The sequence below is a fragment of the Eulemur rufifrons genome, chromosome 8 (assembly GCF_041146395.1).
Source record: "Eulemur rufifrons isolate Redbay chromosome 8, OSU_ERuf_1, whole genome shotgun sequence".
NCBI classification, from domain to species: Eukaryota; Metazoa; Chordata; class Mammalia; order Primates; family Lemuridae; genus Eulemur; species Eulemur rufifrons.
This window is the reverse complement of record NC_090990.1, coordinates 42,315,967-42,892,682: the sequence shown is the minus strand read 5'-3', so window position 1 is coordinate 42,892,682 and position 576,716 is coordinate 42,315,967. Positions and strand designations below refer to the sequence as shown.

Sequence of the window (576,716 nt, the reverse complement as noted above, 5' to 3'; positions counted from 1 at the left end):
GAGAAAAGATATAAATTTGCACATGGGAGGGAAAAATCATAGATTGTTAGAGCTGGGGGTGACCTTACTTTTCAGCTGAAGAAATTTTACTAGAGAGGTTAAATTTTATTCACATATATGTACATATATATTCATTCAATTTTAATATATTTATGGATATTGTTTTATATATATCCTTTATATTACATATATTAATATAATGTATGTATGTATACGTATATACACACATGTGTACATTCATATCTCCCAAGGGGTGGAGAGTAGTCTAGAGTATAGAGACTTCTTTTTCCCAGGAATGCACATACCTGGGCATTCGAGTATTATGTGCTGCCTATGGGAGTGGGGCCAGGGGAGAGGGTGTTGGCTATCTGGCAGTTCTTCTTTTTGCCCCATGCTGTTCTACCTGACAAATCTGAATCCCGGACCCTCCATGGTTCTGCCTGGCTGATGACTGTCCTCGTCAGCTGCATCCACTCCCCTTGGTCACTACTGGACTGTTTGATCAGGGACCTATCATCTATCTACCTTCAGACTTTCTTAAATTCGCACTAATGGGCGCTGTCTCATTTATTATCCCCCCTTTTTGTTACTCCTTTATTTTAATTTTAATGAGCTCATTGAAGAAAGAGGAAATAGATGTGTGTGATGCAATTAAACCCTTTACATAGACAAGGGTCATTCGAGTAGTTAAATGAAGTTTGAATTGGGCAGGGTTGAACTCAAACCAGAAAGGCAAGGGTAATGCAATAGTTTCAGCCACAGGCTTTGGGAAAGATGCAAAAGAATACATTTTAGGTATGTTTTCAAAGTCAAATTATAAGGATTTTATGACATCTAGTTTACATGACTGGGTAGACGATAACTCTTAAAAATAGGGATGGCAGAAGGAAGAACAAATTTGAGGAGAAGATAATGAGTTCAGTTTGGCCACATTAAGTCATATTGGGCATCAGAGAAAACTAATGTTTGCACTTGAAACTGAAGATATCATAGAGAAAAATGTGTGACTATTAGGGGCTATAATTGAAGAAAAGTTCACAATAGTAACTTGTAAAACTTTTGGACTCTGACCTGGTATGTACGCACACACAACCAGACACAAGACTCAAAAAAACATACCTTTAAATTTGATATATTAATAGTATGATATTTTCTGCTACTCAATTTAAATAAAATTCTGGTCATCATCCACCAAACTGATTTAATGACTCACCAATATGTCATAAAAAATATTGGATTACAAGATCTAACTGAAGATCTTTAGATAAGTATGCAAATTATAAATACAGTACTCACAGTCATCAACCAAGAGTTGACTTTAGGGAGAAGAAAGCACCACTGTTCAGTGAAATTAAATAAAAAAGTCATCAGTAAAGGTGCTGAGATTTAACACTATGAATAAGGAAACAAAGAATTGCAACTATGACAGGGAAATGAATAAGTTGTCAAATTCTATTCTTCTTAAGGATCATAAGAAACCTGTTGGATTTAGGCAACATTGAGATGAATTCTTATGAAAACATGAACCGTGGCAAGAAGTGGAAATTCCACTCGGAGTCAAGAAAATTGTCAGTGAAGGCTTTTCCACTTGAAATAGGGCTGCAGCATTTCTCTGGAGCCAACCCTTAAAACGCTGCTGTAAAGAATATGTCGCACAGGAACACTAATACACTGCTGGTGGGACTGCAAACTAGTGCAACCCCTGTGGAAAGCATTATGGAGGTATCTTAAACAGATTCAAGTAGACCTGCCATTTGACCCAGCAATCCCATTACTGGGCATATACCCAAAGGAAAAAAGGTCATTCTGTAACAAAGACACATGTACCCGAATGTTTATAGCAGCACAATTCACAATAGCAAAGATGTGGAAACAACCCAAATGCCCATCAATACATGATTGGATTAGTAAGCTGTGGTATATGTATACCATGGAATATTACTCAGCTATAAGGAATGATGAAGATACGACATCTCTATGGTTCTCCTGGAGAGAGTTGGAACCCATTATATTAAGTGAAGTATCCCAAGAATGGAAAAACAAGCATCACATGTACTCACCAGAAAATTGGTTTCCCTGATCATCACCTAAATACAAATCTGGGAACGACACCAATTGGATATCAGACTGAGGTGGGGGGTGGGGGAGGGGATGGGGGTATGCCTACACAATGAGTGCATTGCACCGTTTGGGGAATGGTAACGCTTGAAGGTGCTGACTCGGGAAGGGGGGGTGGGGAAGGGAGGGATATATACCTCATGATGGGTGCAATGCGCATGACCTGCGGAACAGACACGCCTGGAGCTCTGACTTGGGGGGAAAGGCGGTACAGGAGTAACGTATGTAACCTGCAATTCTGTATCCCCCATAACAAGATGAAATAAAAAAAAAAAAAAAGAAAACCTTGTAACAAAAAAAAAAAAAAAAAAGAAAAGAATGTGTCGCAAATTTGCTCCATTCTCCTGAAGTTAACTGTATGCCCGTGAAGAGCCAGACCCTTCACACAGTTTCTGGGTAAATAGGTGCAACCGAGGCCTCAAATCTTCTCTCAACTTGATTTGCATTTTATTAGGCATTCATTTACTGAACACCTGCTACGTGCAAGCCAACAGAGGAATGTGGAGACAAATAAGATAATTCCTGCCCGCCAGGCTCTCACGATCTTCTTGGGAGGACAAAAACCAAAATAAATAACCCTGGGAGCAGGCCAACTGTGAGAGATGCTCCACTAGGCATGCCAAAGACAGTGGGAAATCAGAGGAAAGAAAATTTATTTCAACTCAGGAAGCATTGTCTCCTTCTCGAAGTTCTTCTCTCAAACATCATCTCCCCAGGGAAAATTTCCCTAGCCACTCTGGCTAAGCATTGTGCACCCCACCTCTCCAGTAACTTTATTTCATTACCTGTTTTATATTCTTCATGGCAATTCCTATCATTAAGAGTTATTTATATTTGGAACCATATGTTATATAGAAATATTTGCCCGAAGCACCAAGATATAATAGATGCAATATTCCAATTAAGCTTCCAGATTTAGGTGACAAGTAGCAAAGGAAATATGTAAAAATTAGTTACACAACTCTTATGGTTCTCACCAACATTAAGAACATGAAACAGGTTATCACGAGTTAGAACAGGATTTTTGGAGAGGGATTTTCTTCTCACAGAACTGAGTCCCATATCTCCCCCTGGATGGAGTGGACGTGTGTCCCTGACACTTGGACCTCAGTGAGGTTGTTTCAAGGGAACACCTGGAGAGGATGAATATGTTAGGGTCATCTTCCGTGGCATCACAAGCTACCCCAAAACTTAGTGGCTTAACTTTTTACTACCCGCTTTTCTGGCTCTGTGAGTCACTAATTCTGACAGGATGCACTGAGGAAGGCTCATATCTGCTATGAAATGATGTCTGAGGTCTCAGCTGGGATGCTTGAACAGCTGGGGGCTAGCCAAGGAACAGGTGTCTGTCTGTGTGTCTATGCTTGTCTATTTGTCTTTTCTCTTTCCCCATCCCTCCCTGTGGCTAGCATGGGCTTCCTCTCTTTTTTTTCTTTTATAATGAAACAAGAAATAAATTTTAAAAATCTGTTACTTTTCTATATAATTTTATAGTTGCCAAAGTGCCTTCACCTACATAATCTCATGGGGTCAACACAACAACCGGGAACTTTATCTCCATTTCATACACAAGGATGTTGAAGTTCAGTGGATAGGAGCAACTTGCATGAAGTTTTGGAGCCTAGATCCAAGCCAGCTCTTTTGTCTCCACTTCCAGTATCCAGGCCATGCCCGCTCGCCTTTCATGCACACACTCCGTGTACCACCTCCCATCATACACCCTGAAGTCACATGGAGTCATGCCCAGTGAAGGGACAGGACACAGCAGCACATGGCTTTTTCTGGGCAGTGGAGACTCCCGGCTCCCCAGGGAGATGCCAACATGTGCTGACCTTGAGAAAATGATGGCTCCAGCTAGAGGAAAAGGTATCAACATGCATAGAAGGATTCCGGAATGAGGAATGCAGTGGCGGCCAGGTTTAACACTGCGCACACACTTCTGATGAATATGCAAATGTGGCTGGTATGAGAAGCAGGAGGCGAATAACATTTACTAAACAGCAGTGTTAAACCACTTTGAAAGGGGTGTGTCAGAAGCATGGTAATGAAATTAATCCTCTTCACCTGTGAACTATCAGGGGCTTTGGGCTCCATCCAAAAACATCTGACTTGAGTTTGCTTTGCTTAGAGCCTCTTGTGTAAACTTGATCTTAATGGAGAATGAAGCTTGGGATACAAAATAGGAAGTGGTAAAAGACACAACTGTGTATTTACCTGACTAAGGGACTACAGATAAGGGCACTTCAGCTGTGCCTGTCCACCCAGGGTGACCGTTCTGGGGCATCTTCATCGTTGCTGTGGTCCCCACTGGATTGATTTATCAAACAAGAAGACTGATAATTGTCAGATGGTCAAAATGATTAGATCGGGCCTCACACTGTCTGACAGAAAAGCTGTAGACAGAAGGCATGGAATTGAAGTGTTCAAGGGAGAGTCCAGTCTCTTCAGTGGCGCAGGAAAATAAAGACTGCTTCTCTGAAAAGAACCCTCAACCATATGTCAAATTAAAGATGAATAAGAAAGCTCACTTATGGACAGGCACTGTGTCACTGACTGGGTACCAAAACAAATAAGTCACAAAGTTCTTGCTTAGGAGATGCTCACTCTCTAGTTGGGGAGTTGCTCATTTATTCACACAATCAGTGGCAGTCATTTGTCATTTAGGGCCACCCAGCACTCATACCCCTTTCTTGGAAATAGCATCCAAAATTCCTTTTTGGGTCAACCTTTTTCCCCTTAGGGGCAGTCAGGAGGACTGACATTGAAGATGCCCAACCTCCCCCCCACTATCCAACAGGTGGGTGGGTGACTGGAGTTAAGTCAATCAGACACTCTCACAGCGTTGGAATCTAGGATGATGTGCAGCAAAGCAAGGATGGGAAGGCACTGGAACAGATTCCCCTCCCTGACTGTGGGCCATCAGTTCTTGCCTCTTAGATGCCTAAATCTGCCCTAATTTCCATCTTTCCATGTGCCTGGTCCTGCAGCCTCGTTGGCAAACTACCTTGTATCCTCCCAGTAAGCTCTTATTTCCATTTAAGTTACCCAAAATTTATTTCTGCTGCATGCAGCCAGGTACTCCTGTCTTACACACCCTCATCCATTCATTAATCCATCCATTTACCAACACCAACTTTGTTCCAGGCATGGGGGAAAGAGATGAATAGGAGTCTGTGCTTAGGGAGCTCGTCATCTTAGGGGGAAACCAAGTCAATCAGTCACTGTATACTACAGCATCTGAGTTAAAAGCAGGACAAGAACAGAGAAGTATTTAATATTTGGGGGACTGTATCAGAGAAATGGAATTCTCTTGTGGGGCATGAGAAAACTTCACCAGGATCATGGCATCTGTTCTAACTTATAACGAATAAATATAGGTATTGCAGACACAAAAATGAGGAAAGTGCTTAGGCAAGGAAAACCACAGATGTAAAAACTAGGAAGTGTGACTTGAGCATAGATTAGGAGATGTATGGAAAAGAAAATAGTAAAGAAAGGAAAATACTATTTATGCAGCATTCAAAGGTTGGCAGAAATAATACTATTTACCCTGTTTTTTGTGCAATGAAGTTTGAGTCCCAAACTGTTAAAGGAACTTCCCCAAATCACACAGCTACAAAGTTATACAAGATTTATTTCTAGTCCCTTTTCCTCCACACCTCAGAGCATTTCTGTGAGAATCAAATGGAATCAAAACTATCTGTTCTCATGTGTGTCTCCTGTCTAAACTGGGTCAGCCCTCATGGTGAAAGATGGCATATGGTTCATTTTCTTTTCTCTTTTTAATCCCTAGAAATTAGCACAGTGTCTGGTACACAAAAGGAATTCAGTTATGTTTGTTGAGTGAATGAACTAACAAATACTTATCAATAACACAAACAATATTTGGAGAGCATTTTAACAGGTGACTTAATCTCATAGCGAGTCATCAGCCCTATAAAGTACATGGAGAAGGAATGATCTTACTTTCTCAGGGTACCTACCTTGGATAGCAAAGTAGATCTTATTATTAACATCTCCATTTTTCAGATAAAGAAACTGAAGCTTAGAAATGTAAATGCTGGCTAAATTCTGGCAGTCAGGAAAGGCAGCCTGGAATTTGTGTTGACTTCCTCTGGAAGTATAGAGACCCTCAAGGTGGATGAACTTGTAGGCTCCCCATCAAATAAAAGGTGTTAATAAGCATGCAGTATTTTCTATCTTATAATATTGGCAAATAGAGGAATTGAGTCTCTATGCATGGAAAAAGAAACAGATGAAAAATAGCACAGGTAACTAGGCATCATTTTTAAAAAAAGCCTTCCTTTTTAATTAAAATTAAATGTCCACTGTAAGAAAAAAAAATAGTGGTGAGCAACAAATATCCACAGCCTTGTTTAATCACCTGTGATGAATTATAATTAGGATTTGAAAATTATTGAACTTTTTTCCCCCTGTTCACCTTGGCGCTCTGAAGGTGAATTTCAAAGAGTGCAGGAGGAATGAATATTAAAAAGTTTGTTTTATACTTGAACGCCAGAGCTCCCATCTCATTTTTCCATTAAAGCTCAACTTTTGAAATTTTTCTCTGCTTTGCAATAATTACGTCTTCAGCCTGACAACTCATTACATGACAATGCTTATGCTAATGCGATTCTATAGGCACAAGGAAAGGAAAGCTCCAGCTTTCAGCGTCTAGGAATTAGAGAGGGGCTTCCTCCCTGTGGCTCAGAGGCCCTGCCTCAACCCACCCCCATGGCAGGCTCAAAGCACCTGGCACTCACAAGGCTGCATTCTTTCACAGTTTCCTGACCAACTAGCAGCATGGGCTGTGGAACCCTTGCTCCCAGGCACCTGGTAGCTGGTTTATTTTATTTTATTTTGAATCTTGTTTTGTCCTACAAAGGCTAGAAATGAAATTATTTGTGTAAAGCTTTCCGTCTCAACAATGGGACAAGCCCATTTGTCTTGCTCACCCTGGAGGGGTGACTTTTTTTATTTTTCTCAAGACTGTTATTGTTTCTGATCAATTCCATTTACAGCTATTACTGAGTTCCTACTCTGTGCCAGGGCCTGAAATGTGTGAGCGAGATGATGGTAAATGAGGTTTCTCAGACACAGTTCCTGCCTGCACTGAGCTTACGTCCTTGTGGCAGGTGCAGAGGTGGTGAAAGAGTAGACAGTCACACTCTGCAAAATAGCAGGGTCACTGTAGGAGCACAGAGACGGGTCCAGGCATGGGGGTGGGATGGGGCTTCCCCGAGAAGCTACCAAATATGAGACCCAATCTGAGACCAGAAGGACGAGCCCTATCGGGTTGGATGATGTGGGGTGTTGGGGGATGGAGAAAGGGAGAATCAGTGAACACTCCCAGCAAAGTGAGGACAGGACGGTAGAGTTCAGGAGACTGGAAGTTGCTCTGCAGGGCTGGAGAGTGAAGCAGAGGGTCAGGAAGAGTTGTGTGGGCAGTAAGGCTGGGAAGGGACACAGGGTGCAGATTCCCAAGGGCTGCACATGCCAGGATAAGGACCTCAGGCTGTGGACATCCTCAGGGCTCTGTGCAGCCAGCCCCAAAGGCTTTTAACTGGGGAATGAGTGACTTTGCTTAAAACCCGTGAAATGACCCACCACCAGGAGAGCACCTGCTAACCAGGCGTCCTACATACATTATCATCTCAAATCATCACACCCAACTGTCAGCAGGCATTATTTTCTCCACCTTGCTTTTTAGAAAACTGAGGCTCAGCAGTATTTTGTAACTTGCTCAAGCTCCCGCTGGGCTTGTCAGTGACAGAGTTGATCTGGTCACAGGTGGAGAGAGCTATGGAATTCCAAGCCCAGACCCTGCATGCACTACACCAGGCTATTTCCAGCACTTCTAGAGAAGATGCTATGCATTCATTGGCTTTCTGAGATTCTTTAGGGAAGGGAGGATGGGGTGTGTAACCCTGCCTTGTGCTTCTTTGCTTTAATAGAGGGTTGTAGAAGAGAGAGCCCTCTCTCTTCTACATCAGGAAATATGTTTTGGTTTTGTTTTTTTTGAGACAGAGTGTCACTCTGTCACCTGGGCTAGAGTGCAGTGGCGTCATTATGGCTCACTGCAACCTCAAACTCCTGGGCTCAAGAGATCCTCCTGTCTCAGCCTCTGGAGTAGCTGGAGCTACAGGCATGCGCCACTACACCTGGCTAAATTTTTTTGTATTTTTTGTACAGACAGGCTCTTGCTCTTGCTCAGGCTGATCTCGAACTCCTGACCTCAAGCAATCCTCCTGCCTCGGCCTCCCACAGTGCTAGGATTATAGCCACCAGGAAATATATTTTTAGCTCAGGTTCTGTCACTAGCTCACAAGTCATTTCACTTTAGCTTCTGTTTTCTCAATTATAGAAAAAAAATATTAAACTTCATCCTTAGAGAAAAAAGTTCAAATCAACTAGGAGGAATCTCAGTGGAAGCTTTAGCTCTAGTAAGAAAGGCTTTAAAATGCAAGCAACCCTCACTCACTCTTAGCAGGTGTGAATACTGTGGTCAGTCTTGGGGGGCTGGATAGAATGTAGGAGGCTGGAGGAGTGAAGGGAAAACACATGCCTGAAGGGACACAGCAGAAAGGCTTAGAGTGGTGTTAGTATATAAAGGAGGTGAGAGTCTTGGTGGAAACCAGATGGCCAGATTCAGGGCCCTGGAAGAGGAAACCTGGAGCCCTTAGGAAGCCTTGGGGAGGAATTAGTGAGGCTGGCTTCTGCTCATATCAGCTCCCAAAGGCTGCTTGGCCCATGGATGAGAAACTGCCCTGTTGCAGTGCCCTGAAGTGAGCACACACCAATTGACCATTCTACGTCGATTTCTTCTTCTAATGTGGATTGGGTGGCAGAAAAAAGACATTGTCTCTCCTATTCCCAGGCTCAGGTTAGGAAATTGTCTTCTGAGCTCCCACGGCTCAGAGGCCTTGCTGCGCCCACAGCCCACCAGACTCCCCAGTGGACTGCACCTCCTTGAGATGGTGCACCCGTCTGTGTATTCCCAGCAGTGGTGGTACAGACTACATGAAAATAATAAAATCTGACACTTGCCACATGCTTTCGCCTTTGTGGAGTAGGCCAGAGACTATGCTAAGAGTGTATATAGACTATTTCATTTAATCTTTGAAACACACACACAAGATAGGTACTATTGTCATTTATGTTTTATAAATAAGAATCTGAGGCTTAGAGAAACTAAGTGATTTGCCATAGGACACACAGAAAGAGTGAGTATAGGATTATCTGTGGTCTCTGTGCATGGAGCTTATTAAAAATGTAGATTCCCACCCTCTGCCTACTGAATCAGAAATTGTGTTTTTAAAAATCTCCGGGTGACTGGTATACATATTTTAAAGTTTAAGACAAGTTGATTTGGTAGACTAAAAATTTTAGTTTGCTGAATGAACAAATGGTACCAGAAAGAATGGCCTGAAAAAGGGTAAAAATGTTTTCTGAGCACTAAAACCTACATTGCTGCCTCCGGCTATTGGTCAGGAGGGGCAGAGGAGTGTCCTTTGTTCTTTGTGCCATAGGAGATGGCTTAAGGGTATTGTCCGGGTGGAGGTCACAAAATTGCCTTAGTCAAAGATGGGATGAATGAGAAACCATCAACTATAACTGAACTTGCCCTTGAAAAGCTCTGTATTTCTGCTCGGAGACAGGACATTGGTACTTTAAGACAGAGTCTGCCAACCTCATTTGCCAGTAAATTAATAAACTTCTCTTTCCTTCTCCTGTTTCTTCTGATGCAGCCTCCAGGCCCCAGGGCAAGTGCCGAACTTTTGGTAACAAAATGATCTAAGTTTGCATGTTGGCATCACTGCTTACTTGCTCTTTGGCTATGGAAAAGTGGCATTGCTAAGTCGTGTTTCCCTTGTCTATCTTAAGGGAAAAATAAAAGAATCTACAAAATGGGAGCTGTGAGGACCCGATGAGATCGTGCCTGCAAAGCCTGGCCCATGCTAAGAGCATAATAGGAGTTACCTGTTATTGTTACCTATTCCCCTCTCTGAACCTGACTTGGCTCATAAAATATAAAATGAAGGTGCTGCAGTAAAGAATCTTTGATCCTAATGTAGCCTTGTCGATCCTGAGACCCTTTGGATATTGCCATTAAGCACCACAGGTTAGAAATACGTTTCTTTGTGTTCATTAGTTTTCCTCCCGCACCCACTGCTGTATCAAACTGCAGACAAAGCATTTGCTTGTCCCTTTCTTCCCGGTGTTGCACAGCTTGGGAGGGAATTTTTCCCCTGGTTGACTCTTGCTGTCCTTGTTCACAGCTCTGACTCCTGCTCTCCCATTTTTCTGCAAAAGATTTCAGAAAGAAGTGCATGTTGATTTGCTGTATGGCTTCTTGATTAGATGGCAGATTTGTAACTGGGTTGGATGTGACAATCAGGCAGGCTTTGATTAGACCTTTCTGATATGTAAATCCAGGTGGATAAGATAAGTGGCGTTAGGCTGGGGCTGGCAACAAAGGTAGGAAGAAATCCCAGGTGACTGGAATTAAAGAACTGTCTGAGCTGAGCGGGGGTGTTGGTGCGAATGATGTGAATTTCAAAGAGCTAGGGATAAACACTCACTTTCAGATGGGCTAATTTATGCGGGAAGTCATTTGAGAAGCCAATTCTCTCATCCCAGAGAGTTCATAGAAGCCAGCAAAAACTGGTTAGGCACTGGAATGTAAACATTGGTAATTGGTAATTAATGGGCACACCTACGAGGAAGGCATATGCCAAATTAAATTGATTGCTTGAATCATTCATTGATTCATTAAATAGTGAATGTATTTTTTGAGCTCCTATTCCATCCAGACGCTGGGCTCCGTGCTGGAGGTTCAGAGATAAATAGGACTAGATTCAGCCTTACAAGAGCCGCAAATGAAGGGGCTGGAGTGTGGCTGAAGCATAATATTTTTCTCTCCTTTCTTCATTCATTTATTGTTTCAATTCCTTCTCTGAGTGGGGCATTGGCTGAGCTGGAGGATACCTGGGGAGGAAGACAGAACAAATCCTAGCCCACCCAGGGCTCCTGCACCTACACTGCTCTAGCAGTGCTCTTGCCCCGGGGTCTCGGATAGTAAGCACCTAGTAGGCATGTCTCAAAAAATGTCCCTAAATGGATATATGGATAGAGACAACCATTAAACAAACAATAGCATGGGCAATTAATTGGTAATTGTCCTAAGTGCTAGGGAAGAGAATCTTATGGCAGGGTGTTGTGAGAAAATAAAACAGAGCGACTTAACCCCTCCGTCTGGGGATCCAGAGACACCTTCTGCAAGGAAAGGACAATCAAAATGACACTTGAATGTGAGCAGCAGTTAGCTAGGTATAAAAGCATGTGGGAAATACTGCTCTGGGTAAGTGAAGACAGCACATGAGAAGGCACTGAGGTGCTAAGACCCCTGCAGGTAGCAGTGGTGTTAAGTAAAGGGGGAAGTGAGGCGAGGTGAAGTCAGGGGAATGTGTGAATGGTGTCCCTTAGAGTCATGCAGTATGGATTTGGAACCAGGGGAACCTGCATTTGAGCCTCAGAACTGCCACTCATTTATTTCTTGTATGACCCTGGACAGATCATTACATGTTTGTAAGTCTCCCAGAGAAGGAGTGTATAAGTAATTGTGGAAAAGATTTGTTTAGTGCTTACCACACAGTAGGTGCTCACTTCCTTTCTGTAGCTTTGCTCCAAATTAATGTAGACATAGCCACATGACCAGGATTAGATTGAGATGAATGGGGGCCCCAGAAAGTTGGTATCCTTCCAAAATGATATTTCTAAAATAGTTGTTCAGTATTTACTTAATGGAGGTGGGAAGAAACTGTGTCTTTTTTTTTTTTTTAAATCAACAAATATATTCAAAATAAATTATTTAGCTTACTTGGAATTGTGATTTTTCTGAACTCCCAAACCTCCTGGGTTTAAAATTTAGGTAGTAAAATAAATCATTTTTCCTGGGCAAATAGCATTATATTATGGAGTATTCTATGTCAGAATTTCAGCTGAGTTTTAGCTGGTGATTTCAGGTGACTCATAGCTGGTTGGTCTCAGGGTCCATGGGGTAGGGGTAGGTTTATAACTGAAGGGATTAGCCTTCATATGCAGATCACAAAAATACTCTATGGGACAGGTGGTCACCAGCAAATTATGTACTTTTATTTCCATGTAGGAACAGTCAGTCTCATTCAGGGGAATAGGGCAATAATAAAGTTTTTGTCTATCTTTCATCTTATGACAACAGAACCCCATTTTCTTGAGGGGAACCTATTCTGAGTAGTCCACGATATAAATCCTTCCTGCCCACCACAGGTGGGCATACAACCCAGGCTTGGCCAGTTAGAGTACCATGTCCTCCCTAAACATGATTGGCTCAAAGTTTGACCAATTAGAGCATTAGCTCACACTTGGATGGAACTTTTGGGAACATGGTATTCTTTCCCTCTAAGATTCTCAGCTGTAAGGACAAAGTTAGCCAAGAACTACCAGAGTCCATTTGTGCCACCACTTAGGAAAAGGCTACCCGAGAGAGAAGCAAAGCAAAGCAAAGCAAAGCAGAATGCCCATTATTTGAACACTCAGGCATTATCTGAAACCCTGACGATGTAATTTGAGCCTTCCTGACCATCACTGATCTTCCCAGTTGTGTGCCAACAGATATTCCTTCTTCTTTTGTGTCCTTTATAGCTATATTGAAGAATAATTGACATACCATTATCTATCTATATTTAAAGTGTACAATTTGATAAATTTTAACATTGGGTATATTCATGAAGCCATCACCAAAGTCACAATAATAAACTTCCATGAATGGTTTTTAAAAACTAGTTTGATTTGTATACTCATGTCCATAACAGTGATGTTCACAACCACTGAAAGGTTGGAGTAACCCAAATGTCCATCAATGGATAAAGAAAATGTGATCTATACATACAATGGAATATTATCCAGCCTTAGAAAGCAAGAAAATTCTGACACATCTTACAACATGGACAAATCTGGAGGACTTTATGCTACATGAAATATGCCAGTCACAAAAGGGCAAGTATTGTGTGATTCCGCTTAAATGAGGTACCTAAAGGAGTCAAATTCACAGAGACCAAAAGTAGAATGGTGGTTGCCAGGGGTCGGGGGGAGGCAGGAAGGGGGAGTTACTGTTCAATGGGTGCAGACTGCAGAGCTTCAGTTTTTCAACATAAAAAGTGTCCTGTGGACGGATGGTGGTGGTGGTTGCACAACAATGTGAATGTACTTAATGCCACTGAACCGTACACTTAAATATGGTTAAGATGATGTCATGGACTGAACTATGTCCCTCCAAAATTCATATGTTGAAGCCCTAACCCCCAATGTGACTATATTTGGAGATAGGGGCTTTAAGGAGGTAATTAAGGTTAAATGAGTTTATAAATGTGAGGCCCTAACCCAATACAACTGATGTCCTTAAAGAGTAAGAGACACTGGGCTCTCCGTGTGCACACACAGCGGAGAGGCCCACACAGCAGGCAAGGAAGTCCTCACCAGAAACCAACACTGCTAACACCTTGATCTTAGACTTTCAGCTTTTGGAACTGTGAGAAAATAAATTTGTGTTGTTTAAGCCACCAGGTCTGTGGTATTTTGTTTTGATAGCCCTAGCAAACTCATGCAGAGGGAAAATTTTATGTTCTCTGCATTTTACCAGTTAAAAAAACAAACTAGTTTGACTTGGTTGTCTATCGTCTATGACCTGAAAACTCCTCACCAATACGGCAACCAATTTAAATTTCATCAGTCATGTAGAGAGTCCCATGTGGCGTCTGTGTTAATTGGAATAATATTTAAATTTTCTCAGGGAGGTTTTGCCGCTTGCTGTACTTGGGCACCCCAGGCGGCCACCCGACTGGCTGGGCTCTCAATCTGGCTCTAAACTTCTTGAGGACATAAGTGACCCCAGGGTCCTCCAGAAACAGACCCAGTGGCTTCCTTTGTTAAAATGCTGGGTGTCGTGCCTCAAATCCATGATTCCTGTGCCCAGAGATGTCTTCCCAGGAAGACAAAGCCCAAGGCAACCTTGAGAAACGAGTGTTCCTTCTCCTCAGAGCCCCCCTTTTCCATTTCCAGATGTTCCTATTTGGAAATCTTCCCTTATCTGCCTGTTAAGTGCCAACACTCAGGAAGGGCCCAGCCCCACTGACAGCCCCGGGCTTTCTGCTAAGGGGATTTCACACTATCAGGACTAACACCCCAGCCTATTAGATTGCAGAAATCCTTTCAAGGCAAGTTGGGGCTTATTTGTAACTTATCTGAGAAAAACATCACAGAGCGAATTTGCAGCCAGGGATCCTCCAGGAAGACGGTAACAGATGAAATAACTTATTAGTTTTCTTCCTTCCCATGATTCTCTAAAGAATGAAAGGCTCCACTACTCCTACTCATCAGAGTTTTTGCTCTGGACAGTTTCCGACCTGTCCAAGGCAGGTGCGCACTGGCAGAGACAAAAATGGATTCTACTTACCAAGCATGAAGTACGTGCGGACTATATAAAGCATTGTAGTTGGGTTATCTTACTTATGCCTTATAGTAAGCTGTGAAATAAATCCTATCAACCCCATTTTATACATGAAGAAACTGAGGCTGAAAAAGTACAAGCAATTTGCCTAGCTTTACCCACCTGGTCAGTTGGCAGAGTCGGAATTTGAACCTAGATCTATTTGACCCCAAAACTTACACCCTTTTCTCTATGATATACTGTCTGTCCCCAACTCAGATTTTTTCTTCCTTCCTTCTTTCCTTCCTTTCTTCCTTCCTTCCTTCCTTTCTCTCTCTCTCTCTTTCTCTTTCTTTCCCTTTCTTTCTCTTTCTTTCAGAGTCTTTCTCTGTTGCCCAAGCTAGAGTGCCATAGCATCAGCCTAGCTCACAGCAACCTCAAACTCCTGGACTCAAGCAATCCTCCTGCCTCAGCCTCCTGAGTAGCTAGGAGGCCAGGATAATTTTTCTCTGTTTAGTAGAGATGGGGGTTTCACTCTTGCTCAGGCTGGTCTCAAACTCCTGACCTCAAGTGATCCTCCCACCTGAGCCTCCCAGAGTGCTACGATTACAGGCATGAGCCACCTATCCAGCTTGTCCCCAACTCAGAATTTCAACTTGTCTAAGATGACATTGTTCTAGACATTACTACACCTCGGTCTTGCCTTTGAGTTTGGCCGATCTGTCCCTTCTCTGATTCTTCAGTAATCGTGAGGAGAAATCATTATTTCCTGAACATCTCAACTAGGCCAGCCACCAGATGCTCTTTTAAATGTATCTATAATTCTTATACCACTCTGCAAGCAGGTATTATTTTTCTCATCATGCAGATAGTAGAGATTGAGACTCAAAGAAGGTAAAGTATCTGTCCAAGGCCACACAGCCAATAAGGAACAGAGTGAATTCCAACCAGGTCTGTCTGATTCCACAGCCCAGGCACCTGGCACCAGGCAGTGCTGCCCTTTACCGAGAGCCCCTGGATGAAAGGGACAGTGGCACTTTCATGGCAGGTTCAGACAATAGCATCTTACCTTTTTCATAGTCATTTACAAAGTGATTTCTCCATCACCTGGCTACATATCAGAAGTTAAATTTAAAATAATAAATTCTTGGATGTCATCTCAAAAGAATTTGATGCAGACCAAATTCACCAATTTTACATAAATGGAAAAATGAGGTTAGAAAACAGGATCTAGGATGAGAGGTATATATAATTTAGGACCAGGTTTTTAGGATAATCTTCTAGAAGTAAAATTATTGGATCAAAAGGTAAGAATATGTTTATGGGGTGTGTGTGTGTGTGTGTGTGTGTGTGTGAGATGGACTCCAACCCCCAAAATCACATGGTGAAGCCCTAACACCCAATGTGACTGTATTTGGAGAAGGGGCCTTTAAAGAGATAATTAAGGTTAAATGAGGTCATAAGAGTGAGGCCCTAATCCAATATGACTGGTGTCCTTATCAGAAAAGAAAGAGACACCAGGGATGAGTGTGCACAGAGGAAAAACCATTGAAGAGGGAACAATAGAATGGCCATCCACAGGCAAAGGGGAGAGTCCTCAGGCTGAATCAAGCCTGCACCTTAACTTTGGACTGCCAGCCCCCAGAACCATGAGAAAAGAAAGCCACCAGTCTGGGATATTGTGTCATGGCAGGCCTAGCAAACTAAGACAGTATGTAATTTAATTATTTCCTCCAAATTGCCTTTCATAGATTTCGGGCCAATTTGTGCTGTTCCAGCAGAGTCTAAGGGGGTCCATCTATCTCCCATGTTTCTTACTATAAGTCTTTTAAAATCATGGCCACAGTGAAAAGTATGTTTGCTATTTTAACTTGTATTATTTCCCCCCACTGGGGGGGAAATGTTTTTGTTGTTGTATTGGCTACTTTTATTTCTTTTTTCAAGTCTTTTGCTCATTTTTATATCAGAGAGCTTGGCTTTTTCTTTATTAGCAGAACATCTTTATACAAAAAAGATATCTTCTATATACCAAAAATATCAAAGATATTATCATTTATCTTTCAAATGTAGATAATTTCCCCAGGTTATTACTTACCTTTTGATCTAGTTTAAATTATATCTTATGAAATCTATTAATTTCTTGTTTCTCTTTTCAGAATGGTGCTTTCTAATATCTTGCCTGCTGCAATACTATAGAAATATAGAGATAAACACATGCATTTTTTATCTAGTTATTTTGGTCTGTAATCTATTTAGGGGTAAGATGTAAGGTAGTTATCTTCCCTCAACCAATGAGGAACCAATTGTCCTAATACCTTTATTTAATAATCTATCCTTTTCCCCGGTTTTCGAATGCCCTCTTTATTATGTGCTAAAATGTTATAATATGCTTGGATCTATTTTTGGTCTTTCAATTTTGTTCCATTAGGCTGTCTATTTTGTTTAAATTACATGTGAGCTATTGTTTTTCCTCCTGTACAATATGTGTTGCTTCCAAATGCTACATAAATAAGAAAATGAGCCCCCAGATTTCAGTATTTGCCAAGATTTAAATGATTTTCTGTATTTGCTCTGCGTCTCTTTCCCTAATGTAAGCAGAGAAGGAGAGCACTCACTTTTTCCTTGATGTACTCTGGTGATGATAAGACTTGAATCTTCTTTGTATTCAGGATTTTAATTCTCTGGTATTTACTGGAATGCCATTAATCGTTTTAATCACAATAAACTCATTTGATAGTAATGTGGATGTCCTAAGAATTTAGATAACACGTCCATTGTAATTTCCCAATAATTAACTTTACCATTATTTTATAGTGTTATCTGTGCTGAGAATAGAACCTTGCAGATGAACTTTAAGAAAACACCATTCCTTGCAGGGGGTGTGTTGGGGGAGAAGCGGAGTAACAGAATACAAATGTTTCTTATTGGTCCTAATGCAGCTGTGGGATGCACATTCCATGTTGAGCTGATGCTGCCTGCAGATGGAGAAATAAAAATGACCAGAATGCTTCCCATGTGTGTAGCCAGTCTTTCCTCTTCCCCTAGAAGTCATTCAGCAACCAAAGATCCTGACAATACTTTGTGGAATGGTTAATTACATAGGAAGAGAGGCAATGTAAGACTTTAGAATTTGGGAGAGGAGAACAACAAAGTGGCCCCAGGAGTTACAGGGATAGTGGGGAAGAGAATGGCTGTTGACTTTGGTGAGGCTCCGGGGCCAAAAACTCACAGTTGGGAAACAAACGGGGATTAATGGTGGCTTCTCTGGTACAGGGGCAGGCTGCTCACAAAACACCATCCAACTCCTGCTTTGTCTTATGTCTGTGTTCTTTACCTGGGTTCAATGTTGGCCTTAATATTTATTACCGAGTGACCTTGGGCAAGTCTCTTTACTGCTCTGAGACTCAGATTCAGCTGCAAAATAGAAATAATCATACCTCTCTTGGATGGTGGAAGAATTCGAGCAAATATTTTAAGCTGGCCTGCAGCAAAGTGGCTAAGACAGTAAATCCCTTTAAAAATCATATCTTCATCATTGAGATGACTACTATAATCTTATGGTAAGGGATTCATGGTAGAATAGAAGAGGCAAGGAAATTAAGCCACAAAGATCAGGAACTGAGTCTCAACTCTGCTCTTTATTGACTGTGTGACCTGGAAAAAAAATTCTACAATCTTTCTGGGATAGAGTCTCCTGATATGTAAAACAGGGACTAGTAATCCCACAGCAATCTATGTCTTAGAATTTCCGTGAGAATAAATTACCTAATGGTTGGGAAAGAGCTTTGAAAACCCTCTAGGTGTTATTTGCCTTTCAAATGGGGGATATTATTACCCCTTAGAGACCTCTTAGCAAGCCCTGAAACCCTGTAGATGTTGCTACCCCGACTCTGAAATTATTTGATGGAAGAATTCTCATGGTCCCAACAAAGAGCAAGGAATAATAGAGGGGAAGTTAGTGTAAGATTTTAACTCATGTAGGAAGAACTTTCTAACAATTGAGGATGTGTGCCAGGATGCATTTGAGAAAATTTTCCAAATAGCCTAAGATGCCTAGTGAGATACTGAACTCCCCAATGATGGCCATGTTCTAGCATAAAAAGGAGAGATGGTTATCTTTTAGGAATGCTATAGAGTGGATGTGGGCATTGGTGGGGAATTTATTCACTGAAAAAACATTTAACATTTTGTCCCAAGGGTTTATCACATGTCAGACTCTGGGATAGACACCAAAGTTAAAAAAGATTATTTTTAACTTTTTTTTATTTTTATTTGCGTATATTCCTGGGGTACAAGTGCAATTTTGCTACATTGACACATTGCGTTGTGGTAAAGTCAGAGCTTTTGGTGCATCTATCACAGGAGAAATGCACATTGTGCCCACCAGGCAACCTCCCATCATCCAGCCCCCTCCTGCCACCCACCCCCCGAGTCTCCATTGTCCATCATCCCACACTCTGCTCCCATATGTGCACATTATTTAGCTCCCAATTATATGTGAGAACATGTGGTACTTGTCTTTCTGTTTCTGAGTTGTCTCACTTAAGATAATGGCCTCCAGTTCCATCCATGCTGCCAAAAAAGACATGATTTCATTTGTTTTTATGGCTGAATAGTATTCCATTGTATAAATATACCCCAGTTTCTTTATCCAGTCCTCTGTTGATGGGCACTTAGGTTGATTCTCTATGTTTGCTGTCATAAATAATGTTATGATAAACATTCAAGTGCAGGTATCTTTTTTATATATTGATTTATCGAAGTTAAAAAAGAGTTGATCAAGATCAGTTAGGATCCCTGGTTATAAGCAACAGACAGACATGGCACCATCCAAACAAAACAAAACAAAACAAAGAAAGGAGAGTATCAAGGAGTTTACAGCATTGAGGAAGGTTTGAACATCCAAGGGACCCAGGGAGGAGAAGAACGAGGACGGGTCTGTGGATCATGCACGTAGGAACAAATGCACTCTGCTGGAAGAATGGTTCAGTTTCAGACTCTTTTGATATTCTTTAGCTTCCCTTAAGATTCAAATTTCCTGAAGAAAGAATCTGGTCTGGCCTAATTTTCCTTGCCTACCAGAGGGAGATGTGTGATGGAAATCTTTATCAGCCGTTTCATCAGGACCACACAGAATGAAGTGCCAGCCTGGTTCTCTCAAGAAGTGAATGTCGTTACCAAAATAAGGGGTCGGGAGCTTGGGAAAGCAGAAAAGGACAGATGTGTATTACATTCTGTGCCCTCAAAGAGTCGTAGTACAGTGGGGGAGACAGACCAGTAGACAGACAGTGCAGAGGTGTGGGAACACAGGTGGAGGGCCTCAGCTACCCAGCCTACCCAGCAGGGCTTCCGGAGAAGGAGGGGTGAGCTGAATTTTATTTGAAGGGAAGAAGGGGAGGCAGTTAGCTGAAGGTATTGGTGAGGGGAGAAAAGGTTCTAGTTCTCCATCTAACTGCAAGGTCTCATGATTCTGAGCATCAAGGGCCTGGAGCCCCTTTGCTTTGTGACACTTTCCATTTTCCATCCCTTTGCTTTGTTTCCCCAGCTAGATCATAAACTCCCACCATGTGAGGGCTGGTCCTACATTCTTTGGATCAGCCCTCCTGATGCCAGGGCGTATAGCTGTTGGACTGAATTCATGTAAGTGAAGACCCTGGAATGAATCTCGCCCTCTCCATTCCACAATTGAGGAGACAGGTAGGAGTCCAGCTGGCCCAAGTAACTTGCCTACTGCCACACAGCGGGTTCCAAGAGTAGAAGTGAAGTGAACTGTTGAAAAGCTCTTAGAAAGTTTTATGAACTTTTCTTCTCATTTTAAAATAAGTGTTAGGTATACAGATTTGACCAGATTACATATTTATCTATAACACATTACGAGTTCATATACTAATCATACTTACATCAGAATATAATATGTTATATTCCCTGGCTGTGCTTAGCATGGTGCTGGGTGTGAGGGGACAGGGGAAGGGGCATTGATGGTACAGTCCCAGCACTATGTAAATGGAATGGAACTTAGACACTTAAATGCCTGAGGGGCTAGAAAGAGAACATAGATGTATGAATCAGATGCATTCAGGGTCCAAGACAAGGGAGGGCGATGGTGACTATGAAGAACGAGACCATGTGTGCACCTTCCAAGGGAAGATGACACTACTTGGCTCACACCCACCATTGTGTCATAAAAGAATGTTACTTTGATGTTGCCAGAGCTTCTAATTTTCAAGAGAAGATAAAAATCTAGATTTACATATAGAATTTTGTGAGTTTTTCTTTAACATATTGGCAATCAATGAAAATTATTTTAAATATAGGTTAATATATTTAAAATAGGACCATTTTTAAAAATCTCTCAATTTATGTTATCTCTTTAGTTTAGAGGTTTTTCTCTTACTGGTCTGCCATTAAAATATGAGTCCTAATAGAGAAAGGTTTGATGTAGAAGTTCCTTCCGTACAGGAAAAGGAAAAGAAAAGCTTGAGCCTTTTGTTCTGGGACAAGTGACGGAAAGTAGAGAGAGGAAGTAGATGAGGATATGAGATGGCTAGACTTAATTTCTCATCTCCCCTCTGCTGTGTAGCCATACCCTGACAAGGGCTGGAGGAACTAGCAATGGAGATATCCAGACAGGTAAGAGGGGACCCAGGAACACTCCTCTAGCATTGCTTGGGGGAGACTACTGGGCTCTGGAGAAAGTTCTACATTTGGCTCTGCACCATGTCCCACAGGCAAGTGTAATATATGTATGTGTATATAGAAGTATCCAGAATAATAGGTCTGAGTAATATTTTTGTTTCCCTAATGCCTGTTCAGGGAGGCATTTAGGATATCCCAGGGAGATAATGCAGAGGTGCCAAGCACAGGTAACTGGAAGCAACACAGTATCAGTGATTGCAAAGTACACGGACCATGTGCCTAGGACCAAAGATTTTAGCTGTGGAAACAGCACAATATTCCAAGGACCCAGAGAGACCTGCTGCATTGTAGAAGACACTATACAGGGTTTAGAGCCTCAAGCTACTCTGGGATTCTATAACAGATCTAGAAAAAACCACATAGCCCTAAGACCATGAGGGCATGAAAGCTCCACTCCTTCCTCCCAAGACCATGAGCATTTATAGAGAAGAGCCACGATATCACTCTTCATACCAGAAGAGACGGTGATATAATTAACTGACAAGATTCATTTTTTCAACACTATCCTGTGGGACTGAAGACCCATAAGCATGGTTAGGAGAGTTTTAAAAAGTACAAGAGTCACATTTTCCCAATCTGTTTGATTTTTTTGATGCACAGGGCAGCCCAAACACAACTGCTAAGCTTAATCTGATCCATGGGCTCCTGGTTTGCCAACATGAATCTAATCCAACCCCCTTTAATATAAGAGGAAACTGAAGCTTAGAGAGGGCAAATGTCTAGGGTCACAGCGTGAGTTTGTGTTTGTATTTTCTAGAATGCTTTTGGCTGCTAGTAACAGATGACCTGGATAAAAGTAGCTAAAAACTAGAATTACAGGGTGGGCAGTTCTAGGCACCATGTATGAACCAGAAAACAGGCCCTCACCAGACAGTGACTCTGCCAACACCTTGATTTTGGGCTTCGTGGCCTCCAGAACTGTGAAAAATAAATTCCTGCTTGAGCTACCTAGTCTGTGGTATGTGGTATGTTGTGATAGCAGCTAGAACTGACTAAGACAGCCTGTTTCTCAGGAACTTAGCATAAATAGCAGGAGATGGTTTAATAATCCAAATAAGCCCTTTGTCCAATTTTCAAATGGAAGTCTAATGATCTAATAATATATAAAATAATATATAATAATCTCATCTAATATATAATAATGTATTATTTATATATTATTATAAGCTAATAATGGATTTATTATATTGTATATATTATACACTAAATATTGAGTGGATATCTAATATAAATTGATTTCATATGTATCTCACCACCATCCAGTACCACCATCCTTATTTCGTAGATTATGAAACTGAGAACCAGAGAGGTTTAGTGTTTTGCCCATAGTCACTCAACTGAGAAGTAGCCAACCCAGCGTGCAGGCAGGCACAGCTTACCAGACTGAAGCAGAGACTCCATGCAAAGGGCTTTCCATTGTATTCAAATCCTTTATAGATTTGGGGCATGCAAATATCCAGCACAGCCCACTCCTTTGAAGCTCATAGTATTAAAAAAAAATAAAAAGAACCATATTTAGGTCGTTCATTTTATTTTTTGTTCCCCCAGAGTTTTCTCTGGTGTTACACTAAAAATATGTCATTCTATTAATGTCTTTTTTATTCCCTTTCCCAATCCTCCAAAGCTTTAAAAGATTTTACCTTTGTCAAGTGCAGAAATTGTCTTGATGTCTTAAAGTGACAAAAATATGCCTGGATGTTTGACAAGGGGTTCTCCCCCCCTCATAGATGGAACCAGCAGGTATTTGAGTCTCAGGCATCTCTGCAGAGGAGGCCCAGAGAAGGCCCCACCGGTTGGTAGTCAGGTCTCTTGCTTTAGCTCAGAATCTAATTTTCTCAGTCTTACCATCTTGGTGCCCAATGAGGCAGGGTCAGGAAATGGCAAATGGCGTCATCTGAACTCAGCCAGGCAGCCCTGCATTCCAGTGCCAGCTCCTGGGGTACTGGCCAATGACCTTGGGTGAGTTTTTTCACTCCTCTAAACCTTAGTTAACCCATTTGAAATCCAAGTACAGGAATACCCAAATCACAGGATTGTTATGTGGATGAGTTGACTGTAAAGCACTAATGTGATACCTAGTATGTGACTGATGTTCAGTGACTAGTAGCTGCAGTTGTTCTCATTACTCCAAGTTTCGTGGCTAAGTTCCTGCATGGTCTTAGCATCTTCTCAAGCCTTTCCTCTTCCCTGCTCAGACAAGGGAGATCAGGTAGAGGAAAAAGGAGGAGATGGAACTAGAACCCCTGTCAAATAAAGACCAGTTAGCAAACTCAAAGGTAGAGAAGATCCTGGCTTCAAATGCTGGAAGGGTTGTCATGGTGCAGAAGAAGGGTGAGGCTTGATTCAAGTGTCCCCAAAGGAAAACCAGGACCAAGGAGTGGAAGTTGTAGGAGGATAATTATCAGGTGAATATCAGGAAGCAGATTCTCACTCCAATGACCAGGGACAGATGAGCCTGCCTGGTGAGGCAGGGAGCTCTGTTTCCCTGGAGGTACTCAAATAGAGACGGGATGACCACGTATAATATAGTCTTGTTGTTTTTGTATGTGTGCCTGCTGTCTGTCATGACCCAGTTTCGGGAATCTGGCTAGCAGCTGGTCAATTCCTCTTCTTTAGAAGCTGAAGTCCACACCGCCTGTCACTTCCCTTGCTAAGTTCTCATACTCTGAGCCACTAGCCGCTCACCCTTATCACTCCAGAGCCAGGTAACAGACAACTAGGGACAGTCCCTGCACCCCAGAACACACTGAAATTATTCCAACTAGCCAATTCCAAGCCTGCTGGCCCTGCCTCATCCTTTCCTTCCCTCAGAAACCACAGTACAGGCTGTTGCCCATAGCTGTCCTCTCACTCTGTCTTGTGAGCAGCCCTGGTGCTTCCCTGAGTGGCCCTGCCTGGCAGACTGTGTTCTCCTCGGAGAACTGTAAGTATAATTAAACCTTTGCACTTCCTCTTGTTTTCCTCTTGACCTGCATCTGATCTTACCATGCCTCTCTAAGGTAATATGATTAAAACACCACCACTTGGGGACGTTGCAGAGGTTGTACGTGTTAAGTGACTAGATCAGTGTTTCCCAACCTGGCTGCATTATAAACCTCAGGTTCCCACCCCCCTGGGTCTGATTCAGGAGGTTTGAGGTGGCCCCTGGGGCGTCTGGTTAAAAAACCAACTCTCCAGCTGATTCTGACACAGCAGCCCATGAACCTGCTCTCCTTCAAACCCAAGATTCTGTAATTATTAAGAACAGAAGAAAACAGAGATCTCTAAGGGAATAAAAGTAGTCATGTTAATTAGATCCACATAGAGCCATAGTTTACAAAGTGCTTTCATAGTCTTCCCCTTAGGTAACCTTCGCAGCAGTCTTAGAGAGTGGATGTTGTTACAGCACCTGATCTACGGGGGAATCTGGGCGTGCCCCCGCCCCCCAGGGTCCGAAGGGCAGTAAGTGAAAGGGTCAGATCTGAACTCTGTTGAGTTGTCTTCAAGGCCCAGTATCTTTCTACCACAGAACAAGGAAACCAACATTTAAGGAACCCTCATTATGACAAGTAAAAGAGAACAAACGTGCCAATAATAAAGCAAATATACTAAATTTTAGCTCTCAGTTACCTGCTTGCTTGAATTTATTAAGCACTCAGTTATTCCTCACCGATATGGAGGAGAACGGCTGCAGCGACTCACGGGATTCAGGTGGGTCCAACCTCAAGGTGATTTCTAAAACACTGCTGGGGTTCATACATGATGGTAACCAAATCGAACCACCTGCTCCTTGGGAATGCCAAGTTTTTCTTTATTCTGGCAAATCCCATCCATGCAAAGAAGCTGGAGCTTTGAATGAGGACCAGCTCCTTCCAGGGCAAATTATTCATGTAATCAGGCGGTGATTCGGCGGCAGGTAGCAAATGCTGACTGTGTGCAAAGGGCTTGACTGTCTCACTTCAGAGCACTAGGAAGGGAGTCAGAAATGTAGTCCCAGGCTCAAGGGAAAGGACAGAAGCAAATCCACACAAACCCTCCTACTAGAAGCAAATGCATATGTAGCAAATGAATGTGTAATTAAATTAATAAATTAAGCATTACGAGTCAACCTTTGACTATTCATCTATATCCCTAATGCACCCTCCCATTGGCAAACATGAGGAATTGACTTATTGAAGCATCTGCAGTGTATACGAAGCACCTGCAAAGTGTCAGGCACAGTGAAGAGGGCCCAGATGGATGAGCTGAGACTCAGGTTCAGGGATGTGCCTGATGTCCCCTAGTTTATAAGTGGCAGAGGCCAGGCACGAGCCCTCTGTAAAATAAGTTCCATGAAGTTAAGTATCCAGCCTGGAACCGCACCCTGCATGTTAGGCATTAGTTAGCTCTAATCCAGATAAGCCTCCAACGCCAAAGCCCATGCAGCTTTTTCACTGAGCTTATAGGGCGAGCACTTGGTTCTCCCCTGTCGGATTCAGCCGGGCCAGGAGCCGAGGCCTGGCTGTGAATCATCTCTGCAGATCTAGGACCCGAGCAGTGCAAGCAGTGGACATACTTCATGCCAAAGAAGCCCCTGGTGCCAGAAGCTCCTCGATTTGATAGGAAATTCAAAAATAGAAGCAACTGAAGATCCCTCAGCACAGCCCCCTCTGTGGCCGTGGAAGAACCCTCTGGCACAATTTTGATTTGCAAGTCCCTGACATGACCTAATTTAACTTCTTTCATTTTCTTGATAAATGAAAATGCCTGAATGGGTCCCAAAGGGCTTTCTCCACTCACTGACAGGCACCTAGGTCCCCTGGCTGCCTGGAGGTGGCAGTGGGAGGTGGCACCTCTGTTGAACCCAGCCTGGGACACTCTTCACCCTTCACATGGAGATGTGTTGGCTTTGGAAGCAGCTGATGTGCATTTCCTCTGCTATACGGAAGACATTTGCAGCCTAGGTTCTGTTTCTAGGAGGAACTTAAGGAAGGGAAAATCAAGGAACCCTAAGCTAGACCAAAGAAGGTACAGAGTGGCACCCTCCGGAGAATGGCAGCATCAGAATCACCAGTGAACGTACTAAGAGTGTCCAAGCCAGAGTGCACCCTCAGAAATTCTGACTCAGCAGGTTTTATGGAGCCCAGGAAACTGGATTTTTCACTGCCACCTGGCCCCCTACCTGGGCTTTGGCTTCAGACATTTCCCACCACCGCCTACATGTAGTCCTGGGAAAGCCGTATGACCTCTCTGAGCCTCCACTTCTTTGTGGGAGTAACTACTTACTTCCTAGGTTACAGAGAGAATTCAATGATAAAATGTTTCCTTCGTGTTCACTAATCAACTAAAGGTTGGATATTATGAAAAGGCCATAAACAATTGAATTTTAGAAAGAATTGTTTTGTTTTTTGGGAGGCTTCCAGCCACGCACTAGATCTGGAGGCAGAAGCTCTGGGTTAGAGCCCCCATAACAAGGAGCAGTCTAATGCCTAGTTTCCCACCTCTCAAAGCTTCAGTTTCCTCATCTATAAAATGGGACTATTTCTAACACTCAGATCCCTGAGTTGCTGTAAGGAGGAAATGAAAAGCCAAGTGTGAAAGACTTAGTACCCTTAAGTTATAAAGCATTCGGCGGATTTGCCATGAGTCGTGTAATAGCAAAACCGATCTGAACGGGGGCCCACGAGCCCCCTTCAGCAGCCCTGATGGCCTGCTTTCCTGAGCATTACAGACTCATTTTCGGCTGCAGCATCCATTTGTATGCAGACAATTATTGTGCACTAGGCCTTCACCGCTGCTGCTGCACGCAAGGTGCTGGCTGCAATCTCGTTTACATTATTAATTTGCTTACTAAACCCTTTCCAGTCAAGTTCGCGTAGAGGTGAGCTGCAAGCAGCCACAGTAGGTGAGCCTGCAGGGTGGGGAAGGGAGGCTGCAAGGCGGATGTGTGTGAGGCCAGCGAGGACGTGCATTGCTCACAGGGAGCTGGAAAGCACCCAAGTTTTGGTTTCTTGGTCTTCACCCCATCTGAGAAAAACAGACTTTTTTTAATTTAAAATTTTTTTATTGTTGTTTGTTTATTTCATTGCTTTAGGTAAGCTATATCACCACCTGTATTCATTTCCCGGGGCAGCTATTTTTAAAAATACCCCAAACTGAGTGCCTTAAAACAACAGATATTTATTGTCTCACAGTCCTGGAGGCCCCAAAATCCAAAATCAAGGTGTGGACAGGGCCACACTCCCTCGGAAATCTGTAGTGGAGAAGACTTCCTTGCCTATTCCCAGCTTCTGGAGTTTGCTGGGAATCCTTGGTACTCCTGGGCTTGTAAAGGCATCACTCCAATCTGTCTCTGTCTTCATATGGCCATCTTCCCCCGTGTGTCTCTGTCCTCTTCTCATGAGGACAACAGTCATTTCAGATTAGTGGCCCAAACTACTCCAGTACCACCTCATCTGAACTTACGATCTTTGACTTACGATGAGGTTATGTCCCAATAAACCCATTGTGCGTTGAAAATATCATAAGTCGAAAATATCATAAGTCAAAATTACATTTAATAATATACCTACCAAACATCATAGCTTAGCCCAGTCCACTGTAAATGTGCTCAGAACACCTACATTAGCCTACAGTTGGGCAGAATCACCTAACACAAAGCCTAGTTTATAAGAATGATAATAAATCAATAAATAATAAATAAAAGTAATAAAAATAAAAGATCAAAATTCAAAATTCTAAGTACAGTTCCTACTGGATGAGTATTGTTTTCACACAGTGGTGAAGGTGAAAGTTCATAAGTGAGCCATCATAAGTCAGGGACCATCTGTAATTGCATCTGCAATGACCCTGTGTCCAAAGAAGGCTGCATCCTGAGGCCCTGGGGGTGAAGACTTCAGCCTATCTTTTGGGGGAAAACACAATTCAGGTCCTGACACCACCTAACATCTAACAGCTTTACTTCCTTGCTTGTTAATGATCAGAATATATGCTTCATGTATTCTGTTGTTTCTCCAGCGTCTAGATCAGAGCTGGGCATATGGAAGAATTCAATAGTAAGTCATTAAATTAAAGAATGACTTATAATCTACAGCCTGGGGCAGGAAAATAAATGTAAAGCTTGGGGAGTTAGACAGCCTTGGGTTCACGTATCAGCCCAGTGCAGTACTCTGTTTCTGCACTAGTTGCTTACCCTCTCTGCAGCTCCGTTTCTTCATTTCTGCAAGAAACACAGAGACATTTCACTGCATTATCATTTTAATTGAACTGTTTTGAAGTTATCGCTCTATCTAGTGCCATTTGCTTTTTCTACATTATGGGACACCAACTTTCTAGTATCCAGTTTCAACTCTTTTTCAACATTTTGACTTTGAACAAAATATATCCTCTCAGAGACTTTGTTTTCCAGTCTGTAGAGTGGGGTTGAGAATAGTACCTCCCACATCCTAGGGTAGTTAGGAGATTGAGCTACAGCACTGTACATGGAAACATTTTGGAAACTAAATAGATGTAGAATTCTTATTATCAATTTAATAGTGCTATTAACACTACTCAACATTTATGTTGCTTCTTCATCAGGTTCAAAGAGCTTCATTTACATTTTTCTTAGTGATTCTTTTTTACAGAGTGTTCAACTGAAGCCCAGAGAGGTTAAGAAATTTGCATGAGATCACAGGGCCGTTTGCAAGGCTCATGCCACTCGGTTCTTCCAGCCTCTTTCACCCTGCTCCCTGTTCTCTGCCAGCCTTGTGATCCCATTGGGGAGACCCAGTAATGAGGCCAGCGGTTTCATCCATTTATGTAAATATTGGAAGAAGGTTACTGACAACCTCTAATTAGTTCATTTCACCTCCTCCTCCTCTTCTCTGTAATGTATATTTTTTATGGATAATAACATAGAGATTGAATCAAGCAGCCAAAAAACAAGAATGGCAGGCCCTGCCTACCAGTCCTGAAGATTAGGACTATGTGATTGGCTTTCCAGGTGTCATCTCTAAGTCCCTGATGCTTGCCACCTGTGGATTCAGCCATGCCCAGTCCCTGAGCCAAGCCAACCCAGTGGACAGTACCCTATAGGAGGAACCCCACCAACAGGTGGGATCTAGCATCTGTTTTGTTCCCTTGGGCCTGGGGCTCTAGTCTAGGTATCTGCCTGTCTACCCAGCTGCAGCCTTCTCTCCTAATCCCCACCTACCCTGATTACACAGGACACAAGCCTGGAGAGGAGCAAAGGGTCCTGAAACTCCCAAGGGCTCTGAAAGCAAATGAACTGGAATTTGAATCTTGTATCAGTCAGTTTGAAGCTGTGTGATCTAGGAGAAATGCTTAAGTCTGTGGAAGTTACTTTTTCTATCTGTAAAATGGAGATTAAGAGTATAAGGATTGAGATAATACACGAACAGCACTTAGTTCTGGGAATGAAGTAGGAATTCAGTGAATACCTGCTCCTTAGCTTCCCACTGTCCACCTGAACCAGAGCCTGCCCTGACTCGCATCCTGTTGAGCAGCAGCACTAACAAGTGTCCAGTCCTGCTGTCCCCTCTATGCCTCCCACAGACCCTCCAACCATGGCTTCTCTATGTCCCATCCCCAAGCTCCTGCCAAGCCCTGGTGCAATGAAAGTTTCTACTACCTGACTGTGAGCACGGCTTTCTCCCCAGGGACCTCTGCTTCTAGGCCCACCTCACCCTACTGGACCCAAGTTTGGAAAAATCCCTAGGATGTTACAATATGGGCTTCTGGTATCTTCAGCTACTATTCTTCTAGGATCAATCACTCTTCTCTTTCCTCTGGCCATGACTGAACGCCCAAAACGTCCCACAGCCCAAGCCACATGGGCTGTGAGACTATCTCCTCCCCATCCCAGCAGTCAAGGAGGATGTTTATTCCTCATTCAGTTGTTTCATGAATGCTTCACACATTAATTCAACAAACATTTATGAGCACATACTACATGCCAGGACCTGCGCTAGGGCCGGGGAAGGAAAAAGAACAAAGCTGCATATGGACTCCCGGTGGGAGAAGAGGAATGACTATGAAGGGGCGGGACAACTGGGGGCCACAGCCCCATCCCGGCAGCATCTCCTGCCTCCTGGCTGCGCTGACCACTTGCAGGCTCGGGAGCCCAAGGAATTGTGGTTGCAACAAAGATTTAAACCACCATGAACATTTATAGGACATAGTTAAGAGATTATCCTAATGTGTGTTTCAAGTCCATTGATGTCCTAACTCAGAGACATTCTGTTTGTTCTACAGCAATAATATGCGCTGTAGAGAGTTAGAGAGCAAGCTGCTGTGTGAGCACCAGGTGTTTGCGCCCTGCCCCTTAGCTTTTATTCAGGTCTGACAATATTTGAGGATTTTGACTCAGGATCAAAGTACATTCACTAATAATAATTAATTATAATAAATATGATCATGTAAAAACTCCCATTTATTCAGTGCCTATTATATCCCAGGCACTATAAGCATTGATGTGGATTGAATCATTTGGGCCTTATAACAGTCCTGTGAGTTGGGTAATTCTCTTATCCCCATGTCATAGATGGGGAAACTGAGGCACAGGGACTCTGTAACTTGTTTCAGATGGTATGGCTGGAAAGTAGCAGAGTAAGGGTTTGAACACAGGCGTTCTGTCTCCAGAGCCTACACTCTTACATTGGGTATGTGCTTGCACCGGGCAGCCCACAAACATTAGTGTATTCAGTCCTCATGCAACTCTGTAAGGGAAGTATGAATAGTCCCATTTTACAGATGAGGAAACAAAAGCCCAGTGGTTAATGACCTGCTCAAGATCCCACGGAATGTGTGGTGAGGATGACACTAGAGGCAGGGAGACCAGTTGGAGGCTGGATTACATGATTAAGATCCTTTTCATTCTGCTGTAAAATTAATAAGCTTCTTGCTTACAGCATGTCTTTGTCATCCCATCTCAATTTATGCTGGAAACACTCCCACCCCACCCGCTGCCACAAATAAAAGTTTGGGACCTGTAACCAAGACGTTGCAATGTAAGAAACTTACATAGTTAAGTAGCAGGTAGGATAAAGCAAACAGCTTGACTGGGAATGAGAATGAGGAATGGGTCATTTCTAAGTAAATTGTAAAAGAATGAAAGAGAACGTTCTTAGCTGGGAAAATGGATTTCATACCACGCTTGCCAACATTTTTAAATTCCATTGCAAAGACTGTGTTTCTCATTAAGGATCAACAGTGGTATACTGGAAATGGCACTGCTTTTGGACTCAGAAATCCTACAGTCAAGATGCAGGTTCTGTCCAGGATCAGCACTGTGATGTTGGACAAATCATTCTCTAAATCCCAATGCTATGAGGATCTTTGAAGGGCAAGAGTCATGTATTTTCCTCTCTTTGAGCTCAGAGTGAGCACAGCCTCTGACTGATGGCAGGCCCTGTCAGTGACCGTTGCTGATTAGTGAACAGCAACGATCTTCTCCATGTATGTGTGTTTACATGACCCGTGTAAACTCCAAAGTCTTATTCAGAGGCAATTACTGATGTATTTATTGTTTATTTTCCATAAATACAGGGCTTACTTTGCTTTTTTATTTGCTCTTGAAAGAAATAAAGAAGACAGAGACAGACATAAAGTGAGAAAGGAAAAAGAAAACAAATACCAAAGATTGAAGGCTCCAACACGAGCATTTTATGTCAAGGTCGTCGAGATCTAGCCTGACGCCCCCATAGTGCTGTGACTCTACTGCATGAGGTGGAGCCAGGCCCGCAAAGTGCTCTGCTTTGCGGTGAGTTTCTACATTCTAATATTTTCCACTTTGAAAAAACTTTCTAGAAGCTTCTCAAAATCAGTTTTACAGTAAATTCAAGAGGAACACTGTCAAAATCTATGTATGGTAGTGTTTCATTAAAAACCTAAATTTATAAGACTGGAAAAGGTAGAAAGTCAATAGGAGAAGAAGTAGGAAGAAGATACCTCTGCATCAATATATGTGTATGTTACAAGAGGCAGTCCTTATTTAAGAAAACAATTTTGTTCCAAAAGAGTTTGTAAGGAAGTTATTTGGAATTCTAAACACAGTTTTCCATATGAGCAAAGGCAACATGATTAAGTTTGCTGGTTAGAAAATCACAAAAGCTTATCAAATCCATGGTTCAAACTGTATAGTGATAATATTAATGACAAAAACAATACAAACAAGTTAATATAAATTACTACTAATTAACTTACTATGTGTCAGGACTGTCCGGAATGCTTTACATACCTGCTCCCGTGGCATCTTCATGATCACTGGCAGGGAAGGTACCGTTAGCCTCCCTTACGGGTCAGAAACGCAAAGCTATGAAAGTTCAAGTGGCTTTCCCAGCTCACAAAGCTACTAAGTGGCAGAGTGAGTGTTGGGGATTCTTGTCTGTGTGACTCATGGTTTAAACGCTGCATTGCACTTCTCTGAAATTATTAAATTCTATAGGATTTTCACCTCCTTTGCTCTAGCCCAGAAGAAGAAGTATTTTTCCCTGTTGGAGGCCTCCCTCCCTCTCTACTCTCCATCCCTTCTTCTGTTGCCTCCTTCGGAGTTTACTCCATCACACATCTTCTCTCTCAGTTTTTTCTTGAACTTCTTTCTTCGTACTGGCTACTTCCTCTCAGTTTGCCAACGTGCTCAGGTCTCTCTCATCCTAAACCAGCAGCAAATACAGTTCCCTTTGCACATCTGCCTCCTTTGGCTGGTGTTCTCTCTCCCTCCTTCCCTGCTCAGCCGAGATTCTTAACATCCTCCCCTCCTATCAACCTCCCATAAGCACCTCACACCCTGTCATCTGGTTTCCACCTGTGTGAATACCTGGGCCAGCTCTTGCCACAGTTGCTAACACCACCCTGTTGGTCCTCACCTTGCTGCTGTAGCTGCATTTAACCTGGAGCCTCCCTACTTCTCGACCCCCCCCCCCAGCCCCCTAGCTCCTACTGACAGCACTGGCTTTTACGTTGTCTTCCTAGCAGTCTGACTTCATTGCAGGTGCCTCTTCCTTCGTTTCTACTGAATTGGTTCCTACTCCCATTTCATTATAATTTCACGTATATCCACTGTTTCTATACCCATTTTTTCCTGCTAAAATCTCCAAAGTCTATATCCCTAGTTCTAAGTGATAGAAACCATCTGTTGGACAGCCCCAGATAAATGCCCCACAGGTGGCTCAGTTTCAGAGAAGCAAACCTGGACTCCCTCCTCCCAAGCTCACCACTGCACCCCGTGCCTCCCAGACCTGTTGCTGTCTTCGTCATCTCTGTCGCAGAAGACAGCACCTTCCACAGCCACCTGCAATTCCTGCCTGGAACCTGCTAGCATGCCAGACCCCTTCCTCTACCTTTCCCCACTGGCCTCAGACAATCAGTCCCACTGATACACCCCAAATGTGTCACTTCCTATCCATCCTTGATGTCATGTCTTCATCGTGTTTCCCAAATTTTTATCACAAAACAATCTTCTTACCTCCTGCTTCACCACTGCGATCCTTCCCCCTTCATGCCTCTAAGAATGAAATGCACAATTGGATGCGTAGCTTCCCTGTGTGGAACCCTAAATGACACGCTCATCAGCCAGGAAGGCCCACCTGTGCCCGTCTCCTCTCTGGCCCTCCAGCCCCAACACTCACTGCGCTGCTCCAGAAAAGTGAGGCTCCCTCATGACAATGAGCTGAGCCAAGTGTCCTGCACACAAAACTCTGGCTCACAAGCCCGTGCCTTTGCTCAGTGTCCTCTACCTGGGATACTGTCCCTTCTCATCTGAAGCTCTCGCTCCTTCTTCAATACTTTGCTCAGCAATCCTGTCTTCCAGGAACTGTTCCCAGACTTCCCCAAATGGAGGCTAAATGCCTGTCCCTTATATTCTGATAGCATCAACATTCCCTTCTATCCTAGCACCAAGCATGCTGTATTGTAATTTTTTCTCTTCTTGCTCATTTTCCTGGACAGTGAGTTAATTGAAAGTTTGAATCCTGCCTTGTTCATTTCTGTATCTACAGTGTCTAGCATGGTGCATACCACCACATGGGTGCTGAGTAAATTTTTGTTGACTTCAATTGGATTTAAGTTAACCTTAAATTGGGATAATTGGGATTTCTTTTCTGTTTTTTTTTTTTTTTTTTTTTTTCTTTTAAAGACAGGGTCTCCCTCTTTCCTCCAGGCTGGAGTGCAGTGGCCCAATCACAGCTCACTGTAATCTTGAACTCCTGGCTCAAGTGATCCTCCCACCTCAGATTTCCAGTTAGCTGGGACTACTGGCATGTGCCACTAGGACCAGCTAATTTATTTTTAGAAATAGGTGTCTTGCTATGTTGCCCAGGCTGGTCTCAATCTCCTGGCCTCCTGTGTCAGCCTCCCGAAGTGTTGGAATTACAAGCATGAGCCACCACACTTGACCATAAATTGGGATTTCTCAGAATAAAACCTTATCCATGCCAGGCATTTCAATAGAGTCTGAAGAAGCTAATGTAACTTTGGAATGTCCCAATTGTGACAAAGACCACACCAGCCTCTCCCCAGCTGTGGAAATGTCCACTGTGAAGCCAGAATACAGCAGTGCTGCCCCGCGTACTCAGATTCACTGGACGAAGGCAGGAGGGAGCGCCGCAGAGAAGCTTTCCCCCCTGGAGAGGGAGTGAGTCTTCTCAGTGGCTCTGCATCTCCTGTGTACTCTTTGTTTGAAAGTGTGAATGCGTTTTTTTCCTGCTAGGGGAAGTCATTCATCGCTAGTCTGAACCCTGCCTTAGAACACGACCTCAGCATTTGGCCCCCTGGTTAATAATTAGGAGTGCCTGTGTCAAGTCTTGAGGAAAGAAGTTCCTTGTAATCTCTTCTCTGCCACTTTTTGCCTATAAATTAATCCATCAAGAAGATGATGTTTCTTCTCAGCTCTTAAGGGATTCACACCACTTATGCAAACTCCTGGAGGCTCCAGTCTGCCTTTAGATGACCTAATGAGTTCCGGAGTGGAGCCCTTTAAATGACAGGCCTGCATTTACATATAGAATGATGTTGGCGCAGGCAGCCCGAGATCTCAGGTTTGTCATTCTCTCAAGTGGCCCCGTCTTCCCACTATGAGAAGGAAGCTCGAGTGATAAGTTGTCTGAACTCTTGTTTGCTGATTCTCCATTTCATTTTGTAGAAGGTTCCAGTGAATCTGAGTAGGCTAGATGTGACTCAGCCTCCTTGTTATACAGTTAATCATTCATTCCTTTATTCCTCCATCCTCATTATTGTCAGGAACCTGTTCTGTGCCACAGCACCAGCAGTTACAGGAGGGCAGGACTCTGCCAAGAAAGAGGCTGGCATCCTGGCTCTACCTCTTCCCAGGCAATGCTTATGGACATCTATTTCATGGGATGAGAATGAGATCGTAAGGAAAACAATCCATAGCTACCGAGCAGTGGAAATCAGGGTGGCAAATGGGAGACACGTCCCTGCCCCTCATTCCACAGTGCCCCTGGGAGGTGATGTTAGTGGTATGCAAGTTAAGACCCATGTGCTATGCCCAGTGCAGGTGGAAGGAGTATGATGTGATAGAAATGCAAGGTCTTTGGGCGATCACACCTGACCCTGCCACTTTATGTAATTGTGGACAAGACATTTAACTCCTCAGAGATTCAGATTCCTCACCTGTAAAGTGGAAATAATGACATCTTACAAGGTTATTCCTAAAGGTTCTATGAACTAATTAGCATAGGTAAAGTACCCAGCATGGTGCTTGCTACCAAGTAAGGGTTTTGTGTTATTCACATTTTCTCTACATGCACAATTTTAGGCACTTTAAGGCATACAAAAATGATTAATACAAGATACTATGTGCTTTCAGACAGTTTACTAGATGCTTTAGTTAACAATAAAGGATAGTCTATGTTATGCACCAAGAAAGTAATGCACTCATAGAATTTGGAAGGAGAGATGTGAGAAGTAGTAAAGAGAAAGCTGTGGAGAGGAGCTAGAACAAGAACAGATAGTTGGGAGAAAGGGGTGGGCAGATGGGTGGATGGATGGATAATTGATAGATAGATAGATAGATAGATGCAGGCAATAGACAGACTTGTGTTAGACGTACTCCTATTATTGTTTAGGAAGATGAGAGGGATGGGTGGGCAAGTGGTTTGTCAAAAGACCTGGAGCCCTGAATACTCAGTGGAAAGGAGAGTACACAGGTTAGTGAGAAATAAGGTTGAAACAATAATTTAGCACAGATGGTATAGAATCAAAGGATCTTGTACCTGAGTGGTCCAGTTCTCCATCCACATAGGAGTCCTATTTATGGCATCCCCACACCAGTGGTTTGGCCTCTGGAGAGCTAAGAGCTTACCACTTCCCATCAATCACTCTGTGCATGGCTTATTCTCTACCTTATCTGAAATCCTCTCAAGGTATTATCGAGGAAGGTATTATTATCCTCATTTTATAGGAGAACAAACTGAGGTTCACAAATCTTATAGCTAATTAAGGGACCCAGAGTCAGCATCAGGGCTTTAGGGCTTTGAAGCCCATTGAGCTGTATCTCCTCCGTCTGTTCCCTGAGGAGACAACTTCTTAAGTGTCACTCTTGTCCAGACTTTCAAACTCACCTCTCACAAGTTTTTCTTGCAATAAAGGATGGTTCTGTTCACCTCCTGGTGCCTGTAGAACTCTCATTGGGTTTTTTGGAGTTTTTTTTTTTTTTCTTTATAATTATCTTATACTTAGAACCATCCATTATAAATCTCATTTCTGTTCAAATTCTGTTTCATAAATTCTTCCTTTGTTCATTCTTTAAATTAGGAAGAATTATCCAAAGATAATCGAAATTTTAAAGACTTGCTCTTGCTCTTATTCATGCTGTCCTGAAATAGGTCTATTATCTGTCCCATTGCACAAGCCAATGTCTTCCCTCCAAAAGATGAATTAGTGTCTTTAGCTATTCAAGGGATTCAACTGACTGAGCGTGCTTGGGTCATTGTAATTTGATTTATCAGACTCTTAAAGATTGTCCTTGTTGGACTCAGGGCCTGCCTGGGGACTGACTAGGGAAGCTTGCCAGGAGCCGTGCCATCTGACCTTCAAGACTCCGAAGGAAGTGAATGATGTCATCATATTTGCCAAGCGGGTTCCAGAGAGAAAAGTGCCTCTGGCTCGGAGACATTTCAGAACAAAGTCCAGTCTCATTAACTTCCTTCATGGGCACCTGTTATTGAGCCCTATGAGTTAACCAACAAACACAGGAGATTTTTATTGCAAACCTACTATGTATCGGACATTGTAGGGAGGCATTGAAGATGCAAATCTAATACCATTTCCTGCACTGGAGAACTCACAATTGCAGATAACAAAACAGATGCTTTAACAGATGTATCTCAGAGGTGGCGATCACTGCTATTACAATGATCTGCAGGAAGGGACGTAGGAACCCAGCCAGTACAGGAATGTTCTCTACGACATCCATAATATTAAGACTTTTAACCTATATTGGAATAGATCCAGTCATAGGATCCTTAGTACCACACAAAGCAGTCCATTTCTTTGAAGGGCCATGCAGACTACTGGTGGAGAGTATAGGCTCTGGAGCCACACAATTTGGGCATGATATTTAAGTTCTCTGTGCCTCAGTTTCCTCAATAAAATGGGCATGATAATAGTATCTATCCCATTGTGCTATTATGAGGATTAAATAAATTAATGCATGTAGGGTACTTAAAATAGAGCTCAGCACATAGTAAATATGTCTGTTAATGTTAGTTACTGTTGCTATGAAGAGGAAATGCCAGCAAACCTCCATATATTAAACTTAAATTTGCCCCAGTCTAATCTCCACTCTGTAGGCCCAGTTCCACACTCTCTGGAGCAAAAACCTATACCAGGCTCAAGCAATGTGTAAAATTGCTCAAAGCTGGCTAGCTAAGTTGCAAAGGAAGGAAGATTCTGTGCTGTTCATTTTGGAAGAAGAATATGGCACTGAGTCCTCATGATAGGAATAGAATGTAATCATTGTATGGACTGTCCTCGTGAAGGGCTGCAAAACCCAAAGATGGGGTTTGCTTATAGCTTTTTCTTGACTTGGAAGGTATTATATTTCCTAGCTAAAAGTATAGACCTTTATTGAGTACATATCGTATACAAAAACCTCTGTTTGTGCAATACAAGCTGAAAAGATGAGTAAAAACCAGTTCCTCAGTGTGGTGGTTTAGAACGTGAACTCTAATATAAATTTAAATCCTAGCTCTGCCACCTTCTAGATATGTGACCTTGAGCAAATAAATTAACTGAGCTTCAAATTCCTCATCTATAAAATGAGATGATAATAATAATAACCATTGTAGAGTATGGTTATGATAAATAAATGAGATGATTTTTTTTTAAAGTTACTTGGCACAGAATTTAGAATATAATAGATACTATGTTCATGTTGAGTAATTATTAATAAATATCCTATAAACTCACAGTCTGGTTAGAGGGTGCAGAGAGAGAGACAGATGGTTATAAATAACTGATCATGAGTATGTTGTATACAAATAGTGTATAACAGACACAGATAGTAGATAATGAAGAAGGAAAAAAACAGAAAGAAATTGTGCTTGAGGAGCTAATGCTGTATTATATGGTTGTGGACACATAGATAAAAATTTTTTTCTATCATTTATTTATTCATTCACTAAACAGTGTCTCTTATGTGCCAGCCACTATACTGGAAGGATAGAGATTGATCTGCTTGTTCAGGAGACAAAATAAACTTTCAATTTTGGATCATTTTAGACTTATAGGAATGTTGTAAAAATAGCATAGAGAATTCCCATATGTACTTCACCTGCTTTCCCCTAATGCTGACATTGTACATAACTACGGTGTATTTTTCTATACTAAACTATAGACTTTAATTTGATTTCATCAGTTGTTCACTCAGATCCTTTTTCTGTTTCAGGATTCAAACCAGGATACCACAGTGTACTTAGCTTCCTTATATTTTTATTTGCATATTTGTTTATTAAAAAAATAAATGCATTCATAATAGTTCAAGCCAACTTCCTCTCTCTGGAGTTCTTCTGAACAGACTGGAATGAAGTGAGACCATTGTGTTTGGTGACATCAGCTGTCAACTTTGCTCAAAGTTCTTAGTTGCTACTATCTTGGCAGAAAATGAGCTCTGCAACTGACCCTTAATTCTGTAAATGAAATTACTAAATTAAGCCAAGATGTAGCTTTAAAAGCTTTCCTTTAGAAGAATTAGATATCTCAATCCAGTAGTATTTCTAAAGAGATTCAGATTAAAAGAAGCTTCAAATTTTAAGTATTCTTTTAAAGAAAGGAACTTTAAAAAAATTTAACCCAGAATTTAAAAACAGATTGTTAAACCAGTTGAAACAGTCCTCAGTACCCAACACATGATCATAATGTTTTCGAGATAGTACTCCAACTGGACAACCATTGTCTGTGCCTTTTAACTGTGGTCAACATCCCGTTGTTAGTACAGAGAAGCCAGGTGTGGGTGACTGGGGTCTTGGCCTTGACTTTCTCTCCCCCTTGCCTTCTTTCATTATTTTCCCCTTGGTCTTAGTTCTGGTTCTTCTGTTTCCTGGCTTCATACTCCAAATCCTAATACCCATCTGGGTTCCTTTTTCTTTTCCTTTCTCAACTTTATTTTTGTTTTTATTTAAAAAAATACAATTAATGCTATTAATGGACTTTCATTGGAGAAAACTAGAACCTACAAGTGAGCAGAAGGAGAAAATTTAAATTACCTATAATCTCATCACACTAACATCCTTACATTCTGTTTTCTACACATATACATACATCCACACATATATAGTCATACATTGCTTAATGACAGGGATATGTTCTGAGAAACATGTTGTTAAGTGATTTTGTCATTATGTGTCATAGAGTGTACTTACACAAACCTAGATGGTGTAGCCTCTTATGCACGTGGACCACATGGTATAGCCAACGTCTCATATGTAATCTGTCATCAACCCACACATTGCTATGAGGCCCATGACTATATGCTATTTAAATAGGCCCATACAGTGATAATGACATCACGATATGTAGCATTTGTGCATGTATCAAGTCAGTTAATCCTCAAAATGTCCCCTGAAGGGATATTATTATTATTATTATTATTTTACATGTGCAGAAACCAGCACTCAGGAAGTAAGTGCTTTGCCTAAAATCACACAGCTGGCAAGTGATGGAGCTAGGATTTGAATAGTCAGGCTCCAGAACCTGTGATCTTAGCCACAGTGCTAATACCCCTCTGCCTGTTATATTTTATTGCCTGCTTTTTTTTCTGTTTACAATATGTGATGAACAGCTTTCTATGTCAAGACATATATTCTCCTTTCAGATGTTTTCTGTGTAGCTAGTCTTATACACAATGCTTCAATAAACACCCTTAACCATCTTAAGTTATTTACTCAATCTTTTCTATTTCCATGACTCCTTTGGTCCACTGTCCTTCCACCTCTGCTTCTTAGCCTTATTACCTTCTCTCCTCTCACTAGTACCTGTTCCCCAACTTCCACACACATGGGTGCGCATGCATATACACACATGCACACACACATACACACACACACTACTCAGCTCTCAGCCTCACCCATCCCTTTTGTGTTGAAGCACCCACAGCAACCATGGAAACAAATCTCCTCTGCCAGTTGGACTTTTATTAGCCATGCCATTAGTGGAGAATGATGACTTTATTATGAAAGTTTCATTCTAGAGTCTTCTAGGTTTATACAAATATTCCATTTCAACAAACATTTAATGGGCATCCATTATGTACAAAGTATTTAAGGGGCACAAAAGCGTAGCTCCTTTCTTCTACAAGGTACAATCCTACTGAATGGCTGAGAGACAAGTAGAGCGGACCAGAATGTAAACTATTAGTAAAATGAAAGTATTAATAACATGAGGTGGGAGCCAAGGGGAGAGAGCTATGAATGTTGATTAGAAGGCTTGAAGCTTTCCAGAAGAGGTAACTAGATGACTAATTATCATTTATTTGTTCTGTCTTCAATGGGTGTCATATGTGATGGTCTAATAGGCTGGATCACACAGGCGTCAGGGCCTTGAGCCCAACATTTGAAAGGGGAACAGCGGTAGTTTGACCAACTGTCCTGATTTGTTTGGAATGAGGGAGGTTTCCAGGACACAAGATTTCTAGTGCTAAGACAAGGAAAACCCCAGGCAAACTGGGACAAATCAGTCACCTTAAATATCAGTGAACGATGCAAACAAAGCATGCTGCCCTTACGGAGCTCACAGATTATAAACTAGTAAAGGAATAAAAGGATAGGATGCCAGGTGGATAGTGCAATGGAGAAAAAATAAGGCAATATAAGAGGACAGAGAGGGACTGGAGTGCTGGGGTTTGGAAGAGTGATCTGTATCAGACTGGGTAGTCGGGGAAGGCCTTTGCATGAGTTGCCATTTAAGCAGAGACTTGAATGTAGGGAGAGACAGAGTCATGTGGATACTTGGAAGGGAACATTCCAGGCCACTGCAGCTCAAGCATTATGGGTGAAGGGGCAAAGAGCCAGAGATGGGATCAGAGAGGTGGCCAGGAGCCAGACCACGCAGTGCCTTGTGAGCTATGGGAGGTGATTTGGATTTCACTCAGAGATACTGTGTTGGAAGGTTTGAGCAGAGAGACATGGCATCCTCTGCCATATGTTTTATAAGGACCACTCTGGCTGCTAAGTGGGAATGGAGTGTTGGGCGGAAGTGAGGAAACTAATTAGGAAGCTACTGCAGTAATCTAGAAGGACAAAGTATGTATTAGAAAGTGCAGAGGCCTCAGACAACCCAACCCAGTCATCACTAGTGGGGAAACCCTTTGCAAATTATTTAACTTCTGTTAGCCTTTAATCTTCTTATCTATGAAGTGAGGATTAACAAATTATGAAAGTTAAATGAAATAATGCATATGAAAATGACTAGCAAAGTGCCTACAACTCTATTATGAAAATAGTAGTATGCCATAGGAATTAAAATGGCTAATCTGATTCTTAAGGCCAATGTCTAGCCATGCAAAAATCTGAGTTATTATTTAGATATAAATGCATATTTGCAGGCATTGGTCAGATTCTTCTAGCTCTGTGAGTGTATGTATATGTTCTTTTTATTGCAATTAAAAACACTAACAATTCCATAAATATACTCAGCAGTTATGTACCACTGTATCTTTGCTCCTATGGTTTCCTCTACTCAGATGATGTCATTCCTTCCACTCCAATCCTTTTCTGCTTGACCCAGATCCAAATTCATCTTCCTGGGGGAAACTCCTCTAGGTCTTTTACTATAACAGCTTCACTTTTTACTTTTGCATCATTTTCTTAGGACTTTGTGTTTAGTTCTAACTGTATGATACATTATCAGCTTTTATTATACTTAATTTTATATGTCTATTTTTCTAATAAGAAAATAAGAAAAATAGAAGCCAGGGGCCAATCCATGAGCATGGTAGGGTTTTCCATCTGTTTATATCTTCTGCAATGTCCTTTATCAGTGTTTTGCAGTTCTCCCTATGTAGATCTCTCACTTCCTTCATTAAATATATCCCTAAATATTTAATTTTCTTTGATGCTATTGTGAAAGGTGTTGTGTCTTTGATTTGATTTTCAGCTTGACTGTTATTGGCATGTATGAATGCCACTGATGTATGTGCATTGATTTTGTATTCTGAGACTTTACTGAATTCATTTATCAATTCCAGGAGTCTATTGGTTGAATTCTTGGGATTTTCTAGATATAATATCATATTGTCAGCAAAGAGTGAGAGTTTGATCTCTTCTGTGCCTATTTGGACACCATTAATTCCCGTCTCTTCTCTGCTTGCTTTAGCAAGGACTTCCAGCACTATGTTGAATAGAAGTGGAAATAGTGGGCAACCTTGTCTGGTTCCAGTTCTAAGTGGGAATGCTTTCAATTTTTCCCCATTCAGTATGATACTGGCCGTGGGTTTGTCATATATGGCCTTAATAATTTTAAGGTATGTCCCTATCTCTGCCTATTTTGTTAAGAGTTTTTATCATAAAAGTGTGCTGGATTTTGTCAAATGCTTTTTTTCTGCATCTACTGAAAGAATCATATGGTCTTTGTTCTTGCTTTTATTTCTGTGGTGAATAGTATTTATAGATTTGCATATGTTGAACCAAACTTGCGTCTCTGCAATAAAGCCCACCTGGTCATGATGAATTATTTTTTTGATGTGCTGTTAGATTTGGTTTGCCAAGATTTTGTTTAAGGATTTTTGCATCTATATTCATGAGGGATATTGGTTTGTCGTTTTCTTTTTCTGTTGTGTCCTTTCCTGGCTTTGGTATCAAGGTGATATTGGCTTCATAGAATGAGTTGGGGAGGATACTATCCTTCTCAATGTTGTGGAATAATTTCTGCAGTATAGGTATGAGGTCTTATTTGTAGGTTTGGTAAAATTCAGGTGTGAACCCATTTGGTCCACGACTTTTTTTGTAGGAAGATTTTCAATTGCTCCTTCAATTTCTGTGCTTGTTATTGGTCTGTTCAGGAATTCTATTTCTTCCTAATTGAACCTTGGAAAGTTGTGTATTTCTAAGTATTTGTCCATTTCCTCCACATTTTGTAGTTTTGCAGCATATAGATTTTTATAGTATTCAAAGATAATGTTTTGTATTTCATGATGTCTGTAGTGACCTCTCCTTTTTTATTTCTATTTGAGTTTATTAGAGTCCTTTCCTTTCTATTCTCATCAATCTAACAAGAGGGCTGTCAATTTTGTTTATCTTTTTGAAAAAAAAAAAACTTTTGGTTTTATTAATCTTCTGAATAGTTCTTTTATTCTCAATTTTATTTAGTTCTGCTCCAATCTTAGTTATTTCTTTTCTTCTGCTAGGTTTAGAATTAATTTGCTCTTCCTTTTCCAGTTCCTTGAGACAATTTATTAGTTTGTTGATTTGTGAGCTTTCTGATTTTTGGATGTGAGCATTTAATGCTATTAGTTTTCCTCTCAGAAATACTTTTGCTGTATTCTACAGATTTTGATAACTTGTGTCCCCGTTATCATTTCGTTTGAAGAATTTCTTGAGAGAAGACCTCGTATAGCCAAAGCAATATTAAGCAAAAAGAACAAATTGGGAGGCATCAGTCTACCAGACTTCAAGCTTTACTACGAGGGTATAGTAACCAAAACAGCATGGTACTGGCACAAGAAAAGAGATATAGACCTTTGGAACAGGACTGAGAACCCAGATATAAAACCATCCTCATATTGTCATCTAATCTTCAACAAATCAACAAAAATATACATTGGGGAAAAGAATCTCTATTCAATAAATGGTTCTGGGAAAATTGGAAAACCACATGCAGAAGATTGAAACTGGATCACCACCTCTCACCTCTCACAAAAATCAACTCACAATGGATAACAGACTTAAACCTAAGGCACAAAACCTTAAGAATTCTAGAAGAAAATATTGGGAAAACTCTTATAGACATCAGCCTTGGCAAAGAATTTATGAAGAAGACCCTCAAAGCAATCACAGCAGCAACAAAAATAAATAAATGGGACCTGATCAAATTAAAAAGCTTCTGCACAGCCAAGGAGACTATCATTAGAGTGAATAGACAGCGTACAGAATAGGAGAAAATATTTGCATTCTACACATCCAATACAGGGCTGATAACAAGAATATATATGGAACTTAAGAAAATTAACAAGAAAAATATCGAACAACCCCATCAATAAATGGGCAAAGGTCATGAACAGAAACTTTTTGAAAGAAGACAGAATAATGGCCAGCAAACATATAAAAAAGCGCTCAACATCTCTAATCATTAGGGTAATGCAAATCAAAACCACAATGAGATATCACCTAACTCCAGTGAGAAAGGCCTTTATCAAAAAGTCCCAAAATAACAAATGCTGGCATGGATGTGGAGAGATTGGAGCACTCTCCCACTGCTGGTGGGACTGCAAATTAGTACAACCCCTGTAGAAAGTAATTTGGTGATCTCTCAAAAAGCTAAAAGTAGAAATACCATTGGATCCAGCAATCCCACTACCAGGCATCTACCCAAAAGAAAAAAAGACATTCTATAATAAAGACGTCTGCACTGGAATGTCTATGTCACAATTCACAATTGCAAAGATGTGGAAACAACCTAAGTGCCCATCAACACATGAGTGGATTAATAAAATGTGGTATATGTATACCATGGAATACTACTCAATTACAAAAAACAATGATGAACTAACACCTCTTATATTACCCTGGATAAAGCTGGAGCCCATCCTTTGAAGCGAAGTATCATAAGAATGGAAAAACAAGCACCACATGTACTTGCCATCAAATTGGTACTAACTCGTCAACACTAAGGTGCTCACATGGTAGCAATATTCACCAGGTGCTGGTCAGGTGGGAGGGGGTGGTGAGAGTGGGTAAACTGACAACTAATTGCTGTGGAGTGCACTGTATGTGGGAAATGGGAGAAAGGCATGCTTGCAGCCCTGGCTTGGGCAAGGCAAAGGCATTATATGTAACCAAAATATTTGTACCCCCATAATATTCTGAAATAATAAAAAAAGAGAAGCTGGGGCAATGTTTAATTCATCTTGGATATTACAATGGTAACCACTCACTACCTAGCTCAGTCCCTGGCACCTAGCAGGATCCTAGGACATGAGTAATGAGTTGGCACAGACATGATTGTGCTTAGCCCTTGATCTCTGATATATCTCAAAGCAAAATTGTAGAAACAGCATGACATGGGGAAAGCATGGGTTTGAAGTCAAACAGACCTGAAAGCAAAACTAGAGTCTAACAGTTACTAAGCTGTAGGGTCTTGCCTAATCATTCCATCTGTCTGAACCTGTTTCCTTGCCTACACAACAATGTATTAATTTTCTATTGCTGTGTAGCAAATTACCAGGAAACCTGATGGCATTAAACAGCAATCATTTATTATTTCTCAGAGTTGCTGAGGGGCAGGAGTCCCGGAGCAGCTTAGTTGGGTGGTTCTGGTATAGGATCTCTCACATTACAGGTCAGCCGGGACTACAGTCACCCGAAACCTCTACTGGGCTGGAGGATCTGCTTCCAAGTTCACTCCTAGGGTTGTTGAGGAGCATTTAGTTCCTCGCCACGGCGGCTGAGCCTCTCTTAGGCTGCTCACAACATAGCAGCTGGCTTCCCTCAGAGCAAGTGGTCCTAGAGAAGGAGAGACATAGATAGAGGTGGAAGCTGCAGGGTTTTGTGATAACCTAATCTCAGAAGTCACATACCATTTCTTCTGCCATATTCTGTTGTCACTCAGACAGATGCTGATATGTTGTGGGAGATGATTACAGGAGAATGTGGGTATAGGAGGTAGGCATTGTGGGTGGAGGCTGACTATGATGTATGGGGATATTTACCCCCTGACTGTTTGGAATGAAAAGCTAAGCATCCCAGTTTGCTGTGCTTAAGGAATTCTGATGGCCCCCCATGAATCCCGGATGAGCCCAGGGTCTCTGGCCTGGTATATAGGCTCTTCAGGACCTGACTCTTGTCTCTTTCAAGCTCACCCCACCTCCCTTCTTTGTACTTCAGGCCTCAGCTCTGTTGAGCTCTCTGTCCAAGCTGTTCCCTCTGCTTGGAATGCCCTGTTTTCACGGTCTTTGTCCACCTAGTAAGAACCTTATGCTTTCAACCATGCCCACTCCCTGTGCCCCCACCCCTCGCCCCTCAGGTCTCCTTTCCTGACATCTCAGAGTAGTAGAGTCTTGGGGGACATGGCCCACTGCAGGACCTGGTAACAGGGGTCTTTGCACAATCACAGAATAAACCACCCCCATCCACACCATGCGATCCAAGAAGGATTTCCTTTTGGGTTTGACTTGGATTTAAGCCCTGGCTCTGGTGTGGATTGGCTGATTTCAGGAAGAAAGAAAAGCACTAACATTTATTAAACTCCCAGAGAGCCAGCTGCTGCCTTGGGCACTTTCTCAGACATTATCTACTTTAATTTCATACATTTTTCTATTTGGGTAAGTGATTGTACCTTCTTGGATCTTAGTTAACTCATTAGTAAAATGGGAATATTTCCTAAATATGCACTGGCTACTTCCACTTAACTGGGCTTTGCACACTACTTCCCCTATCCTAGGATGTCCTCTGATCTATGTCCACATGTTCACACAGCCACCTGGGGATGAATCCCATTTCTGCCCCTTTGCAGCTGTGCAACCTTATGAAAGTTACTTTACTTCTCTGAAGCCAGAAAATAGCAGTATCTAACAATGACTACTGGTGCTACCGGGAAGGATTAATGAGGTTGTGGTTGTCAAGAGTATCTGCAATAGTATCTAACACCTATTTGGGGGGCCAATAAAATTAATTCCCTTTCTTTCTTCTTTAAGGCACAAATCAAACAGACCCAAATATCACCCCATCTCATCTATGCAAGACTCACTTTATTATATCTTCTTTTCCTTATGAAGGTGCCCATTTTCAAAAATTTAATGACATATCTAATAAATAAAAGTATCATTGAGGAGAAAAGGGTGTGTATCAGGCGCTACACTCCTGGATGTGGGTCTCACAAAAGCTACCCTTGTTACACTGGCACTACAAAGAAAGATTTATTTAAACATCTTTGAGCTTCAGTTTCCCTGTAGACAAATTTTTTTCTTAAATATTTTTACATAAAATTTGTTCATACTATGGGGTATGTGTCATATTTTGATACATGCATAGAATATGTGGTGATCAACAGAGAGTATTTAGGAAGTCCATCACCTTGAGCATTTATCATTTCTTTCTGTTGGGAACATTTCAAATTTTTTCTTCTAGCTATTTATAATATGAAATATATTGTTAACTATTAATATAATCACCCTACTGTGCTACTGAACACTTACTTCTTCCATCTAACTGTGTTTGTACCCATTCATCAACCTTTATCCCCTCCAACTACCTGTACACCCTTTCCAGCCTCTGGTAACTACCATTCTACTGTCTGCTTCCATGAGATTAACTTTTTTAGCTCCCACATATGAGTAAGAACGTGCAATGTTTGTCTTTCTGTGCCTGCTTTGTTTCACTTAACAAAATGACCTCCAATTTCATCCATGTTGTTGTAAATGTCAGGATTTCATTCTTTTTTATGGCTGAATAGTATTCCATTGTGTAAATATACCACATTTTCTTTATCCATTCATCTGTTGATCGATATTTTGTTGATTTTGTATTTTTGCTATTCTGAATGGTGCTGCAAAAAACATGCGGGTGCAGGAATCCCTTTGATGGACTGATTTCCTTTCCTTTGGAAAGGTATACCCAGTTGCAGGATTGTTGGATTATGTGGAAGTTCTAGTTTTAGTTTTTTAAGAAAGTTCCATACTGTTTCCATAATGGCTGTACTATTTACACTCCCACCAACACTGTATGAGTTCCGTTTTCTCCACATCCTCACCAGCATCTGTTATTTTTTTGTCTTTTTGTAATAGCCATTCTAACTACGGTGAGATAATATCTCACTGTGGTTTTGATTTGCATTTCCCTGATGATTAGTGATGTTGAGCATTTTTTCATATACCTGTTCATAAAATGGGAAAAATTAAATCTGCCTTTAGAGGATTAGATGAAGTAATACCAGAATTAAAAAAGAAAAAGCCTCTAGGCCAGAGCATGGCACACAGTAGATACTCAGTAAATGTGTTCATCCCTTTCTAGGACAGGCACGTTCCACTTATTCTTGTCACCACTTTAGACCTCCTGGTTTTGCATGGCCACTAAAACGTGTCATCTGTTTATTAAGGGACAGCCTCACTAATTAGTCTCCATGCTGGAAAACTAATTAGGTCTGGGCCTCATCTATTTGGGTTTTTGTCAACCGTACTCTTCCCCGTCACTGCAAACTCTAAGCTACCTTGTCAATGTGCCCAGAAGAAGAAGAGACTTTCTTCTCATTACTCACCTCACGTAGCTTCATTATTTATGTACAAGTTGGAGATGATCTTTGGCCTTTTTTAATTACATTTATTTTTATTGTCTTCTGTAATCCTATCATATTTTCAATTACCTACTCATTCATTCGGAAGTAGATTTTCTCCCCTTTGGCAGGAAAAAAAAAAAAAAACAAGTAATTTTACAAAGTAGCTCAAAGGTTTCTGTTCCAATCAGAATTATTCAGCTCAGCATTCTGTCCTCTGGTTTCTCAGAGAATTTATAGAAGAAAGGTAATTTCTTAGTTAACAAAAGATACCCACTTTTCTCCCTTCCTTGTCAGTTATGCACGCAGTGACTCAAAATAATTTGAAATCGTATATTATTATTTTTGCCACAGCTTTGAATGGTAGCAGGAAATAGTCTTTATAAAATAAGTGCTTGAATCAGCTAGTTTATTCTTTCAGTATGACAATTGAATCCCCTTCTTCAAATCTAGAAAAACACCCTCCCCTCCTCTTTTAGATTTTGTTATTTTAAAGCTTTTCAGTAATTTTTATTCATTTGTTTGTTTTCCCAATTCATCTAACCATCCAAGACAACAATGGGTTGGTGAAATGTTCATTCCGCAATATTTTTGGAAGCGAATCGGCATTCTGGTCATCGATTAGATGCATCCAGTCTATATAGGCTGAGCTGACAGCTCCCCAAGAAAGCAGGTACATTCCTTGGACACTGGAGAACAGCTTAGCGGAGGGCTAAAGGCCCAACATGGGAGGAGAGGGGTTTGGGAGGTTCTCAGAGGAAGGAATTTCACAACTGAAATGCTAAGGCTGTGATTTTGAAGCAAGTCCTTAGCAAAAGGCCATTCACCCTTTGTTCCCTGCTGTCTCCCAGGCACACAACTCCTTGTCTGCACGTTGCACGTGCTCCCTTGGGTCTGTGACCGCAGGGGTGGAGGCTGGTGGGTGGGCCCCAAAAAATCCCATGGTCATAATGAATGTAGAACTTATATGTTTGCTGGTCTGCCCCACTCATATTGTAGATGAGTGAAGTGGGGTAAGGGAGGGGAGATTAGACTCCCAAGGCAGTCAGTGGCAGCAGTCAGCCCGAACACACATCAGACAACTGGCAGAAGGCAGAGGATGCTGCTCTTTGTTCTCATGTGCTGAGCATCAAGACTTGGGCTCAAGGCAGAGGAGGTAGCCGAGGATAAATGCAGCTCTGAGTCTTCCTCTCACACTTTTTCTTTTCCACAGCTTGCACTTTTTCAACCTTTAGATGGTGCAGGTAGCAGAGTCATGATGGACTGAAAGAATGCTCTTCCCACTGCAGGACAGGAGCTCCAGGGAGTTTTTGTTTTGCAGGAAATGAAGCTGGGAAGGGAGGCAGGGGCTGATCCCGGAAGGGGAAGGCCTTCCGGGCTGCAGTAAGGAACTTGGATCTCCTAAGCTGCAGCAACTGTTTCTCCCATGCCCTTTGGCTGTCTGGATGTTTTGTTTTGTTTTTTTTAATTCCATGGACCTACTACCAGGTTCTAAGAGTAAGTGGGAAGGACTTGAAATTCACTCTTTTTTTTTTTTCCTGGATATCAGAGCTGCAGGGCCTCCAGAACATGGTATTAGGTTTATTGGTTTATTGAGACACTGCCTCAGGCAGGTTGACTATGTGGGCCTCTTTTTGTTGGGAACCAGAGCAATAATTAGGAAAGACTTTGCTGACATTGAGAATCTGCTGAGCATATGCTTTTTCAGTTTAATTTCAACTTCAGATTTTGTCAGGGTCCTTAGAAGCCTCACTGTGGGTGCGTTAGATACATTTGAAGACAATAATACAACTGACTCAAGTGATCCCATCTGTTAAAATCCTTTTACAGAAATCTGTCCTGTTCTTGGCACTAGCTGACTGACAAAGTTTGTTATGGATTGGTTAAGGGATTTGTCACTGGCTTACTGTCAAGTTCAGAGACCAACTGTTCCAATCCAGGGTCTTGGTGATGTATTTTGCGATTTATTGGGACATGGAGCAGTTAATTGCAGTACTGGAGGACAGCAGGAGAGATTGAAGTAAGACCACACTCTAGTGCAGAGCTGGAGTTTGCCAATCAGAGGGGGACAGGCCCAGCTGCTTGCAAAGGGAATTCCAGCCTAGAAGGCAGACCATAGAGTTGATGACGCAACCGCCAAACTATAGGTTTCCACGCCATGTTGCCAGCACTCCAGATTTTTCAGAAGTATCTAAGGGGAGAAGAGGGAAGCTTGAGTCCTCTCATTCCTAAATCCAGTACAGCCAACTCAATTTCTCAGTTTTATCTTTTGGATTTCATCCCAGAATCGCATCTTAAATTACTAAAAGGGTTCCACTGCACCCCCAAAATCTTGAAAAAACATTGACTAGACAATGGGTAGCATTATGGCCAAGAGTTATCATCAAGAATGTCCAACAACATAGAATAGTAGAATCCCTGGAAGACAACAGAAGACACAATTGGCAACTTCAGGCAACGAGGCAGGTAGCATCAGGGATGTAGATCATTCATTAGTTCATGATTCATGCATTCATTCCACAAATATTTATTTTTCACCCTTATGACCTGGATACAATGCTAGGCACTGGGAATACAGCTGTGAATAGTAGATACATTGCCTGCCGTCCTGTTATTTGTGTTATTATAGGAAAGACAGACAACAAACATGGACACAAATAAATACGATTATTGTAGCTTGAGGTTAGGAAACTAATGCAGTGACAGAAATTATGAGGGAGGATTGCTACTTTAGGACAGGTGGTCAGGAAAGGCTTGGTTTAGGAGATGCCCTTAAGCTGAAATCCGAGGGACCAGCATTCCAGGCAGGGAGCAACGTGGGTGCAAATACCTGTGCGAGCATCTTCAATTATCGAAGAAATTGAGAAGACACTGTAAGGCCTGAGCAGAGAGAGTTCGCAGAAGATGAATTTGCAGCACCAGGAGGAGGTGGGTCACACAAGGCCTTACAGAGGCCAAAGTATTCTCTATATACATGTGAAGGCTTTGAGAAGTTTCAGAAATGAGTCATGTTTTCTCATTTACTTTTTCCCGAGGCTACTTCCTTTAGCACAGGGCACTCGCAGGAGAGCAAGGGCAAGCAGAGCCTTTTGCTAGAGACTGGTAGGTAGGTTACCAAGCCAGAGACTCAAAATGAGGAATGCAACAGGACTTCTGTTCTCAGAACCAGAACCTGAGGTGAAACACAAGGAAAAACTCCTGCTACTTGGACCGGTACAGAGCCTGGGCTCCCTGTGACGAGCCAGGAGGGCTCGATGCCCATGTCCAGTATGGCTGAAGCCACATCAGGCCCCCACCTCAGGGCAGAACTGCTCCCATGGCCTGGAGCAGGGTTATGCTGAGAGGGCAACTTGTTCGAAGTTCTGAGGAGACGGGGCCTGCAGGGCAAGGAAGAGGCCAGGGCAGCGTTTGGAATGAAGAGCTGCAACAGGCTTTCATCCACCTTGAGAGTGACTCCCATGCTGGCAGCCAACGCAGACACACATCAAAATCCACTTTCCCCACAAATTGCATCCACATTTTTGCAATTTGGTACATATTGATTTTCTCTGAGGGACCTCCTGTTGAGTTATTTAACTGCCACCATTGCAAAGGGCAGCAAGTAATTTTCAGTGCGGACCAACTTCTTCTGAGAAACTCCAATCTGGGCCGGTCCTATAATTTCATTTCGGAGCACTCCTGGATGATTATATTATCCAAATCTGGGCATTACTGCAGAATGAATGGCTTGGCCATGAGGGCAGAGAGAGCATTAGATCTTCTCTATCTCAAAATAATATATCAAGTAGGAGTAAAGTAACAGTGGAGAAGTACCCAGGAGAAAAGTAAATAAAGACTGAGGCATTCTTTACATTTCTACTTTGAAGTAAAGGTGGACTGGCCAGTGTCCTCAATATCTACAATAGAGTTGGCTCCCCTGACTTTGCATTGGTATTCCTTAAGTCCTTTGACATTTCACAAAGGAGTCGTGAGATTAGAATCATACCGGAAGCTGCATTTGCTCTAGTGCTATTGTCGAAGACAACGATCATTTCTTCTCTCCTTGCTCCATATATAAAATCCCATCCACCAGAGGATCTATAGGGATTCCTGTTCTCCTTCTCTTAAACTGATAATGAGGGGTTTTTGTCGTTGTTGTTGTTATTGTATGTACATTCCTTTTCACTTTGGCAACCAGGAAGCTGAAAGATAGATAGAAAAATATTTTTTTGAAGCTCAACTATAACAATCAAATGACCTTTAGAGTTTATGTGTGCATGTATGTGTGTGTGCATGTGTGTATACATATATATGTATATATTTACCTATTATAATTTTTTAAATTTCTATTCCTAGTCACATATTCCTGGTCCCAATTATTTACCTTCCCTCTGTTTTATCATTATTTTACTGTAAAAGTTTTAAATCATCCAACTTTTTTTTGGAAAGCATTAAGAAGTAAATACATAGTCATTAAACTTTCATGCCTTTATTCAGAAAATATTACAGAAAATATTATGCCAGGTGTTATAAGAGCAAAAATTCTATATAAGAGCCCACAGGACCGAAGTGAGAGGCATAGTGAGTGCTGAGGCTTCAACATGAGCAGGGAAATCTGGCTTCTGAAACACGGTTAGGGCAGTGGAACTGCAGTACACATTGGACAGAGGATGATGGTCCCACATTGACAAGATAAGAAAATGTTAGAAGAGAGATGATGCAGTAATGTGTCATCGTATTATAGGCCTTTGGAAAATGTATTATCCCCTGAGGTGGAAGCATTTTGATATGATGAAAGAGAACTTGGCCTCTGGAGCAAGAGAGCCCAGGTTAGAACTTCAGCTCTCTTACCATGAAGTGGCTCAAAAAAAAAAAAAAAAAGGAACCTCAGCTCCATCTGTTACAAACTGTGCATGCATTTGTGGCAAGTTAGTAGACATCATAGGGTCTCAGTTTCCTTTCTGTCAAATGATGATGATGGCAAATATTGCCTCATGGTGTTACTATGGGGAATAAACAAGTTAATACATATACTGTGGTCATAGCAATGAGTGGTACATAGTAAACATTTAATAAATGTCAACTGCTATTCCTGTTGTTATTGTCTTGCCAGGCACTTTACTGGTGTTGTCTTATTTTTCCCTCATATGTCTATGCAATGGACATGATTACTCCCCGTTCAAATGAGGCTCAGAGAAGTTAAGTGAGTTGTCCAAGTCCCAGAATTGGGAAGCTTGGATTTCAGGCCAGAGCTGTTTGACTCCAAAGCTCATAGTGCTCTCACCCTGATATGCTCAACATGTTCTACAAGATGGAGTAGAAACCTTCCTGCTGATGCATATCACAGACCAGACAAAAGTTATGATAGCAATTCGTTCATTCAAAAATTATCTGTGAATGCTTTACTCTTGGCCAATCACACAGCAAGGAAAGGTAAGTCTCTTTGCAGGCTTTGCCCTCAGATAGCTTCTAAACAAGTGAGAAAGATAAATAAACCAAAATAGAGTACAGTGCCAAAAATGTCAGATCAAGATATATACAGCAAAGGAATAAAGAGAAAGGGCTTCTAATCCAACCTACTGGAGTCAGAATCTGGAATGATGACTATTGGTCTAGAACACTTTCCATAACCTATGGGTTCTTCATTAAAGAAGTTGTGTTTTATAATAACAGTGGAGCAATACTTCTATCCCTTTAAGAATCTCCACTCCCATACCACTGTCGCTCCTCCCCCAACCCCATCCCTAAACCCAGAGAAGCAAACCTAACTGCTTAAGAGAAATATTACCTGATATTCAGTTTACTGATGTTCACTTTAAACTGAATTCAGTTTAAGCCTAGATGGCTTACAAGAGTCCAACTGTTAAATTATTAGGGATTTTGCAAGCCTGTTGTTAAATGGCCATTATTAATAAAAACTAAATTATATAAAACTGTATTTAAATAAATTATATTGAAAACAAAGCTAATTAATATTCTAAATGCATGACTTTCTAGGTATTTCGTTACTATTTATGTACTTGAGATTATTTATGTCTATTGTATGGAGCTAATGGAAATGCTATATGATGTGCTACTACTGCATATCTCTTCCCAACTCCACAATAAGTGGCATCATGTAGGTAACATGGAATCAGCCATGCTGGGATTATTTGCACCACAGAGAGAATGTAAATCAGGACTTTGAGATCATAGCGCCGGTTGTTAAATTTTCCTAGCACACCACTGGCTCTCATCCCATTAGTTCCTCCCTGCAGTCGCCCTCCTTGACTTGCTTCTTCATTTACCATTCATTTCATTTTTTTCTCCTTCAATTTGTTCATATCATGTCACTTCAGCTCCCTGTCACTTCAGCTCCCTTCTTGGTTTATGCTTTTCTATTCCAACTCTCTTGCTTCTCTGTTCATGTGCCCCCTTCTTCCCTGCCTCTTGACTTTTTGGCCAAGAACATTTTGTGCATAGTCCTAGCACTTGATTTGTCAATCTATAAATGTCCCTTGACTTAAAAGTAACTATCCCATCACCTAACTTACTGGGTTTGGGGGGGCTGATTTGACAATATTGGCTGTCTGCTTTGGTGATTGGGATGTGTAGTGATACCAGCCTACAGCAATAAAAGGTCCTCTGCTTATCAAGAGACAGTGAGAGCCCAGACTTGAACCAGGGCCCCAGGTCCATGCTTTTGCTGTTTCCTGTTATCAAGGCACTCTCTACGGTACTCTTTCGTGCTTTTTAATGCCATCTCTGTATCATTTAATTGGATTGCAGCACACTAAACACTTGAAAAGAATTCAAGCACAAGCTGCCAGGCTCTCTTAATGAACATTCTGTGTGTCATTGTTTGCCAAGGAAGTCATTCATTGGATAAAAATCGGGAGGTTGAATGAAGAAATGATTTTTTTCTCTCTCTTTCTTCACAATACAATTGCTTGTTTTCCCAAGTAATATTTTTGTTTCTCTCCCTCTAGTCATCTGTGGACTATTTTTCCAGCATAGAAGAGGTTAACTGAATGGCTCTCCACAAATACTGTATTTAATTTCATGCCATTAATTACATTCTATCATGTATTAAGGAGTGCAAAATCCTACTGGGTTCCATTATAAGCTAAATTTCCACAAATCCTTTGCCTTAAACATGCATATGGTATACATTCTGTCCATAAAATCCATATTGGTTCACATGCCCAACATGATGCTATGCAGCCTGGATGCTACAGGGAAATGGTATGTCACAATTTACATATCATCACATAGTAATGGTAGAGAAAAAGGAACACAGGCTCCTAATCTCTTCTTTTAATACATGACAAAGCTGAGACCAAGAAAGGCTGACATATCAAATATTGCACAGTGAGATTCTTTCAAAGTAAATTTTAATAGTAATACCTTTAGCTTTGTAGGACCCAATACAGTGTTGTCTTCCTAGAAATTTGCACCAAAATATTTGCATATGTCCTCCTATTATTGCATGTATCTTAGGGTATAATATCATATACTTATTCTGGATTTTCAACTAGTCTGTGAATGCTTTAACCACAAGGAGCTATGTTAATTACTTGCTGCTTCTCTACCACCCAGCACAGGATACAGCATAAAATAGATGCTTTTGTACATTGATATGTACAAACACTTAATAACTGTATATTCAATGAGTAGATATTTGTGTATTTGTTCTCCAAAAAGAGATATGGGGAAATGGAGCTAAAGATGCACAAATATTGATCTATAGAAATATTTCTGTCTCTTGACTAACAAGGAACAACAAGGAAGAGTGAGAGTTACAGTCATATGGTCCTTTATTTGGTGGTTGAATTTTGCAGGGGAGCAGTATCTTGGACTCCATAGTCAGTCTTTCTGGGTTTGCTATTAAGTACACATATATTTAAGATGGTGTCGGACAGATGTGTGTGGGGGAAGGGATGGGTGTATACCTACATAATGAGTGTGATGTTCACTGTCTGGGGAATGGACACGCTTGAAGCTCTGACTCGGGGCGGGGAATGGGGGGGCAAGAGCAATATACATAACCTAAACTTTTGTACCCCCATAATAAGCTGAAATAAAAAACAACAACAAAAAAGATTGTTATATCTTCCTAATGAATTGATTTTTTTCTTTATTATTATAAGATGTTTCTCTTTATCTCTGGTAATACTGTTTATCTTGAAATCTGCTGTATCAGATATTAATATAGTCACACGGTTTTTTTTATTTAGTGTTTGCATTATATAGCTTTTTTTCATTCTTTCACTTTCAACTTGTCTATGTTTTTATATTTCAAGTGCATTTTTTATAAATGACACATAGTTAGGTCTTGCCTCATTATCCAGTCAGATAATTTTTGTTTTTTACGGGGTGTTTAGTCTATTTACATTTAATGTAATTAAGGCAGAGTTGGATTTAAACTTGTCCTCTCGGTATTTGTTTTCTATTGTTCTATCTGTGCTTTGTTCTTCTAATCCTTCTAGTCTGACTTTCCTTTTACTTACCCAAGTGCTCTTTTAGTATTTCATCTCTACTATTCTCTACAAAGTCATCTCTACTATTGACTTTGCCTGTACTTTTTTGTGCTAATTTTTAGAGCTTGCTATATAAATTACCTATGTACCTTAACTTACATTCTACCTTCAAATAGTATTATGTTATTTATATTATGCTACTTTGTGAATAATATAAGAACTTGATAACTGTATAATTCTGTTAGCACCCTGCCTTGTTCTTTGAGCTCTATTGTCATACATTTTACTGCTACATATGTAAAGACTCTTCTATATGCTGTCATTATATTTGCTTTAGGATGTCAATAGTCCTTTAAAGAAGTATGAGTGTGCATATTTTCACTGTGTCTTTTATCTGGTATCATTTCCCTTCAACCTGAAGAAATTTCTTTAGCATTTCTTGTAGTGTGATTCTACTGGCAATGAATTGTCTCCATTTTTATTTATATTTCATTTTTGAAAAATATTTTTATTGAAATAGAAAATTTTAGATTGTCTCTTTTTTTGGCTTTAAGCACCTTAAAGTTGCCTTCTGCTCTTCCATGTTTCCCTTGTGAAGTCTGATGTCAATCTTACTGTATTTCCCACTTATTTAAGATGGTTTATTTCCTTCTGCTGCTTTTAAGATTTTTCTCTTTATTTGGTTTTCAAGAATTCAGCTATGATGTGCTTAGAGGTAGTTTCTTTGCATTTATTCTACTTGGAATTGATGGAACTTCTTGGTATACACCTTTAAAAAAATCAAATTTGGAAAATGCTTCAGATAATAATTTCTCAAATATTTTTTTCTGTCCTATTCTCTCTCTACTCTCATTCTGGAATTACAATTATACACATGACTAACTGCTTGATATTGTTTCACAGATCACTGAGGCTCTGTTCCTTTTTTTTTCTAAACTTTTTTCCGTCTGTGCTTTAGATTTCTGTAGGTCTCTCTTCAAGTTCACCAATACTTTATTGTATTGCATCCATTCTACTGTTAATCCCATTCAATACTTTTTACATTTTTCAAATATTTTATTTTTTAGCTTTAGGATTCACATTTGCTGCTTCTTTTGTTTTTACATTTTCAAATCCCTCCTAACATTCCCCTTCTCTTCACTCACTGTGTCCAACTTTTTCTGTATATTTAAAAATATTTACTGTAGTTATTTGTTAAGTTTTTATCTAAGAGTTCCCACTTCTGTGTCATCTGTAGATCAATTTCCTTTGCTTGATTTTCCTCTTGACTACAAATCAAATTCAACTTCTTTGCATATCTTGTAATTCTTTATTGTATGAGAGACATTGTGTTCAGCAAAATTCTGGGATAAGAGAACTACTTGACAGAAATGGTTACATTTGTGTTTTGGAATCATCTAGATTTGAACCTGACATGTCAGCACAAATTTGTAAAAAGCTTGGTTCTTTCTCATACATGCAAAGACTGACCTTCTCTGTCAAGCTCACTTTTCACCCCTCCCTGACCCCATCCTAAGCAACTGGCCCTAGCTATGAAAGCATAATTTTTGTTATTCATCTTTGTATACCTCCCCCTTTTCTTCAGGAACCAGCATGGTGCTCAGTGCAAATTCATGTTTGTTACATTTCCATTTAAATCTAAAAATAGACTTATGCATATTTGTGTATGTATATAGTATCAGAGTGCTTCAGTACAAAGAGTACTAACCTAAAGACCTCGACTTAAAACTGAGAAATTTACTGGCTCTGCCATCTTGAGGAAGTAATTTGTCCTATGTAAACTTCAGTTGCCTCATGTTTTGCAAGAATTTGATGGGAAAATGTATATTGCATACTTAGCACAGTGCCTGACACATAATAATTTTTAAAATGTTAGAAGGGTTGGTCTAATCTGAGTTAAGAAAAAAGTCAATAAAATTAAAATTAATGTGATATGATTATTTCCAACAGAAATCAGTCCAATCACCAAGGAGGGCTATATTGGAACTCAGAGTCAAAGTGGATAAGGAATTGGTCTGTGACAGGTACATTGTGGAAAATATCAAGGATTATAATAGTAACATACAGTAGGAGCATAAATAAAGTAGACTTTTTCAGAGACTAAGGAGGCTTAGTTAAGATTTGAGTTCTCTCATTTAATGGAAAAGCACTGGATTTGGACACAGAAGGCAGAACTCTTTTATGTCATCATTTTCTTACCTAGAAAATTAGGATAGTAATACTACTTATCTTAAAAGGTTGGAATGAGTTTTAAATGGGATCTGCTTATAAAGACCATGGCTTGAGAGTGGCATGTGTATTCAGTATTCACAATAGGATCACTGTAATTAGCAATTATAATTTACTTAACCCCCCTAAAGGGATGATAATAATACCTGCTTGGAAGATTTTGGTGAGAAATAACATGAAATCATGTTTGAGAAGTACTTTGTAATACACAAAGCACTAGTACAGGCGCAGGGTTATAATTTTAATTGGGTAAGTGTCTGAACATTCACGAGTTCTGTCACAGATACTAGAAGTCAAGCTCTGTGAGGGCAGAAAATTGTATCTTTCATATTTACCACTATTTATTTATTTATTTATTTGAAACAGAGTCTGACTCTGCCACCCTGGCTAAAGTGCAGTGGCATCATCATAGCTCACTGCAACCTCAAATTCCTGGGTTCAAGAGATCCCCCTGCCTCAGCCTCCTGAGTAGCTGGGATTATAAGCACCACGCACCACCACGCTCAGCCAGTTTTTTTCCTATTTTTAGTAGAGATGGGGTCTCGCTCCTGCTTAGGCTGGTCTCGAACTCCTGACCTCAAGTGATCCTCCTTCCACAACCTCCCAGAGTGCAAGGATTACAGGCGTGAACCACTGTGCCTGGCCAACTATTATATTTATACGATAGTAAATGGTCAGGAAATACTTATAAGTTTTATAAGTTTCTCTAAAGAGCCATAGACCTTTTGGATAGATTCTGGAGAGCTCAAGACCTAATTTTCTGCTGTAAAGTCCAATCTGAAAGCATCCTTTAGTACAAACCACTGAAATATTCCAGCCTTCGATTTTGTAGATTTTCCAAAATCGTACAAAATAAACAAATTTCCTAGATGGTCTTTTCAAATTCTTTAGTTACAAATAGTCCTTACCATGCTAGAGTAAGGCCAGAGTGATTATTTTTCTTTCTTATAAAAATGCAATTAAATTTTTTAAATATATTCCCATTCCATGGTTTAAAACAATAAGCTATATTGAAATAGCTTTTAATGACAGCAATCCCTTCCCCCATCCTCTCCACCAGGTTTTGTTTCTCCAATGCAACAAATTTTGACTCTTTTAGCTATTTTTTTTTCCTTTCTGGTATATATTTTCATGCGTCATAATATAACATAATAATATTATAGTATAGTAATATGCTTGTACTATCATTTCTTGGTTTAACATTTTTGAAATTTTCTGTTTGTATCTTGTTCTGGTGACTGGAGATTCAGATTTCTTCCATTACCCACCCTACTTTCTGTCTTTTGTCCTCTCAATAAATTAATTTGAACTTATATCAATAATTAGTTTTTACCCTATTATGACTGTGTTGCAACTATTGTTGACCTTAGAGCGCCAATTTGTGTAACATGATTATATTTTCTTACTCGTACAGATTGTTTTTTCCTAGAATTAATATTTGCCTCCTTTTTTCCATTTGCCTAGCTTTCTGTGTTTACTATTATTTTTTTCCAAGTGCTTCAGCAGATCTCTCAAGTACTTATCAGTAATTTTCCCAAAGATCCCGTGCAGTTCCAAACTTTCCTTTAGCTCTTTTTGTTGCTGTTGACTTCACTCCTGCAACTCCGTGCTCTCCTACTCCGTGGTGGACCACTTGATTGCCAGGCTTGTGTGTGGCTGTCATTCTGGGATCTCCCATGACCACTCTTCTGTGCCAAGTTTTCTGTCTCTTTGATTCCATATATTCCTATTTCTTGATTTACTGTTCTCATTCTGCAGAAGCATATACTCCTGTATCATTCTAAGATTGTATGTACAAAAGGTAAACTTTTTGAGTCCTTAAATGTATGGAAATATTTTTATTCCAGCTTTTTACTTGATTTATCATCGGGCTGGATGTAGACTTGGGGTTGAAAATCATTTTCTCTGAATAGTGCAGCATTGATTCCTAGCACTTGGTGTTGCTTTACAAAGCCTAATGCCGTTCTCTTTGTCTATCTTTTGTTTGTGAGTTTTTGTCTGTTTAGTTGGTTCGATTTTGTTCTCTGTTTGTTTTGTCTCTGAAAGTTGTTAGGTTCAACTTCTCATTCCTGTTATTCTGAAATTTCACAGTAATGTGCTTTAGTGAAAGCCTTTTCTCCCCAACTCATTGTACTGGATTCTCAGTGAGTACTTTTAATTTAGAAACGTAAATGTCTTTAATTCCATGCAATTTTGTACCTGATTTTGTGGAAAACTTTCTCCCCTTTGCTTTTTCTCTCTCTTTTGAGAGAGAAAAGAGATATCCCCCCGCCAAAAACTCCTTTTAGTCAGATCTTTTGTACCTCCTGAGCTGATCCTCTAATTTTGAATCTTTTCTCTCCTGTTGCGGTTCCTCTTCTCTTTGGTCTTTCCTCCCGTGGTGATTCCTCGACTTTACCTCCAAACACTTTTAAAGATATTCTTTAAAATTTCAGTGATCACACGTTTTCATTTCCTAGAACTCTTTTTTCCCTCTAATTGTTCCTTTTTTAGGGATGTAGTATCTTATCCATGAATAAAATGAGTCCTTTTAAAATTATTCTTTTCTTATACTCCCTGCAATCTTTGCTTTTTCTGAGTATATATATTCTATTTATTGTGGTCTGAGAATTTCTTTTCAGAGACTTTCCTCTAATCTGCTGCTCATTGGCTGTTTGCTCACATCCAATTGAAGGGCAATTAAAAGCTGATTGGAAGCACATGGGTGGGGTTGGGGTTGGCGAGGAAGCTAATCAACAAATAGACTTCACTCGTACAAGCCAACTTTTTCACTGGAAGGAATATCCTTTTCTCCCTCCTCCCAAAGATTGATATCTATTGATACTTTCTCTGGAACCAACCTATTTCTCCATGGAAAGTTTCCTACTCTCTTGCTTGGGAAGAGGCAGGAGTCCAGTTTGCGGTGTCCTGATAACAGAGAGAGAATTGGGGTTAGGGTTGGGGTCTCACATCTTGGGATCCAAATTTTACTTAATTCTCTTGTTTCTAGTAGGGCCTCTCCCCCTGCTCTTCACTGTGCCTGGTGATAGAGTGTAACTGCTCTATCAAATAGACTTCTGTTGTCCTGAAAGAGTGAGAGAGTTCTGGCTACCTGAGGACACGGGGGAGGGAAGGGGTTCTGGTTGTCTAACTGTTCTGTATGCAGTCTCAGACAGACCTCTTTTCAGCCTAGAGCCTCATCCTTGCCTTTGTCAGGATTCAGTGCCACCAAATACCAGCCCTTTCTGGGAGGCTCTGGGGTCAATGGGCTCTTTTCTCTTTACCATCCCCTTTGTCAGGAGTCCGGGTTCAGCTTCTGCTCTGTTAGCCCGTTTCTAATCCATCTTCTAAAAATGTAATGATGTTCCATCTATCAGCTCCCCCCTCCTCTCCTGTTCTCTTTCTCCATATGTGTTTGTTTCTTTATATATCTCATGGCTGTCACTTTGGGCTGGTGTTTTGGCAGGGAATGAAGATAAATGCAGCCATATTTGGTCCATTAAGTTTACCTGAAAGCCTCTACAAGAGTGATTTTCTAAAAGCGAGACTTGACCCTGTATCATTCCCTACTCCAAATCCTTCAAAGCTTGCTCGTAACTTTCAGCATGAGGTGAATATGGTTTAGCTTACCAGACAAAAAACTTCACAGCTGGACCCCTGCCATCACCAATTGCCTTCATAGATGAGACCTGTGGGGTTGTCCGTCCACCACCTCCTTTTGTAGCATCGCTCCTCTGTGCCACACTCCCAGCAGCATGGTCACAGGCAGAGCTGCCTTTTTCCTAAAATTGATTTTGTCCCCCTGGTCACCGCAGACTTGCCCAAGCTAGGCAGCCCAGCTAATCCCCTCCCTAGACATTCTGAGAACTTGAAAAACTCAGAGGATGCTGCGGCTGTACTCTGTGTGATATGGATGAGAAGCAGAGAAAGCTTGTCTGGAAAGACAGAAATGGAAAGACATTCCTAATGGTAGACTTGGTTCCCTGGTTCTAGTTCATTTCTGAGACCTATCTCTGTAACAGCCTTTTGCTGCTTAGGTTTCTAAGTGTCCCTATAATAAATCCCCAGCTTAGAACAGTATGCAGCACATGGTTGGTGCCCAATGAGTGTTACTACTGTTATTCATTCTAGCCTACTGAAGGATTGTGGCTTCTTATAGTTTCGTGAAGACAGCATTATAATTCGTACCCACTTGTCTTTCCAATGTTTTTTTCTGCCTGAATGTCCTTCTTTCTTTTTATTTCCTGTTAGATGGCTGTGCCAAGACTTAGCTCAAGGGCCAGTTCTAGGAAGCTTTCCCTGACTTTCCACCTGCTTAGACATCCTTTTCTGAGCATCTTTCTATCATAGCATTTATTACCAAAATTGACCAATATTGTTAATTTTCTCTTCTCTCTTGATTGTGAGCTCCTTGATATTAATAAGAGAAGCTATAGTTACTTTGACTTTGTTTCCCAAATATATGCAAAAAAAAACTATGCTCATTAAGGGAGCATTCTATGTGCTTGCAATTAATAGCAGTATAATAATATCTGATATATTTTTTCCAAATAATATCCTTATTCTGATTATTCTTTCCTATGTGAGCTAGTTCTAAAAACTCATTTTGGCATAATATACTTATTTTTCCTAATATTGTGATAAAAATTAAAAACACATGCAAAAAACAAAAAAACAACACTTGGATCTTTCTAGAATAAAGTTCTGATATGAACTTTTTAAATTTTTTTTTAATTTCAGCATATTATGGGGGTACAAATGTTTAGGTTACCTACATTGCCCTTGTCCCACCCAAGTCAGAGCTTCAAGCATGCCCTTCCCCCAGACGGTGCGCACCACACCCATTAAGTGTGTATATGCCTATCCCCTCCTCCCCCCTCCCATCTGCCCAACACCCGATGAATGTTATTACTGTATGTGCACTTAAGGGTTGATCAGTTAATAACATCTTGATGGTGAGTACATGTGGTGCTTGTTTTTCCATTCTTGGGATACTTCACTTAATAGAATGGGTTCCAGCTCTATCCAGGATAATACAAGAGGTGCTAAATCACCATTGTTTTTTGCGGCTGAGTAGAACTCCATGGTATACGTATACCACATTTCATTAGTCTACTCATGTATTAATGGGCACTTAGGTTGTTTCCACATCTTTGCAACTGTGAATTGTGCTACTATAAACATCCTAGTGCAGATGTCTTTTTTATAGAATGTCTTTTGTTCTTTTGGGTACATGCCTAGTAATGGGATTGCTGGATCAAATAGTAGTTCTACTTGTATCTCTCTGAGGTATCTCCATATTGCTTTCCACAGAGGTTGTACCTACCAGCAGTGCATAAGTGTTCCTATCTCTCCGCATCCATGCCATTTATTGTTTTGGGAATTTTTGATAAAGGCCATTCTCACTGGGGATAAGTGACATCTCATCATTCTGTTATGAACTTAAAGAAGAAACATCGTAACCCTCAGGTCAAGGAAATTAATTTCTTCTCTACCAGTTTAGGAACCATATCAGAATAGAAACTTGTAGATTATTGTGAACATGTTTAGAATGAAAGAGTAAATATCCTTTGTCTTTAGTCATTAAAAGACGTGTGGGACTCAAATTTACAAAGAAAGGAAATGAATAAGAAAATTAACCCTTACTGGGGAACTACTATGTTCCAGTCCCCATGCTAAGTGCTACCATCTATTCTTGATTGTTGAACTCTCGTAAATCATCTTGACAGGTGGTTTAATGCAGATATTGTTTCCTGCAAAGAAACCAAGACTCAAAGAGGTAAAATAGCTTGTTAAAGTCATACAGCTAGTTGAAATCAGAATTTAAGCTAAAGCCATGTCATGTTTTTAAGAATTGACCCTCCCAACTATCATACCATTTTTAAAAACTTCTTGGGGGCCGGGCGCGGTGGCTCACGCCTGTAATCCTAGCACTCTGGGAGGCCGAGGTGGGCGGATCGTTTGAGCTCAGGAGTTCGAGACCGGCCTGAGCAGGAGCGAGACCCCACCTCTACTAAAAATAGAAAGAAATTATATGGACAGCTAAAAATATATATAGAAAAAATTAGCCGGGCATGGTGGCGCATGCCTGTAGTCCCAGCTACTCGGGAGGCTGAGACAGGAGGATCCCTTGAGCTCAGGAGTTTGAGGTTGCTGTGAGCTAGGCTGATGCCACGGCACTCACTCTAGCCTGGGCAACAGAGTGAGACTCTGTCTCAAAAAAAAAAAAAAAAAAAAAAAAAAAAAATTCTGTTGTACGTTATAACTGGATGATAGGTACATGAGTTATTCATAGTCTTCTCATAGTTTTCTCTATTTTCTCAGTTTTCTGTAATGAGCATATATTACTTTTACAATAAAAAATTACTTAAAAAAAAAAGCAATTCCCTTAGATCAATAGAAATGCCGGGGGATTATATTCCTTTGAACAGCTAAGTGTTAATTATAAGGATTCTTATTTTTTATTAATGTGCAATAGGAGATAGGATTCAGGCGATTTTCCCAAATCCTTACTATGAGTTATCAACCAAACCTCCTGGATAACTTATTTCTCAGCATAGGCATCTGTGCTCTTGTACTTCCAATTTCATCCCCTCAAAGCCCTCCAGGGATCCCCTGTTACCCCACCATGTCTAGGAGCTTTGAAGTGGGGAACAGGGGGGTCTGTGGCCACCTACCATGTCCAGGGGAGTCTTTCATCCTTGTGAGCTACGGTTTTCTCGTCTGCCAATGGGGGGTCAAGACAGTCTCCTGGAAGGCTTTGGGACCATGGAATGAGGTGATTACGGGTCCTGGCACATGATGGTGACTCCACACAGCAGCAGCAGAACAGCGAGGCAGGGATGAGAGCCAGCCCAGCAAACTGCTTGGGTGCAGGTGTCTGGGGCCTGCCACCCACATGCTCATCCCAACTCTCCCGTCTGTCGTATGACCTTGAGTGAGTTTCTTCACCTCCCTGGGCCTCAGCTTCCTCATCTGTAAAAGGGAGATACATAATTATAGAGTTGATTTGAAGAGTAAAGGGATTAATTCAAATAAACCACAAAGAGCAGAGGCTGGCACTAGTCTGCTGGTACTGGAAGCGACAGTAATGGGAGTCATTATAGTAAGAACTACTGTAAGAATTTCAGAATCATTTCTTCATCCAACAAGCAGTCTCCTTTCTGTGTCCCAAAGAGATGGTGGAAAACCAGAGACTACATTCCAGTGAGAGAAAGATGCTAAAGAGATGAACAGCTGAACAAATAAGCAAGTCAGCTATTGTAGCCACTCTTGAGAAACAGAGTTGACTTTCACCTGGAAGTTGGTTCAGATGTCGAAACTGATGACATCTCATACCACCCCCCAACCCCGCAACAGGATATGACAAGGTTTCTTGTTGTCATAATGAGGCTTTCTGGAGAGAGCAGGCAGGCCTCTCTCGAGTCTGAAAGCAGTTTGAGGAGAAGGGGTATGAGACTGGTTTGGAGTTTTCCTGGTAGTTAGGGGTAGGGATCAGGTGAGTGTTTTCAGGTACAGGTAGCGGCTCATGTGGTTTGAACCTCTCTCTGATACAGAGGAGTGCACGCCTGGGCTTTCTTATCCATATTCCCAGATGTGGGGCAGCAGGGAGCTGCCAGGCTTAAAAGCTGTCAGCAGTCAAACATGAAAAAATGAAGTGAAGCTCTTTATTGCACCAGACAATTTCAGACAGTTGTGAGCTCTATTTTTCAAATGCAGAATGATGTGGGGAAGAGTGTCTGGAGTATGTGGGTGTAGCTCTGTGTTAGCTAGGATGGCCAGACAAGGCATCTCTGCAGAGGTGACATCTGAGTTGAGACCAGAGTGGTAAGATCACAAGCTCTCCGTTCAGAAGGGAGGGGCATGCGAAAGTCAGCAAGGCCAGAGTGAGCTCAGCAGATTCAAGGAAAAATAAAAGACCTGCAAGGTAAGAGAATGGAATGAGATAGTTGAGAATCAGCAGAGGGTGCTGCTGCTGCTGCTGCCGACCGTTATGTTTAGCAAGGACAAGATTCAGATTACCATGTTCAATGGTCTGAAGTCTGTTATGAAAGAGAGTGATCTAGTTCTGTTTGGCTTCAGTGGGAATCAAGTTATAAGGCGTCAAATTTCTTGTGCTCAATATAAGAAGGGTCTTGTGGACCACGAGATTGCCCTTATGAGGTTGTGAGCTCCTGGTCACTGGCGGTGTGGCAACAGAGGCTGAATGCCTCTTGTGAAGGGCTCACAGCTGAGAAATGGGAGCGTTGGATCAAGTGGCCTGTAAGGCCTTTATGTTGTTTTCAACTCTCAGAGTCTATGCTCCAGGAAGGAGACCCTGGAAGAGGTGGGAAGGAAACTTCAGAGAAACATGTGAAGGATGTGTCTGTCCTCTTAGCTGCAGTGGCCGTCATTGTTACCTACAAGGCTCATGCTAGCTTCTCTCTGTGCACAGGCCTCAATAGCTATGGGGATTTCTGTTTAAACATTGCCAAATGAAGCCTAGTTCTAGTTAGTGGCTTATTTGCATGTCAAATTAAGGTTCAAAGAAATGCAAATATGATAGCTTATTTGCTCAGATAAATTTGCTTTAGTAACCTAGAGGAAACAGTAGGGTCTCAAACACTCAACCTGAAATTAATGAGACAACTTTGGCCTATCTGCTTTTCCTTCCTGCTACCTTTTGCCTACTCCTTTTCCGTTTCAATTCACTTACATTCAGCAAACATTTATGATACCTACTGTGTGGAAGGTGCTGTGCACAGCGGTATGCAGAAGCGGTTACGTCAACACCTTTTCTCTCTGGGAAAGGAATCAGTCATAAGGAAGAAAAATAAAAGGATCATGAATGCGAACTGCTAAGTACAATAATAGAGACACAAATAAACAATGAAATAATTAAACAAACAAGCAAATAAGTAAAAGGCATCTACCATAGTCCTGACCCTGTGCTATGGACTTTGGAAGCAAAGAAGAAGATCAATTTCGACTGGCTGGAGAAATCAGACAAATAGTTCATCAAACTTGTACTTCTTTCCCTCTCTTCATGACCTCCCATATGCTTTTTTTTTTTTTTTTTTTAGACAGAGTCTCACTCTGTTGCCTGGACTAAAGTGCTGTGGTGTCAGCCTGGCTCACAGTAACCTCAAACTCCTGGGCTCAAACCATCCTCCTGCCTCAGCCTCCCAAGTAGCTAGGACTACAGGTGCATGCCACAATGCCTGGTGAATGTTTTCTATTTTTGGTAGAGACAGGGTCTCACTCTTGCTCAAGATGGTCTTGAACTCCTGACCTCAAGCAATCCTCCTGCTTCAGCTGCCAGAGTGCTAGGATTGCAGGCATGAGCCACCGCATCCAGCCCCCTCCTCTATTTTTTAGTACAGCTCTGAACTCCTTGAACAAGAACCTATTTCTCATTCATCTTGCCATTACCAAAGCATGACTCTTAGTGGGGTGCTTGATAAATAATTGTTGAGTAAACCCATGAATAAATGAATGAGTAGCATTAGAGCTGGACTTACCATGGGGGTAGCATTTCAATAGGGCAAGGTGATGGGGAAGGCATTCGGGTGAAAACTATTCAACGAGCAAGACTCAGATGTGAGGGAATAGAGGTCAGCGTTTATAGAAGCCCACATGGTCCAAGCTGGCACTTTGTAAGTGTGCTGTGTGAAAGGAGCAGTAGGAGAGAACGTGGAAGGAACTTCAGGAAGGGCTGGGAGAATTACGGTGAGGAGTTTGAACTTCATTCTGTAGGAAATTGGCAGCCCTTAGAAGTTTTTGATCAGTCAGATGACAAGATCAGAGTAATGTGGCTTTATTGTTCTCTACTTGTCATTGTATAAGCAGGAGCTGTCATTAGTGATTAAACGACCATCAAGTGAGATATCAAGCTTTAGAGAAAGTTGGAATGGCAGTTAACTTGTGGGGGTGTGAATACGTGTTTCTGTACTTGTGAATTTGAAAATTCGAGGAAGTCTCCCAGCCTTATGTCTTCATATCATCTTCTCTTTTTTTCCCTCGTTTTTCTGACTATCAGGCTCTATGCCCTCCTCTTTTTTACTCTTAGGTGTTAATGTGTACATTAATATGTGCTACCGCAATCATCCTCGGGCAGAAGTCTAACCCCAAACCATATCTGGTGAGAAATCCTCCTCGTTGGTCCCACATCCTATCTACAGTGTTTTCCTGAAGCCTGCCTTCATTTAAAACACAGTTCTCTTCTATGCTGCCCTCCCTCTGGCCTGGGTAAACTGTAGCACTTTAATGCATTTATTTATTTATGCAAAGTCTTCCCATCTTATACCCTTTGTGCAGCAGGACAGAATCTGTATCAGTGAAGTGACTTACATATGCAACTCTAATTCCTGGCATGTAGCTGCAGGACCTCACTTGCCTTGCACAGTGTCTCTTCGATGGATGAATAGATGATTAGAAGAAAGATAGGGGTGGAGGGAAAGGAAGAAAGAGAATTGTACTTTCCGGTAGAAAATCTATTACAGAAAAACCTGGCCCATCATTGCAGTTAGCATGAAGTCCTGCTAGACTATAAATACCATGAGGGCAAGGACCATGTCCTTATCACTTCTGTATCCCTGCAACTTAGCTCAAGGCCTGGCACAAGAAAGATGATGCATGAATATTTGTTGAAAGAAAGAACAAAGGAAGAATGAATGGTAACTACCCCTTTCCCACATCTATCAGGCATAGTAACCCACAGGCAGACACCTCCCAGCAGCAATCTTGTGGAATACCCCATTCTTTTTGCCTTCTAGAAGAAGATGATTACTGAGATGACTTTCAGGATCCAGATGAAACAAATACCATGTTTCAAATATTATGTATTGCTCTGAGGTTTGCACAACCATATTCTTGGTTCCTAAGAAGAATGGGAATAAGCTAATAAAGCTCACCTCTCTTCCTGAATAAATCAAATTAGTCTAGCATCACTGCACTATAATTTTTTACCCTTTTAATATTTCAGAGAAATTCTAAGTTGCCTCTTATAATCAGTGTCTAAGTGTCTGAACATATTGCTACAGGGCTCGATTTTTAACCCAGTACTAATAAAGCATTGAGTTTTGGGTTGTTTTGTGCTTTGTTTTGTTTTTCTTTCCTTCCTTTTTTTTTTTATTTTTCTGCAGAATAATCTCAGCATGGATGAATGGTTTTCTATGTGCCTGAAGAGAAATATACCTTGGTTTTAGTCTTTTTATAGGAAAAATGTTACAGAATTATGCTTCAAGGTAGTTAGATAATAACAAAAGCAAATAATTACATATCACTTATGATGTGCTGGGCATTGTTTTAAATACCTTAAACATAATAACTCATTAATACTTAGAACTGCCCTATGAAAAAGATGCTTCTATTATACCTGTTTTACAAATGAGGAAACTGAGGCACAGAGAGGTTAGGTTCATTGTCCAGGGTGACAGAGCTAATAAGGAGTAGGGCTAGCATGTGAAACCAACAGACCCTTCCCCTATGCTGTTCAATACTGCTAGCACTTCGGTATGACTTTTGCTTTCTCAATAACTTTCCCCCAGAAGCATTAACTTCATACTGATGTACTTGGCCTGCTTATGTCCAAAATGTTTGGATGGTGAAATTATTCATTTATTCAATGCATATTTATTGAATACTAGCTAAGTGCCTGACATTGTTTTAGGAAGTAGATATAAATAAGTGAACAAAAGACAAAGTCATTGATTTCATGAAGCTTATGTTCTAGTTTAGGAAGAAAGACAATAAACAAAAACAATACTGAAAGCAGAAACAACATCACTAATCATCAGGGAAATGCAAATTACAACCACAATGAGATACCACGCCTGTTCGAATGGCTATTACCAAAAGGATGAAAGGTAACAAGTGTTGGTTAGGATGTAGAGTGAAGAGAACCCTTGTACACTGTTGGTAGGAATGTAAATTAGTATAGTCATTGTGGAAAACAGTATGGAGGTTCCTCCAGAGATAAAAAACTGAAGTACTATATGATCCAGCAATCCCACTACTGGGAATATATCCAAAGGAAATGAAATCAGTATGTTGAAGAGATATCTGAACACCTGTGTTCATTGTAGCATTATTCACAACAGCCGAGATATAGAATCAACCGAAGTGTCTATCAACACATGAATGGTTAGAGAAAACATATGCAAAATAGAATATTATTCAGCCTTAAAAAAGAAGGAAATCCTGTCACTTGTGACAACATGGATGAACTGGGAGGACATTATGTTAAATGAAGTAAACCAGACACAGAAAGACAAATATCATATGAATTATATATGGAAGCAAAAAGGTCAAACATAGAAGCAGAGAGGAGAATGTTGGTCACCAGAGGTTGGAGGTGGGGTAGAGGAGAAGGTTGGGGAGATGGTGGTCAAAGGACACAAAATTTCAGTTAAACAGGAGTCAGTTCAAGAGTCTATTGCACAACATGGTGACTATAATTATTAACAATGTATTGTATGCTTGAAAATTGCTAAGAGAGTAGATGGTAAGTGTTCTCACCACAAACAATAAGTATGTGAAGTAATGCATATGTTAAATAGCTTGATTACCATTCCATAATATGTACATATTTCATAGCATCCAGTTGTATGCCATAAATATGTACAATTTTTATTTGTCAATTAAAAAAATAATAAATCTTTAAAAAAGCAGATGCAGACCTATATTAGGTCGTAAGATAATAAGTTTGATGGAGGAAAACCAAGAAAGAGAGAGGCTAGGAGAGGTGGAAGTTGTCAGGGAGGGCCTTGCTGCGAAGGTGACATCTGGGTCAGGACTTGAAGGTAGGAATGAAGCAGGACATGAAAATCTTGGGGAAGAGCAAATTGGGGAAAGGAAACAGAGAGTGTGAAGGTCCTAGGGCAGGGGCTGCAGGAATACAGAGGAATAGCAAGAATGCTGGTATGGCTGGGGTGGAGTGAGAGCATGGTGGATAACGTGATTGGGAAAAAGACAGAAAAAGCATAGCTTTTGTAGTCATACAAACCAGGGCCTAAATTTGAGCTCAGCCATTGGTTGTGTCATCTTGACAAGTTTTGTTTGCCTTTGAGCTTCAGTTTTCTCCTCTACAAAATGGGAATACTAATTTGCTGTCAAGAACAAATGAGAAAGTATAAGCCTGGCACAGAAATGGGTTTGCAGGTGCTCCCCGACAGTCCCCAGAGAGAGGCTCCATTTGCGCCATCCATGGAAATGTGTCACGGCCCAGCAGGCAGGAGCCTGCGGGCTCTGTTTTGTCCTGATGCCTGTCTGAGTGCCATGCCCCCAAACCTAAACCAGGCATCTCATTTACCTTCTCATTTGCTTTCAACAGGCCACAGCCAAAGCTGGGGTCCAGGCCACGCTTCCAATAAGATTGTGCCACTGGCTGCCAAGTGAAGAACAACTTGAGCTGTTGCAAACAAACAAAGCAAAACAGTTTCCAAGATGTAGGCCTTTTGTTTGTGTGAGCAGGGACATGAGCAAACACCGGCATGTTTCAGTTTGAAAGAGCTTCTGGAGTAATTGCTGGCACTGCGTCCCCTAATTACATAATGTCTGTCTTCCTTGGCAGTGACCTTGGTATTGTCTTTGGTGTGAAAAAACATCAAGTCTGGGGCTCCACAAACTTAGCCTGATTAACTATTTTGTGTACCTACTTCTTAGAGCCATCTAACCTGATTTCTTTCCTTTGTCCTTTTCCTTTCTGGCTGTAAATATTTATTAATCAGTCCATAAAGTGTTAAGATAAACTTGTGAATGACAGATTTATTTGTTCCACAAATATTTCTTAAGTGCCAGTTCTGTGCCTAGGAGGGTGCTAGACTCTGGAGATGCAGACAGCTGTATAAAACCATCTGCCTTCAAGAAGGTTAGGAGAGACAGATGTATAAGAAATTACAATGCAATAAGAAACAAGATATAGCTCAATACTGAAGAGCATGACCTTTGGAATTAGATACACTAGGTTTGAATCCCTGGTTCCATTTTATTTTGTGACATTGGGCAAGTTGCTTACATTCTCTATGGCTCACTTTTGTCATCTGTAAAAGGAGGATATAATTCCTATCTCCTAGGGTGGTCATGTAGATTGAGTTAGATAATATTTTTTAAACATTTGACACTGTACCTGGCATAGAGTAAGTGCTAAAACAAAATCTCTGATTGTTATTATTACTAGTGTTGTGACAGAGAGCCATGAGTGCCCAAGTCTTGAGGTGTGGTGACACAGAGGAGTGGCTACACAGACTGGATTCAGACGATCAATGTGGCATTGCCAGATGGTCAAAGAGAAGGGAAGCATTCCAAATATATGGAAAAGCCGATAGAGGGATGGAGATGGGAATGTGTCATGTGTGTATTCAACAAATATTTACTGAGTTTCTACTATGTGCTAGACATTGTTCTGAATTTTAGAGATGTAGAGTGAAAAAGATAAGGTCTTGCCCTCATAACTTACCTTCCTCTGAGGAAGACAGACAATAAACTAGAAAAAAAATAAATAAATAAACGAGGAAATGGATAAACAAAGAAATCGTGTTGCAATTATGTCTATGAAGGAAATAGTGTGATATGAAATTGAGTGAGCATTTATGGAGGGGATAATATTTTGGGTATGATTAAGCTGAGCCCTAAAGAATGGAACAAGGCTGTCATGGGAAGAGCTCCTGAAGGGCATTTCAAGCACATACAAAGGCCCAGAGGAGGGAAATGGCTCGCTGGGTTGAATCAACATCAAGGAGATCCACGTGCCTGCAACATCATGAGCCAGAAGAATGAGTGGCATTGGTTGCACCAGAGAGGTAGGCAGAAGCTTGTTTTTGTTTTGTTTTCTTATTTTTCATAGACAAATGGGAAGCAACAGGAAGGGTTTCAAGTGAGGAAGGGGCACAGTCAGATTTGTATTTATTCCGTGGTCACTGTGGCTGCTGTGTGGAACATAGGTCATGGGGGTCTGGTGTACAAAGGCTGTCTGGAAAGTATCGAGCCATATAACTGTTCTTGTTATATTAACAATGGCTGGATACTTTCTGGATAGCCCTTGGATAAGTGGAGGACCAGCTAGGGGCTACTGCGATCTTCCAGGTAAGAGATGGTCTTTGTCCTGCTTTTAAGAAGGGAGACACAAGAGCCTGCCTGCTGAGCAGTGGTGATGGTCTAATAGAGGGAGATTGATGATTCAGGAGGGAGAGGTTATGTCAAAGGCGTTGAAGTGAAGATAGATTTGGGAAGCTCAACCACTAGAGTGTGACATGAGATTCGATAGGGGCAGAGAGAGTGTGGACAAAGGGAGATATCAAGGATGACTGTGAGGTGTTTTTCTTAAGCAAGAAAAAGGTACCATTTGCTGAGATGAGGAAGAGTGGGAGAGGAACTGGCCTGGGTAAGTATAAAGACCTCCCCTGTAGACGTATTAAATTTGAGACCCCAATTAGAAAAACAAATAATATCTAGAGCTCAGGGTCTGTGCTGGAAATATAAACTTGGGAATCATTAGCATTTAGATGGTACTTAAAGCCCTGGTGAGCTCACTCGGGGAGAACGTGTAGATAGAGAAGACACAAGAGCCCAGAGCCCCAGGGTTCAGAAGAGGAGGAGGAGCCAGCCAAGGAGACAGAGGAGGAGAGGCCAGTGAAGTAAGAGCGGAACAAGGAAGAATGAGATTGTGTAAGGCAAGAGAAGAGAGCAATGCAAGGAGGCAGTGGTCAGCTCCGGACGCCCACTGAGAGGTAAAATGAGGCAAGGGGGTGTCGGTTGGACTTGGCGGCATGGAAGGCACAGGTGACCTTGGGAGTGGTGCAGGTGGAAGCCACTTGGAGGGGTTAATGATGCGAATGGGGACAGGAACTGCAGTTGTGTCTGTAGGGCCTGTTTTAAAAACTCAGAAGCTAAAAAGACAAAATATTATCATTTGTGAATTATAAATGTGAGTATATGAAGGTTTGTCTCTTTACATTTCTGTTCATTTTGACTTTATTTTCTGAAAAACACAAAGAGTAATAGAGAATATGAAAGCAATGAGACGATTGTTGGAGAAATTTGGCTTAAAATTTGCAGAGTTATGGAGCAGTAGAAGGGAGTTAAAGTGGGAGTCAGGGGAGGCTCTTGTCATGTGTTTGTTGTTTTTGCTTTTAAGTGGGAGATATGAGAGCATGTTTGGTGGATGATTGATGATGCAAAAGAGAGAGATTATGTGTAAAGAACTGAAGTCCTTGACAAGGGAGAATGGAGGGGACCTAGAGGGTGAGGGGTGGCGTTTGTCTTTGATAGGGGTGGGGACACCGCATCCTTGGGAGCAGCAGGAAAGGCAGCAAGTGCAGGTACGGAGGGTTGAGAATGGTTTTGTGGAATTGTAGGAAGGTAAGTGAACGTTGTGGTGACTTCTGTTTTCAGTGAAGTATGAGGTGAGGTCATCTACTAACGGGGTGAAGGTGCGAGCCGGGTGTATGGGAGATGTGAGGAGAAAGCAGACGGCGTGAGTGGTCGTCTCCAAGAGTGGGGAAGTTCGCAGACCAGGGACGCAGGGAATGGAGTTGGGACTAGAATGTGCATTTCTGACTCCTGACCTAGAATGGCTTCTCTTCAACCACATTCTTCGTGTTCACCTCAGAATTTCATTGTGTTCCAAGTGTGGTCCTTTGACATCATAGGTCCACAGTGAAGTTTGCTAAGTGATTGTAGGGGGCGGGGGAGGGGTGGCCGTGCTATTTTAAGGACATAGAAAGAGGAAAAGGAGTCTTATGGAGCATGTGTCATAGGCTAGGCACTGTGCCAGGCTCTTCATCTACAGTATCTTATGATGTGGTTTCAGCGATGAGAAAGCTGAGGATCAAAGAGTCTAAATAATTTGTCCACAACCAGTCAGTGTGTATGTGTATATATGTATGTGTATATGTGTTTTATCTATGTGCATACATATAGAAATGTGTTTTATATATGTACATACATATACAAATGTGTTTTATATATGTGCATACATATAGAAATGTGTTTTATATGTATGTGCATATATAAATGCACATATACATATATAAATATTCATACACACACATTTATACTCTAATAAGATTCCATCCCTATCTCGGGGAATTTATAATCTGACAATCTAGCCAAGGAGATATACTTCACATACAAATGAGTGGAGCAGACATCAGCAAACTACAGTCTGTGGGCCAAGTCTTGCCCACTACCTGCCTGATTTTTATAAATGAAGTTTAATTGGAACACAGCCACGCCCATCGGTTTACATATTGTCTTTGGCTGCTTTTGGACTACAACAGCAGAGTCGAGCAGTTGCAACAGAGTTTGTGTGTTTCGAAAAGCCTACAATATTTATCTGGCCCCTTTCTAGAAAAAGATTGCCAAGCCATAGTATAAAGTAGAAGGAGGAAGGTGCTAAGATTGAGAAGATGGAGCTATTTCTCTGGGTGGTGGTCAAAGATTGCTTCAAGGAAGCAGTGACATTTGAATTCCTTCTTGACAAATTCATTTCTTCACTCAACAAATATTTTTTTCGCATCTCCTATGTGTCAGGCACTATTCTAGGTACTGGGGGTACAACCATGAACAGCATAGATAGAAGTTTCTGCCCTCATGGGGAGGGGCATTTTGAGAGGGGGGAAATGGAAGAAAAATTGCTGCTGTTGAGGCAGAACTGGAGCCAAGGCACAGTGGTTGGGAAGTTCAGGGCAAGTTTTGGAAATAGGAAATAGTCCAGGTTGCCCCACAGGATGTGAGGAGCACAGTGATGAAGGACCGGACTCCACCATAGTGATTTTCAAAGTGTGGTCCTCAGACCACCATCAGAGTCACCCAGGGAGCTTGTTTTAAAAGCACATATTCTGGGGCCACATCCCAGACCTACCAATTCCAAGTCTTTGTAGGTGGGACACAGGAATCTTCCATATTTAACAAATTCTTCAGATGTTTCTTATGCTTACCATATTTTTGAATCATTATGGTAGAAGTTTACTGGAATAAGATTTAAAAATGTTTTGTATGGGAGGCGGCAGTGTCAGCAGAGGCAAGGAGGCAGGAAAAAAGGGAGTGAAGACCCCACATTTAAGACAACTTAGAATCCACCAGTGGAATTTGGACTTCTCTGGACACTTCTGAGAAACCAGTGGATGAGGCCATTTGTAAATGTGGAAGCCCATTTACATAAGAGAACACGAGCCTCCTAGGAGGGAGCTCAACCTGCAGGACAGAAGGAAGAAGGAAGATTGGGCTGATACAGACGCCCTCTTGTCAAAGGGAAGGACAATGCCAAGTGCATTTCAAGGAGAGCTGTCAGATAGGACTCATGGCTCAGGTCCTCATACCTTCATTTTCAAGTACAGACCAATAGAGCCCATTCCCTATACATGTAAGCACCATTACTATCTTTGAGAGCTCTGTAGTTAAGAGAGTTAAAGGGGAACCATAGAACATGCACTGAAATGGTGAAAATAAAAGGCAAAATTAACAGTAGAGGTAATTAGGTGGGGCTGAGTGGCTAGGAATAACCTTGTGGTTAGATGGGACATCACCTTTAATGGCCAACAGAGAGGAGTAAATCTGTATATCCAAGCCAAAGAAACCACTTGAGCAGAGGCCCATAATCAGAGACGGCACAATTGTGCAGTAATAAGTAACCCAATTTGGCTGGGATAGGAAATTCATGTAGCGTAGTAATAGGAGATGAGTCTGGAAAGGTTGTTTAGGGCCAGATGGTGAAGCGCCTTGAACGCTAAGCTAAGGACCTTGGCATTTATCCTGGAGGCAGTGGGGAGCCATTTAAGTTTTTTAGCAGTGGGGTTACATGATTACAGCTGCACTTCAGGGAAATTAAACCAGTGGAAGGATGGAAGATAGATTATAGATGAGAGAGACTGGAGGTGAGGAGACTAATTAGGAGATCGTTGAAAAGGCCCGAGTGAGAAATAATGAGGACCTGAATAAGGTAGAAGCAGTGGGAATGGAGAGGAGAAGGAAGGAGGTTGTGAGAAAAAACAGATCGAATCTACAGGAGTTGGCAATTGAATAAAGAAATGGAGTGTTTCAAAGGGATGAGTCCAAGACAAATCTGAAGTTTCCCACCTGGATAACTACAGAGACATTGGAGCAATTTGCAGAAATTGGGAGAACAGGGATGGATAAGTGGGAAAAGGTGTGGAGCTTCTTGGTTTGAAATGCAAGAGGGACCGCTGAGCGGGTGGTTAAAATGGCAGGAACTCCAGGAGGTCCACCGTGGCGGAGTGGGCAGATGTAGGCGTTCCCATCCTTTGTGGCCATGCACAAGGCCACACGGACCACCGATTGGACCCAGCGTAGTCATTCACATGCTTTAATTCTTCCTCCCTGCATGCACAGACTCATACGCTGATTCAATAAACATAACGCTGGAAACAAAATCTTGGGTTACGTATGTGTAGAGTCTAGTTTTTTCACTTCACCCCATGTGGTAAAACTCCTGCCAAAAGTCCAGAAAATATGAAAGAAAAAAAAAAACCCACCCTGATGATAAAACAGTGTGAATCTACCAAAGAAGAATAAGCAAAACTGATTAGGAAACTGATTTCTTTTCCAAGTTTCATTTTTAATACTTAAAAAAAATAATAATCAATTCATCAGTGGAGAGTATAAGTAAAGCTAGATATTGACGTAAAAATTTTTCCCCTTTCTTTCCTTTTTCTTTTCTTTCTTAACAATGCAATGCAAAATCAAACCATTTCAACTGCCCTGCTGGGCCCAGGGGGACTCTGGCACATCAAGAAGGGCTTCTCCTAAGGAAAAGTTACCAAGCCAAAAATTCAGTGAAAGGCTTCTCTTCAGCAAAGACAGAGTGGAAAATGAAATATTGTTCTAAGGCTAATTTCTGAGAGTGGAAGAAGAAGTTGTTTAAGAAATTAAGTCATCATTTTAAAGCAAAAACTTTGAAATGAGGACATTAGTTAGTCAAGAAATCTAGAAGTATAAGAATTATGGAAGGAAATCAAAAGTATGTGAATACCTAAATCTAAACACTCACCTCCCCCACCCCCATCTTCCACGGGGACACTGGCTGTCTTCTCTCACCAGTTGATCCCAGGGAGAATCCTTCCTGTCCTAGAATGCAGTATAATGTTATCACATGATCACAAATTTTGAAAGCAGTTACTCCCAGGTTTGAATCCTGGTTCTGAGATTTATTAGCTATGTGACTTTAGGCAAATCTCTTAATTTCCTTGAGACCCAATATTCTCATCTGTTGCTGTGAGAATTAAATCAGGTAATGAGTGGAAAGCACCCAGCAGAGTGCCTGGTATGCAATGGATACCTTTAGAAAAAGTAATAAACTTTTTACTTTAGAATAGTTTTATATTTACAGAAAAATTGCAAACAATATACAGAGCGCTCCCATATAATCCACACCCAGTTTTCCCTAGTATTAATATTGTACTTTTGTCACAACAAACCAGTATTGATGCATTCTTATTAACTAAAGTCCATACTTTACTTGGATTTCCTTAGTCTTTACCTATGTCATTTTTCTGTCTTAGGATCCTATCCAGAGCATGTTGCGTTTAATCATTGTGTCTCCTTAAGCTCCTGTTGGCTGTGACAGTGTCTCATGTATTCCTTTTTTTTTTTTTTTTTTTTTTTTTTGATGTTCTTAACAGTTTAGAGGAGTTCTGGGCAGGTATTTTGTGGAATATCCCTCAACTGGGATTTGTCTGATAATTTTTATCCTGATAAGATTGGGGTTATAGGTTTGGGGGAGGAAGTCCACAAAAATAAAGAACAATTTTAATGACTTCTCACTGTTGATGTTGACCTTGATCACCTGACAAAGGTAGTGTTTGTCAGGTTTCTCCACTCTAACGTAACTGTGTCCACCCCCTTTCCACGTTGTACACTTTGGAAGGACGTCACCCTGCCCAGCCCACACTTACAGAGTAGGGAGTTTTGCTCTACCTCTTTGAGAAGAAAGTATTTACATAAATTATTTGATATTCTTCTGCATAGGAAATTTGTCTAATCTCCTTCATTTATTTATGTATATAATCACTAATTTATAACAATATAATCACTTATTTATATCAATATAAACTCATGGATATTTATTTTATACTTTGTGTTATAATCTAATACTATTTTATTTATTTGGTTCTCAAATTGTTGCAATAGTTGCCATTGGAAGCTCTTTAAGTTGGCTTCTATCTCCCTTTGACATACCCCATCATTGTGTGTGTGCTTTACTTTGTTTTGTTTTAGCACCTCCTTACTTTCTAGCTCTATAAGATGCCCCAGGCTTGTCTTGTATATTGCATGCCCCAGACTTAGAATTAGCCATTTCTCCAAGGAATCCTGGTTCCTTGTTATTCAAATGGAAATTTTTTAATGTCACTTTCCCCCCTTTAAGGACACATAGTGAAGATGCTAGGAATTCATTATGGATTTGTTAAACAACGTTGACAGTATAGACAATTTGGTGTCTCAAAGTAAGCAAATATTTACTTTTAACACCTCCTATGTGCCAGATGTAGTGTAGGCTTCCAAAGATATTAAGATGATACAGGACATTTATTATAGCTTCCTATATGCACTATTCTAACCACGTTACATTAACTCGTTTAACAGTTCTGAGGCAAGATCCTATTATCATTCTCATTTTGTAGGCCACTGTGACAGGATCTCCCTGCCACCCAGGAGCTCACCTTTCGTAGACAAAATAGACAAGCAGAGGGTACTAAGAGCAGGAAAGAGAGGAACTCAATTCAGTGGTGGGCTTAGGGAGGACTTCCTGGATGAGTTGGTATCTGAGCTGAATCCTGGAGGATGAAAAGGAATTATGAGCAGAATGTATGGGGCAGCATTACAGGAAGAAAAAAGGACCTCGAGTAAATACACCCAAAAGTGAAATTACCTACCAGGTAAGCAGTGAGATATTGTCAGGCAGGGAATGAGGAAAATTGAGGTTGACAAGGAAGACAAGGGGCTCAGGCTTAGAGTATGTGTCTGTTCTGCTAGGAACCTTGGACCTCCTTGTAAATGACAGGGGAAGAGGGAGTAATGTTCTGAAATCTGAGTTATAGGCAGATCATTCTGACACAGTGCAGATGACAGATGGGAAGTATAAGATGAGGCCATAAGACTAGTTAGCGGGGAATAGCTAAGGTCCAGGGGAGAGATTTTAGATGCCTAAACTAGGGCAGAAGCACTTCAAATTAGAGAAATTCATGTGTATTAAATTGGCAGGACATGAAAATTGAGAAACAACAAGGCTATTGCATTTCTTTTCTTTCTAGAATGTACAGTCTGAGTCCCAGGCGCAATAAAAGAGAAGGGATTTAAGGAGAATATTCTAAGGAGAAGTTCATAAATATGACTGCAGCATCCTATGATGTGAACCTTGGGAGCCTGAGTTTGCCAGAAAAGGAGCAAAGATAGGAGAACCTTAACAGGCAATGTAATTGTAGCATCATTCGTCTGCAAGAGTAAACAAATGTAGTTTGGAGTCAAGCCAACCAGAGTTGAATTCTGCCTCCTCTACTTAGCTGGGTTATCTTGCCTAAGTCTCTCTGAGTCTGAGATTTCTCATTCTTTAGGTGGGAAAAACTGGTAATAGCAACCTCTCAAGGTTGTTATGAGGACAAGAGTTAATGCATGTGATGCTTTGGACACATAGGTATGTGCCACCTATTATTATTGGTTTCAAATTTCCAGGGTTTTGTTGTTTACTTTCTCATAAATTTCACTTAATCTCTCAGCTACCTTATAAGGGCAAATTTTAACATTCCCTCTTCACAGAAACAAACTTAGGCACAGAGAAATAAAGGAATTTGTCCCAAATTTAAGAGTTCCCAGAACAGGTTTTTGGACTCCAAGACCAGAATCTCTCTACTACATTTTTATCAGACAGAAACTTGTTAAATATGAAGCTAGTCCTTGATCAATTAGTTTGTTTATTCATTTAACAAATATTTATTTATAGTGCTATTCTATAGCAAACATTATTATGTATGATTAGGGTATAGCAGGACCCAAATAGACACAGCTCCCACCTCATGGACTTAACATTCTAGTTGGAGAGATATACAAACAAACAAATAGATAAATGTAAAATGTGATATTGGAGATGGCTAAGTGATACGAAAAAAAATTAAGCTGGAATGTGCCTAACCTGCAACATATTCTTTATCGACCCTGCTTCAACTATTTTGCCCAGATTAAATTTCCCACAATTGACTGTCCTATTGTATTGGGTTTCTTTCATTTTAATACCTGTGTTCTCCACTAGTACTGTGGACAGAGAAGAGCTGTCAGGATAGGCAGTTAGGCAGAACAGTACATATACAGGCAACAATCTTTCCTAAAAACACTAACAAAATTTTTGTCACCATGTGGGGCCCTAATGCTCTAAAAATCACTTATGGTTGTTGGGTTGGGTGAAGAGAGGAGGCCAAGATACAACTAGAAGAAACAAACTAGGGGGAAAACAAGTTAAAAGACATAACTGATTCCACCATTAATGGCCTTTGGAATGTTTTGGTGTCATTTCTCCAGTCATTTTCTCTGTCACTTAATGAGAACTTATTTTATATAAAATTTTTCAAATGGGTTTCACTAACCATTATAACACAAGCACATGTCACCAAAAACTCTCTTCAAACATGATTTGTAATATTTGCATTATATTCTATTGTGTGACTATGGCATCATTTACTTAACCATTTTACTATTGTTTAATGTTCAGATTGTTTCTAATCTTTGGTATATCAAGTATCTATTGCTGTATCTAACTGGCTTAAAACAACTTTTATTTATTCCTCAGGCTTCTGATATGTAGTGCGGGCAGGAGGTTCTGCTCACTCAAGCAGGTGTTTTCAGCTGGAGGGTCAGCTGAGTTGGAAGGTCTGCGATGGCCACGTTTACTTTTCTGGCAGTGGGTGCTGACTGCCCCAGGGGTTGGTGGGAGAGGATCTGTTTTCCCTGATACCTTTCATCCTCCGGTAAGCTGGACAGGGTTTCTCACAGAGAGGTCTCAAGACAGATTCCAAGATAGCCACAAAAGCTCCAAGACCTCTTGAAGTCTAGGCTCTAAAACTAGTAAAATGTCACTCCTACCACATTCTTTTGGTCAAAACAAGTCACAAGAGCAGTCCAACATCAAGGGATAAGAAACAGACTTTACCTGTGGATAGCAGGAGCATCAGCGTCACATTAGGAAGGGGCATGGCACCCCCGCCAGGATGTGTGGGCTCTGGAGCTGTCAGTCAGCCACAGGGGGTTACTATATAACATGCTGCAATGAACATTATCATAACTTGAGCTTTGTGTTTTAGAGACTAAAACATTATTTCTTTTGAATCAATCCCTAGAATTTTATTTACCAGGCAAAAAGATAAGATGCATTTTGAAGGCTCTGGATATTAATACAAAGGCTCTTGCTTTCCAGAATGTTCTTAGATGACCCCCTCACCATCCCTGCTTTCTAAGAAAGAGGAAATTCAATTGTCCAACTCCAAATAAAAAAGTTAGTTCTAATGTCCTATTAGAATTAAAAGCAGGATTTTTTGTTTCCTAAAGGTATATAGCAGCTCAGCGGCAATGTGTTGGGTTTTTGTATGTCTGATTAAGAATAACGTTCTCCCTGGCATAAATGAAATCTTGAGTGAGGAGTTGGAGGCAGACCAGATTTCAGATCCATCTACCAAACAAATCCCTTGTGATTTGAATGTATGAATTTGTTGAGATTTCTTGATGGCTAACAATATGCCTTCATGTTAGCAATGACAAAAAAACTAATAGCTGGGCATGGTATTAAAAAAAGGCCTCTTTTTCATGTAATTGAATTCTTCAATCTTGCACTGCATTCATTGAGAAGAACTCTTGGGATGAATTTCTTTGAAATCTCTGCTACTGATTTTATTTTCTGATATGTTGACCTTCTTCATCTCGAGACATGTTGCAAGATTGGCAGGCTTCGTCTTCTGTGCATCAGATATAGTGAAAGCTGTGTTAAGGCTCCTGCCATTGAAATTTATTCAGTGTGGATGCTAATGAAGAATTTTAAAACGATCTTGTCTGGTTCATTCCTCTTTTTCTCGTTTCTCCATAAGGGGCAGAAATAGCAAAGAGAACTAAAAAATAATGACCACATCTCTCATTCAGAAATTAGTCTGGTTTTCAGCTCACTCTGTTCTATTCTGAGGAGCAAACTATAAATCTGTATCAAGGATGGTGGTGATTATTATTTTTATTATTAGAGATGGAATGGATAAATATCTTACTGGTAATTGCCCTGTCTAAATGTCCTCCGCATACATCAGTGTATACAATGTATGTATTTACCATTTATCAGGCATCTGCAGTGTGAAAAACACCACGCTAGGCATTGGCAATGCAGATATGGATTAGTTATGGTCTCTTTCTTCAAAACAGCTCACAATCAAGAATGGAAGGTGGACATGAACAAACTGACCCAGGTAAGCATAAAATTCCCAATATCTCACCTGGAAAAGTACTTGAATTAAGAGAATGAAAGAGAAAATGTCTTCCATCCAACCAGTAAGCATAATGAAAAATACATTCTTTATTCAACATATTGTCCCTCAGTTAGTCTAGAAGTACCCAAGAGGCCTTCATTTTAGTAACACACTTGCCACAACCTTTAAATCCATTGCCTCCCTGGTTTTTCATTGCATGTATCTAGAAAAATACCAATCCTGAATCAACCCGGTCAATCTTTTCCTTGGTGTTTATGGTAGGGTCACTTCAGTGGGCAGATTGGCATGACAACCAATCTCAAAAGCACCTACATTCCACTCAGCCCCTCCATTTAACTTACTGTCTCACTCTCTGCAATAGATGTTTCCAACTTTGTCCATTCTCCTCAAACCCCCGAATCCTTCCCATCCTCCCTCCCTCCCCTCTGACTCTCAGCACATAATTCTGCCTCCTATTTTGCATGCTAAGTAAATCTGTGAGCTAAGAAACCCTTCACCTTACTCCCATTAAAGATATAAACCCGAGTACATCTGTCCCCTTTTCCCCTCTTACAACAGGAGAGAGTGGTCCTAGTTCCCTTGCCAAGGCCAGCTCCTTTGCATAGGCTTTGATACATGTCCTTTGAAACAATCTTCCTTCCTGTCATCATTAAACATGCTTGAGTCACTTCAGTCTTGAATCAATAACTAAATAACCTTCCAGGGTCCCTCACATCCCCCACCAGCTATAACATTTCTTCTTTATCTTTCCTAACTACATAGCTGTTTTTAAAAGGTCTGTCTTTTATTGCTGTTGCCATTGCAATTCTTGTTATTCTGCCCGTTGGCCTCTTCTAATCTGGTTTCTTTTTGCATCATTCCACTTGAACAGCCTGCACTGGAGTCACCGTGTGATCCTGATGTCCTCAAGCTGAGGTGCCAGTCTCAGTACCCATCTTCCTTGACTGCCCTGCCATGGTTGGCATTGTTGACCATTCCTTTCGCCATAAAAATCTCTCCCCCTCCTCCACCTCGAGCGGACACCTTTCTCCAGGTTTGCTCATTCATTTCTGCCATTCCTCTGTGCCCCTTTGGGTCCATTATTTTCTACCCAGCCATTAAATGATAGTGTTTCTTAAGTTGCCACCAAGGGCCTCTTCTCACCATCCACTCCCTCTTCAGTTTTCCATGCCTATGACCTTGAGGACCATTGAAGACTGCCCAGATATCATCTCCAGGGCACAGCTCTCCTGAGCTCCAGTCCCATGTTTCTTGCTGTCTCTTTCATACCTGCCCCTAGATAGTTCAAAAGCATCTCAAATCCAGCATATCCAACATAGGATTGATGATCTGCTCCTCTTCCAGGAGTCTCCATCTCTCTCCAATTGCAAAAGTTAAAAAAAATCTAGAAGTTATCCTTGACACATTTTCCTCCTAAATCCCTATTTGATCCCTGACCACATCCTGTGAATTCTGACTCTAAGATCGCCTGATCTGTCCATGTCTTTCCATTTACACTGTAGTCTCCCTAGTACAGGCTGCTGTCACTTCCCCTCTGGGACTATTGCCATGGCCTCCTGACTGGTTATTCTGATTTCTCCCGTACCCTCTCCCAGGTCATCCTCCACACGATAGCCAAAGTGATCATTTTAAAATATAGACTCGGTTGTATCACCTCTCTGACAAAATCCTCCAATGGCTTCACATGGCCCACAGAATAAAGGACACATCTTTAACATGTCCTAAAAAGCCTTGCATGGTCTGACTTGTGCCCTGTTTCCCATCCCTCTGACACCTGTCCTCTGTCATAAACCCTTCTTGCCACAAGGATGTATGCTCGTGTTTCCTCATTGGGATACTTGTCTTTTTACTCTTTACCTAGTTTACACCCTCTTGTCCATCAGATGTGTCATAGAAATTTACTTCCTCAGGGGAATCTTCCCAGAATCTCAAGACTAGTTCAGTTCTGCTGATGACACACTCTAGGGCACCATATACTTCTGTGATTATGTGATCAATGTCTATATCTGTCCCTAGACTAGAAACTCCATAAGGGTGGAGGGGAATGTCTTTTTGACTCACCGTTGTTTTCTCAGTGCTATCCCAGTGCTGGGAACATAGTTAAACATTTCACAGATATTTTCATTGAGGACTTAACTATGCACGAGGCACTGTTCTGGTGCTAACACAATAATAAACAGAGCAAACCCAGTCACTGTCTCCATGAAACCTGCATCATAGTGGAAAGGAAATAAAATTAAACAAGTAAATAAATATATATAATATTAGGAAATAACAAGTGCTCTAAAGAAAATAGCAGAGCAAGGGAATTGGAAATGTTAGACAGTGGTGCATTGGGGCCTTTTTATTTAGGGTCTAAAGGGCTATTTTGGATAAAGAAGGGCTTTCTGAGGGGGTGACATTTGAGTAGAGACTTGAACTAGGTGAGAAAGCAGATGAGGAAGGAAATGGGGAATCAGCTTTCTGGACAGTGAAGCCAAGCACATAGGGGAATGAGCCTGGCATGTTTAAGGGGCAGCTAAAAGGTCCGCGTGGACTGAGATCGGGGAATCATGCCAGCAGAAGAAGAGGGTGGAGAGGAGGGCAGGAGCAGACCACGCAGGACCACGTGAGGACTCACACTTCAGAGCCGGACACCATGTCATGGGAAAAACACTGAAACGTGTTTTTTTCGGTGTCCGGATCTCTGGGCTCCAATCCCAGTTCTGCCACCAGCAGCTGAGTGTGCTGAAAGCAAATCGCTTTCTCTCTCTGTTCCTCAGTTTCCTTCCATGATAAGTGAGAGTTTGAAACTAGATTATCTCTAATGTTCTTTCCAGGTCTAAAATTCATTTTTATATGAACGTGATTTGATAAGAAGAACTGGATTAAAGGTCCTAGTCTGCAACTGTGATTTTGTGCAAGCTACTTTTTTCTCTCTGAGTCTATTTTAGTGTTTGAAAAATAGTATTAGAAGAGCCTCTTCTCAGGATGGGCATGGCAATCGGAAGATATGATGGCCGTGCAAGCGCTTTATTAATATAAATTGTAATACGCTTTCTAAGCCTGTAGCTAAACCTTATTGAGAATTTATAGTATACCAGGCACTGGTGTAGGTTCTGTGTATGTGCGAGTTCATCCTCACAGTAATCTCAGGAGGTAAATCTACGTAACTCAGACCAAGAGAGAGCAAAAGTTTCTTGGCAGAGAGATGTAGTCAAATGGCAGAGTTAGTTTTGCATCCAGATCCGGTTGGCTTCAAGGCTTGAAGGCTCCTCATTAGAACACAAAGTGTATGTATGTGTGTGAGTGCAGAGAGGGGCGGGGAGGAGTGGTTTGAAATCCCAGTCCCAGGGGCACTGTTGATACAAAAGAAATATACCTAACAACAATGTGATATTTGTATGTATAAATAAAACTGCTCGAACATCATCTACATCATGATGGCATTTTTTTCAAATTCTTATGAAAGAGATAAAAATGCATGGCACAGAGTCCATCATAGTATAGCAGTCATTCCTTCTTACCTCTGTTCCCTCATCTATTGAGTACCTACTACGTGCCAGGTCCTGAACACAGACAGAGACAGAAATATGAAAGACTCTTTTGATCTCCAGGCTCATACAGTTTCAAAAGCAAACATGGGGACAAAGATGATGTGGCTCCAAGACAGTTGGTATAAGCAGATCAAACGCAGTGTGCAGTGAGCACTGAGCAGAAGGTGCGTAAATCAGGAAGGGCCTTGCACAAGAAATGTTGCTCGGAGTTCAGATTCATACTTAAGATATGGACTCACTGGCACCGGGAAACCAGGGTTATCATCTCTCTTGCTTTGGACCCTATACCATATTTTGTAAGCCCTAACATGTGTGTTTATCCCACGTTTTAATATCTGAGAAATGGGCATGCATCCCAGAATTGCTGACATCTTATAATCACTGCTGGCCAGCAGTCAGTCCTCGTGACCTCACACACTTGGTCAGAGCTGCACATACCACCACCACTTCCGCTGAGTCATGCACCTTGCTGTTACTCCAAGTGTTGAGTTTGAGTGACAGTTAAAGGATCTTCCAAACGATTATGCTGTGATTCAGCTTTGAAATGAAAAGTTATGTGTGCCCAGAAAAGCATGGAAACAGGGCGGCATGATATTAGCACACAAATGCATCTAAGAGATTTCTCACTAAGTAAAAAATAAAAATTCTAAGTGACAAGAAAGTATTGTCATAACTTTTAATTGGCAGCATCTTTTTTCCTAGTGGTGCATAAAATAATAGTACACCTTATAACTGATATGCCTCTTAGGTTAGACGGGATGTTGAATTTCAATTAATCTAGGCAAATCTTTTATTTTTAGAAGCTGTATTAACTCACCTTGAGTTTGGGGCCCACTTTATATAAGCCAGGCCAGTTTTGTGAACTCTTGCCATTGTGTCCTTCTGCTGTGGATTCTGGACCTTACCTTTCCTTCCTAGAGAAATGGCACTGTGTGAAACTCAGCTCAGTGTTTCAGGCTGCTAAGAATGACTCAAATTGTGATTCAGTGATCCCATATTATTAGCCGTAGCTTGTGTCATCTGTATTGACGGTTCTTGGTCATCCAAGGATGATCTTATTATCTAAGCATGTTATTTATAAGGAATTTCACAGCTGAAGCAAGGTACAGAATGACCTACTCTAAACCAAGAGCGATTAACAAGTTTGGAGCATGGCCAAACTCGAGAACAAGGTTGTTATTGGCATGATTTTAATCATGATAGACAATTAGCCAAGCTTAATTATATTGAGACGGAAAACTAGAGTGAGTGGCAGTAATGAATTTCTCTGGGAATTCTCTTGTGTCTCCAACTCAAACGGGCTGACCTATAAAGGGTGCAAAATGATAAAAGATGTTTGCCCACATGTGCAAGCTGTGTTTACCTCGAGGAGCAGCCTGCGTGGGAAAGGGGTCTGAAGAACTCTCGCTTCTGTGGGGACTCATCACAGGACTCAAATGGGATTCTCCAGTTCCACTGGCACTGTTTGCTCCAGGAAGGAGATGCAGAAGAGAGGAAACATCTTTCAGCTGAACTTGGGCACATTAAATGTTAATGTGATTGTGTGGCTGGGGATTCTTTAAATGTTGCCCGTGGCTGAAGAATTACTGTAGTTGTGCGTTAGCACTTTTTGGTGTTATAAAGGCTTCATATTTTCACTGATTGTGTGTCAAGCCCAAGCAGAACACCCTAAACGTCAATAGAATCAGAAAGTGATTAGAATGTAAAAAAATAAATAAATTAACAATTTGATGCCTCTAGGTTTAGAAATGAAATTTAAAAGGAAACTCTCCTTAAGTCACTAGTCTCTTTTTCCACTATCGATAGTATGGATTTTAATTGACTTATAATTGAAATATTGAAGAAAGAAAAGTTCTGGAGAATAACCGAAATGTCTATAGTTCATATAGTTCTTCAGAGTTCACAAAGCTTACTGGTGTTTAATCCTTACTGCAGACACACGTGCACCCAGCCCTGAGAAGAATAAACTGTTGTTTCATATCAAAGATGAAGAACCCACGCTACAGAGTCTGTGACTTATCTAAGTGAAATGACAGAAATACACACAAGGCCTCTGATCGTGAGACCAGCTTCTTGCCAGTGGGAAACCAAAATTAAACAAATAAATGAGGATGCCTTTAAGGTGAAGTTTGACATTGGCTTTCCCGGTGTGGTGGACATCCCCGTGGGACAGCAGAGTCAACCGGTGTGTGTGTCTCAGCTATGGACACCTTAGCCTGCCCACTGCCTCCCCCTCCCCTTCCTCCCTCTCTTTCTTCTTTTCTTCATCTTTCACTCTCGCCCTTCCTTCCATGGAATACTTTTACTAAATATCTCCTGTACTTCCAGGAATGGTACTTGGTATTGGGAATGCACAGAAAAATACGATACATAATTCTATCCTGTGCACCCGTGTTCACAGCAGCATTATTCACAATAGCCAAAAGGTGGAAGCCACCTAAGTGTCCATGGGTGGATGGCTGGGTAAACAAAATGTGGTCCATGCATACAACGGAATACTATTTGGCCTTAAAGAGGAAGGAGATTTTGACACATGCCACAATGTAGGGGAAGCTTGAAGACATTATGCTAAGTTCCACTTACATGAGGTACTTAGAGTAGTAAATTCATAGAGATAGGAAGTGGAACGGGGGTTGCCAGGGGCTGGGGTAGGAGAAAATGTGGAGTTAGTGTTTAATGGAGGCACAGTTTCAGTTTGGGAAGATGAAAAGGTTCTGGAGAGGATGGGGGTGATGGTTGCATAACAGTGTGAATATACTTAATGCCACTGAACTGTACACTTAAAAATGGTTAAATGATAAATTTGTGTAATGTATATTTTACCACAAAAAATAAATTCGAGTCTTTCCCTTTAGTGAGCACAGGGGGAGAAGGGGAGGCGGGCTGCAGCGTGATGTGTGCTCTGAGAGTGGAATCCCAGGGAGCTCAGGGCATAGAAAGCAGCTCACAGCCCAGCCTACATGCACGGCAGATGCCTGAATTAAGTCTGCAAGAAATTAAAATTTTGGGGGAGGCAGAGGCAGAAGGATGGCTTGAGCCTGGGAGTTTGAGGTTGCAGTGAGTTATGATGACGTCACTGCACTCTAACCCAGGCAACAGAGTGAGAACCTGCTTCAGGAAAAAAGAAAAAAAAAAAGGAAAAAAAGAAATTTGAATTTCTGCAAGCAAAGTTGAAGGACAAAGGTGGATAAGTATTGCACGCAGAGAGCTGCAAGTGCAGAAACAGTGAGGCTTGAGAAAGCATGGTGTGGTTAAGGAGATGCAAGAAGTCTCTTGTGGCTGGAGCCCAGAGCTCAAGGACATCTAGCTAATATTCTGTCCAGAGAGTTCAAGTGGGGTCAAGTAGGGTCAAGTTTGCCCACTAGAGTCAAAGCCATGTTTGAAACCCGAATCTTTCTGTTTTAAAAATTCATTCTTTTTTCACGACCCTAGTCTCTAGAGCTCTGCTGTCAAATATGTTGGCTATTTAAATTTAAATCTAATTCATTCAAATTAAATAAAATTAATAATTTAGTTCCTCAGTTACACTAGCCACATTTCAAGTGTGGCTAGTGACTACCAATATGGACAGCTCAAATATAGAATATTTCCATCATCACGGTAAGTTCTATTGAACAGGTCTGTTCTAGAGTTTGCAGAGTAATTCTCTTGCTATTAATCTATTTGTCTATTTGAGAATCATACAAGATCCTGACGTTATTATTCCCATGTTGTAGAAAAGGAAACTGCAGCTTAGAAAATCTGAGTAACTTGCTGATAGTTTCACAGCTATTTAGCAGTGATGCTTGAACACACATTCCCAAGCCCTCTGAATCCAGATTCAGTTCACTCTTCATCAATCCACAGCCTCCCCCTGCCTTCAACCTCTTCTTTGCTCCTGCTCTACATTCATATTATTCTTCCTAAAAGACTACTTTTCAGCAGATTATGAACATGGCTTTTCTTCATCAGCTGGAGAAAACATGGATCCCTTAGTTTACAACCAAGGCCTTCCACAAATTGGAATAAATATTAAATACACTTTGCAGTTTCTTCTTCTTCCCCTATGTTTTCCAACACTCATTCTCTCCTCTGGGGGCAGAATATATCAGTCACATTCTGAACTGTCCCTGATGCCTTCCAGGACTGCTATCCCCCTCCTTTGTGCCTACTGGAATCTCACTTAACTTTCAAGTTCTGGTTCATGACCCACCTATCTAGAAAGTCTTCCTTGACCAATCTGGGCTGTAAAGAGCTGCTTTTCCCGTCTTTCCTAGAAGCCAGGATGCAGCTCCTATACTGCATGGGAAACCACTCCTCTGCTTCTACAGAGGCCGCTCTTCTCCTTGTACTAGTAAAAACCCTTGGCATCGCCCAAGTGGAATCTCACATAGACCATGTTCTTCATCTTGGTGAACCACTGGTGCCAGTATAGACACTCCTTGGTAGCTGTGCTCAGCTGGGCTGCTATGACCTGTTGAATTCACTTTATCCATATTTTACTTAACTTCAGCTCCCCCTGTTATGTGACAGCCATTATATCGGGCACATTTACTTTTTGTTTCATTTTTTGTCCTCCACCAACCCTATAAAAAGGATATTATTATCCCTACCCCAGGAGTAACTGGGGCTCAGTGAAGATAGATGAGTTACAAATTCACAGAGATATGAAGTAACAGAGTCAAAAATTCAACCCAAAACTAACTGGACTCAAAGCTTGTGCTGTTCTGCTTGTTGCAGTATAAGTCTCTCTGCACGTGGTGAGACAGTTCGAGTTATTAAAGTGAGTGTGCGGAAGCTGTGTCCTTCTCAGCTCTAGAAAATTCTTAGCTGTATATTATATTCATCGTAGACTAAATAAAAATCTATTGTGGTTGTTACTACAAAACTCTGCAAGTTCCACTTATATCAACTTTCCACCTTGGATATGGCATCAGATTTCAGATAATATGAAGGTTGTATACATGTCAAAGCCCTGGACTTGCTTTGAAAGTCCATAACTCATCGTTTAGACACCAGCCAAATAGCAGTGCTTATGGAACTTAACTTTTTGTTGAATAACATTTTGTATCAGAAACTTGGTGACTTCTCCAGTCATTATTAATGAATTCTCTAGTTTGAAAGCTGAAACAAAAATAAATGTTCTCCTACATAACATGAGGGGTTAGGTTGCAGAAAACGATCACTTGGGAAATTTACGGATTTTTTTTTTAATTTCATAAAAATCCTAGAGAACTAAAAAGTTCAATAGGCTCAAGCATTTCTATATATTAAAATGAAAACTGCATATTAAAATGAAAAAATGGAAAATTGGTGTATAGAATTATGATTACTAAATTCTAATTATTGCTGCAATGTAGTAAATAATGAAGTGAGCACTGAATCAGAAAGGCTAAGTCCTGATTTTAGACTTCCCACTAGCTAATCTTGAAATTGTTACTTAACTTACCTAGAGCCCAGTTCCCTCTTCTAGAACACATTAATTTTAGTTAAGTAAATGAGTAAGTTAATAAATAAATGTTTAATGTTTTAGTCCATTCAGTGTGCTATAATAAAATACCATAAATGGATGACTTATTAACAACAGAAATTTCTTTCTTGCAGTTCTGGAGGCTGGGAAGTCCAAGATGAAAATGTCAGCAGATTTAGCGTCAGGTGAGGGTTACTCCCTGGTTCATAGATGACAACTTCTTGTTGTGTCCTCACATGGTGAAAGGGACAAGGCAGATCTTTGGGGCCACTTTCATAAGGGCACTAACCCCATTCATGAGGGCCCACCCTTATGACCTAATCACACCCCAAGGGCACCTCCTCCTAAATCTATCACACTGGTGATTAGGTTTCAACATATGAATTTGGGGGCAGGGGCACAGACATTCAAACATTAGCATGTTCGGTGAGATATTCTCTGAAATTTCTTCTACGCTAATAGTTTATGAGTCATACCTTAAATTTAGCTTCACTTACAAGAAAAGTATTTTGAGAAAGGGAAGAGGCTTGTATCATTATACTATTGAATCAGTTTCCCTATATAAAAAGAGCAATTACACGATAATATTCCATTCAACAAAGGTTTCTTGGGTTTCTGCTAGGCCCTGAGTTAGACGCTTTGGGGACACAATAGTCAGTTAGACATAAGAGCTGAGAGGTAAATTTAGACATACAGGTTACTGGACCACACAACAGACTGTGGGATCATTGTTGATGGAGGCTTTGTGAGCGTGGTGGGGAGAGATGGGGTCACCCTGGAAGGTCAGGGCATTGGGACTGGAGATTTTGAAGAGAGTTTTGGAGACCAATCTGTTTCCTACCCCCATTCCCCACAGAAATGGTCTTAATGCCCCTCTTTGTAATGAGACAGTTTGAGAACCTAGTGGATGTAGTGCCACAGCTACGATCTGCCAACAGCTGAGATCAGAAAGAGTGAAGTGTTTTCTGTAGGGGCCGACTGCGTTTCTCACGTGTGTATTTAAGGGCCTGGCCTGGGATACTGGTTTGTTTATTTTGCAATCTTGCCTCTGTCTCAGCGCAAATAATTTGTGTGGATCTGAAATGCTTCCTCCCCATAATGGCCTAGAAATAAAGCAGGCAATTACAGAGATCGTAGAGCTGCAAAAGAACTGAGAGGCAGCTTATTCTGACCCCTGCTTTCAATAATTGTGGATTTGGAGGCCCAGAGATTCAAAGGATTTGCACAGACTGATACCAAATAGTGGGAGAGCTGGGATTACATGTGGCTGTTCCATGTATGTGCCCTTGGTTTTACGCTTTCTGCTAACTATAAGTTTAGGATTTGTCTTTTAATAACAGCAGAATAATAAAGGGGACGTAAATTATTAAGCTTCTAGTTTGTGCCAGATGGCATATATTTATTACCTTCATGTTTCAAAATAGATATTATTATTTTCATTTTGTAGATGAGGAAATTGAATTTCAGAAACCTACATAAACTTACCTAAAGTCAACAGCTAGTGAGTGGCAAATGAGTCTAGCTACAAATTTTACTCTCATGTTATCTGGCAGTGCAGCACCTATAAAATTTTTTAATGTGCATATCCATTGACCCAGCAATTCCATTTTAAGTCAGCCTAATTATACCTATGCACCCACAGACCAACTGAGATAACTAGAAATACTCAATAGCAATGCAAGATTTGGCTTGTGAGTTCATGTGGATGAGGATGTTGATTACAATATTATTTTTAAAGGAAACAACCTCAATGTCCCTCAGTTTGGTGATGGTTAACTAAATTATAGCAACCCACACTATGGAATATTATTCAGCCATTGAAAGGATGTATTGATTCTCTATATAGCCATGCATCCCTTAATAATGGAAATATGTTCTGAGAATGTGTCAATAGGTGACTTTTGTCATTGTACAAACATCATAGTTATACAATACTTATATAAACATACTTATACAAACCTGGATGGTATAGCCTACTATGTGGTATAGCCTATTGTTCTTGGGCTAAAAACCTAAGCAGCATGTTACTGAATACTGTAGGCAGTTGTAACACAATGGTAAGTATATGTGCATCTTAACTATCTAAACATAGAAAAGGTAGAGTAAAAATATGGTATTATAATCTTAAGGAACCATGATCATATATTTTACCTGTCATTGACCAAAACATTATGATATGGCACATGACTATATATTGATCTAGAGAAATGTTCATAGTATACTGTTAAAATGGAAAAAGAACAAGTTGCAGAGTAATAAATGTTTCTATCTCTTTTTTTGTAAAAAAAAAAAATTGTGTGTATATATACACAATACACACACACACATACACACATATACATGTCTCTATAGGTTCAAATGAGGAGAGATGAAAAGGTGGAAGGACAGTGTTAATAGCAGATTGTTTCCATTGCTCACACAGTGGGAGGACTGGATAGGGGAGAACATGGCCAGGCCTGAATCTTTAAATGTCTAATCAGGAAATGAGCACCCAGGAGACCGAATACAAAGGCTAGGTTCCAGAATTGGAGCAGATCTTCATCCAGAGACAGAGGCAAGGCCTGGAGCCAGGTGAGGGTTGGCGCAGAGCAAGAGTGGGACAGGGAGTGGTGGGGAGGTCTGGGGTGCTTGCAGTGGCCCCCGCCAGCAGTTCACAGCAGCTCTCTCGGGCCAGGGGGTCCCTGGTGTAAACCTGCAGTATGGAGGCAGATGTCAAGGTCACTCCACACCAGGAAGGTCACCAGGAAGGTCACCTAAAGCAGGAGACTGCTAACAAGGGTTACTGCGAGCCTCCAGAGCACTGAAGAGGAACCGCGTCTGCACGCTACTGGTGATCTTCCCGCCTCCAAAGTCTGCATCTGTCCCATTGTTCCTAAAAGCTGAGTGTCTAGACTTGCTCTGGGCCACCATCCAGCTTGCTCTTCTGAAGAGCTCTTCTGTGCCCACAGGAAATCTGTGTTTGATTTCTTGGAGTCTTCTGGCTGCTCAGCCCTCTGCACCGCCTTGGGGATCTGTTCCTGACATTTATGGAACCCCAAAGTGCAGAGATCCCTGTCTTCTCTTTTTTTCTTCCTTCCCATAAGGAGCTGGGACTTAGCCTGCCTTATATTTTTGTTTAACAATATCACATGAAGATTTACCATCTCTGTCCCTTAAACTCTCCTCCTCCCAAGCCTATGAGCAGAAGGATGTTCTCCTCTACATCCCATTTTACTGTTGTCTCTGAAGCCCAGTCAACTGGCCCATCCCATGGAAGGGTTTTATCATCATTTGAAGACAGGGTAACACAGGAAGCAAACTAAGAAGAGAAAATTCTCTAAAACTATTATCTTCATCTTTGGTTCCGCAATCCCTTGTTTCTGTGTGTAAAATTCCCCTCAGGACCTCACTATTTTTGCACATTTTACTACCATTCCAAGAAGTTCCCACTTTCTACTGTGGAGAGGCGGTTAAGGAAATACAACAAGTTTGAACTACGTTGCTTGTCACACACTAGACTGGCAGTCTTCCCTCCTATGGGTCCCACCTAGGGCAGCACTTCTGTGTATTTCCTCCCTGAAGGTAACGGAAATTAAAGTCAGGGTCCTCGCCTTTGAGAATTTAAGAGTAAATCCTAGAAGAGGCAAAGCTGCTGTGAAGACTAGCAAAGTAAGTTTAACATATGTGCACTAAAATAAACCAAACCAAAGCCAGGCCTCGATTTGGGCTACATCGATGTCCCAGAGCCCCTGAGTGTTAATCAAATGTTTGTAAATTGCATGTCGTTTAACTGTGCTTTGGGAGAGCATGATTTAAAGCAATCCTGAGGAATCCTCTGGTGCTACAACTAATTAACTTAATTCATCTGTTTTGTAAATGTGAATTTACTCCTAAGGATTGAGTGTTTGGAGAATAAAAACGTAGACAAAGTACAATTAATTAGGGAAGTCTTCCTGGAGAGGGTGAGCCAGGGCCAGATCTTATAGGTGACAATGATCACAGATCCTGTAAAGGATTGACAAAAGGAATGCAGCAAGCTTCAGTGAAGGGCAGCCTCATATCTTGGCAGCCATGAATCTTCCCGTGAATAACGACTGAAACATTTCTTTTGGGTGCACACTGGCTCTAGTTTGAAAAGAGCTTTCTTGCACTTCACAGTGATGATGATGACAATGAGGAATACTATACAGCAGTGCTAAGTGCTTCAACACATTGTCACACTCACCCTACCAACACCCATTAGGTTTGGTGTCAGTATCACCTTTTCAAAGAGTAGGAAACTAAGGCTCAAGGTGCTTAGAGTTACACGTGTTGTGTCTAAGTCAGCTGGTAGACAGAGTAACGAAGATCTGAATTCAGGTCTCTGACTTTGTGGTTCTAGTCATATGCTCTGGGGCTCAGACCAGGACAGAGAAGGTTGGGCAGTGGATCACAAAATACATCAGCACAAATATCATACTGATAACTCATTCTATATTATCCGATGCAGAAACTATGCTAAGCATTTGACTTACATCATCTCATTTATTCATCCCAATAACCTTCCAATATAGGTGTTAATTCCCACTTTATCAGGAAACAGAGGATCAGAGAGGGTAAGTAATATTTCCAGAGTTACACTGCTAGTAAAAATGTTAGAGGGTCTGACTCCAAAAGGCAATCTCTTAACTACTCCTCTATCCATGCACCAGTCCTCTTGCTAAGATGCTTGGGACCCAGGGTGTTTAAAATAGTGTCGTTGTCCTCATGGACTTCACCTGCTAGAAGTGGAGTCAGACCTGGAAGCAGCACATTTCAATCCAAGGTGGTGTGGGTAGAATCGCCTCAAGGTGTGCAGGAGCACAGAGGAGGGTGGCTTTGCTGAGCCTGCAAGTTTTGAGGTTGGCTGCTGTCATCCCTGTTTTATAGATAAGAACCCAAGTTACCTATAGTTTTGGATATGTTGAAATTGACAGATGTCGTAAGAGTCAATGTGGGACTTTATACCAAGTTAAGTCTCTCTGCCCTGATAGTCAATATCCCCTTTCTTATACTCTCTGGTGATTTTCCAGAAAATGTTTTTAAAAAGTTTTTGAGATAGTTTGTTCACCAGCATCATATAGGCATTTTGTGTATGTGACATCAACCCTTAAAACCCATATCCTCTCTCTCTCTCTCCCCCCTCATTTTTAAGTAAAACTTAGAATTAAACTCTCAATTCTGAGATCTCTTTTCCAATTACACTTTCTCTCTCTCTCTCTCTCTCTCTCATCTCTATCTCTGGGTGATCTTAGCCAGCCTCGTGGATTTAGATGTCATTTATATGCCTGTGACTCCCAAACACATGTCCCCAGCTCTGACCTCTCCCAACCCCAAGCTCCAGCCTGCCTACTCCATCCACGTCTCCACGTGGGAACTTGGAAGCCAACAGGTCCCCAGCCGAGCTCCGCCCTGTTCTCCCAACATGCCCCTCCCTAGTCTTCCCCACCTGGTCAACGGCAGCATCATTTGAACTCAGGCCAAAAAAAAAAAAAAAAATCCTGACTCAAAGTATTTCTCACCCGCTCTATGTGAGATGTACATCTGCTGCAGTCACCGAGCCGCTGTCTTTTCTTACTTGGACTGGACAGTTCGGTCCATTGCCATCCGCTTCTAGCTGGCCTCTTTGATTCCTCTCCTGCTCCCACAAGCAGTTTTCTACACAGCAGCCAGAGGGGTATTTACAACATAGAAATCAAATAATTCACGATTCCCCTACCCCAAAACACACATTTTCAAAAGCCTCCAATGGTACTCATAAAATTTAAACGAAGTCCAGGTGACTAACACGACCCCCGAGGCCCAACACGATCTGGCCCCTCATCACACGTCCGCAGTCCCCGTCTCTCCCCCTACTCCACGACACTGGCCTTTAGGCTGTGCCCCCAGAACTGGAAGCCCCTTCCCATCTCAGGTTTTATCCTCCATGTTTTCTGCCCAGGAATGCTTCTTTCCGAGACCTGTGCAGTGCGCTGTCTCACACCCTGTAGGGGTAACCTTAGGTCTGCCCACCGTGTCCCCACTTCCATCGTGTGCATTCGTACCACCCTGTCCCCTCAGCCCCCATAGCACCTATGACCACGGGACATGCTTTTGTTTATTGATCGATTTTTCTATTTGTTGTCCACTTTACCTCTAGAAAGTATGCTGCACAAGGGCAGGGATTTCATCTGTCTTCTCCACTGTCCAGAGCCAGTATCTAGAAGAATGCCTAGTATATAGGAGGTACTCAATAGAAAAGTTGAATTAATACATTAACTATTCTTTTTGATGATAAAAATAATATGTGGTTATGACAGATTGGGAAATAATGGTATAAAAAAGGAATTCACATTTTGATGCATTTCCTTCTCATCTTTTTCCTATGCGTGTTTTAAAATTGAGATTATTGGGTGCATTCAATTTATAGCCTGCTTTTTTATTTCACATATCATGAGCAATCTCCGCATTGTGTCTGATGTTTCACATGTGACAAAATTGATATTAACTTTTTTCTTCCTATCTTGAATTCCTTCCTGAAAAACACTTACACAAGTACAGCACCCTCCCTGTGCTGTGTTTTGTGTTAAGGTAAGACAGTGTGGTACATTTGAAAGACTGTAAATGTGACCAAGTTAGTAACCTCTCTAGACCTCAATGTCTCTATCTACAAAATGGGGACAATAAAACCTGCCTTGCTTAATTTATAGGCTTGTGTAAGGATCCAGTGAGGTATTGTGGCAAACATCTCATTAGATATCGGGGCAAATGTCATTTTTTTTAAACCATAGCATTGTACAAGTGGACTAAGACTTACAGGAGGGAATATGATAACAAGTAATTTGTAAAGCAATTTGAAATTCATGAATAAAGAGCTATTGGCAACTTTTCTGTGCTGAGTGAGACATGTCCTAATGTTTGTATTTAATATGCTAAACAGTTGCCAATGCCTAATTCTAGGTTCACACCCTGCAATAGCTTTTTTGGATTTTTTTTTTTTTTTTTTTTACAATTTTCAGCTGTAAAACCGGGGTCAATTATTTTTAGCTATTTCTTCAGCCTGTCTCATTAGCAAAGTACTTTGAGGTAATGACTTGGGCATATTTGATGATTGTTCATTTTGAAAGATGTCATTTTAAGACTTTTCTGGAAGTTTCAAATCCGCCTGTGGGAGATCTGTTTTATGCCAAAATGTCATTTCAAATTCAAGCCTACATACTGTCTTACGCTCAGCCCATATAAATGTTTCACAGCACCTGCATTTTTTATCATGTCCTTTTCATGTGAACTTGGATGTCTTGTGGCTCACCTCCACTCTCTGTCTGAAGGGGAGAAAGTAATATTTTTAAATGGCCTTTTTTTCCCCTTTGTCAGAGGAGATAAAATTCCTCAATTATTTCCCCCTTGTGCATAGATATTTATATTAATATTTTAAAGAATGGGTTCTTTATAGCGTTGTTCATGAACCCATGTGTTAAATTTAAAACAAATGTATCCTAAAAATGAATATTTAATCTGTGTTTAATACCTGAAGCCAGATTCATGTTGGCTTAATTTCTTTGGTCATAAAGGAAACATAAAATGATTCAGATTCTTTCATTTGCTCAACAAATATTTTAACAAGCTTATTGAGTACCTCCTACATTATCTCTTCTCATTCTTGTAATAACATGGCAATGGGGGTATTATTATTGTCATTATCATTATCATCATCATCATCATCATCACCACTATATTATGGATGAGAAAACTGAGAGAGCAGTAAAGAGACCAATTAGCTGGCTCTCTGCTCCAGTTCAGGGTGTGAGGTTTGATAGAAGAATCTACGTGAGTGGAATCCTTGGGGTAAACAGTTTGGGGCAAAACTCGAGAAGCCAAGTACAGTGGCAAGAAAGAGTGCGAGGAGGCCTAATGGAAACTTGCAATGGAGAGGGATGAGATTAGATTGGGAAGGATCTAGGTTGTAGGGAGCATCACACTTGGATCACCTGGGGATCTTTAGAAATGGCTGATACCTGGTTCTCACTTCTAGACATCGTGAGAAGTGAGATGTCTCTTAATTGGTACAGGATGCAACCTGGGCTGCGGGATTTATTTTTTAAATTGTCTAGATGATTCTAATATGAAACAAAGTTAGGGAGCCACTGATCTGGGTGGTGCCTGGACTAGCATGTGTAATGAAACTGAAAGACGCCATTTTGTCCGTCATGGATTCTTATGTTCCAGTGGGTTGTGCTGGGGTATGGGCCTTGTTGGAACAGACATAATGCTTACAAATAGAAAGTGCAGGTCCCAAATCCCTTTCAGAAGAAGACAGGCAGTGAGCTTCAGTGAGAAGAGGGTAGGCTTTTTACCTGCTCTGAGCCTCTGCTTTCTTGTCCCCAGAATGGCTATTATCATGCCTATCCAGTACGTTTGTTGTAAGAATTAAATTAATTACAATGAAATTTCTCTTACTCAATGATTCAGAATCTTTGGTCAGTTCATTGAAAAAAAAATACTAAGTCCAAGCTGGTGTAGCAGATAGTATTTTCCAAAGATGACTAAAACATATCTCATCCCATATGCTCTTCTTAAAATGTGACATCGATGCTCACCCATCCAAGGTATAGAGTCCATGTGTCTTCCTCTTGCACCTGGGTGACCATTTGTAAATGCCCTGACCAGCAGATTATGACAAAAAGGACACTATGTGATTTAGGAGGTTAGATCACAAAAGGCAATAGCGATTCCACCTCTCTCTCTCTCTCTCTCTGTTTTTCTTTCTCTCTCTCTCTCTCTCTCTCAACATGTGTCTTGAGAGCCCTGAGCTGACTTATATGAAATATGGCTACCCTGGGACTGCCATGCTAGAGAGACCACGTGGAGAAGCCAGAGAGACAAAGGAAGGTGCCCAGGGATCTTCCTTCATGCCAGACCCCAACTATTTGAACCTTCTCAGCCTCACCTGCCAGAAATGGGAATACAGCAGCCTTCAGATGATCCTAAGCCCTGACCTTCAAGCTGCCCCAGCTGACGTCGAGTACAGCAGAGACAAGCTGCTCCCAGCCAGCACTGCCCAAAATGCAGATTCATGAGCAAACTAAATGTTATTGCTACTTTTAGCCACTAACTTTTGGGTGCTGTGATATGCTGCATTAGATTTCCAGGACACCAAGGAGTAATAAAAAAGTGATATAGAGAGAGACATATTAAATAGCTTATTTTGAATTAAAACATAAAATAGTTCTTTTACTTAGCAACCTTCTGATCAAGAGCCAAGGTCTTTTCTTGTAGATTGTAGCCCACTGACCAGCATCCTGGCATGAACCCTACCCATGAAGCATTTTTGGGTGTGTATGTGCGTGTGATTTCCAGTGTCAGTGTCTTTAAAGTAGAATGGGTGCTTAAAAACACTTAAGAAAATGTTTACCACTTCTTCCTATCCATTAAGGTTGTCCTGTAAGGCAGAGGTCCCCACCTTTTTGGCACCAGGGACCAGTTTCATGGAAGACAATTTTTCCTCAGACTGGGGTGGAGAGGGGATGGTTTCCAGATGATTCGAGTGCATTACATTTATTGTGCAGTCAAACCTCTCTGCTAATGATAATCTGTAGCTCCACCTCACATCCTCAGGCATTAGATTTTCATAAGGAGCAGGAAACCTATATCTCTCACATGTGCAGTTTACAGTAGGGTTCGAGCTTCTATGAGAATCTAATACCCTGGCTAATCTAACAGGAGGTGGAGCTTAGAGATGCAAGGGATGGGGAGTGGCTGTAAACACAGATGAAGCTTTGCTCCCTGGCCTGCCACTCACCTCCTGCTGTGCGGCCCAGTTCCTAACAGACCATGGACTTGGACCGGTCTGTGGCCCAGGGGTTGGGCACCCCAGCTGTAAAGGATAACTGTAAATGTCAAACTTAATTCAACATTTTATTAGGCAGTTCATTTATTTTATCAAGACTTTCCAAAGCATTCAACTTAGAGTTCATAAAAAGAAAAATTTCTTTTTGTAAATATTATCACATCAATGTACATGTTGATTAATCACAGGATAAAAATAGTGAGTAAAATTTGAATTAACAGTTATATAATTCTGATGTGAGCAAAAGTATACAGGTGTTCTAAAGAGAAGTCTACTAGCCATTTATGTTTTTTAAAGTTATAGATACTAGTCAATGGATTTATCAAAAGAATGGGAATCTTGTTAATCAATCAAGTTAGTCAACTGAAGGCTGATCACAAGAGCGCCTACCATAACATGTATAAAATCACTTGTATATAGTAGACATTCACTAATATGTTAGTTTTTCTAACCATTAAATCCTAATTTGCCAAAAAATCTGCTTGCAAATAGCCCCTGCCACCAAATACCAGCAAAAGAATTTTATTAACAAAGTAACCTTTGATAACCATCTAAATTTCATATTATTTCAGAAAACGTATTACATTCCTATTTATGGAAAACCATTTCCCATGGTTCAGATCAGGTGCACAATATTTCCAAATCAGTTGTTAAAAATAAAATACATTATGACAATCCTCTCTAATATTGTAACTACTGAATGCACTTACAGTTAGAAAGAAAATCTACTGGTGCAGCCCCGAGACCCTGAGAACTAAGCCCCAGCCAAATCTTTGTGCAACCATAAATAGGATAGACTCCAACATTCTGGGAAAGGCACTGCATTTTTGGATGAGGTGTGTAATTTACTGTAAATTTTATCATAATAGAATCTAGCAGTTACTCAGAGCTTTCATCAAAGCATAACTCTGACATTCCTCCGGCCCGGGTTGCTGCTGAGCCGTCCTGCACCTCACCACCAGAGCAATCACTCTAACCCTTAAAACCAATCACATCAGAATGCGACAGTGATTCCTCACACCTACAGGATCAAGTCCGGCCTCTGCAACATGGGTTATGAAGGTCTTAAGACCCTGACTTTCTTGTCAGCCCCATCTCTAATCACCCCCACTGACATTAGAGTCCAGGACCACCCGGTATGTAGCGTAATCAGGTAATACCTAACCGCACTTCAGCTATTGTAAAACTGCAGCCCTCACAGCGTCCTGAAATAAGTGTTTTCCAAACTGTGGGCCTTTCCCCACTAAGGGGTGATGAAATCAATTTAACAGACTTTTCAACAATCATTTTTAAAAAATTAGAATGGAGTAGAACAGAATGGAATGGGATAGGATAGAATATAATAGATCAGAGTATATTACACACAGTGAGGGTAAGTTTTATCTTATTAAACTTTGGTTTTAGGGGTGTGTGTGTGCACGTGTGTGTGTGTGCGCCAAATTATGATATAAAGTGTATTTTTTACAGTGGGTCATAAAATCAAAACATCAAAAACCTCACACCACTGAACCATTTTCACTCCACCTCTAAGGCCTTCCACGTGCAATACCTCTCTTTGTCTCTCCCACAAATGAAACAGCTTCTTCCGTGAAGCCTTGATCAGGCTTTTACTGTGTGTCAGGCGTGTGCTAACTGCTTTAGATGTTATATGCCATTTTCAGCCACACAACAAACTTATCAGGTTGGAACTATTATTATCCTCATTTTCTCAACAGGGAAGTGGAAGGTGACAGTTGCATTGAGTCAATTGCCTAAGGTCACACAAGTGATGAGTGATAGTGATAAGTGGTCAAACTGGGATTTGAACCCAAGGCCTTGGAATCCAGAGCCTGTGCTCCTAGCTGTTAAATTGGACAGCCCCTCTCTAACACTCCCAGGCTGAGCCTAGCACTTTTTCTTCTGTGCTCCCCTGACACTTAGTTAGAGTCTTCAAAATGGCACTTTTTACACTGTTGCAATTATCCATTTATATGTCTGTCTCCCACAGTAAGTTATAACATCTGTGAGGACAAGAACTGTGTCCTTTTCCTCCCTTTTGCTTTAGGATCTTGCACATATGTGTGTGGCATGCTGAAAGCACTGATAAATACTAAATGAATGTTATTCATACAACCTTCGCGTTGGGTACCAGTGTGAGGAATTATCACCATTTTACAGATGAAGAAACAGATTTGTCCCAGAAGAAGGTAGCCCCATTGCTCCTTTTGGCCTCTCTCTATTTTAATAAACTTATTAACAAAGTTTAGTAGAAGGGGTGATCATTTTGAATAGGGGTTGAAGAAAATCAGGGAGACCTTCACAGAGGTATGAGAAATTTCATTGGCAGATAAAGACGGTCTGGGAAATGTTACCCATAATATCGAATTTCCTTTTTTTCATTTCCATTCATGATGACACTGCTTATAGATATGCCTAAGCACCAATTCATTCATTCATTCACTGAACAAATATTTTTGAGCCAAGCCCTGTGTTTTGTCCTGGAAAATGGGGATAACAAGATGCAGTTCCTCCCCTCTAGGAGCTCACGATCTATAACGGAGCCAAGTGAATACACAGGAAATTAGAATATGGCGTTGGCCAGTGTCATCTGGCAGTGAAGAGCCTGGATTTAGGAGCCAGTCGGTCCTGCACTCGAGGCTGGGCTCTGCCACGGAGAACCTGTAAAACCTCGAGCACTTCCATTCTCCATTTTCTCACCTCGCAGGGCTGCCCTCAAATGATGTGCATAAAGCACCTAGCACAGAGCCTGGCACTGGCATCTATAAATAGAGATGACGGGTTGATGATCATCAATAACATTTTGTGTGCATGACCTCAGGCAAGTTACTTGGCACTCCTCTCTCTGCCTTGATTTCTTTATCCAAATAGCAGGCCCAGGGATCCAAATGCTAATTACTATTCATTAGCCACCCTCCAGGTATCAGACATTGACCTGGGTGGGCATTGTGCTAACCTGGTCCATTTATGACCTCACTCAACCCTTATACCTGGCTGGCAGGAGAGGTCGGCTCTATATCTTTCAATACCTGTTTGCTTCCTGAGTCTGGGGTCCAAGCCAATGTCTTCCTTGCTTATCTTTCATCTTCTTTACTGAGCGCAGGCTACAACCTCTCCTCTCCTAAACCCAATACTTCCTCTCTTAGTTCTCTAACACTTCCAGGTTCCTACTTTATATTTTTTTCAGAGCATCTGACACCATTATAATAAATACTTATGTCATAATACTTCTTAGCTGACATCCTCAAATATACCCTATGTTTCATCTACTTCAAACACTGAAGTTTCTGATAGAAAACTAATTCTTTAGGATGTGACCTTCTTTTTATGAAGAGTACCCTTCTTTCGCCCAGCTGTGGAACTTCTTTATAAATATAATATGGACACTTTTTATCTCTCGTAATAGGACATTTCTTTTTGGTTAAATATTTTGCTGCAGAGCTGTGAAGCTGAACCCCTGTAATGCTCTCTGGGACAAACTACAGGAGATGTAAGTTCATACTTCCTTTTTTTTTTTTTTTTTGAGACAGAGTCTCACTCTTGCCGGGGCTAGAGTGCCATGGCGTCAGCCTACCTCACATCAACCTCAAACTCCTGGGCTCAAGCAATCCTCCTGCCTCAGACTCCAGAGTAGCTGGGACTACAGGCATGTGCCACCATGCCCAGCTAATTTTTTCTATACATATTTTTAGTTGTCTATATAATTACTTTCTATTTTTAGTAGAAACGGGGTCTCGCTCTTGCTCAGGCTGGTCTCGAACTCCTGAGCTCAAACGATCCGCCTGCCTCGGCCTCCCAGAGTGTGAGGATTACAGGCATGAGGATACTTTCTAATGGAAGCCAAAATTGAACCCATATGCATCACATTAACTCCTTGTGATTTTCTCTTTTTGAATGAAATAAGGTTTGTTCTATTTAGCAGACATGAGGGGATTGGACTTGTTTTCGTGGTAGTCAGAAGCAACACAGAAGTACAATTTATTTTCCTAGCACGAGTATCCGATGAGTCATGATACCTGAAACATCAAGTATTAGGCTCTTGTTTTAATTTCAGTATGTTTTTACAATAGCCTTGCTGTTGTAAGTTTAAAAAGTACAAGCTCACCAGCTATTTGAATTCCTCAGATCATATACTCAGTATTATCATTACCTTAGTATTTTAAAGAGGAGAAAAACAAGTAACTACTTTAAATATATCAATGTATCATTAATGTGGTTATGTATAAAACCATAAACTCATAATTTTCCCCTAAATACTTCCTGAAATCTAACAGTATGCATTGTTCTTTTATTTTATGTTGATCGTAAATCTGAGAACACGCTTGTATTTCTTGAGAGGAGAAACTGTTTTTCTCTCTCCTGTATGGGCACCTTGTCTTTAGGAATGCAATAGGCATTGTTGTGGTTATTGGGATTAAAGGAAAATATACAGAAATAAGTAGAGGTGGAAGTGTTAGTAGAATGGAGATGACAGAGAGAGATAAATAGCAGACACCCCAAAGGGTATTCAGGGTGCACAGATTTGATGCATAGATGACAAGATGTGATTTTGTGTAGCCTCACTTTGTTCAATGGATGGAGCAGCTCTAGGTGCCAGGAATTGTGCTAAAGGTACCAGAAATGGCTAAGGACATGATCATATAGCTACCGTTTGGGAACTCTTCATGTATGCCAGGCAACGTGCAAACTGGTTTATCATTTAATCTCACAACTCTACATTAAGTTGATCCCTTAGAATCAGAGCCGAAGAAGGACTTCATACTGAGAAGATTTATTGGGGGCAGGGAAGCAAGATAGGGCAGGGAAAGGACTAAGTGACCATCTGGGCTCTGGAGCCCTGAGTCAGTGACTGCAGGGGGAACCTCCCAGGTGAAAGGCCTCCCGAGGGATCAGGGCAATTCTACACAGAAGGGGGGCAGTCAACACACAGGGCAGCTGGGAGAGGGGTGTTCAGCCTAGGCGCCCACAGCCTCTAGAACACACCATGTGAGGTAGCTATCACTGTCATTAACTTTTAAATGAGCCACTAAGGCACAAAGAGCTTAACTTGCCCAGGGTTAACTTTCAGTAAATGGGAATTTGAACCCAGGTCTGTCTGACTGCAAGCTCTTCACCACACTGCCTTTGCTATAAATATAATCATGTGATGCCTTCTAAGCTGAAGTCATGTATGGAGTCTAGAGGTAACACAGAGGAGAGGGGGATGAACTTTCTAGAAAGGTGAAGGCACTCAGTGCTACCCGAAGAAATAAAGCAAACCCTCCCTACTCTATGCATTAAATAGGAGACAACTATGCCCTTAAAATCCAAAGTTATAAAGGCAAAGAAGAAAAATTTTAGTGTACTTTTTGCTGCAGAATCTAATTCCTTTGTGCATCATAAATATAAAGGTATGAACATGCTAAGGGAAATGGTAAGAGTAGAGTACCATTTCTAAGTTTAAAAAAAAATGTGCCTAATTAAATCAAGGTGGTAACAGGAATGACCTTCCATGGTTCTTAGAAGTTAAGATAGCAAATGCCATTTTCCCTGTAGGCGATCTGTTCTAAAACTGCACAGACTAGGCGACCAACAACATATGCAGGGAAAAGAACCAGCCTTGGAGTCCATTCCTAAATTGTGATCCTGGCTGTGCCACTTATTCGCTATGTGACTGAGACGACAATGTGTCTGTGGACTTTATTTTTCTCATTGTAAAAAGGAAGCAATATTTTCCCTAATTCCTGCTTCCTCCGATTTTAACTGGTATCCTCCGTTCTCCTCCTCTGCAATTTCAGATTTTCTCTTCTGCATGACTCGATTTCTCCAGCCTACATTCAAGACCCCTTCTAGTTTTGCAACACTTCTTATACACCTTGACAAATGCCTACATTTACATTAAACTCATCTAAAATGGCATTTAGCTGTGTGGCCATTTTGGAGGGGACCAGTCGACACAGGCATCACAATTCTAACTCTAATATTATCCAACAATCATGAAGTGCACTGGACATTTTGACTTGTACATTAAAGAAATTTTAACTTCGTTTTGGTTAAAACATTTAAAAAAAGATTACACAGAGAACAATCATTTCACAAAGTGCCTCCCTCTCCTTGTCCCCATTTGGAAGGGGCAGATTTGTTTTGTGAGTAATTTTAGTCATCCTATCTCAGATAGATAGTTTTGAAGTTGGGTGATAGATTGTATGATCAGATAATATTAGACTGTCTTACTGATCTTTGTTCAGAATTTGGTTAATCACTTTCTTGTCAAGTATCTGGGAAAAAATAAAGTATGAAAAAGTAAGAATTTGATGCCAACTATCTGCCCCTTAAATTCGACTCCAGTATGGTGATTAAATGTGTGTTTGTCTTGTTGCAGATCAATTATTTTGAGGACTCAGAATTTCTTGCTGTGTCTTGAATTGTGCTGATGGTTGTTAAGTAGGCCATAAAAATTCCTGTGAATGATTTGTTTAATTATTGTCTTGCTCCTCATTTACATTTTTATCTAAAACTGTGAGAACTGAAATCTGTATTCAATTCCATTTCCTGTGAGCCACAATTTGCCTTGTTGGGAGAAATATCTGGACTGTGTTTTATGTATGGAATAGCATCCACCGGGCAGAGTTACATGCCTGAAATATTGCTCTGATGGCTGTAGACATAGCTCTTTTTTGCTGATTTTCTTTTTTTGGGGTTTAGAATGATATTTGATGGCTATTCATCAGGGTCCAAATGTGTTCAGACTTTGCTTTTCTGTATTAAGCCTTCTGAGAATGGGGAAATCTGACCCAATACACTACAACTCCAGTTTTCACTGACTATTGAGGAGGGGCTATTCCCCTCCCTGATGCATAATAACCAAATGAAAAGTACCACATTGAACCTATCGTAAAGCCTTAGAATTGGAAATGGCTTTGGTACTATCACTTTACTACTGCAGAAACTGGAGTGTGGGATAGTGGAGAGAACATTAAAAATGGTGGGATTTTGCTCTACAAACATTGCTGTGAGGTTCAATAAAAGTGCTTTTGAAATTCTGGAGTCTTGACTGAAATAAAAACTGTGAAGAAGTAAAATGCTGGGGGTGAGAAGCTGCAGTTGCAAAAGAAACAAAGCAAAACATTGCTGAGATCCTTCTACCCAAACTGCCAAGATTGCTCATGCTGGTGAGAGTATTATGAGCATGCACTGGAGTCGGATTTGTATGAGTGAAACAGATCATTTCTCTAGCTTCTCGGTGAAGACTGAGCCCTGGTGTGGTGAGATGCCTGCTCAAGGTCTTCCATGAGCTGGTGGCAGATTCAGGATAAGCAGCAAATCTTGAGTCCAAGTCCAATGTTCTTTTGCCCTCAAACTGCTATAAATGTGACAAATTATCTTATTAGCTTAGCCTAGTTCAGCATTTCCTCAAGTGTGGGATGTTAATAGGTGTTACATGAAATAATAGTTTCATGGTCAAATGAGAATAGAAAATGATGTTAAATAAAATTAAACACATTTCTTCATTTCAGGCTTCTCTGAACCTTTAATATGTTAATATATATCACGACTCTCCAAGAAGGAAATCAAATATACAGCATTTTCCAAACTTATATGACCATAGAAACTTCCTTTTTACAGCATAACTCTTTGTCATAGAAGACACTTTGTGAAGTTCTGGCCTTGCTGGTAGAACTTAACCTCTTTGTGCCAGTCAAGGTACAGGCAAGAATTATAATTCAGGCTAGGTGGTTCAAATGACAGGGCTATTAAAGGAACTACGTGCAGAGATCTGGTCGGAGTTAGGAAACCAACAAAGGGTGTTGAAGCACCCAGGAGGGAACAATGGGAGAAGCATTACCCTCCTTACTGAAGGAACAAGGAGAGGACCCCAGTGAAAGCTCCAGAGTGAAGCTGGAGCTATTGGTGGATCTCAGAAGGATGTGGCTTTTGCCAGGGACATAGTGATAGAGAAGGGAGAGAGTAGGGAAGAAATAATAAAGAAATATTCCAGCTTCTTTCTTTTTTTCCCTTCTGATCCAAGTGCAACTGGAAGCCGGCTGGCCACGGAGCCCAGGTCATGCAGATTTTATAATAGGTTCAGCCTCTGAAACCCAGAGGAGCACTATGCACTCACCTAGGTGCTTGCACACGTTGGTTCTCTAAATTTCGTATAATCTTATGATGAGGGAATCATGCCCATTTACGAATGAGGAAGCAGACACAAGCCGACGTAGCTAGCAAGGGATGGATTCAGCCTTGGGCTCAGCTGTCTGCCTTCCATTTTACCACATTGCTGAGCCAGAAAATATCAGGCCTTCGACAAAAGCTTAAAGAACTTGCAGACGGAGTAGTTCATCTTCAATTTCATCTTATCACTAACACAATTAATCCTCTAACAAAGTGAATAAGTTTAATTTGAAGGGTTTTCTTTTCCCCCTGCAGGAGCAGGAGACCTTATTTTATTCATCTCTGTAACCCCAGACCTTACCATGGTACTCAGCACTGACTTAATATTTGTGGAATGGATGAACAAATGCAAGAATGAATGCATCAGAAAGTGGACTGTAAATCAGCATTCCAAGGAGGTTTTCTCAGAGCTCTGTTGGGACAGAATTGGCCTATCAATCTATTTTTAAATGTTCTGGCTTGTCTGAAATGGGAACTCTTCCATATTGAGCATCTGCTCATGATTTATTTTTTTCTTGGATGGCTGTGATACCTCTCTCCTTACACCCCCAAATATACACATTAAACACACACATGTCACACCCATACGTTGTCCTTCTGCCTCCATCTCTGCCATACCAACCCTTTTGGTTAAGACCTAGTAGATCTATAAGATTAATCTCTATAAGGTACCGAAGATTACCAAATCATAGACCAGATCTCTTCTGCTTTCCTCAACATCTTATAGTAGCTCCCTATTGCTCATTAGCTTAATACATATCTATTGAATTTACTTGAAAAGTACATTTTCCATCCTAATATTCCAATCTTTCTATACTCTAGCTCCATCAAACCTTACGCCATCGATTGTTCAGAGTGAACTCTCATATAAGATCTGGCTAGAATCGTCTCCCCAAGTTGCTATGCTCACCCGATCCATGAATGTTCCTCACTCCTACAATGCCCTTTCTCTTTCTTGTCCTTATTCATTTATTCATTAATTCACTCACATATATGCTAAGCACTATCATACTGAAGCACATACCAAGAAAAATGTAGCTTGGTCTCTGAGAAATGCACAGTCCTTCACCGGAACCTGACACATTAAGCAAGAAGATATAGTGCAGTGTGCTGAGTATTGCAGTAAGGCCATGAGGTCAGGGGGGACAGCCAGGGCCTGGCAGCCCCACGAATTCAGGAAGAGTGTCTATGCCAAGTGCCCAGCACATAATGGGAGCTCGATAAATATTTATTGAGTGAATGAATAAATGAGATGATAACATTAAACTAGGTTCTAAAGAATGTCCATATCCTTCAAGCGCAGCTCAAGTTCTTCTCTCTGCCTACTCTGAAATAAAATGTTCTTATAGTTCTACCAGTGTTCTCTCAAACATGCAGCTTCGAATAGTTCTCTATTTTATGTACCCAATAATGGTGAAAGCACCTAATAAACTTAAATTATGGCTTGCTAGTCTTTCTTTCCTTCTACCATATAGCACTGTGCTGGGGAGACAGCAAATGTGGGGAAATGATGTGGGATTCAGTTGAACTGAATCTAATAGAATTGAAATATTTGTGTAGACACATCCCTTTGGTACTGGTAAGTTTAAATAGCATGTGAGGGTTGATGATATGGGTCCATTCCTGGAGAGTTTTCTAAAGCAGTGGTAATCAAACTTTAATGTTACCAATGACCTGCACATCTTGTTACAATACAGATTCTGACTCTCTGGGGTAGCTCTTGAGATTCTATATTTCTAGGATGCTCCTAAGTGGTGATGATACTGGATGACGCTGTTAGTTCTTGGACCACAGCTTGAATTTCAAGGTGCTAGAAGAAAGAGGAACAGAAAAATGATACTCATTGCGTTTATATTATATATCAAGCACTGTACAAGGCTCTTGAATGCATTAACTCGATGATATTCACTTTAGATTCATGTATTGGTTACATGCAGATTATCTAAGGAAATTTTTAAATATACAAATCTCAGAATCCACTCTTAAAGATTCTGATTCAGAGAGCCTGGGGTAGAGACAGAAAAATCAGAATTTTTAAAAAGCTCCAAGGTGAATCTGATATACTATGTTGTCAGAATTCTAAGAATGATTTTTGCCCTTGTAAGATTTCCTGGCCTGGACTGTGGGTGGGAGCTGTGAGTATGATGAGCTGTCACTCTGGTGATTATGTCACATCAAGTGGCAAAAGGGAAATTTTCTGGGTAGGTCCAATCTAATTACATGAGCCTTTTAAAAACAGAATTTTCTCTAGCTTATGGCAGAGGAAAAAGTTGGAGAGGTTTCACGTTTAAAAAGGACCTGATGCACCCTTTTGCTGACTTGAAGGTGGGGAGGGTCAGGTGAGAATGAGCCCAGGTGGCCTTAGGGCCCACAGTGGTCCCTGGCTGACACCCAGCAAGGACACAGGACCTCAGTCCTACAACTGCATGGAACCGAATTCTGCCAACAATGTAAATGAGTTTGGAAGCTGATTATTCCCAGGAGCCTCCAGATAAGAGCCCAGCTGACACTTTGACTTTGACCTTGTGTGACCCTAAGCAGAAAACCCAGTTAGGACTGCTCAGATTCTGAGTTGCAAAACTGTGAGAGAATGTTGTCTTAACCTGGTAAATTTGTGGTAATTTGTTATGCAGTGATAGAAAACTAACGTGTGCATCTTTAGGATTGGCAATGACCACATTAAGTCATACAATACTCCCCCAAGATCTAATACCTTGGCATTCTTATCCTTGTGTTACAGATGACCAAGTAGGAGTCAGAGGGCTTGTGTGTTTTCCCACAGTCTTACACCTAATGGCAGAACTATAATTTGAATTTAGATCTCTTTTTCTTTCTCCAAAGTTTCCTAATTCTCAAAAAAAAAAAAAAGACAAAAACCAACAACAACAACAAAAAAAAAACCAAACAAGGAAACAAGGAGAAAGGTCAAGAGTACAAGCGTATAGTAAATAGGGAGACAGGGTAAAGCCAAAGAAGAAAGACTAGAGTCAGCAGACATTGAGAAAACGAGTCCTGTTTCTTTGATGTGGCCACAGAAATTGCAAACTCCAATATGCTCTGTATGTAAGATTGTCGAATGGTCTGAGAAGATAAGGGAGGGTTGAGATGTTCTTTCTGGCTTAACGTAGCCACGATTCACGGATTGGAGGTGACTGCGCAGTCAGATTCCTTGGCAGTGGCTCTGAAGTATGTCAGGAGGCCAGGGACAAAAGGCTGGGCTTGCTCCTCAAACAGGGTTCTGCATCCTCCTGGCTCACTAGAGATAAAGGAAACATTTAGGAAGGTAAGACTTTGATGGTGCTTCACCAGCCTGCAGGAAGAGAATTTAATGCGTGGTGATGTCAGCTGAGATATAAAACATTGAAACTCAATGAAGCTACTGAGTCAGGAATAGTCAGTCCTGCAAAAGATACAAAGTGTGATGCAGGCTTGCTTCAACCTGGTCTTCTCATTCAGTTTTTCTCTGTTTTCTCAGATACTGACTAGGGAAGCCAAAACAACAGGAAGATCCATTCATTCATTCATTTATCTGTTCTGCCTACATATGTATTATTATTGGGCTCCTGCTAGTGTGCACAGTGGGATGCGGAAGCAACCAGGCTTCATCAGACCACAGTTTTGGCACAAAATAAAATGCATCTTCTCTTAAGAAAGAGTAAAAATTAAAATCTAGCCCCAATTCTGATACCATATTTTGAAAAGAATTTTGAATGGTATTAATCTGTTTGCATGGGAAAGTTCCAAAAGTATGTAATAGCAATTCTATAGAAATCCATCCAAGAATAATTTATTTAGCTCTTTCAACCAGGGACTGCAGTGGCTTCACTCATGGATGTTTATTCATGTCATTCATTCATTTTATTCATGTCATTCACTCACTTGCGCTGGGCACCTTCTGTGTGCTACTGAGGGGGCCAAAGGTACAAAGGTGAATGAAACAAAGTTTTTGCCCCCAAAATCTAGCCCAGGTGACCAAAATACATTAGTAATAATAACATATTTAGTGTGCAAAGTACTCTGATAAAGGGAAAGCTATGTCCCCAGCCACAAATTCTTGTTTGCAGAAGTATCGCCGAAAACCAGAGGACCTGAGCAAGTAGTTTTCTGCTGGGCTGAATTTTTTTCTTATTTAATCTGCTTGTAAAACCTTCACTTTCCATTTCTACAGCTACTCCATCAGGAATTTTGATGAACCGGAGGACAGAAAGCCTATCTGTATGTAAAAAAGCTGAGGTATTGCATCGTGCCTTTTGGATTTTTCCTCTGACAAGTGGTTGGCATCTGCTAACAACACTTCTTTTCTTGAGCTTTGTAACGTTGCCAGACTGAGAACCGAGCTTTGAAAAAGGAGATGGAGCTGTTAACAAACGCCTTTGTTATCTCTGGAATTGATTATTGTACAGTGGTTCACAGAAAAAACTTGATGTGTATCTTGTCTCAATATTTACCTGCTCCTCCCAGGAAATATTGTGTTAAGAGAAATTCCCTGCAGTACAACAAATGTCAACTTGCCTGAGATAACTGGTGCAATTCACCAATCGACTGTCTTTTTCCCATCCGTGGAAACAGTATGATAAGACCGCAGGAAGAATTTCTTATTAAGTGCTTGGAGATCTTTTGAATTTGATGGCTGTTTGAAGTGTTTAATATACCTTTCCCCTTTCATTTGAGAAATATTTATTGAAACCTTCTATGTGCCAAGCCCTTTGCTGGCCTCTTAGAATATACTAATGATTGAAACAAACCCAAGACAAGATGTCCTCGTGGAGATTATGTCTGGTGAAGGAGAGGGAGATTCCACAGGCAATTCCAGTACACCATGATAGGCTGAGATTGCAGAGTACTTGCGCTATGAGAGGTAATACAGTAGGAGATCAAAGACAGCTATTTTGAGAAAGTGGTTTTTAAACTGAAACTGGACGGGTAGGTGGCTGTTAGAACTTACCCGGGCAATGGGGAGGGGAGGGACACAGTGAAAAATAAGGAGGCATCGTGTCCTAAGCAGAGAACACAGCATATAAAAAGCTTCAAAGGTGAAAGAAGTCATGGCAAATAACCTTGGACAAGTTGTGTAACTTTTGTAAGCCTCAGTTTCCTCATCTCTAAAATGGGAATAAGGATAAAAACCTTTATGATAGTGTTGTAAGAAATAATTTGATAGTTCATGTAAAACATTCAGTTCATTGTTAGTAAGTACTCACGAAATGTTAGCTAGTATTTATTCATTTATTGAGGATCTAAGAAAAATTCAAGATCAGTGTGACAGAGCTTCCTGGTGTTTTATCCCAATTTTATACACTAGGCTATGTTGTACACAAGAAGCTCTCCAATGTATAGGTGTGGCAAACATTTGTCGTTTATATGTTTGCGTTTGACTCAAAATTATCGGCTCTGTAGACAAGGGCTATGTCTTACGTATTTTTGTGTTCACTCACATAATGTAGTACATGGCACAAAATAGTTTCTCAATACATGCTTCATGGATGAATGAATAAATAGAAGAGAATGGGAAAAAAATAGAGTAGAATAGACTAGAATCCAGTAGAATCCTGTTGAATGTCAGTGCTAAGTGCTACATACAGGAAATCCAAAGACAAGTAGCTCTTTAATTCAGTCCCTGAGATACTTACTGTTCAAGGGCTGATAGAAAATTCTGCTGCCCCAGGCTGCCAAAGGCTTGGAACAGCAGGACAGTGAAAAGCTCACTCATCTTAGGGATCTTCCCTTTGACCTCAGAGAATAAATTTTGGGTGTTGAATTTTGTTTCTATGCCCCCCCCAAAGGCAAAATGTGCAGCTATACTGTGATACATGATAGTAAAAAACCAAGACCTCCAAAATACATTAAATAAATCCTTATCATAGTGTGATTCAAGAATAGGTACACACTTTTTACAATATGGGTATTTTTGAAAATATTTTAAAATGCCCAAACACAGCAATAACTTTGGTGCCTTTGCACTTCATTCTAAAATGCACAGACTATCATATATAATACAATTCACTATCATTAATCATGTTCTAAAGACAGGGAAATTGAGGCTCAACAAAGCTATGGAAGCTGTCCAGAGTAGTGCAGTTGGTAAGTGGTGCAGTCGTTGGTCCTCAGACGTTGACTGGGTCCCGTGTATGCTGCGACAAGAGGGAATGGATGCTTTTTAAAGGTAAAATATGAAGCCCTTGATACCTGTGGATTTGGTAAACATATCTTTTATATATTATATCATTATATTGTATTTCCTTTCTCCTAGATCTACTGTACTTCCCTACTCATCCATTTATCTGGATCTCACTCTTGTTTAGGGTTCTGCTTGTTTTACCTCTTCCAAAGAACCTTCCTTGAATATGCCAAGCCAGAATGATTACAGCGTCCTCTGAGCTCTCGTTAGGCCATCATGTTTGCATCCCCGGCTTAGTGCTTTGCAAACATATGTCCTATACATAGTTATCTTTTATTCACATGCTAGACCCTCAGTTCAATAATAAAACCACCAAGTATTAGGCCTGGAAAGCCCCTCAGTTCAAATCTTAGCTCGGCCATTCTCTAGCTGTGTCTCCATGTGCATGTTACCTTCTCTGTGCTTCAGTGTCTGCATTTTAAAAATGAGAACAATACTCTTCTCTCATAGCATTGTTGTAAGAGGGAGATGAGTTAATAACATACGTAAAGCATCTGGCAGTTTTCAGCAGTTGTTAGCTATTTTCTTAGGCCAATGGTTAAAGACATAGAACCCATTCCCCAAAGGAAGCTGGGTGCAAGGAAGGAAGGTGCTGGAGTTCCGTCAGTTTCATCCACTTCCTTTGTGAGTACCCCTCACCCCACCAGAATACCTGGAGCTCCAGAGAGCATAGTTTAAAAACCACTGATTCACCCAGCGTTCTTTATGGATTTAAAAAATAAAGCCCCAGAGAGGTGAAGCGAGTTCTCTAAACTCACAGAGCCAATAACGGGCAGGGAGGTCTGACCTTAAACCACTTACACAGACCGTCTTATCCTTTAAGTATTTCTTTTCCCTCCACTCCCAGCTCCCCACTAGCAAAAAGCCCTGCATGGTTTCCTTCAAATAAACTGTAGATATATGTATGACTAAGACCAGACCCTGCATTTATGGGGCTCACGCTTTTAGAGGGGGGAGAGAGAAACGTAACAGATAATTATGATGGAAGAAAATTGGTGCGATGATAGAAGTATGCACAGGGAGCGTGGATGAGGGATAATTAATCCAGGTTTCAGCAAAATGTGAAAGAATGAGAAGGAGTTAACGAGGTAAGTTGAGCAGTTGGGGGCATTCCTGGCAGAGGGCACAGCTTGGGAAAACACACAGGGTCAGGGAATAGCATGGCATTTTCAAGAAACTGTGAATAGTTTTCTTTTCCTTCTAGAACATGATGTGCAAGACAGGAAGTGAAGAGAAAAAGGGCTGGCAAGAAAGCCAGGGGTCACGTGGGGGCGGAGAGGTGTGTAGGCCACGTTGGAACAACCGTGGATTGGTTGTGGTTTCCAGAACTACATATTTTAGTTTGCAGTTGAACAGCTTTAGGATTGAGGGGAAAAATGGAAAACAACTCATGTTTTTAAAGGAGCATTAAAACAGAGCACCACCAAACATGTATGTTAGTATCTTCTGAAGTGATGGGAAAGGAAAATTCTCTTCAACATCAGGCCAGTGCAGAAATGCTGAGAGTCAACAAAATAAAGGCATTGACCAGTAACTCTGTGGGTTGCAGCGGTACAGATCTGCTTTGATGCATGGAGATTCGGCCATGAGGACAGTTACCAAATACTGTTCAAAGCCACCTTAGTTAGAAGCACTTGTGCTCCACTTCTACCTAAGACCAAATTTTTCAAACCAGATAAGGTGAAAATTCTGCAGAGCTTGAGAAGAAACAATCGATGTGCTTAACTCTGGCCAGATGTGGGAAACCCTCATTTGAGATACATTGGCCCGGGGGGCTGCAGGACCTCATCCACTGTGGCCCAGGGCTGGGGAGTGTCTGCAGAGAGAAGGAAGGGGCTGCCGTGGCTGTGACGAGGAGTCCTGGCAGCTAAAGTCTATTTATTAGTGTCTCTGCTCCTCCCCTGCTGTTATATTAATATAATGAATTGTTCACAGGTGCATCAAATGAGGTTTAGATGATCACTGGGAGCTTTGTTACCCAAACAGGCCAAATTAGGAAGAGCAGATGCATCAGGCAAACGACAGTCCCACAGCAAAAGTACAAAGCTTGAATTAATGAAGGTCGGAGCTCACATTTGGCCTTGATGGCCTTCACGGCAATGGGATTTGGCCCCCTGTTTAACTCTTACTTGCCAAGAAGCTCTCTCTGCCTTCACTTTTGTGGAGCTAGGACAGATGGGGGGGGCGTGGAAATGGTCTACTGCTGCCCCCACAAATGATAATGAGAATAGAATAAGAACAATGGCTCTCATGAACCGAGCCTTCCTGTGTAGTTCAGGATTGTCCCTGCACAAGAAGACTGCAGACAAAGGGGTGCATGGGGGCTGAAATCCACCCTATGTGCCTCTCCTGCAGGAAGGAACACCTTTTTCTAAGTGGCACAAAGGTACTGTCTGCTCAACTGAGGGTGCTCTCCAGCCTTCACACATTTCCAGGCAGAGCGCCTTTTTCTATTCCTCACAAAAGTGCCCTCTGGGCTGGTGGTGGCCCTGAAAGTATTATCTCTCATCCTTACAACAAGCAAGCCTGTACTGTAAGCATAGTGTTAGGATCCCCATTCTACAGATTGGAAAACCAAGGGCCAGAAAGATTAAGCAACATGATGCGAGTTACTCATGGCAGAGCAAGGGTTTGATCAAATGCTGAAGCAAATTCCACTGCCCCGATGCCTTCAACTAAAATAAACACGGTTTTCTTCTCTTCAACTCTAGCTCCCGGAAGAGGAATGAGAAAGGAGAGAGAGAACATTGGTATGTTGGCCTGAGAGGAGCAGGGGCTCAGTAGTCAAGAGTTCTAAGTCTGATCTTCATTTTGGGTTCTGGAGCCAGTGGCTGCTATGATTCTGTTTCCTCCTCTGTAAATGTAGAGTTGCTTTCGATGGCTGATCTCCAAAATTCCTTCCAGCTTAATGTCCAAGAAGTTCACCCAATGGGCTTTTCCTTTGGTTCAATTTTTTTTTATGAGAGAATATTAAGACTACATGAACTCCATAAATTCTGCGGCAAATCTGACAACACATACCAAAAACCATAAAAATCCTTATGCATACCCTTATACACAATAATTACAATTCCGAGGAACATTCTAAGGAAATTATAAAAGACAAGAAGAGAGCTCTGAGTAAAAAGTAATGGCATTTGTCATCATGACAAACTGCAAACACTCAAATGCCCCACAATAGAATGGTTATATAAATTATAGCAATGTATGTGATAGGATGGTTTGCCATCAAAACACTCCAAGTGTGATACTTCTCTAAGTGTGAATATGCATAAGTGTTTATGAAATAAAATTAAGTGGAAATCATAGAGTTTAAAATTGGGCATAAACTATATCACAAGTATAGAAACCATTTACAGACTGATTGAAAGAGAAATCATAAAAGTTTATTTTGGTAATAAGTTCATGAGTAGCTTAGAAAAACTAATTTTATAACTTTTAAGTCACATTGTCACTTTGATCAGTTAAAGGTTTTCATCAGAACTTTTTGACTCATATATTTCTCTTGTGAGTATAAAGCTAATGCTTATGATATAAATTTTAAAAATTCAAAAGAAGTACAAAGAAGAAAAAAAAACATTCAAATTCCACTCATAGGATGCAAACTATTTTAAGATTTTTGTCTTTTTCTTGTCTTTAAACATTGATTTTGGTTTTCCTTTACATAGGTAGGTCATTCTCTCTATGAAATCTGAATTCTGTTTAGTTTCTTGTGTGTTTTTTTCTTCTTTTTTCTTTTCTTGTCACTCTCCTGGGCTCAAGCATTCCTCCGGCATTGGCCTCTTGCGTTGCTGGGATTACAGGCATGAGCCACCACGCCTGGCTCCTGCTTAGCTTTTTTATTATTTGATTTTATGTCAGATTTTTCTATGTCATTAAAAAGGTTTATATACACATAATGCACCATTTAATCCATCACTTAATTCCAACTCTTTTAGCTATTTAAATTATTCCAACATTTTGCTAAACAATCCTAACATGGTCTTTATAATGTATAAATCATTGTCCAAATTTAAGATTATTAGCTTATGACTGAGTCCTAGAATGGGGAGTAAATGCCTTTTCTTTTAAATCAAAGGTTTATATTCCTGAGCCTTCTATTCCATGAATTTTCAAGTTAGTAAGGGTTACTCTTTCAGGAATTTTTTGTTTCTCAAATAGGGGTACCTGGGTGGCATGTGTTTTGAGCTCTTGCCCACCTTTCTGTTATCTTCACACATCCAGCAATTTAAGTTGGACCTATTGCCTCATAGGAATAAACAGAGATACGGTTGTTTATAGTAAAGTTTATGATAAATTTATATTTATAATCATAAAAAGGAATGACTTAAATGACCAACAACAAAGCATTAGTTAAACAACTCATGATACAACAGACTACTACTGAAAATGTTTTAGAATATTTAACAGCACTACAAAATATTTCTGACATGTTGTTAATTGAAAAAAGAAAGCTACGAAAGAATATGGATAAAATACATATGTGTAGTACATAAATGTATTTAAATAAACTTATGTATGAAATACCTTACAGGAAAGAAAACACACACACAGAAACACCAAAATATTCACCACAATTTATTAGTGATGCAATGTAAACCACCGTTCTTTCCCAGCACCACATAGGTGTGAGCCTGTGGTTACTGAGTTTACCTAAAATACAGCAAGATTTTCTAATTCACAGGCCCAAATTGGTTGTCATTTTGCTTTTTGTTTTTTCTCTCAGAAAAGTTTTCCTCAATTATATCTTTGATGATTGCTCTGTTCCAAGCATTCTCCTTGGCTCCTTCAGCAATCTTGTAATTCTTAGGCTGGACTTTTCTCCACTGTCCTTCATCTTTATCATCTTCTTTCTCCTTATTTTGAACTATTTTTGTCCTTTTTGTCCCTCTGGGAGCCTTCCCCATCTCTTCTCTCCAACACAAATCCCATTTTTCTCAGTGTCAATTCTGGTCTCTACCACTTCCTTTGTAGACTCATTTTACTGTTTCATTTTTGGTTTATGTCCATCCTTCCTCTCTTCTTGTGGCTTTTTTACTACAGTTTCTTGGAGAACATGCCTTTTTGCATACATTGAGTATGTCAAATAAATATACAAAATTATTTCTTCTAGAGTTCCCACTAGAGATAATTTTCTGTAGTCTTCTGAGTATATAATTCCCTTTTCCCTATTCTATAGCATTTTTTTCACTCCCGTGTTGATTATGTTTGCCCGTGTACTCATCCTTTAACAGGAGAGACCCATCCAGACATAGTGCTTGCTAACAAATGTGATATGTGGCTTGCCCTTGACCCCAATTTCTGTCCACTGACATATTGGTCAAATTCCTATAACTGATCTATGCCTAGATGGCAGATTGATGCACAGAGTTCTTGGTCCAATTATCATGTTTACCACACATTTGTTACACGCTGAACTGGGACAGGCTTTTTCCTCTTCTCACTCCTCTCAAGGACCTCTGCCACTCTGGTCAGATGAAATGTGTATGAAAAACAGTCCTCAGGATTGGCTGCTACAGGACTCCTTGTTTTCTCCTCTATCACCGCCAGCAATTTTACAATTTTACGTGGGAAAATTATACCTCCAAGGATTCACTGCACTGCCATTAACACTTTATTTTTCTTCCTGATTCTAATTTTATTTATTTGTTTTTTTAATTCTAGGAGTTATGGTTTGGAGAGCTTATAAAAGAGAATTCTGGTATGGAAGCTTAGGAATGGCACTCTAGGTTCTAACTTTTTTCTTTCAAAAGTGGAACCCGGCCGGGCGCGGTGGCTCACGCCTGTAATCCTAGCACTCTGGGAGGCCGAGGTGGGTGGATCGTTTGAGCTCAGGAGTTCGAGACCAGCCTGAGCAAGAGCGAGACCCCATCTCTACTAAAAATAGAAAGAAATTATATAGTCAGCTAAATATATATATAGAAAAAATTAGCCGGGCATGGTGGCACATGCCTGTAGTCCCAGCTACTCGGGAGGCTGAGGCAGGAGGATTGCTTGAGCCCAGGAGTTTGAGGTTGCTGTGAGCTAGGCTGACGCCACGGCACTCACTCTAGCCTGGGCAACAGAGTGAGACTCTGTCTCAAAAAAAAAAAAAAAAGTGGAACCCATTTGGCAGAAGGATACCTGCCGAGTTTTTAAGTTGGAACACGTCTGAAATTTTGAAAGCAGAGAGGAGATGGCTAAGAAGGGCTGAAGAAGCATCTTTCCGAGGCTAAGAAGGGCATCACATAGTTGGAGCATTGTATTTTCAAAGTGTTCAATGCTCCCGTAGTTAATGAGCAAATCTTGAATATTTTGTTGCTATCTTGATAATGGTTTTTGGTATATTTTTATGAGTTTTTGGATTTTCTGTCTTTAATAGAAGATTGAGAGCAACTTCTTCCAACTACTTTTCTAATACTATTTTAAACCACTGTCCTCTGATTATTAAAATGTATTAGTGACTTTGTTTTAATATTGAATATACATGCAAATACATCTAAGCATTTTTATTTTAAATTTACTGTAAACTTTGAATTCTAATATGGAGCCTGCTCCTGGTGACTGGATACCTCAAAGCCACCACCATCTGCAATTTTTCTGGTCATGGCTGATTTGATTTCAGTATTAGTCTGTGTTAATGGTGAAAGATGCTATATTATTTTTTCGTAATTTTCAGCAATTTCTTAATTGAAAACTGAGTAGCCATTGGCAGCTTTGACTACCTTATGTAAAAATCTGTTGAAGAAACTGAATGTTTAGCTTGGAAGAGAGAAAAATGAAACACCTGAGAGCTGATCTTTTAGTATTTGAAATGCTGCCATGCATAAGAGAATAAGCTTACTCCACATAATTCCAGGAAACAGAACTGGTGACAGTAGGTGGATGTTACAGCGAAATGAGTCCTGATGTTACCTTGCATGTTCCTAAAGGATTCTGTTGGCTCTTGTTCATTATATTTATAGCATCAAACACAGAGCCATAACCAAAGTGGATATTCGATAAATGTTTATTGAGTAAATGTTGATCATTTGAAAGACATTTTGTGGTAATGAATTCAGGCAGAGAATGGACCAGCACCTGACGGTGGTGCTCTGTAAGGAATCCCTGACCAGAAATGACAGGTGTACTGAATCATCCTAAGGTTTCTTTCAACTCCAAGTTCTGGGACTCTGGGCCCCAACTGCAGATTAGGAGAGATGGTCTTTTCTCTTAATTCCATATTTAACTGGATCATGAAGAGTGCAGTGTGGTGAAGTGGAGTCTAGGCCCTTCTTTCTACACCCAATTTAACTGGTTATGTTATCCTGGGTAGAGAAATCATGCTCAATGCAGTAGTTCAGGTCTTCATCATTTCTAGCCTGGTTTATTAACACTGGTTTCCTAAGTGGTTTTTTGTCTCTAGACATCCTTATCTAACTCACTGTCCACACTGTGGCTTGAGGGATCCTACTGAAACCTACTGGAATCATGACATCCCTCTCTTGGGAACTCTTCCCTATAGCCTACAGATAAAGTCTGAACTCCCCTGTCATGATTAAGAGACAAGGCTCTACAATCAGACTCCACAAGTTCAGATTTCCAGCTATTCCAGCTACGTGACCTTGGATGGCCCGACCTGTCTCAGTTTCCTCATCTGTACATTTGGGATAATAAATATTATCACCTCAGGTATGTGAGAATTAAATGGATGCATACCAAGCACAGCACCTGATACACACACAGAAAAGTTAGCTGCTCCATGAAATGACCCATCCTTTCCTCTTCAAGTTCATCATTGCAACCCCAAGGAAATACTTACATGCAAAGTCCTCTGTACATGCCGAGTGATGGTCCTTGTCTTTGAATGTGCTTTTCCCTCTTCCTGAAATCCCCTGGGATCTGCCTCTGGATTGCAGAACACTTTCATTTTTTAAATCCAACTCTGTGTCTCTTCTTTGCCTAATTGTCCTCTCCCTGTTAGATGGAGTTGTCCTCTCCTTTGTACCAATTATTATTCTTTTCACGTATTTTTATTAAAGCCCTTGCAACACAAGATGGAAATAATTTTATTATATCAGACCTCCTCTGCCAGGCTGATCTCTCTTTGAAGATAGAGATTTTTTGTTTATTTATTTTAGAATCGCCAGTGCTCAGCTTTATTCCTGGTGCATGATACGCACACATTACGGTTCTGTTAAATGAGTGAAAGGATGAGCAGAGTATCATATCCTGGCGTCTTTAGCCACAAAAGTAACTTGTCATCGTATCTAGATAACTATTAATATCTTCAACAACTTGTGTTGGCTTGTGGAGACTTACTTCTTTCCCCTTTATAACTTCACTTCCAAGATGATTGAGAACCGGTTCTGTCACTATAAAATGGAACAGAACAGGGGCCATGTTCTCTATCAGTCATCGAGGGTCTGAAGAACAGAAGTCAAGACTGGGCACAGTCGACCTGACCCATAGGCACATCAGCCAGAGGTTTGCAATGAGTAAGGCAACTGGCTCATAGACATCCTCTCTTCCAGGTTGCAAGGGAGACTAGATTAGGGGACGACTTGTGCAAGAGTCAGGGAGCAGCTGCTTCAATGAGGATTCAAGAACTAGTAAACAAGATTATCTTTTTCCAAGAGACACCATTTCCTAAACGAATCAGAGGGATTTTGTTTTTCTTCTTTTATGTGTTTGGGGAAATAAAGAAGTCATGTCTACCATCAGTAGCTATAACTTTTTTTTATGAGATAAACTAAAAATACATACAATACTACATAATGAATGTACTTAAATCTTATGTTGTAATTAATGCAAATTATGCAAAATTCATATACAATGTGATTAGACTTCTCTACCACATAATTTATGGTTGAATTAACAAAGAAGCTGATTAAATGAGAAAATTGATTTCTATCATTATCCTATTTTGGGGGGGTTATGTTTTCATTGAGAACATATCTTAGGACTCAAAGAAATCGGATGACAAAGCTGGAGCTGTGGTTCAAGGTGTTTATTCCATGCTTTGACCCTCTCCTTACAGATTAGTGAATCTACAGAACTGCATTATGCTTTCTGATAACACACGGAGGGACAAGTTTCAGTAAAACAGCATGCGGCTCTTGTAGCTCCAAAATACGAACACATGGATGATTCACTGACTAACCAGAATACATTTTTTTTTTTATGGTTTATTGGTCAGGAGCATTTTCTTGAGTCTTATTTAAAACCATTTCAGCAGGTTTCCTCAGATATGACTTCAGAAATTACATATATGGTTAAATCCTTGTTTGTAATTCTAGTGGTAGAACTGAATATAAACTTTGGAATAGAAAAATAATTGGAACTCTCATTTATTAAAAGAACACGCCCTGTAAAATGATGATAAATATTCACAGACATAACTTTCATCTCCTAGACCTAGACAATAATATTCTTGATGGCCCATGTCTGCATCTTCTTAGTTTCTCTCTCTTCTCTATCTCCTTCTCACGTAATCAACTCCTAAATTCTCCCAGTTCGCTACTACAATTTTTCTCCTTCCTTCTTTCCTGCCTTCTCTCCCTTTTCTTCCCTTCTATTTTCTTTCCTCCCTTCCTTCCTTCTTCCTTCTTCTTACCAAAAATACAACAATGCATCAAACAGGCAAGATATGCTCTCTCTTCACGAGACACTTATAGTGTCCTTTCAAGGTTGTATTTTCTTCAGAAATGCAATGAACTGTCCACATTGTACCAGGTGAAGACTGGCATATAGGATAACAAGAGTCCAAGAGCAGAAATAAGACTGCCTAGAAATGGCAGCTATGCAAATGCAACTTCCTGACCTTTGTAGGAATTGTAGCTATCTTAAGATGGACATGAACAAGTCAAATAAGCTAACTCAAGGAGGCGGGTGGGGGTGTGGTTGCTGGGATCATGGAGGAGGGTGGTGTTGCCCTGAGGATCTAGCTTCAGCATTTATAATGTTGCATTTTTAGGTTCATTGCTTAACTTTTCTAAACTTCAATTTCTTCGTCTGTAGAAAGAGACAGTAGTGCCTGCCATGCACGGTTTTTGCGAGGATTGTAGGGTATTATGAGCTGTGCTTGGTCCACCATAGAGGCCCAAGACTTGTTTCATCCTGACAATCTTTTCCCTTCCTCTTCCTGGAAGTTGATCGTTTCCTATTCTGGTTTCTTCTATTAACAGCAACTGGCTGCACTGGCTTCTGAGCTGTCGGTTTGATGCTGTGGCCGGAGGGTGGGGGTGGGGGGGGGTCACTGAATTAAGGGCTTCATGGGCGTAGCATTTCAGAAACAAACAGGCAGAAAACTCTTTCTTGAAATGTTCCCCATATTCTGTTTGCTAAAGGTGGAGTATCCTGGCCTGTAAAAGTCTGGTTCATTAATAGACTTAAAGATTTTACATCTAGGAAAGTGAAGCCTTTAGAAGGAGGAAGTTGGGTGGTGGGGCTGGAGGGCGGGTTGTGACATCAGTAAAATGTTTATGTCCTCGGAGCAATCATGCTATGTTAGAAAGACCCTCGGGTTGGGAGGTAGGCAGATCAGGGTTTGAATTCTGATTTCTCCACTGCAAGCTATGAAGTGTCTTGAATGTTATCTCACTCTCCGAATTAAGGATAACTAGCACGCTGGATGGATGTGAGAATTACAGAAGGTAGGTGTGTGTTCATTTTCTCCTTCTTGTTTGGAATCCTTAGGTTCAGTTGAGCGTCCTCTCTCTTTCTCCAGAGTCCCCATGTGGTACATCCCCAGTACACAAAACCTTCATCTCCTCAGATGTTTCAACTATACTGTTATGTGAGTAATTGATAAGAGTGACTATTTGCATTTTTAGGGGCTATAAAACCCTTCTATAACCCAGACTGAGGCCCAGTGTTGAAATCTGAGCGTTGGCCAATAGATGAGGAAAGGACATTGGCCACACCCACATCAAGCCCCCCTGGTATTCCCTGACACCCCCCTCCCCGCCCCGCCCCTGGGACATTGTCTTTCTTCTACTTGTGAGGGCCTGGTAAGAGCACAGACTCTGGGGCCGCACTGAGTTTAAATCCTGGCTCTGCCACTTACACACTGTGTCACCTTGACCTAATGAGGTGACCTAATGAGGTGATTTCCTCATCTATAAAATGGGAATAGAGTTTAATACTAATAATGAAACTGCTTTGTAGAGTTGCTGTGATGATCAAATACATTAATATAATACATCTTAAATATTTAGAGCACTATCTGGCACACAGCAAGCGCTCAGTGAATATTATGATTATTGTTACCCACAGGCATTGTGGCACAGTGCAAGGAGCAGAGCTCCTGAAGCCCAAAGTGTGGACGCAGGTCTGGAACCTCTGCTTACAAGGTGTTTACATAACTTCTCTCGGTCTCAGGTTTCTCATATGGAAAATGGGGATGGTAATTGCTATTCCACCTGCTGGAAAGAGTCGTGTCATGGTGAACAGAGCCCGTTGTATGGTATCACTTTAGCCTAGGAAGTAAGGTTCCTGTTTGAGGGTCCAGCTCTAAACCAACACATGCCACATCAAAGCAGAGATGTGTAAAGACACCTGAAGGTAACAAGATCCCCTTCCAAACTAGCAACACTTGAGTATGTGTGGACAAAGCTGAAGTTATGCCTTGCTATTCCAAAGGAGATGTGTGGAGGAGGGGGTTAGTCAAAGAAAGGCAACAAAAAGAGAGAAATGAAGGCAAGCATTCGGGGTGCTTATCCCAGCACTACGCAGGAGGGGCAGGGGAGCCTAGCTCAAGGACCAACCCCCAGCCCCACCCCACTGCCACTCCAATCCCAGTGACAGTTCTTTCCCTGCGGTGAAGATGGAATGTTCAAGTTGATTTCTCCATTTACCAGCCAGGTGACTGATTTCAACCCTCTGAGCCTCAGCTTTCTCATCTTTAAAATCAAACAACCTTCTGATAACTTGGCTGTCCTGGAACAAAATGCCCTGGTCATGTTGATTTAACTATTGTCACCCACTGACCATTCTATTTCTCATCCGAATCTTAAGCTGGAATTCAAATATATTCATCAGTCTCTGGTGAGGTTTATTATTGTGAGTCAGTATTCCAAGCCTGCTCCTTCTAAGGTATGATAGGGTTTATTTTATGACTCTAAGTCTCATGGTCAGATATTAGCTTAGGATGATTTATCCAAGGAAAGTGCCATATGGTGAGGTCTATCGACAACCAGTCAAACTTTCTTTGGATGACACCCTGGAAGGATGTGCCATCTTCCAAACTTCTGCAGGGGCTCTGAGAGTTTCATGTGATAATAAATGGAAAAGGGGCTCTGTAAACTAAAAAGCACTTTATATATGTAGAGTAGGGCATGGCTGTGAAGGAACGTTGCTGGTACAAGCCTCAGCTTCAGGATGCAAAATGGACTGTATCTTCCAGTATGCTATGAGATGCCAAGGTAAAGTGATAGCTTAGGAAGAGTTCCAATTGACAGTTACACTCCCCCCACAAGGATTTGCACGCCCCTCCCCCCCAAAAAGAAAGAGAAAACTCATTTTTAATATTCAAATCCTCCCTGCTGGTTCCATGAAGGCCTGGAAACAGCAGGTAACAATGTGTAAGTGACTTTGAATTAAGACTGAACTCTCTGTGTCCTTCGCTTCTCCCTCAAATGTGGAATGATTTTCTAAGAATTTAATTATCTAAGAACACAGCATCAAAGCTGTTAGACCCTTGTTAGTGTTAATTCAAACTTAATGTGCATGAGATTTAGAGATCTCGGATACTAGGAAAATGATTTCAATTTAAATAGCCCTCTTTGTCCTACACATCACAAAACATCTTTTAACACAGGTAATTATTTTTAATAAAATACTATAACCCAGGTTTCTCCCACTAAAAAAGATTCTCACTGTAGAGAAATCGGATGCTCTACAGACCAGCGGGATGTGATAGAAAGAAAAAATTGTGGGCTTTGGTGCCTTAGAAACCTAAGTTCAAGTCTTAAAGGCTCACCTTTTTCCATGTGTCTGTGGGCAGAAGATTAACTAACTCCTTTGAACCTCAGCAAGTCAACTTCACAGCAAGGACTCCTGGAGCTAAAGACAAGAGGGCACATGGGGAGAGTTACTGACGTGGGGCAAACACAGGGGCATGTCAAAGCTGGTGATCCTGGTGGGGTCTGGGTCCTAGAATGAGCTGACACATCCAAAGCGGGGAGGAGCCATGTAATACCTGCTGGCATGAAGGACTTAACAAGCCCATTGAGTTTTATGGCCTGCAATTAAATCATGGCTATCATGAAACAAGAAACAACCTTCTTCAGAAAACATAACTGTTTTCAAAGCATAAAAGATATTTTATGTGAAATGTCTATCACATGTGTTAACTATGGGATGATTAGATAACAGAAACCAGCCGATCCTACTGGAACACATTCATTTCACAAGTGGGAGATAAGCTCTGTGACACAATAACTCTTTTGAAGGACGTACAGGAATCATCTGTTCGTTGTCACCTGAAAGCATAACTTTAAGTATGTTTGAAGTTCATTGTTTTAAAAGATTGAGATTAGAACATTTGTAATTGGATCAACAAAGATTTATGTATGTATAATTAATTTTAAATCAGTTCCCTAGATTACACATGTTTCACTCATGCTTTGAGGATAATTTGAGGTATTCACCGTGGTATAACAGTGGCTCTGCCTTGTTAACCTTGCATTTGTGTAGATTATGATCAATAATGCTGTCTTGCTTACACATTTGTGAGGGAGTAGGGCAGGATCTGTTACCCTTTTTATAAACAAGTAATTCAATTCTCTCTTTAAGAGATTAGGTGACTTATTCAGAGCTGCACAGTGGAGGCATAGAGCCAAGCCCACACAAGAACCCAGAATTCTGATTCCAGACCAACTAGTCTTTTTAGCAAATGATACTGCAAAGGGCCCACTGTAAGCTAAATTGTTCAGTGGACAATTTCTTTTCCCATAACATCAAGTTTCTGTCTACCATGAGTCCTCTGATTCAGAGTCCAGTGTGTCCTCTTCTTTCCCCTCCCTCATCAAGAGCTTCATTCATAAAATCATATCGAGTGTTAGTCATTCACTGTAGTGTGAATTCAAACCAGTATGGTTCTCTCCTATAGTCTTTCACATTTCAATCATTAGCTTTCAGTTCAATAATAGCAAGGTTTGTGCCCTACTGAGAGAATTTCAGGAGCATAAAAAGCTTTAAGAGTATTGTTTTAGGGACCTCTTCTAAAAGCCCCTAGTGAAATACAATCTGGGATACATCTGGGAATCTAATATGTAAAATGTCTTTTACAACCAGATAGTAAGCTTTCCCCAGGAAGGGATCACAGCTGCCTTGCTGGCTACTATATCACCAGCGATGGTATAGAGAGCCTGTCATATATTTAACACTCTATCTAGAATCAATAAAACCAATCTAACAAATGTCACATTTTCATAAACTTAGTTAAAAAAATAGACACTAAATGACATATTCAAGAAGAGTTTCCCAGTCATTGGTAAGATTGGAAAAAAGTCTCAAAAGGCACCTGAATAATGTACCATCTGCCTGGGAATCACCTATGAAATCAGGTCAAAAAGAGACTAAAATGCTAGAGAAGGGCATGGGGACTCCAGCTGATGGGTGGCAACTGATGAGGTGGTCCTAAGACAACACACTTACAGTCCCTTTGTTTTTAGTCACTACTTTAAATGGACTATGTGTGTGATTTTAAAATGCCACAGAACAAGTAGACTCCTGATTTGTGTTTCATGTTCTACCATATTTCTTAGATTTATACATTTCTCCTTTGAAATGTGGGTTAGATGGGAGCATGTTGTACCTTGGTGTGGGGGGGTGAGTTGTCCCTCCTCTCCTGACACATAGGCTCTGAACCCCAGATCAGATGAAGAGAAATGTTTATCCAAGACAAGTTGAAGTGACGTTGCTCAGGAGGAATCAAAATCCATGTTACAAGTTGAACACAGAGAAAACAGTGTGACTATGGAAAAATGAGCCTTCAGGTCAGATTTGGGAAAATAATGACCTAACCAACATTTGGAGCACAAAATTAGATGAGAAAAGGTGCTTTAGTACTGAGGTCGATAACAGTGTGAGGCCTATTCTTAATCAATGCTATAGGTGTGGTGTAGTGTGTGTGCGTGTGCGTAGGGGTCGGTTTGAGAGCATGAAGGAATAGGACAGATCATATTGTGTCCTGTTTTGGTTTTTATTTCATGCTAGCGAGACCTCAAAATAAATGGGCATACTCTGCTTCTTGAAGGCAAGGGCAATGTCTTGGCCAACAGTTTGCTATTTATCATGTCTAAAAGATGCTGAACAAATATTTATTGAATTAATAAATACATCAAAGGAGACAAATCTGGTAATTATTTCTTCAATATATTTATTATTAATAGTATCACACTCAAATATTGTTAGTTACAGATTGAATTATTTTGAATCTAACTCTTGAAGTTGCTGGAGGGTTATTTTTCATGTAACTAGCTTATTGCCCATAGGGAAGAGTAGTTGGTGTAGTTGTTTAACAAAGTACGTAAAAATAAAATCAATATCTGAATTCAAGGCACACTCCATAAATGGGTGCAGAACAGTATGACAACACCCAGCACTTACAACGGTTCACATATTCACCCTCTTGCACCTGTCCACACTAGATGGGGCATAGAGAGTGCTGTTTTTACAAGCGATTAGGCTATTGGGAAATTTAGGATTTGTTGAGATTCCCAGTTATCTGAGAATAATTAATGAGAATAATCACTGTGGTAACTCCAGGGGGCTGTCTGCAAACCTTTTAGACTGACATTTTACAGAAGTATAGGAAATACACTGGGGCTCCTCTGTTGTGTTATATGTTTAGGGAAGGGCTATAGGAACACTAGTTCCTTATTTCCTGTCTTTCTTCTTTGCTTACTCGTTTATGGCCTGCCTCATTCCAGAGGGTTGTGAGGAAGCAAGTTGAGTTATATATGGATTTTCCTGCCAGAGTTGCTTCATTCAGGGAATGTAGAACAAGAATCCTAAAATGAAGATCACATCTTATCACTTCTCCACTAAGAGCCCTCAGTGACTGCCCCCTGTCCACAGCCCAGAAGGGCTATGCCTGGCCGGCCTCTGATGCCTGAGGGGGCCTCTGATGCCTGAGGGGATCTTGATAAGAGACGCTGCCGCAGAGGGAGGAAGGCCTCACCATGGAGCAGAGCACGCCTGAGCCAGATTAAAGGGACTGGGTTGTATCCTGTAGGCGCTGGTGAGCCAGTATGTGATTTTAATTAAGGGCGTGGTATAATCAGATTTGGGTTTCACATCATATAACCATCATATCATATTTTTCTCTGGGACTCTGGATCTTTAGTGACCATTCTGGAAACAAGCCCATACATAGAAGGAGTAAATCTTAGAAAAACTAATGAACTAGATTGAGGCAGACACAAACGGAGTGCAAATGTGAGCACAAATAAAGGTACGTGGTTTTATCTCCTCTGGCCAGTAGCCGCACGGTTGCTCAGAGACAGATAAATCTTCACAGGATTTCTCTCTCTCCTTGGAATTTCTTTGAGAATTTTAACAGGGTGACCAGTGTCACTTGAAAGGAATTGGTTGGAGACTCTACTGACTGGTGAAGTACAGTGGTCCAGTGGCTAAGGGGTGACCTTGGTTCCAATAGGCTCACAGAGGCTCCTTCTCTTGACTTGCTGAGCACTGTCCCAACCCCATATCTGTCTTTAAGGAGCAGGTATTTAAAGCGCTCTGTAGCTATCTCTATTTTAGTACTCAGGACATTATTTTGCAAAACTGTCTGCTTTTCTCTCCCATCGTTCTGTGTGTTACTCGAAACAGAACTAGTCTTTCATTTCTTTATCATCAGTGCCTAGCACAGTGACTCATTCCCATGGAAGGCACTTGGGAAATTTTTTGGACAAATGAACATATGAATGATTAAAAATGTGGACTTTATAAATAGTACTGGACATAGTTGTTCAGAGAAGTAGGTTCTAAGGGTGATTTTGAGCACACCATTCCCAAGGATACTTAAGGATAGAATGGCTAAGCTTACATGGGTGTGGGTAATTAAACATTGATCTATAGCTGGGAACTTGACTAAATGACCTTCTGAATTCTTCCAGCTACAACTGGATTATCCAAATGTAGTCATATGTAATAAATTTAAAGGAAATAATATGGCAAATTTTAGCAATTATCGTATAGTCCATTTTATAGACAAGTATTAATATAGGTTAATGGTGCATCTATGCTGAAGGTGGAACTACTTGGGGACACAATGACAAAAAGAACATGAGTTCTGTAAGCAGATGAGGTAGGTTGGAATGAATACTTATTACATTCATGCTTGAATTTCTGGATAGGTAAACGGGTGAGTGGCAAACTGGTCAAGTGACTTGAATAAAATTATAAAATTAGACAGGTGAAATCAGATATTCTGATTTCTGGAGCTATACTGTTCATTCCCATACAGCGAAAGAAGGAAAGAAATATTGATTCAAGAAACTCCTTTTGTACCACTGGAAACAGATGCTGTGTTTTCTGCCATGCACCGTGTAATATGCAGGAAAGCATTAAACCTAAACCACAATTATTAGAGACTCCTCAAGTGGAGTTATCCCTAAGTCAGAAATTAGTGGGAAAGGCTTTAGTTCTGAAGTGAGTTGGTTGATTCTATGCATTTTCATATATTTGGGGGTAAATTCTTAAATGAAGAGATAATACCTGATAAGCTGCTTAAATATTTGAATACCAGAAATGAAATCATAATTAAATCAAGTAAAATGTAATATGGTAAATCTCTATCTCATGTTGATATTCCCTCTTGGATTCCTTGGAATTTGAATGGATAAAGTTTTTATCTTACAATTCTTGGGATTTGGTTCAATATTTATTTCATTATCAGTGCAGACCTACACATACTAACTAGTTTAATGACAATGAGTGCTGGAGACTATAGAGAGCAGCAACACAGCAGATGATTTTAATTAGAATGATGTGCTTGTACTTAGGGAAGATGCCCTAGTAGTTGCTGGTGTGGGAATTATATGAATAAAATGCAATGTTCTGCAGCTTGGGCTTTCTGTGTGACCTTTGGTTAGTCAGATAACCTTTCTCAATTCTACTGTTCTCATTTATAAGAGGAGGAGTTTGCCTACTTTAAACTTGAAGTTGCCTTTCCATATGTCTGCTCTAAAAACATTATATGCCTATATTTTTGTCAAATGAGCTCCAGTTCAATATAAGTTGAGAAATAATTTGAGCACCTACTGTTTTATACTCATTGTGGTAAATTCTGATATATAATGGTGAATCTGTATGACTTTTCTTCAATGAACACTCATTTATTTGTTCATTCATTCAACAGCTTGTTACTGACCAGCCCTAGGAATATATAGGTGACAGTATTAGATTCCAAGGCTGCTGTAATGAATCACCACAAACTTGATGATGTAAAGCAACAGATACTTATTCTCTCATAGTTCTGTAAGACAGAATTCCAAAATCAAGGTGTTGGCACAGCTATGCTTCTTCTGAAAGCTCTGGGAGAGAACCCATCCCTTGCCTCTTCCAGATCCTGGAGCTACCTGTGTTCTTTGTCTTGTGGTGACATCACTCCAGTCTCTGCCTCTATGTCACCTCCTCTTCTCTGTGTCTCTCTGGTGAGTCTTTTAAGGACACTTGTATTTGGATTTAAGGCACACCTGTATAATCCAGGATTATCTCCTCATCTCAAGATCCTAACTTAATGAGGTCTGCAAAGACTCTTTTTCTAAATAAGGTAACATTCATGGATTCCAGGGATTAGGACATGGAGATATATTTTGAGGCACCATCATTCAACTCACAATAGTGACCAAACAAGCACAATAACAGCAAGCAAACAAACACATTCCTTTGTCCTCATGGAGCCTATAGTCTATCGGGGGAAATAGACATTAAGCCATGACATAATTATAAAATATAAGTATACTTTGTATATAGTTATAAATACATAGTTATAAATTGTAATTATGTCTATGAAAGGAAATTATTGGCTGCTTTGAAAGATTGTAGCAAAGGGACCTTGCTAACGACAGGGGTCAGGTCAGACCCCTTTGAGCAAGTGACATCGAAGCTGAGCATCATAACTATGTAGGGGGTGGGGCCTGGGGGAAGCCGTGGGAGGAGTGTGGGGAGACCATTCCAAGCAAACAGAACATCACTTGCCAAGGCCCCGAGGTGAGGACTTACAGAAGTACATGGAGGCCACTGCGACTGGAGTATATGGAGCAGTGGGGAGTAGAGTAAGTAGATGATGGGTCAGATCATGGACCTTGAAAGCCTTTAGCAAGATTTTGGAAACCTAAGTGCAGTGATGTGTTTTTAACACATCATCATCAAGATCCGAATTATGTTTTTAAAATGTTACTGTAGCTAATATTTGGAACATGTGTTATAGAGAAGCAAGAGTGAAAACAGGGGACAGGAAGTGCTAGGCAGGAGATGGCTGTGGCTTGGTCCAGGCAGTTGGCAAGAGAGATGATGAAAGGGAATGGGTTTGAGTTACACATTGGAGGTAGGTTTCACAACAGCTGCTATAGGGCAAGGAGGCAGAGGGAGGCTCCAAGGATGCCTTCCAGTCTGTCAGAGGACAGGTATTTCAGAAATGACCATGATAGGGTGATTCATATAATTAAGTAATACAGATGAGAGAGCAAATGATAGTGCCTGGAAGAACAGAGTTGGAATAGGGTTGGTAGAGTGCCAAAGAAGCTACATTTGAGTTTGGCTTTGGATAATGTTATTAATAATTAGGTAAAATGGTAGGGAAGGGCATTTCATGCAGAAGGAGAGGCATAAGGAAAAGCATCCAGAGAGATGAAAGTGCATGCCATGTTCAGGGAGCAAGGAGAACCCCTTAAAGAGAAACACACATGTGAGTATTTGTGTTTCCAACAGCATCTCTTTGTAATGCCCCTGTTTATTATGGTCCTTTGTTTATAGTAGTATCTCAATCCTTCCTACGACCTGGGCCTCCCTACTGCAAACCCATGAATACCGGGTAAGACCATCTCAGATCATGCCACACAACCAGGAACTACAGACTCACATATCCCTAAACTGCCTAAACATTATGATTGAGTAAATCTAGATATGGGCGTTTCCCAATGATTGTGTCCTTTTTTAGAATTTGGAAGGACATGTGAGCTTATTTCTGGAAGTAGCATTATGTACCCATGATAAACTTGTTTTATTGAATTTTAAAATGAATACACAAGATTTTAAGCTCTTCTATTCTCAGGGCTTGTGGGTAGTGCTGGTTGGGTAGGAGTGTGCTGCCCAGGTAGCGGGAGAAGGAGTGGAAGGAAATCCCTGAAGTAAGGGTGGGTTAGATACATTCCAAAACCTTCTTTCTGCTATCAGAATGATGGGTCTACTACAGAAGTTTTATGCTATCTCTCAAATATTCAAAACCCTTCAATAACTTCCGATCACCTGCATTAGCAGTTTCTAAAATAGCTTCCTTTGATACACATGTGGCAAATGTGCAAATCACATTGTCATTTGCACTCTTCCATGGGTAAGGCCCAGGGTTATTGACACTTCTGGGCATGCCAGCTCTCTCACTGTGCCCTTTCTCTCAGGAAAACATACGGGAATTCAAGAGCCTGAGAATAATATCTTTGTAGGAATAACCTTGAATCTGATCTGCTACAATATGCTACCCTAGTAAATGTTTGCACACACAGAAAATTTTATGATCAGCAACTATTGATTGTAGGGAAAAGACACTTGCTCAAATACAATGAGTATCAGTGTCTTAATGATTATCTAGCACAGCTAATGTCATGATTTTAGGAAGTTTGAATACCAGGATTATCAGCAGTGTTGCCAAACTTTTTCATGGCTTTACTTTGAAATATGGGTGCTTGTTATCCTAAGGGTCAGTTTTCTAGAGACAGCCGAGTGAATCGAAGAGAGAAATCCATTTGCAAATTAATGATTGCTATTGAAATCTCTATCTCTGACAGCTACTGATTTATTATTTATTATATTATATACCAAGTAGTATTACAAATCTTTACAAATATTATTTCATTTAATAATTAAAATAGACACTGAAGTCAGCTATTATTATCCCCATTTTATAGATATTATTACCCCCATTATTATTTGCTGAGAGTTAAAGAATGTACCCAAATTCATACCCCCATAGTTTCAGAGGGGTGTGTGTAGCTTAGAAATTAGGCTATAGTTTTAAATTGTATACTCAATCATTACTGATGTTTTTTCTATATGTACAAAACATACAATAATACTACTAACTGGGACACATATAAGAGAGACTCCATACTTCTAATTATCCTGCAGATAACCCCTGGAGAAGAGCAATGTCTAACAGGACCCTCTGACCATGTGTTATTTCCCTAGAGCATAGGATGGCAGACAAGAGCTATGGAGAAGTTTGCCTTTGCATCTCGATAACATTCCCTAAACTATAGTCCTTCCTCACTCCTTTTTTTCTTCCTTCCTTCCTTCCTTCCTTCCTTCCTTCCTTCCTTCCTTCCTTCCTTCCTTTCTTCTTTACTCTGTCAGCACTCACCTGTCTTTCTTCACAAGCCCCAGCTAGATTGTGGTCTGGGCATTCCCAATTGCAAGGAGTCCACATCTCTCCCTAAGGTACCTCTCATGTGCTTTTGATTGATGACTGCTCAAGGTGGAATTATGACCACATCAGCTGATTCGCCCCAGACATCAGTGCAGTTGCAGATGTTGCATGCAGCTCTGTCTCTCTGCAGTTTATAAGGAGCTTAGCATCTACTTTAAGAGATTACCATTTCAGTGGGGGATCCAGACATGTGAAAAAATGGTAGGCATCACAGATAAAGTAGGGGCAACAGATAAAGGAAGCAAAGAAGAGAGAACGATCAGAGGAGGTTTCATTTAAACCAGGTTTTGCAGATTGGGAAGAATGTCAAAAAGTGGGAATAAGGAAAAATAATTCTGGAGAAGGAAAGAGCATAATGAAGGAGTGGAGGCAAACAAGTAGAAGACGTGGTCAGGAAAAGATCCATGGTCCGGTGTGGTTTGGTCAGGGGTATGGAAGGGTTTGCTGCTGGGGGAAGATACAAGATGAATTGGGGACATTTTGCTTTTCACTGAAGAAAACATCTGATCCACATGAAATTCCGGTGCCATGTTTGTGAAAAGGCACTCATTTCCCCCTTCCCCTCCATCATCATTGTTGTTGTTATTATAATCACCATCATTAAACCTTATGCTTTTGGAGCCCTTTACAATTTCTCATTCATGACTTCATTACATCTTTAAAACCTCTTTACTGAGTTGATGCCATAGCTTTGGTAGAAAGTTGCAAAAACTACAACTAATGCTGGCTTAAATGATAAAAGGGATATATTCATTCAAATTATTGTTAAGGTAATGCTGGCCTTAGGCAATGACTCAGTGATGTGACAGGGATGTGATTTCTTTTGGTCTCTCTGCGTTAACTTCCTTGGGGCCAGCTCTCTCTTAAGACCTATTCCCTTTAGGAGCCTAAGCTGTTGCTTTCTGGGCTCCATGCTATTTACATTCTCCCTCATTCAAATCTGGCAAAGAGGGCATTTTTGTCTCATTATTTCCAGCAGAAGTGCTGAGACTCAGTCTAATTGGACAAGGTTAAATTCTCTGCCAACCCCTGAATCAACCCCTGTGGCCAAGGAGATGGAATGCGTTGGCTGATGTACCTCATGTCATGGGTCCGACCCAGAGCCCAGGGTGGAGTCAGCCTCTGAGAAATCATTTACTTCCCCAGACGTGAATGGAGGTTTTCAGAAAGGGAGAAACGGGGTGGCAATGGATGCGTGGGTTGAATGCTAAAGTAAAGAGGAACTGAAGAATATCCTATGTAGAAATACAGGTGTTTTTATTTCCATTTCACAGCTGAGGAAATGGAGGTTCATGGTACCGTTAGTTGTGCAAAGTTGGAAATAGTTCCCTTTCTCTACAAAATTATGTCAAGAGAAAAAAAATTAACTAAATGTTATCCAGAAGATGAAGGGATATTGCTATTCCCCCTGGATAGTCAGGACACACAAGTGTCACAAGTTGTGACCCTGAGCAAATTATTTAACTTTTCATCTTCTTCTTGCTGGGAAATAGTGATAACAGTGGCACGTTCTTCAGAGCTTTGAGAGGATTAAATGAGACATTTACAAATATAAGTGACCAAATGCCTTTCCATTCATCATGTGCTTAATCCTCACACCATTCGGGGAAGATGAAGTTCCCAAGGCCTCGTATGGTTATTGGTCACAGGAAAGACCAAACCAAAGTCACGGGATTCCAGGTCTTCCCCACCCTCTTTCCACTGCACTGTACACTTAATGACATTCCCAGCTGTCTGTGTCAACGCCCTGCAGTTAACAGGGTCCACACTGAAGAAACTACATGCAAATTATTATTAGCATGAAAACGGGTAATTATTATTTTTTTTACATTTGCATCATCTCAGATGATCTTTGTGCTAGACATTCTTATGCAATGAATGACTGAACTGAAAGGGTTTGCAGTTCATTCAGATGGTCATTAATTCTAAATAATAAATTCATTTCCTGTCACTCATGTTGCTTAAACAATGCAAAGCAAAGGGTGACTACAGAACAATCTGTAGGGGCTGGGATGGAAGCTGGAAATCACCTAGCCCAACCTTATAATTTTCAGATGAGGGAAATGAGGGCCGAATGGGGAAGGTCGCACAATTAATTAGCGGCAAAGCTGTGACTAGAGCCCATTTTCTTTACATCTATGCCAGAGTCTTGCCATTAAGCCATGAATGCTGATTATCTGACTCCTATTTGGTTAGGAACTCCCTGATTGTTTAAAACATACTGAGAGCATGGGATAAAAAGACAATATGATGAAGTTTCCAAAATGAAAATATATTAAGAATCCTTCACAATTCCCTTGTGCTGTATTAATTTTATCTTGATTATTTCTATAGTGCACTTGTGGGGGGGATGGGTATCTGTATGTATTGAATGGTCTCATTTGAGTTCTGCCAATGTAAAGGTATGAACTCAAAACATTTTACATTAAAACAGAGCAAATTGCTTATGGTAACCATTGCATAATTAAGGAACACAATGAAGAATTACAGTTCAAATTACTTATCAGGTCTCTTCCATTTTCTAAGTTTTTAAAGTAGAAAATTGCACAGTATAATTACAGTAAGTTAATTTGCATTCATATTACAATTCAATGAGCAATTACATTCTTTTTTATTTAAAAAAATATTTTATAAAGTGTGATTTGCATCCGTGTGTTTCGAGGAAAGAGTGGTGACTTTTTCTTTGTGAGGTTTTCATACAAATCAACCATGAAACCTATACTTTCCAGTACAGAGTTGTGACCTCTTCTTTGGCTTTTGGGGGGACAGAAGAGAAGAAAACCATTTGAAATGTGACTCTGGCTTCAGAGCTTTTGGATAAGAACTATTTAAGGAATCACAGAATATCAGGGTTTGGAAAGAGAACTTAAAAGTCTTATTGCTCAAGACCTCTTTGCCCATTCACTTTCACCACCTGAAGCTTGAATTTCTTTATGCAACTCCTGCCAAGCCATCATCCAACCTCTATTTGATTAACTCCTGTACCAGGAAATTCTCTACCTTCTGATCACACGCACTTCATCGCTGGCCTACGCCTCTTCTTCGTCTAACCATTCTTGCATTAATGTAATATAAAGGATATTTTTAACACGTGTATTGCTATGGCAGTGACATGCACAACACAGAGCACTCTTTTTATACGGAGAGTGTAACATTTTATTCAGGACTTGCACTATTAGCACAAACGTCTGTCTGAAGCCATAATAGAGTAGTGCCCACAAAGGTTGTGGGCCTGGTCAGCTGCTCCATTTTCTCTGGTGCCTGCTTTTTGTAAAAATCTTAAAACTATGGTAAAGTAGACATATATTGAAGTAAGCATATCTTAAGAGTAGTTTGATCAGTCAAACAATGGTGTATTATAAGAGTGTAAGGGAGCTGAAAAATTCCTGTTGCCTAGTGACACTGTCATAGCCATTGTAGCATCATAGGGCAATGCGTTACTCATATGTCTGTGGTGAGGCTGGTATAAACAAACCTACTGCACTGTCAGCCCTATAAAAATATAGCACATACAATTATGTATAGCACATAATACTTGATAATGACAATAACTGTTTCTGGTTTATGTATTCACTATACTTTTTTTTTTGGCATGGGTTTTTTTTTTTTTTATTTCAGCTTATTATGGGGGTACAAAAGTTCAGGTTATATATATTGCCCATGCCTCTGCCATCCCCCCGAGTCAGAGCTTCAAGCATGTCCATTCCCCAGACAGTGCACATCACACTCGTCAAGTAGGTATATACCCATCCCCTCCCCCCACCCCCACCTCTGTCCGATACCCAATTGGTGTTATTCCCAAATGTGCACTTAGGTGATGATCAGGGAAACCAATTTGCTGGTGAGTACATGTGGTGCTTATTTTTCCATTCTTGGGATACTTCACTGTATAGAATGGGTTCTAACTCTCTCCAGGAGAACAAAAGAGATTCTATATCACCATTATATCACTATACATTTAATCATTATTTTGGAGTGTACTTCTTCTGCTTACAAAAAAAAAGTTAACTGTAAAATAGTCTCAGGCAGGTCTTTCAGGAGGTATTCTAGAAGAAGGCGTTGTTAGAGGAGATAACAGCTCCATGTGTGTCTATGAGTGTTACTGCCCTGAAAACCTTCCAGTGGGACAAGATATGGAGGTGGAAGACAGTGATACTGAGGTTCCTGACGCTATGTAGGCCTAGGTTAATGTGTGGGTTTTGTCTTTGTTTTTAACAAAAAAGTCTAAAAAGTAAAAAAAAAAAAAAAAAAAAATTAAAAATGCAAAAAAGTTTATAGAATAAAGATATAGAGAATGTTTGTACTGCTGTACATGTTTGTGTTTTAAGCTAAGTATTATTACAAGAATCAAAAAGTTTTATGGAAAAATTTTAAAAGTTATATTAAGCTAAGGTTAATTTATTATTGAAGACAGAACAATGTGTTTAAGTGTAGTGTAGCCTAGGTGTACAGTGGTTACAAAATCCACAGTAGTGCGCAGTAAGGCCCTAGGCCTTCACATTCACTCCCCACTCACTCGCTGATGCACCCAGAGCCACTTCCAGTCCTGCAAGCTCCATTTGCGTTAAGTGCCCTATACAGGTGCACCATTTTTAATCTTTTATAGTGTATTTTTACTATACCTTTTCTATGTTGAGTTGTGTTTAGATATACAAATACTTACCATTGTGTTACAGTTGCCTACAGCTGCGGTTCCCAACCCAAACCCAGGGCCAGAGAGCTCCACCACTCACCCCAATCTGTGGAAAAATTGTCTTCCATGAAACCGGTCCCTGGTGCCCAAAAGGTTGGGGATCACTGGCCTACAGTATTCAGCACAGTAATGTGCTGTACAGATTCATAGCCTAGGAGCAATAAGTTATGCTAGATAGCCTAGGTGTGCAGTAGGCTACACCATCTGGGTTTGTGTAAGTACTCTGTGATGTTCTCACAATGATGAAATCACCTAACAATGCATTTCTCAGAACGTATCCTTGTCATTAAGTGATGCATGACCATATTTGCCTATATAATCACTACCTTAAAGATAGAGCATATTCTGTTATCCTACGAATTTCCTCACATCCCTTTCCAGGCAACCACCCTCTACTGAGACAACTATTATTTTAATTTTTGTCATTGCATATTTAGTTTGCTTGTTCTTGATCCTCATATAGATGGAATCATCATAATGTCCTCTTTGGGCTCTGACTTCTCTTCTGTCACTCAACATATTTTTTAAGATTCATCCATACTGCTGCATATGTCGGTAGTGTATTTTATTTCTTGTTTAATAGTATTCCACTGTGGGAATATTCTACATTTGTTTATCCATTTTACTGTGCATAGACATTTGGACTGTTTCCAGTTTGACCTATTATGAATAAAGCTGCAATGAACTTTCATGTGTGTGCGTGAGAGAGAGAGAGAGAGAGAGAGAATGTCCTTGTTTTCTTTCTCTTGGGTAAATACCTAAGAGTAGAATACCTGCAAGTACTCATAGAGTAGGTATATGTTTAACTTGATAAGAAAGTGCCAGATAGTTTTCCAAAAGGTGACATGATTTTGCACTGTCACCAGCAACGTGTTGAAGCTCCACATCCTCACCAATTATGAGGTGATGTTGTCAGGTGATGTTTAAATTTTAGCTATTTTAATGGGTGTGAAGTGGTATCTCATTACAGTTTTATTTGCATATTCCTCATGATCAATGATGTTGTATACCTTTGCATGTGCCTATTTATATATCTGTTTTTTTTTGAACTGTCTATTCAAGTTTTCTGCCCATTTTATTTAGGTTGTTTGTCTTTTTGCTATTAGTACAATTTCTTTATATTTTCTAGATTGAAGTCATTTGTCAGATATATGTATTGTGAATATTTTCTCCAAGTTTGTGATTTGCCATTTCTTTTCTTAATATTTTCTTTTAATCAGCAAAAGTTTTATATTTTGATAAAGTGCAATTTATCAATTTTTTTTTGTGTTCAGTGATTTTTGTGTCCTTTCTAAGAAACTTATGCATACTTCCAAATCATGAAGACACTCTTTAAGGTTCTCTTCTAGAACTCCTACCATTTTAGCTATTACATTTTGTTCCATATATGGTGTGAGGAAGAGGTTGAGATTTTTTTTTTTCCAAATTTTATCCAGTTGTTTCAGTACCATGTTGTAAAGACTTTCTTTTCCTCAGTGAACTGCATTGTCACCTTTGGGAAAAAAATCAAGTGACTATATATGTGTTGGTTTATTTCTGGATTTTCTATTCTATTCTATTGGCCAATTTATCTCTTTTTAATGCCAATACCATACTGTCCTGATTACTGTAGCTTTATAGTAACTCTTGAAATCAGGTAGGATAGGTGCTCTAACTTTGCTCTTCTTTCTCAGGATTATTTTGGCTAATCCACATCCCTTTGCATTGGTATATATGTTATAGAATTAGCTTGTCAATTTCTTGAAAAAGTATACTAGGATTTTTATTGGAATTGTGCTAAATGTATACTTCAATTTGGGGGAAAGCGACATTTTATCAATATTGAGTTTTCCAAACCATGAATGTGGTATGCCTCTCCATTTATTTAGATCTTCTCTAATTATTTTCATCAACATTTTGTAAGTTGTTGTGCTGAAACCTTGCACAAATTCTGTTCAATCTATTTCTAAGTATTTTGTGTTATGCTATTAAAAATGGCATTTTGAGTTTCCATTTTTCAACTGTCTGGCTAGCTGTGTGACTTTGGGTAAATAACTTAACCTCTCTGAGTTTATTTCTAACCTATAAAATGTGAGTTCATGCTCTTCTTAGAACAGGCCAAGTATAAATATATATAAATACCTTTCTGCAATGCTCTAAGTATTAAATTGGATAATGTATAAAAAGTGTATAATACAATACCTGGTATATTAGACAGAATTCTTTTGGCTGAAAGTGAAAAAAAAAACCCAACAACTCAAATTGCCTTAAGTATTAATAATACAGGGGCTATGTTGGCTCATATAACAGAAAAACCTGGGAGGAGATGGTAGTTGGCTTCAAGCACAGCTAAACCAAAATCCTTCAACAATGTCCTCATAAGTCTCTATTTTCCAAACCCTTAGACCTTTTTTCTTTTCTGTTACCTTCATTCTCCGAATCCTTTTATCATGGAATGGGTTTTTATAGCTGTAGGCTTAAGGACTTTCCAGTTTCTAGTCCAGTAATAAAGAAAAAGCATTTTTCCCAGTTGCTTCATCTTCTAATACACAGTTTACCAATTTGACCAGCCCTGAATTGTGGTCAAGAAATGTGTTTCACTGAGTCACCTGTCCGTCCCTGGAGCTGGGAGGAGGGTTCAGGTCTGCCAGAACCAAATAAAAGAAAAAAATTATTGGGTGGGGGAATGGTTCCCCACCAAAATCTAGAGGCTGTTTCAGAAGAAGGAGGAATGGCCCCAGAAAGGCAAACAACACATATCTGTCATACCTTTAACACAGAGGCCACAAAATATGTGGCAGCTATGTCATGCCAATTCTCCTGTGCTTCTGATACTCTGCAGGCATCAGAAACTCTGCCATTTTCTGATGGCTTTTAGTCTACTCCTATTTTCAGGCACTAACATCACCTTAAGCTCCACTTTATGAGTGAAAAAAATTAGGGGTTTGTATTGGAACATAAGAGCCCTTTGACAATCACTTTAGCTCTCCACTTTATTTCTACTGTGCATTTACCTAAAAAAAAAAAAAAAAAGCAGATTGGTGGCATAAATACGATTGCCAGTATTGCTGCTCTCCTCCAGCTCCCCCCTGGACAAATGAAAGGAATGCTATTTATAGCTATTGTAAACCAGAGTCAAGTTTAGCAGTGCCACCACACAACCTTTCGCTGGAATCAAGCAAGGCCAGCATCATGAAAGAAGGGATGTTCTGTTTTGATGACCCCATATAGAAATATTTTTTTTCATTTGCTTTTTTTGTTTGTTTTTACTTGAGAGGAAAATCAGCAATTGGTAATTTTACTTTTGTCCAGGGCATACAAGTATTTGAAATGAAGTTAATGTAAGATTTATAAAATAATTTTTTTCTGCTATGTTTTTGTTTTAAGTGGATCTCTTTATTTTGTCACTAAATTCCAAAGCCCTGAACGTGGCAAATAAGACTTTTTGTAATTTGTTCATGTGTGTTTCTCTAAGGTCAACTATAGCCACCTCCAGAGAGGAATCTCTTCTATGCCATTTTTACATTCTCTCTCTCTCTCTCTCTCTTTTTTGCCTAAAAATCTTTTCCTGCTTCACCTGATTACCCAGTTATCTTCTAGGATGATATAACTTCCTTCATGAAGTACTCTTAACCTGCTACCCTGTGTTAAATGCCCTATTTGATGCTCCCTTAGCATCCTGTACTTGGCAGTATCACAGTGTTTGTCTCAGTGTGATAGAATGATGTGTTTCCTTCAGTTGGCTATGAGTTGTTTGAGGGTAAGTTTTTTGTTTGTTTGTTTGTTTTTAGTTTTCTTTCTCTGCCAATGCCTAACATTGTGCCTGGTATAAAGTAAGCAATCAGTAAACATATTTTTTGAATAAAGAATATAACTTTCTTCTTAAAATATAGAATCTCAATATGAACATGAACTTGAATGAAGAGGGATAGTGAGAGGATTATATATACCTTTGCTATAAACCTTTGACATTTTTTGCATTCTATATGTTAGTATATTTTGAGCATATAATGACTCTAATAAGCTTGGTAGGTGTGTTCCTACTGCACATTATTAAAAATTGTATTAGTCTGAGAGCTTTATGTATACATATTACCATATTCCTGGCCTGTGCAAGCCCTACAGACTAATAAATAGTGGCTATGTAATAATTTGTAATTGAAAACTCTAATTCCATTAAGAATAGCATCAAAAAGAATAAAATACTTAGGAATAAGTTTAACTAAGGATTGTAAAAATCTGTACACTGAAAACTGTAAAACACTGAAAGAAATTGAACAAGATGCAAATAAATAGAAAGCTGTCCCATGTTCATGGATTGGAAGAATTAATATTATTAAAGTGTGCACTGCCCAAAGCAACCTACAGATTCAATACAATCCCTATAAGATTCTAATGACATTCTTCAAAGAAATGGAAAAATATTTCTTAAATTCATATGGAATCACAAAAGACTAAATACTTAAAGCAATCTTTAGAAAAAAGAAGAAACCCAAAGGCATCACACTACCTGATTTCAAAGTATATTACAAAGCTATAGTTATCATATGGACATAAAAACTGATACATAGACCAATGGAACAGAATAGAGAGCCTAGAAATAAATCTACGCATATACAGTCAACTGATCTTCAGCAAAGACACCAAGAATACAAAGGGGAAAGGATAGTCTCTTCAATAAGTCGTGTTGGAAAATCTGGATATCCACATGCAAAAGAATGAAATTGGAGTCTTATCTTACACTATACCACAAAAATCAATTCAAAATGGACTAAACACTTAAATGTACAATCTGAAACTATGAGAATCCTAGGAAAAAAAAAAACACAGGGGAAAACTCCTTGGCACTAGTCTTGGCAATGATTTTTTGGACAAGACACCAAAATCACAGGCAACAAAAGCCAAGTGGGACCACATCAAACTAAAAGCCTCTTGATGGCAGAGGAAATAATCAACAAAATGAAAAGACAACCTATGGAATGGGAGAAAATATTTGCAAACCATATATCTAGTAAGGGGTTAGTATCCAAAACATATAAGGAACTCATAACTCAATAGCAAAAATACAGACAAATAACCTGATTTAAAAATGGGCAAAGGACTAAATAGATATATTTTTTTAAGGAGACATACAAATGACCTGCAGGTATATGAACAAGTGCTCAATATAACTAATCATCAGGGATATGCCATGAAAATCACAATGAGATATCACCTTGCACCTGTTAGAATGGCTGTTATCAAAAAGACAAAGGAAACAAGTGTTGGCCAGGGTGCAGAGATAAGGAAACCTCTGCACACTGTTGGTGGGGTTGTAAATTGGTACAGCTATTATGGAAAGCATTATAGTGCTTCTTAAAAAAAAAAATAAAATAAAACTAGAATTTCCTTATGTTCCAGTGATCCCACTTCAGGGTATATATCCAAAGGAAATAAAATTATTATCTTAAAGAGATATCTGTACTCCCATGTTTATTGCAGCATTATCCAAAATAGGCAAGATATGAAATCAACCTAATGTCTGTCAATAGAAGCTACAAAAAATAAAACTTCACAGCTTGTAACACAAACTCATTTTATTACATTCCATCTAATGAGAGGTATATTTGAAACAATTGTAGAAATAAACAGAATTTTAAATATTATATAATACACAAACTGGGCTACTTTGCCTTCCTTTCTCTGGAGGAGTGGTTCTTACTAGCAGGACTTATGATGGCTGGCATTTTGTTTTGATTGCGATCATGGGCCAGTTTCAAACAGGACTTACATAGGCTGCCTGTTTGAGTATCTTGAGGATCACATGCTTTGTTATGAATGTGTGAAATTTGATAAAACTCCTTTTTGCCTATCTGCATGCTATTCATGCCCATGTCTTTAATTCAGTTGACTCTGAGTTCCTCAAAGGCAGAATCTGTTTCTGATTTATCACCATTGTTCCCAAGGCCTAGCACAGTGCCTAATATACAGAATGGACTCCATAAATGCTTATTGAATTATTATAGAATGAACTATTTCAGAATTATTCCGGGAAGAGAACCAATGTTTATTTATTCAGTGACTTATTCAGTGCCACCCACATTCAACGTATTATCTCATTTAAGGCTCACAGAAATCTCATGAAGCTAATCTATGAAGGTGAAGGTATTACCCATCACCCTTGTGGAGCTGAGGATTTTGAAATACAGAGAGGTAACTTGTCAAGGATGAATCAGCCCCATCAGATCCTATTACAGTAAGAGTACCTATCTCACTGGGCTGCTGTATAGGTTAAATGAGTTAATACATGGAAATTACCCAGACTGTACCTGGAACATAACAAACAATATAGACATCTTTGTTGTTCTTATTACTTTGATGTTTCTCAGAGTAGGTGATAAAGTAATGTTTATTGATTTTTTTCTTATATCACACTTGATACAAATGACATTGTTATTTAAAAAAAGAGCAAAAGAAAAAAATCCTAACTTTTAGTAAAGTTGTTTCATGACGTGTTTAGTACAATAAGTTAAAATATTTTCTTAAGATTTAGTTTAGCTTAACCCAGAAGACCATTAGGTCCTAGGTGGGTAGTTCGTGTGCAGTTAGAATCTACATATTATGCTTTCTTCCTGCCCAGAGTTTGGAACAGTTGTGCTTGTTGCCCTGTTGGATTTCATGGGAATTTGCCCAGTTTCTATGGTAGACTTTGTCCAACACTGAATAGAGCTAGATTTTTACATGAGCCTCTTACATGTTTATTACTCTGCCAACTCAGTATCCTGAATTCCCTTTTAAGTCTGTAACCATAATGTCAAGTGGAAACAGAACAGGTGGAAGGCAGGTGAAGGTGAAAGTCGCCCTGACATGCAGGGTCTTAAAATGCAAATGGTTTTGACGTGCCAAGGCTGTCCTAAAAGCACTGAGAAACTTTGGAGTGTTTTTGGTGGAGTCAATGAAAAGTTGAACCTTTATTCCATCACCTAAGGCTTGACATTTGTCCAGCCACCTGAAGTGCAAAACAGTTTTCTACACTCCCTCCCCCTATTTCAGATATGACCTCTGAGATTTGTTCCTGTTTTCTTGGTATTTAGTTCAGACTCCCCATGTGTGCTTTTATAGATAAGGGAAACTGAGTGTTTTATTCATCTTAATTGAGTTGCCTGGTGAGCCTGAACTTCTTACACAGAGTGCAGAAGTGCGTTTCGTGGCAACTTTTTCCACTTTCTAGAACTTTGGGAGAGTTGGAGAGACTTGAGCCAGTTTCCCTGGCCCCCACCGTTAGATTCTCTGGTCACACCCAGAGGTAGATAGATAGAAACTAAGTAGTATCAGGGATGGGATCTCCCTCCCACCTTGCTGGGAGTTTCCTCTGATCAACTCTTCTCCCAAGATTGCATCCTGCCAGTGACCTCACAAATTTTTCTTGTTTCTATGTAAATTGCTATCTTTTCAGGAGGCGCATGACAACCTCCGTTTGCTCAGGCCTCCATTTGTACAGAAGCTGTTATTACGGAATAAGTTTAATGGGTCGTGAATTTCGTGGAGAAAGGGAGGGTCTCTTGATGACTGTATGTACCAGCCATGGACCTATTGGCTCCACAAGGAGTGCATTAGGCTAAATATTTTTAGCCCATTGACTCTGGAGGTAACAACCCTAAATGCTTCATTAAATTTTCATGGGTGAGTGATAGAAGCTACCAGAAAAAAAAACCAAAAAACCAAAAAACAAAATACAAATCCACTACATTAGCTTTATTATTACACAGCTGGAAGACAGTAGCGTGGCCCCTAAAAACAATAAAAATAAACTTTTAAGGAACTGTTGCCTGCCTCTTTCTTTCCTGTTTCTGCACAGCTCCAGCAGGGCAGCCCTTGATTGGATTCACAGCAGCTGTCTCCTCCCCGCTGCAGGCAGGCCTCTGGACACAGGTGTGCCGCACAACAGGCATCGACTGGAGCTGAATCCAGTCTCAGGTCGAAGAATTTTCAGACTGACGCAGTATTTTCTGCGATTCTGTTTTCCCAGGATCTTTGTAAGCGAGGACGCTATGTACTCGCGGGAGCCTTCTCCCGCGCAGCTCCTGGGATTGTCTACTTCCAGGCATTCTAAGAACCGGGGGTGGGAGGAGTAAGCCGGAGTTAGCAGGGGTCTGCACACCCTCCGAGGCACGGGTCGCTCCCTGGGACTGTTGAAAACGTGACTCGTGGAAGCCTTTTCCCTTCCCTGGCCCAACTTTGCCTGGGAAACCTCAGTTAAGACGGGAGCCGCGAGCAGCCGCGGCGGCTGGGAGCGAGCGCCCCCTCCTGCAAAGGGCGCGGGGGCCACACGCCCTCGCGGAACCTCCCCTCTTGGTCTCGCCCACTGGCACTCTATTTGGGTACGCGTAGGTTTAGAGGCTTGGATAAAAGAGTAGACCCTAGAGAAAAATGCGACAGGCCGGGCGGGGCTGGTGGAGGCGGAGGTGACGGTGGCGAAAACACTGGCTACTTTGTGAACCTCTCCTGTCCCTCACCCCTCCCCGCGGGCGCAGCCGGGGCGGGGACCCCATGCTCTCGGCTCGGCTCTCCCCCTTCCACGCCGGGATGGGGAGTGAGCTTAGGGGCTCCAGAGGCGCGACTGCGATCCGCGGCGCCCCCGCTCGCTCGCTCGCTCGCTCTTCCTGCTCCTCGTCGCCACCGCGACTCGGCTAAGCTGTCGGAGCGCGCTCGGGCGGCGCGGAGAGCGCCCCGGCGGCAGCGGGAACCGCGAGGCCCGGGCGAGGGGCGCGCCGCGGGCGGCCAGGCAGCGGCGGCCGGAGAGCGAGCAGGTGAGCGGCGCCGCGGGGCGCCGGGCCGGCAGGGCGGGGGCCGCGGGAGGAGGCGGGTCTGCGCTGGGGGCGGTCTCCTCCCCCTGCTCTGACGCGGGGCCCGTGGCTCCCGGGGAGGATGGACCCAGCTGGGCGCTCGCCGGGGCTTCCCCGGGCTGGAGAGCGCGCCTGAGTGCCGCCGCCCGCCGGGCATGGGGAGCCGCTTCCTGGGCGGCTGCGGCAGCGGAGGAGGATGCTCTGGGCGAGCCGAGGTGAGGCGCGGCGGGGGCACGCGGCAGCCCCGGAGTTCAGCGCGGGCAGGTAGCCCGCGGAGACACGGCGCCGGGCGCCCACGGAGGGATAAGCTGGGGCCCCAGAGCGCGGAAGAGGGCTGCCGGGCGCGCCTTTCGGGAGTTTGGCTAGGGGTGCTGCGAGGATGGCGACTGCAGCAGTTTTCCGCCTTTTTTCCTACACTTGCTGGGAGGAAAGGGACTACCTCTGCTTCTCCCTCTTGTGTCCCCTCACCTCCCTACTTTTGACCACGCGCGATCTCGTTTCCAAGACACTCGTCTCTCTCCAAGACCCCCTGCACCCTCCGTCCTGCAGTCCCGGCTCTACCCATCCCCGAGCCTTCCTTCTCCCACTCCAGAACCTGACCTGTGCTCCCGAAACCACCTCCCTGCCTCGCTGGTGGCAGCCCCGGGCCAGACCCTCTTCCCCACTTGGCCGAACCTGGTTCTCACGTCCCTGCTCCCCGGCAGCGCTGCGGTTCTGCCTCGACCTCTCGAAAAACCGGCCCTATCCCAGTAACCCCAACCCTTTCGCGGACACATCAGAGCTGGATTCCGTGTTCCTTGGACCCCCGCCTTACTTCGGGTCCTCCATCGACTCTGTTCTCTGCTGCGCGTCCCCCTCCGTTCTACTCCCCAGGCCCCCCGCCACCCTGCTGCTCCCCTCCCCAGCCCGCCCCTCTTCCTTCTCTCTGCTCCAGGCTCGACGCTCTGCCTTGGATGCGGAGCTCAGTTTTTTTCCTACTGGGGAAACTTTAAATCCCTGCTGTTCGGCTCATAAAGGAGCCATAAAAGGGGGTCTCCGCCGCAGAGAGAACTCGGAGTCGGGGAGTCCGACATGGGGGGAGGTTATGTCGCGGCGTCGGAAAGGGGCCATTGGGTGAGTGTACAAAGTAAATTTCAAAACCTGGGTGGCTGCTGCAGCCGGGACCCTGCCTCCGCTGGCTGCGTCCTGCCGTGTATTATTGTGACCCCTGCTGGGAGGGCGCGTCTTTTCTCTGCACTTTTTAAGGCGCTTTTTCTTTTCCCTTTTTTTTTTTTTTTTTGGTGATGCTGGTGGACCGGATTGGGGCGGGGGGTACGAGGGAAAGCCGTCTGGCGAGGCCAAAGCCACTTGGCTGCTGCGTTGCTTCTTCCTGGACTCGCCAGACTGTGTATGTTTCACTCCGGGTAAACTACCCCCAACCCCCAACTGAATCGCACAAGTCCTCATTGTTGGGGGTCTGCTGGGGCATTTCCGCTGGGCTGGGAGAGTCTGAAGGAATGGAGTGGGGGCGGGGAGGCCGGGGGTTCTTGGCGACCGCTGCCTGGCAGCAGCGGCGGGCGGAGCAGAGAGCGCCGCGGCGCGGGCATCTGTGCGCTCCGGTGTGTGTCGCCGAGGCTGGGGTGCGTGCCCGCGTGGGTCGCTGCCTGCATGCGCGTTTGGATGCTGGCGCCTGTGTTTAGTTCTGTTAGAGAGAGGGGCGAGTCGAGAGCTTGCGGAAGGGAGAGAGCGCCTTTCTCTGCCCGGAGCTGGACGCGCGGGCGCGATGCTTACAATGCGGCTTGAAGCGAGCCTGCGGGGACCCGAGCGAGAATCCTCCGGTCCTGCCGCTTCTCGCCCTCCTGCACCGCTCCCGCGGGCCCATTAGACGCACGTTCACAATGTTGATGGTTTTGAATAAAGGCCGTGTGGGGGTTCCACTACGCTTCACAACACTTAACATGTTTTCAAGTAATGATATAAATTAAAGGTGGCTTACGTTCAGAACCCCCTAATTATCCAGTTCGCGTTTGTACATTTCTGTGTCAATTATAGGTCTTCAGGAAATCCATAAAATTATAAACCATTGCCACCCCCTGAATTAGCACCTATTGTTTTTATTATTTGAACGATGAGTGATTCTGGATTGAATCCTGAATTGCGCGGGCATGAAGATAGATGGGGGGGAGGGGAGGAGGTTAGAGGGAGTACGAAGGCGACCCCCCCCCCCCCAACTCTTTCACTCCCTATCCTGAAAAGGCTTGGTGACAATTCTGGAAACTGAAAGGGATCAAAGATTTTCTTGATTTCCTATTGAGAAGGGCGACCTAATCAAAGCTGTATAAAAGTCAACTTCTAAGCAATCAGAAATTGTCTGCTGATGTCCTTGATTGAAACCCTAGCATTCAAATGTAGTATTGAAGAACTCCGAGAAATGGCTTTTGAAGCGCTATTGTTCTTTTCCGTATACAGAGGCCCTCTTAAAGGTTTAGGAAGTTCAAAATGCAGCGATTTGAAAGGACTGACTTTGTAACTATTTGGCAACGCTGGGAGGATCTGCAAGGATGAGAAAAGAGGCCGAGGTGGGAAGTGCAAATGTGTTCTTACTCTCTTCTTGGGAACAGTTCTGCTGCTATCAAGTGGGGATTCAGTTCTACACATCAAGTTGGCAATTAAATCTCTTTCCGAAAGCAGATTTAGAAGATGATTTTTGGTGGTTTTTTTTTTTTTGTGGTGGTTTGCTTAAGGCCTGAATAGGCATATCTGAAACATTTAATCATGTTCATTGTATTCAACAATAAAATCTGAATAAAAATTACTTATTGTTGATGACGCTCATCTCACAAGCTGTTTCACAGTATGTTTCATTTGCAAGACACACCATTGTGCGAGGCTGCGGGGAAGAGATTGTATCACTTATTGTTCATTTTCTTCTCCCAGCACCAGAGAGGAATATGCTTCTTCACTCCCCTTTACCCTCCAAAGTAATTTTTCTTACACGGGTGGGTGTTTGGCTTGGTACCTGATAGCACCCGTCTGAAAAACTGCTCTTAGTGGATTTTGGATGCTTGGAGCCACCCTGCAGGCAGATGAAGAATCTAATTGAGGCAGCATTTCATTCTGATAATTCACTTAAGTCACACATTTTGTTTTTGCTGCGATTTAATCCTTCCCTCAAACTAATAAAGCAAACAAAGCAGGAAAATCACAATTTATGCCTTTTAGATGGCACTTTAAAAAATAGCGGATATTAAAGGGTGTTGTCAGGAACTTTAAATGTTATTTAGGACTTACTGTGACAAAGAATGTTCACTGGTTGCGTTAAGCAATTTTGGATAAATCACTTAACCTCTCAGAACCTCAGTTTCGTCATCTGCAAAACAGGGACAATATTACCTATCTTGTTGGTCTTTTATGGGGGAAATTGTCTCATTGAGCGCTTTGGCACCCAGCAAGATTTCAGGAGAATGGTAACTTTTAGTAATAGACAGTGTGGAATGCTGTTACAGGAGCATAGCATTTGGAATTGGGAGACCAGGAGTGAATCCAGCTACTTCCTTAGTGATGTTTGGCAAGTCACCTCTCATATTAATAAAAAATAATAATTTTTATGACGTACGTATATGCACTACACATATATTAACTTATTTGATCTTTAAATACCCTAGGAAGTAGATACTTGTATTCTCATTTCTTTTTGATAGATAAGGAAACTGGGGCACAGGGAGATTTGGTAACGGGCCTGCAATTACATAGCAAATAAAAGATGGAACCAGGATTTAAACCCAACCATTCTGGTTCCAGGGTCTGCCCTAACCACTGTGTTATGCTACCTCTGAGTGAGGAGGTGATCCCAGCTATCTCCCAGGTGGTTGTAAAATTTAATGGGGAATAATGAAATAGTAAGACTTTTGTAGGAGGAATCTACATATTTTCCCATTTTTCTATGCTAACAACACAAAATGGGTGCTGTTTTATTGCCAATAGGGCTTGAGGCTGTTGGTAGACATTTTGAACACTTGTGACTCTGTGATAGTTTCTAACAGGTATCAGTTGTATTGGTTCACATTTATCTACTGTGTGAAAAATTTATTAATTGGGTAATTAATTAGTAATCAATTAATTAGTAAATAATCCATTAGGCAGTTAGTAATGCAGAAACTACATTACTGCTCTTGTCAGTTACTAGGTGTGATAAGCAGAGATTCTGAGACCAAAAGGTGGTATAGCAGGTGGTAAGAAGTCTGGACTTGGGTGCTACACTGCCTGGCTTCAGACCTCAGCTCTGCCAGCTCCACAAGCGGTGTGGCCTTGGCCAGCTTACCTAACTTCTCTGTGCTTTTGTTTTCCTTATAATAAAATAACAGTACCTACCTCATAAAATTGTGATGATTATAAAAATTAACACAAAGTACTTAGAACAGTACTTAGCATGTAAGGTTACTTAGCTATTAGTGTTATCCTTTAAATGAGATAAAAATCCTTCCCCTAGATAATAAAAAAAGTTTTCTGTCATTGATATCCAGAGATTTAAGTATCCTTATAGTATCTGGTCTGTCTTTAAGAAGATATACGTTCTGGGATTTCAGGCAAAGATTTTGTTTTATTTTATTGGACATATTTCCTTGAACGTTTCTGCTCTTTGTGAAAAGGAGTTTTGGAGGTCCACATCATGCTGAACTCTGCATGCCATTGTACTTTGTAGCAATTCTTTTAAGGAAAATAAATGACTTTGATTGATTGGTTGAATTCTAGAGGTGGATTAGTCAACCCTCCCAATTTACAGATTGGAAAAAAAAATCAAAATTGCAGCGATACAGAATTTTACAGCTGAGAGGCACCATCGCAACCCGGAATTCTTGGACTCCTTGTCCAGTGCTCCTTCCACTAGACCAGATTGTCTCCTATACCAGGATAGAGAAGTGGCTTGAAAATATAAATAAAACTTGGCAGGGAAGGTGTTGTCAGGCTAACAGCACGAGCCAGCCAGACATTCTGCACTGAAAAAAGAGTGTTAGTAGGAAAAGAAAACCCCTCCTCTGATATGTACCGTATTTATAGCCATGAAAACTAGCACTGAGCTCAATCTATGAAATGCATATCAGGATATGAACTCACGTAAAAACACAAAAACAACCCATTAATCTAATTAATTACCTGAATGTTTCTCTTAGGTTGGAGACCAAATGTTCAGGTTTCTTTTTCTGTGACATACTCTTTGTATTTTTCTTCCATTTAGTCCGCAGATAGGGGAAGGTTTTGGTTCAGGAATCATAAAACTCCTCTGGCTTCTATTTCATGAAATATGTAGCATATTCTATTGGAAAGAAATTGCCAGCTTGCTTTTATTATTATTATTTTATTTTATTTCAGCCCAACATATAACTAATCTACAATGCCAGTGGGGGATTCTCATAAACAGAAAGGAAAACAAAAATAAAATCCTGCTGCGTAGAAGAGCTCACAGCTAAAATGATGACAGTTACGTGGTGGCGAAGGTGGCCTGTTTAGCTTAGGGGATAACATGAAGGGTGGGCCCTCTCAGATAGTTGTAACTAGTTAGTAGTGAACCCAGGTCAACAGTGTTGACCACCTAGAGCGAGTCTTGCGAAATTAACAACCCCATGTATGTGCTCTGAGCTTCATATGGATTTCTGATTTTCCCTGTTGGTCAGTCTCTTCCATCTCTTGACTCATGATCTGTTGGTTTGTTATCCATCAGTTTAGCCATCTGCTTTTTGCTCTTTCTCTATCTGCCTCTCCTTGTTTCTATTAATATCTCGGTCTTTGTCTTGGTTAGTCTTCATGTGTTTGTTTCTATTCTTGTTAGTGTTACATTTGAAAATAAAGACTGAAAAGTTAGGAATATGCATTGAGAGTATCTGGGAAATTGAGGAAGGAAATTCTGGTCATGCACATAAAATAAATATCACTTCTGTGTTCATTCAACAAATATTTACTGAGCACCCACTTTGTGCCTGGCTCTGGCTCTGTGCTAGGTGTTGTGAAAGGTTCAGAGATTTCCTGCAGCAAAGACACTCATTTAACTCATGGAGAATTTTCTAAACTCATTTGTCATAGACCTTTTTATTTCAAGGATCACCTTTCAGTGTCTTATGAAATGGATTGGGGAAAATATTTGTAGGGAATCACTTAAGATTTTTAAGATGAGTTAATTCTATCATGAAAATAATGTGTATGATTTTAAATGTAGAATAGAATATTTAAGACATGCCAAAAGCATAAATAACAATACAGTAAAAAGTTTCATACCTACCACTCAGCTAATGAAATAAAGCCAAACCAATATAGTTGAAGCCTCCTACTAACCTCTCTCTGATCATATCTAACCCCCTCCTGCCAGACATAGTCATTATAATAAATTTGATATTCATCATTCCATATGATTCTTTTGAATATGTTTTTCAGAAGAACAAATCTTAACAGAATTCCATTGAATTCTCATTCAGTTTCTAGCTAGTCATGACATAGGTGATAAGAAAGAAATAGTATTTTGTCCAATAATTGTTCTGGAATAAAGGACATTCATAAACTGTTTGGGGGAAGGAAATGTGGCTTCTCCTTTTAACTCCAATATCTGGAATGTAGTAGATGCTCAATAAGTTTCTGCTCAATTGAATTAAATGTGTGCAGTCTTATGTGGTTCATTAAGTTAATGTGAATAAAAAGATTAGGGTAAATTAATTGTTTTCCATGAACTATATGGAAATTCTTTGTGATCAGTGAACTTGAAAACTATTTTCTATTTTTGTTGCAGTTTTTTATTTTGTAATCTGGATTTGGAAGTGAATAGTAATAGTTATCTGTTGAAAGTTATTTCTATGCTTTATTCACATCTCTTAGAATCATTAACAATAACTGCTTATCCAAATCTGTCATATTAGAATAGTTGATTCAGTACAGCTATCTACTTCTATTACAGGAAAAATTATAAATATAAATGAATCATCCAAAAAGGAAATTTTAAAATTAGAATGCTAATCAATTACTCATTATCCTGACACTAAATACTTCGAAGGTTTATGAGGGTCCTATCCTTGGGGTGTCCAATGTCAGTAACAGAGAGTTATAGTTAGCTACTCTCATGCCAACACAAGCATTTCTCTGGGTATATAGGAGGAACATCCTCTTGAAAAAGTTTACGTCATCATAAATATAAGTCATATTTGGGCAACATTTTCCTTTTTTATTATCCTAGCCCATATTCATATATTGCTGTATGCCAACATGTAGAGTGAATGGCAGAACATTGGTGAAGAAGGCATGGTTGAAAGAATGAGAGGAGAAAGAAAGAAGAAGACTTACAGGCCAACTGGGAGAGGTTTTTGATATTAATACTAAATCATAGATATATGGGAGACAGAAGATTAGCTTCTCCCAAGGGGTTAGAAATTGATCATGGCAGAGGATCTGCCCCTAGAGTTTTCTATCTTTTCTTTCACTGGTACAGATTTCTCCTAGTAGTTTTGGGAGTTATAGCTAAACTCCAGCAGTTAGTAGAACAAGAGTGAACTTTGTGGTGTGAATGACCATAATAAAAACACTGCACAGCGGTAAAGAAGAGAGGTTGTACAATGCTATTCCTTGATGATTGCTTAGTAGTGCCTATGAGGAGGGCTCGTGGTAGCGCTTGTCGTGAATTGCAGGCCACATTATTCTGAGCAGTATTATATGTACACTCATAAAACTTCTAAGTGTAAACCACGACCATTGAAATACTCAGGTTAAACCAGAAGTGCTGGTAATCCAGTTGTGCATAAAATCAAAGATGGGCCAGCCTTATGCTGAATTTGAGATATGGCATGTATCTTTAGAACATAGTTCCAATGAATGCAAAAAGGTTATTTATGCCTTCGGGAAGCTGAATAGATTTATAGACCACAGAGAAGTTGGATTTTTGCCAACCTTCTGCTGTCTAACTCCTTAATTTTAATGTAGTTGAATTTATCAATCTTTTCCTTTATGGTTAGAACTTTTTCTGTCTCATTTAAGAAAACCTTTTTTTTTTTTTAACCCTGATGTCATGAACATGTTCTCCTTTATTATCTTCTGAAAGCTTTATTGTTTTGTTTGCCTTTCAAATTTAGGTTCTATCATCCGCGCGCGCGCGCGCGCGCGCGCGCGCGCGTGTGTGTGTGTGTGTGTGTGTGTGTGGTGTGAGGTAGGAATTCTAATTTTCTTCCATATGGAACAATAATTTTCCTGGAACATAGAGTCAGTTTCCTAGCATATATTTTTCTTTTGCCCAAACCAAACTTTATTTATAATAAGCCTTGGTATTTGGCAGAACAAATCCCCAAAATGTCCTTCTTCAAAAGTGTCTTGGCTTTTCTTGGCTGTCTGTCTTCCGTATACATTTTATTACCATCCTTTAAGGTTTCACAGGAATACTGTTGTTATTTGATTTGAGTTACACTGAATTTATAGACTGATTCAGGGAGAATGCCATCATTATGATATTGAGTCTTTCTACCCATAAATATAGTAACTCTCTCCATTTATTTAGTTCCTATTTAATGTCTTTCAATACAGTTTATAATTTCCTCTACACGGGCATGAACGCTTGTTAGATTTATTTTTAGGTGCTTTATATTTTTGGAGTTGGTACTGTGAATGCTATCTTTAAAAAATTGTGTTTTCTAGCTTATTAGTTTTTCATCATGTACTGCCTGTATTTCTTGTTCTAAATGATGGGGAGTCAGGAGATGAGGAAAAACACTGGTGTTTAATGAGTGCTTACTAAGTACAGGCATACCTTGGAGATATTGCCAGTTCAGTTCCAGGCCACCACCATCAAGCAAATCTTGCACTAATGCTAGTCATGTGAATTTTTTGGTCTCCCAGGATTTATAAAAGTTATGTTTATACTATATTGTAGTCAAATTTTAAGTGTGCAATAGCATTGTGTCAAAAAAAAACAATGCACATACCCTACTTAAAATACTTTGTTATTAAAAAATTTTAACAATCATCTGAGCCTTCAGCAAGTTGTAATCTTTTTGCTGGTGGAGGGTCTTACTTTGGTGTTGATGGCTGCTGACTGATCAGAGTGGCCGTTGCTGAAGGTTGGGGTGCCTGTGGCCATTTCTTAAAATAAGACACCAGTGAAGTTGGCCACATTGGTTGACTCTTCCTTTCACAAAAGATTTCTCTGTAGCATGTGGTGCTGTTAGGTAGCATTTTACCCACAGTAGAACTTTCAAAGTTAGAGTCAATCTTCTCAAACTCTGCCACTGCTTTATCAATGAAGTTTATGTAATATTCTAAATCTTTTGTTGTCATTTCAACAGCGTTCATAGCATTTTCGCCAGGAACAGCTTCCATCTCAGGAAACCACTTTCTTTGCTTATCCGTAAGAAGCAACTCCTCTTCCATTAAAGCTTTATCATGAGTTTGCAGCAATTCAGCTACGTCTTCAGGCTCCACTTCTAATTCTCATTCTTTCTCTTTTTCTACCACATCTGCAGTAACTGCCTCCACTGAAGTTGTGAACCCCTCAAAGTCATCCATGAGGGTTGGAATCAATTTCTTCCAAACTCCCGTTAATGTTGATACTTAGCCCTCCTCCCATGAATCATGAATGTTCTTAATGGCTCTAGAACGATGGATATTTTTCATAAGGTTTTCAGTTAACTTTGCCCAAATCCATCAGAGGAATCACTATGGCAGCTTTAGCCTTACAGAATGTATTTCTTAAATATAAGACTTGAAGGTCTAAATTACTTTTAGAATGGATTTTATGAAGACATGAAAACAACATTAATTTCCTTGTACATATCTGTTAGAGCTATTGGGTGACTAGGTGCATTATCAGTGAGCAGTAATATTTTGAAATAAATCTTTTCTTCTAAGCAGTAGGTCTCAATAGTGGGCTTAAAATATTTAGGAAACTATGCTGTAAACAAATGCCATTCAGGCTTTGTTGTTCTATTTATAGAGCACAGAGTAGATTTAGTATAATTCTTAAAGGTCCTAGGATTTTCAAAATGGTAAATGAGCATTGGCTCCAAAACAAAGTCACCAGCTGCATTAGCTGCTACTGAGAGAGTCAGCCTGTCCTTTGATGCTTTGAAATCGGGCACTGACTTCTCCTCTCTAGCTATGAAAGTCCTAGGTGGCATCTTTCAATATAAGGCTATTTTGTCTACATTGAAATCTGTTGTTTAATGTAGCCACTTCCATCTATGATTTTAGCTAGATCTTCTGGGTAACTTGCTGCAGTTTCTATGTCAGCACTTACTGCTTCACCTTGCACTTTTATGTTATACAGATGGCTTCTTTTCTTAAACCTCATGAACCAACCTCTGCTAGCTTCCAACTTTTCTTCTGCAGCTTTCTCAACTCTCGCAGCCTTCATAGAATTGGAGAATTAGGGCCTTGCTCTGGATTAGGCTTTGGCTTAAGAGAATGTTGTGGCTGTTCGGTCTTCTATCCAGACCACGAAAACTTACTCCATATTTACAGCAAGGCTATTTCACTTTCTTTTTTTTTCAGCTCATTATGGGGGTACAAAAGTTCAGGTTATTTCACTTTCTTATCATTCATGTGTTCACTGGAGTACCACTTTTAATTTCCTTTAAGAAATTATTTTGCATTCATAACTTGGCTAACTGGCCCAAGGGGCCTAGCTTTTGGACTGTCTCAGCTTTTCACCATGCCTTCCTCGCTAAGCTTAACCATTTCTAGCTTTTGATTCAAAGTGAGAGGTGAGTGACTCTTCCTTTCATGTGAACACTTAGAGGACATTGTAGGGTTATGAGTTGGCCTAATTTCAACGTTGTTGTGTTTCCGGGAATAGGGAGGCCCGAGGAGAGGGAGAGAGATGGGGGACAGCCATTGGGTAGAGCATTCAGAACACTCACAACATTGATTAACTTTGCTGTCTTATATGGGCCTGGTTTGTGATGCCCTAAAATAATTACCATAGTAACATCAGAGATCGCTGATCACAGCTCACCATAACAGATATAACAGTGATGAGAGAGTTTGAGAGAATTACCGAACTGTAACACAGAGACAGGAAGCGGGCACATGCTGCTGGAAAATGGCACCATTAGACTTGCTCGTCACAGGGTTGCTGCCCACAAACCTTCAGTTTGTAAAAAACGCAGTTAACTGTGAAGTGCAATAAAGTGAGTGAGATAAAACTGGCTGTGCCTCTACCAGGTGCTTTCCACGCTCTTGTTTGATACCCAGAACAGCTTTAGGGAAAGGGCTGTGGATAGCTTAGCAGCACTATTGACAGGGTCACTGCCCTCCTTTGCAGACTGACAGTGCAGGGGGCGTAAGAGAACGTCCTTCATCCCAGTGGGCCAGTGGGAGGGCAGGCTAAGGAATGGGGCTAGCAATGGGGTGATCAACCGGAGCAGCGGCCAGTCCCTTTGTTCAGGTGGCAGAGGTTTTTTGAAAGCTATCTCTGGGTTTCGCACAGAGAGAGAGGGCATGCACGAAGGTAGGCACAGTCCCCTGCTGGTTAGATGCCCTGTCCAGTATGTGTAACCGGTGCTGGGGCTGGTCTGGCATTTCAGGCAGACCATAGTTATTTGGTTGCCTGAGGGAAGATTTTGGCTGGTGTCTCAGGTCAGTGAATATTATTCCCACTTCCAGATGGGGAGCCACAGGTGTAGGGGAATAAAGTGATGTGTCCGGGTCATCAGGCTGAGCTGGAATAGAGGCCCAGCTCTCCTTGCACCAGACCAGGGCTCTTTCCATCCCACAGGTTGACTGAAGATCCTCAAGCATGCTATGAGGATGATGCAGTGAAATACTGGCAGGGTTTTATTGGAGGAAGTACCATTATGTGTAGGAATTGTGATTTATATTACATCTGTAAAAAGGGAGATAATGGGAGAGATGTCTGACTATGGCCCATGTGGTGACTATTAGCTGCCAATTACACCCCCTCCCCGTATCCCTTGTGCCATTAATCTTTTCACAAGTCCACTCCCACTCTTTTCTCCCCATTCAAATAATATTCATATTTTAGGACCTAGGGCAGATATTCATTTCTCCCTACAAGTTACCCTTTACAACATCAGTGTTGATAAATTTCAAATTCCTCTTTTCCCCTTGGCAGAGACTGCACCTCTTGTCCCTTTCTCTCGCATCTGTCATCAGCACATGCTTCCTTGCATGTTTTGGAATGAAGATAATACACACAGTACTAGTTTAGGTTGGTACAAAAGAGGATGTCTCATACAAAACAAGGTTAAGGAAAAGGAGAGCTGACCACTTAGTTGCCCTGATAACACTATATATTTTCTATTTGCTGTCTGTGGGTTCAGGCCAGATATCATTCTGTGTATATTTGACTGTTCCGAATGCATCAGTGGAGAAAGGAAGTCTTGGTTTGTTTGAGTAGCCATAAATCAACATGTCTGGGAGTAAGAGGAGCCGAGAGGTAGGGGACTTGGGGGATTGGACTATTGTTTTTTTCTTAAAAAAAAAAAAATAAAGGTCGTACAATGTAGGCTCAATCCAAGTTTGATACCTCCCTCTGCCTGCCTTTGCAAGGTGTGTGTCTCTTTGGTAGGCCTCTGGGGCCCTGGGTCTGAAAGAGCACACTTCATTATGTCTTCAGTTGTTCTGTTCCACACCTGTTAATCTGGATGCTTCTAAAGATTGAGAGTTTCTAAAGTGCATTTTCAAAGAAAGGTACTATAAATACTTGCTACCTTTAATTTTTAAAATCTAGCATAGTTCCTTTGCAGTAGAAGGGAAGATGTCCTTGTAGTGAACTATCTTGAGTCCATGAAAACAAAATAAGGGCTTTTTTTTAACACATTTCCTTTGAGACATGGTTTTTTATTATTCCCAGCCTCTGTTTTTTCTTTCCTTTCTTATCCTTTTCTGTTCTATCCTCTTTCCCTCCCTCTCTTCTTTTCTTTCCTTCCCTTTTGCCTCCAAAGGAGTTGCATGAAATCAACAACAAACAAAAGCTAGTTAACTTAAAGGTTTGTAGTGTGACTTTCCACAGTTCATAGAATGTGCTTTGATCCCTGTCTTTCTTGTGGGCATTATTTCAGTGGGGGAGGAAGTATTTTGAGCATAGTTGAGAGGTGGACTTTCTAGTTCCTTGTCAAGTCCCAGAGTAACATAAGTATTTTTTATATGTGATTGTTCACTTGGTAGATTATCTGATGTTGGTTTAAAATCAGCCTAAAGATCAAAACTCTGCCAATCAGTATGTGTCAGGGTAAATGTGCCTCTCTGTGCTCTCTCTGCACCCAAAACAGCAACAACCACACTACCATGACTCCAAGCACAATTTAATAATTTTAATGACATATGCTGTATCAGTGACAACCAGGAGGTCCATACCAGGAGGTTAATAGGAAGAATTTAATATAGGAAACTAGTTACAAAGGTGTTGGAAGAGCTGAAAGTGTGATAAAGAAGCAAAGGACAGATATTAGCAGCAGCAGGGAGCCAAGTAACTAGATCTGCAGGCACCAAGGGAGGATGTGGTGTCATCAGAGGCCAGGAGGTGGGCCCACCAGGGGGCAGGTAGAACCTTGGAGGACGGGCCACACTGGGAAAACTACCAGGAGTCGGGGCTGCTGGAAGCATAGCAGATGCATGTGGGGGGATGGGCACCACACAAGGATGGGCTGGAACCCTGGAGGAGACTCGGCCACTTCTGGGGATACTACCTTGAAGCAGAAAAAGAGAGAAAGGGAGAGAAATACCCTCGCTTGTCCCTTCTCCCCCTCTCCTCTCTCCTGCGGCTCTTTCCCACTAAGTGACCCTAACTGGAAGTGAACAGCCAGGGGAGCCCGAGACATGCAGTTAGGATCAACTTTCTGCAACATCCAACAGAGGCGGGGAAGGGACTAGGAGTGGATCTGAGAGAAACAGGCAAAGAACCTATTCACATAGCAGGAAATAGATCTGTTTGTGAATTTTGCAGAACTAAAAAGAAAACAATGCAGTGAAACACTGTTTGGGATCAGCTACCCCTTCTTCCTTTTTCCTGACCGCCCCCCACCCCCCCAGCTCTTGTCCATCAACCCTTGCAGAGAATTGAGAGTGACTGTGTTGGCAGTGGACTCTGTCATGGCAAGAGGGGCTGTGTGGGTGTTGGGTGCCCCAGGGAGTAGAACAGCAGCAGTAGGACCATAGGATCCCTCCCCTTTTCTGCAATTCCAGAATCTAAAAGGCTCTGAAAAGTCAAAGTTTTTTTGGCAACCCATTTATTGGTAAAATCTTACCTGATCTGAACTGACATGAGGCTACTTAGAATCTTTATTGACCCCTCTTTTTTTTTTTGTATTTTTTTTTTATTTCATCTTATTGTTATGGGGGATACAGAATTGCAGGTTACATACGTTGCCCATGTACCGCCTTTCCCCCCAAGTCAGAGCTCCAGGCGTGTCTGTTCCCCAGATAGTGCGCATTGCACCCATCATGTAGGTATATATCCCTCCCTTCCCCACCCCCCCCTTCCCAAGTCAAGCGTTACCATTCCCCAAAGGGTGCGCAATGCACTCATTGTGTAGGCATACACCCATCCCCTCCCCCACCCCCCACCTCAGTCTGATATCCGATTGGTGTCGTTCCCAGATGTGTATTTAGGTGATATTCAGGGAAACCAATTTTCTGGTGAGTACATGTGATGCTTGTTTTTCCATTCTTGGGATACTTCACTTAATATGATGGGTTCCAACTCTCTCCAGGAGAACCATAGAGATGTCGTATCTTCATTATTTCTTATAGCTGAGTAATATTCCATGGTATACATATACCACAGCTTACTAATCCAATCATGTATTGATGGGCATTTGGGTTGTTTCCACATCTTTGCTATTGTGAATTGTGCTGCTATAAACATTCGAGTACATGTGTCTTTGTTACAGAATGACCTTTTTTCCTTTGGGTATATGCCCAATAATGGGATTGCTGGATCGAATGGCAGGTCTACTTGAATCTGTTTAAGATACCTCCATAATGCTTTCCACAGGGGTTGCACTAGTTTGCAGTCCCACCAGCAGTGTATGAGTGTTCCTGTCTCTCCACATCCACGCCAACATGTGTTGTTTTGGGGTTTTTTGATAAAGGCCATTCTCACTGGGGTTAAGTGATATCTCATTGTGGTTTTGATTTGCATTTCTCTGATGATTAGGGATGTTGAGCATTTTTTCATATGTTTGTTAGCCATTCTTATATCTTCTTTCGAGAAGTTTCTATTCATGTCATTTGCCCACTTTTTGATAGGGTTGTTTGATTTTTTCTTGCTGATTTTCCTGAGTTCTAAATAGATTCTTGTTATCAGTCCTTTATCTGTATTGACCCCTCTTGGTGGCAATAGTCATCCTTGTGCTCGAGAAGCATTAATGAGTTTGATTACTAGATATCATTCTGAATCTGGGTGGGGATATTACAAATAAAAGGTAAGTGTATGGTATAGTATATGCTGCCTTTCTAAAATGCAAAATAAAATTTGTATTCTGAATACATCAGACCCTGGGGAATTTGGATAAGGGATTGTGAACCTGTACTTCAAGAGGACAGAGGGGAAAAGAATGGAAATGTGGTTGCTAACTTGCGGGTGTCAGGCAGTGGTTGTGCGAACATCACAGCTCTGGCATTCTGTGGTTCGCTGGGTCAGTAGCCTGTAGCCTGGCAGAACAGCCCACTCTTTTTATAGAGGGGCAGATTTTGCATAGGGAGGACACATGACATACATGTTGTAAGGTCACCAAGGGGCCAGTAGTGGAGCTGGCACCATTTATTTTCCCTTTGCAGTGAGCAATGTTTGTTTTAGGTCTGATTCTTTGGTTCCATTCAAACATTTAAATGTTTGACGTTTAGAGGTAATAAAGGATGCCAATGGGTGACTATCTAGGTAAATCCACACACTAGCTGCAGTAATCTTACGTTTGTGTAGTATTTCATGTGTGCACATGCACACACACACACTCTTGCTCTTTAGATATCTCCTCCTTCGATCTTCAGAACAGTCCTATCAGATAGACAGGATGGGCATTACAATCCCCACCTTACAGATGGTCAAACCAAGGTGTGGCTCCTAACTAGCTCCGGGACCATGGGCAAGACCCTAAACTTTCTGAACCTCAGTCAAAAAATGAGTCATTATAGAGTTATTTTGTAAATCAAAAGAAGTAATACATGCGACACAATTGAACTGTGCCTGGTATACACTGACATGCCACAAAAGGTAGTTCCTCTCTCCCTCCCTCCTCCACCTGCAGCAAATGAAAGCATTGCACAATGTCACACAGCTCTTCCTGCTGAAAAGGACATGCTTCAGGCTAATAAAGAGAATTCAGTAGTTGAATGATGACAGATTCCCTCTCTCTGTGCCTCCATTTTTTCAGTTTTAAGAGGAGGGGCTTGAACTAACACCCCCACCCCTCTGCGCTGACTTTCTCTTTCTCCTTCAAAAACAAGGTCATGATTTGCTGTGACCTTGGTGGTCCCTATTGTCTTCACAGTTTAGGAGACAGTTTGACATTTTGTTTACTCCATATCCTGCTGGAGAGGGAAAACGAGCGCCACCAACACAATTTGCTGTGGAAAGCAACTTTATGTCTTGTGAGCCCACATGGGACTTTATCATAATTCACTTTTGATGGGAATAATAAAATATTTTTCTTTTTCTGAATATTTTGCAAGATTAATAAAGCTGCATTCTTAGGAAAAGCTTATTAATCCATAACTTATAGAAAACTCCAGAGGAAGGAGATGTGAGATATGTTCTGTAAGTAAAGACATCAGGCATGTCACTGTTAGAACTGAATTCTGCATACTTTGTTAAGCAAGCTCTCTTCTAGGTGCATTATAAGTCGCTGATATAGTAGTGGTGACTTTGTCTTTTACATGATCTAAACAAGCAGTTATTATTATTTTTTTTAAGTTGGGAGGATGTGAAGGAGCATATGGAATCATAATAGTCCACAGGATCCTGATCCTTCCCATCCCCTTGGCTGCATTTCAGCTACGTTTGCCAGAAAAGCCTGTGTTTGGACTCTGGCCTCTTGGCATAGGAGCTGTATGTACTGGGTCTCTGTGATCTGTCAAATGGTGGTGGTGCTGGTGGCAGTGATGATGTGATGACTAGGATGGTGACGGCGTGGTGGGGATGAAGAGGTAATGGCTACCTAAGTGTCCCTTACAAGGAGTGACCATTGATATGAAAGGGCTCTGTGCTCCATCACTTCATCCATTTACTCAGTGCTTAGTGAGCTGCTTACTGGGCACAATGGTGGAATCCATGGATATTGCCCTGTAAAAGACACACACTTTCTCCCTCACGATCCAGGGATAGTCAGGGAGGCACACATAAACAGGTAATGGTGGCTAAGTACAACCAAAAAGGTATTTATTTGCTGAAGTTAAAAATAAGATGGAGGGATGATTTTTGCCATGGTAGCAAAAGGTCAGCATCCATGCTAAGCATTTTGAGAGTGACTTGGAATTTGCTGGTGAGTGTTTCCTGTAATAAGTATGTTCTGGGTACTGTGCTGGGCTCTGTGTTTACAGGGTAAGGTGTGATGGAAACTATAGTTGTCCTCCTGAAGACACAAAAATCAGCATTCTCCATCAAGGGACCATAACAAAGGCACCATCATGCATAGGAGTCCTAGGTAATTTGCCATGAGTGGATCACAAAGTGGTGGGGTGGCAGGAGCTGGGAAGATGAGGATGGGAAGGTTGTCAGGGCCAGTTTGTGGAGCACCTTGTCGCCAAGTGTTAATTGTGAGATTGTGGTTATGTGTCTGGGTGTGTAATAGCTTTTCCTTTGTGTAGCCTTCTCTGCAGTTAACTTGATTCTCCTATTGCCTGGAGTCCAAAAAGAAATACAGTTATGTTTATTTAAGTGAAGTGAGGATGCATGTGTATCAGGTGTGGTATAGTTTAATGGTCTCTCAGGTGTCTCCTGTTAGAACTGCAAGCTCAAATGCCTACAGGGCCAGGCATTAGTGAGAGAAACAGTCTGGCTGGGTACTGGGGGGGTCAACGTTGATCTTCAACAAATTGATGGTTTACAGGAACAGAATTTTGGACCCATGTAGCAGGTCTTTGGCTTCTTTGAGAAAAGGTAAAAATCTTGTTTTTATGTGAAGTCCCTCTGTTTAAAAATTTGACACTAAATTAATTAAAACAAAAAACATTTCATGGGTTAAAGATAACTGGTCTAAGGGCTGTTTTTAGCTTATGAACCACACACTGGTGAATTCTGGCCTATTCTCTATAATTAGTATGTTATGACTACATAAATCTCCTTCAAGTGGAAGTTTAGTCAATATACCAAGGGGTAAATTGGGCCATATTTGGTAAAGGAAAATATTTCTGCAAGACAGTTGAATTGTGGAAATTGGTCCTCATTTACTTCTATGTGTTTCCTCAATTCTCTTGTTTTTCTTGATCACGCTCTTCTGTTTTATGGTATAAGCTTCAGTGAAACCACTATCTACAGGAGTTCTGAAGCAATGAAGTTTGCATCTAAGTCTACAGATGCTTTAAGTAAGCTTATTATGGGCTTATCCCTGTAGTAAGTCAAATGGGTAGTTTTAGGGTCTGTACTGACAGCATTCTGTGGCTTTCACATTTAGGGTTGAAACTCCCAGCCACTAAAATATGCACATTTCAAACCAGAGTGAAAACATGAGCAACTTAGTAGTTACTGTGGAATTGAGTGAATGTCATAAATATTTATTTATCTTTTTCATAGCTGGCATAAAAATGTTAGGATATAAAAAAGTTGTTCACTATAAAAACAACAGACAATTCATTGGCTATACATCTCCTGAATGCCTGTGTGTCTCTTTGGGTTTTCATTAATGTCTAGCAGTATACTTTGAGAAATTAGATTTGAACAGAAGCTTTAGCAGAATATGAAAACTCCTAGTGTTCACAATTAACCCGTTTTAAGCAAGAATCCATTGCATACAGCAGCCTGTTTTTAACCATGTTGTAGCTACAGTCACGTTTAATAAAATTTTCTTTCAGAAATTTTTTTCTAAAGAAATGTTTTTCTCCCTTGTTTATTGAACTTGGAAAACACACAACAAAAAGCATACAAGAGCAAAAAGTCACTTATATTTCTACCCAGTGGCAATTACTGTTTATGTTTTCAGTTCTGGAGATAAAAAGGCTAGAGTATGAGATCAGACCAACCTGGGTTTTAGTCCAGTCTCCTTCATTTACTTAATCTTGCCAAGTCTTATTTTTCTCATCTGTGAAATGGAAATAAAGATGTCATCTATCGTGTGTGTTATTTTTATTACTAAACCAGATAATGCATTTAAGCATGTTACTTGGCACATAGAAAACATTTTAAAAATTAGCTATTATGATTTTTTTATTCTTTTTGCTATAACATTTTACTTTGTGGAGTTCATCCTGTTAATACATTATTTATTTTTTTGTTAAGAAAACTTCACATTATTCCCATATCTCTTTAAAAAACACTTTTAAATGTCCTGTTAACAGTTATATAATATTTTTAATATACCTATATTATAATTTAACCCTTCCCTTTATACATTTAAGTTGTTGCTAATTCTCTTTTTAAAATTAGTAATGCTTTGATGACTATCTTAACCCATGGATGGATATTTTCATTCATTAATCTTTTGTGGCAACTTGATTTTCTGGTTAGTATTGTGACTGCATTCCACATCTAGAATGGGCAGCATTATTATCAACATTCTCCATTGTAACTTTTAGTGGTGATGGAAATGTTCTGTATCTGTGCTGTCCACTATGGTAGCCACTGGCCACACATGGCTATTAAGTATTTGAAATGTAGCTGGTATGATTAAGAACTGAAATTTTTTAAAAAATTGAATTTTGCTTAATTTTAAATAGCCCCCATGTGGCTAGTGGCTGCCATAGTAGACAGCATGGTCTTATATTATTCTGGATCAAAGAGTAGAGTGGATTTAGGCTTAGATTTTGTGTTTCATACTGACATACCCATAAAATATTTAGTTTTTCTCCTCTGGTCTTTTCTTTTTTTGTTTTTTTTGGGGGGGAATGGGGGAGTTTCCAGTATTATTGGAAATTGGTTTTATTACAAAACAGTAGAGATTTATGACTGAATCCTTAGGATTAGCAGTATAGTTTTCTCACTTTCTTTTTTAAATAAATCATAATAATAGCTTTTTAAAAATCAGCAAGGTACAGTATAATTTTTAAGTCACATAATAATGAGTAGAAACATAACTAACCCAATAAAAATTTATATTCAAAATCTCCTACTAAATTTACCTACAATTATATTTCTCTTTTGAGTTAATCAATTTATTTAATCAGGTTCCCTTTTTTTTTTTATTTCAGCTCCTTATGGGGGTACAAAAGTTCAGGTTATCAAGTTCTCTTTATTTATTTTTGTTGTTGCTGTGATTGCCCTTGGAGTCTTCTGCATAAATTCTTTGCCTGGGCTGATATCTAGAAGTTTTTCCAGCATTTTCTTCTAGAATTCTTATGGCTTCATTCCTTACATTTAAGTCTTTTATCCATCTTGAATTAATCTCTGTCAGTGGTGAGAGATATGGATCCTGTTTCATTCTTCTGCATGTGGCTATCCAATTTTCCCAGCATGATTTACTGAACAGGGCTTCTGTTCCCCAGTGTATATTGTTCTCTGCTTTGTCAAAGATCAGTTGGCTGTATGTGGATGGTTTTATATCTGGGTTCTCTGTTTTGTTCCATTGGTCTATGTCTCTATTTTTGTGCCAATATATGCTGTTTGGGTTACTGTAGTCTTGTAGTATAGTTTGAAGTCTGATAATGTGATGCCCCAGATTTGTTCTTTTTGTGTAAGATTGCTTTGGCTATCTGGGCTCTTTTCTGGTTCCAAACGAAGCATAGAATTATTATTTTTTTTAGATCTGTGAAATATGACATTGGTATTTTGATGGGGATTGCACTGAATCTGTAAATCATTTTGGGTAGTACGGACAGGCATTTTAGCAATGTTGATTCTACCGATCCATGAGCATAATATGTTTTTCCATTTGTTTGTGTTATCTGCGATTTCTTTCCTCAGTGTTTTGTAGTTCTCTTTGTAGAGATCTTTCACCTCCTTGTTAAGCATATTCCTAGGTGTTTTATTTTCTTTGTGTCTGTTGTGAATGGTATTGAGTCTTTGATTTGACTCTCTGCTTGACTTTTACTGGTGTATAGGAATGCTACTGATTTGTGTACATTGATTTTGTAACCTCAGACTTTGCTGAATTTATCAGCTCTAGGAGTCTTTTGGTGGAGTCTCTGGGGTTTTCTAGATATAAGATTCTCGTAACCTCGGGTGCAGTCTCAAGATACTGCATTTTTCCTTTCTATACATTCTTTTAATTTTGACGGAAGGTTGGTAGAGGGTCCCTCACACACCTGCTACCATGTTAAGTTAGAAGTTTGAATTTAGAATGTTGAGTATATGTGGACTCTTTATGTTGTTAATGACAAAAATCTTAGTCTGAAAGAGGGCTTTTTCTCAGTAGATCCACAGAATGGCCTCAGGCTGGCTCTCAGGGGACATGTTCTCATTCCTGAACCAGTCACTACAGTTAGGGTTGAGGTGGTAGAATTCATGCTTGTTGGCCAGGACTGGACCTCAGGTCTGCCTCTGCAGCCAGAGAATGAGGTCAGCCCCACCCAACTACATGGACTAAAACTGGGATGAGAGGATAATCCCCCCAAGGAAAATCAAGGTGGGAAATACATGTTTAAAACAGTTTTAACTGACCTGTATCTTTGAAGCCTTCTTGGTTCCCCCATTTCTCTTCTTAGGAAAGTCAGTTTTTTGGGCCCGGAGTGAGGGGGGCTGGATTTTCTATCCTGTGAATTGCTATCAATTCACATAGTGTGCTTTTATCATTTATTTAATGGAACCATTCCCTTATCCAAAGAAGGATCCTGAGATGCATCTTCCACTTACCGGAGTGTTGGGATGTTTGAGTGTTGAGATCTTGCTGTGTCTGTGCTTATTACAGTATACTCATGAGCTAATTCCTCTTCTCTAGGAAGTAGGTAACTATGCCCCAGAGAGTTAACAATGTAAGCAAATCGATGCATCTATTGTGATTATTTTTCTTTATGAATAAGGCAAAGATATATTGCCTGAGCTCCTTCTTAGAAGGATATGAATCAAAGCTGATGGGATTTGCATGTCAGACTCCAGATAATCTAGGAATCAGGTAGAGAGTGGGCACTTTAGTCCCCAGCTGGTGTATTGTGGCAGTATCTTGGGACTTATGAGTGTAATTAAACCATCCCTGTTAGTAATTACAAAAAAGGACTCACTGCCCTTAAACATGACTGTAGCATATTAGATCTTTGTAAAAGCATGAAGCTATTTATTTAATCAGCAAAGTCCATGTAGAAAATATTTTTTTAATATTCCAATTTTCTGATTCAGCCCTTTGTGTAATAAAATATGGTAACTAAAACAGTTTCCTTTTTACTGTTCTTGCTCAGCCTCATAAGAGATGTTGAAATTTTGTTGCACCATTTATGGCAATTTTCTTTTAAACTCTCCAGCATAAAGCATATCAGCAAATTAATATTTCCTGACTACAAGATGAGATTGACCTCATAGGTATAAGTTCATTTCTTGTTCTGACATCTATTGTACCATGAAATTAGGGATCTTTTTCTTTATTTCTCTCTCTATTTTTTTTTACTTCATTTTTATCGTGGCAAGAGTGCTAATGTATTATCAACTTTTACCTAGTAAGTCACTGTTGTATTATGATGTCATTATACAATGTCACGAACACAGCTTACTTTTTAATTTGTTTTATTCCAACTGGAATCATGGAAAGGCTTTTGATATTTAGAAAGAACCTAAATGATGAAGCTGAGTCTTGACAAATCTCTGTGGTCACTTCTATTGAGTCACTTATGCTGAATTGAGTTACCTGTGTGCAGATAAAAGAAAGGAAGCCCTGACAGGCTGTGTAGCAGAGATAGGGCAGGATAGATTGGATGTGTTCTAGTCTCATTCAGATCTGTGTGTCCTTCAGCTACTTACATGACCTCTCTGGACCTGAATATTCTCAACTGAGAAACAGGGGTTTGGGTGGATGATCTCTAAGATCCCTGCCTGTCGTTACACTCTGTGATTTTATGCACGCTGCACTGCTTTGTTCCTATCTCTGCAATATCGCCTGATGACTAGTGCATAGTTCAGGGTTGCGTGCACACTTGCTCTCTCAGAAGCCTTCCCAGGGTCCCTTGACCTAAGATTTCTCTTTCTCTTTTTTACTGTACTTTTCACAAATGACGTGGTATATCAGAGCGGGCATCTTTATGTCTTGTCTTCCTGACCAGGTTGTGAACTCCTTGAAGGCAGGTGTCTTTTCATATATGTTTTTCCATAAATGAAACGTCTTTGGAATGAGGCACTCAGTAAATATTTGGCAACCACATGAGTAAGCTACCTTAAATTTTAGAGATCTTACAGGGAGAGAAAAAAACCCCAAAAAAACAACAGATACAAACATGTCTGAAAGGGGACTCCTGTGTATTAATAGTTGTAAAATTGCTTAGGTACTTACACCATGTAAAGTAAATTCAATAGTTTCTCCGGGAAATTTCATTTTAATGTATATGAAATGCCAAATGTTTGCAGTTGAGTGGATAGGCAAATCATTTTATGCACATAATGGAATTCTTTTGTACATTTCTGATTATTCAGCACCTTATGGTAGGACAATGCCATGTTACTTCCCATCATGTCAAAATGTGGTCTTTTTGGTGATAAGTTCACTCCAGTGCTTTAAAAAAGGAAAGAATTTTCTTCCACCATTCCCACTGGTATTTTGATGTTTAGAGATTTGTTTTTGCATGGACTCTGGACGAGCTAGTCTGCAAAGCAAGACAATGTGAATATATCTCCTCAAATCAATGAGAATTGTGCTGCCCGCTAGAAAATTAGGTTTGAGCCACATCAACGTCAGTGTCTGAGACTGAATAAATCCCATGTCATGATTGCACTGAGTATGAATTGTGTAATGTGTCTAGATGGGCGTAAGCTATGATTGCTTCTCTGTCCTCAGCATTACTAAATGGTAATGCTGTAGATTCGTGTGAGAAGTGGCTCAAATAAACAGCCCAGGCTACATGAGATAATTTAGGGCCCACACTGGGTAAGTCTCCATGGAACAGTATAAGATGTTACTGTTAACCAGATAAAATATGAAAAACACTCTTTTTGGCTTGTTTAAAAAAAACCCTGATACTGGCATGCAGTGCTCGAATAGCATCATATGTTGGTCCATCATGTTGGAGTAGTGGAAAGAACCACCAGCTCGGTACTTATTGTTAGGAGTTCATGGGCAGGTCAGGTGACTGTGCATAACCTTTGTTCATTCAGCCACCTGAAGTTAGCCAAGTGGCTTATGTGCCAAGCACAATTTTAGTAGCGGGTGTTGGGAGTCTTTAGATAGGAGCAGCTTCACAGACGGAGCTTATTGTTTTTTGTGTTTTCTCCACCTTAGAAGTTAAAAATTAACCTTAAAAATAACTGCTCCAATACTGATGCACTGTAATGTCTTACATCGACTTGCAGACACTCAGTAATGGTGTTCCATGTCTCCAGCAGTTTATATTAAAAATTAACCTTAAAAATAACCGCTCCAATACCGATGTACCGTGCATTTTACATTTCTCACATGACTCGCAGACAGTAATGGTGTTTCAGATCTCCAGCCGTTTACATTGGGAGGTGAGCTCTCTCTAACGTGGATGAGTCCTTGGAGCTGTCAAATACTAATGCTATTACAAGTTTGAAAGACATTTACATGATAATTCCAAAGGCCCTCTTATCTCCTAATCCGTTTGAAACTACCCATAATTTTAATTCAGTGAATGCTAGACAGAGACAGCCATTCCGTCCGAGTACCCCATGCTTTGGGCAGGTAAGACAGGCTGTTATAATCCAGCGCTATCCATTTAGAGCAATTACCATTTTCACTCTGGCTCCCGATGCCTTAGACTTGCTGGGTCTTCATTACACGGAAGGAACCTTGGAGTTAATTCAGTCCATGAGGTCTATTATGGCTTGAGCTGCTGCATATTATTTTTCTGTCTTGAATAGGAATGATCCACTTCCCTGGGAAAGCAACAATAAATTCAGTCCAAGCTATGCACCTTCTAGCTATGTGACCTTGGGCAAGTCACTTTACTTCTACCAGCCTCGTTTTTCTTATCTGTAACATTCTGGGAGAGATGTTAATAGATAGGATTCTGGTTCTTACTACTGTGCTCACTAGCCAGTGAGCTAATGAGAGGGATTTGGGTCATATGCACTCTGCAGACGACTAGGATTCTCCACCGTGGCCTACCTTCTACAGCATATGCATATTATACAAGTAAATATGCCTATCAATGTCCTAATTTACTTCAAAAAGTGATTTAAGCCTAGAATTGCAGATTCAAATTAATATTAAAATTATATTTAATTAGGACAGTCTCATTTTGAGATCAGGAAACTATGTTATCCATCCACCCACCCATCCATCATGCTATCCCCTTATTCAGTATTTATTAATATTAAGAACCTGCTGTATGCTTGGTACTGTGCACAGTGCTGAGGAAACAAAGAAGAATAAGATACAGCCCTGTCCACCAATCTCTCCTCATCTTCCACAAGGAAAAAAGACCCTTCCACTAAAAGCCAATCACTCTTAATTGCACTGCCTTTTGTTTCTGTGTGGTTGCAATGATGTTGATGGTGCGTTGGTAACCTCCAATAGAAAAGAATAAAAAAACAGTTCCTCAACTCTGGCTCCTGCAAACATCTTTAATCATTTCAAGCTTCAACTAGAGACTGAATTGGAAGGAAGAACTGGGAAAAGCCCATTTATAAACAAAAGCCCAGCCAGGAGTCAGACTGCATTTCCCCTGATGAAGGACTTCAATATCAGAAGAACACACATTCAAACCCTAACCCTGCCCTCAAGTCGGTGTTCAAAGGAAGGAAAGGCCACACAGAAAATGAAATGTAATTGGGCACCCTGCGAGGAACTGGACAAAACCCAGGAAGCATTATAAAGCCTCAGTGTAGGCCGGTCTCCAAGCGTGGAGCCAGCATCTCTAGCTTCCAGACAGTAGCAAGCATGCATGCATGTTGTTAAGACATTCAGAGTTGTGAAGCAGAGGCTGGAAGAGTTTGCCCCTGCTTTGTACACACGGGGTATTTTTGCTTTGCATTTTAAGTTAAAAAATAAATTTTATTATCAACTCCCAAATCAGAAGATAGAAGTGGAATGAACCATTTCTGGACAAGGAGAGGGTTGTGAGATAACAGTTGACATACTACTTCTCAGCAAGGTTCCCAGAAAGGAGAAAAATATTCCAAAACGAACAAACAAAAAATAGTTATGTCACTTGCATCATTTAAAATCCCATTTTCGTACAAGGTTCTGTTATCTCCCTTTTCAGTATCACTGCCTGCAACCCCTCCTTATCCATCAACACCCTGCTCTGTTGCTTTCCCCTCTCTCAGGCCTTCCTAGATCCACTCGTAATGAATGGCTGTCCCTCCATGCTCCAGGGCACCCACATGAGAACCCGCATTCTACTTACTCCGGTACATCCCTGCCTGAGACTGTGGGTGTCCCAAGCACAGTGACACTGCCTCTTTCACTTCATAATTCTCTCCCCTGCCTATGAGCCTTCCTCAAAGGGTGCAGTCAGTAGTGTCCACTGAATGAATGAGCAAATATTTGAATGAAAAAGCCTTAAATGTCTAGTGTCTCTGGTAAACTTGGGCAGTCAGCTGGCAGTTGTTTTGATTGTTTACAATTTTATCAGGGATTGGGAGAAAGTGAACAAAGTATGCCTACCGGATTGGCAGATAACACAGACAAGGGAGCCAAAGTAGCAGGCTAAAAACTGATCTTTACACATGAGAAGGGTGGACTGGGTCAAACAGGGTAGAATTTAAAAGGACTAAATGCAAAGGCTTGCACTTAGGGGCAAGCCATTAATATTAATAGCAAAATAGGATGTGATGAATACCTGGCCCTTCTGAAGGGGATGGGAAGTAGTTGGTTTAAGTCATGTGCCAGTAGGCTACTCAAGGTGCCCAATCACTCTTGGGTATGCTAATAGAAGTGTTCTGTACACAAAGAAAAAGATGATGTGGATTCCTGTCTCTGCCTCTGGAGAGCCAATCAGAATTAGGAAAGTGATAGAAGCAACCAGAAATATTTATACTGTAAAATGTGTGTGTCAGTGGTGATGGGGGAAGTGTGGAGCAGGTTCACTATCTTCAGCTATTTAGGAAACTGCCATGTGGAAGTGTGGAATGGGAGTTAGAATTCTTCTCTTCACCACCAAAGGTGTGGAGGTTAGAGGAGGCAGGTTTTGGCTTATGGACGTGTCTGAGTGTGAAACGGTTTATGTAATGTGCTTATTTGCTCAAAGTTTACAAGCTGGGAAAATTGAGGGAAAGGGGCAATGTAGAGGATCCCACATTGGATTGGGGATTGAACAAAATGATTTCTAGGGATCCTTCTAATTCTCATCTTTTATGATTTCTGTTGAATAAACAGTTCCTCTTTTTTTTTGGAGGCAGGGTCTCACTCTGTCACCCAGGCTAGAGAAGCAGGTCCTTTTTGATCCCAGGAAAAAATGTTGTATGTTAATATAAGAGAAAATGTTGTTATTATATTGCTTTGCACTTCTGAAAGCATGTTGATTTACATTGTAGACTGTATAAGAAAGATACACACATATACAGGAAACATTGTTATCATTCTATATATTAAAAAACCCATTGATTTAGTATGAACAAGTGACTTGTTCAGTATCCTTAAAGGAGCTGAGTCCTCAGTAACAAGTGCTTACTGTATGGCTCTATCTCAGCATGTGAGAACATCCCTGAGGGGTAGATTCCATTCTCGTCCCCATTTTACAGATGAGGAAACTGAGGCATAGAGAAGTTAAGTACTAGTACATGGGCAGGATCACATAACTATTAAGTGACAGAACCAGTGTTTGAACCAGACAGTGTGATCGCCGAACTCGAATTGTTAACCTCTGTGCTGGTGTACTATCTGTAATCAGCTGATGAATTGCTAAACTAGTAAAGTTGAAGAACAACCCACAATTTACTTTTGTCATCTCTCAAATTATCAAGGTACAACATTAACAACTTAAGGTACTTTTTCCCCCAAAGGTGGAATCCTGGGATCTGTGTTAAAGGTTAGCAAGAAGAGTTGAAAAAAAAAAAATAATAATACAGCTTCCCAAAAGGGATTCAGAAAATCTGGCCCTTTACACCTAAACATACTTCATCACAGTTATCCATCACTCATTGGGCTTGTTGGGCATAGAGATGCTGGGTTAGATGGGTTTTTCCAAATCGTGTAGTCTAACGTTTTGAGCAGAACATTCAAACCTTTCATGTGCTCAGTGCTAGCACATAGAACAGGGGAAGCTTTACATGGTGTGTCAGAGCCCACTGCCGTGCACTGGGCATTTTCTCAGTGCCCCAGACTGAGCAGTGCTTGTGCTCGTGCTGTGCCTTTCCCTGTCTCACCTGATCACTTATTAAAATACATCGGATGGTCTGGCCCCACAAGAAATGCCCTAGCCTGCTATGTTCCTTTAGATCGTGTCCAATCTTAGCTATATTTTCTGCTGTTACTTCTTTTCTCCACCATATTTGACAGTCTTTGGGATCTCCTTGATTAGTAATATAAAGTAAAATTGGAGCTCATTAGTAGAAAACTAATAACCTGGAGTTTTGGTAAAATTGAAGCAAATAGCTTCTGTACTTAAGAATGCTATAGAGCTACATTCTCTAACGTGGTAGTCATGGGATACCTGTGGCTATTCACACTTAAATTCATTAAAATAAAAATCCAATTCCTTAGTCACACCAGGCACATTTCGGGTGTTCAGTAGCCTCATGTGGCTAGTGGCTACCATGGTAGAGCTAGGGGACAGCACGGATACAGATCATTTCCATCATCACAGAGAGTTCTCTTGGACCACTGTTAAAGTGCTTTGGAATAACTTTGTATTATTGAACCAAACAGACACAGGTTAAATGCTCGTGATGCTGTAGTTAGGAAAGTTACTCTCTGGCCCCCAATATCTGCAAAATGGGAATAATAACTAGTTTGCAGGGTTGTTTTGAAGATGTTTTGAAGAGAAGATGTTATGGGTAAAACAGTTCTTGGCTTGCAGTGGTGGCTCTAGCCACATTCATTCCTTAAGTTTCCCATGATGTGTGACACCTGATTTGATAGAGCCAGTTTGTAAAGCTGAGGTTTGCAAAGCTGGGCCCCTGTATGAGTTGTCTCCCTCAGTGCCAAGTGATAATGTAGGATTTAGCATTTACATTAGTAATTGTTGCTCCTTTGGTGAAAAGAATGGCAAAAACAACCAATTTTTAATGAGTAGATCCTTTCCAAGAGGATATGTAAAGTAGGTTGCATCCATCGGGAAACTTTTTTTTTTATAATCTAAAGACATTTCCCAAACCATGTTCTAAGAAAAATCAGACTCATAAAGGCTTTCTCTGGTCAAATAAGCTTGGGAAACTGTGCATGCTTTATGCTTCTAGGAGAGTCACAATGCACAAGTTATAGGCCCTGAGAAGTCCTGCTAGAAACAGTATGCTTGACATTTTATAATTTGGTTTTGAGCTTTCATGGACATGAAACCTCTCTCTGTTCTCATAGGAATCCTATTAAAATCATGTTCACAGAAACCATTTTAGAACATCCTGCTCAAAGAGCATGGTCAACCAATGTTTTCCAGAGGCATCTGCAGGAAAGGTTCACTGAAAAGCATTTCCTTCTGCGCTAACCCCTAATTCTAACTTAACAAAAGGGATGTGGTGCATATAGCTCACTTTCTTTTGTAGTTCCTTAAGGAAAGGATAAATCTGAAGCTAGTTCAGGACCTGAAGGTAACCTATTTTGTCAAGGTTTCAGGGTCAGTAAACAGCGATTGAGATCTCTTGTATTTCAGACAACCACAAAGGCGGTTTTTGTACTTCAAGACTAGAGGCTAAGGTAACTGTGTGTTTCTTTTAGAAGGCCTGCAATTTTTGAATCTCTCTGCCTTCAGCAGTTTGTCTTTGCAAAACAAAGCCCATTGGGTCTGATGTTTGTCTGATGGAAGAAGGAGAATGTAATTCAACCTGTGTTAGGGAAAAGATTGCTTTGAATAAAACACCACCTGTGTTGGCTCTAATAATCTGGGAAGATCTAAGATAATGGTTTCAACTTTGTTCTTCCACTGCATCACATATGATAAGGGGGGAGAAACTCACTCATATAAATAGTGACAGAATAATGCCACACTGAGAACTACTAGTTTAATGATCAGGAAAGGATAATGAGCAAATTCTGGAATCAACATTATAGATACACGTGGCTATGTATATGAGTGTCAACTGTCTCACTCTGTCGCATTAAGTCATCTATCTTAGGGATCAGCAAACTTTTTTTTGGAAAGGACCAGATAGTAAATATTTTTGGCTTGGCAGGCTGTATAGTTTCTGTTGCAGCTACTCAACTCAGCTGTTGTAGCTCAAAAGCAGCCACAGATAATATGCTAATGAGTGTGTGCTAATATAACTTCACTTAGGAAAACAGGTGTTGAGCCAGATTTAGCCCACTGGCTGTAGTTTGCTGACCCCTGATCTATTTCTTTGGTAATCATTATAAATACCAGTTATGGGCAGTTCCTGAAATGGTTACTTGAATCTGATCCCTATGTTGACATGGGCCTTTGGGAAAAACCAAAGATTCTTTCAGTGAATCACTGATAGTCGTGACTTTGTGACAGACAGATCACGATGATCTTGCATTATTCTAAATGTTCACTGAGCTGTCACAATAAGGCTCTGAGTTAGGTCCTGTTAATACCATCCCCATCTTGCATAAGAAACTAAGGCCAAGGATAGCTTGATTTAGCCATTCCACAATGCATACATACATCAAAGCATTTGTACACCATAAATATATACAGTTTTTACTTGTTAATTAAAAAAAAAGTCCTACAGTGTGGAGGTGGTCAATCCTGAATGTGGATCCCAGGCAGTCTGGCACCGGGGCCTACACTCTTCTCCCAACATGATATTGTCTCTTAAGGGAATTTTGGTAAAAACAGATCTCTGTGGCATATTGGGTAGCTCAGCATGCTCTTGTATGGTGCTTTGTGACTTCACAGACATTGTCTCCGTCTCGTGTCTCCAGTCCCACACATCATTATGTGTGAACCACATTGATCTTCTGGCTATTTCCTGCACAGGCCAGCCCCTCCTACAAACCAGGGTTTGGATGTGCTGTTCCATCTAATGGGATTGCATTTTCCCTGCACTTGTCACCTGGGCAACTTTAACCTCTCAAGACCTGCCAAAAATATTTCCTCTTCTGTTTTTCTAAGACTAGGCAGACTTAATTCCTCTCTTCTTTGTGTTCTAACTTCATTTACTGAAATTCAGTTTGTTGGTTTAAGGTCCTTGAGCTCTTAGGTTGTAAGAAACCTTGTAGTTCACACTGGCATTCCACTGGTGTCTTTCCAGCCTCTTGATTGACACGATCATTTCCTACAAAAAGTTTGAGTCCTTCCACCTTGTTCCTGGTGGCCATGTTTTCTCTCCAGCTGAACAGGAGAAGCTTAATTGATTCTTATCATACCCGGCCAGGGGCAGCACTGGGATTTGAACCCAGGTCCCTGACCCACAACTGCATAGAGATGTAGTTGGAGAAGGAAAAGTAGCCACAGCTGGAGGAGGACCTTTAAGAATTTGGGTGTTCTGAAAGCAGATGATTTTCTCAGCATCAGCTGAGACAATAGTAAGCATGGCTAACATTTAAGTTGGAAAAGAGAGAAAACAGCAAATAATGAAATAAAGATTAGGAAGATCATGATTGGTTAAAAAATGAAATGAGGAGGAGTCAAAGCTGGCTTTTCTCTCTCTTTCACCTTGATTTCTCCTTGTCTCATCCCTGGGGGAAGCTGAAATCATCTCTGCAGGTCTCCTTCAAGGGAAGATTTGAAAGGAGGAGTACTTTTGTACAGGATAAGAGTTACTCTCCAGAAAAAGCTTATATGCCCAGGCTCTGATTATCTACGGAATACACTGGGGGTGCATGCTTGCAGAATTTTAGTTTCCGAGAATTAAGGAGCTACAGGTGATCTTCATGTCAGGACAATGATCGTAGCTATTTTTGTGTCTGAACGGAACTGCTAGAATTGAAATGATACCATTTGCAAAGTATTTTCGTAGACATGATCTCATTTATACTTTGGAGCATCCCTTTGAGGATAGGTGTTAATATCTCCATTATAGGCAGAAATTGAGGTCCAAGTTAAATGATTTGCCTAAGGCCACGCAGCTAATGAATAATATAGATAGAACTTGAATCCCGCCAGGTCTTCTGATTCAAACTCTGTGTTCTTTTCATCGTCATGGGCTTCGGGAAGAATGTTACAGTCTACTTAGGAGAGCCCAAACCATCACTGTCTGTAATAAGACAGTGAGCATGGGACATACTGAGCACTTGTTTTAAAAATTTGGTGTGTGTTAGTAGTACCACTTACAGTAGCAGACCACGGATGCAGTATTGGTGTAGAGATTAATAGCACTGGTTTGGGGGTCACGTGGCCCAGTTTGCACCCTGGCCCTCCATTAAAAGCCGTGTGGCTCTGAGCAAATTACTTAATATGTTTGTGTTTCCTCACCATTTACTAAGGAATAAATGAGTTAACATATGTAGAGAATGGAGACGTTTTCTGGAGTATTCTATATTAGATATTACTTTTACTGTTGCTATTCCTGTGTTGGTTTATACCGGGGTGTCTAGTTATCCAAATGGACTGGGTCAAGGGACGTATAGGGCTAGTTAGCTGCCAGATATACTTCATTTGGGAAACAATTTAGTTATAATAACTATGGAAAGAGTTATTAGTCAAGAAATCGTCCCAGTATCCCAGCTTGTACCCTCCTTTCCTTCCTCCCTGCCACCCTGCCCACTTCCTTCCAGCCATCTATTCTCCATTTCTTTTGTTGAGTTGAGGCTAGAAGGATGACAGGAAAATAGGATAAAGGAAGAAAGGAATTCATCATGTATGCAGTGGCTGTGGGAAGTGCATTCCCAACAGAGAAAACATCATATTCCAGGCACGGTGACGTGCACTACCATGGTGTGTTTCCTTTAGTTGTACCCACGTGGGTGCAAAGCAGTCCCACATTACTGTGCCCCAGAGAGCTTGGGTGGTGCCGAGTAGAGAGACTGAGCCGCAGGGTAGGCAGGGGCCAGATCGTGAAGAGCCTTGCCTGCCACACCGGTGAGTTTTGACTTTATGTTTAAAGTCGTGGGGAGCCATTGGAACCTTGTAAGCTGGAGAATTAATTGATCAAATTTGCTTTTTGGAATCAGTCTAGGGTGGAGGGTGTGAAGCACAGATGGAAATTGACAAGAAGTCAGGGATGTGGGTTAAGGGGAGTGGAAGAGAAAATAATCAGGACCGCAGCCAAGATGATGGTGACAGGAGTGGTGAATGGAGGATGGATGCGTCTGGAGGTGCGTTAAACGAGGTTCCAGCTATGTCTCCTGTTTATAGTAAGGGGGAGCTGAGGCATGACTTGTCAGTTACTTACTCTTGTGGTGTGAAAGAGAGTATCTTTGAAAAATTTTTTTCTGAAAGAATAACATAAAAAGGAGACAGACACAGCGGAACAGTGTCGAGGGCCCTGAATGCAAGAAGAGGTGATACAGAGCCGGTGACATGTTTTGAAATAACGGGGTTGAGGCTTCAGCACGAGCACGGAGAGGAGTTTGTGAGAGGGCGCAGTATTTAGAGAAGAAGAGAGATTTAGGGTCACGGAGAAGGGAACAGTGAGTGGTAAATAAAAGGTGTAAGAAGAAAACCAGAAGGGGAAGCTGCACTCACTTCCGAAAGGTCTGTTGTTGTCTGAAGTGCACGGAGGAGGAGAGAGGAGGGAAGAGCTTTCACAGAAAGAAACAGGCAGAGACTAAAGCAAGTGACGATGACAGACCAACTGCAGGTGGAACCCAAGCTGCAGAAGGTGGAAAGGCCCGGAAGAGAGGAAGGGACAACAGCAGTGATGAAACTGACCAGCAGCCAGAGGCGGCCTGAGAGGGCAGAGGGCACGGAGGAGCCTTGCAGAGTCAAATGGGATCACATCGGTGTGGGACAGGACCACCTACACAAGGACCTGGAAGCTCCAGGAGCAGAAAATACCGAAGGCCCCTGGGGCTGGGGGGAGGAGACAGGAGGAACAAGGCTGTCTAGGATGATGGAAGCCCTCTGGGTGCATAGGGACTGCAGGCTGGGCACTCGGAGAATCACACAGGGGCAGGGTTGCTGTTTAACAAACATTGGGTGGGTGTGTGAAAGGAAATCTTTGTCGAAAGATGTATGATCTCGATGTTTATTTATTCAAAGGGGAAATCATTACATTTGCAAGCACACATGCCCCACAAGGAGAAGCACGTAAGGGAAAATGTATGCAAGGAAGTGGGGCCTTGGCTGCATGAGTGCAAAGGGTACTTACTAGGAGGCGATTCCAGCAGTCCACGAAAGTCCCTGGAAATGGAGACGAAGGCAACCCTTGAAGCTTACATTCAGAATGTGTTGTGAGACCTGAGGAAGAAGACGTGGGGAGGGGGTGTGGGTATAGCAGACAGGTCATGGCTTAGTCAGACTCCTGACTTCAGCTCTGTTTCTTGGCTTTCTCGTGGAGTGTCCTCGTACCAGGCATTTTGACCTCTGAACCTGTTTCCTTATGGGTTTGCAATGTTACTATGATGATTAGAAGAGGGTTAGGGTGTGTGTGTATATGTACACACAAAACATATGATTCGGTAGTAATACATCTTATTACTAAATACAAAAGGTCTAAAATTCAAAGGTCAAAGATGGAACAGTGAGAATTCCCTTTGTTTTGGCGAAGAGATAATTCTGACACTACTGCTTTGCTGCTCCTCCTCCTCCTCACTACCATTGAGGGTTTACCCTTTTCCCAGCCCCGTGCTGACTCTGTACCGTCCTCACAGTAATTTACAGAGGTGTGTGGCATTGTGCTCATTTTCCACTTGAAGAAACAGAGGCTTGGAGAGGTTTAGTGACTTGTCTGAGGTCTCCCACCCAGTATGCGGATGAGCCGGATCCAAACCCTTGTCTGACTAAATCCAGAGCCTCACTCTGCACCTCAGAGTGGGGAACAAGTGGAGAGCTCGATACACCTTTAGAAAATAGGGTTAGAGTGATCCTGCCGCCAAGAGGCAGTGGGGTAGACCCATGTGCCTCTGCATGTGGGAAGTTTTATGTGGCCTCATGGACCAAAGAGCTGTTGGGACCAGAAAGCAGCCCACAGACGCGCCCCCTAGGGAAGATTGAAAGCAGAGTCGTTGCACAGCTTCATGCTGCAAGGACTCAGTTTTTACAAGGCAAAAAGGGATAGAACTAGGGGATGTTTTTTGATTTCTCTTCCCTGTTTGAAGAATCTGCTGTGAAGAACATGTTCTGCCATGAAAAAAAAATGTATATTAATATATCTAAAAACAAGAGATAATGAGGAATGAGGCTGCCCTGTGTGGGGAGGAGAAAGAGGGCCATTCGCTCAATGGAGTGAACTTAGGTGAATCTTGTCATCTTTTGAGTCTTGGTTTGTTCATCTGCTAAGTGAAGGAGTTGATCCATTTGATCTCTAGGGGCCTTTCTGGTTCTGAAAGGCCCTACTGAATATAGAATGTAGAACCCATAACAGGTTCTGTTCAGTCTCTGGTTCTTTTGGTACCAGGTCCCCGGGACTGGCCTTGCCTTCCTATGGGCCCCCTACAGCTGACGGGGATTCTGTCCCTACTTCTTACAGAGATAAACAAGACAGCCCCCTTCTTTCAAGGGGATGAGTTGGGGGGGGGGAGTGGGGGTAGAGGAAAGAAATTGACCTGTTGTATGTTTGACTACGAGCATGGAGGTTTCTTTAGGGATAAAGACTCTGCCTTATTTGTCTTGGAATACTTAGGGTCTAGAACAGTGCCTGTCCAATGTCTGATGACATTCACCCAGGGCTGCACAGCCAGAGAGTGATACAATTGGGATCAAAACCTTTGCTGTTGTTAACTCTATAACCCGTGCTCTTAACTCACTCGATTGTGCCTCTTTCAAGAGGCAGCTGAGGACACATTTAAACACCTCCCAAGGGCAGTGATCAATGAACCATCCATTCCTTTGTAAGCAAAATGAAATCAGTGATGAAGTGCAGTGCCATTTGGTAGGCTCCATGGCACCTTGCCATTCTGGGGACACTTTAATGAGAAACACTGCCATATGGCTAGAGTTAAATTGCATTTTGTTCTAACCCAGTAAATTTTTAGGCCCTTCTCTTTCTAGTTCCCTGCCTTGAAGCCTGTATTTCACCCTTACTGAACTATCTACTCTTTCTCTGAGTGTGTCGTGCTGTCTCTTGCCTCTGGACTCTGCACATCCTGAAATGTAATTACAGGTTTTCTTCTCTGACTCCTCGATTCAGCTGTGTCTCCTCGCAGGCAGGGGACATGTCTCATTTTCCTAGGCCTCACCAAGGCCTGGCCAAAGGCTGGCGTATGGTAGTTGCTAAGTAAATGTTTGCTGAATGAATGCGTTACACATGATCCAAGAGGTGATTTTTCTCATGCCCAGAACCTACACAGAGACTGTATGGAGCTAGTTCCTGCCACATGGTTTCTTGTATTACACAGACAAACCCATGCCTGTGACCATGAATTTTCCTGAGATTCGGAAGCACTACAAGAAACTAATACAATTCAAGGAAGAATTTTATGTGAAACATCTAGATTGAATATTGTCCTATTTCTCTGTTTTCAAAACTTAATTTATTTTACCTGTGTCAATTTGCAATGTTTAAATAGTAGCTAATCTCTAAATTTTCACCTGTATGATGGGAATATATGGTCTGCCAAAGAGAGCCTGGGAAGCTGTGTCCTGTGGCAGCTGTTGAGCCTGGGCAGATACCTCATTTCGTGTAACTATTCGTCATCAAGATCGGAGGGTGGGGGGGTGTGTTCATGTTTCTCCGTAACCCATCGCTTCTCGTAAAGAACATGTTAGAACACAATGGAGTGCTCACATTTTTATCATGCTTTACGTACATCCTGTGTGTACATTTTTACTGATCTGACACTATTATTTATTTATTTTCGAGACAAGGTCTCCCTCTGTTGCCTGGGCTAGAGTGCAGTGGTCTCATCATAGCTCACTGCAACCTCAAACTCCTGGGCCCAAGTGATCCTTCTGCCTCAGCCTCCCAAGTAGCTGGGACTACAGGTGTGCATCACCATGCTCAGCTAATTTTTGTATTTTTTAGCAGGGATGGGTCTCACTATATTGCTTAGGCTTGTCTTGAACTCCTGGCCTCCAGCAATCCTCCTGCCTTGGCTATCCAAAGTGCTAGGATTACAGGTGTGAGCCACCGCACCTGGCCTGACATTATTTTTAAAATTTTTTAAGTTTTTAATTGTGATAAAATGCATATAACATACAATTTATCATCTTAACCATTTTTAAATGTATAGTTCAGTAGAGTTAAGTATATTCACATTGCTGTACAACCAATCTCCAGAAATTTTTCCTCTTGCAAAACTGAAGCTCCATACCCTTTAAACAATAACTGTCCATTTCTCCCTCTCCCTAGCCCCTGGCAACCACCATTCTACTTTCTGTTTCTATGAATTTGACTGTTCTAGTTATCTGGCTTATTTCACTTAGCAAGGTTCATGAATGTTGTAGCATGTGTCAGAATTCCCTTCCTTTTTAAGGCTGAATAATATTCCATTGTATCTATTCATCACATTTTGTTTATTCATTTATCCATCAATGGACATCTGAGTTGCTTCTACATTTTGGCTACTGTGAATAATGCTGTTATGCACATGGGTATACAAATATGTGTATCTCTTTGATATGCTTTCAGTTCTTTTGGATATATACTCAGAAGTGGAAGTGCTGCATAGTATGCTAATTTCATTTTTAACTTTTTGAGGAACCATCATATTGTTTTCCATAGTGGCTGCACCAGCTTACATTTCTACCAGTAGTGTGCAGGGTTCCAATTTCTCCATATCCTTACCAACATTGGTTATTTTCTCTCTTCTGTTTTTATGGTAGCCATCCTAACAGGTGTGAGGTGATATCTCATTATGTTTTTAATTTGCATTTCCCTAAGGATTAATGATGTTGGGCATCTTTTCATATGCTTGTTGGCCATTTGTATATCTCCTTTGCAGAAATGTCTACTCAAGTCCTTTGCCCGTTTTTAAATTGGGTTATTTGTTTTTTTGTTACTGAGTGTAGGAGTTCTTTATATATTCTGGATATTAATCCCTTATTAGAGAAATTATTTGGAAATATTTTCTCCTATTCCTTAACACTCTGTTGATTGTGTCCTTTGGTGCATAGAAGCTTTAAATTTCAATGTAGTCTTATTTATCTAATTTTACTTTTGTTGCTCGTGCTTTTGGTGTCATATCCAAGAAATCATTACAAAATCCAATGTCAAGAAGGTTTTCTTTTAAGAAATTTATAGTTGTAGGTTTCCTGTTTAGGTCTTTGATCTATTTTGAGGTACTTTTTGTATTTGGTATAAGGTAAGGGTCCAACTTCATTCTATTAAGTGTGGATAACCAGTTTTCCCAGAACTGCCCTTTCCCCATTGAATGGTCTTGGTACCCTTGTTGAAAATCATTTGATCATGTATATGAGGTTTTTTTCCTAGGCTCTCGATACCCTTCCACTGGTCTGTGTGTGTGTCTTTATGCCAGCACCAGGCTATTTAGGTTACACTTACTGATCTTGATTCTCCAAATAGCATGAGATTTCAGGGGAAAGTGCCAGGGAACCCATGTAAACCGAGGTCCAGAGAAGGAAAATGACATTTCCAGGTTACCCAGCCAGTGATTTGCGGAGCTGGATCTCTGCACTCTTCACTATGCTACAAAGTCTGATGCATTGTGGGCCAAGATACCCGAACCTAAAAATCAGAGGTATATACTTGAACAGGCTCTCTTCATAGAAAAATCGTCACTGTAGACATAACTCGTATGTGCTAGGCCCTCTGAATACATCTTTAAAAATGAATGAGCTTGTCTTTTCCCAATAGCTGCAACTCTTCCATTATCTCAATTCCATGCACCCCCCCATCTGACCAGCGGCTCACTTTCTCTAATATGCACTACCATCTTATCTAATGCCACAGTCCATCCTCCACCCTGGCCCTTCTGTTCTCTGAGCCTTCTCTACTTTTGCTTTCCCATAGAACTCATACCTTCTAACATACTGCATACTTTGCTTATCTTTTAATGTTTATTATTTGTTGTCTGTCCCTTCCCACCAGAATGTTAGCTCTTTGAGGCAGGGATCTTTTGGTTCACTGATCTAAAGAATGTGTGCTTGTGGTAGGCTGAATAATGCCTCCACCCCCCTCCCACCCACCCAAGAAAAAAATGTCCATGCTAATCCTCAGAACCTGTGAAATGGCAAAACAAACTCTGCTTGCCATTTAGGACCTTGAGATGGGGAATCATCTTAGATTATCTAGGTGGGTCATTCTAACCACCTGCATCTTTACAAACTGAGAACCTTTCCCAGCTGCAGAGAAGCAGAGAGTTGGCAGCGTAAGGAGAACTCAGCCTACCATTGCTGGTTTTGTAGATGGAAGAAAAGGGCCCCAAGCAAAGGAATCAGTTCCTTTTAGAAGCTGGAAAAGGCAAGGAAATAGATTCTCCTTTAGAGTCTCCAGAAAGGAACACATATCTCTTGATATTTTGATTTTAATCTAGTGAGACCTTTATTGGACTTCCTACTTATAGCAGTGAAAATAATAAAGTTGTGCTGTTTTAAGCCACTAAGTTTGTCCTAATTTTTTAGGGCAGCAATAGAAAACTAATACAGCACTGAGTAAATACTTGTTGGAAATGATTGAATCAGTGAATGAGCCTTAAATCAACATTGGGAGGTAAGGATTCATCTTCATTAAGAAGAAACAGACTGAGTGGGTTGAGGAAACTTGGCCAGTGCCTTACAGGCAGTGATTAGCAGAGCAGGATTGCTAATCTGTCAGACTCTCAGCCATTTCTCTATGTTTCCTCCCTTGCTGTTGTGTGAGAGGGTGATGGTTTGGTATTGATCTGCCCGACCACACATAGCAAGTCTCATGTTGGCTGATGCTCAGATAAGGCAGGTGTGTCTCTCACCTGAGGCAGGAGAGAGAGAATGAAAGCATTATCACACTCTATGCAATTTAGAGACATAATTAACCACCTCCACCCCAGAGCACATGCTCATGCTTATGTACTAATGAGCAAACAAACAAAGCCATCCAGCATCTCCTTTACTGTGACCAACAAGAAGCAGCCACATCTGCCTTCAGCATCTGGACGTCTGAGCCAGTGTTGGGAAGCTCACCAGGTTCAGGTCACCCTAGGACCAAGGGCTGTCTAGGTCTAGGAAAGAAGTGAGCTCCAAGTTTAATTTCATACCATTAGTTCTGAGATAAATCTCGAAACTAGTGCCTAATTGTTATAATAATAAGGGATGGATGTGGGCAGAAGACCTATGAAGTCATATTCTTAGAGAATTGATTATACAGACCCCACAGATTTGTTTCAGTGGATTTTGGAGCTTCTGTACATGGCAGTCTAGCCGAGGCAGTTGATGTAAGCAGGAGAAAACAGTGAGGAAACTGGTTTCCTAATGAAAATTTTCCATCGAATGTTTTGCTAGAATGTGATGTGGATGCTTCCTGGACCTAACAAAATGGAGATCAGCCATATGAAAACAGAGAACACAGTGAGCAATCTGCCTGGGTGATGCGTACAGCTCCAAGGTGCAGGCATTATTGAATCTATAGACATTGGCACATCATCAGTATTTTAAGAGTAACATCTTCTATATAAAAACCCTCAAAAGCCTCATGCTTTATGCTCTGGACTCCAGAATAATTGCACCATCTCCATGACTAGATATAAGAAGCTTGAATTGATTACCTAAGGCTTGTTTCCTGCATTTCTGTTTCTCTCTCATTTGACAAGTACCAGTATTCATTTGTTCTATTATCTTGTACGTTTGAATTGGAAAAATAAGCTAAATCAGAGCAGTCTTTCTTGAGTTATAAAACCAGCCATGTGAAGATGCTTTGAATGCTGTTCTGCTTGTATATAACTAAGAACTAGCTCCTCACGGTAATTTTGCAGGTGATTAGTCTGTCGTGTAGAAGCATCCCTTTGGGAATGACAAAGAAACATGAGCTTGTATTTCTTTACAATAATCAGGTTACTCAGGAGAACTTCTCTCCCCTCACTCCCCCCTCTTTGGAAGTCTTACTGATATTTTAGCGGGGGGTGGAGAGTAAGCTTGGAGGAGGTATAGGGAACCCGTGATCATCAACTCTCACATTTCCGATGTGGTCAGCAAATGGATTGAGGTGCTGCTATGCATGTGCTGGGCTGGGGGTTTGAGGAGGACTTGGACACCACCTCTATGTTGGGAATATCCTTTATTGTATGTTCAGCAAACTCCTCTTCATCCTGCAGGTTATAGATCAAAGACTGCCTCCTCTGGGGAGCCTCTCTTGATTCCTTTTAGACAGATCCAGCCCTTGGCTCCTGCTGTAACGTGTTCATTAGTGTGCTTGGCACTGCTTTCTGTGTCTACCCACTAGAATTAACCCTGTAAGAGCCGAGAGGACTATGCCATTTCACCTTTGTGTTCCTAGTGTTGGCATGCAGTAATACTACTAATAAACACATTATTATCATTACTGTTTTCATCATCATCACCACCATTGTCACTGCATTCAAGGTTTTGTACTAAGCTGAATTATCTAAATTGATTGTCTCTTTAAGGAAAACTCTTTAGTAAGTAAAGGTACAGATGTTAACTATGGTAAAAGCTACAAGATGGTATCTGATTGACCAGTATTTGGGAAACAGGATACCAAACAGTGTTGTAACAAACAATTAAGTTAACAATGGTAGCCACCATTTATTAGAATCTACACTAGGCCCGGTGCTTTATTTTACATAACACCACATAAGCTTTATAGCAGCCTCAAGGAAATATAAAGCCTAGTAGCTTAGGGTCGGAAAGTTTGACTTTTCAGATTATTGTTATTCATTTCTCTCTGTCTCTATTTTCATATCTACATTATTAAAAGAAATAATACTTCAGAGGGTTGCTGTGGGATTAAATGAAATAATGAACAGTGTCTGGCACTTAGTAGGTGCTCAGTAAATATTTAGTGAATGTTAAAACTTTGCAGTGTGCTTGGGACATATTAACTTATTGACAAATGCAATAATTATTATTAATTCACAGTTTACTATATGTCAAGCACTTCTAAGAGCCTCACATAGATTCACATATGAGCTAATATCACCATTTTCATTTGGCTGATGGAAAAGCTGGCATCAGAATGGTGAATAACTCACCCAAAGTCATGGTTTTAGTGAGTGGTAGAGTTTGAATGCAAGTCCTTGGCCTTCTGCGTGAAGGCTGGATATCTTTCTACTACTACATCTTTGTAAAATGCTGAGAGTGGCAATTAATATTCTATAGGTGGCTTGGAGATCTGATTTATCCAATGAGTAGTACTAAATCTGTCCTTGTTTGCATGATTTGGGAGGAAGTTGCTATAGCTAGTGAACAAGCAAACAGCATTGTTTGTGTTACCTTGGGACACTTGCTTGGTTGAATGTTGGGGCCTGGCCTGCTTGTTCCAGCCATAGGCAGTTGTTACCATGTAATGATCAAACTATTACTATAGCAGCTAAACCATAGCAAAAGGGGGAAAAGACCCAATTTACCTTCATTCTAACAAATATTTAAAGCAAACCTGCCTGTGAGGCGCAGTATGAATTTCCCTCTGGATAGGTGATACTTACTTTGTAACTTCATTAAGTATGATGATGGTTCATGCCTTAGTCTACTGGAATGTAGACTTGAGCAAATACTCTTGGCTTCACAGTTCTAGGTGCGATGGGATGGAACTAAGTTCATAAAAACGTTCTGATGTTACATTTTAAGGACTCCTAGAGATAATCTATTGCAGAGCGTTTTTTTTTTTTTTTTTTCCAGACAGAATCTCACTCTGTTGCCCGGGCTAGAGTGCCGTGGTGTCAGCCTAGCTCACAGCAACCTCAAACTCCTGGGCTCAAGTGATCCTACTGCCTCAGCCTCCCAAGTTGCTGGGACTACAGGCATGCACCACCATGCCCGGCTAACTTTTTCTATATATTTTTAGTTGTCCGGTTAATTTCTTTCTATTTTTTAGTAGAGACGGGATCTCGCTCTTGATCAGGTTGATCTCGAACTCCTGACCTCGAGTGATCTTCCCACCTCGGCCTCCCAGAGTGCTAGGATTACAGGCGTGAGCCACCTCGCCCGGCCTGCAGAGTGTTTTTATTGTTGTTGTTGTTTTGTTTTTTAAGCAGTGGGTACCTGTTTAAGAATGAGATTTCACATGTGACTCCACTTACGAAATAGGAAAGAAAAGACTTGGTGGGGGAGGGTTCTTAGCTGGTAGCTCTTCCTTCCTACTTCCTCTTCCTCATCTCCAGGGGCCCTCATGTTAGACTGTGAGACCAGTGTAAGGAACCACCCAATGCCCACCCACAGCACAGTTTAGAAACTTCAGGTTAGCTTCAACTCCAAGGTGTACAGCTCAGCTGCAGCCAGAGGCAGCATCTGGAAGCTGGGTCTTGTGGCATTTGTTCCAATGCTCTTTTCACTCCACTACAATTAATTTACTTTAGACGATAAGCTAATCAAAGGTAGGAAATGTTTAAAGTAGCAACAATTTTAGTAAGCAGTGACAGCCTCACTATTCTCCTTTTGGGTTCATGAAAAAGACTGTTAAACATATGTTCTTAACCCACCTCCAAGTCGCTGAGGCAGAATTCTGTGCTGCATTGCCAAATTTTGTACATTCCAGTGACTCCTTCTTCTCCCTAATGCATTGCTAAAAATAAGAAAACTCACACAAAAGCATATGTCGTGGTTTGTCTTTGATTTGGGCACAGATCATCCAAGTGTGAAAACAAAATTGGTTGCTCCATCCTCCTAATGCACAAATTTGCACATCTGTACTGCCCTGACTGGGGGAGTTATGTCTTACATCATATAGGGCTTGGCAGTTTCACAAAGAGACTTACTACCCAATTATCTCATGTGATGATTATGGGAGATACATTAAGGTAGGCAGAATGGGTGGCTTTATTTATGACTATTTCATAATTGAGAAAGAAAATTCAGATTTGAGGCCGTAGCTCCATAGGATTTAAAACTAAGCCTTCAACTTTAAAACCCCTCTTATTTCTTTGCAGATTGCTTGCCTCTTATTTTTAGACAGAGGCAGAATATTAGCAGGTTTGGTTGTTATTGCTAAACTAACTTTGAGTCTGTAGGTGATCATATATCACTATTCCAGTTTTTGGAGACAATGTCCCTTTGGCAAAGGAGTCACAAGTATGGAGTGCCCGTATTGAATTCTCTTGAGAGATTTGGAGGTTTGTGTTGAACATCTTTCCTTTGTCCCTCCAGTTTCTGCCTCCCTCCTGCTCTGTGCCCTGGGAGACTGGCCCATATGATGCCATCAGCATCCTTGCCCTCAGCCTTCTGGTTCCTTTGCCCAGTGGGGAACATTTTCAGGGGGCTCTGGAAGGGCACGAGTGAAGTTGGAGTATTTATTTCCCATCTTCCACACATGGGGAGCACTATAGTCTGGCTACTTTTCTCCGCCAGTGGTCACAGTCCTGTAGAATGGCCCTTCCCACCCAGAAGAATCTGTCTTTAGATTCTGGTGACCACTCCTTCCCCGTCCCTTCAGGCTTGGGGGAGGTAACAGCTCCCCAAGGTTTCTAGCCTGCAGTACTGCACTGTCTCCTGCAGCTTCCCCATGACCTACCCGCACCTTTGTGAATAGTCTCTTTACCAAACCCTTCTGAGGTTACCCAGTTTGAGGATGCCATCTGTGTCTTTCCGGGGCCCTGACTGATTGATAGAACTGTCTTAGGGAATGCATAGTAAACTATAATGCCTTACATTTTGAGCCTTCCAGATAGTAAAAGGAAGTCTTACTGGAAACAGTCCTCGTATTGCCTAATTGGTAGTTCTCTTTGACTTTCAAATATGACCTTGACTATAGCAGCTGAAGCCTATATTTATAGGCATATATATATATATATTTATATACACACACATATATAGTCTTTTATATATATATATATAGGACTATACACATATGCCTATGATTTTTAATTTTTATGTGCATAGGATTCCCTTGGGAGCTTGTCAGAATTACCAATTTCTGGGTGCCTCTCCCCAAAGATTCTGATTCTGTAGACAAGGAGTGGGGCTCAGGTGTCTGCATTTTTAACAAGGTCCTGGTTAAATTTGATGTGGGTATACCCTAGACCACATTTGAGAAGCAGTTCTTCATGCCAGTAGACTGCCAGTAGACTGCTTTTTCTGTCAGACTCCATAATCAAATTCATATTTTCCAAGCAGACTTAACATAACTGATTGAGGTTCTGTGTGTGTACCTGTGCATGTTTAACAAGGGAAATTTTGTTGAAAATAACCATTAAGCAAGATGATGCTGCGTCTTTCCCTTAATAAAACTAGTTGAAGGTGGTATTTGCTCAGTAATTTCTGCATTTTGATGAGTTCCTTTACCTTCGAACAGTTTCCTATCTTTTCCTCCATTCTGTCCATTTGTGCACTCATTCATGAAACATTTATTTAGCATCTACTGTGTGCCAGGCACTTTGCTAAGTATTAGAGATACAAAGCCTTCCATGTCTTCAGGGCATTGACAGGTAGCTGGAAGTAATATGTAGCAATAGGTGTTTGTTCATTTATTAAACAAATATTTATTGAGTGCCTAATATCTGCCAGGGAATGTTCTAGGCACTGGGGATACATAGTAGTGAATAAAATAACCAGATATCCTTGTATTCACACAGCTTAAATTCTCAAATTATTATAATTCTAGTAGTAAAATAGTATCATTAGAAAGAAATGATGGACTTTTTGCTTATACAAGTATGGTAGCCATTCTTCCACCGGGCAGTGCCAGCTTCACTGTGACAGTCCCCAGCATTGTGCAAGACCAAGTCTAGACTGAATGGCCGGATCCCTGCCCATTGATGATCAGGGCAAATATACGTGGACAGATTAGAGAAACCAGGGACTGGAAGTGGAAAAGGTTCAACCAAGAGCTGCCTATCTCAAAACTGCAGTATTTTGGAGTCAGTCTGGCAGAGCGGTTGATTTGGCGAAAAATGTTAAGAAAAGTACCAGATTGCTTCGTGTATACAGAAGACAAGATCGTGGAGCCATAATGAAAGAGAACCTCGGGCTTTCTGTGTTACGACTGGCTCTCTGGCAGCACATCCCAGCACTCTGTTCGTACCTCTGTGAGCGCACTCATCATGCACTCTTACGTCGTCTGTGTCCGTGTCTCTGCAGTTATATCATAAACTCCCTAAAGACAGGGACCATGCTCAGTTCATCCTATCCCTCGCGGAAGGCAATACTCACAAATGTTTGTGGAATGGAAGAATGCATACACAGATGAACAGCTCTTTGTGAAATGCCTACTGTATACTGTATGCCAGGTGCTGTATCAGATTGTAAGGGGATGGAAGTGAGATGGCGCGCTCTTTCCTTCAAGTACTTTTGGTCTGTGGTGGAAACAGACAGGCACACACGAGGCTCCTGTGCTGTGTGCCCAGAGGAACAACAGAGGGTCATGGCGGCCACTGTTACCCAGGTTCCGGGGTGGTGGTTGAGAAGGGAGTGGGGCGCAGTGGTCCAGAGTTTAGATCTCTTGCCAGACTGGCTGGGTTCAAATGCTGGATCTAACATTTAGTAGCTCTTTGACCTTGGGCATGGTGCCTATCTTTCTGTGTCCCAGTCTCCTTGTCTGACCAACCTGTGTTAATCTGTGCAAAGAGCTTAGAGCCTGGGACATAGCAAGTACCATATAACCGGTGGCTCTTGTGGTGGTGAATAAACAAAGGGTCCCTTGAATCATGGCCTTTGCCACCAGAGTTGGATTCAAGTTCCATCTCTGCTACTTCCCCCTCTGTGACCTGAGGCAAGTGACTTCTCCTCAGTTTCTGCCACTGCTTAAGTGGTCTGATAACATTGCCTGCCTTAGAGGATTGTTGTGAGGATTCAGTGAGATGTTGTAGATTGAGCACTTAGCACACTACTAAGGACTTCTCATCACCAAGTGTGCTTAGCAGTGGTGGACGAAATGATTGAGAGAAGAGACAGCCACCTGCTTGTGCGGAGAGCTTCTTTTAGGTTAAGTTCAATCCTAGGGCAGTAAGAGTCCCTTTATCCCCATCAGTTGGTGCATATGCCATTCGGTGACACAGCCAGAAACAGAAGAGTTAGGACCTTGTAAATCAGAGTGGTGGAACAAGCACTAAATGCAGGTACTGTTGCTATCGTTAGTGTTTCTGGAGCTGGGCAGAAGCCAGTATCCTGGGACAGGGTGGCAGGTCATAGCAGGACCAGCCATTAGCAGTGGGATGCTGCTTGTGCCTTGTGAGGATTTAGGAGGCACCTTCCGCCTTGCTGCTGGAAAGGGTGGGCTTCAGCTACACTCCCGGGTGAGGCAGAGCCCCCAGCCCTGGTTGCACATTCAATCGTCTCTCAAAAGTTCTTATGTACAGGCCAATTCCAGACCAATTACATCATTGTCTCTGGAGGCGTGGCCCAAGTATTTTATAAAAGATCCCCAAATGGCTGTAATGTGGGGCCAGGGTGTGAGAGCCACCCAGGCTGAACCAAGTTGTCTTGTTTGTGAGGGGAAGCTAAAATGACAAGAGAGGGCAGAGGATGAGGAAAGAATTGGCTAGGTCGCTTGGAGTGTTAAGGCTCTTCGAAACTTAATCACTTAATTTTTATTTTCAAATAATGCAACCCCGAATTTATTCAGCATAGTCGGAAAGGTGATTTACTCTGGGATAAATTTCTTTTTCTGTCAAATATTAATAGAATGGTAATAATTTGAGAGATCATTCACTTCCATAAACAGCTTACTTTCCAGGCCAGAAACAATACTTTTCTTAATATAAAAGTTTAAAAGAAATTAATAAAGGTTTACATGTTCTTGATTTATGAGTGAATAAGGCATTGAAATTACAAAACTTTGTTCTGTTGGGTGATCTATATTATTAGCTTCTGACAAAAATGCTTATCCATTCTTAAGACTTTTTTGTTTATTCTTTTCTTGTTTACTTTACTGCCAAAGCATTTAGCCTTATCATCAATCATAAAATGATCCATTTGTTCATTTATTCAACAAATGTTTACTATTAACACAGGGTTTTTTGTTTGTTTGTTTGTTTGTTTGAATTTGTCAGGGTAAATTTAGCATCCCTGTATCAGCAAATTCAAATTCCAGCAAAGAAACTTATCTCCCTGGGTGTACCATAGAAAGGCTTTGCAATCAACAATTTCACTGGCCTCAAAAATATACGTGTACTTCTTTATCCCCTTTGGGCTATGCTTCCTGGAGGGGTCTGAAATAAGGCTGGAAAAATTGGATCCAATTCTTTAATAATCCTTTAAGTATCTTCTGATGTGTGTTTCAGAATGGCGCCACAGATATATAATTTGCAGTGGGAAAAAGATGAACTTGAATTTTATAAGAACCTAGCTATTATGTTCTTGAAATATATTCATGCTTATGCCAGTGGCGAGAGGGAGGGGGGGAGCCACCGTCCCTGATTTATTCTGCTTGGACCAGAATTTGCGACTGCTGATTTCTTTTCATCCACTTTTGCTAATAGATTCAGGAAGTAATTTTCAGATGTGGAAACAGTAGATCATAGATAATAAAAGTAGAGCATAGGCAATTTGGGAGGCAGATAAACTTATATAGTTGAGATCTCTTTATACCACTCCTCTCTGCTTTGCGCTTGTGGCTGCCATACATTATTCTCTTTTATTTCCCATTAAATACAAATGCTTTCCAACTGGGCCTTTGAGGGGGTGAACAGGGGCTTCTACAAGTACTGCTTCTGTTAAACACCACACACACACATACACTCTGTCTCTCTCTCCTTTCTTCTCTCTTCCACTCTCTGCTCACCTTGCTTACCAGCCCTGTTACGTGTTAAAGTTTAATCACTGCTGAACATCATTAGAGATCATAGAACTGAGGAAGCAGAGGGATGGAGCCGACAGACCAGCAGCCAAGTATTGCAGTCAGTCAACATCTTGATTTCTTTCTTTAAGGTGGGCATGGAAGGAGAGAGAGGTCGGTTTTGCTTGCAAACAGGATGCTCCAAGATGGGAAGTGTATTATATATTCGTCTTAAAGGCCACGCGTATAAGCAGAAAGAGTTCTTGAGGACAATAGCATATTATTACAAGATAATCTACTGTACATATTGTGTATGTAGGCACTCTGAAAGCAAAACGATATTTTTTTTTTTTTCAAAGCTCTTCAGCCTTGATAGAAAAAAACAGGGGCTTTAGATGTATTTTCTTGAAGGCGGGTTCTGTGAAAATCCTTTTATGGAGCTTGTGTGCCACAGCGTGCTATGTAAAGTCAGCCGGAGGTCATTACTGTTTTTATTAGGTGATTATATTATAAATATGAGTTGGGCCTCAATCATAAGCAGATCCTTTATGTGTGTTTCTGAATGTTCGAGCTCCAAAGTGCTGAATTCCAAATTGGAATATTGATTGTCTGATGCCTGAGTTACAGCCGTCCTCAAATCTTGAATTGGGCCTCAGGGCCCGTGTGTCTTTCTGGAGATAAGTTCTTCTTGTAACCGGGAGACGTAAGGTCTTAAATATCGGGCCCCACAAGGTGCAAATCCGAAGGCAGACTTGGGCACTGCTCTCCCCTGTTTGAATCGGGAGGTATTAAACACACTGTTTTATAGCACATATAAAGAAATTGTCGTAATTTGTGAATGTCCCTGAGTTTCCTCTTAGGTAAGGCAAGTATAAATGCATTCCTGTGAATGTTTGTTATTTCCATGCAAATGCAATTGAATAGTTTTTCTTCAATTCTTTAGATTTTTTTTTTTTAAAACTTAACCATAGGCCTCTTTGCTGCTAAATTTTCTAATTCTGTAAATATCCTTGAGTTTTAAAGTTTGACCCTGGTACTTTTAGAATGGTCAGACATACCTTAAGCAGAATTTCTCAGTCTCAGTACTATTGACATTTTGTGCCAGATAATTCTTAGCTTGTGTGTTGCAGGATGTTTAGCCGCATCCCTGGCCTCTACCCAGTAGATGCCAGCAGCACCTCCTCCCACCACTTGAGACGATCAAAAATGTCTTCAAACATTATCTCCTGGAGGGTAAAATAGCCCCAGGTTGAGAATCACTGTTTTACAGTTGTGTCCAAAGCTCCTCAGCATTCTATATCCAAAATGAAGTGACTCAGAATTTAAAACAAGATGCAGATGCAAACCTCAGCACCGAAGATACTTGTTTCTATATTGACTTTTTCCCTCCTAAGATCTGAGTCCAGAGGGTGGGGCTGTGAGTGTTCTGTATCCCCATGGCCTAGTGCTGCCTGGCAAGTAATGAACACTCAGGAAATGTTGGTCAAATGAATAAGGGAAACCAATTACCTGCCATTGGATGCCTCTAAAAATGTGTATTTTTATGTGTGTATGTGTGTGTGTATATATAAAAAAGTATGTATTTATATATTTCCATGAAAAAACTTACTGAGTCTTTTTCATTCTTTCCTATCCTAGTGTCTAAACAGCAGTGGGCACATAGCAGATATTAAGTAGATGTTGGTTGAATGGCTACCTGGCACGTAAAAAGTACATTAAAATAATGAAGTATCCCAAGAATGGAAAAACAAGCACCACATGTACTCACCATCAAATTGGTTTTAACTGAGTAACACTTAAGTACGCATATAGCAATAACATTCGTCGGGTGTCAGGCAGATGGGAGAGAGGAGGAGGGGATGGGTATATACACACGTAATGGGGGCGGGGCGCACCGTCTGGGGGATGGACACGCTTGAAGCTCTGACTCGGGTGGGGCAAGGGCAATATAGGTAACCTAAACATTTGTACTCCCATAATATGCCTAAATAAAAAACAAAATTAAATAAAATAATGAATTAACAGGACATCTGTGGCCATGTGCCACAGAGATGTGTTTTTGTGGCGACTACAACTGACTATGAGCTGGATATGGGTTGTCCACGGTGGCCACCCTGCAAGGTCTGTTTACTTTGCCTGCTTTGAAATTCATGCCTGATGCCTCTGGTGTCCAGGTCTAAGGAGGCCTGTCTGGTCCTTTTGAATATATACTGGCGAGAGGGAGAACATTCTTGTGCAGTAGGGGATGAATTATTTTATAGCCCCAGATGGCCACAGCTGTGCATATAGCTGCTTCTTATTTCCATAACTCCTCTGGCCTGTCCTGCCAGAGCTGGGACTAAACTTAGAGTGGAGGCTCTATGTTGAAGGTCTGCATTTAAAATTATAAAAAAGGAGGAGGACAGCAGCCATTCCCAAGACTTACGCTGAAATGGCACAAAAGTTTAGTGTTACTGAAAAGTATTTGAAATCACTTTTACTCTTTAGATTGAAATTCATTTTCTAGGCTTTGACCATTACAATGGTGTGAATTTTAAAACAACCGTAAAAAATATTTACAAGGTACAGCGGATTTCTAGGTCAGGACTCAAGGCTGGAGGAGGAAAGTGGAATTAAAAGGCACTTCTGTGAAACATCAGAAAGGAGGGAAGAAGTGACCTAGTTCAACCTTCTCTGTTTACAGATGAGGAAACTGTAAGTCGCTGGGAGTTGAAATGACTTGTCCAAGGTCATAGGTTTTGTTTTGCTGTTTGTCTTTTAAATCTCAGTTTTTCTTTCTCTCTTTCTCACTCTCACCCTTACCCCAATAAAATTAGACATCAGATTCACATGCACGGATAAACAGTGATTTTCCTAGACTGCTAAAACATTGGCGCAAAATACAATAACTTAGTCAAGTGCAACTCTTTTCTTTTACTTTATGAGTAAACAGGGGTCTAGAGAATGGGCATTGTTCTGTTGAAATTTTTAAAAAAACAAACCAGTTACTGGCAAAGCCGCAACTTGAAATCCAGGTCTGTTACCTGGTCAGTTATCCTTTCACTAAGGCATCCAGCTTGTTATTTTATTTTGCACCCTCCTTGTTGTAATCATTCATTCATTAGCAAGTATTTCCTGAGCTGCTGCTCTGTGTTGGGTGATAAGACACAGCACTCAGCAAGACATGGCCCCTGACCTCAGGAGCTCACCTTTTAGTGAGGAGGCTGAGAAACAGATGGTGCCCGGAGAGCCCAGAATTAGAGGTAGGAAGATGGTGTCATGGGGGTGGGGGGAGGTGTCCGTGGAGGCTCTTGTTGCAGGTGAAACTTGGGATTGTGATGGTCATTGCAGGCAGAGTGTTGTTTATTACAAGGGCTGAAAAGAAACGCTGAGCCAGGAAGGAAACCCAGAAAGAATGTTAGCGTAATGCCATGGGAGAGCACACGGCTTCGTTTAAGACTTAGTGCCAGGACTGCGTAGCTGGGTGATGTTGGTTCAGTCACTCAGTAATATTCTTACCCTCATGCAGCAAAAATCAATATGATCATTACAATAACACTTACTTTCCATATACTCACATAGACCTACTCCTCCCACCCCCCACCCCCCGCACTAGGGCTCTGGCCCTGTGTTAAGTGCTTGGGTATTAACATGACCCCCATGTTCTAGAGGAGGAGTTTTCCTAGTAGGTTCCTAGCAGAGCCTTGATTTCATCCCAAGCCTAAATCCAGAGCCCAACCGCGGAAGCTGTGTCACCTCTGGGAGTACGAGACTGTTTAGGATTCAGTGAGCTGATATGATTACATGGAAGTATACATTCTGTGAATGTTAATTGTTGGTTCAATATAATAAAATGTCCTCTATATCCACTTTGTAGACGGATGCTTGGGGACAGATACGTGCATCACTCATATTTCTTATCTGCTACTTTTCTGTTTGTGGTAGATGGGCAAAATGTGAAAAAAGAAAAATGTTTATTAAGAATATTAAGCACTTAGGGCTATAGGGGAAAATTATATGTTTCTGACTTTTTAATTTCTTCTTCTTAAATAATCTTTTGAATTTATATAACCTTGATACTACTTGGATATCTACCCCTTGGGGAGGGTTGGTTCTCTTTTCTGTCTCTCCCTTATCCTATGAGTTGTAGGGTTTTTACTCTCACTGATGGAGCTCTTGCTTTGTGCTAGCCATGGTCATGAATCCTCACAGCGTCCATTGCAGGAATGAGGACCAAGTCCTGGAGAGGTTGCCGGACCCACTGCCAGCAGGTGGAGGAGTCAGGGCGCAACACTGAGTCTAGCTAGCTCCAGCAGTCCAGCTGTACCCATTAAGTGCTATTATGTATCCCTTTGATTTGGGTGAATTCCTTTGGGCATTTTCTGGCACTGTGATGGAGCAAATGTAATGCTTACCTACCTAGAATCCTGAGCTAATCCTTTCGGTCTCTACCCACTGACCCCCACCTTGACTTGTGACCTTTTTAGTATGTTTCCAGAATGAGCCTTTTGCTAGTTCTGGGAGATGAGAAGTGAAAATACCACTTTGGTAAATTTACCTATATTCAATGGGAGGGTAAGTGTGTGGCATGGTGGTTAGACGGGAACTTACATGGTTTCTTTTGATAGCTGCCATTTTGGGAACATTTGCTCTTTTACTGATGTGATTCTCACTGCAGTCTGCTGAGGTAGGTGTTACTGGCTTCATTTTGCAGAGGAACAAATGGAAACATGTAAAATATTAGACTGATACCAGTTCTGCAATCTTTGAGTCACTGGTGCTCAAGCCCTAGTAGGTCTTTGGAAATGTGTGTTGCTCAGGTCCCCAAATAAGTAAGGCACCTTGCTCTGATGGGAAACTGTCATTTAGGCTTCAACACTTTCAACGCTCTTGCTTTTTCCCAGAGTACCATTTTGTGTGACTTATATGGTCATTTTACATTCCTGGGCTTCATTCTTCCCATCTCTGCTAAGAAATATTCAGAACAGCTTGGGGGTTAAGAACACAGACTCTGCAGCCGACAGCCTGGATCTTGGTGCTGTCACTCGCTGGCGGTCACTCGCTGATGTGGGGCAAGTTGCTTAATCATGTTAAACCTCTGTTTCCTTGTCTTTAAGGTGAGGATAATAACAGCACAACTTTTGAGATTATTGTAAAAATTAGTTAATTAATGTAGGTATAATGCTTAGAATAGTATCTGACATGTGATAAGCTTTTTCTATATGCATTAACTACTGTAATTATGAGCTTTTATTTACTTTTCAGACATTTTGTAACCCACTGCCATGTGCCAAATACTGTGCTAGATAATGGGGCGGATTCCTAGTGTCTCTTTCAGCTCTGACATTTAGTGATGGGTGTAAACAACCCAACCCTCCATCTCGGGGGAAGCACTGCGTGGTTTGCTGGAGGGGACTTCCTGCCTCTCCACTTAACAAATCGCTCTGTGGAAAGTGAAAAATGCATTTAGCTATTACTTTCTTTTACTCATCTTGTTCATGTAGGTGGGTTGCATTTTACTACCTAATTAAGAGTAAGGAACAAAAAATGAAAGGAAGCATATTTGTAGCTTATGTGTGGGTTGAAATTTCCTGAGATGAGAAACAAACTCATAAACAGGAAAGATAATAGCCCTATTTAAATGGGAAAATCCATAGGTATCAGAATATGGAGTAAAGCCATTTTGCTATTTTGGTCTGGGAGGAGGAAGGCAGGCACATATTTGCACATACTGTCCTTGGTGACAGCTCGTCCTGCAAAGAGCAGGGCACATTTGGATATGAAAATTATATTCTGGCCAGCGGTTTGCACTGTCCTGACTTTCTGCCATCTTTCTACTGCTGCATGAATCAGAAGATAAAGTCTCTGACCTCATGTAAACCAGTTCAAAAGGGGATAAATTGGAGATGCTTAGTGTATTTTCTGTCTTTTGCAACTAGCATGTAAATACCAGTTTCTCCTTGCCTACAGTTTACAGGACTCAACAAGGCACACTGGAAGGAGCCTGGACTTTTAGGGTCAGATTATTCACTTCTGCCCTTATAATTATAAATTCCCGGGCAACCTCCAGCAAGATACAACATCTTTCTGAGACTCTTTCCTTCTCTGTAGCATGGGGAGAGTGATTATACTATACTTGCCCTGTGTATCAAAAGCCTGGCATGGTGGACAGCACATGGATTTTGCAGTCAGAGAGACCTCACCTGAATTGTGGTCTCTCCACTTTACTCAACTGCTGAGAACCACGGTTTCCTCGTCTGCACACTGAAGATATTATTAATATTACCTGTGTCTTCAAACTGTTGTGGGGTTTAATGTTGTATTTTGTATTTGGTTGGAATATATTATTATAGTCCTTCTTTTTAAAATATTGAGGCCCTTTAGACTCTTTATTTTTTCTAATATAACCTGTTTTGTATTATCAAGTACAGAATATGTACAAAAAAGTCTGTGATAACATAATAAGGATGATTTAATGAACAATGATAATAAAAACCTAGGTGCCCACTCCTCAGGCCAAGGAGTAGAATGTCATGAGTCTTCAGAAGCCACCTAAAGGCCCTTCCTTGATAGCATCCTGCTCCCCGCCTCCCCAGGTAACTTCTAGCCTGAATTTTTAAAATTTCATTTAACAATTTTTTTAGAGATGAAGTCTTGTGATGTTACTCAGGCTGGTCTCAAACTCCAGGCTTGAAGCAGCCCTTCTACCTCAGCCTCCCGAGTAGCTGGGGTTACAGGCAGTAGCCACTGTGCCTGGCTCTAGCCTGAATTTTGTATTAATCATTTCCTTGAGGTCATTTCATATGTATTCCTAATACAATTTATTATTTCATTTCATTTTGCCTGCTGTTGAACTTTATGTAAATGGAATCATATTGTAAATGTTCTTGTGGCTTTGGTTCTCATTGTAGTTTCAAGATTTCTTGATATTGATGTGTGTCAACATAGTTCATTAATTTTCATTGCTGTGTAATATTCCATTCTAAGTATCCCTTTATTTTCTGTTCCACTAATGAGGGACGTTTGGCTAGTTTTCAGTTTTTGGCTGTTAGGAAATACATTGCTATAAATATCCATCTGTCCCTTATTACATATAAGCTACCTGTAAGCTGAATATAACTATATAAGCTGAATATAATTTTCAAGTTATATTCTTAAGCTAAAAAGGTCTTCATAGACCATTTGGTATCTTGCCTCTGCCTGGGTGCACAGCAGGATGATTCCCACGGTTTCCCAACCAGTGAATGGCAGTGTGGGACCAGTAACCCAGGCCTCTTGTCCCAGTTTGGCTCACCTCTGTGACTAGACCATGTCTGACAGTTTGTCTTTTAATTTTAAATAATTTCCCATGCTACCGAGATTATAATTTTAGAATTTTCATTTGGGTTGGTTCTTCCATACTTCCCTAGAAATATGCTTGGCATTTGCTCTTGAGATCATTGTCTTCCCATCCCCAAAGTTGGGGCAGTGATGACTTCTGGGCCTGGTCCCATTAATGCCAGCCCTAGGCACACCCCATAGCCATGAACATGTCGATAAGCTGCTACTCCATCAGCAGTGAGAGCCTCAGACATGCTTCAATGAGGGAAGAAATCAAAATAGACCCAGAATGGCCAAGGGGGAAAACTGCTGAGGAAAGAGATCTGAATCCTTCCTTACAAGGCTCTTTCTTAGGAAATGTCCCTTTACTATAAATAGGAATAGATATTCAATTTTAGGTCCCTTTCAAAAAAATCTCTGTAAGACTGAAATTAGATTTGAGGCTGATGGAATGAATATAGGATGGGGTGATTCTGTGCTGTGCTAGGACACGTCTGAAAGTTCCGAGCAGCTGGTGCAGTGGAACAGCTGAGCTACAAACAAATATCAGCTGATTTTAGCACTTCTTATTTCTAGAGCCTTGGTTTGCTCGCTGCAGCACTTGGCTCCCTCGTAAGCTGTCTTCACGGAGCCCCTCGGCACTTCATCCAGCCCTACCGCTGACTAGTTGTTCGGGTTTGGGCGGTTATTTCTCTTTCCGGGCCCCAGGGTCCTGCAGCCTATGGTGGGAGCAGTAGCTCATATTTATGAAGAGCTTACGATGGGCCAGGCACTGTGCCCAGCAATTTCCATATCTTACCTCATTTAGTTTACACGGCAACACTATGAGGTGAGAACTGTTATCATCCCCATTTTGCAATGAGGAAATTGAGCACAGGAATTGAGGCAGAGTCGGCTCACTGGATCCCATGTTTTGGATGCTTGTCCCGGGTGAGATCTGTTTGGGCCTCCATCCCTCATACCCTGCAGTTGGGAACTATTCTACGTCATGGGAGTCCTTCACCCACACACCTCTGTCATCAGAGGCCTGGCCATCCCACCATCTCTCCGCTGTGGAACTTCGGAGGAGAATGTGACCAGGATTCCGAATTCTTGACATGTGTTTGTCTGTAAAGGGTGTCCACTGTTTCTGTCACTGTGAGAGGGGTCTGTAACGCTCAAAGTTTAAGACCCACTGACTTAGATATTAGAGTCACTAAGACAGCAGACCAACCGTTTGAAGACAAAAAGATCCATTTTGCTAATGAATGAATAAACTTTAAAAGGTTGCTTTTTAATGATCTGAGCAAGTATTTTGGAGTTGTGAAATTAAAATGGAAACTCACTGTAAGGAATTCATCTAAGAAATGAAAAGTAGTAACCTATCTTGGGAGGTGTACTATACACAGCCCAAATATCTCATCACTGTGTCTTTTCACTAAAAGGTTTCAAAGGACTTGAAAACAACTTTGCTTATTATTTATTCAAAGATGGCGACAGAGAACCAACAGTAAAAGATAAGGGATTTTGTATTGGTAGAGAGTGCATGTGTGTGTTTGTGTGCGTGTGTGCACGTGCATGCTATATTTCGGGTGGGTGTCTTAGTCTATTCAGGCTACTATAAAAAAATACCATATACTGGGTAACTTATAAAGATCATGGTGCTGACAGATTTGGTGTCTGGTGAGGAGGGCCTGCTTTCTGGTTCATAGATGGCACCTCAAGTTACATCCTCACATAGTGAAAGGGAGAAAGGCAGCTCTCTAAGGCCTCTTTTGTAGGGGACTAATCCCAATCACCACGGCTCAGCCTCATGACCCCATGACTTCAAGAAGTCCCCACCTGCCCAATGCCATCACACTACTGAGTAGGTTTCAACATGAATTTTAGGGGGACACAAACATTCAGAACATAGCAGTGGGTGATCAGTTCATAGTTAAACATTAAAAAAAAATGTTTTACAGTTGGTGTCATTGAGAAGGTGTAGGAGTAATCTCCCATAAGTAAATTGCAGCAAGTTTATAGTTATTGAATAATTGTAACAAATACTAACAATGGCTTACATTGATTGAACAAGTGTTGTGTGTTAGGCTCTCTTTTAAGGACTCCACATGGCTTAACTAATCTAATTTTCAGAACTGCTGTTTGAAGTAGGTAGTGTTGCTTTGTCAATTTACAGATGAGAACATTGAGGCACAAATAGCTTAAGGACTTGCCCAAAGTAAGTATGAGAGCCAGGCTGGAATATGTCCGATTAAATCTGATGGCAGGTATCGAATATGGAACAAAGTAATGTATTTATGCTTTGGCATGAACTTCTTTGTAATTGCATAACTCTGAGACTTTTGGCTCTTCCTGGAAGGTCCAAGGTAAAGGAATTAAACACTGATTAAATGCCTAATATGGGATAAGTGTCTTTAGATAAGTTATTGGTTCTTTAATACTATCCTATGCGTATATTTATCATGATACTTTTCTGATTGTTGTATCATTGCCTGTTTGTCTTCCTCTTGGACAATGAGCTAATGATTTGTCTATGTATTGGTGATATTTTGCCATGGTAGTAACAAGCCACACCAGTATTTCAGTAGTTCTGTAGGTTTGCTGCAGTTCTCATCAGCTCTATTCCAAAAAGTCTTTTCATTCCAGGGATTCAGCCTCAGAGAATAGCCCCATCCGGGCCATGTGGTTCTCATGTCAGAGGGCAGAAATGCAAAAGTCTCAACTGAATGCCATAAGTGTGTTTACAGTTTCCGCTCAGTTTTGGTGTCCATTATGTCCACTCACATTCCATTCACCAGAGCAAACCACATGGCCAACCCTGACAGCGGGGCAGGGAATATTCTCCATCTACCTTGAGGTGATAGCAGTCACATGACAAAGGATAGGGGTGAATAATCTTTTTATTGAAAGGACACAGATATTAGGAACCATAATTCAGTGTGCTACCATCTGGTTGTTCCTAGACCTGCATTTTTATTCAAGAGGAAACTGAAGCCTGGAGTTACATACATATACGGTCACACAATTATGTGATTTGAACTACTTATCTGATTTCATGTCCATGCTCCTTACCCATCTGATTTCCATCTTTATCTCTTTCTGCTCTAAAACATATACTCTCTTCTTGGGACATACGGAGTTTTATGTAAATCACCAAAGCAATGTGTGCATTCGTGTGTCTGTGACTCAGTATATGATGTTACATCTGTCATTGCATTTTCCCCCTTCAATGCTGATAGATGCTCATTTCTTTTTTCTGAAAACTCAGGGCATCTGAAAGCATTATTTGTTTCTCCTAGGCTGGGATGGGAGCCCTTCCTCCGTGCTCTGTGGTGCCCTCACAGTGCACATCCCTCTGCATTTTAATTGTGTGTGTGTGTGTGTGTGTGTGTGTGTGTGTGGACTTCTCTGTGCCCCTAACTAAGAGTTTCTGGAAGGCAGTGGGAGGGGCTGCTTTTTACCTGTGGGTTCCTACATACGTGGCATATAAAAGGTGCCGTAATTGTGCATCCAAATAATGAACGATTGCAGTTTTTCTACATAAGCATGAGACTTGTCATTGGAGGGCCAGTACTCACGCATTTCATATACATGTTAAGTCAGTTGGATTTCAGTCATTTTAGAACAAAGGGCCTGGGAAATCAGTCCAGTAACATGACTTACATGTGTTCTGTCTGCAGATTGTTCTTTCTTTTAAAACTCAGCAATTTTTGTACAATGTGTTTCCAAAGTGATTTTTATCCCTCCATTTTCTGGTATAAAATAGGCTCCAATTATTCTCTTTAATTAAGTGGTTTTATTTTATTAATTGTTTCTAACTTACAGAATTCCCTAGAGACCCTTTACATGTTTCCAAATGAAGGCAGGAAGAAAAGCGCATTAATTATACACAGAAACTCCTTTTGGCGAATTAAACATGATGCACAGCGAACATGAAATGACTCGCCCTCCTGAGCTATCAATCTTGTCATTAGTGATGGCTTGTATTAGTAGTATTGACATGGGCTTATCCAAATTGGATTCTGCAAAGAGTCATTTTAATTTTGCACAAATGTAAGAAGACAAAGTAGTTTGATGTGCAGTTTTTTTTAACCCTCTCTTCTGCCGAGTGGCTGGGGCTTTTCTGTTTGTAATACCATCTGGTATTTTTTTTTTTTGGAGTTGATATTTTTAAAATTTTTTTTTCAAAATTTAATTATTGAAAATTAACAGATAACATTGTATTTTTTTTTATCATGTACAACATGTTGTTTTGAAGTATATATACATCGTGGACTGGTGAAGTCTAGCTAATTAACAAATGCAATACATCACATAGTTGTTTTTGTGGTGAGAGCATTCTCTTTGTATTTTTCAAGAAGATTATTTATTGTCATTAACTATAGTCACCTTGGTGTATACAGATCTCTTACAATTTATTCCTCCACTGTAATTGTGTATTCTTTGACCAAAGTCTCCCCAACCTTTCTCCCCTCCGAGCATGCCAGCCTCTAGTAACCACCATTATAATCTCTACTTCTATGAGATCTATGTTTTTAGATTCTACATATGAGTGAAATCATGTGGTATTTTCTCTTTCTGTGTCTGGCTTATTTCATTTAACGTCCTCCATGGTCACCCATGTTGTCACAAATTACCAGATTTGATTTTTTGTGGCTGGATAATATCCCATTGTGTATATATACCCATTTTCTTTATCCATTCATCCACTGATGGACACTTACGTTGATTCCATATCTTGGCTATTGTGAATAGTGCCACAATAACCGTAGGAGTGCAGATTTCCCTTTGATATGTTGATTTCATTTCCTTTGGGCATATATTGAGTAGTAGGATTGCTGGGTCATGTGGTAGTTCTGTTTAATTTTTAGTAACCTCCATGCTGTTTTCTATAATGGCTGTACTAATTCACATCTCCACCTGAGTAAGGATTCCCTTTTCTCCACATCCTTGCCAATGCTTGTTACTTTTTTCTTTGTGATAACAGCCATCCTAACTGGGGTGAGGTGAGATCTCATTGTGGTTTTGACTTGCATTTCTCTGATGATTGGTAATGTTGAACAATTTTTCATATAGCTGTTGGCTATATGAAGACATTTGTATGTCTTCTTTCATGAAATGTCTATTCAGGTCTTTTAGCCATTTGTTAGTCGGGTTTGTTTTTTTGCTATTGAATTGAGTTCTCTATATATTATATTTTGGATATTAGCCATTTAGTAGGTGTATAGTTTGTGATATGTTCTCCTATTCTGTAGGTTGTTTCTTCATTCTGTTGATTAGTTCCTTTGCTGTGCAGGAGCTTTTTAGTTTGATATAACCCCATTTGTCTGCTTTTACTTTTGTTGCCTGTGCTTTTGAGACCTTATCCAAAAAATCCTTGCCCAGACCAATGTCATGGAGCTTTTTCCCTGTGTTGTCTTCTAGTAGTTTCATAGTTTTAATCCTTATATTTAAGTCTTTTTTTTTTTTTTTTTTTTTTTTTTTTTTTTTTTTTTTTTTTTTTTTTTTGTTGTTGTTGTTGAGACAGAGTCTCACTTTGTTGCCCAGGCTAGAGTGAGTGCCGTGGCGTCAGCTTTAGCTCACAGCAACCTCAGACTCCTGGGCTTAAGCGATCCTACTGCCTCAGCCTCCCGAGTAGCTGGGACTACAGGCATGCGCCACTATGCCCGGCTAATTTTTTTCTATATAGATTTTTAGTTGTCCATATAATTTCTTTCTATTTTTAGTAGAGACGGGGTCTCGCTCTTGCTCAGGCTGGTCTCGAACTCCTGACCTCGAGCGATCCACCCGCCTCGGCCTCCCAGAGTGCTAGGATTACAGGCGTGAGCCACCGCGCCCGGCCTTATATTTAAGTCTTCAATCCATTTTAAGTTTATTTTGTATATGGTGAGAGATAAAGGTCTAATTTTATTTTTCTGCATGTGGATATCCAATTTTTCCAGCACCATTTATTGAAGAGACTATCCTTTCCCCATTGTGTGTTCTTAGCTCTTTTGTTGAAAATCAGTTGGCTATAAATACATGGATTTTTTTTCTGCAATCTTTATTCCATTCTGTTGGTCTCTGTCTGTTTTTAAGCCAGAACCATGCTGTTTGGGTTACTATAGCTTTGTAGTGTATTTTGAAGTCAGGTAGTGTGATGCCTCTAGCTTTGTTCTTTTTACTCAAGATTGCTTTGGCAATTCAGGGTCTTTTGTTGTTCTGTATAATTTTAGGGTTGTTTTTTTCTATTTCTGTGAAGAATGCTATTGGTATTTTGATAGGGATTGCATTGAATCTGTAGGTCATTTGGGGCAGTAGTATGGTCATCTCAACAATATTTATTATTTAAACCCATGAACACAGATATCTTTGCATTTATTTGTGGTTTTTCAATTTCTTTCATCACACAAACCAATAAACATGATACAGCATTTTAACAGAGTGAAAGATAAAAACCATATGATGGTTTCAGTAAATGCAGAAAAAGCATTTGACAAAATTCAACATCACTTCATGATAAGAATTCTCAACAAATTAGGTATGGAAGGATTGTGCCTCCACACAGTAAAGGCCATATGTGACAAACTCACAGCTAATTTGCCAAGTGGGGAAAAGTTGAAACCTTTTCCTCTAAGATCTAGAGCAAGACAAGAATGCCCATTTTCACCACGTCTGTTCCACATACAACTGGAAGTCCTAGACAGAGCAGTTAGTCAAGAGAAAGAAAATAAAAGGGATTCAGGTTGGAAAGGAGGAAGTTAAATTGTCTCTGTTGGCAGATGACAGGATCTTATATATAGAAAACCCTAAAGACTCCACCACAAAAACTGTTACAAGTAATAAACAATTTCAGTAAAGTTGCAGGATACAAAATCAACATACAAAAATCAGTAGTGTTTTTCCACACTAATAGTGAACTATCTGAAAAAGAAAGCAAGCCCATTTACAATAGCTACAAAAAATAAAAACAAGAAATCCAGGAACAAATATATCCAATAAGGTAAAGACCTTTATTTTGAAAACTGTAAAACATTGATGGAAGAAATTGAAGAAGCCACCTAGTTTTTGGGTGTTCTAGGGCTGATGAAGCACCGGATCAGACATTACCTGATCAAGCCACAGAGCAAACCTGGGAGACAGGTGAGTTTTACAGGTGAAGACATCGTTAAAGGTTGTGCCCTACATCATACAACCAGGAAGGAGCAGAACCTTTTGACTTGTCAGTATTTCCTTTAAAACATTTCTCTGAGCAGAGATAGGGCTTGAGTTGGGTAGCAGCCCCTTTTCTATCATTTTCAACAGTCAACTAAAAGGAAATTCAGACATGTTTATATTAAATTGTCAATTCACTAAGCACTGCTTGGGCACCTATTTGTTATGTGCTAAGATATAGTGATGATAAAAATATAACATATTTTTGAACACGTACTGTGTGCCAGGCACTGTTCTAATTGCTTCTTGTTAGAGGATGAACTCAGTTAATCCACACAGTGACCCTATAGGGCTGGGTCATTATTGTTCCCACTGCATAGTTGAGGCAGAAAGAGTTTAAATAACTCTCTAAATGTCATATGGCTAGAAAGCGGCACAGTTGAGATTCAAACCCAGGCGTTGGGCACTACATTCCAAGCTCTTAACCACTACCCAGTACTGCTTCTCCAGTGATGATTTCCTTTCATTAAGATGCATGTGGTCTGTTGTAGGAGGCAATCACAATTTCAAACAATGTTATAAATTGCTGTGGTAGCTATAGGATGCTGTCATGGTGTATGGTGTCAGTACCCCCAGGAAACAGGGTCATATGGCTTTAGGACCCTCCTTTGGCCCAGCTGATCTTTGGGCCTACAAACTGCATTGTTTGAAAAGCATTTTATGTTTCCAAGACTTCTTTCTGTCTGCAAAGAGCTTATTGCAATGCTTAGAAATATCCTAGGAAGATCATTCATCTTCTGAACTAATGAGAGAATCCATTGGGTTGATGGTTCAGATTCCATGAATCAGAAGCCACTCACTGAGCTCCCGATAGGTGCTGGGTGACTAAGACCTAGTTCTTGTTCTCAGGAGCTTCCCAGGGAGTGGGAACAAATGTGATACCAACAAAAACATAAAACAATAGTTGAGGTTTCTTGAGACCTTACTGTATGTCAGTTACTGTTCTAAATTCTTTATAGAACTTTTCATTTTATCTGCTAAAGTAGGCATTTTCCCTGCCTTCTACAGATCAGAAGACTGGATTGAGCAAGTTTAGGTGATATGTCCACTTTAAACACAAGAGCTTTTCTCTAAAGACTAATAAAATACTGAGGCAATTGAATTTTACTATCTTTGAAAAACTGTATTTATTCATCAGTATTCATCAGTTATGTGCTATGTGCTAAATATTGTTCTAGGTGCAGGGAAGACAGTGAACAAAAGCAAAATCCCTGTTCTCATAGAGCTTATGTTTCGGTGGACGCAGATAGACAATAAATAAAATCAATAAGTAAATCTGGGACTAAATGTGGAAGTGTGGCAGAGAATAATAAAGTAGGGAAGAGGAGTAACCAGTGAGTTAGGTTGCAATTTTAAATGACATGCTCAGAGAGGACGTGTGTGTATGTTTATTGAGGTTTAATTAAAAAGCTGGTCAACACTGCCACTTCTGCTTAAAGCCTATTATTTCTCTCCATTGCCTTCGTAAAACCCTAGGTACAAAGCTTTTCATAACAGGGGCTTGTGTACCTCTCCAGAGCCATTTCATATCACTCCCCCATAAACTATGCTCTAGCTCTGCAGATCTAACTGCATTTCCTTGAAAATACCACGTCCTTTTGTCTTTGTGCCTTTGCCTATGCTATTTGCTCTGCTGGCGACAGGCTTCTTCCTCACCTAGGAAGCTTCTCTAAACATCATTTTCATGTGCACCCCCCTCCCGACTCCACTGCATCCTCATAGCACCTGTGTTGCATTTCACTCTCTATTGGGTTGTGTGTGTGTGGATGACTCTCTACCAGTAGACTGTGAATTCTTTAACCAAGGAAGCATTTTCTCTGTAAGTGACTAATAAATGTGGAAAGAAGGAAGGTAGATAGGTAAGTAGGTAGGTAAGAAAGAAGGCTGGAAAGAAAGTCAGAGAAGCCAGGACGGAAGTTAGGAAGAAAGGAAAGAAGGACAGGAGGAAGGAAGAAAAGAAGCAAAAGAGAAGGAAAAAAGAAGAAGGAGGGAAAGAAGGAAGGAAGAACCCAGAGGCTTTTGATCAGGATTGTATCTTAGTGACATTAATTTGAATGTTGTGTGGGAGAACATGCAGTTGTTTCATCCTGGCATGCATTTGCCCCACTTTTGCAGATCTTTCAAAGTTTCATTCTCTGGGTCTGTTTTCCGTGGTCCGCAGGACTTAATTCTGCTGGACATGGAGAAGACAGGGCTAAGGGAGGAATATGCCTGTACAAACTTCTCTCACCGCACCCTCTTCCCCAATAGCGTGATGAATTGGGGAAGCCCTGATTGAAAATTCCGATCACAGCTTGCAGTCCTTCAGATCCCAGCCTTTGACAGTTGATTCAGTCCTTTTCATGCCTGCTGCCTCTCTCTAGCTATGGTAGGTCTTATGCATGAGTCTATCATTAGCAGACAAAGCATGATGGATTGGTCCGGGTTCCCTTCATCCTTAGAACCTGGGAAATACTTCCTTTTTCAGACTGCCGGGGCCCATGTGGAACACAGTCATGAATGAAAGAAGAATGCAATGCAGTATTGGATGTGCCTGTTTGCTGCCTGTGTGAGACAGAGAATGATGCATTGTGGCGAATGCAAATATATAGCACACATCCCAGCCCCCACCCTCAACCCAACAGCAAGTGATGTGGAAAATCATGGCTCACAATCGATGTCCCAAATGAGCCTGGCAGTTTCATTGAAGATGTTATACCCCTTTCAAAATCAGAGTAGTAAACAATTTCCAAAATTGAATTGCAAAAAGAAAAATCAGCCCACGTAAGTCTTTGGGATTTTGAAATGATCTAAGGTCCAAAAGGATTAGGATTGATTGATTTTTTTTATCTTGGAAGTAGGTTCAAGGCAGTTCTCAAATCTATGGTCTCTGGATATGATGCTATGAATGTCAGCTAGATACTACTTTATTTTTATCTTTAATTTGATTCTAGGACCCTGAGTCTGTATGTAATGTTTCAGTGAGCAAAACAGTTCTGTTTGGCTCCGATGAAAGATTGATAGAAGCGATTTTCAGATGTGGAATCAAAACAGAGTGAAAAAAGTGTCACGTTTAAATAAAATGCAGTACTTGGAGGCATCATGTGGTCTCATAATAAATGAATTCATGGCACAAAGTTGACAGGTTTTGAAGGAGAATTTCTTTCAAAAATTTGAGGTGATTCATTTTTATGATTAACTGCAGTAAAAACAATTACTAGAGAATTTTTAAGTGAAAGGAAAAGAAGCTTTGAGGTGTTCATAGATAATATCCGGCTGCCTTCATTTTTATACTTCGCCTCGTGTAAGCTATGAAGTTGTACGTTTGTGAAGTTTGGCTGAAGGCCCTGGAGCTCTGGGGCTGCTCATTCATCCCAGGCCTCATCTGTTATTCGCAGTTGGGAAGGGGGAGAAGCGGGGGGCTGTAGCAGAAGCAGTGGTGAGAAGTCTGCTGGCTTTGCACTCAGACGGCCCTGAGTGTGAATAACTCCGTGTGCTCTCTGGCAGCTTACCTGACCTCTGGCATCTCCCTTTCTGTTGCTTACAATTGGGACAAAATGAGATAGAAATGAATGCTGAGCATCTAGCACGGGGCCTTGCACGCACAGTAACTGGCCATGGCATTACCAACGCCAGTGGGCACTTACTCTGTTGTCTGTTGGAAGCTCTGTACTTGCTGTTGCACAGAGAAGACTCACCGTCCACCTCAAGGATCTTGTAATCCAGAGACGAGACAGACAGACTAAGAGGGAATGGAAAACCATGGGCAGAATAGGATGGAACAGCTGTATCATCCTTGTGGACAGAGAGGGCATCTTTCAAGGTGTATGATCAGGTCTAGCATAATGTCTGGTTCATGGGAAGCACACAGTAAATATCTGCTGAATAAACTGAGTTGAAAAGATAAGGAAAAAGGGTGGAAGGGAACTTTGAAAAGCCCTATGCATTAGTCAGGCTTCTCCAGAGAAACAGAACCGATATGATGTATACGTATAAGGAAAGAGATTTATTACAAGAAATAGGCTCATGCAATGATGGAGGCTGGCAAGTCCAAAATCTGCCATGTGAGGCCACGGGCTCGAGACACAGGAGAGTGGATGGTGCAGATGAGTTCTGAAGGCTGTCTTCTGGAGGATTCTGTCTTGTTCGGGGAAGCTGGTCTTTTTGTTCTGTTGAGGCCTTAAGCTGATTTGAGGAGGCCCTCTCATCTTATGGAGGGTAATCTACTTTATTCAAAGTCTATTGATTTCAATATTAATGTCATTCCAAAACACCTCCCCATTGACACATAAAATTACGTGTCACACCCTAGAAGTAACTAGTTTTAAACAGATACATCAGGAAAGGCTCTAAATCACTGGAGTGTCTGGGTTCCAATCTTATTTCTTCCATTTCTTTATGTTTTATCTGTAGGCAAATTATTTAATTTCTGTGCCTTGTTTTCTTTGTCTGTGAAATGAGGGTGATAATATTGCCTACTAGGCCACAGAGTGGTTGTGAAGTTTAAGTGAGACAATGCAAGGCACTATAGCAAGTGCTCAATGAACTTGAGCTGCTAGTATCGGTAGTATTAGACATATACAGGCTTTTAACTTTAGGCACATGCTCTTCAAGCCTAAACTCTTCTTACATTAAAAAAAACATATTTTAGACAAAACCAGTTTTAGATGATATGAACAAATGTTCAAGTTGCTGTAGTAAGTATTATTTGTCATCTACTGTGCTTAAGTACTTTATATGCATTTTTACATTTAATCCTTACTGCAAACGTGGCATTAGGTATATTATTGTGCCCATTTCCAGATGATAAACCAAGGCTTAGAAAGGTTAAACGAGGTACTCCAGGTCATACAGTGATTTATCAGCTGAGAAGGGGTCTGAATCAGAATTCTTTAACTCCTCATTTGATTCATTTGCCATCTTGCCTTGCCTTTGTGTTGTTGGCTGGCACAAAGTCAGCCAGGTATAAGTTTTCTGCCTCCTTGAATTTGGAAATATAGTCCCTTGAGGGGGTTCAAATTTAATAGCTTTTTCCTTCCTGTAAAGGGATCGTGGGTACTCATGTTTTACATTTAGTTTTGATTCTTTCTCTACTTTGCTTTATTTCCTTTGTGACTGTAGCTAGGCCTCCTAGAAAATGACAGGTGCAAAACATGCCACATTTTACATGCTAGGTAGTTGGGTAGTTATTTCTGAGCAGGAAGGAATGAGAAGTAAGCATGCCTGGGTGTTTCTACTCAGTGTCAGTAGACTGGGCTGTTTGCAGCTGAATGGTCGCATGAAAGTCAATGATAGCCTTAGCTGATTTCTGCTTGTTTGCACTCACACCAGGGGTCCGGTAAAACTCAAGTTAGTCCCTGCTCTGTGAAAATCATATGAAAAGGTGTTTGTACATGCATGCATGAGTGTGTGTAATGTTCATACACACGTATACATATGACCTTTTAGCTTCTTCCCTGCCTACATCTGCAACCAACTTGTTATCCTCATCCTTAGTATCACTTTATATAATTGCTGTACAGAATTGCTTGCAACTCCTTAGTGGGCTGTGCTTTTTTTGTGCCTCTGTGCTCCTGAGTTCTTCTGGACTTGAATGTTCAACTCCCTTCCTTTGTCTGCCTGACGAACTCCTGGGTATGCTTCAAAACCTTATTCAGCCCTGTGAAGGTTGAAGCCCTATTTTTCCTTCATATCCCCAAATAAATTCCATTTTCTTTGGTGGCTCCTTTGGGACTTGTACATATCTCTGTTGCTGTCTTTGCAATGCTGTGATGCAGTATGATTATTTCTGAGCATGCAGCCAGTATGACTTTGTGGTTAAGATTTAAGTCTTTAGAGTCTGAAAACCCTAGGTTTGAGTCCCAGTTCTGCCACTTGCTAGTTTTTGAAACTTGAACAAGTGACTCAGCCTTTCTGAGCCACAGTTTTCTCATTTGTAGACTGCAGGCAATAGTGCATCTCTTCATTGCATTAAGGAGATAATGAATAGGAAGCAGCTGGCACAGTGCCCAGCACATGGCAAGGGTACAAGAGGAAGGGCTGTTGGTGTGACTACCTCAACATACCTGTCTCTTCTGTTTTGTTTGAACTCTTTGAGGTCAGAGTCCTTGTCCTATTTATTTCTAAACTTCTAGCTCCTTGCACAGGGTGCTCAGTATTTTGCAAGTAAATTCTATGTGTGCCAAATCCATGGACTCATTTTACAAACCCACAGGCTGTGGTTCGCAAAGTTCACCATAATCTTTCATTTAAGCGGACATTCATTTTTATCTTAGTGTTGAGCATGCGACTTGAATAGCTATTTTTCTTTGAAGACACTTGAAGCCAGATGTTATGACTTTGTGTGGAGCCACCTGAAATTTGGGATTACCTCTCCTTCATGGCGAAGGTCATTGTCCCTTTTTAGTGCCAGTCAGAGGTACAGGCAGGCTTTTGCTTGGCTTAGCCAGTCAAGAACTTGTAATTATTTCCTCTCTCCCTGAGTAGCATCCTGCAAAGTTGATCTAAATGCAGAGGAAGCTCATTCTGTTCAACTCCAAGGCCCAAGTGGGAGCTGCATGTGCTTTTCCTGTGTTCCTGTCACTAAGCATTTGCCACGAACAGACATTAGCATGTGGTTTGTTATTACACAGCTTTGAACCTACAAGGGAGGTCACCTCTTATTGGTGGATGATAATGGCAAATAAGGAGGTAGTAAACAGGGATAGAATCAGACAAATCTGTGTTCAAATCCTAACTACACCATTTCAAAGCTGGTGGACCTAAAACCAGTTCTTTAAGCTCTTTGTACCTTAATGTCCTCATTAAAAAAAAAAAAAAAAAAGAACAAAAAATGAGGATAAAAATAGTGTCTACCCCATAAATCCTATGAAGATTAAATGACTTGATACTTGTTTAACTTATCACAGGGCTCTGCGTGTGATAAATACTCAGTTAGGGATAGTTGATCAGGACAACTATTCAGGGTGGTGTGCCAGCGTGGGCTAGTAGGAAGAGCACTGGGCTTGTGGCAGCCAGATCCATTTATAAATATCTGTGCCAACTGCAATGGCTCACCACTATAGAGATGAAGTATTCTGTGCTTCTCATTTCTTGCCCGTGAATAAATGTGTCTATGTCAGGGTAGCCACATGATGGTGAGATTCTGCAGACATAATTATTGAGGTGAAGAGGCTACAATTAGTACTTTAGCCACGTAATTCTTTTGTAGTGACCCTTGGACAAAGTACAGATGAGTATAATTAGTTTTTGTCCACATCTTTATTTTGTTTTTCCCTCCTAGGAGGGAAAATCCTCACCAGGACGTGTGTACCTGATGCAGAATTTCTTCACAGATAATGAAATAATTCATGGTGCTTTTTCCTGGAAGGTGCCTAAGTAGTATGACTGTATGTTAATCAGGAGCCCTGAAAGGCATCATTCAACAGCAGGGGAAATATGTTAGTCTGTGCATTAATGCAAAAGAGATTATTTTCAAACATTTCAAAACCCTGAGGACCTTCTTCAGGGAGCTTCCTTTATTTTCTTTTCCTTCCCCATTTAGAGAAAAGGTACCACAGCTTTCCGTGTTGTAGAAATACAGCTACAAGTCTAGTGGAAGAAGCTTACTGTGAGAAAATTAAAGGCTAGATGCATGATGCTCAGTCAGTGTTAGTGCTACTGAGCCCGGGCCCCAGAGTTCTGCTACCAACAAGATCTTTTCTGACCCAGAATGTGGTGGGTATTTTCCAAAAGTAAGGTTAAAGAGAAGAGAAATGCTTAGAAATTACTACCATTGCCTGATGGTTTGGTAGGGAAAATATCCTAATTTGAGCATGAAGGAGAGATGAAAGAGAAGAAAAATGAAGCAATAAAGTGCTGTGTTGAAGGACCCAGGGTCACGGAACAGGTTGGTACAGACAGGATGAAGAAGTTTCCACCTTTTTTAGAATGGTAGGGACTGTCGGCATTATTTGTCTAGAACTTACTTTCAGTGCAGGAAATGAATTTTCAGGGATGTTTAGAATGAGAGGCCAAAGGTTTTCTGTTCCATTACCCTATGGGAAGGAAATAGATTTGAATTTTATGTTTGCTCTTAGTGCCTCTTCTACAGATGGCTGGACCCATCTCTTATCTCTGTGGGAGGACCACAGCATTTGGGCAGAGCAAAGGGTTTAGGCCAAGGGCACGTATAACTTCTTCCTTGGAGTATGTTGGAATGTCATTGGAGAGAAAAAAGAGCCCAAAGCACATGTAGAGGGCTAATAAAGAGGGCATTTCCAGTAGAGCCAAGTGACATGGCTCAGACTTTGCACAGGTGGTGGAAGTCAGGCAGGAGTTGGCTTCAGATCAGATACTGAGAGAGCATCATGGAGGTACCTGTAGAGGGAGAGAAGGCATTCTAGCTGGCTTCCTTGAGGGTAGATTGATTTTCCTTCCTGACTCTGGCAAGGCGAATAAAGTAGAGTTATGTTACATTTCTATGCCTCAATTATTTTATTCATACCCGTACAATGGGGATAAAAAACTTACTGGGTATTGTAGAGACGAAATGCTAAATTAGCATCTAGTACTGGGCATGACACCACATATTAGTGCCTGCTTTTCATCCGCCTTACAAGTATTTTGCAACCATTTCTTTATTATAATTACCTGTAACATGAAGACTTGCCTTTTGCCTTCTAAACCCAGACGAAACCATCCCCTGTCCTTTGGTCCTCCCTCTATCCTGTTCATATCTCTATAGTAGCCACCATAGTGGTTTAGGGGACTTCTTAATTCATCCGTGATCTGACTGCCACGGTAGCAGATAGTGACCTTTGTGGGGACAGGGACCAGTCTTTGCTCCTCTCTGGACTCCTGTCTCTCAGCAGCTGGCCTGGTGTATGGGAAACACTTGGCCAAGTTTAAATACATCAACTTTTCTCCTTCAGGCTCATGCCGATGTTATTTGAGCTGAATTTATATTCCCATGCACCTCAAGTACCCTCATTGATTGTTTCAGGTCATGGTGATCAAAGGGCCAAATGTGCCATCCAGAAAGGAACCGGGTAAATTTTCAAGTTTAATTCATCTCCTTGAGGTTAGAATGGAAACAAAGAAGTTTTCTTACAGTTTCAGTGGGGTGCTGTCCAGCAGTGTTGTAATCCCCCTCATCTTCCCTGACATCTCTTGCCTACTAGGCACTTGGTGTTTTTAGTAGTGACTGAGGCACAGGATGATTGGGAAGGCAAATCTGCTGCTTTAAAAGAATCCTGAAATACAGCCTAAAACCAAATTAGAACAGGCCTTTGGATTAGCCATGCCATTTTAGTCTTTCATTAGTGCTGATAATTAGCAGAATTGAGGATGGGCATTTAAATTATGGTTTAGACAACAAAACATCTCTAGGAATGAAATTACCATTCAACTTACATTTTCAATGAGATCTTGAAATCACTTAAATCAGAATGAGGCTGAAGAGTGCTTTGATGCTGAGGGCTGTGAACTCCAACACCCGAGTGGATTGCTGGAATGATGATAAAAGTCACAGTTGTGTTGACCATTATCTCATACATTTGTGCAGCAAATTACAGTTTATAAGGCTCTTTCATATCAATAAACTCTTAGCAAATTAGAATGGTAAGGGATAATACAAATCATGTAATAGAACTCCTTCATTTTCTGGGCAAGAGAAATGGGATATTTCATCGATGGTCACAGCAGGGTAGGCAGGGCACGTGACATTATTCCCACTGCACCAAGTAAGGAAGCTGAGCATTGCAAATGAGAAATGTTTGGGCCATTTGGATACAGTTGGGCAGAACTTTGCCACTGCCCTGCTGACCTCAGGTCCTCTCCTGGTTTGAATAAACATATTTACTGACAGCTTCACCTTCTTAGAGGGGCCTTCCCTGACCCTGAGCTGAATTAGCTCCTCCCCTTCGTGTCTCTGCCCAATCACTCTTTCTCTTTACCCTCATTGATGTCATAGCTCTTATGGCTACCTAACATTATAGAAGGTATAATTTGTTTTATTTGTTGGTTTTTTCCACCAGTGTGTAAGCATCATGGATTTCACCTGTTTTGTTCACAACTGGAATCCAAGCACCTGGAACAGTGTCTGGCATACCACAGGTACTCAATAAAATGCTTGTTAAATTATTGAATGACTAATCAAAGGAGGTAGATGGCAAATTCAGATAGTCTGCAGGAAATAGACTTACAAAAAAAAAAAAAAACCCTCAGCCTATCTTGAGAACTTGACATATGGGTCTGAATTTAGTCCATCTGATTATATTGCTGTAACCTCAGCTTTTAGTTAGTTCATTCATTGAACAAATATTTTAGAGAGCCTCCTATAATCTAGACACTGTTCCAGGTACTAGGGAACAGCAGCGACAAAACAGAAATCCCTGTCAAAGGAGAGCTTCCATTTTTTTGGTATATTGAGATAACAATTAAATACATGCAGTAAAGGAAATTTATAAACAAGTTTATAAATTTGCATCAGTGTGTTTTATACCAAAGTAAGATATAAGGAGAAGAGCAAAGCAGAGATAAGAAAGATCAAGGTTCAATTTTACATGGGGTGGCCTTGTAAACTGCCACTTGACAACTGCCATTTCAATATTTGATGAATGAATGAATACTGAGTCATTAAATGTTTGTTGAAAGGATGAATGTTTTAAAATACTAGTTGTTTTCACATCAAAAATATCTGAGTAACGTTCTTCAAGGAAAATGTGTAGAAGGCTTGCAAGCTCCAACCTATGAAGTCAAGTTGAAGCTAAACTATTAACTGGCACGTGGATTCCTTCTCCGTCTTCTCCCTCCGACTCTCTCCCTTCTCCTCTGGGTTTGGTAAGAGCTGCCTGCCACACGGGAGCTGATGACAGTGGAAGCCGTGATTCAGGCATTACTCAGCCCCATGAAGCCATTTTGTGACTTAGTGGGAGCGCAGCAGCACAGCCTCCGCAACCGAATAGCTTTAGGTTCTAATCTCACTCACCTCTTCCATTTTCTAGCTCTGTGACCCTGGGCCAGTTACTTCTCTCAGCCTCAGGGTTTTCATCTTTTAATGATGATGCTAATACTGACGTTAGCCACGTTTCTGAAGTGCCTAAATTCCTGACGCGCAGCAGTAACTCCGCTGTTAATTCCTTTCTCTCTTTTGTATCTGTCGTGCATTGAAATGGCCCTTGATCTTGAGGGATTAGAGTACAATGCAAGTGTGAAAAAGAAGCAATCCAGAGTTCCCTGCATGCACAGGCAGCGGCAGTAATTGCGGGGCCGTGAAACACGGTAACTATCTCAGCTCATAAACGATGGTACATTTTAATCAGATTTTAGATGTTAGGGAGGCTCCAAGTAATTACAGTTATTTTTGCCTTAAAATTGAACTGCCGTTATTAAAATTCTTTTATTAAATCTTTTTTTTTCCTTTGGTAGTTATGAAAGATTGTAGAATTTCCTAGTCAAGTGACTGAGCACTAGATATTGTGTAGATATAAGCTCTTATGAATTAGAGGCAGGAAGGGGCCGAAACAGGTGACGTTGCTGAAACACGGACTCCCTGGTGACACTGGAGCCTGGAGAGGAAGCAGTGGCTCTTCCGTCATCCCTGCTGGCTCTCACTTACTTCTTATCACCTTTACCCTGATGTTTGCCTCGTTTTGCCTTTACAGGCTACTGGCATGTCTGTTTTCTCTACGGCAGTTATTATTATTTTCATTGTTCAGATGGAAAAATCTAGGCTTCTATATGTTAAGTTATTTGTTCATCCCAAACCATTTGCCAGCGGTGTGATGTTTGCTCAGTGCTGTGCCAGGAGAGCAAATGGCCGGGGAGAAGGCCCAGCTGGCCTGTGGGAAAGGGCACATCCAGGATGGGGACCAGGTCCTCGGGTCCAGGGCGGTGCTGCTTCCCTTACACTCTGCCAAGCAGCAGGCAAGATGTAGGACCCATCCTGGAGTCCAAACTGTATCACTAATACTGTTCATAATACCCATGATACTATCTTGAAGAAGATGGGGCTCTAAGATGATACAGATGTTTTGGGAACATCGAGGTCAACAAGACTGTCTGGGTCTCTGCTCTCCGGGCGTGCATGTCCTATCAGAGAAGCACGTGGCAGGTGCAATAGCAGCAGTAAATGTGGACTGGCTTCTGATACGCAGAGCCACCGAGGCAGGGTGTTCCACGCACGCTGTAAAACCCTCACAAAGCCTTATGGTGATCGTCGTGTTATCCCCATTTCACAGATGACGAAACGAAGGCTTCAGTGTCTTAGGTAACTCACTCCAGGCCGTGTACCTTGCAGCTGGGAATCGAGCCCAGGTCTGTGTGCTCCAAAGTCTATGATCTCAACGAAGCACAGTCATTCCTGGGAGGGTGAGAGGGACTCCATCTTAATAGAATTACACATCAGGACAGATACATCAGTGCAAAATCCCACCGTGAGCTGCTTACACTTCGCTATACTTCATTTTGCCTGAACCTTCTCTCTAACCTTCTCCATGGCTCACTGGGGTGACCGTGAGGGCCTTGTTGTCTGGGAGGCTGCTGGGCAGCCAGAGTGGCACCATTTGAACTAATTGTGTACAATTTAGCATTCCCCAAGCGCCGACAGTCCTCATTCAAACCAAGTGTGAAAGTTTTTAAATTAGCTTTCACAGTTTGATTCACAAGCAGCAAATGCAAAACGGCACAGGATTAATTTTTCCAAGCACTACCACGATGGCATAGCTGAAGGCTATCTTAGCTCATTTCCTTTAACAGTAAGAAAAAGAGCTGGGCAGAGGTGGTGTTTTTAGGAGAATGATATTCTAGAAGAGACCTCAGCGCTCTGGTTACAGAAAAAATCAAGTGTGCAAATTGTTGCACAATGACAGCATGGAACAGCGTTTGTGAAGAGCAAAACTTTGGAATTTCATAGTCTCGGGTTTGTCTCTTGGCTCTGCTGTTTACTGGTTGTGTGAATGGGGGCAGGTTAATTATTATTTCTAAGCCTCAGTTGGCCTCATTGTAAGATAGAGATACTATTTTCAAATGTCTGAAAGGTTTCTGATGAGGATGCAATGATACGCTCTGTGTGATGTGCCTCCACAGTGGTTGGCACATCGAAGGATCTCAATCAGAGCTATTATTATTGGCATCACCCTTGAACTTTGTGCAAACAGTATTCACTGTTGTAAACAGGGAGTTGTTGCTTCTTAGCAAGCATTTATGGAGCATCCACGGTTTGGCAAGTGCTGGCGCCAGATATAAAGAGATAACAAGACATGCTCCCTTTCATGAAGAAACTCCCAGTGCAGAGGCAGGCAATGAAAGCATCTGTATACTACAGCACAGTAAGGGTGGGCGGGGGTGGGGCAGAAGAAGAGGCTTCTGCTTCTCCGGGGAGGGAGCGGTAATGGAAGGCCTTGGAGAGTAGAGACTCAGAGGCTCTGTGGGAGTCAGCCAGGTGAGAAGAGTGGCAAGGAAGTTCTAGGAAGGGGAAGCAGCCTACAACAAAGGCAAAGAGGTGAGAAAGAGTGAGGTTCATTCTGGGAACTTCTGGGTTGTTCGGAAAGGTTGGAGCAAACTATGTATAAGCTAGTAACTAACTTAACCCTGCTCAAATTCCCTTACCTGTAAAATGGGCATAATAATAGTACCTGTCTCATAGGACCATGGTCAGGATAAAATGAGGTGAAGTCAAGGAATGTACTTGGAATAATGCCTGGCACAGAGAACCAGAGAGTGTTGTCAGGTGACGCTGGCTAGTGTTGAACAATGTTTGACAGATGGCATTCCCCAAGAGCGGCTCCAGGCTTTCATTATGCAGCGAGCAATCTATATCTTACATGCAGCGTTCCCTAAACCTGTGTGACTATTGGATGAATGGGGAACTTTGTTTTTAGTGAGTTATTGATAATAATCCTTTGTTTTTTTAGGATCTTGTACACTTAATGTTTGGAAAATGCCATGGACAGATACAGGAAATGAGATCTGTTTCTGGCTCTAAAAGAGTTTACCTAGTTGAGAGTCTAACAGCTCAAAAAAAAAAAAAAAAAAAGAAAGAAAGAAAGAGAAAATCGAAGAAAGAGAAAATCGAGCATTTTCTCTCTTTTTTTTTTGTTTAGGGTTTCTAATATTCATGTTTAATACATCATTTTATTGTAACAGGTGTTCATGGGCATGGGGTGGACAAATGAAAAATTCACATGCACAGAAATAATCCTGTAGTTGGTTTGCTTCATGCTAAAACCAAGGTTTGGTACCAGGTGATCTCTCACCTCTTCCAGCTGTGTGATAGAAATTGATCCAGGCAGACTGAATTGGGTCTGAGTGTAGGGAGAAGCTTAGGTGGAAGGGAAGGGGGGAGATTTGGACATAAGAAACCCTAGATTAGCAACAGTGCATGGGGCTTGAGAGCGAAGACTCTGAGATCAGACTGCCTGCCTTGGAATGTCTGCCCTGCCACCTACCAGCCAAGTAACCATGGGTAAGTGATGATTTCCATGGGTTCCAACGTCCTCATCTGTGAAGTGGGTCAAGGAGCAGTGGTCACCTCATGCAGCTGCTCTTAGAACAGCATCTGGGCACAGTCAGGACTCAGTGCTGGCTGCCAGTGGAAACCGAGCTGTAACACTTCCTGGGAAGATGTTCCCTTTGAACATTGTGCCCACCCTCCATAGCTGTTGGGAAGACTAAAAGCGGTAGAGTGAGTGGGTGCTCAGTGCAGGACTTGGGCAGGAGGGCTCTGCTTTGAGTGCAGAGCTCAGATGCTGGTGTCAGGTGGCTGTTTACTAGCTAGGAATCCTTCCTCACCCATTCAGACTCTGCACTTCTGTTTCCTCCTAGGGCGCACACCTGTGGGGGTTAGTAGTGAGGAGTACATGATGCAGTGAGTGCATGTAGCAATTTGAGGCCAGGCGCAAGACTGACACTCAATAAAGGTTACCTATTGTTACATGCTGAGCCGCACAGGCCAGATATACCTTGCACACTGCATCCTCCAAAGGACTTGAAGCAAATGTAGATTGTGTCTCCAGGTGGCCTAGCAAATGGTCACAGTGACTGAGTTTCCACGGTGCCTGCAAGAATCAATACAGATGGCTGCCCGATCAATTCAAGTACAGTGTATCTGATAGACAGTCTTTACGGGCCATGACACACCGATGCAGAGGTTTCCCCAGCTGTGCAGCGGGATGGATTTTCACTGTTTTCTCCTCATTAGATCCAGGGTGCTTATTTTCTAATGCAGAACACAGGCAAATTGACAACAGGCACATGCTTTTAAATGTAATCAAGAAGAATGAACTTGTGGACAAGCATTCATTTGCCTTTGTTCAATGTTAAGATTTCCCAAGTTTAGTGATCTGTGTTTTTATTTGGTGTTTCCTCTTTCTAGAGAGGAGTTTACATCCCCTGACTGGTGTGTTACTTTCCTTCCCATTTGCAGATGAGTTTGCCAGAATCCAATCTTTTGAAGTTTTTTCTACGTGTGCTAACTTGAGGGGCACTGGGATTTTTCTTCTGCTCATTTGCATCTTCCAAACAGGTCCAAGTGACCAGCATCAGAAATTTCCATCCCAGACAAATCCTTTGAAGGAATCCTAGACCTGTGCAGTCTCTACCATCTCAACAAAGCTCCCGAGCTCTGTTTCCCTGGCACTGACTTGAAAATTAATTAAGCACTGCTTCAGAATAACATATCTATTGCTTGAACATTAGGAGTTTTTGTTGAGGCTTCATTTTGCTGTACTAAATGTCATTTGTCATAACTAGATTGTGAGGGCAATGATAAGGGACCGTATCTTAATTTTTTTAATTCAACACATATTTCTAATTATAATCCTTGAAAACTCCTATAGCATCTAATATGGTAGTGTGCACATTGTGTATGTTCAGCAAATACTGGTTGGATTTTGATTAAAAGGTGACTTTTAAAAACGAGACTGTTAAGACGTTAAACATAGCAGCTCAATTAATGTGTCTGCCTGAAATCATTGGTCTGTAATCACTTCTTAGTCCCACTTTACTTTCTTAAGTGTACCCTGAGAAATAGCAATTTAGTAATAAGAATATAACAGATTGCTTTGTTAAAGGCTTTGAAAACAGTTTATTAAACCTTTAAAGAAAGAAGTCCTGTTTTTTCCTACGTCAGTAAGAAGGAGGTGAGCAGAAACATTATGGTAATGGACGTGTCCTGAGTAGGGACAGTGTGTCAGGCTTTCGTGTGCTCCTTCTCTTATTTGATCTTCACTCAGCAGTAAAATAGTCATTATTCTTGTTATATAGATAAGGGAATGGAGGCTTGAAAAAGGTGAGTAACCTGGCCAAGATAATACAGCTTTTAAATGTTTAAGATTTGTAAAGTTCTTGCACATACATTATCTCATTTGTTCTTTGCAGTAAACTTAGGAAGGGAGAATTCTTCATAGTTGAGATAACACAGCCCAAATGACTTGTCCGGAGCTCCTGCACCTGCCAGGGGCGGGGTCGTGGGCTAGTACACAAGACTGCGGACCCCAAAGACTGCAGATTTTCTGTTACAGCATCCTGAGCTGTAATTATAGGAAGAGCAATGGACCTGGATGGGGCTCCACCTTGCTGCCCGGTGTTAAGCAGAAATAGATACCAGGAATGTGTTTAACCAGGTCTGTTTGCTTCTGTAAGGCCATATTTGATGTCAGCTTATTTCCACATTTTGAACAGAAACTTAAAAAAACAAAACCCTGAGCCTTGTATTCTTGGGTGCAGGCTATCAGATAGATATTGAGAATGGCCAGTGCAAGAAGAGAACCGAGATGGTGAAGAAGGACAAATACATCTATGTTTTTTACATACTCATAGCTACTGTTGAAAATGAACAAGACTCTGAGTGTCCCCAGGATTTAGATTTTTCAGTGAAAACTCTGCCTTTTCAGATTGGAACACATGAAATAGAAGTAGGGAAGAGGGTTGGAGAGAGAGGGAGAGGAGAAGAGAAAGCATGAATAGAAAGACCTTAGAGTCCTGGAAGTTTCTGGGGGCACCTGGGTGTCGCTGTCCTGTGCAGATACAGAAGCCCAGTGAGGATGTGCTTTGTTCTTTATTCATTCACACTCACATACATTCCTAAGTGCCTGCTCACTTGCCAGGCGCGGCTTTAGTTACTGAAGACGTACAGTAAACCAAACCGTCGCTGCCATCATGGGGTTTACGTTATAGTTGGGAGAATTGCACAATAAACAAAATAAATATGTAAATTACAGGGCACATTAGAAAGCGTTATGGAGAAAAACATACCAGGGGAGACAGATTGGGAGTGCAGAGGGTGGGGATTGTAACTGTAAATTGGGAAATTAGGGAAGGCTTCCTTAAGAAAGTGACATCTGAGCAAAGCCTTGAAGGAGGTAGCAGTCGCCTGCTATGGTGATCACTGAGGCAAAGGGAACAGCAAAAGTGAAGGCGCAGGCTGGGCATGTGTGTTTGAAGAATGGGAGGGAGGCCAGTGTACCTGGAACAGGGCAAGGGAGAGGGAGAATGGTGGTCAGAGAAACAGAGGGGTTCAGGTGGGAAGTCCAGAGGGAGCTGTATAATATCATAGAAGAATCTGGCTGCTTTACTGGAAATAAAGTGGAAGGAGAGTCTGAGCAGAAGCAGTGCAGTTAGGAGGCTGTTGCAGTAGTCCACGGGAAAGGGGATGGTGGCCTGCAGGAGGGTTTGGCTGTGCAGTTGGTGAGAAGCACGGATTCTAGGTAGGGACATTCAAGTGCTCTGGAGTTGCATAGGCACCTGCTTAGGTGCCAGGCACGAGACCCAGGACACTGAATAGTTGGAGAATCAGTGTTGTTTAGGAGTGAGTGAATAACACTCTCTCTGCTGGTAAGGACTGTTAGAGGGACTGATGCCGGGGAGGGAGAGGCTGTGTAGAAGGAGACTGTGTTTAAAGTTCCAATCCTGTCCTGCCACTGCTGGGAGAGGGACTTTGAGCAGCAGTCATTTAACCTCTGAGTCTACTTCCTTATCTGTAAAATGGGAGTGTCATATCTATTTGCATACTTACTGCATATCTTAATAACAAATACAAATACAAATTGCCTAGAGCAGTTACTGTAAACAGTGGTCCCCAACCTTTTTGGCATCAGGGACCATTTTCATGGAAGACAATTTTTACACGGACTGGGGAAGCGGGGGATGGTTTTGAGATGATTCAATTGTATTACATTTATTGTGTACTTTATTTCTATTATTCTTACATTATAATATAGTGTAATGAAATAATTATACAACTCACCATAGGTTGGGGACCTCTACTATAAGGGTAGACAGAGGTAACATCTGGAGACTTCAAAGTCGCAAAATAATGTTATGATGTCAGAAGCCAGATCTCCTATGTAATCATAGACAAATTACTTAACCCCTACAGACCTCATCTGTGAAAAGGAAATTGTGATGGTACCCGCCTACTGGGGTCGCTATATGGACTAACTGAGTTGGTATTCAAGCATGTAGAATAATGCCTGACATGCAATCATCAAAACTCCTCCCATGTTGTGAGTTCCATGGAAGTTGTTCAGAATATCTTGACACCTTTAGCGTATTTCAGCCACGTTATCCTTATTTCCAGAGCATTTCTTTATTTCAGTGTTTTCCGAATCCAAATTTTGCCTAAATGGTCAAACAATTTCAGTTAAACAAAATCCTTTTATTTGGTTCTCTGTTTATTCATCCCGTGCAATCAGATGTCTCTTTAATTTCTTCTTGGATTAGTCATGTTTACCAACAGCTCTAAAAATACATTCCAGCCTTCAGAAAGAAAATGACAATAGCTATAACAAGGTATTAGAGGTTGTATAAACTTGTCTTACTTGGAGTTAATGTGAAAAATGTGGAGAAAAAATAACAAGGGGAAATTTGGAAAATTGGGCAATGATGTTTAACCAAAATGACATGTGCATCTCTGAATGTAAATGCACAACTGCATTAGTGCCTTGCCGGCTGCCTGCCATCCTGAGGTTTTATCACATCGTAATGCAGTGATGAGGTATTTCTTTGCTTTTTTAGTCTTTCTACTTGCAGATGCCAACAATGATTATTTGTAATTTCAGAAATAAAGATGCTCAAAAGCAACATCTGCGGTTCCATATTTTTCTGTGGGATTCAAAATGCATGTCTTATTCCTATTTGTAACCAGGGAATATTTGCAGTCAAACATAATTCCCATGTACTTGATTTAGCTCTGGGCCAGATTGACTAAAAGGTTTTAAAATGGTGCCCACGCTTTTAGTATCTACACTACGTGGGTTCCCGACCTTTTAATCCCCATTTTCTTTAATACAAATAAAAGAGGGTTTATCGGTTGATTCAGATGAGTGGGGGTGTACCATGTAAATTTCAAGGAATGATGCACTAAATTACAGGACCTATTTGGGGGCTTAAATATTACTCTCCACTACATAAAACTGGCATGGATTTTATTTTAACTGAAATGGCACACAGTGGCAGGCAATTATTTTTGTTATTGTATTTCCTATCCTGGCCTCAGAACCTAAGGACAATGGAAGGGGATGTTCATTTATAATATGACCTCCTGAATTGTTCTTGAAATGCAATTTAATCCTCATATCAAGCAAAGTCTAATGCTCTATTTGCCAGTAAAATAGTCATTTGCATTTTTTATTGACAATACAAATTGTGTTTAATCAGGCAGCCGGCGTGTTAGCTTTTCCAAATGATTGAAGACCCATTTTTGTTCAAACTACGTCCCGTCTTGGGTCAAATGTATTTTGTTCTTTTTAATTATCAGGGCACATAAAGTTCCTCTTTAACATTGTGCTTTTTTTTCTTTTTAATTGTCCAGGCCCCACATAGCTATATTTGCTTGTCTCCAGAAGAAAGCCAAGAAGCTCTTAAATTCTCAAGTTTACACATTTATAGATTTCAGCCCAGCTTAGAAGAACAGTTAGGACGTATTTCTACTAACATATTTTGTTGTTGAAAGGACTGTGGTGGGAGGGACATAGTGCTGGACCACAAATCAAAAGGCTACGGTTTGAGTATCATTCCCAGCAAGAAACAACCACTTAGTTTCTGGTTTCTGGCTATGTGGCACCTCATTCTCTGAGCCTCAGTTTCCTTATTTAAACAGGAAGGACAACAATGTCCCTTAAATCTCTTTTGCATTTTCATGAGGTTTTATTCTCTGAGAAGCACCGTAGTAGCCCAGCTCCACTCTTACAAGCCAGATGACCTCAGACAGGTTCACCAGTCCCTGCCTCAGTTTCCTCATGTGTATGGTGGGGACAATAATAGTACTTACTACACAGAGTTGTCATGAGTAAGAGTTACTATGCTTAAAGCTTAAAGCAATGCCCGTCGTATAGGAAGTAGCATTTATGTTTGCAATTGTATCATCGTCATCATTAACAGGACATTCCTCACAGGGCTGTTGTGTGGACCAAGTCAATTCATATTTGCAAAGTATTTACAACAAACTCTAGCATGTAATAAGTCCTGTGAGTGTTTGCTGTTGTGATTAGTATTAGTTATCTATTATTTAGGAAGAGCTCGCTGCATGTAAGGTGTTCTATCAGGAATCCTTACAGCAACTTGTGAGGGAAGAGTCACTAGCTTTACTTACCAAAGAGGAAAAAGGCTCTGGGTAGTTAAGCCACTCGCCCAAGGGAACGTGCTGAGCGGGTGGCAGAGTCAGGACTTGAACCTAGGGCAGCCTGACCCCACAGCTGATGCCCTTTGACACCTGCACTTCCTCAGTCCCATGCTCAGGCCTTGGAGTGCTGAGCTGCCATGCTCTGTGCAGCGTCCGGTCCCAGCCTCTGCCCTCCCACACAGGGCTGTACGACCTTAGTCTGGCCTCCAAATTCCCCGCAGTGACCTTGGCGGGACCATACCTCCCTACCCACACCCACTGAGACAGATCCACTTGGCCTGGTTTCCTTACTGCGAGACAGTGGGAGTCCAAGGCCAGGGGCCTATTTCTGTTTCCCTTTCCCACCCCCCAAATACCTTCTCCAACTATGTCACTCCTTCCCTACCTCCTCCAACCCTGTCTCTGCCCTGTTTTTCCCGATACAATGTGCTTTGCCAGCACCAGGTATTGGGATAATGATGATGACAGGGATGGATTCTGGTTTGTTTTGGAGTAGACATTCACTGATAATGGAAAATATCGCGTTTATTTAGATTGGTCCATACAGACATAGATTATAATAATAACAAACATTTATTGAGAGTTTAATATGTGCCAGAACTGTTCTAGGCAGTTAATACATATTAATTTATTTTATCCTCACAGCAGCACTGTGCAGTAGGTGCTGGTACTGTCTGGAGTCTACGGATAAATCAACAGACCACAGTCTGTGGGGAGCTGGGGTGGCTTTGAGAGGGGTGAGCTGGCTGGTCCCTGAGAGTTTCATTCACTCCTTTCTTCTTCTCCTCCGTGTCAGTTGGTTGGTCACACACCACTCGCCGAGCACCGTGCTACTTACTGCAGGCAGTGCCAACGCGGTGGTGCGGTCAGAAGCAGAAGGGAACGAGCATCTCTTGGGCACTTCTGTGCCCGGTGTGGGGCTGCATCCTTTTCCTATATTATTGCGTGTCGTGTTGACATGTGCCCACTCTCCTGCCAGAGACAAGGACACTGAGAAGCTGAGCCATTAGATGAATTGCTTTATCTTACATTGTCACCTGGCAAAACTGGAATTTGAATCCAGATCTGTCCCAGTGTGAAGCTCAGACTTTTGCTAGGTTTACGACTCCCTTTCCCTCCCTGTAGCTTTAGGACTATGGTGGTGAACAAACAGACAAGGTTCTGGCCTTCAGGAGGCTTATGTTGCCAGGGTGCCCGGGAACGCCCTCTTTGTGGTCCCCTTTGTGGTCCTTCTTTGTGGTCCGGGGGTAGGAAGGAAACCACGATGCAAAGAGCAAGGCAAAGAGAGTTCCAGGAAGACAGGATAGGAAACAGACAGAACAAAAGTCTTGAAGCAAACAGAGGCCTGGGCTATTTGAGGAACAAGAAGGCGGGCTGGGTGGCTGGTGGGAAGCAGGCGGAGGTCAGATGGAGCAGGGTATTGCAGAACAGGGTAGAAAGTCTGGACTTTACTCCAACTTCCATAAAACTTAGAATAAAATTAGCTGTGTGACCTTGAACAATCCTTCATAGCTCTGAGTCTCCGGCTTTTTATCTGTTAGATGTGGGCAATAATCCCTGCCTTATGTACATCTCAGGGATTGTTTAAAAACCAAGTGACATACGGAAATCTGGAGACTTTCTTTAAAGGCCACAGAGAAAGATGGCTAATTTACCTGATGCATTTATCTGTGTGAAAAAGGGGAGTCTTTGGAAGACTGACTGTAGAAAAAAGGAAGCTGAGTATTTGAAATTTTGAGTGTTAGGTCTCTCATTGACTACTGCTACTACTAATAATAAATATTCAGTAAGTGCTTATTATGCCAGAAACTGAGCTAAGGTCTTTAAATGTGTTATGATTTAATCCTCACAGCACTACAAAAGACACAGATACTAGTGTTACCTCCATTCGAGGGACCAAGGCATAGTGAGGTTGAGTCTCTGTATCCATGTCTTTGTGAATAACAGAAAACTCAGAGTGGCTTGAGCGAGCAAGATGTTTATTTTTATTACATTAAAAGAGTCCTGGAGTGAGAGCAAGCTAGTGCTAGCAAAGCTGCTCACAAAAGTTATCCCATGACTCTTCTGCCTTTCTGCTACACCATCCTTAATGTGTCGTTTTTTTTTTTTTTTTTTTTTTGTTCCTCATGACATCAAAGTAGCTGCTGTAGCTCCAGTTGTTTCATCTCACTGCCAGGTCAGAAGGAAGGGGAGAGCCAAAAGGAGAAGAATAATTGTGGGAAAGGAAAAAGTCTTCAAGTTGTGATGCTTTGTCTTCTTGAGGAAGAAAGCCTTTCCCAAGACCATTCATCCACATCTCCTTTTCTTCCAGCTGGGGCACATGACGAACCCTGGCTAAAAGGGAAGCAGAATCCTATAGTATTTCACTTTCTAGTCTCTAGTGTAGTAAAAGTTAGAAAGAGGGTGTTAGAAGGAGTGTTGGGTGAGCCAGCCTACAGCGTTTGCCCCATTTGCTATTTGTAAATGATAAAACAAGGCATTTCAACTCAGTCATTTGGAATCTGGAAGTCACATCCTTAGCCATGGTGCTATGGTGGCTCCCTTTCAGGGTGAGGCTCAGGGATCTTAGACAAATTTTTTAACCTCTTTATACCAACTTTTTTTTTTTTTTGGTAAAATGGGAACAAGTGGAGTACTTACATAATAGGGTTTCTTGGGAGAATAAAACAATGTAGTCCTCAGTGGTCACCACAGAGTCCCTGGCATAGGGTAAGTGCATACTAAATAAATGTAAGCCTTTTTACTGTCATATTGTTATTGTTCTTATTGTTAGCAGATAGTTTCTTTGCCAACATTTATGGATACAGAGAGCCAAACAAAATACAACGCAGCCTCTGCTTTTTAGGTGCTCACCCTTTCAGACTTGTTTACAGGTAGTAATTTACAATGTTATGGAGCATGGGGCGGCGGTGCCATAGAGTAGGGAGGGTTTAGGTCCCTTGGGATGAACTGGGAGAGACAGGGCCAGGGATGGAAGGGTGGTGTTTATAGAGAGACGATGCTCTTTAGATGGCTCTAAAGAAACGAGACAGGGTTCACTAGGAAGAGAAGAGGGAAGGGTATTCCTAACAGAAGGAACAGCGTATGCTAAGCCCATGTTAAACCACAGAAGGGTCTCACCGCACAGCCTACTGGGGAGCTGCAGGTATTTCCAGGAAGCTGTAGTGTGGGGTTCAAGACCCACCAGGTAGACGCGAGCAAGATTTCCTCAGTGCTCCTTTATGCCAGGCACTGCCCTTGCTCTAGGGACACAGTGACAAGCGAGGTGCAACCCCTGCTCTCAGAAAGCACCTCACATTAACACTCAGTTTTCTCATTTTCCAGATAGGAAAATAAAAATGAAATAAGCCTTAATTATCTCCTCTGTTGCAGATTCAGGTCTAGATGCTTTGTGGATATAGTCTCGTTGAACTTCAAGGAGTCAGTGTATTCTCTATTCTCTCCCTATTACAGGTGAGGAAACCGAGACTCAGTAAGATGAAAGGAGCTATCCAGGGTTACCCAGCTAGTGCATGGTACACCAAGGGTTCAGACCAGCTTTCTCGGACTCCACAACCTGTGTGTCCTGCACATGCTGCTTCCAGAAGCCTGGGCAGTACACACATAGGCACCATCCCAGTGGTAAAATGAAACAGCATCTGAGAGCACTTCAGAGCCAAATGCAATAGAAACGCCAAGTGCTGGAGTTTTTTTTATTTCTGAAGAACAAGGCAAGCCCCTCCTGTACCACGACAGTAAATTTCCACAAGCTTGTCAATTCCTTCTCAGCCAGGCTGATTAGCTGGAGTGGAGCTGTCCAGGTTGCTTAAGTGAAGGAAGATGACTCGATTGTGCCTTAGCTGTCACTGAGCTGCCTTCCTAAATATGATCCTTATTGCCCTGCTAACCCCTCTAAAAACACCACCACAACGAAAGCATAAAACATTAAAAACATCTCCTGGGTGACTGCTATTGCTTTTTGAATTAACACCAGAAATACTCATTGGAGAGATGTGGTTTAACTCAAACAGTATTTCTTGACGGGTTAATGAATATCATATGCTATATTTTAACCTAATATAACACCATCAATTATTTAGTTATTTTTATTGATTGACCCCTTCCAGGTTATTTAATAGTAGATTTTTCACTGTTCAGAAGATTGAATGCTGAGCACTCAGGCACCTTCTTTTGCAGTCATGAGAGTCTTCTGAGCTGGGGCCCCACTTGCAAATATAGGGGTGTGTGTGTATCTATGAGTATTTTTTTTATTTGGGAGAGATCAATTGCAGACCATCCGGGAATTAATGAGTGTGATGCGTAAATAGCTTTGGTAAATCTAAGCATAACAAAGAATCTAACTGCTGATGACACTGAAGAAAGGTTTCAAAGAGACAGATAATCAAGCCCGCACAATTAGAATTGCTACTTAAATATGCAAAAAGCAGAAAGACAACCCTGGAAAGGAGAATGGGTTGCAAAACTAGTGCTGATGTAGAACATGGGTTATGGCCTATGAAAGCGTATTTATTACTGACTTTGTAACCAAGAACTAGAAAGCAATGTGGGATTGTGTCCACGTAGCTTGTGTTATGGGGCACAGTACGGTGTCTTCCAGGGCTTCTCATGGGCTGTTCATGGAGGAAAGAGGATGAGGCTGGAAGGTGTGCTGTCTGGGGTCTGCTTTTCTTGTGACACTAATTAGTTTTGTGACCTTGGAATTAATTGGCCTGCCAAGACAAATCTCTTGACCAGAGTCCAGTACTCCTTGTGCTGGACTCCAGCTACTTTGTGGGACATTGTTCTAGGCTGTGTGATGATTGTAAAATGAATACAGCATATGAATTATAGAGTTATAGAAAGGTGGGACATTGGGATGACAGGTATGTTCTAAGGCAGGAAGAACAGGTTGGAATTTGTTTCTCGAAGTGTTGCCAACATTAATCACTTTTTCTAAGGCCCTAATTTCATGTCAGCATGTTAGCATTCTCCATACGTTAATATTGCTATGGATAATTATATTAATAATAGAATTTATCTAGTGACTAGTAATTCACAAAGTAATGTTTAGATATATTGTTTCATCTCTCCTATGCCCCACACAGGCGGACATTATTTCAGGCAGGTGTCCAACCTCAAAGTTTTCCCCCCAGTAACTTTAAGTCAGTGAGGGAACAGCAATGCTATCTTGGCTGTCAGGTGTGGAAACTGGTGGCGTGGAAAGAATGCTGGTAGTCAGAAGGCTTAGCATTGAATCATTGCACTTGCAGTTATTAGTTTTGTGACCTTTTTCAAATCATTTAAACTTCATGAGATTCTCACTGTCCATATTTTCAAAACGTTTGAAATAAATGTGACCAAGAAAATGATATAGGCGTATAGTTTAATAAGGTACATGAAAGGATTTCACCACTGGACAATATAGTGCATGTGTGGGGTCCTTCTAGCCTAGTACCTGCCACCTGGGAGACCACAGCCCACCTCCAGAGTGGACATATCTAATCCATTGTGGCATTCTTCTCCATGAGCCCATGTGCTGTCTCAGAATTCTTTTCAGTACAGCACCCCAGGTTGTCACTTACCTGTTGGTCAAACCTGGCAAGTAAGATGAAAACGCAGGTGCCATCCTGAGCCTCGCCCAGATCTGGGCTCAGGATCTGCCCTTAGCTATCCCCCTTCTCCTCAGAGGCAGACTTTTCTCTTTGCCTCTAATTCCTGTGATCTGACCCAGAAAACTCCCAAGCCCACCCAGCTCTCAGGAGCTAGGTGGATGTGCTCGATGCTACCAGTTAGGTGGCAGCTGGGAGAAATGTCACCCCGCAGGATGCAACACTGTCGTGGGCAGCAAACAACCTGGAGAGGCCAAGAGATGTGTATTTTTAGGCCCAGTAGATTCAGTTGTGTGCTTTGTGATCATTAGATTCCTCCCCCTAAACACGACCTGCTTGCTGTGGTCCTTAAAGTGGAGACCCCAATTAAAAGAAAATCACTGAAGGTTGCTTTTAAACATCATAAAGGTACCTGAGACCTGAATTACAGGTCAGTCATAGCTCCATGTTTGTGGGGTTTTTTTTTTTAACCTTTTAATCTCTCAATCTTTGAGGATAAGTAATTTTGGCAAAGGAAGCAATTTGGCCACACATCTCAGGGGGCCGCTGGGAGCTACACAGCCCGCATGGCGGCGACCCTCTCCTTCTCGTTTTAGTTAAGTTCTCTGGCAAGCTTAACTTAACGTGATTTGTCTTAGCATTTAAACTTCCCTCTCCTGCCAAGGCACAGGAGGTGTTTTGACACCTGGCATCATTTTGGTGATCTCATAACCTTCCTTCTCTCCTTCCATTTCCCGTGGCAGAGCTAACCTTTTTGGGGCACGTGGCTGCCAGGTTCAGCAGCAGGTCTGAAGAGGCCCCATCTGCAGCTCCAGAGGACTAGATTGTTTTCCTGCAGGTCACGTAGAGACGAATTTACACACTCTGGAAAATTCTCAGCAGACTCCTGCGTGAAAGGCATCTGGTGCTGCAGAATGGTGGCGTGTGGCGTGGACCCCGTGGGGACTGATGCATCTCTCTGTCCTCAGACAGCTCATCCTCTGGATACTCAGCCGTTCTCCCAGCGGGATCCTGGGCCTGTAGCCCATATGGTGTTTCTTGTGAAGACGGCTCTTTGGGGGAAAAGACTGGGAAGTGCTGCCTGTTTATGTCTCTGCCAGATTCCCAAGGTGAAGCCCTAACGTCCAGTGTCATGGTATTAGGAGGCGGGGCCGTTGGGAGGCGATTAGGTTTAGATGAGGCCATGAGGGTGGGGCCCCATGATGAGATTAGTGTCCTCATAAAAAAAGGGAGACTAGAGCTCTCTTTCTCCACTGTGTGAGGACACAGGGAGAAGGTGGCTGGCTGTAACATGAAGGCCACCCTTACTAGGAACCAAATCTGCTGGCACCTTGATCTTGGACTTCCCAGCCTCCAGATCTGTGAGAAATAAATGTCTGTTGTCTAAGCCACCCAGTCTACGGTATTTTGTTGTGTCAGCCTGAGCTGACCAAGATGCTGCCTACTCTGTGTTCTTCTTGGAGAGTCACAGTGTGTATGGTCACATCAAAGGCTCTGAGAAGTCCTGCAGTGGAGAGCGTGTTTAGTACAGTGCTTCCTTTACTCACCGGTCCACAGAACCCATTTTCAAAGCAACTCCACCAACTAGTTTTCTGCAAAAGTCACTTTGGGAAAATCTGGATTAAGTCATAGTTTGCCCTCCTTTGCTTCCTGCCATTGTTAGAAAACATGACTGGCTCAGGCCGAATGTGAGCATTTCCTTTTTGTTAGATCTTGGGCCCAGGTGTCCATGGATGATTTGAAGGCTGAGAAAACAAGGTGGACTAAGATTTTGAATATAAAGAGAAATTATGGAAAGGACAGAGCTGTCGATTTGTGGTATAGTTTTAATTATTCCCATACATTTCACTACTGAGGGCAGGGACTATGCCTTGCTTATTATGAACATGCCTAGCAAAAGTGCAGAACCCAGAGCAGTCTTAGTGTTTGTTGGATAAATGAAATTATTTGTGTGTTTCTCAATAGATTCATAGATGCATCAACCCTTTTTTTTTTTTCTTCTTTTTTTGGCTAGAGTGCGGTGGTGTCATCACAGCTCACTGCAACCTCAAACTCCTGGGCTCAAGCGATCCTCCTGCTTCAGCCTCTTGAGTAGCTGGGACTACAGGTGTGTGCCACTAGGCCCACCTACTTTTTCTATTTTTGGTAGAGACAGGGTCTCGGTCTTACTCAAGCTGATCTCAAACACCTGACCTCAAACTATCTTCTTGCCTTGGCCTCCTAGGATTACAGGAATGAGCCACCGTGCCTGGCCTCATAAACTTTTAATACTGGAAAGAAGTCAAACAATTAGTCTAAATTCATTTCAGAAACAAGGAAAGCAAGATTCAGAGAGAAAGAGTATCTGTTGAAGTTCAGTAATGGATGGGTGAAATGGCCCTGATGTTGCAGATTTGAAAATGAATGATGAGATTTCCAGTAGTTCCTGATTTTATGAACTGTTCTGGAGAGGGTGTGCGTTCTCTGTGGGGATGGGAAGGTGAGGGAAGCCAAAGACATTTCCAACTTCATGCTGTTTGCCCTTTGGCCTAGTTAAACTAATAATTCACTTCAACAACTATTGTCACCTACTTACAATGATTGGCTTGGCTCCAGAGCTGCCGGGGGAGACGTGATAAATAAGCATGGTCTAGTCTAGTAGATAGTAACATATGCAAACATGCAGTTATAATATGTAAACAAGTAGCTGGGTAAACATCCAGTTAATAATAACAGCACCTACTCTGTACCAGGCACCGTGTTAGGTACTTTATACACAGAGGTTCCCTTTAGTCCTCTTACCAAACGTAGAGGTAAGTGAGGTTTGTCCCCTTTTTACAGATGGAAGAACCAGTGTTCGGAAAGGCGGGACGATTTGCTGACAGTGGCAGGGCTGGGTTTTGCTCTCTGCTCCGTGTGTGTATGTGTGTGTGTGTGTGTGTGTGGCCTGCTTACCAAAGCAGGGCCACCCCACCGCTGGGGCTAAGAGCTCGGAGGAGGGGGCAGGTGTTTTGTTCTGGGGATGGAGGGAGGTGTGCAGAGGTGTGCCAAGGGAGTGTGAGCTGCTCTTTCTCCCTCTTGTCTGCCACTTTCTACCCTAGGCTGGCCCGAAAGGAACTTGGAAGTGAAGCACAGGGAAGCCAATGTAGCTAGCTTCCGGGAAAGTGAAAGTAAAAATGCAGTCAGGAGACTACATGGGCAGGCTCCAGGATCTACAGGATAGATGTGGCTTATTTGGGGATGGGGCAAACATTTTTTGAGCATCTACTCTGTGCAGGGCATAGAAGATATGAAAAGGAAAAAGCCTCCATCCTAGCTCTTGGACCATTCTCAAGGAAACATCTGAAACCAAAAGAGCGCTACACACAGAGTGGCTGGGGCATTGAGGAGGGGAGTCCACTCTGTGCTTTGCAGGAGGTGAGGGTAGCGGGAGGGAGGAGGAGGGGGCTGGGATGTGGACAGTAGAGCAGAATCTTACAGAAGAGATGGAAGCTTGCTGGACAGCAGAGAGAAGAGAAGTGCCGAATGCAGGAGGGGCTTGAGCAAAGGCTTAGAGGCTCAGAAGGAAGATGGTTGTCGGGGTGGGGGTGGCTAGTGATGAGAGGGAGGGAGGGAGGAGGGAGGGATGGTGGGGTCCTGTAGCTAGAGGGCTGCAGGACCTTCAGAGCCACCACCGCACTGAGGCTTTGGACTGTTAGCTATTTGGGTTCTCTTCGCCCACCTGGCTAATGCACACTGCTAATTGAATGTTTTTTTATGGACTCCAAGACCCACATTAACACTGTCTACTTTTAATTCCATACAATGGGGAAAAACCTCTTGGTTTTATTGACTGCTTCTTTATCTGACTTCAACTAATTGGAAAATAAACAGATAAAATGATACCTTTACTGCTGATGAATAATTCATGTCCTCTTTGTCTTTTGTCCTAGGAGAAAGCCTAGCAGGTCTGTCTTAAATTAGGATATCTGGTAGAGGAGAGAAAAATGTGAGTGATTAACTCCAAATTGAGTTTAGTGTGAATTCCTGAGAATCCGAGTCCTCCTCCGTAATAAAGTTTAGATTGGTTCACTTAACGGTTCACCTGGCACTGGTAGAGCCCAAATTCAGAACATATGAGTGGTATTGACCTGTTAATTTGAAATGTTTTAATCTGCATAAAAATGGATTGTATTAATTGTCTCACATTAACGAGGTCTGACTTTAATGTCTGATTGAATTAGGCTGAGTTTTCTCTATCTTGGCCCTTTGCAGTTTCATTTGCCCCAAATACATGTAACTTTTTTTCCCCCTCCGTGCCTGTCATCTGAGCAGGCGGGGCTATGTTGCTCTCGGCTTAGAGAGAGACCCCAACAACCTTCTGCAAACACAAATCCCTACCATCCTCACACTGTCTACACTGCTCGACACCCTTGACACCTCTCTCAGAAACGTTCCTCTCTTCTAATTACCCTTGGTAACATTTCTCCACCCCAGTCTCCCTGGTTTGCATCATTTTTGAAAGTTTGGTGAATAACTCCTTACACTAGTCTCTGTTTCAAACAAAAAAACAAACTGGATTTCAAAAATCTATTTTCTTAAGGGATGTAATATTCTTAATTATGTTACAAACATACACTGTGATCTACACACCCTGCTAGGTAGGTACCAAGGGCATACAACGTGGTTGAACTTGCCCTTGGGGAGGTCACAGTCTGGTTCTGGTGATATGGTTTAAATGTATGAAAAGTTAGATAGTGATGCAAATCAACATTTAAAGGGGAAGGAAGTTCCATACTCTGGTTTCTCTTCAGATCGTATAAATCTTTCGCCTTTTAAAGGGGAAATTCCAGTCCAAATGTGATTAATGGTTAAATGATTGATGGAATCCGTGTGGAATAAGAAATACTCACTGTTCCTGAATGTGCCGTGTTTTGATTTTGTGTTTTCCCCTCCCGACTCTGGATTCTGAGGCTATGCCCAGTTCTTGCCTGGGTCTGAAATAACCTGTCTCTCTGTAACTCAGTGAAATCATAACTCGTTCTGGGAAGGCTTCCTTGGCCACCTCCACCCCGTCTGATTTAGGTGCCCTTTTCTCTGGGCTCTTGGAATCCCTGTCATAGGCCAATATTGTATTTATTTTATAATTTACTTGATTCTTTCAATCAGCTGAGTGAAGGGTTCAATTAGCAACACATAGGTAGGCAAGACCAGAGAGAGAATTTCAGGAGAATTAGGTGGTATCTCCCGAACCCTTGCTACTTAACCTGTGGTCCATGGACCAGCAGCATTAGCATCACCTGGCAGTGAGTTAGAAATGCACAGTCTCATGCCCCACCTGAGACCTACTGAGTCTGGACTTTAAGGGACCCCAGGTGATTCATATGCACATTAGAGTTTGAGACGCATTGAGCTGGTCTAGCATTGAAATCACCTGAGGGTCTTTATACAGGCCTGATGCCTGGGTCCTGCCCACAGACATTCTGATTGGGTTCCGTGTGGCCAGTTAAAAGCTTCCAGGTAAGGACGTTGAAAGGGGAGGCTACCAACCTCATTTGCCAGCAAATTAATAACCTTTTTCATTCTCAAGCCATTTTTCCTTGTTCTTCTGATGCCTCCTTGGGAACAAGTGCCGAGCTTTTGGTAATAGAATTTGGCACCCCTGGGTGGGCCGTTGGCACCCCGCAACTGCTAGAAGAGGCAGGGAGCAGCCCTGGGTCAGTGCCGTGGGTCTTCATGGGCAGGAACAACTTCTTTTCAAGGTGAGAGAGCAAGGGATGGCCCCAGCTGCTGCGGGAGCCTGTTTTAGCTCCAGGGAATTCCTGCCTCTGTCTCCCTGAGGTAGACACAGCTCCTCACAACCTGAACTGAGTTGAGAAGGAAATGGATTTAGGAAGTGTCCAGATGCCAGGCCATTTGTTGGGTAAGTTCCCCAGCGTGTACGCCAAGACCCTAAACCCCCCCATATGGGAGGTTTCCAGACCTTCCTCTTGGCTTGGTTTGTTTTGAGGTGTCTTTTGGGGTAGAAGTCACGAGATTGAGTGGAACTAGGGAACCTGGGGTTTGTATTCAGAGTTTATTTGTGGTTTCCAGGGAACAGGAGGACTAGGCCACCATTTGGGGAGGGTTTCCCAGGGAACAGGATTAGGCCACCCACTGGGGAAGGTTTTGACCCTTCCAGTTGGGGTGGCATTTGTCCCCTTTGGATTCCCATTTGTTTGATAGGCCCTGGCATTTTTGTGTTGAAGATCCCCTGTATTGTCTGTTTTTTTGTGAGGTTTTTTGCAACGTAAGGAAGAACTTACAGCTACGAACCTATGTGTAAAGAGAATGGTGTTATTGTAATCCAGTGTACATGCTGGAGTGTGAGAAGTAGCTGTTAAGTGAAAATTCCCATTTGATTGATAGGCCATGGCATTTTAGATTGTTTGTGTTGGAGATTCCCTATATTGTTTGTGTTTGTGAATTTTTGTGCCACTTTCTTGGGCAGTTTTTGTATTGTGGCACCGCTTGTGTGGAGTTTGGGAAAAAGTGGTGGTTGATGGTTCTTGTGTTTATTCTGAGCTGTTGTTTCTATTCCCAGGAATTTGTTGTTTGAATCCTAGTTTTCATTTGGAGATGCATTCTAAAGGATCTTCTTCATTGCTTCTTAAATCCCTTAAAAATAAAGACAAGGAAAACCACCCACTTCGGGCACCCCAGTTGGTTTATGGTGCCTCTACTTGCAAGTATTTGTATAAGGTTCAAAGGCATGCCAGGTTTTCTAGGATGGCCAATTCTCGTGCACACGTTTTTATTAAACGGCGAATTATATCAAGGAAAATTCAGAGCTCAAATGGTTGACCTGCCACTACAGAGTTAAAATGTTGAGTCTCAAGCTCTCTGCTTGAGATAAACCCATTGTTTATGGTATATGAAATGATCTGTGTTTGTAAGATTTTTGATAAATGAAGTCCTTGCACCCCCGCCAGAACTCCTCAGCTGGCTGGAGTGAGGCCCCACGTGGGGCCAAAGCCCAGAAGTGGAGCTGGCAGGAGGGAGGACCAGAACACAGCAAGGGGGAAGGAAAGGTTTCCCGCTGCTGCCACCATCTTGGCACCATGGGGAGGGCTGGGGAGGGCCCGGCTGAGCTAACTCTTCAGTCCCACGCTGAGTAAATTATGACTTGGGGTTTGGAATGGTCTCTCCCGGCAGCAAACTCAATTTGGGCCAGAGGGAACCTGTCGCTGAGGTGGGCAATTTGTGGCAGTATCAGACAGGGGGGCTTGAATGTTCAAGAACAGCCAAGGTGTCCTTTGAGACAGTCAAAAGGAATGGGCGAAAAAGCTGCTCCAGACTAACGTTTTATAAAGAAGAAAGACCTTGAAAGGAACATTGCCCAAAACTGTAAAGGACTCCGAGTGGCAGGAAACCTCCAGGAAAGCAATTTTTTTTTTTTTTTTTTTATTCAAGACTCAGATGGTGAACGAGGGGGCCCAGAGCCTCCTGCCTCCAAATATCCCCGCAAGAGTCTTGGGCAAAATTGACGGTGGAGATTCAGTTGGCACTAGTCGGATAGGCAGAAGCCATCCAGGGGGCCCCTTCCCCTGGGCTGCCACCCCTGGTGCTCATCACAGTGGGCCCAGGAGGCAGACCTGGGTGAGCAGCAGGAGCACTGGGGGCTGTTTCAGAAGCGACAGCAGCTCACCTCTAGGGGCTGGGGGGTCACTGCCAAGCTCCTGCTGGATGAGTACCAGGGCCTGCTGAAGTATACAGGAGACGGCTGTTGCGCTTTGAAACTTGGGCCTCAGCAAGCCTGCATGTTGTTCCATCCGGGGGAAGAGTCCGAGCACATAGAGTATGGCATGCTGGTGAGGGGCCCGTGGCCACACAGCTACAGAGATGGCTCAGTAGCTCCTCCGCATACAGCAAGGATGTCAGCAGGCACCCCATCGTCAACAGGACCCAGGAGCACACTCCAGAGCCCTGGACATTTCACAGGAGTGATAATGGACCCTCTTTTATAGTGGAGATAACCCAACACGTAAGCAAAGCCCTACACCTAGAATAGAAATCACATGCATCTTGGAATTGATACAAGAAGCCCATCTAAAGTAAGATAGGGTGTTGCCGCTTGCCCTCCTCTGGGTAAGGGTAGCCCTTTAGAAGCAGGCTTACGTTAATCCCCTAAAAAAGTACTTTATGAGAGACCTTTCCTGGTACCCCGAGGTCAGTATGGTAGTATAGCCATAAGTAAAAGAGAATAGAGTAAGACAACATGTCAAACGAGTGGGTCAGGTGCTACCACTATGCATGAGTTCGCCTCTTTCGGGTCTCTGTCCCGGTTGGAAGCAGAGAAGTAGAAGGGACCCTATGAAGTGCCTCTAACAACTCACACCTCATTAAAATTTTTTTCTTTTCTCTTTTTTTGCTAATAGCATCAAGGAAGAATCTCATTAAAATTGTCAGAAGTGAAACCTTGGGTCCATCATACCAAAGTAATGAGGTGTAGCCCCCAGTGGAGGGGCCAGCCTTAGGCGATCTGAAGTATGTTTGAGAAAAAGGGAAAAGAATGAAAACTTTGATATTTTCACTAATCTTTTTTGGCTCTGTCTATAGCATAGAGGGACAACTCCTCAGTGAGGATTTCCCGGGACTATCACCTCTTATGTTCATCTGTCTTGCTGCTGGGTGTTTTATCCTAAACCTCGTTTGGTACAAATATTTTGGTACATGATTTCTGAATTTGCAGAAGCTGGTCTCTCAGATCACCTACAGGGTATAACTAATAGCTCTGCACTCAGAGGTCCCATGTTTCTTTTCTAACCCAGCCCTGTGTCGGACAAGGCGACAGGAAGGACTCACAGTCCTACTGGTGTCTTAGATACCAAGCAGGGTAAAACCTCTCTTGTCAGGTATCTTCCATCTCCCCTTGTCAGTCCTCACAGTTGTAGTTGTTGCTTATTCCCCTTTTTGCTTGGTAATCTGTTGTAGATGTCCTGCTAAAACTTTGTAATGATGTAAGTATAAATCTTCCATCTAAAGCATCACCTCAATTCAGCAGGAGGTAGCTTTTGACTACGTCGCCCCTCCTCCCATACATAGGGAAGGGTAAAAATTGACAGTGGGGGATATGTAATAGAGAAAATGGCCTGAAAAAGGGTAAAAATGTTTTGTCTCTTCAAAAACCCCTCACCCTTTTTGAGAACTAAAACCTGTATCCCTGCTCAGGACAGTGGTTGGGAGGGGCAGGAGAGTGTCCTTTGTTCATCAAGCCACAGGAGATGACTCCAGGGAATTGCCCAGGTGGAGGTCACGAGATTGTTTTAGCCAAAGCTGAGACTACGGGATTAATCAGAACCTTTAGAAGCTCTATAGTTCTGCTCAGAGTCGGAACATTGGTATTTTGAGACTTGAGTCTGCCAACCTCCTCGTTTGCTGGCAAATTAATAAACTTTTCTTTCCTTCTCAAAAAAAAAAAAAAAAAAAAAAAGAAAAGAAAAGTTTCCAGGTGATGCTAAAGTGTAGCCATGGTGGTAAGGCCCCCCTCTAGGCTGGTGTTTCCTAAATGCAGTCCCCTGTCATTGCACTTGCCCTGCTGTGTTGACATCTTCATTTACGTATTCTCTGTACACTGCTGTATTTTGGTGTCCTGAGACTTCAATATAGTATCTCTCACTGCATGATTGTTTCATAAGGGGAATGGAAATGAACCTGGGTGAGGGCCTTTAATGCTGATTTTGATGATGACATTGGAGCAAACTTACTGAAAAATACCATCAACAGCTTGAATGAAGAACTGAGTCATATAAATGGCAGAAAATCATTCAAAAGGTTCTTGGTTGGCCAAAGTCAAATTCTACAGGATATGTCAAGTTTTTGGTGCCCAGATTTAATGGGATGGGATGGGTAAGGGAAGGCTCAGCTTGATGTTTTAAAAGGAGAAGGGGAGACTTAAAGGTTTAGTTCACTTTGAGCCCCAGATGATGCAACAGTGATAATTATCTGGCCTCTAAGAAAATCACAGTGTGATTTCCGAATGCATTAATGGAAGTGCAGTGTTGGTTTGTACTAGGTACTAGACTGCTGTATCTCCTGTGGCTGCCATGCTTTGAGGCTGTAGTGAAGTGCACATTGTGGATAATGTAGAAATCATGTTGGGGGGGAGTGTATATGCAAATGAATGCCTGGAGAAGAGAGGATGTGGCAAGGACATGATTGCTTTTTTTCAGAAGGGCTGACTGTTGTATGAAAAGAGAGAGCAGAATTGTGCTGTGCTGCTCCCCAGGACATAGCGAGGGCCAGTGGGATTCATGGAGGCAGATTTTGGCTCAACGTAGGAAAGACTTTGTGCCAGTGAGAGCCGTCCAATAATAGAACCGGCTGCCTGGGGAGATGGTGCGAGCGAGCGAGTGCTCTATCTTTGGAAATGTTCTAGCGGAGACTGGATAGCCATCTGTCGTGGGTATTATGGAAAGATTCATGCATTCAGTGGATGAACAAAATGTTGTTGATGATGATAGTAGTAAATGTGAGTACCATATACTGAGTGCCTATGAAGTGCCAGGTACCGCGCCAGGCAAGTTTGTGTTCATCACCTTTCATCCTTTTACAGCCCTAATGAAAGTGAGAGTTATTACTCCCATTCTATAGAAGAAATGGATTCAGCGCTAGGATTTGAACCCTGGGTTTTATTACTCAAAACCCATAATCTTTTAACTGTACCACCTGCCTTTTATGATATCCCTTCCATCTCTAAGATCCTATGATTTCAGGGGTATTCAGGTGCTGGATTTGAAGTGACATTTAGATATCTGTATGGAAAAGGTCCTATAGAGAGCTGGACATGAAGGCTTGGGAGTTGAGAGACTGGGTAGGATGGCAGATGTAGACTTGAGCATCCTCTGCTGAGAGGTAAGGAGGGATGCCATCGGGTTGGTAAGACTCCCAAGGTAGTGACTGCAGAGGGAAAAGGTCATTGTGGGCTGACTCCTTCATGTGTGCTGTTGGAAACCCAAAGCCATGGGAAGAGCTGTGAGTCCTGCTTTCTGAGTAGGAAGGAGTGAGCTGTTACTGCATACTGGAGCGTGGGTTTTTAACCTCAGGAAGGTATGAATGCTTCTATAAATGTTTTGGATTCTAGATTGAGACTGGGAAATTCAAGTGCTGAAATTGGAGTCAGTATGACATAGTGGCTAAAGGTAAAGACTCTGAGTGAATTGAGACCTGGGCACTGCTGCTCCCTAGCTGAGTGCGCTTTGACACATGACCTTTGTATGTCTCAGCTTCATCATCTGTAAAATGGGGATAACACTACCCACCCCTTGGTTTATCATGAGGTGTAGGTAAAATAACCCATATAGGGTATTTAAACAGTGGCTGACACATGTTGGTATTTATATTTAGATTATTGAATCTAAACACTAAAGTGCTACAAATGGAAGTTTTCGTAGGACATTTTGTTTATTAGATCTAGCCATACCATAAGAATGCGGCTTACATTTTTTAAAAAATAAAAATGCACAACTGATAACTGTTAAGCATTTTAGCCTAATATATCAATCCATTTTGTTGCAGTTTTCCAACTGTATTAATCCTTACTTGCTATAACACATAGTACACTATTTAATATGTACAATTGAGGCAGCAAAAAGTAGAAGTGTTAAAATAAGGACTGTGTAGTCAAACTGCCTGGGTTCAAATTTCAACATTATTTACTAACCCTGTGACAAGGGCAATTTATTTAGTCTTTGTAAGCCTCAGTTTCTTTTGTGTAAAGTGGAGATAGAAATAATACCTACCTCACAGGGGGTTGACATTAAATGAGATCATATGTTTAGTGTACTTAAAACAGTGCCTAGGGAGTTTCAACATAGCAGGCAACAAATGATAATGATGACATATGTATTACATATATAAAATATTCTATATAAGAAAGGAACTTGTAGTGCCTTGCAGTCCTTATTGTAAGTATTGGCTGTATCATCCCAAAATGTGTGAACATGATTTGTAGACAGGTTTCTCTGTGAAGAAGAGATTCATGTGTTGCGATGTCTGCATGAATAGGCTTATAGGGAATCTTTGTTCCTGAGATAGTAGATGAGAGTTGGGGAATGCATGTTTTATAGGGAGATGTATTTTATTTCATTAATCGCTCTGTGACCTTACAAAATTAAAAAAAAAAATGTTAGCATGCATGAGAATCTTACAGATGAACATGAGACTGTTAGTAAATGAAAACCAAAAATCTTGCTAACAGTGACTTAAGGAATGAAGTCATTTTGTTATCTGATATAACAGAGTCAGAATCTACACCCAGGATCAGGTGCAGTCATTCAGAGATGTTTGTTATCAGGGGCTCAATGTCTTTCAGCTCTGTGTCGTCCTTATGTTAATTGCTTCATGGTCCCAGGATAGCTGCCATAGATCCAAGTATCACACCCTCATAGAACTTCATTGAAAACAGAAAGGAGCTAGGCCAGCCAGGATGGTAAGATAGAGCTTCCCTTTTTGTCTCCTTTCTTTTATCAGAGGTTAAAAAAAATTTTCGCAGATGAAACTCCCACAAAGCAAGACATACACCTACCCCCTGCTCATTCTTCATTTGCCAGAACTGGATCATAGCTCCACTTCTAGCCAGAAGGGAGGCTGAGAAAGCAAGTGTCTGGCTTTTTTAGCATCTCTAAGGGAGCTGGGTAAGAAAAGGCAGTGGAAGGGGAGAAGTTTCCTATAAGCAGTGCACTCATGAAAATGTGAGCACTTACATGCCATGCATAAGAGATGCTGCACAAAATACCTGAATGCGGGGGGCAGGGAGGAGTGTTTTTTGGTAAGAAACAGACATCCAGAGAAAGGAGCATGGGAATTAGGGAGGGTTTCAAGAGCCTTCAAGATGCCTTACCCTAAACAGGCATCATTCATCAATGACTCATGCAGAGGAAGTGCCTGGATTCCAAATATGTGTGTAGAAAAACTGTCACGGAAGAGGCAGCCAATTGCTCGTTTGCAGCTGCTGACTCTGACCCAAATATGCCTTCCCCCAATCCTCAGCTGCTGGTACCATTGCATCCTTTTGGGAGCTGGACCATGAGCTCTGCCAGGATGAAGGTGCCCATCTCAGTAGCTCTCCCCACCCCCACCATCTCTGAGCAAGCTGCTTCCTGAGAAGGGGAGCAACACACACAGTAGTAACAGGTCTAGTAATTAGCAGCAGCCCTGGAGCCTTGCAACATTTCTAAAAAGACAAGGTGATTCAATAAGATCTGTCATGACCCCTGAGTGTTTCCCAGATGGAGAGACAGGTGGAGATCTCCAATGCTAATGATGCGGAGGCCTTTCACCCACAGTTGTTAGAGGGCATGGGTGGGAGATGAGAGACAAAAGCAAAACAGGTGGACACAGAGGCTGCATATCTGTTGCTGATGAAAGAGCCTATTTTTATCATGATCTTGGCAAATTGTGCTATCCTAAAGGTTAGGCTGGGAATCCATAGAACTGTGATGGTCCAGTCATGTCAGAATGAACATGCAAAATTTGAGAACACTGTGTAACAAGCCCATGCCTTGACCCACCTCTTCTATCTTCAATCCAGAGTCTGGGGAATTGGATGAACATTCATTGTTTTGCAAATTAATTGGCAAATCAAAGGTTGAAAGTTTAATAATGCATTGATAATACTGAGTCAGAGTGCCCTGTAATTATTTTCTCTAATAGAGAGTAGAAGAATATAATAGTGAAGACGATACTTCTTTATGTCCCCTGGGAATTGGGGAGCATCTCACAGAGGAGGTAACTCTTGGTCTGTTTGAAGGCTGTGTAGGAACTTGCCAGGCTTATGGAGGTAAACAGAGGCGGTGGAGGTGTCAGGGATTCTACCTTGGGTATTTCAGGTGGAGGAACAGCATCTAAAGGGCATCAAGTTGTAAAATGCAGTGAGTAGCTGACATTTTGTTTACTCAGCACTTTATGCCCCTTCTTCAGGAATCCAGCCCATTTTCTTCTTCTGGAGAAGCTTCTTTTTACTGCCTGCGTTGTATGGTTGGATTAGAGCTAGCATTCAGCTCCACCAGCTTGGGCACGATTGACTGGTTTAGGAATATGCAAATACCTGTGTCTGGACCAATCAAAGTCTGCCCTGGGATTTTTTTGAGCTGCAGCTGGGAGAGAAATTTCAATCAGCCCGTCGCTGATCACAAAGTGTGACAGTTACTGTGTGGGATTTGTGGAAGGCTCTGACCCTGCCATTTGGAAATACCCCTGACTGCAGGAGATAGAAACCCAGTTTCAATGAGCTTAGATCAAAGTGGCATTGATTGTAAAATTCATGAAAGCATAGTCCTGCTGTCTCTCATGTCTGCGTTCATCTTCACAAAAGCAGACTAGGTACTTCCAAAAGGTGGTGATCAGAGTCAACAATGACTTCCATAGCTCACTTCTCCTTGAGGTTGAGGGAGGGTGGGAGACCGAAAAAGCAATAACATTTAATAAATAAGAAAATGTTGTAGAATGTTAGACCAGTGTTTCTCAAACATTGATGTACCTGTACATCACCTGAGGATCTTCCACATGTAGATTTTGACTCAGTACATTGGTCCTTGAGGTTCAGTTCTAACAAGCTCCCAATTGATGACGTTGCTGGTTCAAAATCCACACTTTGTTCAAGGATTCAGGAAGTATATGAAGGTGGTGCAGCATGATAAGGTGGTGTGGGAGTGGGGTGGAAGTGAGTTGTGGTTTTCAGTAGGATGATTAGGGTAGGTCCAGGGAGGTGACATTTGAGCAGGCTTGAAAGAGGTGATTCTATTTATGTGATTAAAAAACTATTTTCTGTTTTAAGAACACATTAACTATTGCTGCCTAACAAATTTCTCCAAAATGTAGCAGCTTGAAGCAACAAATATTTATTACCCCACGGTTTCAGTGGGTCGGCTGAGCCGGGTCCCCTGCTCAGGGTCTCTCACGTGGCTGCCATGGAGGCAGCAGCCAGGGCTGCTGCTGCCATCCCAAGGCTCACCTGGGAAGGATCTGTTTCCAAGCTCACCCGCGTGGCCGTTGGCAGGCCTCAGTTCCTCTCAAGCTGCTGGAATGAGGGTCTCAGTTCTCCCCAAGCTGTTGGCCAGAGGCCACCCTCAGTTCCCTGCCATGTGGACATCCCCACGGGGCAGCTCGCAAGGACAGCAGCTGGCTTCCTTAAGAGCGGGCAGACGGGAGGGCAAGGGATAGAGAACAAGAAGGAAGTCAGAGTCTTTCCACAGCCTAATTTGTCAAGTGTCATCCCGTTACATTTGCCACGTTCTGTTTTTCAGAAATGAGTCACTTGGTCCAGCCCACGCTCTGGGGGAGGGGATTACCACAGGCCTGAATACCACGAGCAGGGACCACCGGGGGCCATTTTCAAGGCTGCCTACCGCAGCGTATATTTGCCTATTATCTCAAAACCTGGGTGTCTCATGCCCTTATGTGGGCGGCTGTCTCTGGTTTAGCAAAGAGGATCATGGGAATTTTTTGGCTCCCAGCAGACGCCAGCATTGGCCCAAACGGTTCTGACTGAACTAAGTTCGCTTTGGCCAGTCTTCAACTTTGGCGGTGGGTCCAAGCCTGTTTCTTCCTTTTGAGACGTTGGAGCAGAGGCTGGTAGGCCACCTGAGAGCTGGTGGGCAGCAGAGCTCTGACTGACCCCCTGGCCATTTTAGTGCTGCCAGTGAAATTGCCTGAGGAGCCTGCCAAGGAGACAGATGCTGCTGCTGGAGAAACACCTTCTGCAGCCTGGCGTTTGTCCGGTAATTGCTCTCCAAGAGAAAATAAACTCTTCGTGCAAGGGGGAAGGTGGATGGCGCCTGACTGTCAAGCGCAGGGATGATTTAGAATAAGTGCTGCAAGTAAAATGTGCACGATTTTATTAAAAAATAGAAGACATTTGTATAGATCTAAGATTTGTCTCTTTTAAAATCCACTGACTCAGGCAGGGCTGCTTGTTTTCTAGGCATAGAATGATACACAGTAAATTGAATTATGTGCAAAATGCCTCACCTGTTTCCTCTCTCCTGTGTTTTTGAAGTCATATTTCTTTTGCAACTGTCAGAGCCACTGTTTCCTTCTGCCTTATAGGTTTGTAATGTAGAAACAGCCCAGGCTTAGGACTGGACAGTAGGATCAATCACTTACTAAGAGGGGCTTTAACTTTTTTCCTACAGTTTTCTGATCTTTAAATTGGCATAGTAATAGGTCTCTCATAAAGTTGTTTTAAAGATTAAGTTAAAGTAACACCAGAAAAAGTTCCTTGCCATGTAGTAGAGAAAACTTAATAAATGGTGTGTTTGTAGCTGTTATACCTGTACTTACACTAGCAATTGTGAGAGGTTTAAAGTTTTCTAACATAGATGGGAAAACTTATTCCCAGAAGGTTTAAGGTGTTTCTTAAAGATCATATATTAGTTAAGCTTTCCTCCCATCCACTCATCCATCTGTTCACCCACCCACCCATCTAATCATCTGCCAGTCCAACACAATTTTGTTGAGGTGTGCTCTCTGACGATGTTCTTCTCATTGCAGTGGCTATAGAGATGAACAAGCCAGGTAAACCACCTGCTCTCAAGAGGTTAAGCTAGACAATGAGTAAATGCATTATTAATAGATTTTAGATAAAATAAGTACTGTAAAATAGAGTTTGAAACGATAGAGAGTAACTGGTAGGGAGGATGCAGGGAAGCTACTTTAGGTCAGGTGACCCGGGAAAGCCATATAAAGATGTGACATTTGAGTGGAGACTTGTAAGATGAGAAGGAACCGAGAGAACACGACAACAAAGACCCTGAAGCGTAAAGGACGGAAAGAAGCCAGGCTGGTGGACCTTTCCCAGATCAAATGAGTTATTTATAGTTATGCCAGGGGAAAATTTGCTTAAACAAATTATGGAATTCCTGGTCAGAAATGTAAAGCAGGTTTCTTTAACAAAGGACCTTTCGAAGTTGTGAATGAGCTAATATTTATTATGATTTTTCAAGGGATCAGGGACTATTATATTATGAAGTGTTTTTAGAACTATTTAACCATGAATGCATTCTCTCTTTAATTCTCTCCCTGCCTCCCTCCCTCCCTTCCTTCCATCTGTCTATCTGTCCATCTGTCCTTCCTTCCATCTATTCATACCTTAAGGGATAGTGATAAATCACATAGCAAACATTCATTGGACCCTAGAAGCCTCCCCACATCCCTAATGTAAGTAGAGACTGGCATCTCCGTGCTACAGAAAAGGGAACGGGGGCTTGGAGTACAAAGCGTCTGCCAAGCCTCTGACGGGAGTCGAGCCAGGTCTGCAAAGTCACGTGTGAGTCTCTGAGACTTCGGGTCAGGTGCTTTCCCCAGAACTCCCTGCTGTAGCTTCGGCTGCAGCTGACAGAGCCCTGGACACTGTGTTTTTTTTTTTTTTTTTTTTTTGTACTCTGGTATTTTGATATTTAAAAAAATTAATAACAAAGATAGTTTTGATAAAATTTCTCTTTGGAAAAATGTTTCCTTTTAAGCTCATTGTCATTATTCAATATGTGCAGCTATGGAGTAACAGCCATGTTCTCACAGCTTTTGGGATATTTTGAGGAGCTGATAAGTAAGTTGCATAGAGAACAAACTCCTACCTCCCCTTCCAAAAGACTCGCAGTCCTGTTTTCTCTGAAGAGTGGCCGTCTCGGTCCTTTGGACTGCTATAACAGAATACCAGGGATGAGCTGGTTCATGCACAGGAATTGCTCACAGTTCTAGAGGCTGGGAATTCCAAGATCAAGGCACAGTCAGAGTTGGTGTCTGAGGGTCCACTTCCTGATACCTAGGTAGCGCCTTCTCACTGTAACCTTACCTGGCTGAAGGGGTGAGAGACTTCGCTTTTATAAGGGCACTAATCCCATCACTCCCAAAGGCCCCACTTCCAAATACAATCACGTTGGGGATTAGATTTCAATATAGGAATTTTGGGGGTGGGGACAAACATTCAGTATTTAGCAATGGCTAAATTATATTTTCTGAATAACAATATAATATTGACAACCATCAATTGCGCATCTGCTGGATACCAGACATGGTGGTAGATTAATTGTATATTAAACTAATCCTCACAACATCTTATTAAGGAAACTATGGTTCACACCAGGGCAGACTTACTCCTTGGGCACAGTGGGCACAGTGCCTTGGATCCCACAGTATTTTTAGGGTCCCACAAAAGTGTTTTCATTTTTTTGAAAATCAGAAGAAGGAAACAAACTTTTAGGGCCGCTGATTATGTTCGTCGTCATACCAACACACTCAAAGAATATGATGTCTAACAATTTTATGGAGGAAGGGGTCTATGAAGGAAGAAGTGCCTGGGACGCCTGACAGTCTCACAGTGGGACCAGGTGAGGGCTCAGGGAAGCTGCAGCTCGTTCAAAGCCATGCGGGGTAGATGGACACAGCTATATGGAAACAGATCCAAAACTGTGTTACTTCCCTGACATACCTTGAGGCCTCACTCCCAGTTGGCTTCACCCCACGCTCTCTAACTTTCAGCCTAAGCGTCATTTCCACAGAAACAGTAAGTGCCTAAAAACTGGGGCACTGCATCCTTAATTTTAGCGCCCCATCTGCTCCTGGATAACGACAGACAGAAATGCACAAAACCTTCCTGAGCAAGTGCGCAGACTCACCCAGGGCCCTTGTGAGAGTGCCATCCGGAGGGAGACCCTGTGGGCCCTGACCTTGTTAAAGTGGATGGTTCAGCTTGGCAGAAGTGTCCCTCCCTGTTCGGTTAGGCTGAGCGTGGAAGTGTCCCTGGAGCTCTGGGACAATGAGCAAGCAGAGAAACAGGTGGGATGCAATGGTGCTGGAGTCTGCATACCCCACTGCCGCCCACCAGCCACTTCTGCAAATGAGAACCCCTAGGAAGTCTGGCCTTGGTTTCCCTGTGCAAGAGGTCAGTGTGGATAGAGGCCGTTTACCTTCAAGGCATGGGGCACTTTGCTCCAGTCTCCAGTGTAAGATGGAGTTTTAGTAAAGCCTCCGTGTGACTCTGATTCTGGGTATCACAACTACATCCGATCCTGGATGCATTAGTCCGTGCCCTGGCCGTGTTCCCAGTGGCATTTCGCTTGTGATGCCACACTACCTTTGGCTGGGTTTATCATCAAGAAGAGGTTTTGGAGTTATTGTAGAAGGCATCTGCTTGGATAAAATTATAGTCCCCTCTTTGAGCCTCAGTGGTAAAATGAAAGACTGTGATTATTTCTAAACTCTCTTCTAGCTCTGGATATTTTTTTGCATTTTTAACAATTATGTAATTTTTAATTAAGGTATGGGCCTTTTTGTATATAATACTGTTACCGTATGGAGCTCTGGATTTTATTTTTTGAGCAACTACTAAGTGAGAAAGACCCCAAGTTAAGGGCTAGGGACATGAGATTAAATAAGATCGTGGACAGAACAAGGACATGTAAATCTTATTCACCTTTCTTTTGATGCAGAATGACAACTCTGTTACAGAGGAACAGCTGCGGAGCCAGGGGCTTTACATACTTCCCCCCAGTACTAATATTACAAGATAAATAAATATTAGTATTCACAGTTCAGAGATGAGGAAGTTAGGGTTAGGTCAAGAAACCATCAAGTTCATAGCCAGGAATTAAGTTCAAGGCTAGCTTGACCTCATGCCTTCAGTATTTTTATCAGCATCACCATCTGTTTGCTGCCATTGTTTTACAGTCAAATTGAGAAGAAAGATGCATTCATGTGGACAGCAGCACTAACTCAGTCAATATTAAGTGAAATTGGCTTGAGTTGAGGTGTCCACTGAAGACCTTTGCCTGGATATAGATTGTCTTGGAAATAAAGGGTGTGGGACAGTCCAGGTAGTAAAGCATCTAGCAAATGTTATCTTCTCTTGATGAGTTAAACTGAACATTCACTTATTGGGAGCAAGGTCCAACGCCATAACTACATGCTCATCAACATAACTGATTTTCTTTTCTCTCCTTCAGGGAGGTTGGAGGCAGGAAACCTTTTTGCAGGGCATAGAAGGAATAACCCCTGTCATTCTAAGCTACGGAAAGTTTGATGTTTAACTATTTTTTTTCCCCAATAAAGCTTGACTTTCAAAGCCTGGGGGGCTTTGATGACCCAGATGGCTGCCTCGGTTTCCCAGTGTACTCAGGCTTCAGAAATCCAGACACACCAGGTCTGTGGAGACACCTGGAAAAGCAGGACAAGTGTCATCTTGCCACCCTTGGCTTGGGACACAACCCCACATGGGACTTCTCAACTCTTATGTTGGGAAAGAACACTTCTTTCCATCGTCCTACATAACCACCCCCCAAATCCCGTGTCACTAGGACAGAGATAGCCACCATGCGGCAATGTTGCCCTTCTCATCCTGCGTGTCACTTACAGCCGCCATCCTTTTCCTGGGGCCATCACACAAGCAACTCAGCTCAGTTGGCTTTTGGAGCCACAAAGACTTGTGTTCAATTCCAAGTTCTACTACCTGTATCTTCTTGAGCAAGAACTCTAACTCTGTGACTAGGTTTCTTATCTGTGTCACGGAGATGACACTATTAAATGCATGTGGTGGTTCTGCAGAGTAAGAAAGATGACAGTAGCATTTTGAAGTCCTGTCCCTACAGTGATGGGAGCAAGGTTAGTGGGATAGATGAAATGAGATTATTATTGTTCTTCTTTTTTTTTTTCTTTTTAAACAAATGAGGAAGAGGAGCCCCCCAAAGTCTTCCTTTTCCAGGGTCCCATGGCTAGTGACTGGTGAAGCCAGCTCTGAAAAACCCAGCCTTTTGCTTATTGCTAGACTGTGAGCCCCTTAAGAGCGAGGACCCAGCCATGCTCTCTGTCCCCAGGGCCTGGCTGTGGCCTCCCCCGTGTTTACCCCATCCTTTCCGTCTTTCTCCCTCTCCCCTCTGTTTCGTTGGAGCACCCCCACTCTTCTTTGAAAACGCTTGTCTGGTTTATGCCTCAGGGTTTTGAGTTTGCTGTTCCCTCTACCTGAAATGCTCTTCCCCCAACTCCCCATCTCTGCATGGCGTGCACCTTCCTCTTCTTAAAAGTTTTGTTCCATTGACATCTTAGTGTGGCCTTCCCTGACTACTCTTAAAAAAAAAATTCCCCCTCTCCAGCACTTCTTATAGCCCTCTCCATCCTTATTTTTCTTCATAGCACTTACCAACATCTTACCTACTATATGCTTGATTTATGTGTTTGTTTATTGTCCGCCTACCTTCACTAGAACATAAGCTGCATCCCCAGAACTGAACAATGCATGGCGAGCAGCCCGCAGTCACTACAGTAAGCCATGTGTTGATTGAGTAAATAAACACGTCAGGAGTGGCAGGGGTCTGTGCGTGAATGCCCCTTGCCCTGACAGTGTTTGTACTAGAACACTCACCTGCCGCTCCCCACGTGATCACCCTTTGCCAGACCCCTCAGGTGATCACTGAAACTCACTAACTGGAGGTGATCTCAGCTGTGCACTTTGCCCTTCCTCCTTTGTGGGGCGGCTCCGGCCTAGGACAGCTGTCTGTTCAGGAGCTTCTCTCTGCAGCATGATCAACGTGGGCGATGTAAGATTTAATATAATTTTCTTTTATCTCTGAGTAGAGCTCTTTATTAGAAATTAATTTGCCCAGGCTGTTGCCTTTTGTTTGCTTTTAGCATGCCGAGATATTTCCCCTGTGCAAAAGTGAGCTCTCTCTTGCCTGTGCCTGAAATTCTAGGGAAATGTTTTCTGGAATGCCTCTCTGTGAAGCTGAATTTTGGTAAATTATGTTCTGAACAGAGGGCTCCTTCTACAGTGTGGGCAAAAAGTCTTATTGGCCTTTGGTTCTTTTAAAGGCCTCTTTTGTGCTTTTTGAAATGTTTAAAAATATCTTACTCTTAGAGCAGGAATCCTATAAAGGTGAATGAAGTTAGGAATTGTCTAATAATATGAAATCATATGAAAGTACTTTCTATGGCTGATGTGAAAAGCTCATTGGACTGCAGTGGTGTCAGAAATGGACTAGGAATCAGATGACCTGGCTAATTGTTCTGTGCAGTTTACTCATTGGATGACTTTGGGCAAACCATTCCATCTCTCTAAGACACAGTTCTTCATCAGCAAAATGAAGACTCTAGGCCACTGGTTCAGATGATATCCAAGATTCTTTCCAGCTTTAAAATCCTAGACTAGAAGCTTAAAGACTTTGATCTTAACTTGGTTACAGCCACTTACTGGGACTGGAGCTCTAGCTGAGTTACCTTCCTTCCCAGCACCTTAATAGCTCAGTCTTTAGAATGTGGACCAAGAGTTTGATTTTATATTTTTCCAAGGGTATAGAGAGAATTTTATTTGGTCACACAGATGTGAAAAGTACTTTCTAGCTGTGCAATCCTATTAGAAATGACTTCTTATTTTATTGTGATTTTTTTTTTTGGCAATGTGCCACCAAAATGGTGATATAAAAGTTAGAAGATGAAAAGTCATTGCACATCATACTGACAATGTTTAAATCGTGCTTTTAAAGTATATTGGGTTTATGTCTCCCTTTTGAATTTGCTTTTAAATCCCCACTTTACATCTTAAGTTCTTGACTTCAGCTTGGGGAAAGGGTTCATAGCTTTCATGAAATTTTTCAAAGAAATATTTGATATCCCCATTTTTCAACCCTCTGATTTTTCTGTGGGTGTTTCCCGTTGGAATTTCTGAAGGGAGGAGATCTTTTCATGCCGCTTCTGATCATACATCCATTCCTCCTTGGATAGACATTAACTAGTGATACCTAGAGAATCAAAAATGTCGAGAGAATGACTTTTTGCAGGACCAGCTAGCTGCTTTCTGGAAACTGCCAGTTAATGGGCACCTAATCAAGACTGGCTCAGTTTTTAGAGATAACCCAATTAAAAAATTGGAGTAATTAATTTACTAGTTTGGCTCTTGGAAGTCATTTAGTATTAATTCTGTTATCTTTATTTTGATCTTTTTATCCCTAAAGAATACTTCTAATTTAGACTGTAAATTTTAATGAGCAAAGAAAGGTTGAAGTTCCCTCCAGAGAGGGAAAAGGCTTCATTATTCAGGTTAGTGGCCCTACAGGTCTTGGTTCGAGTGGCTGGGCAAAGGTGCAGAGAGATTTGATAGACAGGGAAGGGGAAGGAGGTGTGGTCTAGATTCAGCAGATAGGGGAGGAGGTGTGGTCTCACCACCTGGGGATGGGTGGGAAGGGTTGTGGGCAATTCACATTCTACACCTACTGGCTACAGATCTTGCCTCTCACTACCATTCAGGGAGGAAGTACCCACACTCCTCCCCGGTCCCCTCCCCACCCATCCCCACATCCCGTGGTCTTAGTTTTAACTTTAGAGCTGATAGTCTAATTGAGAAAGCATAATCCAGACCCAGGAGTCAGGCGGTATTTACAGGGTACAAAGATGATCTTGTGGTGGCTCATGCCCGTAATCCTAGCACTCTGGGGGGCCCAGGCAGGGTGGGGGGATTGCTGGAGCTCAGGAGTTTAAGACCAGCCTGAGCAAGAGCGAGATCCTGTCTCTACAAAAAAATATAAAAATTAGCTGGGTGTGGTGGCACGTGCCTGTAGTCACAGCTGGGGCTGAGGCAGGAGGATCGCCTGAGCCCAGGAGTTGGAGGTTGCAGTGAGCTATGACGATGCCACTGCACTCTAGCCAGGGTGACAGAGCGAGACTATCTCCCCGCCCCCCCCCCAAAAAAAAAAGGGAAAAAAAGATCCTGGGGTCCAGAAGGCATGGATTTCAGTCCTATTTTTCAACGCTAGAAAGCTGAGAAACCTTTGGGTCATCTCTTCTCCAACCATGGTAAAATGGGGACAGCAGAGTCTACCTCCTGCGTTATCGTGCAGATGAAATCAGAGTGCAAAAGGGAAAGTACTTGGCAAACTGTGACAGTTGTCCTTAGAAAGGAAACATCAAATGAGTACACAGATGAAGGAAGACCTGAGGGGACCCTCCTAAGAAAACTGTGAGATCCTTTCCCTTCACTGTGGCTGCATTCTGACAAGGCCTCTTGTCTTCCCATTAAGTGAAGACGGGAGGTGAGTGTGGAATGGAGAAAGCTATTGTTTGGGCCTCAGGCCTCAACTCCACTTGGAGCCTCCACCGGCTCACCTTTGCTGCCCTGCAGAGAAGGCAAAAGGAGTCAATGATGAAATGTCAGAAAGATACTTGGGGGCTTTTAGGAATACTCACCAGGTAATTTTGCACACACATAATGTCACATATATAGAGCTGCCATGGTTGTATTATTAATCATTTTATTGTTTTTATTATCAGTGATACTTCATCCAAAGAGTCCATTTTAAAAAATGTTGGGTATGCTTAAGTAAAGGAGCATAATATTTCTTTAAAAACTTTGCATAAGAAGAGGCTGCCCAGAATCCTCTTACGAGGCAGTCAGAAATTAATCTAAACTGTTTTCCGAATTTACCAAGTGCTTGCCTGAATAGACAAGAAGCCCGAGGGTATTTCTTGTGGGAGTGATGAGTTGTGAATCCCAATATGAGATGTGAGTAAAAAAAAAAAATTAGTCTGTTTTAAGAGGGAAAAGAAGTTTCTGAGTGTTTGGCAAAACAGACTATTTTTAAACTGAGAAAAAATAGGATTGTGGGGATTTCAAAGATCTTGTGAATTTATTTATTCAGCTAATATATATATATGGGGCTTTCTTGCATCTTATGAGCACAGGGGGAAAGGAGGATGCGAGAGAAATAGAAGACCATCTGTGCCCTCGGGTGGCCTTCGGGCTCATCAGAGACAAGATATGGGTAGATAAAAAATGACAGTTTATGCCAGGCAGGATGGTTTTATGGACACATTGTGATATTTGGAGTCAGATACACTTGGGTTCTAGATCTGGATTCACCTTAGAAATGGGACCTGAGGCTTGGGATTTCATCAGTTCTGTGACTCACTTTTCAGTGGTACAAAATGGGAATAATACTACTGACCTTCCCATATTGCAAGGATTTAATGAGATGGAGAGTGTTCAATGCTTAGCCACAGAATGCAGTGCCTAGTGGGTTCTCATAAAGGTCATTCTGTTTTCCTTTCTTTGTTTCTCCCTTCTTTTATGCTCTGTCACAGGAGACATATAGTCATGCACATCTTTAGGAATTTTGGGGAATACAGACTGTGACAGAAAATTCTTCATGGAGGAGGAGGGTCTTCACTTGGATCTTTGGCTGCCTTCTGCTTGCCTGTCCAGGGCACGCTCTGCCCATCTCCGCCCCACTCTCTGGCTCCGAGCTGTGCTGTGTGGACTGCATCCATGCATCGCCCGTCTATGGGCCTCCTGGCCCCTTGACCACGTGGATTAGCCAATGCTGGGTCCCCACAGGGGGCTGAAGAGAGGAAAGAAGAGTGAAGTCTGTGTTTCTGATCCCTCTATAAGCTCTCTCCCTGCTGGCTTGCCTTGGACTTACTGCTTCCTAGACGGAGGGCCACTGCTCCTTTTAAGACATCTGTCTCTCCAGGGTTCCCTCCTGGTTCTGGTAGCCCCTCCCTCCTGTAACCATACTGCTGTTCTGTCCCTGGGATACTGCACCGTCCTTTCGGGTTTCCCTTCACCCCAGCCTATTCTTGTGATGTAAATAATCCCTTCATTAAGTCTTCTGGAATAATCTTTATGTGAGTTTGTCATCTGTTTCTGGCTGGGACCTCCAAGGATGAGCTGAGTTTGAATGGGTGTAGGGGTGTGGCATTGGATGGCCAGCGTGTGCTCTGGGGTCTGTGACCAACCTGGGCTGGCTGCAGCATGTATTTGAGGTGAGGATGATGAACGGAGTTATGAGTTTGGGGCGATACGCTGGAGTGCAGCCTGAAGACCAGGCTAAATTAACATATCATAACTCATATCATAGCAGAAATTTTTGGCAATTGTTTCCTAATTCATTTTGACAAGTGTGCACTGAATAGGTATATGGTATAGGAAATAAATATTGGAAACGTCTCCCTTTTCATTCCAAAGAGTTATATGCAAACGAAATAGAGAGAAGGGAAGGCAAATAGTATGTGATGAATACCTCCTTTAGTACTAGGTAATTTGCATATATTACCTTATTTATTCTACTCAGCAACCATTATGGGTAAGGCACCAATTTCCCAGCTTTACGGAGGTAAAAATTGGGGCTCAAAGACCTCGAGAGACTTGCTGAAGGGCACATATCTGGGACACGGTGAAACCACAATTTGAAATCTCAAGGCAAGTCCATGAGACTGTGATGCTCAGGTTATTTTCTCTCTGCCGGCCACAAGATGTGAATAGTGATGTATTTAAGGGTTCAGGTGACAGGTATAGGTACCTGCCCTGGAGCGTGAGCTTCAGACTGCTACAGGCCTCCCCAGTAGGGAGGAGTGTGGCATCGTAAGGCCTTGCACAGCAGTAGGGCGGGGAGGAATAGCTATACAGCCTGGCCTTGTGGACACGAGTATGACTTGCTAACAGAAGGGACCCCGGATCTCTCATGGGACTAGGCTATCGTGTTGTTTCCATTGCACAGGATTTTGTTTACTCCTTGCCATCAGGTACCTTCAGTTCCTACTAATACTAAAAATGATCTCCGCCCCCCCCCCCCCCCGTCTATTTTTTTTCTCTACTTAGGGCTTCTGCCACTCCTCACTTCTGCTAACTCATAACTTCTGCAGAGCTGTGGCCTTGCTGCCTCCTGGCATCTCCCTGTGTATCTTTCCACCTCAGGTCCCTCTGTCAGTGGACAGTCTGTATTAACAAGTTCAAATTCTCGAGAGAGGAAATATGCAGATCCTCTTATTCATCCAATTTGGACATAGCTCTTCCTGCTAGGCTGAGCTGTCGCTGCTGCTCTGGCAGTCTGTGGCCCTTGGGGAAAGGATCTGCCCCAGGTCCAGCCAGCTGGGACTTGACTGGGGTGAGGGGCAGAGCAGGCAACACACACAGGTCCTTTGCCATGTGACGCAGCATGTCACAGGCTCCAGGGAGCTGTGGAGGTCACCAGTTTGTCTACCATCATCTGTCCTCCAGCTCCAAAGACCCATGTCTATCCTACATGCAAAATGCATTCACCTATCCCAAGGTCTCTCTGGTCTCACCAATTCAAAAACCTCTAATCTCATCTAAATTTCATGAGTTCAGAAGTCCAAATTTTTATTATCTCAGTCATCTACATCATATCCCAGTGATTAGGGTGTAAACACGGGGGGAGCATTTTTCTACCTACCCCCAGCATTTGCTACTATGTGATAAACATTTTGTGTAGATTATGTCATTTAATACCATCTTCCTGTGTGGTCCGTACGCTGAGCCCTCGCATTTTGCTGTGAGCACATTCAGGCCCAGCGGAGTTAAATGAGGTGCCCAACCCTTCTCGACTACTGAGTGGAGTCTTGCTGGCATGAGGCCCACGTGAGTTCTCTAAACCTTTATCCCTGTGTTTCTCAAACGTGGCTGCATTTTAGAATCACCTGGGAAGCTGTGAAACACCCCAGTACCCAGGTTGCACCTCAGACCAGGTACGTGAGAATCCAGGAGGCAGGTGGCAGCTCCTCAGGTGACGCCAATGTACTGCAAAGCCCGGGAGTCTCGCGCCGCGCTGTCTCGCTCACCAGTAGAGGCTCAGGGTACAAACGCACAGTGCCGGCAGTGGTCAGGGAGGGCTTCCCGGTAGAGGGGAGCTCGAGGTGAGGAGGTGAGATTCCTGGGGGTTTGCTGGGTGAAACAGTGAGCAGAATTTTCATAGGGAGGAAATGCTTTCCCTGTTGCTGATTTGCTCATTATTTTCCAAGTGTGATTGAATTTGTATGTTTTTGTGAGGTGGTTTGAATAAATGCATTCACAAATCGGGAAACAACAACAAAAAAAGACATCCTTTGTGGGAGCATCCATTCTCACTTCTGGCCTCAGGGAAGCACGGCCTCCCGGTTACTGCTGTTGCATATGCCTTTTGTCAGGGAGACAATTGTGGAAATTGGGTTGCTTCCATCAAATGCAGATCCTTTTGTGGAGAAAATCTGAGCCCTCCCTGTATCCCATTTTACAGTAATTGAGATTGGACTAGCAAATCATTAGCGAACTAAAGGAAGATGATGCCCCCCCCCTTTTCTTTTTTGCAAAAGGAAGATGGTAAAAATTTGAAGTTTGAGGAGAGAGAAGAAAAATAGGACGTCAGTGATGGGTGAAAGCGTGCTGTCTCTCTGTTCTCCAGGAGGGGAGAAGGCGGCGTCTATTAGCAGCGACCTTGAGTGGGGCTGATGGGCACGGCTCCTGCATGGAATGTGGACAGCTTCAGGATGAGTCCCTGCCCAGGGCCACCCTGGAAGCCAGCCTGCTTGGGGACATCTGATGCACACTCACCAGGCTTGCTCCTTACAGGTGCCGGCTTGTTTGTTCTTCTTCCCATCGTCAACTTTGAAGATAATGAAATGCAGCTTGTGGAAGAGAGTAAATAATGGTGGTATATATTTTAGGTAAATCAGCAGGTGAAGCTGCCAAAGGTGGCATTTGTTTATTTAAAATCCCCTTCACAGGGAGGGCCTCATTAAATACTTGTCTTTTCTTTCTGCAAGACCCCAGGGAATGACAATGGTTCGGTGTTACTCAAACAGTGTGTGGAGGAAACAGGGTGTTGAGTCTAGAAGAGCAAATAAACTCAGTGTACCCGCCACCTCCCCTGGCCAGCCCGGAGTGGGGTTACAGTGAGGAACAGAACTGTGGCTAAAACGGCCGATGAGGGAGGTGGCCCTTTAGGATTGGCGTGTTGGGGAACAGGTGTGATGGCCACCTGAGGCCAGACCCTGCCCTGGAAGGCTGCAGCAGCGGCCAGGCCTTGGTTCATCTCTCTTGGGCCCTCTGACATCTGCAGGGTCTGCTTTGCATAGAGTTGGAACGTGGAAATGTGTGTGGAACTGCTTTGATTGACAGAACCTGTGATTTAATGGCTATGTTCAGAAAGAGCTGGGGATGTTTGCTTTTTGCTTTTCTTTTTTTTTGAAGATTCATTTATCCAGGACCTCTTTGGAAAGGAAAATTGAAGCGCATGAGCTTTTTAACTTAGTAACTCCATTAATGCAGCCATCTCCCACTCGGCCTCTAGTCCCTGGGTCACTTCTGGGCTAGCACTATCTTGAAAGACCCAAAACCAAATCAGTCTTCCCCTGTTCTGTCACTGTGGTAGCCTCTTGTCACCTGCGAGTAGTAACCCTGCATCAGTAAATGATTTTTGAGGTCTGCACTGGTGTATGAATTTTTGTATTTAAATTTACATACATGTGCTACTGTTAATCTGCATATTAAAGGAATAAACTATTGCATTTTTTTTTTTAGGTAAAAATAGTGACAGATATGACAGAGTTTGATTTCTTCACCCAAGTGGATGTTTGTGGGCCCTTGCTGGGTGGCACGGCCCCTGGGCCTATAGGATCCCTTTCAAGGTCCTGACCGGCAGGGCCCAGAGGGCGCCCCCCCACTTCCCCCTGCAGTCTGGCCTCTGCCTCCATCTGCATGGTATTCCCTAGCCATGATGAACTATTCGAGTTCACAGGATTGGCTGTATCTTCTCTCTCTTCGATGCTATCATCCACAGCTTTTCTCCGTAATGCAACTCAGATTTACTAGTCTTTCAGAACTCCGTTTAAGGATCTCCTTTTCTAAGAATCTTACCTGTATCCCCGTTTTAACTCCACCTCACCCCACCTGCTAGCATTTGGCCCCAGGTTGAGGTAGGTACCTATCTCCTGCATCCCTGGAGACGCCTGTGATTTCTGTCTTTCTTTTATCACATGAGCAATAACTGTCCTATTTTTTGCTCCCCGCCCCCCCCACAACAATTTGCGCTCCTTGAGGTTGGGACTGTATCATATCTGTCTCTTTCTGAGCATCTAGAACAGTGGTCCACCAGAGAATAGGTATTTAGTAACCACTTGTTCAATGAATAAGTACATTTGCTTCCTTACTTAAATATTTGTTGCCAGTGCTACAACACGTAAGCACCTGTGTAGGAGGCAAAGGTGGATGGGGTGCATTCCTGCTCAGAGTCGGGGTAGGGTAAGGCCTAGCTGGGGAAACAGACACACAGCTGTGCTGTGGGATATGGCCAGGTAAGGGTGTAAGGAGGGCAGTGGAAGTGGGAGGGGGAATGAGCTGGCAAGCAGCTGTGCCATTTTATATAGCTTTGTCCATTTTGGTGTCCCCTAAACCCAGCAAGATAGAAAGGTATGTCCATTCTACAGATGAAGAAACTGAGGCTTAGAGTGGTTAAATAGCCTAAGTGCCTCAGCTTACATGGGCAGCAGTGGTAGAGTCAGGCAGGATTCCTTCCCCGCCCCCGGACAGCTTGCTGCTTTAGATTCTGCATCCAACTGGTAGATTTTGGTAAAAGTAGAGGTGAGGATTTTAGAAGGTTGAGTGGAACTGGGGTTCTAAGTATTTAAAACACTAATGGAATTATTTTAGGTTTATACATTTGTTTTTTTCTGGTACCCTAAGAGTTTATGTAATGAATTTTCATGGTGCTATAAATACTTAATGAAACTGTGTGATCCATTAGTTAAATGAAATGTTCCTAAGTATGCCATGTTGCTGTCACATAAATTCCTTTAATATTGCTAAAATCTACTTCTGACTTTTGTTAGCTTTGAGTTTGATTAAAGAAACACATTTTGTTCCCACCGTTATTGCCTTGCTGCAGGTTGACTGATATCTGAATAATAAGTGTGCCTCCTTCTGGAATATAACATTTTACTTTTTCCAAAAATACTTTCACATAAAACCCGTGAGATTATCCCATTATTATTCCATTTTACAGATGAGTAAAATCTGATAAACAGATGAAATAATTTGTTTAATTCTAGATTTTACTTTAGAAAAGTCAAACCACCAAACTGTATTTTCTTTCAAGTTAAAAAAAATATGCATTGTTTATAAACAATTTAAAAGGATTTGGGCCACATTGTTTTGATCCTATTTGAAATTATTACTATTAGTATTAAGCTTTCAGTTTTACTACATTAAGGGACATTGAACATTCTCTGTTGGAATTTTGTAGAGACATTGTTTCTGTTAACATCTGTGATACTACACAGCATTGATTTTATGAAGACCTGTAGATACTTTTCCTTCTCTACTTCTGATCCAAAGGGAAAAAAATGTTCAAGTATAGACTTTGTGAAACTGTAACTGATCATATTTCCCTTATTGCTTTGGCATCTAGGATTCTCCTAGACAAACTTAGCACCTCTCTTTCATCTGTAATTGTATAGTTGTTTGTTTTTTGTTGTTGTTGTTGTTTTTTTTTTTTTTTTGGTGTCCTTTCATTGCTTCTGCCTTTATTTTCATTCCCAATCCATTGTATCTTTTTGCTTCAGTTTTTTCATTTAGTTTATCCTGTTATAGGGAATGGATTTCTGTTAAGGCTTTCTGTAACGTATTTGGAATTCTTTTCCTTTTTTTCCATAATGGCTAAACACATCAACAATGCAACATAATAAAGATGAACTCTTAGGTCAAGAGATGTCTCCCATCTTTGTGACTTTTCTCCCCTTTCTTACTATGTTTATGGCAAGGGAGCCTTGATTAGGTCTACACTGAGGTTGTGAATCTATCAGTTTTGTGGCCTTCAAAGTTTTAAAGCCAAGGATGTATTCCATCAATGTATTATTAATATATTTCTTGAAAGGTTTGGTCAAAGCAGGTGATGGCTCTATGTTTGCTGCGAGGATGGTGGTCCTTCATTGGTAGAGAGATGTAGCATCTCTGAATATCATTCATCCTGCCAAGAGCTTCTACAGTGTTACCTCTCACACCCATAGCAGCTTTTAAGGAATGCTGCCATTGGGTTCCAGCAAAGCCTCACTATTTCCTTTCTTGTACCTGAAAAAAAAAAAAAATGTGCAGAGTGGGGGAATTTTAGGCCTTTTCCAAATTGTTTGGATCAGATCAGATAGCCCTTGACATATTAAAAAAAAAAAAAAAAGATTGAGGGTTAATGACATAGACAGTCCCAGGAGTGGACAGGGAGACAATCTCCAAAAGGCCCAGCAACTTGGGCTGAGTATGGAAGGAGCCTACGGTGGTCCAGAGGCAGAGGGATGGAATGTCTGAGGGGTGTAGAGTGTAGTCTAGAGAGAAAGTTCAGAGCTCAGGGAACAAAAAGACCTGCTCCACACAGCCTTGGTCCAGAGACTTCTGCCAAGTCAGGCGGTCAGGGTAGATCCAGGGGTGGAGCTGGAGTCTGTAATCAGAACTGACAGCCGTAAACTAATTTTAAACTCAGCTAGCCTTGGGAATTAGAAAGCATGATGTCTAGGGAGCTGGAATGGGCCTGAACTTAGAAGAAAAGAGAGGCCAGAATTGGCTTAGTTGCATACTTCTGTGTGCTAGGGTCTGAGCTTGGCTTTCATTTAAAAAATGTATTTGGAAATAATCTCAAAATTCCAGGAAAAAGTATAGGAATAAGAATATGCCAAGAACACCTTGTGTCCTTTACTTAGATTCACCTGTTGCTAATGTTTTATCCCATTTAGTTTATCATTTGTATTTTCTCATTTATACATATATATACTTACACATATATGAATCCATATACATATATATGATTTTTTTTGGAATCATTTGAATGTATGGTACACATGTCTTGTCCATTTACTCCTAAATATTTTGCATATATTTCCTAAAAACAAATATATCCTCTTATATAACCACAAGAAAGTTTTCAAGTTCAATAAATTTAACATTGACACCCTATTTTTACCTAATTTACCATTCACGTTCAGATTTGCCAATTGGTCTAATAATTTCCTTTGTAACGTTTCTTTTCTCTGTATAGATATAGGATTTAGGTGTTACATCTTTTTAATTTCTTTTCGTCTAAAATATTTCCATAGCCTTTGCCTTTTATTACATTTTTGAAGACTACAGCCCTCTGCCTCCCATTTTAAATATCTAATCTGATTAGATCCCTGGCCAGAACACTACAGAATACTGCAGAGTGTTGCTGTGTTCTTCTCAGGCTATCACATGCTGCCCATCTGCCCCTCTTTGTTGATGTTAATTTCCATAACCCAATCGAGGTATTGTGCAATTTCTCCACTGTATGATTACAAAGTTTCCCTTGGAACTGACAGTAAGTGGGAAGACAGTTTAAGACCTGCAGATGTCCTGCTTCTTATAAAAAATTTTCCCTGGATTTAGCCTTGGCTGATGATTCTTGCCTGATCAGTCTTACTCGGACGGCTGCAAAATGTGGATTTTACAACTCTAGCACTCCCTCGGCATTCGCCAGCGCGCCCCCGTTCTGCTGTGAGCTGGACAGCCTTCCCTTCTTTCCCCATTCGTCTGCTTGTCATCAGCGTGGATTCATGGAGTCCTGTGTTTTCAGTGGTTTATTATTTATTACCATCCTTAATTATACTGGTGTTTTTAAATTGTTCCTTATTAGGTCAGTAGGAGCTCTGTCATGATGGCTTCTGTGTCCTTCATGACATTCTCTCATGATTTTTTGTTTGTTCTGAGAACTTCCTGACTTTCTGGAATCACAAGATATTTCAGGCTTATCTTGTACCTGCCCTGACCCAGCTCTGGAATCACTCATTTGTCCAAGAAATCCTTTTTTCTTTTGCTGGAAAATGGTAATAGAAACCAAAAATCAAAGTATTAGGTATCTTGTTGTTACTGGTGTATTTTTGCTTCTAGGCCCTTTTAATGGACAGTGCTAGGTAAGATTTGCATATCGACACATACATACATTCACATGTACACATTCATTTACAGATGTGTGTGTATTTTATTAATCATGAGTTTACCTTGAAACCTCTGATTTCCAATCTATCACCAAAGTTTTCTTTCCTGCCTTCTTCCTTTCCGTGTTTCTTCCAGAGGGAGAACCTTGGCTCCCAAGATCATCTGGGCATTTACTCTTCTGCTCAGTCCTCTAATACATCTCAAAGAGTTTTAGTATTGCTTTGCCTGTAACACTACACAAAACAAGCCTGCCAAAAAGAGCTTGAGATTTGTTTGCTGCTCCTCCTGCCCCAACCCTGTGCAAAACCGAGTGTACACTGTCGAATTCTGTGTGCTGCGTATGTTACCTGATTGCTTTTTTCTCCTTGCCCCTCCAGCAAGTGTGCTTATGATCATTTAACGTCCAGTTGAGTTGATTTGCTTCTGTCTGCTCTCAGTTTTCGGCTCTCCCTTCCCATCCCTGTAAGTTTTACTTTTTCTTATATGGAGAACATTAATATGCTTCCAAATGTGGAAATTACACAAAATGTTATACTCTGAGAAGTATCACCCTCTGTCTTATCCCTTCTACCCTGACACTTGGTCACTACTCCCAGTACTTCCCTATATAGAAAAAACAACTTCATTGTTGTCTGGTCAGTTCATCCTGTGTTTCTTTTTGTATAGATAAGCAGATTTATGTCTCTTCCTTTCTTACAGAAAAGATAGAATGCTATAGATTGAGATAGGCTTTTTAAGTGCCTAAATCACACGTAACCTTCTGAATATCACATAGTTGTTGGTAGTGTTCCCATTTTACTGATGAGGAAACTGACGCTTCTCATTTTTACTGTTGAAACTAGTATCTTATTGATAAATGGCCTGTTTTCTGTGCTTCATAGCTTAGATGAAGCTGAGTAAGATGTACCAAATCACAAAATGTGCAGATAGTGGTGTACAGTTTTTAATATATGCAATTACTGCCACATAAACCCCAGATCCTGGCTCTAGGAAGACTACCTCTTCATCTGGTTTTTAGGGCTACGTTGTCTTTTTAGATTGGAATTTGTGGCGCCCTTAGTATATCACACAAGGTTTATATCAGGCTGGGAGGGGTTTTGTTTTGGTTTCCTAATATGGGTAAAATTCATATAACATAAAATTAATGATTTTAAAGAGGTACTTATTACATTCATGATGTTATACAACCCTCCAGCTCTATCTGGTTCCAAAACATTTTCATTATCTCCAAAGGAGACCCTGTACCCATTAAGTAGACACTCAACTCACCTCCCCTCCCCCAGCCCCTAGCAACCACTGATCTACTTTCTGTCTCCATGGATTTATCTATTTTGGATATTTCATATAAATGAAACAATACAATATACAACTTTGTCTAACTTCTTTTACTTGGCCTGATGTTTTCAAGGTTCATCCACATTGTAGCATGTATCAGTACTGCATTCTTTTTATAGCTGAGTAATATTCCAATGGATAGACCACTTTTTTAATCCATTTGTCCACTGATGGACATCTGGGAGGGTTTTGAGTGAAGTTGGGGACAAGAGTGGCTTGTACCCTGTCCTGTGCTGTGCTGTTTCCTAGCCATGTGACCTTGGACAATCTTCTAGACTGGCTTTCAGTTTCCTCCTTTGTTAAATGAAGATAATAATAATATCTAACTCTTCAAGTGTTTAAAAGCGTTGAATGAGATAATGTATGAAAAACTCCTAGTGTAGTACCTGGCAAATAGTGGGCCCCTGATGATCTATAGCTATTCTACTGGAGGACTGTATGAGGAGAAGGGGTTGGGGAGGGAGAGAGAATACAAATGTGTGTTAAAGTATGTGTTTTAGTATGTGTTTGTTCTGTTGTAGCTGCTCAAACCTTCATGCTTTTTTTTTTCTTTTTTTAAAGGCATATCTCTTTTCTCCGCTTTGTGGTTTGGTGTTTTTACTCCCCCCACCCCATCCCTGAACATGGAATTTCACATTTTAGAAGCAATTCACTAGACAGAATGTCTGTAGTGGAATGTTACATAATTCACATTTAGATTTGAAGAGCTCATTATAAAAAACCTGACACACTTCAGGAATATTAAATTACTGCAGATTGTGTGGAGCAAAGAAACATTATTGAAGCATTTCAAAATTCTAGGCAAGCCTGAATTTAACTGATAGGGTTTCACAGCTTTTACTGGGGAAAATGATTTGAGTTGTCACATGGTTTCTGGCCCTGGAGGACTTTAATCTCCTTAATTACAAAGAAATGAATTTCCTAAATAATTTGGAGTTACTTCACAGCTTTTGGTCAACCTCTGGCTTTTGGAAAATTAAAGGGGATGCCGGGGTCCACATGGCGGTATTACACATTCTCTCTGTACTGCAGCTTCCTTATTTAAGTTTTTATTCAAAATGATGCTTGTTTCCTTTCATTATTGATATAGGGATGTGCTTCAGAAATTCACAAGTGATGCTTGTAATACTTGAACACAATCACATTTTGGTGAACAAGTGACTTTGGAGGTAGGAATCAGGAGAGGTGCTATATTGTGGTTTATAAAGTTAAAGGGTAGAAAAGGGCCCAAATCTGATCCAGTCTTATACACTGACTTTTAAGAATCCCTGAAAATGCATAAAATTCATATGTTGCAGCTCCTTTCTCTAGTTATGGATGAGGTACCTACCGTGTGCAAGACCAGCATGGTGGAAAGATCTTAGATTCCACCACTTCCTGCAGTTTGTCCTCAGAGAGCAGACTTAACCTGTCTCAATTTTCTCTTCTGTCAAGGGGAGATAGTAATGTGGACTTGTGGTCCATCCTAACCATGTGTCCTTGAGCCAGTTAACACAGGAAACTGTGTGCCTAATGTTTACTAAGTGCTTGCCAGGAGGTGTGCCCCTCTTCCAGTCACATTACATGTGTAATCACACTTAATCTCCATGGTAGCAACATGAAGTTGGCATTACTATCCCCATTGTACAGATGAAGAAACTGAGGCAAAGAGAGGTTGATTAGTAACTTTCTGAATATCACTGGCTTGTAAGTGGCTAAAACTATGAATTTGGCCAAAAATCAAATCATAAGTATAGGGAGAGATTCTATTTCACTAGAGAGATCAGAAAATATTTGTGCCTCAGATATCTTTGAACTGAACCTTGAAGAGTAGTAGAATGTCAAGGTCGACTTGAGAAGGGAGATTCCATAGAAAGATATTAGCATAAGAAAAAATGGGTATATGGAGAAGTGCATCACTTCCCTGCTACACCTGTGCTTCGTTTTATTGGTTTGGTTCTCTATTTCAAGCCAACTTGTTTTTGCTTATGCTGATCCTTCTGCTGGAAACAACCATTCATTCATTCAATGTATATTTATGGTGAACCTGTTGGTCCTTTCCCTTGTCATCTGTTTGACAGAAGCATCATTCTTCAAGATACCACAGACTAGGGTTTATCCTCTGTGAAGCTTTATCGACTCTTCCAAGCAAAGATGAATTGTTCCTTTGTGCCTGGTATGCCTGGTATTTATGCCTATGTTAGTTTTGGCCACATACATGTATTGCAGTCCCTTACGTGACTGATACCTGGGCTGGACTGAGCTTCTTTGAGGACAGGAATCAGGCTCTGACTGTGTACCCCTGGACAACATGGGTAAACAGTAAATATCTAACACAAATATTTGTACCTGGCCCATAGTAGGTTCTTAGTAAATATTTGTTGGAATATAATGATAAATATATTATTAAAAAAATTACTTATGTATGACCAGGTTTTGTGACTCTATCATCATCCATGGAATGTTGTCTTTGGGAGGAGGGGTTGAGAAGGGTGGTGGGGGCTGGTGGCATGGTGCAGATAGAGGGGGCAGAGGTAGCAGGAGAAGTTCTCATTTTCTACGGATGGTTTAGTGGACCCCATTCTATAAAGATAATTTTCTGTTTTCTTAGTGCAGCCTTAGATCCTGTAGCTCAAGTACTTTCATTTGGAGCCAGTGTCTTTAAAAAAAAAATAGCTAGCTTATATATATAAAACCAAAAGTCAAATACCTTTGGATAAGGTGGGAATTTCCCTATATTTAAGCCTTACTATAATTTTATGTGGTTTTTATATTAGAATTTCTAGTTTAAGATTAACTAAATTGTCATGATTAAAAGGTTTGAGTTGTTATTCTTTTTGAGCTGAAACTGGCGTTTGAGGTCAGTCATTTTAAATTAAACAGTTCTAGATCTGTGAGATGAGCTAAGAATTGGCTGCATAATTTGAAGATTCATTTTGAGTAGCTTTTTCTTAATATTCTTTAAATGTGGATGACTGGTGAAATGTTTACTTTTAATGGAACTCTCAGATATAACTATCAGATAATGATAGATAGTCACTGGGAAAGACTGTTGACCTGACAAAGGGAATACCGTACATTAATTCAATTTAAATGAGACCCAGCGAGATAATGTATGTGAAGCAGTAGCTGAGGGTATAGTATATGGTAAATGCATAGTAAATACTCGCTGTAATTGAGGTGCTTCTCTTATCATTATTATCATTATTCTCTTCCTAGCACAGTGTCTGAATTTAATAGTACCTGGTACTGTGCAATGCATATTTATTAGAGAATGAATGAATGAAATGTGTGTCTGCCTGTTTCTTTTCTTTCTCTCCCCACATTAAATGCTTGTCTGCTCTTATAGCTGGAGGAAAAGCTGACATAAAAATTGGCTTGCCGGAAAGTTTCTCAGCCCCATTTGTCACCTTACCCTTGGAGCCCAGTTGTATGTCAACTCCATGTCCCCTGTGCTGCCTGCCAGTGAGGGACAGACCACAGGTCACTTCCCTATGATCTGCTTTAGCTGCCAAGGCTCTGATCAAGCTTGGCTGATGGATGGGTGCCCTGTTGTTGGAAATGTCTCCATGGGGCTGTTCAAGATATGCCTTTGCTGTACTTTCTGGGTGGCATCTAGTGCTTGAAAATAAGAAACATAGAAAACAAAGACTTGGGTTTTGCCCCTCTTGAAAATCCAGACTTTAAAAGATCTATTTTGAGTTATCTATTTTGAGAAACAGGTTTGCAGATAAGCTTCTTGCTCCCTTTGCTGTATAAACCCTGTCAATGGCTTCGTGAAATCATATGAATGGCTTGTACACAAGGACCAAGATTTTCTTGTTTTTGTATGTTTGCCAGTTCATTTTTTTTTTTTTTGCTAATTTCTGTTTAATTTGATAAAGGTGATAATTCTAAATGTTCTCTTGCCTTGATTTACAGCACTCAAAAAGAGTGAATGAAATGTGCAGCTGGGGGTGTCGTTTCTGAAGGGAGGAGTCTTTCTCTCGGAGAGGAGTCCTCAATGAGCCTGGCCGCGGCCCGGGATCTGTGTGAAGTGGACTAAGGATTAAGTAGGATGTCAACTGAGACAGAACTTCAAGTAGCTGTGAAAACCAGCGCCAAGAAAGACTCCAGAAAGAAAGGTAGGGCTGAATCTCTTCCCTCTTAACGCCTACTCTTCTGTACAGGAATAAGTTTTTTAGATCTCTGGGATGTCAAGAAGTATCTTGATGATTGCATGTATTTTTTAATAGTTATTTGGTGTTTTTTAAAATACTCATAATATTTTAATGGCTCTCCATTATTCTCCAGATAAAATCCAAAATTCTTTTCATAATATACAAAGCCCTTCTGGATATGCCTTCTACCCTCCCTCCAGCAATGTCTCTCTCTCCCAATTTACCCTCCAGGCCTATAGTCCCCAACCCTCGAGCCGCAGACCAGTATCGTCAGGGTCCATGGAAAAATTGTCTTCAATGAAACTTAGGAAATGGAGGGGCGGGCGGCGGGAGGCAGCAGTGGGGAGGTGCACGGTGCACAGCAGGAGGTGAGTGGGTGGTGGCAAGCGGGTGAAGCTTCATCTGTATTTACAGCCACTCCCCATCACTTGCATCACCACCTGAGTTCCACCTCCCACTCCAATCCCTGCACCTGTCCATGGAAAAATTGTCTTCCATGAAACCGGTCCCTGGTGCCTAAAAGGTTGGGGGCCGCTGCTCCAGGCATTCTGCCTGTTGTAGTTCATCTTTGCGTATACCATTGGTTCTCAAACCCAGCAGCACCAGGAGCACCTGGAGGGCTTGCTGAAGCACAGATTCCTGAGCCCAGTCCCTGGAGTTTCTGATTCAGTATGTCTGAGCTGGGACCCCGGACTTTGCATTTATAACAAGTTCCCAGGTGTTGCTGATTCTGCTGGTCTGGAGACCACACTTGGAGAACCACTGGACTATTAATCCTTCCTAAAATCCTTTCGTTCTTCACTTTTTTCTAGACTGACTCCTGCTATTCACCAGGTTTGAGTGCAGTGGAGCCTCCCGTGGAGCCTTTCCTTATTCCCAAATTGGGGTCACTATGTGACCTTGTTTGTTTCCTTGGCCCTTTGTTAGCATTTCACTTTATTAAAAATGTCCCATGTAAACTCCTTCAGAGCTGGACATCTTGTTCACCTTCAAATTCTCAACACTTAGAAAGTGCTTGACAGAGACGGGACACAGATGTCTGGTGATGAAGACCGGCATGCATAGTGTGATAATGAAGTAATTCTGTGACTTTTCATGTTTTCTGAAGAATTTGGTCCCATAGCTTAGGACCATGCCTTCCATGGTTCTAAGTTCATCCCCCGTTGTGATTAGATATAAGCAACTTCTTGCTCTGTGTGTGTGTGTGTGTGTGTTTTCTGTGATTTCGGTTCTTTCCCTTCCTTGTTTTCTCTGCTGCATGGAAGGAGATGAACAGAGCTCTCTTTCAGGTCTCGAAATCTGTCAACGTAGAATTGCAAACCAGGAAGCCCTTGGCTGCTTTGTAGAGGCAGAGATTTTCTGGAGACATCACTGTGCCTGCCCGGTTATGTTTTGTGATGGCATTTGTCTGACACCCTACATGAATCAAGGGATGTAAACGTAATACATATGCAGCTCTTGGACAGCCAAAACCCAGGAAGGACTATAAATTTTGCTTTTGTTTTTGATGTCTATTTGAAACACAAATATTTTGGAGGCAGTCTATTTTGTTACCTAAAAATTAATGTAAACCTTGTTTTTTATGCATCATGGTTTAAGAATAGTAAAAGGAAAGCAAGTGGGTGAGAGAACAGGTCTTGGAAGAACTGTTCTGTGGAAAAAGATTGTGGAGCCCAGTATGTACTAGAATTCAAATGCTTTTGTAGTGGAAACTGACAAGTTATATTTTTGCTTCAAATTTAACCTTTCCACCAAACTTGCACTCTTGAATGCTTGATGCATTAAAAAATGGTATCTTAGTGCATATTTTTTCATTCTCAATTTTAACATGCAAAACAAGAAGCATTCAGAGGAGAGGATTCAGGTTTTCAGAACATTGCTTAGTTGGGGAATTGGGAAGGGGGTGTGAAGGTGACCCTTTCAGAGCCGCCCTTCATGTCCTAAGAGGTTCTAAGATCAGCACAGTATATATGTGAGAAGTGTCCTCTAGTGAGTCGGTGCTAATACCGTGGAGTCTTGGCAAGCAGAGCTGGGTTCAAATTCTGGCTCTACCACCTTCTCACTGTGTGACCTTAGAAAGTTATTTAATCTTTCTGAGCTTCATTTTCCTCATCTGTAAAATGAGGATATAATAGTGTAAACTGACAGGCTCATTATGAAGATCAATTGAAATAAGGCAAATAAAGTACTTAGCATATTACTTGGTGTGTATTAAGTGCTCCACAAAGCTTAGCTGTCTTCCTCTTCCTCTTCTCTTTCTCTCTCCCTCCCTCCTCCTCTCCTCATCCCTTCTCTTCCCCATTCTTCCTTGTCATCTTTCACCATTTACCTTTGCTCCTTCTTTTCTTTTTCTCTTCTCCCATCATCCATCCTATTTTAATCAGCTAGAGCTGCCATAACACAATGCCATAGACTGGGTGGCTTAAACAATAGAAGCATATTTCTGAGAGATCTGGAGGCCAGAAGTCTAAGATCAAGGTGGCAGCCAGTTCAGTGAGGCATTTGTCTAACACTCCAAACACAGTAAGGTGAAGACTCTCTTCCTGGCTTGTAGATGGTGGCCTTCTCATTGTGTCTTCACGTGGTAGAGAAAGAAAACAAATTTTCTCTCTCTCTCCTTCTCTTATGTGGCTGCTAATCCCATCATGAGAGCCCCACCTTCATGATGTCATCTCGCCCTGATTACCTCCCACAGGCCCTGTCTCCAAGACCATCACACTGGAGTTTCAACATGTGAATTTTGGTGGGAGATAAATAATCAGTCCATAATACCCACCTCTTCCTCCTCTCTCCTTCTCTTCCCCCTCCTCCTCTTCCTCTTTATTTTGTCATCATTATCATGATTACATTGTTTTCTCTCATCCCATTTTATACCCAAGGGGTTCTTGGAAAGTATATAGCTAATTTATCCCAGAGCGATATTTTGCAATTGCTTGTAATTGTGCAATGGTGATAAACAGTCTCTATTCTCAGCATACTTGTCTGGACTAAGGTACCATGAAAGCACATACATTACAGAGAAAGAGAAAGAATATGCTTGCAACAGCACTAATTCATTTCTTGTTCTTCCATTTTGACTATGGAATAATAAGTATTCTGTTAAATCTTGTTAACTTGGCCAAGATAAATAGAAGTTTAAAAGGAATAAACAATTTACATATTGATCTTGAATCTTGAATATAATGATATTTTTAAGCTCTTTTACTAATACTTTCTCCGACTCTGCTTAGCTTTCTATGGCAACAACATAAAACCTGCAAATAGGTTTCTGCCTTCCTGTCTAATCCTTAAATACTTCTTTTTCCTTTCTTATTGCATTGGCTGGATCTGTCATTAGGATATTTAGTGACAGTAGGTATTCTTGTCTTGTTCCTGAACTAATGGAAATGCTTCTAGATTACATTTGAATGTGACATTTAAGGTTTTACTAAAGATAATTTATTAATTCTACCCTTTATGTATTATTTTCTAGAAAGTATTTTTTAATCCTGAATTTGCATGTTGAATTTTACTGTATACTTTTTTGTATTTATTTCAATGATTATATATATATGTATATATATACACATATATACTTCCTCTTATAATTTATATCATTGTGAATTTGACTGATAGATATTCTAATCTTCATATCTGGGGCAGACCTTACTTGGTCATAATATATTATTTTCTACACCATGATGGATTTAATTTTTTAGGTAAGGAATAGTTTTTGTATCTGTATTTATCAGCAACACGGGTGTGTCACTTTCTTTCCTTGGACAATCTTCCTGTCTGGTATTAGTTAAAGTAATATCTTTATATAATGATTTTGGTGGAAAGGAAGCACTGAATAATATTAAGGCCTCTTTCTGGAAAAAAATTATCATTTTCTTTTTTTAGTAATTTCATTTAACTTTTTAAAAGCTATATGTGCATATTACCAAAGTTAGAAAATACAGAGTAATCATACATAATCTCACAAAAATAACTATTAACATTTTAAGTTACTTTTTTGAGACTGATTTTCCAGGATAGTATGTAGTTGAGATCATATTCTTCATACAATTTGACCTCCTGTTTTGTTATTTTACATTATATCATAAGTACATGTCCCGTATTATGTAATAATATTGTAAAATAGAAGCATTTTTACCCCAGGTAAGATTTAGATGGTTCCTGGGGCAGATACTTTATTTCCTGAAAAAGAATACGTGACAACGTGGGTCATTTGTAGTAAGAAAGAGAGGCATGGAGAAAGTTAAGAGGCCCTTTAAGAGTTTCTCATGAATGTATCACCCTGGGTCTTTAACCCAGGCTGCTGCAAGCAAGCCAGATGGTTTCAAATACAAGTCACACAGGGGCCTATTTCAGCACAAAATGAGTTTCTAGGCAGGCCCTGTATGAAATGTAACTAGAGTATTCACAGTTGAAATAAGGGATGGATGTTGTGAAAAATAAAGTTGTTTGCTTCATTTTATTTTTATTGGATTGTGTCACTGCACATACAACTTGTCAAATGGTGCCTGTTCCCAGAGTGGAATTGGATGGAGGGCCAGAGGAAGAGAATGTGTACTTTCAGGTTCGTTACCTACCATCAAAGGAGGGGAATCAGTTGACACAATTCTTGTTATTTGTAACCCTCGTATGAGGGCACCCAGTGGCAGAGTGTGGTAGAGGAATGGGTCCCCTGATGAACAGACACAGATATTTCTAGGGGGCAGTGCCTGGGGTTTGCAGTCAGCACCATCTGGCAGCTTAGTGTAGTGGAAACAGTCCTGACTTTGGTGCCCAGCAGACCTGGCTTCCGTTCTTACTCTTTATCCATTGTGTAATTAGAGAAATGTTGTTTAGCCTCTTTGAGCCTGGTTTAAAGTGGTGTGTGTGTGTGTTAATAGTACTTCCACTTGTCCTCAGAAGGGTAAGGGAGATATTATGGGTAACCAGCCCCCAGCCTTCAGGATCCCCAACATGGGTAACCAGCCCCCAGCCTTCAGGGTCCCCAACATGGTCTGGCTTAGTCAGTGTTAGTGTTTCTGTCCTTGTCCTTCTGAGATCGCAGTTCAGCATTATCTCCTTATTTTCTAAAAACACCTGGAAATAGTTAAACCTATTTACTTTCCTTATATTTATGTTAGAGCTATACCCCAGGATCATCAGTTAACAACAACAACAACAAGCTACCGTATTATTTCCTACCAGGAGGATTTTGGCCCTGGGAATCCAGGCTGTCCTAGGATCCAGGAGAAGCTGGTGGGCACGCGGCAGGTGCCTCAGATTTGGAGTCACAGCAAACCGAATTTGACCCCTGGCTCTGTACCTCAGCAGCCGTGCTAACTTTGGAGAATTCTTAGAAAATTCTGGTCAATTTAGGTTAATGAATGGTTTCAGTAATGCCATACCCAGGGTCCTGAGTGCATAGCTGGCCAGGTAGTCCCAGGAAATAACCTCTGCTAACGTCGGCTTACCTCTTAGGAGCTTTTAAAGTGCTGTCATATTGATTATCTCATTGGATCCTCAGGACCCTGGGAAATTAATTTTGTAACAAAAAATCTTTTCATCAGGCTTACTTATCATCGCTTCTGTCTGCTGCTGCTGTCCTACAGGGAAGGCCGTTGGGGGGTCAGTCTAGACACTGGCTAACTGGATATTTGGGTTCATACCTCAAGCCCACCCTTCACTTTTGAGTTTTGGTGTCCTCAGTCACCAAATGGATGTAGAAATAATATCTGCTAGGCCAAATTTGAGACGTAGGAGAGGCATATTTAATTAATTCATCAATTCTTTTGTCCACAAACGTTTATCCAGCCCCAGCCATGAGCCCAGGCTGTGCTCGTGTTCTGGGGAAGAGAGAAACCCCTGGGAAGGAGATCCCAGCGTTAGCTGCTCTATGCTGTGGTCCAGGAACTGCTGGCCGAGGGGAGGCCCTTGTGATTTTCATATGGCTCATCCTCCTGTGAAAAATACGTTGTTCCTCTACTTTGCTGCTTTTATTCATCTCCAGTCTATTACTGTTCATAAAACATGTAAATGTTACTTTATTCCAAGCTTATTTTTCTTAATTAAAATATTGCGTATTTATCATCATGAGGAAAATTCTTATTAAAACGCTTTTTATTGTCCTCCTGACCAAAAGCAAGTGAATTTTTATCTTAATAAAGACAAGTCACATAATATCCTGAAAATTCATATGCATTAAAATGTGAATACGTTCTCTAGGAGTGGATGCCTATGAAAGGTTCTAGGGAATTCATTATTTGGGGGCAGGCCAGAGCCTGGTTCTCGCAGTTGAGGTCTCAAGAGGAAGATGACTTGCCAGTGGTCACTCAGTTGCCCAGTGGCAGAGCCAGGGTTGCAACCCGGGAATGACTCCCTGGGCTGGAGCTCCTTCAGCTTGATGGATTCCAAACCTACTTACGTTCTTAGGATTAACCTCGTTAACCTTCCTTATGACGAAGACTCCTGAAAAGAGCCCAGGCTTTAGAATTAGATGATCTTTAGTTTGAATCAAGGCTCAGCACATTTTCTACTTGTCTATCTTGGGCCAGCTACTTAATCTTTCTGAGCCTCATCTTCTTCATCTGTAAAATTGGGCTAATAGTAGTACCTATCTCAGAGTATTGCAGTGAGGATTACATAACTTCACAAATATAAAACAACCAGCACAGAACTCTATACATAGAATCAAGATAAAGAAACTCCCATTAAATTTACTTCCATATGTGCACATAAGTATTGATCCATTAGTTCCAATTTAGTAGTGAGTGCATGTGGTGTTTATTTTTCCATTCTTGTGATACTTCACTTAGAAGAATGGTCTCCAGTTCCATCCAGGTTTGTTCCAAAAGGTATCAGTTCGCCCCTTTTTTATGGCTGAGTAGTACTCCACAATACACATATGCCACATTTTATTAATCCCTAATATTCTGAAATTTTAAAAAAAAACCTTTCCCTACCCCTGTGGCCCCCAACTCCCACCACCCCTAGAGGCAGCACTTCTTTTAGTGGTATAGGGCATACAGAGAGAAAGAAGGGCCTTCTTCTCCAGAAGTATCTGGGGTAGTCAGAAAAAGGAAGCATCTGTCTTCAGATGGATGCTGTTCCAAGAATAAGAGTGTGAACAGGAAATACAAAACAACATGGACCGTGTCGTCAAGGTACAAACATTTATTAATAGCCATCATTTATGCTTCCTGCATGCTAGCCATTTTAGATAAATTGTCCCTAGAGAGCCCAACTCTTACATTACGCCATCGAATATGTAAGAAAATAATGTTCAGAATGGTCAAGAGACTTGCCCCAGGTCACGTGGCTTGTCTGCGTGAGTTGCCATGTACTAGACTAGGTCTGCCCGACAGTAAAGTCTTCCTACTGTCTTCCCCTGAATGCATTCTGTGGCTTAGCCCTGTGGCTTGATGCTGGAGTGTTGGAGGATGTGAAGAAATTACAGGGGAATCGCTCTCTTTGGGGATGGCCATAGGAACGTATTAGCCACACCATGTAAATTTATGGTGCCATCTGTCTTGGCAGGGTTTTCAGTCTTGGTGATCTAATTGTTCTCTACAGACTCTGTGATTTGCAGGCTTTCAAAATTCAAAATCAAGGATTTAATTATAAGAAAACATAAATTTCTCTGAGGTTGATCGGTAAAGCTCTTGGGCTGAAGAGTTTGGAGTGAGGGAGTAATTTTGGGGGGCCAGTAAGTTCAGTGCTTTATGGGATGTATGGATCATACCACATGCTGCATTGGAAAGAGACTTCTTCTATGTTCTCTGTGGTCACAGGGCCTTGAATTTATGGCAGGACACCTCACTCAGGGTGGTCATTCCATGAAGACAAACTTGTTTCAAGTTTAATTGATGACTTGGTTCAGGACCTCATTCTAACCGGTTCCCTTGTTGGATCAGGCTTTCTGCAAATCTGTCTTCCCACTTCTTTTTCTCCTCGCACTTGTTCAGTACTCCCAGTCTCATACTCTGTAGGACAACACTTCAAGTATCAAGCCCTTTGAAACATGGCCCATTCCCCTTCTCCTTTTCTGTCCCTTTGCCTCCTCATACCCTAAGCCGCTAAGCTTCAGGTCTCAGGACACATACCTTTGTGACTTTTGTGCCGACCACTCTTTCCACTTAGATCATCTTGCTATTCCTGGCCATCTTCCACATTCAGAGACCATTGGATTGGGCCACGATTCTTAACATTTTGAGCTTCCTAACATCCTAATTTAATTCATCTCTGGTCATCAATTCGCGTGACCTTCTGCGTGCCTTTCAAATCCATTCATTGTTTCTTTCCTCGCTGTCCCTGCCTGAAAGTAGTCCAGGCTGCCCTCAGCTTTCGTCTGGATTATCCTAACATCCCCCTAAATGGCTTGAGGTTTCCATCGCTATCTATCTCCAAGCTGTCCTTGGCACTGCTCAGTGACATGGAGATTTGATCAGGAGTGTCCTCCTGCCCCAGCATAAAGTCCACACTGCTGATCGTGGCTTCAGAGAGGCCCTCTCTGGGCTGACCCCTTCATATTTTTCCAGACACACCCCTTTCCACTTTTCCTAGTCATATTCCACTCGGGGGCTCACTCAATTAATTTCAGCTCCCTGACCCTACCACATTGTTTTTCATATTTGGAGTTGTGCACATGCTTTTTCTTCTCCCAGGAGTACATTTTTCTTTATCCCTTTCAAAGCTAACTCCATGTATCCTTTAGTTTTAAGTTAGATATATTTTCTTCTAAAATAGTTTAGTGACCCATTGCAACCCACCCACATGCCCCCCAGTTGTGGGTCATGATTGCTCTGTGTGTTCTCAAGCTCCTCATATTTTCTCCATCTTAATCTATTATTTTAATTGTCATTTTACTGCTCTTTATCGCTCACTAGGCTGGAAGATCTGTAAGAGCAGGGACTGTTTTTTTAGCCACTTCTGCCACTAAGCACCTTGCTGAAAGATAAAGATGCACGACAATGTATGTTGAATAAATAAGTGATGAATGAATGAACTTATGGCTAAGAAAACCTCACCTGACTCCCCTGGATTTTTGGGGGGTCCTATAGCACCCTGTACTTAACTCATCACACTTACCACATATTTTTCTATAATTTTTTGCTTATTTCTATGTTTCTTTAGCCATGAGTTCCTAGCATAGTAGTTGGCACATGGTAGATAGCCGATAAACGTTTGTTGAATTAATTATCATAAACTGTCAGGGAGAATGATTTGCACAAGGAGAAAGAAAGTTAAAAAGAAAACCCCATCTCCCCTAAGAGCTGGCTCTTGAGAATCTTATTATGTGGTGTTCAAAATTCCTACAATTCAGAGAGCTACTTCTCCTTTTGTGATGTGTGTCCAATCATGTCTGGTGCTGTAATTTAGCGTGATGTGGGCCATATTGGTAGTAAGAGCTATAAGATTTGCCATATTAGTTCATCCCACTGCTTCATTAAGCTCAGTGTGCTGCCTCTGGCAGTGGCTGGGCCTGAATTTTGATGTTTGGAAGAACAAAGCCCTTCACATTAGCCCTCCAAGTCCTTGATGTCGCTGTGAGTCAGGTTAAGTATACGTTTTTTTCTTGGAGAGCCTTTGTCTTTACAGATAATCAGTAAATGACCCAGAGCATATGGTTTGACTGTCAGCAGAGTTTGCTGGGCAAATGGTGTTCCAAGATGTGCTGGGATGTCAGCAGTCCCCTCCTATTATGGCCCACCTAGTATGGTCAGGGCACATGTGTTGCAAGGCTGAGTGTTTCTGCATAGTCCACCAAGAGAGCATGCATAGATCAAAGGCAGAGGAGAGGTGGGAGTGCAGGTGAAGGAGGAACTAATGTCTGTTGTTTATGTGCCCATGTGTCTGTGTTTTCTCATTTAAGCTTGAAAACGGCCTTTAGTCAAGTATTCCCATTTTACATAAGAGACAGCGGAGGCTCAGAGAGATCGAAAGTGTGCCCAAGCTCACACAACTTGTAAGTAAAGGGACCCATTTGCACATAGATTCTCTGACCTCAGAGCCTGTCCACATGCTTAACATTGGACTAAGCTGCTCCCTATGGAATCATGTGTCCTCTTACCAAATACCAAGTCATGCTTGCACTGAACGATATCTTCCTGCAGATTCCAGTAGGAGCACTGTAAGGTTGAGATGGCCTCAGCAAGAGAAAGGAGTGAGGGCAGACTATGTTGTGTAGTTAGAAAGGGAATTAAAAAGGTAAGGGAAGTCCTAGCACTTCACTTCTCTCTCTTATCTGTGGCCTGCAGAAGGTTGCTACTCAGAAGGCTCCACGTGATTGAGAAGGGTACATTTCCCTTCTAAGGAGTGTGTCAGTTACTCTACATTTTCCAGATATAAAAAGGTAAAGCTACGTGAACTTGAAGGATTTTGACTGCATATGAGTCAAAATGTACAGTCGGCCCTTTGTATCTGCAGGGTTCACATCTGTAGATTCAGCCAGTTGCAGATCCTGTAGGGGACTGACTGCACGTATTTTCCTTCCACGGTTTATCCATTCATCCATCAGGAGACAGTTGGGTTGCTTCTACCTCTTGGCTATTGTGAATAATGCTGCTATGAACATGCATATACGAACATCTCTTCGAGACCCTGCTTTTAGTTCTTTTGGATATACAGTTGGCCCTCTGTATCTAAGGTTCTGCATTTGTAGATTCAGCCAACCATGGATTGAAAATACTTGACAAAAAAATAAATAACAATACATAAATAAAAATGATACAGTATAATGGCTCTCATATAGCATTTATAATGCATTAGGAATTATAAGTAATCTAGAGATGATTTGAAGTGTATAGGAGGATGTGAGTAAGTGATATGCCAATACTATGGCATTTTATGTAAGAGACTTGAGTATCCTCAGATTTGACTACCTGTGGGGATCCTGGAACCAATCACAGGTGGATACAGAGGGCCTACTATATAATATTATGTTAAAGGAAAGCATCATTTCTAGATCTTAATTTGGAATAAAGACTCTGAAAGAGCAGACCAGGAAATTTTGCAAATTCCCTAAATCTTTGAATATTATATTATCAACCCAATTCACCTTCCAGTGGGCATTCCCAAACCAGAAATAATAATAATAATGATGCCAGTGATGACGGTAGCTAATATATCTGTCAGCAGTTACAAAATATCGGGCAATGTATACAGACCTTTACATGTGTTTTCTCAGGACATTCTTTTGAGGTAGCTACTTTTTAAAAATCTCAAGTTTACAGATGATGAATGTGAGAATTTGGAGAGACGAGACGAAGTCCATGCTGTAAGCCAGAACCTATGTTCCGAACGGCCTTGAGGTTCTGTCTCACTAATCAATACAGCAAACGCTGTGTGTGCCTTATATGCACCTGGCACATTCTGAGCACATCGCCCTGCTCGGCCCTCCTTGAGCATGCACGAGTTTGCTTCCACTCTCCTGTGAACCTGGAAGAAGTACCCCCCTCTCTTTTCTGCCTGTCTGGGTCCAGCTGATCCTCCGAGACACAGCTCAGACGGTACTGCCATGAAGCTCTTCCTTAGCATTCCTCTCCTTCCATGGAATTAAGCCTGTCTTCCCTTGTGATTCTCAGTTTACTGGTTTCACTCCAGATGAAGCTCTTATTTCTTTCTTCTGTAAATTAGGATTCCACTTTATACCCCGTTGTTCCTTTCTACCTTGTGTATTGAGATGAGACTTGATAGCAGAGACTGTGTCTTTTGTATCATATTATATCCTCTTAAAGCTGGGAGGAAGAAAATTAAAGTGTTACCAGTGGGGAAAGTGGGAAATGATATTAATTATGTGACTACTAAATGCCAGGCAAAGAATACAATACCTTTTAAAATCTTTACAAGAGAATTACGAGTTTGATAATACTCCCATTATACAGATGAGGAAACATACTCAGATACATTAAGGTCACTCATCACGTAAATGAAATAACAGAAATTTTAAACTCAGGTCTAAATGATCCAAAGCACAGATCTTTCCACTACACCATGCTGTTTCCCAACAGTGGCCATCAAATAAAACCTCAGGGAAAGCTCAATTCTTAGGAATCTTGTTCCTGTTGCAAATGGGTACCTACAGATGCAGTTTACCTTTAGAAAGGATTTCTCTGTCATCATTGCAAATTCACATCCCTTAAATTTGGGACCGTTGTCACTTGAATCTTTCAACCTCCCCTGGCTGGCAATACTGCTCTGGGGAGAACTTGCATTCTAATTGTTAAACCAGAGGCAAGAAAAGCTATGCAGGAACTTGCATTGGAAGAAGCCCAGCAGATGATGAATAGCAGACCTGAATCTTATCATGTATTTCAGGATGATGTACGGGACTGTTGGAAACTGCCTTTGACAAATGTGCACGGGAAGGGGAATTATCTCCAACAATGAAAAATGTTCTTATTATGTGATCCTAAAAAGGATCAGGACCCCTATCATTGGGAAAATGATCATCCCCGTATCCCTTATTAACAGCGATACAGAAGCGTGTGCTAAAGACGTTGGATGTCGTACTGAAGCAGTGATGGATAGTCACGAGAGCTAAAGTCAGGTTGGACTTAGGAAAGGTAGCTCGATGCTTGATAGCAGGTGGGAAATGTGTGACTCACGAAGATCTCTTCTAGCCCTTGTTTCATGAGGCTCTGAAAGACTTGTTTCTGCTATCTTAGGCAGTACTCAGTGACTTTTGGTCAGGTTGAGGCTATGATTAAATAGTAGAAGGTATGTGATATTTAAGTTTGCAAGAAATAAAACCATTTCCCTATGGAGAAGAAGACTAATACACCGGACATTTTAAGTGTTTACTCTCATTTCATTTTTCACACGCATATATCGGAACCTAAATTCATAGAGATTCACTTTCCTGCACATAGCTAGAAACTAGCAAAGTTAGGATTTGAACCTGAGCAGTCTGATTTCAAAATCTATGCTTTGTTGACCGTAGCAGCTTTTCATGACTAATCTCCTAGCTGAAGTTCAAAATAGTGGAAAATGAAACAACTGAATGTCTTTTTGAAGGTACCTTTTGCAGCCTTTGGCACATAGTAGGTATTTAAGAGATGCTAGTTGAATCGTGAATTGTCAAAATGTTGATTTTATTAAGGGCTATATGATGATTGCAGGGTTTTTGTATTATGCATCAGGCCAGGTACATAGTATGCGCTTACGAAGTATTTGTTAAACAATAGAATAGCCTATATTAGATAGGTAATTCTTTGGCCTTTGGCCTATGTTTTCCTAGAATCTGTAATTTATATTCCATTAGTTTTTCTTTGATGTTTTGAAATAATGATTATAGTGGTTTCTCCTCCTTCTCTGCTCTCTAAGTTATAGATTGCAAATAGATTTTGTGTAATTTGCCAATGCTGGTCGATTTAAATGGCTGCCTTGAACACTCTATAGAGGATTCTGAAGTTGTGTCCTGGCCTTAAGTGAGAACAGTTAATGCTTAGGTATATATTTTTTTTCCAATCTTTTTTTTTTCCTGCACATAACTATGTGTATACAAGCATGTAAACACATGCAATCTAGTCTGATCCTACTGTTTTAATTCTGCATTACGTTTTCACTAAACCTCAGAATTGAAGCTATTCCCATATCTTAAACTTTCTGCAGTCATCATTTTTAAAAATGCTAAGTGATCTAATTTTCTTTAGCTTTTTCTCACAAAACCTCTCTCCCAACCCTTCTGTCATTGTTGCCGTTTTCACTGGTGCATTTTCAAATTTGCCAAATCTCGCTTAAGCTGTGTTTTACAGAACTGCTTTTAGTAGCCAATGGTTCATTTCTGTTTTCATCCTTGAATGGATGCAGTGTTTATCTTCTGTATTTTGTGGCCAGGGGAAGATGCTAACACTTTCTCCTGCAGCGAGAAGAAACTGAGACTTAGGGGTAGACTCCCCTTTGCGGATGTGTCGCCACTGGTGACCACCACTCTAGTAAAGCGCTGAAATTAAGATCTGCCAATAGATGCCTGTGAGTGTGGGTGTTTCTTTTTTCTTTTCTTTCTTCTTCTTCTTCTTCTTTTTTTTTTTTTTTTTTTTTGCAGTTCAAATCTTTTAACCTCAGCTTATCAGCTCTAATATGTTGTCCTGGTGTCTTGATTTTTTAGTTCATCTGTTTTAATGTGATGGAATGTAAAAACAGAGCTTAGTTTTGTTCCCTCGCAATGACTTTAGGGGTTTTTTTTAGCTGATAACCTACCCGTCGTCTGTTAAGGATCCGAATTTTAAACAGCCAAAAATACATTTTCCTGGTATCTATCATCAAGTGATTAGTGCAACTATTTAGTTCTGGTCGTCTTTCCTACTCTTGGTAGATTTATTTTCTCTTAGAATTCTACTGCTGCCCTCTCTGTCTGGGAGACTGGAGATGTCATTTAAACATTGCTTATTAGGATTCCATTATTTGTCTCTCCTATACAGTCAGCTAAATCAAAAAGTCAGACAGTGTTTTTAAATTGCAAATTTAAATGACAATTTATAGACCAGGTCTACTGGAAATTTTTTGTCCTTGGCATCCATCATTGCTTGTGAGTATATAGTTTTATATTCTCTCTCTCTCTTTCTTTATCTTCTTGAGAGCACAGCACACATATCCATCAGAAGGATTAGAACTGCTTGCAATCAAACAAAAAATACAGTAAAGATCTTGAAAGGAAATGAAGACAAACACGTATCCTAGACCTTACTTACATATTAGTCTCTTTCTCCTCCTTACCCTCCCTTGCCTCTTAAAGAGGAAACTTGCATAAGTCCCTTTTTTTTAAGTGTTTAAGCCCATGGTTTAGATTCAGAAAAAATAAACATTCACTAATGGTACCTATGCCAGGTGCCCTTATCTCAGTTAATCTGTGTGAAAAAACAATAAAAATAGACTACTATGTGATGGCTAATATGTATCGAGTACTTACAGTGCACTTGATACTGTTCTATGTGTTTTTGTCCCATCTCATTTAAGGTAATCATCTTCATTTCTGAAAGAGGAAACTGAAATTTGTGGGAGGCCCAAAGCCAAGCAAGTGATGAAGCTCCAGCCTCTGACTTACAACAGTGTCCACCACTCTAGCCTCTATTTTATTTTCAGTGAGAGAATTTGGGGCCTATTTAGTATCTCTGTTTTATAAGAATGACAGGTTGAAAAGTCTTTTCACTATGCCTTGCTGGGTTTTAATTTTTAGCAGATTGGGTTAGAAGAGGTAGCTTTAAACCTTGAAATCATCTTCTTTTATCGGTCCATTTTCTCTGGGATCAGAGTAGATTGGCAAAGCATTATGATCTTCCATTTCAAAGTTGAAGGATTATCCATCTCGATGGGTGAAATCATCTCTAAAATCCTTCTGAAGCCGGCTGCTAAGGTTGGTACATTTCAGAAAATGCCTGTGGTACCCAGCAACATCAGGGACAAAAATTAATAGTGTAGAGTTTGCATCTGGAAGGCCCGTCTTTCATGGGTGGTCCCGCTGCAGGCCCTGAGGCAGACTTTTCCATTTTCAGCAGGAGCTTGAAAGTCTTCCTTCTGTTCAGTCTCTGCTCACCTGGCTCCGATGTCAACAGTAGATGGTGCAATCATGGGCTGGTGAGATTCCCACTAGACACAGGAGGTGAGGACAGGGGGAGGAAGACGACTTTCTCATGCCTGTGAGAAAACATGGGGAGGGAGTGGGGTGCAGCGAGGGAAGCCATCAGACCACAGTGCAGGTTTGACCCAATGAAAAGACAGGGAAGGAAGGAAGTTTGGGTGGAAGCATCTTAGACTTCAGTGCCGTCCTAAAGAAACTTCAGCGAGGCCGGGCGCGGTGGCTCACGCCTGTAATCCTAGCACTCTGGGAGGCCAAGGCGGGTGGATCGCTCGAGGTCAGGAGTTCGAGACCAGCCTGAGCAAGAGTGAGACCCCGTCTCTACTAAAAAATAGAAAGAAATTATATGGACAACTAAAATATATATATACAAAAAATTAGCCGGGCATGGTGGCGCATGCCTGTAGTCCCAGCTACTCGGGAGGCTGAGGCAGTAGGATCGCTTAAGCCCAGGAGTTTGAGGTTGCTGTGAGCTAGACTGACGCCACGGCACTCACTCTAGCCCGGGCAACAGAGTGAGACTCTGTCTCAAAAAAAAAAAAAAAAAAAAAAAAAAAGAAACTTCAGCGAGGCTGTTGAGGAGTTCTTGAGCCAATGTCGCCCATCAGAGGAGTCCCCTATCTCCTGGGAAAGGGCCTGCCTGGGACTCTGGCCCTGCTGCATCCCTGGCTGGGAATGGCCTGTGGGAAATACAGGGCCGATGTGGAGGTGGGTGTCTGGATGCCGCAGACGGGCACTTGGTCAGTTCCTTCCCTGCACTGGGAGGTTGACCAGATGCATTCTCACGGCCTCCACATTACAACAAACTGATACTCCAAATTCCTAAATATCACAAGGTGCCATGAGACATCCCCTCTAACTCCTTCAGCTTGCTACCATCTGATGCACACTGGCAATTCAGATTCCCCTCCTCGTTCCAGCCCATGCCACACAGGCAAAGGTGGGCAAACTTGGGGTACAAGGTGGTACAAATAGAAGTTGGGGGCCCAGATTCTCTGGCCAGTTAATCCAGTAATTTCCAGAACATTTTGACTTTTCATAGCCTGCAAAGGCTTAAATGGAGGACAGCAGGCAGCTGTTGTGCTGACAGCCCAAGAAGGAAGACGCCCTGGTGTTCTTCCCACAGCTCTCAGAACGAACAAAAAGAGTGTGCCTGTCCCGCCACTGCCCTCCCCCATGCCAGGAAGGCTGGGGGTCACGATTCCAGAACATCTTTCTGGTGGCCAGTGTACATAGGGTCCTTTTTTAAATGCACTCCGTTAAAGTCACAGTAACCAACATGCAGGTATTCTTTAGCATATAGCCTAGCAATTGCATTACTGCTTTCAGAATTACAAGTTGATCAGTCACGGTTCTGCCATTTATTTATTAAGCTGTGACCTTGGGCAGCTTCTAAATCCTCAAATCCTCTATTTGCTAACTTGTAAAATGGGAGTGATAGGACCCATCTCTCAGAGAACTGAACCAGATGAAATCGTATATGTCAGCACCTCTGCACAGGGTTTGGCTACATACAGTGAAATGCTAGTTTACTGCTGTTGTTTCCATGAGAAAACCAAAGCCCGTGTGGGCGTCTAAGTCTTGAGACCATAAGGTTTGTGAGAGCCTGTGTGCGTGCGTCCGTCCCGCCCAGTTCTGTGCTAGAGGTGGCAGTGCGGGGAGATGCCCCTGCAGCTTTCCTGCCGCCTAGGAGGTGACAGCTCGGCCCTGGAGTGTTACCTATGGGTCATCAAGCACGCTGTGCTACTGTAGGGCTCTCTGCTCAGCCTTCACACTGGCCTCCTCTGGAATCATACAGTTGCTTGGAATAGTGCCCACTTAGGACAGAAGCAGTCTGGAAAGCCGGGCACACAGAGAGCTGGAGCCCAGCCCTAGAACACAGACACTGACACATCTCCCTCCGTTAGTGTCTCCGGAGCTATTTCTCTTTGCTTTTCTCCAGACACCTGCATCATGCTGCTTCCTCTGTGTAGTCAGACTTGCCTTTGTCACTGTGCTCGTGGCCAGCTTTCCTGGCTCCTGCATTCAAGATCCCAGTTGAGGCCGAGTCACAGGGTCCCAATTCCAGATTCCAGAGAGAAAGAATTTCTGTAAAGCTCAGCTCAGCTCTGCTGGTGGCCACCTGTAGTCCTACAGTCTGTTTAAGAGTGAGGGACATCCGATGTGGCAGTAGTTATTGCAGCCCCCCTGTAGATGATTGGTGGTGGGGCGGAGGGTAGTATGCAAAGTGGTGAGGCATGAACTGAACAGGCATAACTACCAAAAATATTCAGCCTAGATGTCAGTTCTTCCAGGACGCCTTCCTGGACCCTGCCAAACACACAGTTAGGCCCTCCCCTGGGCGACTGGGCTTCTGGGCACTGGCCTCTAATACAGTGGCTTTCACAGTATGCTGTACTTTCCTCATGCCTGCGTCTGTCTCCTCCAGACTGTGCCCGCCTGTAGCCCAATGCCTGCCACAGAGTAGGTGCTCAGTAAATATTTACAGAAGTGTGGTCAGGGAGAGGTTAGTCACACTGAGCAGTGAGAAGTACTTCCCAGTGGCAACATGCAACAGTGATCCTGCCAAACGCCAGCTGTTTCCCTCCCCGCAAAGTGCAGTAAACATTGGCGAGGACAGAGGTGGAGTTCCGACACGGCTTTTCATGCACAATCATGTTCCTGTCTTTGATCCCAGCCTCCTCTGGGTTTTGAATCTTAAAGAGCCTGCTGCAGCTACCTACTTAATAGCCATCCGGCACCCCGTGCATTAATGCCAATTAGCTTGGGAAAGATGAAAACTTCAGGGACTTAATGAGCTGAGTTGGCACCTGTTCACTCAGCACTTCAGCTCGCATGTTTTGAGCGGCCTAAACCCACTGGATGGTGTCAGGTTTAACTTTGCTGGGGAAAGGCTTACAGAGGCATTTTTGCTTTAGCTTTTTCCAACTTTCAGTTTACTTTGGGTGACTGACCTAAAGATTCTGGAGGAAAAGTCTTGGGAAGCCTGAGCTCACACCATACCCACACTCCCTCGCCCACTCCACACCCTGCCTGTTAGGGCTGATGGTCTGAGTCGTGGCGACGGCTCAGGTGTGACGTTTCCGACAGGCCTGAGTCTGAATGGTAGACTTCCCATGTGGGAGCAGTGTGAGGGGGCCAAGCGGTGCCTGCACTAACAGGCACTCGATGAGTATCAGTGGGGAAAGCTCACCCAGCACACGGCAGTGTCACAGATGAGGCCTCCACTCCATGAGGACGCTCCTGTGCTCATTCCGGTGCCACCAGCACCTGCACTGGTGCCTGGCACCTAGTAGGTGCGTGGTAAATATTTGTTGAATGAATGAATGCACAAATGTTGAGTAGGAATTAAGGGCTCTAGCAGGAGAGAGACCTGCATTTGGATCTTGTTTTGGCCACTTCTGCATGTGGTGAATGTGGGCAACTGACTTCATCTCTCTCAGACTCTGCTTTCTCATCTGTGATAGACAGACCGACGCCTCTCATGGTGTTGGGAGTAACTATAAAGCACTTAGCATGGTGTCTGCCACGTAGTAAGTGCTATTCTTAGTAACTTTTATTATTATGGAGTAACTTTAAATAAATTACTCGATACCCACATCTCAGTCTCTTTGTTTACAAAGTGAAAATACTTATGTCTGCTCTGCGGGGTTCTTAGGAGGAATGGTGCAGGATGGTACACGGGGCATTTGAATACCTGGCATGGGCTGAGGGCTCAGGAAACAGGGGGTGATGTCATCTCTGTTGGTAGACGACTTGGAGGGCTCAGACAGTAACCCCCCATGTGCAGGAGAGGCGTGCGGGAGGAAGGGGGTGGGTGCGGAAAGGGGGTTGCGTGTAGCTCTGGTGTGTAGCAGAGGCTCCCGTGGGCAGGCATTCCGTGCTGGGCTTTCCTTGGCCTTTCCCCCTGAAAGAACTCTCGCTTTTTTTAAGGGCTCCTGGGCTGTATGATCAGACTTTCACCTAGCAAGCTGTTCTTTTCAGCAGATCTACTTTTATAATTCTCGTGACCAAACACCACACCTTCTTTGCCAAAACCCCTTAATCCTTTGATCTTGTCTCAGTCACATTAAGAAATGATTTCTGCTACCTCTTGCCACACATGATTTAGAGAGGATTACCAGGCAGCAACCTCAGCCCCTCTCTAACCTTCCTCTCCCCACCTGCCAGTCACTCCCTACTGCAAAACCTTCTGCATCTCTCTGGTCTCTGGAAAATACCCTTGGAAAGAGAAGAGCTAAGCAAGGTAGCTGGGGTGGAGCAAAGAGCATCTCAGGAGGAGAGGCTGAAGGGAACGTTCTGGAAGGAGTGGATGGGGGATGAGTCTGGGTATCTTACATTGTTAAAGAAAATCTGTCTGTGGGTTCAAGGCAAGCAGAAGCACCATGGACACGCCTACACAGGGCCTCATGGTGGACAAAGCGCCGCCACCGCCTGTGCTTTCCTGCCTGCCCCTCATGTCCGTCCGTGAGCAGCCAGGCTACAGAGCGCATTTACAAAACAGGCACAGGATATGTTTGACCTATTGAGACGGCGGGGTGAATACATGGCATCTTTATGACTGGATCCTGAGTTCTTCTGATTGGGCGGAGTTCTTCTCTCAGCAAGAGCAAGGGCTAGGAAGCAAGACAGGTCTGGGATGCTGGTCACTCCGATTCATCTCCACCTGTGCAAGGCAGGGCATTCTGTGTATCCCAGGGAGTGAGACTCAAACTCCACTTCCTGGTGCTCTCCTGCCGGGCTTGGGGATTGGGGCCAGGCTCCACCAGTGGGAGGCGCTAGTGGGAGATTGGAGGGTAGGGCAGAGGCAGAGTCTGGAGACTTCTGGTCGCCACTCTGACAGTAGCTGTGTCTCCTCCTGCAGATGATTCCTCTGTCCCTGCAGTAATGCCACCACCTCCTGGGCTCTGGTCACTGCACCTCCTCCTTTTGTTGCTGTAATCCCAGGGTTGCTAGCAGCTTCTTGCTCTTGCTAATCCCTGGATCACTTCCTTGTCCCCTGGCTTTTCAGCTTTTCCAACACCATTGCAAAAGTTTCTCATGTTAAATTCCCCCTGTCAATAGCTGTCAAGGGCTCCTTTTGCCTGACTGGCCCTTGATGGGTCATCTTTGTTTGAAATACAACTTTGGACAAGCTACTTTACCTGCAGAGTCTTTTAGTCACCCATAAAATCGGGATTCTAGAAGTAGAGATTATATATGTATGGATAACAGAGGGCTTGGCACATAGTAGGTGTTTAATGAATGACAGCTCTTATTTTATTACAAGTCATGTAGGAAGATAGTAAGGGCCTCTCAAGGAAGGAACCTGGTCTTTTTATTTCTCAACTCCTAGCAGGACGTCACATGTTTAATGAAGTAAATAAAGTTAATAAATAAAATATATCTCACTGGAACTGGTTGGGTGAATTGAGAGATTCTGCCAGCGTCTTTCCAAGACTTCTAAAGGAGGATTCCAAAGAGTTTCCTGCATTTTCTAGTGCCATTATATCAATATCTCCACGTTGGAAGCCCATTTTAAATGTTAATTGCCGTAAGTTTAACAGACAGGAAATACCACAGCAACCTTTGGAAGGGACTTACTGTAGTAGCATCATCAGGTTTTTTTGTTTTTGTTTTTCCTGTCACTATTATTCCTCCTCTTCCCCCGAGTAGTTGCTCAAAGCTGAATCCTTTGGCAGTTCCCAGTGATCGTGGCTACACCCTGGGTGCACACAGGCTGTCCCCTGCATCAGAACTCTCGCGGGAGTGGCCAGATGTTCCTTGCTCTGGGGTAGGGAACTGTAAGTTTTCATTAGTCACACTTGCTAAAAGCGTAAAACCTCTGGTGGGCTTGTCGAACATGGAGAAATCTCTACGTGTAAATATTTATAGATTAGGAATCAAATATTAAATATTTACTTCAGCTTCTTGGAATTATAAATGATTTAATAAACCCGATGGGGAGTTGGAGTGACTTTGGTTTAGAACCGACTCTTATGTTTAATTGTTTCCTCAACCCCGCATCTCTAGCACGAGGGAGCTTGGGACGCCCGCGGAAAACACAGAGCTCAGCTGTTAAGTTGGGATTTGGTTCATTCTTCCGATTTTCCCTTCTGTGTTCTGTGATATGTGTTTTGGAGTGGGATTTCTTCCAGTCCTGTAAGAATAACAACCACACCCATCAGTGCTGTGGTTCTCAGCCCCACCGTGGAGTATGAGCACTTGAAGCATTTGTCAAAACAAAACACAGGTGTCCCCAGACTCAGTAAGTGGGTCTCTCCAGAGGTAGGACCTGGACATCTGCACGTGAGAAGCTCAGACTGCAGAGGTTGGAGGTGTCTCTCTGCAGAGGCTGTCAGTGGGAGGGATCAAGCCACCACGGAGAGCACAAAGTCTGTGGGAGAAGATGGGTCCAGATCCGCATCTCATCTCTGCTGGAGAATTGCTGCGTACCTTAAAGAAATCCCTTCCTGTCTCAACTTTAGCTTTCTTATCTTTATGACAGATATTGGAAGTATCTCTCTGTATTGATTTCCTGAGGGTGCTGTAACAAATTGTCATAAACTTAGTGGCTTAAATCAGAAACAGCTGGACATGGTGGCGCACGCCTATAGTCCCAGCTACTCGGGAGGCTGAGGCAGGAGGATCACTTGAGCCCAGGAGTTCAAGGCTGCAGTGAGCTATGATTGTGCCACTGCACTCCAGCCTGGATGATGGAGTGAGACCTCATCTCTTAAAAATAAAAATTTAATGTTTCTCAGTTCTGGAAGCCAGAAGTCCAAATCAGGTGTTGGCAGGGTTGTACTCCCTATGGAAGCTGTAGGGGAGAATCTACCCCTTGTCTCTCCTGCTTTTAGTGGCTGTCCTCGTTCCTTGGCACGTAGCAGCATCTCGTTCTGCTCTGTCTTCACACATCCTTCTTCTCTGTGTGTCCCTTATAGGACTTGTCATTGGATTTAGGGCCCATCAAAATCCAAGATGATCTTTTCATCTCAAGATTCTTATTAATAATTGGAGCTACAAAGACCTTTTTGTCAGATACAGTCACATTCACAGGATCTGCGGATCAGGACATGACAGTATCTTTTGGGGGCTGCCATTGAGCCCACTGCAGCATGTAAGGGACTGACTGCTATGTCTGTCACTGACATTAGCTCAGATTGGTCAGTACCTATGCGGTTTTAGTCAGAGAAAGTCTGCTTTGTGGAGTTGCAATGAATGGTAGAAATTACATGAATGTACCCTTCACATCTGGGACAGGGTAACAGTCGTTAAGGCGTAGCTTCTTTTATTACAGTTTACGAAGAATTTACACACATTGCTCGTCATTTATCTCACCGTGTATCTACTCATTCACTGTTCATTCATTGAAATAACAATTGATTGGGTACCTGTCTGCCCCAGGACAATCACTAGCCAAGCCCTGAGAGTATAAAACGTAAAACACCATTTCTTGAAACACAAACTGGTTGTGAGGATGGACAACAGAACTGCTATAGTGCAGTGTGATAAGCACCTTCATGGAGGTATTTACCAGGGATTAAAGGAATGATAAATGTACCTGGGAGATTGCAGAAGACATCACAGGGGAGGTGGCACTGGAGCTAGATCATGAGAGTTGATTAGGAGTTTATTGAACAAAAGCAAAATGTGCGTGGGCCATTCCATGTATTGAGGCATCAGGAATCGTAGAGCTTTGGAGGAGTAATGAGGAATTCAGGATGCTGAAGCACAGGGTTCTTATAGGGGAGCAGTAGAAATGAGACAGCCACAGCGAACAAAAGCCAGATTTCATCTGATGCTCACAAAGGGGAAGTGTTATTAATCCCATTTTACTGGGGAGGAAGCAGGAATTAATTTGCCCAGCATCACACCCCTCGTTAGCAAGAGACTTGTGCCCAGGTTCCTGCCTCTCCCTCTGTCTGATAGCTGCACACAGGTACCCCTCAGTGCCTTTCTTCCGTTGCATGCAGGTGGTTCTTTGCTTGTTTTTAACCCCTCTTTACTGGGAGACCCTTGATTGCAGTGGGCCATGACTTGTGCATGGCAGGGGCTCCTGGCCTGCCTTGCTTGTGGCACCCAACAACCATTGTAAAGAGAGTTTTATGGCAGCAGGAATTCTGGCATCAAGCAGGAGAGCTGGACGAAATTCTTTCTGAAGTCCTCTGTGACCTCAGGCTTCTAGATTGAGTTTGCTTACGTGGGAAGGTGAGATTTTCTTTGGGGGTCAAAATACGTAGATATCACTGGGACCAGTTGTTACTTATTTCTCTGGGGGTAGGGGGGTATTTCCACTCTGAGCCTGCTCTCCGTCTGTCACATGCTTTTTTATTGGTTTACACGTATAGATCTATTTATGTTTGCCGTCCACATGAGTGCTGCTTTTTCAATAATTCATAGAAACGTCGCACAAAATTAATCTACAGCGAGAACTCAAACTTGACTCAAGCCAAACCCCCTTGCTTGGGAATGTCTTTGTTACTGACGGCATCCATTTGAGCTCTTTTTAGTGTTTGGTAAGTTCCAAATTCTCCTTTAAGAAGAGCCAGGTTGAGGAAATCATTAATCTCTGACAGTTGTGTAGATATAATTAAAGATATATGAATATAAAAATACCTGCTATCTCAAATTACTTCCTAAAAGAACAGGTTGGGTGGGGGGAGAGTTCTATTTAAAATGTCAGATACAGACACGTTAGGTTGGGTAGTCAAAGCACTGTATGTCTGTCACTCATGAAAACTGACAATTAGGTCCATAAATAGATTTTACAGGCTTCCACACAAGAACGCACATCCTGCACATCTCAGCTGCATAAAAATGAGAAACATGGATGGCAGCGGCTGACTCACAGGAAGGGAGAAGGAGTTGGAGGTGTTGAATGAGAGGCTAGGAGCAAATCCCTCGTGCCTGGGGGCCGGGCGTGGGGCACAGGGGATGAGAGGAGCCCACGGGTGCCCCAGAAGGGCATGCCACCCATCTTGCTCTGTCACTGCTCACTCACATGACTCCAGCTGTTTCCTTATCTCCCAAGGTCTGTTTCCCCAGCTACAAAGGGAAATTAAAGGAAATTAAGGTGAAATCCCGGCTATTCCTACTTCTCAGTGTTGTTTGTCAGAAGGATCAAATGAGGTTATTGTGGTGAAACCCGTTGGAATTGGAAAAAGACTACCTATGTAAGCAGTTGATTTTTTATTACTAAGATTGCTATTGTTGTTGATATTGACAGCTAGGATATTTATATATGCACCAGGAACAGAGAAGAGTAAGTGATCAGGAAGCATGTTAAGATCAAGACCTCAGGGAATCAAAGAGAAATGCCAGGTAGTAAATCTGAACTTTCCTTGCCTTTGATAGTAAGGAAATGAGCCTGGGAGGATGGGGGTTGGGGGGAGGGCTGGGGGAAGTCGTGAGACCTGCTCTCCATGTCTGGGCCCCATGCTTAGGGGTCCTCACTCTCTAGGAGTTCAACATGACATCTCTGACCCAAGGTGTCCCTCCCCACAAAATGAGGCACATGAGATAATTGTCTTCTCTGCAGGACAGATGTGAGATCAAATAGCATCAGGGATATGCGTGTGGACCTGGTAAGTCCAGTGTGAAATATGTGATTGAAAATACGATCATGATCACATCAGAGGGGTCAGAGGAAGGCCAGATACCCATTCTCTGTTCTATCATTCATTCATTCACCTTATTCAATAATCATAAGTTTAATTTACTTATTTATTATGTTTCCCATTGAGTATCTGTCTCCCATGATAGAATGTAAGTTCTACGAAGGCAGCATGTTTTTTGTGTGTTTTGTTCATTGAAGTGTTTTAAATACCTGGAAGAATTCTCAATATCTAATAGATGAGAAATAACTATTAATATTTAGCAAATTATGTCTGTTATAGTTTAGACACTATGATGGGAGGTAGAGATATGATGAGGTACAGAAAAGAAAAAGAGACTATTTTCTTCAAAGAATTCACAGTTTGGGGGACAACAGGGGAGACGTATTAACAAATGGGTCTAATGCAAAATACCAAGAGTGCAACATGATATATACAGAAGATAAATGTACACAAAAGAGTTAGGAAGAATAAAAGAAGCTCTCCTCCCAGGCCAGGGGTCTAGGAGCTCTCAGGGAGCGTATATTCCCGACATCTACAATTTGCCCTTTGTGGCGTAGGGTAAAGAGTGTGATGGAATGAGGTACCCTGGGCTTGAATCCAGACTCCACCTTCAAGCAGCTGTGACTCTGAGTGAGTCACCTAACCATTTTGAGTCCCAGTCCCAATTTCTTCTTTTGAAAAGCTTTGTCAAGATTTAATGCAATAACAAATATATTAAAAATTACTGGCACAAAAGCTGGCACCCAGTGAATGACATCCACTCCAGCCACCATTCCTTTGCTTTTCTCTCTAACCCTAACAGAATTGCAGCTTATTCAGGTACTTTGAGATATAAATCTTCTCTCAGTCGCTTATGGCACTCAAGAGGGACAGCATCCTATTACTCTACTGCTGTGGCTGCTACCTCTGCTGCAACGACTCCTACTGCATTACTGCCACTCCTACCACCACTGCCACTGGTCCCCGCCATTGCTAGTGTCATCAGCTACATTAATGAGCCCTCACTAGGTCCAGGTATTCCACGAAGCATTTTATATATACATCATCTCATTTAATCTTCGCTCAACTCAGTAAAAAAGGTAACATCTTCTTATTTTACAGATGATGAAACTTAGACTCAAAGCGGTTAACTAAGTTGTCTCAGGTCACACTGCTCTTAAGGGAGGGATGCCAGTTACTCAGAGTCCATGGGCTCCTTGTACCACCGCACCCCTGACACCTGGCACACACCTGACACATGTGTGGGGCTTATGCAATACTTCCTGCCTGGCTGACACCCTATTCTAAAATCTGCTATGTTCTGAGATAGTTGGGAGGTGTGCCTTCACTTGGTACTCCTGGAGCATGGGACCTGTATTTCCAGCATCAGCGAGCACTTCCAAAAGACCTTCTCTCTTAGCATCTGGCTGGGAGCAGAGTTGTGAGGATGGTGTGCTCCTTCTCATTGCACCCAGAGGAAGAGACTGTGGGATGCTCTCGATCACATTTCACATTATGGGTTCAGTACCCTACAAAGACTGTATGCAAATGAGTCTCTTACAGATGCAAATGACTTCCCTAGTCTTTTGGGACTTACCCAGAACCCAAAAGAGTTCTGGGTAAATGCTGAAAGGAGGTGCGACTAAAACCACCCACTGGAAAAAAAAAAATATTCCTTTGGGGACTTGCCAGCTACGAAGCAATGCCGGAGGACGTGGGTTTCTGCTTAGGCTGCAGATATGAGCAGACCTGTGGGTTTGGTGCTCCCCCTTCATCCTTGTGGCTCTGGGAGAAGCACCTGGGCCAGGATCACAAGCCTTGGGCCCTGAGCTCCAACTCACAGTATTAACCTAACCATGGCACCCAGCATCGCTGAGAGCTCTCCAGAGAAGCAGAACTTCTCTTTGACCTTTTATGCTTAATGATTGTATTTGATGTGGCTCAAATGTGGCCTCTATCACATAAAGCTATGTGACATTGAGTAGTCATTTAATCTGTCTGAGCCTCAGTTTCCTCATTGGTGCAAGGGGAATAACAATGCCTAGTGACAAGAGCAGGTTTAAATATTAACAGATTCAAATTCCCTAAGAAGTTGAGAAGCTTTTCAACCCATGTCAGGTGGATCCCTTCCTTCCTCTCTGACTTGCAATCCTAGATTCTGTTTGACAGAGTTGTTTTCCCTGTTAACTGGCTGGAAATCCTCCCCCAACCCCTACCTCCCAAATCTTTTCTTCCCCCTTCCATAACCAGTGAACTCCATGAGGACAGCGGCTGTGCCTCTGTTATTTTCATTAGCCCAGAGCAGGTACTGTGTAGGTGAATGATGAACAGTGAAAAAACGAATGACTATCGATATTCCTGTCATTCCATACATAATAGGAATAATAACATTTCTATACCAGACTTCAGTTTGGAAAAGCATTTTTAATGCTCACTTAATATTATTTAATCTGTATAACAATCTGTGAGGCAAATGGTATGATTATCATTTTGTGGGTCATACAGTTGATGTTGACTCAGGTGGAAGTGACACTTGTCTGTCGTCACTCCGCTGGCACGTGGCATACCTGATACTTCATTCACTAGTCAGCAGGTGTATTGAGCACTTCCTATGTGCCAGGGGCTGAGCTAAGTGATACTTTTGTTATTTTTTCCCTCCTTTATAGTTTTTCGTGGAGAAGTAAGTCTGATTCTTGCTGAGATCAACACTTATATTATCAATTTTAGTTGCTTGGGATATGCCAAAATAGACACAGATTATTACCTTCGTGGAGCTTACATTCCGTCAGTGAGAGCAGAGATAAACAACAAATTTGTTAAATAAGTAAGTTTTGGAGAACGTTAAAAGGTGATGCCTACTGTGGTGATGGTGGGAGCATGGAGAAAGTGTTTTCAGACCTCTGAAAGGACTTTTTAGCTCCTAGTGTCTCTCATTCTAAGACAAGTATTATTTAGACATAGGGTAGATAGGGATACTGTATAGGTTTGTCTGAGAAAATATATGTCAGATGCCAAGGAGATTCATTTCAAGGTGTGAAGAATTAAATGCAGGCTGCCCAGGTTTCTTGCAAAAGCTGAGGTGGCAGACAGGGATTCTGCAAGCTCCCAGAGGGCTGGAATTTGCCAGTGTGCATCAACAAATTAGGAGGGCAGGAGTGGTAATCATAGAAGTAGCTAGCTGTTCGTGAGTGTTTGCTGTTGTCCAGGCACTGATCTAAGCCCTTTATACATGGTAACTCATTTAATCCACACAACCTGATATAATAGCTATTATCATTTAATGGACAGAGAAACTGGGGGCACAGAGAGGTTCATCACTTGCCCGTGGTCACACAGCAGAAGATGGCAGAGCTATCTGAATGTGAACCCAGGCTGGTTGTCTCCAGAGTTAGCGGTTTCAACAATGCTTCCATGCTGTGGGGTAGTAAATATTCCCCTCTGACGGAAGGAGCTGGCGCAGTGAGTCCTGAGAACTGCCTGGGTCCTGCTGACATGCAGTGGTGGGGACAGATGCGTGCACAGTGACCTCACTCTCAGTGTGCAAAATCCAAGAGCACGCAAACCTGCTTTGTGACTATAGGTGAGTCCTCTCACTTCTCTGTACCTCGGTTTCCGTATCTGTACCATGGAGGGTTGGCTTAGAGGATCTCATAAAGGCCCTTTTTTGTGCTGTGTGTAGCCTCAGGATCTGTCAGGTTTATTCATTGACTCTTCTTTCTTTCTCTCTCTCTTTCTTTCTTTCTTTCTTTCTTTCTTTCTTTCTTTCTTTCTTTTTTTTTTGAGACATCGTCTTGCTCTGTGGCCTGGACTAGCGTGCAGTGGCATCATCACAGCTCACTGCAACCTCAAACTCTTGGGCTCAAGTGATCATCCTGCTAATTTTTTCTAATTTTGTAGACACAGGGTCTTGCTCTTGCTCAGGCTGGTGTTGAACTCCTGGCATCAAGCAGTCCTCCTGCCTCAGCCTCCCAGAGTGCTACTATTACAGGCGTGAGCCACCACTCCCAGCCTTCGTTGACTCTTGATAGTCTGTCTAGTTCTCAATGGTTAAGGTCCCAGGCTTTGAATTCAAAGTGACTTAAGTTTGAACTGTGACTCTACGTTTCACTGCTGGGGGTGGGAGCATGGATAAGTAGCTTAAGTTGGGCAAGTGGAGCCTCGGCTTCATCATCTGTTCAGTGGATGTGCCAAGAGATTCCCTTCCACAAGGTTATCTTGTAGACAAAATGAGATAATATGTGCAGTATGCTTGCTCTACTATGGCGCTCAGTAGGCTCACAGTGAATGGTGGCTCTGCCCACTTGTACCTTTAGGTGGACTCTGTGGGTCACCCACACTAAAGTAAGATCACCTTGAAGGAAGGTGGGGACTGTCTCATGCTCTTTCCTGTGTCTAAGCACCGAGCACAAGCCCTGATGTGTCGCAGGCCTTGGTGAGTACTCGTGGGGTGGAGGGAAAGAGGGTCTGCAATGCAAAGGAGAAGAGACAGAGGTTGATAGAAAAACAACAAAAAATAAACCTTAATCATCTGGAGAGCTGTGAAGCCCCTCTAAGACAGTGTGTGACGTCTTGGCCTATTTTTAATCATTTAGTACTCGCGGCAGGCTGCATAAGCTCAGAAATCACTGGCAGCAATTGGCAGAGGGAAGAGCTCCTCTTAAAACTGATTCATAACCTCATTATTGCTTGTTGCACACCAGTTTCATTGTGACCCACGTAAATGACAAATTATGTTCCCTTCCTCTGTGTGTCGTTTGCTCTGTGTTTTACATTCTCTCACTGCTGCTTTGCGTGGCTTTCGTTTACCAGGAAGCAGCAGGGCCTCAAACCTTCTGGAATGTTCCCTGCCCCTTGTTCTTTAGGTCTTTGCACATGTGGTTCACTCAGCCTTGGAATACTCTTCTCCCTCTCTAGGGCAGCTCCTGGATGGTTAGGCTTCCTTCATCGAGCTATTCCTTGTTCCGGAATCCCGTGCCCTGACGGGCCAGCCCAGTCCAAATTAGGAAACCCTCCTCTACTCTTCTGGCATCTTCTCCCCTCCATGCAGGCCTAACCTCACTGTGTTTCGATCACCTGTTTACGAGTCTGCCTCCCATCTAAACTGTGCCTCTTTTGAGGACAAGGGCTGCACCTGGGCTCTCTGTCACCCTGGCTGGTGCTTTCTGTGGTTTGAGGACTCAATGATTAGTAACCAAAAGAGGTGAAGCAGGCCTGCGTGTGAAGAGTACCCTATCCAGGGAAGGCAGAGGCCGAAGGATAGAATGCTGGTGCAGGAAGTTTTGACTTCTGTAGCTTCTATTTCACAACAACTAAATGTGTGACATTAGCCAGATGCCAGTGATCTATGTAGTGTTTCTCTCCAAGGTGCTTAATCAAAACCATCTCATTAATCCTCACAAAAATCTTCTAAGCAGGCATGAAAGTAGAAGAATTCTTTTTTTTTTTTTTTTTTTTCCTGTAGCACATGAGAAAATGAGACTTCAAAGGTGCTGAACCTGCACAATCGGAGGTTGATACAATTAGCTCCCCGGCTCCTGGGGACGTGGGTACAGAATTCACCCCCCTCACCAATCCTGTGCCTCCCATTCTCTCCCTGACATCACCTGACATGTGGCTCCCACCCCTACCCCCACCTCCCACCTTCCTCCTCCCATCTATTTATGACTTGATGTGTCACATCCAGGTTCACAGATGATTTTAGAAGTGGGGGAGCGAGCAAATCCTGTTGAACAATTTAACCAGATTCAAAAGGATTTGGATCATTTGCGTAATTGGGCTAGCAGATAGTAAATGTAGTTCAAAGTACAAAAATGTAGAATAATTACAAGGGGAGAAAGTAACGCAATTTATGGATGAGGAAAGTGATTTGGGAGAAAAGCTCATTGAAATCTGGATGTGCTTGAAGAGAAGGACAAACAGCACAGCTCTGGTTGGCAGAGGCAAAGTGTATACAGAGTAGCCTAAGTGACTCCCGGGCTGGTGGGAATGCAGGAGAGAGGACATGTCTGGCTTCTGGCAGACAGGAGGGACATGACTGGGGCGGAGAAGGGTCCCAGGGAGGATGGTGATTGATCAGGTAGAAAAGTGGTCATGGTCACTTGGAAGTTGGGCATTACTGGGTTCATACATCCACTGCTTCCTTCTTACCTGTGGGACCCTAGGTGAGAATCCCTTTCTCCTGACCCTCAGTTTCCTCTGCTGTAATATCAGCATGCTGATGCCTATTTCCTGCTGCTTTGAAGGATTTATGAGATAATGGACATGAGAAATACTAGCAACTTGCTATGAAAACCCAGAAAATTCACTTTTCTGAGTATAATTTTATATTTCAATGCCAAAAAAAAAAAGTGCTTTCACTTAATGGAACTTGGAAATGGGTTGTTTCCTAGTGTCATAAATTGAAAGTTGGACCTTCCAAATAGTCACGTTCTAATCCTCAGCCCTGTGCATGTTACCGCATACAGGATTTTGCAGGTGTGATTAATTAAGGACCCTGAGATAGGGAGATTATCTGGGTGGGCGCTAAATAAAATTACATGTGTCATTTTAAGAGGGATGCCAATGGAGATTTGACATAGAAGAAGAAAGTAATGTGACCATAAGGCAGAGATTGGAGTGATGTGGCCACAAGCCAAGGAGCGCCTGCAGCCAACGGCAGCTGGAAGAGGCAAGGATCGGATTCTCTCCCAAACCCTCCTGGGAGGGAGGGAGTGTGGCCCTACCAGTACCTTGATTTTAGCCCAGAGAAACTGATTTCAGACTTCTGGCCTCCAAAACCTTGGGAGAATCAATGTCTGTTGTTTTAAGTCACCAAATCCAGGGTCATTTTTTTACAGCGACGTAGGAAACAACTGCAAGTAGAAAGAGCATCTGGCCCATAGTTAAAGATCTAGAGCAAGTCCAGGTTCTGATACTCACTTCTGGGGACCCCTGGGCCACTTGTCTTGACCTCAGTTTCTTCACCTTTAAAGTGGGATAATAAGATATTACTTATATGAGTTATTGGGTGGTTGTAAAAGAGATAATGCATGCACCTTATCCATCATAGACATGTTAGAAAAAATGCTAGGCATCGTTTTACATTTTTAATTAGGCAGCATTTAGTCAGCACTCAGAATTCCAGAGCCCCTCACAGAACACACTTCTGGAGACTAGAGGTGACAGTCAGTGTTGTGGAGGCAGTTGGGAGTGTTGAAGACATCTGGACAATTTGTTTGCCGGAGGCAGAACCATGGCCACCAAGTTGGGGCTTATGCCCGGCTCATGCCCTAGAGAAGCTCTGGGTGGCAGGGAAGGCAGTCAAGCAAAGCCCAAGGGTGAGGACCAGGGCAGTGGTAGGAAAACAGCATTCTGGCAAAGAAGTCATCCTGGGGACCTCAATCCCGGGTCTGATTGGGAGTGACAGAAACTCATTAAAGACATCTGAGGCTGGATCGCAGGTTTCTAACAACAACTTCAATGCCAAGCCCTAAGATTTGAAAGCCGCTGGTATAAATCCTGCCTCAGTCAGAACAGGCCTAGGGGCTGCGGTGGGAGCAGTGCAGGATCCGTGGCTGCTAGACTGGCAGGGCTCCCTGGGGGCTGCTCTGGAATGGGGAGGCAACCGAGTCACAGAAGTCTGAGTTGGACCTCAGAGTCCAGGGGGCTTCTGCAGAAGGTCAGGGTTTGTCCCACTCTGGGGAACAGGCCAGCAGAGCAGCAAGTGCAGATCTGGATCAAGAAGGAAATTGAGAATACAGAACTGGCAACATTAGTCAAGAGTTGGAGTCTGAAGACCAAGGCAAGGTAGTAAAATGAAGTGAGGCATGAGGTCAAACTCTGCAAAAATCACAAAGTTGAGTGTCAGATGCATTAGAGCAAGCAGTTCCAGGCTAGGGCTGTGGACAGAGGCAGGGCTCGGCCGACCCTTTGTGTATACGAGTGTGGTGCTGGCTGTGGCACAGGGAAGCCTCTGGTCAGTAAATGTGGAAAATGAAGACCAGACAGATGGAGCAACTTGCCCAAGGACACGGCATGGGAGGGTCAGAGCTGGACCTAGAACCTTTGTCCTTTGCCAGATCTTTATACTGGTCAAATATGACCTTTTTATGGGCCTCAGAGACCCTTTGCTCTTGAATTTAGAGAGATTATTTTACAGATCCTGCCTCTATTCTAATTAGCATCCACGATTTAACAACTTTCATGATCTCTGATTACACCTCACATTTTTTTGAGCATCATTTAAGGAGAGAATGCACAGGGTGAAAGGGAGGATTCGGGAACAAAAAGTAATTAAACATAATAAGTCTTTTGAGATTAGCCATTAATTTGGATGTGAAATGTAAAATTGCCTTTAAAGTAATAAGGGATAATATCAAGCAACTGTAATACCCAGCATGGGAAGGAACATGCTGATAACAATGCACAGGGCAGGATAATACACGTGTCGGTTCCCTAATTTTTGTGGAATTAATGATGTTGGTTTCATTTCACTGCTGATTTAAGATATACATTTAATAAATGGCACATTAAAGCAAGTGTATCCAAATTGCACCTAAAGAGCTGAATAGTCAGGAAATGGCAGCCCCTTGAACACAGTAATTTTATGATGCCTTAGGTTTAATGCTTAATCAGTAGATATTTACAGCTGTTTATTTTAATGCCTTGAAATGGCAGTTCAACAAAATTATCAGAAATATTATAAGAGGGGCCTTTACATATGCTGGAGTAACTTTCTAATTTAGTAAGTAGAGTTGGAAATAGACTAAAATTGTCTTAAAGAAAAGACTCGGTTTTGTTTTTGTTTGATTTTTAACAATACAGAAGAGCTGGCTGTTAGTTGTCACGCTAGAGAAGATGTGTGGATTTCATAGAAGATAAAAGATATCATAAAATGAATTAAGACAATTTCATAACCAGACTTGACTCAGACTTTATAAACTCCAGAAATTACAATGTTTCTGACATACTGTTTTCTTGGAGAAGTGGTGTAATTATCCAGCTTTATATTTGATGGTTTTCAGAGGGAAAACTGCCCATTAATTCATTTGTTCATTTGTGTTATTTCATTAATCCATCCATGAGATGTTTATTGAGGACCTACTATTTTCCAGGCACTGTTTTGTGTGTTGGGGATTCAACATTAAGAAAAAATAGTAGTCTCTTACAGTTGATGTTATGGATATAAAATAGAGTATTGTATGCCATATGTATTTTTTTAATGGTTAAGGACTTGGTAAGGTACTTATGATCTAAGTAAAAAAAAGTAGAATGGAAGTCTGCATTTTCAATTTTATCTCTGTGTGTTTGGGAATGAGTAGAAACATTTATTAGTTGAGGGAAATACTCCAAATATTAAATGCGCCTATCTGTAATTTTGTACATTAGGCATGCATTTTGTTTTCATCCTTGCATTTATATGTCTCAGGTTTTCCTCAGTAAATATTCATTGCCTAGCAAGAAAAGAAAATGAAATAAGTAACCAAGATGGCTGTGGTTACTGGTTACATAGCTGACCAGCATGGGTGAGTGGAGTGTTTTTAGGAAGTTAGCTGTGATACATAGACAACTTAGTGTAAAGCAGTGATTTATTTGGATTCTTTGTTTACCATCCTGCATTTGCCCTTGTTTTAAAGCCAAGAAGTCCACTCTCTTGTTAGGTGTATACTTACCTCCAGCAAGAGCAATGATTTCTGATATGATTAAAAGATTTCACGCTAGTGAAGGATTATTAAAAAAATAGCTGCTTTTGGTAATTGATTATTTTGTGTGTGTTACCCTAATGATGCTGTCTGAAGGATGAAATATCTTTTCTCCATTTTCCAAAGCAGCCTTCAGTAACCCCTGGTGACATTGGGTTTTCCTCACTGGCCTTAATTACTCAATGCAGAAGCTCCTGCCTCCGAGCCTGGTGTGCTGTCCCCTCTGTGAGAGGAGCCCAGCTGATGAACTAGCCCACAAGAGCGAACTGAGGTAGTCATGGAATTTGGAAACCATTAGGAAGCTCCGCGATTTCATTATTCATTCACTTGAAATAATCCCGGGACTGCTTTCAGTGACATGGTTCCTTCAGCAAATAAAGATAAGCCAAATCCCTGGGCACTCAAAGAAGGGGAAGATTCTCTAAATTAATTCCAGGCTCAAATAATTCAGCAGTATTTGTAATATTCTGTGCATAAATTGGCAATTTGCTAGAGAGATCAGGAAATGATAAAGGCTTTCTTTCCCTTCCCCCTCCTCATCTTAACAACTGCTGAGGCAGCTATTGGGATAAAAGAAATGTTTTATCCTTAATAAATGTCCTATCAGGTAATGCTCTGATTAAAGGTGTCCAAACATGGTGCCCATCCCCCTTCACACCAATTATTTTTCATCAGAGAGACCAAAATATATGAGCAGTGGAAGATGGCCTTAATATGTTTCTCAGCACAGAGTTGTATACGAAAAATAGATATACTAACAATATTGAGAAATATAGAAATAAGACTGCTAAGCTACAAGGTTTCCTCTTTTTTGATTTAAAGGGTGTTTTAGCTGTTTTGTTTTGAGAGATTGTTTGCTCTTTTCTGGTGCTACCACATCCTGGGGAATCACTAAATCCAAACTTCATTATCTCTGGAATCTCTTTCCTTCTTCCCACCCCCACTGCCATTGTGTGATTTGAGTGGAGAGGGAACCCCTGGCTGGGGAGGGAACCTCTGGGTGGGTTGGTTCATCATGCCCCGCTCCCCCTGCATTTTCAGCCATCTGCAAACCAGACACAGGAGCCAAACAGATAAAAATATCCTTCACGTTGCTGGCAAAGCTGGGCTGGAGCATGTGACTTAGATCCCTCCCAAGTCTATACCTGGAGACCTACCTGAGTTAAAATGAGGTCTGCAAAACTAGCACTCAGCTGGTCACTGGGATGTATGGTGCTGCCCTTACCTCCTCCCATGGCCGTCCCCCAATGCCCATGCAGGGGCAGGGCTTGTCCTGGTCGGCCTGATACCAGTGTGCTCCACGCCCTCATGCAGACACCAAAGCAGAAGGGCCCCCGAATGGGCTGAGCTCCACTCCTCACGGCTGTCAGATAACTAACCTCTCATACAGGACAGAGCAGTAGGGTGGGACGAAAGAGCTGACGCCACCTTCCTGCTAACTGGAAGAGGGTGAGGGTCTCTCTGTCGTAGGGGCTGCAGGCCTGTTTCTCCCATCAGTCCTGATCCACCCCATTCACCTGCCTGGGCCTTGGCTGTCTGAAATCATCTGTCTGCAACACAAGACTGGTAGCACCTCTCCTGCTTTCTAGTCTTCCAGGTAAGCGTGCCCTTAAGTCCTTCCTGATCTGCCTGCCATCTCCGAGTCAGAACTGAGCTCTGGCCATGCTCAGCTGCTGATGGGGCTTTAAAGGAAGCCTGTTCTCTCTCAGCTCAGAAGCTTTGCCTGTCATACACGACCCCATTCTCCCAGACTGGGTGTCCTTCTTCTCAGTGACCAATCATCTGTATTGATTTTATGTCCGTTGTAGTACTTACCACGGCGTATTTTCATCGTTGGTGAATTTCTCCATCTCTCCAACTAGATATCTACATAAGACCTCATATTTGGCACACTACTCAACAATTAGAGTACATAAATGGACCTTTTTTAAAAAAGAGCAATAAAACATATGTTGAATCCATCTTAAAGGAGATGATCAAACTGATTTTTTTTAATTCATATTAAATTCATTCCTTTAACAATCTCCTTAAAATAGTCCTGAGGTTTATTGTTATTAACAGTGGAACCAAACAGAGTAAGAACCCTCACCTCGTCTAGGGTCCTCAGGGTAAGCTACAGTTCAGTTCTTAATCCAGTACTTAGATTGCAGGGACGGGTTTTATTATACCTTAGCTGATATTGTATCCACCTGCTACAGAATCAAATAGAATTGGGCTGGGGGCCAGATTTGTACTGATAATTAGTCAGCGATGGATGAAAGTTTTTAAGTCTAAGGGAAAGGCAAATGAATGTATCTTTACATTGGATATAAATGGAATTTCCCCCTATTATGAAATCTCTTTTAAGTTATAGAGAACTCTTCTTTGAAGTCTTTGACTCACTAATACTGGGGTAACAATGGCTGTGATTTATCCTTAAAGACTTAAAGGAAAAGGAAGACAGCTCGAGGTGTGTTTCACTTTCATCTTGCCCTGTGACTTTATTCATCAATTCACGGGCCTGTGGTCTAGGCGGTTTCTATCGCCCATGTGTGCTGGGGGGGTCTTCCACGGCTGAGATCTTTCCCTATTAGTGTCTCTACATCAGTGCACCGTGTGCTCATCCCAAATCTTCTGATCACACAGAAAGTCCAGAGTTTTCTGTTTCCAAATTTATTGTCTCCCAACAAAGAACAGAAACTTCTCCCAGCAGGTTTTGTTTGGAAGAAAAGGGTTTCAGAGACCAGCAAGGAGGGGAAAAAAAACTTTCTATTTCAGTAAGCAAGTCAAAAGGGAAGATTTTTTTTTTTGTTTGCCTTCTGTTGAAACTGAGCTGATAAAAGTCCTGAAATGAGAAAGTCAAGGGGGCAGCAGTTATAAGCACTTGTCTAATGATGTCTCTTTTTGTCTCCTCAAGAGTCTATTTAAGCTTCTTACTGGCTGTTCCAGTGTACTCGAGGTGATTGGCTGTATAAAACGCTAAACCTTTACATATTTTTTTTGCAAAATTATTCAGCTTTAGTAGGCTAGACAGTTTTAAAAGGTTGGTCTCTAAAGGAGCTATCTGGGTATAAGATGAAGCTGTGTACATGCTCACAAAACATTCCATAAATCTCAGTATTACAGTACATTGTAAGGACACTCATGGTTAACAGTAATATCAAGGCAATATAATGACTGGATTTTGAGAAATGGCCCTGTAAGTTGGTAACCCTAAAGCCATTCTTTTTCTTCTTGCAGTAAGACCTTTCACTTCAAAAAAAAAAAAAAAACGCTTCACGTTTACACAGACAGTTGATCATTTAAGCTAAGACATTCAAGCGATGTTCATTCATGTTGATTGGTAAGATCTGGTGGCTATTTTGGTGGCCTGGAGTGATATCTGGACACCTACACACCCCAAGGTCTTCATTTATAATAATATATGGTTTTTCTATAAATTCAGTGATACTACATTTTTTTCTTTCAGTCAATTAATGCTATACTCCCTCACATACACTGTCACCTTCGGCCATACAGCTTCACCACACACACAGCCTTTGAACTCTGATACAGTAACAAGAACATGAGCTTAGAATCCAGAAAGACCCAAGTCCAGATCTTAGCTCTGAAAAATGCTGTCTGGATGATGTTAGTCAAGTTACATCACCTCTGTGGGTCTCAGATTTCTCGTCTATACAATGAGGAATAAAAGTAGCCCCCTAAAAAGATTACATGAAATTATACATATAAAGGATTTAATAATTTATTGAAGTAAAAACTAATCAAATAAGTGCATTTACGAAAATTATAAATCAGTAAAGAGGTGTTGGCTGGTGAATGAATCTTAGGTGTGGTTCAATATTCTGTACTGATAGGCCAGTACAAATGATGAAAAGCTGTAGATTTTTACTGGAGTGTGGGGAAATGGAAAATTTTGGAGTGATTTGCTGGAGTGAGTTTATTTTAAACACATTTTATTGAGACCTAGTTTCTGTGCTAAGCAACAGGAACGTCTCTAAAGGAACTAAGTCTGCCCTTAAATATTTTATAAAGAGATGGAGGGAGGCAGATAACTATTATAGTTTTTAGTCTGTTCGCTGATCTCCCCCTACATTATGACCTTCTTGCATAGGTACTACAGTGCCTTAGTTTTACATAATTTTATTCCTCAATAGTTGTAGCTCAAATACATGCAAAGATATTGAAACATTAGTGACATAAATAATTATACCACCAAACATAGACAGATTGGTGTACAGCATCCTGCCAATTGAGGTGAGAAACTAACATTTGTCTCCATGCAAACTCCTGCAAGCCACATGCTCCATGGCAGTGAATTTGATTCATCTGGGCAAGGGCATTGATCTGGTTTCAGTTCTGCTACTATCTAGTCCTATGGTCTTATACAAGCACTTTTATTTCCTTGAGCTTTGATTTCCTCCTTCGCGGTTGAGTTTAGTATAGCGAAAGTTTGCTGAACTACTGTGTGCCAGTCCTGAATCCAGACACCAGGATAAGATGTAGGGCTTGCCTTCCAAAACTATCTTTTAAGAGTGGATATAGACCTGCATATTCCTAATTATGACATGACAAATGCAAAAAGAAAATTAACACAAGGAACACAGGGTAGGACATATTTTAGTCTGCAACAATTGATGATCAGAGCAGCATCCTAGAAGAGGGAATATCCAGGCAGAAGTTTGCATGGAGATAATATTAATAGTTGTTAGATGTACAAAGCTGAATTGGTTGGATAGGATAGTGGGAAGAACACTGGGGCATTCTAGGAAGAAGAATAACGTGTGCAAAGGCAGAAAACGGCATGGTGTGTTCCCACCAGATTATGAGTATTAGGTTGAGAGCTTCATGAGGGTGGGGACACTGGTTTATTCGCTGATAAATCTGTTTCTCCTAGAATAAGATCTGGGACATGACACTCAGCAAACCAATGAATGATGGAATAAATAAACAGACATAATGCAAAATGTGGATGTTTTTCCTATATATCCAAGGTCCACATCAAAATTCTGTTACTGTGCTACTTTGATTGTTTGTTTTATTTGCCTGACTAGATCATAAGTTCTTCACTGGCAAACAGCACTCGAAAAGCCTTCAGTAGACTCTTGACAATTGAATAATTGACTCAAGCCTGAAGCACTGTGTGAAACGTTTATAGGTGGTCTGACTTGCCACTGCCCACATCTAGGGATCATGAACTTGACACGTCTCCCTTGCTTAAGGGGCAGTAAAAATCAGGTGGCTTAATTCTGATAATTATCCTGAAAAGTATGATAGTGAAGTTAGCACAGCAGCTATGAAGAAGTCAACTGGGTCTTATAAGAAGGAGCAAAAAATGTTAGGGAAAGATTCACTGGAGATTAAATAACATCCCATATACTGTAATGAGGGCCTGAGGAAATGCAGATACCTGTGGTTAAAGAAAATCACAGTTCCTACACATCCAGCACAATTGTGGGCGTAGGGGACCTTCCTGCTTCATTATTCTGAGGAATAGCATTATCAGGGAATTGCAAAGATTGGAACTTCAAAATCAATATGTGCTGAGAATTACACGGCAGGAAAGCCAGGAACTATAATACTTTGAACACTGTTTTTATAGTCAATTTTCAAAAAGTCCATGAATTCAAATTCAAGGACACGTTTTCAGCACTGCAACTTGCTAGCTGATACAGTCATATGTTTGTTCATTTTTTTAAAATTCCTTTAGAAACATTTAATGAGTATATACTATTTGCTAAGCACTGATCTAGTTAGTTCTGTGGTGGATTTATTACTATGGATTCTGCCTTAAAGGAGCATGCAGTTGTATTGGTTCAGGTAATCCCAGCCACTCTCATCAGAAATGCATAGTCTTCCCTCTGCATCTGCAGGTCCCACATACAGGGTTCAGCCAACCTCTGATGGAAAATATTTGGGAGGAAAAAACCAATAAAAAATAACAATAATAAAAATAATACAAATTTTAAAATTACAGTATAACAACTATTTGTATAGCATTTACACGTATTAGGTATTGTACGTACTCTAGCGATGATTTTAAGGGTAGTCATCCCTCTGTACCCACAGGGATTGGTTCCAAGACCCTCGTAGATACCAAAATCATCAGATGCTTAAGTCTCCTTTGTAAAATGGTGCAGTATTTGCACATAACCTATGTATATGCTCCCGTGTACAGTCTGCCCACCATATCCATGGGTTCTGCATGTGAGGATTCAACAAGCTGTGGATTGAAAATATTTGGAAAGAAAAATCCAAAGGCTGATGTCATTTGAATTTACCTCCATGATAACTGGGGCTCCTGTGTGGTTGTCAGGGTTGGTCTATGCCCTTGGTGTGGGGGAGGTGACCACCAACACTGCTTCTGTCTCATGGTATAGGCAGTGCCAGGGTCCATCTGCCCCGATGGACTTCTCCAGAGACCCAGGAGAGGAAAGGAACTGATCAGGGAGTAAACTTCAGTGTACTGACTGCCTGGCCCTGCAGGCAAGCCTGACATGTGGAATGGGACTTCCAGGGTCAGATATAGGATAGACGAAAGAATAGCAGAGAGTGAACAGCAGGGTGGGATAAGGGGCGTGGGGAGCTGGGGTTTGGTTTCCAGCATGGGTGACTCTCCCTTTCCCATGGCTAGCACACTTTCTCCCTCCCCAACACATGCACACACACAAGCACACACATACTGTTGATTAGGAGCTTGCCGGATGTTTCATAGCTGGTTAGCTTAGTCAGGAGAAGAAAAGAGAAACAGAGTCGGGGGCAAAAGGTATTGGGAAAAGCCACAGTTGCTTAGGTCCCTGCGTGAGTGTGGGAGAGATGCACCACTAACCACTAATGCTCTATGGATTTCTTCAAGTGCGTCTCAGCTGTTTTCTTATTCACAGTGATTTCAGAGACCACTCATAATTACACTGAGTGAGGCAGCCCTTAAGAATGATTAAAATAAAAATGGTTCTAATAAACACATAGGTATTGATCCTCGTGGCTGATCAATCATATCTTTTCCATTTAGCCTGGTGGATAATTAGTGCTGTTAACAGGCTTGATGACTCACACATAAACTGGAGTAAATCGGCAGGAACTTCAGAGCACCAGCCTTGAATTCTTTAGCGCTGATAACAACCCATTTCAAGTCAATTCAACAAGTATTTATTGAGTATCTACTAAATACACGAGTTGTGCTGCGAGAATAACAATGATCAAAGGATACTGATCTAAAATTGCCCTCCTTGAAATTTTTCCAGTTGGTTGATTGTGTTTAGAAGCGTGGCTCTGGGGAATGACAAATGGAGACTGTCTAGAAGCAGAGTTCTGTTTAAATGCATTTTGAAATGCTTAGGGAGAAAGGGCTTCGGCTCTTTTATAAATGAAAAGCAGGTTCAAAAGCTGCTTAAACAATGGTCAATAGATTATGATCTTTTGTATTCGCTGGTAAATATTAGGATTCTTAATAGTGAGTGACTTCTAAAAATGTCAGATGTGGAAAAAAATCTTGGGTAGAGGAAAACTTACAAATTATAAAGCAACAAGCAAAGAGTTATATGCAGACCTAAGGAGTTATGTGGATGTTGGTAGTATTGTGCATGTGTTTGGTTTTTTTTGTCCTCCTATGTCTGCTTTTTCTTTGAGAAATGAAAATAAGGAAATCAGGAAGACCAGTAGGTTCTGATATAGCACATGTTCTGATGCTGAGTACCTCCTTTAGAAATACAGGTGATCCCGGTGTGTGTGCGTGTTTGTGTGTGTGTGTGTTTAAGTACCCTCCAATCCACACCCACCACCACCAGGAAAGAGTCATGATACTTTTTTCCCCTCCGGAAAAGTCTCTTTGTCTCTTTTCCTCTTTTCCCAAGGAAAGACCTTCGTGACCCCTCAGCCCAGAGTTAAAAGATTAAAGGCAGAAGAAAAGTACCTGCAAACGCTTTTGTCACCAACATGCTCTGAATCCCCAAAAGGAGAAAACTGTAAAGATATTTTTAACTCTTAGGAAAAGTTCAGGGTAAGTTGAAGGTTGCTTTTTTCTAGGACCTTGGAGCTGGCTTGTAAGATACGCTGTACCACTTTTAACAATTTCAGCCGTAAGCCTATAACCATTTACTTACGATCTCTTTTCTTATATGTAAGATAACCCAGCTCCCTCAAACCTAAAACCGTTTGGTTTTCATCACCCAAGCAGACTTTTCCATGATGTTCTAAAACTTATATTAATATAAGATTGAGAAATATAAGAGTAAGGGAAGTGACCGTGACTAAGGCATTAAGAATAGTATCCATAGAGCTATTGGAAACTGAGGCTCTTCTGTAGCTGGCATCAGATGCAAGCGGGCTGATATGGAGATGGGGCCTAGTAGCAGGAGGGATAAGCATGGGTGTTTGAAGCTCAGCAGGTTGGAGAAATAAACCCCATAGCCTCCCTTCCATGAAAGAACTCAGCCAAGAGCTCTTCGTAAGGGAGATAAGGCCCTTACTCCCAGAACGGGATCTGGCAAAGGCCAGACTCAGAAGAAGGGCTAGACTACACTTCAGTGGGTAGCATTCCAATTCCAGGTGAGGAACACCTGAAAACCAAGGTGGTGGCGTGGTGGTATATGCTGGACCAGTGCACAGAAGAACACCAGCTCAGTTATTGCCTGGATGCCCAGACGGCACTCTCAGCTCAACAGGCATCGAGTCTGTGGCAACATGACCAGGACCTACTTGCTAATGAGGCTAACCTACTTCCTCCTCTGGTTGGTAGGCTTGACATTTGATAGACTGGAACCTGGGTGTTTCATACCACAGTCATAGTGTCTCAATTAGAGAGGGACCAGGACAGGAAAAGGACAGGCTGACAAAGGTTATAACAACACATAGCAAGTGCATTTCTCAGTTCCTTATTGCTGTTCTTCCTCCTTCCCCCAGTTTTTCTGGATATTCATATATCCCCCTGCTGTGCAGTAGAGGTTGAAATTGTGTTGATTGATAGTTGACAAGAGAAAAAAAGCAGCTGAGCTTGATACTCAATACACATTTATTGAGCACCTAATCGGTACCAGGAACCTTCTAAGTGCTGGAGATACTATGATGAGTAAGATACTCTCTACCAGATTTCTGCATCCCACTCCTACTTTTCTTTCATAGCATATCAACCCTGCTGGTGGGTGCATATGTAGTGCAGATACGTGCAAATGTAACCGTTGTCCATTATTTCATGTAAGCAGATGAAGAATCCTACCAGGGAATGCAAGAAGTGGAGAGGTCTGCATTTATCTTAAATAGGGCCCTTCCCAGAACAGGGGTAAATCCCAGAGGGAAGATTGATATAATTAACCAAGCATTGATAGTAAGAGTGTTCCTTGTGGTTTAATCATGTAAGTTGAATCTGCACTAGTAAGCTCAATTTAATGACTAAAATTTTAATTTCCGTAGTAGTATCATATCCATCCCTCATTTTCGAAGCCCAGCCTCCTCCGCTCATTCTAGCCCATGTTCATCATTCTTGTCTTTCATTAGTTAAATCATGAAAATGGAGACAGTGTCATATAATGCAGGTGACATTGGGCAGGCAGTCAGAAGACCCGAGTTTGAGTTTTGGTGCCTCTAATTGTTTGTGACTTTGGTAAAGTTAACATTTTCTGAGCCTTAGTTATCCTCATATATAATGTGGGGATAATAATTCTGGCATTTTAGAATTGGTGTATCCAGTTAGATGATGTGTGAAAATTGCTTAATACTTCAGCTTTTTTCCCCAAACACTTAGCACAGTGTGTGGCCATTATAGATGATCAATGAATGTATGCAAGAAAGCCATTATTTAATGTATTATTTGTTTTTTAAATTTCAGTGTGTGTTTTTAAATGTTTTGTCTCCCTAATCAAATTCTTAACTTCTTAGGGAAGTACCTTTTTCTTGTATTTATTTTGTCTTCTTCCTTTTCTCCTGCCCTAGGTCTTATCTTGGTACTAGAGGATTTGACAAATGCTCACCAAATACTAGTATATTTTTCCTTATTTCTTTTCTATCACCAATTAATAAATATTTGTCATCAGTATGCATAAAGACATTACTTCTAAGCTTAGTGTGGTTGGAGGATTGAGTTGTGCTCTAGACAAATGAAATTAAAAAGGAGTAACGGTTCAATTCAAATAATCGGGGTCAAGAGATAAGGAAGCTTCTGGAGGATCAAGGCTGTTTCCTTTTTCATCTATGAATTCCCGGGGAAGGGACTGACTCACACCAGGGGCTTCTTAAAAGTTTGTTGGTTGGATGGACGGATAAATTAATTAGTTAGTTGACAAATGACCTGACAGATACTGAAAGTCTTTGAAAATCAGAAAGCAGAGAATTTATTAGTGGAATGGAATATTTTGATTTTCTTTTTTTTTCTTAAGAGCAACCTATTTGATGGATCGGGGTTCTTTCAGGAGGAAATAATCTTTTGGGTAAATAGAAAGAAAAAAACAAAGAGGAGGCAGTTAGTTCTCTGGGCAGGGCAAACAGAAAGGGGAAACTGGAGGTGGAAGTGTGCTGTTGATTCCAGGACTGGTGGAGAGGGCTCTGTCTGGCTGAGCTGGAGCGTGGGATACATAAGGAAGGCTGCTTCAGGGCTGGAAGGTAGGCAGGTGCCCAAGTCAGCTAGACATGGCTTATTTATATATCTGTGACCATCTGCTGTTTGCCAGGCCCGTTCTAGGCACCGGGAGACACTGGAGAAACATCTTCCTTGCCTCCATGGAGCTCACAGTCTAGCGTGGAGGTGAACCCTAGGCAGTAAAACAAATCAATAACAAGATGGTGGGGTACGGTAGTAAGTACGGTGAGGAAAATGGGGCAGTAATGTGATAAAAGATGACTGCGGCAGATGGTGAGCTCTTTTAGATGGACGAGACAGAACAGGCATTTCTGGGGAGAGGACGTCTGAGTGGAGGCTTGGTGTGTGACGATCTGGGTGACAGTCTGTCTGGGCCAGAAGGCTGGTTGGTGCCAAAGGGTCAAAGGGCATTCAGCTTGGTGGGCTTGAGCAACAGAAGGAAAGAGTGTGTCCCGGACTTCTGTGCAGGGCATAGTTTCCAAACCAAAACTGGGGACACGGAGTGAAAGAATTTGTTTTCTTCTATAGTTGGTGAATGGATGTACGACAAAAATCTTATTAGGCCATAAAAAATTAAATCTCAATTTCTCAGACATAATTAGGGACTCACCTTTATAGCTAAGAAGACCATTGCAAGTGTGTGGGGGGTATATTTATTTTGCCTTTGCTCACCTTTACTCCTCACCCGGTACTCCAGAACTATTTCTGGTCATTGGACATGAGTCGTTGCTCAGTTACATTTCTCCTTATTGCTGAGACTGGCAGTGAATTGGAGGGGCCCTGGGGAAGGGGACTGGCTGGGGCTTAATCTGAAGTTCCTCCTGGGAGGCAGGAGGAGGCTGTGACACTAAGGGTGCCCCCCACCCAGGGGAGGACATAGGTGCCCTCATTCATCAAGCTCCTGCTTCTCCACAAGACTTACTGAATTCATCCCTAAAAACCCTCCAATGGAAGGAAGCTGGAGAGTGAATCTTCACCGGACAGAAGAGATACCAGCATCTAGGAACAGAAGTTGCTGCGATCTTCACATTGATGACCTTGTAGGTTCCTTCTTTCTCCTGCATTCCCTGCGTCTCCCTTCCAGGCTGCTGTGGCACAGGCAGATGGCTTTGTTTAAATTAATTCAGAAACTGACCCTGTAGCCTCTTGCCACATTCTTCTAACCCACTGGTTTTCTGGGCATCAGAGTCCCCTGGAGTGCTTACCAAAACGGAATGCTGGTTCTGTCCTGGAATTTCTCATTCAGGAGGTCTGGGTTAGGGCAGAGAACCTGCATTTCTAACACCTTCCAGGGGATGCTGAGGCTGCTGGCACATGGTTCACACGCAGAACCCCAGCTCTAAGCTGTGGCCTTGGTTTCCTAGTCTAGGAACACGTCTCCTTGCTCTAAACCCCCCTTGGTTTCTGCAGACCACAGAGCTAAGGCCAAGCTCCTTCGCCTGGACTCAGCACCTTCTCTCCGTTGTAACTGGACTTGTATGTGTGTCCCCTGCTCCTCTGACCTTCCCACCCTGAGCTATGCAATTGCCTGTCTGCTTGTCCTCACGATTTGCCACCAATTTGTCTTTTCTCACCCTTTGCCCGAAATGTCTTTGTTTCCATTAATCTTCTTACATCCAAATGGAATCCACTCTTCAAGATCTATGTATATTTCATCTTTACATTGGCCCAAAATGTTTTGCTTACACACTATAGGAGGCTTTTTAGATAAATCTGGTTTTCAAATGTAACTCTGTCTCTTAGAAGCTTCCTATCTTTGAACAATTTGGATAACCTCTCTGAGCCTTTACTTCCTCTTCTGTAAAATGGGAATGACCACTTCAAACGTACAAGCCTATTGCTGGTATCAAACCCATTAGAGCATGAGTAAATATTTCATAGACCACGAAGTCGTATTAAACTCTAGTTATCTGGACTATTATATTTTTGCCTGGAGTAATTCTTATAATCAGGGATATTAGAAAAATTTATAATTAATGTCTTTGCTTAGCTAGTTGGCAGTAGAAAATAGGAGTGACATTCTGAGAGAGCAAGAAAATCTGTCTACTTCCCTGCATAGAGCCCTGTACTGAAAAGAAGTAAACAGATTCCTTTGGATGAATGATAAAGGTAGCAGGGATAATTTATTTTCCGATCTGGCTTACCTCCAGGCTGTTGGAGAAGTCTAGGAAGTGGTTTGTGTTTAATTGTAAAGCTTCCCTAGGAAAAGATGAATTGTCTCCCCATAGGGAGAGGCTGCCTTTCATGTGGACATTGCCTGCTTCCTCTCAGCAATGTACCTCTTTAGGGCCCATGCTGGGCACTACGGGCTTACTCAGATCACAGTCCCTGCCCTCAAAGAATTCAGATCCAGTGAGTAAAAAGAGTGTCAGAAATGCCTCCAGAAGAGACAATTTTTCTCATCCCAGAAGACTGGCGGACCACAGCACTTGAGAGGATAAAATGGGGACTGAAACATCCAAGGGGATGCTAGCTCTGTGGTCTCTAATACAGTAGCTACCAGCCACAGGTGGCCATTTAAATTAAATTTATTTAAATATTTGTAAGGTTTTTGGATAGGCCGGCGCCAGAGAAAGAAAGATGAGCAGAGTTGAAAGGGGTAAGCAACGAGGCTTTATTGGGGCGCTCCTGGGCGTGGTTCATGGGCCCCAAGAGAGAGAGACCCGGGAAGTCGCATCGCCCAGAAGTCTGAGTGGGTTTATATGTTTTTAGGGCTGGGGGTAGGGGTTTCTTTGGCAGGAAGATTTATGGTGGGGAGAACAAGGAATTGTCCCTTGTAGTTTTAAGGCAGGTATTGAGAAATAGGAGGGGCCAGTGGTATGTGTGGACTCCAGGAACTGAGACTCTTATCAGGGTAACCATCCAGGTGTGGTCGTCCTTTAACTTAGCTAGGCCTTGCAGGCATTGTCCTTGGCAGGTCGTGGGCTTCTTCTTTTTCCATTAGGGAGGGGAGAGGTGCCCACCACCAGCCTTACAATATTCAGTTCTTCAGTTGCACTAGCCACATTTCAGGTGCTCAAAAGCCGTGTGTGGCCAGTGGCTGCCCTGTTAGACAGCAGGGAATGTTTCCGCTTGGGCAGAGAGTCCTGTGGGGCAGCTCCTATGCATTCTCTATTAAGAACCCAAGAGACTGGCAGGGCCGATGTCACCAGTCTCCTACCAGCTCTCTGCCCCTTCAACCTGACTCCCTCTACGTGGAATCAGAGTGATGTGTTCTGTACTCTCAAATATGAAGATTTCCCGTTCTAGATGAAAATCAGTCATTGGCTTCTTATACCCCTGAGAAGTAAAGATAAACTCCTTACCATGGTGTAGAAAGCCATTCCTTATTTGCTCCTCCTAGACCATCCCTGTCCCATGTCCCACATCCCATGTCCCACGTCCCATGTGTGCTTCTGCTGTACTGAATTCACCATTTTTCAGTCTTGCTGTGAGGTTCTATGTTTCTAGCCCTTTGGTGAGAATGCATCCCCTACTCCACCGCCTTCCCTCCTGCCAGCATTCTTTGTGCTTGTCCTTCAAGGCCCTGGTTAACCGTCTACTCAAAGTTGGCCCCTTCCTTCCCTGTGCTCCTGTGACTCTCCTGGAGCACTTTTCAGGTCCTGCCATACCAAGCTGTCTCTTCTCCTACTCAGCTGTGAGCTCCTTGGGGGCTAGAACTTGACTTAGTCACCTTTGACGCTCCTGTTTCTGGCAAAGGAGGAAGCTGAAAGACACACGTAGAATAAATGGATTCCTCACTAATGAATGAATTGATGTGCAAATGAGTGAATGATGAACAAACCAGTCTTCTCAGGCCAAATGAGTGTTAATGAGTTTTGTAGAAGCTTTTGGGTCCTTACGCCCCGGATTCTGTTCTCCTCTTCTTTCTGTAAAACCCTGGGAGATCACTCAGCCTTCAGAGGCAAACACCTTTGGACTCAAGGTGTTAACCCAGATACCAGGGCACTGCACCCACGTATGAGTTAATCATTTTCAGAATAACGTAGGTCAGGAGATAAGGAGATACTGGCCTCTATTTAGACAGATGTTGCTAACAGGCTCCGTGTGTACTCCTAATGAGTGGGCTATAAATTCCAAGCCACGCACTCTGCAGCAAGGTGGGATGCTTGCGTTGTGATGAGTCTACATTATTCTGCAAGTTTAGTGTTAAGGGGATTAAAATGCAGGCCATTAAATAATGCTTACTGTGGCAGATGCAGTGGATGTGAGGCAGCCGTGTACAGGGACCTTGTTTCTTTGAAACTCTTATATGGAAAACACTGGACCAGGGACTGAAATTTAGGTTCAGGCTTTGACTCTGCTCTCCCTTAGTGAGGAACACTCAGTAAGTTACTCGAACCCTAAGTTTTTATCTGTAAAATGCAGATAACAGCAACTCTTATCTACCTCATGTGGATGTTGGGATGCTTAAATGAGAGGACATACAACCATTTAAACGATAAACACTCCAGGGAAGAAGGAGCTAATATATATCAGGCACCTTGTATAAACCAGGCCCTGTGCTAGGCTCCTTAAGTACCTTATCTCATTTAATCCCCATCACAATCCTCAATGTGCAAATGCTGTCATTGCTACAAAGAACGTCTGCTGTGTCAGACCCAACTATCAGTTTCTGATCACCTAGTATGTATCAGACATCATACTAGTCAGTTTCATAGGTATGACTTTCATAAATCCTCACAAAACCCTCTACACTAGTTAACAGTGTTCTCTATTTTACTTACGATGATAGAGAGGCCAGAGAGGTGAAGTAACTTGCCTAGAAGCACACAGAGAATAGATAGCAGAACGGGAATCCGACCCAGTAATACAACTAAAACTCTGATACTGCTCTCACTCATTTTGTCGGCTATAACTCTGTGCTAGGTGGTTGTTGGTGGACGTGCTTCCCTACCTTCCTCCTAAATCACCCCGTTTTGGCACCTGGCAGTGTGACCCCCACGCCTGTGGTAACTGGCAGCTCTCGGGGTTTATGAATCAGTTCCCCAATGCCCTTCCTCCCCACTCACCTCCCAGGATGTAGTTTCTCTTTCTTTTCTCAGTCCGCGGAAGAGGCCATGCCACTCGCCTGACAGCAGCAGGTTTAAAATAAGTTTGAGCTGCGTTGCTGAGAGGGGTGCATGCTTCCTGAATGGGTAGAGCTGCCCAAGGAAGGCAGACAAAAGACAGCGCGTAGAGGGCGCCTGGTCACCCAGCGTGGGATCCCAACCTGCACTGTTGGCCCTTGGTTTTCCTGCTTAGTCTCAGGAGTGGATGCCAGTGTCTTTCTGGTTTTCCTACTCAGCTTTATTTTTAAAACAGTTTCCCCTTCTCCAGGCAGCCTACCCAGTTCTACTAATAACATGTAATGCAATGAAAACCTCCAAGGAGAAAAAGGAAGGCATCTGAAATTCCTCAGAAGCGTTGGCTGCCTGCTGAACATTTTACTGGACATGGTCATGCTAATGACAGTCCCATTCTAAAAAATTTATATGGCTCCTGCTGTCTTTCTAAAGGAATTGCACTACACTGTCAAATTAGTTTCCAGTGCTTCTAGTGGAGCTGCTGACAATGGAATTGAGGACTAAAAATCTCCATTCCCCAAATGCCAAGCCTTTTGAAATGTCTCCGCTTTCATGGCGCCTAATAAATGTCAGCTCACATGTTGCTCTTCAGATGGGCGCCATCTGGTGTACTGGAAAGAGCTTTCAATTGGGAGATGGGAGGGAAACTGCCATTTACTAACTGTTTGACTTCTGGGCTCAGTTTTCTCCCTGAACCTGGGAAAGTATGTTTAGATGATCTCTAAGGTGCATTTAATCTGTTAGTGCTCAAAAGTGTGGTGAGAATGTCAGCTTCGTGAGACAGGGGAGCCATCTGTCTTGCTCACTGTTGTGCTCCCACTGTCTAGCACGATGCCCTGCAGGTAGCAGTTGTGTGGTAAATATTTGTTGAATGAATGGATGATTGAATGAATAAGTAAATGAATGTCTATCATTTATTATGAAGAGGTCATCACCACATATTATTGTCTTTTTTGCCCATTTTGATGGGGTTTGTGCAAAAAAAAAAATGTGACCACTGGCTTTGAAAAGTGGTACAATGTTATGGGAGTAATACTGGGTTTGTTGTTCTTGGGTTCATTAGACCCCTAGACAGTTTGTCTCAGTATGGGTCTTGTGTGTTATATAAAAATCTGGGGCATAGGCCAGTCCCTAAATCACATGTCCTGATGAGGCAAAGGGGCCGTGGCCACCAAGGGTGCTGAGAGAGCTCAGAACCTAGAGGCTTACCTAATACCTCCAGTTTAAGCTGCCAAGGTTGAAATCTGGGGAGGTCAGCTTAGGCAGAGCGGAGAGACTCCGCAGATGGGGGACAAGCCACTGAATCAGACACCCAGGAGAAGCAGCAAAGAGATGGCGGGCTGGGAATCTAATGTCAGAAAGGAGGCCGGATGAATCAGACACAGACATGCTTCACTTCTACAGTCCCATGCATTAGAGTCTTCATCTTACCAGTGCCCATTTGCAGACCTTTCCCCAAATAGAGTTCGTTCTGCAAGGTGGGTGATACAGATTAGTAGAGAGAATAATAAGGGTTTTAGAATTAGAACAAAGTGATTTTGAAAGCTGGTGTCCTCATGTACTAGTTCCATACCCTTGAGTAATGATTTATCTCTGACCTTGGTTGCTCCATCTTTAACATGCAGTTAGTAATAGTGCCTACTTCCCAGTGTTATGAGGACTGGATCAGGTGATGTATGTGAAGCGCCTAGCTCTGTGCCTGGCACACAGCAGGTAATCAGTAAGCACTTGTTTTATTTTCTCTTTCTTATTCCTAGTCATTCATTAAATATTTATTGAGCGCCCAAAGTTTGATAGGCACGGTGCTTGATGTAGGGGATACAGACGTGAAAGTGACAGTCTCATGAAACCCAGAAAGGAATAGAAGAAGTAGATAGGTAGCAGACAGAAAAACAGTAAATGACAATCCAGTGTGGTTATATCTGATAGAAATACAAACGCACGAACCATGGGTATCCAGAAGAAAGTCCAACTCTGTCTTGGAGAGTCAGGGAAGGCACCCAGTGTACTCCAGCTCAAATGTTTTGGAGATGCTTGTATTGAACCCAATTTGGGGAAAGAAAATGTTCTCTGATATTTTGTATGTGTATACTTTCCTTTATTAACATTTCAGTCTTACATATGAGATATAGGACTCAGGAATGCTTGGTTGGTGATCTATTGAAAATAGCAGTATGGTTTCATATGTGTCAATTGTGTGTGTCACCTGATGATAATAGCTAACATTTATGGCAACTAAAAATAATAGTTATTAATTCATCTTTAATATGTGCATTTTTCTAAGCATTTTCATTCATCATCTCAGCTAATCCTTTCCAGATTCTCTTAACATAGATGCTTTTATTATCCCCACTTTACGACAGAATGTAAACTGGAGTTCAGAGATGTTAAGTAACTACACAAAGTTACCGGTTAATTTGCAGAGTTATAACTCGAACCCAGGTCTGTCTGGCTTCAAAGCTCATGTTCTGTATGAGAACATTATGTTGCCTCCAGAAATCTCTTTTTTTAGAAAGGAGAAATAGCATGGTTGAGGATTTGTCAGCAGCAAATCCAAAACAGAAAATTAGAAATGATATTTGTTCATTTCTATATAATCACTTAATTTTAGTAATTCCATTTCCTTAACAAGATGACATTCTTTTTGAAGATGTGATAAGTACACTTGATATCTTTGTTGTCATTTAATCCACTTAACATCCTTAGCAGATGTTTATTTTTTCCAAAGGAGTGGTAGTTGCCATCTTTAGGAAAATTTTTACTTTTTTAAAAACACATCTTCAATGTTGAAAACAAAACAAATGGTTAAAGCAGTCTCTGAGCAGTATCTTACATAATTTCAGAGGAGTTGCTAGCTTGCATAAAAAGTCAGAATGAGAGTTAAAGAGCTCAATTTTAAGTTGCTGGAGAAATCAGCTGCAATCACAAGAAAGATTACTTGGGTGTTCATTGAGTTCAGAACCGAAATATGAAGGGCCATGCAATAGCCATATATTTTTTATGTGTTAGGAAGGGGAACTGTATGCTTCAATAAACAAATCTTGATTACAAAGACCAAATAAGGAAGGTGAGAACTGCATAAATCAAACAGTAGCCAGTCTCTTGCACATTTCCTACGGATGATTGGAGAAACATTTAGAGCATCATGTTGGGAATCCTCATTTCAGACAGAGGCTAATTGAAAGACTTTTCTTTAACACAAAGTGACCCCACATGGAAAAGAGGCAAATTTAATTCTTCTGACAGTGAAAATAATACAATATGTTTCATTTTGCTTGGAAGCAAAAAACATAATTTTGGGAAGATTCAAATGGCCGTGTAGCTCTACAGATGGCCAATCAGAATGTTGAAAAAGTCTCATTTGCAACCCCATAAAACCATCCTGATGTTTTATTGTTGCCTTTTTAATTATGAATAGTTTACACATACAGATAATTACAGAGAAGAATATAATAAACATCAGCAAACCCACTGTCCAGATTTAGCAAAGCTTAAAATTTTGCCTTAACTTGCTTCAGATTATTTTTCTTTAAGAATTAAAATATTAAGACACCAGTAAAGCCCTCTGTGGTTTTCCTCCTCTGACCCGTTCCAGCCTCCTTTAAGTGGAAACCAGTATTTTGGTTTGGTGTTTAACATTTTGTAGAGGGCTTTTAAAAATCTCTCATTGCATATTATAATATATACCTAAAGCAAAATGTACTTTAGGTCATATGTATTTTAGAACTTTACAAACCCAGATTCATACTGAATACAGACATATTTCTCTACTTCTTTGGCTTACCACTGCCTTTGAGATTTATACATGTTGACATAAGTAGTTCTAGTTTATTCATTTTAACTGCTATATAGTTGTCGGCTACATGTATGTGACAGACTAGTATATTATCTACCCAGTCTTCTGATGATGGGAATTTAGGTAGTTTACAATATGGTTTTGTAACAAAAACAGCTTTAATAACTATTCTTTTATCTATCTTTTGGCCTCATGTGAGAGGATATTGCAAGGTGGATATCTGGGAACAGATTGCTAGATCTTACTATATATGCATCTTCAGTTTTGCTAGATGTTGCCAAATTATATTTTAAAGCGGGTTTTCCAATTTGAATATCCACCAGCAGGCTGTGAGTGTTTTCTACACTCCCTGAAAAAAGCAATAGTTAAATCATTTTGTATTGTCAGGCGTTTTAGTTTTTGCCAATCTGATGGGTAAAGAATGATTCCTCATCTTTGTTTTAATTTGCATTTCCCTAAATACATCTGAGGTTAGGTTATTTGCATATGTTTATTGGCCATTCAGTTTTCTCTTCTAAATTTTATGTTCATATCCTATTTTTATATTGAAGGTTTTCCTTTTTCTTATTGATACATAGTTTTTTGTGTATTCTACATACAAATTTTTTTGGTGTCATTTTAAATGTTGTTTTTGCAGATGAAATAATAGCTTCTGTGCAATTCAGTTCAAAATTCTAACATGCGTGGGTTCGTTTGTGTGTATAACTTGACGGATTCTACAATGTATATCAAAATGCAATGCCCAAGAATAGTGAAGACTATTTTGAAGGAGAACAAAGTTGCAGATTTTATACTCCCCGATATTAAGCCTTATTGAGCATGTACTATGTGCCATAAAGATACATCAATCTGTTCATATAATGAAAGGTTAGAATATGGTGAAAGGTTTGAAACGTTCCCTTTAATGCTTCAGGAACAAGAACTTCTGCTGCATCTGTTTCAGGTTACATAGCAGGTCATGCCGAATGCCTGTAACCTAACTGGTCACTGTCAGATACGTTTACTTCTTCCACTCACCCTCAGTTACTCTCTTCCAGTACAGCTCGCCTCTTGCTGTTGTTTTGGTGCACTAAAAACATCCTGCCACCACTTATTCGCTCTAGTTGTTCTCTGTTGCTCCCTTTCTCTTTACCCAGCTTTATTACTCTTTATAGATCATCACCTCTGGACATTATCTATTTTGTTTTTTTGTATATCTCCCTCATTAGACTATAAGCTCTGTGATGTTCGTTGCTGAATGCATGGCCCTAGAATAGTGACAGGCATATAATAGATTCTCAAATAGTATTTGTTGAATGGAAAAATGCATGGATGAATCTGTACTATACTTTAAAAATGGTATATTTCAAATCCACTAAGGCTTAAGATATAAATGTTTATTGTATTTAAAGAATGAAATTTTTTTTTGGCAGTATGGGTTATGATTAAGAGTATGGGCTTTGGACTCAGATGGAGTTGGCTTTAAATCTTAAATCATCCTTGTGCCAGTAATTACCACTTATTAGTGGTATGACTGACTTACCCTTCGCAGGCCTGTTTCCTCTGTTGTAAACACTGATGTGTATTAACACTCTTGAGTGATAAGATCAACTGACTTTTTAAAGACTCACTCTAGTAGTTATGTTGGGGATCATTTGGGGGGTGGGGATGCAAGTGGAAAGCAGGAGAGAATGCAGGAGAGGAGTAGGGCTCAGACCAAAGAGCAAGTGGTGGAGGGGTTGAGAGGCAATCAAATTCTGCACGGGTCTTACAGATAGTCCTACTGAGTTGACCAGGAGCATGGATTTGGCATATGAAAGAAGAGTAATCGAGACTGTCTCTGTGGATTTGGGGCTGAGAAAGTGTGAAAGATGGAGTTGCCATTTACTGAGATGGGAAACATGGAAGGAAGTGAAGGTTAGGGGAATGTTGGTTTAGACATTAAGTTTGAGATGTGGATTACATGTCCAAGCTTAATTGTTGAGTAGGCAGGTCAGTAAAGGAACCTAGAGTTTGGAGGAAAGGTCTCTGCTAGGGATAGACATTGGAGCAATTTTATCATATAGATGGTATTAAAACCCATTAGAATAGATTAGATTACTTAAATAAGGAGTTTGGGCAGAGAAGAGGAGAATTTTCAGGTCTGAGTTATGGAATGTCTCAATATTTGTAAGTTGAGATGAACTAGTGGAGGAGACTGAGAAGCAGTGGCCATTGAGGGAGAAGAAACCCAGGTGGTAGCAATCAGCTGTGGCCACTGCTATGGGTCTGTCAAGATGACAACTAAGATTTGAACAAGGTTACATTAAATGTAAATAATTGTACACATGGTGTTAAAGGTAAGTGGTGTAGTAGAGCTTGACCCTGCAAACCTCTGAACAACCTTTTTATAAAAAAGCAAAATCAAAAACAACATCACCTCCACATTAATCTCTAGAATGTTAATGAATTGTGCTTTTCCTAGAGATTGATTCACAGCTGGACACAACTGAATTAACTGTCAATTAACTATGCTTTGTAGGAATGTAGCCCCATCTTCCTAATAAATTGCACCCTTCTAACGCTTATGATTTTATTTATATTAAAATTATCTCTTGTCCCCTCTCAACCCTAGATAATGAGGGCCTCGAGGGCAGGAAGGTGTGGCTGATAAAATCCTTCTATTCACTGCATGCTTCCAAAGCACCTGCTGTGGCACCTCAAGAAGGCTTTGTTGAACCGAACTGAAGTCAGATAGGCCAGGTTGTAAAGTGTGCCATGCCATGTCCTTGGTGGCATGGGTGGGTGGGGAAAGATGGAATCTGATTATGTTTCAACACCAGTTCTCTAACACCATTCTCCAACACATTAATTCTCCAACACTACTGGATTGTGTCCTACAATTCAATTCAATTGTGACACTAACTACCCAGATTAAGTGCAGACCCCAAAGTTAAGGGTTTAGTCCTACAAGACTGTCCCCACGTCAGACTCCAGTGACAAGACTGGGATTATCCCCAAGCTACATGCACTTCTGCCCAGCTGACTACAACATTCAGGAGTTCCCACGACCCCACGCAGATTGGATAATTGTCTAGAATGCCTCACAGAACTCAGGGAAGTGCTGCACTTGTGATTACCCTGTTGTCATAAAAGATACAAGTGAACAGCCAGTGAAGAGATACGCAGATCTGGGGTGGGAGGGCCACAGGAACCAATTCTGTCTTTGTGTGTCCCTTGGTACACGGATATGTTAAGCAACCAGGAAGTTCCCTGGACCTCACTGTTCTGAGTTTTTTTAATCGAGATTTCATTATGTAGGCATGATTGATTAAATCATCGACCATGTGATTGAACTGAATCTCCCCAGAGGCCTAGGGCCCTGGCTGAGTATTCCCACCCTTTAATCACCTAGTTGGTCTTTCTGGTGACCAGCCCCCATCCTGAAGCTCTCTTGGGACCCTGCCAAGAGTCACCTCATTAGCATGACAAAAGCGCTCCTATCACTGGGGCAATTCCAAGAGGTTTTGATGCTCTGTGCCAGGATCCAGGGACAAAAATCAAGTTTTTAACTTATAACTTTGACTCAAACTGTACCAAAGCAAATTATGTAACCAAAACGTGTGTACCCCCATAATATTTTGAAATTAAGAGAAAATCAAGTTTTTAAAAATTATATGGCGTTGATCACATTAAACAGGACCAGGGAAAACAATTGTGCTCCATGCCTTCCCCAAAGAGAGATGCTGTTCTGAGGAATCCAGGCACTTTGATGTGACCCTGGCTGGCACTGATGACCAGGGTGGCCCTGGCTGTTGAGTGGGGCATGGAAATAGGACGGACTAGTTAGCAGGCAGCATCTTGCCTCAGAATGGTTCATCCCTTGGAAGAAAGCCTTCCATCAGCGTCAAAAGGGGATGGGACACAGGCTGACCCTATTCTTCAGACCAAGGGAGTTGGTAAGATGTGTCTTTAGTCAAGGATGGTCGTAATTCCAACAGAACTCAGGCAGTGATCAGGGGAGAGGTCAGGTGAGATTAAAGAAAATCTTTATTAAGGGCTCGAATCATGGCACACTGTGCCAGGTTCTTTACACATTCCACGAAATCCTTTGGGGTAGTGAGTGATTCGGTATCCATCCACATACACTTGTTGAGCTACTGCTGTGTGCCAGGTACTGGATTAGGCACAGGGGGTAAGGCTGAGTAAACCTGATGTGGAGCCTACCATTTAAGGAACTTTCAGTCTACTTGAGAATAGTTACAAACTAGCAGCAACAATGCAGTGTTCTCAGTGCAAGGCAGGGTGCTTTGGAAGTGCATGGAAGGAATCAGAGAGGGGCTGTGGCTTACGTAAAGTCACATAACTAGCAAGGAGTGGATCCAGGAACCGAACCCGGCTTTTTCTGACTCCAAAGCCAGTTTTTCCTTTAGTGTCACACTGTCCAGCCTGGAGATGCATGGTGGCAGGGGGGGGGGGGATATGGAGCACGGCTCACCTCCCCTGGGGCTGTGGCAGCAGGACTGGTGGCCATGACTGGAATGTCGACCACCTGAGGCTGGGGCTGTTCATTGAAGAGCTCCTTTGTTGGCTGCTAAGTTAGAGCTGCCCTCTGAGAAGCCACTGAAGACATTTGGTTTCTGCTTAGTTACTGCGGTTCTGCCACAACCCTTCAGGTGTTCCCACAGCACCTGCCTGCCTCTGCCCAGCGCCCGCCGAGGCAGCACGTCCTGGGGTGGGCTTGGCTTCCATCCCTCCGAGAACAAGGAGGCGGATGCCATGGTAGACCGTTTCCTGTTTCTACCTAATGACATGCGTAGCTCTGCTGAGCATAAGGACCAGAGGCACTGCTCCAGTCTGGACACTGGGAGCTTGAAAGGGAGGTGACAGACGTGGAATGACAATGACTTGCTGTCAGTTTCCAAGCCAGCAAGGCGAGTTTCCAGCTTCGGGGGAAGGACTTGGGCCATGTGGCCTTGGCAGATATTGTTGTGAGCCAAAGCGTTGCCTTTACCACGCAAAGCACCCTCTTCTATAACCACCTACTGTTTTGAACTCTCTACTTTTATCTACTTTTTCCTCTCTTTTAAAAATAAAATTGATTCACTAGGTGGTCACCAAATGTGCTTCTGGAAACCTCCACTCTTCTATACATGTCAGCTGTTGGAGATCTTCTGCAGGAGATTCAGAAAAAGCACAGGGGAGAGTTTTGCCTGCTAGAAGGATCTCTGCAGGGTTCCACGGGGAAGCCAGGCAGGGTGCCTTGTGCCCCAGGAGAGGCGTGCGGTGTGGGGGGTGGGACAGCTGTGTCCAGACTCAGTGTGTTACTAGTCATTGTTATTAACAGTAAAGTACGAATAATTGCAAATTATTTCCTAAAAGAAAATTTAGACTAGCTAGATATAGGGTTATTCCTATCGTAACTCTCACGAGACTTGATTTTTTCATTTCATAAGTGGGGGAAATAAGGAATAGAGTTACAGTTATGCAGGGAATTAAGCACAATTTTATTTCCACGTGTAAGAATTGGTTGCGTATGTGTGTGTCTTCTGTCTTGTGAGTCTGTAGGAAAACAACTTGTGTGAGCCTGGGCTGCAGTGAATTAAGTCCAGGTTCCTTAGCATTGCATGAAAGGCCCAGTCTGGGTGTCTCTCTCTAGGTGTGTCTAGGCTTGTGCTTTCTTCCCATTCTGCAGCCCAGGAAACTGACCACTGAACTGGCAGTGCCCTGAGTCTACTCAGCTCAGCATCTGCAGTGTGTCACCCAGAACCCCTTCTGCCTCCTGTCCCCTACTCTCTTGGAGAACTGAGCAGAGCTGAGCCTTCCCTGGCAGCTGACCCCATGAACATCTCCAGGCTTCCACAACTCCTATGTTTTCCTCCATCACCACACTAAGGATTTTTATATTTTCCACCATGTTGAAGCTCCTTAGGATAGGACCAGAACTTTCTATCCCAGGTGACAGAGATCTGTTCATGTATTTGGAAGGAGGGAGGAAAGAGGAAGGAAGGAAGGAAGGATCAAAGGGCAGATAGATTGAAGAGTCATATGCACTTGGGTTCCATTTGTAGCTTTTCTGAATCATCTCAAGCAACTTTCTTCACCTCTTGACCCTTTGTTTCTTCTGCTAGAAAATAAAAAGAATAACAATAATAATAATACTTTCTTTGGTGAATTGCTGCAAGGATCTAATGAGAAAACATTTGTAAAGGGCCTAACAGTGCCTGGCCCTTGGAAAGCAATAAATAAAGAAACACGCTAGTTCCTGGTGTGTTTCTCCTAAATGACCACTTTGGTTAAAGAAAAATAAAAAACAAAAAAACATATGAAAGGAACTGGGAGAAATAATCTATAAAGCCAAAAAATTGACATTTAACTACTGAGCATTATAGGGTACAAATTTTCTGTTGTTTAAATATGAAGCGGAAGGTAATGTTGCAGTTAGGAGATGATGTCTTGGGGCATTTTTTGGATAGAAACAGAAAAGATGCATTATTTTTTCATTTATCCTTCTCTGAGAAAATTCACCACAAATGATGTCTCTATTTCTCAAGGCCAAAGTAAGCAGGGTATGACTACTGAAAGGACAGACTGAGTATCCTCATGCCATCATTCTCAAAGGACTTATGTCACATTTACTAGCTCAGGAGGGAAAGGACATAAGGATTATGACTTCTATAAGTCATGCATCCAAGCCCCAAGTGTGCTGGGCAGTTTTCACCATTTTGTGAAAGTGCTGTTTTGTAAAATTTTGTGAAAAGAGATTTGAGTCAAAGAAATATCCCTCCTGTTACTGATCGGGTGACCTTGAGCATATCTTATAACTTCTGTAAGGCTCTGTTTCCCTGGTTGTACAATGGATATGCTAATAATACCTGCTGTTGGAAGATTATTAAAAGGATCTCATGTGACAATGGTAGGAAATCTTTAGTGAAATCCATATGTTGCACTATTACTAGTATTAACTGTGATTATGGTTGTTACCATCCGGGTCTCCAGTTCAAACCTCACCCCATGCAGCTCCCTTAGGAATTTTTAGATCACAAGATTAAACAGTGCAGCTGAATGTCTGATTTGCAGCTCAGAGCACACACTCTGTGGACACTATTTCACTAGTGTCCTTGGGAAGATCCCCCTGGCTTTCCAGAAGGATAATATTAATGCAAAGGTGTGACTCAGTGGGTCACCTTAGTGTGAATCTGCCACACGTGGTACGGGAGAGGGACTCTAAATAAATAGATGTTAAAGCACCAGTTTGCCTAACCTGAACTGGTCTAATCTGAAATGAGAGAAATTTGAAATGAGAGCCATAAGAACAATATCATGGGTTTCTCATAAAGCCATATTGATTGAATGGAAAGGCTATCTTTTATTCTGAGATGATCCTTCTATTTTTTTTAGTATTGAAATGCCTTTCTTTTTTTTTTTTAAATGAAATGATACTAATAGATGACATTTTAAAACAATCTTCTGGATTGGCAAAATATAAAGGTAGCAACCCTATAACAATGGTCCCTGTGAGGTTTTTTTTTTTTTTTTTCCAAATTTTACTCACTTGTGAAAATCCAAAACTCTAGAACTACTAGTTTAAAGTATTTTAGTTCCCAATCACTTTAGAGACACAGACTATCTTATATCAATATACTAGAATGAGGGCAGTTTAATGTGATTTGCTTAGATTATTTTCAGGCCAGGAATGTTTTTGTCAGTGCCTTTCCCCAGCATCCCAAACTCTACCTTCATCCTCACTAATTCCAGGCCAAAGCAGGATGCTCTGACCTGGCTCGATAAGCCCGTCCCCGCGTCTCTGCTGGCTGCCCTTACCTTGACAGAGAGAAATGGGGTCTAAGCCTCCAGCATCCTTTATCTTGCCAAAGCTGCTTTGTCAAAATTTCTGTTCCTCCTCTGCCACCTACTTCTGTGCCCGACTCTCTCCAGTGCACTTAGTTACTTTGTTTTCGAGTCCCTGTGTACATAGAGCAGACTGTGCAATGTGCTAAAATGAGGGTTATGGGAGCGTGGAGGCCTTAGGAAAGAAAGATAATTCTGCCCAGGGCAGTAAACAAAGAAGATTATTTACAAGAGATGTTGTTTGAGCTGGGGTTTACGGAATGGACGGGATATTAAAAGGTAGATGTACTGAAGACATGGTAGGTAGATAAAGGCTTTTAACCAAGGGCACAAAGCCAGGGAATGCTCTTTCTCTCCTCTGTGCCTTTGCATATGTTGTATCTTCTGCCTTCAATGCCTGTCCCCAACCTTGTCCCAGTGGTGGTGACCATAACTGACTTTCAAGACACAGCTCAGACAGCTCTTCAGGAAGTCCTTCTCTGCGTTCCTGTAGCATGGTGTACTATACAGCATTGTGGTGCTTGTCACATTTCTCTAATTATGGGTCTCTCTCTCTAGACTGTGAGCTCCTGGAGGCCAGCAATCGTTAGTGGTGTTTTCATCCTCAATACCTAGCAGAGTCTGATGCCTGTACCCATGTTTAGATGAATGAATAATAAATCAAAGTCAATTAGGTCCCTGCAACTTGAATGTAAGATATACAGGGAGGCATAACTGGATATGGGGGATGGGGGTGGGGGAGGGATTAGTTGATGTGATCAGATCTTAGAAGAGTTTGAATGCAAATTGGGTCATTGGATGTCCCCAAATAAGACAGTGACACCATTAGAACTGTGGCTTAGCATCAACAATTTTATCAGTAAAGTGAAAAACAAGTACCAGCTTGCATATTATGCATCCTGTGGTTCCAGGCACCTAGGCTGGCGGTGTGCCAGCTATCTTCTGAGATCTCTTTCTGTCACCTTGCTCCACTTACCTGGCCTTATTTTGTGCAAAGGACAGGGACGTGTTTCAGTGCCATGCTTATCTTTTTTTCGGAGTATTTGTTTGTGTTCTTTTCCTTTTGGGGGTTCCTGAGGTTAAAGACTTTGGTGACATAAATTGGAGTTAGCTCAGTGTCATTTTTGAACCAATAGGGACCTGTTATTCGGGGTTCCCACCTTTCCCAATTCATTCTAGCAGGCTGACTTTCCCACAGTCCCCCTGAAGTTGACCAAACAATCGTGGAGTTAAAATCAGACCTTATAATCTACTTCAGTGTAGAACTTAAATAACACCTTTTTTAATTTAAATATTACTGTCTTCAAAGAGCTTTAAGGAGCTGATTAACATAGTAGGCCATTTAAGCATTGTGATAGAAATAATAGCTATTTCAGGAGAAAGCTAGAGTGATGCCTTCTCTTCTGAAATGTGGTTTCTTTTCTTAGGCATTTTTTTTCCCAGTATTTGTCATCCGTGCCATCCTGAGAAGGCCAGTTTTATAGGCCATGAACCTGAGCAAATCCACCCAAGGGGTAGGGCTCGGCAGGTGGTAGAATGGGAATCTCTCCACATTAGGACATGAAGTCCCTGGAAGCCCAGTAAATATCTGCTAAATGAATGAATCAATGAAATTTACACAGGCTGAATTTCTACTGGAGTCTCTCTGAGGAAATCGGAAGAGGCACTGGTTTTAGAATGAAGAGAATCTGAGTAGAAATCCCAGTTCTGCCTTGTGTCTAGTACTGTGGGTCTGTGGGTCAGTTTCTAAACCCTTTCAGATTCCATGTTTTCTCACCTGGAAGAATGAGGATAATAAAATATCTTGCAAGGTTACCTTGCAAGAAAATTTATGTACCTTTTCAATGATGAAGTGGCATATAAATAAAAGAGATGATTGTAAATATATTAACTGTGATTATCTTGTACTTTATTATAAGTCTTTCTGAATATGCCTTTCCCCTAAACTAGATTGAAAATTCCTTAAGGACAGGGAGCTTGCTCACCTCAACCCACAATGACAATCTTATCCAGAGCCAAAACTGGCAATGTGTCATCTGATAAGAACAAGTTTTACTTACAGGGAAACCAAAGAGAATATTTGAAAATGACACCATCCTGGGATATCCAGGGCACACCTGTAACCCTTCCTATACCCTATAGGGTGTGGAGTAGTGCCATAAGCTTGATGAGTATTGGCAGAGTTAGATTTATATAGGATTATGTAAAGGAGTCACTTTTCTTGACTATCTGGTTTGCTCTAGGTCCCATGCTGAAGACCTTACATACATGTACCCTCGCAGCAATCCCACAGAAAGGGAACATTCATTCCACTTTATAGGTGAGAAATCTGAAGGGATCAGAGAGGGTAAGTGACTTTCGCAAAGCCACACAGCTAGTAAACTAAGGGCTAAAACCTAAGCCCACATATTAGATTTTTAGAGGCCGTAATTCATCCTCTAGCAGCAAATTTAAGTGGCCACATTGCAGCCATGCAAACCACAAGGTGAATGTGTTAAAAGCACAGAGCATATCAAGGATGCCTATTTCCAGAATTAATTCTGATTAGTTCCTTCCTGTCCACCTGCTGTGGTCTGACTTATGTGGTTCTCCACTCAGTTTGGGCCTGCTCTTCAGATCCCAGTGGGGTCTCCCTTGGAGCCCTTTGTGGACATGCTGATCACACACAGGGGGGGACTTTCTAAAATGCACAGACATTCCATGGCACCAGTCTGAATTTGTGTAGAAGGAAAAAAGTAGATAAGAAGCCAAGTGCCCGCCTAGGTCTATCTGGGGAGGAACAAGGGAGATGGAAGGAGGCAATTTTTTACTTTCAGTGATCACTGTGTTTCCATTAGAAGTGGGATGACCTTCTCAGAAAGGTTATAGAATCATTATTAGAGATCGTCAGAGCTGACTAGACACTGGATTAATGGGGATTTGGTAGATTTCTATAAAGAGCGCTTGAACGCAAAATTCATGCGCCAACACAAAGACATTTTTTTCAAACCTCAAAGACTGTGTCCTCAGAAAGTTTCTGGCTTCAGGAAGCTAATATTGGACATAATTCAGGGTACAGGATGTTCAGGTGAAGCTGTTAAGGCTCAGGCTGGCATTGTTGGGTGGTACTTTTGTTTCCTCTCCCCCCACTTTCTGAGTACAGCGTCACATAATGGAAACAGTTGGTTTGCTTTAGCAAGTCGTCAGGGGGAACAAATGTTTCTTTTATTAAGCTGCTACTTGCAAATTCTTCCCTGCTTGCCCTTACTCTCCATCTGATTTGGAAAACATTGCTTTTTCCCTACACTTTTCACATCAAGCTAGCATTATGCATTCATCACAGTGTGGGAAGCTGTGAGGTTGCAGCTCAGGATCAAATCCCAAATACAACAGTCTCCCTGGGATAACTGGACTCGCACAGGGCGAAGCTGAGTTATGAAAGAGCTTGTTGTTAGGGCCTGGGATGTCAGCGATACTCAAGTGATTATTTAGTTCATTGTCTCCCGGCCTGGAATCCTGCCTTGCTCTTGATGCTCACATCTAATGAATCCTTGAACAGTTTTCACTATGGGTTTTGTTTCTTTTTTCTTTTTTCCAATCTGAAACAGAAATCATGACCCCTCCCTCTTAGGCTGGAGAGAGCAACAAAAATAAAAAAATATATATATATATCAAATTTCTTTGTTTTGGGTTGGAATTTATCAACTAATTGTGATTACATTGGAGGGCTCTTGCTTACACTGGTAAAAAGAAAAAAAAATGGAAAAAGATATTATGACTTAGTAACTGCAGTGTGGCAGACAAAATCTCTCCTCTATGAAGCTATTCCTGATCTCCTCCCAACTCCCAAACCAAAGGGTAGTTGAGTGTTGCTGTTGTTTGAGTGCATCCCACCAAAATTCAGGTGTTGCCAATGTGATCGTATTAAGAGGTGGAGCGTTTAAGAGGTGACTGGGCCATGAGGGCTGTTCCCTCATTAATGCCCACCTTTACCCCTTCTGCCACGTGAGGATGCTGCAAGGAGGCCCTCACCAGGTACCGGATCTGCTGGCACCTTGCTCTTGGACTTCTCAGCCTCCAGAGCTGTGAGAAATAAATTTCTGTTCTTTAAAAATTGCCCAGTCTTGAATATTTTCTAGTAGCAGCACAAAAAGGACTAAGACAAGCGCTCTCCCTTGGTGACCTCGTTATCCTTAGTATTATAGATCCCTCTGCATTGCAGTTCCCTTTTTGTGCATCTGTTTCCCCCACGACACTGTCACTGCAGAGGGCAAAGGCTAAGTGTGATTCATCCCGAAGACCTCAGTGCCTGGCACAGGGCTTGCCTAAGTCCACACTCAGTGAGGGATGGAAGTTTACAGAGAAAAAAGACCAGAGAGAAAAGGGGAATGGAGAGAAAGAGATTGGGAAGGGAAGAGAAGAAATAAAAAAAGGAAAACAATAGTGAAATATTGAAAGTGTTTCTGGGTTGGTCAAACTACCTGGTTTTATAGTAAAGCAACAGGGTCTGAAACAGGTTACCTGCCAGTAAGGTAATGCACCTCAAGCCTTGCTGTGAAGTTTTAATGCTTTTTGTTTCTTCATAATTCTTTACTTAAAGAGAGAAAAATGGGGGTGAAAAGAGGATGATGTGGTCATTTGGCAGGCTTCCTTTGGGGCCTGAGTAGAGCCTGAATTTTATATGACTGTGCCCCAGGTTGGTTGTGGGGAAAGTGTTTTCTGCCTCCTCCTTTTTCTGGATATGTCCAGGGTCCAGAGGTCAGGACCCTGTTCACCCTGACCTTCTCTCTAGATCTACCCTGTCCACTATGGTGGCCACTAGCCACGTGTGGCTATTAAGCACCAGATATGTGGCTAGACATTGAGACGTGATGTAAGTGTAAAATACCAGATTTCAATGACTTAGTACTAAACAAATGGTAAAAAAAAATTCAATTTACCTTTTTAAACGTGGCTACTAGAACATTTATAATTACAGCTGTTGCTCGGATTGTGTTTCTTTCGGGCAGGGGTGCTCCGCGTCATCCAGCCGGACTCCTGGCAGCACAGCCCACCCAGGACTGGAACTCGTCTCCCGCCTCTGTTGCCCTTCGCCCTGGGTGCCATGGCAAGCCCCTAACCAGCCCCCTTCCTGCCCCACTTCACTGGCCAGATCCTCAGGCCCTCAGTGCTACCTTTTCTGTACCTGACGGCGCAGTGCAGGATGGCAGAAGGGACCTGAGATTGGGGTCAGATCCAGCCTCGAGTGTAAACTCTGGCACTGATTATTAGCTGCTTAACCTTGGGAAAGTCAGGGCACCTCTCTGAATGCCGGCTTCCCTTTGTTTAAAACTGGGGGTGATACTAATACCATACCTATGTCACAGAATGTTGTCAAGATGAAAACCAAAATGAGTTAATGCCTATGAAAGCGCTTTGTCAATAATGAAATGACACATACCTGTAATATTACCAGTAACTATGCTTTAGTTTTTCTATCATAATCATTGTCATTACCCAACCCCTGCCTCCAGCCACCTGATCTCGGACCGTTTGCTTCTCCTCACTGGGTATCGGTTGTTGGTAAAGCAGGGGGCTGGGCCGGGCATCCCTCAGCTCTGCGAGTTGATGGCGGGATGCGTGATGCTGTCCTGTAGAGAATGTAAGTTTGGGAGGTCGAGCACTTAGTGTTGAATCTCACTTGCCCCTCAGATGACACCATGTGCACATTCTCTGGCCCCACCTGTGTGGGGGACTCATTGTAGCAACAGTCATGGTCACTGTGTTTATAAAAAACAAAATTACATAAAAACATAGAGTCATCCCTCAGTATCCTTGGGGGACTGGTTCCAGGATTTCTACAGACACCAAAATGCCCTGATGTTTAAGTCCCTGATATAAAATAGCATAGTGTTTGCTTATAAGCTATGCTCATCCTCCTATATACTTAAAATCACCTCTAGATTACTTATAATACCTAACATAATGTAAATGCTGTATAAATATTTGTTATACTGCATTTTTTATTTATGTTGTTTTTCATTGTTGTATTGCTATTTTTTGTTGGTCTCCCCACCCAAATATTTTTGATCTGCAGTGGCGGAATCCATGGATGTAGTGCCTGTGGATACGGAGGGCCAACTCTACACAATCAAATTTTAACCCTGTACAGTCCTTTGGGATTTAGTTTTGACATAGGACATTTTGATTTGATGTTTCACAACACTTTGAAGTAAGCATATCCATACCCCTAGTTTGCAGGTAAATAATTGGAGACACCCAATGGTTAAGTGATGTCTCTTTGGTCATGTGTCAGTAAGGTGGGAAGCAGGGATCGAATGTGGCACCTGTCACCCCCAGCCCTGTACTCGTTCCTATGTGTCATGTTATACCTCTGATCTAATGAGAAGAGAAAAAACTCCCTTTGATGAGTAGTTGCTATGTAACTTGCACCACTTTTAATACCATGGCCTCTTCAAGGAGGTTTCTCCAAGATTATCTGTGGGGTCCCACCAGATTGTAGCAGTTTAATTCTTGAAAGGTTACAGCAGTTTCCTCCAAAAAAATCCCTCACTGAAGAGCCTAAACGAACTCTTGAGTGTTTTCATTGACTTTTCTCATCTTCCAACTCAAGTTAAAAGCATCATTTTGCTTTGCTGTCAGTCAATTTCACTTTTGTGAGAATTTTAAAGATGTATAAGCCCCTAAGGTGACAGTCCCAGCCTGATGCTGTCACACTGAGCTGTGTCATATTGAATTCTGTCACTGAAGAGAAACAAAATGAAATGCACCCAGGTGTAAAATTCCAGGCCTTGTTCATTCTTATCAATACCACATTAGAATGGCAGAGCCTAATATTTTGAAATTGATATGATGAAGATTGATGTTTTAACTTTAATGGATTGGTAGTAAAATGTATCATTTGTATATTCATGTATTCATATACATGCATATACGTGCACAGACAGTGAAAACTATTTCATTTGGCCTCATTTTAAAATTTTTAATATTTTCTATTGGTAATTAGACTCAATACGTGTTAAAATGTAAATACTCTTTCTTTTGCCTTCCTTTTGAAACCAAATGAACTTGATTACAGCCACATGGCTTTTTTCCATCAGATTTACTGATAAACTGAACATATATCTGCATGTGTGTGTTTAGGTACCTTTTTTTGTAGTGTTTCTTGAAATGCAGATTATTGTTTAAGACGGCAGGTTGATGAATGAAGCCTTTGCTATACCACTAATGAGACCCAGCAGTCTAGGAGACACGGGGCTTTTATAACATTTACTGAGAAATCACTATGCCTCAATCTTCCTGCTCCCCAACAACTGGGATATGTAAGCTCCTGCTGACTTTACCTACTAGGACACAGGCTGAAATGTTTTATGTACTATTTTTGAGTTTTATCATTATTCAGCAGAACAGTTGATTTTTAAGAGTTTTATGACAGGAAAGATTTCAAATGACCATCCTATGTTATTGTCCCTTCCAAGTATGGTTTTGGTTATTGTTTTTAAATCATTGCAATAGACACTATTCTCTCTAAAATACTAATGGAAATTTTATATCCTTCAATCACCCAATAATGATGACTCTAGCAACACAATGCTTATTAATATTAATGTCAGTGCTAATGAGAGCAGTTACCATAGGTCAAGTTTTTAAGTGCTGTTTTAGCCATTTTTTTCTACCTGCCCATTTAATCTTCATAGTAATCTTGAAGTTAGGCATTTATTATCTCAATTTTATTAATGAAGAAACACAGGCTTAAAGAGGTTAAGTCATTTGGCTAAGGTCACACTGTTTGTTAGAAGTCAAACTGAGATTTCAATTTAGGTCTCTTTAGTCCAAGGTATGCAGCTTTTCTATAATCACATAAATGCCTTTTCCTATAAAATTGTGTTATGTTCATATTACAGTAGAACCAGGTAGGTTGAGAGAGTGACTGCGGTGTATGTGAGGGGAAGAGAGGACACAGGTCTTGCGACTAGGAGAGGAACAACTGAGAGCCATTGCATTAAGCAGTAGTCAGAGGGCAATGGTGTTATGAACTGGGCATTACGCACATCAGTTTCTCCCACTTTGCAGTTGCTGGTTATCCAGTAACAGTAGACAAAGTTCAAGAGCAGATTAAGGTCAAATAAAGCAGCAAAATGTTAGCTGTCAGTTCTGCTCAACTCAATGACGGGAGATGTGAGTTATATTACAGAGTGGTCCACTTAGCTGGAAAAACAAAGGTGTGGAGTAGAATTGAAGCTGGCCACCCGGCATCCATCTTTCCTTGTGATTAGGTAAAGGGCATTATTGACAGCAACAAGCACACCTTACAGTCAAGGGACAGTTTTCAGTGGAAGCTTTTATTCCTGCAAGTACCCAGTTTGCAGCGCAAAGTACAAACGTCCCCCAATGCATTTAACTGCCTTTGCGGCAGTGGAAGAACGTGTTTTTAAGCAGAAAAAGCAATGTGTTTAAAGCATATGGTTTGGGCTTTCCACACTTTGCTGTAAACACAGTAGTGTTCATAAATGCTACGGGAATGAATAGAAACCCTAGCCAGAGACGCGACGTGCAATAATGCCACTTCCCTGCAGAATCGCCATCACGCCTGGCTCCTCTCACCCCTCACATCTCCTCAGTTCATTCTTCCATTTGTTCCCCAGTTACTCACTCAATGGCTTGCCCTATTCTGTAAGCCCCTATCAGACGCTCCCTGGGCTGGGCCCTGTGCCAGGTGCTGGGCATAGAAGGTAGATCTGAAAAGGGCTGTGCCATCTACAGCTCACTTTCTCAAGGAGTCAATTGTATGCCTCGTGTGTCCTCAGCAACACCTTGTGACACAGCGCATTTGTCTCCAAAGCCTACAATAGACTCAAAATTGCTTGTGTCTTGGCCTGAATGCACCCTCTGTAACCCTCAAGGTTTCTGTTTCAGTCTTGCGTAGGTAAGGGTGGCTTTGGAATCAAAACCTTAGATTTGACTCTCAATTGTGCCCCGGCCTTAGCTCTGAAATTCTCTAGGACTCAGTTTCCTCATCTACAAAATGGGGGTGAAAATTAATAAATCACTTGTCATAGTACCTGGCCCTTAAAGAACACTTGAGTAAGAATGGACTCATTATTTTAATAGACATGTACTGAGCATTTACCATGTGCTAGACACTATTTTAGATGCTCCCACTACAGAGATGGTTGAGGTGCAGATGGTTTTAGTAGAATGCAATAAATAGGTGGTGGTAGGGAAGCTACACCTAAGGAGACAGGTGCTGAAGGATAAGGAGGAGTAGGCCAGGTAAGAAGGTCGGAAAGGGTATTGTTCCTGACGAAGGGAACAGTGTGAACCACGGTACCTAGACAGGAAACCTCATTTGGAAGGGGAGCAAATGCTCCTAACCCACTAGCTCCTAGTCCCGGTCATTCCAGGACTGACTGCCCATAGTTGCATTTCTGGGCTGACGGCTCTAAAACCAAGGAAAGTCACTGCTGATCAGGGCACAGGTCAGAAATTTAGGGTTGTTGACAGCCCTGGGGGCAGCCCTTGACGTGGGAATTTTAGGAATTAGTGTATAAATACCCCAGCCCCACCTCACCCTTTGAATATAATACTTCTGAGAAGTGTGTCTTATGCTGCTTGGCAGAGTATCCTGGCATCTGGCTTCAGAACGCACCTTTTATTGGCTGCCTTCCCTTCCTTGTGTCACTTCCTCTCTCCCCTGACAGCGTTCCTTGCATCTCCCAAGTCAGTCACTTGCACTGGAATCCTACTTTCAGGGTCTGCTTTAGGGCAACTCGAACTAGGACAGGAAATATCTTCCCAGCTTGGTTTCCAGGAAGATCATGTGCCTGTTTCAAGGTCTTTGATCTTCATAGACACCTTCTGTGTGATCTGACAAATCAGCCATCAGCTTGTTTTGAACTGTGCCTTTGTTAAACTTACAAGAATCAAGTCCTTTAAGATACGAATACATAGCCCCTCCCAGGACTTGACACCTTGCCAGAAGAAATTAATATCTAGCAAAGGGGGTTTAGTTCTTTTTGGAAAGAAATAGGGTATACGTTACATTAATTTATTATTTTTGTAAATGAATATAAAAGTTTTTTCTGCTCTTCCTTTAGGGAAACTTGTGAACTGAAGGGTTCAAAGTTTTATCATCTACATTTTCATGACGTCTAGAGCAAATGCTATTCGTTAATAATAAAAATGAGCATATGTGTCATTTGAGTTCCCGGGATGTGTCACACATCTTACAGAATAACACTCGCTTCTTACAGACACCCTCATTTTACACATGAGATTCAAAGGGGCTAAAGCAAGGTTTAAACCCAGGTCCTTCTGACTGTACAACATCTGTGTCTTTTTCTGTTTCTACACATTACGTCTCGATAAAGCCCCTTGCTTGGGACTTGGTTATAGTTTATAGACACTGCCCAGCAAAAGAACCAAAAGGATCTGTACTTGAACATGTGGTTTTAGAAGTCAGAGAAACAGTGTGAAACTCAGACCTAAGCTGAATTTTTTTTTATTTATTTTGGGTGGGGGGTGGGAGTGGAGAAAGAACCAGGAGCCACAGCCTGGCACAAAATGACACTGATTTGTTCCGTAAGAAGAATAACAAATGGAAAGAGACAGGGAGGAGGCACGTGGGCCTGAGATTTTTAACTTAAAGGAAAGGGGTTAAAAACAAGCCCACTGGTGTTGATGTTGCTGCTGCCTTTTTTAGTAGAACCATAGACTGTTTCCCGCATGACAGATCTTACCCATGAGGCAGTGGGGGCTAGGAATTTGTGGAGCTGGAAATAGAACCTAGATCTTTTGACTGCCAAGTGCAGCCCTGTCTGGTAGATGGAGATACCATCTCACTTACTAAGCTTTCCTTCCTATCCTCTCCCTACTTTTTCCCCTGCCTCCACCCTCGCCCTTCCTTTCTCTGCAAACCATTCCTAACAAGCTCTTACTTAGCTAAATTACAGAACAAAGCCAGCTTCCTGCTAACCCCTTTGGACTTCAATTACAGACACATTCAAATGTGTTCCCTGCTGCAGCGCCCTCCGCACTAAATAGCACATAAGCACTTTTGCAGTGCTTAATGTAAACGTGTTGAAAAATGTACATTATTTTTCATTGACTTTAAATTGGATAAATGCTCATTGAAAAGAATAAAGTGAATTGGTATGGGAGAGAGCATTAACAAGTGAGAGAAAGAGAAGAGCCAATAAAGGCATGTGGTTTCTAAATGTAGATCCGCTAATTTCTCTTTGTGGCAGTCATTTGGTCTATACTGTTGGAATGTACTTGGAGACATTGTACATATTAATGAAATGAGGTTTGTTAAGCCAGTGTGCTAGAGACGCAAGTCCTAGTGAAAAAGTCTTGACTTTGAGATCAGACAGTCTCAGATCTGCTGCTTACTCGCTATGTGACCTTCAACGAGGGACTTTGCCTCATTGGAGCCTCGGTTTTTTTCATCTGTAACACAAGAGAAATAATACCTAACCCGTGTGGTTGTCGTGAAAATTGATGTGACATTTATGCATCCTGCAAAGCCTCTGACGCATAGTAGTTGATCACTCTTAATTATTTTTCCAAATAAGTAAAGCTGCTGATCTCATAGCCCAATTTTCATAAAACCGTAGTTTTCTCCTTGGTAATTATGATTCTGCTATCCTCTGTCTACACGTTGGGACTCTGTGAACCATTGGTTCCCAGCTCACCAGGGACCAGCACTTGGTCCCTGCTCTGCTCACCTACTGTGTGTCAAGGCTCACACTCCACTCTCCTTGTCCTCAGGGAGCTCGTAGTGCAGCAGGCAGAGATAGATGTACAAGCAAAGTTTAACGAAGAAGCTGAGGAAGCAGAGAGGGAAATGACAAGTGAGAGGGGACTTAATGTATTAACGAATTTGTCTAATGGAGAAAGAACCAGGAGATCTTTTCATTAGATTATCCAAACCTTGAAGGTGTGAAAGATTGTGGGGCAATTATTCTGTGTGGCTGCGGCAAAGGGAAATGATGCTCTTTCTTGTGTTCCATTGTCCCTGCTGTTTCCTCCGTCTGAATCATCTCTGCATTACCACCCCAGTCTCCTCCTTGCATTTCATCTGCCTCACTCAGATCCCAACTAATGGATTTCAACTTACACCCCCTTTCCTTCAGGAATCCCCGGTACGGGACATCCTAACATGCATTCATTTGCAGTGATTGTGTCTGTCTTCCTTTGTTGGACTGGAAAACCCTGGTAAGCAAGGACTGTGCCTGTATGTTCATTACCAGAGAATCAATGAATCGTGGGAGACATAGCTGCAAAGGTGCGATAAATTCAGATACGGTGAGCCTTGAGTTTGGACTTCATCCTGGGAGTAACAAGACCCCTCTGAACTTACTAAAGTAGGAAAATTACATGATCTGATTTGTACAGAAAAAGATAATTGGTACCAGTGTGATAACTTAATTACAGAGTTTCAGAGAGGTTGAAATGAAATAATCGATGGATGTAAAAATGCTTTTCTAAACTGTAAAGTGCTTATCCAAATGGAGGGCATAGCTACTATCTCTTCTTTTTTGAAGCCTACTGTTTAGAATTAGTACTCAGTGAGTGAATCGCCTACCCCCACAATTTCTAATTGTGATTCAACTAGAAATTTAATGATTAATTCCACTTTACCATTTCTCCCAGAGTGAATGCAGGTAAAGGGATCTTAGTTACAGACCTGGCCTCTCTTTGCATTTCAATGGGTTCCCAAGTGGAACTGCCAAATTCCTGTGTGCTATTAAAATGGGCAGCATACCAACAAAACCTGTCCTCATCAAAAATTCAGGAAAATAAAATAAAAAGATGTAAGGCCACATTTTCAAAGGAATTCAACCCAGCCCCCTTGTGTTTTTTATGTATGCAAAATGGGGGTTTTTTTGCACCTGCAGGCGCAATCTCTATAAGCCAACTATATCCTCCCAATTGCCAAGGCTTTAAAAAAAAAATCTGCCTTTCAAATTCAGCCCAGAAATCTAGTAATGAAACACGGATGAGGTGGAGGGCTGCCTAAAACTATTTATAGGAATATTGGGGGAGATAATTGCTATCTTGTGACTTGCTCTGAAATACCTCTGCTTGGTAGAAATATGTATGCCGCACATCAGAGATTGAAGGGAATCCTGAAAGATAGTGAATCACTTGAACTTCTCAGGATGAAAACTTGAATACTTTTCTTTTCCTTTACCTATTTTTTTAAATTACTTAGTCTATGTCAGACGCTATGGGAATTTAAAATTCCTTTACACATGCATGCATTCATTCATCTTCCATCCAAACTCATAGAATGAACCTATTTAGCACCTGCTAGGTTTCAGGCTCCTTACTAGGCTCTGAGGATTTAGTAAGGAGCACAAGGACTGGTCCCTATTCTCCTTGATTTTCTGATTGACTATGAAAGACAGCCAGCTAATGATCATTCAAATGATTTATGACAATTATAAAGTCTCTGGGAGAAAATACTACGTTCCACTGGAAGGAAGGCTCCATAAGGGCAGGCAGTTTTGTCTGTTTTGTTCCGGCTGAATCCACAGTTCCTAGAACAGTCCTGGAATGTATTTTTGCATGGATTTTGAAACATAGGGTTTACTCTTAGACAGTAGAGAGAGCCCCAACATAGTTAGTGAAGTCTAGGAAAGTGGGCTTCTGCAGGGATGACATTTAAGCAGAGACTAAGAATAAATTGATTAAGGGTAGACACCGAAAGTGGTGAGGACAGAGAAAATGTGTCGTTGAGACACTGAAAGAAGGCTAGAGCCTGGAAGAAGCATGTGCTGGCTCTTAAAGTCCTGGTGCCTGGGAAGGATTTGGATGTTGATCGATGCTGTCATCTGATAAAGACTATAGACGCACTTAAGTTCCAGAGGAGTATGGTAGGCACATTGTGAATGAATTTCTTTCTACCAATTAATGAATGCTTATTCGTGCCTACTGTGTGTGCCAGGAAGAAAGGGGGTGTCATTGACAAAGGTACAGAACTCTGTGGTAAGTAGTCTCCTTGCAGTTTTTTTCAGTGGCTTTGCAGAAGCAGCAATGGCTTCTGAACACCCAGTCCTAGAGAGTCACCTAAACTCTCTGAATTAAATGTGTGTAATGCATCAAGCGCAGTGGTTATCTCATAGTAAATTCTGCATCAATTCTCTCATCTGCATTTATTCATTCAACAAACATTTCTTGCAGGGCTAGTACATACCTGACCCTAGGATAAGTAATAAGGACCCAGCAGTGAATTAAAATATTAAGCAAAATTACATGTCTGCTCACTTCAGGTAGCTTGTTTTGATTATCAGTTAAGAATATGTATGAAAATGTTTTTAAATTGGAAAGTAATATACGAGTTGTTTTATTATCTTGCCAACTTATTGATCTTCATCTTCGAGCATGTACAAAATTAAAAGTGAAATCACTTGTGGGGCTGGTCAAATACAATTATAAAAATTTTAGCTAGCACTTATTTTAGTTCTTATTAAGTTCTAGGCACTATCTTAAGGACTGTACATGCATTAACTCATTTCAACCTTATCACAGCCCCATGAGGAAACTGAGGCCCAGAAAGATTAAAGCACTTCTCCTAAAATATAGAATGGGAAGCAACAGATTTGGATTTTGAACCCAGGCTGTCTGCCTCCAGACCTTGTGCTTGTAACCACTATCCTACATAACACGTAGCACCAAGACTGGATTTTTATTTCTTTGTGAGATTAATCATTGTTTGCTTCCCCTCCCTTCCTCCCTTACAGATTGAATCTGTAATCCCTTACAGATTAAATTGTACGCTCCATGCAAAAGGGCTGAGAACATGCTGATTTTTACTCACTGTGTCGAGAACAGTGCCTGACATATAGTATGTGCTCAATAAATAAATGTTGAATGAATACTTTCTAACAGCTTAAACACACTGGTTGATACAACCAGACTGACTTCAGACTGAAGGGCAACAGAACCGTATATCTGAAAGGGCACAAGATGGTAAAGGAGAGAGAGGGGCCTGGTCACAAGTAGTTTCAGATCTGCCCAGGGACAGTATTCAGAAAGAAGTAAGGTTTTTTGCCTTAATTCATTCTGATGATCTAATTTAAAATAAGGACTTGATTCAATGGAATATTGGTTCGAGTCACACAGTTCTCTTAGAAGCATGGCATGGACAGTGATGGTCTTTGAGGAACTGAGATCACTTGGCCCCCATGCTTGTATACTACAGGTATGCAACTTGGGCTAATTTAGCCCCTTCCATATGCTGCCATTTCTTAGGATTGCTTCGTCCTGGGCTAGATACTTTGCATGTGCATTTATGTCATGTATTCCTTAAAACCATCCTAGTAAAGTCCTGGCCATTCTCCTCCTTTGGCAGCCAAGGAAACTTGGGCTCAGACAGGTGAGAATGATTGACTCAAGGTCTCAGATCTGGTCACTGAGCTGCAGTTGGGCCCCAGACTTCTGACTCCAACTCTCATCATCTCTTCGGACTGCTGAATCTTTGGTAGCAACAGTTCTTTTTCTCCCAACATCTACAGTTGTCCCTATCTGTGATTTCACTGTAGTCAGAGCTGTTCTTGTACCAAAAGACTTAGAGGAAATGACCCATGCGTAGCCCAAAGTCCTCTTTCTTACTCACAGTTGTCATGACTGTGGTTACGTTTCTCCCAGTGTGACACAGTTTTCCATAATGGTGGCTGCTGGGCCATCAGAAGGCAGGCCAGCCCCTGCTTCCCGCGAAGCCCTTGGGACAAAGCGCTGCTTCCCTCCAGGTGTTTGCACCTCTCCCCGGTGGCCTCTGTGTGGCCTGTGCCTCTGGGAGAGACAGCCCTGCTGCCCTGTTTTTTGCTCAAGTCCCTGTGTGGGTTTTTATAAGGTGTCTATTAGTTAATCCTCCTTTTTAAAATATGTTATTAGTTGGAATTTTTACTTTAATAAGAGAAGTTATCAAAAGCTGCAAGAACCCTATTCTTCTTTCAATTTCATTTCAGAGAGGTCTTCGGAACAAGATAACAGAGATGCTAACTGGAGGCTTCGATGTGTGCACGTGCAGTCACATAGCCTGTTGGTTCTAGGTCCAGGCACCCGTCCTCACTAATTGTAACCTTGCGCAAGTCCTTTCATTTTCCTGAGCCTCAGTTTCCTCATCTGGAAAATTCTAGTCTCTCCTCTGTGCAGTTGCCAGAGGCTTTGTCTTTAAAGACAAATGTTCTTATGACTCCCTTAGCAGATACATCCTATTGCAGGCCACTGACCTTGACCTTGGGAACTGGGCCCCAACTTATTTATGCCCTTGTCTTATTCCACAGCCAGTACACTCCAGTGCCCACGCTTCTCTCCATTCTCCTAATACACTCTGCTTTCGCACCCACTGTATCCTCTCTCTGTCTCACCTTTCCTCCTTGTCTCCTCTGATAAACCTTATCCTCTCCTTCAGATTCCAGCGTACACGGAATCCTCTGGAATTCTTCCTTCATTCTCCCAGTTGATAGATGTGTGCATGTGTGAGAGAGAGAAGGAGAGAGAGAGAAGGAGAGACAGACAGAATTGAGCCAGGATGTGGATGGGAGGCATTCCGGGTGGAGGGAACAGCTGATGCAAGGGGAGAGAGTTTGCTGTGCTGGGCAATTGAGAGAAGGCCAGTTCCTGGTATATAGGGAGAGTGGTAAGAGATGAGTCTCTAGATTTAGACAGGGGCTGGAGGCCATGCTCGGGATTTTGGCTTTTATTCTAAATATGGTAGGAAGGTGTTGAGAGGCGTCATTACCTTCTGTTTAATTCTCTTGCTTTAGGGCTATGTTTCTCTTCCCTGCTAGACTGTTAATTCCTTGAGGGTGGCACCCTCCTTCCACTCTGCCTCCCTTACTCTGTCACAGGGTGGATGATTCCTAAATGTACAGTGAATAGACACAAGAAAGGGAAGGAGAGATATGTTAATGAGCTGGTTTTGTTTCCAAACCCAAGCTAAAAGTTGCTTACATCCCTTCTCATTTCTTCCAGCTCATATTTTAATATCCTTTCACCTTATTGGTGGAGGTTTGGCAGGCAGAGTTTATGGAAGAAGCAAATTTTCATTTCTGGTAGTTTATGTTTATTATATGTATATATTCTCATTATTTTATGTGCAAAAAGTGTTTCTTATGTGATACTCTTTTGGGAGATAATATGCAAAGAGATTTTCTATTTCATTTTTACTAACACCACTGCAGTTTGCTAAATCATCGCCGTCAAACCATACTTTAATTTAATCTACTTTATTGCTTTCCAAAGCATTTCCTATGAGTAAGATTACATTCCCTGGGTTTTAAAAATAATTGACTCTAAAACATGCAAGTGAAATTAAACAAATGTTTTGTCCTCTTCAGCCTTCTTGGTGTCTGTGTGTGTGTCTGTCATATGTGAGTAATGGAACTTACTGACGTGAGGTGAGGAGAAGAGGACCATACTCTAAGGGGACTTAAAACCATGTGCTCTACTGAGTAGTCTTGGAATGAGATGAATCTGTAAGACCTCGGGCAAATTACTTAAGATTTTAAAGCTTCAGTTTCCCCCATTTGTAAGATGAGGATAATTGTCCATAGTTCAAGTGTTCTGTACATGTTGTGGTTTTAATATCAGTTTTTAAATAGCAAATGTAGACAATGCTTGACAAAGTTCTAGCACATAGTATGTGCTAAAGAAACAATAATTACTACTGCTAATGGTTAAAATGCTGCATCTTACCATGTGGCTTCCATCAAATTATTGAACTTTTTGTGCCTTCATATCCTCACCTCCCAAATGGGCTAATGATGGCAGTCTGCCAAATAAGTTTGTTATGTGGCTCAAATGAAGCCATGACATGCTTAGGAAGTGCCAAAGTGCCTACTGGTAAATCCTCAGCAAATGTTAGCATCTATTATTACGTTATTAGTAATATCAGTTATTATCGTGTATGGTTGCCCCTGCTTCCAAACAAAATAAAAGTAACTTTTCAGACTACATAAAGGCTAAATTTTGACTTACTGAAGCAAACTGACTGTATCAGACATTATTGATTCTTCACTTTATGTAATGTACCTGCAAGTCAGAAATATTTTTCATTTCTGATTTATGTTAACAATTGCCTTTGTTGTGGTAACTGTAATGTTCTGGAGTCTCCATTGCCACTTAGCTTGGTTGACCCCTTTGAAAGGTGCCCAATGACTCAAGTGACAAAAATTACCTTAATTAAACAGAATTGTCTAGACCAGTGTTGGGCTAAGACCAAGAATTATTAAAGCCCTTTCATTAACAAAAGCTTCCCCTCATTATGTTGTCCAGGACTTCGTCAAATGACCAAATTATGTTTGCTAAGCTCCCGGGCTTGCCAAGCACTCACCCGCCTCGCCTCCCACAGTCCCTGCCTGGTCATCCTCTCCTGCTACTTGATGAACTAGGAGAGAAAAGAGAGATTTGCTGAGAAAGTGAGCTCAGCAACCCCAGCCCCCCTCTGGCTATTGTAGCGTGGAGAGGATGGCTGCTCTGAGCTAGTGTGGGTAGAACCAGCCGCTCTTTACATAGAGAGTATGCACTCATGGGCCAGAAATGCTTTCTTAAAAACAGCTTTACGGAGGTAGAATTGATATGCAATAAATTGTACATATTTAAAATCTACAATTTGAAACCTTCTGACATATGTGCATACCTTTGGACCCATTACCACAGTTAAGGTAACAAAACACCCATCACCTCCAAGAGATGTCTCATCCTCTTGCCATGAGCCCTCTCTCCCACCTCCCACCTCCACCCCATTCTTACAATACCGATCTGCTTTCTCTTACTGTGTATTAGTTTTCCTTCTCCAGAATTTTACATCTATGATTTCACATAACATGCACTATTTTTTCTCTGGCTTATTTAACTTGGCGTAATTATCTTTTTAAGGGAAATTTGAAGCCACACTGCCCACCTACAAAGTTACATACTTAGACCATTTCCAGTAAGAGCTGCCAATTGTTGAGCGTGTGCACACTCAAAGGGATTTTCTTTAAATCCTCACACAGCTCTCTTTTTCATTGCCACTTCATGGCCAAGGAAACTGAAGCTGAGGGTGGTGGCCCAAAGTCACATAACAGGCAATGTTCTAATGCAGCTGATCTGATTGCAGGCCTGTGTTCTCTCCACCTCTCTAGTGGCTGGGAGTTCAGGCTCTGGGGAGGAGCCTGACTCCGATTTCAGAGAGAACTGGGTTCAGCCCCGGGCTGAAGCATCTCCAGCAGTGAGATCTGACACAAGTTACTTAACTACTTTCCATTTAAGTTTCCTCACTGCACAATGGGAATATGGTGGTATGGGACATCATGTTCTGGAGAGAAATAAAAAGTGCATTTAAGTGCTCAGCTTTGTATATTTGAAGTACTCTGTGAAAGTTAGGTATCTCTATTACTGCTCATGTACTATGGCTCCTCAATAAATTTATGTGAACAAAGGCAGAAAAAGTCCCCTTTAGTATTAAACAGACAGCCTTGTGGTGAGGAGTGTGAGAGCAAGAGAAGAGAATGGAAAGTCATGTTGAAACTTGTGTTGCTGTTCTGAGCCAGCAGATCGTTGCCTGGCTCCTACTAGACTCAATAAATGTTTGATGACTACATGACGGATGGATGAAGGAGCGAGCATGCTGTGTCAACAGTAGCACCAGCATGGTTCAGAGAGACAGGGAAGCCCACATCAGGCAAGGGTATATTATGTCCACACGTCCCATGGCTGGTAGAACTTGGAAAGAGATTTTCTGTTCATTACACCAAGACCTAAGACCCACAGGTTATTACACTTTCCACTGTTACTAATTACCGTGTGTACAAATAGGCACGTAGATGAGAATGAGCCCCTTGTCCTGCCATCCGTCTGTAAGCAAAGCCTCAGGATGCTGTGTTGGTTGCGTCCTACATGTCTGGTTGCTGGGGCCAGCAGTGGGTGTGGCTGTGTTCCACGGTTTCCCTAGAGCTGGCTGGGGATGTGCTCCTACCACATTTGCCCTGCAGCCCAGTTCTCTGCATGGCACACGGCTGCCACTAGCACCAGGCTAGCACGTTTCGGAGAATAGGAGAATTTGAACTGGGCACTGAGACTTGGAGATGTGCTCAGGGGGCTGGCTCAGCGAGAGAAAACCTAAGATGTTCATGGATTTTGTTCCTTAACAAAGACCCAGAGAGGGAAAGGGGCTTTTCCGAAGTGGCGCAGCGTGTCAGAGGAAGAGGCATCTCTGGCCTTCCTTCTGCAACAGTCCTGCTCTTTCCTTCTGCAACAGTCAGCAAGGCCTTTTCTTTGATCACGATCTTTGAGGCATCAGGAAAAACATCTAATAGGAAAATAATCTAGTACTTATTGAGTGCCTACCATGTACCAAGGGTTGTTCTAAGCACTTTACATGAAATCACTCGTGTAGCTCACTATAACCCTGTGAACTAAGAATCACTATTAAACCCATTTTGCAGATGAAGAAATGGGGGCACAGAGAAGTCGTGTAATTGAGCCATATCACTGATAACTGCTGGATCCAGGAGTAGAACCAGAGTCTGGCCCAAGTGACCATATTCGTTACACTGTGGTGTTTCTCATTCAAAGGCATTTGTTCCTGAAAAAATTGATTAAATAATTAATTAAAAGAGGAAATCTGGAAATCTTTCTAAAGACTGTATAGAAAAAGGTTGTTGGTGCTTTAAAAAATATGCATGCTGTGGAGGAACCTGGAAGACATTAGATTAAGTGAAATAAGCCAGGCAGAAGAAGACAAGTGCAGTGTGGTTCCACTTATATGTGAGATCTAGAAAAGCCAAACTCACGAAGCAGAGAGCAGAATGGTGGTTCCCAGAGGCTGGGGGTGGAGCTGGAGAGGGTTGGGGAGATGTTGGTCAAAGGGTACACAGTTTCAGAATAAGCTCAAGAGATCTATTGGACAGCATGGTGACTATAGTTAATAACAATGTATTACTTGAAAATCACTAAGAGTAGAGTTTAAGTGTTGTTATCACACACACAAAAAAAATGTGAAGCAATGCCTATGGTGATTAGCTCAGTTTAGCCATTCCAAATGTATACATATTTCAAACCATCATGTTGTGCACCATAAGCATATGCAATTTTTATCTGTCAATTAAAAATAAATTTTAAAAAATGTACAGAAAAAAAGGAAATATTAGATATGAGATATTGATGGTTGCCAACATTATGAGTATTCTAGGAACCACTGAATTGCACACTTTAAAAGGGTAAATTTCATGATATGTGAATTAAACCTCAATTTAAAAATACATATGATAATGGAATTGTAAGGATTTTATCACGGGAGGGCTAACCTGCCCACTGCACATCATCAGTGTTGCTGTGACCCTCGCTGGAGGAGGACAGGGAGGTACCTGTGAGGGATGGCCCCAGTGTGGGTGGAGAACAGGGAACAGACGGACTGTAGTGCTATAATGAAAAAGAAAAGTGGCCAAAGAGGAGTAAGATGCTGTTGATGGTGATGATGATGGCAGCAGCAGCTCACCCTCATTGAGCCCGTGCTATGTGCCAGGCCCTGTTCTCAGTGCCTTCCCTGTGTTAACTCATTTATTCCTCTTTCATGGATAAGAAACCTGAGGCCTAGGGAGGTTAAGTCACTTACCAAAGGCGGACATCTAGTAAGTGGAAGAGTTTGGATTTGAAACCACACGTATAGGTCCAGTGGCCAATTTTTAACCACTACACTCCTAACCATTGTACCGTGCTGCTTGTGTGACCCTAAGAGCAGTTGTTATATGCATGGTATTAGCTCTTGCCATGCCATGGTGTTATTATAGTATGGTCCTCTCTTCAATTTCACATCTGTCCTGTCTTTTGATGTCTTTGTCACAACAACCCCAGGAGATCAGTTGGGGTAGGCATTATCATCCACATATTACAGATTAGGAACCTGAGGGTCGGTGACCCAAGCAGAGTGAGTCACTGTCCCATGAGGACCAAATGTCCTGTCTCCCAACTCTGCCCCAGTGGTCCAGGCACCGTGGCACACTGTCAACTTTTCATCGGTGTGCTCCCACATTGTGATCAAGATGGAAAATTAATTTTCCACCTTGAGGCACCACTGTTGTGGAGGTGTCTGTGGCACAAAACTTTGAGTAGAGCCAGTTGAATGATGTCATAGGACACTTTAACTTCCTATGACAAGGAGGGGAAGGAGAGGATGAGGTGAGCCATCAACAGAGGAGCATGTGGGTCTTGGAGCGCCACCCCAGGAGTGTCAAAGAGGCCATAGTCACGGTGGGGCTCAAGAAATGAGACAGCGGTACAGGGAGGGCTGATGAACAACAAGACCCCGATAATGTGTAATATATCTAGACCCTGATATAGACTGTGTTTAGGCATAGTTATTGCTGATTTGAGTCTTTAAGTTCATTGAAATATACCCTACAAATTCTAACATCTGAAAATGTGTCACAAGCACCATACCGTGAGATCTCTCAGGCATGGGCATCTCCGTATCTCAGAGGAAGAAATCGTGGCCAGGAAGCTAACGGCTTATGATAAAATGCAAAAATCACAAAGTAGAGACGTCAGGGTCGAGTCCTTAATGAAGACACTTGTTTTCAAGTTCCTGTCTCATTAGCCTGTATTCCCATCACTCATTATTCTATACTCTGTTTCATTGTTGTGGCAGCCAACAGCTCACCAGAACATATGCACAGTTGCGTTATTTCATGCAACTGGGTTGCGTGTGTTCTCATGAACCCTGAACGGTAGTACAGCTGACATGCATAGTTGGGTTTTCCAGATAAGGAGACTAAACTTCAGGTAAGTTATGGGACTTGCCCTTACCTCTGGCACAGAAGCAGTTATCTCTAGACCTGAAGAGTCATCTTTAGATCATAAGTCCTTTGTATGAAAATGACTTGAAATTCTGAAGTATTCCCAAATCTGCATTTTAGACAATTGAGTTATTAGAGCCCATAGGTCAACAATGTAGCACATCGCCCCTCAAGACCCCCAACAGAGTCCAACTTTGAATTGCATGTGGTTCTGCCTCTCCATACTACCCTTGGGATGATCTCAGTGTGTGGGGGGGGGGGGGGGCGGGGGGGGGTGTTTCCTGTGTTTTTCTGTGCGTTTCATCTTAGATTTATTGGATTTGAGCAATAAAGATATGAGGAAGTGGGTTAAATTGTTACATATTGGGGAAAGGTCTGAATAGGCATTTTACTGAAGACAGAGTAGACTCAGGACTTGGTGGGTCTTCCTGAGATTTACCTGGACAGGCTGGAGCTGTTTTCTTGAAAATAAGTAGGGTAGTTTTAAGGTCTTGAGGACTTCTGATCCTGGCTCTGCTCCTTCTTAGCTGTGTGATCTTGACCAAGTCACTTGACCTCTCTGTGCCTGTTTCCTCATCTACAGAATGAGGTTTATAAGGCCTGCTTTCTCGATTACTAGGTGTATTGAATGTGACCATCTTTATGGAGTGGGAAGCACTTCACATGTATTGGTTGCAGCGAATGCTGGCTTCTTCCCTACTTGGCTTGCCTTTCTTTGTGAACTCTCTTTTCTAAAGCAGGGGTTCTCCCTGGACCAGCAGAACAACCTTACCTGGAAGCTGGTTAGAAACTCAAATTCTGAGGCTCCCACCCCGGACCTACTGAATTGAGAACGTTTTTTCCTTAACAAGCCCTCCAGGTGATTCTAATATCCACTCAAATTTGAGAACCACTGCTCTAAGGTAACTTCCCTTTTGGTCTCTGCTCCTGTTTCCAGATTTTGAACAGGGACAAACACTGACTTGATGAACACTGTGCCTCAGGCTCCCAACCCTGCCCCGAAATAGGGAATTCTGTTCAGTCCTAAGCTCAGCTGCCACACACCCCGAGGTAGTTTGCAGGGTCCCTTGGGCAATAACAGACCATAATGGCTGTTTTCTCTTTTTTTTTTTTCCCCTTTGCAATTCTCTGCCAACAAATGTTGAAAAGCTTTTCAGAGCCAGGCCATGTACCCTAATGTATGCGCCTGTTTACCTCCTTGAACTGTCTATGACCATCCGTCCTGTCTCCCCTCCAGCTGGTTGGGGCATGGGCCTAATTTCTGCTCATCAGTGACAACGTGGTGGCAACTTTGTATCTCCAGGCTCGACACTGTGACCTGCCTGCCCTTTCACTGTCAGAGATGATAAGGGGCTCAGGAAAGCAGGTGGCAAGAGCTTGGGACAATCTGTTAGGGTTAGTGATTCCTGCAAAACCATTTGCTCTGGACAAGAAATTCCCTACAAATAGCTCTCTGTCTCAGCAAGCCCGGGTCTGTTATCCACTAATTATTTTTGGATTACGAAGGGCTAACAGGACTTGGCCTTGGAAGGTCAGAATAATTTAGGTAACTAGGTTGCTACAATCCCTGGGGAAAAAAGGATCTCTGAGACCAAGGTTTCAGCAACTTTGATTGAAAGGAAACCATGTACTTGTTCTTCTCTGATAAATGTTGATAAAAGACTGCATTTATATGATTTTCCAAATGTCAATTATTATCTCTTGCAGTGGAGGAGGATGATGCTTCTATGGCATCAGCCTCTAAGTTCTTAGGGTGGAAAAAGCAGATTGCGAGGGGTAGGAGAGGAGGAGAGAGACAAGCTGTTCTGATCGTGGGGACAAGAGGAAACGAGGGTGTTGATGGAGCCAGTGGAGTGCAGTGTCAAGTAGAGGCCACCAGGCCTGGACTGGAATCTCTGCTCTCTGCACTTCCCCCTCCTCCAGGCTGTCAGACTTTGGACAAATTACTTAACTTTCTTAAGATTGCTGATTTCTAGACTGAGGGAAATAAATAACTTCCCCCGTGACAGCATTATGACATAATAAGTGAGAAATTGTTTTAAGATGATCTATTTTAGCAAAGTGCCTGGTACATAGGAAAGACTCAACAAACGTTAGTTCTGATTGCTGAAGCAGTGGTAGTGAGTTAACATGGTGGGTGGAACAAAGAATAAAATCTAGGACTGGGTCTCAGGTTTCTTTCTCGAGTCACCAGTTAATGGAACAGTTTTAGGTAATGAAGGAAACAAACTAAAAGAAAGCCCCAAGACCAGAAAATGTCAAGGAGAGGCAACGTAGATGAAATGGAAAGGCGCTGGGGCTTCAACTTGTTTTTCTGGAGATCAGAGACACACACGTACCCCTTCATCTTTGATGATGATGTCAGGGAAATGAGGTGTGAGAATATCCCAGTGACAGGTCTCATTTTCTCTGGGTCATTATGAAACACTACAATTAACTGTGAGCCAAACTCTGGTCTTGCTTATTTTCATTAGATCTTGCTTTACTTTCACAGGATACTTTTTCTCCCCACTGCTCCATTTAAAAATTCTTCTTCTTTGTTTTTTTCCCTGCATTCTCCTATAGATCTCACACATTGAGCCACTATCATATATCATGATGGACTCATGATGAAAATTTCCAATTCAGAGCAGAAATGATTAATTCATTTAACTGGATGGGAGATGTAGGTTCATTGTGACGAGGACCATCAGTGAGACAGCTTGCCTGGGGGATTCTCAGCACCCTGCTCAGGCGTGGTGCAGGGACACGGTGCAGAAAGGCATTGGCGGAAATAGCACCTGTCTGCGTGGACAGCAAGGAGGAGGTTGTTGCCTCTGAGGAGGGCCTTTCTCTCCTCGTGAAGTCTCTCTCTGCCTCTGTCTCTCTCTTTCCCCTTCTATCTCTGTCTCTCAGTGGTCCAGTCAGTGCTGAGAGACCAGCTGGGGTCAGCTGAGCAGTTTAGAACTTCTTACCTGGATACAAACTAGCCTGACAAATGAAGGGACATTAGATATTTTTATAAACAGGTCTAAGTGGCTCTTTTTTCCCCCCTCCTTATGATAAGGAGCCAGACAGACAGCAGGTAGAATCCCAGCTGTACCATTGATGAGACAAGTAATTTTTGGCAAGTTTCTTGACCCCTTTTTTAGCCTTCATTTTAAAGTAGAGATAAGAGCATTTATACAAAAGTGCCATATATTTTCAAATTCTTCCCTTAGAGATGCAAAGGACAAGATAACTTCGTCAGCCGCCAGGGAGGTGCACTGTCTGAGCAGCAGCCACGTGCCCCAGTTTTTTTTGAAGTTGTTTTCAGTGTCCTATTCCAGGAGCCCACAGCACATTAACATCTTGGGTGTATACACCTTCCAGAATCATCTGCAAATTGCTGCGCAGGGTGCGGTGCTGTACAGTGAGATACTGTGCTTTTTTGCATCCTGCTTTGTTACATAGATGATGTGAAGCTTTATAGAGATGTCTACACGGTAAGGCATGCTAGATAACCCAGATGGAAATGAGAAAATAGGTAGTGGGTAACATCATGCAATAAGGTCCCGTTGGTTGTTTGGTTTGGGTTACAGGTTTGAGTCTGAGCTTCCTAGTGGTCAAAGGGGAAAAAAGAAACAAACACAACTTATTTTAAGATTCAGAGCATCTATAAAAAGTAACAATGGTCTGGGGAATCACAGAAGGCATGCACTTCATTTAAAGTATGTGCATATTTTGGAATTTTATGTGCAATATGAAGTTTTACTACTACTCTAATTTAAAAAGTGGAAACTTTACATCCTGAGATCTTTTAGATCCCATCTTTTTTGGGGGCAACAATAGCCAAAAAATTCGGCAGTCCACTTCAAAGTGGAAATGAATCAGCCTTGAGCTGAGCTTCTAGGAATTTTCAAGACCGCCCCCATTGACAGTCTGGTATTCAGTTAAAGAGCATATATTCCTCCTTAAGTAATTGCCACAGGATAATTTCCCAGCAAAGCACCCTAAGACTCCTGGCAGGTCTTCCCTTAGAATACAAAGTGTCCTACTCCGCTAACAAAACTTTGCTAATTATAAAATTCTTGAAATTGAATACTGGAAGAAAAATGCTTTGCACACTTTACAAATAATGTGCCTCGGTGGGGTGAATGCTGACTCGTGCATTTCAGGTTTTGGCTTATTTGGATATTCATAAGGGTCCCTCTTTGCTGATTATGTCAGCACAACCTCTTTATTGAATTATGGATTGAGTATTTAATCAAGGCCTGCGCCTTATTATTAGCTACGTAACATTCCATTGTTTCAGTGGAAAATGGAATGTGTAAAAACCTGATTCACATGAAAATCCATTGGCCCCCTAATAAATAATGTTTTACAGTGCACTCTGCTTTTATATCCCTATAATCCTTATCTGCCTGAGACATGACAATGAATAAGGCCCTCTCGTGCTGTTCAACTGGGGACAGGGCTTCTGTCAAAGCCGGGAGCTAGACACTGTGGGTCTTCGTGAGTTTGTCTCTTCTGTACTAACCCTGGACTCGAGAGTTGGGGCTGTTTTTGGAGCGATGCTGACATATATTGGAGAGAATGTCTATTGTAATGTCATCTCTCAGTGTGGACGTTCGATTTAGTTTAGTGATTCTGACCACTTGGTTGCACCTTAAACTTACACAGAACACTTAAAATACCATTATTGGGGCCCATCCTCCAGAAATGTTAATTCAACTGGTCTAGGATGGACTCGGTATCTTTTAAAATGCCCCGGGTGATACCGATATGCAGGCAAGACTGAGGGTCGCTGATCTTTGCTCTCGGGAGAGCAGACAGTTAATGGGCAGTGATTTCATGCCTTGGAGCTGTGAGTCCCAGCTCCACACCAGGCTTTCTGCGGATAAAAATCTTCCATGGTTCTGCTTCTGGGATCTCATACTTGGGGAGTCTGTTAAGGCATTCGTGGCACGGGGGAAAGGTTTCAACCTGGGGTCTATGAAATACAGGTGTCTTGGTACTTCCCAGCTATGAGACGCGAGAAAATCTACCTCACTGATTTTCTCTCCGGAGAAAAATCAGAAACCTTGCTTTATTATGAATCTGGAATTTCTTACTCGAGAGACAGCATCGTGATGAGCTCAGTGCTGGAGTACCACCTTCTGGCTGTGTTAATATTACTGAGCCTGAGGTGCTAAAAAGAGGATGTCAGTTTTTACTTCTCAAGGCTGTTTGAAGATTTAAATGAGATTACAGCATAAAGCGCCCTTTATGTGGCAGGTCGTCTATAAGGTTTGTTCCCATTTTCGTGTCTTAGTCCCCTAGAATTCCTACCGCTCATCTTTCTTTCTTACCTCCTTCTCATATAACTCTTGGAGTTCCTGCATTCTCTCTGAGAAGCTGTCCCCTAAACGCTCCCTTCTCTGTCCCCAGGTATCCAAGTCAGAAGCACGTTAATCTTAACAGTCTGCACATTCTGTCTTCCTGTGTTCGTTGCCACCATTGCCGACGTGTAACTGGTCTTCAGGCCTCCAGACTGCCTGTGCTGGTTCTCCTTCTGCAGCCGGTGTGCTAGTTCTAAAATGCAGTTACAGAGGAGCATGAGAAGTTTCAGGAGTGGGAATGCCCAGGGTGCTATGGGATCCTGTGAGAAACCTGAGAAAAGCCCTAACATGTTAGGGCTGAAGGTGGGGGTGCGCTGAATTTCAGAAGACCTCCTGGAAGACCTGCCATCTCAGCAAGGTTCACCTGGTACAGAGAGGGGGAGGTGTGTTTGGGGCAGAGGAACAGTATGAGTTCCAGGGATGAACAAGAGCTTGGTGGGCTCGAGAGGATCAGGAAGGCAGGGTTCAGGGGCGGGATGCAATGCCAGGACGGTCTCTGAAGGAGAGCCAGCAATTGTCCCTGGCTTATCTGTGGCCCCTGCTGATCTGTCTCTGTGCCCTTGGTGCCAGCAGAGTCCGTGTGCTCAGTTATATTTGTTGGGTCATTGCACTCCTGGGTTTAAGGGTGAGAGCATAGCAGTGAGTTGGGCAGCCATCCTTGAGTGGGTGGTATTTGAAATGAATCATGAAGAAGGGTGGATGAGATTTTTATGAGTACAGGTGTGTGTGAGTGAGAGAGGGTGTGCGTGTGTGTTGGGGTGTGGTGCCAGGTAAAGAAAGCACATCACAAGCCCATGTGCATCCAGGAGCACAGGCCCAGTGGAGCACGTGACCCATGTGTGCTCCTGCAATGCTGGAGCATAGACCATATACGAGCGAGGAGAACTTCCAAATAGGTGGGGAGAGATGGAAATGCCCTCACCACGCATAACAGGCTGGCCCACCATAGCGTATTTTTGGTAATTTTGTCTTCTTTACTATGAAGTCTATGCTTACAAGGGTTTGCAAGGCTAAGGCTTTGTGGCTTTATCCTAGGGGAAGCCATAGATGGATTTTAAGCAGAGGGTAGGGATGGAGTGGGGGTGGCGTGATCAGATAGGTATTTCAAGGTGATGTTCTAGCTGCAGAGGGGAGGATGTATCAGAAGAGGGCAAGAATGAATGCAGTATAACCTCTAATCTGTTATCTCTCCCATTTAATTAGAGGAATTATTTTTCTCCAAAATATATTATATGCCTCTACCTGAATCAGACAACTGTAATTTGCCCTGGCCTGAAACACCTGTGGTTTAGCAAAGGGTTTTCTCCCACATTCTTGTGACTTGGATGGCAGGGGCCAACCTTTTCTGGTGCTGAGCCCCTCCTGTTACCCTAACAATGTGCCCAGATGTGGGAGAATAGGGTTTCTGGCACTTCTTTTGCCTCTGTTTATATAATGAGCAAAAATTTTTGGAAAAACTGTCTTGTAATAATGGTAGGGAAAAGTGGAGAGCAGTGGTTTTATAGCTCACAAGTGATTAAAAAAATTGAGTCATTGTTAGATAGATTCCCTCCCCACCATCAGTCTTATCTCGTGATGTCCCTTGCACCCTTTTCAGACTGTGAGCCAATGACACCCCCTCCAGGAAACCTGGATTCTCTCCTCCCCTCCCTCATCTACATTCTCCCAGCCTGGGGTTGACCTCTTCTTACATTCCTAATCCTGGTTTGGCTGTAATGTAGAGCACTACCCAGCTCCCTGGGACTTATGAGGAGAGGGATTGCTCATTTTAAAAATTCTTTTCCTATATATTAAAGCACTTGGTGCATAGAAGGTTTATTGCTCCAGGTGAGCTAATGTATAGCTTGCCAGTTATTTCTAACAGCTGCAGCTTGATGATGTGGTCTTGGGATGCCTGCATCCAATTTGCTAGTGGACATCTGCATCGGGGTACACCACAGGAAAAAGATGAACATGCCCAGGAATGAACTCATCAGCTCTCCCACCCCCTTTCAATTCACCTCCTTCCTTCTCTGTTTCATATCCCAGGAGGTGGTACCACGTTCATTTTCATAGCCCGTAATCCGGGGGATTGTTGATTCTTCCCTCTCTCATCACATGCAATATTGGTCCTCAGGTTTCCTCTTCTGTGTATTTCTCCACATGTTCCTTCCTCTACGCCTCTACAAGGTTTTGTCCCATTTTAACTGTCTTTATTTCCCATAGTAGCTAAGCCTTTCCCTGGCTTGCAGTGTGGTCTCCAGCCTGAAGTCCGGGTGACCTTTCTAAACCCAGCGCCGCTCATGTCCCCCTTCTGCTTAGACTGCTCAGCAGCGCCGTCATCTTCGGGCTCTTTTTGCTCAGGCCCCTTGCTCCCTCTCCAGCCTCTTCTGTTTGTTCCCTCACACTTTGCATTTTATCATGCAAAATTAAACACCTCCAGTGCTGTCCAAGAACTTTCTGTGTTGTTAGAAATGTCCTATGTCAGAGCTGTCCGATACGGTAGCTATTAGCCATGTGTGCCTCTTGAGTAGTTGAAATGAGGTTGGGTGACTAATCAATTTTTTAAGTTTTATCTAATTTTAATTAACTTAAATTTAAATAGCCGTATCTGCTAGTTCTAGACTCTGGATATATCATGCTATCTTATACTTCTGTACCTGAGCTCAAGCTTTTCTTTCTTTCTGAAATGTTCATTTCTGCATCCTTTCCCAAGAACATGCCTACTGGTTCGGTAAAAATCAGGTCAGCCACACCTCACCCCTAGAACAACTTTCCTGACCCTGAGACTGAACTTGGTGCTGGTTTAGCCCTGTGTTCCTCTATACCGTGAAACTAACGTACATTTTATAGTTACATTGTGCCATCTGTTGCCACTGCCTTTTACTTCTAGCACCCCTATTAGAAAGTGAGGTTCTCAAGGGCAGGGACTAAATCCCCTTCCTGGTATCTCAAGAATACATACAGCACGTAGATGCCTGGCGTGTACCCCAGCAAGTGGCCTTAGGATGCAGTTTAAAGTCGGCAGACAGTTCTGAGCTCCAGCCCCCTTTCTGCTACCTGCCAATTTTTTTTTTTCCTGCAGCTTCAGTGAAGTCCCTTGATTATGCCTGTTTTTTCACTTGTGAATGGGGCATTGTAATTCCGTCATTGTTCAAGAGATCGTACAGGTACCTGAGACACAGTAGGCACTTAGTCATTGATAGCTGCTATCGTTAGATGTTCTGTAAATGTTTCAGCCTCTATTACAACAATTCCTCAAGTACTTGAGTGCTCAGTCAGTGTGTTAAATGCTTGATTTGCAATGTAACATTTACTTTTTATGACAATGCTAATAAGGCAGTTATGACTATCTCCACTGGATATTTGGAGTTCTACTCCACAGTTACAAAATGGCTTAGCTGGCACTCAGTCCCAGGTTTGCCTGACTTCCAAGCCCATGGCAGACTTCCTCACGCCTGTTTTCACACGTGTTTGCACTTAATTCCAGGTAGCAGCACACATGTTCAATTAACAAAGCAAACCACCAGGGAAAATATTTGAACACAGACAGCAGAATCCCCTGAACTAGTTGGTTTGGGAGACTGCATATTGCATTCTTTGCACAGTATTTCCATTGCCTGTTTGCAGTTTTTTAGATAAAGAAATAAAGAAACATTTAATCCATTCTCTCAATTAGGTTGTGTAATAGATTGTCATGGGCCTTTTCAGGATACGTGTTCAATGACAGTGTTGTGAAGTACATTGATCAGCTGCTTCTCAGAAGTCCCATTGATTATCAGGTCTGTGTAAAGCAGAGTGACAGCCGGGATCTTATCCTTGGAGGACTCAAAACTTCAGTTGTTGAAGGCAGCTGATAGGGCCATCAACTCTGAGGCCTCACTTTCCTCATCTGTACCGTGAGCCTTGGTTTTGTAGAGACTCTACTGGAACCTGAGTTCTGGAACTTTTTATTAATACCCCTGGATTCCTTCCCCTACAGCTGCTTTTTGTTTCCTGAACATCACTTCCCTTTCCTGCCCTTTTATTGAGTGACTACTACATGCAGAGTACGGGGTGACTTGCTTTGGAAAGACAGTGCTCACTGAGATAGGGCCAGACACTTGGCATTTGAGAAGGGGACAGAGATAATGATGCCCACACACAACCATAGCTATCAGCTATGGTAATTAGCATTTACCCTATATCAGGAGCCTTACTTATAGTAATTTATTTAATTCTCACCACAACCCTATGCATTAGGTATTAATATCCCCATTTTCAGACAGGAAGAGATTATGTAACTTGCCCAAGCTCACACAGCTAGTAGGTGTTAGAGCTAGGATTCAAATCCAGGCATCATGGCTTTAGAGTCTTTGTTCATAACCAGTTATATTCTGCCTCTCAATTATCATACAGATGATTAAAATACAGAGTCACGTGGGATAAGTGGTATGGGTGGTTCCCAAACTAGTCTGTGTGAAATTCCCCAAGAAGCTTTGTAACAAATACCACTGCAGCAAGTCACCCTCAGCTTGCTGAGGTTGAATCCCTAATAGAGGGCCCTGGAAATGGTAAGCTTTCTTAAAGGGTTTCCAAATGATTTATATGGCCAGCCAGGTTTGGGCATGGCTACCATGAGAAAAGAATGCATCAAATGTTAGGATGATGCAAATGAAGAAGTGAAAGAAAGGTTAATTCTTCTTCAGGAGAGTGGAGCAGGGGAGAGGGAAGGTGTTAAGAGGAGTTGGCATTTGAACTGTGCATTAAAATAGGAGCATTAGTTAGCCATACAGAGAATAGGACCAGCTTTGTTTCTTTCATAGAAATGAATCTGGATCATGCACAGGGGGTTGTAGGTACTGGGGGGGGGGGGGCAGGAGAGAGAAGAGGGTAGGGAGAAAGAGAGAGAATCCATTACTTGTATTTCACTGGAAGGGCAGGGAGCTAAGTGACATATTTTGTCATTGCTATCTAGGACCAAAGTTAGCATAAAAGACTCTGTCCTATGTGAAATGATTTCAGGGCCCCACAAAATGGCTTCAGAAAATCTTCACCCCCCTGTCCACAAATCATAAAACCTCTCCATCAGAGCTGCTTTTTTGATTTGAGCCTTTGCTCCCAGCTAAAAACAAAAAGTCCTGTGTTGCTGACACATGAAAACATTAAACATTAACACTTAATGTGATTAGTGCAGCTGTTTTAACCGTGAAAGCATATACCACTGGGGACATATCAGAATTGGGGGGTGGTGTGATATGAAAATTCTTATTAGCAAAAAAATCACGGTTAAAACTAATGGAGAAAACAGAGTGAGAAGGTCTTTGGTTGGGGGACAGATGAAGGTGGGGTTCAGGGGTAGGAGGGCAGAGGCACTGATGATCTACCCCTCCCCCGTGCTGTGCCCTGTCACCAAGGCTGGCCTTACCATTTCCAAATCAGGTTTACAACCAAAGTTGTTATTGGAGTTTCTAGAAAAGCAAAAGTGAAGATTTACAGCTTGATAGGAAAATTCACACTTCAGCCAGGGTGTGAACAGTGTGTTAACAAAGGGGCTCTTGCGGGGTAGCCTTTCTTTTTCCTTCCCCTCCTCCCAACCAGGACAAAGTGAACATGGAAAAGAAAGGCATGTTCTAAGCACTAGAACTGGTTTGTGAAAATTGGTGTGCCGCTGTAATCCTCTGGTTCACAGGTTAATATCCTAAGGATGGGTGTCCACCATCTTTCCAATGTTGCCCTTGTTTAAATAGTACTTTTCCTTACTACATGGAAAAAAATTTCAATTTAATAGCTAATCATTGTCTCAAGTGCACAAAAATGTTTCCAATATGCATTTTTTTAAAAAGGATTTTGCCATTTCCCCCTTGGCTTTCAAACCAGGTAGGATTGAGGATTCAAGGTGATTTATTTGGATGATTTCAGTAATAAAACCCAAGGGGGAAATTGGTTCATAGTGAATACAGCCACTTTTCATTAAATGCAGCTAAAGGCCCAAGAATGAATCTGAAATGGAGACTAGATCTGCCATTTAAATCAGGGACAGATACACAATTTGCATCTGACGTAAATTCTCATCAGGTTGTGTTAAGAATACGGTCAGGCAGGGAATGAAAATTAAATTGACTTCTCACCTATTGTTGTCCCTCCCCAAGCTCTTCTCCTCTAGAAGTCATTAATGGCTGCATGTACAAAGGGTGGGATGTAGCCCTTTGGGGTTTCCCCAGTCACGGAGATACTTAGCAGATTGCTGCTTTAGGCGCTGATGCACTGTTCACCTTGCTGTGCTAGAATCTCCTTTTAATGCCAGCAGCAGGGGCCCCTCGGAGTGCCACAGCCTGGAAGAGCATCCCTGTATCATTAAACAGAGTGTCCAGACCGCTCTCCTAATCCCCCCCAAACCCCAGGTGCCTATTTGCTGCATGGAGTCAGAATATTGAATTTCAAAATTTATAAATCAGCTTGAAGGTCTGTTTGGAATCTGATGATGACACTCATGTTGAATTTTGCGAGGTAGTGGGTTTTCTTAGATTTTCCTTCCCAAATAAATAAATTCCATTTTTCCTTCATTAAAGGAAGCCTAGGTAAGTTCATTGCATTTAGTTAAAACCTTTAAAATGTGCTATTTTGTATCTCATTCTCAGCTATCCTTTAATCTCCAAAAGGTGGAAAAGGGAGTTGGAAATTGCTAGCCTTTGTTTTGTAGCACCTAATAGGTACCACGCACTATCTTAGGTACATTATAAATGTGATTGTATATCTTTTTTGTTCAAGTTTTTTAATCATATAATGAAAATAGAAAATATTAAAAATTGAATAAAACATAAGTGGATAGTCTAATGAATGACTGTACAAGGAACAGTAAGATGCCCACCCAAATCAAGACATTATCCCATAACCAGCACCCCAGGCTTTCCCTGTGTCTCTTCCCAATTCTAATTGCTTCTTCCCCTCTAACAGAAAGTCCCTGCCTTTTATAATGCTTACTTCCTTGCTTTTCCTTATATTTTATCCATAAATAAATTCATTAATAATTAGTTTTATTTGCCAGATTTTGAATTTCCTATAAATGTAAGCACACAAGGTGTATTCTATTGTGCTTTTGCACAACTTATGTCTTTATGATTTATCCACATTGTTCCATATATTTGTAGTTCATTTATTTTTCTTGATATGTAGTGACCATTATATGACTATGCCACAATTTAAAAAGTCTGTGCCACAATTTGGATCTTTATGCTATGATCTTTTTTTTTTTTACACCTATCTTGGTACACATAAGCTTGCAATTAGGTAGGATGGAATTGCTGGTCAGATGAAGTATACATGCTTAGTTTTAAATAGAGTCTGTATAGTTTCAGCTTTATTATATATTACCAATTTTCCCAAAGTGATTGTTTCAGTTAATAATGTTGGTTCCTACCTTTATTAATACTTGTACCTTATCAATAAAAGTATTTTGGACTTTTATATATTTTTTACCCATCACCATATTTATTTTTGTAGTACTCTTGTAAGGCGAATAGTCACAGCCCCATTTTACAGATGAGAAAACCATATTCTTGGTTTTTGAAAAACATGCCATAAAACAAGGAAAACCTGAAAGAAATTTAAAAAGGACTGAGTAACTGAATAGTCAAGGAATATCAGTGACCTAAAGTTTACTTTATACCTGTATTGTGATTTAGAAGAGTATAGTATCTGTGGCACTTGAAAATCTGCTGTATCTTGTATTTTATTGCTTTGGAGGGGAACAGCTTTTGGAAAAAAAAAAAATCGTGGAATGGCCTGTACTTTGATCAGGATAAGAAAATAAACAGTGAAAAACAAAACCAAAGCAAAATGAAAATAATGATGAGAACCTTCCCCCGACCTTTTAGGGACTCCTGATTCTGCCTGGATACTGGACTGAGCGGTTTCCATAACCTGTTACCAGTGTTGTTTTCCTGGGCTTTGTGCTTTGGAGTTCTTGAGTGAAATAAGAGAGAAAGCCAAGACTGCTTTGGTTTGCGGGGTCTTGGGGGCTTTTACCATTGCTTCAGGGCCTGGATGTCTACTGCCCAGTTCTAAGTGGACATTGTGGATAAAGAAAAAACATCTTTTTCACACTACCCATGAAGTTTTGCCTTCTGGAGTCTTGTAAATAAGGCTGACAAAAGACAGATTAGAAAGAGAAAAACAGAAGTGTATTAACATGTGCATCCTGTATATAGATGAGAGCACTGAGATGAGTAACTCAGAGGGATGGTTAGAACTTGGGCATATACAGCTTCCTAACAAAACAACAAAAACTTTTTAGAATAGCGACAAGATAAAGGAAAAGGACTTTGATTTTTCTAGGGCAGCAAATTGCAGAAAGGTAAATATAAATGGGAAACTAATGGAATATATGGGCTCCCTCATAAAGTCTGTTATGTAGATTCCTCTGGTGCCATCTTAGGGTTACTAAGGGTCTGATGTTGTCTTGGTGATGAACTTCTTCCTTTACACATTCATGTCCTGCTTTAGGAAATTAGGGGTAGAGCTGAGAGCTTTTTTTGTATCTGCTTCTCAATTGCCTTTAGCTCAAAATAATCCTTATGCAAAACTGGGATACTTGGGGGTGGCGTATTCTGCTACCCTTCATGGACAAAGTTCACATTAGAAAGATAAACCTCCTTCATCACCCTGCTCCTAAGACCTTGGTATTTGGAGATGTTTTCCCCAGGACGTCTCTTGTCTTCACCGGCTGAGCTGCCTTGCAGTTCTTTGCCCATAACCAGCAGGATTCAAAATGTTCTAGACTTTTAGCAATCAATCCTTCCCCATGTTAATGAAGTAAATAAGCCATAGTCCTAGTAATATAGATCTTACATATCACCTACCCCCCCAAATGGTGTAATACTCTAAAACAAGATTCAGATTATGGTGGAGGGGTTTTGTCTAATGTGGAAGGACACCTGTCTACAGCCTCCTGTTTGACCCTCCCAATCATCCCATGAAGTAGATAATACCATAACCACATTATAGATGGGAAAACTTTGCTTTGGAAAGGTCACGTACCTTGCTCAGAATCACACAGCTAGAATATATCTGCATTTGAATCCAGTTCTGTCTACATTAGTCTTAACTGCTATGTCATGATGCTTCTAGTCAGAAAGGAAAAATTCAAGCAGGAAAATCCAGCCTTTTCAGAATATCAGCCTGGAAGCTGACTTTCCTAAAAATATGGCTTTCTTGGGCTGCCATTCAGATGGGATTTGAAGAAAGTACCCAATATTTGGTACTCTCTGTATTGGCTAAGAGCATTTATAAGAATTCTGTTAACAGATAGCAAGCACCTTAATCATCTGGAATTTGTGCAGGAAAACTATTATCTTTCTGAGAAAGTCTCCAAGTTGGAACATTGTTATGTTATTTTAGAGCCCTATTATTTCAGAGCAGATAGGCTATGTAAATGGTTAATATTTTCCTAGTGTTCATGAAGGAGCAAAATGCTATAGTTATAATTTGGATGTAATTTTTGGTGGTAACATAAATATGGCTCTATTTGAAGTGGGTTGAATTTAAAAACTCATGAATAAATTCTTTGACATAATCAGAATTATATGGCAAAGAACTGACCTACTTTGCAGGAAGACTCCCCCAGAGTTCCTTAGCTAATAGTATGTTAACCCAACAGAGAAATCTTCCTGCTCATAGCACTTACCAGAGAAGATTGAAATCTGTAGTTTGTCAGGTAATCCAAAAAAATAATTTGAAGTCTGAAATCATAAAAAAAGATTTGTGTCTTTACATTTTATTTCAACTGAAAATATGTAATAAATGTACATAAAGTTACTGATCTTTTGATCTCAAGTCAGTATAAGGACTTTCCTTGACCTTGGAATACAGTTTTGCTAATTGGAATGCTGTGTCCTCTTTTTAATGAAATATACATCCATAAAACATATCTTCTATGATTTCCAGTTTAGGTTTCTTTAAAGCGAACTGAGGATTTTAAAACACTTGGAAAGTAAGCCAAATGTAGAATCCTTCTGGGTCCGTATGCTTTTTTAATTTAATTTTTTTGAGTAGCCCCTTTCTTTTAGCAACTTGCCCTTTTTGATTGTTTCTAAACATTGAAACTTGGTTTTCATAGAAATAACAGCTCCTTTTCTTGTTGTACTGACATTTCACCAAGTTATGACATATTTAAATAATCATGTACTACTTTAACAAGTACCTGCCATAAACAGGTTTGGGAGCAAGTGTATGGGATTCTTGGTAGGCATCTAACATCTGTCTCTGAATCGCACAGAAACGAAGTAACCTATCTGGCCATTAGTGTTCAGAGTGGAGATGGCACCAGAAGTAAGAAAGCAGAGCAGTGGCCAGTGCAAAGCATCAGCTAGCTTGGCAGACCTGCTCCTGTACCTCCCGCATACAGGCGTTCAGAGGATTTATCAGAGTACAGTAAGGCATATAAATAACGTCACTAACACACAAAAAAGCAGTGAGTACATAGAAAATTGTAACTTAAATTTTTCCTCTTTTTTCACTTCTGTCAATCCAATCGATACATTTTTATTGGATTGTTATTCTTCGTTTAAATCTCCAGCTTTTCTACTAGATTCTGAGCCTGCTGGGGACAAAGCCATGTTAGAGTCATCTTGTTCTCTCTCCTGTATTGCTTAGCACCTAGTAGGCCTCCTAAAAATGTGCTTTAGTTCATTGCAATCAAACTCTTAGGGCATAACTCTTAGGAGAGAGCAGCAGCGTCCTGGCCCAGAGAACTGGGTCTGGGGTTGGAATGCCCAGAGCAGGGATTAGGGGATGGTGTGCAGAGAGGCTGTGGTTAAGTCTGGAAATACCAATACAGATACCAAGTCTGAAAGGCCAGTGATGGACTCGTGATGGATGGGGTTTGTGGGGCCAAAAGTTCTAAATCAGACCAATTTTTAAAGCACCCCTCTTAGAATTTCCTCCTTCTTTGTTTCCTTCTATCCTACTGCCGGTTGAGATCAATTTATCAAACTTTTTTTTTTTTTTTGTATGCAGCCATTTGCTACCAGGCAAGAAGATGCTTGCAGAAGGAACAAACATGATTCTAATCCTGGGAGTTCTTAAGGGCAGTGACCATATATTACTCATTTTTAGATGTATCTGGAGGAAAAGACAAATTAGAGATTTAATTTGGAAAGCCCATGAAATTCCAGACTTTCAAATCAAACAATTAAGAGGCCACAGTCCCCTGCATGGATTGAAATTATAGCAATTTTTCCTTCTTGATGAAAAACATGTACTCCCTAATTGCTGGTAACCCTGTTAATAACATCCAATCCTCTTTAAGCCATGTCTAAAACAATGAAATGTTGTCTGGCCCCTATGTAACAAAAGAAATGAAATGGCCTCTATGAAACATTGAGAGGAAGACCATTTTTGCTGTGGCCTGCCTTAGTTTGCGAACGCTCTCTGGTGCTAGCCACACAACATACAGGTTTTGTATAGTACCCCTTATCCGAAATGCTTAAGACCAGAAGTGTTTTGGGTTTCAGATTTTTTTTTGATTTTTGAAAATTAGCATATACATAATGAGATATCTTGGGATGACACTCAAGTCTAAACACAGACTTTTGTTTTATATGTACTTTGTACATACAGGCTTCAGGTAATTTTGCAATATTTTTAATAATTCTGTGCATGAAACAAAGTTTTGACTTGATTCTGATTGCAACCCATCGCATGAGGTGTGGAATTTTCCACTTGTGGCCACATACCGGTGCTCAAAAAGTTTTGGAATTTGGAGCAGTTTGGATTTCCAGATTAGAGATGCCCAACCTGCATTTTTCTCTTTCGTCTGCCTCTTTTTTTGGCAATTAGACTCTCTTGACATATGGGCTGTTTCTAGCTTTACCGACCCCTGACTTAGTATTCACATTGCTGTGAGGGTAAGTAGCAAGTACCAGGGGCTGTGATGCCTCTGATCACTATGCCTGTGCCATACAGTCCTGCTTTTCTGATGCTTGAGCTCTTATGAAGGGCTAGTACCTAGGACCAGTTGTCAGCGGCTGCAGGCACACTAAGCACCTGAGTGTTTTGCTGTGGCCTTAAGTTAAGGCAGGCACTGTGAGGTGGAAGGGTGCAGATAGGATGATTAGATACGGGTTCAGATGTTAGCTGTATCTTTGCCATCTATGTGATTTGGCCAAATCTTCTTACCTTACTGAGCCTCCGCTTCCTCATCAGTAGGAAGGGAAACCTAAGGTCTTTTTTAGGGAATTGTTTTGGAGATTAAATGAGCTAACATGGATAAAGCACTTGCGTTATGGGTTGAGTTTTGCCACCCCCCACACCCCAGTTTGTATGCTGAAGTCCTAACTCCCAGTCCCTCAGAATGTGAGCTTATATGGAAATAGGGTCATTGCAAATACAGTTGGTTCAGATGAGGTCATTAGGGTGGGCCCTCATTCAGTGTGACCAGTGTCCTCATAAATAAGGGAAATTTGGACACAGAGACAGACACACAGGGAGAATGTCATGTGACAATAACAGCAGAGATGGGGGGATGTGCCTACAAACCAGGGAATGCCAAAGACTGTTAGCAAACCATCAGAAGCTAATGGCAAAGGCACAGAACACAGTCTCCCTCACAGCCCTGCCAACACCTTGATCTCGGTCTTCCGGCCTCCGGAGCTGTGCGGCAATACATCTCTGATGTTTTAAGCCACTCAGGTTGTAGTACCTTGTTACAGCAGCCCTAGAAACTAATACACACCTGTCACTTAATTTTATTTTTTGCCTTTCTTCCACCATGTACTTCCTCCTGGCTTCCTTTAAATATACTGAAATGAGTCTGCTGTGGGACCTTTCTGTGGGGACACAAACCTAGGTGTGCAGCGCATGCCCTTTCTGGTCCTCCAGAGAGCACATCGAAGGGTCGTCCTCTTTTTCTGTGGTATGTAATGTGTATTTTTAATCCTCTGGGTCTGCTGCAGAAGATTTGACAATAAGAACTGCCTCGTGAGGCCAACCTGAAAAGGAACAGCAGTTATAAACATATCGCCATTCTTGTCATTTTGAAACAACATTTTTTAAAGCATCTCAGAGTTAGGAAAAGAAGAGTTCTTTTCTGCTAGGCCTCCTGTTTCTCCTCTGGCAGGGAAAGATATTTGCAGGTGTTATGGAAACAGCAGGAGGTAACAAGGGAAGCATCTTCCTTGAAAACATCCTGAGTGATTTGCATTGTGTTAAGTGAGCACAAACCACCTCACTTAGTCATTCATATTTATTGAGCAATTTTAAAATTTAAAATGGTGTTCCTTTGAGGTTTGTGATCAAGACTGTGTCCCAGTGCTTCACTGGCATTTCCTTGAAATGGGCTCTGTTTGGTACAGCTTTGCTTTCAATCGATGTTACCTGGGAAAACCTCTACCTGGCTGGACAATAGCATCAGTATCGCCACTGTCAGCAGCTTTTTTGTAAAGAAATTCCGACTGTGGGAACCAGCAGCACGGCATCCACGGACTCTGGGGAGATTCTTCCGGCAACAATGCAAAATACAGTTTTCTCTTTTCTACCAAGCCGTATTGAACTCTTTGCCTTGATCTGAGGACCTAGGATCTCAGCTCCTTCAAGTGTTCCAGGCAGCAGTGAGGGAGCCAGGACCCTGCAGAGCAAGCCGCCTGCAGGCTGCAAAATTCCAGCAGAGAGAAGATTTTTGAAGTATCAAAAGCTTCACACCTGTGGGTGATTTCCATGCAGAGACTGAGAGCAAGAGTAGCCAACCCCTGACCCCTCCAAAACTCACATCTATGCCAGCCTTTCAGGGAAGAGAATGAGCTCTTTTGTTTTCCCAGACATTGCAGAAATACAAAGAACGTGAGGTGTGTATAGGATTGGGAGAGAAAAGAAGCAGTAGGGTCTTAACAGAGCGCACTGGAGCTGGACTCAGAGACCTGCGTTCCAGTCTCGCACCTGCCAAGTTTCTAACTGGGAAACCTTCTCAAACCCCCTGCACCTCCCTGAATCTCAGTTTCTTTGTAAGTCAAACAGGTTAATAATAAGTACATGACAGAATTATGTGCAATAGTGTATTTGGATATGCCTTACACTGTGTGTCTGTCAGCTTGTTTTCTCTCCCTCCGTCTATCATGTTTCACATTTATTGAGTGATTACTATGTGCCAAGCACTTTGCTAAGTATATAATGTTCATTAATTACATAATTTGAGGCAATGTTAAAGAAATAATTATTCAGTGATACTTTTTAAAGTACAAGAAGACAGACTTGACCATTCAGGACCTATAGGTACAGGGACAGCTTCGGTGGGGTCTTGCAGTGGGGGAGAGAGATTGGGCTCAACTCTGAACATGGCATGGAAAACTGGGAATGTATTGCCCAGGAGCAGTGTAGGGACAAGTGGATGGAAAATTACTTAGAGGAAACACCAGGGGCTAGGGAGGCTTCTGACTCAACCAAACTAATAGGATTCTTGCGGAAAACAGACCAGGGTGGACAGACATCGCTTGGGGGGTGGTGGATATGAGAACCTGGTCAGTTATCGAGGATGATAAAAGATCGAAGATGGGAGATTTTGGGTAAACAGACTCTGCAGGGTTCTTCTGCTAAAACTGGATTTTGCATGGAAGTGCACAGATGGGGCTAAGAGAAGATTCAGAAGCCTGACTAAAGTGTGGCCAAGCAAAGAATTTTTGTCAGCAATATCTCATTAATGGCTAAAAATCACATTCCTTGGGTTCAAATAAATTCCAGTTGGCTGTGTAACCCTGGTCAAGTCTCTTTGCCTCTGTAAGCCTTGGTTTTCTAATCTGCAGAGTGGGGACAGTAACAGTATCTAGATTTTTTTTTTTTTTTGAGACAGAGTATCACTCCTGTTCCCCGGGCTAGAGTGCCATGGTATAAGCCTAGCTCACAGCAGCCTCAAACTCCTGGGCTCAAGTGATCCTCCTGCCTCAGCCACCTGAGTAGCTGGGACTGCAGGCGAGCACCACCATGCCCGGCTAATTTTTTATATATATATTTTTAGTTGTCCACCTAATTTCTTTCTATTTTTTTAGTAGTGATGGGGTGTCGCTCTTGCTCAGGCTGGTCTTGAACTCCTGACCTTGAGCGATCCTCCCGCCTCGGCCTCCCAGAGTGCTAGGATTACAGGCGTGAGCCACTGTGCCCAGCCCAACAGTGTCTACATTATGGGATCAAGAGAAATAAGTGACATGATGCTTTCAAAGTATTTAGCATAAAGCCTGGCACTTAGTAAGTGTTCTATAGATATTAGTAAAAGCATTAATAAGAGCTTCTTGAAGAGTGAGTTTCTCTATAACTTCTGTAGAGACACATAGACCTGTTAAGGTTGTCAAAAACCGCAGTCTGTGACTAGATTTTAGTCATGGTAGAAAAAGCTGTTTTGTAGATTAGTCAATTTCTATAGTTTAATGTGTTTCTCTTCAGCTTAATTATTTGTGTCTATTCTTAAGAAAATTTTCAGTATGAACAGAAGACAAAGAGACATTTGGTAATGCCTGGGAATTAATAGGTTGTCAGAGAGAAATCAAGGGAAAAATAACGTTTTGGAAGGGGCCACATTTATTACATTAGAGAGAACTGGGAGGCAAGACAACCAAAATTCAGGACTGGGGGACAGGAAGGTGACAGGTACAGAGGTGACTTGGCAGATGGGATAAGGGAGACTCTTGGTCCCAACAGAGAAAATGGTACAAGAAAATGCACAGCTGTGCGGACAGGTGGGATGTATTCTGGGACCTGGGTTTCATTGGGCTTCACTTGGCCGAAACAAAGAGCATAGCTGGGGACAGTGGTAGTGAAGATAAAGAAATTAGGTGTCACTCCAGTGGGAAAGACTGCAGTGTCCACAAGAGCAGGGACTGTGTCTGTTGGGTTCACCTCTAGCTCTGTGTTGCTTAGCAAGTTAGAAGTATAATAAATGTTTGATGAAATATTAGAAAAGTAGATCAGAAATTCCTGTTTTATTGAGTTTGGAGGGAAGCAAAAAACCACTGACAACTTTTAAATAATGGAATGACATAAAAATGTACTCTCTGAAGAGAAATCTTGTAGTTCTCTATCAAATGGATTGGAGGAGGGAGGAATTATAAACAGGCAGACCGTGGAATTATCTAGGTGAGATATGAGGACCAGAATAAGTGTGGTGACTCTGAGGGCATTTTAGGAAATATTATTTGCAACTCTTAGAATCTGTGTGACAGATATTGTAAGGAAAAGAGGAAATCAGAAGTCCCTCCAAAGTTTCTAAACTCGATGAAGAGTAGACCGCCTGTGGCATTCATGCACTGGACAGATGTTACCTGCAGTGTGCCGGGCTCTTTCCTGGACGCAGAAGACCCAGCGATGCATAAGAATCACAACTGGTAGGCCAGACCTGCAAATACCTGCACAGCGTGCCGAGTGCTGTTGCTAATGCTGCTGCAGATGAGTTACTCGATTGCTGTGACTACACTTTAACTTGGCTGGGTGAGGTTGTGCAGGGGAGGTGGCAGTGGAACTGAGCCTTGAGTGGGACGTGCCAGTCTCGGTAAGGGAAAATATGGTAATCTCAGTTCTGTACATACTAAGTTTTGGTCATTGTAAGGAATTCAGATGTCAGCATTTAGGGAAGGCAGATGGCAATGTGGATGTGGAGCTCAAGAGAGGTGTTAGGGATAAATATATTGACTTGAGCATCATCTAAGAGAGAATGAGATTGTCAAGTGAGAAAAGAAGAGCATGGACAGATCGTGAGAGAATACTCCATGAAGGGTCTGGAAGAAAGAATACACAAAGGGTAAGTCAGGAAAGAGAGAGAACCAGGATCGTCACAGAAGGGTATGAGGGGTGAGTTTTCCAAGAAGGAAGGGGCAGTAAGGTGTCCAGTGGCATGGAGAGACCAAGGAGAGCTAGCGTGCAGAAAGGACTATTGGGGTAAATAATTCCCTGATGACTTTACTTTCCTGCAGGCATATCCCATATTTCCAGCTCTCCTCAGTGGCCTTTTGCTGTGGCTGTCTCATATTTAGTGATTATGGCACCAGATTATTTAGTTCAGAGACTGTCAAGGTCCTGATCACCTTGAGATTCTTCACCTCTCATTGACACTTTTCCCAAAAGAAGGGGTAAAAGACTGGCATTCCCAGCTCCAATCCCCCTTCCTTCAACCACACTTACTTTCTCCATAGTACAGCTCTGACCATGTCATAATGTAATGTCCCTGAACAAAGCCATCCTCAACAACCACAGAGAAATAGGAGCTGGCATTCAAATTCCTCCAAAATCGGTGCCCAAACTACACAGGTAGGTGGTGGAGCACAGTGGGAAGAGCATAAACTCTGGAGTCAGGCACACTTGGATGCCGCTCCCTGCTTCTGGGCTATCTAACTTGGACAATCCATGCTCCTCTCTGAGTTTCTTTTTTGTACGTGGGCAATAGTACTGGGGGTAGCCAGTAATATGGAGTAGATACTACTGTGCAGAGTCAGATGTAAGACGGTCTGCCCATCCCCTCATTTAAGGTAGATTGTGCATTTTATTTGAGTTCTGACTGTGATCTCCCCTCTCCCTCAAAACTGTCTCAGAGGACCCTGGCTCAAAGTCATCTTTTCTTCCCCCCAACCTCTGTGATACTGCTCCGTACAATATATATGCTAGTTATTCCTGGGCAGACCTGGGCCATGACTCCTATTGTTCTGAAACTTGTTTTTGTATCTTGATTTCTTGTTTCAGTTTTCAAAGGTTTATGTATTACTACCCTGACTTGGTTGTAAATTCCTTGAGTTTACACCAAGGCCTTATAATTTACCGATCCTGTAATTTGTAGCTCTCTCTTTTTTCTTTGTCTTCTCCTTTTGCTTTGTCTTTTAATTCTTTGGGAGACATGGTCTAGCAGGGAGAATACATTATTTGGAGTCAAAGAGACCTGGATTTGAATTAACTGGCATCCACATGAGGGTTGTGTGATGTGGAAGAAGTCAGCTATCCACTAGGTGTTCTCTTTTCCTCATCTGTAAAATTGAAAATAATACCTACCTCATAGGGTCATTGACAGCATAAACATTGGCATGACTGGTTCCCAATAGTGATGTTAATCCCCACTCCCTCGGGCCTTGCTGAGTGAACGTGCAATGATGATTATTTCTGTTTGTTGGGATTCCTTTAAAAGATTTGCTCTGAAATCCATTCATCCTTTTAGTTCTCCACTGAAGTGCTGCCTCATTCGTGGGCCAACCCTAAGCATCCGTCAGAATGTCTAGCCTCTCCCCCATGCTCCCTGTGCACATTGGGGCACCTCCATTTATTACATTTCATTCTAAACTTTGCTTCCTCCACTGGACTGGGGACTTCTCAAAGGGGGTGATTCTATCCTGCTTGTCTCCACAGGGAGACGGCACAGGCAGAGTGGGAAAACTGGATGTGGAGACCAGCACAGCTGGGATGAATCCTGAATGATCAGATTACCAAAAACATCTTCTTGGCTGTGTGAACTCAGGCAGCTTTCTTGACCTCAGAAAGCCGGTTTCCTCCTCAGCACAAAGTGGCATGGTGACACTTCCTAGGGCAGTTGAAAGTTTTTTTCAGACTAAATGAAAAGTAACATACGTGAAAATGTCTATCACTGTACCTGGAACACCGTAGGTGCTTAATAAAGGATAGCCCCAGCCCCTCACACAGTATCAATCATGTGGAAGATGTTCACAAAACATTGACCAAATTAACCTAAAAGGGATTTAATTCTTATTTCTGTTTTCCATTGATTGCTTTATCCTATTACTGCTCATTATCAAAATTTGTCACATTTTTCTCCTTGGCAGTTTGCTGCCGTGGTGTAAACAGCGTTAAGATCATGCTTGCAGACCACACTGAGCTGTTTGGAAGGGAGGTGCTTTGTTGAAATCAGCAAGGCTGTGTGTAGGTATTCATGTTTTTGTTATCTGATCAAAAAGACCTATTTTTTTCCCCTTGTTTGCAGAAAGGGGACAAAAAGAAGGTGTTTAAGTGATAATTGGCTGTTATATATTAAATTCATTGAAACCTAAGCCATGGAGGGGATAAACATTAGACAGTCCTGAGGTTTGAGGTCTTGAGATGAAAGCAGAGGAAGGATCATCTCACCTGAATTCTTTCTCTTTTTGTGATGCTACTAGCAGGTGGGAAACTAAGGAGGGAGAATCAGGGATTAAGCAAAAGCCCCTGGGGCAGTGAACTGGGGGTGTGTGGCTTGTCCACACCCCTTCCCTGCAGCAAGCATCCAGTGACTGTCTCTCTGCTACCAGATATACAGAAATGTATGACTGTGATTAGTAAAAGGTTTCTAGCTGCAAGTAACAGAAATCAACTTGTGTGGACTTGAATGTAACAGGGAGGCATTTCATAAAGGACACCTCTCAGTCCCTTAGGAACCCGAGGAAGGGCATGTGTGGGCAGAGCCTCTGGACAGTTGACCCAGGGATTTGGAATCAGTAAGAACCCCAAGCATGCTTTTTCCCTCTGCTCACTTCTTCTTCCAGAACATTTTTTCTCTTTGCCTTTTCATAAGATTGGCTTTCTCCTGAGTATTTACCCAAGGGAAAAAAAAGACATTTTATTAAAAAGACATCTGCACTTGAATGTTTATAGCAGCACAATTTGCAAGCACAAAGATGTGGAAACAACCCATGTGTGCCCATCAATACATGAGTGGATTAATAAAATGTGGTATTTGTATACCATGAATTATTACTCAACCATAAAAAAAATGGTGAATTATACCTTTTGTAACAACCTGGATGGAATTGGAGACCACCCTTTTAAGTGAAGTATCACAAGAATGGAAAAACAAGCACCACATGTACTCACTACTAAATTGGAACTAATTGATCAACACTCGTGTGCACATATGATAGTAAAAGTCAATGGAAATCAAGCAGGTGGGGGAGGTGCTGGAGGGAATGGATAAATTCATACCTAACAGGTACAATGCAATATCTGTGTGATGGACACACTTACAACTTTAACTCAAACTGTACAAAAGCAATTCATGTAGCCAAAACGTTTGTATCCCTGTAATATTCTGGGGAAAAAAAAAAGACTGGCTTCCTCTTAGCCAGACCAATGGCAGGAAAAGATGGCCACCCAGAATTCTAGATATCTCTGTTACAATTCCCATCTCAAAGAGTGATTGACTCCTCTCTCTCTGCTTAAATACTCAATTCCGAGGATGGTGTTCTTTCTAATCAACATAGCTTGGATGAGTTATCCATCTGGTTCCATCAGGAGGAGCCAGAGGGTGAGTTTGCACTGTGTAAACACAGCCTCTGTGGCCCTACTGCTGGGTAGGAGGTGGCAGTCAGGTGGTGCTTCTGTCACTGAGATCTGGACAGGTGTCTCAAAAGGTGTCCACCCTTGATGAGTGAGACGAATCCCAGCTCTTGTGCAGTCCATGATAGAGAAGCAATTTTAGAAGTGAGGAAAAAGAACCCCAAAACTCTGCGGTGCTTTTATATGATGATGTCCATGCTAAGAAACAGCCAGGTTTTAGCATTGACATAGCTCAATCTGAAATCTGGTGCTAAATTTTAAATGAAAGGAAAGGCAATCATATTTATGGAGTACCTATATGCCAGACAGGCCAGTCACTTTTGCACATCCTCATTTCATTCCTAAACCTCAAGGCAGATCTCATCTATTCCCCGTTATAGATGAGGAAATGGGGGTCCCAGAGAATGCAGCTGTCCAAGGTTACCATCCTAGATGCTGACTTAATCGAGACTCGCTCTCTCTGCTCATGAATCCTGCACACTCTCCACGCAGCTGGAATTTGATCAGCTCTGAGTAGAGCATTAAGCCACCAGCCTCTCTTGGCTTTGTCCCCATCACTGATTAGGATGACTTCATATTGGGAAGTGGCCCTGCCGTCCACCAGGGTACCTAAGCCGAAACCCAGGAGTCATGGTTGCTTCTCCCTTTTCCTGTCTCTTGAAATCTATGAATAAACCCGATCTGCTTCCCCCCACTCCCGGCATAGTCTTTGGATCAGTCCATTTTTCTACGTCTGCTGCCATCATCATCGTCTCATCTCTCATCGGGATGATCAGCCCCTGCTGCTACTCCTGTTGCTCTAGACAGAGCACTCAGAAAACTCTTTCCAAAATGTGAGTCATGCCCCTGCATAGATGTCCCCCTGGCCTGTGGCTGTCCATTGCATTTAGAACCCAGTCCGCCCTCCTTGCCCAGCCTCCCGCTTCACCTCAACCTCCTCCCCACTGCTCCTGGGATGGCTCCACTCTGATCATACTGGCTTCTTTCTGTTTCATAAACAGGCCAAACGCGTTCCCTCCTGGCACGACTGCCCTTTTCTTGTTGTTCACATCTCCTTTCAAATGTCATTCCTACAGAAATGCCTTCGTGGACCAGCCTGTCTAAATTAATTGTTCCCCACCCTGTCCCAGTCGCTCTTTGTTTCATCAAACTGTTTCATCCTCTTCATAACACTCATCCCTATCTGCAATGATCTTGTTCATTATTTATTTACTTGCTCATTACTCATTATCTTCCTTCCCCTTCCACGTCAGCCGTTCTAGGAGAGCAGGGGCTTCCTCTCTCTGGTTCACAGCTGTGCCCTAGGACCTGGGCCGGTGCTTGGCATGTAGTGGGCATTCCGCACGTGTTTGTGGAATGAATGGACGTAGGAGGGCCACGCTAGGAATCCAGGGAGCGGGGCCAGGCCTGTGTCCTTGCATTCATTAAGAGCAACTGTCGGGTGGGGCACTTAGTCACTGTCTATTCCGGCGCCTTCCACTTAAATCCCTCGATCACTGAGATTTATCTCTGAGTTTAATCAAATGTAATTTATATTTCAGCCTCCTCAGTAAATAATTGATTTGCCCTCTCTGTTGTCTTCATCACAAATACCTCTTTGTACTCTAAAGAAATAATTTAATCAGTCAATAGTACACACAGCCCCCTTGTTTAGAAGGCAGATGGAAGATAAAGCGTAAGTCTTGTTCACACCAGAATATACTAAGACAAAAATAATCTCACTTAAAAAAAATACTGTGCAAACAACTTGGTGGCACAGATACCCAATTAAATCCCCTTGTTTTTTGTGCTTTTTTTTTTTCTTTTTTTTTCCTAATGGAGATGACCCCATGAAAGTTGTAGCTGCTGCAGAAGAAAGTTGTTGGCCAATTGCAGGCCGTGCGTGAAAATAGAAACTTGTTCATTTATAGTTTAATTAACCTCTGTCTAGGTCCAGGAGCGAGCTTCCAAATGCCTGGTGTGAACGCACATTGGGTGAGAACGCCACGCCATGCTGCAGGTTGAGCTGTTCCACAGACTCACTGAGTAGAGCCTACTCTCCCCCTCTTCTCCCGTTGCCACTGTCAGTCCCTCTGGCTTCCAAACCTTGCTGGGACTCTTTTGTAATCCAAATCATGCAAACATCTTTCCTTTGCCCTTATGTGTTTCTCCAAAAGAAAGACTCTGGGAGAGGTAAATTTTACATTTGTTTTCACACATTTGTCTATTTTCAGCCTTCTCTTTTCTGGAGCAGGAGGAGGGAGGGGAAGATAATGAAGCATCAACTCTGATGAGTGTGAAAGGCTCCACGGAGGCGTTCGCACGGGGAAAATGCGTCTTTACTCTGTCTGGAAGAGTAATTCTCAATATTGTATTTCTTCGCACTGTTTTAATTGGAAACATCTTAACTGTCCAATAATAGGGGATTGGTTAAATAACGTATGATACATCTGTAGGATGGGATATTATGTGGCCAACAAGAATCATGTTGTAAAAAATATCGATAGGGGAGAAAGTATACAATATACTGCCACATGAAAAAAGTAAGCCACAGCTTTACAGTCTGAAAAATTTTTTTTGGAAAATGAATATTTGTGCACCTGGGGAAAAGTTTGGAAGAGCATCTACTCAAATGCGACCATAAATATACCTGGGTGGTGTTATGGGTGTCTTTCCCCTTTTTTGCCCCTCTTCTGCATTTTCCAAATTTTAATTCTTGAGCACATTTCACTTTGTAATTAGGAAGTATTAAAAAAAAAGCAATTGTTTTTAAAAATTGAAATATAAAAAGTTTAAAAATATGCCTGTTCTTTTTCATTTGGAAATAAGGTCATATTCACTCCTAATCAGCTCTTGGGGCTTTGTTAGGTACCTGGTCTTTGCTATCACGTGCATTAGCCAAAGGGAGAGAAGTTGTGGACTTAGGAAAGACAGCCCTGCTGCATCTCCCAGCTCTGGTGGCAGGGAGGCTGCCTTTGGGTGGGTGATCCCTGTGCTCACTCTTTCAGACCAGGCCCAGCTGCCCAGGACGGCTGGTAAATGAATACTCAATAGTTTTGTCAGGAACCTTTGAGTTGCCTTTGGTGGCAAAATTTTAGCTCTGGATTTACCTTCTTGATTCTGCTTAGCCTCATGGAACATCAATGTCAGCTCACCTTACTTGAGCCCTCAGTGCTGCCTCTGAGCCCTCCTCCCATCGTTCTTGGATTGTTTCAGGAACTTGCTGGCATGTCTGTCCATAGCAACACCCTCTCTCTTTCAGAACACTCTTCTTCAAATGCATTTGTACTGTCTTTGATCAAGTTCCCAGGAAAACAATGGCTGAGACAAAGATTTGCTGTAGGAGGCTTTAGTGAGGAATGTGCTCAGAATCAACACCAATGGGGCAGAGGGTGGTAAGGTTGGGCAAAGGGCGGGACTGCCCTGTGATGCAGTTGCAGCAGAGGCCTGTGCTGGGCACTCTACCCCATGGGGCACACGAGTTGTCCTTCAGAATTGTCTCCAACCGAGGCATGGGTCTGGGCCTTTATACCCAGCCCCATCTAATCAACCAGTTATTCATTGGGTGCAGCAACTGGGAGGAGGGGCAAGTGGGGTGAGCGAGGCATGATCTTGGCTGAGGGCAGTTCCCTGAGAACAACTCACCTGAGGGCCTGCAGGGGCCAGCACACCAACTGAGGGGAAGAGTCCTCAGTTCCAAAACTGGCTCTGGGTGGTGGACCACATATAGCCAGCAGTTCACGGGAGAGGAAGCCAAAATATAGTGAACAAATAATGTTGGCCAGGAGCCGCACTGCTGTGTTGGGTGCTTCACACGCAGGACTGCATGCAGCTCTGACAGCAATCCTGCAAGGTGAACGTCATTATCTTTGCAGAGAAAGAAAATGAGTTGCTCTGAGCCAAGAAGCTCCTGAGTGGCAAAGCCGCTGAGAACTGAGGTTTCTCCTGGACTCTGTTCTTCACGTCCGTGACCCACCCCCCCTGCACGCTAGATCCCACTGTCCTGTTGTGTTTCATAGGCGTCTCTCAGCCTTGCCTGCAGCTGTGCAGCACAACCATACTAGGGCCCTTTTGTTACAAAGCACAGAAACAAAAATACAGGTAATGACTATGGATCCGGACCTGGCCTTGCCCTGCCTCTGCAGTCCTGTTTCTTACCCGGCCTGGAGCTTCAGACTCTCTTCCTTTAAAACTTCTTTTGATTAACAGCATTTCTTTCTTGGCTCTCCTGCCTCTGCCTTTCTCAGCTCTGTGATCTTGGGCCAGTCTTTACCTCCTGGAGTCCCAATTTCCTCATCTATAAGAAAGGATTAATAATGCATGTTATGCCAGGTTGTTGTGAGGAATAAAAGGACAAAGAAGAAGGACTTACGTATTGTTGAAAGCCTGTCCATGCCTTGCAGCATGGCATTAATATGAGACAAAGTGTTACATACCTCGTGCGATACCTTACACTTAACGGCAACACACACTGGTTTTTACCCGCTTTGCCTCTTGGCCACGAGGAAAAAGACACAGATCCACTGATAAGACGACTTGAGGAGTGAGCGGTGTCGTGCCACCTCAGGCTCTCAGTAAGCCAGTGCGTAAAAATAAAGCTGCAGGTTTGAAGCCAGACTGGTCAGTCCTTTATTGGCCCAAACGAGCAGCATATGCTAAGTTCCATAACCTTCGTGGAAAGACTTCAGAAGGACTCGGCAAAAGAGGATAATAGCTGTCTTTACACCATCTTAAAACCAAGACATGTCTCCATTTTTCCATCTTTCTGCTGCTTCCTCATACATGAAGACATGATCGGCCATCTAGCTGCTACTCCTGCCTTCCATTTGTCTGAAAAATGCTCTGAGCCTGGTTCGTAATAGCACCTGAGACTTCGGGCCCTGCGACTGCAACTGAAACTGGGTTTTCCAAAGTTACAAAACACCATGGACAGGTGTGTTGGGGTTGAGGGGCAGAGTTGGAAACTCTTGTTAAAGAAAGAGCTGTTTCCCTTATTAAATATATTTATTTATTCAGCAAATACTGAGAATTCGTTGTACACCAGGCCTTGTCCTAGTTGTTTGGGATGGAGAGCAAATCAGAAGGAAATGTCGGCCCTCAGGAGCCTGAGGTCTACCCAGGGGAGACTGTAAGGCCTCCCTTCTTCCTGCTTTGATGTACTGCTGCTCATGGAAAGCCACCGCCAGGTGTGTCAAGCAGGTCCCGGACTTATTGGACCTGAGACTCTCTTCAGTTTTTCTTTAGAGAAACTTAACACATTAACAGCCATGTGAGGTGTATTTAACTCATGCTAGTTTTGAGCCCGGGGCCTCGTGAAGCATGTGTAACTCACACATCTCTTTACCTTGGGAGCCGCGCGGTGCTCAGGCAACTCATGCTGCCATGCTATAGCACACTTGTTACATGATGGGTGGCCCCCTGGGCAAAGCCCTGCAGTTGGTTCCTGAAAATCTTACTTGTTGATGTTCTTATTGTTACAATTAATACTGACAAATTAATTATATGTAACTCACATACAGAAAACGATAAAAAATAACAAGTTTTTCATTAAATTAGAAAGGATCATTTTGTTTTCGAAGGTTTTATTCTATTTTTGTAATAAAACATTGCAGCCCCAAGGGTAAAAAAAATTTTTTCTAGTGTGGCATTTAGTGTGTTAAAAACAGTGCTTAGACAGACACTACTAGGAAATGGTTGGTCTACAGATTTGTTGGAGTGATAGGACGTGGCAGGTGATTGTTTTATTATTAAGAGGTTATTAATAATGTCATGCAGTTTTTGTAATAGATTTTTCAAAATCAAATTTTAAAAGACCCAGCAGGAAGGAAAAAAAAAAAACAGAAATAAATGCTGGTAGATCCTTATCAGGGAAATGCAAAAAGGACCAGCTATTAGAGCAGAAGAATTGGGTCACGTATAACTCAGTGGTTCCTAATCTGACGCTGCTTCAGAATCATTGGCTAAGCTTTAAAAATGCAGATTCCCAGGCTCTCCAATGAGATTCTGTGGAAGTAAGGCCTGGAATCTTAGCACTTCACTTTGTACAGAAAGGTGTAAGTGGACTCCAGGCGCCCTTTCTACAGAGCACTTCTCAGGAATACCAGAGAAGACGATTTTTAAGGAAAATGTGTGCGTGAGTCATGGGCTGAATATTATTTTAGCTCTTTAATTAGTTTACCTTTTAGCAATAATGACAGCAGCCATGTTCATAAAAACACATTTTAACAGCCCCCTAAGTGTGTTTTTCCACTTGTTCTGCTCACTACCCAGCTAGTTAATTACACAAAATCAGCATTCTCTCCTACGCAGCCAGCATACGTAATTATTTGTCCGTTGCAGATCAACACCTGGATAATTGCAAGATAGGATTTGAAGTAAAATAAGTTACCTCTGCTGCTGGGCCCTGAAATTCCCCCACAATCTGTTCTGAAATTGGACAACCTGACAGACAATAGGGCTCTTTCAGCAATAGACAGAATGATGTTGGACAGGCTAGGGAAGGGAGAAAAAAAAAGCAACCCTTTGAAATTGTCTTATCAAGATGGATGGCCTGTGATTCAGATAGATATGCAGAAGGAGGGAGGATCTTTCTGTGTTAATAATTTATAAGGTGATCTCCCTATTTGCCTTGAGGAAGGAACATCCTGTTCTTAATTGCATCCTTATTCCCAGGCAACCAAAAAAATTCCCAAACAGCTGGGACCATTACTTCCAATGCAGTGCAACTTTGTTGTGGTTAGCTTTGGGCCACTGGTGCTTAATGTGAACTATACTATTCAGGGAGGAAAACGCAGTACATATTTACTGAATGACTGCCATGTGCCAGGCAGTGTGCTAAGAGCACAACATATATCATCTCCTATGATCCTTCTAACTACACTAGAGAGGGGTACAGATAACCTTGATGTTTTACAGACGAAAAGCCCAACACTCGGACACATTAACTGGCTTTCCCAGTATTGCACACGCAGGAAGTAGCATACCACGATTTCAGTGCAATGCCTCCTGACTCCGAAGGGTTAGCCAGTCATGCCCCTCACTAATGGCGTGTCCTTGCACCAGTGGCTTCACTTCCCTGTGCCTCAGTTCCCTCTTCCTCTCAATATGTTGCAGTTCTTGCCTCCAAAGTTGTTGTGAAGCTTAAATAAGACAGTTTATAAAAATGGGACAGAAATTGCTCATTTTCAGGTATCCTCCAGCTTTTTACTCCTCCTTCCTAATTCTGGTTCCCCTATTATGAAAAGAGTATTTGTGCTCAGCCTCCACCCAGTATTCATATGTGGAGTCCCTGACTCCCAATGTAATGGTATTTGGAGGTGGGGCCTTTGGGAAATAATTAGCTTTAAATGAGGTCATGAAGGTGAGGTACTCATGGTGGGATTAGTGGTCTTATAAGAAAAGGAAGGGAGACCAGCTCTCACTCGCTCTCTCCCTCCCTCAGAGCATGCACAGAAAGAGGTCTTATGAGCACACGGTGAGATAGTGGCCATCTGCAAGCCAGGAAGGGGATCCTCACCAAGAACCTAGTCTGCCAGCACCTTGATCTTGGACTTCCCAGTTTGCAGCACTGTGAGAAATAGATGTCCATAATAAGCCACCCAATCTATAGTATTTTGGTCCAGCAGTCTGAGCTGACAGGACATCCCCTTAGATGTTTAAGTATCTAAACATAGAAGTGAATACTCAGCTAGATATAAGAAATGCGTTGGAGTTGACCTCTACTAGATAGGGAAATACTGTAACTGTCAAAAGTTAAAAGAATTCACAGCCAGAATAAACACATTAGAAAAAAAAAAATACTTATCTTAGCTCTTATATGGGCTTCTGTGGCCATGCTTCTTATAATCTGTGAGGAGTGGGGGAGATAAAGAGAGAATAGTCTTGGATGTGAAATATCTTTTATTTGGCCATTATCGGTCTTTAGCGAGCGGCCTGGAGTGGGAGGCCATTTAGGACTCCAGTGGACCCTGTGGGCTCCCTGCTTCAGTGTCATAAAAACTGCTAATTCCCTTCCTCCTCCGGATCCTGACTCTTGACAGAGGCACGTGCTTTGTTGAGGCTTCTGCAAGGTGACTCCCAGTGTGGGACCTCAACATTGGCAGTGCCTTCTGCTCCGAGACAGAGACTTGGTGTTCTTTCTGACAGCATCTTTGAGGCCTGTTCAAATGGAGAATTTACTCAATGCCCTGGAATTGGCCTGATTTAAATTCAGAGGAGAGTCCTGTGCTGGTTAGGAGGTGAGCAGGTTGTGACATGCTCTTCCCTAATGGCAAAAAACAAAGCCAACATTAAAATGACTATGGGTGTGACATTTACTTTATCCCATTAGGAATTTTATTCCTTAAAGACTAAGTGAGTCACACTCATGGAATGTATAAAATAAGGTCTGTATGGAAAGGGCTTTTAATGACCCCTTAGGTGCTTCCCCACCTCGATCCTGATTCCTGGAGTCCACTCGTCACTTTGGAATAAATACATAAATTCAATCCTTTATTCAGTTATTCAGCAGATCTGGGCACTGTGGGTCCACTCTGTTCCAGGTAACATACTAGGTTCAAGGGACACAATTGAATCAATCCCAGTTTCAACTCCCGTGGAACTCAAGTGTGGAGAAAGAGACAGACAAGAAAACAGTGAAGTTCACAGACAATAAAAATATGTATTAGGAAAATGCTAGGCACTGAGGATACAGTGTTCAACTAATCCAACATAGTTTTTGCCTTTATGGAGCTTATGGGTTAATGAGAAGGGCAGAGAGTAGGCAGATTATTACCAGTGAGATTAATTCATTGCAAAAGTGCAGAGAAATTACCAGATTACAATGGGAGCATCTCAGAGGGGACCTACCAGATAGGAGAGGAGTCCAGGGCACATGGTATTATGTTGAGATCTCAGGTGTGAAAGGGGAGGGGTGAGAGAATGGAGGGATGGGAGAAAAGACAAGGATGGGGATTGTCTTCTAGGCCCAAAGGACACCAGGTGCAGAATTGCAGAGCACAACAACATGCATTGCACAGAGTGTGGCTTGGCCAGGAGATCTAATTGAGGTCACTGTGGGGAGCATATGAAAAAAGAGGGGAGATGGTCCAGAATGGGGGCTGGTCACTTAGGCAGGGACTCGATCTGGCGGGCGGTGTAAGATACGTTAAGGAGGTTGTTGATAGTTGGTGGAGAGTGGAGGAAAGGAGGGAGAAGTGCTTTGAAAAACACCACCCTTGTAGCAGAGGGGATACTGGGTCTGAGTCTTGAACTGTTTGTCAAGGAGACAAGACAAGTTAGAGAAGAGGAACTAGCAAGACAAACAGGCATGGAGACCCCTGGCCCACAGGGTCAGAGTTTCAGGTGTTGGGGGTGAGGGGGCAGAACTGAGGTGGGAGAATGAGAGGGAAGACAGCCCGTGGCAGCTGGCCAGAAGGGATGACATTTGTGGTCAGGAGTGTGTGACGAGATGGCATCTGGGGTGGACCCTGCTGGAGGCAGTGTGGGGCATGGATTAGAGGGTGAAGGTGGAAGCTCATCTGCGACTGCTGGACGCCTCCAGACATGGCCGAGTGATGTATGTGCTCCCCGCCCCACCCCTGCTGTGCATGAAGGACAGTGGCCCCTGGGGTTCCCCGTGCCCCTCCGTGAAACTCAAAACGGATGATTCCTGGAAACCCAAATGTCTCATTATGATTATAGGTTTGTTGGGACTCCCTGAGGAGTTTTCAAGTTGTTTTTTCTCAGTCAGATCTGCAAGAAAACATTGTGAGGTGCAAGTAACCTCCAGGATATGCAAGATAATCTGGCAGGACGTGAGAAGCATATATATAGGATAACTATTGATGTTTGGCTTTAAAAAGTTTTAAGAGAAAGTAAGTTTTAATAATATTAATAGGTGGATTATCAGTAATACGTGTATGTAATTTATACAGAAATATACCTGCTTTAGAGTTATGTGCTCAAAAATATTTTACTGATAGAGATACGTGATTAAAACTGGAGACCTGAATTCTGTGGATTTAGGAGAACTGGGTTTAAATTCTGGCTCTGGCCCATACCTATATATACCAACTTAGTTCTGTTTCTAGATCTAAAATATGTGGATAGTGACCACAGGAGATTGCCATTAGCAATAAACTGAAATATACAAAGTGCATCATATAGTTCTGGCTCATGGTTCAGACTCTCTAGATGTCAGCTATAAATATCTTCATATACAGTCATCACTCAGAGACACTTTAGACACCATCTTTTCTCTCTGAACACTCACTGGGCACATGGGGAGAGTGAACGCCAAAAAGGGCAAATGACATGTACGATCACATAGGTGGAGACATAGTAACAGAGACTACACCTAAATCCAGGCCTCCTCACTCTCTCTCAGGCCGGTTTCTGGTTTTCTTTCAGGGGCCTTGATGCTGTGTAATCCCCATATCTTCCTCCTCTGGAATTCAAATCAATGGGCTATTGAAAATTCTATTCTCAGATTACTTGAAGAGTTTTGGATTAAGATCCCTGATAAAGCATCCACTATTTGTTTTTAGTTACAGTTGTTTGTGGCACCAAGTGAAGCAGGTGTATCAGAGCAGAAATCTTCAAGCCCTTCAGTGTAGCTCTTTTCCTCTTGTCTAAGCAGGAGAGCATTAATGAGGTGGTGCACCCTCCCCTACCACACTCACCATCCCCCAGGCAGACACACTTAGCCAGCCACACGTGATACCAAATAGTATTTCTCAAACTTAAGGAGATTCCTTTTAAACATTAAAAAAGAAATGATCAGACTTTAAAAAAAAAAACAGAGTCAAAGTCTATGAAAATATCTTTGAGGCATATTATTACTAATAGATTTTTTTTCTTCATTACTGGTAAAACCCCAAATGAAAACATTGGAAATGTTCATCTTGAGGACCCCAGTTTGAGAAATATCATCTAACGAGGGGTTTTCTACATAAGGAATTTGCTGTGCTCTGGGGATCTTTGAGGATTACTTGCATCTGAATCGTCTCACTCTGCTGGGTTCCTCCCACTGGTGCACAATCTCAGTGAGTGGGATTGAGGGATCTGTTCTGGCTGCTGTTTTGTTTTTACAGATGATTCTCCATCACACTAAAATTAGAAAATTACAGCAAAAGTCCATTAACTTGTCTACTAGAATGTAAGATCCACGAGTACAGGGATATGTATATACTTTGATCACTGCAGTATCTCTAGCACCTTAGAACATATATACAGTAGGCACTTGATAAATTTTGAATAAGGGAATGAGTGAATCAGCCAATTGATGAGAACCTTATGCTTCTCCTGATGTTGCTGCGGTGTTGTTTTTCATTGAATCCTCACGACAAACCTGAGTGGTTAGTAGCCCTTGTGGCCTAAAGCACAAAGCCCAGCAGCTTTGGTGTGGCTTCCACGTCCCTCCTGACTTGGACAGAATCACTCTACCCATGTGCTCTAGCCCTGTCCAGCTCATCCCAGATTCGTCTAATCAAAATCTGTGGGGCAGCATTTTTAAAAGCTCCCAGGGTGATTCTAAAATATAGCTTGGGTTGACAGACAGTACTCATCGTTGTCCAGATCTCACCCTACTTTTTGTTCCCCTGGAAATCTTCTCCCCTCCTTCTCTGCCTGCTGAAGCCTCACTTTCTCACAAGGGCTTACTCAAATGCCATCTCCCTTCTATAGCTCTTCCTAATCCTCTCCCTACCAAACAGAAACCGTTTCTTCTTCCCTTAGTGCTATATGACACCCACAGCCTTGGTCATGTTTTGTCAAGCTGTATGTTTTCCTGTGTGTGTCCCCTGTTGAAAGGTGACTCTCCAGACAGGAAAGAAGACACATTTTGCTCACCTAGGTACCACCGGAAGCTAGCTGAGTGCCCAGCACAAAGAACACTGTGAGGCAGTATTGCATACAAATGATTGTCATATGAGTAGGGCGGTCACATAGTTTATTATCCAAGCTAGGGTACCTTTGAGAGTCATGAGGGGTGCTGGTCACAAGAGCGAAAGACAAAAGGTATAAACTGGCACTGTCAGAGAAAAGCTGGGGGAATGATCACCCAATAACAACGGCCAGAGTTGGTTGAGCACTTCCTGTTTGTGAGTCACTATGCTGGATGGTGTCTATATGTCTTGTCTTTAACCTCCACAGTAACCCCGTGTGGGAGCACCTATTATTATCTGCACTTAACTGATAAGGACACTGGGGCAGACATGGAAAGGAAGTTACCCACAGTAACACAACTAAGAAAGGGCTGGAACTTGAACTCAGGTCGTTTGAACACAGAGCCTATGTTCTAGATCAGTAAGCCTTTTTCCCCTCCCAGTGGGACAACCCCAGCCTTGGAGAAGGAGAGGGTGAGATTCTGTTTCCAGCTCAACTTGAAGTAACTTTAGTTATCTCTCTGGCTTTAGTTTCTTCATCCATAGAATAGTAACAATGCCAATTTCCAGTAACCTCGCAGGATTAGATGAGATAAGGTATGAGAAGATCCGGGCGTGTGTACTTATGAACCACTTGTCTTAGGAATGAGATGTCTGCCAGTTTGCTACAGGCTCCATAGGACATCTTCCCAAAGAGCTGTTACACAAAGTATAAAGGGCTAAATACTATAACAGTATACGGAGGGAAGTCTCAGGAGGCCTCGTAGCCTAATGGTTAAAACCGTGAAATTTTGCAGAAGACCTGGGTTCAAATTGAAGCTGTGGAATTTCAGAAGACATTTCTCCAAAGAAGATATGCAAATGGACAATAGGCTCATCAAAAGATGCTCCACACCATTATACCTTAGGGAACTGCAAATCACAACCGCAGTGAAATATCACTTAACACGCACTAGGATGACTAAAGAAAAAAGATAATAACAGATGTTGGGAAAAACATCTGGTAGAGAAACTAGAACCCTTGTACCTTGCTAGTGGGATTGTAAAATGGTACAGCCACTTTGGGAGAACAGTTTGACAGGTCCTAAGAAAGCTAAACATAGAGTTACCATATGATCCAGAAATTTCTCCTTTAGGTATAATATTAAGAATTGAAAACATGCATCTACACAAAAACTTGTATGTAAATGTTTGTAGCAATGTTACTCATAATAGCCCAAAAGGAGAAACAATCTACATGTCCATCAACTGATGTGGTATGACTACACAATGAAATAATATTACGGAAAAAAAAAAGACATTACTGATGCATGCTATAACATCAGTGAAACTTGAGAACGTGTTGCTGAGAAGCCTCTCACAGAAGACTATATAAGATTCCATTTATATAAAATACCTAGAATAGGCAAATCTAAGAGAAAGAGATTAGTAGTTGCTTCGTGCCAGAGGGAGTAGGGGGGTGGGGAGTGACAGTTAATAGATACGGGGCTTCTTTTGGGGGCGATAAAAATGTTCTGAACCTAGTGGTGATGGTTGTACACAAGTCTCTGAATATACTGAAACCACTGAATTGTATATTTAAAAGGGTGAATTTTATGGTGTGTGTATTATATCTTTGTAGAGCTGTTATTTAAAAATTCAAGATTTGCTATTGACTTTGGGTGTTGGTGTTGTCATCTATAAAATAGCACTTATTATGGAGCCTAATTCAAAGAGCGGGTGTGAGATTAAATGAGAAATTGCATGTGAAACTCTTGGCATAGTAACGGGTATAGTAATAGACAGTGACTATATGAATGATTTTCCTTAAACACTGGCCTTTCTCTTGTCCGTCCTGAAGCAGAGGGTCAGTAGTTCTTTCAGCAACATAGGCTAGGATTCATGATGACTTAGGATACATGAAGACTGACCCTGTCCCTAACATCCTCAAATTGTGTGTGTCTCTGATAGAATTACAGCCTTGTGGCTCTGATATCTGTTATTTATTTCTTAACTAATATAACTGAGACCTTGCTCAAGATGTGCTCGTGAAAAATTACCCTTTTAATGGTGAAGCATTTAATGAGAAACTGGATTATCTACTGCATAAGTGCCCTTCATACAAATTAGGTTGGCCCTAGGTCCTAATCTAAATTGGGCTCCCTACTTTCCTCTAAATGGCCTAATATTTTCTTATTAATCTCTGCCCTTGTTCACCTGATCTGGCTCTGCCCTCTCTTATGAATCTTCCTCCTCAGCAGAGTTCTGTGCCCTGACAAATGTTTCTTAAGGCTGTCTTTGCATCTGACTCGCGGACCTTTTTGTGGATGTGACAGGTGGCTGCAAGGTGTTTATTCCCTTTCAAGCTGTCTCTCCATCCTCTAGTGGAGTTTTAATGCTGCCAATGTATTGCATATCAACAGATCTGGGCCAGGTGAGTTTGGGTACAAGGTGAAGGTGGAGCTTTATAGGAAAGTCGGGTAGATGAAAAGTACTTAGTGGTTAGGAGAACAGGCTTAAAACATAGAACATAAGCAAACTACAAGCTTGGACTTTGGCATCAGGCAAATCTGGGTTCAGTTCCCACTCAGTGAGTTTGGACAAGTTACATGGCCTTTCCCACCTTCAGTTTAGAGCTTCATTTGTATAACCTGAATGACAGTACCTACCTCAAGAATTATTTGGGGGCTAAACAGGTTGATGCATATAATGTGCTTTGTGATAAAAGCTACTGGCATTTGTTATGATAATTAATGTTTGGGGGAAATCTCAGTGATGAAAGGGATGTTATTAGTGACTGAAATATTGTCCTGTGTGGAAGAGGACACATGGGATTTGCTATAGAGTAAGATAACCTTCCCAAAAATCATAGGTCATGCTTGCCACACATTGCATAATCAGGCAGGGAAGGGTGACCTGTAGTCCCACGGGCCCCATTGTTTAGCGAGGTGTTGATATAAAGTGTATTATGGCAAATGGCCCCTTTGTTCTTTGCCCTAGTTTCTCATATATGCCCTCACAGAGCCCTGAGGATTAATTCTTACATTGATTACAGTTTCAGACTAATCATCCGTGTGTTGTATTTGCTTTATGGAATATTATTCTAAGGCTTTAATATACTAGGAGTCAACAGGAGTGTAGTGGAACAAGAAGACAACTGGGAGTTGGGGACCACAGGTCCAGGCATGGCTGGACAGACATCCCTCCTCTCTGCCTCCCCTCGTCTCAGGGTGTCTTCCACTTGCTGCTTTTACTGGGCTGATATTAGCAGTGGCAGCTATATTTATAGGAAACGTACCATGTGAACACATGCTTCGCACATACCATCTCCTTGAAGTTACTGTCCATACTAACACTGTAAGGTAGATATTGTATCCTCATTCAACAGGTAAGGGACTGAGGCTCGGTTTGTTGACTTACAAGGGAGCGAGCCACGATTCAACGTGAGGATGTCCGACTCTGAAGCGTGAGCCTTCTTACACCTAGCATAATGCACTATACGTTTTTATTTGCAGTCACCAAAAACTTGAGCTTCTAGGGACACAGACTTTGATTCATTCATCTGCTGCCAGTGAGTAATAGCATCTGGCACAGAGGAGATGCTCAGTAAGCGATGAATGGATAAATGAGTGAAATGAAAGTTCTATTTTGTCAATAGAAAAGTACCATATGATGGTTAGCTATTGCTGAGGTTTTTTTTTTTTCTGTTTTAAGCATGTCTTCCAATAATTCTCAACCCTACGATATAGAAAGGATTTCATCTGCACATCATGTAGATGGAAGGAAATAGGCTGAATTATCCCTAAAGTCCTCAGCTCTAAGTTTCTGACCAATGAGGGAAGGCAGGATGGGAGAGGAATCAGGCATTGAAGTTAGTGATGTTCTGGGGGATGACTGTCAGAGAGCTAGGGCCCTCCAGGTGTTAAGAGCCACGTGTGATGCCCAGAACTCTGTGCAGGGTGGGGAACCTGTGACCCTGGGTCCACATGTGGCCTTCTGGATCCTTGAGTGCAGCCTTTTCACCAAATCCAAATGTTATAGAACAAATCCTTTTAATAAAGGGTTTTGTTCTATGAAAAGTTTGGATTCAGTCAAGGGGCTGCACTCGGGGATCTAGAGGGCCACGTGTGGCCTTGAGGCCGCAGGTTCCCCACCCCTAAACTTCATCTTCATCATCTAGAAAATGGAAATGGTTTGGTGGTTGTGAAGAGTGGGGATAAAGTTTACAAAACATATTGCAGGAAGCACTTCCTTGGTCCTCACTTTATGTAGATATGTTTGAGCTCCTGGTTGATGTGTCTTAGCAAAATATGCTGTCAGTAATTATCGAGAGAGCCTGTTGCAAGGTATGGACACACAATCCCAAGTAGGGTGGAAGCCTATTTCCCTGCACACCTGAGTTACCGGAAGAGATATCATAAAACCATTTCTTGATCATTGTCCCTGGGTCATTACTTGATACAAAGCAATTACTCTGGGGTTTCACTATAAAACAACCCATGGGATTGGGTGTAAGGAGGGTCTTGGACCCTGGCCAAAGTATTATTACATGTTGGAAATGCCAGAGACTCAGCGCTAATGCTATTCTAACAGCAATTATGGACATGAACTCTTAGTGGATGATTATCATTTGTTAAGTAGCTACTGTGCATCAAACACTGAAGTAGATGTCTTATCTGATTTGTTTATCTTAATGCTCTATTGGGGTGGTTATTTTTAACTTTTTTTCCCCTACCTGAGAACACTGAGGCTCAGAAAAAAGAAGTAATTTCTCTCAGGATTTAAATGGGTTCAGCCAGAATATGCATCTAGGAATATTGCCCTTCTTTTCTCCTCTGTCCAGTAAGTTGACTTTCCTGGAATGTAGGTGAAACCAGACAGCGAATCCCGGAGTTGGGGATACATAAAGCCAACGGGATCTGTACGACTACACATCTGAATCTGCTTTTTCTGTCTCCAGGTCAGGATCGCAGTGAAGCCACTTTGATAAAGAGGTTTAAAGGTGAAGGGGTCCGGTACAAAGCCAAATTGATCGGGATTGATGAAGTTTCCGCAGCTCGGGGAGACAAGTTATGTCAAGATTCCATGATGAAACTCAAGGTGCTGTGCAAACATTTTATTTTCAATATCTTGGGTTTGACATGACTGAGAGAAAGAAATTATTACCATCATTATGGCAAATAACTTTATTCATTTATTAGTAAACTACTTGGTTCACTGATGAATTACCATATTTACTCTCTGGGAAGAAATTTCAATCACTGAGCAAATGTTGAGTAAGTACCTACTATGGGGAGGTATTTTACTAGGCCCTGTTTTATCATGTTTGAGTGTATCACATTTTATTCAATTTTATCTTCTTTGTGCAACCCCTGCAAAAATAAAAGTACAAAATTATCAAATTGTTTAGTCCCTCACATTTTGTTTTATCCACTTAATTTTTTAACAAATTTTATATATTTTGCCATGCAGTAAAAGATATTAAGGTAAAAGCTTTTATTCATTGTTATAATTTCCATTAATGTACCCCAATATTAATATTTTATAGTAAAAGGAAAAATAATATTTTAAACATAATATATAACTAGTTGCTGAGATTTGGAGATATTACAAAGAGATTTCTGATTTTAAAGGCTGTAAAGAAGGCTTTTCTCTGTGAAATCTAAGAAATAAAGTGGAAAAATTTAAGGAAATTATTTTATTAAAAAGTTGTTCCCAGATCTTATCGCCATATATTCTGTTTCTTTTTTTAAAAAAGTATTATAAAATATTGGAGAAATAAATAATGTAGCAAGAAGTCTACAAATATTTTATGCATTTAAAGCATACATAATTGAATTATTTTTCTGATTATAGAGTTCACTTTTTTTTTTTTTTTTTTTTGAGACGGAGTCTCACTCTGTTGCCCAGGCTAGAGTGCCGTGGTGTCAGCCTAGCTCACAGCTACCTCAAACTCCTGGGCTCAAGCAATCCTTCTACCTCAGCCTCCCAAGTAGCTGGGACTACAGGCATGCGCTACCATGCCCAGCTAATTTTTTCTATATATTTTTAGTTGGCCCACTAATTTCTTTCTATTTTTTTAGTAGAGACGGGTGTCTCGCTCTTGCTCAGACTGGTCTCAAACTCCTGATCTCGAGTGATCCACCTGCCTTGGCCTCCCAGAGTGCTAGGATTACAGGCGTGAGCCACCACGCCTGGCCCACATATGTTATAAAATATTTTGAAAATATAAAAAATATGAGGAAGAAAATTGAAGTAATCTACAATCTCTCAAAATCAGTGTCAACAGTTTTGTGCAAATTTACAATCTGTTTTTATATATATAATATATGAATTATACAATGTATGTAATAAAATTAGAATTACAATTTATATGGTTCCATATCCTGAGTTTTTTTCCTCATCTAGTAATATATATGAGCATTGTTTTTTTTTTTTTTATATGTTCAAATAGTCATGAGGACGCAACTTGGACAGTGAAATATTTTTAAGTGTAAAAAAAAAAAGGAAGAAAAGAAAAAGCAAGCCTTGCCAAGTACCTAAAAGTATTGAGTGAGATAAAATCTGTAAATTACCTTCTGTATCCCCTATCCCCTTTTCTTTCACAGATGCTTAATATATCACAGCTACTAATGTTAGTCTTGTGTATGCTATACAAGTTTTCTTAGCAGTTCAACATGTTTATCAGATGCTAAGTTTCCCTATAGTATGGCTCCTAGATACCATGATTTTAAAAACTCTTAATTTTCTATCTGTATATGCATTCCTACAGCTTCTTTTTATTTTTTAACCTGTTATACAAACAAACTTTATTTTAATAGCTATGTATTTAGTATAAGGTCACTAGAAAAAGGCATAAAAGACATCAAAATCATGATTTCACAGATAATCCCCTTGGATGAGGTTAATGCATCTTTTTTTATATATATAATTAAGCAATGCTATGAGATTTTAGGGCCATCCCATAATGAGCTGTCTTCATCTCCTAAGTTCAAATCTGAATGCTCAAAATAGATGAAGGAAGGAGTTGGACAGGAAGAATTCCAAATTCCAGCTTTGTGACTGATAAAGACTGGGTTGGAGGATGTGACCTAGATACATCAGCAGCATCCTTGAGTGAGACCGGCTATTCCACTTGGTTTGTGGGGTCTTGGATAACTGCAGCCCTCCCTGTTCCCCTACTCCCTGCCCTGCCCTGCCCCAGAGAAGGAGGACCCGTGATTCGTACGAGAGATCAGACCAGAGCACAACCTGTCCACCAGCAGGCAGGTTCACAGAGAGCCCCAGGAGAGATTGAGCTTTGTGTGTTCAACTTTAAACTCTCTAATCATACAGAGCCACACCTGTCATCCCAAGCATGGGGATAAAGGCCAGGATCTTGATCTTGCTGAAGTCCCTTCTACTGAATATGAAGTTAGACAAATGGAGATTTGCTCCAGACAAATCTTAATTAAAAGACATCAAGAAAATGTCATTACTTAACCTTTCGTCAGCAAAGACCTGGCTCTCACCCTGAGCTACAAGTCTGCTTAAGAGGAGAAAGAAGCTCATGTATCTTCCTTTACCAGGTATCTGTCACGGAGCACCTCATCGGCCAGCTGCCTTCATGGAAGGACTGAGGCCTCAGAGGATGTGAGTCAGGAGTTGGCCTCTGCTCCTTGAATGTTCTCACTCAGAATTAGCATCAGTCCAAGCTAGTGGACCAGGGCTGGCAATCACTGCCAACCTTGTGTGTACGTGTGTTACCTGCATTGAAGTGCTCCATCTGTCACCTCTCATAACCATGAGGTCCCCGAAGCTCTGAGAGTTTGTCCGAGCATAACACACTCTTGTCAAATGCACTGAACTTGTTGAGGGTTTCTTGGTTCCCAGACAATTGTGTTTCATTATTTGTAAGTTGCTGAGAAGAATGTTGACATTTCAGCTCCCCGTAGTTTTGCTTTAGGAAACACAGAAACATAAATGATCGATTCTCCATTTGGCCACCTGCCCAGGAAAGTAAGAGACAGAGAAGTACAAAATGCCTCTTAGCTTTGCAAAAAAGTCCCACTTGCTCATGTTAGGCCATATGAGAAATTTAAAAAAAAAAAAAATCTATTTCTCTGAAGCTGGTGCATTTCTTACTTTAGAGAGTTTTCTCTTGCATTGTAGAGTTTTGAGAGGGGATTTGTATTTTGAGTATGAGTGGCTCATTGCCTACCAGCAAATATCATCATCATCATCATTGTTGACATCTTCTTATTTTAATTTATAGTCAACAAAGCACTTTCACATATATTACCTCTTTTGATCTTATGAGATAGATATTAGCCTCCCTATTTTATATAAATAAGAAATCTGAAGTTCAGAAAAGTTAAAGTATTTGTCCCACAACCTTCATTTAATCTAATAAGCCCAGAAGTTAGACCTAGATCTCTAGAGGCTTGGTATTTGACAAGACATAGTTTAGCACTTAATTGTATTCTTTTTTGTATTTGCATTTAATTTATTTGGGTTCCCAAACCAGATTTTAAGCTCTTGCCAGTAACTACTACACAACAGCCGCACATCCATTGACTTCTAGAGTATTTAGCTTTCAGAGACATTACACAAGATGGTGGTGGTTGAAGCTATTACAAGGGATGGGGTCTCCCAAAGACAGTGCCTGGAGAGATAAGTACACAACCCTGAGTGTGGCCAACAGGGCCCTGAAAGAAACAAAATCTACCCTGGACAGATCAGATGAAGACACTTTTGAAGAAGTTACTTGCAAAGGGTAGGCCAGGTTAGGGTACCAAACAAGGGGTGGTGAGGCACCCAGAGTATAGCGACAGTGGGAAGCTGTTACCACCCTAGGAAGACATGTATTTATTGGGACACAGGGAAAGCAGGATTGGTAAGAAAGCCCCCCTCCCTCACCAAGGGAAAACATGGCTAGTACCAGAGGTGCAGATCAAGGCTGAGAAGGGAGTGGGGAGAAATGCCCTGACCTCAGCTGAAAGCCACAGGGAAGGAAGCTCAGGAGATCTGAGGGGTCACTCATTGGGGACAAAGCAGGACAGATTCGAATTCCTTTTTTTTAACTGGGAAAAATGAAACTTATGCTGCATTTTTTCCCCCTAAGATCATACAGATGGTGACTAGCAGGACTGAGCACAGAGAACAGGTTATTACATGTGCTTTCTGGAATAGCATTGTAAAGTGTTCAGCATTCGTGCCTGAAACCTGTTGTGTTTACACATGTGCTTTGTGTGTTCTAGGGAGAGCATGGTCCTATACCATGTGTATGCGCCATGTTGTGTGTGTATTCTCAACGCCCTTTCATATACATCAACCATCTCATTCTCACAGCAACCCCTGAGTGGGACAGGGCAGTCTGTTAATCTTGCCTGGCACGCCTGACCTCTTCTCTCTGTGCAGGTTCCTCCCTCCAGGCACTGCCTACCTGTGACTCCCTTAGGGATGCCTGTGTCAGCCCTTCCCTCAGTGTCTAGCACATGGTGTTGCTTAAAAATACCAATATTAGTATTAGTAAGCACAATAACTGTTACTGAGAGCTCCCTGAACACTGTACCAAGTGCATAGTTCATTTAAGTGTCCCAGCACTCCCATGAAGTAAGAAATGTGACTATTCCCATTTTATAGTTCCTCTTCACCACTAAGTGTGGAAGCTGGTGGTTCTACTTAGTTATTCTCAGGAACTTTTGGACATGTCTGTAGTATGGCATGCATGAGTGCACGATCATTTTTTTTTAAATCTGTTTCTCAAAAAGGGTCCTAGAGAAGAGAGGGTTACAGTAGAAAGAACCCTACTTTAGAATCAGAAAGATCACTGTTTGAACTCCATTTCTATGACTTACTATCTTCCTTAGGTTCTGAAGGTTCACTTGACCCCCTGGCCTTATGTTTCCTTATCTGCAAAATGAGGGAGATAATTCTTACTTCCCAGGATTGTGGTGTGGGCTAAATTATGTGACATATACCAGAACGTTTGGAGTATAGTAGGCACCCAAGAAAAATGTTTGACTCCCAGTTTCCAGGTTTCCAGTGGTGACTTACTAGGTCAGGTGACAAATATTAGGCACAGAGCCCAGAACAAGACCTACATCCACACCTTCTGACTCCCTAACCAGAGCTGTCTCCTGGACCTCAGTTAGTTCTACACGGCTGCAAGGAGTACTGCTGTAGGAGATGAGCCCCTGCGGGTACTGTCTGGTGGCAGGCTCGCCTGGACACAGAGCAGTTTTTCAGAGCTTGACTTGGAGTCCTGTCTCACAAGAGAAATGTGCTTGAAAAAATTGGATTTTTATTTCCCCAAAGATAGTACCTTGTGGATCGTCCTCTCATTTGTCATGTGAAGCAGCAGCTCCAAGCAGAAATGTTCCTGGAACATGTATGTTGGCTGTTTCCATCCTGTTTTATGTACAGCCATATTCTACCGCAGAGTTCTTGGATAGCTTCTTGGAACCAGTAAACAAAACGGACCTTAGTATCTAATCAGCACTACTATGTTCTAGGAATTATTGCTATGTGGTGATCCAGGAGTTCTGTGAGCTGGGACAGTGAGGACTGTCTTGGAGATGGAGGCAGTGAAGCTGCTCTTCCTGACCAAAGGTGCAGCCCTCTCCCTACCTGTCCTGTGATGCTCTCACCTAGGAAAGAATACAGCCAGAGGAGGGCCTCGCCTCCCCTCTCACAGTCCTTCCAATGCTTTCCTTTTTGAGGGAGTGGCTTAGTCCATTTGTGCTGCCGCAACAAAGTACCTGGGACTGGGTAATTTATAAAGAACAGAAATTTATTTTCTCATAGTCTGGATGCTGGGAAGTCCAAGATCAAGGTGCTGGTAGGTTCAGTGTCTGGTGAGGGCCCAGTCTCTCAGCTTCCAAGATGGTGCCTTGACACTGTATCCTCCTGAGAAGAGGAATGCTGTGTCCTCACAATGGAATGGGAAAAAGGGAAACAAACCCACTCCCTCAAGCCTTTTGTAAGGGCCCTAATCACCTTTAACAAGAGTCTGAGGCCCTTACGGCTTAACCACCTCCTAAAAGCCCCACCTCTTAATACTATCACACTGGCAAGTTTCAATATGTGAATCTGAGGGGACACATTCAGACCATAGTAGGGGGCTAATTGTTGTTCTATCTTTTGTGTATCCTGGATACCTGAGGCTGAAGATTGGCGTGAGGAGAGGTAGTAATAACTTATGTTATTTTACTCCAAATCTAGCCAAGGACACAGATTTCAAAGTTTTCCTAGGTGTGGTATGTGGCTTGTCCACTAGTTACTACCCAAAGGAAGGAAGGTCACTTTGCTTCCCACCGAGTGCCTGCTTTATGCGGGGCTCTATTCTCTCCACCGAGCACACAGAACAAATAAAACAGAGTTGCATGTACAATTGAGCCTCCATTCTATCGGGCAAAGGAAGACAATCAACAAAGGAATATGTGATATGTTAGATGGTGGTGACTGTCATGAGGAAAGTGAAGGTGGGAAAATGAATGACGCATGTTCTCTGTGGCTAAGGGGATCATCAGAGAGGGCGGCATTGAACGGAAGTAAGAATTACCCCTGGGATTCCAAAGACATACTTTCACCATTCCCTGTGTTCCAATCAAAATATCCTGCAGTGAATTCATGGGAAAGCAGGCAGCACATTGAGGAATCCAGAAACCACTGAATGGTGTGTGTGTGGGGGCGGGGGGGCCGTGTTGAAGAGACAAAGAACTTTGCTTTGGATGCGAGTCACTCTCTATCCATTTATAGGGCAGTCATTGGAGGAGGGACCTTACATGTAGCGTTCCTGAGGGGCTGAGAGAGGAACGCTGGGGAGGGGCTGTGAGGAGAGAGATTCCGCTCCCTAGAAGGAAGACACATGTGAAGAATATAATCGGCCCCAGCGCCAAGAGCTCAGAGAGCTGAGCTGTGGTCTCACATTTTTCACCACTTCTCTGTGCCATCTCAGGACTGTCCATCATCTTTCAGAACATTATTTTTCTCATCTGTCAGTTGGGAGACGTGGACAGATGAGCTTTTAAGATTCTGTCTGGCTCTAACATTCTGTTTATCTGTAAGATGTGCTGGGGAATGAATGGGCGACTTAAGAAAGAGTAATTTCCTGTTAGTAGGTATCAAAACAGGAACTGGACCACAAACTTTAATGGACATTCATTTATTTACTAGAAAAAATTAATTTTTCTCACATCTCTGCAGTGTACCAGGCATTGTACTAGGAACTTTACATAAATTAAATGTTCACTTAATTCACTCAACTGTGCAAAAAACAGTATTTACATTCGAGGAAGTAGAGATAAGAGATTAAATAATTTGTCCAGGCCACGCTCGATGGCTCATGCCTATAATCCTAGCACTCTGGGAGGCCAAGGCAGGAGGATCCCTTGAGCTCAGGAGTTCGAGACCAGCCTGAGCAAGAGTAAGACCCCATCTCTACTAAAAATAGAAAGAAATTAGCTGGTTTTAAAAAATTTTAAAAAATAGGCCGGGCGCGGTGGCTCACGCCTGTAATCCTAGCACTCTGGGAGGCCGAGGTGGGTGGATCGTTTGAGCTCAGGAGTTCGAGACCAGCCTGAGCAAGAGCGAGACCTCATCTCTACTAAAAATAGAAAGAAATTATATGGACAGCTAAAAAATATATAGAGAAAAAATTAGCCGGGCATGGTGGCGCATGCCTGTAGTCCCAGCTACTCGGGAGGCTGAGACAGTAGGATCGCTTGAGCTCAGGAGTTTGAGGTTGCTGTGAGCTAGGCTGACGCCACGGTACTCACTCTAGCCTGGGCAACAGAGTGAGACTCTGTCTCAAAAAAAAAAAAAATTTTTAAAAATAATAATAATTTGTCCAAGCTCACACCGAACCACGAGTATACTTCAGATATTCTGATGCCACAGCACCCAAAGTGAGGATAATCCAACAGCCTCAAGGGAACCCGTCTTCCTCAAAGCTGCTGCTCACTAACACCCGTCAATCCCCCGAACTGATGCTGGGAATGTATTGTTCTGAGAGCGGCACAAACTGCTTTTGTCTCCTGGACGTAGGAAGTCAATATTATTTTAGACTCTTCTACCCCTAAAAGCCTAGAATCATAACTGCTCAGAGTTGGGCTTAATCTTGCCATCAGTTGGGGCTACCAGTGACTCGGGGTTGGAAGCCTCAAGGCATCTAACGCAGGGTCAGCGGCAGCCCTTCAGTGTAGAACCCCTGGGATGTCTTCATGCTCTGAGTTGTGCCCGAGATGAAGCTGGTGCTTACCTGTAATTGGCCACCACAGAATCTAATTTAAAAAGCAAGTTTCTTTCCTCTTGAGTCATATCAACTTTGGGGGGAACTCTATATATAATACATTCATTTAACAGTTAGTTGCTGAGCACCTCCTCCCTGCAGGGATGTCCTAAGCACCAGGGATAGTAAGTAACGTAACATCTTTACTTGGGAAGTTTACCTTCTCATTGACTCATATATATGTATTTTATATATACAACCTTTGGCTTTATATATGTATATATATATGTAATCTTTGGCTTATAAAAAGTTTAAAAGAGTAGAGAACAGATGTCTTGATAAATGGAATGTGTTTGGTAGATCTTTACCTTAAAACATAGCAATGAGGAGATAAAGAGAAGTGGAAAATGCAAAATCTTTTTGAATAAAAATTGAAAATAATAAGCATCTAACTAGGATGATCACGTTTTTCCAAACAAAATTGAGAGATCCGGTCTAGCGCTAGTTTTTCTTTTATTTCCATTCAAATCTCTAACACTGATTCATATCAATCTGAAAACCTTTTCGAGAAATATAAAAGCAAAATCACATTTAGGGGAATATATTTTGAGACTCACCTTTATTTAAAAGATTAAAACCATATCTAGTGCAAAACCCAGGAAAGATATTAATATGAGGACCACATTGTGTCTACCTTGGTTCCCTTGATTCTGAGCTGGGTGGCATCTAGGCGCCAAGTAGGCATCTGATAAATCTTGATTAGTTAAACGAGTGCATGTTCAAATATCTATTTATACAATGTTAGAACAGCTTGGGCAAGCATCATGCTAAAACATCAAGAAGACATGAGCACGCTGTGTAGAGAAACGTGGGAGGGCGAAGTAAAAAGTGTGTGCATGATTGGTGGCATCGGCTGATGGTATCTGACGTGCCTTTGGGACCAGAGGGAATTTTTAAATGAAAACACTAAAGTAAAAACCATGTCCTTCCTTTCAACAGGGCGTTGTTGCTGGCGCTCGTTCCAAAGGAGAGCACAAACAGAAAATCTTTTTAACCATCTCCTTTGGAGGAATCAAAATCTTTGATGAGAAGACAGGGGTAAGTAAAAGAATCATATGACATTGTGAAATTGAATCCATTGACAGATGTGCCCTTAAAAGCCTCTACTCTCTGGGCAGGAATATAAAACAAGCATAAAAACACATAAAGCAACTGACAAAGTTGATCAACTGTGATCGTCCATCAAAGCAAGTCTCTTTGCTGACTTGGCCACAGTGTGACTGCACCGGGTTTCTTGTAGTGTAATTGTGATAAAAGTGTCACCCCATCCTGGAACTCTAATGGGAGATTGATGAGCTTTGAAGATCAATGGGTAATGTGACAATTCAAGTTAAATTTCTTTGTGTGTTGGAGACTTTAATGACATGCGTCCTAGAGGGAGACACATGTAGGTGTTTTGACTCGGTCAAAGCATCCAGACTCTCTTGAGTTTAACCTGTAGCACCTTGCAATTGCTGTAATCAAAAAGAATAAATAGAGTTCTCAATCTTAAAAAAAATCTATCACTGCACAACCAGGAAATAGAAGGGCTGATATGTTTGTTGAACCCACCAAAGAAGGGTATTGTGTTTTCATCAACCTCACAGCTGCAATTAACTCCCAGCCTCGTCCCCAGAGCTCACCTGACACTGTCGGTCCTGTTCATTGGTGGTAAGGAAAAAACAGAAAAACATTCTATGATCCATTTTCTGTGAGAGCAAGAATCAAACAGATGTGTTTTTCCTTTTATTCATTCAGCGTTTTGAAGGTTGTAAAATACCTCCATGTATATCACCTCCTTTGAACTTTACAAAGATAATTTATCAAGCACTTTGTAAACAATATTCAACCAGCCAAGTTACTTGATCTTGGTCATTTTGCATTATTATTTTCTTTTTCTTGTTCTGACTGTTAGGAGGATAACATAAGGATTAGCAGGATGATAATTTCAAAGTAAAAAAATCTCTTCTTTTCTTGAAGAATGAAGAGTTTTAGAAAAATTATTCCTAAATAACTAGTAACAGAACAGGTATTTATACACTCATGATCATAACAGCATTATTCTCAATAGCCAAAAGGTGGAAGCAACCCAAGTGTACACTGATGGATGAAGAGATAAATAAAACCTAACATGTACATACAATGGGATACTGTAGGAGCCTTAAAGTGAAAGAAAATTCTGACACGTGCTATCACATGGCTGAACTTCAAAGACGTTATGCTGAGTGAAACAAGCCAGACACAAAAAGACAAATATTAATAATTCCACTTATGTGAGGTCCTTAGAGTAGTCAAAATCATAGAGATAGAAAGTATTAATAGAATGGTGATTTCCAGGGTCTTGGGAGAAAGAACAGTGGGGAGTTGTTATTAATGAGTATAAGGTTTCAGTTTGGGAAGGTGAAAATGTTCTGGAGATGGATGGTGGTGATGGCTGCACAAAAGTATGAATATCCTTAATGCCAGTGAACTATACACTTAAAAATATTTCAAGTGGTAAGTCTTATATACATTTTACCACACTAAAAAAATGATAACTAGCAATAATAACTCCCATTTGTTAAGTACCTCCTATAAACTAGGTGCATGTTAGTCATTTTACATGCATTATTTAGTTTCATGCTCACAACATTCCTATGAGATGATGACAATGACAGCTACTTCATCAGGTACATGTTATACGCCAGGCATTGTTGTAAGTCTTTTTAAGTAGCAGGTCATTTAATCCTCACAACAACCCTATGAGGTAGATGGTATTATTGTACCCATTTTTACAGTTGAAAACATCAAGGACAGAAAAGTTTATGTGACTTGCTGAAAGTACATGGTAGCAGAGGCAGGATTAAAACCCAGGCAGTCTGGCTTCTGAGTCCTTTTGCTTAACCACATACTGTTAGCTCTGAGCATAAGTGACTTTCCTAAGCTCACCCATGTTTTATATTCTTTGATGAGATAGTCAGGTATAATTTTATTATACTCACAAGTCCTAGAGACAGGAGAACAGCCCACAAAAAAGTCACCAGGGAAAGACACCAGCGTGGTCAGGAGACAAAAGACAGGGAGCCTTAAGGCCACAGCTTCTATTGGGGTTTCCTCTGGAAACGCAAGGCAGGGCAGGGTGAATGGTTGGCTAGTGTGAATCATCTTGTCTGGCCCTAAGCTGTAGGGGTGGTCCCCAGTTGCCTGACAACTGTCCTGGGATAATGAAGACAGAGGCATATTGCCTCCTGGAGTGCATGTGCCAGAGAGAGGAGGTATGCCAGGTTGGTTAGTTTGCATCAAAGACCTGCTCCTGGCTGGGCTCTTTGCTGTATCTAAGGATTGACTAGCCCTAGAAGAAACCATCTCTCCGCTGCCAGAAAGGTTTTTTAAGATGTCAAAACATCATAATATATAGAAAATTTAAAAATATTTACAATATAACCCAGCATGGAGGAAGCAGAACTGGAATTTAACCTTGAGTTGACCTGAATCAAAAAATCAATGCAATTTACCTCTACATTATAGAGAAAGGTGGGCCTACCTGGGGCTTCCTGGGTAGAAGCCGGTTTAGAATGAAGGCATGAGCACTGGGAGTCAAAGCACTTGAGTTCAGCAGGATTAGGAGTGTAATGTAAGCCTCTCTTGCCTTCATAAAAATATGTATGGTTTCAGAAACCAGGGAGATTTTTCTCTTTCCTGGAAAGACTATAGTTTGGAGCCCTGTGCTCAGTTTTCAACCGCACAGTTTAGAATGGATCCAGGCAAATCAAAGTCTATTCTGATGAGGAGGAGCAGGGAAGCTAGGGGACTAGAAACTGTGCTGAGCCAACAGCTCTGGACACAAACAGGGATCAAGGGATCCAAGGTAACACACAGGAGGTAGAGAACTTGGGGCTTATGTAATACAAACTTGGAGAAAATCATTGGTTCTTTACCATCCCTTATGATAGCTAATAATGTAGATCAAGCCTGATTGAGAGAGACTTTCACAATGATTTATATGCCCCAATGTCAGGATGTCATCTCTAGTCTCTTCCCATTTCCACCCCGGTCCACCACTGTGACAACTGGCATAACCTAAGGCACGGGGGCAGGGGAGAAAGGTATCTGGTGTTGTATCTTATCTGGGGACCAAGTTTCTGGCTTTGCGATTTTATCATGTACTTTCCTCACCTCCAATCAAATAGGCTGTGCCCAGATAAGTCCCAATTACCTTGATTTTAACTAATGAAGAGAGTTAGTTTCCATTCTTTTTACCTTATATCTGCATTTTACTCAAAGGTGGCTAAACGGGCCCCGAAGAAAGCTACCACCAAACTTTGTAACACTATTTTTGATTCTTCAGCTAGACACAAAGAGAACAACAGTAAAATCATTATGTCAGCCCAAAGCCGCTTGGCTTTGTGGGGAAAATGTCAGATCCCTCGTGGAGAATCAGGGAGGAGGCGGAGTTCATTGTTTTCTCTCTGGCTTAGTCTACTCCAGTTGTGTTTGATTAACATTAGACCTCTGTAGCCTCAGCTTCTGCAACCTTAGCTTGTTAATGTGCCCCAACACAAGTCCTGGAAACACGGCTAAAAGGCTCGGATATGTTTGAATCTGGAGTAGAGATGACAGGGCACAGGGTGCCCCGTGTTCGTAGTCTTCATATCTCCAAAGAACTGTCTGGTAGAGGAAGGAACTGACTTGTTCTGGTGACCTCAGGGAATGGAACCAGGACAAACAGATAGAAGTCTCTAGGAGACATTTTCAGTTTATTAGTGAGAAAACTTTTCTATCAGTCAGCAATTAAATAGGCTGCCTTCTGCGCAAGTGAGTTCATCTTTGCTGGGGGTGTTGAAGCAACAACCGTACGGTGAGATATTGTTGAAGGAAGTCAGGTAGAGGAGGAGGTGATGAACAAAATAGCATCTAAGTAGATTTCTGAGACTAATTTTAAGATGCTGTTTGCCCTTAAAGTCATGTCTATGGATGCTTTTTATTTGAAAAACTCCCACTGGAGATGATAAGCAGGAATAGTTTACTAAACCTTTGTCGTGGCCCAGCAGGGGACTGACTGAATTGTGCAGGATGGGATTCTAAGTGAAGTATTTTGCCCTACATATCAAAGAAATGGAAAACTGGGTCTTTATTATTTAGAGTGATAAATCTGAGTTGTTTATCTTGTCTAAGGTATTTTTGCTCAAGCTTGACTGCACTTTTTTTTTTAAAACCAAGAAAAGAAACATTTGCAGAATGTGACAATAGCTAAAATCCAAAAGCTGTCAAAAATGTTTTGCTCCCAATTAAAGAGACCCTTTGCAGCAATTTACACCCTATCTTGAATTTCAAAGAACTCCTGATCTCAATCTGTGTATGAGTAAATTTTTTAATAAATTAGCATGTTGCAGGGAATAAATCAATATTGAAAGCTGTTCCTGTTTTCAGATACCTAGATATTGCTAATTTAGCAAAGGAATTCGTAAGAATGCAGAAGATGTCATACATAAACTTGTTATTAGTAATAATAGCAGCAGTAGCAAATCAGGAGTGGAAATGGTTTTCACATCAATATCTTACTGGGTCCTCAGACCAGACCAGTAGATACCAAGGCAGGAATGATGTCATCTTTATTTCACAGATAAGGAAACTGAGGTTCTGGGAGCGTCCCTAACCTGGCTGTCCTGGCTGTAGGGTCGGAATAGACCTTCCAGCTCCAAGACCTGTATCTTTCACATGAACCACACTGATTCTCTTATCTCTCCATTTACAATTTTATTCCATAGAATTATTACAATATTATGCCATAAAAATAATAAATATTTCAGCACCCTAAAGACAAGTCTGATCTTTAGGAGAGAGGGCAGTGGTCTCTATCAACTTCACACCATGTTGCAACATCCTTGTTGCCACAATCACGGGAATTTTGCTTATTCATTTTAATGAGCCAACACATATCTAGTATAACCATGTGCACCATTCTCAGTACACTACCACAAATTCTATGAAGTAGATGTTATCATTATCACCATTTTACAGATTCAAAAACTAAAGTTTGAATAATTTAAGTCACACAGCTAATCAGTGGCAGAGCTGGGATTCAAACCCAGGCAGCCTGGTCCAGAATCCTTGATACTAGTAAGGTGTTACTAATGATAACATAGCAAATTTTGTAAATGATTTCCCTTTCTCTGTATTAAAGTAGATTCAGCATTATGTCTGTCTTATTGTCACCATTTTTCACTTTCATTCTGATGAGCTGTCCTGAGTGAAGATAAAAGGGGTGGAGTTACAACGGGGACTGCTCCATCCGTAGCTTGTCTTAGATAGACAGAATGTTGACAGTATAGCTCATATATGGTTAGGCAGTATGGGTTGAGTGTCCTTTATTCAAAATGCTTGGGACCAGAAGCATTTCAAATTTCAGAGTTTTTTGGATTTTGGAATATTTGGATTATGTATATTTACCCAAATCCAAAAAATCCAAAATCTGAAATGCTCCAATAAGCATTTTCTTTGCACATCATGTCAGGGCTCAAAGAGTTTTAGATTGGGGAGCATTTCAGATTTCAGAACATACTGGAACTGTAACATATCGGATGCCTGTTCCATGCCACGTGCAGCTCTGTTTCCTCCTCAGAAAGGGAGCAGTGGTCCTTGCCCCCGAGGTATTCATAGTCCAGTGGCAAAACCAGACTCACAAAGTGGACTGACCTGCCAAGACACAGGTGTGAACTGAGTTGTCCATGCTCAGGGATCGAGGCCTCACTTTGCCTAGAATATTCCTGAAAATTTCCACAGAAAAGGATGCACTGACTTGGCATTGGAGGAGTGAGTAAGAGAGGATCAGGTAATTAAGTCAGGAAAGAGAAAACAGTATTGCTGGAGGCACACATGCCTGAAAGAGAAAGATGTGTGTGTGCATTCATTCTTCAGGGATTATTTATTGGCTGTCTCTGTAAACACATAGATGAATAAGGCCCTTTTTGTGCATCACCATTGTCTGTCTAGTTAGCACAGTGAGTTGCACATAGTAGGTACCCCAGTCATGCTTACTGCATAGAAAATAAAATGACGTGGTGAAGAAGAACCAGCAAATGTTACACAGAATATCTAGCACATGCCAGTTGAGAGCAGAATAGTGGCCAAGGATTCAGTATTACCCTTCGTGATAGACAGGTAATTGTGCCCTAAATACAGTGGGTGCACTTAAATTTCAGGGCTACTTAATAATTTATTCCTCAGTGAAAACCAAATGTCACCCTATTTGTGCCTCATCAAAAACAGGTCTATTCTCCCTTCAATTCAAACTACATGTTTTTGAGCAAGGTTTGAGGAGAGCAGCTGAAATCAGAAGAGAAACATCTCTGGGAAAGGAGGCAAGAAGGAAGTAGAGAAGGCTGTAGACCAGCATACTGGGACCTTGGGTCTCTGGCACCCATGAGTCTCTAGGATATTCCTGTCATCTTGGCCCATGAGCCAGTGCACAGGACTGTCACAGACTGGTGACAATGACTAGCCTGTAAACACGATCATGTGGTTTATAGCAGGCTTTTGTGGCTCCTATCTCATTTGACATCCAACCATTCTTGGAGGTTTTTATTATCTCCCTTTTACAAATGAATTAACCAAGGTATAGGTAGGTGAGGTGACTTGCCCAAGGTTACTATGTGTAGCAGAGATTAAATTCAAATTTTCAACACCTAAGCTAATTTTCTTTCTTTTTCTCCAGAGATTCTCCACTGGCCTGGTTCTGTCTCTCTAATGGGTATTTAGGAAACTCATGTAGGCATTTTTGGTGGTTACAACTTTGGGGAGAGAGCAATAATGTAGGAATTTAATTGCTAAGGGCCAAGGATGTTAAACAACCTGCAATGCGTAGGGCAGACTCATACAGCAAAAGCTGTTTTCCTACGCTATGTGACTTTCAAATGTTTCTCTAAACATTCATGTAGGTGGAAAACCTGTCTGTCATGATCTGAATTTGAAACCTCATTCACTTTACATATAAACAATGTATTTTTACCCATATGCATATTGCTGAATTATCCACAATACCAACTAAACTAAGGGAAATATGAACTTATTCCTCCTATTAACTGAAATTTCGTATTTTTTGATTAACATCTCCCCAATCCCCCTACACCTCGCCCTGTCCCTGGTAACCATCATTCTATGCTCTGTCTCTGTGACTTCCACTGTTTTAGATTCCATATATAAATAAGACCATGCGATATTTGTCTGTCTTTTCCCAGTATATTTCACTTAACATAATGTTCTCCAGGATCATCCATGGTCTCATGGATAATAGGATTTTCTTTTTTTAGGCTGAATAGTATTCCATTGTGAATGTATACCACTTTCTTTATCTGTTCATCTACTGACGAACACTTAGGTTGATTCAGTTTCTTGGCTATTGTGAATAATGTCACAATGAACATGGGAGTACAAATATCTCTTTGACAGACTGATTTTATTTCCTTTGGATATATGCCCAGTAGTGGGATTGCTGGATCAAATGGTAGTTTAAGGCAATTTTCCTAATGTCTTTGTGCCTCTGTTTACTCATCTGTAAGATGGGGATAATAAAAATACCTATGTCTTGGGGTTGGTGCAAAATGAATTCAATCCTCTAGACTTAGAATAATGCCTAGTATAATAAAAAGCCCAATATTACATTATTGGCTATATTGTCCCATCTACTATATAGTCTTTCTATGTCCTCTAAGCAGAATTAAGAAATCCCTTCATAGTGCTCCTACAGCACCCTCTGCCTACCTTTATCCTAGCACATGACCATCTGCATCATACTGAGTTAACTCCAGCCCCCATCAGATTACAAGCTCCACGTGAAGCACCTTGTCTCATTCTTTGCTGTATCTGCAGACCCTAGCATTAGAGGCCCTGACGTTTAACAGAGATGCTACCTGGTCATTAAAGGAAGAAGGGAAGGCATTCAGGGAGGGATAGAATGACAGAGAAAGAGGACGGGAACAAGGAAAGGAAATAATGACTAAGTCAACTTAAAATAAAATGCTAATTATCTGGGCCAGATATTAGAGCCCAAGATGCTATAAGCCAAAGATGCTAGTTTTGCCATATAAATAGTAAGTGCAGAAAGAATAATGTACATGATTCAGAATTATCCAGTCATAGGATGTCAGGGATGGAAGGTCCCTTAGGCAGGAACTAACCCACTTGTTTGCAAAGAAACAGACCTAGAACCCAGAAAGAAGGAGCAACCCCTGAAACCTCCCGGGAAATTATCTGCAAAAGCCTAGACGGAAACATCGCTCTGCACTGATTGGAGCCACTCTCTCATGCTTACAAAACAGGAAGCAGAAAGTGCCCTTTTCTCTCCCTCCACGTTTCTTTATTTCGCCTTTCTTTTCTCAGCAGCCTCTTCTCTCTAGACCACCCCCACACTCTTTGCTTATTCTCCTCAATGTTCAGAGCTCCCACTGGCACTACGGCTGCCCTAGATCTATTTTAATATCAAAGAGACCGAACCTCTATGGGGAAGAATGGGGTCTCTGTATGTTTAGCATCTTGTTGGATGATATTGGATTTTAATTTATCACAATAAAAAAATCAATTCATAGCTCAAAATCAGCATATTTTTAGAAATTGGCATTGTCAGGAAGCTGCCTCCGTGAGATAATTTATAGGACCGAGTCTATAATTCATGACAGGGAAAAAAGGATGTTCATAATACCCTGGAAAGTGAAACCATGAATGTTTTCAAGCAGATTTGGTAAACTCAGAAATGCATTATCTTTCTTTCCCTTAATGAATCCTCTTATCAATCTTGATCTTTCAAGAGGTAAGAAGGTAATATTTTCTGTGCTAGCTGCTTTTATGTGCTTGGTCTCGTGTAACTCAAACCTCTAAGAGCTCAACTAAGAAGACGATGAGGAAACTGAGACCCGGGAGGTTAAGCAGCTTACACAAGAATGAATATTTAGCAAATTGTGGAGCCAGAAACTGACCCTAGCATTGGTATGGTGCTAAGGTCCATATTCTTCCCAATTCCAGATGGTGGCATCTCTCCTCTTCCAGGGCATAGGGGCCTCTTGCAAGCAAATGACCATCCATCTGCTCAATGGGGGAGAAGGCAAACTGTTCTTAGAGTTGTCCTCATGCGGACAGGCCCTGTGACTGAAGGTTTATCGGCTACTATTTGGGCCTCCTTTTCTTATCTGAAAACCCAGGGTCATGTAGCAGTCTTTTTCTTAAAGGGCCAGATAGTAAATATTTTAGGCTCTGGGGACTCTATTGTCTCTGTCACAGCTACTTAATTTTGCAAGGGTAGGCAGTGTGAAAGTTACCACACATAATATCTAAACAAATGACCATGGCTACGTTCCAATAAAACTTTATTTGTAAAAATAGGCGACTGGCCCATGAGCTAACCTCTGCTTACTCTATTCTGGTTTGTTATTAAGGACCTTTCTAATTTTCTCATTCTGATCCTGTAATAGGCCAATGAGCCCTTTGAGATAGCAGGATGAGGACCAGGTGAAGGTCTCTTGTTCTTTATTTCTGTGTCCTTTGTTCACTGCTCTTCTGTGGCTGACTTTTAGGATAGGTGTAAAAGAGCTTTTTATAAACTTTAAAGATAAGTATTTATCTCTGAGGAATTGTATTATTTATTGCTACCGTTAGTTAAGTACTAATTGCCAGATACAGTGCTAAGTACTTAATATATGTTTTTCTTTGTGAATTCTTGAAATACATCTATTAATTACATACTATTATCCCCATTTTACAAATGAGGTGATTAAGATTCAGCAAGGTTAGATCACTTGAACAGGGCAAGTCTTAAATTTTTATCCATTTATTCATTCAAAGGCTATTTACTGAGCACCTACTATAGGCTAAGGAGTGTTCTCAGAGATTTAGATACATTAGTGAACAAAACGAGGGTCCCTAACTTGTGGAGTTTACATTCTAATATGGAGAGACAGAAAAGAAACAACAGACATACATAAATAATATACTCCGTTAGGAAATAATCAGTGTGGAAAAGGAAAAAAGTAAGGCAAGGTCAGGGCATTTTCCCACTGTACTTTCTTTGTTGTGGCAAAAGGGCCTGTGACATGTGTGCCTTATAAATCACAGATGTTAACGTGCTCTGGGAGCCTCCTGTAGCTTTGAGGGTCAACTGAGTAATGGAGAAAGACATTTCTGAAAATTCTCATCCAAATTCCAGAGGCCATTTCACTTGATAAATCAGAGCTGTCCATTTGGGTGTCTCTGCCTTTATTTAGATGGCTGATTGTTTTCTATGGGGTCTACTGTTTATCATTTTTCTATCTCCCCCATTTATTCTAAATTTTAATTTAAAACTCATTTTCCATGACTGTGCCTTGGTTATTTAATAGGCGCTTCTATTTTTACCAAGACAGCGCTTACAGGAGCTATTTGTATCGAGATGGTGATACTATAATTAGGTGCAGCGCTGATACGATGATTCTTTGTGCTTCTTTCCCCCGCTTTGCAGTGAGGGCCAGAGGTGGAGAAGCATTAATAGTTTTGGTTACAATAAAGGAATGTGATGTCACAGAAAGCAAGGGACTTGGTCAAGGTGAGAAGGGCCTGGTGAAGTCCACATCCCGGGAGAGAGTTCTGTCTGAGGAAGTGTGCAGGCTGGGGTCTGGGGGCCAGGTGACCAAGGGGGAGCCTGGGGGCTGTGTGACCAGTATCATGGAAGGGCTGGGTTTGTCCTAGCAAGTCACCTAATTACAAATATGCAGGTTAAACTGTAATGATAAAAACAATAATAATAATGGCGATAATAATAACACTGTCTTGCCAGATCTTGTTGTAAGAGCTTTCCATACATGTCACTTCATACTTTCTGAAACACTGAACCTCTTAGCAGCTCGGTGCTCTCTTTTAGAATATGAAGGTGGTAATTAACTAGCCAACGATCTTGCAAAATAGAGGTGTTATCTCTTTTTTATAGAATATGACATTGAGGTTCAGAGAGGTGCTGTGGGATTGCCAAGATGTCTCAGCTAGTAAGGGCTGCCCTGTCTGCCGCATCCTTTCATACCATCCCAGTGTGCCTGCCAAGACAAGGAAGCCAGAGTGTCAGCGTTATCTTACATTGATGGTTAGATGTTACCTAGAACAGAACACTTCACTGATTTGCTGGTTTCCTTTTTCATAGTTTGTTGTTTTGTGCTGTAGTTACTGACTATACATAATTTTTTTTAATCCTAGAATTATCAGTGAAACAAATGTAATGCCCTCACATTTGTGTATCATATACTCACTCACTACTTCTTTCTTTGCCTTTTCACTGCTTTTCTGTAGAATAGGAATAACCATGCTAGGCTGACAAAGTATTTGCATGCCCTGCTATTTGCAATATGAAAAGCGGGGAGAATTTTAAACAAAGAAAAACCAAAGTGCTAGACTGTGTGTGACTTGAGGGCAGGGTCCATGATTTGGTCATTCTTGCATCTCCCGCCTCCTGGCATGTGGTCAGCTCCCAGTTGATATTTGTGGAATTGCACTAAATTCCTCGTGGTAGAAGTAAAAAAGCCTCAGATGTACCTCCTTGTCTAGCTGCCTCCATAAAGTTTTGATCATTGTATGGGGCATCGGAACTCTGTCAACTGTGATCTCCCTGGGACAGAAAATGGCAGCTCCATCCCTCTTCCTATGGGCTCCAGTGATGCACCCCACTTTCTTCCAGCCATCTCTGTCCTTGCCAGGGCTCCTTTAATTTCTAGATGAGTAAAAGGTTGCATAAAATGTATTAAAGCTTGCATATAGCAGATTAAATCTCAACTTCCAATGTTATTAATGCCATTAATGCACAGGTAGCTTGGTCTCTCCTGTTTTTCTTCCTGTTTGCTCATCCATATAACTTGCTTTCATCTTCTTCCCCATGCCTTTTCTCCTACTTTCATGTGCATGAAGATATACTCACCTTGTTTCTATTGCCATATATATTTTTCCAAAGAAATTATGGAGTACCTGCCATGTATAAGCTATAAAACATAACCTGCTGTAAAAAGTATAATACGCTGGAGGACAGAAACTCTGCCTCATTATCTGTGCAGCATGTGAGTCCTGCCTCTTCCACCCCACTCTGTGTCCTGCCTGAGAGGGGAGCCCTCCCCAAGGGTGAGAGTCCCTTCAGGGACCTGTGGGGTCTGCACCTCCAGATTTTGATGCCTGTGCACCCTGGGCCCTGGAGCATGTGTAAGCACGTTTCGATCTGAGGAATGAGAGGGAGAAGGTTAGCCTAGCAGAGCCGGCGAGGTGGCGAGGGATGACCTGGAAGTGTAGTTTCTGTGCTGGAGGTAACTGTGTTGAGGAAATGATGCACACTGACTCATCCTGTCCTCACAATCACACAATGAGCTATAGATATTACTACAACCATCGTACTGCAAGAAGCCATGAACATGAGGGATGGGGAAACGGAGACGCTCTAGGCACTGAGGACAAAAGCCAGTGACTGGACGGTTGTAATTCAAGCCTGCAGCCTCACAGTCTGTCTGACAGTCCCAAGGTCAGGTGCAGCCATTTCAGCCATGGGCAGCCCCTGTATTGTGGCTTCAGCCAAATATTTCTATTGGGATCACTCCAGGACGCACCCTCATCTCTAGCTGCCTCATTTGCCTAGCTCAGAGACTTGCCTGCCAGAATAAATCTGACTTCTTAAACAATTTTTAAAACAACAGGAGATTTTAAATCTGCAAGAAATTACCAGGGAAGTATGGCCTCAACATTTAAATCTAAAACTGCTGGCACCTCCCAAGACTGAGGTCTGAATTTTTCAGGATGTCTAAGAGATATGCAGACTATTTTGAAGTTATATATTTAAAATTTTGAAAATAAAGATTTTACTGGCAATTGTCTAAACTCAAGACAGTCATAACCTCACTTTTGAGGAGAAGATAGTTCATCTTCTATATAAATGGCTCCGACGAGAGTATCTGAGACTCTGTGATACGGAGATGCATCATCTCATGACTCTGACGGTACAGTGTGATATATTTGCCCATGTGAATAGACACGCATACTCTTTCATGTTTATTTCTGCGCTGTCAAAGTCTGTGCCTATATTTTTTCTCCCTTATCTGTGTCCTAGAGTACAGCCACCCCAGCACTTAACAAAAACTTCTCCATCTGATACAATGATAAAAAGAATCTCTTATGTTTGAGGATCTTTTTGTAGTTTTCAAAACACTTTCACTTTTTTCCTTACAACTGATCTTCACATTAATCTTACAAGGTACACATTACACATGCAATTTTACTGATGATGGAGTGCTTAATTGCTGGCCCAAAGTCACACAGTGATAATTGATGGAGCCTGATCCTTGTTTATGTCTAATGCCTTTTCTATTTATAAAAGTGGCATGTATTTATTGTACAGAATGTACAAAATATAGAAAAGCCATAAAAAAGAAAATATAAATTATCTGGACTCCCACCCACTTAGACATAAGCCAATATTTTGGTGTATTTACCACCAGTCTTCTTTACATGAATATAATTTTTTCTCGAAGTTGAAATTATACATGCTGCTTTGTAACCTACTTTTTTACTTGTCCACATTTTTCCTTTTATTAAATAGCTTTCTGCAACATCATTTGTAAAGCATTCACTGTAAAAGCATTCTAACACATGAGTGTACCATAATTTAATAAACACCATATTGTTAGCCATGCAGATTATATCTGTATTTTGAGCACATCTTTGTACATATCTGTCATTATTTCCTTCAGTTAAATTCCAGAATCCCCCTGGGTCAACATTTGTGTATATTTTTAGGGCTTTTGGTCAAATTATGTTCTAAAAAGTTGTGCTTCCAAATGTATGATACTGTCTGTTTCACTACGTATTTGTCAGCATGGAGTATTACCATTTATTTTTAAAAAATAAATTTTTAATTTTTTTGATATTAAACTTTAGTTTTAATGCCTCTGTCTTAATTTAAGTATCTGCTCATAACGGTGGTTATAGGGCAGCAAGATAATTATAGAGTCTTTTATATTGATGAGACTAATGTTCTTTGGCTTTGCCTACAGATCTGAATGATGCCAAAGGACATTAAGAATTGACTAAACTTGGATTTCTCCTAGGGCTTAGCCTGTCAGTCCCAAGGTATTAACTATTGGACTACCTTTTTTACCCTTGGTCATACACTTCCTCTGTCCTATGTTTAGGACAATATTGTTGATTCTCCATGTTTGCATAAATGGCATCAAAAGGAGAAAATGACAATCATCATTACTATAACTTAAGATTTAAGATTTCTGCTCTTTGATTTTTAAGCAGAATAAAATGTATTTTTATATTCATTTCATCATTTAAAACTGCGTATGATCTTGGGCAAGTAATTTCTCCTCTTTGAGCCTAAGTTTTCTTCATTATGGGATGGAGAGGGAGATGACCCAAGCCTTCTTTGGTAGTCTGTTACAAAACTTCAGGGAGACAGAATGCATGTGAAGTTCTTTGCAAATTATAAAATTCTCCGTGAAGATGTACATTCTTTTGTCATAAAAGAAGAATAACGTTGACATTTCACAAATATTTATGAATGAATAAACTCTCCCTTTGTTGTTCTTCATTCTAATAACTTAGTATAATTTGTAGAGAACAGGTTTATTGAGCAAAGGGAACGCAGCCCAGGTTCTGTCCAAATTCAGAATTAGTGGGACCTGAAATAATGAGATTTTACTGTAGCCTCTTTCAGGATGACTCCAGTATCCCCGTGGTGCTCATCAATTTGGTTTCCCACCCAAAATGCCTCCATTCCTGCCATGCGGATGAGGTCTTCCAGAGAACTGAATGCACCTTTAAACTCTTGAGACCATTTCTCCTGTCTCAGAGTATTTTCTGCACAAATCTTCCTTTGCCTTTATTTCTTTTTATGAAACTATATAAACGTCATTGGGAGAGGTAAGGTTAAATATTCCACAGGGTGTAAAATTCCATCCTTAAAAATCAGAGCTCCCATCAGCACCATGGAAAAGTCATTTGACATTCTTTTGCTGATACATTCATCAGTAAAAATTAACTTCTTCTAGCAAACATTTACTGAGCACCCACTATGTACCAGGCACTGGAATACAAGGATGAATCAAAGAAACTCCTTCCTCTGCAGGACTCATAATCTAGCAGCCAAGTAAACAACCAGTTATATGACTGTGATAAGCAACATGGTGGTGCTGTGCCTAACTTCAAGTTCGTATACATGTGCTTCTCTGCTAATGACCTGACAAGCAAATCAGAGGGAATCAGTCTCATTAAACAAGCAGATGATATTTAACTTATCTGTACAGGCAGTGTTGGTGGAGCAGAGATATACTACAGAGACACTATGCAGAGAGCAGAGTCACAGAACCAAAGCTATCAAAGAGAGGGGTTCTGAAATCATCTGAGCCTCATCTCCAGCTGACCCCCACAACCAAGAGAACCACTTTCAGTTCTAAGTGTGCCAGGTTTTCTTGGCCTTTGCACGGTTGTGTTTCTTTCTTATTCCCCCCACCCCCTTTTTTATGCCTAGAACATTCTTCCCCTGTCTCCCTCTTCCAACTTTCTGTTTGTTCCTTCCATTATCTGTCTCGACTTCAGCGTATCCTACAGGGCTCTCAGTGCTCAGACACCATTTCCTCAGGAATTCTTCCCTGATCACAAACCTAGGTTAGATACCTCTTTTGTCCTTCCATACAGTAGCCATTTCTCTTATAGTGCTTATTTTAAAATGTGTTATACAAGGTAGAAGCAACCCAGGGGTCCACGGATGGGTGATTAGGTAAAATGTGATGCATACATGCAATGGAATCTTATTCAGCCTTAAAAAGGAAGGAAATTCTGACACACGCTTCAACACAGATGAACCTTGAAGACATTGTGCTAAGTGAAATACACCAGTCACAAAAAGGACAAATAGTGTATGGTTATTCTTATATGAAGTTCCTAGAGTAGTCAAATTCAGAGAGACGGAAAGTAGAATGATGGTGGTCAGGGCCTGGGGGTAGAAGGGAATGGGGACTTAGTGTTTAATGGGCACAGGGTTTCAATATGGGAAGATGGAAAAGTTTAGTGGATGGATGGTGACGATGGTTGCACAATGTGAATGTATTTAATGCCACTGAACTATACAATTAAAAATGGCAAAAATGATAAATCTTATGTATTATTTTACCACACTAAAAAATGTGTTATAATTGGGTGCTTAGTGACAGCATGTTTTCCTGTAATTTAAGCTCCCTTGAAAGCAGGAACCAAGGATTTTCACCAGTGTATTCACAGTGCTAAACACACACCTTGCAGATAGAAGGTGCTCTTTAAAAATAACTTAAATGGGCCAGGCGCGGTGGCTCACGCCTGTAATCCTAGCACTCTGGGAGTCCGAGGCGGGAGGATCGCTCGAGGTCAGGAGTTAGAGACCAGCCTGAGCAAGAGAGAGACCCTGTCTCCACTAAAAATGGATAGAAATTATCTGGCCAACTAAAAATATACATAGAAAAATTAGCCGGGCATGGTGGCACATGCCTGTAGTCCCAGGTACTCAGGAGGCTGAGGCAGTAGGATCACTTAAGCCCAGGAGTTTGAGGTTGCTGTGAGCTAGGCTGACGCCATGGCACTCTAGCCCGGGCAACAGAGTGAGACTCTGTCTCAAAAAAATAAAAAAAAAAAAATAAGTTAAATGAATGAATATAGAAATGATTATTACTATGTCAGACTAATAAATTCCTTATATTAAAGATAAGGAAATTCAGACTCAGGGATGAGTAGTGACTTTGCTGAGATCACACAGGTAGTAAATGGTAAAGTCAGGATTGAAACCCAGGTGTTGTCAAGTCCAGTAAAACATATTCTTTCCGTTAGTGCTGGCCTTTATTTTTGTCACTTTCTACCCATAGCTGAAACCAGAGAAAATAGATGCAGAGAAATGAACCTGAAATGCCATATCTTACATTAAAAATGACTTTAGAAAACTGAAAAGAGGTTGGAACTGGAAGGAAAAAAAAAGAGGCTGATAAAGAACTTTCCCTGGGATACAGTCACTTTTTCATTTGCTTTTTATTTTTTCCAATCTCTTGAGATGTAACCAAAAGAATTGAAATGGAGAGATTGATTGGGCAATCAGTTGTTTCCCAAGGGCTGTAACGGAATCCCAGTCTCTTAGGTAATTTAACCTGGAAGGGGGTTTTGCTGTAGGGAACAGCCCACATGGTTGGGGGAAGGACAAGATGATTTAATAGGCCTCTTCCTGTCCTAATTGCTAATCTTCCTTGTGGGAAACCCCTTCTCGTGCTGCATTAAAGACTCCATTAATTTGTTTATGTATAAATTCAAGCTACTTCAGTTCTGTCACACTTCTGATAGGTTCCCATTCAAGAGTCCATGGCTTGTACCACCCATTAGGATTTACCGATAAGAAAGATGCATTATATGTTTTATTACCTTGTCTACAGAGCACATGCGACAACTATAAAGTACATTCATGTAGAGTATGAATAACTGTCAGGGTAATTGATAAAGTAGTCTGTAATAAAGGTAGCTGGAATGGCATTTCTAGAAGCTCAGGTCTCTAAGTGCTCAAGAGGAGGGGGGAAAGGCACTAAATAAATCCAGTCTTTCAGAATCACTGGCATTTAAAAAAAAAAATAGCCAACCAGAATCCTTAGGCCTACATTTCACTTTCAAGTGTAATTATTTTATGTTGCAATTCATATCTGCTGACACATTGGAATCAACTCAAATAAAAGGCGGCCATAAATCTTGTATTGTTTGGATTAAGCACGTGTTGGTGCTGGAAGAAGTCAGGGAGGGGACCGCGCCTGTGTGTAAATAGTTTAACAGAATCAAATTGCTGGAAAAGATGTAAATCCAGTTGAGACAAAGGGTCCACCGGCAGCCTTTCAGCTTCAGTTTAAACATTGAAAGCAGTGGTAGGCTCAGTAATTCATCTTTGTAGGTGAATTATAGCTGGCCATTGTAATAATAATAATAACAACAGTAACTGATACTATTACTTACTAGGCTTCTACTCCATGGCAGCCACCTGTGTATACTAGCATTTTATCCTCAAAGCAGCCCTACATAGGAAGTATTATATTATGAGCTATATTGTCTAGGGCATGTTACTTAGCTTCTTTGTACCTCAGATTATTCATCTGGAAATAGAAATAATTACAGTGTAAAATCATAGGATTGTTGAGAAGATTAAATGACATAATATATGTAAAGTGCCTAGAACAGTGCCTGGCACATAGTAAGTGCTCAAAAAGAATAAGCTGACACTGATAATCATTTCCACTTTACAGATGAGGAAACAATTCACAGAGAGCTTTAAAAACTCATCCAAGGTGGCCAATGGAGGATTTGAACCTGGGTCTTTTAAGTTACAAAATTTAAATCCATTCTGCCATCTCTGCCTGTCTGCTGCATGTTCTCTATGTTCACTTCACGCATTGGTCCTTATTCTGAATTTTAAGCATGGAAGGCAGGAACTACATCTACATCCCTGTTCTTCTCCCAGCCTGTTCTAACCTGATAGAATAATCTTCCTGGGTCAAATCTTTCCTCTTCAACTGGGATCTGCTAGTAGCTTAGTACATGTTGTGTCTGGTCCAAATGTGAATTAATGTGGCTCCATCAGACTTCCAGTCAGTTTTGCAGTATGATCTACACTTCTTTTCTCCCCATGAAAATCTGTTGGATGTTGTTACAGCAGCTCACTAGAGAGTCTGTTTGAATGATGACTAATCATTGTTGGCACCTGCCATGGCTGTATGTTTTTCTTCTCCAGCTGTTTTGCAATTAGACTGATCATGTAAGATGGAAAAAAATGCTAGAGAAGGAATCAGATCCAAGATATAGGCCACCACATATGCTTATATCTATATACCTTGTACCAAAAGCCACACGCTAACTCTTCCTCTGACTGTCTGAGTCATTCAGCTGTTTTCTCAGTTGTGCCAGGCCATATCCTCAGCCTCTGGCTCCAGACCCACCAAGCCAGCAGAACCACAGGTCACAGGGTGATGCGCTGAGGCTGTGTCAGAGTGGCTCACCACCAAACCCTCCAACACTCTCAAAAATCCCACCATCTTTATGAGCCTTTTATAACTTGGGTGAGAAGGGAATTGTACTTCAACATTTTAGAAATATTTTCAGTGTGAGGGCACAAATAAACTGAGCTTAGAAACAGAACAGTACTTGGACCAATAAAGGATGAGTAGAGAAGATATAAATTCAATCCTGGTTCTACTCGTGAGCTGCATTGTCTTGGCAGGTTATACAAATGTTCTGGAGCTCAACTTTTTATTTGTAAATAATATATACTGCACTGGAATTTGAGTTATATTAATACTATACATGTCATAAATGCCTTGAAAATTGCAAAATGTCCTGTAAATGTTAGTTGCCATGAAAATGGAAAAAGGGCAGCATTTGGAGCCAAAGATAGAAGTTCATGGGATGGCGCCACAGCTGACTAGCTGTGTGATCTTGGGGACTTAGTCTCTATGAATCTCATTTTCTTAATCTGTAAAATGGGCAAAATGATCTTCATATTCCACACTGGCTTTGCAGAGTGGTTATGAGACTCTAATAGGATATAAATGAGTTTGCTTAAAAGGTTAACTCTAAAGCACCTGCAAATGTTAATCACTATGTTTAATACAGGGATGGCCCTCCAGTGGATTTGTCCTTGCAATTCCAAAGGACGCCTTGGAATGTGTGGTAAATTTTCCAATATAAAAAAAAAAAAACCTATCTTCACTGCAAGATTTCCACTTTCTCAGCCAAATGACTCTTCTCACCGATTCTGTATCTTAATTGGAGAGAGAATAGGGAGGAAACAGAAGTCAAAGCCAGGAATCATCAGGCCTTTTCCATGTAGGTACAAATTAGAAGATCTGTGACTGTCTTTGCCTCTCATTTTGCTGTCTGCTGGACGATGTTTGCACAGTGCTGAGATGAAGTAACTGAAATCGCTATTCAGGATAAATGCTAGTTCTGCTTTGTACTAAAAGATATATGCCAGGATATAAAAAGAATTCTCTCCATGGTGCTCCTGTTAATTCATGGAAGTTATAGAGAGCTGTAAAAAGCCACCTAATTACTTCTTCCTCCTGCTGTATATTTCAGGGATGGCAGGTGTCCTGGTAGATTCAAGGTAGATCTGGTATTCAAGCCATCGGGCTATAATCTTCTTTTTTGTCCACCATCTTATAATCATCAGCTTGGTCTTCAAGAGACAATAGTGGCCCCAAGAACCATTTTGTCCTTGGGCTCCCGTTATCCTTGTATGAGTGGGGAGACACTGGGTTGTCCAGTTGGGTCCTGCCAGCCTCCACTTGGCCACTTGTAAAATGGAGACAGTGTGTCTTGTGACTGGATATGGTTTGGAGAACACTGGAATAGCTTCTCAAGAAGCTTGTCATTCATGTTTGCAACATGATTGAAGGACTCTGTGAGGGTCCCCTCTTCCCTTCAGAGCTAATCCATGTGAAAGCGCCCAGCACTCCAAAATAAGAAATATGTCCCCAACAGTTCCTGAACACAGTCTGCTCAGCTTTGGAAACAGCAGCCACACAGGTCTCTGCCTTGTTCATGATACATTAGATCGTAGATGGGCGAGAGCGGATGGACTAACATCACCATGGAACAGCGGAGCTATTCAGGTAGGAACTGCTATTTCATGTCACTTTTTCCTTGCAGAACAACTTTCCTATGGCCTGAGCTAAATTACCTCATTAGCTGGTAATCAGGCCCTTTGAGGAGAGGTTCCAGCCCAGCCCAACTTCATATCTCTTCCTTACAAGAACCCTATCCTTTTGAGAAATGGCCCATTCCCTTGTCACCCAAAGCACAGCCAGAACTTTGCAAGTCAGTGTCTGTTCACCTTTAAGAAGCCCGCTCAGAGAAGCCCCCAACCCATGTTGTCTCTCCTCCCCAGCCTTTCCTTCCCGAATACCCAGGAAGCCTCAGGCCATGCTTCTAGAACTGTGCTGTCCAATATAGTAGCCCCTAGCTGCATATAGCTAGATTTAAATTTTAATTAATTAAAATGAAGTAAAATTTAAGAACTCAGTTCCTTAGTCACATTGGGCCCACTTCAAATGCAACATCTGGCTAGTGACTACCTTAGCAGACAGTGCAGGCATGGAACGTTTCCCTCATCCTTCCAAGTTCTGTCAGACTGGGCTGTTCTAGAGGATGTCTCATTCTGCCCTGTGATGAAAATGCCTACCTATTACTGAGGACTTACTCTAAGCCTAACCCTATGCTAAGCACTTTATAATCCCCAAAACATTCTTAAAATGAGGTGTGATTTAACCCATGAGAAAACTGCGGCTTGGGGGTATTAAGTAACTTGTCCAAAGATACATAGCTGGTAAGTAGCAGAGCTGGTACTAGACCCTGGGTCTGTCTTCCCTAAAGTCTACCCTCTAATCCGTAACACTCCACTGACTGGAGGCATCCGTGTAGCAGTAAATGCTGTTACCTCCTGTGTTTGTTTCTGTTTAGCGTTTTCTGTGAGATGAAGGTGGAGCTGCAGGATGGGATTAGGCCGATGCTGACACTAGGGTGTGTTGAGGATGACATTGGCCGTCCATTTGGTAGGGGCCATGTTGAGCACTTCACATGCATTTATCCTGCGTAATTGTCCTAGTAACCCCATCACATAGATATTATCTCCACTCTATAGATGGAAAAGAAAAAAAATCACAGATTACAAAGTTAAGCTGCATGGTAGTTGGTTAAGTGGCAGAGTCTGAAAGGGAACCCAGACAGTCTGACCTGAGAAGTCCTTGTCATGACCACTCGGTCTGGCTGCTTCAATTTATTGCAGTCGGATTTTCCTCCCAACAGAAGGGTTCTCAGCTTCTTCTCAATATGGAGGTCTTTGGTGAATTTTCTGCTTGCTTTGGGGTAGAAAACAGGACAAAATATCTGAGAGGAGTGGACACTTGTGAGTATAGGAGCTTATCTGGTCCCTGGAGAGATGGCCGTAGGTAAAGGCCCTTTCCCTCCACACTGAAGTGCTAATCGATGCAGCAAACACACCCGATTGACTTCTTGTCAGAGCCCTATTTCGCAACAATGGACAACATCTTCTGTAATTTGAAAACTGATTACAGACCTCCGATCCTGGTTTGCGCTTTTTTTTTTTTTTTTTTTAATAACATAAATGGAATTTCTCTTCAAAAAAGAGCAAAAGCTTTTCTGGTTGATTCAGATACATATCCAAGGAGGTTTCTTTGCTAACCCCCTTTTAAGTTAATCTATTAAATTATAGTAACTGAACCTGAAAATACAGCAAAGAAGAAAATAACACCATCTGCATTCCATTTTCCTTCATTAAGAACTCTGAGCCTAATAAAAAAGATGACCCTTCATAAACAGTGTTTATTCCATTTTCTCATATATCTGTAGTGGACTATTAACAAATAAATTCTACCTATAAAGTTGTTGTATCTGAAACCCCAAATACAAAATGACTTGGCAGATTGGATGAGAACATAGCGAGTGGTCCCCAGTTCTACATTCATATTTTGGTCAGGGAAGAGAATTTAAACAAGGATCACCAACGAGGGGAGACCAGGTCAGTTTCCATAGAAACTACTTCTTACAGTGACTCTAAGGCATCACCAAAAACAGCAGGGAAGTGTTCCAGCCTAGAGTTAAATTCCACTCTAAGAGTGTGTGCACTTTGAATTCTTAGGTCATCCTCCTCAAATACGCCACAGGAGTAGCAGCATTTACGAGACAGATCATGTGCTTTGGAATGAGAGAGGTCTGGATTTGAGTCTGTGCTATATACCTAGGGGTTAAGAGAACGGGCTTTGGAATTAAACTGTATAGATTCATATTCTGTATCTAAAGCTGGAGTTGACAAAACTACAGTGTCCTCCTCTAGGCCAGCAATCCCGAACCTTTTTGGCACCAGGGCCCCATTTCATGGAAGACAATTTTTCCATGGACTGGGGGAGGGGGAGTGGTTTGAGGATGATTCAAGTGTATTGCATTTATGGTGTACTTTATTTCTATTAGTATTACATTGTAATAGATAATGAAATAATTATACAGCTCACCATAATGCAGAATCAGTGGGCGCCCTAAGCTTGTTTTCCTGCAACTAGATAGTCCCATCTAGGGGTGCCACTATAAAGCCTGCCACCAGCTGCAGCTTAATTGTCACTTGCCACTCACTGATAGGGTTTTCATATAAGTCTGCAAGCAATTGATTTATTATGGTCTCTGTGCAGTCAAACTTCTCTGCAAATGATAATCTCTATTTGCAGCTGCTCCCCAGCACTAGCATCATCACCACCTCCGCTCCACCTCGGATCATCAGGCATTAGATTCTCACAAGGAGCGTGCAACCTAGATCCCTCGCCTGTGTAGTTTATAATGGAGATTACACTCCTATGAGGATCTAATGCTGCTCCTGATCTGCCAAGAGACAGAGCTCAGGAGGTGATGCAAGCGATGGGGAGCAGCTGTAAATACAGATGAAACTTCTCTCCTTCACCCATCACTCACCTCTACTGTGCGGTCTGTGGCCTGGGGGCGTGAGTCTAGCCCTTTCCTTCTTTCTCCCCCTTGCTCTCACAGTGGTACATTCCTCATGCCTATGTTTGCCACTGCTGTCCTTCCACTAGCTAGTGCTTCATGTTTATGTCTCAAGCATTCATTTAGAATTGTATTATAATTGCCTGCACATGTATTTGTCATCATTTCTAGAATGTGGTTTTCTTGAACTCAGGAACCATTTCTTTCATCTTTGTACCCCTACTGTCTAGCATGCTACCTAGCCCATTGTTGGTACTGAGCTAGTGTTTGCTAATTGTCTAAATGAATGAACAAAAAATGAAATTGTTGATACTGTTTGTATGTCTTCTAACATTAATCCAATTAGACTTCTTTGGGTAATATATATTGCTATAAAACATTTGGTGTATAGCTGGCCTAAGAGCTCATGTGCAAAGAAACTGTTACTCAAGAGCCTTCCTGTATTGACTGGTCCCTTGAGCTTATAAGAAGCTTGAAAGATCACATAAGCCTCCTAGGAGAAAGAGACATTTTCAGCTTGCCCTCTACCTCTGCTTGGCAACTTCATTCATAATTGCTCTTTGAAAATCCAGGTGGATTTCTCACGTAGAAGACAGCATACGGGTCCACTGGATCAGGGATTGGACCACCCCATCTTAGTGATGATTCACCCGCTGGGCTGGAACAGAAGACCTTCATGGAGATTAATGGAGACCACAATAAGCTGCCTTGTGCACTGACCTCAAGGTGGTTTGCCCAGCAGATTCACAGTGGGGGTAACCACAGCATTTAATCTAAAGTATGTCTCTGACTCTCAGTCTGAACACAGATCCCTGGGGCTATTCTCTACTCTTAGTCTCCTAGATTAGAAGCAAACTTCTAGACAGACATAAAGGAATATTGAAATTAAACAGGCACTTTTTCTTTCCACGTTTCTTTCCTTTCTCTAAACCCTAGAGTAAAAGAATGTATGACAGCCATAATTTCATAATGACATTGCACACTTTTATATGTCAGATATTTTTAATATATCCGTAAGTGTTTAATGGGAATATTATTATTCTTATTTGGCAGATGTTGAAACTAAGGTTTCAGAGGTAGAGGTTACACGTGTAGAGCATTTCAGAGCCTGGAACAGAATTTAAGGTTTTGACTACTCACCACCTAACCCTGCCTCACCACAAAGGCAGCCTAGATTCAGGGCAGAGATTATTGAGTCCTTTATCTATTCAGTGACTATTTATTGATCACCTATAATAAGCACTGAAGGATTCAGCACTGAAGGATTCAGCACTGAGTGAACAAGACAGACAAGGCCACAACCCTTATTACCTTCTAATATATTGGAAGAGTCAGGCAATAACCATGTAGATAAATAATTTCAGATACTGATAAGTTCTGTGAACTTTTTTAATTCAGGGCAATATGATACCGTGTGACCTGGAGGGACAGCAAAATTAGATAGGATGGGTCAGGGAAGGTATCTCTAACAAGGGGACACTTAAGCTCAGACTTAAATTCCAGAAGAAGGCATGAATGACAAGATTGGAAAGAAGGGCATGGCAGGTGGACAAGTGCTACCAGGTGCCTGTGCTCACAGGTAGAAACTGATGTAGGTGAGACAGGTGGTACCTTTTTTTTTTTTTTTTTTTTTTTTTGTGGGTGGGTATGTCCCACCCCTGATGGTATAATAAGGACTATGTCCATCAGCTCAGGAGGGGCTCAGGGTACAGGTGTGTTAGCCTTTCCTTCCTCTTGTTGACAATTGCATTTCTTCCCATCTCCCCCCACCCATCCTGCAGGCCTGACTCAGACGGCTCCTCTTCCAGAAACCCTCCATGGCTCTAGCCCCAATAAGTAGTCTTCCCTCCCCCAAGCCCTTTATCTGCACTCCACTTTTGTTATTCTCTGTTATATGTATTTCTGTCCATTCATCAAGACTGGAGTATAGTGTAGTAATCAAGACCATGGTGCTAGAGTTAGGCAGGCTCTGGGTTTGAGTCCCAACTTTCTAATTTCAGGCAAGTTGATTGATCTCTTTAGATCTCAGCTTTGTCATCCCTAAGTGGCATAATTATAGTGCCTATAGCATAGGGTTATTCTGAAGTGAAAATGAAATAATGCCCATAAAGTGCTTAGTTCATAGTAAGCACTCAATAGATATAAGTAATTGCTGTAGTTCCTATTACCGTATGCCTCACGGCAGATTGCTCACTCACCTTTATTAAGCTGAGGATAGGAACTGTGTATCATCACCATTTATATCTGCATTCCCTGGCCCCATTCCTGGAATATAAGTAGTGCTCAATAAATATTTTGAGTGAATGAATGAAATTTTTCTTTTCCCTATAGTTGTAAACACTGCAACATTATAGAATTTCAGAACTAGAAGGAACCTTGCTGTCACTGAATGAATTCAACTCCTTAATTTAAACAAAAGGAAACTGAGGCCAGCAGAGATGAAAGAGTTAAGCCCAAAGTGACAAACCCCAATTTGTGGCAGATCTGAAAACAGTTTGTAGTTGCTGTCAGAACAGCAGTGTACATAAAAGTAGGTTATAGCCAGCTCTGAGGGTAACAGGGCTCCAATTCTCCAAGATGAGCCTGAATTTAGAATTTTTTTTTCCCATTGGAACACTCACTACTCTTGAATATGTGGCCTAGTTTTTGTTTGGAAATGGTGGCAGAGGCTGGTCTTGTTCATCTTTTGATGTGTAGCAGAGCAGACCCTTGGACAGAACAGATGCTCTATAAACATGTGATGGATGAGCAGACACATGTGGCCATCTTGCTTATAGCTCATTAACGTAAAGTGTAGATGTGCAAACTAATCTCGAGGTTGATCTAGTCATGTTTCCTGTGTCACAGAGTGCCTTTTGTGATCTCAGCCTTGTCCTGTCCCCATGGCCTCTCTGATAAGGAAAGTGGTAAATTTCTGCCTCCCTGGGAGGTAACATGCATTGATCCATCTAAGATTTGAAGCCTTGTGAGCATTTAAATGACACCAGGGGTTATTGATTTCAGAAGCACAGTAGATTGTGCTTAGAAACCATTTAATGGGCTAAGATTTATATAATCATTCAACGAATAGTTAGGAACACCTGTTATGTGCCAGGTACTTTTTTCCTATCCTCATCAGGAACATCGGAAAAAGAATAGTGCCACCCTCATAGGGTTGCTGTGAGAGGGGTTGGGTAGACAGTGCCCATGGGTGCACAAGGCAGGCACGTGGGAATTGCTCAGAATATTACCTAGTTTGTATAAAATATATGTGTTCATAAAATTGTGATAACAATTGCGATGATGAGAAAAAAGCAAAGTTACTACAGCATACCTTGAGTCCTCACACTGCAAAGCTGCTTCTCTTCCTTCCTTTCTTAACTCATACTCCAAGTTCCATCCATAACAGACTGTTGGGAAAAGTTCAGCCATCCTGGAAGAGAATTGTGTTTGTTTTCCAGGTGGTCAGACCAAGAGGTTACTCAAAGGGTCTACCATGCACTTCTCTTAACAGAGCTGTATGCATGAAATGGGGAAGATTCTTGGGAACCCATGTCATAACTTGGGTGCCAGGCACAGGGCATGGTAGAACCCCAACATTCACCAGAGGAAGAGATGGCAAAAAAAGTCAAAGTTGGAGTTCAGAGGTTAGCAGGCCCTTGGCGGCTAGACCCAGGATGAGAGGTCTGGGTCTGGCTGGGTACTTGCTTTTTAGAAGAGGTCCCCTAGAAGCAGTGGGGCAAAGAAAAGGGGGTGGCCAATTTCAATCCATCAAGAAGAGCCAAATTCAAATGTCAGATATAGACACCAAATCCAAATGGCCATACGCAGGATAGAAGTCCCAGTGACTAAGCCAAAAAAACAGAGGTAGCCAGAGATTATATTCAGAGTGACAGTACATCAAAGATGAGCTGAGACAAATCCCATGTGATTGCCAGTACCAGCCATGGTACAATCTGTGTGGCCATGACCAGTCAGGGGGGCAGGAGTCAGGATGTGACAAGCCATTATACTGAAGCCAAACATGAGTCATCATATTTAGTCCTCCCAGCATCACATTGAGGACGGTGCTATTGTTATCTGTCTTTTACAGTTGAAGACACTGTAGGAGCTTAAATAGCTTGCCTCACTTCAGCCAAACAGCAGTTGGTGAAGCCAAGAGTCAGGACCAAGCAGTCTGACACCATGGTCCACTCTCTTGACCCTCAGACTGGACTTAAGGAGTTCTATTCTGTGCTGAGCACTGGGCTAGACATCGGGAATGCAGTCTTGAGCAAGACAATGCCCTGCCCTAAAGGAGTTTACATTTGAGCGAAGGAGATAGGACATGAAATAAAGGGTTAAAAGAGTGATGAGTGGTGGGCAATGCAGAGAACAGTGGTGTGGGGGGGTGGGTAGGAGGAAGCCCACCTAGTTAGGGCTGCGGGGAAGGGTGTGACAGGTGAGATCTCAGGGTAGAGAAAGAGTGTTCCAAACAGCTGAGTGCAGGTGGATAAGGCGCTAGTCATGAAATATGCCTGGAATTGGCTTATAAAAATTCATTTGGGTTAGTTATGTCTACTTATTGAATTTAACAAATAACTGCTCCCTTGGTGAGTCTTCAGAGTCTTTTGCTGTGAGGCTACTAATAGGTTCATTTGGGGATAAGTTATTGTGCTGTGACAGTTTGTATTTTTATCCTATAGTCTTGATTGGAGAGGTTATCATGAAGTCATTGTTTACAAGGACCATACATTAGAATTCAAAAAGAAATAGGAAAACAATATATACCCAAAGCTGACACTGAATGACAGGCATTTTTATATCTTTGAAGGGCTTATCATATATGAGAGAAAATTTAAATTTTTTATGATTTCCAATCCTGCATGGCCCTGGTTAGACAAGAAACAGAGAGGAAGCTCCACGTTATCAACTGGATCCCTTTGGGACTGACCTGGACCCACATCCATCAAAAGATGGGTTATGCTCATTGTTTATAAAAGAGCTGTGCACCCCGCCGAACTTGGAAAATGACCTAAAATTTGCGATGAAGCATTTAAATTGGGCAAACAGACCACCCACTCCTCCCACCCCCTGTGCAGAGATGGACTTAATGAGCCTGTGTCTTGTTGAGATTAAAGGAACTAAAAATTCTCCCCAAACATGCAGTGCAAAGAGATAATACGGTGGGGAGGGGGCGGTGTATGGACATTAGGGGAATAAATGAACAGGAAGAGAGATTTCAAAACATCAAATAAAATAGCAGGAGCTCTATGTGCCATTTAAAATCTTCTTTCTATTTTAGAAAAGGTTAACCCAGTGTGATTATTGTCACCTAACAGAAGAAGAAAGAAACTACTAGGAATTGAGCACTTACTAGGGGCCTCATAAGACATGACAATCCAGCAAAGTAGGTTTTAGTCCTTGCATTTGACAGATCAGGATCCTGAGGCTCACAGAGGTTAAAAGATCTGCCTGGGGCCACCCCAGATACAGGAAGCATCTGAGGCTGAGTTCAGTCTCTGGGTTCCCAGTTCCACCTTCATGCTCTTCTCCCCAGACCAGACAAAAAGGAGGAGTAGGAAGAGGACCTGGGCATGCTTCACTCCAAACTCCATGTATGTCCTAGAAGAGAACCACATCACTCATAAAATTAGAACATGAAAATAGAAAAGGAAAAGGAAATTTAAAAAAAGGAAACTTTAAGGAAAATCAAAGTGGCAGAGCAAAATCATCCTGGGTTCTGGAGGCTGTCTTTGTACAGACTGTTTAATTGGCATTATATTTTGAGGGTTAGATTAGAGGAAAAAGAAAAAAGACAGTGTTCAACCTGATTTACATGAAAATGAGAATAAAGGAAGAAACTGGGGTATTAAAATGTGTGAGTTGAATCCTTAGATCTCTGTATTGTGAATGGCTCATGGTAGAACTTTTAAATTGGCTACATTGCTTTAATTGAAATATAGAATTATAATAACACAATGTGACAGGCACCTACTGAGGGGGACTGTGGCTACTCCCACCTTTCCTTGGAGCAGCAAACAACAGGGGGATGGAAAACACACACACACATACACACACACACACACACACACACAGAAGCACTTGAAAGGGCTTTGTTCTTTTCCAGGCTCTTTGAGGTTTGCTTTTTTTGAAAAATGCATTTTCCCCTGTTCGCTCCAGGGTCCAATTAATCCACACCATCTCACCCCAATCCCAGCATGTTCTTGCCATAGAGGTATTTTGTATCAGTTAGGGTATTTGTTGTATACTGGATAGAAGGAAAAGGATTTGTAAAATATCCAGATTTGCCTACAAAGACCCCAAATATGTTGATGGTTTAAAGCAAAATTGATGAGTTAGGTGGAGATCTTGCACACATACCCCCACCCCAGGGTTCCCCTCCATCTCTGCATAGCTGTGATCATTTTCATGTGTGCACAAATGTTGGCGTTTATTGCAAGGGTACTTGACCTAGAGACAGCCCCTGGGAGAAAGGGCTTAGGACTCAAGGACAGATTTTATGCGGCAGGCAGTGAAGCAGTTTAGGGCAGAAAGGTGGGCCCCAGTCGTCTCTCAGACCTGGCGTCCCAAAGTCCCAGCCCATACCTCTTGGCAGGATTCACTCTCTGGTTATGGTCAGCCCAGATTGCCCACTCCCTGGCCCCATCCGGCTATTTCTGTAACATGTGTTCATGATCTCATCGTCTCAATCCTCTCCTCCTCTCCTTTCCTAACTGCTGTCTCAACCAAATGCCATTGAGTCCAGGTTGTCTCGGTGCAGCCATCACCAGCCCCGTCTTATTGGCGCACTAAGTGGGCAACACGTTCTCTCGGTTCTTGTCAAGTAGTCCTTTCCATAAATTAAAGCCCAAAATACACAGTTCCCCAGAAATATACAGCTTCCCCCAGCCACAGAGCATAGATTAAAACAATAGGCCATGACCTAAGCCAATTTAAGCCCTCCCTGCCCTAATTCCCAGAATACCTTCTCTTAATGTCAACCCACTTTAAAAATCAGCAAAAGTTAATTGAAAAAATTTAAATTGTCTGGTATGGGTTATAGTAGTATTCCTCTTTAAACGATCTGTGATGAAGGACTAGTAATTTTCTTTTCCAATCCATCGAGGACCAAGACGTGGTCCCACAATGCCTGCTGTGGGCCCCACGTGACTTGCCATGTGAGTTCGACAGTCACCAAGCTCATCTGTGTCCTGTGCAGTGAGACAGGCCCCCGATCACACACTGGGATGCGGCAGCACAACTGCCATAGAAGTTTCTAAACGGCTGTTCTCCTCCATGTCTTGTCACAGGTCAGTACCAGTCTGCAAGTCAGTACCGGTCTGCAGACCGCACAATGTGTATTCAGGACATTCTTGGCTTCTCACTTCCGTGATGGCTACTGCCATGCAGTGGATGAGGCCCAGGACCCTCCAGGGCCCCTTGTCTCGAGAACTACAATTCATCCATTAGCCCGGGCCAGACACTTGATCTCTCTCCTTGCCTGACTGTGAGAGGTCCGTCTTACCTCTCTCTCAGGCCCATACACCTTTCCTCATCTCAGCTGCCATCGCTGTCATCTAAGCTCCCATCATCGCACCCTTGAGCTGCTGCAGGGCCTCCTGCTTGGCTAGCTCCCGACTGCAGCTGTTCTGGACCCATTTCAATCCATTCTGCAGAATCAAGCCACGGTGATCTCCTTAAAATATTACATGGAACATATTTCTCTTCTCTTCTACTTTGGTGGCTCCTTTTGCTCTTAGGCTAAGATCAAAGCACTTGACCTGGCATCTGTCTGCTTCCCTGTGTCACCTTATCCCACTCTCTCCTCCCCAGCGTGGCCGGCCTTCCTTCAGCTTCTCAAAAGTCCTCTGCCTCTGCACCCCCACACACGACACACACCTTCAGACCCCTCTTGGGGCCTTTGCTCCCGTTGTTCTGCCAGGATCTGCTGTAGGTAATTTGCCAAGTATGTTCTCGTGTAAACCTCACACCCACAGTGTATAATTAGCTCTACTTTCAAAATCAGAAAACCAAAGCTCAAGCAGGTTAAGTGACTTGCCTGGGGTCAGATAAACAGCTAATTGGTGAGCTCCAAACCCAGCCTGGGTTTGGATCCGGGTCCTGGGGCCTGAGCCTGCTGCTGCCTCGGCCAGGATTGGGCCTGAGGAGGGTGCATCTGCACTGGCACGTAGGGGTTGGAGGGCCGTCTCGTCTGCCCCCTCACCAGAGTGACACCTTCCCTTCCCACACGTCCCTGTGTTTGGCTTCTAACCGCCACCCCCTCCAGCCGACCCCTCTTTCCTGTGCACGGTGCGTCTCATTTACCAGATAATGTGCACGTCCAGCTGTTAGCACCCGGGGATTCAGCATTAGCCAGAGCCGGAAGAGCAAGTTAAAATAGCCCCATTTTGTCCATTTTCTCTGGAAAGGCCTGGGCGTGCAGATTTCCGAGACCCGGTTATAATTGCGGTGGCCTTCAACACCTCAATTTGCCCCGCTCCCCCATTTTGAGGAGAGAGCTGCTTTATTCCTTGTCTTGGTCATTTTCAGCTTCCTTGAACCTGGCACCAGGCAGAAAGCTACTGAGCCGACAATTTCTAGGAGGCCCCAAGCATATTCTGGCCTCTTAAAACATGTGAATATGCAGTTGGAAATCCATTTACATGAATAAATGAACTATTCAAGGGATGAAAAACATTTTTCCCCATTTAAAACAGGAGAAAGAGAATCCCCTGAACTTTGCAACTTCGTGATATCCTATACTTGGTGTCATTGGCCTCCACTGGAAGCAAGAAAAGCTATGAAAAGAGAGGAGAATAAAAGCCTTCTCAATGAAACTAGTTGAACAGGCCCTGGCAATGAGAAAAATTCATATGCTGTAATTATAGATTTTTTGTTTGTTTTAAATCCTGGTGCTCAATCTGTGAGCTCGGTTTAATAATAAAATACTGGAATTATGCATGCAAGTGCAAATTTGGTATCATGTCAGTCAATTCCAAACACTATTTACAGAATGGAATCATTACAGTGCATTAATATAATGAAGACAGTAGAGTAGCCTATTTCAGTATAATATCCTTAAAACATCACCGCAAGATGGTTGCTAGAGCCCTTCTAAAGAGTTTTAGCTTATTTCAAGCCATGTTAACATCATTTGAGCTTTGTTACTGAAAGAATGTGGATTGGGTTCTGCTGTTAGCAAGGTGTACGGTAATTGTTTGTGATGACTCAAAGAGAGAGAAAGAGAGAAGAGCATGCATCCCGGAAGGGAAAATTCTCCGGCGACCTTTTTCTATGTACATGTTGCTCTCACTGCAAAGATCGCACTGAATTGGCATTTGATTGATTACACGTCTATTGCCTCACTAGCGTGGGACCTCATTGAGAGCAGGAGCCATCTCTGAAATAGTAGGTGACGTGGCCTAGGGATTTTGAACACTGGCTCTGGAGCCAGATGGCCTGGCTTCACGTCTCTGCTCCACCAACATACTAGCTTAGTGGCTGTGGGTAGGTAATTAACTTCTCTGTGCCTCAGTTTCCTCATCTGTAAACTAAGATAACTTGATAGTAATAAAGCCTATCTCAATAGAGTTGTAATGCCTATATCACAGAGTTGTTGGGATTAAGTAAGTAGTGCCCTAGAAAGATGCCTGGCACACAGAACATGCTCATGGAATGTCAGCTATTATTCTCATTTCTGTACCCCAGTGCCTAGTACAGTGTGTGGTGTACAGGAGACGACCAATCAATGTGTGAAGGGTAGAAAGATGAATGGATGGATGAATAAACAGACAGCATGCATTGCTTATCTGAATCTATAGCTTTCTTTTTGTGTCAATGGCTCTGCCAGAATCCAGGCCTCTCCTTTGTTGGAACTTGAAGCTGCCTAGAGAGGATTGGACCTGGTTCAGATAGCTATCGGGAGAGACAAAGAGGTTTGCACATCAGGGACTGACGTTGAGCCTTTGCTAATGTGCAAAACTGAGAATTGATGCAGAAGTCATTATTAACTCACACATTTAACAGGATGTTTGCCTTTCAACAAAGGGTGACTAATTAATGTAACAGTTGATTACATAGCTCCCTTAATTTGTTACTGGTTTCCAAATACCAAAGTAATTACATCACTAAAAAGGACAGTTGCTAGAAAGTCAGTCTACAAAAGGGATTTGAAAAGCGTTGCCTCTGTTGGTTCTAAGTGCTGTTTGGGTGTAGCCTTGTGTTTTGGTCTCACTTGGCAGCAGCTCACAAGTCCCAGGTAGAAGTCAGACCCGGTGTCGTGGCCAGGGTAAGAAGGTGGAGTGTCTCCGTGGTGAGTAGGTGTGGAGGGCTGTGGGGTCAGACCATCTGGGTTCCAGTCCTGACTCTGCTGCTGCCCAGCAGTGTTTATGGTGCCCATCTCTGGAAATGGTGCTGCTAATAGTATCTGCCTTATGGCGAAGTTGGAAGGATTAAAGCACTTGAACAGTGTTTGGCATATCATACGGACTGAAACATCTTTATTATCATTATTATTATTATTCATGATCTGCCTTCTGCTTTTCTCTCCAGTCTCCACTGTGGATCACCAGGGTATGGGGTGGACCACCCGCAGCCCTGAGGACCCATGCCTGTTCATGCTGCTCCCTAGATCTCAGCTTCATTCCCCTTCCGCCAGCCCCACCCCAGCCTGGCAAGCTCCCCTTCATCCTTCAAACCTTAGCCTAACTGAATCTTCATCTTGGAAGCCTCTCCTGCCTCTGCCAGGCAGAATTGGGTAGTTCTTCCCCCGTGCCACTTTGTCCCTTGAATATATTGTGTTTTAGTGACTTTAAGATATTTTTATCACATTTTAACAAATCTGCAATCAGGATTTGCCTTACAGTTTGAAACATCTTCGATGTAATACAATATGGTATGTCCATTATAGCTCACTCCACAGTGAATATCTTATTTGTGTGTCTTTGCAACTTGAGGACAGAGACTGTCTGTTAGCCAGTGCCTAGACAAAGCACTCAGTCAGGGCTGCTAAACAAATCTAGAATAAGTGAACAAACACCACCACGAGGTATCTGAGTTTGTTAGTGCAGTCTCTTTGGATATATGCTAACATCTAAAAATTAACAATAACAGCAACTATATAGCACTTACTCTATGCCAGACACCATTCAAAGCACTTATGTATAGTCATTAATCTACTCACTTCATCTTCACAATAACCTAATAAAGGTTTTTGTGTTCATTTTTTCATATCTTTTTATCTTCATTTTTTTCATATCTTCATTGGGGAAACTGAGATTCAGAGATGTTAAGCAACGTGCCCAAGATCCTATAGCTAGTGATGAGGGAGCTAGGATTTAAACCCAGGTAATCTGGCCAAAGAGCCTACAAATCTGTCCCTTAATCACTGACTTTTATTGTTTGTGAATAGATTGATTTAATACTCTTTAATCAGGCATCAAAAGTCTTTCCTACTCTATCACTTACCATCAGCCTGGACAACCTGTGTACTCTGGCCAATGTACCCTATTCTCAAACGCCCAGTTAAGAGAATTGCAGGCCTCCACACTTGGCTCCTATCATTCCTTAACCTGGAATTGGATCTGCCTTTTCTGTACTAGCAATTCAAATATAGAACTAGCTCCAAAGCCCTTCCCAATCCAACCTGCCATGGTGTCTTTGGAGCCTACTGCACCCCAAAGGGAAACTCCTTTCCTTCTAACTCCATCTATAGTAACCTTTGAAAATCATATATGTGCCAATTTATGCATACATAGTGCTCCTGTGTCAGAGTTTATTTTGTGTTCGCCTTTTCTAACCCTGTTTCCACCTTACACTGCTATTCCAGAGTCCCAGAAGTAGTAAGGATTAAATAAGGTGTTCATTGGTTGGTTCCTTGTGAGAAAACACATGTTTATTATACCACCTACGATATAAACATTTCATTTTTTTATTGTTCAACAAACATTTATTGAGTACCCACGCTGTTCTTGGAACTGAGCTCCTTACTACTTTCCTTACAGCTACTGTTACTGCTGTTAATAGCAGCTGACATTTATTGAGCGCTTACTTTTGCCCAGATGTTGTGCTAAGCACCATGTGCAGCATTTCATTAAATCCATACCCTATTATCTCCTCAGTTTACAAGTGATGAAACCAAGGCTTGGAGATATCACATATTTTGTCTTATAAATACCATAAGCACAACTGTGTTTGTTTTTCCTCATCTTTGTATTCTCAGCACCCAACAGTTTCTAACCCTTATTAGGTGCTCAGTAAATATTGCTGATTGAGTAAATGAATAGACCAATGAGGCCATTTTTAAAATTGGCTGCAGGGCCCCCAATATTAACCATTCTGCTACCTTGGCTTTTTCAACCCAGTTTTACAGATGAGAACACTGAGACTCTGAGAAAGAAAGTAATTGTGCCCCAGTTCATGCAACTAAGAAATAACAGGGGTCAGTAAATACCCAGTTCTATCTGACTATCCTGGTAAAAGCATTTTTAGCCCAAATGTAATCATACTGTGTGAATTATCTATAAGGTAAAGTTTTTCTTTCTTTCTCAAATAATGTGATCCCCAGGGCAATCAAAATTAGGTATGTTTGGTGTATAAGTCTAAGAACTATCCCAAGTTTTTTTTTTTTTGTTTTTGTTTTTTTTGTTTGTTTGTTTTTTGATGATTATTTTGGTTTCTAACTGGGCCCCATCATTGCTTCATAGTCTGGCAGAACATTAATCATTAAGTTGCAATCCTCCATTTTTCTTCTCATATCTTTAAATAAGGAATAAGCCATAATTTATGCATGATAAATTAGACACTTTTATATGGGTGCAGTTTGATTTCTTATTTCCACTGCAGCTTATAAAATGCTTTCATAGGATGTTAGAGGTCAAGGGGACAATGGAAAGAGTCGGGCAGCGATTCACTTCTCTGCCCCCCAGACATGCTGGGCTCCGATTAGATGGTAGTAGGGTCTGTGAGCTGTCTTCATATAGTCTTCAGTTCCAATTCCAGTTGAACCCTTATGAGTCGTGTGACCTTGGGCAAATATCTTAATCCCTCTGAGTCTCAGTTTCCACATTTGTAAACTTAGAATTGTAATATTATCACAGCGTTGTGAAGATACTAGATAAATATATAAATAAATAATTTGGAAATTAGCTATGACATAAATAAAGAGCCAATCACACTGGCACCAAGTAGACAATAAATAAATATTATTGTTTCAAAAACCTGAAAGAAGCCATACTTACCCTTAATAAAGTAATAAAGAATAATGAAAACGGGAATTTTTCCCGCCTTCGGTTGGAGTTACCATCAACTCTGTGAACCACTCGACAGCTCCAATTGGTAGTGAACCATGTCTTTGATAAATAAATGAAAATTAGGCAATGATGAGTTAATCCTTAAAGTGGTTTGGGTGACATTTCTTAAGACCTGGAGCATGCAGAAGCATTAGTGCTGCCTTGGCCCTTAGGAGTGCTATAATCTCCAAGTATGGAAGAGACATTTGCTACCTACCTCAAAGCCATGGTCTTCCATATTCCCAGCTCTTACAATCAGGAACTATGTGACTGTATCTGACTATGAACTTAAGTGACATCTGTCACTTCCAGGCCAAAGCACATAAGCATCAGATGAAACCCTCCAGCTCCTTCTTCTCCTGTCTGGACAACTGCAAGGCCATGGGTCGTAATGTAGAAACATCCATCGGCCTGGGCCCGGTGCGACTTTGTGCACACGCGCCCCTGCCAACCCAGATTGGACATGTAGCTTGAGTGAAAGATGAACATCTGTTGTAACAAGTCATTGACATTTCATGGTTAACCTAGCCTATCTTAATATATTAAGCTGTAGGTCTTCAAGGGTACAATGTATCAGACAGCGTTTATAAATTTTAATTTCCACAATTAAAAAAATACCAGTGTTCATTCATTCTGGATTCCTTTTATTAATTCATCCATCCATGTATTCACCTACCTCTGTATTCAACAAATACTTGTCTAATACCTACTCATGCCAAATATTGATACTAGTCTGAGTACTGAGGATATATTAATGCCCCATGACCCCTGCCTTCTTGGGCCAAGGACCTAGCTGGGGAAACAGATGAGAAAACATCTATAATCACAATACAATGGGATAAGGGCTGAGATAGGTAAACAGAGTGTTATGGGGCCTCGGAAAAAGGGATTCCAGCTTGGGGGGCTGTTAAGCTGAGCCTTGGTGGATGAATAGGGGTTTTATTCATTCAGCAGATACTTACTGATCAGCTACTTCATGTCAGGTAAGGATTTAAGGCACTGTGGATATAAGAGTGAACACAGCAGCCAAGACAATAAATAAGGACACACGTAAATAAGTAAGAGAGTAATAAGTATGATGAAGCAGATGGGAAAGGGTGACATGGTAGGGATTAACTGGAGGGGAGTGACATCAGCTGGGTGGTCAGGGAAGGCACCTGTGAAGAGGTGACCTGTGAGCTGAGTTCACCAGGGCCCGGTGACTCCCAGCCCCTGGGGAGGCGTGGTAGAAAATGACGTTCCCAGGAAGATGGGGCTGCAGAGCAGAAACACACGGGCTTCATTTTCCTGTCAGATGTGGCTGGGATACTCAGTTTTCCTTTTGCTGGATTCAATTTTTCTTCAAGTTCCTTTGCTTGAAATGGGGAGTTTAATTATATCTCTTGCGGGGGAGGTATCTATTATTGGACTCGTGTGTTTTTATTTTAGGCATTTCAGAAAGCAGTACTCCGAAAGGAGCCAGGATAGAATGAGCAGTAAGCTTTTAAGCAAAGAGGTTGAAAATAGGAAATTGGTGTGTTTTGTGGATTTGGAAAAACCACTGGCTCTGGAGTTAGGAAGGCCTGAGTATAAATCTCAGCTCCACTACTTTTCCAGCTGATCTTGAACAAGGGACAAGGACAGCTTCTCTCTGCCTCGATTTCCTCATCAGTTAACTGCAGATAATAATAGCACCTATGCCTAGGCTTGCTATGAGGCTAAAGTGTTACAGTGCATCCACGTTCTTAGCGTGGTGATTGGCAGGAAGAAACGACTCAGTCAACAGCATCAGCTGTCACTGGTACGATTAGTATCATTCTCATCTTTATCTTTATTGTCATTGTCATCACTGCATCTATTGTGATAGGAAGCATTACTCCTTCCTGCATTTGTAATAATTTCTCTGAGGGCTTTGCTATCTCTTATTCAACAAATTATATATAAGCTACTGTCCCTGGTACACTAACTCCCAAATTCTCATCCTGGCATTCAAGGCCCTCTTTGATTTGTTTTTAACCAAAATGGTTGCACCTCACTTCCCCCTGTTATTAACTCAATCCCTTCACACCCGAGTTCCCTCCTCACACCCAGCCTCCAAACTTTTATTCAGGCTGGTTCCCACCCATCCTGGAATGTCCTCCTCCTTGACTGTAATAAAGTGTGTTGAGTCCCTACTCTGTGCCAGCCATCAGGGTGGGCACCTTATACACATGACCCTGTTAATCCTCACCCCAGAGAAGCAGGGGAGACTCGGAACAGTGAAATTTCCTGCCAAACCCAGACAGCCAGGAAGTGGTGGAGGAGGTTCAGTGGTGTCTGTGCAAATCCTCCAATCCTGCCAGAGAGGACTGGAACTACCTCCTCCTGCTTTCTGATCCGAGATGGGGGGCCCACAGGCTCACTGGGCCTCCGTCCATGTTATCCACAGCAGGAACACAGAACCTTCCGGTGAACTGAGGGCAGAGAGACAGACCAGCAAAGCATTGAGCTCTTGCCTCTCTTAGTGAGCCCCACCAACGGCGAAGAGACAGCGCCGGATTTCTGAATGACACCTGCTCTAGATGGAATTCTGTCCCATGCCCTTGCTGAAGCGTCCAGGGTAAACTCATGCAGGGATACAAGAGTTTTCTCAGAAGCAACTGAGTCAACCCAGCTGGAAGGAGAGTCTGAATTTCAGTAGATAGGAAAATTGTAGGTCAATCTTAAAAAGCAGTAGGCAAAGAGGGGCTTTTAACAGGAAGTCATCAACAGGTCAAAAGCAAGGAGTCAGTGTCAGTGAGGATGCAGAGCGCAGATTATTCAGGGCAAGAGACTGTGGTACGTGGGAAGCTTAACTTTGCTGTGGCGCAGAGGTAGGGCAAAGCCAGGTACTGTAACCATCACACAAGTCTCAGAAACCGGCTCCACAAAGCCCTACCTCCTGACTTCCCACTACCCGGCCTGGGGGGACTCTGCATCCTGCCATCCTGGTGTGACCTGGGAATGAGAGCCAAGGTCGAGCAGAGTGCAGTGATGAGATCCTTCAGCGTGTGGTCAAGGACATCCACCCAGAGGACACACTGTCTGATATCAATTCCAGAATAATTTTAGGAGACATAAAAACACCATCCAACTGAAATCCTTCCCATCCCAAGAAAGTAAATGTGTAATGGTGATTTTGGGGTGGGATTGGCCAAGTCCAGCATTGCTGCATCCAAAGTTCCCCCGTTCTCCTCCTACCTATGACCACTCTGACCTCAGACCTCTGACCTCTGTAGGTGGCCAAGTAGAAGATGCTTTTAGGAGCCTGATCTCCCTGTATGCATGGGAAAGCAAAGAAGGAGTTTGATTTGGCGGCTAGACTTGCTGGGACTCATGAAGAAGAAAATGTAAGGTTTGCAAGCTGAGTTTGGGCTCTTCCCCTTCTTTTGAAAGTGAGCTATAAAGAGGAGACACGGACAGCCGTAGCCGCCCTGTTATGGCCCTGGCTGGCTGCAGGGACTCAGTACATGAAAAATTACTGGAAAAGTAAAAGGAATTATACTCAGTTAAATAGAAAAAAAAAAACAGGAAAAATAAAAGTGTAAGATATCAACTCTAAGATTTTTAAGCACTTGAGCTCATCTGACATGCTGGACTCTCTTCTGGGTACATACAGAAGTCATCTCATTTAACTCACAGCTTTATGATGTGTAGTTTCTTATACCCATTTTACGGAGCCTGAAACTGAGGATTCTAGGAGTGAAAGCAGTGCCCACAGTCAGACTGGTTGCTTGCAGACTGATACTCACTCACCACCACCATTTATGGGAAGCTTATCGTGAATCTGGTGATGTGTTTTATGTGCATTATCACTTTTATTCTTCACAGTCACCCCACAAGGAGAGTATTATTCCCATTTTTTAAATAAAGAAATGAAGGCTTCTGGGTCTCACATTGCAGGTTAGATAAGTAGAGATACTCCGGGGTTGGGACAAGATGATTTTCTTTCTTTTTTTTTTTTATTCTTATTTCAGCATATTGTGGGGGTACAAAAATTTAGGTTACATATAATGCCCTTGCCCGCCCCCACCCCGAGTCAGGGCTTCAAACGTGTCCATCCCCTAGACAGTGCTCATCGCACTCATTATGTATGTATGCACCCATCCCCTCCCCCACCCAAATCTACCCGATACCCGATCGATGTTATTCCTAAATGTGCTCTTATTCCAGCATCAGGCTGGCATTGGGTTCACTGAGCATGAGCATTATTGCCTCGCATGGTAAGGTTTGTTATTCCCGATGCTGAGAAGCCTCAGAGCCAACAGGGCAACACCCTCTGACCAGGGGAACATCTCTTCCCACTCTGCACAAAGTGCCCGCACTCTCCACCTTGGGCATATACCTCCGTAATACAAAAGGGGAGGAGATGTGGAGCCTCCTCCCTCTGCCTGCACCTCCACCTGAACCCAGGTCCAGATTGTCATTCTCACCTGTCTCAGGCTCCAGCGCCAGCTCTGGTCTGGCCCGGCACACACAGCCGTGGAACGGCATAGGTGCTTCTGCGCCCAGGTCTGTCTGGGGCTTTTCATAATCTTATCAGGCCTTGAACCTGCTCTTCCTTTTCTTCTAGGAATAACATGAGTAAAGCTTCCCCTTCCATCCCCTCTCAGCTACTTCGTTCCTGAATAAAAAATGGACTACATTTTGTGCCTGGGTAAAGAAGGCCTGGGAAGGATTTTTAATTTTTTGATTTTTATTTTTTAAGGACAGGAAACTAAATGTTATAGTTTCCAAATGTTTCTCATTATTCTCAGAATGCAGGTACTTAGGACTTCCCTGCACCCTCTACCCATCAAAGGCATCACCCGTGGGTTCCCCGTCACCTCGTACTTCCCCTCTCGGGCAGGGGCCATGTCTGTTTCAACATTGTATCCCTAGCGTCCAATACCGTGCTTGCAACACAGGAGATATTCAATAAATAAGCTTGTTGAATGAGCAAATACATGTATGCAGTGATGAAAACCAATGTCCCCCAAGGGAGAGCCTGTCCATCTAATGGCATGGTTCCCCCAGAAGGTGCACTTCTTTTTTCTGGGCCGGGACAGAGAAACTCAGCCCAGGTCCTTTTCTGCATCTAATCCCGTGTGCCAAGGGGAAAGGAGTGCAAGGAAGGGTGTCAGTGACACATCTGAAAGAGTCAGACAGGTCCGGATTCAAATCTTCACTCTCCCACTTCTTAACTGGGTCCTCTCTACTGTAGGAACATTTCCCACCATAGGGAAGGTGAATATTCAAAAAGAAACAAAAGCAAAAACAAGTAAACAAAAACTTAACACTTAGGTGATGCTTATTAGATGCCAGGGATTATTTTAAGTGTACTGAATACTGGCAGCTATTTAATCACTACAATACCATGATGTAGGTACTGTCAACATCCTCCTTTTACAGATGGGCAAACTGAGGCACACAGAGGATGTATATTTACCCAAGGTCACATAGCTGGTAAGTGACCAGGCCAGGATTTGAACCCAGGCAGTCTGGTTCCAGTGTCCATATTCTTAACTTCTGTTCTTACTCCTTCTATCAAGGTGATATAGAAAGAGCTTGAACTTAGAAATCAGAAGGTCCCTGAGGGCACTTATGTCTGATCTGCTGCTTACTACATGTGACTTTGGGAAGATTACTTAGCCTCTCTGAGCTAAATAACGTCCTAATTTTATCATGGGGATAATAAAATGAGATAATGAACGAGATAAATTAGATAGAGCTTTAAAAGCTATAAAGCACTTTGCAAATATAACCAGGAAGTGGTTGTTAACTGTTAGATACCAAAGAGCTTTGAACAGTACCATGAGGTGCTTATGTTATATGCTGTGGCCCTACAGAAGCCATGGGAAGTTTTTTTTATCACAACACGGATGGATGGATGAGTGGGAGGGTGAGTGGGTGGAAGGATGGCTGTAGAAATAGTTTGTATTTTAGAAGACATACTTCAATTACAAGGACAGTTAACAAAGGAAATGTATAGGAAGCAATATATTGTCATGTTCTTGAATTAGGGAATTAGATAGTTGGGGGGTGAAAGTGGGGGTCTAATCCCAGAACTTCTGCTTTCTAGCTATTGCAGCTTCACCTCTCTGAGCCTCAGTTTCCTTCTCTGTCAAATAAATAATAATGAAACCTTCCTCATTGGCTTGTAATGAGAATTAAATCTAATCTATAAGAAAAGCATCAGGCATGTAGGAGGTACTCCAAAAACGTCGACTCCCCCTCCCCAAACTGGCTGAGTCCCTTTATGTTTCCCATTGTGTCCAAATAATAGGAAATTGCTAGATGTCTACTTTTTGGAATTAATTTCCTAAAGTGGGGAAAGGGCATTCGGAATAAATACCTGCGTTTTCATCCTTGTGCTTACCTGCTTGCAGGTGCAACTGGTGAGAGAAACATTCCCTTCAGCAGGGGTCTTTGTTCTGCTGCAATTAAAGGCGCCTAGCTAATCCTTCTGCTTCCCAGATGCTCTTGGAGCCGGCTATATTTTTAGCTCGTCTCTTTTATATGCCTCACTCTGAAGACATCTTATTATTCATTTCAAAACTTGACAACTCCTATCATTTTGTCCCTCATTCCATTCTGATACACAAAGGAAGAACGCATTATAGCAGTCTCAAGCCAAGTTTTGCTTCTGCTCAGTTGAGCCCAGAGCTGCGAGGGTTTATTTTGGCCATGTCCCCTGGTGGTCCCCCACTGGGTCTCTGCTGTGTCACAAGGGCTCACTCACACCCTCATCTGCCTGGTATTATACAGTGTGCAATTACATATTGTGCACAGATACACACAAGGGTCTCGCAGATGCTCCTGTGTGTACACAAACCAGCAGTCACAGTACAGTTCTGGGACAAGACTGAAGAGCATGTAGAAATAACAGAGCACAGATAAGCATTTCTCACGTTAAGTCATTTACTCAACAAACATTTAAGCATTGACTGTGCACCAGGGTATGTGCTAAGTGAGGGGATGTATTTTGCATAAACAGAGAAGTTATTCCCTCATGGGATACTTTTTGAATAACTTTGAAATAGAATTTATTAAATACTTTATTCTGGGCACCATGCTAAGCATGTCACGTGTGTTAATTCATATAATTCTCATAACAGTTCTGTAATGTGGAAACAGTTATTCCCATTATGCAGGTGAGAAAGCAAAGTCACAAAATAGGTAAGAGCCTAGAGCAGGTGTACACAGCGTGTGAGTAGAAAGGCCAGGCTTTGACCTCTAGCTTTGGGGCCTGTTTTTATTTTATTTTTTATTTTTATTTTCAGTTATTATGGGTATATAATAGTTACGTATCTTTATAGGGTACATGTGATGTTTTGATACAGGCATACAGTGTGAATTAATCAAATCAGGATAACTGGGGTATCCGTCACCTCAGGCATTTAACATTTCTTAGGGCCTGTGTTCTTAACCACTGTGCTTCACTGTCCCTGTCCTCCAGCCAGCCTGCCTGCCACAAATTCCAGGGTCACAGTAATTGAGATAATGTGTAAGGCACCTAAGCCCAGGGCCTGGGCCTTGAGCTGTAGGTGGAGATCGTTGCAGCCTGTGTGGTGTCAAAGGTAGACACAGCTGGACATTAGTTAGAGCCACGAAACAGATTGTATTCAGTAATGACTGACAGTAGGGCAAAGAGCTGAGCTCCATTCTGATTTGTGCAGAGGTGACTGGGCATTTTAAAGGGCAAATGAGGAAGGGGGAGAGGAATGGTGGGAGCTTGAACAGAGTCAGGGAAGTGAAAAATTCCAAAAAGCTGAGGGTGGGGCTGGGCCACGTGAAACCCATGTGGCTTTGCTAACTGGCACTACTGCGCTTAGGAGCCCACCCTCCCAAGGAGGCTGGGAGACAGGGGCCCTATCTCCAGGTGTTGGCTGAAACACTAAATTCTTTCGGCAGCCCTGACTTTTCTTAGGCACTTTAAGGGAACCTGGGATCATCCCAGGGGTGTGGCCTTGATCTCTTAGAAACTCTGTTAGTGTTTGTTCACGCCTTTCTAGGCCAACGTTGAGGCTTAGTCCAGAAGGAGGCTCAGAGAAGTCTGAGTAGAGTTTGTTCAAGGAGAGAGTTTTTGTCAACAGTGTGCTCTTCTTTCCACTGCTGTCCATTGTGGTCCTTGCGCCAGCTGTGCCGAGTAGGCAAGCCACTGATGTTGTCACACGGACTCGTGAACGGAAGCCCGGACAGGTTAAAGACAGGTGTGCAGACAATAGGTCATTGCAGATTGGAATGGCAGGTCTTCTGAGCAAAGGGAGGTCAGAGAGGAAGAGGCTCAGGGAGCACAGAGTGGGGACAGCTGACCCAGCGGGGGATGGAAACCCTTCCAGGAGTGCCGGTCCTTCAGAGGATCACCCCTGCTATCTAGGTAGAATCCACAAAATGACATGCACAGGCTCCCACATTTCAGCCCTGGCCTATCTCCCCCGTGGATTGCAAGGGGAAGTTGCCCTGGACATCCTCACACTGATGCCCTCTCAACCCCCAACCCTGCGACCCTTCACAATTCCCTGAAGCCACCTCGTTCTGCCCTGGCCTGTGCACCTGCTGCTGCCCGTGTCTTGCCATGTACTTCTCTTCCTTTCTACCTTCAGAACTTCTTGTCTTCTGTGAATGAGCCTGAATGCCGCCTCTTCCGGCAGCCTGCCCCAGAGCTCGTGCTCCCTCCGCCCGGTCTGTGCAGCTCCACCTCTCTGAGAACCAACTATACCCTATTGCAGTTGTCCAGGCACCTGTTTCCTGCAGACTGTCTGCTTCTAGAGAGCAAGGACTGCCTCCGGTCACATGTTCTTTCTATGTCCTGTGCCTCTATGGCATCCAACCCTTCAGGGATTGTTTTCTAAAAGGACAATGAATGAGAGAACCAGATTATTTAGCTCTGTGCCAGGAGTTCTTTCTGGCCCTTTTAAATTACTCTCAGTCACTTACGTCTGCCAAACACCTGAGCTTAGCATGCAGTCTTCAAGGTGGTGCTCTGAGACAGCATCTCACAAACGGGGAGCCAGGGCACGGAGCAGGTCTGTGACTTCGCCAAGGTCATAGGTAGAGAAGAAAACGGCAGCCCCAGGGAACGATGCAGACCCATCCAGCACGACACATAAGCTCGCTCATCGATTTCACCAGGAAGCGACATAAAGCCTTATGCTATGAGGTAGGAAAACAGCCAGTTGTCTCCAAAGACTGCCGGTGCAGCTAATTAAACAAAGAGGCACACTGCCATCACCCCTGCCACTGCCATCACCCCTGCCACTGCCATCACCCCATTCAGATTTTTCCATAAGACAGACCTCTATCATCTGTTGCTAAATACCTTTGAATGAACTTCTGTGGGTCACATATTGTGGGCCAGGAAGCAGGGGTTAGGCGGTGAGGGAAGGCAGGATTCATCCTCAGTTCCCGAATATTTTGCTAGACTGTCCCCAGACCAGACAGTCTGCTGCTTTTTTAACCGAGGGCAAAAGAGCAGCTGCCAAAGTGCAATGGCAGCCTGGCCAGGGCCCTTGGACTCTCTGTTCCAGCAGGGAAATCCAAGTTCATCTGTAACCATCTGTTTGCTTGTGAACGACCCTCCCTGACACTTTAGCTGACTGTCCCCAGGGCTGTTAGAGACCTAGGACGTGATTCCCATCCCCACGGGCACCCCCAGCTGGGAGGGGCTGCTCAGCTCCCCACCCCCAACCTGCCCGGGAAGGCTCCACTGCAGCGCTGATTCACAGCAGAGTTGATTAGAAGGGAGCTGACAGTTTCAACCACCCCAGTTTTTTAACCTGGGCTTCAAAATCCTGCATCCGCTAGCCCCTGCCTAGCTCGTCACCTTCAAAGACTGCCACTCTCTGCCTAGCATTTTATGGTCTAATAATCCCACACTGATTGCAGTTCCCTATGTAGCATGCTGTTTTATGGCCCCACAAGTCTTTGTTATCCCTCTGGATAGAACATCTTGGTTCCCACCGCTCCCACGGTCACTAATTTTTATCTAGTCAGTGCCTTCGAATCTAGTCACTTCAGGCCTCCATCCATGCCCTGCTCTTACCTTTATTACTGCATGAGCACAATGTTCATTTATTCACTCAACAAATCATTACTGACCACCGCCACCCCAAGGCGTCGGACACTTGTGCTAGGTGCTGGGATGAAGTGGTGGAGCCAGAACCCAGCACAGGACTACTTGCTTGGTCTCCACAGTCTAATGGAGGAGGCAGATATTAACCCGGAAGTCATGCAATGAAGGGATAATCACAGACTGTGCTTTTCACTAGGAAGAAAAGGAATGGGTTTCTTTGAAAGCATTACCAAAGGCACCTCACCTCCCTTCTCCACCGTAGCGTGTGAGCTCCTCAAGGCAAGGGTCTTGCTGGCTCTGTCTTGGTATCCCCGGCACCCAGCACAGTGCCTGACACAGATAGGCAGACGTCCTATTACTAGAATTGAGTCCTGGGGTCAAATGAGAGCTGGGCCAGCAGCAAACAGTATTTGATGCAGAAGACACCGAGTGACCTAGCCAAGCTTCCTTCCGTCTGCCCTCCTGTGGGTGCAGCTGTCTCTGAGTCTGGCACAGAGATGAAGATAGATGCCAGGAGGGCAGACAGCTGGGCAGAGCCTGATGATCACAGCCCTGAGGAGATGACCCGATGTAGCAAAATGGGCATGAAGCTTGGCCTCAGCGCTGAACTTCACCATTGACTGAAAACTGGACCAGTGGCTTAACCCCTCTGAGCCTCAGTTTTCTCATCTCTAACAGGAAAATGGTAGAATTGAGAGCAAGAATTTAATTCATACCAATTTTGCCCTCTGAGACCTTAAAGAGAGTTGAAGGAGATGGCTACAGGGTGGTAGTTGGCCCATTTTTTTTTAAAAGAGGGAAATTGTGTGCTAATTTCTTTTACTGACAGTTCATTTTCCAAGCAACAGCCTAACAATCACGGGGCCAATTAGTGTAAAAGAAACAATTGATCCTTGTACTCAGAGAGCTCAGCCCACCACCTCAGTGGTTTGGTGGCATATTTGGGGAGTGCTGCACAGCACTAAATGAGAAATAATTGGATAGATGCAGCTATAAATTGCGTGGCGCCGCACTACACTCCAAGCATCTGATTTAAGTAGCAAGATCTGTCCATAATAGGAAAACAAAAGCGTTTCCTATTCTGCATTGAAAAATAGAGCAAAGCTGGAAGGGACCAGTGTTGCTCCCTCTCTTGTTTTTGTGTGTGTGTGTGTGTGTGTGTGTGTGAGACAGTCTCGCTCTGTCACCCTGGATAGAGTGCTGTGGCATCATCATAGCTCACGGCAACTTCAAAGTCCTGGACTCAACCAATCCTCCTGCCTCAGCCTCCCAAGTAGCTGGGACCACGGGTGTGCACCATGATGCTTGGCTAATTTTTGTATTTTTAGTAGAGACGGGTCTCGCTCTTGCTCAGGCTGGTCTCAAACTCCTGAGCTCAAGTGATCCTCCCACCTCAGCCTCCCACCCAGAGTGCTAGGATTACAGGTGTGAGCCACTGTGCCCAGGCTGCTCCCTCATTTTACAGATGGGAAAACTGAGGCTCACTGATGGGACAGGATACTAGGTAGAATTTAGTTTAGTGCTGATTTCCTTTGACAATTGTCTCACTACTGTATTGTCTTGGCAATGAAAGTAAGAAGATGACTGTAGGAGTTTCCAAGGGCTGCTTCACCAAAGCACCACAAACTGGGCCGCTGAAACCACAGAAATATATTCTCACAGTTATAGAGCCTCAGAGTCCCAGATCAGGATTTCTGCAGGGATGGTTTCTTCTGAGGGCTGTGGAGGAGAATCTGTTCCATGCCTCACCCCTAGCTTCCAGGGGTTTGCTGACAATCTTGGCATTTCTTGGCTGGTGGACACATCACCATGTTCTCTGCCTTCATCTTCGTATGGCATTCTCTCTGTACACATGTCTGGGTCCAAATTTCCCTCTTTTATAAGAACACCAGTCATATTGGATTAGGGGCCCACCCTACTCCATTATGACCCCGTCTTAACCAAATACGCCCATAATGACTCTGTTTCCAAATGAGGTCACTCTCTGAAGTACTGGGGTTTAGGACTTCAACATACCAGTGGGGGCATAATTCAACACATAACCATGACAAATTTGTATAACAATCTTTGAGCTGGAGAGCAACTACCATGTAGTAAGCACCCCTATGCTCTAGGCAGAACACAAAGAACTTTACCAGCATGATCATATTTAATTCTCACCACAATTTAATGAAGTTATTGATGAGGACGCTAAGATGCAAAGAAGTTAGGGGATTTGTCCAAAGTAGCACATAACAGATCTCAATGTCAGGTGCTGACCTGTGTCTAGCCAAAATCATGTCTTTTCTCAGCACCCTTAGAAGCCAGTGTTCACCAGGACCACCACCTGCCATCCCCCTCATTTTATAAATGAAGGCAGCAGGACTTGGAATCCCAGCCTTCTCACTCCCGACCCAGCATTCTTTCCACTGGCTGCTTTTTTGTCAGTTCCTTTTTTTTTTTTTTTTATAAGTTTCCGTCTCGCATGTGACCAAGACAGAGGTTAATTTCAGACTGGTTGCAACACAAAAAAGTCATTTTCCATTAAATATAATGACCTCGTTTCTGCAGTGACTGTGGCAAAACATGCTGTTTCATTTCCATTCAACCACACTCATTTACCCACTTGCTACAATAATTTTACACCATGAGCTAAAATGTTGAAATCATTGGTTATATTACTAAATACCTACAATGGTTATTAGGATTCTTCATGCAGAAAGAAACAGAAATAAAAATAAGAATTTTAGGAGAATGAAAATATGAGTCATTAAAGTACATTCGAAACTGTATTCAAGTGCATAGAGGCTGCTCGAGTCCAGAAGCAGCCACACCTGGCAGCAATCCAGGGTCTACCTTATCAGCTGTGTGACCCGGGGCAAGTTACTTAACCCTCCTGTGTCTCCGTTTCCTCAACAGTAAAAGTAAGGGACATGATAAGGTAAGGTTGGGCGAGTGAAAGTGCGTGCTATATATGAAGAGTACATAACACGATGCCTAGCACATAGTGGGAACTCTCTGAATAGCACCGTCTTTTTTTAATATAATGAAAATAAAGTCTGAATCCTTATATATGTTTGGAGACTCTTCCGAGTTTGGGATTCTTCTTTTTTCCCAGAGATTCAGGAGTATAAATTGTTCCCCTGTTTATTCAGCCTGAACTTTTAAAAATGTTGTTGAAAATAGAAAGGTACTGACTGATGTTTATGCATGCTGGCCATGGGAATGCAAGACCGAACAAAGGAAACTGGCAGCTCTAACTTTAAGCGCTTCTAAGCACATGTGTCTTAAAGGTCCCTTCTGTTTTGGACCAGTGGTTGACTGAGGTGGAAGTGATAAAGGCCCTTTGTCTGAGCCTACTTTCAATTAAGTCATTGAAGAGTTCAGTGGCTTGGTTTCCCCTGTTCTCAGAGAAAGGCAGAGGGAGGTAGAGAAAAGAACATGCTAAGATTTAATTTTTTTTTCCTACTTACTATCAGGAAAATGTTCAAACACACAGAAAATTTCAAAGAATAATTCTAAAACTTAACCTTTTACAATATTTGCTTTCTCTGACTCTCTGGCTAGGTTAGGAGATCAATAGATCAATAGATAGGTGGATAATAAATAGCTACATTATGTGTCCTCAAAGCTACTGGGGCTTCGTTGCTTCTAGGCTCTTTCAGGGAATGGTGCTAGGAATGTATTTTTTAAATCACAAGTTTGTATTGACATTTCCAATTCAAATTTGACATTACAGAGTTATTTCTTAACTTTTTAAATATTTGTGTCTCATTTTTCTTTCACTGAAAATCTTTCTCATAACAATGTATTAATGTATTTGCTTTATCCAAATGTATACCAAGAGCAATTTCAAAATTACAATTCCAATATTAACTACCACCACCAACAGAGTAGGCATACACTTGAGTGTCAGTGAGACTTGCTGAAAGCCCATGTCAGCCTCCTGCTACTTGGGCAGGTCACTTCTTTCTTAGCCTATTTCCTCCTAAGGTAGAGATACTGATGATTACTATTGCTCAGAAATCTCTTGATTGCAAGTGATAGAAAACTCAAAAAAGTCTTAAGCAACAAAGGGAATTGACTGATTTACATAACTACAGGGTTAAATTTCCAAGAATGGCAGGATCCAGGTTCTTACATGACATCATAAAGTTTGAAACTCTAACTCTCAGGTCTTTTCTTTTTCCGGCAACTTGACTTCCCAGTGGCTTTCTCTCTCACCACCCTTTGGCCACTCCAAGACTATTACCCTATCAGCTCCAAGGAAGGCCTCACCCGAGGAAACCACTCTCGGTGCTTGAACACTAAACAATGTAGTCGTTAGATTGACAACCTTAAACTCAGTTGCCTGGGAAGAGATCCAAAGCATTAAAAGCCTACCATCTAACAGATACTCTGCTAGACATGTTAAGTTTAGTGGTCTTCCTTACATCCCTGTGAAGAAGGAATCATTCCCATTTTACAGATGAAGAAACTGAGGCTCCGTGAGATAAGATAACTTGCCCATGGCCACAAAGCCATGGAAAAATTCAAATCCTTCTAGTATACTACATGCCTTCTGGAAGTTGGGACAGAACAGCACAACATACAAACTATTCTCAGTGTTTAACCAAATAAGGAGGGACCGCCCTCCCTTACACACACACTCCGCCCACCCCCCTTTAGACAGCCAGGACTTCATCCTAATCCTCTTAGTATCCCCAGGGCCTAGTGTATCCTAGCACCAGAGGGCTTTGGGGAGTGAGTGTGAGTTGAGTGAGAGAGGACAGCTAGTCTAACCCACTACCGACTATACTTAGGCTGTAGCCACATCCTGGATCGTGGGACGTGGACTCTGATTGAACCCAGCATTAGGAAACTAGCACTGAAGCCAGTTTCCTTGTGTAAGGTGGTTTTTACTTCTCCTGAGCAGAAATCTGCTTCGTTGTCACTTTGGTGATTGCTAATTGATTAAGCACACCTGGCTCCACTTAGCCTGTGAGACAAATTTAAGCCCAAATCACAGGTCTAGGATGCTCTCAGCTAGTTAACTAGTGTCGCTCCCTATTTTTAGGCAAGGATGTCATGCACATCTTCCCAGATCTGGGTGTGTATAACATATGTTTAGAGGGCTGCTAAGAAGAAGCTGTCTTTTATAGCTGTTGTCTTGTTGTAAACTTTTAAAAGGAATTAAAGAGATGCTGAGATCAAAAAAGGACATGAGTATTTACTGGATCCCACCTTCTCATTTTAATTGCTGAGGGAAAAAAAGGCTTAGAGAAGGAAACAGATATAGAGCCAGTGAGGTTGAGGAGGAGTCGGTGACAGACCTGGACCTAGGATCCTGTTGAAAGGATCAAATTATTCATTTAAAAATAAGTACTGAAAAATACATAGAGACAGAAAGTAGAATGGCACTTGTCAAAGGCTGGGGGGAGGGGGAAATGAGTAGTTGTCATTTAACAGTACAGATAGTGGTGATGTTTGCAGAACGGTGTGAATGTGTGTAATGCCACAGAATTGAATACTTTAAAAATGGTTAAAATGGAAAATTGTATGTTATGTATATTTTACTACAACAATAAAAACCTATATGTACTGAATCTTCACTATATGTCAGGCACCGTACTTGGTGCTCAGGATGGAAAACATTCCTCAGAGAACTAAAAGTAGACCTACCATTCAATGCATCAATCCCACTACTGGGTATCCACCCACAGGAAAAGATATCATCGTATCAAAAGGACACCTGCATCCGAATATTTACCACAGCACAATTCACAATTGCAAAGATATGTAACCAACCTAAATGTCCATCAGTTGATGAGTGAATAAAGAAAATGTGGTGTGTACACACATACACACACACATACACCATGGAGTACTACTCAGCGATAAAAAGGAATGAAATACTACCTTTTTCAGCAACTTTGATGAAACTGGAGAACATTATCCTAAGCGAAGTATCCCAGGAATGGGAAAACAAACACCACATTTTCGCACTAATAAGTGGGAGCTAAATGATGAGTATACACGATCATATAGTGGGGTAAAGGACATTGGAAACTAAGAAGGGGGCAGGCTGGGGGAGAGGTGAGGGACAAAAACCTACCTATTCGGTACAGTGTATGCTACTCTAGTGACAGGCACACTAAAAGCCCTGACTTCAGCATTATTCAGTTCATCCATGTAATAAAAACACTTATACTCCCTTAACATTTTGAAATAAAAAATTGAAATAAAAAATAATATTAATGAAAATGTATCTACCATGGATCACAGTAAAAAGAAGATGAGAAAAAGAAAATGTTGCTGCCTTCCTGGACGGAGCTGCCTCTAGTGGTGGAGATAGATACGGATCAACTGCTCCCTTTATACATAATGACAGACTGGGGGAGTTCCCCTGCCCAGCCCCAGGGAAAGTCCAGGAAGCTGAGAGGACTTGTGGCGTGGAACCTGGTCTCTGCTGGAAAGTGAGGGAAGCTTTCAAGGAGAAGAGACATCTCTGCTGAGGTCTGAATGGGAAGGAGTTGAGCTTTCTAGGCAGATGGAACAGCACGTGCAAAAACTGGAGTCAGAAGGGTGGTGCATTTGAGGGACTAGAAGACGGCCCCTGTGCCTGTGGTGAGGGAGGTCGCCCGATCACACAGGGGGCTTTGCAGGCCCTCGGAAGTGTAGGGGGGGTGCGAAACTCATGTCACAGAATGAGAAAGAATTCTCACACAAAGATTAGAATAGTTTTAAAAAAGAAAGGTGGGAAGGGCACGACACGAAAGAAGGAAAGGAGAAGTGTTGGCGAGGAGTATAGAAGGTTTGGGGTTTTTATCAGGGGTAAAGAGAATGAAAAGTGATTGCTACCAACTGATAGCAAAAATGGCTGTGAAGCTGCTATGTCTGCTTTTTCATTTTTTTTTTTTTTTTTTTTTTTTCTTCTCTGTGAGGCTGGCTTATCAGGGTCCTTGAAATGTGGTCTGGCGAGAGCTACAGCAGGAAGCTCACACCCACACTGTCTGCTTAGGGCTCTTCAAGGCTGTGAAAACAAACTATTAAAGATATGGGTTAGGCTTAAAGAAAACAAGTTGAGCAACAGCTATTTAATCAAACAAAACAAAGGGGGCAGTTGTGTTGTGAGTTTATTCCTCTTTCTGTTTGATAGTTTATCTTTCTCTGTTAGCTAGTTTACTAATGAAGCCATCCTTTCAGCAAGGATTTTGGTTTTCATCCTAAGAGCAATGGGAAGCCTTGGTATGTTTTAAGCAAATTTGCCAGATTTTTTTCTCCATCTCTTCACACTGTGGTGCAACTATCAGAGCAGAGGCCAGCACAAGTGGATAAGTAGGGACTGAGGCAACTGCAGTAATCCAGGCAGGAAATGACAGCTGCGGGACCTGGTGTCAGGTGGTGGAGATGGAGAAGAATGAACAAAGTGAAAAGAGACTTGGCAGGTGAAATTGACAACACTTGGTTATGGGGGATGAGAATGAGGAAGACCAAATGGGCTCAAGGATAGCTTGCATAAATAGCTAGTGCTATTAAAGTCAAATATGAAAGAAAAAGCATCTTATGGTTTTCTTTATTACATAAAATATTTATTGTAGCAAAAAATAGCATAAGTAAGCAAAAAGTCAGACTTTAAAAGTCACTAGTAATTTCACCGCTGAAGAGAGAACCCTTGTTATACATATATATACAGATATGCATATTTTTTCAAAAACAGGATCATAGTGAACATAGTATTCTGTAATGTGCTTTTTTTCACTCAGCAGCATGTTGTGAATATATTTTCATAGCAAAACATGCATACTTCTACAAGATGATTTTTCAGTACTGCATACTGTTTCATCTTACGGCAAAATGTATTTTCTTCAACCAGGCAGCTAATGCTCAACATTTTGGACATTTCTAACTTTTTACTATTCTAACAGCACTATAGAGAATATTTTGTATCCAAGCCTTTGCCCACATGTTACATTATCTCTGGATAAATAATTTAAGAGGAACCATATGGTCATTTTATGCATATCTTAAAGGCTTTGAAACATATAGTCAATCAGCCCTCCAGAAACATGGCACCAAATCACATTTCCACCAATAACAAAAATACTCCTAATGACTGACACTTACCAGCTCTTACCAGGTGCCTTGCACTGTTCCAAGCACTTTACATATACTAATTTATTAATCTTCATAACAGCACCATGAGAGAGATACTATTACTATTTCTGTGGTACATGTAGCAAACCAGTAGCCCAGGAAAATATCTGTCAACACTGGGTGTTACTTTTTTTTTTTAATCCCGGTGGGAGAAAATGGCATCTCATATCTACCTGATGTATTTTATATGAATCGATATTTCCAACAACATTTTGGGTTCCATATCATTATTCGTATTATATGAAAAGAGAAAAGAAGTCTCAGAAAGTTAGAGTGATATGCAGAGCTTAGATGTGAATTGCATTCTCTCTGCCTCCAGAATCCATATCCTTCCTCTATTATCACACTGCCTCTTCAGCTAGAGACTAGGTTATTTGGAAATTTGGTCTTGTCCTTGAGGAAAACCTTCTAGAAGATTTCAGGATGCCAACCCAGTAACAATTCACTGTGACCTGCTTCATGTAGCACTTGATAATGGGGTGCCTGGGTGGCTGGTACAGAAGTTGCCTCCCAGCCTCGTTGGCACTGCAGTGCAGCAACTGCATCCAAAAATGTGCTAGAAGAGAGAAAGGCCTTTATAATGCGCCTGGGCCTCCCTTTGTCTTGTGAGGTTTTAACTACTGTAATTGCTCGTGGTGTGAAGTAGTGTATTTTTCATGTATCTATTTTTGTTCTGTGTCTATCTGTTTATCTGCTTTTGTGTTTTGTTTTTTGTTAACTCACTTGAATCTTGGTGGGTATTTTTCCTGTTACTAATATTGCCTCAGGAAAGCACACAATTTCATACACACATACACACAGAGAGAGACACGCAATAATAACATGAAGGCTAAATAGGGTAGAATTTATTCTTTAAAAAAGCTAATGGTGGAATCTGCAGCAGATGACTTTCTAATCCATACTGTATTTAATTGGCTGTATTGAACCATACTACAAATTAAGTCTTCTCTGTAATTTATTCTGTCAGACGGTAACCCTCCAAACAATTTGATACTTCATTTAAACATTGGTAAATGGCTCATAGAAATACAAAGAAAAAAAGAGATTTAATGATGATCAGATAAGAAACTCTCTGTTTGCAGAATGAATCTTATGTGAAATGTTGTAAATTAACCTGATTCATTCATTTATTGAACATTTATTGAGCACCTACCTTGTACAGCACATATCTGTAGATGGCTTGGTCCTTTCTTCCTCCCTTCCGCCACTCCACCCTCCCTCCCTGTCTTCCTCAAACATTACGTAGCACGTACTGTTCAAGGGGAACAGTGTTAGGGGCTGGGGTAGGATCAAGAAGAACCAGACATGGGCCTTTCTCTGAAGGGTCTAACATTCCCAAAGTGGAGAGAAAACATGTACACAGATGTTCCCCACAATGTTTTGTTCTCAAGACCTATATGCCTTTGCACACTCAGTTCTTTCTGCCTAGAATTCCCTTTCCCCTTATTTTCTGGGATCTTCCCATTTATCCTTTGAGACTCAGTTCAAGGTCACCTCCTTTGTCAAGTCTGCCCTGATGCCCTTCCCCCATTCCTGCCCCGAGCCTGTGTGATGCACTGTGCGCAGCTTTAATAGACAGCTGGTCATATTATATCGTGATTGTTAGTTTGTGTGTCTGTTTTATGAGATTGTGAGCTTCTTGAGGAAGGGACTGTGTTTTAATCATCTGTGTAGCAGTAGCACATAGCAGGAGACCCGCAGCATAATGGACACTCAGTAAACACATGTGCTGTGAATAACTGGATGAATGGATAAGTGTGGAACAAAATTCAGAAGAGCAAAGCATCCTATATAGAAAGACAGATATGGTGCAGTGGGATCTGGGGGTGGGAATTATTATGAAGGGAGATGGGGTGTCAGGAAAGCTTCCTTGGATGGGCAAGATGTTGGAGCTATGACTTGAGAGTTAACAAAGTGCAGGTCAGGGTGTCCGCAAAGAAAGCCATGTGAGCAATGGCACAGAGGTGGGAAAGGGTAAAACGCAAAGCAGGAGGGATAAGCTCTTCAGGTGATTTGCAGCACGTGTTACCTGAACTTTACTCCTGGGAGGAAGGTCAGACTGGACTGAGGACATTGATGCCTGAATTGTCCTTGGAATTTCTTATTGACAACTTTTATCCTCAATGCAAAGAAGAGTTCAGAATGGGAGGAATAGATGCAGTAAATGAAGCTATGGCAGAGGGATGGGGGTTCCTGAAGGCTCTACTTTTAAGACCAAATACCTGCTTTGATGTTGGCAGTACTTTAATATCTAGACTAAGTTTCACCAAGACAATAACTGTTTTCCAAAGGAAATGTGGAAGAGGGGCGACCAGCATATTTGCCTTTCCCCCACCCCCTCCTCCCACGCTAGCCCAGTATTCTCTGGTTGCCCTCACTCCCGCCTCCAGAACAACCCGTGATGCCACAGAAACATTCCCGGGACGCAGTGGTCCTACCTCTGTGTCCAAGGGCCTCACCTCATCCTTCTGGCCTTGACTGATCAACAGACACCAAGACAGCCAGTTCCTGAGAGTCGTACAGGTCGTGCTGCCTTGACCTTTTTCTTTGAAATCCCTGTAGCTGGCCCTTTCCCCAAACCTTCTGATATACAGCTCTCCCCGACCTCGGATACTTTTCAGAATTCAGAACATTCTCAGCTTTGTCTCTTACCCTTTTCTTGCCTTCCTCGTCCCAGCTCATCAGGGGGTCATCTTTGTTGTTGGGCTGGGGAGCCAGAAGTCTAAGGAAAGGAGACCTTGATTCTACATAATCTTGTTTGCCTTCTTCAATGCTTTGTCATCCTTAGTAGGAAAGACAAGGCCTGGGTTTAGTACTGGTCCTGCCAGTACAGTCTCTGGCCTCAGTCCTTTCATAAACAAACTCAGAGTTGCACTATGTGATGTTTAAGGTCCCTCTTGGCTCCAACTGTCTTGAGTTGTGCTGATAAAATCTACTTGAAGACATGGGCAATTTTGAGGCTCAGTGAACAAGTATTTGCTTGATGCTTCAGGTTGCTAAAATGAATGTGATAATACAACTGTGGGATTAGCAGAATTCTAATGTATTTGTATTTCTAAGCATCTATATTATGTCTTCATGGTTGAGCTCAGAGAAAGTGGAGACATATCCCCTCAATGACTGTTAGTTTCCAAACGAATGAGCTACTTTCAGAGCAATCCTTTTTAACATGTCATAACACTAACTGTGGAAAAGGATAATGTTACAAATATCTTTAAGCACTTCACGCGCGCACACACAGCTACACTTTGCGAGGCAATGTTAGGTATCATCAGGCATTAAAAATGTTTTGATTTTAAAACACTTAATGAGGATTCCCAGATAAATTAAAACATCTCCATCTGCTGTCTTGCATGGTAGGTGATATTTTACCATTGCACAATCATCTCCAAATCTAATTCCACCAGGAAGACTTCTAATCGCGGTTTAATTTTAGAGCAATATTCTACTTGGCAATCAATAAAGCACTGTCGTCAAACTTTGATTTAATAGGAGACGTGGATGACATTCTCCACATTATGCAGAGAGAGAAATATTTTCAGGAAAGGGAGAGAAGGGGAAGGACGTCTTTGTCTCCCATTTTCCCCTTGCTGCACACCATTTTAGCGCACAAAAGCCTATAAATCAATGTCCTCGTATTGTGTGAATATAAATCTCATTAATTTTACATCATTAACGCCATGAAAAAGCTACTGCTCTTTGAGCAATATTCCTCTGCTGGCTAAATATGTCCTCCTAATAAAACAAAAATGATTAGGTTCTGATTATTTCACTAACAAACACTTCCTTCTTCACCAACTTTATTTGTGTCAAATCCATTAGAATTATACAGTCATCTTTTTGCCACTTGAGGGACCAGGATGACTGGGCATTGACACCACCCTGCAAGCATGGTGCCCAGGATGACTGGCCCAATGGACAACCTAGACAGGGTGTGAAGACAAAGGAAAAGTTCTAAGAGTAAGCTGAGAGGTTAGCACATGGTCTAGACCCTAGAGGGTTAAGGAGAGGCAGAATATTCTACTGCAGCGAATGATTCCTAAAATCAGAAGCCTGGAAAGATTGTAATGGGCTGAGGAATGGATATTTTGGAAAGTCAGTGGTCTAGAACTAGGGAGAATGACCATGATGAAAGCTAGAGGCCCACTGTTCCTGGAGGCTGGTTTTGTAGCAGGAGGTCCTAATGGCTTAAAAGATATGAGGGATGGAAGAAGAGCTTAGAGAATATCTACTCCAGTGGTTCCCAATGTGTTCATAACCAACTTCCCCTGTGTCACATTTCTTCCTCTCCATGGACTCAGTCATGGAGAGGATTTTGTCCACCAAATAAACTGTATTTATAATCGTTAATTTTCCTATTTGTACTATTTAAACTATAACTCGTTGTCAATAAGAGAAATATACTCAAATATGAGCTAAGGAATATAAAAACACTACCTGATATAATTCCCAGTAAACTTGCCATTTTCATTTGCAAGCATAATAAATATGCAGACTTATGAGGAATAATTATAGATTTCTGTTTAGCTTTTTGAGATTTTGAAAATTGCTTAAAGCTTCTTTTTATTACCTTTAATGACCCCGATAGATCCAGGGCTTTGGGTTAAGAGCCATTGATCTGATACTGCCTCCCATTTATTAGAGGAATGAATTTAGGTACAGAGAGGTAGGTAAAGTAGGTGCCTTGTGTTTACACAGTGGCTAGAATTCAAACCTCCTGATACCTGGTATAACGAAAAGGCCCTTTATAAGGACTTTGAGCATACCATAAACACCCAGATGTATATATGTGCCTTTACAGAGTACTATTGAATGAAGATTTGCTTTAAGTATGTTTGGTATAGGAAAATAACCATAAAGATCACTATCACCTAATAGGATGGTGAACATTATTTATTGAAGCTCAGATAATAAAGGCAAAAAGGTCAATTTTAAAAGGTTTTCAAATTACTGACCATCAATCTCAATTTACTATAGTTCAACAATTGTGGGCCAGGCACAGTGCAAGGTGCTAGGATGACAGAGATGAGGAAGACAGAGCCTGGTGGAAAAGACAGACAAGAAGTCATGCAAATATATCGGAGAGGGAAGGCCCACGAAATGCGGAAGCCCAGGGAGCACTGAGGAATCCATCGGGAGTTTCAGTATCACTAGAGACTAATGTTCTGTGAAAACACAAAAGTGGGAGGAATTATTTTCTGCAGGGAGAGAGGGAAGGCAAGGCTTGCTCAGGGGAAGTTTCACAGAGGTGGTGCTATTTCAAATGGCCATGGAAAGAGAAATAGGATTTGGACAAGTGGATGAAAGAGGTGACATTGAAGACAGAGGAACCAACCCATGAAAAGCCTCAGAGATATGTGAGGCCCCACCTCTACCCCAAATGGTGACTTTGGGCGAAACAGAGAAAGGCATTCGTTCCCTAACACACTCTGTTACCATCTGCTGGAAAAGTGTTGTCACTGTGTAACTCCATGGTTCTATGAATGTTAATGGCACCCCTGGCATTGTGCAGTGTACACCCTTCACCACAGCACATAGAAGCCCTGGGTATGTAAATGTATTAATTATCAAGCCAAAAGTTGGACTAAGTCCTGTCCTGGGAAAAAAAAATTTGAACAGAAGCCTACCACTGAATTCAGCTGACTAGCTCCAGCAGGCCGAATGCAGCTACCGCCACAGATGCCCATTCCGCATACGAACAGTCCTGTGTTTCTCTGCGGTCACGGCATCAAGACCATGGAGGGAAGCCTCCATTTCTCAGGGGCAAGCGCAGCTTTTTTTCCTTCCATCTGGACCCAGCAGCTTTTCCAAAGCCCTTCGGGCCTGTTCACACGTAGCTGAAACACATCTCTTATTGATCAACAGCTTGAAGGGAAAGTCCCCTGAAATATGTCTTCCTTTTGTCTCTGATAGGCCCTTCAGCACCATCATGCTGTTCACGAAATCTCCTACATTGCAAAGGACATCACAGATCACCGGGCCTTTGGATACGTTTGTGGGAAGGAAGGGAATCACAGATTCGTGGCCATAAAAACAGCCCAGGCAGTAAGTATCCCTATCGAAGGGAGGGCACCTTTACTGGTAACGGTGGGGGACAGCACAGTGGCTCTGTTGGTCATCGAAGGCCCCCTCTGACATAGGACCAAGCTGTGGCTCAGGTCCCCATCTAGAAAAGAAAAACAACCTCGGAGCAAGGAAACATGCTCATACGACCCATCCAGTTTTTTGTTTCTTTTTCTAATGGGTACTTCCTAATGACTAATTATTTTCCTTTCTGATTAAGCTGGATGGAGGCACAGTATACAAATAAGTTTCCTTGTGCTCATAGCCTCATTTAAAAAGAAAATAAGAGGAAACAAATAGCTGCTTTGCATAAGGCCTGCCCTAATATTATTGTATTCGAAATCACTAATAAATAAAAGCAATGCCTTTTATGCTTATGATTATTATGAATTTGCAAATATAATTAGTTGAAGAAATGAACTTTAGCCTAGATGCAATTTGCTAAACCAATATAAACAAGGTGGAATTAATTAAGAATGGAACGCTTTCAGTTTAATAGAGAAAGGAAGGGCTGCGGGGTGTAGCCGCAAAAACAAAAATCGGCCGTTTGCATCTCAGCACTATTCCCTTATTAATGCTCTTTGTCACCTTTCACTCCAGGCTGAACCTGTTATTCTGGACTTGAGAGATCTCTTTCAACTCATTTATGAATTGAAGCAAAGAGAAGAATTAGAAAAAAAGGCACAAAAGGATAAGCAGTGTGAACAAGCCGTGTACCAGGTATACCTGTGAATTTATCCTCATACCGGAGAAGACTGGGGGCTTCAAATAAGCAGATGTGAAAACTGACAGTCGGGGCTTCTCTTCCTGCCGCCAAGTGGAAATAAACAAAGATGAAAGGTTGCTGTGTAAATTACAGGCACCCAGAGCCAGCCATTAGAAATGATCCCTTATTCTCTGAAACTCTTGACATGTTAAAAAAAGTGAAATCTTTAATTCAGAGAAGATTTCAGGGGAGGAGGACTAAAGATATATACAATTGCTTTTGCTGTTGCTAACAGTGTGGGTAGGGGGAGGGGTAGCTACAAGGGTTTTGGCTTTTCTGTGTTTTCTACCTTAATGACTCACCAGCCTCTTCTGCCTAGGGCTGGTTTCTTGCCTGTCCTGTAATTTCTGAATACAGTCTCACATCTCTTCCTTTATGTCCTCTGCTTTTCACCCTCCCTCCCCTCACTCTGCGATAGACAATTTTGGAAGAGGATGTTGAAGATCCTGTGTACCAGGTAATTTCTGAAACTAGCCGGGGTTTTAGGTTCAGGCGTGGCGAGGCCTGTGGCACAGCCATTTTGTCAGAAACCGGGAGAATCCACTCACTGCAGAACCCAGAGAGGGACCAGGATTATTTCTGAGGGCGAGGGTGGCCAGCCTCTCCAGCAGCGAATTTCCATAAAGACTCACAGAAGTTTGGCCAGCGTCAGCATCATGGGATTCACAGATCGGCGTCTCCCCTCCTGCCCTGCCGCAGCCCCCTCCACAATCTGGAAAAGTTTGATCCGAGAGCTGAATGTTTTCAAGAGTCTCTTGAATATTCTGAGTTGATTAGAGACAGTATGAATAATGAGGTTGGCTTCTACGAGTTAAGAGCCAGAGGTGGGGACTGACATTTGGGTAACATTTGAGCACAAACCCAAAGGATAGTTTGTAAGCTTGAGAAAGGCTATGAGAAGTCTCTCTGACCCCCAGTGGGACAGCCTGACCCTCTGATTACCTGGATCGTGCCACAGGGGCTGTTGTGAGGAAGGCAGGAATGATCCCAGAGACATCTCTGCCTGTAGTTTTCTCTGGACTCTTCTTCAAAGTCTGCAGCCCAGGGGTGGGTAAAGAGATGACCTCTCTTGGGTTCAAGCATGTGCTCTGTTCAGAGATGCAGAAAAAAGGGAAGAGACGGCCTCTCCCTTCCCTGTACTTATTCCCAAGGAGAGAAGGAAGCCCAAAACAACTGACTTCTTAAACACAAAAGAAAACCTGGAACTTATATTTCTAACCAGGACGCATAAGTATTATTAATATATATGTGTGTGTCACATATGCATTTTATATTAATGCATAGTTTCACACGGAATGCTGGTACTGCTATGTTGAAAGTAAAATAACATAGATAACTTGAAGTAGAGGAAATATCTAGCATACCTGACAAACGTAAGTCAAAGATGCACTTAATGAATGACATGCCTTGCTTTAGAATGCTAAGGGGTGACAATTTGTTTATATTTAATAATACGAGCTTCAGCCCCTGGCTAACTGGCTTGCAGAAAAAAGTATCCTTTTTGAAATGTCCCAGACCTTTCGCGTCTAAAACATGCACATGGAAAAATTGATTTTCAGTATGTAACAGTGAGAATGTAAAATAAGGTGGTAGTTATGGGATGAGGATTTGGGGGGCTTCTGAGCGCTTCAGAGTTGGTTTAGGATCTTGAGCTTTGGGGAGCAAAGGGAGGACCTCAACTATAACCCACAGTTGACAAAGTTTGGGATCCCAGGAACTCCCACGAGGTAGCACTCTCCCTCAGTAATACCAGCAGATTCAGACATGACTGAGACAAAAGGCCATTGAGTGAAGAGTTTCTATCTCCAGAAAGATCTGCAGGGGCCCGATGCAATCACTGATAAAGGACTGACCAGCACCTTTGCAGTTTTCCTTAGAAAAGGCAGGAATGGGCAAGGCACATTTTTATTTCAGTAATCCAGTTGCGTCTTTAAGGCATTTTCTCTTGTGCCTGTTTCTTAAATGCTCACTGTGATTTGTATCTTAAATTCCAAATGCTTTTTTTTCTCTCTCTCTTTTTCACCTCTGACCTTTCCTTTCTGGCCGCTCCTGCAATAGTACATTGTGTTTGAGGCTGGACACGAGCCAATCCGTGATCCCGAAACGGAAGAAAACATTTATCAGGTATAAAATTGCTTGCCTCTCTTCCCACTGTACCACTCCCGGTAAACGCACAAAGGCACTGATGGGGCTGAAGAACCAAGGGGGCTTTGGTCATTCCTGGCTTGTTAAAATACCTTCCAGGGAATCGGCTTCTAGTTCCCGTGTAATTTACCAGTGGTTTCCATACCTTGTTGTTAAAATGTTTAATGGACAGTTGGAGACCGTATTTTCCTTTTGAATGGATCTTAACTCTTCCTAAGTAGAAGCAAAAATCAAACATTCCATTTTACTAAAGTAATACATTGGAAAGTTATTGTCCAGCATACACTTGGGTCCTTCGTTCCTCAAAAGAATGTGCTCATCCCGTTGCTTTAAAAAGCCAACTCCACTACTAAAAATAAAGTAGAGATTCAAAAATGCTATTTGAAAACAACATTGGGAATGTTAACAATAAATGAAAGTACAGCTAAAGGTTTTGCCCCTCCTAAAGGAAAAGTAAATGGATTTTCTTAAACATCCATGTGAAGAATACTGAACATCCTTTTTAACTTATTTAATTCTCACAAGTATGCTACACAGTAAGTATTTTAATCCCATTTTTACAAGTGAAAACTGAGACTCAGGGAGTTGAGTAACTTCCTCAGGGTTGTACAACTATTTAGAGCCAAAATTCAAACACAGGCTCAGGCAACTTCTACCATGGTTTCCCATCAAAGCATTGAGTAATTGCAACATAGCAGCCCATCACATAAGTATGGCGACCTGCAGTTTTTCTCTCATTAGAATTTTAGTCCTAATCTGAAATGTGAACATTATGGGAGAAGGAAAAACTTGAATGTATTTAATACGTGATTTTAATTTTCTTAATTTTTTTTTCGGTGTGTGGTCTATTATCCTGCCTTGGGCGTGTATTACTTGTGTAATAAAACAATGTAAAAACATATTTTCAAAATCTATCAAATGCATAGAATGCTAAATGACCAAAATATAACGTTAGTTCTATCAGTAACTTGCTTTAAACCAGCCTTGTGGAATAATAATCTAAGTATTTCTCTCCACTGGATCCATCTGGATTCTATTCAAATGGAAGTTGTGCTTTGAGGCTTTGTTTAAAGTCATCGCTTACAAAGTATCTTTAAAAAGAAAAGTTGCTTTTGTCCCCAGTGTCAGATTTTAAAGTATGTACAACCTTGCCGTGTCTGAATATGAGACCAAAGGAACCATTAACCAGTCATCCTAGGAAGAGAAAGCACCTTTTAAATAAAAGGAAGCTTTGCAGTATTAGAGGTTTCTGAATCCAGACTTCGCTAAAGTTGGCAGAGCTCCCTTTGAGCCCTGTGGGACTGCGGTGGGGGAGGGAGGCATCCTAGTGCACTAGAAAGAACTGGTTTAGGCTGGTGGAGAGCTGGGTTGTAGTTCTGGCTCCCTCACCAAGCTGTGTGATAGTGGGCAAAGCACTTGCCCTCTCTGAGACTCAGTTTCCCCAGTGATAAAATAGGAGAATAATTTCTTCCTAACGTACCCGTCGTGATAATGAAACAAGCTCATGTGTAGAATGTAAAGAAGAGGCGTCATCCGAGTCCCAGAATGTGGAGTCTGGCTGTGTGGATTCAGTATCATAGCTCAAGTACCAGCTCAGCCATTAACTCAACCAACTTCCTTTTCCTCTCTGGGCCTCATTTGTAAAATGAGCAAGTAAGACTCAAGAATCTCTCAGGCAAGGCTCCTTTCAGCTCTTTACAACTAATGCCTTAGCACAGGACTCTGATTCTTCAGAGAAGCACACTGGCTTACTTTCTACGGCAGCGAGACTCCGAAATGGAGGCGTGTGCGTGCATGCACGTGTGGGCATGCGCTGGTTGCGGGCTGGCTCTGTGAATGGGGTTTGCATGCAGTATCTTACTATCTCTCACAGCAGCTCCATGTGGCTTGAATCATTATTCCCACCTTACAGATAAGGAGAGTGAGGCTCACCGAGATAAGGTTATCTTGCCCAGGGTCACAGAGCTAGCAAGAAGTGGAATCCTACCTCTGTAAATAAATGAATAAATAAATAAATCCTGAGGCTCTTCTCAGCTCAGAGTTCCCTGATTCTGAGTGTCACAATTAGACTCTGTGACCGTTTCAAATCACTATCTACAAATCACACTCGTTTTAACAGATCTGGCCTCAGGATCTTCCCATCTGTCCATCATTAACAGGAAGCTGCCATTTAGGGGAATGAATATTTTATTGGCTGCCATTGGAAAGCCCTCTCTGGTCATTTTCTTCCCCTGCATTGCCAGTCTGCTGGGGCTCAATTTACTTAATAAGAGATAAGCTCTTGGGCCTAAAGATAAGGCTGGGCTTTTAAGGAGCTGCTATTAGTTAGGAGCCTCATTTTTTTTTTCTTTCTTTTTTCTTTTTAAGGGCCTACACGTGTTCCATAGCTATTTCTCCTGAGTGGTTTGCAATGTTTGTTATACTTCGTCTTGGCCCGGGGTGGTATCAGCTTTTATTCCCTGCCTTGTTTTCTGGAATGAGGCAACTAGAGACGGTGAAGTACATGATTTTTGTATCTCAGTGTCCTGGGCGATGAAATGAGGATAATCTATTCTCTGCTCCTAGAAGTGCTGTGAAAATGTGAAGCGTCTAGGAGAGCAGTTGGTTGATAGTAGGTTCTGTGTAAAAGTGAGTTTCCTTCACTTCCTTGTGTCATCAATTTCAGATGCCGTCTAAGATGTCTCATGATGACGTTTTAACTGAAGCAGAATATAACTTGCCTACCCCATCTCGTTAGAGAGCCTAAGAAATCTTCAAACTCACTTCACTTTCCTATTTCTAACTCCACCAGAAGGGAGGCAGAGCCTCTTGAGTAAACCTAACCTCTTTTCGAGGATCAGTAGTCTCACTTTCCCAGCTGCATTAATAATAATAATTAGCTTTTGCTTTGCGTGCCTCAGAAAAAGTGATCGGCTGTCTTTTTAAAACAACCCAGAGCCTACAGCATAAAATGTTTTTATACATCACTTAATTGTGACCCTTCCAGTAATTCGGTGAGATAGGAAGAACAGCTACAATGTCTGTTATTTTAAACCTAAGAAAATCAAGTTCCCTAAATTGAAGTGCTGAGTCAGAGATCAGAACCTTTGACTCGAAATCTAGTATTAATACCTTAACAAGGGCCGGGCGCGGTGGCTCACGCCTGTAATCCTAGCACTCTGGGAGGCCGAGGTGGGCGGATCGTTTGAGCTCAGGAGTTCGAGACCAGCCTGAGCAAGAGCGAGACCCCATCTCTACTAAAAATAGAAAGAAATTATATGGACAGCTAAAAATATATATAGAAAAATTAGCCGGGCATGGTGGCGCATGCCTGTAGTCCCAGCTACTCGGGAGGCTGAGGCAGGAGGATCGCTTGAGCCCAGGAGTTTGAGGTTGCTGTGAGCTAGGCTGACGCCACAGCACTCACTCTAGCCTGGACAACAGAGTGAGACTCTGTCTCAAAAAAAAAAAAAAAAAAAAAACCTTAACAAGCTTCTTACATAAACAAGATTTTGACTTTCAAAGTGGGCATTTTCCAACTTCATTCTAAAATCATTGTTAAGCACTCTACATGTGTCAAGTATCATTAGTTTAAAATGATAAGTCACTGGAACTATGTCACCCAACACACACTTGAACTGCCTCTCCACACTATTAATTAGCATGGTGCTGAAATAGAAGTGTCTTCTGTATGTACAGTACTGAATGTATAGCTTTTAGAGTAATTTAGCATCTGTTAGCCTGCTCATTCAAAAAGTAATTATTAAATATTTATAGAGCACCTCACATGTGCCCTGCACATGGGAATGTAATAGTGACAGTGGCATGGTCCCCACCCTCAGGACTTTATAGACCACTGCCTAGCTGCTCAGGACATCTAGATGAGGAAACTGAGGTTCAGAGCGTAAAGTGATCTCTCTCAGTCACAGCCTGTGGCAGAGCCAGGATTAGGAACCAGTTCCTTTCAGAAACTTTTCTTTCTTTCCAACGTTGTGTTACTGAAATAGCCTGCTTAGATGGAGTGAACCAGCTAGGCAGAGATGAGCGTCAGGACCACGGACCTTTGCACTCATGCAGGGAATGTTTGATGACTAGACATTTTTTTTTTTCACCAATATTTACAGATGGGTGCACAATGATAATAAAATATCCACCCTGCCCTTAGCAAACTTAGAGCTGTGGGACTACAGACCTAAATGTGGTGCGATCACTCCCATGATAAGACAAAGCACATTTCAACTCTGTTTAAGAAGCCTGATTACTTTGCCATCTCCCCCAGTAAGACAAGGAGCTCTGTTAAATCAGGGGTCGTATCCACCTCGTTCGCCATCATTGTCCCAGAAAAAGCACGGTGCACGGTGCATAATAGATATTTTTTATATATTTTTTATATGAAAGGATGCATCGGAGGTTACTAGAATACAGAGGAAGGCTCCAAACCGGCCCTAGAGAGTTGGGCAAGGCATCCAAGAAGATGTCCCAGCTGAGATAAATCTTAACAAACAGGCAGGTTAATATCTCACCCATGGGAGAGCCCGGTAGAAAAGCGTTTTCAATTACGCACAGTTTAGGTTTATCCATTCCAGCGCTCCTCCTGCATTGGTGGGGATAATTGAGGCAGCTGCGGTTCAACTGTGCTAAGTGCCCGTAGTGAGCAGTGAATTACGGGGAACAGAATGCTCTTCATTTTGCTCAGTAAAGAGTGAGCTAGTAAAAACAAAAGTAAGGGCTGGGAATTTATCGGTCCTCATTACAAAGGACTCTGCCGGCATTCTCAGATTCCTTTTAGATGGAGCTTGGTTATCAGGAGCAAAGAAATGACATTCTTCACTGGCTACCTGCACACTGAGGCTTGCAAGAGCAACTCATAGTCCTGTTTTCTGCAAGAGTGTGCCTGCTTCTGGGAATATAGGATGTGATGTCAAAGAAAAAGTCACACCTGAAACAGCTCTCTGTATAGTGTAGCAGTCAAATGGCAAACTGTCCCAGGCCCAAATTTGTGGTTTTCCCACTCACTTCAGGCCCCTCTCCAAGCTTCATTTTTCTCCTCTGCAACATGAGGACAATTGTGGTTCTTACCTGTTAGGGCTGTCCTGGGGATTGCATGAGAATATATGTAAAACACAATTGTTTAGAACAAAGCCTAGCACATAGAAAGTACCCGGTCAAGGTTAGCTTATGCTGCTAATGATAAACGTCTTGTTTGTTAGCCAGAAAGAGCTAAGTTTGAACCTGATCACTTACCAGCTTTGAAACTCTGGGCAAAGTCTCTGAAATCTCTGAGCCTCACTTTCTACTATTTAAAATGGAGAGCCAGGAACAACTTCTTAGGATTATTATAAGGATTTAAAGTTAAACGAGAATGAAAATAACAGGAACTCAAAGGATATGCTCAAATTCTTGCTTCTCATAGAAGAACGGTATGGTTAGAAGCTCCAAACCTAACATGCACTTTTTCTTTTTCTTTATTGTTCCCAACATTCCTTTATGGTACATTACACTGAGACATTTACTCAGTGCCTACAGGGTGTTAGGCACTATGCCTGCTCTTAAGGAGCTCCCAATCTGATGGAAAGAAAGACATGTCATCAGACTGTTATAAAACCACTGCTGGCTGGTCCCTGCAGTGGAGGTGTGAGCTAAGCTGTGACAGTTGCTGGGGAAGGAACAACTAAGGAGTTCTTCCAATCTAGAATATTTCAGTGCAAAAAGCCTTTGGTTGACTCATTAGAAAAGTATTCAATGTATCCACTATGGTTAGTATCATAAAATGTGTTCATATACATATTTATATAATGTATCAGTGACTAAAAAGTTATTATTCAAGCACATTACAGTATTGTACCCAATAGTTTTTGTTTATCTAATATCTATTTTCTCATCTGATTCTCGCCATAAGCAAGAGGCAGAGCTGATACTAGTGAAGCCTGGAGGAGCTGGGTGACCTGCTCAGGGTGTTACATTAGCACGTGGCCCAGGAAGACCAGGTGGATGAGTAAGGGAAGGGAGGAAGGTGCAGATAAATGTTAAAAGCAGCCAAGACCTTCTGGAGCCTAGCCACATGCTTCCCAGGCCACTGTGGGCCTGATTCTTGAATGAAAATCTTTGGTGATTATCAGATGGCTTATACATGACCCCAACAGAAGCTGTGCTTTGTACTAGGATCTTGATATTTGCTATGTTTTAAATAGCCTGAATCTCAGACTCAGTATTGAGCAGTTTAAGCTCAGCTACAAACTAGTTTTAATCACTTTGGGCAAAGCATGGCACCTCCCTTCATTTTTGTCTTTAGTGAAATGAGGATTATTTTTTTCACCACACAATCCCTGAAGTCTCTGCAGCTTTCTGTCCTGTGACTCTGTGAGGAGCTCAATGACAGGGAGCCCCTGTAAACATTTGTTAAGTGATGCCCAACACCTCTGTTCATGCGATTGTCCTAAGGGAAGGAGCCTGGCCAGATGCGTTCACACTTAGAGCAGGTCCCCCTGAACTTGTCCCAGGGTCCATTCTCACGTACCCTTAGCCAGCTTGGAGTTGAAGTCTGGTTGGTTTGTTCTTTAAAAGTGGTGTACCGGAGTGTTTTGACGGTGCTGAATTTGATTTTTCCATAGGTTCCCACCAGCCAAAAGAAGGAAGGTGTTTATGATGTGCCAAAAAGTCAACCTGTAAGTGTAAGTACATCTCTTCTCTGCTGCCAGGTTTCTGTGGCCTGTATTCACGCTGAGATTGTGTCTGCAACCTGCGGAAGGGAACCCCTCTCCTGGAATGAATGTCACGATGTGTATGGCTCCGCTGGGGACTGCATGCTGGGGACTCCTCAGTGGGCCAGAGGGCAGGGGCATAAGGCAGAAATGGTAGGGCTGAGGTGGGTGTGCCAATCTGGATCAAGAGCTGCTCCCATGAGTGGGAGTGAGTTGAATCGTGCAAATCACTCTGTCCATGGGACTCGAGGTCTCAGGTGTTCCGTGGCAAAGATCTCCAGCCAAGGCTTTATTATACCTGGTCAAGTAGAGTACAGTGTTTTGTTTTTTTTCTAGGAAAAGAGCTTCCCATCCAATTTTAAATTGGTTGAGAAGTTTCAAGGGAATGACAGGAGAAGGGCTGGCCCGGGCCATTGGGGTGTGTAATTTCAGCCAATGGGAAGAGCATATGGAAGAGGCCATGTGCAGTGTGCTTGCAGCAAACCCAGGAGGCATACTGCATTAAGGAGAGCAAGGTCCAATGCGTCTCGGCCCCAGGGGCTAGTGGGACTCCTGGGAATGGATGAAAAATCCTCAGTTTTGTGCTATTGCCCAAACCCACTGCCAGGCCCAGAACTCTTATTTAAGACCTCCAACTGGCACTCAGAAAGCAACCTCTACACACAATTCAGGCAGCACTGGGGAGCCAATGAAGGCTCTTGAGCAGGGGGCAGATATATATGACTTTGCTATAGCTGATGTAAAAGGGTGCTTAGCCACTATTGATCTCATTCATATCAACAATGTGTGGAAAGAGAACAGGCTTTGACATCATCCAGGCCTTCAAGAATCCCAGCTCTGTCCCTGGTAGAGCTGTTGTGAGGCTAAAATGATTCTGCCTGGGACATTGTTATCAGTTCTGGACCCCACACTCTGGGAGACATAAAGACATGCTTGCTTGTTGCAAGGTAAGATTAATAAAGGCACTTGAAACCCTGTCTCATGAGAAGCAGCTAAAGGACCCAGAAATGTTTGGCCTGGAGAAAAGAATTCATAAATGTGAGGTGGGATTCCAAAGGATGCTGTATGGAAGAGGGATTATATTGTTCTGTGTTAGCCAAATCCTGGAACTGAGACCAGTGGGTGGCACTATAAGAAAGCCAATTCCAGCTCAAAGTGAGAGTGACCTTCCTGACCATCAGAGCTGTTCAAGGGTGGAACAGCGGGCACCTCAGAGAGCGTGCCCACCTCCACGGGAGCTGTGCAAGCAAAGCCTTGCACACCACTTGTCAGAAAAACAACCAGAGTGATTTAGACAATGAGTGCGGAACCGGACAGGGGAGCTTTTAAAGTCCCTTCCAAACTTGAGAGTCTGTATTCTCCAAGCTGGGAGTCTTTCGGGTCCATTCTCACCCTTCCATGCACCCTCCTCCCTTTTTCCCTAGCGAAACTTCTCTCTGATCTATGTCCATTTCTCTAACCCACTCTGCCAGTATCTTAAAACCACCATCCTCCACCTAAATAGCACTTCTGAAACCCCATGCATGTCAGTTTTAATGGAAAAGTGTAACCAAATGCAGGTCCCTTTTCAAAAACCCTAGTCTGGGGACCGTAGTCAGTGTGGCACTGCTCAGGGAAAAAGCAATTTTTCTCCCTAAGGCCTCTGCATCTCATCACGCTCCTTTGTCACTAAGACGCTGGCCTGCTCTTTGCGTTTCAATTCGGCCCAACCCCCATGACACTGTTCCCTACAATTCAATTTGTGCCTGAATTGCCTCACTTGTCCCTAACAGGTTGAGATATGTGAGGAAACATGCTCCATTTGCTGCCTTGGTTTTTGTGAATTTATTAGCTATTCTGGCCACACCATCTCCATGCTTAATAGCTCCAGGGGGGAAAAACATCTGAGCTCCCTAGCTTAAAATACATAGCAGGTGCCTGAATGTCCCCCCATAGCCGACGTGTTTAATCTACCTCCTTGTCCAGGCCCACTGAGTGCTACTGTTCTGAGGGAGTCACCCCTCTTCCTACTCCCTGGGCAGCCCTTCCCCAACATCCCAACTGTGCTTCATGCTTTGTGTCCTTGGAGAGACTTTCTGGACTTCTGCTCTGAGTGGCATCAGCAGAGTAGCCCTGCCCGGTGTCCCCAGGCCCCACCCTGCCTCTTTTAACAGGACGTCTTCCCCATCACCCCTGTCGGATTCCTGAGGCCCTTGTGTTACTGGAAGCAAGCTCAGGGCTGGTATGTGGAGGCCAGGCACGACACGGCTGCTCTAGGAACGTTTAAGAAATATGAATGACTCAGGCCGGGCGCCGGTGGCTCACGCCTGTAATCCTAGCACTCTGGGAGGCCGAGGCGGGTGGATCGCTCAAGGTCAGGAGTTCGAGACCAGCCTGAGCGAGACCCCGTCTCTACTAAAAATAGAAAGACATTATATGGACAACTAAAAATCTGTATAGAAAAAATTAGCCGGGCATGGTGGCGCATGCCTGTAGTCCCAGCTACTCGGGAGGCTGAGACAGGAGGATCGCTTGAGCTCAGGAGTCTGAGGTTGCTGTGAGCTAAGCTGACGCCACGGCACTCACTCTAGCCTGGGCAACAAAGTGAGACTCTGTCTCAACAAAAAAAAAAAAAAAAAAAAGAAATATGAATGACTCTATCCTGTAGAAGGCATTTATGAAAATCACCGGTAGTTCTTTTAAAGAGAATTCCTGTTTTTCTGATTCCAATATAGTCATGAACTTAACACACTGGAAGTTTTGCTTGGAAAATATCTAGGCTGCCTGAACAGCAGGCAGCTGTTCCCTCACAGTCCTAGAACCACTGATGGTTTTGACAACTTTTCCATGAGCTATTTTCAACAGTTGTAAAAGTCTAAGAGAACCAGGAAGTAAGAAGCTCAGGCTACAGTGTAGAGACAGGTGGGTGCGGTTGGAATCTGAGTTCCTTCTCTTTCTACCCGTGGGATTTTTTTTATAAGTTTTCTTGCCCCTGAGTGTTCTCGTCTAACAAGAGGGATCGTTGAACGTAACTTGAGGAAAAAAATAGTGTATGTATTGCCAGGTTGATCCCACTTGCCCAAACCTCCCACCATGGGGTGCGGTGAATACCCCGCATCCCTCCGCGCTCTGGGATATTCCTTCCCTCCAGGCTCCCCTTGCAGAACTGCCTCTCTGACACGTGCACATGCCCTAGGGTGCCTCTGTGCTCTGAAATTCTTGCCATGATCACACTGTTTGCTCCTTCACCACCTTCCCCTTACTCAGGAAGACAAATAAACCAGAGATAACCCAATGAGTTCATGTTAAGCAGCTTCCAGGGGGTTGTGGGACTTCCACAAGTTTCCCACAAGAAGGGAACTGGCCAGTGGCCTGTGGGTCTAGGTTCCACCTCGTTCCCTCTTCCTTGGGTCCAGGTCTGTGAGAGCCCAGGGAAGAGACTCAGCCTGTCCTTGGAGAAATCATCCATCAGCACACACGCACCCCCACCCTGCCACAAAGAAAAAGTGGCCCGATGTTGAGAGTCAGATCTGGGCATAGCTATCACCTGGCCACTTCCTGGGGTTCCCTGAGCAATTTTTGCATATCTGATCCTCTATGTTGTTATCTGTAAAAGGAAAGTAATGTAAAGTTAAAAGAAAGTAATATAACTTTGTTTGGAGGATTAGAGACATTTATGCAAAAGCCTTAACAGAGGATGTGAATTAGATTACATGAGAACATTTGCGTGTGTTGCTGTTACAAGCAGTGCTCCAGCAGATAGTTATCACTGAGCTGAGGATTGTCCACTATTCTAAGTGATTATACACCCTCTCTGGAAAGCCTTCCTTACCCCAAACGGGGTAATAATCCCTCTGGGTACCGTCCTCCCTTTCTTTGCAATGATCGCAATGGATTGTCGTTGTCTCTTAATGTATCCATGTGAGCCATTGACTTTGAGTTCCTCAGAAACCTTGGCTGAAATCATATCTCATGCCCGTTTGTAATCTTAGCACGTAGTCGGTGCCTCAGCATAGTTGTCATTGAGGACTGAGATAGTAACCCATGTTGTGAAGGAGATCTGGGTTCAGATCCTGGCTTCATTACTGACTATATGATCTTGAGTGAATCCTTTGCCCTATTCAATCTTTAGTCTTCTCCGCTATATAATGACGATATGAAAACCAAATTCAATGAGTTCTAAGAGTTTAACTAGATTAATAACAGTAATCACTCAGTAGTATGCATTAGCAATTAATAGGCACTTAATGATGTTTGTTGCATTGACTTGCTCACCAGGAGTGGTCACTTCTACCCCGTATCTCCTGCACTGTGAGTCCATTGAGGTCAGGAGTCCTATCATGTTCACGTCCTGATCACCAGTGAGCACTGGCACAGAGTAGCTGCTCAAGTAGTAAATGAATGAGTGAGCGGATGAATGCACAAAAAATAAATGAACAAGTGAATGAGTGCACAAAGAATAAAGAAACAAATGAAGGCCCTTAGACCAAAAGCTCATCTGTTATTAGACAATTAAGTTCTTTTTCCTTCTGGAGCCAAAGGCATCATGTCAAACTAAGAGTCTTTGTTTTCAAAGAAGGCTCCTTATCTGGCCCCTTCTTGCACTTTGTGTTCAACTGTTCTTGCCCTCTTCCTCCTCCAATCTCCATAAATATGTGTTGTTTTTGTCTTCATAGCTTGGCTCACCAAGCTGACAGGTGGCCTTCTAAATGCAAATACACACAGCACACACCTGTGTTCACTCCCCTCCCACATCAGGAATTGCATCGGTGAAAGCCAAAACATTTTGCTTGCTTGGCAAGGTTATTTTGGATTTGGGGATTCTTTTTTTCCTCTCTTGGGTCGAACTTTCCTGCTGGGGCCCTGTGAAAAGAATTCAGAGTCATCAAAGTTCCTTAATTTTCCTGAAGGGGGGCTGTACACTATAACATATTAGGGACACAATCCGACAGAATTAAGAATCAGCATAGTTCTTCCACCCAGAAACCCCTAGAACTATTTGTATGTCATACAGAAGGGTGCGGAAAGGATTTGGGCCCAATGACTTTTTGCCAGCTATTTGTCTGAAAACCACTATAATTTCTGGATTTTAAGAGTGTGATCAGTTCTACTTCTTGCCTTGTCTCAGTGTAAAATTGGAGACAGCAATTACATAGTCCACTTCTCAAACTACACTCAGTTGAAGACTTTCTTTATAAAAATCAAAACTTTCAATAGCGATGTAATAGATAATAGAGGTAAAAGAGCGAAGAGTGGTCCTACACTCCGTCTCATCAACATCATACTTGCCCCGTGGCGACTTCTGAGGCTTCTCTGTCGGGAGCAGTAACAAAAACATAGCACCTGCCCTCAGACTGAACTTTCGAGGAACATTGGCTAACCAGATGGTCACAGGTGAATCCAAAAATTGATTCTTTAAGACTCTCAGATCCTTTAATACCTTAACATGTATTATGACTGTACTGTATATTATATATGAATATACACTACGAATATACTGAGTATATAAATATATAAAATATTTCTCAATTTTCTTTGATCTAAAAACTCTTTTCATACTTCCTACATATCTCAGTTTGAGAATTATTCCGTTAGAGACTTGTTAAAAAAAGAGATGTGTGTGCGCACCTATATGCATGCATGTGTGTGCTATGTGATACAAAACTCAGTGACTTAAAACAATAGCATTTGTTATTGCTCACAAATCTAAGGGTCAGCTGCGTGCTTCTGGTGGCTTTGCTTTTCCCTGGGCTCTGTGACTCAACCTGATCTTGGTCACAGAGCAGTGGCCTCTGGGAGGCCCAGGTTCATCATGTCTGCCAATTCTTTAGCCAAAGCAATTCATAAGGCTGCCCCAGATTCAGGAGGTGAGGAAGAAAGTCTACCCTTGGTGGGAATTGCTGCAAAGTTTCATTGCAGAAGGGCATAATATATGGAGAGGTGATGAACTGGGATCCATTGTGCAATCAGTCTGCTTCAGTCTGTGCATAAATCACTACTGAATTATGGTAATCAAGTATTGAAATATAAAATACACTTTCTTCTTTGACCCCATTGTTTTCTTTTTTGTTGCCTTCCCTACTTTTGTCCATTATCTGGGGAGATGTCACCATTCTATTGGACAGCCTTGTGGTCACCTGGACTCCCAATTCCATGACCTTCCTCCCTTGAATCTTTTCCCTGGGAATAGCCTTGGTGACGTCAGACCCTCAGGTGCCCCTCCTTTCTGTCACCACCCACTCTCTGCGTCCTTCTCTCCCACTCCAATACTCATGCTGAACTTTTCCTTGGTTCGACATTCAAGATCCATTTAAAATGTTAATTTCTCTCTTTAGGCCGGGCGCGGTGGCTCACACCTGTAATCCTAGCACTCTGGGAGGCCGAGGCGGGTGGATTGCTCAAGGTCAGGAGTTCGAGATCAGCCTGAGCGAGACCCCGTCTCTACTAAAAATAGAAAGACATTATATGGACAACTAAAAATCTATATAGAAAAAATTAGCCGGGCATAGTGGCGCATGCCTGTAGTCCCAGCTACTTGAGAGGCTGAGGCAGTAGGATCGCTTAAGCCCAGGAGTCTGAGGTTGCTGTGAGCTAAGCTGACGCCACGGCACTCACTCTAGCCTGGGCAACAAAGTGAGACTCTGTCTCAACAAAAAAAAAAAAAAAAAAAAAAAAAAAAAATTTCTCTCTTTAGCTTTCCTTGACTCCGAGGGACATTGCTCTTTTGAATATACTTCTGCTGAACTTCTAGCACATTTTATTGTGGTTATCAGGGACCAGTATTTTCTAGTGGTTGAAAGTACAGGCTTTGGCATCAGAACAATTTGAACTTGAGTCCCTGCTTCACCATTTCCTAGCTTTGTGGCTTTGTTACTTCACTTAGTCTCTCTAAGTCTCAGTTTCCTCATCTGGAAACTGGAGTTAACGGTAGCACCTACCTTACAGTTTTGTGTAAGGACTAAATGAGCTAAAATATGTGAATTAGCCTCGTGCTTAGGACAGTGAGAATTCAGTAGCTGTGGGCTATTGTCTTGTTTCTTTTCCCTATTTTTCTGGGAGCTCCTAGAGGACAGGATTCACTTTTAATCATCACTATCTCTAAGGTCACTCTTCTAAGGGTTTACAATCTCTGATTTTGATGGTGGACCCTCTCCCCGGGGTGGGCTGGGGGGACCACGTGCAGGTGTACATTTTTGTCAGCCTGGAAGCCCATGGGATCCCTCGACCTCTGCCCTAGGGCCTCAGTTAGTGGCTCATCGACACTCTTCCATTGGCAGAGATACCCTCAGTACGTGGCAAGTGTGAACTATCAGGGGATTGCTGAGCAGAAGTTAGAACTAGTTGTGTTTCTTAATGGTCTCTCCACATCAGTGCATCAACTTGTGGGAGCACAGTTTTGTTTTGATTAACCAAGACCAAGGTAAGGACGGAAACCTGGTTCCCTCTCTTTACTCACCTTCCTTGTACTAACTCATCCTTGCCCTGGCTTTAGCCCTCCTTGGCCCATCAACTCAGGGTACTCAGCTGTGCTTATGATCCTTTTCTTGTTCTTCTTTCTCCAGTAACACATTTAGATGCTCTTTTTTGCTTATTTGAATCCAGACCTGTGATGTCCCCTCCTTCTAGCAGATGTGTCCTCAGGGTCATGCCATGCTCCTTTCCACCCTTTCTTAGAAGCTATGAGCCAAGATTAGGCTTAATCTCACTCACTCCTAGAAATACTCATTTCATCTCTCTTCCTGGTCAGTCCAGCTGGAAGCTTGGCACGGGGCTAATTTCTCTTGTGATCTTAAATACATGGGTTCATTTTTGTGTCAGGGTCTCTGAAAGCCAATGGCACAGATGCTTGCTGACAGGACTTGTTAACTGGCTGGAAAGACAGGGGGGTTTTAGGAAGGAGGGTATAACTTGAGCAAAGCCTTGAAGGATGAGCAGGATTTGAACAAGCAAAGGAGAAATGGAATCACTGTCTAGGTAGATCGTTGAGGTCTTTCTCACTCGTGAGTCCTCCGCTCAGCAGCACTCAGAGCTGGTTAATTCACTACCAATTTCCATCTCAAGGAGAGGGGAAAATACAGGTGGTGTTTGTTTCTGCCAGCTGCTAATGCTGGGCATGTTCTTTAGGCACATATCCTAGCTTCTCGTGACTGTCAAAAATGCCCATTGCTGAGCAGAGAGGAAGGTGTCTGCTCAGCATCCCATTGCTGCTTTCATTATTTAGTGCTTTTTGCACTCTGTTAGCCTTTGAACATGATTCTAGTCCCGCAGTGGGACCCCAAGGAGAGCAGTGCACTCACAGGGCTGCTTGAGCGCCTGTATCAGACCCTACCACGAGTGCCCCTCAACACTAGCCATGGTGGAACTTGACCTTCACAGACAACTGTTTCAACAGCTCAGTCCTCAACCGTGGCACGATGCATGTCCTCTTCACATGAGAGACACTAAGCGCTTTTCTTCTCCCCTCTCCTCGGTCCCCCGTGTAATCATCTCGTGGCTGAAAAAGATCTTTCATCCTTCACCTTATAATTGCCCAGTGTAAAACCCTTTTGTATAGTTGTATTAGGCATAGACAACTTTCTAGTTATGGGTAATAACTCATCAAGGGATTGTAGCAGAAATGTTTTTGGCCTTTGGAATAAAGATTCTTAAGAGTATGGCATAGTAGTAAAAAGGAAGGAAGCGGATAGTCAAATTGGAAAGTTGGATTCGACATCAGTTTCCTTTCGATGAAACATAGATTAGATTGGGAAACTGACAGCAGTGATCAGACTGCTACCCCCGCCCCGGCCAAGTTTCTTTCCTCACTTGGGGTGTGATCTTCATTGATCACTTCAACTGTCTAAGACTCATTTTCCTCATCTGCACAATGGAAAGAAATGACGACCTTCCTCGGCTGACACCTGGAGCCGTTATGAGACTCACAAGGCAGTGTGTGTGGAAAGCACTTTCTGCAAAGAGGGTGGGGGTGTTGCTTTTATGAAACCCTGAGGAAGAGAAGACCTAGGGATGGTATGGATTGGTTTCCTTCCATTATTTTATGGGCTGTTTTATGATTAAGAGAAAAGGCACAGTTACATGAGAGGAGAGAGGAGATCTGGACTCAATATAAGAAAGAAATTTCAGATCTTCTGAGCTGATGTTCAGAGGAAAGGACAGCCCCAGAGTAGTGAGCTCTATGACACTAAGGGTATTCAGGCAACAGATGAACGGTCCTATAAGGGATTCCCATATTGTGAAGGGGACCGCCCTAGTGGACCTCGGAATTTTTCATCTACTCTCACATTCCGTTTGCCCCCTGTTCATTATTATAAGTCAGTATTTACCTCATCTTCTTGCTCCCAATATCACATCTGCTGCATCAGAAACCCCAGAGGCCCATTCTCACCTTGACTTCTAAGTAGCCTACTCTGAAATGCACAGCAAGCAGTAAGTTCTGGTGCTGCCTTCTGAACTTGGTGCTTTGGATGCAAAGAAGTTTGTCAAGTATAATTATTAAGTCACCTCACTGAGCAAGCATTGGATACAGAGTAGGTACCTAAAAAAATCTGTTCCTTCCTAGTTTCCTTCTGGAGAGCTTGAAATCAGAGCTCTAGGTCTCTCTGAGGCATCCTGAAAAGGGACCACACTGGGAGAAACTGATCAAAATTCCGATGATTGGATAGGATGTCACAGCTTTCGATTCGGTTTCTTTGTTTTATCATGCCAAGCCACTAACCATATGTGCGAAGAATCTAAAGCTAATTTAGCTATGGAAAAAGTAGTTGGATTTATTGAGCATCTGCTATATGCCATGGACAGCCTAGGCTCTGGATTCCGCTTATCTCTTTTTTAGTAATCATGACTCTAGGATGTAGGTGCCATTTACATATAAAGGAACTGAGGCCTTGAGAGGTCCTATAACTCACCCACAATCACAAAGCTAGTGGCCAGTAGAGGCAGAATTTGAACTCTAGGTAGTTCTGATTCAGGCACCCACACAACTTCCCCTAAAATATACTGCCTTTCTGATTAAAGAGAATGCAAAGCCTTGCATCACCTCACCCTCACCCTAATCCAAATCAACACTTGGGCCTCAGGTCCCATCTTCCACTGCTTACTGTTTCTAGGGTCTTTGTACCAGCATCCCAGGAGACTGGTTGGCTATGAACCCCTCTCTCCTTTAGACCAAGTTCCAAGCAGGCATGCCCACATCTGAGTCATTCCTGAAGCTTCACTCTGCCTGGCACACTTCTTTCTTCATCCTGGATGTTGAAGAGATGTTTGTGAACCTCCATGAAAGCCAGCCACCTCTGAAGCTCAGAAAGATTCTCTCTTTGCCACCCTGCTTCCCATCCTCCACATACCCTGTGGGTTTCTGTATGAGACCCCTGTCCCTCAACAGTCAGTACTTGGTTGACTGTCTTTGCCTTAGATTTAATTCCGTTTCTCTGCTGCAAATGCAGGAAGAGTCAATCCATTAACGTGAAGAATTGCAAGAATTCTCTGGACAACTGTTCCCTACTTCCCCCCGCCCCGCTGCAACTCCCATCTTTTATGGCAAATAAATTTTCATTCACAATTCAGCAGTTGGTTTTTCCTTCAGTTCGAAATCTGGATCAAGATGTATAATTGGATTAAATCTAGTCTGAACATTTGTCAGTTTCACTTCCTCATTAAGCACCACATTGTAGAGAAATTATAATTATTGCAATGCAGTTAACATAGATGTCATACAAGAGGAGGTCGTGCGGAAGTGAGGGAAGGGAATCTGAATCTATGTATTCCCACAAATGAAATAAAGGTTTGCCCCTTTTGGTGTTTCTTAGGTGGGCTTTCTTTTACCTGTACTTAACAAAAATTGTCCTGAGATAGGATCCTGAATTTCTAAAGTCTTAGAGTTAGTAGGAACATTAAAACGAGGTCATCGGGTTTTGCCCCACCCTCCATGCAAGAATCCCTCAAGAGCATTTCTGAAAGGCGTGGATGAAGGTACCTGACTATTGGGCTTCAGCTCACATACCTGCAAGCGACAGGTAGTCCCAGAACTCCAATTGCTAGAGCAATTCTTTTTCAGAGCTCCTTCTTTTCTTTGAGTTCCCTTACGATTTCTATTCATTCATTCATTCATCCATCCATCCACTGGGCAAACATTTACTAAGAACCTCCTACCAGACAGTGTTCATAGGGATATAAAGATGAATAAGATAGGGTGCTTGAGAATTCATGGACTAAGGGGAAGACAGACAGACAAAAGGAATTGTAATTTGTATAATCAAGGCTGTGGGAGGCTGTAAACAAGACGCTATGGGAGCATAGAGGGAAGGTGGTAAACTTTGCCTGAAGGAGTTTAGTGAGGTCTTCACCCAGGGGTTACAGTTAGAGTCTTAAAAGATGGTGGGAGTTTGTCACTGGAGAAAGGGTGGAATGGTATTCTGGTAGAGGAAGCCAAATGTTTAGAGGCATTGAAAGGCTGATACATCCCAGGGGCTGAGGAGTGACCTGCGGTGGCAGGACCACAGGATGCCTCCCTGGGGACAGGAGGTAAAGGGCGAGGGAAGCTGGCCCCAGCGAGCAAAGGGCCTGCAATGTGGTGCTGAGAAGCTGGAGCTGTGAGGAAGGCATGGAGCCTTTCAGGTGGCAGAGCGACACTATTAGAGTTGCATTTCTCCGTGCCCCTCTGGTAGCCTGTGACAGGTGGCTGGGCGGGTGTGGAGACCATTAAGAACCTAATGGAATTATCTAAGTGTATCCATCAGGATAGAGTCAGGAAAACAGAGCCTATGCCAACTAGTTTAATAGAGGGAATTAATGTGAAGAACAAGTTAGAAATGTGTTAAAAGAGCAGGAAAGCCTGACAAGGCACAGTGGGGCCAGGTTAGTCATAGTCAGAAGCAGCCACTGTCCCTGGGGCTGCAAGGAGCAAGGAAGGAGGTGGTGTTAGCAGAGCCCTGGAGCTGGGACGGCCAGCAGGCTCAGGACCACAGAGAGAGGGGCTGTCGGGGGGGAAGCTCAACCCACACAGGAGACTGAGCCACTGCCAGAATTATCATCTGAAGAGAGCTGGGAAGAAATTCACGGCTTCTCTCTTCCGGCCACCATCCAGTCTCCAACCACTGCCTCCTGCTGAGCAGCCCTGCGTGGAAATGTGTGTTGGTGAGGAAGCCCGGGCAGTGTAGCTGACAGCGGCCGCCCCTGCCTTACAGCAAGTGAGGATGACGCAGACCAGCGGCGGTGCAGATGAAAGAGCGAGGCCAGTGTGAGTGGATGGCTGGGGCAGATGGGACAAACGTGGAGCCTGAGCTCCCTCCGAGGTGACAAGCGTGGGAGGTCAGGTAGCCAGGTGCCATGGACCAAGAGCCCTGTCTCCTCCCTGTGGGCTCTGTCATTTACATACATGCACCTTTATGTCTCTGACTTCTAAAAGTATTTGTACCTCAGCCTTTCCACCTGCTGTTCTCGCCAAGGACAGCCATAATCCCTTTCATCTTCTTCTCTGTTCTCCGTCCAGAATTCACATTTGGGTTGTGTAACATTATCACACAGAATGCTATCTGGCTCTTCCTTCCAAGGTTGAAAAACTGGACTGTCATAAATGGAGTGTAGCAGAGCTGTAGAAGGCTCACTGTTAAATCATTCCAGAAACTTGTTTTTCACAAATGCACGTGGGGAAGGGGACAAGTGGTTGCATATGCGGGTGCCTGGTGTCTTGCTTGCCCAGTTTTGTGTTGGATAAAAGCATGTCTGGATAAAACAATGACCACTCCATTCCTCTGCTAAAATGTAGGCCACTGGTCCCTGGAGGTGCACTCTTCAAATTCTTTCTAAAACCCAGGATCCTTTATTCAAATGAAGCATGCCTGGTAGCCTGGTATATAAACAGATAAAAGTAGAGATGTGGTTGAAGCTGGGTTGGAGCCTCAAGACCTGCCCACCAGGAGGTCCTCCCTACTATTCACTGAAGGACAGAAGGTTCTGGAAGGGAAGAGATCAAGAGACGATAGTATGGAAACCACTGGCCAAAGGACCCCACTAGTTAATGACATGGGTGGGAGAATCGAAGTGGTCACTTTAGGGCATCCTGCAGGTTATTTCCCATCTGAGAATTTGTTATGCTATAATTTAAATCATGAACACAGACTGGGAGTCTGTTCTTTGGGAGGCTGTAAAGCAACAGAAAGAGCATGAAATTTAAAGTCGGAACCTTATACTTCCTAGTTTTTTGACTCAAAGCAAATTGTTTTATGTTTTTGTATTCTTAGTGACCAGCTACTTCCCTGGGTTATTGTACAGATTAAATAAGAGAAGAGATGTAATTGCTATGGTATCTGGCATAAAGTAGGTGCTCAGTAATGGACAGGCAACAGGGTATTCAGCTGAGTGTGAGTTGTGCAGCCTGACTAATTGGGCTTGAAATTTTTCTTCCTCCATTACCAGCTGTGTATCCTTGCATGGGTTAAACTTCTTTACACTTTGGTGTGTTCACTTGTGTAATGAGGATAACAACTGTGATACCTACCTTATAGAGTTACTTTGAGGACCAGAGAAGGTAATACATGTAAGACATTTATAAAAGCACCTAGCACATAGTAAGTGCTCAGTAAATGTTAGCCATAATCATTATCGTTAACTATTATATATATGCACAAAAGACCATACCAAGTGCTTCAAGAGATATGAGGATGAGTAAGGCCTGGCCCAGCCACAAGGGTGATTTTAATTACCAGTGGGAGTAAGACTGGTATACAGAGCTGGGACTGGAGTCTCTCAGTCCTCCATGGCCAAGCAGCAATGTCGACAAGCTCATGTTCAACTTGAGCCTGAGATGGGGCTTGACCCACAAGCAGTGCACCGCAGCTGTGGGACCATGTCTTAATCCTCTTGGGCTGCCATAACAACAGCATTAAAAAATAGACTGATGGGTTAAACAACAGAAATTAATTTTCTCACAGTTCTGGAGGCTGTGAAGTCCAAGATTAAGGTGCTGACTGACTCCGTTCCTAGTGACAGCTCTCTCCTGGGGTTGTCGACCATCAACTTCTCACTATAATCTCACATGACCCTTCCTCAGTATGTGCGTGCAGGGGGTAGGGGGTGTGGGAGAGTGAGAGAGTGAGTCTCTGCTTCTTATAAGGCCACTAATCCCATCATAAGGGCCCCATCCTTAGGACCTAATCTAACCCTAATTACCTCGCGAAGGCCCCGTCTCCAGGTACCATTGCATTGGGAGTTAGGGCTTTAACATATGAATTTTGGGGAGACATAAGCATTCAGTCCTTAACAGGCAGAGGTAACAATTGTAACCAGAAAACATTGAGCACCCCACCAAGTAAGAGACTGCACTAGGCACTTAATGTGCTATTTTGAGATTCTCCCAAACTACTATAATAAGAAGTAGGTCTCTTCTCTACCATAAGAGATATTGAAGATAAGGGAAGTTAAATCAATATGGCTAGAAGTGGTATAACTAAGAATCTAATCCACCTCTCTCTGACCCTAAAACTAGGGTGACCTAGTTTATCATCCAAACTGGGGCACTTTTGAAAATGAAAAGGGGATTTGCTATTAACAATTATGTCAGGACAATAGCCATAAGTAGGAGCAGTCTTAGGCAAACCAGGAACTAGGATCACCTTACCCAAAGCCAGTGAATGCTCTTCCTGCTGGGCCAAGCTGCCACTAAGACCCAAACATGTGAGATTTCAAACAAAGGCAGGAGGTTTCTATCTATGTTGTCCCTGAAATTCTTTGCCAGTAGTGCTACCTGTGCTGAAGCAGCCCTGGTACTGCCTCCAAGATATAGGTGTCCTGATGGGTGCTTGCTCCTTCAGTGGGCATCTGTCAGATTACTTGGAGATCTGTTACATGGTAAGAAAATGTGACTCGGGGTATCTATTAACTGCTGCTGCTATGAGTCTGTCATTATTCCTCTAATACAGATCGTTAACATTCACAGAACCTTAACTACAGCATCTATAATGAGCAGAACTATAATATACACTTTCCCCATAAATATCCATTGATGCTGACACTCATTCTCTCTTGGTACAGTAATTCAGCTTTTCTGGATAAATCATCATGTTGAGGTTTTTTTCTTTCTCCTTAACTGCCATTATTAGTACTTGCAGAAGAATAATGAACAAAGTCTAGTTAAAAAAAAAAAAATGAGCTAAATGAACAGTCATGGAGAATAAGAAAATATACATTGGTGACAATCCCAACCCGAAGGATCCAAAACTTGTTTTTGCAGCAACTTAGAAAAGAGGCAAGAAACTAACATTGCCGAGCACTTGCTAGGGGCCAGGTGGCGTGCTAGGTGCTTGGCAAGCTGTGTCTCATTCAGTGATTCCAAAGATGGTGTTGCGTAACAGTCATTTGTGACACTTTTGAAAACACAACTTCCTGGGCCCCAACCCTATAGGTCTGCTTTCGTAAGACTTGCATCAAGTTGTGTATAAAGGGAGATTTACAAACCCCCCCAACTGAGTCTCCTCCTCAACGAAATTTATCTAGTTTAATTAACATGACAACTGTTATTTTCTCCATTTTATAGATAAGAAGATTGAGGTTGAGATGCTAAGGAGAGAGGGAAATAAAGTCTAATTGCGAAGGATAAATCCCTTGCATCTGTACTTATGCAGACAGAATATCTCCTGTTAAGGTGACATTCATTCTCACTTTTTACAACACTTTCCCCCTTCTCCACCTCCCATTTCCCTGCCTATCACAGAGGTCCGTCAGCATGTCATTATGTTCCTCTCCAGCAGGTTAGCAGCATTGCTGTCTTTATCTCTAGCATTCTTCTTCTTTCCCACCGTTGCATGCTGTCAGCCAATACTCAGGTCCCCCCGCCCCCTTCTTTAATTTTAAATCTCATAAGCTTTTCTCTTTGGCTATTTCTTTGTTGTTTCCACAGTCACCTGGGAAGCTCTAGTCCCCTTCCTTCTGCCACCGTTACAGGGACGACCCTTGCAGTATGACCTGGCCACAGTCCTCCAGAGAGGATTGGGTTGGACTGCAGCAGGGCAGGCTCCTAAGCAGCCCACCACAGCGGCTCCTTCCCAAACCCTCACCACTCACCCTGTTCTTAAACCACAGGTCATCTTATACCTTTCATTCCCCTCACTATAACATAATGGTTATGAGCACATATTCCAAAGCTCACCGACTTTGGTAAAAATCCTAGCTCTGCCATTTACTAGCTGTGTGACCATGGGCAAGTTAATTAACCTTTCTGTGCCTCCATTTCCTCCTCTGAAAATGAGGATAGTAATAGCATCTACACTGGTTGTGATAATGAAATGAGCGAATGCATGAGAGCACTTAGAATCATATCTGGTACATACAGAGAAGTTCCCTCTAAGCATTAGCAGCAATTATTATTGTCCTTCGTAACCTCTGCCTGGACAAGAAGAGAAAAGGTCTTAATATTACTATTTGACCTATTCCTTTGTCTTCAGTCCAGAATGGACTGTTTTTGTCCTATTTATGGATTTGTCGAAACTAGAAATAATGATCTCAGCCACTCGTGACCTAACCAAGGAGATACTTTTCATTAAAAGGGTCTTTTCATAAAATAGATAAGGCAAATATGTAGGTAGAGAGGGTCTCTGCTTTTGGTGTCTGTGGTAAGATCCCATCAATTATGCTGTCTTCATCCCCTGGCTATATGGTCCTCAGAGACAAGGTGTCCAGTGCCAGAAATAAGCAGGACAAGAAGCCAGAGACCAGAGCACAGACATCAAAGTAACAAACATGGAGTTCCCTTGTCCCTATAGTATGTGCACCCTGTCTTTTTCTTGTAATTTTATAGTTTCTGCAATAGTGGAAGGGACCTCCTATAAGCACTCTCTGGTCACTTAAGCATCATTCTGTTTAAGCATTCATTCCTACACTCATTCTTCAAATATTGGCAATGTCGCTGTGTGTCAAGCGCTGTGCTAGGCACAGGTGCTATAAAAGTCAGACCAGGTCCCATCCCACACCCAGGTCACTTCCCACAAGGGAGGGCCACCAACAAGCAAGTAAACAGACAAAGCAGGGAGTGCTCATAGGCAATCCAACAAGAGCTGGGGGCTGCTCCTGTATCAGGTGCAGTTGGAGAACGTCTCCCGAGGAGGTGACACCTGGGCCTAAATCTGAATTAGGAGAAGGAGCCAACCAGAAGGGCTGGGAACAGGGAAAGGCCAGGGCAAAGGCCTTGAGGCAGGAACGAGCCAGTGGTCCATCATGAATGGAGCACAGTGGGAAAGGAGGGTTGGTGGAGGTGAGTTCTGAAATAGGCAGCAGCCGAGCACAGATGGTCTCATCGGCAAAGGTAAGGAGGTTGGATGTTATGCCCAGTGCAATGGAAGACTTTATCTGATATGTTTTTAAGATTGCTTTGACTGCTCTTTGAGAGATGAATTTAAGGGGGCAAGAAGGGAAACAGCAGTCTAGGCAAAAGAGAATGCCACAGAGGGGATGGAGAGAGTGAGCCAGATTTGGGATATGTTCTCGAGAGAGTATCAGCATCCCTTCATGAATGATTGGATGTCATATGGCGGGAGAGAAGAATGTAGAATAACTTGTACATTGGGGGCTTGAGCATCTAGGTGTGAGTTGGTAGCCTTTACAGAAACCAAAAGATAAGAGAAGAATGGATGTGGGAAGATCAGAAGTTCTTTGGACGTGTTGAGTTTGAGAGGCTGAGGAGTATGGGATCCAATTGCTGGAAACCAAAGAGGTGATGAGATCAGATATCAATCAGACTTCCAGTAGCAAAGAGTATGTCCAACTGCTGCCACCCTGGAGGCACCTATGGCTCTCATGGGATGAGCTTGAAGAGTCAGATGAAAATGCCGTCCAGATATTAGAAGGCAAGAAGGGCAGCATACCTGTGTTCTTACAACTTTTTCTGAAACCTCTCCCTAGTATTTCTTTGAAATTAGAATGAAAATCATTTACGCTCATTATAAAGCCCTATTTGGTCAAATGACAGACTGGATATGACATTCGTTCTGGAGTTTGTAATAGCAAATGCCAAGTCTCTGTGGTCTCTGTGTGTGTGTGTGTGTGTGTGTGTGTATGTGTGCACACGTGCATATACATGCTGAGCACTTGCAAACACCATATGGACTACCATACCCTCTATATAATAAGTCATGCTATTGCCAAGTTTCTTTCTGTTCAGTTTTCTATTCTATTGTATAAGCAAGTTCATCTATTTATTAATTCTGTTTTTTGAAATATATCAGTTCAATATCATTTCCCTTTGTGTGCTAGCCAGTAAGCTATCTAGGTATTAGCAAAACAAAGATGACTAAGACAGTTTCCCATACAAGGAACTAGAATATCTTACAAGGTCCTAGTTTGTAGAAGAGAAGAGAGAAGATAATCACTGTACCCTGACATGTGTGATGCCCAGAGGAGGATCATCTAATGCGTCCCGAGAGTCATGGAGGAAGGCTTTGAAGAGGTGACTAGACTCGAGTTTCTAGAGATGTGTTATAGTTCTCTGGATGAATGAGGGTGGAAATGGCAACCAGTCAGAGGGACTGTCTTATGCCAAGACCTAGGAGGGTGAAGAATATACTTAGAGACCTGTTCAGAGGGCACATATTATGAAACAAAATTACAAACTATTTATAAGTTGTACAGTCAATCAGAGACAGTTGAAGATAATGCTCTTCCAGATATTCTCTGGACTTAAAACCTTTCAACTCTCTTCCAAGTCTTGTCTATTAGTGAATATTGCCTCAATTTGATCCTCGTAGCTATAGGAAGTAGCCATTTCCCTCAGTTTTATAGCTGAGTAAGCCAAGATTTCCTTGAAGCCTTAGTTTCCCTGTTGTAAAACATGAGCCAGGCTTCTCTGCTCTGACTTAATATTGTCTCCTCTTACTCTATACAACTTTGAAAGGAAGGATGATGTGGTGGGAAGGAACTAAACTGAGAGTTGGGAACTTGGCATGTCATCTCAGTTCTTCCACTGATAGTATCATGTTCTTGAAAAGGTGGAAGCCTGTTTCCTCATTTGAAATAAATACAGAGTTGAGTTGGGTTAGAGATTTCTACGTTCTCTTCTAATTCTCTTCTGCAATTTCTAAAATGGTTCAAAGGCCACCAAGTAGATGCTACAAAATCATCATATTCCTAAAGGATTCTCTGTTGAATTGTCGGCTTAACATACCCAAATCAGCAGATACCAATCGAGGTCTTACTATGTGTCAGACACTGTGTTCAACTAGAACCTTAAATCTTATCCTGGGTAATCTTTCAGCAGTTTTGTGAGATGAATATTCCCCTAATGTCACAACAAAGAAAAATCCAAGGGATGGGTAAACTAGTTAAATTCCATTCACATAAAAACAGAATTCTTGTTTTGGTTATGCAGAGTGGAGCTGGGTTTAGTCCTGTGAATGGCACTGCCACCATGAAAACGCTCAGCATGGCTCCCTTGTTGTGCAACTCCTCGCACCAGACTTGAATTCCTGTTCTCCAGTTTCCCCTAACTTGACTGTTACAACTCAGAGAAGGGACAGCGTCTGAGTCCTCACAGTATTGGCACAACGCCTTATTCATAGAGGGCATTCAGGAAAAGTTTGTTAATCATTAAATTAATGCCTTGAGAATCAAATCCAGGAACGAAGAAGTAAATAAGGAAATGAATTGCTAAGTATGTAAAATCTGCATTCCTCTGGAGAAGAAAAGCAAAAACATTTTGCATGGAACGGCTGTCAGAGCAGCAGGCAAAGCCCTCCTAACTATTTTTTCCTTTGCTGTGACATCTCTGCATTTGTGATTTCCTCTGATTTGCTCCACATTCAGCCTCAGCCTCTGCTCCTCTTGCTTGATTTCAACTCTGTCCAATATTTCTTATTACCGTTTGGATGCCATCTGGCCCGCAGTGGTAGCCTCTCCAAGAGAGGCACACCAGCAAAGAGAGCTGACTGACTCTCTGAGAAGTTCCCCTGCCCTCCTCCCCAAAAGCGTGTTAAGATCCTGTCATCCTGCTGACAGGAGCCAATTTCACATTACTATGATTCTAATTCACTCCCTTTTCAGAGTACTGAACTGATGCCAAATCTTGTTAGGAGTTTTTGAAAAATCCTTGCATTTTTGCTAATGTGGAACTAGAATAATAGATTTTTAAAAGGAGAAGAGAAAGGAAGAGATCATTAAATACAAATAATTGCAAGCTTTGGGAAATCATTCCCCTTTCGTTTCTAGCTTTCTGTGTACATTTATACCTGTGCAGATCTGTTTGTTCCATCAAGAGCCATTAAAGCAGCAAAGCCATCTTGCAGCCTGCCCCTTCCCCCAACAAAGGAGTTAAAGCAAGAAAGGGGGCACCAGGTCCTAAAATCCTCCTTGTCAAATGTCACATCTTTGGGATAAGCTCATGGATTAGGACTGAGAGGCTTCTATGAGTGTAAATTATCATTCCTGGTGTTCCTAGAGAGCTCTGTGGCTATGATGCTGTTTTCAGTGTTTCTTCTCAATTCCCATCTCTGGCTGCATCTTAGCTACCACTACAGAAAGAGCTGTGTCATCATCTCTCTTTTCATGATCCTGCCCACTATCCTATGACAACAGCATTGTCACTATCAAATCCCCCTACCACTACTGCCACCATCTCAAAATATCTGCTGCTCCCAGCTTCCCCAACCACACAAGACTGGGTTGGGCACCCTGTGTTTAATTCTAAGGACCAAAGTGCTAGCAACTACTAGCATGAATCACGTCGTTACTCTGAGCCAGGCACTATATATACTAAAGGCTGTACATGAATTATCTTATTGAGAACACCAACTGTAGGATACTTGCCTGTTTTCTTTTCTATCTCCCTCATGTGATAGAAGGACAAGACTGTGTCCACAGATGCTTAGTAAATCTTAGATGCTTCATAAATAGATGTGGAGGGAATGAGTGACTGATTACCAGTCTTAGACATCTCTGTCCCTCCCACCTTCTTCCCAAACACTAGCATCATCATTTCTCAGCCATCACAATCAACATTGCTTTCCCTTTGCCACTGTTACTGAGATCAGACTTATTTAGCTTATTAGTATCTTATCACATATCATCCTCTGCCTGCAAATAGTGCCACCAACCCCATCTTCATCTATATTTTCAAAAAAATATTGGGTGTGTTTTAGGAAATCTGGGCATGATGACACCATCTCTCTTTCCACTCCCCCACCCTGCCTCTCCTAAAACCATCACATTTTTCACTTTTAAAGTATCTAGTGTTTTCAAATGCAAGCAAATTGGTTTTCTTGACATGAAATGAAAGTTGGGAAGGTCAAGAATCCAGAGACAGAGTTTGTAGCCACAGTGATGCCCTGTTCATTTACATGAGCCCATTTAGGTCAGCTTAGCACCTTGAACTTTGTCTACTGGGTTCTGCCTTTCTTGCAATGCCTGGATACGGTGCCGGCAAATTCCTTGTAGCAACAGTCTCCATCCTGACTTTCCCCTTGCACATTAAGAAAGGCTGTTTCAAAGGCCATCTTAATTTTTCAGATGCCAAATATAAATATTTTGTTGTCCAAGGATTTGCAGATATATTACATATGTGGGCACTTCAAGGAAAAATATAATTTTAATTATAAGATTTAAGCATTTCCCTCCACCCTCCAACCTTCTGGACAACCTTTGGGACCCTCCTGAATTGGAAGCCAGGGGAACGAGGGCTATTAGCTGCTAAAATGAAGCCCAAATTTGAGTAATTAGAGGCAGCTTTTCAATCGTTACAGAGACAAAAATCTCAAAGCAGTACCAACTCCTCTATTAGATCAAGGCACTAAGTCCAGCAAGATCGTAGATCCCCAAATCTCAGTAGGCCTGGCACATTTTGGCATTAATGGGATTCTGCTTTGTTTGAGTGAAGATGAAGCTTCATAGATTTCCCCTTGAAACATGAATCTTAACTTCTTTTTTAAAAAACCCACAGCTATCTGGCCCAAGCAATGGAAAAAACCTTTTATACGCAGAAGAAGGCTACTGTTTTTGCAAACTGAATTTGACTTCATGGTATTGTCTAGACATAGCAAAAATGCAATTCTCCCATAGCAATTTTCCAGTCCTACATTTAATGCAAATGTAGGATATTCTTTAAAAGAACAAAAGAGAATATAGAAAGAAGGAATATGTCTAGTATTTAGAAAGCACCCAGTCAACCAGAACTTCGTTTGTTTATTTTTTCAATATATTTTACCTAGAGTTGTATTGTACAATGCAGTAGTCACTGGGCACACATGGCTATTTAGATTGAAATTAATTAAAACTAAATAAAATTTAAAATTCAGCTCATGCATCACACACTAGCCATTTTTTTACACCTGTGCTGTAAGACTAGCCATATTTGAAGTGCTAGGTAGCACATGTGACCGCTGACTCCTGTAGCAGACAGCACGGATATAGAACTTTACATCATCTTGGGAAGTTCTATTGGACAGGGCTGCTCTAGAGATGATTTATTGACATTATAGCCTCTATTCCCCATCTCAAATCACCCAGCCTTGTTCTTCAGTTGCCAGATAGAGTTTTCCCATCTCTCTCTGCCAAGAAGTAGGAAAGTCGCTGTTAACTCTCTGCAAAAGGTGATAGAAGACATAAACTCCTAGGTAGCCCAGAGGGAATTAGTCCTCATTAGCATATGTCTCTCTTGTTAAGCCATTCACCAGGGAAAGGTAACGCTCATTCAGATGCCTGGACTCACTAGGTGTCCTTCACAGGACCCACCTTAGTGCAGTTACAAGTCACTTAAGTGAATCCATTTCTCCTGAACCTTCTAAAGGGATAATTCATTCTTTTGCAGGCTTGGTCTGAGTTCTGAGTTTAGATCTAGATGCCTTGCGGGGGTCCCAGTCCCACTCCTATCCACCTGCAAGCTAGGATGATTATACATCATGACCCTGCTCTGAGCAGGTGAGAGCAAAGACCAGGTGTTATTCGTCGCAGTGTCTCCAATGCCCAGCCAGGACATGGCGTGTGGAAAGCACTCAGTGAGTGTGTGTCAGAGAAATCAATTAATCAGTTAAGTACTCAATCAAGATGGCTTCAGTTTTCCCAGGAAGACTTTCCCTAGTTATTCCTACTGTGACTTTATTCCCCGGCACGGGGATGTGCAAACCTCTCTGCACATCAGCATCATCTGGGGAGCTTTTAAAACCCCCTAGTGCCAGGGCTCCACCCCAGACCAACAGAAGCCAAACATCTGATGATGTGGCGCTGGCAGCAGTGGTTTTGTAAAAGCTCCCCCAAAGGATGACATTGTGCAGCCAGGGATGAGAACCCCAGGAGGTTTCTGATTTGGCAGCCACAGATGAGTTTAATCCTTATTTTCACCCCAAGTTCCTTCTCATCCACTGTTATTTTTGGCTGCAAGAGTCACATGAATCTGGTTCTTACTAGTTACTTTACTCAGTTGTGGAACTGAGTCCACACTGCTCCAAAAAGAGATTTGGGGAAGATAATCTCCCTGTGTGAACTTTATTTCAATGTCTTAATAAAGATTCAGGCTCAAACCATATTGAAACAATGCAAGAAAATATCTTCTTTCAAATTCTTTTACTGGAAGCTTAAGTTGTGAGTGCAATGGACATTATGTTGAGATTTTAAAGGCAGAATACAAAGCTGCATACATGCTATGATAGGAAGTATGAAAGAATATAGCTGTAAGAAGCAAAACAAAAAGACTTTTAAGATAAATGAATTAAAACTCTAGTGGTAATTGTGGGTAAAGCAAAAGTTGGGGATGTGGGGAGACTAGGGAGTGGTTCATCAGGGCCCACCCATAAGACTCCACCGAGGAAACATGTACTCATTGGCTAGAAGGGTCTCTCCACTGGCTGGAGAAAGTACACTGGGTGTCACCAAAGATTGTCCCAGACAGGAGGAAGAAGCTCTGAGCAATGACCCAGCCAGGGCCAGAACAATAAGGGAACCACAGTACCAGATGCAAAAGATACGGATGGGAAGAAGATGGCTAAGCAAGACTGCAGCCAGGACCAGGTGAAAGGAAGAAGATGGAATCAGGAATGGATTGAGGGGTTCAGGAGCAAGGCTGGGAAGTCTAGGAAATGCTTATCCCTTTGCACGGGCTCTGGCTTGGGTGGAGGTGGTTTCCAAAGAGGGGTCTCTGGCAAGATTTTTGTTTCTTCTTCCTCTTTCCATTTCCAATATCATGTAATAGCAATTTCCTAACATTAAAAAATGTGTGCATGTGTATTGCTACAATGAGCCAAAAATAGAATGAGAAGATACTAATAGTAACTACTATTTCTTGAGCATCTGCTATTTGCTGAACACCAAACAAGACTTCGTGTTCACATCTCAGTTAATCTTCTCAATAAACCTGACATGATGCCATTGTTACCAACCCCACTTTAAAGATGAGAAAACTGAGGCGAATCAATGTGTCTAGGGTCACGTGGTCAGCACATCCTTGGCCTGGCGTGGCCAGGACTTGGGCCACCTCCGTGTGACTCTAAGGAGATACATTTGTTCACATGTGCAGACCAAGCTTCATCTGAATTTACAGAAATCACCTCATCACACCTCAGCTCCACACTGCACCAAAGGCCACCTCTTCTATCACCAGGAAGGTGACAACAGGCTTACGCTGACACTGGTTATCCTCCCACATTTTCATTATATGGGACATGGTGGGGGTTTTTATGAGATTCTACCACGGGCTGTTTTTCAAATTTATTTAATTCATCCATCATGCTCTGAAGCCATTTGCTTTTTTATATTGGACAGATGTAATGAGATTTTGGACACTAAAAAATGTTTTTATTAAAAGTTATGACCCTGAGCTAGTTGGTAGGGGCTCTGCCATAAATCCCTAGGAGTGTGTGAATTTATAAAGGATGTAGCGATATAACCTCAACCTTTTAGGCCACGCCATACATTACAGGATCACTAAGACTAATACCGTCTCCCCACCTCTCCCCACCTCTGGCCAAATACTAATAATAGTAATAATTTATGTGGTTATTTGATGCGGCAGCTTTTCCTCTTTTTGTAGCCACGGTTGAGTCATGGTGAGCCAGTGCCTCGTGGAAACAGGTGGTTGGTGGTTGGCCTGAAAGCCCTGTCGTAGCGGACAGGGGCACATTGGTTCTCTTGCTCTGCTCTGCATCCTGTAACTAGGGATAAGGGACGCAATAGTCACATTTTCTACAGACCGGGTGAAAGTGATTCCTGGCAAATGAGCAGTATTATGAGGCTATGGGTGATAGTTTCTCCACTCCTCCTTTGCCAACACCAAGCTGTCCTCCAAATTAGGAAATGGTGCAATCATTTCCGTTCATGCATAATAACTCCATTTTAATGTCCATATTAGCAGATTTATATTAATGTTAAACTACTTGGAAATCATCCAAATTAGCTTGTACATACAGACTAAAACATGGTCATTAAAATATACGTGTACGTTAGATATAGATATATATTACCTACAATATGTAATACAAACCAGAAAATAGAAAGTTTACCAAACAGATGTGGCCCGCTGCCAGCTACTCTGAAAGCATGCATTGGTTCATGTATTTGTGAGCACTGCTATATGTGCCAGCTCCTCTGTGAGCTGCTGGGGATTCAGTAACGGAGGCAGCAGGGTCCCAGAAAATCCAGGGGAGGATCTTCAGCTCAGAGGATTGAGGAACGCTTCACGGAGGAGGTGGCTTTTTAGCTGATTTAGAGGAGTTTGGGGAGCATTGCACTTGCAGAGGTGAGAGGATGAGCATTTCAAGCAGAGAGGACGACCTGAACAAAGGCACGTGCAAAACTAGCTGTGCACGGGCTACTCCAGACAGTGAAGTCTGGCTAAAGCATATGATAACAAATTTTCCCTTCTAAAAGAAAAATCTCAAGTGTAAACATCATGCTCTTATCTACAGCCACTGCTGATGTCTGTGACTGCAGGGTAATGTCTGTAATTGCAGGAAGATGGACATTAAACTTACCAAGTCACCACAGCTGCATTTCCTAATCAGATCCGTGTTTTATCATCTGCTTATGCTGGAAACATATTCCAGGATTTTCACAGACAACCGAGACCGTGGGAGTGTGAATCGTAGATACCGTCATCATTAAACTCATAAATCCATGTCATTTGTGTGTCATTCACCGCATCCTCATCCATCATCCCGTTTCAGAATGGCCCTTCGTTTGAGGATTTTGAGGAGCGATTTGCTGCGGCCACCCCGGTAAGAGTGAGAGGGCTCTGTCTGGTTAACTGTTTCATGTCACTGTGCCATCATTCATTCCATACTCATCCGTCGTGCCTTGTGGTTACAGAACAGAAACCTGCCCGTGGACTTTGATGAGATTTTTGAGGCAACAGAGGTAAGGCCTTGAGGTTCTTGTTAAACAAGGTTGTTCTGCTCATTCTCGTGCCTTCCATACTATCCTCATGCCGCTCACATGAATGGCGAGCTCTCTGCTCCAGTCCACGCCCATTCTGATAGTCCCAGGAAGGCAATCGGTGGCCCTGCCATGAGGTCAGACTGTGAGTGTGTATGTACATATGTGTGTGGGTGTGGGTGGATGAGAGTCTGGTTGGAGAAGAGGTGACTCCCTGTCTTTTCATTTGACAAATATTTTCCAAGCCTCTAACATGTCCCAGGCATTCTGATGGATGCTAGAGATGCGGTACGACACAGCCCCTGCCCTGAGGAAGCTCGTAGTAATAACATAGTGCAACATTGCACAGGAGAAGATGCAACAGGATTGCCTCGCCTAGCCTAGCAGAGTGCAGTATAACAAGATAAAGTAGGAATTCAGATGCATAAACAGGATGTGCCAAGTACACCCCTGGGAATAATAAAATAGACAAGACTCCTATTCAGTCAGCATACCCTGGTATGGATGTGCTGGTTGCAGCCCACGTTTGTTCAAACTGATTGATGCACGGGCCAATGACTGTTATCACCCCTGAATACAGGGTGCTGGGAAGCCTCAAGGTCAAGGGTCCTCAACCTTGGCAGCAAATTGGAATCACTAGGAGAGCTTTCCAAGTTCCAGTGACTAGGCTATACCTCACACCAATTAATTCAGAATTTTTTTCAGAATTAATTTTAGAATTAATTTTAGGGGTAAGAACAAGGCACCAGTATTTTTTCCCCACGTGATTTCAGTGTGCATCCAAGGTTGAGAACCACTGATCTGGGAGGATCGTGGGCAATGGGATGGGGGATGAATTGAGTTCAGAAACACTTCCCAGAAAGAAAAAACAAACAAAAAGGTCTTCTACTTTGTGTCCTGAAGGATGGGTGGGAATGGTAGTGGGGGAGGGAACAAGTGTTCTAGGTAGGAGGAGGAGCATGTGCCAAGGCCCTGAGGTGGCCTCTTCTTTCATAACCCCCTGTGCTGCTCTCCTCCATAACACTGCATTGAATTGTGTCTCTAAGTCTGTCTTTCCTTAAAACAGCCAGCTCATGACAATAGGAACAGTAGTGTACCATACTCGTCTCTGTGTCCTCTGCTCTTGGCATGGTAGCTGATCCACAGTGGGACCTTCAGAATCTCTCTCTCTAGGAAGGGCCTGGGGGTCTAGTTGTGGCAATGTAGTTGAAAGAATGACCAGGGGACTAATATTGAACCAGATATTACTGGGAAACCATCACTTGTTCACATCAAAGAATGGCAGGGGAGGGGACAGGCCTGATGGAGTTACTGAGGGGCTACCCTCTGAATATCTAAGCTACTTCTTACCTCCGTCACTGGCCTTGGCAGCTTCCAGTGTCACTCTTCTTACCCCTAAAAATGCCCAGGGACCTAAAGATGGGGCAAAATCTGCCATCTCCAGTTCCACCTCTCTCTACCTGAAGACATTTGAAATGCCAGTAATGGAAAGGCCTTTCTCCATGGTGAGTTGGCATCTCGAGCTGACATTCCAAATAACTTCAAGTACATCATGACAGACCTCTTAGGAACCCTGGCTACTGGTTAGAGAATATCGTAGAGCTAGAATCCCACCATTTAGCAAGGCTAACACGGGTTTGGTAAAGTGATGGATAGATAAACACGATGTTGGTGGGTGTGTGGGTCAAGCCATCCTAGCTGCTTTTAGCTGACTGATCATAGGCAAGTCATTTAACCTCGGCCTCGGTTAGCTCACCTGTAAAGTATAGGGAGTGACAGCCACGCCCGTGCTGCCAACTCTGTGGGGCTTGATGAGTATCAGGCACCATGATAAGCTATTTGGAAATGTATTGCAAACTATAAAGTGTTTTGCAAATGTGAATGGTTAGTTTTATTCTCTTGGGGCCCTTAAAATGATTTATTAGGACAATACGATCAGATGGAACATGGTTTATTAGGTTACAAATAAAAGCACTGGGGTTAACATGGGGAGGAGGCCTGTGAAAATAGATACTATTCCAGACTCTCAATCACATATGGTTATTAGTATTATTTTTAATTTTATGGCCCAACAATCCTCTTTTCCTATAAAATTTAATTAACTCAAGGTTCTATTTAAACAGCAAGTCCAATGGAATGAAATAACAATCTATGTTTTATGCCTCCGCATGTTTTTCTCGTTTAATCCTTGAGTGAAAATCATCTGGCAAAAGGAAAGTCTATATCTCAAGAATGAAGGTTATTTTAAAAGTTGTGCTTAAGGAGAAAATTAGCCAATAAATTATATTTATGATGTTAGTAAAAGCATGCCATGAGTTCAACACATTCGAAATGTAAATTGTGCGACTTAATTATTAACTTCATTTTAATATTTTCCTAACACTGAAAATGGTTGTGGGCCATTTTAAAAGCATCTAGTTCCAATCCCGAGGAAGCCCAGAAGCTTCATTTGAATTGATTACATAGAATTATTCCTTTTATGAATTTTGGAGAGAATCCAAAGGACTGGCATAGTTTCACCAAATAATATAAAATATTGCTAGCATGCTAAAGATACCTTACCAAAGAGAAGCATTTCCAGTCCAGCCAGATTTGGAAGAGCACCTGCATGCTGGCCACCTCGTCCCCGTGGGCTGCTGGACTGTTGGCCTAAGGGAGAGACTCCAGTTAGGTAAGAGTTGGTGGGAAAGACTGTGCAGTGCACGTAAGTCCCACCACAGCCTCGCCCCCGTCCACCCCGACAGCCTGCTCTGTCCTCCCTTTGCGTTGGTGACACCACTGCCTCCCTTCCCACCTGTCCACACCGTTCCAGACCCCTGGCCTTTGCGCTCATGCAGCTTCATCTGCAGGGTTGCCCTCCTCTTCCTTGTTCCCCTTCAGGATTCAGACCTGGCCTTATCGTTTAGAAACCTTCGCTAAACGTCAGCTAGGTCCCCTTCCAGTGCTCCCACAGCACCCCAGAGAGTCCTCTGTTGATATTCCTGATGCATTACCTTAAAATTATCCGCATCGATGGATTGGACTGTCAAACCCACCAGGCCATAAACTCCCTACAGGCTGGGTCTTGGCATTTCTCATTATGATGCTCCCAGCGCATAGAACAGTGCCCAGCACCCAACAGTTCTTCAGCGTTTGTGGAAAAAATATCATGTAGTTGGGAAGGAAATTAATACTTTTAGGGCCTCACTGTGTGCCGGGCACGATTATTCTATCTGCAAGTTCAATGGGAAGGAAGAGCTGAAAGTGAGTTAACGAGGCTAAGTACTTTCCATTCGGCAAAAAGAGGCTTTTGTGCCTTTTTAACCAGGCTTAACCAAACTTCAAAGAAAGTCCCGCTGTTAATATCATCAATAAATCTGCAGAGGAGATATCATCATCTCCCCTGTCCGGATAAGGGAACTGCAGCTCTAAGGAGATACAGATATTGGAAGTGGTAGAACCCAAATACATCCCCAGGTGTGGCACCTTCCCCAGAGCCCGAAGCTCACTCACTTGTCAGTAGGAAAGAACGTTCCTTTCATCGTGTGATTCCCGGAGGTCCAGCCATGACCTGGTTGGAGCAGAGTTTGAGTGCAGGGGGCCTGAACGGAACGGTAGGGCAGTGGGACTCTCCCTGTCCCTCCTGTTAAGTAGTGTTTTTAGGTTTCCCCAATTCAGAGCTATCACTTAAGATCTGAAGATGAGGGAAAAGTGTTTTCCCCCATGGGCAGGTTTGCACAAAGCATGCCATTGCATACTTTTCGTAATTCCATCAAGCCATAGGCTCCCTGCAGTCTCTGGAGCTGGCAGTGTATGCAGATTAATTTCTAAGTGTATCTTAAGGGTTTCTTTAGCCGCTGTGACTGGTCTTGCTCAGACAGTCCTGTATGATGGATGGGGAGAGAGATGATGCAGTGTCTGCCGTGATGGAGTTCCTGGAGTGATTAATAGTGTATACGCTGGGCTGTTTTTGATGCCCTTCCTGGTACTAAATGTTTTCTTTTTCTCCGATTACATTTTTTATCCTAAGGATGGACTCTTTCAGAGACTGCCATGTGACTGCATTCTCTATATTAAGGAAATTCAAATCCTGGTCTGGGTGACCTTGATTTGCCTTTATGAGACTCAGTTTATTCATCTGCAGAGATGGGGGTGGTGACCCGCCTCTCGGGTTGGTGTTATTGGGAGCCCTGACTGAGCAGTGACCGTGAAGTCATGGCTCTCTGGACTTACACATGGAAGGTGTCTGGTATGTGTGGATACATTCATGCGAGAAAAACCAGTGCTGGGATTAGCTTCCCCCCTTTCCTCCTGGAGGAGAGGGACGGTGCTGGCATCTGATGGTAAATAAGTGTGCAGCAGTGTTATCATTGCTTATGGGAGGTAGCTAAACCAAGCCTGGATAAACAGCCAGACACAACGGAGCAATAATTGATTCTGGCCGTATTCAAGATGCTGCCTTTGGGATCATGAGGTACAGCAGTGACCAACCCAGTGTGTGGTTTGTTAGTCATGATGAAGAAGAGAAATGCTTATCCCCGTATGAGACTGTTTGTTAAGCAGTGCCCAGCAGCATTAGCTTTCCTTGTGGTTATATGATTGTCTTTTTGTCTTTTCAGGCTGTGACCCAATTAGAACTTTTTGGGGACATGTCCACCCCCCCTGATATAACCTCTCCCCCCGTAAGTATGCACCACCCTCTGATCCCTGTCACCCTTCCCTTTCTGTCCTCGTCCCATACGCAGCCAGATTATGGGCTTTGGGTGGAAGAGGACTGCTGGTGGATTTCAACTCTGACTCTTTTAAGCTGTGTGACTTGGGTGAGCTAACTAGGAATTCCGACCTCTAATGTTCTCTACTAGTATAAAAAAAGTAATTATGATACATGCCTCTGTTTTGAGAAATAAGCGAGATCATGCATTCAGCAATTGCAGGACCTTGCCCGGGTGCTTGCTGTCCTGCTGGGCTCTGAGAATACACTTGAATGAGATGTGGCTCCTGCCTACACAGAGCTCACGTGGTCTTGTTGGGAATATGGGCAAGAAACTCAACAGGACAGCACACATGCTGGGGCATTTGTCAATACCTACCCCGAGCCCAGTACAGCGTAGGTGATCAGCACAGGAAAGGAAGCATCTGCCCATGTGTCCCCTCTGCCCTTCCCTCTCTCCTTCTTTGCTTCCTCTCTCTGTCCCCCATTTTGCATCCTCCCTCCCTTCCGACCTGCCTTTAGCTTTGCAGACTGTGACCTGGGCCTCGCTGGGCTTCTCGAGGAGCTCTGGATTCCCAGCCACAGCTTCAGCCAGGGTATCTCGGTCAAGGCTTGCGAGAAGGCAGAGATTGCAGGGAGCCCTAATTTGAAAATGAAATGAAAACAATTAAAACTGAAGCAAAATAGAATCCCGGTTCTGGATGCATCCCAAAGCAACCCTGCAGCCACAACAAAGAAAAGTACTGAGATGGCCCCTCCATGCCTCCCTGCCCGTTCCCAGAGGTGGGCAGAGCGCAGTCAGCTGCAGCTGTACCAGCTGAAACGTTTGGGAGGGGACAGCTCCTCTGGGCACTGCACAGTTGTGCGAACCACGGGATGGGGCTACGGTTCATTGGCAAGATGCGCCTCACGGAGAACAGGCTGTGACCTCACCACTGAGGACAGATGGCATGAGACCCTGCTGCCCACAGCTGCCGCGGGGGGATCTAGGCACAGCTGCCCTGCTCCCAACACCTGATGTTCAGAGCAGCCTTGAGGGAGGGGCTGCAGCTCCTGTCCCCAGGGAAGCCGGACAGCCCTAGTAATTCTCATTCTCTCCTCCGCCCTGGGGATAACAGCTTTACCCCGGGAACTCACATTGCAGAACTGCAGGGCTGTGCAGCTAGAAAGGGCTGGAGAGATCTTCTAACCTTATCCCCTTCATTTTACAGATGAGCAAACTGAGTCCCAGAGAGGACGCATGACTCACCCAGGGTCACACAGGGCAAAAGAGAACAGCGCTGACTGTGTTTAAAAGTGCTTAACGCAGCAGCTCAAGGCTGTGTTTCTGGCCCTGAACCCCAGCACAGTCCAAATGGGTATTTAATAATCCTCAGAACAATGCCATTCGTCCCGCAAGCTGCTAGTCTAAAAATGGCCTTGTCTAATTGCCATGGTTTCAGGATTAATTGCTTGCCCCAGCCTATTCCAAGGAGGAAAAAAAAAAGATATTATGGTATTGAATAGACTTATACTCTGTAGGCAAAAGCCTGCTGTACACGGGTGTGGATGTTAAAAAGATGATGTGTGCAGGACCCCTTACCCTCCCATTCATGCGAAGACCCTTCTGGAATTCTAGCATGGGCCAGGCACTGCAGAGTTTTCAGCTGTGCAGGCATTGTGTTTTGCTGTCTTCTTGAAAATATTTACATCTTTTTGCAAATGAAGATTTGGGCAAAATTCTGGGAGGCCCCAGGCTACAAAGATCAGTGCTCCACTTGCTAAGCTGCATTTGCTCATTTAGTCAACAACTCTTTATTGACTGCGTATCAAGTGATAGGCCCTGAGCTGAGCACACAGTAGGTCTTGAGTGAGTGTATTTCAATTTGAATTGACCGCTTCTAATGAGCAAAAGCCAGATATTGTGGAAAATTTGATAGCCTAAAAACAACCCCCCAGGGGGCAGGGGCTCAAACTAAATCTTTATGATACTGACAATTGTTTGCTGGGCACCTACTATATGCCTATGCCTGGTGCTAAATAATTTAAGCAATATAAAATATAATCATTTAAATGCATGATTTCACTTAATTTTCACAGCACCTCTAGAGGTATCATTTCCCCCATTTTATAGAGAAAGTCTATGTAACAAGCCCCTCGTCTACACACCACATAAGTGGCCTGGACTGTGGCCCACTTCTACAGCCTCTCCCCACTTAATTCCCAAGCCTGGTGCCTTGTGTCCTTGATGACTGCAGAACCGGGTCTCATGTGTCCTCTGCCTCTCTCTGTCTGGCAGACTCCTGCAACTCCAGGTGATGCCTTTATCCCATCTTCATCTCAGACACTTCCGGCGAGTGCAGATGTGTTTGGCTCTGTACCTTTCGGCACTGCTGCTGTACCCTCAGGTAAGCCCTCTGCCACCCGCCTCCCTTCCTTCAGCCTCCACGCATGGAGAGAGAGAGAGAGAGAGAGAGAAAGGGTTTACTGAGCCAGCTGCCAAATTATGCCAGAACACCTGTGGAGCCGCCATCCCTCCTGCGACTCTTCAAGTGACCTTGAGAAGCTGCCATCTGGAGGGGTGGGGGTGGTAGGGTCCAAAGCTCCAGTCTGCTGCTGGCTGGAATTCAGTGGTGTCTTTCACCTGGAGAGTTCAGGATTCCAGGTTACTCAGGGGTGTAGCTTTGGGGAGCATGGCCTACAACAGCCACGCAGATCTGTTTCCTCCCGTGCACCTCAGCCAGGAGGACAGAAAGCGGTGAGCAGGGGAGGAGATGGAGTCAGCTCTCCACAGCTGTCTTGAGGCCCAATGGACAGAAGGGATCTGCCTCATTTGGTGCTGACTTGAGGAAGAGGAAGTTCCCCAGAAAAGGGGGAAAAACCCTGTGGGATGAGAGCAAACTGCTAACAGTGAATTGGGAGGGCAATGGGACTCTTAGTGATATGAAAGTATTTGTTCTGTTTTTCAGATATTCTTTAAAATGTAAATACTACTTTTACAACAGGGACAAAATGTATATAGTTACGGTATTGCAGGTGAATTACAGATGGGGGGGGCGGCCAGGGATCTTACCTTGTTTCCATGGCATTGGGCACTCCGTGTAGCCGGGCTACTCTATTTGGAAAGAACCAAAGGTAGTATTTGTTCTGTTTTTCGCATACATGTGAGCCTAAAGAGTTTTGTGTTTTCCTTTAACTACATATTTGAAATCTGTGGCTTTATCTTTCTCAACTTTATTCTCATAAATGGCAAATGGAGTTTGAATATTTTACAATACAAATCTTCCTGCCTTTTTTTTCTATAAATAATTACTTCTAATTGCATAGTGTTAGAAGCAAATTCTTGCACCAAATATAAACCTTGCTTTTTATTTAAAGTAAATTAAAAATTCATACCCTGTTCTAAAATAGTTATAGTTATTCCTCATGAACCAAGGGATCATTATGAACTTCTAGAAGCAACAAATGTTGGTAGCCACTGAATCTAACTCTGTGGTCCCCAACCCCCGGGCTGTGGCCCGGTACAGTCTGTGGCCTGTTAGGAAACGGGCCAGGCATCACCGCCTGAGCTCCATGTCATGCCTTCCCCAACCCCTGACTCCCCAACCCCCGACTCCCCAACTCCCCACCCCCAGTCCATGGAAAAATTGTCTTCCATGAAACTGGTCCCTGGTGCCAAAAAGGTTGGGGACCCCTGATCTACTTATAGTTTAGACTGTTCAGGCAGCCTGAAATGTATTCAATTGCTAAGCTTCCCAATCTCATCTGTTTTACCTGCCCCTAAGGTGGGATAGTGGCCATGACTAGTTTTCTTTGCCTAAAGTAGATATTAAAATCTCCTTGGGAATAGTGTGATAGAATATGTCATTTTAAGTAAGAAAAACGGTTTTCCATCAGAAATTCACCACTCTGCTATACTTTTTTAGTCTGTTCAAAATACCCATGCTTTGTCCCCACTGTTTTATCTGTAAAGATGATGGGAACTTAAGGTCCACGCTTACCGATTTGTAGCCATGTTCATTCCACAGTATTCACTGGGTGCCTACTGTGTGCCAGGTCCTGTTTTATGTGCTTGAGGTGTGTCACTGAATGCAACAGACAAGAGAGCTTACTGGCTATCGGGGAGACAGGAAGTAACATGAAAATAAGTAACTTGTGTAGTGTGTTAGGAAACAACAAGTGACTTGGACAAAAGGAAATGCAGAGCGGAGCAGGGTGCGGAGCGCCAGAGGGCAGGCAGGGGCCAGGTGCAAGTGCAGGCTGTGGTCAGGAGAGGCTCTGGCCAGGTGAGGAGCGAGCAGACTGGAGGGAGGGGCAGGAAGTTACAGCAGACATCAGAGTTCAGGGTTTTCAGGCCGAGCAATGACCAGGCCCTCGTCTCCGCCCCTTCTCTATAAACAAGAAGATGGAACTAGTGCAGTTTCGTGTCTCTCCCAGCCCTAACTTTTCATTCAGAGCACCCTGAGGACATTCCCGGGCCAGGCCCAGCACTGCTCTGGGCCTTCTTCCAAGCCTGTGCCAGATTCGAGGCTTGAAAGACCTGGGTTTTAGTCCTACTACTTAACCAGCCCCATTACAAATGGTAGACAAGCCACTTCCACACATCCGGATTTTCTTTCTTCAGCTGTTAAAAAAAAAAAAAAGAAGAATGGATAGATTACCTCCAAGATTTCAAATTTCAGAATGTGAGTCTAAAATTAATTTCAATTAGCATAGTTTTGCTTTCTTACTCTACCAACGATAACAAAAGTAGGCTTCAGTTGGTGTTAAACTGTGTGCCCTTTTCCTCCTTTAACTGGTCTTAAAAATCTCTGCGGCTGTTGAATCTCCATCTCCGTATAACTAATTGTCCAGCCAGTGAGAGAGAGTCAGGGAAATGAACCAGGGCGTGCAGTATGATGGGTGGGCTGCCTGCTGGGGGCTTTGGAATTTAATGGGCTGAGTTTGAATCCTGATTCAGCCGTTTATCTATAAGCTTTGGACTCCTGGGCAAATTACTTAACCTGTCAGAGCCAGAGTTTCTTCATCTTTATAACTGGGTAGAAATAATACTTACCTTGCAACAATATCATGAGAATTAAATGAGAAAATAAAGTTAAGTGCCTTGAAAAATGCTGGCACATCATAGATACTTGTTGTAGAAAATGCTGCTATTATTATTATTTTATTATTCTGATTTCTAAAGTAGAAGAAAATACGTCCTATCCTACCTATTTTTTTTTCTTTATTTTCCATTTTTTTAAAGTGCATATGATAAAGCTCAGGTCTTCGGTCTCTTGACTGCTCGTGGCAGAGGTAGGCTGGGTGGCCTGGAGAATGTACTATGTGTACATACAGGATCTGCCACTAACCAGCTACATAGTATTCAGCCAAATCTCTTCTGAACCTCAGGGAACTTGCCCAGAAAGTGGGGATAATCACAATTCTACCTCGTAGAGCTGTGCTGAGGATTGCATGAGTAAATCCATTCAGTAAGACATTTGTAATGGTATCTGGCAGTGTTTGCATAAGTATGCACTCAACAAACGTTAGCTACGCAGTTCATCACTAGCCCGTCTGCTGCTCATACACTGTGCTGCTGCGTCAAGTCTTCCCCTCAAGGAGCTGCAAGTTCTCACGCACACATTAAAGAGAGAGCAATCCCGGCACCCTCAGAGGCTTGCTGCAAGCATCCGCTTCACAAAAACGTCAGCTCCACTAGGGCAAGATTATTTTTTTTAACTGTCTTGTTCTTTGTTGCAGCTCCAGAGGCTGAAACAGTGATTAGCACGTAGTAGGGATATTTTTGAATGAATGAATCAATCAAACGAGAGATGATATGGACAAGAGCTACCATACAAGTTTTATATACATGTTGGAGGGGTCCTGTAGTTTTCACTGTTTTTCTTCTATTTTAGTCTGGTTTTTGTTTTCTTTTGTTCAAATAAGAGGGGTATCCCCAGGTGCCAGCATCTGGTTATAAATGACAGTTTTCATCATTTAAAAAAAAAAAAATCTAACTGCAAGGCAGCAATGCAGGTGTTCCCTTTCACCTCACAGCCAGGAGATACATGATTGATCTGAACGCCGTGGCGTCTACAGATGCTCCTTGGCACCTCCTCCCTCTACTGTCGAACATTAATAGCAAACAGTTAATAAGCTGTTAAGTGGCTGCAGTGGCAGCCACCAGACAGCTCCCCATGTCCAGTGCAACCGCAGTCCTGCCACTGAGATGCCCCTTCAGGCATGCACAGGCCACATGGTCAGAGACTTCGCCCACAGGCCAGGGAGAGCCCAGGCTGCAGGGACCTCCTAGGCACAGGGAGTGAGACCTGCAAGCTCTCAAACATGACACCCAATTACCCTGTGCTACCTTCTTTTCCTTTTGAATATTGTACTTTGGTCTGGAGCAGATGGCATGAAGCCAGCGAGACATGCTAATAGCTCTCTCCAGAAAAGTGTGCACAGCCCATCTGTTAGTGCCTTGTGAAAAAAAAAAATGATGGGAGGGGAAAGAAAACCTGCCACCAACAGTATAATCATCAGAGATCACAGCACTTACGGATCTTGGAGTTTAATTGTACTCTTGGAAGAATGCAGCAAAGGTATTGATTTCTCTGACTTGTTCACCTTGATGTAGGGCCTTGCTGGGGCCCAAGCATCTATGAAGCTGCTGATGTGTGCCAAAGACAGTGGTAGGCAGAGGGCAAAGGCAGAGGGGAGAGAGAAGATAAAGGGTTTTTACCAGCAGGTGCTCTCTAGTCTCGTGAGGGAAGACAGAATAACCAGGCAATTTACAAAGCAGTGTGACAAGTGTCATGCTAGAGATGAGCGCAGGGGACTGTGGAAGCCCAGAGAAGGACCAACGGAGCCCATAGAGCAGGGAAAGCATCCAGCAGAGGTGATGGTAAACTGAGTCCCAAAGGGCAAATAAGGTCCAGCCACGTGAAGAAGCAGGAGGTGGCTTTCCAGGCAGAGGGACCAGCAGAGACAAGAGGCGGCAGGTTGGGTATTGTTGTTTGCAGCTTCTGGAGGCTAAGGTGCCCGTGAGGATGCCAGTTGAAGATGTTGATAGGGAGGTGGAAGGGGCTGACCCCCAAGTGCATGTGAGCCAAGCTGAGGCATCTGAGCCTTATGCTAAATACTAGGAAGCACCATATTTGCATGTTAAAACAGTCCTCAGTGTCAACGAGGAGGGTGGAATGGAAGCAAAGCAAAAGATAGGCTGGTGGAGAGTGAAGCCACCCAACCATTGATCAAAGTGGCCATCAGGCTGGGGTGGTTGAAAGATCCATGGATAGGTTTCCACCTGTCAGACCCAGGGACTCCTTCTTATCACAACTATTTGCAATGTCCCCTTTAATATTTTGAAATGCCTAGATGACATAGCCTACCTACACAGTTCTTAATAAATTAATATGATGCTCTGAGCCATATCAATATAAATCAGAAAATAAGGAAAACAGAGTTGCAGAATCCTCCACCTGTTGGTGGATTTGTCACTATATTGTTCTGTGATAGACAAGGCAAGGTAAGCAAGTTTCAGGTATGAAGTGTCAGTCCAGTGCCTCTTCAGCCCTCTTTTTCGGAGCGGGTTGGCTAAGTCTGCGGTCCCCAACCTCTGGGCCGAGGACCCGTATCGGTCCATGGCCTGTTAGGAACTGGGCCGCACAGCAGGACGTGAGTGGTGGGCGTGCGAGCAAAGCTTCATCTGTGTTTACAGCTGCTCCCCGTCACTCCCCATCCCCCCCCAAGCCTGGTCCATGGAAAAATTGTCTTCCATGAAACTGGCCCCTGGTGCCCAAAAGGCTGGGACTGCTGGCTAAGTGATCTGACAATATATTCTCTATGTTTGTTGACATGGCTGCCTTCTTCCACAAACACATATAATATTGCTGGATTATTCAGCAAGAGCCCATGTGTCCTATCTGTGCCCCTCCTGAGCCTCCCCTCAGGGCAGCAGGGCATGGGGGACAGTGTGCACACCTTGCAAGGAAATGGTCAGGCCTTCAATGTCGGCTCTAGCCCTCATCATCCTCAGTCAGTTGAAGGCAGGTGGGTCTGTGACTGGAGCTTGGAGTGAGACACCCTCCACCCCATTTCTCTGGGCTCACCAAAGTCACTGAGATGACCCATGGTGTGATCAGTGCCACAACGTCCACTCATCATCCCCTTGGAAGTTGCTGGGACACTCTGCATCCATTCCTCCTTTTGTCCTGGTCTCACTGCACTGCACCTGAAAGTTCCTACTGACAGCCGTGCAGATGCTTGTTTTGAGAGCCCAGGCAAAGCTAGCTCCTCTGTTCTCTACTCGGTCTGGAGTGGTAACTGGTCTCTCAGGCTCAACTTCACATGCAGGTGGTCACCGTGCACCCTGAAACACATGGAAGTTTCCTGCAGGCTTGCAGTGTGCTCAGACATTTCATGCTAGGCAAGATCCATTGACTGCAAAGATCAGAAATTGGTCTTGACTATCTGGGTGAGGCAGTGTGTGGCACAAAGGAAAGAACACTGGCTTTGGGGACAGACAACCTCAGTTTGATCCTGATCCTACTTTGTGCAACCTGTATGACCCTAAGCAAGTTGCTTTTCTCCTCTGAGTACCGATTTCCTCATCCCTAAAATGGAAGTAATAATGTCTTCCCTACAGGGATTTTGTGGAGATGTAAAACCTAATAGTGTACCTGGCATGTTGTAGGCATTTAATAATTGGAACGATTATTATTGTAACAAATGTCACCTGTGCTCCTGTTAAAATGTATATATCTTGCCTGAAAAGGACAATACAGTAAACAAGTATCATGGTAATACATGTAAGTACATGCCCTGAAGTTTTATAGTGCCCAACCTGTACCACTATTCGGGATGCCCCTGAGTGGACAATAACCTTCATTTTTTTTAATTCCCTAAAATCAGAATAATAACAATGCAGAAGTAATGCATAATAAAATCTCTAGCTACCATATGTTACGTGTCTGTTATATACCAAACAAGGTATATAGTACTCTGTAGGTTCTATCTGATCCAAATTGTGCTATTAATAGTAGCTAACATTTACTAAATGTTCACTCTATGTCAAGTGCAGTATTCCACACCTTAAAGGTGTAATCTCAATCTTCAAACCAACCCAATGAAACAAGTTATTATTTTGTGCCCATTTTACAGATAGAGCCTTGGAGAGGTTAAGAGGGACTCGCCAAATTACATAGAGAAGAAGTGGCAGTTCGAATTTTTAACCTGGGCCTCTAAGACCCCGACATTCAGATTCTTACTCACTTTGCCCACTGCCTCAATGCTGAAAAGGAAGCTATTATAACCTGGCTCTACAGCAAGGAGACCGAGTCTTAGAGGCTTAAGCAATTGAGAAGGTCCCAAGTGTGGGGGGAGGAGGAGGCAAGGTGAAGAGCCAGGCCTGCCTGCCTCCCAGTCTTCTGCCCTTTGACCCACGGCTCCCGAGGCCATGAGATCTGCAGAAACCTTTAACAACTGTAGAAATGTTATCGTCATCATCCACCAGATATCTGCATGACTCGCTCCCTCCCTGAATTCTATTAATGGTTTCTTACAAATCACTTCGTTGGAGAGTTTTTCCCTGACCACTTCCCATGAGAGCAGAGACTTGTGTCTTATTCACGTTGCCATCCCCAGGTCCCGGCACACAGCCTGGCACTTAGTAGGTGCTCCACACGTTTATGTCAGTTGCTTGAATCCCTGAATCCTTCTTTCCAGGACGCCTGACCCTCCTTTTTCACCCTCGCAGGTTATGTTGCAATGGGCGCCGTCCTCCCATCCTTCTGGGGCCAGCAGCCCCTCGTCCAACAGCAGATGGCCATGGGTGCTCAGCCACCAGTCGCTCAGGTGATGCCGGGGGCTCAGCCCATCGCATGGGGCCAGCCGGGTCTCTTTCCTGCCACTCAGCAGCCCTGGCCCGCTGTGGCCGGGCAGTTTCCGCCAGCCGCCTTCATGCCCACACAAACTGTTATGCCTTTGCCAGCTGCCATGTTCCAAGGTCCCCTCACCCCCCTTGCCACCGTCCCAGGCACGAGTGACTCCACCAGGTCAAGTCCACAGACCGACAAGCCCCGGCAGAAAATGGGGAAAGAAATGTTTAAGGATTTCCAGATGGCGCAGCCTCCGCCCGTGCCCTCCCGCAAGCCCGACCAGCCCTCCCTCACCTGTACCTCAGAGGCCTTCTCCAGTTACTTCAACAAAGTCGGGGTGGCACAGGATACAGACGACTGTGATGACTTTGACATCTCCCAGTTGAATTTGACCCCTGTGACTTCTACCACGCCATCGACCAACTCACGTGAGTGCCCTTCGCTGAAGACGTAAACCCCAGGGGGGGTGACGCCTCTTTTCTGTAGATGGGGGTTCTGGAGCCAGAGGGCTCATCTCAGTTGCGTTCATCTGGCCTCTCTGTTTATGTTACTACCACTAATAATAAGCGCTAACAGTTTAGGTGCCCATGATCCACACCTTTTCCATATGCTCTATGTTTATTTTTAGACTCGTAACAATGCTAATGATGAGTTTTGTTAGACCTGTTTGACAGGTAATGAAAGTGAAGTTCAGAGACAGTAGACAAAGTGGTAGAGCTTCATACAAGCCTGATATTTCTCCATCATGTCAGTCTGCCTCGTGATTTTGTTAGTTTGCTCAGTCATTGATGCCTTCATGGATATCCCAGCCTATGACACACAGACTTTGGTGTGGCTTATTGAAATAAAATGAATGGTGACTGTCAATGTGAAAAATTTTAGGAACAAGGTTTAAAAATTGGAATAGAAAATTAAGACCAAGAGAAAACTGAGGAGAAAGATCTAGCAGCCATAAGGTCTTATACAGCTGTTACAATTGAAATCAGATTGTGGCTCAAAGCTTCTGGTAGTTAAAGAGAAAAAAAAAAAAGGAAAAAGATGGTGCAGCAGAAAGTTCTAGGCTGGGAACCTGGAGAGCAAGTGTATTACTACTTTTGTGCCTTTGGGCAAGTCACTTTATTTCTATAAGCCTCAATTTCCTTACTTGTCTAAGGGTATGGGTTGTGAAAAGGATTCAGTGGTATATGTACTAAAATAATATACCTCACAACAGTTGTAGTGGTTTTGTGCGGAGTCCTGGAGCAGGGTCCTGGTATTGGCTCCCCTACCATAAGCATGTGACTTCTCTGAGACTCTGTTTTGTCATCGGTAACACAAGTGCATTGGCTTGGTGAGCAGTGTACTTCCTTGTAGTTCCAGCTTTCGCTGACTCTGCCCCAGCTCACTTTCCTACTGCAAACATCTAGAAAACACTGACCGTGCAGCCACATCAGAACCAGATACACCTGAGCACACGTCGGCTTGTTTGACACGATTCAGGGAAGGTGTTCTGGTGACTCAGTCTACACCTCGACAGTCGATAAGAGGGAAGAAAGGGCTCATGGTACAGTGAGCCTGGCGGTTTTGTTACAGTCACAGGTGATAAGGATCACTGCATGGCCAATACTGTGAATTGTCAAAAAAAAAAAAATCTAATGTTAATACAATTAGATTGTGTCGTTTCAGCCAGGTTTAGGATGCTGTTCTGAAAATGAATGGCTTGCATGTGTATAAACAACCCACTTGCACCCAGGCCATATGATCTACGTAGTAAGGGGCATCTCTATTAACTTTAACTCACAGGGTTTCAATGAAGAATAATAAAATAAAAAATGAACTGCTAAAGAAATGACAGCCATACATAAATAAGCATATTTTAAAACAAATATTTCTCTTTCAAAGAATTTATGTGTCACCTATAAATAAAAGAGAGAAGTTTAAGTTCTTTGAGGACAGGGAATGGGTCTTCATCATTCCTACACCTCTCATAGTGTCTAGGACATGGGAGGCATTTGGGTATAGTTGCTGAGAATGAAATGAACAAAATTTAGCCACTGTTGTGTTTTAGAGCAGGATTTTTGCAACCTTGGCACTATTGACATTTGGTGCCAAATCATTCTTTGCTGTGAGGGTCTGTCCTGTGCATTGCAGGATGTTTAGCAGCACTCCTGGCCCCTACTCACTAGGTGGGAGTAACATACATCCCCTTTTTTGTCATGAAAATCCAAAATGACTCCAGGCATTGCCAAATGTGCCCTAGGGGTGAAATTGCTCCAGCCTGAGAACCACTGTTTTAAAGTATCAGAAGCATTCTATAAAACCTTCTAAAGCCTAAGACACTTGTATAAATGAACTTCTAGTTATGCTTCTCATTGGTTTGATCAGATGAGTATGAGCAGCACACCTCAGAGATGGCATCTCAGACTGGATTCTCAGACTTCAGTAAGCAATAAACCACCTCAAACACAATTCAGGATCTGATTAAGCTAATATTTATTAGACATCTACCTACCCATCAGGGTGTTTTCATATGGCTTTAAACCCATTATAACTAGTCTGGTTCCTAATCATCTTATGAAACAAAACAGACTTCATTTCATTTTTTTTCAAAATTTAATGTTTTATTTTAAATGAAGTGAGCAAAACCAGTCTTCATATCCTCTTATCCATCAGTATCCCCTTTAGAAAGTTTTGAGTGGAGAATCAACTGGACCAGAATCAGTAAACCCCAAATAGAAACAGAAAAGCACAGTTGGTCTGGACGGTGTGAGACAGATCTGGGTTAAATGCCAGTGCTGCTGTTTCAGAGCCGTGCCCACCCTTGGCGAGTCGCCTCACCTCTCTGAGCTTTGTAGTTTCTTCATCTGGGAAAAAAAGGTACAAGAACACCTTGTGCTCATTTGTATTAGGGAGTATAATGAATGAGAAGTGCCTAGCACAGTGTCTTCACTCATTGGCACGTTATAAATAACAAAGGAGGAATAGCATCATTGTTCTAAATATAGTTTCATCAGGGTAAAAAGTACACGCTAAGTTTTACAATCATTCACTATCTGATTTCTAGGTTTTGGAACATTACAACAGGAAGGTCTTATCAAGGGCATTTGAAATTCAGCTACTAAACCACCCATGCCACCCCCTCACTTGGGGCGGAGCCAGTGACTGGTATTTTCAACATCAAATTAGAAATGACTGAAGGAAGAGCAGTATCAAATGGCATATTTGTTGTAAACCTGTGGAACAAATGAGAGGAAATATGGGAGGTCAGCCCAGCATATTTCTTTTACCCTTATAGAAAAAGTACCAGCTGGGAAGTTGCCATCAGGGCATCCGTTTTGCCAGATCACTGAGACACTTTTTGTTGAACATGTGTTTACGGAATACCCACTATGTGCAAGGATCCAGAGCCTGGTTCTACCGGTTGCCATGAGCAAACTGGCAACCTTCACTTTCCTTCTCTGACAAATTGGGATGACCTCCACCTTTAAGAGGCTTTATGAGGATTAGCGATACTGTCTGTAAAATTTCTAACAGTGTCCGACACAAAAAGGGCACTCCATAAATGTGTCCTCTGATGAAAGAAAGGAAGAAGAAAGTAAGTCGTAGCCCAGTAGTTCTCGGCTTGAGTGTACATCAGAATAATCTGTAGGGGTTGTTAAAACACAGAGTTTCTGATTCGGTAGATCTGGGCTAGGGTCCGAGAATTTGCATTTCCAGCAAATCCCTAGATGCTCCTTCTGCTGATGGTCCAGACACCGTCCCTTGAGACCCCTGCCTTCCCTGTCAGTGTGGTTTAGTCTGTGTAAGGACAAGATCAACACCGACAAGGAAGAATTCAAATGTTCTACTGATTTGACTTGGGATGGGAAGAGGAATCCTGTGATTAGACTTGAATAGAAGGAGATTCCTCAGATTTCTGTGAGATATAAATCACTGTGACCGGGCACTGAAGGTGTCTCCTCTTTTTTCATGGTCTCCATGTAGCTCCAACCCCAGCCCCTAGACAGAGCTCTCCGTCCAAATCATCTGCATCCCACGCCAGTGATCCTACCACCGATGACATCTTCGAAGAGGGCTTTGAAAGTCCCAGCAAAAGCGAAGAGCAAGAAGCTGTAAGTGACTAGTTTATTTCTGGTTTTGTTTTTCCTTAAAATTAAAACTTCCATAACCGAAACGGACAATGAACGAGGAAGCCTACGTAGAAAAGAACGCTGGCTCAGACCCATAAGTTCTCCAGGGGTGGCGAAAGGGGCTTGCTTTCGTGCTCCAAATGAGTCAGCTGGAAAAGGCTGTCCTTTTATTGAGTTGCTACGACAAGTCTGCCTTTGTGGTGTGGCATCCTCTAACTGCAATTGCACCCTCCTGTAAAATAACTGTATGCGCTGCATGAAAATATTTCCGGTTGTCTTATGTTTTCAGTTGTTGAAAAGAGAAAAAAAAAAGTATTCTCTTCTTTTGTTCTAGCCTGATGGATCACAGGCCTCATCCAACAGTGATCCATTTGGGGAGCCCAGTGGGGAGCCCAGTGGTGATAATATAAGTCCACAGGCTGGTAGCTAGATAGCGCAGGTCTGGGTAGGTATCTGTCCTTTTTATCTCTTTTACCCTTAAGGTATCTGCTTTCCCCTTTGCTTGCTCTTGACTTCCGAAGTCACATCCGCACTGTCTGCACCCTCTGTCCTTGCTTGAGCTCTCTTCCCGATGCCTGCAGCATCTCTCCATGCCTGGGCTGTCCTACCTGCTCCATCTCCCCTTGCCTCGTGTCTACTTTCCACTTTGTTTTTCCTCATGGATGCATGACCTTGGACATATACTGGGAGGTAGGGGCAGGCGTGAGAAGCGGGGAACGGTCATATTACTTTATTAATATGTTCTGAGTGGGCAGTGGTGATAGAATGAGGCACGGTCAGTGCTACTGAATGTGGATTTCGTTTCTGAGATGGACACACTCTGCCCACCCTGGTAATTTCTCGGTGAGCCGTGATCCAGATGCTTTAATCTTTGAAGCAAAATGTCACTGCATTTGCCTACACTCTGCAGATCTAAAGAGGTCACCAATCAAACACACTGAGAAGCCCGACTAAGAAGCAAAAACAAGCAGTGCTTGAAATGAGATTGATCGAGATGTAAGATTATGTCGGCCCTTTCTGTCTAGCCAGAAAGGGCCCTGCACCCCTTCCAATGTGAAATTCAAAGCCCCAAAGACGTGTAGCATCCACTTCTGAGGCTCTGCTGCTTGCACCTGTTCTGCAGTGTGTGGCTTGCCACCAAGTCACTTCAGATTCCATCAGCAGCTGCTTTGAGAGAGGTGTACTTACGTTTACTAGAAGTGGCTTTTGCCACTTGAATTTCAATACCTCTGATTCGATCGAAAGAAAGAGGAGCTGATGAAGCAAACCTCCTCAGGAGACAGAAGTACACCTTGTTACCCAGACATGATTTCGAAGGTCACTCCTTGACAAATGTGTTCAATTTTCAGATGCTTTCCTGGTTTTCCATAAACATATAGGACAGGAAGGCCATTCCCAAAGAGCTTCTTTTTTTTTCTTTTTAAGTCTTGAACAGCATGGTCAGAACCATTAAAATGGTAAACAGTTTTCACCACTCATAAATGATTTCTGAGAGTACCTCAGAATCGTTCTCAGTCCACTTGTAAGTTATTTTGATGGTTATTGAAAGCTAATACAGAGTTTTGAAAGCACATTTTGTTAATAGATTTTATGATTAAAGAACCTAACATTCTGTACATGTTGCCACATTTTATATCAGTACAATAGCACATAATAATATATCATGCCTTGCAAAACCACCTCAGACTCATTTAAAAACTCAGTCTTGCAAAGCTATTTTGGGAGCTGGTCTATTAAAGGCAAAGTCATTGCTCCAGGAAAAAGAAAAGTTGGGGATTATGGGCAGACTCCTTGGGATGATTCCCCAAGAGGTTTTTTTACCCGTTGCGTGTGTTGTATTTCATGTGCTCAAACTCGCCTTGAAAAATTTGATGAATGAGCTAGAGGTGACAAGAGCCATTCATCAGGATAACAGCAAACATCATCCTAAAATTGAAGTTCTTCTAGAAAACAAAGATGACTTACACCATTTGCAGATCAATGTATCAAACCCTCATCTTTATGAGCCCGTTCAGCTTGAGACAATCATGCAAGCTGAACTGTTCCACAGGGTTTCGGTCTCTTCCACATTTAACGCTCTCTCTGGCACCCCAAGTCGTGGCTGAGTTGTGAATGGACATAGCATGGTATAGTGGGAAGAGCTCAGGGTTTGGAACTTTTGAGTTCAAATCCTAGCTCAGTTTCTTGATAGCAGGAAACCTTGGGCAAGAACCATAATTTCTTTTGAGTCTTGGGTTCTTCATCTGCTAGAAGGAGCTAATATTATCCATGATGTTACCTGAGATAGTTCATGTTGAGTCTCTAAGGTAGACACTGAGTACTGGGCTTCAAACTGAGCTTAAAAAAATCTGTGTTCTGGAGTAACATCATCTGAGTTCAGAATCTGGCTCCACCACTTCCTGGCTATATGATCCTGCTGAGATTCCATAATCATTCTCTATCTTATTTTCTTCATATGAAAAATAGGGGTAAAAATAGTGTCTGCCTCACAGGGTTATTGTGTGGTCTAAATAAGGTGATATATGTGGAGCTCTTAGCACAGTGCCTGGCACATAGAAAGCACCGGGTAGATGCTAACTGCTGTCATTACCACCACCACTGTCATTATCATTATCATACATGTTCAAGAAATGTTGGCTCCCCACTACCTTGGATTTTTTACATCTAGCCCTTATGTTGAATAAGGCCATTGGCTGGGAGGTTTTGCTTTGTACTTTATATCTTCAGATAATTAGTTTTCAGTAGTCACTAAAATAGCTTTGGAAGGAAATAAGAAAGAAGAAGCCTGTTTCTTAGCTCTCTGGCTTCTCCTGACCCATAATCACAATGACTCTGGTTTGGACCTCACGGGCCGCCTCTCACTTTACAAAAATGAGCAGTCTTAGATTCACATGTAAATCATAAATATGTCCCAGCTCCAGAGGAGGGCTGGCCTGTAATCTTCAGCGAAGCAATCGTCTCCCTTGGATGGCTTAGCCTGCAGACACCACAATTCCCTATCCAGAATCACATGCCAAGGGGCTGATGCCAGCCTTGCAGACTTATCCCCTACGACACCCAGGGGGGAGTCCAGATGAGACATTCTGGATCCCTCCATCAACAGCAACACAAGCCACGTTGGATCTTTCTATCTCTGTCCCATTCCCCCCTCCACCCCAGTGGAAATTTACTGACTGCAATTTCTTAGTGCCTTTCCAGAGATTTGGAGAAGGGATTCCATGCAGGGATAGTTACGCCCCTGGCTTTATCTTCCCCTCTGCTTTCATACAGTTGGAAAGCAAGAGTCCTGTCTCTCTTATCACCCTTGCAACCATTATCTCCAGCTGTTTTTTATTAGAAATACGCGCACAGTTCTGAGTAAGTAGGGATGACATCTGTTGATAAGTTAAAGCCGTATCATACCATAGTAAGGGGAAACAGACGGACTCAATCCCCACAGGTGGAAGCTTCAGGGCCAATCTCAAAAGCAGCATTTCTGTTTTAGCAATAAAGGAAAAGATCTTCAATTATTTCACTTTTTCCCCCTACCCTCCCATCTGGGAGCATCACGTGTCTTTGAAAGATTGGGTCAACAGGGGCAAAAAAGAACCAAAATAATATTATAATGGCTGGTATGGGAATGGCAGGTAATTTATACTTCACTGATGTGTTGCTGGAGCAATTTTAAGGGCGAAATGTTAGCTTTTGAGGAGATGAAAGAAAAATGAAAATATTTATTTGGTTAAATGGCTAAGTAAATAAACTGCCTATCAGACTTTCCTAGCTGTCAAGTTAAAGTAGCATCTGTAACAATGGGGAATTGTTTGGTCTGTCTCCCTTAGTAACAATAGATATTGCCATAAATAATAAGGTGCTGTCATTTTTTTAAGACTGAGCTTTGTTGTGGGAATGCAGGATATATAAAGTATTACCTGGTGGATTTCTAGTGCTCAAGGGAAAAGAAAGCTGAGCTTCAAATGCTTTGAGAGGAGGAATCCTTAAGAAAGAGAAAGAAAGAGAGAGAGAGAGAGAAAGGAAAAGAAAGAAACACACAGTCAGGGGATTGGGTCTGAATTATGGTTCCAAAGCAGGTGACCTTAGGCAAGCATTTATCCCTTCATAGGGATAAATACAGATAATTGCAATAGCTCTCTCCCCAGGCTGTCCAAGAATCAAATGATATCATGAATATGAAAGTGCTTTGTAAGCTTTGGGAGTAAAATACATGTGTTTGGGATTATTATTACTATTCTGTGTTAAAACACACCAAACAACAGAGCCTTCAAATAAAGAACCAGAAAAAAACAGAAAATAATCTGCCTGTGTTGTGACCATAGAACTCAATGACTCAAAGCCTCCAAAATAGGCTTTTAGAGGGAGCCATTTCCTCAAACATTCATGAAGAGACACCCTATTGGGGTCCTCCAGCTGGAAAGCTGTTAGAGTAGGTCAGGCAGAAGATGCCAGGGTCTGGCTGGGGGCAGTGCTGGCCAAGATGGAGAGGCAGGCTTGCTGCAAGAGATATTTAAAAGACAAAATCAGCAGGAAGTTAAGACTGGAGGGACATGGGAGGGGAGGAAGAGGACATAAGCTAGGATAACATAGGGATCCAAGTTGTACCAATCCCTATGCTAAGGAACGCAGAAAAGCATGCTTGAGCAGAGAGAAAGCACGTTTACTTTGGGACCAATTGAACTTGAGGTGCCCATAACACACCCAAGTAGAGATGCCAGCAGGCTTCCAGATACAACCTCTGGAGATCAAAAAAAGAACTTATGCCTTGACATGAAGATTTCAACATGGTTTTCAGCCATTGGACTAATGGGTTCAAGTAGAATATGCAGCAAACTCTCTGTAAATACTTACACTTTGAGGGCCGTACAGTATCTTTCACAACTATTCTACCATTGGAAATAGGAAAGCAGCAAAAGACAAAGCACAAATGAATGGGTATAGCTGTGTTCCAATAATACTTTATTTGCAAAAATAGACAGCTGCCAGAATTGGCTAACAGACCATAGTTTGCTAAGCCCTGAGTTAGATCACACTCCCTATCTCTAGACTCACTCTGCAGAAGGTAATCTCAATGCTTTTCATTTAATACTACTAATAAAACATATTTAAAAATTACTCAATTCAATCCCCATGGTAACACTCTTAAGTATTTTTATTATTCCCATGTCACAAATATGATAAGGTAAAGAGGTTAATAACTTGCTAAAGTCCTGACATTCACATGTAAGAGGGCTAGGATTTGAATCTAGACCCAAATTAGATAATTCAGGAGCACTCAAACAGAACTGGGACACCTGGTTTTAGCAACGTTCCTTCGACTCAGATGCATGATGTGAGGCAGATGGCTTCATTTCTGACCCTTGGTTGCCTCTTCTGAAAATCAGTTCCCACAGCCCTTCTAGCTCTGACATTCTGGGACCCTCTAACTTGCCCAAGGTGACCCAACTATAGCGTGGAACTAATCCTCAAAGGAGATCTTCCAATAGCATCTCTCCCTTAGGCTGTTCATATTCCCAGCTAACACAGGAAAAGACAGAAATCCCTAAAATATACTAATTTCATTAGGATCCCCAGAGATCAGCCCTAGATTCAGGACCTGGCTCAGGAAATCCCTTCCTGCTATGGCAGAGAAGTGGTGTCAACAACCTCAGAGTCCCCATCATTGTTGTTGTCATTGATGGGGACATGCACTGTCCATCAGGGCATGCACAGGACCCCACCACCTCCCGGGGACTCAGGTGGTGTATCTCTGTATTCGCCAAGTGGGTTTCAGCACCCAACACCCTGCAAAGCTAGTGCATTTGGCAGCATCAGTCTCTGAGGCATTATTCATCAAATCTATTCCGTGTTCTGAAGACCTTTATACCCTGATGGCCAGACTTCCTGGCTGAAAGTGGTCAGAAAGCTTTGTTTTCCCCTTTCTTTGAATAAAAAGGAAAGGAAGATTCTGAGTACTTAGGATCTTTCATGTTACATGAGTTCACTTATTACTTCTCACAATCCCAGGAGGTAGATGTTACGGACTTCATTTTACAGATGAAGCAACTGAGGCCTACACAGGTGAGATGCTTACCTAAGTTCACACAGGTAGTTAAGAGGATTGCTGGGGTCTTTCCAGCTCCCTTAACCCCTGTATTTTTCTTGACTGTAAACATGAATTCAGATAGAACTCTGAGTTATTTTAGCCTATTTCCACTCTGGCTACCACCGCCTTTCTTGTATGCCAAGCCAGGAAATTTAAAACACCCACAGAGCTAGCTCAGGTGTTGGGGCTAAAAAAACCGTGAGGCTGAAGTTGCTGCCTGGGCAGAGCGATGCTGCGGGACTCAAGCTTTGGCTCCCCTCCCAGCTCTAGCTGGACCCCTCGCTTGGCTTGGCGCTACTCTCACCCCAGGCTCCCACCCAGGACGGAGCTCACTGGGCAAGCAGATTGCATGGCGCACCGCTGACCTCACATCTGAGACCACCTTTCTCGGCTTGCAGTGTCTTCTCTCTGCCACTAAAGATACATTTCTTTTGACATACTTTTGCTGGATGTGGCCAAGCTTCCCCAAAACAAATATAATCAACATGAAATGGGTGCAAAGTGATAATCACAATTTAGGTAGCTTCCAAGAGGGTTTCATCATCATGTGATATAGGAAACTCGTTGCCCCTAAGCTTCATGCCAAAGAGCCGCAGGTGGAGGAGAATGGAAGTGGGCACAGAAACAGGAGTTGGAACCCTAGGCTGCTCCCTTGGCTCTCTGCTGTGTCCATGTGGCTTTGGGAACATGCCCTCGTGTCTGGGGCTTCAGTTTCTTCATGCAGGAAAGGAGCTGTCAGTCTGAGGACCCTTCCAGCATCGACATTCTACGAGAGGGAACACATGGAGCGGAGAGGACAGTAGGCTTAAAAAGACCTGGATGTGTTTACACGAAAGTCTAGAAAAAATAAGTCTGGTCTGCAGTGATCAAAAGCCAATCAGTGCTGGCACTGGGAGGGCAGGTTGACTGGGACGGGTGCAGGGGAACTTTGTAGAGCGAAGAAATATTCTGCAGCTCACATGTGTGTGTACATGTGTCAAAACTCATTGAACTGTACCTTCAAATGGGTACATTTCATTGCATGTAAATTATGCCTCGAAAAAATTGATTTAAAAATAAGAAGACTAGGGAAATTCACAGAGCTGGATGGTAGGTTAGAGGTTACCAGGAGCTGGGAATGGGGAGACTAGGGAGTTACTGCCTAATCTGCTTGGGGTGATGAAAGAGTTTCGGAAATAGTGGTGATGGTTGTACAACGTTGTGAATGTTACTAATGCTGCTGAATTGTACATTTAAACATGGTTAAAATGGCAAAAATTAGGTTATTTATACTTTATCACTATAAAACAATCCAAAAATATAATCTGGTTTGTCCCAGCTCTGCCCTGTGCTGGCTGAGTGACTTTGGGCAAGTCATCAGACGGTGGCAGCCTTGGATGCTTTGCTATAAAATAGAGACAGGAACACCCAGGGCACACCTCACGTGGTGCTCCATGGAGATCCTATGCCAAAGGAAAGATCTTTGCAGACTGTAAAAGTCTCCATAAATATAAGCCATTATTATTCCAATTCTGGAAGTCTACTGGGCTGCTGCACGTAAGTCACACTTAAAGAACTTGCAGAGTAGTCTGCAAACAGCAGAAGGCTCTTTTATGCACAGGGCCCTGTAGCCAGGTTGTTTGGATTAACGCCACATTCATTCTGCACGATTTTCCTGGGCTGATCAAGCGCCATTATTATATTCATAACTGCGAGTCCATTTGCAGTTGCACCTATGTGCTATGAAGGAGCAGTTGTTTGGAAGGACACCCACAGGTGATTATTAGGCTTCAAACCATCTTCTATAAAGAAAGGATACAACCACACCCAGACATAAGCAGCCTAACTTTTTTTGGAGTATCTCCTACGTTCCAGGCTCTGGGCTAGAAAAGCAACGTATGTTTTCTCCTTCACAGAGGGGATTTCTAGCCTCATTTTACAGATGAGGAACTGGTGCTCAGAGGGATTAAGTCCCCCCACGGAGTCCTAGGGTCTCCAAGTGGGAGACCGTCAGAAAGAGAACAGCAGCCTCTGACAACCAGCCGCTGGTCTGGCCCTCACAGCTGGGCCTTGGTGTTCTGCTATTGGACATCGACATTTCACACAACATCAGCATCAGATAGGGCTGCTCTGTAACCCCATAATGGGTCGAGACAAAAATCAAGACCACTAGGTAGTCATGGCTGAGCCCAGGCAAGTCGTGAACATTGTCCAAGTTATAAAGATGATCACACATTCCTCTATCCTGGTTTTAGCCTTGTTCAGTTCTTCCTGCCTTCCAGATAAGAATTGTTAAGATAATCGTAAAATTACCCCTGCTTCATGACAGCATCGAATTCAGAGAAAAACCCTACTTTGTTGACCTTCCCCAAAATCATCAAACATAAGCCCAAATCCTACGGTAAGTCCTTTCTAACATCCCCATACAAAGGTGCTCCAGGGTTCCTCGCTCTGCAATGAGGAAGAAACCCAACTTGTTCAGCCACAGGTGTGTTCCCTGTGGTCTAGACCTGCCTGACTTCACAGTCCTGGATCTCCACTCTTTCACTGCTCTTCCAAGAAAATAGGGTGTTCAACGTACATGGGAGGGTTGATTTTGTTTTAGTTTTTACTGTATGGTTTACTATCTACTTTGTGAGAGTCCTCTAAAAATAAAGATATTAATATGTCAGAATCACAGATGAGCTTAAAGTTCATAGGTATTTGCCAACTCCCCTTAAGAAAGACCCATTCATTTCACTCGTTCATATCTTCATTGTCCATGTTGTTAGTGGGTGCATCTCCAGTGTTCTAAGCTCTCGCTCAAAATTTGGGATATTGACATGCAAGGTACAGAGGAGCTCAGTGTAGAACACACTAGGAGATGCTATAATAGGAGTCAAGACAGAAGTCTGCACAGGCCCTGGAGTGTCTAGGAGTGCAGTGGCTCACGTCACCTGAAGAGCCTAGGAAGCCTTTGTATTTGAGCTGGGTCTTAAAGTGCAAACTCCCAGGTGCAGAACAAAGAAGGCCCAGTGGCAGGAGGAGCTGCCTGAGCAAAGTCTCAGAGGTGGAGAAGTCCCTGTGTGTTAGGGTGAACTGGAAGTAGGGTTTAGAAGGTAGGACACAGGAGAGGGTAGAAGTGGCTGGGGCTATTCAGGAAGGTGGGGCCACATGAGGAGGGCCTTGTACTGGGCATGCTAAGGAGTCAACATTTTCCTCTGGGTAATAAGAAGTCACCAGGGCTGTTTCAAGCAGGAGCCTGGCACGACCAGATCCATTTCAGAAAGATCATTCTGGCAGAGGCATAAAGAGACTTTAAAAAAAAAAAAAAAAAAAAAATCATGATTTACGTGACCTGAAGGTAGAGTTTTGATGCATGGTCTAGAAGGGGTATTTATTAGCTCAAATGGACTACGAGACTAATGGGCCTTGTGTGCTCAGCTAAGAAGCTTTGACCTACCCTGTGGGTGATGGGGACCTTTTGAAGGATTTGAAGCAGGGCAGAGAGATAGTCAAATCCGCCAAAAGTAAACAAGAAAACATCAGTGGCGTGCTTATGTTAATGTTTGATTCCAGGTAGACTTTTTGGAATTTTGAAAATAGCTTGAAGACCCCTATCGTGACCTTGCCAAAAGCCAGGTCAGAAATTTCTGGATCAAATGATTTCTTAGCTCCCCTCTAACTCTGACAGTCTAAGATTCTGTAACAAAGAAGGTAAAGCTGTTGCCAAAACGTATAATGCATCACAGTGTCAGGCTTTGGGATTATCTGCTGCTTGGGGTTTTCCACACCGCTGCTCCCCTTCATTAGTGGGGATAATTGAGAGTTGACTGCAGTCGTTACCGCTGTTGTGATGGGTATTTGAAGCTAAATTCCGGCAAGCAAGAGATGTGTGAATATTTATCTCAGCTGCAGCAAGTTAATGCGGTGTGGCATTAATTACCCTGTCTGAGCCTGCTGTCGTCTTCTGTTTTTAGGTGTCATTCTCAGTTGGATAAATTAGTTTCCAAAATTAGAATAGAACAAATTGTAGGGTGAGATCAAGGCAGCCTGACTTCTTGGGGCATCCAAAAAAGAATGGGCTGAGAAGGTCTACCCAGGAAGCGTTAAGATGCATCCTGGAAGCCCAGCACAGGCAAAAGAAAATGGTTCTTCCCAGGAGTTGTACTTAACTCTTGTCCACTCCACCCATGTTTACTTCACCTACTCCACCCACAGAACACACGCACAGTAAAGTTACATGCTTAGCCTTACAACAGGTATTTGAAATAGTTCAGGAAATTGGCTGAGAATAGATTAGGTGCTTAATAAATCATCTTGCTATATTTGATTTTGAGAGAATAAAGCCAAATTGAGGTATGTTTAGGATAAAGGGATCAGAATCGTGAAGAAACTAGAAACAGCATCACCATCATTCATTAATTCAGCAGACCCTCGTTGAGGACCCCGTGCTAGGTTCATATATCTAAATGGCAGAAGGAACTAGCAGGCGGACCTGGAGGTAGGGCATGGAAGAAGGGGCTTCCATACTTTCTGTCATCAGATGTTTGGAAGAAGGATCACACTTACTCTTACATTTCCAGGGGCAGTACGAAGTCTATGGGTGGAAAACATGGAGGGACAAATTGGCACTATGTTGCATGGAAGACTACAGCGCCTCCAAGGATAGGAAGTTCTTTCTCCCTGGAAAAATACAAGCATGACAAGTTCCAGCATCTGTTGGCCGGAGTCCTGGGTTCTGTTCTTGGCATGGTTACTAAGTAACTGTGACTCTGGGGAAAAAAAGCTCTCCTTGCTGGGCTTCAGATTCCTCATCTGTAAAATGATGGGCCTGGACAACCTTAACTTCTAAGGCCATTCCCACTTTACAGTAGGAAGCAAGCAACATGATACATTACACATGAGAGGCAGCGCAGTGACCCTGAGATCACACAACCTCTCTGAACTTGAGCTTTTATCTGCAAAATGAGGATGGAAAGAATAAAAGCCACTCCCAGGACTGTTAGGCAGATAAAATAAGACATGTGGTGTTTTGTAAACTCTGAAGCACTCTACAGATGGAAGGATTGTGCTCGCCCCGTCCCTCTCCTTAATGGCAACTGTTGTAAAAGACCAGAAATAAACAAAGCTCTAGACCCTGTTTTCAGTTCTCATATATTCAGACTTAATAGCTGTGTGACCGTAGGCAAATTACTTAACTTTTCTGTACTTGATTTCACATTTGCAAAAGAGATAAAGCATCTCTTACAAGGCGGTTGTGTTGAGTTAAAAAGATAATGCACTTGAAAATACCTAGTGTGGTGCCAGACACACAGGAGGGGTGCACAGAACGCCAGTTCATTCTGAAGATTCAAGACAATAAGCAAATAGAAAGGACCTATCCTCACATGGCAGGAGGCAAACTAATATATAAAATATGGCAGAATTAAGATGTCATTGTGCCCATTTAATTCTGGCACAAACATCCAAGAGTGACGGCATAGAGATCAATTTTAACAGAAGGAGCTGTGCGTGCTTAAGACTAGAGTATCCATCTAGGATGCTTTGCCAGTGCGCACTGAGCCACCTCTATATGAACTGAAACCAGAAGTGGTTTAAACAGGGCCACAGGCCATTTCCTATCTCTGTTTGGACTGAAGCTTTGCTGTGTCATATGCTGGTGAAAATCTGTGTGTGTGTCTCAGGACGGCCCCGTGGGTGCAGGCAAATTAATGGCCAGACCTCAAACAGCAGATTGAATAGAAACAAGTTCCAGAAGGTTTAATTGAGAGAGAAAGGCACAATTATTGTTTCTCTTACTCAACGGTCCACCCAGTCATCACTGCTTGTGGAAACCAAAGAGCAATTTGAAACGGTATTTCAGGGGTCTCAAGTGGACATTTGTGAAACTGTGTTGGAAAAATGTCCACTTGACTCATAATAATTGTTATCATTTTCTGAAGACCTACTGCTACCAAGCATTGTGCTAGATACTTTATATATGTTATGTCTAATGCCCTCAAGAAGCCTGCAGGATAAATAGTATGTTCCCATTTTGTGGTTGGAGAAACCAAGACTCAGATAGGATAAGTATCTTGCCTACATCTCACAGTTTGTCCAGCTCTGCCTACAATACCATGCTATTTCCTAGCAGGGAAATCAGTCTCAGCTTGAAAACCAAGGACAGAACTGGGTGTGTAGTTCTTTTTGATGGTAAATATATTGCCAAAATGATATGAATCCTGATCAAATAATCCAAAAAGGATCTAAGGTCATCCATCATAAACTCTCACTTTTCTGTTTTAATCCCAAACCCTCCTTCCCAAAGCCATCTCAGAAAATCCCATGTGGGCACGGGCAGGTCTCATTTTGTCCCTCTATCCATAGGAGCCGGAGCCTCTCTATGCGCAGATCAACAGACCTAAGAAATAGCATCGATGCAAGCTCGTGGTGGGTGCTTCAGGACTGGCATGGACATCAGCATCACGACAGGCTCTCTTGTATTCTTTCACCTCATCCCACAAAGAAATTCATGATTGCCCGGTGGAACTCATTCAGAAGAGGGAACTAAACGTTTTTGGCAACCAATGGCAGATATCTATAGCAGCACAAAAAAAAAAAAAAAAAGTATAAAAAAAAAGCCCAACATTAAACCACAAATTAAGCAAATGCTTTCCTGACAAATATTATGAGCTCTCTTAGCTGGGTTTAAGATGACCCAGTGTGCAAAATCATAATTCTCTTTTTATTTCTCAACCTGTTGACCACTGTAAAGACGTCAGATTTGGAGTGACAGGCATCAGAGAATTACAACAGGGTTGGCACTGACTTCTTTTAGGCAAAAACCAAGGGGTCCTCTGTGACCACAATGTCATCATCTATATGCCTTTTGACATGGGATGATGTTTTTTCGTCACTCCACAGGGCCTGGTTTGCCATTTTCTCCCCCTTTCCTTTCTTTGTCATGTTTGAAAATTAATGAGTGTACAAATTTTTGTATTGCTTTTGACTCTTTTTAGATATGGGTGAAGAAATCTAACTGGGGGGGAAGCCTCCTATGAAATGAATTAACTTGAAATCACAAGACAAATAAGTAGTTGATTATTGGTTATGATCAAGAATGTTGCCAAAACAACCCTTTAGCCATTCTGCATCCTGGTGAAGAAAGACAGTTTGAACCTTCATTCTGTGAGTAGGAAAGGACATCGAATCCCCTTGATGAGAAAGATGAAAAATGCATCTGATTTCCTAAGAAACTCTAAGTACAATAAAATGATATTTTTTATTTTTCCGATATCTTGCTGCTGTGATGCTATGCAGACAAGTGTCTTCTCCACGTGCCATTTTCAAAGAAAAGTCATTTGCCAAATAATTCTGGTACACTTCTGGTAATGTGTTTTTGGATCTTAAAAACCAACTTTCCAACGGAACAATGGTGACATAAATATTCGGAATAACAAACTGATTTCACAGTCAAAATGGTTCATCTCTATCTCTTTTTGTACATCAGAAAAATTCAAATGGGATTTTTATTTTATAACTTGAAAAAAAAAAACCTTACCATTAAACTCTTTAAATATTTAAGGGAAATGGCTTTAAGGAGTTCTAATGAAAAAAAAAAAAAGTCAGTTTTTTTTTTTTTTGTAAATATAAATGTTAATGAAAATGCTTTTTAATAATGCCATTACACTGTAGAGAAGGTAGCAGATTGAGTGCAAGGTGTGACAAATTGATGGATGGGGCTCACTTTCCAGATGTTATTCTGGAGCGTTTGGTAGGAAGCTGGAGTTCAGGGACAGCTGGCGGAGCAGTTGGCCGGTCGGCAGCTAGGGAACGGGAAGGGAGCTCGGGAGTCCACAGTCTGGCCTCCCAACGAGAGCACTTGCCCTACGCGTAAAACAAGAAAAAGACAGTTCATGTTTTGGAGGCCTGTCCTTCAGACCTGAAACCCTCTCACCTCTCCACTCCTACCTACCCCCCTCTAACTCACTGGACTGTCTGGATGTGGAACAGAAGAGTTTAAGCTTCCTTTTTTTTACATTTATGAGACAAAAAGTACAGTGTTCAGTTCGTATGTTTAGCACATGATTTTCATAAAGAATCTATATATTTTTGCCCTACAGAGAATTGTTATACAGGTCAAATGTGTTTTCCTGATGTTCCTATGCAGTTGCAGTATGTTGAATTTAGTGATTTAACACTAAGAAGACGACTTTGAGGATTCATGTGGTTCATTGGATTTGGGGGTAGTTATTATGACTTGGTTTTAAAATTTGAAAAATTAGAATTTACATTGATATGATTGATTTTAATAGGCCTGGATTGGGTTCTTCATATCAATAGAAACTAAAGTGATTTGAAAGGCTGATTTTAAAATGATCGTATACTTGTTCACAAAGAGAAAAGTGATACATCGAGGTGACTGTTCTCATTTAAAGCCCACATTTTACACTATCAGGTCACTGGAATCTGATTTTTTCCCAGTTAGAAAAACTGGCCAAATGTCTGTTAGAGAATATATGTAAATGTCGTCCTGATGTGGAAGGTCTGAAGAACCAGAAAAGTGAGAAGGTCCATTTACCTCCCTCTGTGGCTGTCACCTGTGGGTCCACATGATTTATGCAGGAATATGCAAACATGCCAAGATTAGGGAACCCTTTGCCATGAAGGGGAAGAGGGGAAAGGTGTGATGACCATGAGCGTTGTCCTGAAACCAGCTCAGTTATGTTTTCTGGGTATTTGGCAAGATAGGCAATTCCCATGGGGAACTTGCTTAAATTGTTCTGTTGTCCATGATTCTGATTCAAAACAAGTGGTGCTATCTTCTCCCTCAATACGGCTGTCTTGAGTTTGTCTTGCAGTATCACACCGTCCTGCCGATTCTTTGGGTTGTTTCTGACACATTCGGAGTGAACTCTGGCCGATGTTGCTGTTTCAGGTACGCTGTCTGGAGTCAATTTCATAGCAGGAGGTGACAGCCCAGGGGACTTGTCCTTCATGGAACATGATTGAAAATGTAACTGGCTCTGAAGAAGATGCCCAAGTGAGGGAACTAAAGTCAGGATTTTAAACTGCCATCCATATTCCCATTGGCAGAATTGTGATTTTTTTTTTTTCCCAAGCACTGTTTGGTGAGCCCAGAAAGAACCACCGTATCCTACCCCAGGAATACAGTGACATTTCCAAGCAAGAGCTGAGGTGCCAATACCAAAAGACCATGGGGGAATCTGCACAGTTCTGGTTAGATCAATAGAAAAAATCTATGTGTACAACTGTTAATTCCTCATCCTTCACTAGCACTAAATTTGTCACTTTAAATTTTGAAACCAGGGAAACGCCACCTGTCATTCTGTCCCCATTCTCCGTAGCTCTTCGATCTTCACATGCCGCAAGACTTTTTTGATAGCTCGTCCTCATCCCAGTGTCTACTGAAACCCCATCATGTAATGTACCGGGCACCTTCTTTTCAAAAAATGTTTACTCTGTGGGTTTGGTTCATTTCAATTTCTGCGTTCTGACACATATTTTTTTAATAAAGATGAGAAAGAGAAAATGACTGTTGCAGTACATTTCTAGACCTACTTTAACTTTACCTCAGATGACAGTTTGTTAACATATATGGACACATTATTTTTAACTTTATGTACAATGCATTCAACAGAACAGCGAAATTTTTAGAAATTTTCCATTAATTTCTGTAACACACCATGTAAAACTGTTACAAATAAACATGTTTGAGAACAACACCTTAGCCTGGCTTTCTTCCACAAGTTTCTGCTGGATAGATCAACAGCTGATGCACTGGAAGAGGAAAATGCTTCCATCGAAGCCTCCGTCTGACCAGTGACAGCCTCTGCTTTCCTGGCTTTGGGCTAGAAAGAGCAGGCTTCATGGAAGAATTCGGACAGTTGGTCCGCAGTCCGCACGTGAACTCAAGTGCATGCTATGCTTGGAAAAACAGGCACAGTGAGGAGGATGTCAGGAAAAGGAAACCCTGTGTAGGCGTGGTATTTGGACCACACACAGCATGGAACTTTCAAAAATGAGGAAGACCCTGGGACTAGCCCTGTGGAGTATGTCTTCTCCTAAAAAAATAAAAGAAACCTACTAAACTATTGATTGGAAAACCAAGATTAATCTAGACTGTCAAAGAGTTCCCCTTCCTTCATTTTAAGGTCATCCGTTTTAAGGAACTCAAAGAAGGAAGCATTTATATATTCCCCTCACACACCACACCAAAATAAAAAAGTCAAGATTTTAAACTGCCATACAAGATTTTGACTTCTGTATGTACTAAAGAAAAAATGTATACATGTGTATATGTGTTTGTATGCATATGCATGTGTGTGTGTGTCGTTTTTATTTCCTTTTGTAACTAAATGATATAGCCAGATTATAGATTACAATCAGGCCATTGAGATGCCAAAGCCACCTCTGTTTAAGAATAGTTTTGTTAATGATTGCATAAATACAAGCCCTCAATACGGCCTTGTTGCAGAGAAGGTGTTAAACAGATGTTATCGTCAACTTTGAGAAAACAAGAGAACCAGTTTAGAGTCCAAGAAAATAAATTTGGAGCAGGTAGAAGAAACAACTTCTATACAGGAGGAAATGCTACATCCTGAATTGAATTGTTAGGAGATGTTACAGAAGCTTTTAATAACAGTGGCTCACACATGTTGAATAGCTTGTTTGTGCCAGATAGGTACTAGGTGCTTTGTGTCCATTGCTTCAGATAATTTTCTAAACAACCTGGAGAAGGGTAGATATTATCCCCAATTTATAGATAAAGAAACTGAGATTGAGAGAGATTAAATAACTTCTCCACCTAGGAAATGGCAGAGTTGAGATTTGAATTCTTAGTGTCTTTACTCATAGTCAATTCTGATTTTAAAAATAGTTGAATATTCACTGTTTTAAATAGTTCTACATAGGTTTGTTGAAAAGCTTTGGCTTCCTATGCCTCTTCTCAAACCTTTAGTTGATCTTTGGTAATATATTAGATTTATAAGTTCCTTCAGTTTAAAATAAAAATAAAAATCCATGAGATGTTACTATTTTACGTTGCTGAATATAGTTACGTCTTTAATTGGTACCTTTGAAAAGGTGTGTGTCCAAGTGATAAAGGATAAACCTTTTTGCCCAACTAGTTGAAGTTTAGCAGAAACCAAGAACTGAGGATTTACTTTGCCAATCTAAATGAATCTTAAAGAAGTGACAAATTAAAAGGTGTCCTATTTAACTGCTAGGCGGATGCCAAAATAAATCAGGCAGACATATCTGCTTTCATTTTGTGCTTGAGAGCAAACCCTTGTTGTTTTGACAGTAAATGTTTTTTTGTTTTACTCAGCATGACAGTAGGAAAAAATGCCTAGAATAAAAACAGGTTTCATTGAAATCAAACTTCAAAGCTTTGAAAGCTTTTAAAAGATGTTTAAATTCAAGGGAAATGTGAACAGTGGTGCCTGGAAGATTAAAGAGAGAGAGAGAGAGAGAGAGAGAAAACAGATGTAAATGGCTTTCAAGCCATTTAGTGGCCAGTCTCAGGATGTATGTTAAAATATGAATAGTAGCTGCCACTGTTGTGCTTCTGCTTTGTCATTTCCGAATCCTTATGCAAACCCCGAGAGGAAGGAAATATGCCCCCCATTTTACAGCTTAGGAAACCGAAACTCAAGAGATGTTAACAAACAGCTATCAATTAACAGAGCCAAAGAGCTCACCCAGAGGATGTCTGCGTTCCCGGGCTCTGATTCCCAAGCCTCTTCTCCATTCCACCTGCTTCTCTCTGACAGGGTTTCTGTGATGTCAGATTGCTCATGCACCCTCTTATAAAATACTTTGAGCCCTTCTATATTCAATTCCACATTGTGTCTATTATATTAGAAAAATCACTCCATGTGTTACCCTGACTGATTCAGTGCAGAAATTGATTCTTAAGTAAAATGACTGTAGCTATTTTAAAACAAAGGGGAAAAAAATCCAGTTTTATTCTCGGGAACAGTAATAGTTCTAACCCAATCCAATGAATATTTAATTTCAAAACAAAACCCTCACGTTCACTTTATCTTCCAAGGTACAGAGATCTGAAGAGGGAGTCTTTTTGAACAGGCTTTCTGTTGACTCTTAGTTGAAGAATATTAATGGCCATCAAGTGGAAAATGTCTAAATATTAGTGCGAGATGGCAGCCTCTGGTGACTTGGGTCTTTAATCTTCTGAACAACCTCTTGCCACTTCTGTCACTCACTTTGGGGTCGTGGCCTGGAGTGGGGCACAGGCAGGAATAGTTGAAGGTGAAAAAAGCAAGTCTTAGAGCTGGCATATTGTCAAGAGTAAAATGCCAAAGTGTCCTTCATGCTGTACTTCCAGCAATTCCACAATCTCACCTTTCGGGGAGAGGTGGGGAGAACCCTGAAGTCTATCTCATTTCAGAATACAGGTCAAGGTCACTGGACTGTAGATCAGGGCCACCAGCTCAGCAATCTATGAATTTAGTTACTAAAGGAAAGTTGTTTCCTTATACCTCTCTTGTGCCCTTTCAGACCTCCATAGAAGGACCAAGAAATGTGGCCAGACATCCCACTGCCCATGTTCATCCTTTTGGGATAAAGCAACATCACAGCCTAAACTGAAAATAAAGGAGGTCTTTTGCAATGATTAGTCACACTTTAATGGGGAGAAAGACAAATGGTGCAAAAGTCAAAGAGGTAGTTAGATACTCAACGGTGTTCTTTCTTCCTGTTGGACACTCAACGTAGGCTAAACCTGGGAAGTAAAGTATTTGACCAAAGCTTCACCCTCTGCTTATCATCTGTCTCTTTTCTCATGTAAGTGGAGCACACTGCCTTTTGGGGGCCGTCAATAGAGAGTCATTTCCAGATGGTGGACTCTGAGTTTAGAAAGTCTTGGTTGTCTTGCCAGTTGTCTGACCTCAGACAGGTCACTTAGGCTTTCTGAAATTCACCTTACTCACATATAAAATTGAGGGCTTCACAGCCCTCAGAGAAATAAATTTGATAATTCCATTCCTGGAACATACTAAATACTCAATGCACATTACCTGTTGTTAATATCGAAGAAAGTCTGATACTTAGGAATTTTTGTACTTAATTTTTTCATTTTACACTTTATCCTTGCACATCTATTATCCCAGCTCAGTGTGAAGTGTACAGAATGGCAGTGAATGATTATTCTCTCTGTTTTGTGGCCAAAGAAAGGCAGAGAATACACATCTTTGAAAAAAAAAATTTGAGATGGGATCTCACTCTGTCACCCTGACTAGCATGCAGTGGCCCAGTCACATTTCACTGCAACCTGGAACTCCTGGGCTCAAGTGATCCTCCTGCCTCAGCTTCCCCAGTAGCTAAGACTATAGGCATGTGCCACCATACCTGGCTAATTTTCAAAAAAATTTTTTTGTAAAGACAGGGGTCTCACTGTGTTGCCCAGGCTGGTCTCGAACTCCTGGCCTCAAGTGATCCTTCTGTCTCAGCCTCCCAAAGTGTTGGATTATAAGCATGAGCCAAGGTGGCTGGCCATCTTTGAAGTTTTTTTCACTGGCAACGTTTAAAGCAAGAATGCATCACAGAGTCACGTACTAAAGAGTTATTAAACATGTATGTGCCAGGTCTTCTGACAAGCACTGACGATCCAGAAATTTTTTTAAATGCATACATGACTGTCCCCACTTCAAGAAGCTCAGCTTTTAGTGGGGAAAACAGATGAATAGACAAGTGAACTAGAGGAGGATTAATGCTGCAATAAAGGCACATGCTGAGACTACGAGAGTGGTGGGAGAAGGCTACGTAGAAGTCTTGATGGTTGAACTGGGAGTTAAGAAATGAGTAGCAGTGCACCATGAGGTGGTGGCAGCGAAGGGCAGAGCACTAGGGGAACTGGGACGGCCAGTGAGTGTGGCAGCCTGGAGTGGCTGTAAAAGAAGGCAGAGAGTGAGGCACTGTTTAAGTTGTTGAATGACACAGAAAAGCCCATTTCTCAATTCATACTTCACAGCTAGGATAATGAAACATCAAGAAATAGGAAAAAGTATAGCCTAATCTTTCTAATGGATAATCAGAAATGCCTAAATTAAATATTAGCAAATCAAACATAGCTGTAAACCATGACTAAATAAGATTGATTCTTGTCATGTAAGTAATAGTCAAGAGACACTGTCTCATCTTAGTGGATGCCAAAAAGGCACCTGATGAAATTCATTATCTTCTCCAAGAAAAAAATGGGAAAGTAGAATTTCAGCAATATTCCCTTCACATGATAAAAAAGAAAAAACATATATCTCAAACCAACAGCCAATATGAAATTTAGCAGTGAAACTTGAGGGTAGCCCCACTAAAATCAGATGGAGGTCAAGACTGCCACCTGTTCCCTCCATATTTAACATTGCTCTGAAATTTGAGGCAATGGAATGTATTAACATAAGAAAAAGAAATCAGGTGTTTCAATGTAGAGAACATTATCAATGTTTGCAGTAATATTTTCTAATAGGAAATATCTATCAGAAGCTATAAGAACTAATAAGAGAAGTAGGTGGTTAGTTTAAATATATAAAAACCAATATTTTCTCTATTGCTACAAAAAACCTTACTGGGAAATGGATTCTACTAATGATAGCAACAAAAATAAAATACCCAAGAATAAACTTAATACTGACAATGATGTGAGATGTAGATGAAAAAAACCCAACAAAACAAAACTACAAAACCTTTTCAAAGAGAATAACATAATGGAACAAACAGAAAGGAAGTCCCAACATTATAAAAATGTCAGTTCTCCCTAATTAATTTATAATTTAGTGCAATTCCAATTATCTGTTTTATATCTTCAATCATCTATTCAAATTCAGTCATATTCTAAAGGATTTCTGAAAGGGAAAAGCATGTGAGAATATTTGAGAAAAAATTTAATGTCATGAGAATAAGCCTACACTACTAGTTCTCAAAAATAAAGCCAAAATAATTTAAAATTTTTGGTATAGGACAAAGAATAGAATGATCAGTGAAACAGAATACAGAAATAAGCCTAAGAAATTAATGTTTGATTGAATATTCAAATCAGTGGGGATAAAATAGACTATTCAATAAATGGAATTGGGATAATAAAAACTATTAGAAAATGTTAGATCCCTATTTCACACCATATAGTTAATTAAATTTCACATAAATTAAATATTAAATATATGTAAACATGAAAGTATATGAAAAAGTATTAATTATACAGCTAGAAAAGGCTCTCATAACACCAAATGCAGAAGATATGCATTTATAGAAATATGAGTAGACTTAATGTCACAAAAATTTATGTCAAAAATGTCATAAGCAATATTAAAAGGCCATGGAAAATATTTAAAGGATACATTATAAACAAGGCTTTATTATCCTGAATGTACGGAAAGTTCCTGAAAGTTTATACAAAAAGTTTATAAAAATTTGGTAAAAGACATGAACAAACAAGTCCCAAAGAAGAAATACAAAAGGTCCATAAATAATAGCTAGAGATGGAAAGCAGCTAAATGTTCCATCAATAGAGAGCACATTAGCTAAATTATGATATTATGTAGCATTTTTTAAAAAATAAAATGAGTCTAATTTTGCTTATATAAAACAATGTCAAGGGTATTTAAGAATAATGGGTTTGTAAGTTCTCATTTATGTTAATATAAAAATATGCACGTGTTTGTGTATGCATAGAAATTTTTTATTATGATATTCAGGAAACTGTTTATTCATTTAATAAGTATCTATTGCCTGCTGTGTGCCAGGGTTGTTCCATATGCTGGGAAAACAAAACTCTTGCTCTCATGCAGTAATGTTAAACAAATGCTAACCCTAGAGAGCTCAACCCCAGAGATGGGGTTTAGGAGCCTTGGGTGGGAAAAAACAAACTTCTCATTATTATACTATTTGAAATTTTATGGTACTACATACTTTATGTTTCTAATATTTTTAATGGCCCCAAAGTGTGTTTATAAGTGCGCAAATTTTTATAATCAAAGAAACTCAAGTTAAAACAAGATAGCCTTTGCCCATCAGATTAACAGTAATTAAAAAGGTGATTATCTATGTTGGTGAGGATATGAGGAAACAGATACTCAAACACTTTGAGTATTTGATTCAAAGATTTTTTCCTTTTTATTTCAGAGTATTACAGGGCTTCAAACATTTTGGTTACATAAATTGCTTTGGCACAACCAGAGTCAAAACTATAAGCATGCCCATCCCCCAGACAGCATGCAAAGATTTTTTTTTTTAATCAAAATACTTAAAAAGGTACATAATCTTCAACATAGCAATTCCGTATATAAGACTGGAATTTAAAACATGGAAGTTTCCGTGGTAGTGAACAAATACATATTAAGATGTCCTTCACTCGTTATGTATAATAGAGAAAAACTAGAAATCTAAATTTCTGATATGAGACTGGCTAAATGTTATATCCATAGAATAGGATGCTATAATTTCATGATTCTTAATATACTCCTTGAAGACAGGGACCATGTCTCTTACATTTATCTTCTGCATCAATCAGTAGAAGTTTATGAGTGTGGACTATGTAGCCATTAAAATCATGGTGTAGAACCTATATTTTATCCCATTGTTTCCCATGCCACTTTTTTAGTAATCATTCAGTGTAGCAGAGTGTAAAATCATGTATGCATTGTGATCCTAATTTGGTTGTGTAAATGTATGTATTCACATATGCATAGAAAAAAATGCAAAAATCTAGGTAGTAGGATTACATATGACTCCCATTTTATCCTTTGTGCTGAAATTTTTTGTTTTGGTTTCCCATTTCCCTATAATGAATATCACTTTTATCAGAAAAAATAAACATTATTTTAAAAAGGAAGGACCTATTATTAGACAAAGCTGTTAAATACTATGCAGATGTCTTAATAAGTAATATTAATATTTGTTGGTATTTTAATTTGTGCCAGACACTGTGTGAAATACTTTACTTAGATTATCTCAGTTCATCCTCACAACAGTCCTGTAAGGTTTAAACTATTATTGTTTCCATTTTATAAAAAATGACACCGAGCCTTAAAGTACCCAGGTCACAGGAGTAGCAGCTGGAAGGGCTGCAATTCACACCCAGAGTCTGACTCCAGAACTCATGTTCTTAATAAATACTCCAGATTGATTCCTCGATTAGGACCAGGACAGAAAGTACCCACTGAACTAGAAGAGGTTGTTTGGTGGTGGTGGGCAATATATGTTGAAGAAAAAGAAGAGGATTTGGGATCAAAAAGAAAATCAACTAACACTTAAGCAATTTCTCATTCTAAGCTTCAAGCCACCCAAATAGCAGTCAATGGCAATGCATCCACCCCCTCCTCAAAGGAAGCTTGATCTTTGGATAAGGCTTGAATGACTTACTATCAGCCTCAAACAAGTACAAAGAGACCACAAAAAAAGACAAAGCGCCCTGCAGTTCATGCATTCTTCTAAAGAGGTAAGAAAATGGTTTGGGGAATTCCAGACTGTTGTACACCTTACACAGCCAATGAATCTGCTAACTCAGCAGGCACAAAACTCAACTCTGAAGACCAAACGCATTTTAGAGATCATGGCCATCAGTCAGCTGGAGAAGGAAGAGGGCCCAGAGGTTCCTACTCCCACGGCTCAGTCTGCCTTTCCTCTCCCCAGCACCATAGCACCATCGCCGCCAGCCACCCCTCACCTCAGAAAGCCTTGCTGTGATCAAAGGAACATATCTAGGTCCATCTTGGACACGTATGGTTTATAATTTACAACTCATAAAAGAACAACAGCATTACCTTTATTTAGTATGCACCCTTTGTTTATTTTAGTAAATATAAAAATTTAGAAAATATAAAATGTATAAATCTAAATGTATAAATCTAAAATTTATAAATGTATAAATTTAAGTCTGCCCCAACCTTACTGCCTATTTTTCATTCATTTTTTTAAAAGGTATTTTTAATTACATGGTAATTCTAAATACATTGTTAATATAACAATAATCTTAATATTACACAGAAAGCCAGCTCTTGACTATGCTCTTCCACCTACTTCCTTTCCCAGAGAAAACCAGTTACCCATTCAGCCTCCCTTTCCAGCTTCTTCTAGGTGTTTACAGTCACAAATGTTTACCACAGAAATACATCATTTTATTTTATAGGTGTTTGCTTTTTAAAAAATATGTAAATATTATCATGCAATACATACTTGGCTTTCTTCACTGAACCATAGATTTAGAGGAATGTCTTTCACGTAAACATTGATCAGCAAAGATAAATGTATGTGCACATGCGTGTATATAAAATTGAGGTACAGAGTTCCTATAGTAAAGTCCACAGATCTTAAGTGTACAATGCAAATCCCACCTCCCCACTGTCACTTAGTTGCTCTGTGACAGTGGGTGAGTTGACTTCTCTGAGCTACCATAGCCTCCTCGATAAAACAGAGACAGGATAGCATGGAAATGAGGAATAAACAAGCTAGCATTTGTAAACCGCCTAGTGTATGGTAAACTCTACATTTGTGTTTGTTCAATGTTAATAAAGTGCCTCCACAGGTGGTGGGGAGCAGGGTAGACTTGCTCCCACTCTGACCCACCCACCTGCCGATGCACCTTACACTCCACTGGGATCCTCGTTCAGAAGCAGGAGTGATCACTGATCCCACCCTTCATGTGGGAAAGCAGGGGTCCAGCGCAGAAGTGACTGGAAATGTAGGTACGGCGTGAGCTGCTGTGACTCTCTCCTCCCCTCCCTCCCAAGGCTCTGTCTGGGCCACCCCACATGGCTGGATTCTCAGTCCTCACCCTTTCTCACAACCCCAAAGTCTCTGGGCTTCTCTGCTGCAAGGGAGAGAGGGTGGGTGAAGCGCCACAGCCTTCTTCCTGTGGAGACAGGGTCCGCCCTCCAGGGAGTTCTCTGGTGGGCCCCTCAGCAGGCGAGCCTCCTCCCTCAGCTTTTGCAGGTGCATTCTTACAATTCCACCTTGACCCTGCTTGTCCAGCCAGCCTTGCTTCTCCATCCTCACTGCCACTGCAGGGCCAGCCTCCAAAGCGGTCACTTAGCCTTTCCCCTTAGAAATCCGTCTTAAACAATGTCTGGTAAATATTCCTGCACACAGCTTGCACATTTAATCTGCTCTTCTAAGACCTTCCCTGACTTCATGTTACCTGCATAACTGAGTCTATGAGTCTGATATTTCCACCCCAGTGTTCAAACAGACAAGGAGGAATTAACATTACACAAGTAGCAAAGTTTCTGGAATTTCATCATAAAGTTATACTCTGAGCAGTTATTGATTCTCCTCCTTAGATGTCCCAGAGGCAGCCCTGCAGTGGACTGAGGGGTACTCGGACTGTGAGCTCCCTACTTACCGGCCCTCCCGGGTGCCGCTTGCCTGGTGACTCCAGCAGAGAGGTGCAAACCCTGAGACGGAGAAACATTGATCCAGCTTGGGCACCCCATGGGTGACTTGAGACCAGCATTCTTCTCCCTGGCAGCATCAGGGATTGATCTCCAGGGCCCAGGGTTCAGGTCTTCAGGCCAGATCCTGTACACCCAGGTCTCGATTGCATTGCCAGAGGACACAGAAGGGGTATTTGTGAACTAGTCTACTGAGGTGTGTGTGCCTTCAAGGGCAGATCAGAGTGGGTCCTAGCTGCAGTGTGTTCGAGGGCCAATGCCCCCTCCATGGGAGGGCCATGCTCCCAGCTGAGGCCGTGATCCTGGGCAGGGAATCTCCTGGCTCGCATCACAGTCAGGGGAGCTATGCTGGCTTGAGGTCCTGCCTGCCAGCAGAGGCCGAGAAGAAAGCCTGCAATACAGGAAGGTGTAAAGGAGTGAGGCCTGCTACAGGCTGTGGATCTCAGGCAACCCCACCTCCACATGCAGACTTTTGGGCTGAGTGGGGCCATTCCAGTTCTCCCTGGCAGCTTTGCCCAGAAGCAGAGAACAACCTTTGACTCCTGCTAACAGCATTTGTGGAGCTTGAGGGCAAGCACACCCCACCCAGCCCCGCCCAGCCTCACTCACCTACCTGCACCTACTGAGGTAGAGAATAAGGACACACCTGGAATTCCCAGGGCCCCACCCACCACCTGAGGCACTAGAGTGCCTATCCCGAGGAATAAGAGCTGGTTATAGGACCCAAAAACAACACTACAGCCTGCTCCTCCCAGAAAGTGCCTCCTATTGACAGGGAGGTCAATTTGCACACCCTTTTACTGCATTTACTGACTCATCACACAGGGTGTGGTCAAATCTCACCTATAAGCACCACCTACTGTCTCAGAGACAAAACTGGGCATGTCACTATCTAAACAAAAATCCAAAGGTAAGAAGCAACAGCTGCTCTAGATGGGAAGGAATCAGCAAGAGAACTCTGGAAATATGAAGAATCAAATTGAAAGGACACCCCCAAAGGGAAACACCAGCTCTCTAGCAATGGATATCAACAAAATTCAGAACACTGAAATGACAAAAGAAGAATTTTGAACATGGATTGTAAGAAAACCCAATGATATGCAAGAGAAAATGGATACCCAATACAAACCACACACACACACACAAATCCAGGACTTGGAAGAAAAATTCACGAAAGAAGTTGAAATACTAAAGAAAAATCAAACAGAACTACTCAAGGAATTACAAAACACAGTGGAAAGACTCAAAAATAGGGTAAATGAAACAAAAGAAATCATCTCAGGGATTGAAGATAACACCTTTCAATTAAACAAGTCAGTCACAGAGATGGAGCAGAGAAATAAAAGAGCAAAGCCTACAAGAAATGTGGGATTATGTAAAGAGGTTTAATGTGAGAATCGTAGGCAGCCCTGAAGATAAAGAAGAAAATACACTAGAGTTGTATAAGCTATTTGAGGATATAATGGAGGAAAATTTCACTAGCCTTCCTAGAAATCTAGATATCCAGGTACAAGAAGCTCAAAGAACTACTGGGAGATTCATCACAAACAGGAAGACACCATGACACATAGTCATCAGACTGGCCAAAATAAACATGAAAGAGGCCCTCCTACAAGATATAAAGTGAAAGAAGCAGGTAACCTACAAAGGAAAACCCATCAAACTAACTGCAGACTTCTCAACTGAGACATTACAAGCCAGAAGAGACTGGAGCCCCATTCTCACTCTTCTCAAACAGAATAATGCCCAGCCTAGAATCTTGTATCCTGCAAAACTAAGTTTTTTATATGAAGGAGGAATAAAGACCTTCTCAGACAAGCAAAGATTGAGGGAATTCCTCAAGACAAGACATGCCCTCCAGGAAATATTCAAAACAGTGTTACACATGGATCAGCACAATAAATACTCTCCAATGTAGAGTCATCCAAAAGCTAAATGTCAAAGGCCAGATACCACAATGGCTCAAGAGAGAAAACAAAGCAATAAAGTTCAATTCAACAGGATGAACAGAAATCTGCCCCACTTATCAATTCTTTCAATAAATGTGAATGGCTTGAACTGCCCATTAAAGAGACATAGTCTGGTTGAATGGATAAATATACACAAGCCAAGCATATGCTGTCTTCAGGAAACACATCTAACCCAAAGAGATGCATTCAGACTCAAGGTAAAGGGATGGAAAAAAATGTTCCATGCAAATGGAAGCCCAAAAAAAGCTGGCTTAGCAGTTTTGATTTCAGATAACTTAGTCTTCAAATCAACAGAAGTAATGAAAGACAAAGAGGTTCACTATTTAATGGTGAAGGGTACAATTCAACAAGAAGACATAACAATTCTAAATATTTATGCACCAGTCTCAGGTGCACCCAGCTTCATAAAGCAAATCCTACTTGATCTAAACAAAATGATAAAAAGCAGCACTGTAATAGCAGGGTACTTCAAAACCCCTCTGACAGAACAGGACAGATCCCCCAAACAGAAAATAAACCAAGAAACAATGGACTCAAACAGAACTCTAGAACAAATGGGTCTGACTGACATTTACAGAACATTCTACCCAAAAACCACTGAATATACATTTTTCTCATCAGCTTATGGTACATTCTCTAAGATTGACCATATCCTAGGCCACAAAGCATGTCTTAACAAATTTAAAATAGAAAGTATACCATGCATCTTCTCAGACCACAGTGGAATAAAATTAGAAATCATCTCCAACAGAAAATCTCATCTCTACACAAAGTCATGGAAACTAAACAACCTTCTGCTGAATGATTATTGGGTTAAGGAGGAAATTAAGATGGAAATAAAAAGATTCTTTGAACTAAATCATAAAAGAGACACAAATTATCAAAATCTGTGGGACACAGATAAAGCAGTCCTGAAAGGAAAATTTATATCCATAAATGCCTACATTCAAAGGACAGAAATATTACAAATAAACAATCTAATGAATCATCTGAAATAACTGTAAAAGGATGAGCAAACCAGTCCCAAACCCAGCAGAAAAAAAGAAATAACAAAGATCAGAGCAGAACTAAATGAAATAGATAACAAAAATAACTGTGCAAAGATTAATGAAACCAAAAGTTGGTTCTTTCAAAAAAAAAAAAAAAAAATTGACCTGCCTGTTGTTAGATTAATGAGAAGCAGAAAAGAAAAGACTCTAATAAGTTCAATCAGGAATGAAAAAGGAGAAATTACAACTGATATGACAGAAATACAAAATATCATCTATGAATACTATAAAAACATCTATATACATAAACTTGAAAATATGAAGGAAATGGACAAATTCTCAGAAACACACGGCCTCCCTAGGCTCAGTCAGGAAGAAATAGAATTCCTAAATAGACCAATGTCAAGTACCAAAATTGAAGCAGCAACAAGAAACCTTTCTAAAAAGAAAAGTCCTGGACCAGATGATTTCACACCCAAATTTCACCAGACCTGCAAAGAAGAACTGGTGCCCATCCTGCAGAAATTACTCCACAACATTGAGAAACAAGGAATCCTCCCCAACACATTTTATGAAGCCAGCATCACTCTGATATCAAAACCAGGAAAAGGATACAACAAAAAAAGAAAATGACGGATCAATATCCCTTATGAATATAGATGCAAAAATTCTCAACAAAATCCTAGCAAACCAAATTCAGGTGCTTATCAAAAAAATATTCCATCATAACCAAGTGGGCCTCATCCCAGAGATGCAGGGATGGTTCAACATATGCAAATCAATAAATGTAATTCACCACATAAATACTATAAGCAAAAACAAAGACCATATGATCCTCTCAATAGACGCAGAAAAAGCATTTGACAAAATTTAATATCCTTTTATCATAAGAACGCTTAACAAAATAGGCATAGATAGGACTTACCTAAAAATGATACAAGCCATATAGGACAAACCCACGGCAAAATCATACTGAATGGGGAAAAATTGAAAGCATTCCCGCTTAGAACTGGAACCAGACAAGGTTGCCCTCTGTCACCGCTTCTATTCAACATAGTGCTGGAAGTCCTAGCCAGAGCAATCAGACAAAAGAAGGAAACCAAAGGCATCCACATGGGGGCAGAAGAGGTCAAACTATCACTCTGTGCTGATGATATGTTCTTATATCTATCCAGCAAACCCCAAAGATTCTGCCATAAAACTACTGGAATTAATAAACAAATTCATCAAAATCTCAGGTTACAAAATCAATGTACACAAATCAGTAGCATTCCTATGTGCCAACAATTGTCAAACTGAGAACCAAATCAAAGACTCAATACCCTTCACAATAGCAGCAAAGAAAATGAAATACCTAGGTATATATTTCACTAAGGAGGTGAAAGACCTTTATAGGGAGAACTATGAAACACTGAGGAAGGAAATAGTGGGAAATAGGAAGGAAATAGAGGGAAATAGGAAGGAAATAGAGGAAGTAAACAGGTGGAAAACCATACCATGCTCATGGGTGGGCAGAATCAACATTGTTCAAATGTCTATACTGTCCAAAGTGATTTTCAGATTCAATGCAATACCTATTAAAATACCAACATCATTTTTCACAGATCTAGAAAAAATAATTCTACTCTTCATATTGAACCAGAGAAGATCCCGTATAGCAAAAGCAATCTTAAGCAAAAAGAACAAACTGGGAGGCATTAATTGACCAGACTTCAAGCTATACTATAAGGCTATAGTAACTAAAACAGCTTGGTACTGGCACAAGAACAGAGAAATAGACCAATGGAACAGGACTGAGAACCCAGATATAAAACCATCCTCATACAGCCATCTCATCTTTGCCAAAGCAGACAAAAACATACACTGGGGAAAAGAATCCCTATTCAATAAATGGTGCTGAGAAAATTGGATAGCCACATGTAAAAGACTGAAACAGGACCTGCACCTCTCACTTCTCACAAAAATCAACTCATAGTGGATAACAGACTTACATCTGAGGTGTGAAACTATAAAAATTCTAGAAGAAAATTTTGGAAAAACTCTTACAGACGTTGGCCTAGGGAAAGAATTTATGAGGAAGACCCCAAAGGCAATCACAGCAACAGCAAAAAGAAATAAATGGGACCTGATTGAAGTAAAAAGCTTCCACATAGCCAAGGAAACTATCATGAGAGCAAACAGACAACCTACAGGATGGGAGAAAATATTTGCATGCTACACATTTGATAAAGGGCTGATAACTAGAATCTACAAAGAACTCAGGAAAATCATCAAGAAAAAAATCAAACAACCCCATTAAAAAGTGTGAAAAGGACATGAACAGATACTGTTCAAAAGAAGACAGACTAATGGCCAATAAATATAGGAAAAAAAGCTCAACATCTCTAATCATCAGGAAAATGCAAATCAAAACCACAATGAGATAATCACTTAACTCCGGTGAGAATGGCTTTTATCAAAAAGTCCCAAAACAAAAAATGTTGGCATGGATGCAAAGAGATAGGAACACTCATACACTGCTGGTGGGACTGCAAACTGTGGAAAGCAATATGGAGATACCTCAAAGAGTTGCAAGTAGAACTACCATTTGATCCAGCAATCCCATCACTGGGCATCTACCCAAAGGGAAAAAAGATATTCTATAAAAAAGATGTTTGCACTAGAATGTTTATAGCAGCACAATTCACAATTGCAAAGATGTGGAAACAACCCAAGTGCCCATGAATACATGAGTGGATTAATAAAATGTGGTATTTTTATACCATGGAGTTCTGCTTAGCCACAAAAAAACAATGGTGATCTAGCACCTCTTGTATTATCCTAGATAGAGCTGGAGCCCATTCTACTAAATATCCCAAGAATGGAAAAACAAGCACCACATGTACTCACCATCAAATTGATATTAACTGCTCAACACTTATATGCGCATTTAGTAGTAACATTCATCGGGTGTCGGGCAGATGGTAGGGGGAGGAGAGGATGGGTATATTTACATGTAATGGGTGCGGTGTGCACCGTCTGGGGGATGGGCACGCTTGAAGCTCTCACTCAGGTGGGGCAAAGGCAACATATGTAACCTAAACATTTGCACCCCAGTAATATGCTACAAAAAAAAAAAAAAAAAACTGTCCCAGAGGCCTTGATGGTCTCTCTTCTTGTCCAAACTGGTTGTTACAGAGGGGTTTGAGGGCACTTTATAAGTCTCTTCTTCCCCACCCTGTGTTCAGCTGCAACAACACTATCCTGTGCAGTGCTGAGCCAGGTCTCACCACGGAGGTGCTTATTACCAATCCCATCCCCATCAGTGGGTGGATTTGGAGATAGCTTTGTTATCCCAGCTCAGAATGGGTCTCCGCATGGAACCACAGCCTTCTCTTTGGATCCTGGCCATGAGAGCCCATTCCCAGTAATCAGGTTTTAATTCCAATATGCGATGTCCATTCCAGTGCTGCAGGAGACTGGAGTCCTCCCCAGAGTGCCAATATGTCTACGTGGGATTCTGGCAAGCTTTCTTGGGCCAAGCCGCTCCTCTCTGGAAGACTGGATCATCTCCCTGTCTTATCAGGTGACAGTCTGCTCCAAATCAGTCCTCAGAGTTCTAGAAGTCACCCCTAACTCCTTGCTGAATGAGCTAGTCCTAGTTGTCCCCTTAACCATAGTTATTTGGCCTGTCACCAGCACCTTCTACGTTCTGATCCCCACACAGCTGTCCAGGAGTCTGCTGCGTGGCCAGTGCAGTGTTATCTCTGCCACTCAAGTTTCCTTTCCCTCCAGGCCTCTCCTTTCCACCACCTCCTCTCACCCGACTCTCTTTATAGACAATGGTACTGGTAGCATATCTGTATTCTTGTTTTCTTTCTCACAGCAGCCCCATGATATGGGTCTTCTCATCCCCATTGTATAAAGAAAGAAACTTAAACTTCAGAGCAGTTAAACTCCCTCCAGGTAAATGGGATAGCCAGCATTTGAACCTTAACTCTCAGGTTCCAAATTCCCTGCTATTTAATTATTCTATGCTTTCTGGAGAAAGTAAGGGTAAAGGCCAGGCATGGTGGCTCACACCTCTTATCCCAACACTTTGGGAGGCTGAGGCAGGAGGATCACTTGAGGCCAGGAATTCAAGACCAGCCTGGGCAACACAGTGAGACCCCATCTCTACAAAAAAAACAATTAACTGGGCATGGTGGAGCACCCCTGTAGTCTCAGCTACTCTGGAGGCTGAGCCAGGAGGATCACTTGAGCCCAGGATTTCAGAGTTGCGGCAATGAGCTAGGATTGCGCCACTGCACTCCAGCCTGGGTGAAAGAGCAAGACCCTGTCTGTAAAAAAAAAAAAAAAAAAAAAAATGAAGGTGAGGAAACTGTCCTCCCATTTCCACCTGGGATCCACCTGGCTTTCAGGAGGCTCCTGGGTCATGGTCTGCTATGATATCTTCCCTCAGCTCTCTCCAGATTTACCTGACCAGAGGATGGAAAAAGCTTAGCTAATATCTATTATGTTAATGGCTGAGATTCACTACTAATAATACTGTGTTATCTCAGTAGAAACATCTGGTTTATGGATCATGGGGAAGAGGTTTTGTCAAGCTACACATGAATTTACTCAAAAAATAACAATCTACAAAGCCATCCGTGCTTTGTGCTAATGGCATTTTAGGTAGAGCAAGAATTGGATCTTGCGAATGGTGTTACAATTGTGCGGCACTGAAAACCGTCATCTCAAGAAAGATGTGCTTTAGCAGATTCATTCTCCACTGAAAGAAAACCGACATGCCAGAGGCACAAAGAAAGTTGGCCCATGGAAATATCTCTATAATTGTGCCAGATTCGAGTTCATTTCATGGTGGGTGCTGGGACTTAGCCTGAGGGATGGTGGGGAGGGTGGCAGTGGGGTTTTGTGGGGCTGGAAACTGGAGGGAGTCTTTCAGGACTTTGAGAAGAGACTCAAGGTCATGAAAGAGAGGCTGGGTCTAAAATGCCAAGAGGAAGAGCCAGATAAACCCCAAAACAGAGCCAAGCAGGGGGCAGAATGTGGACAGAGGTGGCTGTGAAAGTCAGATGCAGAGGGAAGGGTTCAGAGCCAGGGACAGGAGGCAGCTCGGGGCGAGAGAGGCAGAGCAGAGTTTCTGAAAGGACATCAGCTGGCATCTGCGACCCACTCTTATGAGACTATACATCAGTGGATCATTGGACATAAATCTTCATGAATGGTTTAGAGTATGTGGATAAAGCCTTCTGCTTCCCTACTAGACTGTAGACCCCTCGTGAGCAGGAACCATATCGTATTAATTCCATTTTCCTACATGTAGCACAGTGCCTGGAACATAGTAGGTAAGCCACAAAGGGTTACTGAACGTGCAGGACTGAAAAAGACCCTGGGAGGAATAAAAGGTCCTGGAGTTGACTTGCAGCTCCGCTTCTGCATAGCTGGGCAGCCCTGCGTAAGTTACTTTACCTCTCTGAGCCTCGATTTTTAAATAATGAAGAGGTTGGATGATAAACGTAATGCCCTTTTCAATGTTATAAATACTCTGAGTCTAGGAGTAAATGAATCAGTGAATACCATGTTCATAGGGTTATTAACATTCCTCCTAGCAAGGCAGGAGCATAATAGGACATCCCCACAAGGCCTAGAGATATCAAGACAGATGGGGACATGGCCCTCTCCTTGAAGGAGCACACAGGGGGAGGGGGAAGGAGGGACAGGTGGCTGAGGAATCACAATGCAGAGTCACAAACACTAGCAGATACTGTCCTAGAGACAGTGCGGGGCCAAAAGAGGACATTCCTTTTCCTGAGATCGTTAAGGAAGGCTTCTCAGACGAGAGATGACATTTGAGATGGATCTTGAGAAGACAAACGTGAGGTCACCAAATGGAGAATGGGAGTTTCAGTAGAAAGTACCCCCGACAGAGAGAACAACAGGTACAAGTTGCACAAGCCAGGAAATTTGGGCTTTATCAATGGAAACCCAGGATTTAATTTAGAAGAGAAGGCAAGGAAAGGAAAGGAGAGGAGGAGGGGGAGGGGAGGGGAGGAGAGAGGAGGGGAGGAAAGAGGAAGAAAATGCCATTTACTGTGAGGGATACATTTGTTTCCATCTTATCTACATTGGTGAGTAATATTCAAGAGCTAACAGAGAAAGCTGGGAAACAGGTCGCATGGCAATGGGCTTTAATTCTGGAAAGCTAAAGCCATAGAATGTGAGTCCCAAAAGAAATTGAGAAGTCATCCAAGCTCAAGTTTCCTAACAGGAACACTTCTTTCTTCTTTTATACATTCCTATCCTCCTATTTCTTTTTCTTCCCCACCCTCCTTGCTGGGACTAGAAATTGGGTGGGGTGGGGTGGGAGTGGATTTAAATATTAATATTAATAGTCTTTTGGTCTCCGGCTAAATTTTGGCGGGGAAGCACAAATTACAGGTGAACTTTCTCATTTTCAAGATGTGCAAGTGGAGGCTTAGGGAATGGAAATGACTTTCTCAAAGCCTCAGGCTGGGAATAAAGTCCCAGTCCTCCTGTTTGTTTTGGCTCAAGTACTCAATCACTGTAACTTTTCCGTATGTGAGTTCTTTAAGCTATGGTGAGAACGTCCACCTGTCCCCAACAGCCTTTCTCAGTGCAGGGCACAGCTGCAGACATCCTGCCTCCAGGTCTGGGAGCTGCACCTCTGCCTGCCGATTTCCATACCAGGGGCCAGAGCCCCGCCCCAGAGGGGAAGACTGAAGGGTACTGCTGAGCCAGCTGGACTTTGCACTTCACCCCCAGCATCAGCAGAGACATCCATGTATTCACCGCTTTGTTTATTGTCATTCACTGGGGTTTTACAAGTTAACAAAAGAAAAGAGAGAGAAAGAAACAAAGAGAGACCAAATTCTCATTTCTCTCCAACAAACAGAATAAAGAACTGAGGTTTGACATAAAGTCCTTGGCTCAAATCCTACCTTTATCAAATTATTATTATTAATTTCAATTATAATAGCTAACTTTTCTTAATCCTCTCCTAGGTGCTAGATACTGTGCAGGTGGTTTACCCACATCATCTTTAATCCTTACAAAAATCCCTGAAAGGTGGCATCACCCCTGCTTTGTAGATAAAGAAATGCATCATAGAGAGTCTAAGTCCCACGTTCAAGGCTATGTGACGACACCCTGGCAGCCTCAGGAGGTGAGTGCAGACCTCCCTGACTCCAAACCTTATTTTTAAGACCTCTGTGACCTTGGGTAATGCAGGTTTCTCATCTGTGACACAGAGAAGAATCATAAAAATTCATGTTGTGGAAAGACTCAGAGAATAAATAAATCAAAATAAATAAAATAACTCCTACCTGTCAGGATTGCCATCGGGATCAAATGAGTTGATAAGGAAAAGCGCTTTGTAAACTGCACTACACCAGACAAATTTTATCATTATTATTATTTCAAAAAATACGGCTGTTCCCATAAAACAAAACAGTCTGTGGCACATATTTATGACAACATGCCTCAGAAACAATTTTCATTCTGACAGGTTTCTTTCCTATCATGTTATTAAAAGGTTAAGGGAAATGAACAACCGAGGATTAAGATTAGATCTTTCACACATGAAACCACAAAATCAATAGAGCCCCCGTAATCTATCTGGTGATATGAAGAAATATACTGAAGTGCCTGGAATGATTACTCAGGGAAATGTCAACAGGTATTGACAAGAAACCTGGCGAGGCAGCCGTGGCAGAGGCTGGGCCACTGCCTCCCGCACCCCAGTGCCCTCCTGGTGAGCAGAGCTCATATTCTGAGAACTCAGAGAGGGGAGGAAGCCCAGGAGAGGGGTGCTTTTCATTCTCTCAAAGTTCTGGAGAATTTCTGTTGCTGTAATTGGGTCAGAGCTGCTTGGGGAAAAATGACAGTCTGAGCAGCACCATGGAGAGTTTGTGATTACACCTATTTGTGGTCAATATGAGGTCCTTTTAAAAACCCTGCTGTTATTATCCTTATGCTATGATGGTCATTATCACTGTCGTTGAAAATTATTAAGTATTTAGAAAATGCCAGCTATCTCCGTGAACACTTGTAGGACTGGTAGCCGAGGCTGAAGACTCAGAGCAGTGAGTTCTGCTCAGAGAGTTCATTTTTGCCATCCAGCTGGAAAGGGACCCTTGGAGATCTCAGAGGAGGGCAGAATTCTGCTGAGGATTCTGGTCAGGCTTTTAGGTCAAAATTCTGAGATTTGGCTAGATGAGAAATTAAAATTTGGCCCTAGAGTACCCAAAGGTAAAATGACCTTTGCATTAACCTTCATGGTTGCCTGATTCTGTATCTCATGACCCTCCTCTTGCAGTCCTAGACATGGATGGGCATCAGAGACAATAACAGTAATAGTTACAATAGAAACAGCAGCTGCCACCTAGAGAACACCTGCTTTGTGTCAAGACTGCACAGGAAATTTACATACATTGCTTCTAATCCTTATAACCCCCATACAAGAACTATACCCTCTACTTTATAGTGGATAAACTGAGAATTGGAGAAGCAAAGTAACTTTCCCAAAGTCATTTGTAGCTAAAAAATGGCAGAACTTAGATTCTAACTCAGCCCGTTGTCCCTTTGACGTTCACACTCCGTCCTCTCATTGGCACTGCCTCTCAAAAGGACACAGCCCAAACAAGAAGCAAGTGCCACGACTGGGTCATGAACATACGGTGGAACTGCTCTCCCGCCAAGGGACAGCCAAATGTCTGAACTCACAGATGGTGGGAGCAACAGGAGAAGGTACCTAAAGGAGCAGAGGGTCAGAGCAGATGCTGGGGCAGACTGGAGAGGCCTGGATCCTTCTAGAGGGCTCGCGAAGAAGCCAGTATGGGAGTGTGTGGGAAGGACAAGCCAGCCTCGGGGACATGTGGACAGAGAATGGACAGAGCCCATTCACAGGTTGTCCTCCCAGCCTCTGAGGACACAGGTCGGGAGGTGCTGGGGATGCTAGCCACTCGCCCTGCAAGCATCTGAACACAGGGCAGCTCAGCTTCCTGGCTCTTTCGGTCCTTGTGCCCCATTCCTAGCAGCTGGGCTCTGGTCCTCATCTACTTTCCAGTCCCTAAGGGGATCTAGGTGACTCTGGCTTGGATGCCTGGGCCCTTAGGCTTGCCCTGCCTCAGCGAGTCTGCCTGGATCTGAAATGCCCAGGTGCTCCTTCCCGGAGGAGCCATCTTACTGTGCAGGTGAGAACCCGAGATTCAGAAAGGGGATGCAACGTGCCCAAGGACATGCACAGGTGGTATGCAAGCAGCAGAAATGGGCCTGAACCCCATTCTCTGATGTGACCCTCAGGACCTTTTCTCCCGTTCTCTTCTGCCTCACGGAAGAATCTAAAATCTGGGGCAGGTTCTAGGTATCGGGCAGAGCTCTACTGCTGGGAAGGCCACCTCGCTGCCTCTTTTCCACACTTGTTTAAGGAAGTCCTTGTGGGTCGGAGTCAGAGTGCAGACAAGGGTGGCCTGAGGACAGGGCCAAACTTCCACATTTGAGGTAGAAGCTGAATAATGATAGTAGCTAGTACTTTTATAATGTACTCATCATGTGCCATGAGTTGTTCTAAACATTGTGTGTGGCAACTCATTTAATCCTCACAGGAGCCCTATGACATGGTGACAATTAGCTTCGTTTTTCAGGCAGGAAGCACAGCTAGTGTGCGCGGCAGCCCCCTTCTGTGCCGTGCAGCATGGTGCACAGTCTGCTCATGCAGCCTCTCCCATGTCACCCCTCAAGGAGACAGGGCATTCCCCCACCCTGGCTCACATATGGGGGCTCTGATGTCAATTGCCAGGGTAGAGAGAGCTTCTGAGGAAGAGCAGCTGCTCCCTGACAAATGCAGTTATCCAAACATGGGTCCGCAGTTACTAGACTAATGCATTCAGGGTAAATAGAAACTTGCAAAGTAGTATTTTGAATAAAAATTAAAACTATGTTTATATTCATAGAAGACTCCTAAAATATTTTGATATCATCAAACAACACCAAAATTACTTACGTTAGTCAGTCAGTGTGATTTAGGTGTCCCAGATTCACCCTTGACTTTGACTTTGCTATTTGTCAATGATGTGCAAGTAGCCAAGCTTTTCCTCTCTAGAAAATTCTGCACAGTTGGATGCTGGCTGCATCTAGACAGATATTAATGTTCCCTTCTGAAAAGAAGGCTGCTATTCTGGCTTTGCCCACTCTGGTCACTAAACTTTTCACATCGCTGGATAGACACAGGAGCCCATTGAATCAGATGTTTAACTGAAGGGCTGTTGGACATTATGAAATTAACAACCAGAACATCACCAAGTGATGATATTAATAGTTAGCATTTATTGAAATTTTGCCACGTATGGCACTATGCTAAGCACTTTCACAATCCTCAACAGAAAAGTAACTTGACACAAGGTCACACATCCAGCAAGTACCAGAGAAGGCTTTACAGCCAGAAATTCTGACTGCAGAGCCTGCTCTCTTAACATGTATGCAATGCTAGCCTGATTTCATATGTCTGATTTATTGTACACTTAAGCAGAAATATACAACAAACCATGGAAATGCTACACTGGAGTTCTGATGTCAGATTTGTTGTCTTTAGCTAAGGGAGTGGCCTCTGATCAGGTAGGACGAAGTTGTCCTTGCTTTGGTTTGCTTGTGAGATCTGCTGATTGTCTTAGGAGGGCCCCTGCTCTTCTCTGTCATGCTCTGTCCCTGGGTTACATCACTTCCATGCATTGAGGGTCCCTTAAAGAAATATCTTGGTCTTTATACCTGCCAATTCTCAAAGTCCGTTCATCGTAAATCTTGAGTCCTGATCAGAGAATTGCTTCACTTGTGAGTCCGGGAATGTTTCCCTGTAGGTCGGTGCTGCAGTGGCCTGCCTGTCTCTAATCAAAAAGTTCGGCCTCCTTCTGCGAGACATATTCTCTATCAGCAGCACCTAAGGAAAGGAACCTTTGGGCTCTCTTGGGGAGAAAAAGGTTCTTTTGATTAAGGCCTATATTTTTTTATAAAAAATCCCTCACTAAGCAACTCCACTTCCTGCATGTGGTCACTGATCTTCAAGGATCGCTCCCAGTGAACCACACCACCCTGTGCTGCGTTATTCTCGCAAACATCGAGTCTGGGCTGGCCTCACGGCTCCCTTTAAGCAGTAGAGCGTGGTGGAAGCAACTCCATGCCAGTTCTAGGTTAGCCTTAGGAAGATCTGGCAACTTTTGCTTTTGGGATCCCTGAGCTGCCATGTGAGAAGTCCAGCTCCCCTTTGGGGAGGCTTGTGGAGCGGTCACCCGGAGAGGAATGGTTGCCCAGGAGAACCCAAACACCAGCTGAGCTGTCCCAGCCAGCCCTCAGCCACTACGCGTCTGAGCTGAGTCAGCAGACCTGGGAATGGAGAAACCACCTGGACAGACATCACGGTGAACGGAAATGACCATTCCTGCTGTGCTAGCCTGAGTTCCTGACCTGCAGGACTGTGAGTAATAGTAACATAATCGATGTTTTAAGCCACTAAGCCTTGGGGTAGTTTCTGATGGCAATACCAGATAACAGAAACCCTGTGTGACATCATACAACATTGGTAATCACATCTTAATTCAAAATCCTGACTATTCAACTGCTGCTCTTTGGTTTGGGGCTTCACAAGCACAGACAAGTTTCCCCAACTTCCCCACCCAGCCACCCACCAGTGAAATCAGCAAAGTATATGGCTCTCTACTTACAGTTACCCAAATTATAATGATAGATGGATGCAATGACTTGAGTTTATTTCCTCTATGAAATGGGAAGCTCCATGAGGGCAGGGAACCAAGAGTGATATTTGCTGCTGAATCCTCCACTTAGCACAGGGTCCAGTGCACAGTGGACATTGAAAATATATATTTTGAGTGAATAAATGAATTGGTGTGAAGTTCAGATTGGTGTGAAGTTCAGAATAGCATACAGATTGAGAACTCATTCATTTGCTATGCTAACAAGTTTGAACTGGACCCTGTAGTGAGTGAATGAACAGATGAACAAGGTGGCTTAAATTTCACCATTTGCCACAGTTAATTCACAAAATCGATGCGACCACATAATCCATCCAATTGTTTAGAGTCCTCCAGGTAATTAGTTGCATGGCACATTGCCATGTGGAATCCCATTTTCTCTCCTTACACGTCTTTATCATTCCTGGAAATATCTGAAATAAAAAATTAGTACTCTTATTATTTAATTTTTTAAAACCCAATTGCCTGTACTTACATATAAAGAAATTTTTTAAAAAATGAGTTGCCCTAGTTGAACTTGAGATGTTTCATTGTCTACGCCAATGATATCAATGCCTCATTTTTCCTGAGGTCAGTAAAATATTCAAAGATTTTGGGGAACAAAAAGAAGTGTTTAATAGAAAATATGATGTACTATACTGCACCTCCAGTATTAAGCATGCAATTATATACAGACACCAAGAACCACTGGGTGACTTATGAGCCTTCCAATTTACAGAACCGTCCACATGTGAACCCTGGAGACACTACCACTCCATGACCAATGTCTACATGCTCACGTTGCTTTGCGGGCTCCCCTGAAAACATAATTGTCATCACTGTCAGGGCCCATCTGTCTTCTACTGGTGTTTCTTCTTGACCCTTACTCCTCATATATATTGTTGAGTCCTCTCTGGCCAATGATTTGCACTCTGGCCAATGATGAGGATCCAAGCAGTGTGCCCACTCCAGGCCCTAAGTCACTAGCACCAAATCAAATTGTGTCTAAAGGGCTATCTCCCCAGTCTTCCCAATTGTATTTGGCAAGCACATCTCAAATGATGGTGACAGAGGCTGCAAAGTCAGCTCTCCTCTCAGCACCCTGGGGAACCCCTTGCCTTGGAACATGTTGGCCTTTGCCTCTACCTGGTTATTATGGGGCCCATCATCATCATCATTGCTGCTCAACTGTTCTTGGCATGCTTCCTGTTGTTTCCCGAACTATATGGCTCACACACAGTGTCCTATGTCCATCCCGCCCTACGTACAGCCAGAGAGAAATACTTACCTATGCCCTGTAGACCATGCACAATAGAAGAAACAGGGCACCTGTGCAGGTCTACAGAGAAATACATAGCGATTCTTTATACACAGAGATATACATAATAGAGGACACAGAATTCCCATATGTCAACACAAAGGGCAAACAAAACCCTAGAATAGACGGTGAGCCTCCTCTGCTAAATAGATGCTGCCTTTCTGCCACCACCAGAGCAGTGTCATAGACACTGGCCACTTAGATGCCTGTTTTCAACCCATGACTCCTTTTCAGTCAATGCTTGCCAGTTCCCTGAGGTGGGGACTGAGAAGAGTGGGAAGGAGGGTGTATCCGTTTAGGGGATGCTATGCAGTATAACGGAAAGACACTGCAGTCTCAGTGCCTTAGCACAGTCTCAGCAGCAGGGGGTGGGGAAGGTGCTGCTCCACGCAGTCACGAGGGAACCCAGGCTGCCAGAGGCTCTTCCCTCTTCAACACTAGCTTCCAAGGTCACCCTGCATATACACTTCTAGCCTGCAGAGGGGAGAAGAAAGGGTGTAGGATTGCACATGGGAAGGTTTTTGTGGGCCAGGCATAAAACAGCACACATCGCTTCTCCCTGTAGTCCATCAGCCAGACTTTAGTTGCACGGCTAAGTATAATCGCAAGGGAAGTCGGAGCGTATAGTGCAGCCTAGGAGGCAGGGGATGTGGGCTCCACCGACAGCCACTCTCTTTCCCACAGGAGGATGAGACTCTGCATTAATTTTATTGGCTATCATTATTTTTCCTTTAATTTTTTTCCTTCTTATTTTTGCAGTTGGGAATAGAACCACCTCTTTTTCTCATTTGGGTCTTATTTTCCCCAGATTGTCCTC

The 576,716-nt window shown here is 42.1% G+C and overlaps 1 protein-coding gene across 6 annotated transcripts; it reads left to right on the top strand.

Moving 5' to 3' along the window:
- The first annotated feature begins 152,926 nt into the window (after positions 1-152,926).
- DAB1 (DAB adaptor protein 1) lies at positions 152,927-550,200 on the top strand. 6 transcript variants are annotated; one of them, XM_069477994.1, is made up of 15 exons: positions 152,927-153,053; positions 282,203-282,405; positions 409,595-409,734; positions 418,847-418,945; positions 479,744-479,875; positions 480,494-480,613; positions 481,078-481,116; positions 482,718-482,783; positions 489,395-489,454; positions 520,396-520,458; positions 522,766-522,874; positions 530,206-530,754; positions 534,290-534,417; positions 534,770-534,880; positions 546,842-550,200. In XM_069477994.1, exons 2-14 carry the CDS (start codon positions 282,339-282,341, stop codon positions 534,863-534,865), a joined length of 1,668 nt encoding a protein of 555 aa, XP_069334095.1. In that variant the 5' UTR covers positions 152,927-153,053; positions 282,203-282,338; the 3' UTR covers positions 534,866-534,880; positions 546,842-550,200. The 6 variants fall into 6 exon arrangements, with proteins under 6 accessions (XP_069334095.1, XP_069334094.1, XP_069334096.1 ...); XM_069477993.1 differs by lacking the exon at positions 152,927-153,053 and adding an exon at positions 153,357-153,482; XM_069477995.1 differs by lacking the exon at positions 152,927-153,053 and adding an exon at positions 153,603-153,733 and having other exon boundaries at positions 489,395-489,448.
- Positions 550,201-576,716: the final 26,516 nt, after the last annotated feature.

What these genes read in the sequence shown, in the direction of transcription:
- DAB1 (XM_069477990.1), top strand. Translation starts at nt 282,339, where the DNA reads ATGTCAACTGAGACAGAACTTCAAGTAGCTGTGAAAACCAGCGCCAAG. An exon ending in GAAAGACTCCAGAAAGAAAG is followed by an intron (nt 282,406 to 409,594) that starts GTAGGGCTGAAT and finishes TTCTGTCTCCAG; the next exon opens with GTCAGGATCGCAGTGAAGCC. An exon ending in GTGAACAAGCCGTGTACCAG is followed by an intron (nt 480,614 to 481,077) that starts GTATACCTGTGA and finishes ACTCTGCGATAG; the next exon opens with ACAATTTTGGAAGAGGATGT.